Here is a 576,716-nt window from a genome sequence, read left to right as displayed (position 1 = left end):
GCATAGCACAGAAGTCTGGCAAAGGATGCAGGGAGATATAGATGGTGGTCGAACAACCAATGTGCAAAAGGTAACAAACTGCACAAAGACCAACAAAAACAAAAAGAAATTCCTTGAGTGTGAGTCCGTACATTGTGGGAACAGTTCAAGTTCAAAGTTCAAATTTCAAAATGCATTAATGATCAAAGTAGGTATACATTGTACAACCTTGAGATTCGTCCCCTGACAGACAGACACAAAGCAAGAAACCCAAAAGAACCCATAAAAAAGACCGACAGAATAGCCAATGTGCAGAGAGAGGGGTAAAAAACACAAATCGTGCAAAGGGTCAAAGTACCGGTAAGCAAATAACATTTAGAGCAGAACTGAGTCCTGAGACATGAAGCCCAGAGCAGCCGGTGGAGACAATTGCCTCGGCCTCAGCCTCAGTTTAGCACATAGTGGAGGAAACATCATGGAGCCCACTGCCTCAGTGCAACAAAGAGTGGCGTAAACATCACAGATCAGCGAGCAGAACTGGCACAACCCCTCCCTATGTTCCGAACATCCAGCCTTTTCAACCCATCTGGCCCGGCTTTTAAATCATCTAAGTATCAGGTTATTCCTTGCTTTGAGGTCTGGGCCCTGTCACATTGATATGCTCTCGGCCTGACAAAATGTTTCAGCCTGTACCCAACCTTCCCAAATCAGCCTGGTGCTTAGATCAATCAAACCACGCTCTTAGTTCAGGTGCACAGGTCCCAAATCTGCTTCTCCTCTGCTCCACTCTCCCCAACTTTGCCTTGAATATGCCTCAACCTTGCCTTGTCTTCTCCCAGAACATGTCTCAGCCTTGCCCTGATTTCACCTTGCACCCACACACTTCAACCCTTGACTCTGGCTCATCTTGCCCTGATTTCATCTCAGACCCGTACACTGCGACCCTCGACTCTGGCTCGTCTTCGCTCGCTTCTTCATTGTAGTGATGGTTCACCAAATTTTTTCACAGGTAGAAGTGTTAGTAATAAAGTGTTTAGTTGTATTTCTTGTTTTGTTAATCACCAGTAAGTTGTCGCTCGTCTTCAGCAGGACCATCTTAAACCAGAACAGTTCAGTAATGGGGCAAGTGAAGTTATCCCTACCGGTTCAAGAGCCTGACTGTTGTGGGGTATTAACTGTTCCTGAACCTGGTGCTGTGGGTCCTGAGGCTCCTGTACCTTCCTTGTGACCTCAGCAGTGAGAAGGTAGCATGGCCTGGACAATAGTGGTCCTACATAATGGAGGCTGCTTTCCTGTGGCAGTGCTCCATGTAGATGTGCTCAATGGTCAGGAAGGCTTTACCCGTGATGGACTGGACTGTATCCATTATGTTTTGTAGGATTTTCCATTCAAGGGCATTTGTGTTTTCATATTAGGCCATGATGCAATCAGTTAGTATACTCTCCACCACACATTTAAGGAAGTTTGTAACAGTTTTAGATGTCATGCTGAATCTTCACAAACTTTCAAGGAATAGAGGCATTACTGTGCTTTCTTCATAATTGCACTTACGTGCTGGGCCCAGGACAGATCCTCTGAAATGTAACACTGAGGAAGTTAAAGCTGCTGACCCTCTCCACCTCTGATCCCCCGAATGAGGACAGGCTCATGGACTCCAGTTTTCTCCTCCTGAAGTCAATGATCTTTGCTGACATTGAGTGAGAAGTTGCCGCTGTGGAACCACTCAGCCAGATTTTCAATCTCCCTCCTCTATGTTGATTCATCGTCACCTTTCATTTGGCCTACGACAGTGTTGTCATCAGCAAACTTAAATATGGCATGTAAGTTATGGTGTGCTTATCCTCACAGTCATAAGTATAAAGTGAGCAGAGCAGGGACCTAAGGAAACACCCTCATGGTGCACCTGTACTGATGGAGATAGTGGATGAGGTGTTGTTGCCAATCCAAACTGACTGTAATCTGCAAGTGAAGAAATCGAGGATGAAGTTGCACAAGGAGGCATTGAGACCAAGGTCTTGAAGCCTATTGTTTAGTTTTAAGGGGATGATTGTATTGAATGTCAAGCTGTAGTCAATAAAAAGCATCCTAATGTATGCATCTTTGCTGTCCAGATGTTCCAGGGTTGAGTGAAGAGCCAATGATATGGCCTCTGTTACGGACTTGTGTCAGTAGGCAAATTGAAAAGGATCCATATTGCTTTTCAGGCTGGAGTTAATATGTTTCATCACCAACTTCTCTAAGCACTTCATTACAGCAGATGTAAGTGCTATTGGATGATCGTCACTGAGGTAGTTACCACATTCTTCTTAGGCACCAGTATAACTGAAGACATCTTGAAGCAAATGGGTACCTCAGATTGCTAAATAAAGAGGTGAACGCTCCAATCAGTTCATCTGCATCTATCTCTAATAACCAGTCAGATACCCCATCTGGGCCAGATACTTTCCATGGGTTCACCATCCTAAAGGATGTTGACCTGAGACTCTGAAATTACAGGGTCATCAGGGGCTGTGCGAGTTCATGAAGGCTCCTCCATACTTTGACAGTTAAAGCAAGCATAAAAGGCATTGAAGTCATCTCGAGCAAAGCCTGGTTGTTACCTATGTTGCCTGGTTTCACTTTGTAAGATGTAATAATGTTCAAACCCCCCACAGCTGTCGAGCATCCTTCAGTGATATGTGTTTGGGCAGAATTGCCATTTCACGCATGATTTGACTTTCCAAAGATTATACCTGGACATCTTGTATCTTACTCGGTCACCAGACCTGAATGCCACTGATTGTGGATCTCATAGATCATCCAGGGCTTCTGGTTGCAGAAGACTCTGAATAACCTCGTGGAGATACACTCATCAATAACTGTTTTTAAAACATCCATGAGAACTATGGTGTATTCATCCAGATCCTCTCATGAATCCTTAAACAAGCTCAGTCCATTGACTCAAAGCAATCCCACAGCTGCTCCTCTGTGCCCCCTGCCCCCTGACCAACTCTTTCTTCCCCTAACCTCTGGAGCTTTGCTCTTTAGCTCCTGCCAGAATTCATGCTGGAGAAGGACAGCCAAGTAATCAGATTTATCAAAGTGCTATTTAGTCCTGGAAGAGGAGGCATTCCTTATCGTACTATAACAGTGGTCAAGCATGTTGGACCTTTGGTGTTACAGGTTATATGTTAATGATAATTATGCAGAAATTCCTTTAAACAAGGCAGATTGATGTGCCTGACTATGATTTGAAATCAGTTCAGAGTGAGTTGTTTCTCGTTTGGTAATAGCAGCATTCAATATCTCAAATGCCTGATTAACATTGGCTTTTGGTGTTATGTAAACTGGTCAGGTTCACAGAGGAGAACTCTCTTGGTAAATAGAATAGTTGGCACTTAACCTTTAGATGTTCCAGGTCGGATAAACAAGAGTACGCCAAAACTACCACAATTTATCATGAAGCATTAATCCCCACCTTTTGCCTTCTCTGAATCAATAGTTCTGTCTAGGCTATGTATCAAGAAGCCTTCAGGTCTTACTGATGCATCTGGTGTGTTCAGAGTGAGCCATGTCTCCATGAAACACAGAATACAGCATTACTTCATTTCCCTCCAATATAGCAACCTTGCCCTTAGGTCCTTAGTCTTAACAAGATGCCAGGTAGAGGGAGTTTCATTCCTCTCTGTCTCAACCTTGTTTGAATTCTTCCACTCCTTCCTCCCTTCCAGCCATGGTGATGCACCTTCGTCTGCTTAAAGGTGATGTACCTGCCAGCCTGGGAATTGTCTGCCCTGAAAGTGGCTACATAGGTTGACAGGATGTTTAAGAAGGCATATGTCATACTTGCCTTTATTAGTCAAGGAACTGAGTTCAAAAAATGGGAAGTTATGTTGCAGTTTTATAAAACACTAGTTAAGATGCATCTGGAGTATTGTATGAAGTTCTGGTCATGTCATTATAGGAAGGATGTTGATGCTTTGGAGAGGGTGCAGTAGAGGTTCACCAGGATGCTGCCTGGATTGGAGGGGATGTTCTACGTGGAGATGTTGGACAGGCCTGGTAAGCTTCCACTGGAACATGAAGACTAATGGCAGACATGATTGAGGTTTATAAGATTATGAGAGATATAGATTGGGTAGCCAATGGGACAGTGGTTATTAAATATGTTTTCCAAGACTTTTTTCAAGACTAGCTTGACTCAATATCCTGGCCAACCTCATGCTCTGTACATGATACTGATGGCCCTTGTTCATACTGTGTTAAAAAAAAAACTATTTCAGTTCCATTTTTAATGCTGAGTCATTCTGTTATTAAACTTGATACGATGAACACATTTGTCATGGTTCCAACATTGGAAGCAAATTGCATGTACTCAAGTCCCTGAGTGTGTCTGATGAGAGAGAATGAAACAATCATTCATGTTCACATTTCAGCAGTTAGGTGCAATGTTTCAATAACATGCACAATAAATGTGAGGATCTTACTCAAAACAACTATTTTATTTTTGCTGACAAAAATACAGCATAATATTTATAATCTATTGCATTTATGTATTAACCACTGTACTATCTTGGATGTATATTCATCATCAAAATAGTTTGAGAGATTTAATACACATTAATCACCTGTATTTGGGGGAAACATGGAATAATTTGAAAACTCCTCTTTTAAATACAAGCATTTCAACATCCCACCATTACAACATATACAACAGTTCATTCATGTATGACAGGAGAACACACATCATAGTACAACAGACTCTGTTTTATTATTTTGTACATTATTATTGCACATTGATAAATTATTATTATATATGTTTTGAGTCTGTACTTTATTACTAGTTAAGTCTGCACACTGCTAAGTGTGTTCTTACATGTTGCTACTGTAACAAAAGAATTTCCCACTCAGGATCAATAAAGTATTTCTTCTTCTTCTTCTTCTTCTTCTTCTTATTATTATTATTATTATTATTATTAATTTCAAAGTTGTTAGAACATAGATATTTTATGTAAAATGTTAGCAATGATTTGCTATAGTCCACAGTTCTTATCATTGCATTGCAGTTAGACTTGATTGCTTTGGAGAGGGTGCAAGTAGATTTACGAAAGACACAGACAGGATTGTTTTCACTCTAAGGGAAGATACATCAGGCTCATGTTATTTTCTCTGGAACAGAGGAGGTTGAGGAGAGACTTAATTAAGTGACACAAACTGCGCGGGGCTGGGAAAAATAAATAAACAGGATCTATTTCCAATTACAGAATAGATCACAAACCACTTGGGTGAAGACAAGCTTGCAGCAAGAACATATTTATCTCAAAATAAACCTTCAATGCAGGAGCCAGAGAGCTGAACTATAATGGCAATTTCGTGATCATCAGACAAAGGCTTGCCTAGTTTTGTTCCCCTCTTGATGCAAGGAACGAGTGTTACGCAGGAGATTCCGCAGATGTTAGAAATCATGAGCAAAACACAAAATGTTGAAGGAACTCAGCAAATCAGGCAGCGTTTAAGGAGGGGAGTAAATAGTTAACATTTCAGGCCAAGACCCTTCATCAGGACTTGGTTGTCATTTATGATGAAGGGTCTTGGCCTGAAACGTCAACTGTTTATTCTCCTCCATAGATGCTGCCTGATCTGCTGAGTTCTTCCAGTATTTTGCATGTGTTAGAATTTTTAAATACATTGATTGGACAAGCTGTGAGCTGGAAGAAATGTAGTATGAGATATCATACATGATTGCCAATTTTGTTAAACCCTGTGAAAGGGTTTTCAATCTGAAGCTCCAGCTTGGTTTATCTTTCCACAGATGCTGTCTGGGCTGGCATTCATTATTTTTTTCTACTTTTGTCTTAAATTCTCCACCCTGTCAGGATTTCATATTCTTGAATTGAATCCCCCCTCACTCTTGTGATACAAAGCAAAAGTTTCCAACCTTTCCTCATGAGACATCCTATCCATGCCAGGAATCAAGTTATAAATAATGTTTCCACATCTATAACGTTTTGTCCCAACAGCTGTATATTATTTCACAAAGCAATCCCATTCCCCAGTAAATTTCCTTTAACCTATTGCCTCTACATTCCCATCAATTCCACACAATCCTCTCCCACCTCATCCCACCAGCCCTCTGTACAAATGAGACAAATTAAGTCCAGCCTTGAAAGATCTGAATGTAATATGACCTTCCTCCTTGCCACTACTTGCTTTCAGAGTAGCAACGAGTGAAGTTATCCACACTGGTTCAGGACTTATGGTTGTAGGACAATAACTGTTACTGAACCCGGTGTTGTGGGACTAAGAGTTCTGTACCTCCTGCCTAACAGTAGTGTCAACAAGAATAGACAGATGGTGGGGGTGTTTGATGGTGCATACTTCTTTCCAGTGGCAGTACTCCATGTAAATGTATTCAATGATTGGGAAGGGTTTGCCTGTCATGGACTAGGCTGTATCCACCACTTTCTGAACCTGGGCATTGGTGTTTCCATACCGGGCCGTGATGCCATCAGTTACGATACTCTCCATCATGCATCTATAGAAGTTTGTCAAAGTCTTTGAATGTCACATCAAATTTACTGAGAAAGTAGAGGCTCTCTCGTTCCTTCTTAGTAATGGTACATATGTGCTGGTCACAGGACAGATCCTCTGATACATTAACACCAAGGAATGTAAATACACTAACCCTCTCCACCTCTGATCCCCTATTAAGGACTGGCTCATGGGCCTCCAGCTTCTTACTCCTATAGTCAATAATCATCTCTTTGGCTTTGGTGATGTTGAGTGAAAGATTATTGTTGTGGCACCACTCAACCAGATTTTCAATCTTCATCCTATGTGCAATTCATCACCATCTTTGACTCAGCCAATAATAGTGGAGTCATCAGCAAACTTAAATACGGCATTAGAGCTATACTTAGTACTTTATATAAGTATAAAGTGAGTAGAGCAGGGGGCTAAGCACACAGCCTTGTGGTGCATCTATGCTGAAGGTGAGTGTGGAGGAGATGTTGTTATTAATCTGTTATTAACTGGGGTCTATCCATGAGGAAATCAAGGATCCAGTTTCACAGACAGGTATTGAGGCCCAGGTTTTGGAGCTTGGTGATGAGTTTTGAGGAGTTGATAATGCTGAATTCTGACTATTAGTCAATAAAGACCATCCTAATTTATGCATTTTCATTGACAGGTGACCAGAGCTGAGTGAAGATCCAACAAAATAGCATCTGCTTTTGACCTGTAATGACAGTAGGCAAATTGAAGTGAACCCACATCACTCCTTGGGCAGGAGTTGATATGCTTCATGACCGGACTTTCTAAGCACTTCATAGTAGTGGATGGAAGTGCTACTGGGTGACAGTCAATGAGGCAAGTTACCATGTTCTTCTTGGGCACTGGTATGATTAAAATTTGCTTGAAGCAGATGGACACCTAAGAATGCCGACTTCACCTTCCTTTTCACAACACCACGATGGTTTTTCCCCCAGCACCAGAGACTCTGACATTGCACAAGGGCAAGCATGCTGTAGAGAAACTGCTGAGTCCTAAACCTGCACTTAATTCTTTGAATTGAGAAGAAGTTTATTGCTATTGGCTCTGAACTCCTGTTCTGCCACAGGAGTCCTGGTGAGCACAGAAACATTCATTTGACTACAGTCCCCAACCTTCTGGGAAAAAAGTGTGGGCCATTTGTTATTTTAAGTACTCATCCTCGTTTTAATGCTTTTTCATTCTTTGGTAGTCTTTTGAGGTTTTCAATTAAATATACTTAATTTTAATCTGAGATACTTAACATCAGTTCAAAATCCTTTAATGGTGACTCTCTAAGGCTGTCAGGGTGAGGACCCAGCAGAACACTGTTCTATAGTCAATGCTTGGAATTAAGGGACACCCCTCAGGTAAAAAGATGACTTGTCTGATCTTCTGTAGCCAGCAAAACCTATCTGTGTGTGTGTGTGTGGACAATTAGAGGAAGTGAGGGTTGGATGTCAATTAAAGACAACAGAATAAATCCATGTTGATCATCCCTTGATAAATTTTTGTGCATCGTTATAAACTAGAATGTGGGGATTATTTTTTTCCTTCACAACTGTAAACCTTAGCAATGTCCAAATAACTGGAGCTAATAAGTAGGTGTAAGCCAGTAAAAGTGCTTCTTGGACTCAAATTTAAGAGCAGTGGCAGAATCACAAAATGTGCCGGCCAGAAAATAAACAGCATAAACCAAAGAATTTCAAAAGGAGTCCAATTTCAAAATTAGTGCAAAGGGCAGCCTTCCCTCACCACGTAATGAGGTTCACTCCGGTGCAACTTAACAGAAGGCAGTAGGCTTGTATTCTGCTGGATCTTGTCCTTCTCCAAGAATTGTGTATAAAATAGGAATGGGGTTCTTGAATTCTAGACATATAGATTCATGGAGTCAAACAACAAGATTACAGGCCCACCATACCAACAATCAAGTACCAATTAACACTAACCCCAGTTTATATTCTTCATATTCCTATCATGGCCCCAGAATTCCACCATTTGCCTGCACCCTCAGGACAATTTATAATGGCCAGTTAACCTTCTTTGGGATGTAAAAAGACACTGAAGGACTGTCGATGTGGAGTTTACACATCCTCTATGTGACCATACAAGTTTCCTCCAGGTGCTTTGGTTTCCTCCCACTTCTCAAAGATGTGTAGGGTTGCCAGATTAATTGAGTGGTGACCCTGGGAGGAGTTGTTGGAAATGTTGGGGAAATAAAATAGGTTAGGGCAGGATTAGTAGAAATGAGTATCTTATGCTTGTCATGGACTCAGTGGGATATTGTATTTCCCAATGACTATGATTTAGTCTTGCATAGTCTACAGAAGGAAGAGTCCAGCCACATAGTCATTGCTGTCTAGAAAATGAAGTATCCCCTTTTCCACTGTCTTGGAGAAACCAGATGTCTGTATGCAAATGTGGTAAACCATGTAAACCTGTCTGGACATGCCTGATGTACCATCAATAACTCACGCTGAGACTTAGGAAGTGAGATATCGGCTTTTATTGACTGAAGAACAACACTACATCCTGGGAAAATGAGGGAGAGCAGCAGACCACAGTCGCCTTTATACAGGGGTCTGTGGGAGGAGCCACAGGAGCAGTCAGCAGGGTCTGTGGGAGGAGCCACAGGAGCAGTCAGACAGGTATATCTAGTTCACCACAATGCCCCTCTGCTGACTGCTCCTGTGGCTCCTCCCACGGACCCCTGTATAAAGGCGATTGGAGGCACGGCTCCTCCCTCAGTCTCCGAGATGCCGTGCTCCCTTTTGCTGCTAATAAAAGCCTATTGTTCACCTCCTGTCTCCGAGAGTTATTGATGGTGCATCAGCAATGCTCTTTTGAAAACTGGAGTTATGGGTGTAACTCCCTGAAGACTTTACAGGTTTAGGGTTTCTGAGTCCTCTTTCTCTTTCTCCCTACTGTCCTCTGGAAAATCTCTTTTGTCTTTGGCCCCTCTCCTCTTCTTCTGCTGCCATACCTAATCCAGTAGAAATCCACAGTAACACCCATTTTGGAAATGTTCAAAAAATAAGGCTCCATATCCTCTCAATCAATTGCTGCCAATCTCTGTAGCCCATTGAAACATCCAGTGTAGTGAACACCACTCCTACAGTTTGCTGCAGGAATTATGCATTCTGTGTACAAGAAAGCTGTTAAAATCTCCCCACCTTTGCAGACCCATGGTGTTTGTTAATCAGAAGCTCAGTAGGGCTTGGTTTCAAACCGCTTTAACTTAATTTGATGCATATGTACCTAGCATGCTGTTTGTGCTGTGTTTTTCAGCTTATGGAAGAGGTGATGGGGATTTTGTTTAAAGTTCCAAAACATTTAAGCCAAAGCACTGAACTTTCCAAGAAGTGATATGCAATAGAAGTTCTGGACTAATGCACTTCTTACTCTGTGATTTAAATGTAGCACACAAGACAGTGATGGTGGCATCCGTCGGTCTCGAGAGACCATGGATCTGCGCCTGGAGTTTCCAGGGCGCAGGCCTGGGCAGGGTTGTATGGGAGACCGGCAGTTGCCCAAGCTGGGGACCTTCCCCTCTCCACGCCACCGATGTTGTCCAAGAGAAGGGCACTAGGACCCATGCAGCTTGGCACCGGTGACGTCGCAGAGCGATGTGTTGTTAAGTGCCTTGCTCAAGGACACAAACACGCTGCCTCAGCTGAGGCTCGAACCAGTGACCTTCAGGTTACTAGTCTGATGCCTTGCCCGCTAGGCCACGCGCCAACACACACAAGACAGTAGGAGTCTAAATAAACTCTTATTGCAATTAAGTATTTTATCCATCACTATTGTAGATTCGACACAGTGCTATAAAGAAATGCTTTAACACAAATATTTAGTTCTTATCAATGATTTGCAGTTAACTGCTAAGTATTTATGTGATGATCTAAACCTTTGTGAAAGTGTTCCAAATCAAATCAGCCTAGGTCAGTTTTAGCTTTCCTGGAACAGAATATCTTTGCAAACAGTTGTATATGAAACAGATGATTGGCTGTCACATAAGCATTGCATCTTATCATTATATTGACGCAATCGACTGAGTTAGGACCTAAAGCCAATTGGAAAAGTGGGTGGGGAGAGGGGGCAATTCTAAATTGCAATAAATACAGGACATATCAAGCCAGAGACATCTTAAGTACTGAGAAGTCTGAAAGAGTTAAAACTGCAAAAATGGTACTCTCGGATGCCAATAAAAAGATAATAAAACGCCTGGGCAAAGATATAAAGGCAAAGGCTGAACTTTTGGGTGCTGATGCATTAGCCAGGTAATTTTCTTAGATTTGTCATGTATTTACTATACTTTGAACAATTATTTGTGACTGTTAACAATTTCTTTTCATTTCCTTGGAAAAGTTAGTCAACTAATAAGTATGCAATGATATTCTCTGCTTTGTATTCACATTTTTCCAAAATAATGTGACGGCTGGTCTGAAAATAATGGTTGTGTCTGTAAATAATTTTGACTTGGAGAATATGCCTTGAAAACGAAAGCCTTTTAGTTCTGTTCTCATGTTTCTAAAGGTTGTTTATGCTCCATCCACAAACTAAGACATACTTCCAGAATTTCACTGCCTTCGATGCCTCTGACACAGCTGTCAAAATGCATGGTAGCAAGGTAATGAGCGTTGTGGGAGACGCAGCCCTAAACGTGGACAACCTGAGACAACTGCTGGACAGCCTTGCCGACAAACATGGCAAAGATCTTCTGGTGGATCCCAATAACTTCCATGTACGTAACTCTTTTACAGAATCTTCCTCACTGTCATTTCATAAACATTGAAATTGTGATTAGGTCAGCAACTTGGAACTTCAATGAAATTTCAGCTGACTGCAATTGTAATAATCTTCAGCTTAGTTGGGATTTTTTCCCTGTACATTATATAATAGAGACCATTAAATGTGTAAAATCACAGGTTGACACCCCCTTATGTTATTTATTTTTCATTTTTACAGCTGTTTGCTGATTGTATCGCAGTCACCTTGGCCATTTACTTGCCTGAATTCACCCCTGAAATCCACCGTGCAGTCGACAAATTCCTTGAGCTAGTTACACATGAAATGGTCTCCAAGTACCGTTAAAGGCATGATCAACTAACGATGACAGAAAACGGGAAGACCGTCACTTAAATACTCTTCTGCATGTATTCTCTAACTGTCAGCTAATAAATCATTATACTCACAAATCCTTTGGGTATTTTTTAAAATCCCTTAACCCACTTTTCTATTTTGTTGTTGATGAATTTTCCATTTATATTTGCTAAACTGCTTCCACCAACATCGGGAGAGTTATGATTTGTCTTTTTAACTTTTCCATGATTGAGTAAACTAAAAATATTCTTCAATGTGAAGAGAATCTGATGTGCTTACATATTAATACTTTTTAAAAAGGTTAAAAAGTAGAGAATGAAATACTACATTTTTTAGATAACAACAAACGGAAAGGACAATCTAACAAATAATGAAGTAATTTTCAAGCCTTAGATTATTATTCATTTAACTAAACGTATCATAAATGATTCTGAGTAATGGGATTCAATTTGAAAATATTTAAATGAGGTAAACCTAATCAAGCCCTGCAGAGCAACACAACCAAGAGCTCTTTCAAATATTTGTTAAACTAAGATAGTGGTACAATTAAAGTGACTTAGGGCACTGCAAGTGGGATTTTTTTTCTCTGTGTATAACCCCCATCAAGTTTAGCTAGCTCTCGGAGCACACCCATCCTATTCTCTCAAACACATCAGCAACTCCCCTGATACTTCTGCAGCTCATATACATTAGGGGCAATTTAATGTAATCAGTTGACCTACTTGCACACTTTGAGATGTAGGAGGAAACTGGAGCTCCTCATGGAAACGTTCAAAGTCAAAGAACCATCAAAGAGACTAGGACTAGATGATACAACATCAGGATACAGATACACCTCTTTTGAACAGAGCTGAGGACGAATTTCTTTAGCCAGAGGGTAGTGAATCTGTAGAATTCATTGCCACACACGGCTGTGGAGGCCAGGTCATTGGATGTATTTAAAGCAGAGCTTGAGTGTTTCTCAGTTAGTAAGAGTGTTAAAGGTTAAGGGAAGAAGGCAGGAGAATGGAATTGAGTGGGACAATAAACCGGCCATGATGGAATGGCTGAGCAGACTCACTAGGCCAAATGGCCTAATTCTGCTCCTATGCCTTATTGTCTTATGGACTATGTACAAAATTGAAGCAGAGAGCACCATGGGAAGGATTGAACCCAGGCTGGTGTACCATTTGTCTGGTTTACACCACACTCACAGGCAGTGTGTCCAAATGATCTATCACCAACACTCAACTTTTCATTTCTTCACCAGCAATCATCTCTGGCAGCAGGGGATGACTGGGAAAATTGACATTTTGATGGTATTCCCTGGAATTGGAAATAATATTTTCTTATGACCTTGTTCAAAACCCATCTTAGAATCTTGGAAAACCATTTGACCGTTGGCTTCATTTCTAAGACATGGAATTGGGAGTTTTGTGGTACAAACAGAACTGGGACAATTCAAACACGAGGGCTAAACCTCTTTATCCAGATGTTGTGACGTAAACAATATTACACTTTCAGAGCCAATTTCCATCACTGGGGCAGCACAGCATCAACACCATTTGGTTAAGCATTACAAGACAGGATTAAAAGACAGCAGCCTGCACCAAATATCACTGAGGTCAATTTTGGGAATAGGATATGGTGGATCTTTCCCTGCAAAATATTAAAGTCATTTGACAGAATACCTCATCAACAAAAACTTTCAAACAAACATTAGCACTTTGTGTGGAATAGTTGGGGAATCGCCTGTCTAGTCTTTCTTGCGCAGTCAGAGTTTTGGTATCACCAGTTTCTGCCCTTCGCACTGCTGTGGTGAAGATGAGACCATCAGTTCAAGTTTATTGCTGATATAAATGTAGGGAAAAGTAGCTTTTTACAGCAGTGGCTCAGTACATACATGATGAGGACAAACATAATAACATGAACAAAAAAACTAAATAAACATAACAATACTGGTGCAATATTGAGAGAGAAGTAAACAAATATTGTCCAAAGTAATGTTAAGGTTTTTAGGTTGGCACTAGGGAAGAAGTTGTTCTTGAACCTTGAGGTGTGTGTTTTCATGCTCCTGTACCTCCTTACTGATGGCAGCTTTGAGAAGAAGGCCCTTAATGGTTGAGGTCCCTAATGATGGATCCTGAGATATCACCTCTTGTAAGATGGTAAGAAAAGCTATACCCATAACAACACACACAAAAGTGCTGGAGGAACTCAGCAGGTCAGGCAGCATTTATGGAAATGAGTCTTCTTCTTCTTCAGCTGTCCATCGATTTCGATGTTGACTGAGGTCTGGGCAAGGTTGTATGGAAGACCAGCAGTTGCCCATGCTGCAAGTCTCCCCTCTCCACGCCACCGATGTTGGTCAAGGGAAGGGCACTAGACCAATACAGCTTGGTACCGGTGTCGTCGCAGACCAGTGTATGGTTAAGTGCCTTGCTCAAGGACACAACACACCGCCTCAGCTGAGGCTTGAACTAGTGACCTTCAGATCACTAGACCAACACCTTAGCCACTTGGCCACAGGCCAACACATGGAAATGAATAGATAGTCGATAGAGCAGGCCAACACCATTTCTTCAAGATTGAGAAGGAAGGGGGAAGATGCCAGAATAAAAAGGTGGGGTGGGAGACCAGCTAGAAAGTGACAGGTGAAACCATATGGGTGGGAAAGGTCAAGGCTGAAGAAAAAGGTATCTGATAGGAGAGGAGAGTGGACAGTAGGAAGGGAAGGAAGAGGGGACCCAGGGGGAAGTAAAGGGCAGGTGAGAAGAAGTAAAGTTCAGAATGGGGGAACAGAGGAAGGGAGAAACTTGTTTGCTGGAAGGAGAAATCAATATTCATGTCATCAGGTTGGAGGCTACCCTGATGGAATATAAGGTGTTGTCCTTCACCCTGAGGGTAGCCTCATCTTGATACAAGAGGAGGCCATGGACTGATATGTTGGAACGGGAATGCGAATCAGAATTAAAATGTTTGGCCATCGAGATGACACATTAATGGTGGATGGAGTGGTGGTGCTCGACAAAGTGGTCCCCCAATTTTCAACAGGTCTCACCAATGTACGGCTGTATCCGTATTGGCTGAGTGCTCCATTCTCTGAAGCCTCTAGCATTCCTGTGCAGTGGAGCCATCCATCCCCTTCTGGAATGTGTTCTTGTCAAACAAGTCTGAGAGGCAGTGCTCATTGTCACAGTTCACCCTCATCCCAAGGCTCTATGATCTACAGGCTTTTCCCAAGGATGCCAACTTAGACAAACTTCTAAAAATCATCAACTCAAAATAGGCTACACATTTGTTTCTCTGCCATCCGTAACATAAACCTACAATAAGGCAAATTCCAAGGTGATCGATCACATACTGAGGGGTGAATTGAAGCTTGGTGCAGCAAATACTCCACAGACAGAGGTCATAGTTTGAGGTTTGACCGCCAGCACACACTGAGTGCTGGAATCTGTGTGAAAATGCTATAAAAAGTACATTCACCAACTGGTCTGCAATAGTTCAAGATTGAGACTGCAAAAGCCATTGCTCAAGTATAAATAAGAATGAGTAGCAGATGGCAAATTGCTACTGATTCCCTCATTTAGGGAGTTAATACAAAATTAGAAAACTGGGAGGTTAATTATTCTACATGAGGCTAATATCATTGCAACTCTCTCTTGAGAATTGTCTGAACCAGTCACTATGAAACTATAAAATTGTCACCAAATTATTTTTGTAAAAAGGAGCTATTTTCTCTTATCAAGAACTTACAAATATGTACGTTTATTGGCTGAGTATACCTCTCATTCTTTTGAGACTGTACCATCATTTAATAACTCATGAAATTACAACTTACATTGCACATTTCAAAGTTCAACGTAAAATTTGCTATCAGAGTACTTACATGTCACCACATACAACCTTGAGATTCTTTTACTCCTGTGGGCATACTCAACAAACTATAAACAGGATCAGCAAACTGTGCAAATGCAAATATAAATAAATAGCAATAGATAATGAGAGCCTGAAATAATAAGATAGAGTCCTTAAAGCGAAGATCATTGGTTGTGGGAACAACAGAAATAGAATGTGTGCAGTTATCCCCTTTTGTTCAAGAGCTTGATGGTTGAGGGGTAGTAACTGTTCTCAAACATGGTGGTGTGAGTCCTGAGACCTGATAGCTGCAGAGAGAAAAGAGTTTGGCCTGGGTAGTGAGGGTCTTTGATGCGGGATGCAACTTTTCTATGGCAAGGTTCCATGTAGATGTGCTCAATGGTTGGGAGGGTTTTATTTGTGATGTATTAGGCTGAATCCACTACCTTTCGTAAAATTTTCCACTCAAAGGTATAGGTGTTCCCATATCAAGCTATAATGCAGCCAGTCGGTACACTTTCCACCACACATCTATAGAAACTCACACAAAATGCTGGAGGAACTCATCTATGGAAAAGAGTAAACAGTTGATGTTTCAGGCTGAGACCCTTCCTATGCTGGCCACAGTCAATGTTTTGGACCAAGATTCTTCCTACATCAGCGGAGGAAGGGTCTTGGCCCAAAATATCAATTGTTTACTCTTTTCCACAAATGCTACCTGGTCTGCCTAGTTCCCCCAGCATTTTGTGTGAGTTGCTTGGATTTCCAGCATCAGTAGATTTTCTCTTGTTTGTGATTGGATACAGATATAGAAGTGATATAGATATAGATATATTTGTGATATAGAAGTTTGACAAGGTTTTTGATGCCAAATCCAGACCTGCCATAGTAAATTTTCACCTCCTTGTTTAACAAACAGCTGCTTAAAAATGATGAAAACTCTACTTCCACAATGCTTCAAATAAGAGTGATCCAAAGACTTCAAACAAAAAATCACCTCATCATTATTTGAAATGGGCAACTCCTTATCTTTAAACAATAATCTCTTGTTCTATTGTTTCCCACAAGAGAAAATCGTTAAGATCCCTTAGTCAAGTTCTTTATCAAAGTTCAAATTTCCAGACTTTACAAGCCTAAGTTGAACAATATTTCATCGTACGATGAGGCGACACTGTAGCATTGTGGTTAACACAACACTTTACAGTACAGGTGACACAGTTTCAATTCCTGCCATTGCCAGTAAGGAGTTTGTCCTCCCTGTGACTGCATGAGTTTCCTGCGGGTGCTCTGGCCTCCGGACATGCCATTTTTGCATCTGTTTAATTTCGATCTAACATATATTCTCATATGAAGTTCAAAGACTCATCTGAATTTAGTTCCTTCTCACATGTGTAAGATTAATATGATAATTGTATTATGGAAAAGCAATGTATGACAAGAAGACCGGTTAATGCACATAATCTAATGAGGAGAAGAGAAGGGATAAGAGGGGATCCAGATTGGGGAAGTCCTTCTCTCTTTTTCCATTCCTCAGTCTGACTGCTTTCTTATCACAGCTTTTCTACTCATCTTCCCAGCACCCCCCTCTGGAGTCCTTCCTTCCCTTTTTCCCATGGTCAACTAACCTCTCCTATCAGACTCTTTCTTCTTCAGCCATTTACATCGTCCAATCACCATCCATCTTCTTACTTCAACCCCCTCACCTGGTTTCACCTATCACTTGCCAGTTTATACTCCTTACCATCCACACACCTTCTTATTTTGGTTTCTTCCCCCTTCCTTTCCAATCCTGATAAGGGTCTTAGCCCAAAAGGTTGAATGTTTATTCTGTTGAATGTTTATGATGCTTGACCTGTAGAGTTTCTCCAGCATTTTGTATGTGGTGCTCTAGATTGATTAAAATATAACAGTCCACATTAACCAATACAACAGTTAAATATTCATGGAAAATACCTCACGTATATTCCTTCTCAAGCTACACAAATGTGCATTTGGTAGCCACTTTATTAAGTACATCTATACACTTGCTCTTTAATGTAAATATCTAATCAGCCAATCATGTGGCAGCAATTCACTGCATAAAAGCATGTGGACATGGTCAAGAGGTTCAGTTCTTGTTCAGACAAAACATCAGAATGGGGAGAAGTCTGACCTAAGTGAGTTTGACCATGGAATGATTGCTCTCTTGTCTGCAGCACCTTGTCAAAGATCTTTTGAAAATCCAAGAAAATATCATTCCTTGCCCCTCCTTTGTAAATCTGCCTGTTGTTTTTGCTAAGAATTCCAACAGATCTGTCAGGCAATATTTCCCCTTTAGGAAACAATGATGATTTGTCTCAAATTACCCCAGAACCTCATTATTAATAATGTACTCAAATATCTTGCCAATCACTGAAGTCAAGCTAACTAGCCAATAATTTTTTGGCCCTTGTTCTTCCCTTCTTAAAGAGTAGATTTTGCAGTCTTCTGGAACCAATCCAGAGTCTAGTGATTCTTGAAAGATCATTACTAATGAATGGCTCCACAATCCCTTCAGCCACCTCTTTCAGAACCCTGTGGTATAGTCCATCAGGTCCAGGTGACTTACCAACCTTCTGACCTTTCAGTTTCCCAAGCACCTTCTCCTTAGTAATAGCAACTACACTCACTTTGTGCCCCAGACACTTGAATTTCTGGCATGCTGCTGGTGTCTTCCACAATGAAGATGGATGTAAAATACATAGCAAATTAGGATATTTCTTTGCCCACCTTCACTACCTCTCTAGTGTCATTTTCCAGTAGTCTGATGCCTGCTCTTGCCTCTCTTTTACTCTTCATATATATGAAAAATCTTTTAGCATCCTCTTTTATATTATTGTATTTACTTATTTACTTACTTACTTATGAGAAACAGCATGGAATAGGCCTTTTTGGCCCTATGAGCTGTGCCACCTTGATTTAATCCTAGCTGAATCACAAGACAATTCACAAAGACTAACTGACTGTGGGAGGAAACCAGAGCAGCTGGAGGAAATCCATGTGGTCACAGGGAGAATGTACAAACCCCTTATAGGCAGTAGTGGGAATTGAACCCTGGACACCTGTACTGTAAAGCGTTGTGCTAACCAGTATGCTACAAAGCTGCACCTAGCTAACTTACCTTCATATTTCATCTTTTCTCTCCTTCTTGTTTGTTTGCTGCCTTCTGTTGGTTTTTAAAAGTTCCCAGTGCTCTGGCTTCTTGCTAATTTTGTTATATTTATGCCTCTGCTTTTACTTTTATGCTGTTTTGGACTTCCCTTGACAGTCACAGTTGCCTCATCCTCCCTTTACAATGCTTCTTCTTCTTAGATGGCATTTGTTGCCCATGTCAGCTTAATAACATATACAGTATGCTGAGAACTTACAATCAGAAATATTTCACTCAACTTTAACCATGTTAAAAGACAGCATTTGCAAGTTAACAATAATGATGATGGAAACCGATATATAATGTAGTCAAAGAATCATGAATTATTCGCACAACTTCAGAAATGAAAGATCTAAATTAGGTTTGAGTCAAAACATTGCAGTATTTTGATTAGTGATTGCAAAATCAATCTCCCTTTTAAGCAATAACATTATGTGTTGTTAAGCTTTCTGGAATATGGATCCCTATACTTAGGTTAGAACATTATTCAAAATATGGCCATGATCAAGAGGTGAAGTGTTGCTTCAACATTAGAATTGTCTAAATTTCTCCATTTGAAAATTAAAAGTGTTACTTAATGGAAATATGTAACAGCAAACAGGTAAAAAATTCCCGCTGCAGGTTCTCTGTTTCCATAAATGCTGCTTAACCCTTCGTGTCCCTCCAGCAGTAGGTTTCCTTTTCTCTCCAGAGTACAACATTTGCAGCCTCTTGTGACTCCATAACAAAAAGGAAATATAAGTTGAATTTCAATTAACAGGGAGAGAGTTATACAGTTTGAAAGCAGATGCATGGAAATATGATTAAATCACAAATAACCAAGTACGTGGCAGGTGCTAATCTTAACTCTTAAACACATAAGACTGATGCCCAATGATAAATGGTGTCCAGCGCACCAAGCAGTTAACCTATCACAGTCAGGTTTTAGTCTGAGATGTGCCGCATTACAGCCTATAAATATGAAGCCAAAATTCCAGATCAACACAGACTTTTCTTGCGTAAGAAGTGACACTGAGAGCTGAACAACCAAAATGGGGAAATTAACAGAAACAGAGGCCCAGTACATTCAGAGTACTTGGGAAAGTTTGAATAAGAAGGCGGTTACTGCACAAGCTCTTGCAAGGTATGACAAAATATTTACTTTTGTTCTGTTTAGTTCATATATTTTATTTTCAATGCATGCCTAAATGTGTTATACAGTGGGGAAACTAGTATTCAACACTGTCAAAGCCATATCTTTGCTTTTTCCTTCCAGGGTGTTCCAAGTCTATCCCTGGACAACCAGGCTGTTTACAAAGTTCAATGGGAAATTTTCTGCTGGTGACGATGGTGTTCAAGCACATGCAGATAAAGTGCTGCAGGCTCTGGATAATGCAGTCCAAAGCATAAATAAAATGGACGACGTCCTGGGCAATCTCAGTGAGAAGCATCAGAAAATCGGAGTGGACACTCAAAACTTCAAGGTAAGAATTGATCTTTTTAATATGCTTTTTCACAATAATGATGTTGTAAATGCAACCTGATTCTAGGATTAGAACAAAAGGCAGCAACGTAGCTAATTGTAACCATGGAAAAGGAAGTACATCTGATTTCCTTTAGAGAAGATACTTTCATTACATCTCTGTTGCAAAGTGGGCTACACAGATTGAATATTGAAACACGTATGCAGGACATCCACATAATAATTCACACACTGGATTAGATTATTGAAGAGCACTAGCTAATATCAAATGATACCTCTAATCACCATTTCACATTGTGTTAAAAATACAACAATTTTTAATACTAATTTGGGAGATCAGTTTTCCAGATTTGTTTCAATTTTTATATAATAGTGTTTTTTCCTCCCCCCAGCTTCTGGGTCAGACCTTCATCGTTGAATTCGCCCGTGAATATAAATGTGGATTCACACCTGAGGCACACAAAGCCACATACAAATTTTTTAAACAGGTGGCAAATGGTCTCTCCTGCAGATACCACTAGTTCTGCATCTATATGCATCCTCTTGCATCTCAAAACTCAGCGAAAACAATCATCAGCAACCAAGATATATTCTACATACCATCAGATTTCAATCATGTTGAATCAAAGGTGCTGTGATGCTCCAATGTTTATGTTATTTGCTCCTCATATTTTGGAAAATGTTTCTTTTTGCTTTTTGACACTCCAATAAAGGAACAGTATTATGCTTGAAACTGCCATGTCTGAATTCTTTATTTAATTTTAGCATAATGAAAACACGGATCTTAAATGATCCTCTAGTCAGCATTGTGATCACCACTGTATCCCATATATAAAAAAAGTGTCATATTTAAGTAGGGGCATACTGTCTCTCAGGACATGCAAAAGCATTTTAAAGCCAAAAAGGTATTTTTGACATTCCTGTAATGTTGTACTTTGGGGAAACACAGTAGCCAGTTCCAGCTTGTCAAGCAATTATAACAGTATTCGCCAACAGGCCATCATTTTAAAAATGAGTGGAAGATTACATGTAACATCCCCGCTCATGCTCAAATGGAGTATTAGAGAATACAGTCAGGATTTACATTAACAATTTATTGTAACCACAGTTTATTATCTTTACTGAGAAGCTGTGTTTTTCTGAAAGCAGTACTCCTTCATTACTGCACTGGGATATAAGCAGAACCTTATCATTCTCAAGCCTCTGGTGTGAGACTTCAGCCCACAACGTTCTGTCTTGGAGGTGGGAGAGCTGATCTGTCTCACAGTCAATGCCTCAAATAGAATGTTACGTACGCACAAAACAGACAGTGAAGCATCAAAAATTACAGTGAACTGTTCCAATCCTATGCTAGGTTCAAGTTAAAGTAATGGGAATACATTGCATCAATAGTAAAATGGCAGCGCATCCAGATGAAGCAGTCAGCAATAGCAAACACTGGAGTCCCGTAGTAAAGTGAAGAGGGCAATAAGCTGTGTAAAAAGGGCAGAGCATCAGTTTTAACATGGATGTTCTATATACATACAGTATATCTTCTCAATTCTTATTAAGATGCCAACTTCCTAAATTTTCAAATTGTGCGTCTAACTCCAACCTAGGTTTGCTCAGTCACTCTATATAATCTATAACAGAATAGAGTCCTTCTACTGAATTTTTAGGATGTCCACTGAAAACTTCTGCTCCATCTGAAAACAGTCATTTACAAAAAACTTAGATCCCTGCTGCCACTTGTATCCCATGGACAAAACCACACAGGGTGCTCTACAGATTTTTCATTATTAGAATATGAAGACAGAAGTTTGGTCAGACTTTATACTTACTGCTGACAGGGAAAGAGATTCTGTTATTTGCCTCTAACACAGAATGATTTGACTAAACTTGAAATTATCAAAATATACAGTAGCTTAATGTTGTTGTAGTAAATGTGTTAGTTACTTTAAATTTTGTTTAAATAATTCAAATTTTACATATAAATAGTATGTATTAAGTTAAGAGAGAGCAAATGCATGTCTGGAATGCATACTGGGTGTTTATGCAGGAGCAGAGATATATTTGCATTAGATATCACCTTCTGGCTCAGCGATATTAAACCACTTTGGAGACACTATATTGGCACAGGTAGCAAAAGAAAGACTAGGCAAGAGCTCCTGCTCAGAGTCCTAAGATTCAGGAGATAAATGATAGATAACTAAATTATATGACTGCAATCTCTGGATTATTATCTCTGCTATTTACAAATTGCCTAGAATTACACAAGGATGATGAAGCATAGTGGAAATCAGCAGACACATTTCCTAGTTCTCTGGCCCTGACACCATCAGGCCCTGATAAGTTGGAGTTCTACTTGAATCAGGTTTGGTCCCGAGGAAGTAGATGCTTCCACCAATATGCATGGCATCCTGATAAAAATGGCTCCCCCAATGAAGTCTTCTCACTTTCCCCTTCCCATTGGATTAACACCCAAATGATGCTCTCCTCTCTCCCGGCCTCCCCACAGCTCCTTAATCTCTGACATTACTAGTTCCCCTCTCTCCCCTATCTTTACAATTGTTCATGGATACACCATCTTCTTTCAATAATTTCAAACTCCCTCTTTTCCTCCTTCTCCACCTCCCCTCCATAATGTCCTCTCCTTCCCTCATGCATGATCATCCCAAAATTCCTTTCTTTCCCTGTTGATGTCTCTACCTACACTCCTAAATGTCTCCCCTTCCCTCTTCTGTCTTCTCCTCTCTCCATTCTCAGTTCCCACCCTCTCCAGCCCAATGCCTCTTCTCTCACCTGTGTCCCCTCCTTCCTTTTCTGGTCATCAACCACCACCCCCCTCCAAATATCACTAGTCAATCTACGTAGCTACATGCTATGCTCTAAAGCCCTTAACTGTCTATTAACTCACCAAGCACCATGCTAAACACACACTCACTGGACCAGTGGACAGATATCCTGAGCCCAGCCAATGGCAGAAGAGGCTTTAGTTACATGAATTTTGTTGTGTTGGGGCAGCAATGAAAATAATCATTTTACTAACATATCATAAGGCCATAAGACTCAAGAGTAGAATTAGGACATTTGACCCATCAAGCTATTCCAACTTACAATGCTGGAGGAACTCTGAAGGTCAAGCAGCATCTACTGAAAAAAGTAAACAGTCAACATTTCAGACTGAGGCCCTTCATCTTGGCCCTCAACATCCACTGTTTACTCTTTTCCACTATAATACTGATCTACCTGTCTGTAGCTTCCCTCTCTTAAAATGCAGGGTGAATTTTGTCATATGAGACTTACTGCCTCCTCAGAGTTTCTTTACCTTAAGGTTCATAATCAAATTTGCTTCATCACACAACATCCAATCCAGAAATGCCTTGCCACCAGTGGACTCAAAACAAGCTCCTCGAAAAAGCCATCTCATTCACATTCTACAAATTCCTTCTCTTCGGATCCAGCACCAACCTAAATTTTCCAATCTATCTACATCTTGAAATCCTGCATGACTATTGTGACGTTGCCTTTCTTACTTGCCTTTTTAGTTCCATCTATATCAACGTCACTCTAGTCTATATTTTGGGAACTTTTAGATAATGGCAGATTAGGACTGGGTTAATCCCTGGGATGGGAGGGCTGTTTTATCACAAAAGGCTAACAGAATTAGACCTATATTCTTTGAAGTTTAGAAGACTGATAGATCATTTTACTGAAAATATTAGTGGCTTTGGCAGAGTGGATATTGAGATACCACCACCAGCAGGAGAATCTCAAACAAGAGGGACAGAGCTATAAAATCAAGGGTGGCATTTTAAAGCTGAGATGCATAGGGACTCACATAAGGTAGGGAATTTCTGGAATCCTCTACCCTGGGGGTTTGCAGAGGTTAGATCATTATGGATGTGTAAAGAGGAAGATAATTCTTTGAAAGTGAAAGAGTTAAGGGCTCTTGGGGAACTGGCGCAGAAGAGGAGTTGACTGCTGGGATAGATCAGCCATGGTAACAAATACAAACACACAGTATTTATGGAGAGGAATAAATTGTTGGCATTTTGGGCCGAGACCCTTCATCAGGACCCACCATTTAATACATGTTTATGTTGTAGGCCAGCCATAATTATATTGAATGGTGGGGTTGGCTCAGTGTGCTAAATGGCATATTCCAGTTCCAACTTTTTTATACTGTTGTTCTTCTAAACAATGTAAATAATTTGCAAGTACAAATATGGAGTAGCAGTGATTCCTTAGATATAGCTACTAGAAAATTAAGACTGAACTAAATGTAGCAGCTTATAAAATCTACAAGACAGAAAGAAAAAATGGTGAAAGTGACAACATAATTTATGTGAGAGAACATGATGAAAGGCCAAAATATCCTGCAAGAGAATTAATGGAGAAGCTTCATCAAAAGCAAGACAATGGTTCAAGAAATTGGCTTAGCACCGTCTTCTCAAAGGCAATTAAGGATCGGTGGTAGGTTGCTAGTGGTCTTTGCCTTCTTAACAATATTTTTTCTAAAAAGCCGAGACTTTATGAATTAAATTAGGAAGTGGAAAGTGATTAAATGGTAAGTAGGATTTGGGCATAACTGGCTATGAGTAGAGTTTATGAAGTAGCAGATCACATGAAGATGAGGCAAGTGGATAGCTTTAATTGGGAGTTTTAACTAAGACTCAGACTCAGAAGTGGCAGTTTGGCCTCTTGTGCTTGCTCCACTATTCAATAAGATTCTGACCAATCTTCTACCAATCCAAAACTCTATCAAACTCTGGCATATACTCCATGGTCCCCTTGTGTAGAGAAGTCGAAAGATTTGCTGTCTTGTTTAAATGTTATTTTATTTATTTACAGAGACAACACGTGGGCCCAGGGAACCTATTAACACCCATGTGACCAATTAACCTACTAGCTCACGTATCTTTAGAAAGTGCGAGGAAAGTGGAACTTCCAGAGGGAGCTCACGCGGTCACAAACACGGTGGGAAAGGTAAATAAATGTGTTCCCAGATTGTTCCTGAAGGCTAACTTCTTATTTTGAACCCGTGACCCCTGACCCTGGAGACATGCAGGTGAAAACCATCAATCGTACATGATACTGTCAATCCTGAGAGAATTCTCCAGGCTCCAATGGAAATCCAAGCTTGGAATCCAAGGCTACAACTTCCAAAGGTCTTACTAACAGTAATCATTTTCTATCTATCAACCAACACTGTGTAGTTGTACCATTATAGTTCTTTACAGATTATACCTGGGATTATGCTTTTAAACTTATGTTGACACTCTGTTTTAAAATGCAATTAAATCCATAACATTCTTTCAGTCTGCTCAATTATACATCTCAAACAAAGAACACAAAAAATTAAATGATTTAATATACCTAAATACTTTCTCTTTGTCTGTAATCTGCCTTTGCAGTTTTAACTTCATCTAAATTCACAGTTGTTTGCTTTGACTGACATCTTGTTATTTTGATAAAAGTAGACCACATAGAAAACTAACTGTCGGAAGAGTTACACTTCAAAAATTAAGATTCACAAAACATATGTGGGAATGAATTAAGTACTACTGGTAGAAAGGCAGGTTAAATTACTTTTTTTACATAGCCACAGATATCTAATGTGTGGCTGTAATTTCAGTAACAACAGAAATCAGTTCAAAGGGATAATACTGTCTGAAAAATGAGTGAATTGCTTGGTTCCAACAGTATGATAGTGACCATTCAATGCAATAAGTAATGATTGATAAATATTTAATGGGGATTCTAATATTCTCTGTGTAAGCTAGTAAATTTCTTGGGGCAGTGAACATAGATAGTACTGGTTTGTGAGTACTGAGACATGGTGCTTGAGTGGTAGCAAACTGCTCCACAATATGGGTATGATTGATAACTGACTTCCATCTGATGATGCATGATCAAGGGCTTGTTTACGTGTAGTATGTGCCTCATAACTTCAGCTTTTGTCACGTATGTTCATCATTTCAAACCAGATTTTAAAAGGGTCAGCTCCAAAACCAGTAATGTGCCAGAGTACAATGACTCTGCAATAAATGATGAGCAAAAATTTGTTGAATCATTTTACCAGTTACAGTAATGTCTTTTACAGTGCATATAGTTGGTGTTAGATAACACAAAGAAATTCCTCAACTTTCATGTCATCCAAACAAATAAAAGCTGTTTCCACTAAAACAAAAACTATTCTCCTAAATGAAAAGTGGCCCGTCCTCAAACACCCACACTGCACCCCCTTTGCTCAGCAGATTCTCCCCCTGCCAACTCTCACCAGCAACTTGGGTGTTGGCTTCACAATGAACTGAATTTGTTTAAATTCATTGAAGCATTTGCAATAATCTTGCAGCTCCCTGCATTGCTAATTACTATGTGGCTGCATTGGCAATCCAATACCTGAGAATAGTATCTTTCCTAAATTGCCCCTGAATGCAGTGGCATATTTCTGACCATCAAGAGTCACATGTAGGCCAAACTGGGTAAGAATGGGAGATTTCCCTCACTGTATGACAACAATGGAGCAGATGTGCTTTTGCAACAATCTGGTAGTTTAATGGATACCGTTCCCTACATTATGTGTGAGGCCAGACACCGGGACTGAATCTCGTTCCATGCCAGTAAGGAAAGATAATGAATGCTGGCTTACCTAGCTAAGTGCTCCCTATGGTCATTTTAGAGGTTTGACAAAGACCATTTCAGGTCACACATGCAACCTAATAAGGCAGGCTCTTATATTCTACAATTCAGACATCTTGGACGTCAGGGCATGAAGTAGCCTGTGGTCATGATCTTGGATCTGCTAGGGGTCAGGTTGAGTTGGTGGAATAGATTGACTCAGGTTAGTACCTGAGTAAGTTACTGTAGAGTTAGAAGTTGGATAAGGACAGAGTTCACAGCCTCTGTCAGAAACCTTGGAGGATGCTACTTTGGGTACATTAAGGAAATTGGGTGAGATAATAAATACTTTGATAATAAATGAACCTTTGTATTTCACTCTGTAATGGCTAGATTTTCACCGTGTGCATGTATTTCCAGCTTACTAACTTCAAATCCCTTGAGAAAGAAGAACAAAAATTAACAAAAACAATTTCTACAGAGCTTAGTTATTAAGACAATAAGGGGCTGATTCTAGATTTTTGGTGAGTTGGTTTATTTCAACTGACATATTGTCTGCCACCTGGCTATCAGCTGTCCTCTGGCCTATAGCTGAGGTTTCTTTAGCAATACAGGGCCCATCAGGCCCTTTGAGCCACACTGCGCCAGCAACCCTCGTCAAACCAATTAACCCTAACCTAATCACAGTGACCAATTAAGCAATCCAGTATGTGTGCTGTCTGTGGGAAGAAACCTGAGCACTGGGAAACCCGTGCAATTCATGGAAAGGATGTACAGGTTCCTTACAGATGGCACTGGAATTGAGCTCCAAACTCCAGAATGCCCCAAGCTGTAATAACATTGCACTGTGGCACCCACACAAACCTGGTGAATAACCTGTTCCTTTCCTCTGTCAGAAACAGTCCCTTGGGAACCTATGTACTCTGTCATTGCGGAACAGGAGAGGCCTGTGTTTAGGAAACGTTTGACATCTTTCATTATTTATGATGGCCTTCTGTGGACTCTTAACAAATTGACTTAAGACCTTGAAAGAGTAAGACCATAACGAAATTAGGCCACTTAGCTCACTGGGTCTGCAACACATTCTATCATGGTGGATTTATGACCCCCTCGACCCCATTCTTCCGTCTTCTCCCCATAGCCTTTACTAATCAAGAACCTATCAAGAACCTATCAAGAACTTTAGATATATCCAATACCTTGTCCTCCATGGACATCCATAGCAATGAATTCCACAGACTCACTATCCTGTAGCTAAAGAAATTCCTCCTCATCTCTATTCTAAATGGATCTTCCTGCATTCTAAGGTTTTGCCCTCTGGTTTTAGACTCCCCCACCATTGGAAACATCCTCTCCACATCTACTCTATGCAGGCCTTTCAATATTCGATAGGTTTCAATAAGATCCCCCTCATTCTTTTAAACTCCTCGAGCCATCAAACACTCCTCATACATTAACCCTTTAGTTCCCAATATCATTTTCATGAGCCTCCTTTACCAGCACATCCTTTCTTAGATAGGGAACACAAAACTGCTCACAACACTCCAAATGTGATCGGACCAGTACCTTATAAAGCCTTGCTTTTATATTTTGGTCCTCTTGAAATGAATGCAACCATTGCATTTGCCTTCCTCACCACTGACTCAACCTGCAAGCTAACCTTTAGGGAATCCCATACTAGCACTCTCATGTCCCCTTACATCTCCGATTTTTGAATTTCTCCCCGTATAGAAAATGTTCTATGCCTTGTTTCCAGGTTCTCACTACCATCCTGAATGTCCTTCTCTGTTTTGAGCAGTCATGGCCCAGGGATTCACATGATTAGGTGTCAATGTTACACTTTATCAAGAAGGGATTTGAGGACACCTCTGGGTCATTTTCTCTGCTTACCTGCTAATTGTTTACGGGTGTAAATGTCACCAGGAATTTGTCCTGGTCCAGACACATGGACACCGTGGTCAGGAAGACATGCCCAGTCCTCTACCTCCTCAGAAATGGCACATCCCAATGCCACTTAGTGAAGTTTACAGATACACACAACATTGAAGGCTCCCTATCCAGATGCATGTCAGCTTGGGATGGCAACTGCTCTGCGTAAGACTGCAAGAAATTGCAGAAAGATCTCAAGTCAAGTCACTTTTTTGTCATTTCGACCATAACTGCAGTACAAAAACCAGACTGAACTACGTAAGAAACAACACAGAGACAAAAAAAACAACTACACTAGACTACAGACCTACCCAGGACTGCATAAAGTGCACAAAAACAGTGCAGGCATTACAATAAATAATAAACAGGACAATAGGGCAAGGTGTCAGTCCAGGCTCTGGGTATTGAGGAGTCTGATAGCTTGGGGGAAGAAACTGTTGCATAGTCTGGTCGTGAGAGCCCGAATGCTTCGGTGCCTTTTCCCAGACGGCAAGAGGGAGAAGAGATTGTATGAGAGGTGCGTGGGGTCCTTCATAATGCTGTTTGCTTTGCAGATGCAGTGTGCAGTGTAAATATCCGTGATGGCGGGAAGAGAGACCCCAATGATCTTCTCAGCTCATTCCAAAGAGGAAGAAAGATTCTAAGGGGAGTAGGGGGCAACCGTGGCTGACAAGGGAAGTCAAAGACAGTTTAAAATTAAAAGAGAAGAAGTATAACATAGTAAAGATGAGCGGGAAGCCAGAGGATTGGGAAACTTTTAAAGAGCAACAGAAGATTACTAAAAAGGCAATACGGGGTTAAAAGATGAGGTACGAAGGTAAGCTAGCCAAGAATATAAAGGAGGATAGTAAAAACTTCTTTAGGTATGTGAAGAGGAAAAGATTAGTTAAGACCAAAGTTGGGCCCTTGAAGTCAGAAACAGGTGAATTTATTATGGGAATCAAGAAAATGACAGACGAGTTGAAGAGGTACTTTGGATCTGTCTTCACTAGGGAAGACACAGACAATCTCCCAGATGTAATAGGGGCCAGAGGACCTAGGGTAACGGAGGAACTGAAGGAAATTCACATTAGTCAGAAAATGGTGTTGGGTAGACTGATGGGACTGAAAGCTGATAAATCCCCAGGGCCTGATGGTCTGCATCCCAGGATACTTAAGGAGGTGGCTCTAGAAATCATGGACGCATTGGTAATCATTTTGCAATGTTCTATAGATTCAGGATCAGTTCCTGAGGATTGGAGGGTAGCTAATGTTATCCCACTTTTTAAGAAAGGAGGGAGAGAGAAAACGGAATTATAGACCAGTTAGCCTGACATCAGTGGTGGGAAGATGCTGGAGTCAATTATAAAAGATGAAATAGCGGCACATTTGGATAGCAGTAACAGGATCGGTCCGAGTCAGCATGGATTTACAAAGGGGAAATCATGCTCGACTAATCTTCTGGAATTTTTTGAGGATGTAACTATGAAAATGAACAAGGGAGAGCCAGTGGATGTAGTGTACCTGGACTTTCAGAAAGCCTTTGATAAGGTCCCACATAGATTAGTGGGCAAAATTAGAGCACATGGTATTGGAGGTAGGGTACTGACATGGATAGAAAATTGGTTGGCAGACAGGACGCAAAGAGTAGGGATTAATGGGTCCCTTTCAGAATGGCAGGCTGTGACCAGTGGGGTACCGCAAGGTTCGGTGCTGGGACCGCAGCTATTTACAATATACATTAATGATTTAGATGAAGGGATTAAAAGTAACATTTGCAAATTTGCAGATGACACAAAGCTGGGTGGCAGTGTGAAATGTCAGGAGGATGTTATGAGAATGCAGGGTGACTTGGACAGGTTGGGTGAGTGGGCAGATGCCTGGCAGATGCAATTTAATGTGGATAAATTTGAGGTTATCCACTTTGGTGGCAAGAACAGGAAGGCAGATTACTAACTGAATGGTGTCAACTTCGGTAAAGGGGAAGTACAACGAGATCTAGGTGTCGTTCATCAGTCACTGAAAGCAAGCATGCAGGTACAGCAGGCAGCGAAGAAAGCTAATGGCATGTTGGCCTTGTTACGTACCCGTGACACGTGACAGTGGTACCCTTGTCACGTGACTGGGGTTGAAGTTATACTGGACATGAGGTAATGGTCTTGTGATGGTGGAGTGATGTCATTTTCCCGCCAGTAGAGGTCATGTGACAGGTTTTTCTACAGGGTATAAAAGGAAGACCCACCCTGTCAGGTGGGGCAGTTCGTGGCAGAATTTGCTAAGATGACTTCATGTCACTGCGTGATTTAATGTGATGACGCAGTTTAGTTAAAAATGAAGTTTTATACAATGCCTAAAGTTTAAAAGGTCACTGCCAACGGTTTCTTTGCTGATGGAGAGTGAACAAAAGTTTGGAAGGTAAAGATCGAGGAGAATCGATTTTCGAAGGTGGAAAAGTTCGACCTTGTTTGATCCTCATTCGGAAGGATTTCGTTGACTATTCTCGTTGGTAATCCCTGGGTTGACCAGAAAGGATTGAGAATAGTGTGGGAAGAAAGGTCAGTACCTTTTAAGCCGTTATATTTAATAAAATTCTTCGTGGGAAAGTTCGACGCCGGGGAATCGAAGGACATCGACGTGGAAGAGAATTTACATCGCTTTAAAAAAGTCTCTCCTTTTAAAAGTACCGTGAGCTTTTGAACTTTCGGCATATCGTTCTAAAGAACTGTTTTTTCCCAATACCGCTTTAAAGACTGTTTGGGACTGCAAAGCTATTAAGAACTGTGAATGTGTCGCACAGCAGCTGTTTTCCGGTTACGTTTGGGTTTGTTTACTTTTGAGGGGGGTTGTTTCAGTGCTTAATAAACATGTTATTTGTTGTTAAACCTTTGCCTAGCTCATCTATATTTATTGTTGCCTGAATACGTAACATTAATTATGGGGGCTGCGTCCGGATTTGAATCGTTTGAGTTTAAAATGCTTTTTGAATTTTGAATCGGTGTTTTGGTAACGGGGATTGCTCAATTTTTTTTGTTTGTTTGGCTTGTGAGTGGTATTCGGCAACGATGAATATTGATGAGTTTCTGGATTCGCCAGACGCGGATTTGTTAGCGACGGCGAAAAAAACTGAAGTATCTGAGATTGCTAAGAGATTGCAACTTAAAGGTATTTTGGCGACTACATCAGAAGCTGTAATACAGAGAAAGATCGCATCACATTTTGTGGCTTCGGGTGGTTTTGATGAATCGATTTTAGAATCGTTTCCAATAAGTAATCTGGAGATGCAGTTGCAAATTGAACAAATGAAGTTGGAACAAAGTAAAGCAGAGTTGGAGCGTTATAAATTGGAATCTGACCAGAAAAAGAGAGAGTTTGAATATGCAATGGAGAATTTAAGGTCTGAGAATCAGTCTTCTGATTCTAGAAAACCGTTTGTTGCTAGCCAAGAAATTAAATTGGTCCCTCCATTTAGTGAAACAGAAGTGGAAAGATATTTTCAACATTTTGAAACTATTGCTCGGATGTCAGAGTGGCCGAAAGATAAATGGTCAGTGTTGTTACAGAGTGTGATTAAAGGCAAGGCACAACAAGTTTACACAGCTTTAACTGCTGCGCAAGCATTAGATTATGATATTGTGAAAACAAATATTCTCAAAGCATATGAATTAGTCCCAGAAGCTTATAGGGAAAGATTCAGGAGTTTGAAAAAGTCTGTGGAAAAGACTTATGTGGAATTTGCCTATGATAAAGCTATGTGTTTTGAGAGATGGGTTTCTTCTAAAAATGTAAATGAGGACTATGATACATTGAGAGAGCTGATTTTAATGGAGGAATTTAAAAGAAGCATTCCTGTTGAAGTAAGGACCTACTTAAATGAGAGGGATACTGATAAATTGCAGGACTGTGCTAGATTAGCTGATGAGTATGTTTTAATCCATAAGAATAAATTTCCTCAGGGTAGAATGTTTAAGAGGAAAAATAATATGGAGACTCCAGGTAAATTAGAAATTAAATCAGAGGTTAATGAGAGAGGTAAGGAGGAAGGAAAACCTGTGAAGGAAAAACAGTTTGGTCTTATTTGTAACTATTGTAAGAAGCCTGGCCATGTAATAGCTAACTGTTTCAAATTGAAAAAGAAAGAGAAGGAAGCAGTTCCAGATGCTTGTGTGCAACATACTGAAGCACCTGTAAAGTTACAGGGTTTGGTAAACACAAATGAGGATTTGTTAGAGTCTGACCAAGTTAGAAAGGGATATGATCACTTTATAACTGAAGGGTTTGTATCCTTGAAAGAAGGATCTACTCTGGTGCCAATAAAAATTCTTAGGGATACTGGAGCTTCTCAATCACTGATGTTAGATAGTGTGTTGAAGTTTAATGAAGAGAGTGATACTGGTGAGGTAAATTACATAAGAGGTGTTGGAAGTGATTTTATGCCTGTACATTTACATGAAGTAAATTTAAAGTCAGGGTTAGTTACAGGATTTGTTAAAGTAGGATTACAGTATAGCTTACCTGTGAAGGGTATTTCTTTATTGTTAGGTAATGACTTGGCAGGTGGACAAGTTTTTCCTGAAGTGCATTTGACAATGGAGTCAGAGGTACCTGAGGTGAATTCTAACACAGATTCTTCCGGTGTTGTGACTAGAGCTATGGCTAAAAAAATTGATGTGCAGAATGAGGTTGTTACTCATGACTGTTCAACTCAGGATGTGAGTTTTGAGGATGTGTCAGAGACTTTCTTACCTTCGTTGTTTGAACAAGATTCTGGGAGTAAGTCTGACTATGAAGATTTATCTCTGTCTCGGAAGGAGATGATAGCAGAGCAGAATAGAGATCCTGAGATTATAAAATTAAGGGAACAAGCTTTACTAGATAGTGAAATTGAGAAGGTGTCAGTAGGATATTATTTGGAAAAAGGAGTGTTGATGAGGAAGTGGAGGTCACCTACAATTCCTGCAAGTGAGGAATGGAATGTTGTTTATCAGGTAGTTGTTCCTAAAGTTTATCGAAATGAGATTTTGACTTTAGCTCATAGTGTGCCTTTAGGTGGACATCAAGGGGTAAGGAAAACTGTGGACAAGATTTTAAAACATTTTTACTGGCCTGGTTTAAGAAAAGATGTGGCGATGTTTTGTAAGACGTGCCATACTTGTCAAATTGTGGGTAAACCAAATCAGGTTACACCAGTAGCTCCATTACAACCTATTCCAGCATTTGGTGAACCGTTTTCTAAAGTTATTGTAGATTGTGTTGGTCCATTACCAAAGACAAAAACTGGTTATCAGTATTTGTTGACTATCATGTGTACTTTGTCTAGGTTTCCAGAGACAGTACCACTTAGGAATATAAAAGCTAAAACTGTGACGAAGGCTCTTATAAAATTCTTTACTTATTTTGGATTGCCTAAGGAAATACAAACTGATCAAGGTAGTAATTTTATGTCTGGATTGTTTCAACAGATAGTTTATAAATTGGGAGCTAAGCAAATCACTTCGTCTGCATACCATCCAGAATCGCAAGGTGCCTTGGAGAGGTTTCATTCTACTCTCAAGAATATGATTAGGACATATTGTGTGGAAAATGAAAGTGACTAGGATGAGAGTATAAACTTACTTTTATTTGCAGTAAGGGAATCGGTACAGGAATCTTTAGGTTTTAGTCCATTTGAACTTGTGTTTGGACATAGAGTTAGAGGACCTTTAGCTTTATTGAAGGAACAGTGGATTAGTAAGGAAGTGCATACTAATTTGTTGGACTATGTTTTGAAATTTAAGGACAGGTTACATAAAGCTTGTAGTTTAGCCAAGGAAAATTTAAAGTTGGCTCAGGAGAAAATGAAAACTTGGTATGATAAGGAAGCTAGGATGAGGATGTTTAAGCCTGGAGATAAGGTGTTGGTTCTTTTCCCAGTGCAGACAAATCCTTTACAAGCTAGATTTCATGGGCCTTATGAAATTGTGTCTAGAATCAATGATGTGGATTACGTAATAAAAACTCCAGATCGTAGAAGGTCAACACAACTTTGCCACATAAATATGATTAAACCATATTTTGAGAAACAATCTGGTACTGTGACTGTTGTGGTTAGTGAGAATGAGTTTGATTTAACTGGGAACATGATAGATGATTCATCTGACTTTCATTCTAAATCTAACATTGTTTCTGTTAGGTTACCTAATTAGACCATTTTGGAAAATATGGATGAGAAATTAGCACATTTACAGCTAGAGCAGAAACAACAGATGAAGGAATTGATTTTTAAGTATAAGGATTTGTTTCCAGATGTTCCGAGAAGGACTACTATAGCTTCACATGATGTAGATGTTGGAGATGCCAAACCTATTAAACAACATCCATATAGGATGAACATGGAAAAATGTGAACTTGCTGAGAAAGAAATTGAATACATGTTAGAGAATGATATTATTAGACATTCTAACTCGAATTGGAGTTCGCCATGTGTTATGGTGCCAAAACCTGATGGTAGTATTAGGTTTTGTACGGACTATAGGAAGGTGAATGCTGTAACGAAAACAGATGCATATCCAATTCTTAGAGTAGATGATTGTGTAGATAAGGTTGGAAAAGCAAAGTTCCTTACAAAGATTGATTTATTGAAAGGGTATTGGTGTGTTCCATTAACGGACAGAGGTAGAGAGATTTCTGCATTTGTAACTCCATCTGGGTTATATGAGTATAATGTTCTTCCATTTGGGATGAAGAATGCCCCAGGTACTTTCCAGAGGATGATTAATTCTGTGATTCAGGGATTGAAAGATACTGATGCTTATATTGATGATTTAGTGACAGGAAATGATACTTGGGAAGCACACATAATTGCGGTGGAGAAATTGTTTGAAAAGCTTTCAAAAGCTAACTTGACTATTAATTTAGCCAAGAGTGAATTTGGACATGCCACTGTGACTTACCTTGGTTATGTTGTAGGTCAAGGTAAGGTAGCTCCTGTTCAGGCAAAAGTTCAGGCAATTTTAGAGATTCCCACTCCGACGGGGAAAAAACTCTCAGAAGATTTTTGGGAATGGTAGGATATTATAGAAAATTTTGTAAGAATTTTGCTAATGTTGCCCTTCCATTAATTAATCTTCTGCAGAAGAATGTAAAGTTTGTGTGGACAGTGCCTTGTCAGGAAGCATTTGAAAAATTGAAAACAATGATATGTCAACAACCTGTGCTTAAGGCACCTGACTTTGAAAAACCTTTTTCATTAGCTGTAGATGCTAGTGATGAAGCTGCGGGAGCAGTATTGATGCAAAGGAATGAAGGTGATGAGGTTGATCATCCAGTGGCTTACTTTTCTAAGAAATTTAATAAGCATCAAAGAAACTATTCAACAATAGAGAAAGAATTGTTATCTCTTGTTTTGGCTTTGGAATATTTTGAGGTATATGTTGGTACAACTCAAAAACCACTTATTGTTTACACTGATCATAATCCGTTAGTTTTTCTGAGTAAGATGAAAAACAAAAACAGAAGATTGTTAAATTGGAGTTTGATGTTACAAGAGTACAATATTGTGATAACTCATATTAAAGGTAAGATAATGTGGTTGCTGATTGTCTATCTCGATGTTGAATGTACAATGTAATATTTTTTTTGGAGTGGTTTTTTTTATTGTAACACTCCTACTGTATTGTATATTGTGTATGTTATATAATTTATACATTTGTTTTTCTTGTAAGTGATTGTTAAAATTTTTGTTCTTGTCAGACCAAAAATGTTTTTTTTGGAGGGAGGAGTTACGTACCCGTGACACGTGACAGTGGTACCCTTGTCACGTGACTGGGGTTGAAGTTATACTGGACATGAGGTAATGGTTTTGTGATGGTGGAGTGATGTCATTTTCCCGCCAGTAGAGGTCATGTGACAGGTTTTTTCTACAGGGTATAAAAGGAAGACCCACCCTGTCAGGTGGGGCAGTTCGTGGCAGAATTTGCTAAGATGACTTCATGTCACTGCGTGATTTAATGTGATGACGCAGTTTAGTTAAAAATGAAGTTTTATACAATGCCTAAAGTTTAAAAGGTCACTGCCAACGGTTTCTTTGCTGATGGAGAGTGAACAAAAGTTTGGAAGGTAAAGATCGAGGAGAATCGATTTTCGAAGGTGGAAAAGTTCGACCTTGTTTGATCCTCATTCGGAAGGATTTCGTTGACTATTCTCGTTGGTAATCCCTGGGTTGACCAGAAAGGATTGAGAATAGTGTGGGAAGAAAGGTCAGTACCTTTTAAGCCGTTATATTTAATAAAATTCTTCGTGGGAAAGTTCGACGCCGGGGAATCGAAGGACATCGACGTGGAAGAGAATTTACATCGCTTTAAAAAAGTCTCTCCTTTTAAAAGTACCGTGAGCTTTTGAACTTTCGGCATATCGTTCTAAAGAACTGTTTTTTCCCAATACCGCTTTAAAGACTGTTTGGGACTGCAAAGCTATTAAGAACTGTGAATGTGTCGCACAGCAGCTGTTTTCCGGTTACGTTTGGGTTTGTTTACTTTTGAGGGGGGTTGTTTCAGTGCTTAATAAACATGTTATTTGTTGTTAAACCTTTGCCTAGCTCATCTATATTTATTGTTGCCTGAATACGTAACAGCCTTCATAACAAGGGGAGTTGAGTGTAGGAGCAAAGAGGTCCTTCTGCAGTTGTCCAGGGCCCTGGTGAGACCACACCTGGAGTATTGTGTTCAGTTTTGGTCTCCAAATTTGAGGAAGGATATTCTTGCTATTTTTTTTTTCTTTTTCAATATATTCTTGCTATTGAGGGAGTGCAGCATAGGTTCACGAGGTTAATTCCCAGGATGGCAGGACTGTCATATGTTGAAAGATTGGACCGACCGGAGTACACTGGAATTTAGAAGGATGAGAGGGGATCTGATTAAAACATATAAGATTATTAAGGGATTGGACACGCTAGAGGCAGGAAACATGTTCCCGATGTTGGGAGAGTCCAGAACCAAAGGCCACAGTTTAAGAATAAGGGGTAGGCCATTTAGAACAGAGTTGAGGAAAAACCTTTTCACCCAGAGAGTTGTGGATCTGTGGAATGCTCTGCCTCAGAAGGCAGTGGAGGATACTTCTATGGATGCTTTCAAGAAAGAGTTAGATAGAGCTCTTAAAGATAGTGGAGTCAAGAGATAGGGGGAGAAGGCAGGAACAGGGTACTGATTGTGGATGATCAGCCATGATCACAGTGATTGGTGGTGCTAGCTCAAAGGGCCGAATGGCCTACTCCTGCACCTATTGTCTGTTGTCTATTGAAAGCAGCATCCATCATCAAGAACTCGAGTTCTTGATATTTATTGCTTATTTACTTTTTCTCTATTTTCTGTATTTGCAGTTTGTTACCTTCTGCACATTGCTTGTCCATCCATCTTGCATGTGTTTTTTTCAGTGATTCTATTGTGTTTCTGTGAATTTATTGTGAACGCCCACAAGAAAATGAATCTCAGCGTAGTCTATGGTGATAACATGTCCATTGATATATATAATTCCGAATAATACTTACTTTGGAATATAAAGTTGGTGCATTTCATTATAAGATGCCTTGCTTCCTTGAAAGATATGGAGAGAGGATGCTGCCCACCTCAAGCAGCTTTATGGTCAGAATGCAATGTTGTATGGCAGAAGTAAGTTTATTCTGCCGATGACAAGTATGTTCACGTGATGCATGGTCCCCACCAAACTGTCAGCCAGCAAGAGACTTTCACTCAGGAGCAAGGAAACTAAATAAGATGTAATGGTGTGGTGTGGGAAGTTGGACATTACAAAAAACAAGTGCTTGGTGGAAATGCATTAAGTCCACAGGCTTTCCACTTGCTTTGAAAGTGGTGAACAGCGCCACCCGGTGGTTACAAACAAGATAGCTTTAAAGTTAATATCACTTCAAAAGCATTAAGCCAGCTTGAGGAGAATGTGCAAAGTTAATTAGCTACAGGAAAGGCAGTTTAAACTGTAGTGAAAATTAAGTTTATACATGGAAATTCAGAGCCACAACAGGCCATCATACCTTTGCACTCATTCAATACGATTATGGCTGAACATCCACTTCAGTGCCCTGTTCCTGACTTCTTGTACATCTCACGGAGCCAGAGTTATAGAAAATTACAGCACAGAAACAGGTTTCTTGGTCCATCTAGTCCATGCCAAATGGCTTAAACTGCCTATTTCCATCTACCTGCACCAGGACCAGAGAACTCCATACCCCGAACATCCATGTACCTATCCAAGTTTCTATTAAACGTTGAAATCAAGTTGTCATGCACCACTTGTGCTGGCAACTCCTTCCACACGCTCACAACCCTCTGGGTGAAGAAGTTTCTTCTCACGTTCCCCTTAAGCATTTCACCTTTCACCCTTAATCCATGACCTTTAGTTGTAGTCCCACCCAACTTCTATGGAAAAAGCCTGCTTGCATTTACCCTATCTATACCCCTCAATTTTATACACCTCTATCAACTCAGTTTCCTATTCCTCTATTAAATCTCCCCTCAGTCTTCTATGTTCCAGGGAATGAAGTCCTAACCTGTTCAATCTTTCCTTATGACTCTGGTCCACCAGACCTGCCAACATCCTTGTAAATTTTCTCTGGACTCATTCAACCTTATCTACATCTTTTCTGTAGATAGGTGACCAAAACTGCACACAATACTCCAAATTAGGCCTTCAACATAACATCCCACCTCCAGTACTCTATACTTTGATTTGTGAAGGCCAATACGACAGAAGCTTAATTTACGGCCTTACCTGCCTGTGACACCACTTTCAATGCCTTTGGCTTTAAGAAATATGGAACATAAAACAATACAGCACCTGAACAAGCTCTTTGTCCCATGGTTTTGGGTCAACTGCAGATAAGCAGATAGAAGAGAACAGAGTTGTTGATAAATATACAGTATCTATCTCCTCTTGAGCATATTTAATGTCTTCACCTCCACTGCCCTCTATTGTAGTGAATTCCCTCTTAATGAAGAGTAGTAGTTTCTAAATAACTTGCCCAGTATCCTAAGGCTATGGCCCCTATTTCTGGACTGCTCAGACATTGAGAGCATCTCCCTATATCGAGTTTTCTAATCATGTTACAATGTTATACATTTCTGAGATCCCTTCATATTCTTCTGCATGCTGGGAATTACACGCCTGAGTAACCCAGTGCCTCATATATCAATGCTGACATTTCAGGATTAGTGTACTGATCCTGCACTCCCTTTAAAACAGGAGTAGTCTTGATTGGATAAGGAGACAAAAGTGCAAACAGAATTCCACATGGGCCCTGTGCAATGCAGCAAGACATCCTTGTTCCTGTGCTCAGGTCGTCTTACAATGAAGGTTAATGCGCCACTTGACCTCCTAACTGCTTGCTGTACTTAAATATTTGCTTTCAGATTTTCATGTACAAGGACACCCAGTTCTTACTTCATCTCTCTTTCCCCAGTCCATCACCATCCGGAAAATAACCTGCTTTCCTCTTTTTGAAAAGAAAGTGGATAAACAATTCATCCACATTAAATTGCATCCACATGCATTTGCCCACTCACCAAGCCAGTCTAAATCATATTGTTCACTCTCCTAACGTTCGCCATTTCGAATTTCAATACTCTTTCAGCTGCCCACAGTGCCAGTTTATATGCATTTGGTTAAAATTTCCCAAAACGTTTTTTTAAACTTTTATTCACTTTTTATACTTAGTTACTTATTTCTATACATCTTTTCTTCTCACTACCTCAATATAGTTATGTATGGAATGATCTGTCTAGATGGACACTAACAAAATCTTTCCACTCCATATTGGTACTGTACCAGTGATACAAATAATGAAACAATTTGATCCCTCTGCATCTCAGGTCTCTGCAATTTCTCACCACTTAGATAACCTGCTGCTTTCTTTTGGTTTTTTTTTCAAATCCAATAATTTCACATTTTCTAACATTATGCTTCTTTCGCCAGGTCATTCAACCGTACCCATATAACATACCGTCCTCCTCACAGTTTACTTTCCTATCTATCTTAGTGTGATCTGCTAATCTGACAAGATAACCATTTGAGTCCTGAATAGGAACAGTATCAAACTCATCCATGAGACATGGCTGATGTGTGTTCAGGTCACGTATAATCACAAAATAGGTTACTGGACAGGCATCCAGAGTTTTGGCGTTTGAATCCTCTGCAGGAGGTAGGAAATTTAAAGACAATTAATTAAATAAATCTGGTACGTCAGTAATGGTAGCCACACACAGTGAGAGAGAGTTGTTAAAATTCTACCTGGTTTATTACTACATGCGTAAAGATATGCATTGGTGACCCCAGACACATCAATATTTTTGATTCTTCATAGCTCACTGAGGCACATCAAGTCATTTAGTCCGATATAAACAATTTATCCCCACATTACAGCGGTTCCAGTAACAGAAATTCACCCTTATAAAGTCCACAAAAAAAACTTGAAATTCAGAATAAAAATTCACTCTTACAGAATACATGGTCGACAAAGCCACTAAATTAGGGTTGAGAGGGAAATGGATCAGCCACGATGAAATGGCAGAGCAGACTTGATGGGCCAAATGGCCTAATTCTGTTCCTAAATCTTATGGTCTTATGGTCTAAATAAACACAAAATGCAAAAAGAACGAACCTTTATTTAACATTTGTGTCCATGGTTTGTGCTGTGGAATGTTGAAACATATATTTTCTAGGAATGCAACTCCACTTTAACAGGGGGCTGTACTGAGTATACTAAAGTGACATTTACGCAAATGGCTCAGTGAATGACGGGGGAGTTACAGAGAAAGTTGAGCTTGAAGGCAGAGGACAGGATTAATGGCAGAAGGGCTATGCAGGAGGGGAGCATTAAGATTGATCTTGGAGTAGGCTAAAAGATCGGCACAACATCATTGGCCGAAGTGCCTGTACCTCGATCATTGCCAGTCCCTGCAGTATATTCCATTTAGCTGGTGGTTGAGGTGGTTACAGTACAACGTTTAAAAGACACTCAGACAGGTATGTGAATAGCAAAGCTTTACAGCAGGGGTTCCAAACCTGGAGTCCATGGACCCTTTGGTTAATGGTGGGGATCCATGGCATAAAAAGGTTGTGAGCTCCTGGTTTAGAGGGATATGGGATAAACACTGGCAAATGGAACTAGTTTAGGTGGGAATCTTGACTGGTATGGACCATTTGGGCAGAAGGTTATGTTGAACACTGTAGGCTCCAAGTAATGGGGACCAGTCAAAAGTTCTGATATTTCTGATCATGTGCAATGTCTTTCTTTGGTGTATTGTTTTATTTAGAGATACAGCGTGGAGCAGGCCCCAACTGGCCCAACAAGCCCCACTTGCTTAACACTAGCCTAATTACAGGACAATTTACAACAACCTATTAACCTGCTAACTGGTACATCCTTGGACTGTGGGAGGAGATGCACGTGCTCACAGATGGAGAATGTACAAACTTCTTACAGGTGGCTCCAGAACTCCAGAACAGCTCGAGCTGTTGTTCTAACTGTTACACTATGGTTAGTGGCTGATTGGTTTTGAAGTCTTTACACTAAATTGTACATACCACTTGCTCAAAGTGCAATGCAATTTCATGTGAATAGTTGAAATCATGAATTCCATTGGCATCTGGAATATTAAAGCTTGGCTTCCTGATCTTTTGATGTTGAATGGATCATGGAGTATTAGAGAGAAACAATGCAGAAATTGGCCCTTCCATCCAGAGAATCCACACAATCCACGTACAGTGATCATACATTAATCTAATTTTTAATTCTCATCACATTCCCCCCAATGTTCCCCAAGATTATTTCAGTCACCTACATGCTTGGGACAATTTACTATGATCAACCGATACACCAATCCACATGTTTTTGGGATTTGGGATGAGACCAGAGCATCCAGAGGAAGCCCACAGCTACAAGGAGAACATGCAAACTCCACACAGACAGCAACTGAGATCAGGACTGAACTGGCACTGTGAGGCGACAGTTCTACTAGCTATGCACTGTTCCACCCTTCATATTGTGGCTGACTAATTTGACAAAGGTGCTGAATATAGATTGTGCACACAAATATTTACAATTCCACATTCTAAACTAATATCTCCTACAAGCACTTTCTATGTGCAGTGCAGCCTTGAACTCAGTAAATGATGTTTACTTCATCAGAATATATAAACAATAATACATCCTCATTGAAATTGCTTCCTTTATTTCTAGCATAGTCTAAATCAGCTCTCAATACAATTAGTAAGAATCAGGATAAGATTACAGGCACATTGCATTCATGGTCCTCCTCTGTGAGCTCCCATTCGCCAGTTCACTGCAGCATCAACTTACAGGAAATTAAAGATGTAATGAATGGCTCCGCCAGAAGATGGCAGCATAGGCACTTTTTCAAAGGAGTCGACATCGTGTATCTGGATGCTGCCGAGATATGAAAGGCAAAAAGATAGGCTTTCATCAGCATAATACCTATTACAATTATTCACTTTTCACATTAACTCATACTGTGTAACTGCAGTGTTAGTTGCACAAAGGAAGAGTCTCGAAGTATAATAAAATGTGATGTGTACCAAAGTTCCAATGAAGGATCTTCAAACTGAACATTAACTCTGTTTCTCTTCCTGCCTATGTCACCAGTCCTGTGAGGATTGCCAGCATTTTCTGTTTTCACCTGAAAACAAAGTAATAGCTTCCATTTTAAGTCACCACAGACAACATTGGAGATTATCACCCAGTAATGAAGTGCTTTGAGAGGTTGGTCTTGGCCAGAATCAACTCCTGCCAAAGCAAGGACCTGGACCCACTGCAGTTGCTTATCACCACAACAGGTCTACAGCAGATATAATCTCACTGGATCTCCTGGTCTCCAGAAAAATAGCCATTCCCACAGCTCGGCATTCAACACCATCAGACCCTCAGTACTATTCAACAAGTCCAAAAACCTGGGCATCTGCGATTCGATCCTTGACTTCCTCATCAGGAGGCCACCTCAGTGCGAATTGCAAATAACATCTCCTCTTCGCTGACAACAATCAACAATGTCGCACCTCAAGGATGTGTGCTTAGCCCACTGCTCTACTCTCTCTACACCCATGGCTGTACACTAGGCACAGCTTAAAAACCATCTATAAATTTGCAGGTGACAACTATTGTTGGCAGAATTTCAGATGGTGATGACGTGGTGTACATCAGATGGTTGAGTGGTGTCACAACAACAGTCTGTTAGTAACATGAAGGAATCGATTGTGGGCTTCAGGAAGGGGAAGTCAAGGAAACACACACCAGTCCTCATCGAGGGATCAGCAGTGGCAAGCGTGAGCAATTTTAAGTTGCTTGGTGTCAACATCTCTGAAAATCTATCCCTGGCTCTAACATAGTGATGCAATTACCAAAAAGGAACAGATTATACGAGGGGTGATTGGGAAGTTTGTGGCCTAAGGTAGAGGGAGATGAGTTATACAGCTCTCGTTACATGCATGTGGACTTCAACCCTTTGAGTGATTATGCAGAAAGTTTGAAGTTAATAACTCATCTCCTTCTACCTTAGGCCATGAACTTATCAATCGCCCCGATGAGTTATTAACCAAACTTTCTGAATAATCACTCAAAGGGTTGAACTGCATGTGCATGTAACGAGAGCTGTATAACCCATCTCCTTCTACCTTAGGCTACAGACTTATCAATCACCCCTGCTGTGGACACTTTCTGGAGGTCCAAGATTCATATGCTCCATGACCGCTGGACTAAATGTGTAAATGTAGGAGGGGACTATGTTGAAAAATAAATGTGCTAGGTTTTCTAAAATTGGCTCCTTCTACCTTAGGCCACGAACTGATCAATCACCCCTCGTACTTCATTAAGATTTTGAGGAGAGTTGGTATGCCATAAGTGACAGATTTCTACAGAACTACCATGGAGAGCGTTCTAACTGGTTGTATGTTCTAACAGCCATTCTAACAGTCTGGCATGGAGTAGCCAGGGCAGAGGATCAGAGAAAACTGCAGAAAGTTGGAAACGTGGCCAGCTCCATCATAGGCTCTGGTCTCTACAGCATCCAGGACCTCTTCAAAAGACAAAGCCTCAAGAAGGAGACAACAATCATTAAGGACTGCTATCACCCAGGATACACCCTTTTTTCATTGCTACCATCAACCTAGTGGTACAGGAGCCTGAAGACGCACACTCAGCATTTCAGGCACAGCTTCTTCCCCTCCGCCATCAGATTTCTGAATGGACAATGTGGAAAAACACAGAGAAAATGAATTGGGAATGGATTTTCTCCGTGTGCTGGCATGGGCTAAATAGCCACCTTCTAACCCATAAGGCCTCCAAGAGAACCATAACCACTTCGTGGTTTGGAGGCCAGGAGAGCTTAGTTGGCTGGAGTAGGGGCTTTATGCTTTGGCTCTTGGTAGGGTCTCCCCTGCCAAACAGGTCAAAGAGTAGAGGGCAGACTAAGAGTGGTCCACAGGTCCTCCAGGTTCAGGGGTTTAGCTCAGGACTAAACACTCTGACTGGTCAAACAAAATTGGTATGGAAACAGCAGTGAAGAATCTATCTACATCCAAGTGATGGCAGCCCTGAGTCTCCACCTGGGACTTGCACGAATGATAGTAGTGAAAACAGAAAGGAAGCTACTGTCATGATGAAAGAAATGGAGGACCTTTATTGCTGCCCTAAACAGCAGCAGTGTAGCAGGCAGTAAGTGAAGTAACTCATGAGGAAACATGGAGAGATATAATACTTATCACACAGGTTCACACATGAAGCATGATTCTTCGGGTGATACACTATCCAAACACAGAAGCAAGAGTCCTGATGGAAAGCTTCAACCCCAAATGTTGACAATTCCTTTTCCCTTACAGACGCTGTTCCAACTCCTCCGTTCCTCTTAAAGATTGTTTGTGGCTCCAGATTAGAGTCATAGAATATTACAGCACAGAAACAGGCCCTGTGGCCCATCTAGACCATACTATTAATCTGCCTAGTCCCACTGACCTGCACCTGGACCATAGCCATCCATATCCCTCCCATCCACGTACCTATCCAAATTTCTCTGAAATATTCAAATCAAACCCAAATCCACTACATCCGCTGGAAGCTCATTCCACACTCTTACCACTCTGAGTGAAGAAGTCTCCTCTTATGTTCCACTTAATTAGTTCACCTTTCACACTTAACCCATGACCTCTAGTTCTCGTCTGACCCAACCTCAGTGGAAAAAGCCAGCTTGCATTTATCCAATCTATACCCCTCATAATTTTGTATACCGCTATCAAATCTCCCTTCATTCTCCTACTCTCCAGAGAATAAAGTCCAAACCTATTCAACCTTTCCCTATAACTCAAGTCCTCAAGACCTGACAACATCTTTGTAAGTTGTCTGCAATCTTTCAGTCTTATTGATATCTTTCCTGGAGGTACAGTAGGTCACCAGAACTGCACACAGTGTTCCAAATTAGGCCTCACCAACATCTTATGCAACTTCAAAATAACATCCCAACTCCTGTACTCATTACTTTGATCTATGAAGGCCAATGTACCAAAAGCTTTCTTTACGACCCTATCTATCTGTGACTTCACTTTCAAGAAATTATGAAACTGTCTTTCCAGATCTCTGTGTTGTATGGCACACCTCAGTGCCCTACTGCTTACCGTTTAAGTCCTACCCTGGTTAGTCCTCCCAAAGTGCAACACCTCACACTTGTCTGCACTAATTCCCTTCTGCCATTTTTCAGCCCAATTTTCCAGCCGGTCCAGATCCCACTGCAGGCTTCGTTAACCTTCTTCGCTATCCACTACGCTCCCAAACTTTGTGTCATCTGCAAACATGTTGATCCAGCTTCCCACATTATCGTCCAGATCATTGATATAGATGACAAGCAACAGACCCAGCTCTGATCCCTAGGGAACACAGGCCTCCAGCCAGAGAGACAACCATCTACTACCACTTTCTGGCTTCTCCCTTAAAGCCAAAGTTAAATCTAATTTACTATCTCATCCTGAATACCAAGCGACTGGAAGTTCTTGACAAGCCTCCTATGCAGGACCTTCTCAAAGGCCTTGCTAAAATCAATATAGACAACATCTATTACCTCATCTTCATCAACTTGCCCGGTAACTTCCTCAAAAAACTCTACAAGATTGGTTAGATGTGGCTTACCATACGCAAAGCCACGTTGAGTATCCCTAATCAGTCCCTGTCTATCAAAACACTTATGTAATGCCCTGGTTTAGATTTTTACTGCTATGTTGTAGGTATTTAATTCTAGCAGCTCTGTAAGAGTAGTCTGTTCTGCTTTCAGCTTGTTTGGGTTTGAGCTAAGATAAGAGAACTTAGGAATGTGCGGTCAGCCAACCAGGATAGTGGAATTGGGAGAAGGTTCTGGAGAATGCTGTATTGAAGGTCTTTGTTGGCAGGAGATGGGAGAAGACAGGGGGAAAGCAATGACTGAGGATGCCGTCCCTGTTGCACAAGGTGCTTTGTGCTGAAGAAACGGCTTCAAGAAGGAAGAACCAATACCCCCGTGGGAGACCCTTTCGGTCGAGATGGATTTCGAGCGACAGTCGAAAGGTGGTGTGTGCTTTCACGCAGACCGAGAGTCCGGTACATGAATGACCGGCAAGTTCAAGATGAGCTCCAATTTAAGTGCACATTTGACTGTTAAAGAGTAATGGGCCCTTTTTGATTTTTTTCCCCATTTAATAACTGTTTATTTATATTAACATTCTTAATTATACTCCTTTTTAATTGTAAGCTGCGTATGATCTGTTATTTCTTGCCGGGGCAGTAAATGACACAGCTTTCACACAAACCGGGGTTTGGGTGGGCGAGACATTCAAACCTCACGGATTTGGCAGGAACAAAGCTGTATACATCCCAGATGTACGAGGCCGGAGAAAGGTGGGTTTATCGCCGTGGAATCCAGTGGTTGCTAGCGAGGGGCTAACGAGTCAGGTTTCCAGTGACGCCCACTATAAAGGTGTTCCAGTTATATATACGGTCCCTTAGGATACCTTCTAATAACTTAGCCACTACTGATATCAGGATCAGTGGCCTATAATTTCCCATGTTATTTTTAGAGCCTTTTTTAAACGATGGAACAACATTGACTATCCTCCTCACCCATTGCCAAGGACATTTTAAATATCTCTGCTAGTGCCTCTGCAATTTCTGCACTAGCTTCCCACAATATCCAAGGGAACATCTTGTCAGGCCCTTATGGATTTATTCATGTTAAGTTGCCTCAACACAGCAAGCACTTCCTCCTCCAAAACCTGACTACTGTCCACCACACTGTTGTTTTGCCTTCCTTCTATAGAATCTGCGTCAATTTCCTGAGAAAATATAGTTGCAAAAAAATCTATTTAAGATCACCTCCGTCTCTTTTGGTTCCATGCATACATGACCACCCTGATCCTCAAGAGGGCCAATTTGTCACTTGCAAATCTTTTGCTCGTTTTATATCTGTGTAGAATCTTCCAGTTAAGATAGTGCTGACAAACGCGATTTGGTAGACAAAAAGCTAAGAAATCTGACTAAAAATATCACTGAAAGTACCTTTTCTGAGGTAAATTGTGTTAATTTATCGCCAGAAACAGTGAAGGGGAGAGCGATGGGAAGGTGAATTCAAGGAGTGAACTTAGATGGTGTGTTGCAGAATCGTTGCAGGTGGAGTTCAGGTACCCGTACAGCTGGCCCAGGAGTGAGGTTAATCGCTCAGGGCACCAAAAGGAGAAGTTGAGGTCCGGGCAGAGAAGTTCCAGTGCTCACTCAACTGGCCCGGGTGTGAAGCAGGATCACTGTGGGCACTAAATTGAAGAGTATGGGATCAGCTTCTGGCTGGGTGACAGAATCTGGGCCCAGAACGTGTCGCTGGGCAGCGTATTCTAGGCCCAGAGCCTTTTGCAGCAGCCGTGCCGGGGTCCTAGCATCAGGTATGATACACTGTTTAGGCAATTTAACTGCCAGCCCGGATCGGAGGAGAGAGCCAAGTTCACTCACTGTCTGAGATCTTCACTCCTCTCTCCAGAGCACCGGAACCTTTTGCTCTTCCATCGTTTGGTGAATTTAAATGCCTGCCTAGATAGATAGAAAAGACAGGGTGTCGGTCAGGACGAGAGTGAATTTCGCCCATTCTTCACAATGGTCATCTCCATGGTGCTGAAGCTATGAAGACCGCCCCAGATGCTGTCCTCCGTGCCCGCTAATATGATGATCTGTTAAGCGAGGTTTTGGGCCTGCTCCTGGCTGCTCCAGTGTTCGCATCTGAGGACGCAACTTTGGTTTGGAATGTTGTGCTTGCTTCAATTGCTTGCATGATTTTATTTCTCTTTCTCTTGCACATCGAGTGTTGGTCTTTTATTTTAATTATTCTTCTTCTTTTTAAATTGGGTTCTTTCGGGTTTCTTGCTTTGTGGCTACCTGTGAGCAAGCAAGTCTCGAAGTTGTATAATTCATATGTTCCTTGACAATAAATGTACTTGAACTGAGCAGAAGCCCTTGGGATTCTCCTTCGCCTTGTCTGCTAGAGTAACCTAATGCCTTCTTTTAGTCCTTCTGATTTGCATGTGTTCTCTTGCACATCTTACACTCCTCAAGTACCTCATTTGCTCCTTCCTGCCTATACCTGCTATGTACCTCCTGTTGTAACGGGAGAGCGAGTTACTGGTAGGTACAAAGCAGCTTCTTTATTCAATACAATAAGGTACAGCAAGCATCATGGTGGAAAAAGTCTGCTAGCCCAATGTGGGCTCGATATTTATTTGCTAAACACAAAGGGCAGTCCCTATTTACAACAATGCATGGACAATGCTTTCTTTTGAAGCTACATACAAAACATCATCACCTTCTGACTTCATCCCTTCCTCCTGGCACCCACACATCTGGGTTGGTATTCACAGCCTTTAGGAATGCAAGTTAAATCCACAATACATCTATTTGGTATTTTACGTGCTAACATGGAGGACTATTCATATTTATGAAGTATAGATAATACTGTCTTCAAAACTACAACATCTGGTCAAACTACCCTGTCAGCAGCATCTGGTATTCACAGCTTTTAGGAAATGCATTGTTACAAACTCAATCCACAGTACTTTCTCAAACAGAAGACTGGTGGCCAAGCCATTTGCTAAGTGTGAATGACTTAAACCCAAAAATTCACTCCAACACCTCCTTCCTCTTCACAAGATCACAAGACAAAGGAGCAGAAGTAGGCCATTTGGCCCATCAAGTCTGCTCCACCACTCCATCATGAGCTAAACTATTCTCCCAACTAGTTCCAATTTCTGGCTTTTTCCCCATATACCTTGATACCCTGACTAATTAGCTACCTATCAATCTCCTCCTTAAACACCCTCAATGATTGGACCTCCACAACTGTATGTGGCAATGAATTCCATAAATCCGCGACCCTCTTGCTAAAAAAAATTCTCCTCATTTCTGCTTTAAATGAGTACCCTCTAATTCTAAGACTGTGGCCTCTTGTCCTGGACTCACTCACCAAGGGAAACAGCCTTTCCACATATACTCTGTCCAACCCTTTCAACATTCGAAATGTTTCTATGAGATCCCCTCTCATTCTCTATACTCTAATGAATACAATCCAAGAGTCGACAAATGCTCCTCATATGTTAGCCCCTGCATTCCAGGAATCATCTTCATGAATCTTCTCTGAACTCGCTCCAACATCAGTACATACCTTCTAAGATAAAGGGCCCAAAACTGTGCACAGTATTCCAAATGGAGTCTCACCAGTGCCTCATAGAGCCTCATCAACACCTCCTTACTCTTATACACTATTCCTCATGAAATGCATGCCAACATAGCATTCGCTTTCCTTACTGCCGATCCAACCTGGTGGTTAACCTTTAGGGTATCCTGCACAAGGACCCCCAAGTCCCTTTGCATTTCGGATATTTGAATTTTCTCCCCATCCAAATAATAATCTGCCTGATTATTTCTTCTTCCAAAATGTACAACTATACATTTCTCAACATTGTATCTCATCTGCCATTTCTTTGCCCACTCTCCTAAATTGACCAAATCTCTCTGCAACCTTTCCATTTCTTCAACACTTCCTGCTCCTCCATCTACCTTGGTGTCATCCGCAAACTTAGCCACAAAACCATTTAATCCATAATCTAAATCATCGATATACAGTGTAAAAAGAAGTGGCCCCAACACCAACCCCTGCGGAACACTACTAGTAACCGGCAACCAACCAGAATAGAATTCCTTTATTCAAGGCTCTTAACCAGGGCCTTGTTATCTCTCAAAAACCAAGTCTCCCTAGACCTGTTATCCTCGCCTTTTATTCTGACAGGAACATACTGTGCAAACTCTGTACTCTCCAAATTTCACTTTTGAAGGCCTTCCACTTACCAAGCATACCTTTGCTTGAGAACGAATTGTCCCAGTCCACCAAAATCAGCCTTTCTCCAATTTAGAATCTTGACCAGACCAGACCCATCTTTCTCCATAATTGTACTGAAACTGATGACAATGTAATGACTAGATGTAAAGTGTTCTCCTTCACAGACTTCTGTCACCTGCCCTGTCTCATTCCTTAATCAAGTATCAACCTCCCTCTATTTGGGACCTTTATGTGTTAATTAATGAAACTTTCCTAAACACATTTGACTAACTCTATCCATCCAGTCCTTTTACAGAATGAAATTCCCAATCAATATGTGAAAAGTTAAAATCACCTATTATCACAACCTTATGTTTCTTGCAACACTCCGTAATCTCTCTACAAATTTGCCCCTCTAAATCCCACTGACTATTGGGTGGTCTATAATATCATCCCATTAGCATGATCACCCCTTTCTTATTCCGCAGTTCCACGCATATGGCCTCACCAGACGAGTTTTCCCGTCTGTCCTGTTTAAGCACTGTTAGGGAAAATGTCAAGATAAGTAATGCTACCCCTCGCCCTTTAATTCCTCCCAATCCTCAGACTGAGCTGCCAACCCTGCCCCTCCTTCCACCAAGTCTTACTAATGGCCACAATGTCATAATTCCACATGTTGATTCATGCCCTAAGCTCAAACGTCTTTCTTACAATACTTACTGCATTGGAATATACATAATTCAGAACATTACTCCCACCATGCTCTGCTTCTTGATTCATGACTTTGTATGAAGGCTTAACAACATCTTTCCCCACAACCACTCCACTATCACCCCTGGCATCCATCCCTCTGTAACTCTAGTTTACAGCTCACACACCCCCCTCCCCCACCACACCACTTCTTGCTGTACCAGCAAATCTTTCCGCAAAGGTTCAGATGCAAACCATCCTTCCTGTAGCAGTCCTACCTTCCCTGGAAGAGAGCCCAATGATCCAAAAATCTGAAGTCCTCCCTCCTGCGCCATCTCCTTAGCCAGGTGTTAAACTATATTATCTTCTCATTTCTGGCCTCACTAGCAGGTGGTACAGGTCACAGTCCAAAGGTCACAACCCTGGAGGACCTGTCCTTTAAATTAAAACATAACTATCTGAACTCACTTTGCAAGACCTTATCACACTTCTTACCCACGTCCTTGGTATCAACATGGGCCATGACCTTTGGCTGCTCACCCTCCCATTTAAGAATGTTGTGGACTTGATCCTAGATGGCCACAGGGATACTCTGCACTGGCTCCTTACCCCATATCCCCTTTCTGACTGTCACCCAGTTTCCAGTGTTCTGCACTTTGGGTGTAACCACCTCTCTATAGGTCCCATCAATCACCCCCTTCAGCCTCCCAGATGATCCAGAGTTCATCCAGTTCCAGCTCTAGCTCCTCAACGCAGATTGTTAGAAGCTGCAGCTGGATGTGCTTCTCACAGGTGAAGACGTCAGGGACACTAGAGGTCTTCCTGGCTTCCCACATCGCACGTGGTGTATTTCACGATCCTGCCTAGCATTCCCACTGCTCTAAGTATGCAATAAGAAACAATAACAAAGAATTATCTACACCGTTCAGAATACCCCACTGAGTCCTCTAAGATCTAAAGACTGATCTCCACCCTCTAACACTGGCCCACTCACATTAAAGCCACTCCACTTAAACCTAATTTCTTCTTATTGGACTTAGCCATGTGCCAAATTACGCACACTCTAGCGTCTCCTAGTGACACATGATGCGCAGGATGTCCCAACTTCCCCGTTCTCTGCTTTTGAAATCTCTCTCACTATGCACACTCCAAAGTCTCCTAGGTATGTGGCGTACAGAATGCCCCAACTGCTGCCACTCACTTCTTTTGAAATCTCTCTCTCAATACACACACTCCTAGTGATGCCAGCATCTGCAGCCCTGACGTAGGGTCTCGGCCTGAAACATTGACTGCTTATTCCTTTGCCTAGATGCTGCCTGACCTGCTCCTCCAGCATTTTGTACAAACATCTGCAGTTGCTTGAGCATGCAAGGGCCACAGAAGTCTTTGTAGTGTCATCATTCTAAGATAAAGAACACACTTAAGAGTAAACTGGTCTGCAAGCTGACAGAAACAAAATGCTGCATGAAGAAATGCAGCAACAGCACAAAGTCAGTAATATATACATAGATCAGCAATTATATATTATGTGTCTGGCTTCTTCGGGTAATCTTATGGGTGAAGAGCTAAACATACTCTCAAACTCGGAGCTTCAACCTAACACAACTATTCATTCCCAAGAGCCTTTCCATTTATCTCTGATTGGACAGGTCTCCATAAACAACTGCTTCAACCAGAGAGCAATCAATCACATGACACTGTGCTTAACGAGGAAACAGCCTTAAAGAAACAGTCACCCCATGTACAGGCCATACTAAATGTGCAACATTTGTCTTGAACGGTTTCCCCTGTGACTTTAATGTTCCAGATTCTGCACTATTGCCAAAGGCTAATATTACCCTCTCTGCGGCTTAGTAGGAACTCGTCTTTCATTATTTGCATCTGAATTTAAAGACGGAAGGAAGTTGTTACATACACAACATTAAGTCAGTCAGATGTTCTCCCCTAAGTAAATGAATTAATTTAAGACAGTGGCTGAGTGTTTAAGGTTTGCGTATTGGGTCTTTCAGTTGCCTCCTTGGTTCCTGGCACAAAGAAGCAGAAGAGATTTTTTTTTAAAAAGCCATAATAAACCATCCTTAAAATGTTTATTTGGAACTTACTAACCGTTCCATTGAACGTACAGTGCCTATAAAAAGTATTCACCACCCCCCCACCCCCTGGAGGTTTTCATTTTTTTATCGTTTTATAACATTGAATCACAGAGGACTTAATTTAGCTTTTTTGACACTGATCAACAGAAAAAAAACATTTTGTGTGTCAAAGTGAAAACAGATCTCTAGAAAGTGATTAAATTAATTACAAATTTAAGACACAAAGTAATTGAAAACACAAAGTATTCAGCCCTCTTTAATATGACACATCAAATCATCACTGGAGAAGCCAACTGGTTTTAGAAGTCAGATAATTAGTTAATTGGAGATCACCATGTGCGGTCAATGTGTTTCAATTGATAGTAGTAAAAATGCACCTGTAGTCAGAAGGTCCAATTGTTGGTGAGTCAGTATCCCAGCAAACATACACCATAAAGACAACTGGGTGTAAAGATTATTGAAAAACACAAGTCAGAAGATGGATACTAGAAAATTTCCAAGTTACTGCATATTTCTTAGAGTACAGTTAAGTCAATCATTAAGAAATGGAAAGAATATGGCACAGCTGTAAATCTGTAGTGTCGGCTGTCCTCATAAACTGCGTGAACAGCCAAGGAGACTAGTGAGGGAGACCACCAAAAGACCAATGACAACTCTGGAGGAGTTACAAACTTCAGTGGCTGAGATGGGAGAGACGGCACATTCAACAACTGTTAGCCGATTGCTTCACCTGTCGCAGCTTTCTGGGAGAGTGGCAAAGAGAAAGCCACTGTTGGGAAAAAAAAACACATGAAACCTTGGCTAAGGTTTGCCAGGAGGCATATGGGAGGCTCTGAACTCAGCTGGAAGATGGTTCTGTGGTCTGATGAAATTAAAATTGAGCCTTTTGGCCATCAGACTAAATGTCGTGTTTGGTGTAAGCCAAGCACTGCACATCATTAAAAACACACCATCCCTACCATGTAGCATGGTGGTGGCTGCATCTTGCTGTGGGGAGGCTTCACTGGAAGGCTTGTGAAGGTAGAGGGTAAAATGAATGCAGCAAAATACTGGGAAATCCTAGAGGAAAAGCTGATGCAGTCTGCAAGTGAACTGTGACTTTGGGGAAGTTTTCTTTTCTAGCTACAGAGGAATGGCTTAGAAACAATGGAGTTAAGGTCCCTGCATGGCCAAGTCAGAGTCCAGATCTCAGTCCAACTGAGAATATGTAGCTGGACTTAAAAAGGGCTGAATGTTCATGATACCCATGCATTCTGACAGAACTTGAGCAGTTTGGTAAAGAAAAATGAAGAAAAGTTGGTGTCCAGATGTGCAAAGTTGATAGAGACCTATCCACACACACACTCAAGGCTGTAATTGCTGCCAAAGGTGCATCTGCTAAATACCGACTTGAAGAGAGTGAGTAATTATGCAATCAATTTTGTGTTTAATAACTCTAATAAATTTAGACCAATTTGTAGAAATATATTTTCACTTTGACAGGAAAGAGTCTTTTCTGTTAATAAGTATCGAAAAAGTTAAGTTAAATCCACTGTGATTCAATGTTGTAAAACAATAAAATATGAAAACTTCCAGGGGTGGGGGGTGAATTCTTCTTATGGGCACTGTAACTAACTTGATATACACAAAGATAAAGCCCTAGATACGTGCTTGCTGAGCAATATGTCAGAGAGTAATATTGACTGATTATATCACCGATGGTGCACAATGCCTTGATGTGGTTTAATCTTTCAGACCATAGCATTAATTGAACAAGCAAAAGATATTGGTTACAATATTTTTACTGAAGGTTGCAATTGGGTCTCCTAACATTTCAAAATCGTGCTCTGTCAAAATGTTTATTGCAATTCCAAAACTTTCTATGTATCTGTCATTAATGGTGGGTAGGCTGGTGCAGCTTAGATTGCTCATTGTAGAGCCATCCTGCCAGTTTCCATATTATGCAGTGATGCTGCATGTTAGGATGCTCTCTACTGCACATCTGTGGAAGGACATTAGTATAGATGTGCATATTCCAGCTTTCTTCAGCCTCCTCAGGAGGTAGAGGCTTTGCTGAACTTTACTGTTTGTGTTCTGGGCCCCTGAGAGGTCGTGCAAGATGTGCACTCCCAGGAATTTGAAATTACTTGCAGTTTCCACTGCTGTGCCATCAATTTAAAGGGGGGGGGGGGGGGGTGTGAGTTGTCCTAAAGTTGATAACCATCTCCACTGTCTTGTTGACAATGAGGAAGAAGTATTTGCCTGGCACCAGGCCTCAAGCTCCTTCATTTCTTTTCTATAGGCTCTCTCACTGTTGTTGGTGATGAGACCCACCAGGGTCGTGCCATTGGCGAACTTGACATTGTGATTGGCTGTGCAGTCTTGCCTGAGCACAGTGTACAGTAATGGGCTCAGCATGCCACTCTGGTGGGCATTCTGCAAATGAAACATTCTGGCTTGTGGGTGATCTGGCTGGGAGTGGTGTGCCTTTGGACAAGAAAAGATTCATTTCTGTAATATTATGTGCAGTGAGATAAATTAGCTGCACACCAAATCCTCTTGGTGATTTCGAAACAGGTTAAAATTAATGTAGAAATTGAGATTTCAAAATCTCGGGAGATTCCAAAGTATTTTGAACTACAGTCACATCTACGTCAAAAGCACAGCGGATGATTTACGCCTAGACCAAACAAAATAATATGGTTTGGTAATGGTTTTTTAACAGCTTATAAATATTCAGGAGTACACAGAGGATAGATTTCCAGCTTAGGAATTGTATTTCCTCCTCCTCTGACGTGCTGATCACACAGTGTATACATCACTAATGCACAATCTGTGAAATTGGCCAAAAAATCCATTAGAAATTGTGCTATAATTACTTGTACCCAGAATAATATGCTAAAAGGGACTAGTACTGTTCCAGAGTGGATCTGCACTGCTTCACATTGGACCTCGTTTGATTCAATGCAGTTAGAAAGGACTCTAATCAACATAGTTTTATGACCGGTATATGGGCCAAAAGCAGGGAGATGGGACTAGCTCAGGAAGACAATTTGGTGGGCAATGATGAGTTCTGCTTACGGGGCTGCCTGCTTCCATCCTGAATGACCCCCTTGACTTTAAAGGCTTCACTGTGTAGCAATCAGAGAAAGTTATGTCCCCATTGCAACTTTGATTTTTCTGTATTTTTTTGTTCAGTGTGACTCAAAGGGAACTATATTTCACTCAAGGAAACCTGGAAGTTCTGCTGACCAAGAGAGAGGCTGCCAGGCAGATCCTGTGCACAAATAGGGGTGTGGGGGAGGGGGAAGCACAAGACCCACCAAATCTGCTGTTGGAAAAGCACTGCATTGGATGCTGGGATGACATCAACCAAGACTGAGAAATCCTGCATCAAGGAGCGACATCAATAGAAATTTTGTGATCTCACAAGCTATGTCAAGGTGAATTGGAGGCAGACAGAAATACTGTTCCATCATCCCACACAAATACATATACAGGCGTCTCCCCCCCCTTTACAAAGGTAGAGCGTTCCTATGAAACCTTTAAGCCAAAATGGCATAAAGCGAAGAACCATTAATTTACATGGGAAAAATTTTCGTAAAAGTGAGAATCCTCTTTGTAATGCGAAAACAGATCACTAATGTAAGTCTTTTGTAAAGGCGAAGTGGCATAAAGCAAACATTCGTAAGGCAGGGGATACCTGTACACATAGACTCAGACTTGCACACATAGATAACATAAAACAGGCACACATACAGACACGTTATAGACATGTGTATTCAAGCACATGTACATATGCCCTCAAATATATGCATTCATACCCACACACACGTACACACATAAATATCTACCCAGTGACACGCACATGTGCACGAGCATAGACTCTCACTGTTCATGGGCGCGTGCACACACACAAACACATAAGTACACAGTTAATCACACACATTGGATCTCCAACTGCACCATAGCTTTTTCCCGATGCACACTCTCATCAACAATGACGTTTCCCCTAGTCCCCTCCTCTTTCAGAACACAACAATCCAGATGTGGATAATGGTACACAATTCCTTTCCACCTGCTGTTTGGCAAATACAGTCAGGAACAGGAGGAAGGCATAGGAAATGGCACTAGTGGATTGAGTTTCATGATTCCTCTCTCTTTGATGTCACAAGAGGCTTTTCATCTTGATCTTGATCCAATCCAGATGAAGAGTTTGACCCAAAACATCAACTATCCATTTTCCTCCACAGATGCTGCCTGACCTGATGAGTTCCTACAGAATTTTGTTCATTGCTAACTCACTCCTTGAAACATACAAGAAAATGGGTCTTAGATTTATTATCTGCAAGACCTCTACTAACTTGCTCCCACCAGACAAGAAAATAGTTCACAAACAGATACTGGAAAAGTGGCCATATCGGAGAGCTATCTGATAACAAAGGCACATATCAACAACATTCATCATTGTTTTCAGTGTGACTGCACAACCTTTGCTCATCTGAGGTAAAGAGCGTTTGAGTTAAGACATCAAACTCAACACTAAGTCCATCATCTTCAGGGTAGCAGTGACCCTACTGTATGTTATTGAGATATGGACCACATGTAGAAGGTACATCAGAACACTGGATGTATGACACCATAGATGTCTCTGAAAAATCACCAATGTCACGAGCAGGAAAAACAAGCACAATGCGGCAGTCCCTACAAAGGCATCAATCTCAATTCCAATGGCCAGACACCTAATACTGACATTCTGTTCCGACTGCATTAGAGAATACCAGGAGAGATACGAGATTCTTTCCTCTGGACAAATCCAGGCACCCTTCTCAGCGGAAAATTCCTCCTCAGTCAAGGCACCCACTCGAGGACCCGAATGATGCCCCCAGTTACTGAGTTGCTCTCTCCCTTTGAGAGGGCTAGGCTGTTCTCTGGTTCTCAGATGAGTCATGACTCAAACCACCAGAGGATATCCTTTGTCACCCAGCAGCTGCGGCAGCAGAATGGAACAGCCAGTGGAGCTGCTGCCTCTTAGCTCTAATATCCTGGGTTCAGTCCTGACCCCTGGTGCTGTCTCTGTGTGGAGCTTGTACTTCTGCCCTGTGACCAGCTAGGCTTCTCCCAAGAGCTCTGTTTTCCTCCAACCTCCCAAAGACAGGCAGCGTAGTAGGTTAACAGATTGCAGATTGCCCTCGTGTAGGTGAACAGTTGAGAATATGGGGAGTATAGAGTACAGGGAAATTCAGCGAAGGATTGAGATTGCTCTGTGAACTGGCATAGGATCAATGGAAAGCATAGCCCCGTCCTATGTAATAAATATAGAATCTGGGAAAATATGTCACACTGTAGCTAAAATATTTGTGGAACAGGTCACGGTACAATTATGCATGCTTTGTGACAATGCTTTGGGGAATTAGTGGATGGTGTGATAAACAAGTCTTCCTGAACAGTTCTGTGCTAAAACATAAAGTGCACTTGTTCACATGCCCAAAGCCAATAACCCCAGTTCACAGGCCCTCTCCAAATTCAGATTAGTTTATTACTAGGGTGTCGTGAAATTCCTTGCTTGCATGAGACTCACAGAGTAAACAAATCCAAGAAGTTTCCAGTTTTCCCAACAGTAGGGAGTGTAGCTATGATAGAAAGGGCAGGCAGTCTGCAGTACCATGACTCCAGGAACTCCTTTCTTTCATTGAGATCTCCACATTATTCTGGAGTGAATGCGCAGTGCCAGTGAGCTACAGAAATCAGCTCAGGTTCAAGCGCAAATTAACATTTGATCTTGCTGTACATGAGGTGTGTCCGCATTGGTTTCACACTGGAGGCCATGGTGACTCTGGAGAATTACATCGAGTGCTGTCAGTTTGATTACTAAGTGCATGACTTTGTTAAATTTTCTTTTTGTTTGTCGACTGGAGAATATGCTCTTTATTGTTCCAGGTATGAGTAATACGATGCTGTCTCTCAACTATCACGATGGTCCTTTCAATGATTGTCAGTGCAACAACACAATTGGAAATGGTCAATATTACTTTCATGTTATCGATACTATGATGCACTTCAGCAAAGTGAGTGAAAGCTCAGAGTGCACTTCATCAGAACACATATTGCAGAGGTGGAGCCAAGTTAAAGGGGAAAATATCCAATGATTGAACTATCTGGCACTGGGCCAAGAAGGTGAGAATTTGAGAACTGAGGGGATGCAAAATTGACTACAACTGTCCATTCATTTAATTTACAAATCTTTCTTTAGAATTCAATTTATTCTCCTCGTGAACTTACAATGCCTACCACTGTGTTACCTGCAGACTTGGTTAAAAATGGCTAATAGGAACCAAAAGTGTTAACAGTGCTCAGCAGGTCAGTCAGCAGACATGAAGAAAGAAACAGAATTAATGTTTCAGGTCAATGACCCTCCCTCAGAACAGTAGAAGTGAGAAAAGTGTGTTTTAAGTTGCAGAGAATGTGAGGGTAAAGAAAAAGAAGGGAATGTCTGCAGCTTAAAATGTGCCAGCTTTCAGACTCAGAAGTTCATTGACTGGTGAAATAAAGAGAAAGGAAAGAGTGATGTAGTTCCAGCTGTCATATTCAGCTTTCAACCCTGGGTTAAATGCACTATCACCAGAGAATGAGGCATAACGATCCATTGACATTTATCAAGTCACTCGTTCAGGACTTTTACACAGCCTGTGGTAATTAAATCTCTTCTCAGTTGTGAATTTAGGTAGACGGGGAAGACAACTGTCCTATATTCATGATCCTTTTCTCATGGTCTCCTGAGATTTTTGGAATGTTAGTTATACTTAGCATGGTCCAAATAAATCTGTTTGGTTTCACATTATGTAATGGTGTTCAGTGTTAGCCTTAGAATTCTGATACATATAGTAAATTGCCTTTTTTCTTTTGCGAGCCTTTACAGGGGGGATTCTTTTGGAAGGAATATCACAGGAAAGCTTGTGCTTATTGGTGGCAGGCTCCAATGAAATACCCACTAAAGCTCTGAAAACTTGTGCCACCAACTGACAGGAGTACTCTAGGATACGTTCAGCTTCTCACTGCTATGGTCAGAAGTTCCCACCTGCTTCAAAAAGGCAAGAATTACACAAGTACCTAAGAAGAGTAGTGTGAGCTGCCTTAATAACTATCACCCAGTAACACTTAGATCTATGGTGATGAAATGCTTTGAGAGGCTGGTCATGGGTAGAATGAACTCTTGTCTCAGCAAGGACCTGCACTCACTGCAATTTGCCTATCGCCACAGCTGACCTAAGGCAGACGTAATCTCAATGGTTCTTTGCATGGCCTTACATCACGTGGACAATACAAACACCTATGTCAGGATGCTTTTTGTTCATTACAACTCAGCATTTAATACTATCACTCTCACAGAACTGATTGATAAGCTACAGACCCTAGGCCTCTGTACCTCCCTCTGAAAGTGGATCCTCAACTTCCAAATCCGAAGACCACAATCTGTGCGGATTGATGATAATATCTCTTCCTCACTGACAATCAACACTGGTGCACCTCAGGGGTGTGTGCTTAGCCCACTGCTCTACTCCCTCTATACTGTACACATGACTGTGTGCTCAAATGCCATCTATAAATTTGCTGATACAACCTTTTTTTGGTAGAATCTCAGATGGAGATGAGAGGCCATATAGAAGTGAGATATACCAGCCATTTAAGTGGTGTCACAGAAACAACCTTGCAGTCAATGAGACGAAAGAGCTGATTGTGGACTTTGGGAAAGGTGGGACACGGGAACTCGAACCAATCTGCAGAGGAGAGTGAACGATTTCAAGTTCCTGAGTGTCAAGATCTCTGAGGGTCTAACCTGGTCCCAACATATCGATGCAGCTATAAAGAAGGCAAGACTTAGTGGCTATATTTCATTAGGAGTTTGAAGAGATTTGATCTGTACCTAAAGCACTCTAGCTTCTAAAGATGTACTGTGAAGAGCATTCTGACAGGCTGCATCACTGTCTGGTATGGAGTGGGGGGGCTACTGCACAGGACCGAAAGAAGCTACAGAAAGTTGTAAAATTTCCATCTTGCATGCTAGCCTCCATAATACCCAAGACAGCTTCAAGGAGCTATGCCTCAGAAAGGAGACTTCCATTATTAAGGACCTCCATCACCCAGGGCATGCCCTCTTCTCACTGTTACCATCAGGTAGGAGGTACAGAAGCCTGAAGGCACACACTCAGCAATTCAGGAACAGCTTCTTCCCCTCTGCCATCCGATTCCTGAATGGACATTGAACCCATGAATACTACCTCACATTTTTTAAAATGTATATTATTTCTGTTTTGCACTATTTTAACTTTATTTAATATATATACTTTAATTGATTTGTTTATTTATTTTTCTTTCTATATTATTATGGATTGCATTGAACTGCTGCTAAGTTAACACATTTCACAACACAAGCTGGTGATAGTAAACCTGACTCTGATCCTTTTCTCTACTTTTTCTGTTTTGCACATATTATACATTACAACCTGCATAAAATACACTGTGTTACTGTAAGCTTGATTTTAAGATTTCCTTATAACCTTCGGGATGACCAGATTGTATTTTGCAGTAAGACGGAAAACAAGATTCAATTTGCTGCAGAAATCTGTAATCTAATCTTAACTCATCAGGGACATCTTTTCCCACAGCAATCTAGAATCAAAATCATACAGCACAGAAACAAGCCCTTCATCTCACCAAGTCTCTGTTGACCCACTTGCACTAATCCTACTTTGTTCTCTCCACAGTCCCATCGACTTCCCCCCAGATTCTTTCACTCCTCTACACACAAGTGTCAATGTATGGTGGCCAGTTAACCTACAAGTCTTTCTAACTTTGGTTGCAAGAGGCAGCCAGAGGAAGGCCACACTGTAACAGGGAGAATGGTCGTACTTCACATAGACAACACCCAAACCAAGGTGAGAAAGTGTCCCTCTGTGCATCACTATGCCACCCAATCTATCTACTTGATGATTTTTTTCCCTATCTAACTGCTCAATAGAAATACTTCCTTCATGCACTTGCTGTGCTGGGAGCCGAGTGTCTACTTGTATCTTCATTGTTTTTGGTGTCTTGATCCCTTGCTTATTACATATAGACTATCTGCTACAATGATGAAGATCAGGCCCATGGAAAATTGCTGCTCAGCGCCATCGCTGTTGATGCTTGGATGCTAATTTGTTTCCACTTTTATGTGTGTATCACTTTGACACAACTTGTTATCACACAAACAGAGGCAGTGATACAGACTGGGCTTCTGTTGAAGCTAACCTTTGTGTGAGGCTGATCTACACTGGGCGTACGTGTCCATTCCATCAGAGTCACCCTGTGCAAGAATTCTGACATTTAATACGAGCAAGGACACTTTATTATTAATCTGTCCTGAAGAAATAGATCCTCCATGAGGTGTGACAGTGATCGATTAGAAGGAAGTTGGTTGTGATGGTATTTACTGATGGTTTTAAAGGGTATTTGAGAGGACCATCATCACAGAGAGCTGTTCTTATCTGGAATGCACTGCTGCAGGAAGTGGTGGAATTGGATGCAGTTGCTATTTTAAGAGACATTTATTTAGGCAAGCTCTTGAATAGGTAAGGCATATCTTACAGAGACCTGGTACAGAATAATGATGACATTAGTGTAAATGGGAAAGAATGCTGACATAGATATGATGGGTCAAAGGCCCACCATATTCAAGGCTCTTTGAGAATGTACTTCCTCGCATGGGTCTTCATGGAGATTGGCCACATGAGGCAATTAGACCTGTGGTGACGTGACTGAGTTAGAATAATCATTGTTATCAATCTATGTCTTGGTCTTAACCACTCCCTGTGTTAGATGACTCGTTTCAAGCCAGTGACAAACACATACTACAAGTCACTTTTCACAAATGGCACTTAACGGCTCATCAGAGGGCAAGTTCCTCAATTCTCATTGGACAGAAGAGCAAGAACATCAAGACTGAAGTTAACCTTCAGTTTTGTGTGTTACATTAATGACATGGTAGAAAAAGTGCCTTGTGTTCTGCTCTGCAACTCAATTCCATCAGACTAACCACATCCCACATTTGTTTTTCTTGGAATCAACAAGTGAAGTAAGATTATCCTATTTATATTTCCTCCCATCCTCCCCTCATTTCATCTCAACTCATGATCGTTTTGAAGGTTGCTTAGACTCCTGTCAATGAGCTAAGAGGCTGGGGTTTGAAAATTCCTTTGCTGCTCCTCTGTTGCACCGAAATAGTGCTTCATTAACAAATGCCATTGGGATCATTGTTCAGGACATTGATAAAATGGCACAAAGCTACAGCTTTGACATGCACCGATAAGCTGGTGAACCTTCAATATGTTGCCAACACCTAGCAATGCAGATCCAATCTCAGAAGCCGGCTCTTAGAGAATCAAATGTACAATGAAACCCAAATACTGTAAGCACCAGAGATCTGATTCTTTAATAAGGGTTGCTGCAGTGCTCAGAAGTGTGTATGTTCATTGGGAATGGTGGGTGGGTGGTTCCATGAAAGGAAATCAACTCCCAACTTTGACAGTGATGGTGGATCACCTACAGGAGTCATTCCAACATGCACATGAGCACAAACACACATATACTTAAAGGTCCATTGTTGAGAAGAACAGCAAATTTGAGAATGCTCATAACCTTGACTTTGAGTGTCTCCCAGCACAGGTGTCACCTTGTGCTTGAAGCTGCTGAAGGTCACAGATCTTACAATGAATGCTGACTCAGCTTCCTATTGTTCCTGAAGCTGTATATATAATTTCAGTAATTTGTGTACAATGATATCTAAGTCCTCTGAACATCACTATTTTTCAATCTACTGAAGGACTCAAACAATGAACATTTCCATGCTGGGTTTATGAGGGCCTGCGCTCAGAGCTGGACTTCCCTGAGAAGAAGCAGGGATCTCTTCCGCAAAGGAGTTTTTCCTAGTGGCTAATCTGGACACCAGAAGTTTGCAGAGGAGGAGACTTCAATGAGGTCCACTGCCTGAGGATAAAAGGCAGGAGTGGTTCGCTGCAGGGTAACAGACCTCTGACCAGCAGACAATCAGTATTTGGGAATGATTAGCAAAAGCAAATTAAAGGAAGGCAGGAACAAGCACAGCAGCCATCGTTGCTGTGGCTTTTGAGTACTGTAGCAAAGGTGTATACTGACCCGGTAAAATCTCAAATAGATACTATTTCCACTGTAATCACTCTGCCGAAGAAAGGATATACTTGTGATGGAGGGAAGACAGTTAAATTTTCACCAGATTAATGACTGGGACTCCAATGATGAGAGATGAAGCAAACAGGGACTATACCCTAACAACTCACAAAATGCTGGAGGAACTCAGCAGGACAGGCAGCATCGATGGAAAAGAGTAAACAGTCAATGTTTCAGGCCGAGACTGTACTCTTTTCCATAGATGCTGCCTGGCCTGCTGAGTTCATCCAGCATTTTGTGTGTGTGGCTTGGATTTCCAGCATCTGCAGATTTTCTTTTGTTTGTATGGGACTATACCCTCCAGAGCAGGGTTTTCCAACCTTTTTTATGCCATGGACCAATACCATTAAGCAAGGGGTCCATGTTCCCCAGGTTGGGAAGCTTTAACTTAGTAGGTGCAAGACTGGTACTTCCCTTTGTGGGAATAGTTAGAACCAATTTTCCTGTCCCAAAATAAGTGTTCAGCTAGTCAAGATAAAGATTAGATTGGGGTACTATTTTGCGGAGCACAGAAGCCAAGATTGGTATCAGAAATGAGGGAGTGGAGGGCTCACAGGTGTTATGAACCCCGTAACTCTGTCACTTACCAGCAAAGATGGAGACGTCTGTTGAAGTCTGATGATACTATTTTTAACAGTATTTATTAGTAAAAATACACAAAAATACTATCAATGCAAATATACAGATAATATACGTCGTCGATACTAAATCTAAAAGTGCGGGTATAATAATAATCAATAAGAAATAAGCTCTATCGTTGTCTAGGGGATAATGTATTGTCCGATGGAAATATAAAGTTCACTCAGTTCATGCAGGCTGCAGCCATTGGGGACCGCTTTGTTGCAATGGTTGGAGAGAAAGAGAGAGATTTGGGAGAAAAACTTGCCGATTTTCCTTTTATGATTTCGATCCGTCGGAGTCTCGTTGGTGTGGCCGTTCACTTGTGGCCTCTCCTTTAGCTAAACCGTTCTTCCGTGGTGAGCTCGCCACCCAGGCAAGGGAGGATGCACACGAGCCCCCACCGGCTTTTGCTATAAAACGCTGTCACTGGATTTCCAGCGTTCCTCCTGGTGCGTCTAAAGGGGTTATTCCCCAGACCCTCTTTTATCCTTACTCACGGGGTCTCAGATGTCAATCAGGTTGGGATGATGCAATCCCTCAACCAGCCCACTCTGGTTGTCCCCTGAGGGCTTTCAATGTATAGTACAGTGCTCAATACACAATTCCGTCTCCAAGAGACAATGGCCATTATCAGTGGTTCCGTTTCGCTGAGGTCAGGACACATTCCAAACCTTGTGGATTCTCTCTCATTTCCTGGGTCCCAGACCCAAATTAATAGCGATCTTGCAATTCTCAAAAAGGAGGGGGCGACTTTGTACCCTTCGGCCCCTCAAAGTTGCGTCACATTCGTAACACCCCCTTACTTCTAAGATTTTTACCACAGGTAAAAATTAATTAATACAGAGTCTTACAGGATTTCAGAATCTAACACAATACAAAAGAGTTTTTTTTTCCACTACAGAGTAATACAGTTATACATTCAATTCAGCATCTAAACAGTTAGCGATTACATTGTCACTTCCTTTAATATCTTAACATCTCGTACCTTAATAAATTCTTGTAGCATCAGACTCCAATTTAATAACCACCCATTTTTATTCCTTTTCTTCAGCAAACAAAAACTAAAGAGTTGTGATCTTAGCTTACGTGTATCTTACAAAAGTTCATGCAAATACTAATCTTTATTTTACTCAAACTTAACAGTCAATCTTCCATGGGGTTGTCTTTATTAGTTACATGCTTTGTCGAAATCCCTTAAAACCGGATCCTGTTATTTAAAGTGACATCCTGTCAACCCTCGCCCCGTTTCCAGTTAACTCCCACGTGGTTTGCTTGCGCACCAGTGTGGAATAGGCTTTTGCATGCTCCTTTCATGGGAGTTATTTTATCAACAATGTTTTCCAAACGTAGTCCATTGGCTGAATCTCCACACAATTCTGTGGTGACCCACTTACTAGCACACTCGAACCGGCTGACAATTAGCCAGCGTGCAGGCACAAAGGCTAGGTCTGCAACAAAGGGAGAAAGCCTGAGGGGGTTTCAGTACGTGCCTCTCGAAGCATCTGCGCAGGGGAGGGCGGATGGAGGGAGGCTTTAAAGCAAGGCTGTGAAGTTCAAATAAACTTTAACTTTGACTGCAGTTTACCGACTCCGTGTCGTTATTTTAGCGCTGCGTGTAGCACACCGCTACAATTCTTTATTTTTAAGCAAGTCGTTAGTTTTATCTTCAGGACCCTTCATGCTATTAGATTTCAGTTTAAACTCTGCAAGCGATCCCTTTTTGTCCAAACAGCATTTCAAATTCTGCCTCTTCACAGCACACTCTTGAATAACAATAGCGCGTGGGGCACCTTTACATTCCAAATCAACCTGTAATTGATTCGCAGGCAACGTGTTACCAAGCCCTTGTCCCTGCAACCTGATTGCTGCTTCTGACATCAATCCAGACTTTAAATTTTCTTCATTCAATTTAGGAACGACACTTTTCCCTTCTCCTTCAATAATAAGATTCACATCACCACCTTTTATCTCCTCACTAACTTTTAACACACCTTTGAACACAAACAACTGGGAATTCTCACTTCCCACTAGTACCATGGTTAACCCTTTCTTCACTGAACCAAGTCCATCTGACCCACAAGGACTGCATTCCTTTTCAACTGAATCAAATACCTCAGACTTTTCCTGAGTTCCATTACTAGGTTCAGTACCATGTGCATCCACATCTTGAACACACTCAAACGGGACATCTGCCTCTTTCAGGCTTTCAATACCTGTCCCCTTTTCAAATTCTAAGTTCGCCTGATCCTCCCAGTTACTCTCTGGGCAACTCCGTTCTGGAGTACACTCAACCCTGCAGGCTGAAACAAACTCATCTGCCAACCCAGCAGACTTCTTCAAGGTAATGGCATCCTTTTCATCTAGGACTGCCCTCATTTCATTATCGGGAACACATTTAAAATTTTCAACTTCATACAGTTCTGCCAAACCAGACAGATCATCCATGTCCAACCCTGGACCTTCTAACAGCCTTATCTGTTTCTCATTTTTACTCCGTGCCTCTTTAAATTTCCTCCTGGCTAAGGGCAGGTCTACCTCCTTTCCCTTACTCTCTTTCACCTCCCTATTCTCCGTTCTACCACCCTCTAACCCCTCTTGGTACAGGGTCAGTAAAAACGTCTCAGCCAAATCGATACTAGCCTCTTTCTCAGCTGCCTTTCTCGATATGCTGTGAGTGGTCGCGCATGCGGGATAGATCTTGGAATCTGGGGCGGGTCTTCAACACTTACAGGCTGGCTCGTCAGCTCCATGGCCGACCAAACGTCACCACCAGCTAAATCGTTACCCAGAAGGATGTCTACGTCAGTTCTCGGAAATTCTGATCGCACCCCTATTTCAACTGGTCCAGCTACCAGCTCACAATTTATAATGACCCTATGCAAAGGCACCGCTTCTGTCCCTTTTCCTATGCCTCTCAAAGCCACCTCTCCAGTCTCGCGACCAAAATCTAGTACCGTACTGCAAATCAATGACAGCTCAGCTCCAGTGTCTCTCCAGATCCGCATTGGAACTGGTGTGTCTCCCTCTTTCACAGACACGGTTCCTTCTGAAATAAATTTCTCAGGCCCCTCTCGTATTCTGTCTACCTGGGGCTGTCTCGTCGATTTACTGATCACCACAATACATCCTGTAGGGACTGCTGCTTTCCATTTTCCTGTCTCCTTCCTCGGAGCAAGGCACTTAGATGCAATATGACTAACCTTTCCACAATTAAAACAGGTCAAGCCAGGACCTCTCCTGCCGTCTTGCCTTTCTTCCTCCTTAATTTTACCACTAGCTCCCGGCTGGATCTCTGCCTCAGCCGGCGGGCTTTCTCTACCGTTCCCACGGTCTTTCTGGTAACTTTTATTCGAGGAAAACTTTGTCTTGTGGGTTAGGGCATATTCATCTGCGAACCTAGCAAATTCGGATATGGACTTATTCGGCTTCTCGTTCAAATACATCCGGATATCATCCAAAACACAACCTTTAAATTCCTCAATCAGAATTAACTCCCTGAGACGCCAAAAATCCTCTTCCACCATTTCTGCTGCACACCAACGATCCAAGAGCACACCCTTCTCATAGGCAAACTCTGCATGCGTCTGATTCCACCCTTTCTTTAAGTTTCTGAACTTTTGTCTATAGGCCTCAGGTACCAATTCGTAGGTCTGAAGAATGGCCTCCTTTACTTTCTCATAATTCTCAGACTCCTCCTCCTCTATGGACAATGCCACATATGCCCGTTGTGCCTTCCCTTTTAACACACTTTGTAACAACGCCACCCACTGATCTTTGGGCCACTTCTGACTCACTGCCACCTTTTCAAAATGCAAGAAATAACGATCAACATCCGTCTCCTCGAACGGAGGTACTAACCTAAACTCCCGATTAACATTAAACTGCTCCTCTCGGTCTGACCCTTGAGCTCTTCGCTCTTGCCTTAACTTCTCCAGGTCCAAGTCATGTTGCCTCTGTTCCTCCTTCTCCTCATACTCCCTCTCCTTTTCGGCTCTCTCCTCTTTTTCAGCTGCTTCCAGCTGTTTTAACTTAATTTCATGCTCCCTCTTCACTTCTAACTCCTTTAGCTGGAGCTCATGCTCCCTTTGCTTTTTGGCTCTTTCTTTCTCCTTTTCAGCTGCTTCCAACTGTTTTAACTTAATTTCATGTTCCAACCTTAATTTCTCCAACTCTAACTGAGCCGTCCCACTAGCTGGTACCTTTTCAGGGATATTTTCCAATACGTCAGCCGCAAACACATTCTTCACAATATAATACTGAGTTATGGCCCTCCGCACCTCCCGCTTTTTCATTGACAACCTCACCTCTGCGAGGTTTAGTCCTTTCGCAATATTTATCAAGTCCGACTTTGTAGCTGCCTCTAGTGCCTCCAGAGTCGGGTTTTCTATAAATTCGTCTACGTCCATCTTTGCTGGCTTCCCATCTGGTTACCCGTGCAACCAGATCCAAGTTTGGACTTAAAAGCCCGATTTACTGGCCCTCCAATTTGGTATCAAATCTCGAGACGAGATCCCCAAGTTGTTACGAACCCCCTTAACTGGGTCACTTACCAGCAAAGATGAAGTCTGATGATACTATTTTTAACAGTATTTATTAGTAAAAATACACCAAAATAATATCAATGCAAATATACAGATAATATACGTCGTCAATACTAAATCTAAAACTGCGGGTATAATAATAATCAATAAGAAATAAGCTCTATCGTTGTCTAGGGGATAATGTATTGTCCGATGGAAATATAAAGTTCACTCAGTTCATGCAGGCTGCAGCCATTGGGGACCGCTTTGTTGCAATGGCTGGAGAGAGAGAGAGATTTGGGAGAAAAATTTGCCGATTTTCCTTTTATGATTTCGATCCGTCGGAGTCTCGTTGGTGTGGCCGTTCACCTGTGGCCTCTCCTTTAGCTAAACCGTTCTTCCGTGATGAGCCCACCACCCAGGCAAGGGAGGACGCACACGAGCCCCCACCGGCTTTTGCTATAAAACGCTGTCACTGGATTTCCAGCGTTTCTCCTGGTGCGTCTAAAGGGGTTGTTCCCCAGACCCTCTTTTATCCTTACTCACGGGGTCTCAGATGTCAATCAGGTTGGGATGATGCAATCCCTCAACCAGACCACTCTGGTTGTCCCCTGAGGGGTTTCAATGAATAGTACAGTACTCAATACACAATTCCTTCTCCAAGAGCCAATGGCCGTTATCAGTGGTTCCGTTTCGCTGAGGTCAGGACACATTCCAAACCTTGTGTATTCTGGACGTCCCTCTCTCATTTCCTGGGTCCCAGACCCGAATTAATAGTGATCTTGCGATTCTCAAAAAGGAGGGGGGCGACTTTGTACCCTTCGGCCCCTCAGAGTTGCGTCACATTTGTAACACAGGTAAAGAGAAAGATAAAGGAAAGTGGGATGCAATGACACTTCTAGCTTATTTCATATTCCCAGGCTGAACTGGGCAAGATGTTATTGTAACACTTTCGAACAGACTTGTATAAAAAGTCACAGATTCTGACACTGCAGAAAGAATTGGAAAATGAAGTATCTCACACTGTCAAATTCACAAAGCAGTAAACTTTTTTAAAAATGGAACATCTAGGATTATAAATGTTAGATTCACAGCATAGCCAAGATAATTGAAGCTTTTGTAGCCTGACTTTAGTCATCATACTGCCAGCAACAATGAAAGTCCACCTACATTCTGCAGAAGGAAATCACAACTTGAATGCTTAATCAGTGAATGGAAAGTATCGAGGAATGTGTGCCTCCCTAGTTTATCTATTTCTAACACACATTTATTTGTACTTGAAACCTTGGTGCTTTTATTGCCTAGTCTTGTATAAATTGCTGCAATATAGTTTGTTGAGGTAATAGTTTTGTCATTATTTATTTCCAGACTAAGTTTCTTTCAGGCTCTCAATGTTTAACCAAGCCCTTTAACAAGAAGGAACTAATTTCTAAGCATCAAAGGATCAGATCTCTGGATAATATCTAGTTACTTAACCATTATTTGCTAAGGGCCAGATCAGGGGCATTCAAATCTGGAGACCAACAACGCTACAAGAGGTGTAGGTATGATCTTCGGAAAGGCATCTCGGGGGTGAAGTGGAGATTCTGGACTAAACTGGATTCAACGAGGGGTGCTCAACAGCTGTGGAAGGGTTTGAACACCATAACCTCCTACAAAGTTAAATCAAGTGAAGCTTATCGCTTCAAGATAAGCTCACTTTTACTATCAGAACATGGAGGAACCATCACAAACCCCCCAACATCTCCTGATGATCCTTTGGTCGCGGTATCTGAAGATGATGTGCGGGTTGCCTTTAAGAGGGTGAGCCCAAAGAAAGCATCCAGTCTGGATGAGGTACTTGGCCAAGTACTGAAGGCCCGTGCTGACCAACTGACTGGGGAGTTCATGGATATCTTCAACCTCTTGTCTCAGCAGTGTGCTTCAATTATACCAGTGCCCAAGAAAAGCATGGTAACATGCCTTGATGGCCATCACCCAGTTGGACTTGCATCCACAATGATGAGAGGCTAGTGATGAAACATATCAGCTCCTGTCTGAGTGGTGACTTGGATCTACTCCAGTTTGCCTACCAGAGCAACAGGTCACAGCAGATGCCATCTCATTTGTCCTTCACAAAGCTCTGGTACATCGGGAGAGCAGAGATGCATACATCAGGATGCTCCTTATCGATTTCAGGTCAGCATTTAATACCATCACCACCTCAACACCAATCAGTAAGCTCCAAGACCTGGGCTTCAATACCTCCTTGAGCAGTTTGATCCTGGATTTCCTCACTTGCAGATCCCAGTCAGTTCGGATTAGAAAGAACATCTCCTCCACAATCTCCATCTGCGCAGGTGCACCACGGGGCTGTGTGCTTAGTTCCCTGCTCTACTCACTAAAACCAATGACTGTGTTGTTAAGTACGGTTCCAACACTATATTCAAGTTTGCTGATGACACCACTGTTGTGGGCCATATCAAAGGAGGTGGTGAATCAGCAAATTGGAGGGAGATTGAAAATTTGGCTGAGTGGTATCATAACACAACCACTCACTCAATCTCAGCAAGACCAAGGAACGATTGTAGACTTCAGGAGAGGGAAGCCACGGGTCCATGAGCCAATCATTGAAGGATCAGAGATGGAGAGAGTCCATAACATTAAATTCCAGAGCATTACTATCTCAGAGGACGTGTCCTGGACCATCATATAAAAATAATTGAAAAGAAAGCATGACAGTGCCTCTACTTCCTCAGGAGACTTTGGAGATTCAGCATGACATCAAAAACTTTGAGAAGCTTCTATAGACGTTCTGTGCAGAATGTATTGACTGGCTACATCATGGCCCAATATGGGAACACCAATGCCATTGAATGGAAGATCCTACAAAAGGTGGTGGATCTGGCCCAGTACATCACAGGTAAAGTCTTCCCAACCGTTGAGCACATCTACATGAAACGCTGTCGTAGGAAAGCAGCAGCCATCATCAAAGATCCCCACCACCCAGGCCATGCTCTCTTCTCCCTGCTGCCATCAGGTGGAAGGTACGAGAGCCTCAGGACTCTCACCACCAGGTACAAGAATAGTTACTGCCCCTCAACCAGGCTCCTGAACAAAGCAGGATAACGACACTCATCTATTGAGATGTTCCCATTGCCAATTATCTCACTGAAGGACTCTTTATCTTGTTATTTCATGGTCTCATTATTTATTGCTATTTACTTACATTTGCACGGTTTGTTATCTTCTCCTCTCTGGTTGATCTTTCATTGATCTTGTTATAGTTCCTATTCTACAGATTTGCTGAGTATGCCTGCAGAAAAATGAACTCTGTTGTATGTAGTGACATATATGTATTCTGATAATAAAATTTACTTTGAACTTTATGCTATCATTCCCCTCTTAGCCTACGTTGGGGGTAGAGGGTGTGGGTGGGGTGGAAATATGGCTCAGTTTTTCACTATATAAATGTTTTATGACCAAACAATATTTACTTTATTGCAACAATGTTATAAAGTTCTATCTGATTAACAGGGTTTAACTGAAAAATAACTTTTCCAAATTAATATGCACATTTGAGGTATCGTGGAAATAAGCAGCATTCATCCAAGGAGCCCTCAGTACTGGTTTCAATGGGGGAACATGATGAACCTAGTGGTTCAGGATTCACTCCTCATAGGGAAATGGTGGGTTTGTGCTCTTGTTTGTTAGCGTGAGGAATACCATTCAGTCCCTGGGTGTTGTAAAACAGCAGGGGGAATGTGATGTAACATTAAACAATCCAGAGCAGTGAGTTCAAACCTCATCACACAGCAAGTCCAGTTGATTGAATAAATGTGAATGGTGGATTTATGTCAATATGTCTGCCTGGAAACTACTGGGTTAAAGACAAAAATCCATCAGGTTCGCAAATGTCTCTTGGGAATTCTTACCCTGGTCCATATGTAACTCTTGGCCCAGAGAAGTGGAATCATACAGCACGGAAACAGGTCCTCTGGCCTGTCTTGTCCATGCCAGCCAAGTTACTTAATTGAGCTAGTCCCATTTACTTACATTTGGACCATATCACACTAAAATGTTCCCAGTCTTATACTGGTTTTAAGTGTTAGAGTAATTGAAAGTTACAGCGGAGAGCAGGCCATTCTAGTCCATGCTGAACCATTTAAACTGCCTACTCCCATTAACCTGCTCCAGGACCATACCTCCACCATCCACGTACCTATTCAAACCTCTCTTAAACGTTGAAATCAAACTTGCATGTACAACTTGTGCTGGCAGCTCATTCCACACTCCCATGACTCTCTGAGTGAAGAAGTTTCCCCTCATGTTCCCCTTAAATGTTTCACCTTTCACCCTCAACCCATGACCTCCAGTTGTAGTCCCACCCATGGAAAAATCCCACTTGCATTTACCCTATCCATACCCCTCAAAATTTTGTATACTTCTATCAAACCTCCTCTCAATCGTCCACGTTCAAGGAATAAAGACCTAACTTATTCAATCTTTCCCGTTAACTCAGGTCCTCCAGATCCGGCAACATCCTTGTAAACTTTTCTCTGTACTCTTTCAACCTTATTTACATCTTTCCTGTGCGTAGGTGACCAAAACTGCACACAACACTCCAAATTAGGCCTCGTTAATGTCTTATACAACTTCTACACTGTACTTACCCCTCCCATTGCTCTGGCAGCTTATTCCACATACCCACCCCCATGAGAAAATGTTGTCTCTCAGGTTCTCTAAACTTTTCCCCTCTCACCTTAAAACTATACTCTCCAGTTGTAGAATCACCTGCCCAAAGGAATAGACGGACATACCTGTGTTCCTCATGATTTTATAAACCTCCATCTCTGCAGTTCAGGGGGAGGAAAAAAGCTCCAATCTTTCTAAAGTTAAATGGTGTTAAATTTTAAGTATCCACCAGAATGGTCTAACCTGACTTCCAGTTCAAGAGTGATTTGGGATATTGACCATACTGGGGTTGACCCTGTCACATGAAAGAATGAGGGCAAGATATTTAAAGTATTAGTACTGCTTACTGCATGGGTGAGTGGCCTTTCTAATCTCTACTTTTTTGCAAAACCCTTGACAAAACGGATTCACTTTAAGAGTAAAGAATCACCAAGTGAAGAAAATTATGTGCAGTGGAGCTCGTTGGAGCTTTACTTTTATTGATTTATTTTTATTGATTAGAATAAACAAATGGAAAATTCAGCAAGCTCCTTTATTGTTTCATGATCCTTGGCATACTGCTGCTGGGACTGGCATTGCATCAATTCTTGCTGAGTTTAGTGCTAGCACCGAACTGAAATACAACAAGATAAGATTGCTTAAGCTCCCCATGACAATCTGTTTGCAGCAACACTCCCCAATGCCAGCAAAATGAACTGAAATTCCACAGGAGAGAGAGGGTGGGAGAAAGTGTTGGCACGTGGCCAAGTGTTTAAGGCTTTGGGCTAGCAATCTGAAGGTCGTTAGTTCGAGCCTCAGCCAAGGCAGCGTGTGCGTCCTTAAGCAAGGCACTTAACTGCACACTGCTCCTGCAGGTTTATAGCCCAGTGGCAGTGGTTGGTGCAGTATGGACAAGACAAGACAAGGGAGGTGGAAGAAAGAGAGGGGGGGTGGATGAAAACAAAGTGGAGAGAGGGAGATTGTGGGGTGTGGGACAAAGGAAGGTGGGGAGAAAGAGAGAAATGGGGAGTGAAGTGAGATTGATGCTGCGGTATGGTGGGGGCAGAACTGTCAGGTCTACACTGACAAGAACCTAGCAGCAGATGGCTCAAATTGTCCTCTGCTGGGGTGAGAATCCCTCAAACATGAAGTCCTGGAAGGTAAAATAACATGCTTACTGCTTCAACTTCTCTACTCAAGGAATAGAGGAGACCCTCTACAAGACAACTGAGATTCAATATTTCTCCAAGCTACAGATTGGTAGGCTACCAAGGCTTAAGCTTCCTCAAAAACAGAAGCTATAAAAATGCTCTCTAACAATATTTTCTTGAGATTACATCATTCCCTTTCATTAAATCTATAGTGTACACTTTGATTATCAACTGTGCTGTTGTATCTCCATGAAGATTCAGTAGGTACAATTTACACAGGCAAATTCCTTCGGTTTTGTCTATACAGTGTATGAGGAGAGGACAACTCTTCCCCTCTCTCCAGAACACTACCATTTGGGGAAATGGAGGAAAAAAGGGGACAGTGGGGGTGAGGGGAGAAGATGAGGAGCTGGGTGGTGATAAGGCTGTGCTAAGTGCATCAACGTACCAGACACCCCATGAGACCACCTCAATCTCAGCCTTCTTAGAGATATCAATGCATTTGTACTCCCAGGAAGTTCAAAGTAAATTAGCAATATACATATGTCACCATATACAACAGAACTTTATTTTCTTGCAAGCACACTCAATAAATCCATAATAAAATAATAACTAGAATAGTATCAGTGAAAGACTATATCAACTTGGGCATTCAACCAGCGTGCAAAAGGCAACAAACTGTGCAAGATTCAGAAGAAAGCCATGACAGGTATAAACCAAGAAATGGTCAGTGAGCAGTCCACCTCACTCAATATAGGAGAGGACAAGGAATGTAGAGGAAGTCATCTCCAGGCTCTTGCTTGGTACTATGAGTCATACACAGGATGCAACTTGACTTCCTTTCAAAGCTCAGTCAAAGTCATGCCATGCAGTACTGCCTGGTTCAGGTAACAAGTCTTCCTGACCCTTTCATCTTGATCCGACCAGGGGTCTGTCCTCCGCCCCTCAGAAGCAGGTTGTAGCTCTGAAGGAATGGAGTGCCATCAAGCATCACCTTGATACCACTCAAACTGAAAAGCAATCAACTGAACCAGGTTTTTGTCTTCCTTAGCCGACCCCACATTTTAGAGCACTATGTGTAAATGACATGAAAAGTAGGCGTTGTCCATGCCCTAAAGTTTTCAATGTGTTGTATTTGTTTCTCCAGTGTTATTATCCTTAATAAGAAAATCCAAAAGTAAATATAATGAATTTTAAGTTGCATTCGGAGAAATACTAGTTACCACAAAATTAGACCATAAGATATAGGATCCAATTTTCCTCTCAGCCCCAGTCTCCTGCATTTTCCCGATATCCTTTCATGCCCTGACCAATCAAGAATCTATCTGCCTTAAATATACATAAAGACTTGACCTCCACAGCTGCCTGTGGCAAAGAATTCCACAGATTCACCACTCTGGCTAGAGCAATTCCTCCTTATCTCCACTCTAAAAGGACTGGCCTCTATTCTGAGGCAATGTCCTCTGATCTTAGACTCCCCCACTATAGGAAACATCCTCTGCACATCCAGAAGTAAGGATAAAGAACTTTAAGTTGCATTCAGAGAAATAGGAGTTATCACATAAGATAAGATTTATAGGAAGATATCAGAAAATTCTGCACTAATTTTAAATGCCCCGGCTAGAGAATCGAGCTCGGTCCACAAAAGTGGCCACAAATCACCTCTTCGATAAAATAACGGGGTTAATGGGAGTTCCCACCATTTGCTGTCCTTTGTAACCTTCAAAGAGGCTCCAAAGATTAAACTTAAAATATTGTATACAAGGGCACTTCTTGAAAGGTCCTGATGCATCTTAATCTTCTCCTCTACACCAGTCATGTTAGAAAATGCTTGTCATTTAGAATGATTTTAAACTGAGGTTACTCACAGGTGACAAACTGATGCTCTGATATAATGTGCTTTTTGTGTTGTCCTTTATCGATATGAAAATAAATGCATTAATGGATAATAATTCGTTTATTGGTCAAATCACAAATTTGTACTTAAATTTGACAAATGTGACTGAAGGTGAATCGATGAAAACAGAACCCATTCTGAACTGGAGCGGAGTAACACAGTTTGATCATTTGACTCCCATTTTATTTCCGATTCATTGTAATGCAGTCTGGGTTTCAACCCTTCTGATATCAACGGGTCTGACAGGAGCAGCTGATGGTATTCCTCACTGAGATTCAATGGGACCCAAACCATGTTTCTCATTGCTGGGCATACTGGAAGGATGAGATGTATCAAACATAATGTTGCAATAGGCCAGAGCAGATTTTCTGCAGGTTCTGGCATTTGCCCCATGTTATGGCAATTTGGGTTATGGAAAATCACCCTTACAGAACTCACAAAACACTACCCAGAAAGCTGGGATATAGTATTAAATTTCCTCTCAGGGAGCACATGCTAAAAAAAACCTAAGTAACACTTTTTTCTTACAAAGTGCACAGATGATGTGATTGCATAATGGAAAATTGCAATATGGAGTGCTTTCTAGGAATTCAACTCTGTGCCTGTAACACAGGAGAGAGCTTTACTAGGATTTGCCAGTGTTCCTTGGTGGATATGTGGTCTGGTGTTGACTTGGTTTCAAGCTGGAGGTGATGCCATCGACGACTTTGCTTTCTACTAGACTAGAACTTTGGTGGAATCCTCAGAGTCCAACGAAAAGTGCAAACTCCTGATCTCTGGTCTGTTTAACAGAAAAGGGGGAAATGAACTGGCAGGAAACAGGCAAGTGAAACTTGCCTGAATATTGATTTCCCCTTCCAGTGAACAAATTTCTCCCCCACCCCACTTCTTTACTTCCCACTCTGACCTTTATCTCTTCTCACCTGCCTATTACTTTCCACTAGGTCCCTTCCTCATTCACCTCTCCCATCAGATTCCTTCAGCTCCAGCCCTTAACCTTTGCCACCCACCTAGATTCACCCATCACCTTCAAGCCAGCCTCCTTTTCCTGCACCCCCCTTTTTATTCGAGCATCTTCTCAGTCCTGAAGAAGGGTCTCGACCTGAAACATTTCCATAGATGCTGCCTGACCTGCTGAGTTTGTCCAGCATTTTGTGTGTTGCAGTGGAACTTTGATTTACCTAGTGCTAAAGTTAGTAGTTGTTAAGAATATGTTTTTATTTCCAGTATCCCAGGAAAAAGAGGAACATAAAATTAGTCAAAGTTCCTACTTTTACCCATTATCCAGTGGCCTCTGGTAGCAGGCTACATTTTCCCAGAGTGGAGGGTCTGTCTGTGCACACATGGAAAATGGCTGCTTGGACAAAGGATCAGGTGGCATACTATTTGGTGTTGTCCAACTGTAGAAAGGTGCCAGTTTTATTTCAGGGGGAGAAAAAACATGGTTAGATGAAAATAAATATTGGTCACAAGAAAATAACTAAACAGTTAAAATATATTTTGGAATTATTTTCTAATAAATTAAACAATGGTGAGTCTGTTCTGATTCACATCTGGACGGGACAGAATTCTCCTGTGATTGAGTTAATCTACCAGAGTAAACATCACTTTTGCCAACCCAACCCTTGACTTTTTTTTTAAAAAAAGATTGTGTCAAAAAAAGCAGGGGCTTATTTAAGCAAAATAAAACTTTTCAGTTTGATTGTATACATTGCCATTGACTAGACTGATAACTTCCAGTCATTCACTCTGTTCCAGGGTGACATTCCTAATCATGTTTATCAAGCTTTCAAGCACGTAGCCTTGCAGCTTCCAGTACTCACCAGTTCTCCAATGGTGTGGTGCAACTGTTGTACTGTGCTGTTTTGTGCAGTGAGAGATCGGCTATATTTGTCACGTGTACATTGAAAGAGTGAAATGTGTCATTTATATTCGATAAGATCAGTGAGGATTGTGCTGTGAAGCCTGCAAGTGTTGCCATGCTTCCAGTCCAACACAGCATGCCCACAACTTAGTAACTCTAACCTTGGAGTGAGGGAGGAAACCCACGTGGTCATGGGGAGAATGTACAAACTCCTTATAGACCACAGTGGGAATTGAACCCCGATCAAAGGGGACTGTCGCTGTAATAGCATTATGCTAGCTACAGTGCCACCCCCTACATTACACACTAAATGCAAGGTCACCTTCAAAAACTAGGCATACCATGCGATAGACTTTCATACATCCATGGACAAAACTTTGCTGAGAGTTCTGCCTGCAATAAAAGATGTTCTGTTTACACCCTACTGCTGAATCATCTGAGCTAGCAGCAACACTAAGAAACCTACATTGGTATCAAGTTTGGTAAGCTGCTGGTTTTTTGGAGTGGCAAGGCAGTGAACCAATATGGTTCTCAGGGGAAACCGGAGATAATGCAGGTTGGATATGCCAGGGAGCTTGAAAGGTTCAGCTGACTTAGATGGTCGTCACAAAATTGGGATGAATGGAAATGACCCTGAGGACTCAGAACAGAGCAAGACTGTCATGCACAGGTACAAAAGGACAATTTTGCTGCTGATGATAAGGCTACATAAGATGTAGATAAGCCTATGAGTGACATGAGCTATCCTGTGGGGATACAGTGAAAACCTGAACACACTAGACAGAGCCACAGAATCATTAGGCATGGAAACTGGGTCATTGTCCAACTCATCCACGCCAATCATAACAAGTTTCTACCAATTGCCCGCATTTGACTGTTATCTTCTCCTATCCATGTGCTTATCTAAATGTCATTAAAGTATTGTTATTGTACTTGCCTCAGCTACCCCCTCTGCCAGCTCATTCCATACACATACCACCTATTGCATGAGATTGCCCCTCAGTCCCTTTTAAATCTTTTTGCTGCTGCTAAAACTTCCATCGATTAGAGTTGACCATGAATATTGTGTCCTAGCTATCTAGATACACAAGCCTGGCCAATACGATACGGAGAGCAAGCTGTTGCCTATGTAGCAAGCTCCCCTTCTCAATGCATCTGTTGAACACAAAGGAATGGCAGAGACCGATACAGTTTGTTACCAGAAGCGTGGCAGGAGTTAAACTCAATGTTGGACTACCTTAGGGACTCCAGCTCCCGGTTTTTCCCCCTCAGGGTTTACTCCCAAAGTCTTCCGCATGAGTGGGTACAGTCGCTAGGCAGTGGAGGTTTGATATCAGAGTTTCCTTTCCCCTGGATGAGCTGGCAAGCCCCATCTGCCAGAAGCGACTGGTTTTAAGGCACCAGTAATCCACCTTTGCCCCTTCTCCTGTCAGTAGAAACTGTTCCACCAGGCTTAATAACTAAGCCACTCATGAATGCCAGGAGCTGGACATAGTTGTCAGAGGCTATTTGAGGCGCACACCATTGGGCGCATTTAATAGGTAGTAAAAGCTTATCCCCATTACTATCCATGGTTATAGCAATCTTAAGGAACCAATCTTTCACTCTCACATTAAGCCTATACTTCCTAGTTTTTATTTCCCCTTCCCTGGGAAAATAAAGACTGCATTCACACCATCTAAACCCCTCATGATTTTATACACCTCTGTAAGGTTGCTCCTCAATCTCCTGTGTTCCAACGAATAAAGTCCTAGCCTACCCAATCACTTCTTTTAACAGAGGCCCACAGGTCCTCTCAGTATCTGAATACCATGGAGAGATATTCAAGTGCTGCAAGTTCAACCTGTACAGCCAGGGTCAGAGGAATGGCTGGCAGGATACATATTGGCTAAGAGGTGTAAAGTCCATACCTCAGTAGATCAAATGTTAAGGGATCGCTTAGTGACTGACAGAGTTGAGGTAAAACTATTTAACATGGTGTGGTGAACTACATATACCTGTCTGGACTGCTCCTGTGGCTCCTCCCACAGACCCCTGTATAAAGGCGATTGAGGCCTGAGCCCGGCCTCATTCTCCAGGATGTAGTGTTGTTCATTCTTCCAGTCAATAAAGGCCGATATCTCGCTTCTTACGTCTCAGAGTGAGTTATTGATGGTGCATCACATGGTGGTCCTAAATTCAGAGGATTATGTATAGGATGACCAGCAGTATAAAAGCAGTCTTTAAGATTGTGAGGTAATTTCACTTCAGAGATGATTTCAAGACAACAAGCACAAGCAGACAAAGTAGACAATAAATGCAATGCTCCTTTCCTTGCCCAACCACTGGGGTCATATGGTCATGAAAAGTGAATTTGGTAGGAAATACTTGGGACAAAATTCTTAAACAGCAGGAAAAACCAGTTCAGCCAGAGTGTAGGCCAGGGTTTGTAAACTTACCAGGCAGTCCCAGATAACTAATGCGACTGTTGTTACTCTCGATACTGTCCTACAGAACTCTGGTGATTTAGTTGTCACAGATGAGGTGTGGATTACTCCCATGTGACAAGTATGAACTGTTGCTCTGTGTAACCTCACTGGCAAGTTCCATTACTGTTGTATGCCAGGCAGAACACGCAGATTCCTGGGGAAGTACCACATACAGTCTAAAGCAAGGAAATAGAGAATGAGATGTCAATGAACATGGCCAACTGTAAGGTAGTGTGGTACTGCTGGCAAAGAATAGGCCATGAGTTCCACACTCTGTGTGGCTATCCATAATTTGTCACAGTATGTGAAGATCAGAAATGTTTTTGATTCAGTACAAATATCTCTTTAATGGCAGTAACATTTTCTGGGCACAAGACACATGAACATTTCTTTTTCAGGGTCCAAGCCCAACTGTTGTCAGCCAAGACCACTTCTTTCTCTGCCCCCAAGCTACAGGTTGCAAAGCTAAGTACATTATAAACAAATAAAGTTTTGGTGAAGGGATTCAACATAGTGAAATGGCAACCCAGTCAACAATGGTCCTCAGGAAGGATGAAATACTTCAAGGCAACACTATAAGTAGAATTGTTGATGATCAGCAGTGTCCACTACCCATCCTGTTGATCATAATCTCAGAGTTAGTCCAATACCATACCTAATCCCATTCGGATGTTCACTCAGAGAATCCCAACTACCTGATGCCTAGTTGTCACCAAGGATGTCTGTCTACACCAAACTGCCATATCGACTGTCAGCACTGAAGAGTTTTCAGTCAGTGAGGAAAAAAAATGTTGGAAAGGTTTGCAAAGTGTCTGTTTTCATATTAAATTTGTACTCCCATAGTTCTTTCCTTAGCGATTTCAGCTATTGAACGAGAGATGCATGGGTTTGGGTTTAGTCCTTGGTGGTAAAGGAACAGGGCAGGCCCAGCAGGACTGAGGGAGTCAGGTGATGATCTCGACAGTCAGAGGAGGCTGTCTGAGGAGAAGACTGATCATGACCAGTCTGGCAAGGGTGGCATCTATTCAGGAAAGATTGAGGCCATCTGAGTATCTAGAGAGATGTGGATCATCATTCAGAGAGGTAGGCTCAGTGGGAATCCTACTGGTAGGTGGGAAGACATTGAAGTTGATATATAGAGAACTTACATGAGGAGAATGGTTAAGGTCTGATCTACATGTTAGGCTTAATTACAGATGAAGTAGGCCTCACCAGCTTGTTACATGTGTGAGCTCTGGTATCCACAGCCCACCTATTTATATACTACTAAAACTCTCATGCTCCGTTTGTCTGTTTGTGACCTCCAATTAGCGCAAACAGTGCATTACAGTGGCACTATTTTTGGCTAAATTGACTTAAAACTTACAGAAGTTTTACTAACTTACAGAATGCAGGCAAAGTTCAGGGTTATATATTCGTATAAAATTACTCACTCACCAGAATCAACAGCCCTGCTTTCACCCGAGAGCCGATGTCAGCCATGATGGAAACCGCGACGCAACACCACGACGCAAGCACACGCCAGACTCAGAAGCGACTCACCTTGCTTACAGCGACACCAACCGGAGCAAAAGGGCAGGGCAGCTCTATTTCGAGCGATCACATTCTGCTAATCACCAACAGCATGTGCAGGATTGGGAGAGATCTAACTGCCACTCATCAATAAGAGATAATTAAATTTTATTCTAATGACGTACTTCCAGACACCCATCAAACCCTTTGCTGCAGTCAAAGGACAGCGGTGACTATATCACGTCCATTTAGGAGAGCGCCAACCACATCATCAAGAGAAATCAGCATCCTGGAGGCTTTGGTGTTATTGCTTTGTATCTTCTATCCAGCATTAGGGTAAAAAAAAATATGGTCAGCCTAATTAGGCCGTGTGGAAAAAGAAGGGGGACATTATGGTCAAGAGATGACGCCAAACGTCGTCGGGAAGCAGCAAGGAGAGGGACAGAACAAGTGTCGGATGAGGCCAGGGCCACACAACTCCAGGGTCAAAGAGTCAGGACAACAAAGATGAGAGAAGAAGAAGAGGAGGAGAGGCATGCACGTCTCCAAAATGACAACAACAGGCATAGAAGGAGGAGAGAGGAGGAGACAAAGGAGCTGAGAAATGCACGTCTCCAGGATCAGAGACAAAGAACAAACAGCAGAAGAAATGAAGAGACGGCAGATGAAAGGGCTGCACGTCTCCAGAATGACAACGAGAGGCACAAGGGTGGCAGATCAACCAGAAATTATGCCATCAAAAGTGTCCTTTGTTAAACGAGGAGGAGCTATATTTGCCTTGCTACACGTCTTTCTTCTTTAATAATCTGAGGTTTTCTTCTTCAATTTCCAAAGCAAAGCGATACCAATTGCATTCAGGGAAATGTAATGTTCATCCTGGTCACATCAGACTGAACTACCCTTCTCTCAAAGGGTGCCCCAACGGGTCACTCCATTGTCTAGTATGTGTATCAATATCCTGGAAAAGGTATCCAGGTGTATAGTATGATACTAGTCTCCTGGTATCCTCAGCATTGGAAATAATGACAAGTTTGTGAAGGGGTAACCAGACACTTGAGACACCTTGGAAGTAGAGTACTGTGCAAAAGTCTTAGGCACCTATCTTTAGCTAAGGCACAGTATTGTATTTGTCAACATGGAGTGGAGAGTGACTTCGTAAATCTGGCAAGAACAAAGGATGTTGGGAACGGCAAGGGTGGAGAGCTGTGGGAAGAGTGCTGGGGCAGGGGTGTGGTGCAGGTGCAGGCATGCCCAGCCCCGAGACACCAGGCAAGGTCATTTGATTCCAAACAACTGGTTCACTACCCCTTTTCCCACTCTCAGTCCACAATAGAGAGCCATATCGGAATCAGGTTTATCATCACTCACGTAAGTGAAGAAATTTGTTTGTTTTTGTAGCGGCAGAAGAGTGCAATACATAAAATTACTACAGTACTGTATATCCTACCAAAACTCATTCCCTCAAGCACAATACATTGAGAGCCTGATTGGAGAGTTATACATTATACAGAACTTGTCTTAGGCCCTATTGTTCCATTCAGCTTGTTTTCCTTTCATTGAAAGTGTAGCACAAAGAGAATATTTATATTACAATATCTACACCAAGGGCTTTCCACCAATTGTTCCAGCTATCCTAAGGAATGTGGATGATATATTATTGAATAAAGTCTAGATGGCTGTCAGTAGATTTCTGGATACAAAGAGAAATTGAAATTTACTGGGTTGAGACAGAAGGGTGTGGCTCAATCCAGCCCTAATGGAGATGCATATCAAGCGTAAAGGTCTGAAGACATAAGAATTGAAGAGATTAGGAGTAAGAGAAGGTTATCACACCGCTCAAGCCTGCCCACCAGTCAATATGATCTTTGGCTGACCTATGTTGGCCTCAACTCCTCTATCAGTTCACCATAACCCTCAGTTTTTCGATCTTTCAACTATTTATCTGTGTCCAACTTAAATGCATCTAACGTTGGAGCTTCTATCACCGTCAGGGTCAGAGAATGCCAAAGTTTCTCTGCCCTTTGAGAGAAGATATTTCTTCAGGTTTTATATGATTGACCCTTCAATTTGCAACTATATTCCCTTATTACTGTCTCTCACACGAGTGAAAATATCTCAACAATTACACTGTCAAGCTCCCATTTGATCTTAAATGTTCAAATAAAGTAATCCTTCGTTCAGGTAAACTCCAATGAATACAGACCCAAACTGCCTAGATTCTTTTGATTCAAAAGATTTGATAACTGTCGTATCAGAAATTAACCTTTGGGCTACCTCCAATACTACTAAATACTTTATTAGGTAAAGGAACCAAAACTAATCTTCCAGGAGTGCCCTCACCAGCATCTTGTACTGCTACAACAAAGCCATTTTAATGTTAAAATCCAATCCCTTTGCAATAAAGGCCAAAATGTTGTTTGCCTTTATAACTACTTGTTGGACCTTGAATGACCTTTCCCTGCTCCGATGTTAGTTATTCCTATTAAACAATGCCAACCCGCTGTCACAGGAGCCTACTGAAGATAGAATGAGAGTTAATGAGGTCACTAATTAAATCAGACCGATGCTGGTCAATGAGCACTGAGAATTTGATTAGTGCAAGAAGTGACATTAATCAGAATATTGAAACCTGTGATTTCAGCTTTCTCTGCTGCATGCAGTGAGCTCCAGAATAAACAGCTTTATAATAAGCAGTTTACCATTTGCAACACAAAAATTGCTGGCAAAACTCAACAGGTCAGGCGGCATCTATAGAAAAGAGTACAGACAATGTTTTGCACCAAGACCCTTTATGAGGACTCTTATATTTGCAAACTGATTTACCATCAGCTTATGTCTCACATCCCTGTCTCTATATTTCTGGGAGAATTTGATTGCCAACAGCCCTAATGACTGAAAGGGCCAGTTACAACGTTACCTCAATCTGACACTGAACCCCAAAATTTAAAGCAGATCTCCAATTTGATATTCTGCTCTGAATTAAGTTGAACTATTTCCTTAAGGAAGCACTGGATTTACAATCAAAACCAATCCCACCTATGCTGAGAAGTGAGGAAGACTTCCTACTGCAAAAGCCATTTAAATGTCAGACCATGGACTTGTGTAAACAGTGTGGATAATAAACAATAATTACGCACATCTTCTAGATCCAGATATGGAAACTGGTTTTATAAATAAGGCAGAGCTTTTACTGTCCTTGCAACTATATCTAATCAAAACCCATTCCCTCCAATGAAAAAAAAATCAGCATGTACATAGGCACATAGTCAAGTTTAATTCTGTTTTCATTTACTGGAAATACTGATCTAAAGGTTACCCATGGGAACTTGTAGAGATGTTTGGCTCCACTAGTTTTTCTCCAGTTCTTCTGATTAGAAAGATCCTTCTGCAATCTAAATCCCATTGTACAGTTGGAGGAGGGCAGGTGAACATTTAGAGAAAGATCCTCTTACAAAACTACTATAAAAAATCTGGCAAACAAACTAAATTCATGTCCACTGACTTAGCAGACTGTTAAATCTGTCAAAAACATTAGATGTTTCCCTAATGTGAAAAGCTATCAGTTTTTTTTAATTATAGAAGATTCAAGATTCAAAAACTTTATTGTCATTCTAACCGTACATCAGCTCTGCAGGGCAGAATGAGACAGCGTTTCCCAGGAGCAGTGCAATCATAACATAACAAACGCAACACTAAAATAAACATAACAATAAATAGTAAAACACAACAGCCACATGTCAGTTAAAAACAAGTTATAAAAGTGTCCACTGCAAATTAAAAGTGTCCAAAGCAGAGTCAGGTAGAGCAGCTATTTAGCAGTCTGACTGCCTGTGGGAGGAAGCGGTTTAGTAGCCTTGCGGTTTTAGTTTTGATGCTCTTGTAACGTTTACCTGATGGCAGAAGAACAAACAGTTCATGGAGAGGGTGTGAGGGGTCTTTAATGATGTACCGTGTCTTCTGGAGGCATCGACTCTGATGCACCATCAATAACTCACGCTGAGACTTAGGAAGTGAGATATCGGCTTTTATTGACTGGAAGAATAAACAGCACTACATCCTGGGGAAAATGAGGGAGAGCAGCAGACCACAGTCGCCTTTATACAGGGGTCTGTGGGAGGAGCCACAGGAGCAGTCAGACAGGTATATCTAGTTCACCACAGACTCTGAAAGAGGTCTTGGACAGAAGGTAGGGAGACCCCTTCTCTGCTCCCTTTTTTGTCGGCAGCACTGCAGCTGGAGTACCAGGTTGTGATGCAAAAGGTCAGCACACTCTCAACCACTCCTCTGTAGAACGTAGTTAAGATGTTAGTGGGGAGTGATGCTTGTTTAAGCTTCCTCAGAAAGTGCAATCTCTGCTGGGCTCGTTTCACAATCCCAGTGGTGTTCTTGGACCTGGTGAGATTGTCCGAGATCTGCACCCCAAGGAACTTGATGTTTTCCACTCTCTCCACTGTGGAGCCGCTGATGCTGAGGGGTGTGCGCTCAGGCTGAGACCGTCTGAAATCGATGATCATCTCCTTGGTTTTGGTGACATTAAGCATCAAGTTGTTGTCACTGCACCAGCTCTCTAGGTGTTTAACCTCCTCCCTGTACATTGTTTCATCATTTTTGCTGATGAGCCCCACCATCAGCAAATTTAATGATCAGGTTCTGCTTGAATCTGGCTGCACAGTCATGTGTTAGCAGCGTAAACAGCAATGGGCTAAGCACACAGCCTTACCAACAGGACGGTAATCATTCAGACAGGCTACAACTGATTTCTTTGCTACAGGGATGATTGTGGAGGTTTTGAAGCATCTGGGGACAATGGTTTGACTAAGGGAGATGTTGAAATGTCTGTCAGGACATCTGCTAATACAGCAGCACATTCCTTGAGCACATGTCCAGGGATGTTGTCGGGACCTCCCGCTTTTCATGGGTTAACCCTGGCAAGGGTCCTCCGTGTTTGCTCTGAATCAATGATTGGAGCCGGCTGGTCAGATGGTAAGAAGGGACTGGCTCTCCCCCTTGCTGTAGTGTTTGATGCTTCGAAGCGTGCAAAGAATTTGTTAAGCCTGTTAGGAAGAGAGGCGTCGCTGTCATCAGTCTTCTGCCTGATCTTGTAGTCTGTCAGAGCTTTAATTCCCTGCCACATCCGTCTGGTGTCACCTGTGTCACAGAAGTGTCCATGTATTTTGCCCGCGTAGGCCCTTTTCGCTTTCCTGATCCCTAGTGAAAGCGCAGACCTGGCTGAGCGAAGCGCACTCCTGTCTCCCCAATCTGTAGGCTGTGTCACGGGCCTTCCGTAGCGAACGCACCTCTGTTGTCATCCATGGCTTTTTATAACCACGTGCGGTGAAGGTTTTCATCACAGTGACATCCTCCGCGCATTTGGCTTTGTAGCTGATTACTGCCTCTGCATACTTCTCAATGTCTGTATGGTCATCATAGGAGGCTGCTGTTTCGGATATGTCACAGTCTGTGTGCAAAAAACAGAAGTTGAAAGATTAAAAAATAAACAAATAATTAATATAATTAAATACGTTTGTAATATCTGAATGAATTTAAATATTTAACCATTGAATAATATTCACCTTTGTCCCTGATAGTTTTTCCTTCCATTGCAATGAATGACATTTGCACCAGTCCAACCTGACACAGGCTGTTCAAGAAAATTTCACACCGAGGACAGCTTTGGATCTACGGCAAACAGCCTTCCACCTTCACAAGAAAGTACCAAATTTGTAGTGCAAAATCAACAGTTATCTGGGGAATGGCCAAAATCTCCAAAATCAGACTATTGTTCTTGCTGGTTGAGGTGGCAGCCAAGGACAATTCTTTTAGTCATCTACCAATTATTCACCTAGACATGGTTGACAAGATGTTTCCTTGTTTGCTACATGTCCCTCAACCTCCCTAGCTACATTGGCCAGTTGTCATTGCGTCACTTATTTTCACAGACAAATGGAATGCGTAGGTTGTCACCCTTATCTCTGCACTGAGTTATCAAAGCATTATGTTCTGCTCTTTCTCAAAGACGCCAAGAGGCTTGGTGCTCTTAGACCAAGGGTTGTTTTCATTGTGTTATCAGCTATTTTTGGTCTTCTGCAGAGATTTCAGTAGGAAGTATCATTAGGTTTTCAATGCATCATATCCAAGGGATTATAAAGCTGTTTTTCCCAGTGGGTCTCCTGGAAAGCATTGCTGTAAAATCCCAATGCTGCTTTATAAATAGCACTCACAGAATATAGAACAAAGAACAATGCAGTACAGTGAGGGCCCTTTGGCCCATCATATTGTGCTGACCTATACAAACCTACAGCATGATCGATCAGTCCCTTTCTACCTATGCAGTCCAGAGCCCCCTATTTTACTTACATCCACACGTCTATCTAAGAGACTCTTAAATGTCTGTAGAGTTCAAGTTTATTTATTATATGTATATTGTGTTACGTACCCCGTAACTGGGTCACTTACCAGCAAAGATAGAGAGGTCCGTTGAAGTCTGATGATACTATTTTTAAAAGTCTTTATTTATAAAGGGGCACAAAAATAAGGTTAATACAAACATTCAGATAATATACATCGTCAATACTCAATCTAAAAGCGCGGGTATAGTAATAATCATCAATAAGAAATAGCTCTATCGTTTGTCTAGGGGATAATATATTGTCCGATGGAAATATAAAAGTCACTCAGTTCCTGCAGGCTTCAGCCTTTGGGGACCACTGGGTTTTCACTTGTTGGAGAGAGAGAGATTTGTGAGAAACTTGCCCGGGTCTTTTGATGAGGCCAATCCGATGAGTCGGTGGAGTTGGTTCCCCGTTGTTAGTTCAAGAAAATCGTTTCTGTGGTACCCGCCACCGGTTCCCAAGCAAGGGAACCGAACGCACGTGGCTTCCTTCAAATGGCTGCCCGCTATTACGGGATCACTAGCGTGTCTTCTGGTGCGTCTGAGGGGCCGTCTCTACAGCCCCTCGTTTATCTTGACTCACAGGGTAGTAGATGTCAATCAGGTTGGGGGTGATGCAATCTCTCTCTCAACCAGCCCACTTTGCCCGAGGGCTTGCACGTAGCCTAGTCCCCAATCCACAAATGTGTCTCCAAGAGACAATGGCCAATGTCGCATTATTTTGCATCGCCGGGGAACAAGGCATCCGGCACGTCTCTCTCCCATTTCCTAGGTCCACTGACCCAACCCACTAGTACTCTTGCGATTCTCACAAAGGAGGGGACTGCGGGCATAACACCTGCGATTCTCACAAAGGAGGGGGCTGCAGGCATAACAATTGAAATATACAGTGGAATGTGTCCTTTGCGCTAACAATCAATGCAATTTAAGGATGGGCTGGGTGTATCTCATAAGTTCAACATGGCACCACCTTGTTCATCAGAGTAATATAGGCAGCAACAACTGCATTGCAAAACAATAACAGTCACAAAACAAGCCCCTTTCCCATCCCCCCCCCACACAAACCCCAGGACAGATCACTTAGGTGCCTTCAGTCACCAGTCTTTGGCCCCAGATTCTCAATCTTGCAGTCATCGGACCTCCAACCTCCAGCCCCTGGCCTGCACTTGCAAACCTCTGACCTCTGGACATGTCAACCCAAAGGCTTCAACCTTCAGGGCTCGACTCCTGACACACCAACGTTGGTCTTCGACTTCAAGCTTCAACCTCCAAACTCATCAATCCCAGTACTTCATCCTCTGCACTTCACCGACCTCTGGGTATTGACCCCAGGACTCACCATTCACCAACCTCTGGACTCAGATGGGCTTTGACACCAGAACTCGCTGACTTGCAAGGATTCACTGACCTTAAAGGTCACCAGCCCTCGACTATGTGGTCCACCACCCACAATCACGGGGATTGTGGGTCTTCATTTTCAGCGCTTGCCGATTCAACGTGATCCACAAAGATCACTAGCCAAGGAGCACTCCAATGTGAACTCTGACCAACAGCTTCTGCCCCTGCCTCTTCTCTTACTGCCCCGATGTCTAATTCCCCCACATTCCAGTCACTGAACCCTACCTGTCCCCCAACTCCCCACACTGCCCCAAAATCATCTCTAATGAACCTGAAAACCATCGTTTAAGCAATCATTTCGACCAATTGTCGACTTCTCTTTCATCTCAACAAAATTTGCTGCCTCCAGCACCACCAGTTACAGTGCATTCCAGACACATCCCACATTAGGTGGGAAAACCCTACCTCTGATACCTCCCTTCAATTTTCCTCAGCTTGCTTTAAATAGATGTCCCTGGGTAACAGCCACTGCCACGCAAGAAGAATTTATTGTCCACTCTGTTTACATCCTTCATACCTTGTACTCCCCTATTTAGTTACCAATCATCTTCCTTCAGACCAAAGAGAAAAGCCTTGGCTCACTCAGCCTCTCCAAACAAGACATGTTCTGACATCCCCAGTGAAGTTGTGTCTGCATAATGCAACCGCTTTATCTCCTTCTTCAGTCCCTTCCTATCTACGTCCATGACACTTCACGTGCTTTTGATCTTTTCAATGACTTTAAGTTCCCTGCCCCCTATCATCTTGTTTTCACTATGAATGTTCAGTCCCTACACAGTACCATCCCCCATAAGGACTCCAAAGCACTCCATTTCTTTCTGGACAACAGACCCAACCAGCTCCCCTCCATCTGGCAGAACTGGACCTCACCTTCAATAATTTCTCCTTCTGTTCCTCTCCTTTCCTTCAGTCCAAAGGTGTAGCTATGGGCACTACCATGACTTCCAGCTATGCCTGCTTTTACATCCGCTACACAGAACAGTCTATGTTCTAAGCGTACATTGGTACTGCTCCCCAGAACTTCCTACGCTACATCGATGACTGCATTGGTGCTGCTTCCTGCACCTATGTTAGCTCATCGACTTCATCAACTTTGCCTCCAGCTTCCACCCTGCCCTCAAATTTACCTGGTCCATTTCCAACATACCCCTTCACTTCCTTGATCTCTGCCTCCTTCTCTGGAGACTGTCCATCCACTGATATCCTTTATAAACCCACTGAATCTCACAGCTATCTGTATACCTTTTTATAAATCCACTGATCCTCACAGCTATCTGTATACCATTTGCCACCCTGTCACTTGTAAAAATGCCATTCCCTTCTCTTAATTCCTCCATCTGAGTCTTTGCATTCCTTAACAAATAAGGCAACACCCTATATTCCACTTGGGTACCCTCCATTCTGGTAGTATGAACATCAATTTCTCAAACCTAGTAATTGTCTTCCCCTCTCCTTCATTTCCCATTACTGTTTCCCACTCTCACTTTATCTCCTTACCTGCCCATGTCGTGGTTTCTCGTGCCCCACAAATGACCGGGAGACGCAGAAGATTCTTCAAGAAGTATTAAACTTTAATTTGCAAATCAAAGCTGAGACAGTCATTGAGCTAGTCACTGATTGCCCACCGATCCTTGTACATAGCATTTTTATAGCAATCTCCTGGTTTAGTTGTATTAGCATATCCAATCGGTCTACAATTGCGTATCACAAGTACATCTGCCACTATTGTTTCTACCCATTGACTTAATCATGTTCTAATCTACATCTCTTAGCTACCTCTCATTAACACACCACTGTCTTCTACATTCTTAAGATTTCATTCTCCTACTAAATTGGATACATGCATAGCAATATAGCAAGCTGACTACATAGTTTTGGTTACACAGCAAATAATGCAACTTTTATACTCCAATACCCATCACCTCCCTCCCTCTGGTGCTCCTCCTCCTTCCCTTTCTTCCATTGTTTTCTGTCCTCTCCCATCAGATTTCCCCTTCTGCAGACCTGTATCTCTTTCACTGATCAACTTCCCAGCTCTTTACTTCATCCCATCCCCATCTCTGGCTCTCACCCATCAACCGCCACCTTGTACTTCTTCCTCCCCTCCCACCAGCTTCTTACTCTGACTTCTCCCCTTCCTTTCCAGTCCTGGTGTAAGGTCTCGGACGCTGCACAGCCTGCTGAGTTCTTTCAGCATTTTGTGTGTGTTGCTTCGCGGTTCCAGACCCTTCCATTAACTCTGTACTCTGCCTTCAAGTTCATGCTTTCAAAGTGCATCACTTCACACATTTCTGAATTGAACTTAATTTACCATTTCTCCACCCATCTCTGCATTCAAAATTGTATCCCTTTGTAACCTACAGCAACTTTAATCAACAGCATCCTCAACACCAACCCTCATGTCACCAGCAAACTTACTAACCCACCCTTGTCATGATGTGCACCGGTAATTTTGAGACCCAAGTGCAGAGGAAAAGCAGGCTTTGATGTAGAGATGGCAATGGGAGCTTATTCTTCAGAATTCCAAAAGAATATCAGTGGCTTAGCTGAGTACCACCACTGGAGGCAACATTCTCAAAACTAGGACCCCACAATAAGTGCTAATTGGACATCTGCTTAATTAATACAAGTAACACGGAATTCCTAAGCCTGTCAAAATAAACTTATCAAGCTAAAACAGGAGATTGCATTCCAAAGAGCATGTTGCTGAAGAAAAGCAAGGAACTCTAAATGAGTAATAAGTGTTACTTAAACAACAATTAACCAATTCAGGTGCTCTTAAACACCTCAGAGCCCAATTCTCTCTGATACTCCACACAGGCCTGAAGAACTCATTAAAGCCTTTCCTCTTTTTCATCCAAGTCCTTTACGAAAAATCACCGAGAAAATCCCTGTGGAACTCAACCTGTCTCAGAATACATTTCATCTACCACCGCCCTTTGCCTGCTGTGGGCAAGCCATTTCAGAGTTCAAGTAGCCCTATGCTTTATTGCTTTCTGTATGGAAGACTACCTTTCAAAATTAATAGGTGTTGAAATCACCTAATGTTCAGTGAAGACACTGTGGAAGCTGTTGCCAAATCTGGTGAGGTTAATGACCCAGTCCCTGGAGAGCAGAAAGCAAGTACAAACATTCAGAAGTGAAGATGGCGTGGTTATTTAGAGACCTACTATAATTAAAGCACAGGTTTTTATTCTTCCTTATCATTGATGCTCCAGCATCAATGATAAGGAAGAATAAAAACCTGTGCTTTCTGCTCCAGCATCAATGATTTACAAACTCTCTTCATGACTCAGATGAATGGGGTTTATTGTACTAATGGTACAAAGACAGGTGAGAAATTAGGTTGAAGGGCAAACTCAAAGAGACTTTGCAAGGTTGAATGGATGAAAATAAGTTGAATCTAGTATTACTTGAATCAGAAGCCCTCACCCCACACCCCCAACCCCCACATTTCTTTAATCCATGTGAATTCTGCTCTCTAATCAGTTTGATCCTCTGCCAATCTTTACACAGCTAATCCACCTTTGTGGAGAAATGCAAAAGAGAGGGGGAAATAGAAAAGCTGCAGATTATTGAAGCATTTAAGGCTGTTACACTCCAATGTTCAAGCAGATCTGGAGCCCTTCTACAAAAAGCACAGGATGATAGCAATTAGGATAGAACATTATGGGAACTCAGCAAGTCAGACAGCATCTGTGGAAAGAGAAGCAGAGAGAATATTTCAGGTTTATGCCATTCTCTCAAAACTGAGGAAAAAAAGAACAAATTAATTTTTAGTTACAGAGATTTAGGGAGCAATGGGTTGCACAAGGGAATATCTCAGAGAGACCAATGTTAATATGGCAGATTATGTTTCTTTGTCTGTGTGTTGCATGTTGTTAATAGCAAAACCATGGGAACATCTTCAACAGTCCAGGCTACACTCAGGAAAACTGAGCCAAAGTCAAAGAAAGATTTACCTGAAGTTGGAGAGCTTGATACTAACACTTGACATTAATGTAACTTTTCCATTTGGAAAATAAGATGTTCTTCCTCAAGCTTTGGCTGGACTTTGTTGTAATAGTGCAGGAGACCACAAAACAGAAAGGCAAGAGTGGGACTTAAAATAGCGGGTAATTATGAGCTCAGGGTCTCATACTACTATAGGCACTCCACAAGGTGGTTACAAAATTAGCCTACCGTAAACACAAAATACACTGCAGATGCTGGGGTCAAAGCAACAGGTGCAACATGCTAAAGGAACTCAGCAGGCCAGGCAGCATCTGTGGAAACAAACAGTCAATGTTTCAGTCCTGACGAAGGGTCTTGGCCCGAAAAGTTGACTGCTCGTTTCCACGGATGCTGCCGGACCTGCCGAGTTCCTCCAGTGTGTTGTACGTTACAAAATTAGCCTTTAGCTTCGTCAGTGTGGAGGAGGAGAGATTGCAAATATTGAATGTAGTACACAAACGAGAGAAAATCTGCAGTTGCTGGAAATCCAAGCAACACACACAAAATGCTGGAGGAACTCAGCAGGCCAGGCAGCAACTATGGAATAAAGTACAGGCTGAAATCCTTGAATGCTGTACTCGGATTGGAAGAAATGCAAATGAATCACTTAGAAAGTGTTCGAATTTATATAAATTGTGAAAGATGATCCATTGAAGGCAGAGGCCACAAGTAAGAACTAGAGGATATCTTTTCTTAGGCTGACCAGCAGTAGTGATAAGAGTAGAGGTGTGGTAATAGATAGAGTGGTCAGGCACTTTCTTGATAGCGAAGTGGAAGCCAGGTTTAAGCAAAAGGAAGACATCTCTGTGGGAAACTTTATATTGGAGGAAACATGACAGATTAAAGAAATGGGAGAATAGAGTGGGGTCATTACAGAAGGCATGATATAAAGAAGCACAATTAATTGAGGAATCTTTGAACTTGTAATTGATGTTTGTGGCCTTTCAGCTTTTGCCAAAAATTAATAAATAAAATAAACCCTTATAGTATCAGTGTGACATAGCCACAGATATGAGCAAAGCTACATTACTGATTCTGTGGGCATTTTTCCAGTCCCACCTCCTCCCCCCACAGAAGTGTCCCCTGAGTGAAACTGTTGCACTGTCCTCTGACCTTCTCTATGTTTTGCCAATTCTGTACAGTCCAGCTTATTCAGTGCTGCTTGGAGTCTTTCATTTCCCAGTCTCTCGTTTGTACACCCAATCCAAAAATTCCTTTTATCAGTATCTTTCACCAACTTACATTCTCTTCAGCCATTTCCTCCGGTTCCTTGTTGCATGTGGCAACTCTTGAAAGTTTCTGAAGTGACTGTATTAAAGCATTGTTTCAAGGTTTATACTGAATGTTTAAGAAAGGATCATGTCTCTGGTCCTCCCATTGGCAGCAACATCACTTCTAAATATGGCCATTTTGTACTGTTTTGTGATCTTGTAATATTGTTTGCATAGAGGAACATCTTCACTCGTTCTCTGTGGCTGAGATCTCTCACTCCTTGCAAGCTCACCGACATATTTCTCAAGTTCATCGCCATAGCTCCGCCCAGAGAACCATGTCATCTGTTACCTTACAATTTCAGCAAGCAACCACACTCAAACTCTTCCTGACCCCCTAGTGCACTTTGGTCCTTTTTTATGACTGTTCAGTTAACACAGGCAAAGCTGCTAAACAAATGTTCTTTATTTAGAAACATTCTCTAATGAGGCAACTAAAAGCAGTGTCTGGTACAGCAATGTATCAAAAAAAATTATCATGGAACCACAGTTTAAAAAATATAAATCCATGTTCATATAAACTGCAGACCCGGGATGAACTTCTAAGAAATTGTTCATCTTAAAATGGAGCTGACTTCTTTCACGCATACAAATATCAGAGGAGCACGGACTAGGGGAAGGTCCAAGTGTCTCCCCCTTGTCCCCTCCCTCCCTGCGGTGAACCTGGGACCGCGTGGTGACGGGTCGGGCATGTTGGAGCTCGGGTGAGAAGGGGGAAGGGTGGTTGCGGGACCTTGGTTCCTCGGGCATCCCCTCGTCGTCACTATCCAGCCAGATGTCCCCATCCCCCAGCCATGCGTCCAGCTTGTCGTCACACTGGACTAAGGCTTGAATCTTTATTGGGTCTGGCTGCCAGCCAGACCGACGGGCTGCCCTGGCCTGCTGAAGTTTTATGAGGCGACAGGCAAGTTCAGTTCCCCTAACTTCAAGGTCATTGGCTCAGGCCTGGGCAGCCTGCGCTGCTTCCTTCAGCGTGCAACAACGCTGACTGAGGTCTTCAATTTCCCTGTCCTTCTGACCACACAAGTGCTGCAGGTGATCAGTAATTCTAAGCTGGCGTCTCAGCAGGGATGCAAACAACCAGAAGGCACCCCTTTGACTCCCCTTGGCTTTGGGGAACCCCGAATCCTTCAGGAGGGAGACCACATGATGGCCCAGCTTCTTTCCACGGGGCTCTAACTGCTCAGACCAGTCCACAGGTTTTCTGTGGTCTGCCAGCATGCTGGCCAGACTCTCAAATCCCTCCCTTTCATCAGCCCACCCAGGGATCTTATCCTGGGAGCCTGCACTGGCTTTCTTCCCCTTATTCCAGAACATTATCCCCTGTGCTTGTGTCCAGCCAAAAGCTATGAGACCCTGCTCGCAGCGCCAAATGTTGTGATGGAAATAACTGGTTCTTTGAGTCTCAACAGTAGAGGCCTGGACACACACAGTTTTAATAATAAGGAATTTATTTACAAGGGGAAGTCGGGTCAACACAAGCAACTACAATACACAGAAAGCGGTGTGGGGACAGGGAACGGTTACACATACAAAGAACAAGGGAAAAGCACTACGACAGCTATCCCCCTTGACCTTGGATAGCTGCGGCTCCCTTACCAGGACCAACAATAGACCTTCCCAAACACAAATCAATGCACTTGCCTTCAATGAGGTGGTCTGTAAGAGAGAGCGAGCCAGGCACACGTCTCACCTTTTATAGCATGGGGCTGGACGAGATAATCCAATTAAGGTGACCAATAATTTAGGTGTGCATTGATTAGTTGGGAGGGACCAAATATTGATTGGCATGTGGTGTGTCCTCCGACCAGCCAGATGGCCGGTATCTCTGGATACACTCCACCCCTCGGAAGACGCACCACATAGCCAACACACATATGAGGGTGAAATAATATCACATACCAGAAATAACCATTTTCAAGCAGCTAAGTAAATGCAGAGACACTCTTAATCATCTGGCATGCGCTACATAGTATAAAAATGGCTATGATTACAAGAATAAGTGCGATGGACCAGTGAATGACAGTTGCCCACCACCTCCCTAGGGACCCAAACGGCCACCAATTGCCCCATGAGGTGTTGTGCTGCAGGAGCTGGTCCCTTGATTTTTGAATTTTAGCCACCGAGTCCCGAATGTGAGCGGCCAAGTGAGTGATGTTGCTGGACTCATCAGGGATAAAGGTACAGCATTCCTTACCAAACACTGCACACGTTCCACCATCAGCAGCGAGTAGGTAGTCCAGTGCCATTCGGTTCTGCAGGGCAACCATTCTGACAGCTGTCAGTTCTGCCACCGTTTGGGTGACGGCATCCTCCATGTGTTGCAGTGCCACTGCCGTCTCGAGCACACTGGCCATCTGGATCACCTCCCGGGACAGCCAGGCCGTACCATAACTGGGAAAGGCTATCATCCAGAACCTCTCTGCCTCTGTAATGGCCCTCTTGTCCCGGTGGCCGCTGTACATCAGATGCTCCCCAAGGTCATTCAGGGGGTGGATGAAGGGCACCACATAAGCTGGAAAGCAGCAGCCGTACCAGCTCGTGGGGAGCCATGGGTAGGCATGGTGGCCGCAGATCCAGTGGGTCCCGTTTAGAGTCCAGGGAGCTCCCAGCTTAGCGGCATCGTCGGCAGTGGTCACTGGGGCACCCGGGTACCAGTTTCGCTGACAGTTGCTGTGACCGACGGAAAAGTTAGAAGTGTGGGCATTGCGGAGTCTGTACCAGCATTCGTTAGGTCTACTCAGTGGCTGTGGAATAACTCTGAGGGTGGGGACTCGGGTGGAGGTCAAATTGTACGGAGGGAAATACCAGTTCCTGATGCACCCACCCCATCGGGGGTCAAGGGAAGAGATGTTGTGGAGTGGGGAGAGTGGTGGGGGACTGCCAGCAGGGCCCCCCCAAACAGATATACCAAAACCAGCAGGAGCAAACAGTCTGTGTAAACAGTTCATCTCAATGTCATCCAGCGGGATCGGCGTGAGTGGCAGCGCATCATCAGCGTGTGCTGGGGCCCGCAAGCAGATCCAGCCGTCCGATCTGTTGGTGTTGCTGGCAAACTCGTAAAGCGACCCTGAGGAAGGTATTGGCAGCTGTCACGGAGCCGAGCATCGCAGTGACCAGGAGGGATGACTGGAGTCGCACCATTGTCCTGTAGAGGGAGACGAGGGTGGAGGGGTGAGGGTAGGTGTAGGAGGAAACTCATTCCCGTCTGGTTAAATGCCGGGTATGTATACAGGACAAATCAGATTTACCCAGCGGGTGTCCCCTGGACCGCACGCGACAATTTCTCCCTTTCTGGGGAGGCTCTGCGGCTGTCGGATCCGTATTCTGCCCGAGTCCTCGGTCTCGGGGGGTTCGGTGGATTCCCAGTCGGGAGATGGGGACTGTGCCAGGTGGCGGGCCAGTGGGGATCCCCCTTGGCTAGTGGGCCGTGTGTTTAACTGGTCAACGGCCTGTTGAAGGACACTTAGCCACCCCTGCAGCGTGCAAGAGGGTGTCAGAGTGCAAATTTTTTCCTTGAGCAGGCCGTTCATTCTTTCAATTAAGCCCGATGCCTGGGGGTGGTGGGGTATATGGAACAGCCACGAGATCCCCGCCTCAGCCGCCCAGGTCTGGGCTTTGGTCCCAGCAAAGTGTGAGCCCTGATCGGATTGTACCTCCCATGGGACCCCATAGAGAGAGGAGAGGTGCTGTAATCCTCTGATGGTGCCGTTCTGGTCGGCCCTCTCACAGGGCACCGCCACCTGGACACCCGAGTATGTGTCCACCATCGTGAGGACATACTGCTTCTTATTCTGTCACGGGAACGGTCCAATATAGTCGATTTGCCATACCTGACCCGCTACCGTGCCGCGACGAATGTGGCCCGGTGGCCCTATCGGCCAGTCCCGCGGCTTGACTTGCTGGCAGATGGGGCAGTTATCTACAGAGGTTTTACATTGATCGAGTGTCAAGGCGACACCGAATTGTTCAGCCCAGCGCCGCGTGCCATCGGCCCCTCAGTGGCCACCTTTGCGGTGCGCCCACACAGCTAGTGCACTGGGGTCGGTGTGCCCACGCAGCTAGTGCCCTGGGGTCTGTGTGCCCACACAGCTAGTGCACTGGGGTCGGTGTGCCCACGCAGCTAGTGCACTGGGGTCGGTGTGCCCACGCAGCTAGTGCCCTGGGGTCGGTGTGCCCACGCAGCTAGTGCCCTGGGGTCTGTGTGCCCACACAGCTAGTGCACTGGGGTCGGTGTGCCCACGCAGCTAGTGCCCTGGGGTCGGTGTGCCCACGCAGCTAGTGCACTGGGGTCTGTGTGCCCACGCAGCTCGTGCCCTGGGGTCTGTGTGCCCACGCAGCTAGTGCACTGGGGTCGGTGTGCCCACGCAGCTAGTGCACTGGGGTCGGTGTGCCCACGCAGCTCGTGCACTGGGGTCGGTGTGCCCACACAGCTAGTGCACTGGGGTCTGTGTGCCCACGCAGCTAGTGCACTGGGGTCGGTGTGCCCACGCAGCTAGTGCACTGGGGTCGGTGTGCCCACGCAGCTCGTGCACAGGGGTCTGTGTGCCCACGCAGCTCGTGCACTGGGGTCGGTGTGCCCACGCAGCTCGTGCACTGGGGTCTGTGTGCCCACGCAGCTAGTGCACTGGGGTCTGTGTGCCCACGCAGCTAGTGCACTGGGGTCGGTGTGCCCACGCAGCTAGTGCACTGGGGTCGGTGTGCCCACGCAGTTAGTGCACTGGGGTCTGTGTGCCCACGCAGCTAGTGCACTGGGGTCTGTGTGCCCACGCAGCTAGTGCACTGGGGTCGGTGTGCCCACGCAGCTCGTGCACTGGGGTCGGTGTGCCCACGCAGCTCGTGCACTGGGGTCTGTGTGCCCACGCAGCTAGTGCACTGGGGTCGGTGTGCCCACGCAGCTAGTGCACTGGGGTCTGTGTGCCCACGCAGCTAGTGCACTGGGGCCTGTGTGCCCACGCAGCTAGTGCACTGGGGTCTGTGTGCCCACACAGCTAGTGCACTGGGGCCTGTGTGCCCACGCAGCTAGTGCACTGGGGTCTGTGTGCCCACGCAGCTCGTGCACTGGGGTCTGTGTGCCCACGCAGCTAGTGCACTGGGGTCGGTGTGCCCACGCAGCTAGTGCACTGGGGTCTGTGTGCCCACGCAGCTCGTGCACTGGGGTCGGTGTGCCCACGCAGCTCGTGCACTGGGGTCTGTGTGCCCACGCAGCTAGTGCACTGGGGTCGGTGTGCCCACGCAGCTAGTGCACTGGGGTCGGTGTGCCCACGCAGCTAGTGCACTGGGGTCTGTGTGCCCACACAGCTAGTGTACTGGGGTCTGTGTGCCCACGCAGCTAGTGTACTGGGGTCTGTGTGCCCACGCAGCTAGTGCCCTGGGGTCTGTGTGCCCACGCAGCTAGTGCCCTGGGGTCTGTGTGCCCACGCAGCTAGTGCCCTGGGGTCTGTGTGCCCACGCAGCTCGTGCACTGGGGTCTGTGTGCCCACGCAGCTAGTGCACTGGGGTCTGTGTGCCCACGCAGCTAGTGCACTGGGGTCGGTGTGCCCACGCAGCTAGTGCACTGGGGTCGGTGTGCCCACGCAGCTCGTGCACTGGGGTCTGTGTGCCCACGCAGCTAGTGCACTGGGGTCGGTGTGCCCACGCAGCTAGTGCACTGGGGTCTGTGTGCCCACGCAGCTAGTGCACTGGGGCCTGTGTGCCCACGCAGCTAGTGCACTGGGGTCTGTGTGCCCACACAGCTAGTGCACTGGGGCCTGTGTGCCCACGCAGCTAGTGCACTGGGGTCTGTGTGCCCACGCAGCTAGTGCACTGGGGTCGGTGTGCCCACGCAGCTAGTGCACTGGGGTCTGTGTGCCCACGCAGCTCGTGCACTGGGGTCGGTGTGCCCACGCAGCTCGTGCACTGGGGTCTGTGTGCCCACGCAGCTAGTGCACTGGGGTCGGTGTGCCCACGCAGCTAGTGCACTGGGGTCGGTGTGCCCACGCAGCTAGTGCACTGGGGTCTGTGTGCCCACACAGCTAGTGTACTGGGGTCTGTGTGCCCACGCAGCTAGTGTACTGGGGTCTGTGTGCCCACGCAGCTAGTGCCCTGGGGTCTGTGTGCCCACGCAGCTAGTGCCCTGGGGTCTGTGTGCCCACGCAGCTCGTGCCCTGGGGTCTGTGTCAGGGGTGGAAGTGGTGGCAGATGATATTTGGGCAGACTGGTCCACAGCAGCGTTAAACGTTGCCTCTTCATTATCTTTCCGGGTATGGGCATCCACATGGTGGACAGAAATTTTTCTGTGGGTAGCCTGGTCCCAAATGAAACGCCAGTGGTGCTGTCCCCAGAGGGGACGTCCGTGTATTTCCCACCCCATGTCTTGCCACCGGGCCATCCACACCGCAATGCCGTTAGCTACTGCCCGGGAGTCAGTATAGATGTGGACTGGTCCGGTAGTGTTTTGGAGGGTGAGGGCTACTGCCGCCAGCTCGGCAAGTTGACTGGAAACCCCCTCCCCCTCAGTGGTTAAAATTCTACCCGTGGCGGGATGAAGTGCTGCCTCTTTCCAAAATTGTTTACCCCCTTTCCAGCGGCTGGAGCCATCCGTGAACCAGGCGCGCAGTTTGCTGTCGGGGTCGAGGGAATCGAAGGGTTGACTCCAACATGCTGGGGAGGGTTGTACCTCGGGGATGTCCGGGGCAGGGTCCTGGGACTGGGGGAAAGCTATGACTTGCTCATGGAGGCGGCTGACCCCTTCAGGACCGGGATCAGCCCAGTCCGCAATGTACCACTTCCACTTGACAATGGAGGGCCTCTGGGCTCAGCCCAGTCCGCAATGTACCACTTCCACTTGACAATGGAGGACCTCTGGGCACGGCCCTCCTTGTGGGTAGAATCGGGGGACTTGACCCATCGCATTATGGGGAGATGGGGGCGAAGGACGACAGGGTCGGTCCCTGTTTGGTGTTCTGTGGCGAGGAGCGCCAGGTAGCAGGCTAGTAGCTGGCACTCGAAGGGGCTGTAGCGCACTGCCGCTTCAGGTAGGGACTCAGTCCAGAAACCGAGGGGGACTCTACGCCCTGGGGTCTTCTGCCAGAGGCTCCACTCGGCGACCGTCTCGCTCGCTGAGACCTGTAACTCAAAAGGCAGACCCGCCTGGCGGGAAGAAAGTGGCTTGGCTTGTTCCACCGCTAGTTTCGCCGTATCAAAGGCAGCCTGTTCCGCTGGCCCCCAGAGAAATGTGGATTTTTTCCTGGAGATCCTATAGAGCGGCCGGAGAAGCATGGTCAAGTGGGGTATATGCTGCCACCAATAGCCCAGGAGCCCCACGAATCTCTGTGTGTCAGTTTTATTCGAGGCGACGGCAAAATTTAAAATTTTATTTTTGGCGGCATCGGGTATGCTTCTGTGCCCGAGTTCCATTGTACTCCAAGGAAAATGACACCTTGGCTGGGGCCCTGTATCTTTTCCATATTAATAGCCCAGCCCCGTCCCCTGAGGGATTCGATTAGCATGTGAAGGGCCTTTGACACAATGGTCTCAGAAGGGCCTTGGAGAAGAATATCATCTATATAATGTGCATTCGAAATCTCCGGCGGGAATTGGATGTTGTGTAAATCGCGGGAGACAAGGCCATGGCAGATAGTGGGGCTGTGAATGTAGCCTTGGGGCAGGTGACAAAATGTGTATTGTCTGCTATCCCAAGTAAAGGCAAACTGGTCTTGGCTGGCTGAGTGCAGGGGAATCGAGAAAAATGCATTCGCTAAATCGACAACAGTGTACCAGGGTTTATGGGGACGACCTGCAATGTCTTCAATAAGGGTGACAATGTCAGGTACAGCGGCGGCGGGGGGTGGGGGGGTGCAGCCTTGTTCAATTGCCTATAATCAACGGTCATCCGCCAGGAGCCGTTCTTCTTTTGGACGGGCCAAATGGGGCTATTGAAAGGCGAGGCAGCGGTTCTAATAATTCCCTCCTGTAAGGGGCTTGAATGGAGTCTGCGATTTCTTGGCGCCCCCCTCCCCCGGCACTCTGTACTGACTGTTACAGATGATCTTGGGGGGGGGATAACAATTGGCTCCCACTTAGCCACCCCGACGACAATAGTGGCTCGCACGATGCCGAAGGTGAACTTGCCCGTTTGTTTCAAGTGACTATCCCTTTAAAACGGATACATTCCGGGGAGGAGGCAATAAGGACGTAGGCAAAGTGTGACCTCCCTGGCGGGTAAATGGGAGCCCCCCCAAACCCTCTATCTGCATGTCCATACCCCTCCATAAGGCAGGATTGCCTGGGATAATCGTGTGCTGGGCGCCTGTGTCGACAAGCACCATCCACCTCTGTGTGTTTCCCTTTCCCCAATGTACTGTGACGGGTATATGTGGCCTCAAGTCCCCCGGGCGGGAAAGGGCGTGAGAGCAAATGCGCCGGGGGCCCTGGCCTTCATCCTATGGGAGGGGGGAAGAGGGCTGCCACGCCGGGGGTGAGGCACATTGCTAGTGGAGGTGGGACATTTCCTGCCTGACGAGCTGTCTGAGTTCTGCTTTGAGGTCCTTTGAGACAGTTTCAGGTAAGGGAGGCGCAGAGGGTGGCTCGGTGTGGGTGGTCTTTTTGTAACTAGTCTTCCCCCTGCAATGCTCCTTCCACAGGGCATATAGGTTGGGGGTGGGGATGCCATCTATCTGGTTACGATCCACCCCTGCACGCAGCAGGTCCATGTACAGCTGCCTGCGTGTATATCTGAGAGGGATAGTGTCTAGGGCCCTTGTCTCGGTCTTCCGGACCTGCGTAGGAGCCCCCCTCTGCATATATTCTAATCCCTCCAGGAGGGTGATGGCATCCCGTACGGTCCTACTGCTGGCTGGTGCCATGAGGGGCAGGATTACCGACTTCAGATCGGGGCATGCGGTAGTGACCAAGTATCCCACTAGGGCACCGGTCACTCGTGTGTTTTCAAGGAAGTTACGGTCGCAGGCACCTTGATAGATGCCGTTGACCAGTGCCCATTCCCGGATAACCCGGGTGCCCTCACTGACCGTACCCCATTGCGGGCGCCCGTGTAGATCCCACTCCAGAAGTGTGGGATAGCGAGCTCGTACCGCGGTCACTACCCGATCCCACAGGGTTGTGCCGTCGCGGATTTCTGCTTGTGGTGCCCGCAGCACATTGTTTATGCTCTGCTGGTCAGAGAGGCTTCCCAGGGTGCTTGCCTCCTGATGGGAGAGGCTGAGGTTGGGGCCCCTCTCGTCCCACAGCCGGAGCAGCCAGGCAGCGAGGTGCTCGCCTGGTCGTTGGCGGTAGCGATCCGCCAACTGGGTCAGCTCCTTGGGGGAGAAGTCCCGGGTCTCCGTGGTCTCAGAGTGACTAGGGAAAGGTCCGAGCGTCTCGCCCTCGTCCCCTTCCTCCCTGCAGTGAACCTGGGACCGCGTGGTGACGGGTCGGGCATGTTGGAGCTCAGGTGAGAAGGGGGAAGGGTGGTTGTGGGACCTTGGTTCCTCGGGCAGCCCCTCGTCGTCAATATCCAGCCTGATGTCCCCATCCCCCAGCCATGCGTCCAGCTTGTCGCCACACTGGATTAAGGCTCGAATCTTTAATGGGTCCGGCTGCCAGCCAGACCGACGGGCTGCCCTGGCCTGCTGAAGTTTTATCAGGCGACAGGCAAGTTCAGTTCCCCTAACTTCAAGGTCATTGGCTCGGGCCTGGGCAGCCTGTGCTGCTTCCTTCAGCGTGCAACAACGCTGACTGAGGTCTTCAATTTCCCTGTCCTTCTGACCACACAAGTGCTGCAGGTGATCAGTAATTCTAACTCAGCAGGGATGCAAACAACCAGAAGGCACCCCTTTGACTCCCCTTGGCTTTGGGGAACCCCGATTCCTTCAGGAGGGAGACCACATGATGGCCCAGCTTCTCTCCACGGGGATCTAACTGCTCAGACCAGTCCACTGGTTTTCCGTGGTCTGCCAGCATGCTGGCCAGACTCTCAAATCCCTCCCTTTCATCAGCCCACCCGGGGATCTTATCCTGGGAGCCTGCACTGGCTTTCTTCCCCTTATTCCAGAACATTATCCCCTGTGCTTGTGTCCAGCCAAAAGCTATGAGACCCTGCTCGCAGCGCCAAATGTTGTGATGGAAAATAACTAGTTCTTTGAGTCTCAACAGTAGAGGCCTGGACACTGTCGTGGTTTCTCATGCCCCACAAATGACCAGGAGACGCAGAAGATTCTTCAAGAAGTATTAAACTTTAATTTGCAAATCAAAGCTGAGACAGTCATTGAGCTAGTCGCTGATTGCCCACCGATCCCCGGACACAGCATTTTTTATAGCAATCTCCTGGTTTAGTTGCATTAGCATATGTAATCGGTCTATAGTTGCGTATCACAAGTACATCTGACACTATTGTTTCTACCCATTGACTTAATCATGTTCTAATCTACATCTCTTAGCTACCTCTCATTAACACACCACTGTCTTCTACATTCTTAAGATTTCATTCTCCTACTAAATTGGATACATGCATAGCAAATAGCAAACTCAGACTACATAATCTACATCTCTTAGCTTCCTCTTATTAACACACCATTGTCTTCTACATTCTTAAGATTTCATTTTGGATACATGCATAGCAAATAGCAAGTTTCAAAGCTGACTACGTAGCTTTGGCTACACAGCAATTTCAACCCCCATACTCCAATATATCCCCCCCTTTGAGACCCAGAAGGTCTCACACAGAAAAAGAAGACTAAGAGTCTGCACACAAAAGCCCCAATAAACTCAAGCACTTATTCCCAAATCTCGGGTTAAACTATAATTTTCTGCACCAAGACCTCAAAGTATTCTCTCCCTGTTACCTTGGGCCGCTAAGCCAAAAACCTGTCCCTCTGTACCTGAGACAGGGAAAAAGACTCAGAAGCCCTTACAATCTACTCCCACACTGTCGTTTTGCTCTTGTTCATCCTGCAGGTGTTGTAGGCTGTAACGTTACATTTTTGGTGTTTCTTTCTCCACTAAGCTTGCTTCAGTAATTGCCACGAGCATTGGAAATTGTTTGGTTGCAGCACACACTACAAGAGATTTGAGACAAGGAAGAAAACAGCACAGCACAAGCGCACAGCTCAACAATATAATACTGACAGTTATTGCCATTTTAGTCAGCCATGCTCCCCATCCTCCGAGTCTACTTTCCAACCAATCAAAGAACTGATGTTCAAATCCTGCATTCTGTTTGACCTCCGTCTGCAGATTCTTTAATTTATTCATTGCTCTGGTGAAAGACCCTTCTGGGCTAGTATTGTTTGGTATGAAATTGCAGCATTGTTCTCCAAACATTACACACACACCCCCTTTTTCTGCCAAAAGCCAATCCAGTACCTGTCTGTTTTGCCACGCCATCCTGCTAGTTGCATCCAGCTGTTGCCCTAAGGCCTCCAGTGCATCATCGGTGTAGTTGATGAACCTCTGTTGATTGTAGTATATATAGTTTATCCATTCAACATTTTTGCTTACCCCTATCACAGGTATGATAGCTTCCCAGTGAGCATCTCATGCGGTATCAGGCATGTCATTCGATTAGTTTGCATGCAGTAACTCATCAATGCTAATGGTAAAGCATCGACCCAATTAAGTTTAGTGTCTGCACAAATTTTGTTTAGTTTGGCTTTCAGGGTTCCATTAATTCTCTCTACCATGCCCTGCGACTGAGGGTGGTATACACATCCAAATCTTTGCTTTATCCTCAGCGCCTGTAGTACCAGTTTGACCACTTTCTGGATAAAAGCTGAACCATTGTCTGAGCTAACTTCTGTAGGTATTCCAAACCTTGGGATCACTTCATTTGTCAGAAATTTTACCACTGTCTTTATCATGTCTACGTAATCGATCACTAGATGTTTAAATGGTCCTTCAGGTACAGGAATGTGACCTATTGGGGTTGTAATTCCCTTCCGAACATTATTCTGTGCGCATACCTCGCACTGTGACAAGACAAAGTCCACTGAAGCCTGTAAATAAGGTGACCAAAAACCATCCTTCTTTAACACACACAGTTTTAATAATAAGGAATTTATTTACAAGGGGAAGTCGGGTCAACACAAGCAACTACAATACACAGAAAGCGGTGTGGGGACAGGGTACAGTTACACGTACAAAGAACAAGGGAAAAGCACTACGACAGCTATCCCCCCTTGACCTTGGATAGCTGCGGCTCCCTTACCAGGACCAACGATAAACCTTCCCAAACATAAATCAATGCACTTGCCTTCAATGAGGTGGTCTGCAGGTGGCCAGGCACGTCTCACCTTTTACAGCATGGGGCTGGGTGAGATAATCCGATTAAGGTGACCAATAATTTGGGTGTACATTGATTAGTTGGGAGGGACCAAATGTTGATTGGCACGTGGTGTGTCCTCCGACCAGCCAGGTGGCAGTGCGTCTATCATGTGGCCGGTATTTCTGGATACAGAGACATAACAAACAACTCGCTGATTTACGATGTTAAAATTCTGTGGCGTTGCTTCTTCTGAGCTCTGCACCCAGAGTTGGCACCAAAAAGGGACAGCTCTCTGGGCACGCAGCCTCTGGTAGCTAACCCGCTGTTCCCGATGTTCCGTGTTCTCCCCTGATGCTTTAGTCAGAGGCACTGGCCTAGAAACAGCACGATCCCAGAGCCACGAAGTCCCAGAACCCTGAAGGCGCAATTGTCTTCCACGCCACGTCCTTGGGATATCAAAAAGCAGCTGGTCATGAGGCCCTGAGAGCAGGTCCCATTTCCACTGAGAACCAAATTCGAAGTGTAACTCCAGGTCAGAGTCTTCAAAAGAACCTGGAAAAAGGGGGAAAAAAGAGATATCAAAGATAGAAATAGAACAGTTTCTAAAGATGCAAGCAAAGGAGTCACCATTTAGTGCCATCTTAACTTTGCCCCACCTTAGCAGTACATCTTCAAAATCTGATGAGATGTGGCAACATGCAGGTGAAGCATGTTATCAGCCTGTGTAAAATTGATTATTCTAGTTGCAACTTGCACATTTTCCCAGCTTTGACATCATTATTCCTTTCAATAATCACACCTCACACACATTACCAGCAATAATTTCACAACCAAATGTTTCATCCGGCAATGGCAAAACCTAAAATTTTAGCATATTACTTCACAAAACTCAGTTCTAATTAAAGGCTACTGACCATCAACGTTAACTCTCAACAAAAACTGCTTGAATACATCCATCACTTTTTGTTAAATCACTGCATGACACTGGCGTCACACATGCACCTCAAACTTCAGTCTTCAAAAGGACCATTAGTACAGTGCTGAGAAACATTTAGAGTAAGTTTTAGTTCAATTAGTGCAGAACACACAACTGCATGCTACACAGCCTACCGTTTTTGGTTCCCTCCCAATTATCTGGTTTCCTTTGGAGTAAGACAACCTCACCTCAAAATTAGAGTGTTTTCTGGCCCCTTTCTCTAATCATGCCCAAAGCTGACTTCAGTTTCAAAAGTGAATTTCTGCAGATCCAAGGGGTCATGAAATAAAAACAGAAAAATACCCAAAACCCACAACAGGTCATAGAAAATCTGAAGAAGGAGCAGTGAAGTTAAAGTTTTCGTTCAATAATCTCTCATCGCAACTTCCACAAAAATACCCTTATTTATTAATCAAACATTAAAGCAATTTCCCTTTCCACAGATGCTGCTTTAACTGCTGAGCATTTTGAATATTATCTGCTTGCTCTACTTCCCCGACCCCCCCATTGTGATCTTTAACTCTCCCTCGGTTCTCTGTGTGTGGACCACACATTGGTCTAATAGGCTGACCAATGACTACTGCTATCCTTAACAGGATGTGGTATCCCAAAGTTTTAAACATGAACAATCCATTTAATGAATTCTATTGTCTCTCACAAGAGTGGAATGTGGGAAGTAACTTTTGGTGAAATGTTACTGGATTGGAACACCAATTCCTTCACCCGATCCCCTGATCTTGTGTGGTCTGCTGCATGGATCCAATAGATTTTTTTTTCTGCACGAATGTTTTGTCTAAATTCTACTCCATGTCTCTTGGCATCAGTGGTCAAAGAATATAACCCAACATGAACCAGGTTTTAATTAAAAGCAATGTTTCAAAATAAATTATTCCCAGATCCTACTGGGCAAAATAACCAGAAAATCCTGGCATTTGATTTAAGAATAAAAGCAACTGAGGGGGAAATACAAGTTTCAAGACTGTCCCAAACGAATATAATTGCCAAATGTTTCCCATCAGTTGCTTTTAACCATCCACAATGCTCGTTATTTCATTTACCTGTATAATGATTCACTTCAGAATTTAGTCCGAGGGAACCTCTACTCAATGTTCACTCTGTGTCATCAGCTATTTTTATGATGCAGTGTGAATTATGAAATATTAAAGGTTTTTTGTTGCATCATTTATAATGTTTATAAAGTCAACCCAGGTCTGTGTGTTAAAAGTACAAATTGTTTTGTAGCATAGATTTTATTGTTCTCAGCCTAAGAGCAAATGCAATGTTATAAATCATTCAAGCAATTAATTTTTATGCAATGTTTGTAGGATTGGGAGAATTCTCAGTCCTTGCATACCAGAAGTGGACCTCACTAGCAAGGTCATTATGAAAAGGAGGTGGTGGGCAGTTTTGTTTAACTGGAAGTGTCCAATTGCTGGAGGAATTCCCACACTGCTGTTAAAGTAACTTCATCTAATTGATATAGAAGACTGGGGATAAATATCCAGAGCATGATTTTGTGCAACCTGAAAGATGATTCTCAGTGCTTGATGTCCTTGATGATTATAGAATACGTCTGTGCCATGGATTCAATTGCATCCATTCTTTTATTTTTCCATGACATTGGAAGGGGACATTTGGCACGTTGAGCCTATTCTAGTTCTCAGACCGTTGCTATTAATCTCCTCCCTTCATTTATTTCCCTGTAGCTTATTTTCTCTCACACGCCACCAACTTCTGCAATTCCCCTACTAACTATCTACATTTTTCAGCAGCCAGTTAGCCTTCCACTGCACCTTTGGGATGTAGATGGAAGAACACACAGAGAAACAAAAACATGCAGGAAGAATGTACAGAATCCACACAGGCAACATCAAAGGCTTGGCATGTTGGTTTGAACATTTACAGCTTCACTTAGATGGTGAATCTTTGGAGTTCTTTACTGGTCCTGTCCACTGCTCCTGATATCCCGTCCTCTGTTCTTCCTTCTCCTGATGTACTATCAAATTGCCTGAAGCACAATACTCCTTTGATGTTATCGAAACCATGGAGAACTTATTCTGTTAATGATGCCTTTCACACAAATCAGTTAGCAGCTGCCATGTTCTGGTCCATTCTGGGAATTCTACAATAATCTTTATCCAAACTATGTTCATGTCTTGTTCTTACTGGGCTGTTTCAGTAATCCTATGTAGTCCGTGGATTCATAGTTAACTGGAATGACTGTGCTAATACCTTGGTAACTGCAACTGCTTAGTTGTTCAAGTTAAATGCAGTAGTCACAGATTCCCAATTTAAGGTCAGTTTCCCTGGATTTATCTCCCTACCCATTTCCCTTTCAATACACTGCTAATCCTGAATATTAAAACTCTCTGGTCTAATTTTAAAAAAGGCAATGGAAGATCAAACTGACATTAACCCTCTTCCTAGGCTATGCTGACTGATGGAAATGAAAATTTGTGAAGGTGCTCTAAATATGCATTAAACTTGTTTCCTTTACATCTGATGGACTGTGTACTACTTGCTCTCCATATTTTAAACAGGAATAAGATGATACAATAAACACAATATTGCACTGGGAGAAGACTCGATGGGCTGAGTAACCCCATTCTACATAGTTATTCTGATTCAATGAAAGGGAGACAATGAGAGTTTTACATTGGTGGGTTTAAATCTGGGGTTCATGACCCCTCGGCTAAAAGTAGGGGGTCCATGGCATGAAAAGGTTGGGAATGGCTGGTTTAGATGAGAGGCCCACCTGGAGCACAAGTTCTACCTCAATCAGCTGGGGTATTAGACTAGTTGTGTGCTGCATTTTTCATTTAATTTTATGTAGTGCAACGTGTAATTACAAATAACTCAGAACAAGGTGGAAATAGTGTAGAAGGTGAGGGGCAGATGCATTGAAGGGTAGAAACGTGTACTGTGCATTGTTTCATATCTGTGAACACCAACCCCAGTCTATTAGGGTGCATGTGTGAATGCACAGAGCTTGATAAATAACTTTGACAAACTGCAATGTAGCCCCATCATACAGATAGTATGGGTTAGAAAATACTGCCACACTGCATACAGAAGGATGTAGGGCTATTTATTAGTTTGCTCCTCAATGCATTCAGGAAAGAGAGGAAAGGAGGTCAGGATATTGACATTTCTACACATCAGATATCATCAGGATCGAGCACATGTTCAATAATACTTCTTAAATATCAGCTGGTAAACTGTTTTAAGGAGAAATATTCACAGTATTACGAGGAAAGAAAAGGACCTTAGGACTAATTGAATAATACTTTCAAAGAGCTGGTACATTTAAATGATCACTGCTTGTGTAGATAATGTTATGATTTTGGGGAGAGGCCATTTTTAATGCATTCTGGTGGCTGAAAGAGTTTTCAGCACTACTGTTAAGTATCTGAGTGCCAAATTCAGCTGTAGCATGTACCAAATTTTGATATTAAACAGATGCTAAAGGCTTAGCAGCCCATGTTTTTTTTATTTATCGAGATACAGCATGGGATAGGCTGTTCCAGCCGCACTGCCTAGCAATTCCCATTTAACCCTAGCCTAATCACAGACCAATTTGCAATGACCAATTAACCTACCAACCACTATATCTTTAGACTGTGGGAAGAAACCAGTGCACGTGGAGCAAATCCATGTCGTCACAGGGAGAAGGTACAAACACCTTACAGGTAGCACTGAGAGTTGAACCCAGGTCACTGTTGTTGTAAAGCACTTGCTAACCACTACACCACCATGCCAACACATGTTCTATTTCTTACAGCTCTCAATCACATTGATTTGTAGAAAACAAACTCTCTTCTTATTCCCATCCATTTTACACCATTGCACAAAGTCAATAACCACAGCTTCAGTATGTTATTTATTAGTTACATTACTGATGAGCCCTCTTGCTGTTAGCTTTTTAATTTCATAGCAAGTTCAATTTCATTGTGATCTAAATCCTTCCATACCCGTTATTTATTTTTCTGTTCATATAATCACACAACTACTTAAAGAAATCTACAGCTTTTATATATAATTAAATTGTATAAGACAGCAATAAAGGAGCAAGGAAATTATGTCAAGGATTTATAACTAACTTGATTGATGCTTGAATGAAAGGGTTAAGAGAACTTCTTCCCTGAGGACATCCATTTAATTACATTGTGGAATTAATTTATGAAGTTTTGACATTTCGGTACTGAAGTTTATTGATGATGTAAATCACAATGACACATGTTTTAAGCTCTTAATTCAAGCCATTTTTGGTTGATAGAGCCAGTCTTGTTAAATCCAAATATAACAGCTTTTCATAGGATACAAAGCATTATTTAATTTATCACTAATAAATCCATAATGCTTACTAAAGACTTAACTTTTAACTGCCAGCTATAAAAGGAGTTACCAAAACATTGACATTAACATGTTGAAATGTACACATTAATATTATACCTTAGACCTCTTTGTTAAGTTAAATGGCAATAAAGAGAAAATCTCATTAATATCCCTCTAAATTAAATTAAAAATGTTGATTTTTAAAAGAACTGAGTTTTCTTTCCATTCTTAGGATCAGTTGATAGATTTATACAAATCATAACACAAATAAATTCTATAGATTATTAGTTAGGAAAAAGGTTATTATAAATGATTACATACTTTCTTACAAGCTTTGTAACTACCGTAGATTCCGGACTACAGAGCGCACCTGATTAAAAGCCGCTGGCTCTAATTTTAGAAAGAAAATCAATTTTTTACTTGTACAGGCCGCACCGGATTTTAGGCCGCACCGGATTTTCGGCCGCAGGTGTCCCACGTTGTAATATGAGATATTTACACAGAAAGATATTACACGTGAGGATTTTTTAACTTTTAATTAAATCCATATGGTAACATAAACAAATACATATTGCAAATGCTTTTTTTCGAACCGTGCCTGTAACGCGGCTACTTTTAAATATACGTTGCGTATACTTTTTTACTGAACAACATTCCAATATCTCCTAACGACTGGTAAAAAATATATATACTGCAGCCTACCAGGAAAAGTTATTGATCGCCTTTAACTTAAAAGCAGCGTTCGCTCAGATCTAATGCCGCTCACGTAATGCCGCTCGCCCCCCGCCGTCCCGTTTATCACAAACGGCATTTTTCCCACAAGACGCGGCGAAACCGGGTGTGACGTCATAGCATCCCGCGATGTAGTACAGAAAACAAATATAGTTAAAACACTTCTAACTTTAACTAGAAAATGAATTACTAAGCGAAAATATTATAAACTAAATAACTGCCATAAAGGAAGCACAATGCTTTTCTTCGAGTGTTTTCCATGTTGATGAGGGTGAGTACAAATGACTGATTTACAATAATTTAATTGTGAAAGTGCGCTTGATTTATCGTACAATTTCATTGGACCTCTGTGAACTACTCATCAATTTTATTGGTGTACTGTTACGAGGCAAAATGTTTTTGGCGGCATGAAAAAAATCATGTATTAGCCGCTCCGTATTAAAGGCCGCAGTGTTCAAAGCTGTTCAAAATGTGGGAAAAAAGTAGCGGCTTATAATCCGACATCTACGGTAGTTATTAAATCTACTTATACTATCCTTTGGCCTCAACAGTTACATACTTACAGATACTGATTGTAACATTTCAACAGTAAACCCAACCATCTTCCTGAAGCACGATAATTCCTTATTTACCCTCTTGAGTAAGTGAGCCATGGATGGGGCTTAATGTTTGATTCTGATTGGCTGTATCTGAATTGCCAATTCCTAATTGGTTAATTTGAATTGGCCTTATTCTGACTGGCTGATTTATTTAGGCCAATTAGAAATTCCTCTTTAGGAACGTGTAGTCCTAGACTGGAGCTATCTCCATACTCCTGGAACCTACATTCAGGTTCCCCCACATGTTCCATCTCTAGTGAATCCCTAATCTTTCTCTTGTAGGAATTTTCTTCCTTGCCAAGAACATTGGCTTCATAAAACCTTGGTTGACATGAACATGTCCAGCAATGTTCACCAATCCAACTTCATTCTACTCTCAAGTTTTTTTAAGCCACAGCTATGCTCTGTTATCCTGGTCTTCAATAGCGTTCTAGTCTCACCAATGTGTACTTGTTGGTATGGTGATAGTGATATGGAATACACAACTCCCTGACACAGTTTCTTAGACCTTCTAGGTACTAATTTGCTTAGCCTTTTTCTAATTGTGTCCTCACTCTTTGCTATTAACTGGACACCACATTTTTAGCAAATTCATCAGCTTTTCAGTGAAGCTGCCACTGTATTGCACAATAACCATTCTATCTGGAGGTTGTCTTTGTTGTGGTAGTGTGTTGCACTCCATTCTTTTCCCAACTGTGTGCATAGAGTAGCCAGTTTTCTTGAATGCTTCTCTGACATCCTTGCACTTTTCCTTTTCCTGCAGCTCTAGTTGTGTACAAGGTATTTGCTCTTAGTGACATGCCTCTAACAAAGGTAAGCATTATCTTTGGATGATTTGACTGGAAGGTCAGGTACTGGTCTGTGTGACTCTTCTTCCTGTAACCACTCAACTCCAGCTTGTCTACTATCCATTTTACCATAACATCTAAAAATGGCAAAGTACCCTCACTTTCTGCCTCCATGGTAAACTTGCATAGCCTTGCTCTGATTGTTTAAATGTGTTAAAAACGCTTCTAATACTTCCTGATCATGTTTCCACAGGATAAATATGTCATCCACATAGTGCAGCCATAAGTCTGGCTTTTTAGTTGTTGTAGCCAAGGCTTTTGTTTTAAGGCTGTCCATGAGTAAATTGCATAGTTCAGGAGATCCGATGGCCTTCCATCCTTCTGTTTGTAGAAATGTTTACCAAAATGGAAAACTGTGCAAGACACACAAAATGTAGTCAACTCCAAAATTTGGTCAAAATTCAATTATGTATTTTCTATCCATGAAGCATTTTTGTTCATGGCCTCTCTCAAGCCTGCCATCGTCTGGTCTATTGGCGCACTGGTGAATAAGTTAACTACATTAAAGCTCAACTTGCACATTTGTGAAGAAAATTGTGGAGATTACAGAGGCCTAAACATCAAAGGCAAGCACCGGACCTACAATTGAATGTTATCAACAAGAGCACAACCTAGAATACCATCAAGGCCAATTGTGAGTTGCATAGGAATAACAACTCATCCACTTGCAAAGTACATAGTTGGGGTGTTAAATCTATTGACACACTGGTGAATAAGCTGACTACAGCAAAGCTCACCATGCTCATTTGCCTTTAATCTTTTTCACAAAGCTTCTACCATTTGCCACATTTGATGCAGTTATTTCTCTTTGATGTTCAATCAACCAATCAGAACAAGAACAATTCAAACTAACCAATCAGGATCAGGCAATTATGATCCAGCCAATCAGGATTAAGCATACAGGTCCACTTGTGCCCTGCTCACTCAAAGAAGGTATATAAGGAGGTGTCTCTAGGGGGACTTGACATTTGACTAACTTATCTGAAGAAGACTGTTGAAATGTTGCAATCAGTATCTGTAAGTATGCGACTGTTAGTCACTATCCAATGGATAGTAGAAGGCTATTATGCCTAAGGGAGTATATTATTGTTCATTGTTGGAACATAAACTGTGCAAACCACTTTTGGTAAAAGACTAGTGCTAAATGTTGCCATGATAATGTAGTGGTTAGCACAATGGTGTTACAGCTCAGGTGTTGAGTTCTGAGTTCATTTTTAACGTCATCTGTAAGGAATCTGTACATCCTCTGCATGGAATGTGTGTATTGATCTCTGGGTGCTATGGTTTTCTCCCACAGTCCAAAGATGTACTATTGGTCAGTAGGTTAATTGGTTGTGATTAGGCTATGGTTAAATTGGTGGTTCCTGGGAGGCTGGAGTGCCTATTTGGCACTGTAACTCTATAAATAAACAATCAACAAATAAATCTGCCCCACCTGTCACAGAATTTCTTCCCAATTGGTTCCCTCAGATGTTATTACCACCACCACCTGTTTAAACTAAACTACACAGGAACAGGTGTTAAGTTCAAGGATAGATCTTTCCAAAATCATCTTCATTTTAAAGGATTAGTGAAAAGAAGTTAGTGAGAAAGCAAGAAAGCATGTCCTGCTGAAGGGTCTCAGCCCAAAACATCAACTGTAAGTTTTTTACATGGGTGCTGCCTGTCCTGCAATTTTTCCAGCAATTTTGTGTGTTACTTGGATTTCCAGCATCTGCTGATTTTTCTCTTTAGTGCAAACAAGATTCCATTTCCAAAATCAATTAAAAATTGAGGATCTATGCAAAACTGTAAACTCATACCAATTGAGTGTTATCTTTCAATTTGAATGTAATGATTGTTACTGTATATCTGATGCAATCTGCTGTTAAAATCTTCCAATGGGGGTGGGGGAGTGTAATAACCAAACACTTGCAGTCATCACAGACTCATTTCAGAGCATAGTTGCCCAGATGTACGTGTTATGCTGCAGCCCCCTCCTTTGTGAGAATCGCAAGATCACTATTGGGTTGGGTCAGGGGACCCAGGAAATGAGAGAGAGAGAGAGACGTGCAGAATGCCTCGTTCCCCAGCAATGTAAAGCTACGGGACATGGCCATTGTCTCTTGGAGACACATTTGTGGATTGAAATACTATGCTACGTGAACGCCCTCAGGCAAAGTGGGCTGGGTGAGAAAGAGAGTGCATTGCCCCAACCTGATTGACATCTACGACCCCGCGAGTCAGGATAAACGAGGGTCTGTAGGAACAGCCCCTCAGACGCACCAGAAGAAACGCTAGCGATCCCGTAATAGCGGGAAGCCATTTGAAGGAGGCCACGTGCATTCAGTTCCGTTGCTTGGGACTGGTGGCTGGAACCACAGAAAACGGCTTTTAGCTAGCAACGGGGAAATCAACTCCCCCGACTCAAAGGACTGGCATCATAAAAGACCTGGGCAAGTTTAAACCGTCTCTCTTAAACCCAAAACGCTGCAGCTTGAACGAACTAACAGTGACTGTTATATTTCCATCGGACAATACATTATCCCCTAGACAACGATAGAGCTATTTCTTATTGATTATTATTATACCCGCGCTTTTAGATTTAGTACTGATGACGTATATTATCTGTATGTTTGCATTAATCTTATTTTTGTGCCCCTTTATCAATAAATACTTTTAAAAAAAAAAAAAATAGTACCATCAGACTTCAACGGACCTTTCTATCTTTGCTAGTAAGTGACCCAGTTACGGGGCACGTAACATACGTAAGATGGAAACATTGACTATTTCAAAGCACCACATTTTGTGGAACAAATGAGTCAATCAATATGCTTCATTATTAATAAATTAATGGGATGGCATCTGCTGGCATTGCAGACAACTGTAAAATGAATCTTTACAGGCTTTGTCTTGGAGTCCATCACCTAATGAGTGCATGAAGGGAATGAAATTATTGCACCCATCCACCAGTTCCTCATAGACTACTGATCTACTGGTACACCTGGACTGAGTGGGGTGACCTATGCAAAGGTTTACTCTTTCAAGAAATTCCTTCCAAAGGTTTATTTCATAAATCTGAACCCATCAACCTCTTTGTCACAAATCCCAGCCCTCTGGCAGACACAGGAGGCTACAGATGCTGGAATCTTGAGCAATAAACAATCTACTGGAGGAGTTCAGTAGGTCCATAAGACATAGGATGAGAAATAGGCCATTCAGTCCATTGAGTCTGCTCTATTTCATCATGACTGATCCTGGATCCCATACACCTGCACTACCACCATATCGCTTGATGCCCCAACCAATCAACTTCTGCTTTAAATATACTCGTGGACTTGGCCTCCACTGCAGTCTGTGACAGAGCATTCCACACATTCGCCACTCTCTGGCTTTTTAAAAAAATCCTCTGTTCTAAAATGTCACCCCTCAATTTTGAGCTGTGCCCTCTAGTTCTGGATATCCTCACCAGAGAGAACATCCTCTCCACATCCATCTCATCTAGACCTCTCAATATTCAGTAGGCTTCCACACATGGGTCTAAATTCCAGTGAGTACAGACCCAAAGCTGTCAAATGCTCCTCATATGTTAACCCCTTCATTCCTGGAATCATCCTCATGAACCTCCTCTAGACTCTCTGAAATGCCTATACATCCTTTCTGAGATAAGGGGCCCAAAACTGTTGACAATACTCCAAGTAAGGCCTGACTAGTGTCTTTATAAAGCTTCAGCATTGTCTCCTTGTTTTTCTACTCTGTTCAATTTGAAATAAGTGACAACACTGCCTTTGCCTTCTTTACCACAGGCTCAACCTGTAAATTAACCTTCTGGGAATCTTGCACAAGAGCCTCTGTTTTTCTGATGTTTGAATTTCTTCTCCATTTAGATAATAGTATGCATTATTTTTTCTTTTACAAAAGTGCATTATCATACATATCCCAACACTGTATTCCATCTGCCACTTTTTTGCCCATTCTTCCAATTTGTCTAAGTCTGCTGCAGTCCCATTGCTTCCTCAGCACTACCTACCCCTCCACCTACCTTCATATCATCTGCAAATTTTGCCAAAAAGCCATCAATTCCATTATCTAGATTATTGACAAACAATGTGAAAAGTAGTGGTCCCAATACTGACCCCTGAGGAATAACACTAGTCACAGGCAACCAATCAGAAAAGGCTGCCTCCCACTCACTTTATTCCCACTCGCTGCCTCCTGCCTGCAGTCATTCCTCTATCCATGCCAATGTATTTCCTGTAACACCATAGGATTTTATCTTATTAAGCAGTCTTATGTGAGACACTTTATCAAATGCCTTCTGAAAATCTAAGTAAATGGCATCCACTTCCTCTCCTTTGTCCACCCTGCTTGTTACTTCCTCAAAGAATTCTATCAGATTTGTCAGGGAAGATTTCCCTTGACAGAAACCATGTTGACTTTGACTTATTTTATCATTGGTCTCCAACTACCCCAGAACATTGTCCTTAATAATAGACTCCAACACTTTCCCAACCACTGAGATTAGGCTAACTGGCCTATAATTTCCTCTTTTGTCTTCCTCCCTTAAAGAGTGGAGTGACATTTGCAATTTTCCAGTCCTCCGGGACCATGCCAGAATCAAGTGGTTCATGAAAGATCATGACCAGCGTCCGCTATCTCTGCAGCAACCTCTTTCAGGACTCTGGCATATAGTCCATCTGGTCCAGTTGACTTATCAACCTTAAACCTTTCAGTTTGCTTAGCACTTTTTCCTTTGTAAGAACAATGGCATTCTACCTGCTCCCTGACCTCTGGCATTCAGCTAGTGTCTTCCACAGTAAGGGGTTTATGGGGTGTCTAGGGAGGGGTAGCACCTCTGATGGGGGGGCCTGCCGTGCCCTTTCTCAGGGCAGCTCGTCCACCTTTGGTCCCCACCTGGTGCTCAGCTCTCGCCTGTGGTTTCAAGTAGCTGTATCACGCGCAGTGGCCACACCCCAGTAAACCATCTCAGCAGATGAGCCAAACCAGGTGAGGGTAGCCCACGGGTCTTCAATCCTCGGTGAGGTAGGGGATCTGCCTATCTCAGCGTGTGAAACCTGGCCCTGGCAGATTGAGCGGAGGAGACCGATTAATGGTCTAACGGTCAAGAAGGCAGGGCAGCAGGCGATTGTGGAGTGCTAAGAGCACGATGAGACACTTAGACGTCCTGGTCATCCACTACAAGAGGTGGTGATCTCTTTAAACTCACCTGGCAGAAGACAAAGGCAAACCACTGCTGTAACCGGCCGAGCACATGATTTCCCAATATGTCAGAGCGGCGTGGAGGGAAATCGTCCACCAACCGGAAATTCCAGATGCGACCTATCGACAACGATGACTTCCACAGTAAAGACTGAAGTAAAGTACTTAAGTTCATCTGCCACTTCTTTGTCCCTGTTACTACCTCACAAGCATCATTTTTGCAATATCAACTCTTAGCTTCCATTTATTCTTTATATAACTGAAAAAACTTTTAGTATCCTGCTTTATATTATCAACTAGTCTGCCACATATTTCATTCTTTCCCTTGTAGTTTTTTCAGTTGCCTTTTGTTGGACTTTAAAAGCTTCCCAATCATTCAACTTCCTACACACTTTTGCTACCTTGAATGCCCTTTCCTTGGCTTTTATGCCGTCCTTAACTTCCCTTGCCAGCCATGGTTGCCTGGCCATGCCACTTGAGAACAACTTCTGGGGGACACAGCTATCCTGCACCTTGTGAACTATGATCAGAAACTTCAGGCATCTCTGTTCTGCCATCATCCCTGTCAGTATCCCCCTCCAATCCACCTGGGCAAGCTCCTCTCTCGTGTTTCTGTAATTTCCTTTATTCCATTGCGATACTGATACACGTGACTTCCTCTCAAACTTCAGTTTGATTTCAATCATATTATGATCACTGCCTCCTAAAGTTCCTTTGCATTAAGCTGACTAATAAAATCTGGGTCATTACACAACAGCCAATCTAAGATGGCCTTTGCCCGAGTAGGCTCAAGTACAATTGCTATAAAAAGCCATCTCGTGGGCATTCAACAAATACCCTCTCTTGCAATCCAACACCAATATGGTCTTCCTAATCCACTTGTAGATTGAAGTCCCCTATTACAACTGAGACATTATCCTTATTAAATGCCCTTTCCAGCTCCCTTTTCAATCTCAACCCCAATTGTGGCTACTATTTGGAGACCTATATATGATTTCCATAATTTTTTTTTGATTCTTGCAGTTTCTTAATACCACTCACAAAAATTCAACATTCTCTAACTCTATGTCACCTCTTACTAAAGATGTAATTCCATCCCATACCAATAGAGTCACACTACCACCTCTGCCTGCCTGCCTGTCGTTTTGATACAAAGTATATCCTTTGAGGTTAAACTCCCAACTATGACCTTCTTTCAGCCATGACTCAGTAATGCCCACAACATCATACCAACCAATCTGTAATTGTGCCATGAGTTCATCCACCTGATTCCGAATGCTAAGGGCATTCATTTAATTACAATACTTTCAGCCCTGCGTTCTTCACCCTTATGAATTTTGCCTCTGTGGCACAACTTAACTCTTTGCTCTGTCTGCAGTTGTACCCAATCATTAGCTTACTCTTCCTTGAATTCATATTACATATTATATCATCTGCTTGTAAACCTGCTGGCTCACCCTCAGCTCTGTCAAAATGGTTCCCATCCCCCTGCCATATTAAGTTGAACCACTCCTAACAGTGTTAGCAAAACATGCCCACGAGGATATTGGTCTCCCTCGGATTCAAGTGCAACCCATCCCTTTTGTACAGGTCACACCTGCCCCAGAAGAGGTCCCAAAGATCCAGAAATCTGAATTCCTGCCCCCTGCTCCAATTCTACAGCCATGCATTTATCCACCACCTTATTCTATTCTTATCTTCACTATCGCGTGGCACAGGCAGCTGTCCTGAGATTACTACCCTGCTTCTCAGTTTCCTTCCTAACTCCCTGTATTCTGAATTCAGGATCTCCTCCCCTTTTCTACCTATATCATTGGTACCACTACTTCTGGCTGCTCACCCTCCCTTTCCAGGATATTGTGGACGCATTTAGAAACATCATGGACCCTGACACCTGGGTGGCAAACTACCATTATTGGAGTATAAAAGTATAAATTTTGCTGTGCAACCAAAACTATGTAGTCAGTTTTGAAACTTGCTATTTGCTATGCATGTACCCAATTTAGTAGGAGAATGAAATCCTAAGAATGTAGAAGACAATGGTGTGTTAATGAGAGGTAGCTAAGAGATGTAGATTAGAACATGATTAAGTCAATGGGTAGAAACAATAGTGGCGGATGTACTTGTGATACGCAACAATAGACCGATTGCATATGCTAATGCAACTAAACCAGGAGATTGCTATAAAAAATGCTGTGTCCGGGGATCGGTGGGCAATCAGCGACTAGCTCAATGACTGTCTCAGCTTTGAATACTTCTTGAAGAATCTTCTGCGTCTCCTGGTCATTTGTGGGGCACGAGAAACCAGGACACCATCTGTTTCTTTTTTTTTTGCATCCACAGAATTACCCATCTGTCCCCCTGACTATAGAGTCCCCTATAATTGCTGCCATCCTTTTCAGTTTCCTGCCCTTCTGAGCCTCGGTGTCACATCCACAGCCACTGTTGCTTCCACCAGGTAGGTCGTCCTCCCCAACAGTACTCAAAATGGAGTATTTATTGCTGAGGCGGACGCCACGTCTGCTGAGGGGGTCTCCTCAATCTGATGTTCTCCTGACAGGGTCACAATTGAACGACTGGTTGACTTTGGTTATGCTCCTTCCCTTGGCAGCAACAAAGTTTTGACAGCATCCTAGCAGACTAGGCAGACCTTTCTTTAGGTAACACTGTTCCTCTGTTTTAAGAGAGAGAGAGCTAGGAAAGGTGACAAACCTTGCCTGCCCAGCACATTTTTCTGGCCAAACCATCATTCTGGCAGATAATGAAGGAAGTACTCTAAGAGTACTTAGATGTGGACTCTAATCTCCACATCCTATGCAAGATTCAGCACATGAAATCCTGAGAGAAAAACTGTTGACAAAGCAGCACTACAAGAGACGAGACCAAAGACAAGAGGTCCCTTCAATGAGCTCAGCAGTGACGTAACTTTTCTGCTGGAAATTCAAAGCAGAGGATGAAGTAGAATGGCAATCAGACCATCTCTTTTGAACTTACTTCAGGATCACCATTTCAGCCCAGATGCGTGGATGGTGAAAATCCAGTTCCAAGTTGCTGTGGCTTGCCAATGGCTTTGTACTTGTGGTGACCTGCAAGGAAGGAAGGGGGGGGGAGAGCTATTTTACTGCATCCTGTACTCATTCTGTTAAGAGACTTCACCACTTAAGTTATTGGAGAAAACACTGATTTGAATGATGTACCAGAACAAAGTGGAGTGGGCCAAAGGATCTGTAAATGTACAAAACATAGATACAGTTAAGACCACTTAACGGCAAAATGACACATTAAAAAAAAACAGGCTGTATCAATAGCCCAAATAATGGCACTTTATTGAACATATCATCAAAGATGCAAATTCAGAATTTGCAGAGCTTTCCAGACAAAGCAGAATGATAAGAGCAGCATTCAGGTATAGGTCCCACATACTTCAAGATGCCTGGATTCAAATGAACAGCTTCTAATATACCAGAGCATCAGAGCACTGCTTACCCTGTAAAACGTCAACAGTCACACCACAGCAATCTTCATGTTCACCATACACTGGTGTCGCGACAGGAAAATGGAAACATTTTGGAGATGTGTATTAGATGGCAAAATCAGAACTGGGCCCAGTGAAGGGAGCATCACCTTGGGCTGAACAGAACTAAAGGATCTCTCCAAACAGCAAAGATGTCTGTGACTTGGCTGAACAATTTCATTTCTTCTTCAATGAAAGACAGAATCAAGAATCCATGGAACATGTCTGTCTATGGAAGGGTCAGGTGGGTGAAGGAAAAAAGCAACTACAGAAATTCAGTGCTACATCTGTATGACTGATAAGCTCTTCTTTCACTCTCAAAGCAGCTGTTAAGCTATCCAGAACTCCCCTAAAATCTAACGATGGTACAAACCTCATCATAAACTAGGAAGGAAATGTGCAGAGAAGGCCTGAATACTTCAAAAACTACTCAGTGATCAATCAATATGACTTTGATCAGTAGTCTCTCCACTGATTGAAGTGGAAAAGTGAGAAAACAATTGAATTCTGGCAAGGTGTCTGTATAGGATACGAACCCAGCAGAATAGTTCAAAGCATTAGCCAAAAGACTACTCAAGCTTCACACAGCATCTTCAACAACGTTTAGCTGGAAGTAGTAATGCCATAATACCTCAATTGTGCTGCTGTTGCATTCAAAACAAAAAAAAAAAACATTTTTCTCCCTTGTATAAGAGTAAAAGCTTTCTCAGATTCAATTCAATGGGTCATTGCAAACCTACCCGAGGCACTTTGAGAGCAGGTCAGAAAACTATGGCCAAGATTTTTGGCATGAGAAAGATCATGGAAAATTGCTTAGAATAGAAGGCAGACTTGTGTGAAGTCTCACAGGCACAGCAGAAAATGTGTGAGCTGTTTCACTCCCTACTACAAATCATGCAATTGTTCCTTGACTGAGCAAATAGTGTCTAATGTAATCAAAATTTCAGAGTCACTTCAGTTGTAGCATGGAAGCAGGAGAGAAAAATGATCGGGAATAATGCATTACTTGAGGCCATTCCAGCTACACTGAGAGCGAGGTTTGACCAATCTAAGCACCAGGCCAATTTGGAAAGGCCAGGAACAGTCTGAAATATGGCGGCGAGGTCCAGGCCCAGAGCATATCAATGTGATAGGGCCTGGGTCCTAGTGTGAGGATAACTTAAATGCTGGGCCAGGTGGATTGCAAAGGCAGGGTGTCGGGACAAGTGACGAGGGTCAGGCCACTTCTGCTTGCTGCCCTGTAACATTTACTCGGCTCAGTGCTAAAGTGAGGCTGGGGCTGTGATCTGCTCAGGGTTTTGTGTCTGTGGACACACTTCTGTTGTGAATGCTATTTGCTTTTATTGTTTGCACAATTTGCTTGTCTTTCTCCCTGTACATTGAGTGTTTGATGGTCTTCTTTTATTTGGGTTCTTTGGGGTTTCTTTGTTTCATGGCTGCCTGTAAGGAGATCAATAAATGTACTTCTAACTTTGAACCTTTGAATAAAATTCCACTTCACAACATGTTCAAAGCTATGAATGTTTTATACAAAGATCAAAGCTCAAAATTACATTGGAAATAGATGAAATATTTCCTTTCACCAGAGGTAAAGTAGTTTCTACCCACTTTGATTTGCCCTGCTATCTATTTTGCAACAGGACCGATTGCTTGCAACAGGAATTTCATCAACAATTCTTGGAGAGTTAATCTATGTACTAACATTTCAGTGTTTTTTAAAAAATATGTATCTGGCAAACCTCCCTTGGAAGGTTCATCTTGCCTGTGACAAAGATATGCTCCTCTCTGTAGTTTGCAAATTTTCCGAAAGCAATAAAGAGATACTTAAAACATTAAAACAACAAACATACAACAAAAGTAAACATACAGACATAGATGTGTAGTAAACCGAACCACAAGCATATTTTTCATATGGGAATGTTTTGCTTACTTTCCAGGCTGGGTAAAATTTAGCCATACTGTAAATTCACTTGACAATAGCTCGAGAGCAGTTGTAAAAACTTGAAGCGTTATGGGCTACTCTGGACCTCAATATGACTAAAGAAAAATTTGACAAGCAAACAGCGGCATGTATTTTTGTCTAGTTGTTATTAAACTGTAAATTAATATTCTGAATTATGATACGAGAGGGCTGAAATTTTTACCTATCTCCATAACAAATACAATAATTTAATGCATGGCCTCCTCTTGTGCCAAGATGGCACCACCCTAAGGGTGGAGGAGCAACACCTTGTATTCCATCTGGATAGCCCCAACCTGATGGCATGAATATAAATTTCCCCTTTCTGGTGAAAAAATTCACCCCTCCCCCCCACACTCTCCCTCTATTTGCCGCTCTGACCTTTTACCTCTTCTCACCTTCCCCTCAGTCCCCTCCTCCTTCCCTTTCTCCTATGGACCACTTTCCTCTCCTATAAAATCCTTCATCTCCAGCCCTGAACCTTTCCCACCCACCTGGCTTCACCTATCAGCCAGCCTCCTTCCCCTCCCGCCAACTTTTTTTATTCTGGCATCTTCCCCCTTCCTTCTAAGTGCTGAAGAAGAGTCTTGACTCGAAACATCAAAAATCTATTAATTTCCGTGGTTGCTGCCTGACCTGCTGAGTTCCTCCAGCACGTGTGTGTCTGTGTGTTGCTTAATATTATTACAGCTGTCTTTACATAATAATTTTTTGCTAACATCTTTTGGTGAGAGAAGAGACACACAAATGTTATAACTGATAATTAAAGCATCCTTCTTCCATTACACTTCCTGTTCCAATTGATAAATCCAATTGAAAGGCAAAAGAAATTATTTCATTTGCTTCTGGTGATACATCATTGAATAAGGCCTTTGCTGTGTAATTATGAAATTATAGGAAAGGTGCAACAATCCTCTTTCACAATCCTCTTGGTAATTAACATCTTCATAAAATTAAACAGTAATTGGTAGAATTAAATGAAGTGCACTGATTGCAATTTAAGAAGAATTGCATTGAATGCATTTACATAAAATGACTTAAATTCCAATTAAAAACCTACAATGTGCTAAGGTGCTTTAAGCGGCACAAAATACATGGAGCATAAAGGGAGAAGCTCTGTGAGTCACCATTGTAGATGGTTCTTATTGCATTTAATAATCTCCAGTACAAAAGAAAATCATAGAAATTGGATCATTAGCTCTTATTATTCTTGAGCATATTTTTAAAAAATGTTACGTGATCAAGTGGTCATTTCTGGGTGAAATTGTGCCCATTGAAAAATTGGCTGGGGCAATTCAAAGCATCATTGATCTGATATGTCCCAGTGCTAGTTGTGCACATTACGGTGCCGCTGATTGCAATGGAATTTTTCTCCCTTCCATAAATCAGAGGGTTTGAGTGCAAGTTGCAAACTTTCTTGAACAGCCACGTGAGCACTAACAGCACAAAGTGCTGAGTTTGCTGAGAGTCAGCTAATGGAAACCATCAATGACTTGCATACAACATCTCCAGACTTGTGTCCAATGCTCAGGAGAGCTGAAATTTCACCATTAACGATGCAACAACGGTAGACTTTGTATACTCTGCGCATAGAGTCCTATCTCAGAAACAGGTACTTTGGACCATCTAGTTCATGCCAAACTATTTAAATTACCTATTCCCATCAACCTGCACCGGGACCAGAGCCCTCCATACCCCTACCATCCATGCACCTATCCAAACTTCTCTTGAACTTTGAAATCAAGCTCGCACACAGACACTACTTATGCTGTCAACACTCACAAGCCCTCTAAGTGAAGAAGTTTACCCTCATGTTTCCCTAAACTTTTCACCTTTCACCTGTAGTTGTAGTCCCACCCAACCTCAGTAGAAAAAGCCTGCTTGCATTTACCCTATCTATACCCTTCATAATTTTGTGTACTTCTATCAATGTTTCCCTCAATCTTCTACATTCTGAGGAATAAAATCCTAACCCATTCAATCTTTTCTTACAACTCAGGTCCTCCAGTCCCGGCAACATCCTTGTTAACTTTCTCTGTACTCTTTCAAACTTATTCACATCTTTCCTGTAGGTAGGTGGCCAAAACTGCACACCATATACCACAGTACTGTCCTGTGTTGTCTGCCTTTTTGATCACTTCTCTCTCTGCTGTGGAGCTGCTCACCAAATGGCATTCAGTCAGTGCAGCTGATGCCTCAGTGAAAGCTCACTGATCTCCCTCACCTCTGGATTCCAGCCTCCCAATGATGTTCTTTATATAGATGCACTACTGTTGCCATGGTGAGGGTTCTAACTCAGTCTTTCCAGTGATCACTGCAGTAATGCCACAACAATTAGGAGCTTTGCATGTAGCTGTCAATGGGAATTTTATAGATTGCATTTTAGCAATTAATTCCGTGTACAACCCACCATGGTGCTGTTTCCAATCTATTTTTGGCCGCTTTCATGGCTGTTTGCAAGGGATCTGGCTGGGCATTACTACCATGTGCAGCACATGTTTGTGCACCAAAGAAGGATGAAATGCAATTTCTAAGTACAGGACACCTTTACTACAGATATCTACTTACAGCACAGACACTGACTAAGCCTCCCCTCTTTGGAGGGGTTTGTCTGTTAACTGACCCTCGCAGATGCTTAGACCTTCTCAACTGTGCATGGCTCTCTTCTCCAGGTGCTCCAGTTTCCTCCCACACTCCAAAGACATGCTGGTTGATAGGTTAATTTGTCATTGTAAATTGCCCCATGATTAGGATTGGATTTAATCAGGGGACTACTGCGTGGCACGGTTCAAAGGGCCAGAAGGGTCTATTCCATGCTGTATCTCAAGAAAAAGAAAAAAAAGTATGGAGGAAGAATAAAGTAATGGATTAATGCAAGCTTACTGTAAATGCACGGTTGATGATTGGTGTAGACTCAATGGGTTGAAGAGTTTGTTTCTGTGCAGTGTCAATCAATGAACTGGTGTTACCATTAAATATGTGCAAATCCGGAACCCATGGAAAGTCTGGGTTCTGCCAGACTCTCTGGTCCCTTCACTTTTTCAAGCCTTCAAATTTGTCTTTGAGAGATTGTAAACTATTGACATCCATGATTCATAACATCCAGTTCAACAAAACCACAGTTACTTAATTTGACTCTGGGGATCTCCCATCCACTATCACCAGCCTCATAGTTCTCACACCCCGCACTTCCCATTTCTACCTCCTACCCAAGATCCACAAACCTGCCTGTTGGCTTTGTGGAACAGTCCATGTTCCAAGCCTATACTGGTATCCGTTGCCACTTCTCCTTCGCTACATCGACAACTGCATTGTCGTTGCTTCCTGCACGCATGCTGAGCTCGTTGACTTCATTAACTATGCCTCCAACTTCCACCCTGCCCTCAAATTTACCTGGTCCATTTCCGACACCTCCCTCTCCTACCTTGATCTCTCTGTCTCTATCTCTGGAGACAGTTTATCTACTGATGTCTACAAGAAGCCCACGGACTCTCACAGCTACCTGGATTATTCCTCCTCCCACCCTATTATTTGTAAAAATGCTATCCCCTTCTCTCAGTTCCTCTGTCTCCGCCACATCTGCTCTCAGGATGAGGCTTTTCATTCCAGGACGAAGGAGATGTCTTCCTTTTTTAAAGAAAGGGGCTTCACTTCCTCCACCATCAACTCTGCCCTCAAACGCATCTCTCCCATTTCACGCACATCTGCTCTCACCCCATCCTCTCGCCACCCCACTAGGGATAGAGTTCCTCTTGTCCTCACCTACCAGCCCACCAGCCTTCGTGTCCAACATATAATTCTCCATAACTTCCACCACCTCCAATGGGATCTCACTACCAAACACATCTTTCCCTTTCTCCCCCCCCCCCCAACTTTCTGCTTTCCACAGGGATCGCTCCCTACACGTCTATTCATCATCCCCATCCCTTCCCACTGATCTCCCTCCTGGCACTTATCCTTGTAAGTGGAACAAGTGCTACACCTGCCCTTACACTTCCTCCCTCACCACCATTCAGGCCCCAGACAGTCCTTCCAGGTGAGGCGACACTTCACCTGTGAGTCAGCTGGTGTGGTATACTGCGTCCAGTGCTCCCGGTGTGGCCTTTTATATATTGGCGAGACCCGACGCAGACTGGGAGACCGTTTCGCTGAACACCTACGCTCTGTCCGCCAGAGGAAGCAGGATCTCCCAGTGGCCACATCCCATTCCCATTCTGATATGTCTATCCATGGCCTCCTCTAATGTCGAAATGAAGCCACACTCAGGTTGGAGGAACACCACCTTATATTCTGTCTGGGTAGCCTCCAACCTGATGGCATGAACATTAATTTCTCTAACCTCTGTTAATACCCCTCCTCCCCTTCTTACCCCATCTATATATATGTATATATATATATCTCTTTCCCTATCACAATAACTCCTTGCCTGTTCTCTATCTTCCTCTGGTGCTCCCCTCCGCCTTTCTTCCGAGGCCTTCCGTCCTATGATACTCCCCCTTCTCTAGCTTTGTATCCCTGTTGCCAATCAACTTCCCAGCTCTTAGCTTCAACCCCACCCCCTCCTGTCTTCTCCTATCATTTCAGGTCTCCCCCTCCCCCTCCCACTTTAAAATCTCTTACTATCTCTTTTTTCAGTTAGACCTGACGAAGGGTCTCGGCCTGAACTGTCCACTGTACTTCCTATAGATGCTGCCTGGCCTGCTGCGTTCCACCAGCATTTTGTGTGTGTTGCTTAATTTGAATTCACATTATCGTTATATAATCATTTGAGAATTTCTTCTAAAATATGGAGATTGTATTCCTTAGTAGAGGCAGCCAAATTTACTGATAATTTAGTTAATAGCACGTGGTACATCTTGTGATGACTTAAAAATTGGCATAATAGACTGGAGGAATTCTGTAGATGCTGAAAATCCAAAGCAACGCACACAAAATGCTGGAGAAACTCAGCAGGCCAGGTAGCATCGATGGAAATGAATTAACAGCCAACATTTCAGGTGAGATCCTTCTTCAGGAAGATGCCAGAATAAAATGATGGGAGGAGGGGAAGGAGGCTAGCTAGAAGGAGATACGTGACGCTAGGAGGGTAGGAAAGGTAAAGGGCTGGGAAGAAGGAATCTGATAGTAAAGGAGTGTGGACCACAGGAGAAAAGGATGGAAAAGGGGATCCGCGGGAGGTGATAGGCCGGCGAGAAGAGGATCGAGGCCAGAGTGGGGAATAGAAAAGGGGAGGGATATTTTTTACAAGGAGAAATTGATGTTCATGCCATCAGGTTTTAGGATACCCAGCAGGAATATAAGGTGTTGCTCCTCCACCCTGAGGGAAGCCTCTTCGTGGCACAATAGGAGGCCATGGACTGGGAATTGGGATTAAAATTCCTGGTTTGGCCACTGGGAAGTTCTGCTTTTGGTGGATGGTGCACAGGCGCTCATCGAAGCGGTCCTCCAATTTACGACAGGCCTCACCAAAGTAGAGGAGGCTGGACATAATAGAAAACCCCAGCAGATTCACAGGTGAAGTGTTGCCTCACCTGTAAGGACTGTTTGGGGCACTGAATGGAGGTGAGGGAGGAGGTGAATGGGCAGGTTATCACACTTTGGCCACTTGCAGTGATAAGTGTCAGGAGGCAGATCAGCGGGGAGGGATGAATGGACGAGGGAGTCATGGAGGGAGAAATCCCTGCAGAAAGCAGAGGGTGGGGAGAGGTAAAGGTGTGTCTGGTGCTATGATCCCTTCAGAGATGGTGGAAATTGCAGAAGATAATGTGTTGGATGCAGAGCTCATGGATTGGTCGGTAAAGACAAGAGGGACTCTATCGGCAATGGCAAGATGGGGTGAGCATGAATGTCCGGGACATGAAAGAGATGTGGGTGAGAGCTGCTTCAATGGCGGAAGAAGGGAATCCTCTTTCTTTGAGGAAGGAGGACGTCTCTGATGTCCGGGAAAGGAAAGCCACATGCTGAGAACAGATGTGGCGGAGGTGAAGGAACAGGAATAACATTTTTTTTACATGAGACAGGGTGGGAAGAGGTATAGTCAAGTTTCCTGTGGGAATCAATCCACTGATTTGTAAAAGATGTCAGTCCCCTATGTTTTAAAAACACTGAAGCAATTTGGATTTCTTTCAGGATACAAAGTTAATCTGTCAAAATCAGCACTGATGCTGATTAATACAGATAAAAGTAAGGTGTCTCTCCCTCCCCAGATTAATGTTACAAATGAGGTCCTCTACTTGGGTATTAAAGTTAATACTTCCCTATCGTCTGCAGCTAAAACAAATTACTCTTTAATTTTGAAAAAAAAATAGAAGATATGAATAGACGGAGACACCTGCCAGCACCAGTCCCAGCCCATATATCAGTCATTAAAATGAACATCTTACCCCGCATTAATTTTATCAGCTCAATGATCCCACTTGCGCCTCCAACAGGATATTGGCAAAAACTGGACCCCTTACTACGATGCTGTTTGGAACGGTAAACAACCCAATATAAAGTGGTCAACTCTACTATTCAAAAAATTGGATGGGGGATTGGCATGTCCAAATTTTAAATTGTATCACTAGGCATTTGTATTAAAAAAAAGTCTTAGCTATTGGATGGAGGACGATAAAGTTCCATCATGGAAAAATATAGAATAAGAGCTAATAGCACCAATAAGGTTGAAGGACTTTCTCCTTGTAGGTATGCCTACCAAAAAATGTGATTTGTATTACGGTCCAATTTTAACCCATATGCTACAAGTGTTTGGAGCAGCAGAAAAATTCCTAAAATTTAAAAGCGTATGGTGTAAAACATCTCCATTATGGAACAGTAATCATCTTCTATCTAGGGGGAAACCATTCACTAACAGAACTTGGGAGGATAAAGATATTACTACTCTTCAAGATATTAATGGGGCAAGTACTATCCTTAGCTTTCAAGAGCTGGTATCTCGATATAATATTAATAAACACTCTCTTTTCTTCTACCTTAGAGTAAGATCAGCTTGTAAAGCTTACGGGGTTTCCTGGCGGTCAGATTTAAAGGACCATCCCATCTTAAGTTAGATACAGAGTGCTTCAAGACAGATAGTGTCATATATCTATGACAAATTAAACTCCCAGAAATGCATGCCCACAACAGGAATGAAAGCCTGGGATAGGGACATACCTGAATTGGGACAAGACTTAGACTGGGATACGATTTGGGATAATGCTGCCAGTATTTTGAAAAACCCAAATCATCGGTATATACACTTGAAATTTTGTCATAGAGCATATTCAACACCGAGAATTAGACATCAAATGGGACTGGTTCCTGACCCATATTGCTCATTTTGCCCCCATGGAACCGTTGGCTCTTTTATACATGTTGTATGGGAATGTCCAGGGATTTTTGGTTTGTGGGGGAAGGTTATCAGTACTCTTACAGAACTAACGAGGGTAGAATTACCAATGGACCTTGCTGTACATCTTTTAAATGATGACTCCCACCTTTCCCTTACGGAAAAAACACGCAAAATCTGGCTAGCAGGCCTGACTGCAGCTAAGAAGATTGTAGTCCAGTGTTGGAAACCTCCTCATGATATTTCAAGTATCACTGGCTTCAGAGCTTTTCGGACATTTCTTACCTGGAATTATCATCAGCAAGAGTAAATGATGCATGACCAAACACAATGTTAATGTGGACAAATTTCATATCTAGCTTAAAAGATCTTCTGTTAAAATAGGAATGCTCTGTCTGTGTATGCACTACTATTCAGTTGGTGGGTGGGGGGAGAGAGAGAGGTGGGGAGGGGGGTGGGGATGAGGGTTGGGGGTGGCTGGTTAAACAGTCAAAATGTAATCAGCTTCTGGTTGTATTGAATGTAATTTGTTGGTGTTGCAATAAAAATTAGTGATTTAAAAAAAAAGATGTCAGTCGACAGTTTGTCTCCAGAGATGGAGACAGTGAGATCAAGAAATGGGAGAGAGATGTCACCAAATGGATCAAGTGAATTAAAAGGGTTCGGCAGAAGTTGGAGGCAAAACTGAAGAAATTGACAAGCTCAGCATGGATGCATGAAACGGCACCAATGCAGTCATGAGTGTAGTGGAGGAAGAGTTGGGGAGCATTACCAGCAAAGGCTTGGTACATGGACTGTTGTACTTAGCCAACAAAAATGCAGACGTAGCAGGGACCCTTGAAGGTGCCCATGTCTACTCCTCAAGCCTGGAGAAAGTGATAGCAGTCAAAGACAAAGTTGTTGAGGGTGTCAGTGGAAGTGAGCTGGTCGGTTCTTTTATTGACAAAGAAGCAAAGAGCTTTAAGGAACTTCTTGATCGGGGATAGAAGTGTATAGGGACATCCATGGAAATGAGGTGGTCAGTGCCAAGGGGTTGAAAGTTAATGAGGAGATCAAGAGCATGAGAAATATCATGGATGTAGACTTCTTGATGGGGGATATTATGGGCTGTTATATGCATTTAAAGTGAGGTAAGGTTGATTCTCTTTGGTTGCATTTGATTGAGTATCCATGTGCAATCTAGCTTTGCAGAATCTTTCAACCTTGCTGGCACCATGGTTGCCCATTAAATTTAGTTTTCATTCATACTCCACTCTTCATTAACTTATCTAATTCTTCCTCCATGTATCCTTTAAGCAATAAAATGGCTCTAATCAAAGTTTATATTATAACAGTTTGGCAGCAGGCTTAATATAAATGTATACCTTGTAGGCAGTAGTTCTTCACATTTATGTAACAGTTTTTTCAAATATGGTTTCACAGTATCAATATGGACATCAAACTCTTCTCTCCAATTGATCTGCAGTTTCCCTCTTGGCTCAGTAAAATCAGTTGCTGTATGTGCATTTCTAATCAACAACTATTATAAAACATACTTGGACCTTCATTATTTTGCTGAAATATGCCGCATTTCAATACAATAGGACTTGGGCTAAAGGCTGAACTCTCTGAAGTTGTTATCATTCTCCATAATGTAACACACTGCTATTTTTAATCAATATTTACCTCTACTGATGGCTTGTATACTTGAAACTTTATCTTGAAATCTTGCTGCTTCCCACCATCCCAGGAATACCATAGATGCCAGACCAGCCTAGTTCTGCTCTATCTTATTTGACTTCAGTGTAACATAGATCTTCTCTCTCTGCCTCACTCTGTAAAGAAGTCCTACTGTTATAGGTCAATTGTCTGGGGCTGAATTTGTGTGCAGTTACTGTGTGCTGAACTATACAATTGATTACATCTATATATGTTGTGAAGAACTCACAACCTTGACTGTACACTCCTCGGGCTTCCCATATATTCACTCAGGGTTTGAACGGCAATAATGCTCCGTCTGTTGTCAGAACGTTCACAGTGTTTGTTGTAGTCAAGTCTTCAATGCACTCTGTTCAGTCATAGTTCTGTGTTTAATTCTGCTGCTCCTGCTCTGATATTTTCAGTCTCTCACAGTACTACTGACTAATACTTTTTTAAAGTGCTGCTGTCTGACTTGCTGTCTCACTGTGCACCACTGGTTGTTGACTGCAGAGTTTTCAGCTTTTGTGTTCATGAACAATCCTTTAGCTGGTTCTTCAAGGAGCTTTTCAACCTGCTGAGTTCCTGCAGTAAATTGCTGGTTTCTTCTAAGAACTTCAACCAAGTATGCATTTTTCCCCTCTGAACTTTTTAACTCTCATTATTGCCTGTTGTAATGTACTGAGAAATTATCTGGACACTACTATTGTTGAGTTAGTGATTACTGCACCAAATAAATCTTAGCAGCGTCAGAGCACATCTCAATCTCACCACCTGCTGCTGAGGAAGCAGCTACAACATGGATGAGGCAGTCCATCACCTCTATAGTTGGAGTCATCGTGAGATTTGTGAGGAGCACCTGCACGCTATCAATGGAGAGGAAAGGGAGATTGAAATTTGCTGGCGGTTTGAGGTAAGAACATTTTCCTGGGGTGATGAAAGGAGGAATAGGAAGGAAAGTAGAATTGAAAAGGAAGGTGTTAGTATATGAGTACAGGAATCCATTTGCAATATTAGCTGGCAAGAGGGCCAGTACAGAAAAAAGAGTAATTGTCAGTTCACTGAGGAAAGGTTAGAGTTTCATGGACATGGTAATTAAAGAGGGGGCTTAGGCCATAAGACAAAGGAGCAGAAGTTGGCCATTCCGCCCATCGAGTCTGCTCCGCCATTTCATCATGAGCTGATCCAATCTCCCCTTTAGTCCCATTCCCCACCCCCTTCTCACAATAACCTTTGATGTCCTGACTACTCAGATACCTATCAATCTCTGCCTTAAATACACCCAATGACTTGGCCTCCACTGCCGCCCGTGGCAACAAATTCCATAGATTCACCACCCTCTGGCTAAAATTTTTTTTTCACATCTCTGTTCTGAATGGGCGCCTGCAATCCTCAGTCATGTCCTCTTGTACTAGACTCCCCCACCACGGGAAACAACTTTGCCACATCCACTCTGTCCATGCCTTTCAACATTCAAAATGTTTCTATGAGGTTCCCCCTCATTCTCCTAAACTCCAAGGAGTACAGTCCAAGAGCAGTCAAACGTTCCTCATATGTTAACCCTCTCATTCCCGGAATCATTCTAGTGAATCTTCTCTGAACCCTCTCCAATGTCAGCACATCTTTTCTTAAATAAGGAGCCCAAAACTGCACACAGTATTCCAAGTGAGGTCTTACCAATGCCTTATGGAGCCTCAACATCACATCCCTGCTCCTATACTCTATTCCTCTAGAAATAAACGCCAACATTGCATTTGCCTTCTTCACTACCGACTCAACCTGGAGGTTAACCTTAAGAGTATCCTGCATGAAGACTCCCAAGTCCCATTGCATCTCAGAACTTTGAATTCTCTCCCCATTTAAATAATAGTCTGCCCGTTTACTACTTCTAGCAAAGTGCATGACTGTACACTTTCTGACATTGTAATTCATTTGCCACTTCATTGCCCATTCCCCCAATCTATCCAAGTCTCTCTGCAGACTCTCTGTTTCCTCAGCACTACCGGCCCCTCCACCTATCTTTGTATCATCAGCAAACTTAGCCACAAAGCCATCTATTCCATAATCCAAATCGTTGATATACAACATAAAAAGAAGCGGCCCTAACACAGACCCCTGTGGAACACCACTGGTAACCAGCAGCCAACCAGAATGGGATCCCTTTATTCCCACTCTCTGTTTCCTGCCAATCAACCAACGCTCTATCCATGTATGTAACTTTCCCGTAATTCCATGGGCTCTTGTTTAGCAGCCTCATGGGCTTAATGGGAGAAAGTAGAGAATGTCAAGGATCTAAAACAATCACAGGGAGAAATAGCTGAGGCATGGTTCAGTGTGTAAGCAGAAGCAAAGGACACCACAGAGGCAGTGAAATGGATTATCCCAATCTTAAGCAGAAAAAATCCCCTTGCCTCTATAATTGGGGTAAGGGTGAAGGGTTTTGGGGAGAGGGATTCTATGACCTTTAGTAGGAAAATGAAGCAGTGGTTATGTTTGAATTGCAGAACTCTTAGAAACATGAATAATTTTGGCAGAGCACTTCAGCCAAAGAATAATTTGGACAGTTAAAAGCAACTAAACTCCCTCTCAGGTGACAACAATCCATTTTCTCTTAGTCTCCAGAAATTCCCTTTACTCTTTCAACCTACCAACCTTCATCTGACACATTTTGATTTTTAACTTTTCCTAATTTTGGATTAAGAGCAGCTCAGGCAGGGTAGATAGTTAGATGGAGTTCACTCCATACATCTTTGAAGGTTGTATCTGGGGGCAGAACACAATGCTAATGGCAAAATTCTTAGCAGAGTGGAGGAACAGAGGTATCTTGGTTTCCAAGTCCACAGATCTCTCCAAGTTATTGTACATTGGTAGGATGTTCTATGTGTTGGCCTTCATTAGTCAGGAAATGTTTTCAAGAGCTACAAGGTAATGTTGCAGCTCTATAAAACTTTGGAAAGACCACACGGAGTATTGTGTTCACTTCTGGTTGCATCATTTTAGGAAGGATGTGGATGCTATAGAGAGGGTGCAGAGGAGAATTGCCAGGACACTGCTTCAATTAGAGGGTATCATTATGATTTTGAGCAAGCTAGGGTTTTTCTCTTTGGAGTGAAGAAGGATGGCTTGGTAAAGGTGTTAAAGATTATAAAGGGCACGGACAGTGAAAATCCAGTGTCTCTGTTCCACTGCAGCAATGGCCAGTACCAGAGGACATCCCTTTAATGTGTGTGGAGGAATTTTGCGGGGAGATGTCATAGGTTTGCTTATTATACAGAGTGGTAAGCGTCTGCAACACAGTGCTGGGTGTGATGGTAGAGCTGATACTTCAGTAATACTTAAGAGACTGTTTGATATTTACATGGATGAAAGAAAAATGGAGGGCTTGGGCTGTGTAGGAGTGAAGGGTTAGGTTGATTGAGAAGCAAGTTAAAAGGGCAGCACACCACCATGAGCTGAAGGGCCTCTACTGTTTTACGTTCTATGCTTCATGTTAAACAAGCACCATCAACTGCGCTTTTATCTCCACCAGATAATCCCAGCTTTTTCTGAGTTTTTAAAGGATAGTCATGAGATCAGGGTTTCACTGCTTGGGTATGAAGGTAAGACCAAAGGGACAGAACGAGGTGAAATTTGCCGATAGGATCCATCCACAGAACTACAGTGGAGGCTTAGCTCAAACAAATGGAGGTAGACATCAACTGGTGGGTAAGTTTCAGTAATGGGTATGGCTTTTCCATCCATGAGGTTCCACACATGTCTTTGTTGTTGTTTTAGGTGCGAACCTCAGAGTTCTGCATGGTATTAGTCTGGGCTACCTGCAGTGTTGGTAGTTTGTTTCTTCAGGACTTCTGCATACTGGATGTTAACAGACACTGTTGAAGCTGCTTTTTTATTTATTTCTATGTAACTGAGTGAAACATAACTTGTGGCTGATATCCAGCTTCACCATCCCCTGCTCCTTTGATACGGCCATAGACAAGAATGTTTGAATCTGACTACTTAAAGGGACTAAAGATCCAGCCTTCCAATATTAAGTTCAGAAGTACACTCTCTATTAGAGGTGTTTAGTGGAAACTTTCTTGGCACTTTAATTCAGATATTTATTTTCTCTCTGCTCTTCTGCCACCAGGCTCTCTTAGCATTTCAGCTAGAAGTCTGTCAGCTAGTACTTCAAATTGTGTCTTTTATACAAACTACCTATGCAGCCACTTCACTCTCCCTGCCATCAATATCACAGCCACTGTATATAATGAAGTTTCAATAATGATCCATTATTGAAAATGTTAATCATATTAATTCAGTCATTACTATTCACATCTGCTGCCTGACCTGCTAATATTTTGAGCATTTGATTTCATTTTAGATTTCCAGTAACTATTATGTTCTACATCTCATTTGATGGTATTTGTCTCATGTGACGGTATACATGTAAATAGTTAAGTGACAATAAACTTGATTTAGATAGTCTTCATCTCCACCTTGTTATACTCATTGTCTTTGTTCCCTCCTCCTCTTCATTCTCACTTTTCCAATCCTAATAAAACTCTTTGACCTGAAATGTCAACTTGTCTCTCTTTACAGAATGCTGGAGCACCTCAGCAGGTTAGGCAGCATTTATGGAAAAGAAGAAAAGAGTCAATGTTTTGGCCTGAGACCCTCATCACAGATATTGCTTTATCTGCTAAGTGTTTCTATTATTTTTTTTTACATTTACTCTCGAAAGACATGACTCTAATTTTTAGACTAAGCCCTCTAGACTTCCCATGAAAGGAGATCAAACCTATCAGTTTCTCTTAGTATTGTGATCACCCCTTTAACATCTAAATTCAACTATACAAGAATACACATGAATACAGCCAAATGATAAACTCTGGGGCCACAGTGCAAAATGCAATACCAACTGCAAAGAATTTAACTCTCATTAGTGTAAATCACTTAATTTTGGAATCCAGGTATTATTCTGCTTCAGCAACACCCTAAGGCTAAAAATAAGCCAAGGTAAGAGTGCAGAACAGCTCATCCTACCCCACATTTTGCTTTGGTTCTGTGTGCTAATCCTACAAACATAAAGCTCAACGTTCCTTAGCATGCTTATTCTGTTGAAAGTATCCTGACTGGCTGCATTATAGTCTGGTACAGCAATTGGAATGTGTAGGAATTTTAAAAATCTGCAGGAAGTAGTGAATTCACCACCAGCGCATCCTTCCCATCTCCAATGAAGGGCTCCACTTCAGAGGAAATCTGCAGTTGCTGAAAATCTGAGTGACACACGCAAAATGCTAGTGGAATGCAGCAGGCCAGGCAGCATCTATAGGAAGTACAGTCGACGTTTTGGGCCGAGACCCTTCATCACCAATTGTCTTCTTTTCAGCCGTTCATTTCTTGAACAATCAGTGCAGCATAGAAATCTTACTACCACCTTGATCCCAATGCACTAAAATGGACTTTACTGTTTTTGATCTAAATGTGTTCATTCTTGTAAAAATTCTGTATAACTTACATTTATGTATATCTTGTGAATGCTGCTCATCTGAAACCATGTGCCTGTGAAGCTGCTGCATGTAAAATTTTCAATGCAGCTGTACATATATGTACTTGTGGATATGACACTTATTGACTTTGACCCTTATTTTCTAAATGCTCTGTAGCAACAATCCAGGCGCCTGTAACCCATCAGCCACTTAGAATTCCATTGTCCTTACCTCTTCACCATTTGGAATGAACTTAGTTCTATATTTATTAGGTCTATTGTCTTTATTGAGATCTCTTGCCCCTTGCCTATTACTAATTCTGTAATCTTGTGCTTCAATCTGCATTGTACACAACTATGCGATCTTTATATTAACACAAGCTTAGATAGATGTTTTCTCTCTTTCTGTATTCCATCAGCTGCGTTATATTTACAAATACAGTAGATAGTTGAAGCCCCGGCATATACACCAATCATATACAAACCATTATCTCCTGAAGCTCAGCCAATGTATATCTTTCGTTCCAGGAGTAATAAACCAAGCTTGATTTTACACTATTTTATGGGTTCCCATTACAGCTCATTAAGTGGCTTCAGAAACTGTCTAATATTCAGCGCGTATGAGTTCAAAGCCATTGATTAAAGATTAGCTCTGTTTGTCACATGCACATCGGAACATCAACATATGCGGTGAAATGTGTCTCGAGTCTGCGCTGGGGGCCGGTCGCAAGTGTCTCCACACTTCTGGTTCCAACGGAGGATCAGGTTGTGATGCCCAGGTCTTTGGAATGCGTGAGGAAACCAAACCGGCTCACCCCGAGAATTACCGCGGAGTGAACCTACTAACAGGGTGGGAATCGAACTCCAGTCGATGACTGCTGGCGCAGTTACGCGATTGTGCTAACCGCTGCGCTACCATGTCGCCAATAGATGAACTACAGTGACACTAAATTAGTTAAAAGCTCAGGGTTTGAATGTCAGCTGATTCTGTCGTGCGGCTGAACACTTACTAGGTTCCATCAAAGAAAATCCAAAGCTCTTCAAATGTAATAAAGATAATTTAGTAATCGTGATTCTTGAAACAAAGCCAGAATATGTTTAAGTATTAAGTCTGTTTCAGTTTCCACACTGGAATAAATGCATTGTATTGTGTGGCATTCACCACAGTGCTAAAGTTTCAAAGCCAGTTCTTTCCAAGATAAGTGAAATACCATCCTCGATTCCGTGAGGCGAACAATGCCGCGGACTTGCTATCCGCAGATAAACACATTCACTAGGTCCGCCTTGCGATACCGGATGTTACTAAATATAACGCGCTTCTCTCGTGTAGTATCAGGTAACTCCTATTTACAATGAGGCGGATTTTGGGTAGTTCAGGATTATAACTGTGGGCAAAATGTACCATGGTTGGGGTCGGGCCCTGGATGGGGTTTGAAACACTGAGGAGAAGGAAGCTGGGTAGATTTAGGACCAGATCCAGAGTGCGTGTGCGATTCACCTTGTTTTGACTGACTGAAACATACCAGCTGAAGCTCACAAAGAAGTTGCTATATTCCTGATTGGCCAGCGGCCGTCATTATCCGTGGGAAGTCTGCGCCTTGTGAGTACTGAGGATTCAATTGTGATGCATTGCCCACACGAATGATGTGAAGGTGGTCTCCAGCTAACGACGCCTTTGGCGGATGTCACTTCTTAAAGCACACCTCGACAGAGAAGGTGGAATGCAGCACGAAGGGGAAAGATGAGGGGGGGGGGGGTAGAAAAAGCACTACGTTGCATTTTTGAATCGGAAAGATAGACTCCGTTTTGAAGATGGCCCCTCAGTAGTAATGAGTTGATTGGATTTTTTGTGCAATGCCCGTTTATAACCCCAACAGTAGCAATTCCATCCAAAAAAAATCCTCCCAGTTTTCAAGCATCCCATTTATAATTGTGTACAAGAACAGAATTACAATACACTGAAGTTGGAAATAAGAGGAAATGTCAGCGGAAATGGAACTGAGGAAGTAACCTGGAATTTTCCGGATTTGTCTCAAGAGTCTGCAGTCAATATCAGAAATACGCACAGCTCCTGAGACATTGAGCGGAATTCTAGGTCACTGTCGGGAGGACGTCAGCACCTATGACCCCAGCAAGAACGGCTCGTACATAACAAATAATATGTTCTTGGGTGGAGCTAGGTGATGCACCTTTAAGCTCATTGGCTCTCCATGGCCAGCTGCCTTTAATGTGGGGAATATTTGTAGGAGGAAGTATAGCAGTTGAGCGCCCGTGAGTGCTATCGAATCTCCCCACCAACTTTCTATCTGCCGTCAGCCCTTTGATGTTGTTATCACGTTCCCACAATATTTTCCCCAGGACTCCGATATCTTAATCATTTCTATTCTCTGCTCCATCTAGCCCAGTCTTCTCCAACCAAACTCATACGCAGATCAAATCCAATATCCTCAGTACACCGCAGTTTTTCCCCCTCCACCCGCAAATGACACCCTCCCCAATACCTCGGTCATCTCCCTAGCCTGACGTTGACATTTAACCACCTAATTATTCCTGCGGCCTCCTTGAACAAGATTCCCGAACGCAGAGCGACGAAGGAGAGCCTTAATGTTCAGTTCGTGCCCGGGGGCTGAAGAAAACAAGAAACAGGAGCAAGAGGAAATAGTATCTCGAATCTGCTGCACTATTCAATAAGATCGTAGTCGATCTGACTGGCCTCAAACCTATTTTCATGCCTGTTCTCTTGTGACTCCACTATAAACCAATAATATGTCCAAATGCGAATATATTCCATGGCTTAGCTTCTGCTACTCTCCAGAGTAAAGAATTTGAAAGAGTTAAAAACCTCAAAGAACTTCTTGCTCAACTTCACGTTAAACGGATGTAGAAGGCGTCGGGACAGCACGAGATCAGTGAGGAGGCACCCTGGGCGGGGAGAAGACTAAGGCACTATCTCAACACCCCGCCACACTTTTAAAGAGAGCGGGGTATAAATGTGATGTGGAATTTACTTCTGCGAAGGTATTGGGGAGAAAACATGTGTCTTTAATAGGGCCCCTGATGGACATGGCAGAGAATAATTTTAAGGGCAGTGGAGAAAGGGAAGGATATTGAATATTCCTTTCTCAGTTAGGACTTGGCATAGTCCGAGTGGGACAAATGGCCTCATGAACCGCAAGAATGTTAAGATGATTCCCGCTCTGCGCTATTTTAAGCAGGTACGCGGCGGTTAATGAATTAAATGTCTTCTTTTAATTACCCCTAGTGGCGGGGAAATTATTAGGAGGGGGCGTTGATTAGTAATGCGAGAGAGAATAAAGGGGAATGGAACTGATCGGATTGCTCCAAAAGCCTGAGCAGGGACTGAAGCAACAAAGTACAGTAACGGAAAGATTTCGAGAAGGCAGGGACTTCTACTCACCGGAGCGCAAGAAAATAAGCGATAATATTATAGAGCTGTATAAAATCAGGAGGGGTATTGACTGGGTGCATGCGGTCTTTTCCCTCAGGGACACGTTAAGGGTGAGGGACAGACATATAGGAGGAACCTAAGGTGCATCTTTTTCTCATGCAAGGACTGAGCCGCCAGAGGAAGTGGCTGACGCAGGTACGTTAGCGATATTTAAAAGATAGTTGGACGGGTACGTGGGTGGGAATGGTTCAGAGAGATGCGGGGACAATGCAGGTATAGGGAGACTAGTTAAATGCGAATCGGTCAGCATTGATCAGTTGGGCCGAAGGGCCTGTACCCATGCTAAATTACTCCGATTAAATGGATTCCTATTACTGTATGTTGTAAGAAAAAAGGCGCATGGAAGCGTATCATCAATTCACGTTTATTGCTTATTGCAACCCCACGCACAATAATGCTAAGCATTACAACTTTGCCAGCACCTTTTGCAAGTACTTAAACTAGGGGAATGCCGGACTTATTTTTTCCGGTGGATTCCACCCAGCACCTATATCCCAGGTATGACTCTCCCGAAAAGAATGCAGCAGAACGACGGAGCACGGAATCTTTTGAATTCCCTCCAGGGAAAGATGGGTGGGTCACATATTACGTCGGCGAAGAAATAATCCGTCACAGCCCGACGGGCTGTCCCTTTAAGAGGTAGCAGGAGCGCGGAAGTTGTTTGAAGTTTGTCTGGACCCTTTTTTTTAAAAGAAGCCCTGACGTCAGGCCGGCGGAGTCGAGCTTGTGGACTTTCCTTTTAGCGGCCGTTAACACTGGCGTGGCCGGCGGGAGCTAACGCAGGCTGCAGCGAGTGAGCGGGCATCTCACGAGGGTAAGAGTGGACGCGAGACTTTCGGAACTGCTGTCCCGCCATTGGGAAATGAGTAGGGCATTTGACTACTGTAGTAGAGCCATGGGGGGGGGGGGGGTCGAGGTGGTTTGAGGAGGGAGCTACTTTGGGCGGACCCCTCTCCCCAGAGCCGAGTGAGGGGGGTGGGGGGAAGGAGAGCAAGCATTGACGGCAAAACAGCGGCTCTCCTGCCGGAGCCAGTTCTGGCCATGTGCTGTTGGGGAGGGAGGGAGTTTGGCTCGACTGGAGGTGCTGGGAGGGAAGGAAAGTAGGAGACAAGGACAGCTGAGGACTGTGGAATGTGGCCGAGTTGGGAGGGGGGCTGTTCGAGAAGTGAGGGCGTCTTGGTGCCGAATGCGGGAAGCGTTGCTGGCTCTGTGTGTGGGAATGAGAGACGGGCGAGAGTTGTCTCGGTCAGATGTGGAAGGCGCTGTGACTGATATATGTGTGGAACTAGAGTTCGGATAGTGTGTGAAAGGGGCCGGGACTGGCGTGTGTGGTCACTGACCGGCCGGGAGTTGCTGGAGCCGGGCTCTGCCGCGGGTTGTGAGGCCAGAATGGGCTCCGGGTTGTTCCGAAGGCTGCTCCACTCGCCGCAGCCCCACCTCACGACCTGTTGCCAGCAGTCAGTTTCCCGGGAGTGCGGAAGTGCGGATCCTGACATCCCGACTTCGGCTGCAGCCGATTCTTAAAGGGGCGTTGCTCCAGTGAAAGAGCCGGCAAGCACTAAGGAATGGGCTCACAGTCCAGGATTTATAACTTTGCTTGTGTCTGGGCTGCAAGTTCTTAGCATGGACTGTCCCGGACTGTTATAGGTTGTTTGTTGCGATGATCTTAGTTTAATTCTTTCTGGATTTGAATAAAGTACTACAACTTGTTTGTCGATCGCATGAACAGCGCACATGGGTACGAACGCAAAGTGCTTCAGGCACTATTTGAGTTCTATTATTGACCCGAGTGCTTTATTTTCTTTAAACTGCCATTGCCTATTCTCTGTATTCTATTTATGCAATATCTGTCGAATTTTTCAACAATTTCCTTCAGATGCTATTGCAGCATTTTAGTTGAGCGTTTTGCTTGGATGTACTTAATCCACTGGTTGGAAGATGGTCATTTTGTCACGACAGACTTAGTTCCTCCAGACCGGTTTGGTTCAACAGCCTGAAGGGTATGACTAAATGAGGGAAATATATTTTATTGCAACACACACAAAATGCTGCAGGACTACCGAATGGTTTCGGCCCGAAACTTCGACTGTACTCGTTTCCATAGATGCTGCCTGGCCTGCTGAGTTCTTCCAGCATTTTGTGTGTGTTGCTCTGATTTCCAGCATCTGCAGATTTCCTCTTGTTTAAGATTGGAATGCATTTCATTGTGTTGCCAGTATGATATATTTTTGGTGATATTTTATTTTGAAGGAACGTGGTCAAATGAAGTTAACGCAAGAAACACTCGGGTAACTGTAGTCGTACTTGTGAGGAGGAGTACTAAGGTTTTAAGTTGAAGTTTTGCTGGAAAATGATAACCAATCTGGATAAAACATTTTCCATTCTGAATCCAGTACCTAAAATGACTAGCTGTTGTGCAGCAACAAAGGTGCTGAAGTCAACTAGTGTTTGCACAGTGGTGATAGTGTCCTTTCCCATTGACTCCAGAACTTGATCTGCACTGTGCAAGGTCATGATCGTTCCTTGGTGGGTGCATTGTAGAAGAGGGTGGTGAAATGAAATATCTGAAAATAAGACTTTAAGATAAAGGAGCAGAATTGGGCCATTTGGCCCATCAAGTTTGCAGTGCCATGGCTGATCCAATTTTCTTCTTGGCCCCAATCTCCTGCCCTGTACCCCTTCCAGTCAAGAATCTGTCAACTATCAAATGCTGAAAATCTGAAGTTATAGGAAATGCGGAAACCACTCAGCAGATCAGGTCAGACAGCATCTGTAAGAAGAAAAAAGTTAACATTTTTGGGTCCAAGACCTTTCGTCAGAGATATTCTTGTTCTTTTATATAACCATGTAACAATTACAGCATGGAAACAGGCCATCTTGGCCCTTCTAGTCCGTGCCAAATGCTTACTCTCACCTAGTCCCACCTACCTGCACTCAGCCCATAACCCTCCATTCCTTTCCTGGCCATGTACCGATCCAATTTTACTTTAAATGACAATATCGAACCTGCCTCTACCACTATACTGGAAGCTCGTTCCACACAGCTACCACTCTCTGAGTAAAGAAGTTCCCCCTCGTGTTACCCCTAAACTTTTGCCCCTTAACTCTCAACTCATGTCCTCTTGTTTGAATCTCCCCTACTCTCAATGGAAAAAGCCTATCCACATCAACTCTATCTATCCCCCTCATAATTTTAAATACCTCTATCAAGTCCCCCCTTAACCTTCTACGCTCCAAAGAATAAAGACCTAACTTGTTCAACCTTTCTCTGTAACTTAGGTGCTGAAACCCAGGTAATATTCTAGTAAATCTTCTCTGTACTCTCTCTATTTTGTTGACATCTTTCCTATAATTCGGTGACCAGAACTGTACACAATACTCCAAATGTGGCCTCACTAATGCCTTGTACAATTTTAACATTACATCCCAACTCATATACTCAATGCTCTGATTTATAAAGGCCAGCATACCAAAAGCTTTCTTCACCATCCTATCCACATGAGATTCCACCTTCAGGGAACTATGCACCATTATTCCTATATCACTCTGTTCTACTGCATTCCTCAATGCCCTACCATTTACCATGTATGTCCTATTGTACTGCTTAAACTTTTCACTGCTGCAAGATTGGCGTGATCATGGTCTTAAATAACATACCATGTGAGCAAGTTTATAATATTTCTATCATGTTAATGGGAAGCAATAGATCAATTTTAAAGTTTTGAGATAATCTAAATTGGAGCTCGTAGGAAAACTGCAACATTATTTTGTGCAGTGTCCTACAGTTAATCAGTCCTGTAGCTTCTAAGCATGCATTTATTCAGAAAAATCTATTTTGTTTAGTCCTTTTGTGAGCTATGGCGGCACTCGGGATTCTTTTAATAAGGTGCTCCTGAATAGAGTAGACCAGGCCAAAGGCAAAGCCTACTTGAAGAGGCTACCTTGAGAGAAAAAGGGTGCACAAAAGAAAATTACACTAACTTCAAAATCAAGTTTTCTTTAAAAGAAGGAAAGAAAATGGTCAGAAGAAATTTAACTTTAATGGGGGATTGAAGAATGCAATATTTTTTCCCCTTCATATTTACTTACATTCCCAATGAGTTCTGCAATGTATCTACCACTGAGATAAAAGCTTCTCCTGTTAAATTTGATAGCAGCCGCTTTGTACTTGTGGCTTTGCTGTTGTCCCGTGCATTCATGATCATTTTCATGAAAGTATTCCTAGTGCCCTCGCTAATGTGTTCTAACCTCTCAAAAAAAACATACAAAGCTCGAAGCTTAGTTGTCCTTCTAAGTATAATTTCTCTGTGGAAGTGTGTGAATGCTGCCAGAGCCTTTTTGATACCTGTGAAGGCTCTCTATCAGCTTATGTAGGAGTGTTGAAGATGCTTCTTATCCCTTCCTTCACTACAACAGCATGATAACTAACAGCTGTTCAGGATTAAATACATTCCATGCACCGGATAAGATGTATCTGCGGGTCCTTAAGGAAGTGAAGGAGGAAATTACAGGAACTTTGCCACAAATCATTCAAAAATTACTGACGTGGATAGGTTTCCAGGGACTGGAGAAGTGCATATGTTAACTCTTTCTGTAATTTTTAAGGTTATAGGAGCTAATTTTTAAGGTTAGCCAGGAAAATATAACTTGAATGTCTATTATGAATAAAGACTTAGACATTTTGAGGAAAGTCCTGTATAAAATATTTTTAATATTTTCTAAATTCTTTTGCAAGCTATTTTCAGAAGTTATGACCATGAACCTGGTGAACTTTAATATCAGCAAGCCTTTTTATAAATAAATAAAGACTAGACATTTAATTGATCAGTAACACCTAGGAATATGTTACAGGAGTTGTCAGAAGTGTGGAGGGATATGATGGTGTAACATATTCTGTACCTTTATTATATCATGTGGAGTGTAGAATTGTGGTGGGCATAGTCGCTCTGCATGCACGTAAACATCAACTGTTCCAAGTAGAACTACTCGCATTTATTTAAATAGCAGTGTGTCCTGGGGCTCCCTCAATGGATTTAACACGGGGAGCCTTGAACTAAGGATACAAAGTGTCATATTTATCAGTTTGTTCTCCAATTGACTCCCTGTATTTCTGTAGCAGAGCCCAGTTTTGATAGGATTTCCAGGGAATTGACCCTATATTTGTACCTGGCATGGGATTCAGAATCGGGTTTATTATCACTGGCATGTGTCATGGAAGTTGTTAATTGATATGATTATTGATCAGATGGAGACTCATAGCATGAGTTTATGGAAAAGACAAATGCTTGCCATGACTTGCCTTGGTGTATGTGAGTGGAAAGAGTGCAGGGAGTTTGGGTAGGTTTGAATTCAAGAGGGAAGTGTGATTAGTGTAGATAGTTGGCCTGGGTGTGGTGTGCTATGGGCCTGTTTTCTATCTGTATGACTATTCTGAAAGTTACATTTTGGGTCGATGGTCAGAACCTTAATATAAATTTTAGACCCATGGTTTGCTAAAGTTTTCCACCATTGTGGGTTTCCTTTGAATTGCCCAATGATTCTTCAAATCATCTGCTTTGTTTGAAAGTAAACTACCAGCTATATAGCGCTTAGTTGTTATGTATTTATTGAATGGATTTGTGATAGGCCAGAGGTCAATGTTAGGGGCCACTTTGCCCTGTTTCTCCATGGTAATGAGTTGGTAGTTTTGGAGTGGAATTAATTGGCCTGTAGGATTTTTTTTTGTGTTTACTTGTTTCCTCTTGTCCAGCTATCCATAGGGTACATAGCTGTTCATTCAGTGACATTGGGAAAAAAATCTATATATAATGGAGCAGATTCCATGTTTGAGAAGTGTCACAGTGATGAAAAACTGGGTACAGAAGGAAATATTGGATTGATGGTTAAGGTGGTGATGTGTGCCAACCAAAGGTGTTTTTCCTCTTCATAAAATTAGTGTTTTTATTATGATCCAAACACAATTTTACTCCAAGAACATTGGGTACTGCAGGGGTACTCCATCAGTGAGTTGCTTGTTGACCGGAGGATCCTGGTTTGGGTTTGGAGGAGCTGACCCAGCTGCAGACCATGTTGCTGCCTGCTACTCAGAAGCATTGGAGCTGGTGCAGTAAACTGTGGGAGATTGTCTCAGACACTTCACTTATGATCGCAAGACTTCATTGGACAGTATTAATGCAAGTTGCTACAGGCCTGTTACCACTGGTGGAGGGACAGTCGACATAGGAGCTATGTAGCCTTGGTTGTAGTGAGAACTAGGCCTCAAGCCTCAGGCTTGCCTGCTGTTCCAAAATGGGTGAGCGCGGAAGTGCTACAGTGTGGTAGAGCTCGCTGGGGCCCAGCCCAGCCCGTCAGTGCTGCCCTCCTGTGCTCGAGTGGTGGAATGACAGGCTGGATTGCGTGCGTCTGTACACCGCCGGGAGACTGTACATCGATTGCTGGACGTTGTTGCTCTGGGTCTTGGACTATATGTATTTTTATCGAGTGAATCTGCTGCTTTGATCGATGTTTGAATTGTATTACTCGCTATTTTTGAATGTTTGGTTGCTATTTTGAATGTTTTGCACCTTGGCTTGAGAGGAACAACTGCATCTTTCAGCTTCATCTATGTATGGTTTGAATGATAATTAACTTGATAGGGGATTGCAGAAATAAACAAGAATAGAGAGATTTAATATTAGTACTGATAATTAACTTATTCCTTTTTGAAATATTACTCCTGTTTTATCCTTTTGACAGGAGGGTTATCCCTTAAATGCTAGCACATGTGAATAGCTCAGTGCTATTCAATGTACTTGAATGGAGCTCTTGATGCTTTTGGGGAGAGCAAAAGTTATTTTTAAGCAGAAAGTGTTGGGAACACTCAGTAGATCAGGCTACATCTGTACTAAAAGAAACAGATAATTTTTTTTTTGTCCAAATTCCTTCTGTGTTTCTACATTTTTACTGCATCTTGCCAAGATGGCTGTTTGATTATCCATTGCTTTACAAAAAAGCAGCATGCTATTGGCTTACTCTCTTGCTAATAGAACAAAAGTCAGCCCAAAATCTCATTGCCATGGGGTTTGAATACAGAATACCATTTTGGAAAGTTGTTACTTTAAAAGCTTAAATATAAAACCCAATTGAAAACATTTTTATGTAATGGATTGAAGGGATCTGAAAACTCCAAGTATATAGAGCATTGCCACCAGTAAATCCTCTTGGTGTTAACATCAGCAGTTGAGTGGGGCATTATTTTGTACATTCATTAAACATTCCAGTAGAGTTTTTATGTTCTTGAGTTTTAATGTTCTGTCAGTTCTTGTAATAAGTTATTTTAGCTCTAAAGGTATCAGTTAAATTTGAAAAGGTAGTTTGACAGGTTATTCTGCACAAGCAGATCTGTGTGGCGTGTTGGAATAAGGATAAGATACAACCAGACTTGTGAAATGAAGCTTTAGATTATGCATGCCATCAGTAATGCAGTTTTGGACGTGGGGATGAGATTAATTGACCAAATGACTTGTGCTACTGAATTATGGTCATTGCAGAAAAGTGCGTTTAAATTTTTCTGCTTACATGTTAGTAGAGAACATATAGTTTTATGCAGCCAAAGTAAAATCGAATAATTCAGCTATTAGCGGCCTTGGCCTGTGAGTAGCTGTGGTGGCTTGGGTGCCAGATGCAGTACTGGAGGAATGAGGTGGTATGTTTTGGATCAAACTGCACTGACAGAGCCCAGTGGAAGAGAAGGGCTGATGTGGTGATTGGTGGGGTGGGGGGGGGGGGTGGAATTCAGACCTAATAACAGGAATGGAAATCTGTTTGATGATTGGCAGTACTTTCCTCCTTGCATCTTGGCCTTTCAGGGATGTAATTGACCATTTCACTGCAGTATAGTCAACCCAGGCCAGGGGTTTCCTATCTAGGAGCATGGGCCCCTTGCTGAATGGTATTGGGTTATGGCATAAAATGTGATGGGAGCCTCTGCTCTCGGCTTATTCTTTGCAAGACCTGACTAATGTGTCCTTGTAAATAGAGCTGAAAATAGATCCATATTCCCTGGGAATGCAAGTCAGATTTCTTTCATCTGATCTTTGAACTGGATTTGAACCAGTATCTCTGTGGAGAATAGGTTGTGTACAAACGCATAGCATGCAGTTCCCAATTAAATGAGTTTCATTGCACAGAAATCTATAATTTAAAAGGGGGAAAAGCTGATATTATATTGCAATATCACAAATGCTTTAATTCAACTTGGAATTATTATCAGGTTTAAACTTTACACTGTATTATGCTGTTTTGCTGTGATGATGTTTAGTAAAACAGAATCTTTTAGAAATTTTAAGTTTTTTTTAATGCTGCACCAGTTTGAAAATTCATAGATTTGAGAACTGAAATGGGAAATTGACTTAAAAGACAAGTTTCATATGTAGAGATGTGCTACTTATGTGTGTCGACAAACTGGACACTGGAAAGTGACTATCTTACACAAATTTCATTATAGTATCAAAGTACTGTCTGCTGTAACTTGAGTATGACTACAGAAAACTAAGATGGAGCAATCAAATCTGCTGTGTGGTAAAGATGAGCCTGAATTCTTTAAGCTTATCACAATCTGCAAAATAGAAGTGATCCGCTTCCATACTCAAATCTCAAAGTATTGCTGAATGAACAAGACAATTCACAATTGCTAATGTAGGCTTGCTGTTTGAAATGTGAAGCAGCATAGGAGAAAGTTAGATCCCCTGTGCTGTAGTGATCATATGCTGTTATATTGGGGGAATAAGAAAATGGCAGAAAAAGTGGGCATTTTATGTGTGTGGGAGTGGTGAAGATGACTATCTCCAGGAAATGTTGCCTAACAAGTCAAGAGCTGCAAGATAAAAATAAATGCAACTTAACTTTGAAGGTGATGCTTATCAAGGCACATCAACATACATCTACAATTTTTTTGGAGTGTAGGTTGGTTCCCACTGAAGGAGGTAGCAAATGTGAATACACTATTTACAATGGTGGAAAAGTGTAAACTGGGAACTACAGAGCAATAGGCCTGTAATAGGGGAAATATTATGCTTATCAAGGAAATGATAACCGAATCCTTAGCATTGTGGGGAACCCAACAGAATTGGTTGGCGCTAATGTGGATTAATGGAAGTCATGTTGACAAATGTTTCTTTTTAAGGTTATAACAGAATAAAAAGCGGGAACCTGTTTTGTGTGTAGATGGATCTTTATAAGGTGTAAGGATCTTTATAAGGTAGTGGTGTTAACCTGAAATTATTAACCTGCTCAGTTGAGGAAAAACACCAGAGACATGACATTATCTCTGAAATGGTTTTTATTCAGAGAGGAGTTCGCAGCCCCACGCACTTCAGGCGTAAGGTAGCCAACTCCCAATTTGTCGGTTTACAAAGGTCATACTTATACCCAAAAGCAGGGTACTACATTCGGAAATATGGTTACCGATTCAAATTCATCAATTGATTGGCTATTGCATAGCTAAGCACGCAAAATATTCGGAATAAGCATAGACGCAAGCGTAATACTTGGAATGGGTATGGACGCAAGCAAAACACTTGAAATAGGTATATAACTCAAAATACTTTGCCAAACACATTGTTCTTGTGGTCACAGGTTCCCTTTTCCTTGTGGTTTCCATGTCCTGTCTGGCATTCTATTTTAGTTACCTGTTCTCTGTCCTGCTACACTTCCCCAATGACGTATTCTCTCCCTGGTCCTGTCTACATATTTTGCTACACTTACCCCTCGTCCACCCCTTCTAATGTATGTACCCCTTACCCTCTTCACATTCTCAGTGGCACATGAGTTATGAAACAATGTGAGCTTGAGGGTTAAGGGTAGTGTCCTGCTGAAGATTGGTTAACAGTAGGAATAAATACGTCATTTATAGTTGAGGCTGTAATTGGTTGGTTGTCACGGTCCGATGCTGAGTCCCAGCTGTGCATCAAAGATTTGGAAAAGGCAATGAACTATAAATATATTTGTTTAATGGAAAACTGAATGATAATGTGGTCTGTGAGGAAGATTCAGAGTAGCCTTGGGGATGGAGACGTGTAAATGGCCAAGTATATGAAAAATGGAAGATGCAGGAAAAAAATGCAAATTATCCAGTTTTGGATATTGAGGGAACAGAGATGAGGCTTGCCCAGGAGAAGTGAAATTGGGGTAAAGGGTTAACTATTACCTTGTTCAGTGACAGAGAAAGTAAGTTTGGTTAAGGATCTAATTCTTTCACTAATTCTAACTCTAATGCTCTCACTGATGCTAGTATGCTGCAAAGCTTTACTCTGAATTGATTTGAAATAAATTGTTTTATTTAAATTCACTTGTCTCCCCTTCATTTTAACAATGCATGATACTGCTGGTTTATTTTTCCTCGAGGGAATAATAAATGATTTAAAGGCAGTCTTGAGCAGCTCCTGGTTGACTTCATCCTTCTGATGCATTTAAGTTATTTTAATAGCTCCCAGAGACAGGACTGTTGATGATCACACTCTGTTAGAATCCCAGTTTGGTAGCTGAGGAATTTGTTCAAATAATTCTGGAATAAAAAGTTTGAATTTGTGATAGTGAGCTTTAAGATGTTGGATTGGTATAAAACATCTGTTTTGCAAAGGTGCTTCAGAACAGGAAGTTCAGTAACCCTTCCTAGTCTGGCCTAGAGTTGACAGCTGTATAGGCATCCTGGGGCACTTGGGATGCCCATTCATTGTAAGTGCTTTCATATACCATGAACAACCAAATGAAAATAGCTCCTGTTAATAATTATTCATGTTTAATGTTGCCCTCCTTGCCACCTTGAAGCTCAATGTCATAAGCACAGAGACAGATATAAATGTCATGGACATTACTCATTTTGCAGTAGAGTAATGCGTAATAGACATAATGAGCATAAGGATAAAATTAAATGAACAAAGTGTTCACAACTAACATGACAATATATTTACACCACGAGTGCAGGTTGAGAGTGGGGAAAAATATAACCTAAGGTGGTGTAAGGGTAAGTTGAAGGACCTGCTGGTAGTGGGGAAGAAGCTCTTGTTGAATCTTGAGGTGTTGATACTTGATAAGGCATGGCCTGGATGGTGGGGTCCCTAATGGTGGATGTGACATCGCTTCCTGCTGATGCCCTCGGTGGTGGGGGAGAGCAGTACTCTTCATGGATCTGGCTAAGTGCTCAGCTCTCCTTAAGCTCTGCATTTCAATGTATTGAAGTTTCCGCTCCAGGCCATCATGTAACTTGACACTTAAGTGGACACTTGAAGAAGCGCTTTTCCTTTCTGGCATCTAGTGGAAAGATGTTTTCTCCAGATTTTCCATGAAGAATACATGATTTTTGCATGTATGTTTCCTTGCATGGTGCATCTAATTTCAAAGGTTCATTTTATGATCAGTCTTATGCAGAATACTACTGCGATTTGTCTTCTGCAGATAGCCATAAAATCCAGTAAAACTATTGAAGTAGTTGAAAGAAAGAGATCAATCACCCCCGCCCGAAAAGAAAACAAAAAAACTCGCAACCCCCTCCCCCCACCAACCACTCCCTCGCACAACAACAGATTACCCGAAGCCTCCAGTCCACCAATCGACCACACAATAGACCAGGGTGTCTAGTAGGGAGCGGTCCAAGTGGGTGGTGGGGGGTAATAGATGGGCTCCCACTGATCTATTGAACTCCCTTCAGGTCGTACGTCCCTCTAACCCCCCTCCCCCCCCCCCCCCCCCATCTCCCTCCTGGCACTTATCCTTGCAAGCGGAACAAGTGTTACACTTGTCCCAACACCACCTCCCTGACTACCATTCGGGGCCCCAAACAGTCCTTCCAGTTGAGATGACACTTTACCTGTGAGTCTGTTGGGGTCGTATACTGTGTCTGGTGCTCCTAGGGTGTGGCCTCCTGTATATTGGTGAGACCCAACGTAGATTGGGAGACTGCTTTTGCCAAGCACCTGTACTATGTCCGCCAGAAAAATTGGGATCTCCCAGTAGCCACCCATTTTAATTCCACTTTCCATTCCCTTTCCAGTATGTCAATTCATGGCCTCTACTGTCACGATGAGGCTACGCTCAGGGTGGAGGAACAACATCTTGTATTCCATGTGGGTAGCCTTCAACCTGATGGCATGAATATCGATTTCTTGAACTTCTGGTACTGGCTGCCCCTCCCCTCCACCATTCTCCATCTCCCTTTCCCTCTTTTTTTTGCCTTATCTCCTTGCCTGCCCATTGTCTCCCTCTGGTGCTCTTCCCCCCCCCCCCCCCCCAACTTACTTTCATGGTCTTTTCTCTCCTATCAGACTCCCTCCTTCTCCAGCTCTGTATCCCTTTCACCAGTGAACTTCCCAGTTCTTCATCTCTCCCTTCCCCAGTTTCACCTATCACTTTGTGTTTCTCTGTCCCCTCCGCCACCTTGTAAATCTTTTGCCGATAGGTCTTGGCCCGAAATGTTGACTGTAGTTTTCTCCATAGACGCTGCCTGACCTGCTGAGTTCCTCCAGCATTTTGTGTGTGTTGTTCAGATTTCCAACACCTGCAGACTTTATCTTGTTTATAGAGCAGGAAGAGTCCATTATGAGCTACAGTCTAATCCATCCATCTCAGAATTTTGAAAACATTTGGACCCAGCAGCCCCTCCCAGAGCATCAGGACTCCAAGGGCAGTGGCACAAACCAGTGACCCCGCCGACAACCACTTGCCGTCCTCCACATTTACCTCAATGTTTAAATCTTCCTCAACGCTTTCACCAGTGAGAAATGTAGTTGATCATGGCTTCTCCTCACAATTCGTGTTCACATTTCTCTTCTGGAGTTTTTTTTGGGGACAGCAGAGCACTAGCTCACTCAACTACGACTGTAAGCCCTGGGCTCCAAAACAAAGAGTAAGTAAAAGATGTGGAAAAAAACTGAAATGATTGACTATCTGAAAGATGTCGCCTGAGGAATCGTTCACTGGCGCCATCTTGACTAGAAAAACATTGCACTATTTCCAGCTGCCTTCTCTAGCCTTGATGTGGATTGATATGGAATTCAAGTTCAGTCAATATATTGTGTAATCAGAGTTAGCAAGAAGGGATCACTTCAGAAAATGAAACTAGTCGTATTGGTAACCCCATGCTGGAAGCACTTAGTTTTCATTGAACGGTAAAAGTGGACCATGCAAGTCAGGCAAGGCAGTTGCGGAGTAAAACTCTTCCTGTTCACTTCAGAGGATCTGTGCCACTTCCTGTCTGCTGGTTTGCCCAAGTGTATTTGTGGTGTAGCTCTGCTCAAACTGAAGATTTTACTGTGGTAATTTAAACAAAATTCATATTTTAAATTTTTTCTCAAACTTTACTGAAACATTTTGGCAGTCCTTTTATTTTAAAAAATAGTTGTGTTGTGCTCGCGCTCACTAAATGGGAATGTATGGCTGATATGGAAGATATCCTGGCTGGGGCTGTTGAAAGAATTGGGTCAATCTATCTTTCACTGGCATTGTGCTTGCTGGCACAACTGTCTTGCTATTGTCCTTGCAGTAATTCTGTATCGTGTGTCAAATACTGTCAGCCTTGCCCAATATTATCTTTCCATAATTTGCATTTGACTGTTCATAATCTCTACTAGCCAGAGCACTGTTTTAAGTTCATGCGTTTGATCAGAATAAGAGATGATGCACTTTGGATTTAAGCAAAAAAAATTGCTATAGTTTGCTGATTTGTAAGGAATTGGATAGCTGTATTTTTATTGATGTGGCCAGGAAGAAGAAATGACTTTGTGGTTAAATCTATTAAAATTGCCATTGATGTATGATGCAGCTTTTTGCTCCTGACATCTGCAGGATCACTTATTTACTATATGGTTAGAATAAACTGAACTATTCAGTTTTGTTCTTTTTTTTTTGGCCATGAGTTTCAGGATAGGATTATATGAACATGGTCTCTATTTTGAAACTGTTGCCTTCTTGATGTTGCCAGTCATTTTGGATTGGCAAAAATGCCTCCTCCACGATCTCCATCAGCACAGGTGCACCACAGGACCGTGTGCTTAGCCCCCTGCTCTCTCCGCTTTACATCGATGACTGGCTAAGCACAGCTCTGATACCACATTCAAGTTTGCTGATGACAGCACTGTTCTGGGCCAAATCAAAGGTGGTGATGAATCAGTATACAGGAGGGAGATTGAAAATTTGTTCGAGTGGAGTCATAACAGCAACCTCTTATGCAATGTCAGCAAGACTAAGGAACTGATTGTAGACATCAGAAGAGGGAAACTAGAGGTCCATGAGCCAGTCCTCATCAGAGGATCAAAGATGGAGAGGGTTAACAACTTCAAATTCAGGGTGTTGGTATTTCAGAGGACCTGTCCTGGACCCAGCCGTAAATGCAATTGCGATGAAAGCACAGAGTGCCTATTCATCCATAGAAGTCTGTGGCAACTCAGCATGACGTCAAAATCTTTGACAAACTTTTATAGATGTGTAGTGGAGGGTGTATTGACTACATCATAACCTCGTATGGAAACACCATTGCCCTTAAACGAGAAATCCTACCAAAGGTAGTGAATTCAGCCCAGTACATCACAGTAAAGCCTCCCCACATCTACATGAAACGCTGTTGCATCTACAGGAAAGCAGCAGCCATCGTCTGAGATCCTTACCACCCAGGCCATGCTCTCTTCTTGCTGCTGCCATCAAGTAGCAGGTACAAGAGCTGCAGGACTTGCAGCACTATGTTCAAGAAGTCAATTAAGCCATCCATTGAGGTGATCTGACAAACAATGATCTCACTTTAAGGATCCTTTATCTTGTTATTTCATGTTCTCTTTATTGCTATTTATTTATATTTACATTTGCAGTTTATTTTCTTCTAGTTAATCTTATTGATCCTATAACTATTGTTATAGTTACTATTTTATAGATTTTCTGAGAATACCTGCAGGAAAATGCATCTCAGGGTTGTATGTGTTGACATAAATGGACTCTGATAGAATTTACTTTGAACTTTTGTATTTTGAGCATTGAATGTAGTACAGAGTGCTTGAAGGATTTTCTTCTTGTAAGTGCTGTTGGCTATAATTGCAAATATCTTTTACCTGGAGTATCTTAGATCAGTAAATGACAGTGAAATGTGATTTGTTGTGTTTAGACCTTAATCACCAATTGATCCAAAATCAGAATTGCTGTCCGTTCACAAGTCACTTTGCCTACACCGGGTATGGCTTTTAGAGTGAAAAGTTCAGCACAGAAACAAGTCCTTGACCATCCAGTCCACGCCAAACCATTTAAACTTCCTACTCCTCACTTGTTCCAGGACCATAGCCCTCCCTACCACTACCATCCACATATCTACCCAAACGTCTCTTAAACATTGAAATCAAGCTTTCATACACCACTTGTGCTGGCAGCTTGTTCCTTTTGATATCTGATTTTGATAGGATAATACACCATGGGAATGGTGCCTGGCTATTTTTCCCATTATTTGTACATGGGTCTGAAGCAAAGGGTTGAATAGGTTGACTGAGTGGTGTCTTTGTTGAGAATAATCTTGTCCATACCACCCACATTTTTAGCCTGGCCATATAGAATCCCAGCTTGGTTTTTCTTCCTCTCTCATTCCCACAGGTGAGTTACCTGCCTTCTGAAAGGTGACAGTCAGTGGCTGCTCTTTAAATGCCATCTGGGGCTTAATTTGTGTTTTGCACTTAAATAGCTGCTGCCAGCATTTTGCTTATCATTTGACATTTAAAGTCACGTCAACATTTTGTTATTGGTATTTAGAAGGAATTTACTAATAATTTCTGCTCTATCAATGACACAAACATTAACCAAGTAGCAACTAAAGTGTTAAGATGATGAAAATATATTATAGCTTACCATTTTAGAATATTATGCAGATGAAGAGAAAGAATGCTTCCTCACTTAGCATATTTTATTTCCTCAGTACCCCAAATGCTCTGCTGGCAACTTTTAATTGTAGTTACTTGTAGTGGCGCTAGTTATCTTCCCTGACAGAACATATCGGAAGTGAAGGTGCACGTTGCATGGTTTACACAAAGAATTTGAGTATCTTACTGCTACTGTCTCTATGCACTTAATGAGGGTGTGACTTCCTGCTGTGTTGGGGGGTGGGGGGGGGAGTTGTCTCTATCGTTTAGTGATTTTCTTTAAAACATTTTTATACCCAAGTCTGGGTGACCTCACTGAGTAGAACTTCAACTGATGAAGAAAGATCCCTAGCCTAATATGACACAGTATGCCATTATAATGTATATGTGCTGCACTATGTGCATGGTTCTGTGTGCCGAGATGCTGATATCATCTAAGTTATTTCATCTTGTTGTTGGAAATGAGAAAATTCCTGTATTTAGTTCTAAGATTGCCTGGTGGTGAATGTAATCTGAAGAGATTCCATTTTCCATAGAATTTTGACTTGAATATGATGTAAATTTACCACGTGACTAAACAGCATCTGGTAAAGATTTAAAAGGATAAGATTTAAAAAAATTTTTTTGCTTCTATTAGGGTTTTGTATGTTGGGAGAGGTGGAAATTTGCTATGGGGATTAATGAACTCAACAGATATTTTTAAAAACACAAAATGCTGGCAGAACTCAGCAGGCCAGACAGCACCTATGGGAGGAGGTAGTGACGACGTTTCAGGCCGAAACCCTTCATCAGGAGCCAAGGTGATGAAGGGTTTTGGCCCGAAACGTCGTCACTACCTCCTCCCATAGATGCTTTCTGGCCTGCTGAGTTCTGCCAGCATTTTGTGTTTTTATTTATTTCCAGTATCTGCAGATTCACTCGTGTTGTCAACAGATACTTCTACAAGTTTAGTGACATAAAATCCTGCAGGTCACACTGACTTCTTTGCCTGAGATCCTGTGATTCCAGGTTGTTGGTGGTCAATGTTACCACTTGGATTAAAAGCTGGAAAGTGGTGGATGAGCAGAGATTCCACACAACAAAATGTAATGGCTGGAATTATTGTGACATTCCATTCCACACGCTCACACATGCACACCTCTAACCAACAATGAACACAGTAGTATTAAAAATTGAGCTGTACAGCTTCAGGTGCTAAGTGAGCTTTGACTGTAGTGACCAATTTTGCATGTTGTTTCCTTGCAGCATAGAAGTGTGGGGGGGGGGGTATGGTGTTCACACAACTGAGTCTGTGTTGGCCTGGTGAGCAATCCCCTCTCCACTAATTTTAACTGCAATGTACATGTTGTATATGTGCACACAATTTTGTTCAATCACCTCAATTGGCCAATAATGTTTATATCAAACTAGTGCTTAACTAGGTTTTGGTGATGTTTAAATGCCCACATGTTTATTAGTTGTCTTAAAAAAAAGAACTTTACAGAAATCTTTGTTTCATTTATCTTAAATGTCAAGTTCAATGATTAAAAATCGTATGTGTATTGTATGTTATCTATAACAGGATTGATCCTGTGTCTGTGATTTAGTGTTGTTCAAAGGTACATGAGCTCTTGTTTTACAATGTTGAGATGGTTGAATAATATAACTGATTTCAATTAAGTTATGACCTGACTACCAAAGGCAAGAACCTATTTTCAAATTTCTATTTTTTTCTAGCCTTTAAAAATTGGTATGTCTTTTGGTTTAGTTTGTTAAAATTCAGAACAAAGGAATCATCTGAATACAGTAGTATCTTTAATGCTTAGCAGTTGCTGTGTCATCTTGTAACAATTGCACTGATGTGTGGTTGACAGGGTACCGTAGCTCCTTGGCCTGAATTTTCCTCCACCTTCACTAATTATTCCTTTATACCAGCTCTTGGTTTATTTTAAGATTGCACCACTAGAAACACTGTTTAGTGTAGCACCAGGAAATTGGTAAGAAGTTTTGAAGGGAAGAGCCGCCATTTTGCCTCTCACTCTCTGCAAATTTTGCTTTGTGTTGTAAACTGGGATTCCACTTGCAGAGGATAGAAAGCAATTTGCTCAAATATTCAATTACCTCAGATGATCATGCATCTGTTTCACAGCAATAATAAACACATAAGTATGCAATCTTCTGTGGTTAAATGTCAGTGTATGCTGAAACCCGCTTTCACCTGCATGAGGGAGCAGCGCATTTATCTTGACACAACTCCTTTCAAAGATACTGTCTGAATTAGTACTGTGAGTAGGATGTTGTAATATGGTGCATTGTTTGGTGCAGGTTACCTGGGTGACTTGCCACTTGTGTATGAAATGGCATTTTGCCTATTTCCCACCCATTCTTTCTGAAGCTGGTTATGTTGAAACAAAGGAATCTTGCGGGTAGGAACTGAAAGAGCTCTCTGGTTTTCTGCAGTCCTTGTAGTCCAAGCCTTGTTCCGGTCATTGTCACTGTTACCACAGCCAAGGTTCAGCTGCCTCCCTTTTGTAGCAGTTTCCAGATACCTGTCAGTGGGAACCCTTTCTCTGGTGGCTCACTGATCCAACTATTTGATGTTTGAGTTGGCAAGTACACTATTGCTGACACTTTGGTGTTATGGCACCTCTTTTGTCTATCAACCCTGGGTCTTGGAATCATCCCATTTTTCCCATTCCCATTCCAGCATGTCAGTCCATGGGCGCCTCCACTGCCATGATGAGGTCACTCTCGGGTTGGAGGAGCAACACCTTGTATTCCGTCTGGCTAGCCTCCTACTTGATAGCACGAACTTTTTTTTGGAACTTATGGTCATTGCACCTCTTTTTTCTCCCCCCTTCACCATTCCCTATTCCTGTTCCCCCCCCCCCTTATCTTTTTTTAACCTGCCCCTCACCTCCCTCTGGTGCTCCCCCTTCCCACCATCGCTCTCTTCCTCTCCTGTCAGATTCCCCCTTCTCCAATCCTTCAGCTCTTTCACCAATCAACTTTCCAGATTTTACTTCTCCCCTCCTACTCTCACCTGCCACCTTGTGCTATCCCCTTTCCTCCCCCCTTAGTATGCTTCCTTTCCCCCTTCCTTTCCTATTGAAGGTTCCCGGCTCGAAACATTGACTGCTTACTCTTCCGTAGATGCTGCTTGACCTGAGCTCCTCCAGCGTTTTGTGTGTGTTGCCATAGATTTCCAGCATCTGCAGATTTTCTTGTACTTGGAGTAATCCTGCTTCTGAAAGATAGCTTGTTTAGTAGTGTGATAACAATGGGTCCAGTACTGCTTTGTAGTGTCAGTGTTCTCATCCTATTAGTGAATGTATTGAGTCAGAATGTGCTTGTTTTTCTTGACTGCTCGTCTTTGAAATTAATTTGTTTTTGTTTTGATCTGACTAACCCAGATATCCTCTTTGTCTGTGACTAATTTAACAGGAGATCAACTGGCAATAATTTAAAAAAACACGGGGTGGGTCTTGTTATTGTGAGCTATGTATGCAAAGTATTCGGTGTACACCTCCACATCCTGACTCAAATCTTTTCTCATCCTGCTAATGGATCTGAAATTCCCTCCCATGAGTTCACGTAGAATTTGCGACTGGGTCACTGCTGAAGGTTTAGAAAGAGTTACCATTTGTTGAAGTGTTTATTGGGTCACCAGGAACTTCACAAAACTTAAGTGCACATTAACAATAGCTTTGTTAAATGGAGCTCCTGGATGACAATTAAATGATTAAGATTCCCATTATCTGCACTTGTGTGGTTTTCTGCAGCAGCTAGTTTCTGAATGATGTAATTAAAGTGTTCCTGTGCATAGGTTTCATTATCACCCAACCGGTCTAAAAATTTTCTTCATTACACATTGAAATATATAAATTAAGGTCCATAGTTGCCTCAACTTGTAATGTGTATGCCAGTAAGACAAGGTATTTTCTTGGTGTTTTGGATTGGTTTGTATTCTAGTGTTATTTTTTAATCAACGTACTTTTATGCAGCCATTTGCAACATTCGGCTGACGCATGTTTTAGAGCACAAGTAATTGTATAATCGTAACTGTTGTGTAGCAAATCATTTCTGCAATGTCCAGGTATTTCAGATTACACTATGTATCTCTAGCTGATTTCTTTGCAGAAAATTGATACCCGTGAAGGGTATTACTGTCATTTGAAAAAAAATCTTCTGTTGGAGCTCAATGGGTTGAACAGGCTGTGTGTTTTGGTGGTTTGAAAGGAATTGTTGATGTTTCAGATTAAGACCCCTAATCGAGTCAATATGAAGAGAAGGAGCAGGAAGACAAGAACCTGAGATTCAGGTTACCCTGTTTGATATTATTATCTTCATTTTTGCCCCTTTCTCTCCCTCTCCTTGTTCCATCCACCCACTGCACACACAGTTCCCCCACAGGCTTCTTTCTTCTCACCCCTCAGCTACCATTGAACTCGATGGTTCTGCTTATCACTCCCCTGTAGTTGTCTCAACTTCCACCACACCCCCTACCCCCCTCTATACTGCCTCTTAGTTTCTCCTTTGTTAGCTTACATCTCTAACCCTCCACCACTGTCTCCCAACTCCACCCTGTCTCTCCTCCCCTGGTGTTACCTTGTCATATTTCACCCCGCAGTCCAGCCACATACCCACACTGTTTTGAAGATGCATTGGCGTCTGAATGTGATCTTTATTAATGCTGAATCTTGAGTAGAAGCATTTTTTTTAAAAAGTCCGAGGAATGGAATTGTTGCTTTTTTCACTTTTTAGGCACACTGGCTTTAACCACCCAGTTCAGTTCTTTGTGCTGAACTCTTCAGTGTGAGAGCACCGGGAACACATTTGACCCTGACAGACAGTGAATTCTGTTGGAGGAAGCACAGCTCAGTGGTGCCAACACATTCTGCACTTGTCTGCTTGACTGCCTCCAGTGCTCGTTATGTGAGCAAAATCATTCTCTCAGTCTGTGTATTGGCTAATCAATATGCCAAGTTATTGGTTTACTGGGAAATGTACATTTGGGTCCGTTGAGAGCAGCTTCATGGCTCTGTGAGTAAATCATTATTGCGATGTCTGCTAAAGTTCATGAGTATTACCCAATAGCTCCAATATGAGGAACTTCAAACTTTGTAGTTCTATCACTGTAAACATATTTGACAATACCAGTATTGATAATTATTTTGTAATCAGTGAACATGCAGAATAATTCCAAATTAATACATCTAAATCAGTCACTTCGGTAACAGGAAATGATGAGCACATTCTTAACATTATTTTAATTTGTACCATACAAAATAACTCTTGACCTCTTCCTGCATTTTTATTTGAGTGAAAGCTTGCTGTTTACAGACTGTGTCCAGTTTCATAATTGGAGAAGGGTGGTGCCAGATCTTTGGTCCGGGGTTAATATTTCAGGCTTGGCATTGGGGGCAGGATTTGCGGCCCTTCCTGGCAGCCATTGCAATTGGGCACTGGCGCACTAGCTCCAAATTCTGGAGCAGACTTTCATTAGATACTTCCTACAAGATCTTGCCATTGTGTGTGAGCAGCCATCTCAAACTCTGTCATTGTTATTAACCATAAGGTGCATAATCAACATGTTAAGTGCTTGTACTATTTCACGTTATTGTCCTTGAGAAAATAGTGAAGGTTATTGGAGGAATAACTAGGAAGCATCAATCAAAACCAAAAGCATTTATTAATTACCATGTCAAGATAGTGATTGAGTTCATTGTTAACTTCACCATTCCTCAATTTTTTCCCCCTTTCCAGTAGTGCTTTGTATTAAAACTTGTAAAAAAAATATCTTTCAAAGTTCCACTTTTTAAAATTCTTCCCCCCCCCCCCCCCCGATCAGGGGTTCCCAAAGTGTGTGATGTCACTGCCCTGGGACCAGTGAGAGTTTTTAAGGGGGGCAATAAGAGGGACAGTGGGAGTGCACTTAGTAGCAAGGGGGCAACTGTGTGAATACAGGCTTAATTCAAGAAATGAATTACTTTGAATCGATTAAACCAGTGTGCAATGTTTTCAGTCAACACTGGGGTGTGGTGGGAATTTTTCTTTGGAGAGATTGGGCTTGCTCAAGTCATGCCAACAATGTGATGACTTTAGTGGTGTCACATAGTGTGACAAACCAATTGGCCAAAGTTGCTTGTGGCAACAGAAGCATGATTTGTTGTTATTACTGTATTCAGGGAAGCTGTTGAGGTTATGATCTGGTGCAGGGACAGGAGGGAGAGACATGGTAAGCGATTGAACATGGGGAAGGGCAGTAGTCACATACTGAAGGAATGGGATTGTGAAGAGGGTTGAATGGTTATGGGCCCTGGAACGAGAGGCTGTGATGCAACATTTGTTTCAAATAATGTTTCAGTGCTTATTGCTAAATCTGGAAAGCCCCCACACAACTGGAGAAGAACTGATCCTGCCTGCTGTAAACAAGGTTCTGAGTATGGTTCTTGTACAAGTTACCAGACCAAATAACTAAAACAATTTTTGCTCAGCAGCAACTCTATTCAAAAACAAATAGATGAGATGTCTGAGAATGTGGAAGACACATTGTGCAACAGTATGCATCCTTGTTACCATTTGAAATTCTGTCAACAATAGTTGTCATTAGCAAATTTATACATGGTTTTTGAGCTGTGCCTAGCCACATAGTTGCGGACAGTGGGTTAAGCATGCATCCTTGAGGTGCACCAACATTGATTGTCAGTGAGGAGGAGATATTATTTCTGATCCTCATTGATAGTGGTCTCCCAGTGAGGAAGTCAAGGATCCAGCGAAGTATGGAGGCCCCGGTTTTGAAGCTTGTTGATTAGAACTTGAGGGTATGATTGTTTTAGCTGTAATCAATAAACAGCAGCCTGACGTAGGTGTTGCTCGTGTTCAGATGATCCAAGGCTGAGTGGAGAGTCGGTGAGATTGCATCTACTGTAGAGCTATTGTGGTGATAGGCAAACTATTGTAGATCCAGATCGTTGCTTGGGCAGGAGTTGATTCTGGCTATGACCAACGTCTCAAAGCACTTCAACACAATAGATGCGAGTGCATATGGACGATGATCATTGAGGCTACTCATCCAGATCTCCTTGGGCGCTGGTATGATGGATGCCTGTTTGAAGCAGGTGGGAGCCTCCAGCTGTAGCAGTGAGATTTTGAAGATGTCCTTGAACACTCCTGCCAGTTGGTTGATAGCGTTTCAGTGCCCTACATGCTGTGTTACTAGGGGCTGCTGCTTTGTTGAGGGTTCACCTTCCTGTAAGATGTTCTGATGTTAGCATCTGAGACAGGGTCACCATATGCTGCAGGGATTCACACAGGTGTAGGTTTATTTTCTGTTTCAGTGTGCCTAATGGCATTTAGGAATGAAGCATCTCGGACATTCTGACGTTAGGTTTCGACTTGTAGGAAGTAATGGCCTGCAAACCCTGCCAGAGCTGAAGATTCCATCTCAAACTTCAGTTAAAATATGTTTTTCACTCTTTAAAAAAAGCCTTCCATAGGTCATACCTGAACTTGCTGTATAGTTCTGGATTGCTGGTCTAGAGTGCCACAGATCTAGCCCTCAGCAGGCTACAATTCTGGTTCATCCATGGTTTTTGGTTTGTGTGTGTCTGATATATTCTTGAAACGACGCACTCATCCACACAGGTCTCGATGAAGTCAGAGACCACTGTAATGTTTTCATTCTGATTTGAAGATGAATCCCTGAATACTGTATTGTCTAATCACTAACTCAAAGCAGTCTTGTAAGTGCTCATTTGCCCCCCTTGATGTCTTTAGATCAATGAGCAACGTATGGGGATCAACGAAGTACAATGCCCACACCAAGGTGAAGCTGTACCAAGAGCTGTGTACTGTCCACACACTTTAACAGATCAGAATGCTGGTGTATGACAGAATGACCTTGCTGAGCTGTCGTCACTCCACACCATGAGCCTCCAGAAGATCCTTCGTATTTTCTGGCCTAGAAAGATCTCAAACCACACTCTTATTCCTTCAGTGTCATCAAGAGGACATGGCCACAATCATCATGAGGAATTTGGAGATGTATTAGGCAGGTGATGAGAAGAGATGCCAACTCCATCATTGGACCTCTGTAGAGCAGAGGAGAAACAGGAGACCAAAGACAACTTGGCACCGTACTGTAGAGGCAGAATTGAGGATGCTGAATCACACCTGGGGCACAAAACAGACAGGCATACTTTATTGATCCCAAGGGAAATTGGGTTTTGTTACAGTTGTGCCAACCAAGAATAGAGTAGAAATATAGCAAAATAAAACCAGAAATAATTAAATAATAATGTAACTTATGCCAAGTGGATGTAACTTATGCCAAGTGGAAATAAGTCCAGGACCAGCCTATTGGCTCAGAGTGTCTGATACTCCGAGGGAGGAGTTGTAAAGTTTGATGGCCACAGGCAGGAATGACTTCCTACGATGCTCAGTGTTGTATCTCGGTGGAATGAGTCTCTGGCTGAATGTACTCCTGTGCCTAACCAGTACATTATGGAGTGGATGGGAGACATTGTCCAAGATAGCATGCAACTTGGACAGCATCCTCTTTTCAGACACCACTGTCAGAGACTCCAGTTCTACCCCCACAACATCACTGGCCTTGCGAATGAGTTTGTTAATTCTGTTGGTGTCTGCTACCCTCAGCCTGCTGCCCCAGCACACAACAGCAAACATGATAGCACTGGCCACCACAGACTTGTAGAGCATTCGCAGCATCGTCCGGCAGATGTTAAAGGACCTCAGTCTCCTCAGGATATAGAGATGGCTCTGACCCTTCTTGTAGACAGCCTCAGTGTTCTTTGACCAGTCCAGTTTATTGTCAATTCGTATCCCCAGGTATTTGTAATCCTCCACCATGTCCACACTGACCCTTTAGATGGAAACAGGGGTCACCGGTGCCTTGGCCCTCCTCAGGTCCACCACCAGCTCCTTAGTCTTTTTCACATTAAGCTACAGATGATTCTGCTCACACCATGTGACAAAGTTTCCCACCGTAGCCCTGTACTCAGCCTCATCTCCCTTGCTGATGCATCCAACTATGGCAGAGTCATCAGAAAACTTCTGAAGATGGCAAGACTCTGTGCAGTAGTTGAAGTCTGAGGTGTAGATGGTGATGAGAAAGGGAGACAGGACAGTCCCCTGTGGAGCCCCAGTGCTGCTGACCACTCTGTCTGTGCATGTACTGTGGTCTGCCAGTCAGGTAATCAATAATGGTAATCACCAGGGAAGCATCCACCTGCATCACTGTCAGCTTCTCACCTAGCAGAGCAGGACGGATGGTGTTGAACGCACTGGAGAAGTCAAAAAACATGACCCTCACAGTGCTCGCCGGCTTGTCCAGGTGGGTGTAGACACGGTTCAGCAGGGGCTGGTAGGCGAACTGGAAGGGGTCTAAGCGTGGCCTCACCATAGGCCGGAGCTGCTCCAGAACAAGTCTCTCCTGGGTCTTCATGATGTGGGAGGTCAATGCCACTGGGCTGTAGTCATTGGAACCACTGGGCTGCGGCATCTTCGGCACAGGGAACATAGCCAAGGACAGGCAGCGATGGAGGATATTTAATGCTGCCCGAGATGCCAGTGGTGTAATTGCCTCCCTTGACCATACTTTTTTGGTGGTACAGTCTTTAGTCTCTGTATATATGTTGGGAGTAGAAGTGCAACCATGTGATCAGACTTTTGAAAGGCATGGAGAAGCTTCATTAATTCACATGTTCTGGACATGTCCGAGCCTTAAAAGATACTGGAAGGAAGTATTCCAAACTTCCCCGGTATTTTTTCAAGGTAAATTTTAAGCCTAACCCTTCGACTGCATTATTTGGTATTGTTGGAGGAAAAGACCTTATTTTGGAGACACCTGATTCGCATATCTTTGCTTTTACTTCTCTTATAGCTAGGAGGGCGCTCTTGCTTAAATGGAAGGATGCTGTTCTGCCTACTCATGCTCAATGGTTATGGGATGTTATGTCATGCTTAAATTTAGAGAAGATCCGATGTTCAGTTTTTCAATCTAGCCAAGACTTTTATATGTTGTGGGGACAATTTTTTGAGTTACAGGTGGCCCCCCGTTTTTCAAATGTTCGCTTTGCGACAGCTCGCTGTTACGAAAGACCTACATTAGTACCTGTTTTCGCTAACCAAAGAGGATTTTCACTTTTATGAAAAAAGGACGTGTACATGCTGATTTTTTTTTTCATCAAATCCATTTTGGCTTGCTGTCTTCCCAATTTTGATAAGTGAAACTACACCGTACATACAATATTTCTACTTTATATAGGCTGTATATTTATCATATCATTCCTGCTTTTACTATATGTTGGTGTTATTTTAGGTTTTATGTGTTATTTGGTTTGATTTGGTAGGTTATTTTTTGGGTCTGGGAATGTTCAAAAATTTTTCCCATATAAATTAATGGTAATCGCTTCTTCGCTTTACGACATTTCGAATTACAAACTGTTTTGTAGGAACGCTCTATCTTTGGATAGCGGGGAAACCTGTATTTTCAAAACCTTTGATTTGTTATAAAAGTACAGATGGTGGCTAATATTATGTCATTATATGATAAGGGTTTTTTTCCCCTTTTTTCTTGCTTTTCTTAACAGCTCTGACTTTGGTAGTGAGTTTAGATTTTTCTCTGTATAATAAAATCATTATATTTCAATATTATGATTTTAATTTTTTATGAATATACGGTTTTGTGATTGTATTAAAAAAGTTACAATGTATTTGGTACCACTTTATTTTCTTATGTCTTCTTGTACGCTGTATGCCTTTACACAGAAACTAATGAAAATATTGAAAGAGACTTTTCAAAGGCTGGGCATGCGTTGGCACGTTATACAAGTGTTCTTGATAGTGGTCAAGCTCCTCTGGTTCCACAGGTGATATGTTGGTTTTTCAGATGGAAGAATGGAGGAAGAGTTGACCTTGCTGAGGTTTAAAAAATCATACCAAGATTTCAGATTGCAGAACGGAAGCTGAATGCTGTCCTACACTGTGGAAAAAGTTCAAGATGCCCTTTACTACCTTTCCAACCTCATAAAGTGGAGCGTAATTTTAATGCAGTAGCCCAACTTCTTTCAAAACAACAAAACAGACTGCAGGTGACTGAATGTGGTGATCTGAGACTCCTGAGTGACATTCAGCCTGATGTTGAGAAGCTGATATCACTGCACCACGCCCGTCCATCTCATTGTAAGGTGAAAACTTTAAAGGACTAGAATATAAAAGCAAGCTTGTAATGCTGAGGCTTTATGAGGTACTGGTGAGGCCTCACTATTCACAAAACTCAACAGTTTTGGGCCCCTTGCCTAAGAAAGGATGTGCTGACATTGAAAATGATTCAGAGGAAGTTCACGAGAATCATTCCGGGAATGAAAGGCTTTTCGTATGAGGAGCAATTGATGGCTTTGGGCCTGTACTCACTGGAATTTTTTTCCCATGAGGCGGTGCGGCACGGCAGCAGCGGCCTTTCAGACCTGGTGTTATGTTAATTTAATTTTCTATTTTAAGTTTGATACACAATTTTTGATTAGGGCACATGGATAACAGAGTGGCTATCTACCATCGCCAGAATCTACTGCAATACAGAGATCACCCAAAAACAAACCTCCACAAAGATCTGCTGGCTGAATTACGTGACATCGGCTTGCTGAGGGGAATGGGCCTACAATCCTCGGACTCACCTGATGCTGGGAGCCAGAGACGGAGATGTTGAAAGCGATGTGCGAGGAAGCAGAAGCGAGGCAAACGGGCAGGGGTCTGTGCCAGGCTAAAAGCAAACCCTAGCCGGCCAACTCTCCCATCCATTCTGCTCTCCAATGTCCGCTCCCTGGACAATAAAATGGACTACATCCGACTCCAACGTAATACTCGGCAAGAGTCCAGAGGCATATCAAGACCCTGCTGTCCCCCTCACTGGAGCAGAAGCCCACCTGGCCCCTCAACACCAGCTCCATAGCAAAGAAAGCCCAGCAGCGTCTCTACTTTTTGCGAAGGCTGAGGAAAGTCCATCTCCCACCCCCCCCCCCCCCCCCCCCCCCCATCCTCATCACATTCTACAGGGGTTGTATTGAGAGCATCCTGAGCAACTGCATCACTACCTGGTTTGGAAATTGCACCATCTCGGATCGCAAGACCCTGCAGCGGATAGTGAGGTCAGCTGAGAAGATCATCAGGGTCTCTCTTCCCGCCATCAGGGACATTTACACTACAAGCTGCATCCGCAAAGGAAACAGCATTATGAAGGACCCCATGCACCCATCATACAATCTCTTCTCCCTCCTGCCGTCTGGGAAAAGGTTCCGAAGCATTCGGGCTCTCACGACCAGACTATGTAACAGTTTCTTCCCCCAAGCTATCAGACTCCTCAATACCCGAAGCCTGGACTGACACCTTGCCCTACTGTCCTGTTTATTATTTATTGTAATGCCTGCACTGTTTTTGTGCACTTTATGCAGTCCAGTGTAGGTCTGTAGTCTAGTATAGCTTTCTCTGCTTTTTTTAATTACGTAGTTCAGTCTAGTTTTTTGTACTGTGTCATGTAAACCATGGTCCTGAAAAAGTCTCATTTTTACTATGCACTGTACCAGCAGTTATGGTCGAAATGACAATAAAAGTTGACTTGACGATTTGAATTTAGAAGAATGGGGGGAATCTCATTGAAACTATTGAATGTTGAAAGACATCGACAGAGTGGATGTGGAGAGGATGTTTCCTACGGTGGGGGAGTCTCTAAGACCACAGGACACAGTCTCTGAATATTCATTTAGAACGGAGACAAGGAATTTCTTTATCCGCAGGCAGCTGTGGAGGCCAGGTAATTGGGCGCATTTAAGGCGGAGGTTGATTAGTCGAGTCGTGTAAAGTTACAGGGAGAAGGTAGGAGGTAGATATCATGAAGGTTGAGAGATAAATGTATCAGCCATGATGAAATAGGGGAGCAGGCTCGATAGGCCGAATTTTTTAATTCTGATTCTGTTCTCTGGAGAAAATAAAGTAGTGTGAATAGCTGGACTAATGTACATTCTAAAATTAATGATTGTTTTACTGTAATTAAATAATTTTATTTGTAGCATTAAATTGGTTTGAATAGTTTTTTGCAATTATTTGTCACTGCTTCGAATTTGCAGTTCCTATTTTCTTTTGCTGTGCATTGTAATCAAAGTTCTTTGTAATTATGTAATGGCTGGGAAGGGAGTGGGGGGGGGATGTGGTCTGGGAGCCAAGGGGGCAGTAACCCAAAGAAGTTGGGGAACCACTGCCTTAGATCCTTTCGAAATGGGTGATTACCCATGAGCAATCTCTGAAAACAATTTTGTATTGTGGCTTGTGTGGGGCCATGCTGTTTCCATGTAACTGCAGGTTTGTTGCGTAGTTGAGGAATAAATGCAAAGAATGCCCCTGCTGTCTCAAACATGTCGCTGGGTGTTGTAGACCCACATGAGATGTGCAGTACTTTCTTGGTTCTGTTTCAGAGTGGCAGCTTCTGGTCGTTGACTGAGCAGAGGTGGCTGGCTGCCATTGAGGCAAGGTTGGCCCTGCCTGTGTAACGTTGCAGGATGGACTTCTGGCATCTGTGTAAAGCAACCTTTGGTGGACTTGCCTGATTCCTATCATGGGAGTGACACTAATCTTGGATCCTCGGAGTTGATTTTCACTCTGCCAATATTACAGTGGACTATATAGTAATACAGTGTGCAAAAGTCTTGGTACTTACAAATGTAGCTAGGGTGCCTGAGACTTGCACAGAATTGTATTTGTCAATGTGGAGCAGAGAGCAAGTTTGTTAATCTGGTGGAAGCAAAGGATGTTGGGAATGGCGGGTGGAGTGCTGCAGGAGGGGTGTTGGACAAGTGGCAGCGAAGGAGTGCCGGGGCAGGGTGTGGTGCGTGTAGACACACCCATCCCTGAGACACTAGGCAAAGTCATTTGATTCCAAACAATTGGTTTATTGAATATCTCTATGGTGCTTCCCACTCCTTCCCCTCTCCCTTCCTCCCCTTTCCCAGCTATGATTACCCTCTCCTTTTTCCTTCCAACTCTCGGTCTACAATAGACACCCATATCAGAATCAGGTTTATCATCACTCACAGATGTCAGGAAACTTGTTTTGTGGTAGCAGTGCAGTGCAGTACATAAAATTACTACAGTACCCTGCAAAAGTCTGAGGCATCCTAAGCTACATATACTGTTACGAAACGGCAACAATGAGTATAGTGTTGAGACAGGTTTTTTAAATATAAACAAGTCGACTGTACTTCCCAAGAAGGTTGGCGTCATTCAATGTCTGTAGTGAGATGCTGAAGATGTTCTATAGGTCAGTTGTGGAGAGCGCCCTCTTCTTTGTGGTGGCGTGTTGGGGAGGCAGCATTAAGAAGAGGGACGCCTCACGACTGAATAAGCTGGTAAGGAAGGCGGGCTCTGTCGTGGGCAAAGTACTGGAGGGTTTAACATCGGTAGCTGAGCGAAGGGCGCTGAGTAGGCTACGGTCAATTATGGATAACTCTGAACATCCTCTACATAGCACCATCCAGAGACAGAGAAGCAGTTTCAGCGACAGGTTACTATCGATGCAATGCTCCTCAGACAGGATGAAGAGGTCAATACTCCCCAATGCCATTAGGCTTTACAATTCAACCGCCAGGACTTAAGAACTTTTTAAAAGCTATTATTAATGCTTTTTGAGATAGTGGTTTAGATGCATATCATATTTTTTACTGAGTTAAGTATTGTATGTAATTAGTTTTGCTACAACAAGTGTATGGGACAATTGGAAAAAAAAGTTGAATTTCCCCATGGGGATGAATAAAGTATCTATCTATCTATCTATCATAAGTTAAACACTGCTCAATAAAAATGAAAAGTAAACAAACGGCCAACTTAACCCGGAAGTTAACGGCTATACGGCAACTCGAACAGTTCTTAAAGCGATAAATGCGAAAGACCAAATGAAGGAAATAAAAACGGCTTAAAGGAACTGACCTTCCTTGGCGAATAACGCTGCGCCCAGCCCTTTTTCCTCTCACAATGCAGGGACTATCTCGGATGCAGGTTACTACTACCTTCTGAACAAGGATGCAATAAGGTCAATCCTGTATTAAGCTGCTGATGACACCAACTTTACTCGATCCTTTGGGTTTCCGTACCTCGGTAAATCTTCACTCTCCAATCTTTAGACTTTAAAATTAAATTGAAGATACGTCAAACAGAACTGGCAGTTATTTTAAAAACTGCCGGCACAACTACAATGTACCTTACAGTAAGAATCAGAACTGCGTCATGAAACCAAATATGCAGCATAACGGAGTAATGGACGACAAACAACGTCCCAACAAAAACTCCTGTGTCACAGCAGGCTTTCCCCATTTTATACCTGTTGAAAACAGGCCATCACATGACCCCACACTGGCGAGAAAATTACATCATGTGACCTCACACTGGCGGGAAAATACATCACTGCACCATCACAAGACCATCACAAGACCATTACATCACGCTCACCAGATACTCAATTACCTCATGGTCATGTGACAGTCACAAGATACCCACGTGGTATGTAACAATATGTACCTAAGACTTTTGCACAGTACTGTATATATAATTTATATATAGGGTTCATTTTGGTTGATATCAATCATGTGCTCTTATTAGTTGCTTAAGCTTCCAGGACAAAACTTGGTCTGGTCTACAACTTATTTTTAAATTATTGTAGACTTCTAGTGATGAAATTTATTACTGAAGTCATATGGGACTGAAGGGAAAGACATACAAATACAAATGGTATGGATAGGTAGTGTTATAGGAAAATAACAATTTTCTTAAAAATCCCAGAGAAAGGAAAATTGCTGCAACAAAATTTGTAAAACTTGACACAATCTCAAACGAGACAGGAATATTACAAGACAGTTATACTGGTCTAGTGAAGATAAATTGAGATCTATTACGAGTATTAACTATTAAATTGAGATCTATTACGAGTATATAACTATTACGAGTTTCTCCTGCTTATAACAAACTCCTTGCAGTGGGGAATGCAGCAGTAAAAATTTGAAGCAATGATGGATTGTTGTTTTGCAGAGTCACTTTAACCTAAAGCCTTGGGATAATTATGCTAAGGTTTAAATTTGACAGGGTTAAGAAAACAAAATGAAACTGAGTCTGTAGTTGAATTGAAAAGCACTCACAAGATTGTAATTGTGGCAATGCACACTCAAATGCCAAGGTATGGGGTTATCGTTTTGAATTGCTGATGACCGGATTCTGAGGTGATATAAATCTAACCTTGGAATGTACTGAAATTTGCCTGACGGAATGGAATTGGCAAGTAAAAATGGGCAGGATTTTTAAAGTGCTCTTTTCCTGACTAATGCAGATAAAATAACATTTATAATTTTGGTAGGCAAATAATACAGTTCAATGCATCTGCCTGTCCTCCTTCAGGCCTGCTGGATGCTGTCACTGTTTGATCTTTGGCGTGTGCAGTTTTGGTTGATCTGTCGGGGTGGTATTTGCAGACATGAGCACTCAGCAGGCCCAAGAAACTAAACTTCCTAAAGTAATAAATTCTGTCTCCACTCTATTATCAATATATAACTTGCAGCTGCAAGGACACCCCAAACTGGTAATACACTTTGTACACTCCTGCAGTTCCTCTTTGGCTTTTCACCTATATGGTTGTACACTCAATGGCCACTTTCATGTGGCAGCAGCTCAATGTATAAAAGCATGCAGACATGGTCAAGAGGTTCATTTGTTCAGACCAGACATCAGAATAGGGAAGAAGTGACACTACTGTGGAATGATAGTTGGTGCCAGATGGTGTGGTCTGAATATCGCAGAAACTGCTCATCTCCTGGGATTTTTGCACCTGACAGTTGCTAGAGTTTACAGAGAATGGTGTGGAAAAACAAAGAAAGATCCAGAGAGCACCAGTTCGCTGGGTGAAAATGCCTCATTAGTGAGAGAGGTTGGAGGACAATGGCCTGGCTGGCTCAAACTGATGGGAAGTTGACTGTAACTCAAATAGCCACGTGTTACAACAGCAACACGAGTGAATCTGCAGATACTGGAAATAAATAAAAACACAAAATGCTGGCAGAACTCAGCAGGCCAGACAGCATCTATGGGAGGGGTAGTGATGACATTTCGGGCCGAAACCCTTCATCAGGAGTCCGAAGAAATAGTAGGTTGGGAGCGGAGAGAGAGGCTCTCGCTGAACTCCCGTCAGAGAGAAGATCTGAACTTCTTCAGTGTAGGCATCACTGGAAGAGGCTTCGCAGTAGTGAATTCAAAGGCAACACGAGTGAATCTGCAGATGCTGGAAATAAATAAAAACACAAAATGCTGGCAGAACTCAGCAGGCCAGACAGCATCTATGGGAGGAGGTAGTGATGGCATTTCGGCCCGAAACGTCGTCACTACCTCTTCCCATAGATGCTGTCTGGCCTGCTGAGTTCTGCCAGCATTTTATGTTTTTATGTGTTACAACGGCGATGGGCAGCTGAGTATCTCCGAATGCACAGTGTGGCAAACCTTGAAGTGAAAGGGCTAGAGACAGGCCACAAACACACGCTCAGTAACCACTTTTTATTTGGTACAGGACCTACCTAATGAAGTGGCCACTGAATGTACTTCCTGTGTGGAGCCTTCAAAGGGGTGTCTTGCAAAGTGTGAGTGGCTTTACCACTATCTTTTCCTGGGGAGCAATTAAGCCTGTGATCAAACATCACTGCTACTCCATATCCTGTCCCCGTAGTGGTTCCTATGTAGTCCTTGTGGATTAATTCTTGCAGAGTTTCAGTCCAAAGTGCCACTTGTTTCCCCTGCCCCTCACCCCACATAATATACAAAAACTTGAAAACATGCACCAGCAGGCTCGGGGTCAGCTTCTGTACCATTGTTATAAGATTCTTGACCAGACCTTTTGTATGTTAATAAGCTCTTGACCTCATGATCTTCACTGTGGCCCTTGTACCTCAATGCCTACCTGTACTCTACTTTCTCAATTCTGTTATTGCCTTTCCCTTGCGTGACCTCAGTGTACTTGTATTTTGAAATGATCTGTATGAATGGCATGCAGAGAAACTATTTTTTTCACTGTAACTTGATACATGTAGTAACAATAACCCAATTCTGAATTCCAGCAGGACTATTCCTAAATCTGTCAAAGGTTATGTTGAAAAGGCAGGAGAATGGGATTGAGAGGGGATAATGGAACAGCCATGATAAATGGCAGAGCAGACGTGTTGGGCCAAATGCCCTATTTCTAATAATGTTAGTTAATATAAAATTTTCAACATTGGGAAATCTCTTGGTTGTTGAGGTGCTTTTCAAATGTCTCATTATCCATTCCCAATCTCTGGCTTGGGAGATACGAATATACATTCTGTTGCTGATGAACTAGATGCCAGCTAATGATCTAAGAATGTTTCAACTCTCACCTTCCTTAGAGTGAACACTTATGCAAATCTTGGACTAACTCAGTCTACTCCCATACAATCACCACCCCCCCCACCCCTCCCCCCCCTCCCCCCACACACACCATAGGAAGCATGACCCAGGCTACTGCAAAACCAATGCAACAAAATGCTTTTGTTTTTAATATTAAAAACAATCTAGTGTGTGGGTTTTTTAAAAAAAAAAACACCTGTTGATATCAGTGAGAGTATTAGTGTTTCAGAGACTATTACCTGGCCATTGTCTGCACCAATCCAGCACCACATTATCTGGGGTTTTTATATTAAAAAAACTTTGACATTTGAAGGACTTTCAAATGATATTTTACAGCCCACCTGTTCTACAAATATTAACATTATTGTGCCTAAAGTCTTGTGCTATTTACTGTTGGGGTCATTTTAGTTACCTGTGGGGTGCTGAATTCTGGGCCAACTAGTTTTTATTTGGTTTTGACTGTAATGAGTTGCTGGAGCCCAGTGTTTTCCTCCTTATTTCACAGGTGAGTTTTCAGTTTGATGTTTATTCTGATTTGGAATCACTTTATGAAACAATTCTGATCCTTGACAATGTTGCAATCTTTCAGCTCCAATGAAGATAACCAACTTTGCCATCTTTTTGCTCTGACTTCGGTATGGTTGAAATGCATTGTACTGTAAAAAGAAACATCAACTTTCTGAAATTGTTCATAACAAAATTCATCTGAAGCATTTATCAATAAGCATTTTGAAATTATTCTGGTTATTGACAATGAACTGACTGTTCAATCCATTTTCTGCCTCATCAATTTTCGTAAAATTCTGCGATATTAACTTGAATTTCCTGATTTGTAAGTGTTATTTGATCCTGTACGCCACAGGAAAATTTGAAAATGTTTGCAGTCTGTTGTTTGCAAGATTTATATTCCTAAAACCAGAGACGAGCTGTTAGCGTCTCTACAATCTATACTTAATGATGGTTGATCATTCAGCTGTTGTACTTTTACACCAATTTTGTTGCAAAGGATAATTTAATTGTGAGTGGTAAAGTGTCCCTTGCACTACAGCTTGTTTTGCACGTACTGGTATCTGTACTTGATCTTTAAAATTAGTGAAAGGCTGCCTTTAATTTTCTCCCTCCGCTCAGTCTGGATAAAAGTGGGCTTGTATCAAAACCTTCTGGCGATCTGTCTCATTAAGCTTTTTTGTCTATGCAGCATATTCCATTGCCCTTTTCCAGTCTCTGTGCATATTGGTCATTGTAGCTGCCTTTTGGATCAGATGCCAAATCCCTATAATGTTGTCTTCAGGCAGACAAAGAACTAGTCATGAGTTTGTTGGAGTGCATCAGAATTGAGTTATTGGCAAAAGCTCAGGGAATGGTAGGAACAAGTGACAACCAGTATTGGCACTGTTGCCACACAATATGTCTGGTTGAGTTTAATGATTAGGAAGCATTAATAGTGATTTTTTTTTAAAGTTCACCCATGAAGACACCTGTTTGTCCTCTTTTGACCATTGTCAAGCCAGATAAGGGAAACACTGCTGTATTTGTGGCAGAGACTGGGTTCTGTGAAACAACAACCTTCCTCTGGCCTTGAGGAGATTGCACTTCTTCAAAGCCCTGGCATAAAGTCTTTGAAATATGCAATTGCTGATGAGTATGCCTGGTTTGGGGCATTGAACTTGAATATTTACATCTGATTGCTGCAAACTGCTGAAAGTGGTAGTATTCCATGCAGCTTTGGAGGGAAGTGTGTGCCACAAAACGTGATTCCAAAATGCATATTTGTTTGTGCTGATTCCATTTCAAAGTAGTGTGGTGTGAGGATGCTTTATTAGTGAAGGGTTTGGTGGGTACAGCGTTATCACGACTGAATAACACACAGAAATTCTGAGGCTGGTTGGTGTGAAGCACTGATGTTCTGAATACCAACATTTGAACTTCATGTTTTAGTGAACGTTAGGAAGTTCTGGTGCTGGTTAATGAGGCTGCAGCTACCTGTGGGCATTTCCTGTTTGTTACCTTGTGCTGTTGCTGCACTTGTTCTAAGCGTTGACCAAAGCAAGTTGGTAAAGCAGAAATGTGTATCATGGAGACGCAGCATTGAAACAGGCCCTTGGCCTACCAATGCTGCTGGCTATCAGTCAGCCAGTTGCACTAATCCTAACTGCACATCCTCGCCAATTCTCCACAGATTCAACTATTTCTTTACACACAAGGCAATTTATAATGGCCAATTAACCTACTAACCCTGTAGGGTTTTAGTGGGGGGGCACGGTGGAGGAGAACCAGAGCACCTGTGCAAGCGCCACACAGTTAAGAGAATGTGCAGACTCCACATAGAAAGCACTGCAGGTCAGTATTCAATACCACCTCGGGCACTGAGGTAGTGTGCCACGAAAAGATTGTGACTGCAAAACGTGGGGGTCGGAGGGGTGGTGGAATCTTTTGCACCAGAGTACTTCAATGAAGTTTGTTCTCCACGTCCGTCATTTGATTTTGTTTGTGATCTCAGGCTCAGATCATATGGGTAACACTAGCCAGATGAAAGTGACAATTTAGAATGCTCAGTAAATATCAATGTAGCCAGTGACACTTGTGTTTCAATAAATAATCAACGAAGGGCTTTCATTAGGAGGCCCTTTTACTGTGATGTTCAGAAACCAGTTCTCCATTTGAGCCAGTGAGGAGTGCTTTCGGTGAGATGTCTACCTGTTTGGTCTGCTCTTAAAATAAACTTGAAGCAAGCAGATGGCTATCAAGGTGACATTGATCACTTTTTTTTAATGCATTGGGTGCCTTCCAGGTTGGTAATGTTTACTCTCAAATTTTGCGTCTCTCTGTTTCACTTACGCTTTCTATTCTGAATGAGGACTTCAGTCTGGGGTCTCTGGCCAAGAGCAGGGGGCTGAGTGAGGATTCCTGGCATCCCAGTAGACTGCAGGGTGCCGTGGGCTGCCTGCTCATAGTGGACAGGGTGAGTTAATCTGATGTGCCATGCTTTGGAGGGAATCTATTCCCTTGACCAGTAGTTGTATCGACTGGAATATTCCATATTCTGAAGCGATCATCTCAATAAATGGCTTTGTTTTCAAAAGATTGCACATCTGCATGTTATTACAAGCAGACATTTCCAATCTTTATCACACATTGCCTTCCAGGTTTAGCAGCTGTCTGTACTTGTAGCAGTAAAACCTATTAGTTTTCTGACTGGCATCCGGCGAGGCTGGAACTACTACAGCTGACCCTTGGCCCAAGCTGCAGCGAGTATCATGCATGTTAATGACTTGCTTTTTAACCTGGCAGCAACAATTTTTATGGTTTAATTCTGCAGCAGTCTTCATCTGCATTTGAGGCAACTTAGCAAACACAAATTTGCTCGTCGACTCTGATCCTGAACGCCCACACCTAGTTAAAATGTAGACTCTAGAAATCGTGGTGCCAGATAGTGTATCAGATGAGATTGTCTCTCAACGTTTGGCAGTGTGTGTGTTGAGATTCTGCAGCGGCCAACGGCAGGCCATGCTGTGTTTCCCAGCCTTTGTCACCAGTGTTACAGTGAGTGGACGGTGAAGGAGAAGGTAGTCTCCACACCCTTGCCTGAACAATTCACTTGACAGGAATGTCCACGAGGACCTCCCCCCCAGCCACAAATTTGCTAGCCATTCAACACACGGGAGCACAGTTCAGAGGCAATGCCACACAGCTCCAAAACAGATATTCAATCCTGACTGTGGCGCTGTCTGTGTGGAATTTACCTGTTCTTCCTGTGACCGCGTAGATTACCTGCACATACTCCCTTCTCTCTCTTCTCTCCGCCCCCCCCCCCACCCCCAAATCCAGTTTCCACCAATGTCCGAGGGACATACAGGCTGGTTGCTTGTTGACTTGAAATTGCCCCTAGTGCAGATTAGTGGTAGAATCTGGGGGTGTGGAGGAGGAGGAGATGAGAGCATAGTTGGAGGAATTTTAAGAAAAAATGTAGGTTTAAGGAAAATGGGTGGTTGGCATGGACTCTGTGAACAAGAGGTGATGTACCTTGCTCTTCAAAGACTCACTGTATTTGTTACAAATCAAAAAGCCAACACAAAATTTATGAAAAATGCCATAATCACATTGCATTATAAATCACCTCTGTGCATCCCATAGTGTAAAATAATTTCTGTCCTCATCCTCCAACATGGTGTCAGAGCCAATAACTGCAGTGGTGGCTGTGGACAAATGAAGGTAGTTTCAGCTGGCCCTGAGTTTCCCCTAAGAGCTGCACTTGGGTAGAGCTGGTCACTGATGATATCGGGGGCCCCTGCTGAAGTGTGTAGCCAGTAAAGGCAGCAGTCATCTAATTATCACGTAACATGTTTCAGTGAGGTTGTTGCAGACAGAGTAGCCATCTTTTGACGCCAGTGACCCAATCTTGTCCACTGGCACGTTCTTTGTGGAATCTACACTTATCTAGTATTGTGTATACCCCCTCCCACCGAAGATTAACAGGTTACCAGGATAATTGGTCACAGTAAATTGCCCTGATAGTGCAACTATTTGGAAGATGATGATTCTTGGGGGAGTTGATCTGAATAGGTTAGGTGAGAAATTGGTAGGTGAATAAGATTTCTCTGTGAAAAGGCATATAGATTCAGTGGGCCAGATTGCCTGTTTATATACCATTTGGAAATGTCCTGTGAGATTTTTAATTCTTTTGCTGAGATGGTAGGGAGTGACGTGGCTCTAATTGTCTGGAATGTAAATGGTTATTGCAATTGAGAAATAAATGGGTGGGACAATGGGCTAAAGTGTTTTTCAAGGTGATGGAGGTAAATATGATTTAGTGAGTGAGCACCCCACAATATCTTGGCACTTGCTTTGCCAGACATTGTGAGACTTCAGAGCAGAAGCCTCTCCTTGCGTAGTCACAGTCTGCACTAATACACTGAAAGATGTCACAAGGCATTTGGCGACACTAGTTTGCAATATTACAGTGCTACTCTTACTGGTGTTAACCACCATGAATCTGATTCTCATAGCTCAGTTTCAATTGGTCTTAATTCCAGTGGAAAATTCAGAAACTGAACACGATTGGCAGGAAGAAGCAGCTTGGTTCTACACCTTGACGCTATCGAGGACTGTTTGACAGTATGGTAAGCAAGTGTGGCTAAGCTGTTTCAGTGTCCTGGGTGTAACTAATTTATTACAATGGGCCGCACTGTCTCTGATTAAGAAGTAAGAAATCAGTTGATCCACGTATCACTCCTGATGATCTTCCAGTGTTATCATAACGCCCTCCGCTCCACCCACACGAAACACGGCCTTCATGGATCTTGTGGTATCTGATTTGGCAGCGTGATGCTTCGTCAGTTGATGCTCTTGCTGTCAGTTTGCCCGTGGTGCATGATGATATAGGTGAGGTATGACTACTCCTGGTGCTTACAGTCCCCTGGCATTAAATTAGGAAGAGAAATACAAATAAAAATGATGTTCTTTGTGCACTGTTGCTTTAAGTAATTTTCGTACCACCTCAGAATAGTGCCCTCACTACTTTCTATCCCCCTCTAATCAAGTTGCTGGGACGTTCTTAGCAGCCAGACCACAACTCTGTGCATCTGGGAATGATCATCTGTGCAGCAGATGTTTGACCAGTGTATGGAAAAGCTCTGGGGCTGCTTCAACAGCGTAACTTCCTGTTGAACATCACTAATGACTGTAGGGAGACTGACTACTTTAGGCTGATAGAAGAAAAATGATTTTTAATTGGATAATGTTTGAAAGATTTTTAGCAAATTTGAACGGCTTTACCAGCACACAAACGTGTCGTACTTAAGGTAACTGTATAGAGGTCAACATGAATAACCAAATTGTTCAATACAGCAACAGAGTTTTTGCATTCTTGTGCGATTAGATGTTATTGGAAAGTGCAGTGCAAACTAAAATGCAAATTTTTGCTTAAATCTGAAATGGTTTGGGTAATAGTTGCAGAGCCTTGAAATGTGTTAGAAATACCTCCAAAAGTAAATGTGCAAAAATTGTATATTATTCAATGATTATACATTAAATATTTCCAGCACTACCACAGTGCTTGTGGTAAATTATACAAACATTTGCATATCATAACTGTCATCCTCTTGTAAAACCTGGGTGGGTGTGGGATGCCTGAAGGGGAAGGGAAGTATCTGTTACAGCTTGGATCTGAACGTATCCCATGGGAAAGGTATGGAATGGAATATAATTCATAAACATAGACAAATTGAAACTTCCTGTACCTGCACTTTGTTTCCTTTGTTACAAAATTGGTGGTTTAAGATTTCAGCGGTAAGGCCACCAACGAATGAAGCAACCAAGATTCTAGTCCTGAAATGTTGATATATGACTAGGAGGTTGTCCTGATTCCTGGAAGAAAAGACAATACAGAGCAGGATATTGGACTTTTGTAGATGGGTAAAAAGGTTAGCATGAATTTCGTGGGCTGAGGTCCTGTTTCTGTGATGTGCCTTGACAATGCCAGGCATTTTGAAGTTTTTTAGTTGTTTTTTTTTTTGCAGATTTGCATGAATATTTGAGGGAAGGGAAATATAGAAAAGTGCCATATATAAACTTCCCAAGATGTAGTTCTAGTTGTTTGTATTGAATTAGCCCTGTGACCCTTGTGCAAGGACCTGCCATTAAAGAAGTAAGCAGGTCACAAGTAAGATTTTAGTTTTGAGAACTACAAAGGTCAGTGTTAATTAAAGTAATGCATGTTGGAACTCTGGTCCAGCAACTTTATGGTATGTCTGGAATCTGTGGCTTGGATGTGTGTTGATTAACCAATTCTAGCTGAGGTCCAAAATTATTTAGATCTGTACCAGCCCGTAGCTAATTAACCTACTGGTTCAACTTCTGCAATCTTGGCAGGTTTCCTACTTGGGAAATGTCAGGCTGCAGACAGTTCCCGGAACCCTTGTGTGAATCCAAGAGTGTCTACACTTGAAACAGTTTTCCTGCTCAGAGTAAGTGATCAGTGACAATTCCTGTTTGACATCAGTCCAAGTTCCAAATGCCAGGCTGAAGAGTTTCAACCTGTACTAGAAATTGTGTGGTGTTTTTTTTTAAAAAAGGACAGTTGAGCAATACTAGCTTTTTTAAAAAAAAAATCTTAGTCCTAGACTTGTTCTCTTACCTCTAATAGTGCAAGTACAATTAGCTATCTGATTTTGCTGTTGAAAGCTATTGCTGGATTGGTTTCCATTCCTCTGAGAACACATTACTTTTGTTGGCCTTGCAACAATGTCCAAATTCTACAGAAGTATTTGGAGTTGGGGGAGAAGAGATGGAGGAGAGAGTCTTTTTCGTTCATGGAAAATTGGCATTGTGATGCCACTTGTTCATCATCAAATCACCATTTTAAATTTGTGTTCCCCAGCTGCCAACTTCTCTATTCTCCTTTTGTCTGATTTTTTGGCCAATCCTCCCTGAGGCTTTCTCTTTGTTAACAGCTGCTGTTTTATTTTATGAACTTTAGTTTTCTTATCAGGTTTATTACATGGTTTGTTAATAAATGTCCAATTGTGCAGTCATTTGTGCCTCTCTAATCCACTCTTAACATGAGCAAATTAACTGAGTCAGAATTGCTCTTGATAGACCCACATTGATTTTCCATTCTTAGGCCATTGTCTTCTGGGTTATTGTTCAAAGATTCCCTACTATTTAAGCTTGTCATAATTATCAACTTTTTCCTTGAGCAACAAATTTAAAATAGCAGATGAATTCACTAGATCAGACAGAATCTATGGAGGGGGGTGGGAGAAGCAGTCAATATTTCGGGCAGAGTACAGGCTAGAATTGTCAGCTGTTTACTTATAGAACATAGAATAGTACAGCACAGTACAGGCCCTTCAGCCTACAATGTTGTGCCAACCCTTAAACCCTGCTTCCCATATATCCTCCCCACCTTAAATTCCTCCATATACCTGTCTAGTAGTCTCTTAAATCTCACTAGTGTATCTGCCTCCACTACTGACTCAGGCAGTGCATTCCACGCACCAACCACTCTCTGAGTAAAAAAACCTTCCTTTAATATCCCCCTTGAACATCCCACCCCTTACCTTAAAGCCATGTCCTCTTGTATTGAACAGTGGTGCCCTGAGGAAGAGGCACTGGCTGTCCTCTCTATCTATTCCTCTTAATATCTTGTATACCTCTATCATGTCTCCTGTCATCCTCCTTGTCTCCAATGAGTAAAGCCCTAGTTCCCTTAATCTCTGATCATAATCCATACTCTCTAAACCAGGCAGCATCCTGGTAAATCTCCTCTGTACCCTTTCCAATGCTTCCACATCCTTCCTATAGTGAGGCGACTGGAACTGGACACAGTACTCCAAGTGTGGCCTAACCAGTTATATAGAGCTGCATCATTACCTCGTGACTTTTAAACTCTATCCCTCAACTTATGAAAGCTAACACCCCATAAGCTTTCTTAATTACCCTATCTACCTGTGAGGCAACTTTCAGGGATCTGTGGACATGTACCCCCAGATCCCTCTGCTCCTCCACAATATCAAGTATCCTGTCAATTTATTACTTCCCTCAATAGTTGTGACCTGACACAGCTGGGTTCCTTCAACATTTTGTGTGTATTGCTCAAAGTTTTTAGTAGCTACAGAATCTCATGCCTCAAGATTTTTTGTGTTGCCTTTTTTTGTTTGTACCAAGACCTTGATCTTTGGCCCCACGAGGAACGGAAAATCTGTTTCCACCTCTGTAGTTCCTGTCCTTTTAATTTTGGAGCTGTCACAACCAATCAAGTCACATCAGTCTGGCTAATTAATACTGCATCCTTTCATCTGTTTTAATCTTAATGTTCTGGCCAGAATCTTGTTTACGGAGGTATTGGCAAAGTACTCTTCCTTGGAAAATGACCAAGATTGGTTTGTATCCCTAGCCTTGATTTTTTTTCTTGCCCTTGGGCAGGCTGGGATCAACAACATCATCGCAGTCATTTTTCAAGGTGACTGGGGAAATCACAAATGAGGCAGGTGCTGCTGACGGATTGGGTAGACTGTTGAAGATTTCTGCTGTTTTTGCTGGCATCTATGCGTATGGACTTGAGGTTCCTGTGCCATTCCGGAATCTGCTTCTCCAGTCTGACTGGTGCCGGGACAGGGATTCCCAGAGGTTAGTGGAGGTTACCTTTTCTCTTCAGGGAGGCTTCGAACTCATCCTCAAAAGGTTTCTTTAGCTTACCTGGGAATCTCTTGCAGTGACAAAGTGCGGTCTGTCTGATGAATTACTGTCTGCATTTCTTCTGTTCTGATGCCATCCCCACATTTCTCCACCTATGGTGACTTGCTCTTCAATTGACAAACCCTGACAATCCCTGCCTCCCATGGAGCCTTTTGCCCCTCATCTTGAGAATTCTTTAAGCTTATTTTTAAGAGAATAAAATTACTAAATTCTTTAAACTTTGTCCTGTACGGGAGAGTGAGGAGATCATTGATCAGAGTTACAAGGAAGCAGTCACCCCTAAGTTGCAGGAGGCGGGTAGCTGAGTGACTGTCAGGAGAAGGAATGGGACAGTGAATAGGTAGCTAGCGCAGAGTACTCACGTGGCCCTTCTCCTCAGTAATAAGTATACTGGATGACCTCCCAGGGGACTGGCACTTAGCATGGGCCCATGGTGCAGACGGAGAAGAGGGGAGTATTAATGACGAGACTTAATAGTCAGAGAAACAGACAGGAGATTCTGTGGACATGAGTGGGACACACGGATGGTATGTTGCCTCCCAGGTGCCAAAGTCAAGGACGTCTTGGATCGCGTCCTCAGCATCTTGGAGGGAAAGGGGGAGCAGCCAGATGTCTTGGTACATATTGGTACCAATGACATAGGAAGGAAAAGCAAAGAGGTCCTGAAGAGAGAGGGTTTAGAGAGGTAGGTGGAAAGCTGAGAAGTAGAGCCTCCAGGATTGCTATCTGTACCACACATCAGTGAGGGTAGAAACAGGATGATTTGGCAGATTAATACGTGACTGAGAAGCTGGGCAGGGCTTCAGGTTCTTGGATCATTGGGATCTCTTCTGGGGAAGGTATGACCTCTGCACAAGTGATGGATTGTACCTGAACCTGAGCGGGACCAATATTCACGTGGGCAGGTTTGTTAGAGCTGTTGGGGAGAGTTTTAAACTAACTTAGCGGCAGGTAGAGGTGGGAACTGGAGTGAAGGGAATCAGGACCAGACAAAGTAAAAAGTGAAGACAGCGTGCAGTCAGACTGCCAGGAAGGACAGGCAAATGATGGGACAAAATTTCAGCCAGCAGGGAGAGTATCAGTGCATTAGGGATGCAGAATCAAAAAAGGTGACAAATACAGTACTCAGTACTATATCTCAATGGAGAATAAGAAATAAGGTGGATGATATTGTTGCACTTTTACAGATTGTCAGGTATGATGTTGTGGCCATCACTGAATCATGGTTGAAGCAGGGTTATAGTTGGGAGCTGAATGTCCATGGTTACACATTGTATTGGAGGGATAGGAAGATAGGCAGATAAGCATAGAAATGGCTCTGCTGGTAAAGGGTGGCATCAAATCATTAGAAAGGTGTGACATATGGTCGGAAAGTGTTGAATCCTTGTGGGTTGAATTGAGAAACTGCAAGGGTAAAGGACCTTGATGACAGTTATATACAGGCCTCCAGAAAGTAGTTGGGATGTGGCCTACAGATTACAATGGGCAGTAGACCAGGCGTGTCAAAAGGGCAATGTCATGATGATCATGCAGGTAGTTTGGGAAAACTCGGGTTGGCAATGGATCTCAAGTGAGTGAATTTGTTGACTTTTTAGAGCTGTATGTTATTGAGCCTATTAGGGGATCAGCTATACTGAATTGGGTGTTATGTAATGAACCAGAGGTGATTAAGGGAGCTTAAGGTAAAAGTACCCTGAGGAGCTGGTGATCACAAACTTGAAATTTGATAGGAAGAAAGTGAAGTCTGTCATAACAGTATTTCAGTGGAGTAAAGGAAGTTGCAGTGCTGTAAGAGAGGAGTTGGCCAAAGTAAATTGGAAGAGATGCTGGCAGGGATGACAGCAGAGCAGCAATGGCCTGAGTTTCTGGGGAAAATGAGGAAAGTACAGGATAGATGTATTCCAAAAATGAAGAAATACTCAAAAAGCAGAATAGTACAACCATGGCTGACAAGGGAAGTCAAAGCTAATATAAAAGCAACAGAGAAGACATACAACAGAGCAAAAATTAGCCAGAAGAGGGAATTGGAAAGCTTTTTAAAAAACCTACAGAAAGCAATTAAAAGAATTGTTAGGAAGGAAAAGATGAAATATGAAAGCAAGCTAACGAACAATATCAAGGTGGATAGAAAAAGCTTTTTCAAGTACTTTTTTTAAAAAGATGAGTGGATGTATCACTGCTAGAAAATGAGGTAGGAAAAATAATGGGTACAAGGAGATAGCAGATGAACTAAATGAGTATTTTGCATCAATCTTTGCTATGGAAGACAATAGCAGTGTGCCAGGTTTTGAAGGGGATGAGGGCACATAAGTGTGTACAGTTACTGTTACTTGGGAGAAGATGCTGAAAAAGCTGAAAGACCTAAAGGTGCACAAGTCACCTGGACCAGATGAACTGCACCCTGGGGTTCCAAGAGAGGCAGCAGTAGAGGTTATGGAGGCATTAATAATGATCTTTCAATAATCATTGGACTCTGGCATGGTTCCAGAGGATTGAAAAATTGCAGATGTCACTCCACTCTAAGAAAGGAGGGAGGCGGCAGAAAAGAAATTGTAGACCAGTTAGTCTGACCTGAGTGGTTGGGAAGATGTTGGAGTTGATTGTTAAGAATTAGGTTATGAAGAACTTGGTGACACAGGACAAGATATGACAAAGTCAGCATGGTTTCCTGAGAGGAAAATCTTGACTGACAAACCTGTTGGAATTTGAGATTATAAGTAAGATAGATAAAGGGGATGCAGTAGATGTTGTACATTTGGACTTTCCGAAAGGCCTTTGACAGGGTATCACTCAAAAGGTTGCTTGCCAAGTTAAGAGCCCGTGGTATTACAGGAAAGTTACTGGCATGGTCAGAGCATAGGCTGATTGGTAGGAGGGAGCAAGTGGGAATAAAGGGATCCTTTTCTGGTTGGCTACCAGTGACTAGTGGTGTTTTGCAGGGGTCAGTGTTGGGATGGTTTCTTTTTATGCTGTATATAAATGATTTAGATGATGGGATAGATGGCTTTGTTGCCAAGTTTGCAGATGATCGAAGATTGGTGGAGAAGCAGGCGGTGTTGAGGAAACAAAGGCTGCAGAAGTACTTAGATTAAGAGAATGGGCAAGAAAGTGGCAACTGAAATACAATTTGAAAAATACCAAGTAACTGGTAGTAGAAATAGATGTGCAGACTATTTTCTAAACGGGAGAAAATCCAAAAATCTGAGATGAAAAGGGATTTGGGAGTCCTTGTGCAGAACACCCTAAAGGTTAACTTGCAGCTAGAGTTGGTGGTGAGAAAGGCAAATGCACGTTTAGCATTCATTTCAAGATTTCTAGAATGTAAGACCAGGGATGTGATGCTGAGGCTTTATAAGGCCCTGGTGAGGCCTCACCTTGTGTATTGTGAATAGTCCTGGGCTCTTCTAAGAAAATATGTGCTGGTAATGGAAAGGGTTCAGAGGAGGTTCACACGAATGATTCCAGGAATTAAATGGTTATGAGGAAAGTTTGATGGCTCTGGGCCTGTACTCACTGGAATTTAGCAGGATGGGTGGGGGGTGGAGTTCTCATTGAAACTTTTCGAATGTTGAAAGGCCTAAACAGTAGATGTGGAAAGGATGTTTCTCTTGGTGCGGTGGTCTCGTACAAGAGAGCACGGGCTCAGGATAGAAGGTAATCCATTTAAAACAGATGCGGAGAAATTTCTTTAGCCAGAAGGTGTTGAATTTGTGGAATTTGTTACCAAAGGCAGCTGTGGAGGCCAGGTTGTTAGATGTATTTAAGACCGAGCTTGATAGGTTCTTGAATGGACACAGCATCAAATGTTATGGGGAGTAGGGCTGGTGTGTGTGTGTGGGGGGGGGGGGTGGGGGTGGAAGGAACACCCTTGATTGAATGGTTGATGATTGGAGCAGACTCAATTCGCCAAATGACCCAAATCTACTCACATGTCTTATGGTCTTATTGTCATAGCTATTGAGAACTTGCTTTCATATTTCTTGGTGTCTGTGCCAAATCTTATTCACAATGCTCATTTGTGGTGCTTTGGGATGGAAATGGATGTTAAAGCAAGGAAACGACCATTGTTCCAACCAATTGACTTTCTGCACATGTAAAATTTATTCCAGACATGTTCACCTTAATCTTAACTAATGTCAAATTTGTCAATGTATTCTCTGCTTAAATTTCCCTGACAATTCATATAACAACCTTACATTGTTCAGGATTTTTTTTTAAAAAAAGAGCATTACCTTGCTTTCTCAAGTTAAAGTTTATTGTCATCTGACGACAGGTATCTACAACTAAACAACATTCCTCTGGACCATGGTAGAGCCACAGTACATATCACACACAGCTCGTAAAATAAAATATTGCCACAAATAAGCTAATAAAATATAATTTAAAATGCATGTGAAGTGCACAGCACAGGTAAAGAGTACAGTAAATTGTAATAGTGATGAGACCACTGTGATGGTAGGGTATTCATTAGTGTCACAGACTGGGGGAAGTAGCTGTTGGCTAGTCCGGCAGTTCTAGTTCTGATGCTCCTGTACTGTACCTACTTTCTGATGGTAGTGAGCCAATGAGGTTTTGGGATGGTTGCTAGGGATCCTTAATGTTTCGGACCCCTCGTATATAACACTCCCAGTAAATGCTACAAAGAGCAGGGAGCATGAACCCAGTGATCCTGTCGGTAGTTTTTACTATCCTCTACAGGGTGGTGTTGTCTGATGTCTTGCAGCTTTCGTACCACAGAATAAAGCAGCCAGATAGAACACTTGATGGTGCTCCTGTAGAAAGTTGTTAGAATGGGAAGATCGAGCCTTGCACATCTCGATCTCCTCAAACTGTAAACGCTGCTGTGCCGCTTTGACTAATGAAGAGGTGTTATGGATCCAGGTTGGATCATCCATTATGTGCAGACCAAGGAACTTCGTGGTTTTCACTCTCTCCACAGCAGAGCCATTAATGTGCAAGTGGTCGACTTGCGCCTTCCTAAGTCCACAATAATCTCTTTTTGTCTTTTCCACATTGAGCCTTGGCTTATTGTTATCACACCATTTGACTGGACTCTCTGCATGTCGACTCATTGTTGCTGTTGAGGCCGACCACTGTGGCATCATCAGCGAACTTCATTTGGTTTGAGCTGGGTTTGGCAGTACAGTCCTGAGGCAGCAGCATAAATAGATGTTCTGAAAGTTCTTCCATGAAGATTTTAAACTCCTCAGCAGCAGAAATTAATATTGTTATATCTACTTGGTCACTTTAATTTTAATTACTGCCTTATTTTAACCAAGTGTTGCACTAATTGAAAGATTCATTGAATGACCCATCATTATTACTGTATTTTTATAATTTTCATGTGATTTTCTTTTAGAGATTATTCTGTTATCTTCATGGAGTAGGCTTCAACATCAAGAATTTCAACAGTTCTTATGGGGAATTGATGAAAGTTTTATGATGGTTTGTGTAATTTGTATTCTATGCATGAATCCCATCTCTGGAATGTTCAGGGAAGATTAGTGAAGACTTCTACTCTGATCCTGAAAACATAATGGCTTCTCATCCCTGAAGATGATTTCACTGCCAAATTGGAAGAGACTTAATGTTCTGGCACGAAAGGAGTTGGGAAGGGCCCCTTGAAGTTCTGTCTCCTGACAAAATGCTCGTCCATTTTGTCAGTAGGTCAGGCAGAAGAGTTATGGCCAAGCATTAGATCATGTCATTGCCCACAGGTTGGACTGGAAGAGTTTCCAGGGCACATTGCAGTAAAGCTATGATGATCATTGACTGCTGGATTGATCACTATCTAATCTGTATTGCCACCTCCATCGGACTAGTCCCGAAACATCAACAGAAACATTTTAGTAGGTGAATTGGTGTCAGAACTCTCATGGAGTCCACAAAGGTAGCCTTCCTTAGCTATCTGAAGGCAGAGGACCACAGAAGATCCCGTGACCTGAAGAATAGACTATGCAGGAAGCTCAGCAACTTGTGGGTTCTTCATTGTTGTTAAGGCATCTACAATATAAGTACTCACCCTAGAAAGTGAAAACTATAAGGCCAAGCTCAGTAGGAATGGAGACAGTCCCTATCCACGAAGCAATACATCAAAGACCTCTTATGTCTGTCATTAATATGATCACCCTTAATGCCATCCCACACAAACCTATTTGGTGCAGCCTTGCTGCTGCTCCTGAATGAGCCGAAATTGTATATTAACCTGAAAGTAACAGGGTCTCTGGTATCATTGCTGATGTTCTAAAACTGAATTGGGAAGGAGCTTGAATTATGAATTCAGGATCACGTGGTCCACAAATGGAAGTGGAGGACATACTGGTAGATCTCTGAGAAGCCATAATCATAAAGGGAAATGGATCCAGCTGCAGTATCTAAGCAGGGGTCATTCTTGGCCATGTCCTATTGATCAAGGAGTTGCACCCTGAATTGTGGTATTTGTTCAAACCACTGAGGCACAGTGGGTGAGAAATTTACTGACAGCTCCTTTAAAGTTGTGAGCAGCACCAGCCACTATACACATTTTTAAATCTCATGTAAAGCCTTTGATTCCATCAGTTAGAAGGACTCTGGAACATCTTTATACTTGGCTGACTGCAAATGTGTCCCCATGCTTCGCAACAAAAGTTACACAATGAGCCTCATTCTTTATGGCAGCAGAATGTCTCCATGGGAGGCCTTTATGGGAGAAGGAAGTGTCTCGGGACAGCTGAAAGTTCTGTCTCTACATTCTAAGTCAGTAATATGGACTGATGTGTATATTCCTTCTAGGATTGTGGTGTGGTTAGATGATATTTTAAGATAGGAATCTGGTGTTTATTTTTCTAATGAAGTAGAACAGTACAGATTTTACTCATAGGATTTTGTGTTCAGCCTTCACTAGCCTTACCTCTATGGTTTAAGGTGGTGGTCCTGCACAATCTCTTCTAGTGCAGAGGACTGGACAGTCATGTGAAAGTGGGTGGCCCTTAACTGAGTTTAAATTAAGACACAAAATGTATCCTTACCTAGTCTTAATTTTGTGGGTAACACATGAGAGTTTGTATTACAGAATGTACCATTTAAAATTACTAATTGGATGTCAGAGGCATTCACAAAAAATTGAACTATTTTGGCAGCTGGTAAAGCTGGACATTTTTAGCATTTTACTGCTGACAAGCTGCATCTCCGTCTAGTACAGGAGCAGCTGCGCATTGGACCGGAAGTCGCTACAAAAGACTGAGCACGGCCACGAGGATCGTAGGGATCTCCCTACCATCCATCAGGGACAAGTCAAGTCACTTTTATTGTCATTTCGATCATAACTGCTAGTACAGTACATAGTAAAAATGAGACAACGTTTTTCAGGACCATGGTGTTACATGACACAGTTCAAACACTAGACTGAACTACATTAAAAAAAAAGAGGAAAAAAAAACACACACACAACTACACTAGACTACAGACCTACCCAGGACTGCATAAAGTGCTGCATACAAAGGTCCCGTAGTATTATCAAAAATCCCACCCATCCATCCAGCATCCCCTTTGACTTTCTACCATCAGACAGGAGACTCTGATGCATAAAGACAAGAACAGTCAGGAGGGGAAACAGCTTCCTGCGGTCCGTTAGGCTTCTGAACCCCTGTATCTCATTCAGTGTGTCACAGGGTAATTTGTACTGTACCTACAATATTTAATTCATGCAATTTGTTTATCTATGTGTAATTCATTTGTATTTTTAATTCTTACTTTCCTAAGTTATTGTGTCTTATGAGTACTACTGTGCTTTCAGCCTAGTCTAGACAAACGTTGTCTCACTTTGTGGTGTACTTGACTTGATTAGACCCACCTTGCTCATTGCGGCCAAAATTCAGCATCAGAACTTTGCAAAGGAGCATCTAAACAAGCCTGATGCATTTTGGAAACAAGTCCTGTGGACTGATGAAGTTAAAATGGAACTTTTTGGCTGCAATGAGCAAAGGTATGTTTGGAGAAAAAAGGGTGCAGAATTTCATGAAAAGAACTCCTCTCCAACTGTTAAGCACGGGGTGGATCAATCATGCTTTGGGCTTGTGTTGCAGCCAGTGGCACGGGGAACATTTCACTGGTAGAGGGAAGAATGAATTCCATTAAATACCAGCAAATTCTGGAAGCAAACATCACACTCTGTCTTTTAAAAAAAAGCTGAAGATGAAAAGAGGATGGCTTCTAGGCTTCTACAACAGGATAATGATCCTAAACACACCCCAAAATCCACAATGGACTACCTCAAGAGGCGCAAGCTGAAGATTTTGCCATGGCCCTCACAGTCTCCTGACCTAAACATCTTCGAAAATCTGTGGATAGGTCTTGAGGAGTGCATGCAAGACGGCCCAGGAATCTCACAGAACTAGAGGCCTTGTGCAAGGAAGAAAGGGCGAAAATCCCCCCAAACAAGAATTGAAAGACACTGAGCTGGCTACAGAAAGTGTTTATAAGCTGTGATGTTTGCCAAAGGGGGTGTTCCTAAGTACTGACCATGCAGAGTGCCCAAACTTTTGCTTCAGGCCTTTTTCCTTTTTTGTTATTTTGAAACTGTAAAAGATGGAAATAAAAAAAGTAATCTTGCTTAAAATATTAAAGGAATGTGTCATCTTTAACTTTATGCCTTTTGAAAATTAGGTCATCTTTTACTCGCTCAGCTATTCACAGTAACAGAAATTTTGACCAGGGATGCCCAAACTTTTGCATGCCACTGTTGCTTTTTCTTGAACTTGGTGGTACAGGACTTCAGGCTTCTGTACTTCCTAACTGACAGTAGCTGTGAAAAGATGGCATGGCCTGGGTGGTGGGGATCTTTTATAGACGTTGCCTTTGAGAGATGCTGTCAATGTTTGGGAGGAATGTGCCTGTGCTGACTGAACAGAGGTATTTATTCTGCAGCTTTTTGCCTTTCTGCAAATTTGAAAAGGTATACCAGACCATGATGCAACCAGTCAGGATTCTTTCAGCAATAATCTGTGGAAGTTTGTTACAGTGTTTGGTGATGAGCCGAACCTCTTTTTAAAAATTTTTTAAATAATGGAAAGATTATGGTGCACTTTCCTTATGATTGCATCTGTATGCTGAGCTCAGGCCAGATCATCTGATTATGTTAGTGTCCAGGAACTGAATGCTGCTGACCCTCCCCACTACTGATTTTTCCCCAATGCAGACTGGTCCATGTTTGCCGCTACTCCCTTCCCCTTCTTGAAGTCAACAAACCACTTTATTGCTTTGCTGTTATTAATTGAGGTTTTAATTTGTGGTACCTCTTAACCAATGCCAATACTACCTCACTTCAGTAAGCTGACTCACCACTATCTGTGCTTCGTCAAGCAGTAGTGTTGGTAAATTTGTAGCTGGCATGTATTGATGGTCAGCAAGGAGGAGACTTTTCCAGTCCTCAGAGGTTTGCCAACGAGTAGAGTATTCAGTTGCAGAGGAAATGCGGAGGCCCGTGTCTTGAAGCTTAATCCTGAGTTTAAATGGGTTGATTGTGTTGAACGCCAAACTCCATTCTATGAATAGAAATCTAATGTAGAAATTCCTGTTGTCCCAATGGTCCAGAGCAGAGTGTAGGGCCAGGGAAATGGCATCTGCTGTTGACCTATTGTGGTAGCAAATTAGAAGAGATCCAGATCATTTGAGTTTGGAGTTGATTTGTACCATGAAACCAACCTGTCAAAGCACTGCATTATGTTTGGTGGCAGTGCTACAGGATGGTCGTCATTAAGGCAGATCACCACTCTCTTGGGTAGATGGGGACTTGAGCTGAAGAGCTCAGTAATTGAATACGTCTGTAAATGGTCTAGTCAGTTGGTCTGTACTGGTACTGTATAGTACAGTAATCAGCCAGGTACCTTGCTTGGATCAGATGCCTTTTGTGAATTTGCCTTCTTGAAGGATGCCCTGACATCGGCCTCAGGAAAGACTAAAATTACAGGGTTATCTGGAGATATGGGTTGAGGGGGGTGGTTGTGGGAATGGGTGTGTCATAGTTTTTCTATCAAATCCTGTACGTTAATGACATTGAACTCATCTGGGAGTGATAAGTCATCGCCACTTAATATTTTAATGTGTGTTTTCTCCTGTAAAGTAGCAGAAAAGTTTCTTCTGACCTGACTTCAAATCCTCCAGTTAAGTGACAACGAGAAATACTTTTGTGGAAAAGCGTTCACACTTGGTGTTATTTTAACATGTGGTTTTTCAGCATTGTCAACGTTGCCTGCTTGCAGTTAAGTGTCTTGTTTAGATCCTAATGACTTAAAATTTCAAATATGTGATCAGTATGGTAGTACGCTGGACTGTAACTGGAAACCTGGTTTAACACTACAAGTTGGGGGGAAAAACTTTCTCCTGTACCTTGAATATTTCTTATAATTACTTCACTTGTGCACATCGCTGTCCTCTAATAGAGTTCTTGCATTGAAATCTAAAACTAGCACTTGCCTCCCTAATCCTGCCTACCTCTCACCGTTTTGAGATGTGCCTTAAACCTCAAGTTTTTGTTCACAAACAAGAAAATCTGCAGATGCTGGAAATCCAAGTGCAACACACAAAATGCTGGAAGAACTCAGCAGTCCAGACAGCATGTATGGAAAATAGTGCAGTCGACGTTTTGGGCCGAGACCGCTCAGCAGCGCTTTTCAATCATCTGCCTCTCCATCTCCCTTCTGTTGATTTGATGTTGCCGGGTTTTCTTTAAACATTTTGTAAGACTTTGGCCAAATACAGTCACAAATTTTCTCGCGTGTGGTTTATATTTGAGTTTGCAGATGACTGTGGTTGTGATGCCACAAAGAAATCTTTAACCACTTCCCTTGTGGCTTTTCATCCTGTTATCAATACACCTTTACTAGCTCTTTTCAGAGTGCCATGGATGGCTTCTTTCTGTGTTTGGTCTTCGGTTTCAACCCCGGCCACTTCTGCCTTGTTCAAGCAAACTAACTCCGAGATTTTTCCTTTCTTTTTTTCATTGACCTAGCAAGTTTAAGACGTTCACATTACTCAACTGTACGTCAGCATGTGCTGAAAATGTTCACACGGACTTGTTATCAGCTGACAACTACTTTGCATTTTCAGGAAATGATGCTCGCAGATAAGCCAGTTGAATTTGGCACCCCCCTCCCCCAGACAGATGGGGTATCCCCAGCATTGTTCTGAACCTTATTTTTCCACTGCTGCCCTTGGGCCTCCCTGCTACCCTTGGCTTTAAATGCCCCCTGCCTGGCACCATTTTGACACTTCAAAACACCACAACACTCTGATTCAGACTGCTATTTTTTTTAGCTTTAGCAGAAGATGCAACAATATAAATAGTAGAAAGACTTAGAAAATGGTGCAGGTGCAATGCACCTCCAAGAACCTGAGGGTGATCAACTTGATTCAATTTAAAAATGAAAGAAAGGAAGGGTCATAGTAAATAAAGAGACCAATATCATCTTTCTCTGCAGCATTAACTATTGACTCAATTGGTTCATATTTTTAAAGTAACAGTTTGAGAGATCTTTGGGGAGTTTTGTGGATACTTAGTACTATGAACAACATGGCTTTAAAAAGTTGCGAACTTTCCCCAGTGGTGTTAACAAAGAGTCTTTTCCCAAATAGTTGTGCAGTGATCATGTTCCATTTCTGTGCTGCTACTGGGTGTGGACCAAGTTTCACAAGTGTAGGCGGAGCCTTCGACATTAGTCTGAGTTCTCACCTTTTTTTTCAATTGTATGAGAGTTCTTTAAAGTGCTGCCCTAACAGCTTTATGGCTGTTCACCTCCTATTTCCTTCTTTCTAGCTGCCTCTATCAGCCTAAGCTGAACAAAGGGCTGGCAAGCTATGACTCCTGGGCCGATGGCAATCAGTTGTCACACCCGCATGAGCAACAGCTGGAAGGTGATGGTGAAACCAGATCCTACTCACTCAGTTGAGACGCAACTCCAAATTGACCATTGATCGAGTAGTTCATTTGTGAGGCAGTTTGAAGCTGGCGTGCTTGGTGAGAGGGAGTAAAGCCCAGGCAAAATGAATTGATTATGTCGAAGATTTGACAATTCAACAAAGATATTCTGAAGAGTTGGAGCTTCTAGAGAATTTACCCTTTGTCCTGCCAGGAGTTCAAAAAATATTTATCTCCCATTTTGTTGCTTTCACTTCATTCCTCTAAGCTTTCCTCTAATTGTGGGTGGTTGAGTTAACTTCTGTCTTTTGTGCTAGAGAGCAATGGTTGTGATCAATGAAAATTCTTATTTTCACTAGTTGACTCCAGATGTCATATTGTCCAATTGGCGTGGGTTTGTGTGTGACATTTGTCACTTGGTATTTTCAAGCCATTCATCAACAATTACTTGGCGTCTAACCAGTTCTTGCCTGATATCAGCTACACAATTCTGGCATGGTTATTGGTTCGAGGCCAGTAGTTCTTTTTGCTCTCTAAAATGTGGTTACTGAGGATAGTTGTACTGCAGACTGAGTCATGTAGATTGGAATAAAACAAAAATTAAATTAGATAGAGCCCTTCCTTTTCAATTCTCAAGCCTGCTTGGTCTTTGGGAAGATCATCCATAGATGCCCTTTGGTTTGCTTTCCCTGAGGATTTGCCTAATGCAGATGTCCTGAATGAAACTGAAGCCCATTGTATTTTATTAGTCTATTCTGAATGCATAATGGCATAGGGTTGCTGTTTATTCTTGGAAAGTAAAATGATACTAAATTACAGAACGTAAGCAATCCCTAGACACTGTTCTCTAATTTTTGATTACAATAAATGCATATGAAAACTGGCCAACGCGTTGAGAGGCCTTCATCAACCAGCTGTTTTCCGAAGTCCTGCATACAATAATTTGGTGTCATTTGGCAGGTTTCCTTTTTAGTAAGGTGGTACACAGCACAATTTATATTCTTTGCGCTTTAGAAATGTGTTTCTTCTGTCTGCATTTTTTAATAGACTTCCTGAATAAGTTTTTGTCACTATGCTGATTGCAAGTATGATAACAGAGTAGCTTTTGAGTTGGTGTTAGTGATGAATGTTCTTGTACTGCAGTGGGGTAGTGTGGATTGGAGTGGTTGCCACCAAAGCCTTAGTTTCTGCGTCCATCGCATAAACATGATTTTCTGGTAACAGTATGGAAAGCAACAATAACTCTCCCCAGATAACTTTTGCCAGTAAACTAATTTCATTTGGTAATTGTTTTGTTAATATCTAGTCAGTTCTGACCGCCATCAGTGTTTTTTTAAAAATGTTTTTTTATACATCTGTGGCATTTTAGTGGAATGCCACATTGTCATATGACAGAGATGCATGTATTGATTGTCTTCAATACAGGTTGAGCACTCCTTATGCGAAATGCCGGGAGTGTTTTAAATTTCAGATTTTATTTCATATCTTGGAATGTTTGCATCTATGTAATGAGATGCCTTGAGGATATGACCCAAGACAAGACCCAAAATCTGCTTACGTTACATATACAGCTTCTGTGAAGCTCACAGTGAACAGCCTGCAGTTGGAGCACATTCTGATGAGATAGAGCTAGGTCCTCCATAGATTGTGGAAGCTGAATGACTAGCCCCCACCGCGTCTTGTTACCAGGTTCCAGCACTGTGATTGGCCTCATATCTGTGATGGATTTCAAACAGCCTTCTTTTCCACAGCAACTACAATGGGCAGAGAGAGGAGTAGTTTTATATAATTAAAATTTTGTGCATGAATGAATAATTTGTACATTGAACCACCAGAAAGGTAGGCTATCACTACCTCATCTGCCCAGGTGGGCTGTCAATGGCTGTTTGGCATCAGCATCATTCCCAAGTCTGAATTTATGTGCTGCTGGTAAGCTGTCTTTGTGTTACACTTGTTCGTCATGCATATGTACTTTTGCAGCTGTTCAGTGTTAGATTTTCATCTCCAACAATCTTGGCAAACTCATCAATGAATTTCTCTGCTGCTTCATGATCAGCAGAAGCTTTATCACCACAAATCTTTAAAGATTTAATGCTGTGCCTGATATTTCTGCAATTAGCCTGCTGAATATTCACAATTGCCTTCAATTTTCAGTTTGTCGTGATAGATCTTTGCTTGTTTCACTGTTAAGCAGCATATGTTCACTCTGACCCTGATGAATCCACTCCTTCAATGCACAATTGAGATCTTTTTTGCTTTATGCAGTGTTTTGCTATTTTTCATTATCATCTGTTCATTACATATGTGAGGTCACTTGGAAATGTCTGTGGTGCATAGAGATCTGTGCCTCACCTGGGTATCGTGCCAGCGCCTTGTGGAATTTTCCATTTGTGACATGTCAAAAAAGTTGGGTTCCGGAAGTTTTTGGATTTTGGAATTTCGGATAAGGGATGCTCAACCTGTAATTTAATCAATAATTCAGACGTTTGTTCCTCTTAATTATATTAAAGTGAGACAGTGCTTTAACAGGTCCTTCTAGCTTAATGAACCCACACCGCTCACTCAGTTGCAACCATGTGACCAATTCATCTACTGTCCTATATGCCTTTGGAATGTGGGAGGAAACCAGAGCTTCTGGAGGAAATCCATACATTTACGGGGAGAATGTCCAAACTCTTTGAACCCAAGTTGGGGGCAGTGTAATAGTGTTACTTTGATCGCTATACTTCTGCACCACCCCATTATTTCTTCCATTTTGGACTCTGAGGTGGCTAATGAGGTCAATATAGGAACTTGTTCTGATGAATGGGCTCAGTTCTTAATACTGCCCTTAATGCTCCTCCTTTGAATGGTTATGAGAATGGTAGGGAGATTGCATTTCAAAGAAACTGAGCACATCCTTTAATTTTATTTCTCTCTTCCCTCTTGGTGATATCCTCCAACCTGAGTTTGGAATAGAAACTCTGTTTTGGGAATCCAGTATCCAGTAAAACACATCTCGTTCACAACCTGCTGAGACCCTGGTTGCATTCAGTATTATGGATGTTGGTCTGTGAGAGAGCACTTTTGTTTTACCAAACTTTGCAGTAAATTTGGATTGTTTTGTAAAGACCTTGGCATTTTTCCAGTGCTTTCTAGTGTTTGAAGGTAGTACAAGGTTTGGAGTTAGAAAGAAGGCCAGGAAAATTAGGTAGATGATGAATTCTGAGCCCTACCTTCTCATTCAATCAAAAATTGTGAATTTCTTCATCAGTATCAAACTTTGCCTAAAGGCGGCACATCAGATTATGAGATGTGTCCATTTTCCAGTGTCTTGACATGAAACTTTGTCATGTTGTGGAGAAAGTGGGCTGGTAGAGGGTTTTGGTTTTGTGGATGTTGAGAACAAACCCCAACCCTTTGAACTTCTGGGAAAATTTGCAGTCTCAAGCTTGGTCTCCAGTAGGGTGCAATTGCAAGTATTGTCTGTGGATTGAGGTGTGGTTGACCTCTATTCTGCAGTGCAGTTGCCGCAGGTCAAAGAATTTCCCATTAGTTCTGAAGATTAGCTCCACTTTTGTAAGAGGTTTGGAGGCAAGGTCCGGTATTGCAGTGAGAAAGATTAAGTGAAGTATTGAGGACATTATACAGTTTAGCGTGATAGCAGTCTTCATTTATATTGGTTGATATTCTGACTTGCATTGAGATGAAAATAAAATTTTATCAGCAAACACTTTGAGGGGTTTTCTTGTCTCTCTCAACTCATGTCAAATGATGAATGTGAGATTAAAGGAACCACTATGTGCTGAATGGTCTGTGCTGCTCCCTATATGTAAATTTGTCAAGAGGTGAAGATCATTTTGATTGTCCTACATAGATTTCTGGCTCCTGAGGAGGTGATTGAGACCAACAACTAATTGAGTTTATCGCTCTTCTACAGGTCTGATATTTGCACACATCTTGCTCAAACATTGAACTGATTCCAAAACCTATAAGACTCACTTTCAAGGACACTTAAGAATTATGTTCTCTATTTATTATTGTTCTTTTCATTTTTTTTGTTTGTATTTGCACAATTTGTTATCTTTTGCATATTTGCTTGCTTGTCTTTGTCCAAAAGTTCAAAGTAAGTCTTTAGCCAGAGAGTGGTGAATCAGTGAAATTTGTTGCCACATGGAGGCAAGTCATTGGGTATATGTAAAGCAGAATTTGATAGGCTCTTGGTCATGGTATGAAGGGGTATGGGGAAGAAGGCAGGAAATTGAGGCTGAGAGGGAAATGGATCAGCCATGATACAATGGTGGAACAGACAGAATAGGCCAAATGGCCTAATTCTGCTTCTATATCTTGTGGTGTTATGGTGTAATGTTGATATCAACGTACATGTATGTCACTAAAAACAACCCTGAGATTTATTTTCTTGTGAGCATACTCAAATCTACAGAATAATAACCATAACTGAATCAATGAAAGACTGTCCAACTTCGGTGATCAACCAGCGTGCAGAGAAAACTAAATACAACAATAAATAATAAATACTGAGAACATGAGATGAGTCCTTGAAAGTGAGTTCATTGGTTGTGGGAACATTTCAATGATAGGGTAAGTGAAATTCTATTGTAACATTCTCGCTCAGGTGTAACGGAACCCGAGTCAAACGTCGAGTTAAACCGTTGCCAATGAAGACAGAATCACAGTAAGATTAACCATTTACTGTTCACTCTTCACATTAACGTATGGTGAAAACTGTTGATAAAACAATACAAGATTGGTACAATATTTGTTTCCTTCTAGATATCACATTTACATCGTGAATACTTGCAAAGGTAAAACTACAATAACTACATTACATTAAAGTGCAGCATACAGTCAGAATCTACCTACTCCATTGACTGCTTTAATACACTTCAACACAAACTATCCAGACTCTTTAACTAATGAAAACATAAACCTTATCGACCGTCGTTACTTTTAACAGAATCAGCGTTAACATTTTAATTCAACATATCGATTATCTCATGACTTACACCGTTGCTTTCACTGTGTTTCTGGTGCGTAGAAAGAAAACTCTGCTTGCGCTGAACTGGCACATGTCAGGCCCCCACCCTTGCGTTTATCCCAAACCGGTATTTTCCCACAAGACGCAGCGAAACCGGATGTGACGTCCTCGCCGCGATATATTACAGACAACGAATTTTACTTAAACAATCCTAACTTTAACTGAAAAATGCTAACACACGAATTACTAAGCGAAAATATTATAAACTAAATAACTGCCATAAAAGCAGCACAATTGTGTTTCTGTGTATTTACTGTGAATGCCGGCAATAAAATGAATCCCAGGGTAGTGTATTGTGACATATGTACTTTGAAAGTAAATCTACTTCAAACTTGGCACTTTTGATTTTGAAGCAGTTGATCTGCTTATGAATTTAAAAGGAACCTTGTTTATTAACATTAAAATGCAAAGCAAAATGTGTTAGAATGGATAAATCACAAACAGTCCAGTCCATGTCCTTTTGGGTGTGTGTATCCATGCAAAACCATTTAAACTGCTTACATTCATCGACCTGCACAGGACCATAGCCCTCCATACCCCAACCATCCAAGTAACTATCCAAACTTCTCTTAAACGTTGAAATCAGCTTGCATGCACCACTTGTACTGGCAACTCATTCCACACTCTCATGACCCGCTGAGTGAAAAAGCTTCCCCTCGTGTTCCCCTTAAACTTTTCACCCTTAACCCATAACCTCCATTTGTAGTTCCACCCAGCTTCTGGAAAAAACCCTGCTTGCATATCTATACCACTCATAATTTTGTATAGCTCTCTAAAATCTCCACTTAATCTTCTATGTTCCAGGGAATAAAGTCCTAACTTATTCAGTCTTATAACTCAGGTCCTGTAGTCCTGGCAACATCCTTGTGGAATATAATTGTCAAAGAATTGAATACCCTAGTACAGAGATTATTAATTTGCTAACACAGGTAGGATTTGGAATAACTTTATTCCATCCAAGTTGCCTTTGCTTTTTCACTAGATTTCCAAGTTAATAATAATTTCAGCTGAAATATCAAGTGCACAAGGGAACTGTTCAACTGCTTCAATGAGCCTTTAGTGAAATGTTTGTGCTGTTGTGAGCAATATCTGAATCTTTACACAGGCAAGTAATTTTTGAATCTTGTCTTTTGTTTATGGTTTGTCTTTCTAGATGGAGAAACCCAAAGTTATTTTGGATTGTACTGGGAAAGTGACCTGACATGACTCCTATATTCCCCCGACTTTTCCACAGGGAAAACAAGATACTGTTTTGGTTCAGGGGCCTTCTTTGGAAGCACATTGCCGACAACCAGTTGTTAACTTTCTATATTTAAGATGACTTTTTGCAAGAGATATTTTACCAGAATCTATTTAACATTCTGGTAAGAGACAAACCACATTTATGGGATTGCTTGGAAAGGTTTTTCTAAACTCAATGCAATAATTTCAATTGAAAGGCACATATTAAATTGGTTAGGGCATTGCATGGGAGAAACAATTTCCATGCCTGCCAAGATTTAGTCAACACAAATGTTCACCCACATAAATGTTTATATAAGTTTGTTTGAACAGGAAAATATTTAAATCAAAGTGAGAGGTGATATAGTTAGTTATTGCCCATTATGCCACTGGCATTTAGGGCAGTAATGGAGATAATTCATTTTTATCTGTCCTTGGCTATCTCCCCTATTTTGCCCAGGGAATGGTTCAGGGTCCTCATTTTGCCTCCAAGGTAAAATGTCTTTGGTGTCCTGTGTTTCCTCCACCCTTCAGAGATTTAGTGGAGTGCTGGCTTGTTGATGGATTTGGCCTCTTGTCTCATCATGTGCCTAATCCATCTCCAATGTTTCCTCATGATAATTGTGGCCACGTCCTCTTGATGACACTGAAGGAGAAGGGTGTGGTTGGAGAACTCTCTTGGGCAGAATGTACAGAGGATATTATGGAAGCTCAGGGTGTGGAATGACAGATTGGCAATGTTGTTCAGTCATGTTCCAGCATTATGATCTGTACAGGAGTGTAAACACAGAGAGGTTCTATAGACTTGCATTTACTTTGACTGGAGCTTTTCACTCATCCTAATCCAGAGGATGTGTTCCCTTTTTCTCTCAGCTTCACCCCACTCCCTCCGGTCTCCTATCATTTCGCATTCCCCCCCCCCCCCAACTTTCAAATCTCTTACTATCTTTCCTTTCAGTTAGTCCTGACAAAGGGTCTCGGCCCAAAACGTTGACAGTGCTTCTCCCTATAGTTGCTGCCTGGCCTGCTGCATTCCACCAGCATTTTGTGTGTGTTGTTCCTTTTTCTGCTAGTTCCTAAGAAGAACAATGCTTGAAGTTCTATGATAAATGGCTACATGGTTTTCATTTGGTTTGCAATTGTCTTTGATGCAAGATAATTTTACACTTCATGTTTTCCATTCAGATGTGGTTAACTGTAAGCTTCCCAAAACTATTCTACTCTTCTGGCTGTGCCCCTTAGCTTAGCTTTTTTGTTACAGTTCATTACCCTAACTGGCCCAGCCACAGATTGCCAGAGTAGCTTGCTATCAACTAGTGTTGCATGGATATGATGGTTGTGTTGTGACTGTGATCTTGGTCACTGAAGAGACACTGAAGCTGGTGATGTGAAAGTCTTTATTCATCCCAGTAAGCAGGCAGGCATTTTCTGGTTTCCTCTCGCTAGAGTCTCCCAAACTCAAAGTAGATCAGATTTCTATGATCATAGAAATGATCAGATTTCTATTAATAGAATATATTTTTATTAAATCAGTGGTAACAGTTTCAGAGTTCAAAGTACATTTATTATCAAAGTATGTATATAAATGTACAACCTTGAGATTTATCTCTTTACAGGCAGGCATAGAATAAATGAACTATTTTTTAAAAGACAATCAAAACCCAATGTGCAGAGAGGGAGAAAAGAATCAATGAAAAGTCAGAAGTTCCTATGGCATCACTTACTTCAATAGTTTGAATCTGATAATGCTTCAGATAGATCTACAATGCTCAAACACCTTTGCTCAAATAAACTAATTCACAAGGATGGTCTAAAAGCTTCTGAGGGCAGGGATCCCAGACACGTTATTATTGCTCTGAGAGCCAGCTCTGAGTACACAAACATCCTAACACCAGAGAAAAATGCATGTGACCTTGTTTCATGTTCTAAGTGACAATACCAGTCTGTTTTGCCAGTTTCCTTGAATTAAGTCGTAATGGTGCAAAATAAGGTAGCCCGTGTTGTTGGGTTTGATGCAGGCTATTTAACTTAACATATTTGGCTGATGCTTGTAACTTCACTTTGCAAATCCTATCTGTTGAACAGCCATGTCTCTGCTGTGGGCAAGCAGCAGCCTGTAGATAATGTTGTTCATTTTTTACTTCAAATTGATTACTACTTGCATTTTATATTAATCTGGTTTGAATTAATTATCTGCCATGCTCACAATTCCATAACTCCTGGATCTTTAATGGTGGTAAATAGTTTTAATACTTGTACATAGCCTTGCAAACTTGTGTGGGAAACCATTTAACTGTGCATCAATTAATGCTGTTCATGGAGTCAGCTATATTGAATTGAAGTAGCTATTTTATGGATGTTCTGATGTTACATGAGATTAGAGCAGCTGTCTGCATTGTACCAGTTGGGCCCAGGTCAGTACCTGTATTACAACTGCCAGCAAAAATAACAGCCCAGTTTTTATAGAGCTTTTAACATTGGCAAAATGTCCCAAGAAGCTTCAGTGTTATTGATCAGTATATGGCTCATTTTCAACATGAGCTATTAGATCAAAAGCTCATTCAAGTAGATTTTACAGAGGGAGTTGAAGAGAGATCAAAAATGCATTACCGTAGATTTCGCACTACAGAGCGCACCTGATTAAAAGCCGCTGGCTCTAATTTTAGAAAGAAAATCAATTTTGTACTTGTACAGGCCGCACCGGATTTTAGGCCGCAGGTGTTCCACGTTGTAATATGAGATATTTACACAGAAAGATATTACACGTGAGGATTTTTTAACTTTTAATTAAATCCATATGGTAACAAATACATATTGCAAATGCTTTTTTTCGAACCGTGCCTGTAATACGGCTACTTTTAAATATACATACGTATCGGTAACACACAAATTACGTTGCATATACATTCCAATATCTCCTAGCGACTGGTAAAAATATATATACTGCAGCCTACCAGGAAAAGTTATTGATCGCCTTTAACTTAAAAGCAGCGTTTTGGCTCCGCCGCTACCCCCCACCTTCCCGTTTATCGCAAACCGGTATTTCCCACAAGACGCGGCGAAACCGGATGTGACGTCTAGCATTCCGGGCTGTAGTACAGAAAACAAACTAACAAATGAATTACTAAGCGAAAATATTATAAACTAAATAACTGCCATAAAGGCAGCACAATGCTTTTCTTCGAGTGTTTTCCATGTTGATGAGGGTGAGTACAAATGACTGATTTACAATAATTTAATTGTGAAAGTGCGCTTGATTTATCGTACAATTTCATTGGACCTCTGTAAACTACTCATCAATTTTATTGGTCTACTGTTACGAGGCAAAATGTTTTTGGCGGCATGAAAAAAAATCATGCATTAGCCGCACCGTAGTAAAGGCCGCAGTGTTCAAAGCTGATCAAAATGTGGGAAAAAAGTAGCGGCTTAAAATCCGGAATCTACGGTACTTCAATATTTCTAGCATTTCAGGCTCAGTTAGTGGTGCCCATTGTCACTTGGAGATGACCAATCAGAAGATCAATGCCCCAGTTAGTTTCTTCTGTGTTCAAAAGTTCAAGTAAATTGTATTATGAAAGCAGATATACTGTATGTCACCACATACAGTACCGTGAGATTCATTTTCTTGTGGGCATACTCAATAAATCTATAGAATTTTAACTATAAACAGACTCAATGTAAGACTGCCTATTAGGGTGTTCAGCCAGAGTGCAGAAGACAACAATCTGTGCAAATGCAAATATAAATAAATAAACAATAAGTATTGAACATGAAATGAAGAGTCCTTGAAAACGAGCCCATTGGTTGTGGGAGCATTTCAATGATGGGGCAAGTGAAAGTTCTCCTATTTGGTTCAAGAGCCTGATGGTTGAGGGATGGTAACTGCCCCTGAACCTGGTGGTGCGAGTCCTGGGGCTCTTGTACCTCTTTCCTGATGGCACCAGAGAGAAGAGAGCTTGTTCTGGGTGGCACAGATCCCTGTGATGGATGCTGCTTTCCTATGACAGCGTTCCGTGTAGATGGGCTCAATGGTTGGAGGGACTTTCCCCATATTGCACTTGGTGATGCACTGCCAGTCATTTCCTCCTTGTCGAAAATCTTGCAATGCTATTTTGAAGATGAGTAGGAATGTTGCCTCTAATATCAATATTTATCCTCTAAGCAAAATCAGAAGTGCTATCTTGTTTTTTGTATTTCTGATTGTGATGCATCAACCAATTTAATTAAATACATTTCATGAATTTGCTGAAACTACACTTCAAAAGCATTTCATCACAGGTCACTGCCAAGTATTTTAATTGCACATCAACTTAAGTTGTTTCTCCCTGCAGGGGACTAAAATAAATGAGTTACAAACCTCCGGCTTCTGGAAATCGCTGGAATTTGGAATGATGGCATGAGTACAATACTGAGAACTAGAAAATGCCTGACTTAATGAATACTTACAGCATTTGCAGACAGTGGGGAAAACTAGCATTCGAAAATAATGTTTACACTGAAACATTTCTCTTTACTGTTGATGTCTTGCATACAGAACAATCCCAACAATTATTTTCATTTTTCATTTGCAGAGAATTTTATTTTGTTACAATATTTAAAGATGACCACTGGGTAGTGAAAGCTGGCTGGTGGTGTAGTTGGATCCGTATCAGACTTGGAGACGAGAGGTCCTGGGTTCCAATTTGAGCTGGCTACTTGCATGCTTTCCATCCGTGCTGAGTTGAGCGTCAAGCTAACAACTCGGCCTCGTGGAGAAAAAACAGACAAGTATGCTAAAGAAATAGCAGGGTTGCAGCCCGATGCGCCACAAGGCACAGAAAAGAACAACAACTGAGTATTGAAGTAATAAATATCTTTTTAAGGTGACGTTAAAACAACAAGATGTCTAGTTTGTTTTGTCTCTTTTATTCAGCAAAAGAAAAAATATTTTCAAATTTTAAGAGAACCATTTGTTTCCCAGGCAGTGGGAAGTCTGCTGTTAATCCAGTGCAGTTTGCCATGTGCTTTTGTTTGCCCCAGTCAACTGCATTTACTACTTGTCCTCTGTGCTCAAAATTAATACTGAGTATTAATGGAACTGATAAAGTATTCAAATAATTGTGCCTGAAGTAGCGGGGGTAATAATTACCCTTTTAAGGCAAGTGTTTAGCTTCTGTAGCTTAATTTAGGACTTTACTTAAAGTACTGGTTTTGTTGTTTCTTTGGGCAATACTGACTAAAGTTATCCAATAGTTATCTCAAATGGTAATGGAAAAGAAAGCACGTTGATAACTGGTTCCCATTTGGCCTTGGCGATCGATCAGCACAGGGCACGGGCCACAGTGCAGAATGCTTCTGTTCTGCATTATGATGTTGTATAATATGTTGTTCCTAACAGAAGGGTGCCTGATTTCATTTTTTTTAAAAAGTATTTGTAAAGTAACAAATTAAGTAATCCAAGTGCCATTTTGTGTTTAGATTGCAGACTGTTTCCCTGATTTGGTCCCAACAGTATCACTTCGTGGGCAACAATCAGATACATTTTCCATATTTGTCCAATATTTTCCACATCTGTTACAGATGGTCATTATGTGCTGGGGAAGCAACTGGAAAGATCTGTGTTGTGGGAGTAAACTGTGATTGATTATTTTCGAGCTTTCTAATTGGAGATGAGTGAAGTCATGTGGTAAAAAGCTTGGAACAAAAGCAAATATTGTGGTGGCTAACCAAGAGCATGTGAATGTTGAAAGGGAGCGAAAGTAAAACCTGGACTTACAAATGTGGCATCATTTGCACAATGTCTTTTAGGGATCTTGGCAAAATAGATGTGTTTCTTGTTGTGAGATGATCTAGAATCAGGAACCTGTTCAACAATAAGGGGTTAGTAAGGTGAATGAGATTGCTTCCTGTATCAAGAGTCTCTGGAATTTTCACTTCCTCAAAGGTTAAAGGAAGCAGCTCTTGAATGGCTTTGAAGTAGAGACGGGTGATTCTTGACCAAACCAAGCCAAAAGGTGACACACTAATTTACAAGAGATACACATGAATGTGTTTAGTCTTCTACGGGTGACAGGAGAAGTGGTTTGCAAGTGGTTGGTAAGAATCATGAACACCAGCAGTGGGCTGAATAGTCTGTCATGCGAGAAGCTTTATTGATGCTCGACGCATCCTCCACCTATCACTGAAACTTTGTCACAACCCAAAATGTCATTTATTTTCATAGATACTGCCTGACCTGCTGAGTTCCTCCAGCAATTGTCTGTTGCTTATTGCAATTTTAAAAGAATCATTGCTCATAAATAAGTTGAGATTGTTATGTTTGTGGTTCTGATCCTAAATTTCACTTTTAGTGTTTGCTGAAATCCAAGGGGATATAGTCTCTGGCCTTTTAATTATAACAAAAGCTGCACATAGTAAAGCTGAACCAAGAGAAGGGGCCCTCTGAGGATTAGGTATGTGTATCAATGCTGCTAATGGCAATACCTATTCAACAGGGTAGTTCAATACCTAATCAAGTGGGGCCCTATAGAACCGCAAAGTGGGCAAACAACGTGGTCCCCATTAGGTATTGGCACTTCGCAGTATTCACAAACAAGTTCTCTTAATACTAGCAACACATGAAAAATGCTGGAGGAATTCAGCAGGCCAGGCAGCATCTATGGAAAGGAGTACAGTTGATGCTTCAGGCCGCGATCCTTCAGCAGGACTAGAGAAAAACAGATGAGGAGTAGAGGTAAAAAGGTGAGGGGGAGGGAGAAACACAAGGCTATAGGTGAAGTTGGGAGGACAGGGTGAAGTTAAGAGCTGAGGTAGGTTAGAGACAGAGATAAAGAGCTGGACAAGGGAAAACCTAATAAAAGGACAGAAGGTAATGGAAAAAGAAAAGATGGAGCAATACCAGAGAGAGGCAATGAGAGGGCAAGGAGATCTGGTGAGAGGGGGAAATGGGAATGTGTAATAATGGGGGGGGGGGCATTACTGGTCGCTCAATATCTATGTTCATGCCATCAGATTGGAGGCTACCCAGACAGAATAAAAGGTGTTGGTCCTCCAACCTGAGTGTGGCCTCATTGCGACAGTAGAGGAGGCCATGGATGGACATGTCGGAATAGGAATGGGAAGAGGAATTAAAGTGGGTGGCCAGTGGGAGATCCTGTTTTTCTGCTGGTCCAAGCATGGGTGCTAGGTGACGCAGTCTCCCAATACCCATCGGATCTCACCGGTGTACAAAAGGCCACACAGCCGGGAACACCAGCAGACAGTCAGGTGAAGTGTTGCTTCAACTGGAAGGGCTGTTTGGGGCCCTGAATGGTAGTGAGTGAGGAGGTGTAGGGGCAGTTGTGGTCCTTGTTCATGGAACAAGTTTAGTGTGTATATAAAGGGGGAGATGGAAAATGCTTTAAGATTCTGTGAGAATTTTTATTGTCTTCGATAGTGTTTTGTAGGTTATGTAAAGGTCAATGCATAAACATGCCTAAACTGCTATATCTGAGGGTGACCTGTACTTATCAATAATTACTTTGCCTTTGTATTTTTAGCAACATTTATTGTGTCTTCAGCAGTAAGGATGGTACAAAGTCTTTGTTTAATGCCTCAACTACTATTTAATTCTGTACCTCTAGTTTCTCTCAGGAAGAGTGGCCCGAGTGTGGTTGTGCTTTTCCCTATTGTTACCCAGCCTCTGGAATAAAGGCAGCACTTGGCACCTCCCCTGGCCAAGGATTGTGGCACTGTGACAAAGGGCAGAGTTCTCTTTGTTGCTGTAGCCTTGGCTCCTTCCCTATTCCTGTTATATTTATTGTATCCTGTGCATGGAAGCTTCAAAAAGAGAATTGCTTCATGTCCCAAATATTTCTGTGCCTCTACTTATTTTTGTTACTCCTTTCCTTTTTAATCTACAGAAGTTCCACCCTCACCCACCCAAAATCTATTGATTTGCTCTTCTCTGTAGAAGATTTTCTGATATCCACGGTTATCGCACTCTTTGCTACATTCAGTAGCATTTTGTATGCATCATCCTTCAGCGTAATGCGACCATTAACCTCTTGTAGTAGGCCGTGGCTGGATCATTTTTCCTTCATGGAGTTTATATTTCTGAATGGCAGCTTGCACTGCCTGCAACATTGAGACAGACTGCAACTTAATGCCTTGGCAGCTTAATTGAGCTCTTGGAAGTTTGGAGCTTTTTTTTTGCCCACCAAAAGCCGAGTGAAAAGGGTGGGGTGCTGGGGGGGGTGGGGGGGTGGGGGGGAGGTTGTTTGAGGTTAGTCCACTGGCTGCTTGACCTGACCGTTTCTAACTCAATTTGGTTATCCTTTCTCAGGGGAGCCTGACTGCAACATTCACTTCAGAGTTTTACTGCAAAGCTCACCTGTAGTTTCTTTTTCCTTTTTAGACAGGTAAAACCAGGTCATTTTAAACAATGTTGTCCAGTCATATCTCTGTGGGAATTAGCCTTTAGGATTGGCTGGAACACTCAAGCTACCTTAATCATTCCAGTACTAAACTTGAAATTAGCCTGTTTTTGGGCAGAGAAATTATACATATTTCTTTCAAATTGTTCTGTATTTCTTAAATTGACTGTGACCAGATAGGAACTAGTGATTATGATTTTGTTCTTGATATATTCAAGGTGCTGTCATGTTAGTACTTACGGAGGTTCAGTTCAGTGAAAGGTGTGTGTCTGGTGTTTTTTTTCCCCTTGATCCCTGATCCACCTGGCATGATCAGTGCTCATTTGGTGGTGCTACTGAATTATTCATTTTTGAGGCTGTTATTTCTATTTCAAGGTAGCAAGGGAGATGTTTTTTTTAAAGAATGTGCCAATATATTGTTGCATTAACGTCAGCATTATTGGTGATGTTAATGCTGGCCATAAAATATTTCAATATTTTTTTCCTGTCCATCAAAACCATAAACAGTTCATTTATATTAAATTCAAGGCCAAAGTGCTCTGCCTGGGAATGGAAAATATTGGACTGTGTAATTGCTTTGTGCAATTGAACTAATGTTGTTCGCATTTGATTTTGGCTACTTTTATCATTTTAGAGAATGCAGGTATTGCAAGTTGTGATCCTGCTATAATACGAAATTTTTTGGAGGCTTAAACTCTGGCATCATTGCGAGTTGAAAGAAGGACTTGGCTGCAGGTCTGTGAAGCGGAGTACAAAGGGTTGTTTGGTGTAATGTGTTTTGTTTCTCAGTTTATCTCTGGAGATTCTCAAGTCATCTAATAATAGAACAGCTGAACATAGTTCACTGACAGGATTGGAATGGTGTTTGTGGAGCTTACTGTAGAATCCAGTTTTAGACTTTGCTACAGACTTAGATTTCAGTCTCCCATACAGTACCGCACATCATTTTGACTGATTGCCTTTCATCATTCCTCGTGACAGTTATTTGGGTAACTGTTGTTGTTTCCCTTCTGCATTTTGCTTGAATCATACGCTCTACTGGCCATGGTTGGATCTTATGGGCTTTGTCCATTTGATATTCTTCAGTAGCTGTTGTGCAGCAGACTCTATTTTCAATGGACTTGGCAGGCTTGTCCTCTTCCTCTCTCCATCCACCCTCTTTGCCAAGATGCAGAATAGCATTGTAGTGAGGTTTGTCAGCCAGCAGCTGCTTAGCTGAGAGCCAGTGTGCCTCATGAGTCACTCTCCCTGAACTGGAGTCCAACATTGAATTGCTACACCCACCAAAAGGTTGCTGACTCTGCATTAACATAATTTGCTGATTATGGCATGTTGGAGTGGTGATGGTTTGTGAAGTTTTTGAAAACTAATTGCCAGGAAAAACTTAGGCTTTTTCAGCAGCTGAATTTTCTACTACTCAAGGACTTTTTTTTCTTGACGATGACCAAATTTGACAAAGGACTAAGAATAAGGTATTTTGTGCATGTGAACCCTTGGGGCACAATGAATCAAAATGAGTGCTCCACTCCATCCAGTTATTGTGGTCTTGAATGCAAGCCTATGTACTGTAGTTAATGACTGTCAGAATTGTGCAGGCATATTCCTTATCAAAGGAGTTGCCTTTTAAAAGCAAACCAAAGATGGTAATGCTTCACACATTCAGTCTGACAAATTCCTGCTATGCTTTCTATAAATGAAGAGTGTAGAATTGCACACGTTAAGATAAATTAAATGTTTCCAGGCCACACAAGAACTAAAATTGGAATGTTGCTGGTGCTTGGAGAAAATGCATTGTTAGAAATTTTAGCACAGAAGGAGGTGGGGCAGTTTGGCTCATAGTGGCTGTGCTTGCTCTTGGAAAGTGCCATTGAAAGCATTCTAGTATCCCGCCTTTTTCCCCAGATACTTGCATATTTTCCCTTTAGAAGCATTTATCCTTCTCTTTTTGGTAATGTCTTTGGGACAAATTACAAGTATTTCTAAAGTTGAATGCAGTGTGAGAATGATGTTTATCAATGGAAAGTTTTTAATGTATATTTTGGCATGTAAAAGTCACAGACTGACTTTTTTTTTAAGAAAGCCTCCTCACCCATTTTAATATCTCTGCTATATATGAATAAAATGCCTATAATGAAGAGGACACTTCGCTCATCTTATGACTTGAATGCCCTCCCACCATTGTGGTGTCACATTTTATACCACAACATCAGCAGATGCGTGACGGTATAATCTGTGTGCATGGCCAGGGAATCAATCATAGAGAAATACAGCACAGAAACAGGCCCTTTGGCCCATTTAGCCCATGTTGAAACCATTTCAACTGCCTACCCCTTTTGATTTGCACTGAGACTTGGACTAGCTTCTTTTCCTGTGTGAGATTATATTTTAGTACTATATATGCCTTGTGCTGTGTATGACATTTGGTTCTGTGTTTTGCATCTTGGCCCTGGAGTAACACCATTTCATTTGACTGTATTCATGTATGGTTGAAAGACAATTAAATTTGAAATTGAAAGATGATCATCAGATTGGGGACAGTACACTGACACCTTCTAATGTCTGTGCCCTGATGAAAGGTCTTGGCCTGAAACGTTGACTGTTTACTTTTTTCCATAGATGCTGCCTGGCCTGCTGCACTCCTCCAGCATTTTGAGTGTGTTGCCTCCTGACATGTGTCAGTTCAGAAGTGATCAGGAGCCCAACTTGCAGGAAATAAATTTTTTTTTGAATTGCAACAGGTTCTGGACCTGAAGTATCAACTGCTTCTCTTTCTCCAGATGCTTCATGACCCAAACATTTCCAATATCTCTTGTTATTGGTAACTTGCAAGATGAATCGGAGCTCTTCCAGGGTGCACTTCCCTTGAAGGTGAGGGACGTATCTGTGCTTTATGTAGCTTCTGCACCACATAATCACTATGCACCAATCTACGATGATGCCAGGAACCTGTTCATCACCAGTGAGGCTTGCAAGACTGGGCATCACCCTTTTCCAGTTTTTGTGAGGAAAATATCCTGATTATACAAGTCCAAGCTGGTGTTTGGGGCACGTTTGTAGTCGAGGGATAACATAAGGGGCTCGCGGAGTACGGACAACCTAACTTTGCAATTTACTTTGTTAAAATTGGACAAATTTAAAAGAAGTTAGTTACATTTAGAAATAAACACCAGGCCAGGACTATTAACGCGAACTCTGAATAGTAAAGGCAGCCTGCAAGGGCAGTGTTTGTGTAGGCATTTTGGAGTTACATCATTGTAACATAATGTCTGCGCTAATGGCTTTTTTAAGGATTGGTTCTCTAGCTTGCTGCCTTTAATTGCACCGACCCCCTGGCTCCAGTGATGTCATTAAGATAATTTGGATATCTGGAAGTTAATTTTTTTTATATAATCACTGCTGTCTGTTCAAAATAGAACTCACGGTCACTGCAGAAAGAGTCGTTCATTTACAATGAGGGCCAACTTAAAGGAAAGTGAAATGCATATCAAAATAGTATTTCAAGAGCTTTATTAAAATGTTTGTGTGATTTTTGATATAAATGGGAATTGACCCTGCAACATTACAAGGGGCTATTACTGGAGGTGCTCCACATGGCGACCATACTTGTAAGCTCAGATGTATCTTGAGGAGCTGGAGAACCCAGATTGGGACATCCCAGCAGCGGATTGGGGCTCACCTTCTCGTGATGCTAATTTATCAGGCTTGTGAATGAGGTACAACAATTGAAAGGAAGGTAGAACTGTGGGTGTAAGCATTAGTGTCCTTCAGTAATCTTAGAAAGACAGATCTTGGGTTCTGGTGTGTCAGTTATTTAACATTGAGATAATGAGTACGTGTCTACATGTCTCCAGAAAAGAATGGATTTGGGGAAAAGTTATTGAATTTAAAAAAAAACACTTTCAAAAATGCACACTCAACGTATGCATGAGATGCTCTGATTATTGCATACGTAAACACTACAATAGGCGTTTCCAACCTTTTTATGTGATGGAGCCTTACCATTAATTGAGGGGTCCATGGACCTGGGGTTGGGAACCCCTGCGCTACACTGAGCAACAAGAAGTGGTTCTTTGAACAGTGCATTACTGCTTTAAAAAAAAGTATGTGTGGGCTTTCAGGCTCTTGAACTTTATTTTTCAAAGATTTATTATAATTTTATTAAATTTTGTAACCACGTTAAATTGGTGTCCTAAGTTTTTAGCAGTGAGTCATTCTGGCTGCAGTTAATAAGCTGAATGTGGAGTTTCATATTAGTTCATTATGATGAATTTCTGAAGTAGTTTAGCAAATTTCAGGAATGAACTAATTGGGGGGGTGATGGGGAGGAAAAGATTAGAATATAAGTGGCTGATCAAAACAAGACGACACAAAATGCCACAGTGAACAAATGAGCTCATTGTAGCAATGACTAAGTGCTTTGTCCCCGTCACTCCTCCTGACTGCCCTTGTTAATCTATAATCAGAACCAGTCATCTGTACTATCAGGCCAATGTGTGTCTTGTGCAGAGTCTGGTTGTGAGATTCTTTGTGCAGCATACTGTAAGTACAGTGAGCATCTTATTCAGCATGGACATTGATTTAATACAGCAATCACAAAGCAGTTCTCTTTCACCGCACTCTTGATGCATTAAACAAATTATAGTGAGTCTTCTGCTTGGAAATTCCATAGTGGCCTGAAATTATTTTGGAGGGGTTTGCTATTCCTGTGGCAGTCCTCTCAGGAAAGAAGCCTTCTCAGCTTGAGGTTCTTGCCATTGGCATGTTGTACTCTGTTCCTGCAGAAGGAAGCCTATTTGAACTACTGCGTGCAGTATAGTATTAATGCACGTTGGTGACCTACAGTAGATCCATGATACTGGAAAAGCACTAGGTGGTTTAACCACAGCTGTAGAATGGAAGGATAAGATAAGCATGTTTCTAAATATTTTACTTCAAGTGTAATGTACTTGAATTTTTGAACATAGAGTACAGCACAGAATCAGGTCATTTATCCCACAATATTGTGTCAGACTAATTGCATTGCCAATCGAATGCCCAACTAAACTGATTCCTTCTGTCTGCATAATGTCCATATCCTTCCATTTCCTGCATATTCATGTATTTACCTAGAGCCAGCATTGTATTTGACATTCCACCACTGCCCCAGGCAGCACATTACAGGCACCCACCATGTGTGTGCGTGCGTGTGTGTGAGTGAGATCTCCTTTGACCTTAATTCCTCTCACCTTAAATGCATGCCTTCTGGTATTAGAAACTTTCAGCCTAGCCATAAGATACTGGCTGTGTCTGCTCTATCTATGCCTCCCATAATCTTATAAACCTCTATCTGATCTCCCTTCAGCCTCTGCCGTTCTAGAGGAAACAACTGCAGCCTGTCCATGCCCTCTCCTCTGTGCAGCATTCCAGTGACCCTCTCCACAGCTTCAATGTCCTTCCTGTAATGGAGTAACCAGGACAGAGTGCAATACTTGATGCAGCCTAAGTAGAGTTTTATGAATTTGACTTGGAAGCACATGTGCAGATGTTATGTTCCTGTGCTTTTGTTCCGCTCACCCCCGTCCTCTTGGAATTCGGCGTGATCAGAACAAGCAGCTGGGGCTAGTAGCATAAATTGCTAAAACAATGGGGACAAAGGAACGAGTCAGTGAGGTGGTGGGTGGGAGGGAAGAAGCTGGTGGAGGCCAACTCCAGAGTAGAAAATTAGGTTTGCACCAAATTTCAATTGATTGTAAACTGTTCCAAAATTGTGACAAGTTAAATTCTCAGGTAGAATGTATTGGAGAACAATACAAGCCCACGTTGTGTCAAACTTTAACCTACCCTAAGAGCAATCTAACACTTCCCTCCTACACAGTCCTCCATCTTTTCTTTTACCCATGTGCCTATCTAAAAGTTTCTTTTGTCCCTAATGTATCTGCCCCCACCACCACCCCGGCTGTGTTTTGCATAACAGTTGCTCTGTTTTTTTTAAAAAAAAACATCTGATATCCCCGCAATACTTTCCTCCATTCACCATAAAGTTGTGCCTCTCATAATCGCAGTTTCTACCCTGACTGTCCTCTATCTATGCCCCTCCTAATCATTGCATTCAAATCTTTTCTCCAAAGAGAAAAGGCCTCATTTGCTCGATCTATTCTCATAAAACATACTCTCTAATTCAGACAGCAGCCTGGTAAATCCCTTCTGCACCCTCTAAAATCTACACATCTGTTCTATGATGAGAGGACCAGAAATGAACACATTACTCCCAAGTGTGATCTAACCAGAGTTTTTATAGAGCTGCAACATTATTTTGTGGCTCTTGAACTCTATCCCCTGACTATTGAAGGCTAACACAAAGGCCCTATCAACTTGCATGGCAACTTTGAGGGATCTGTGTACATGGACCTCAAGTTCTCTGTGCTTCCCCATTAAGATTTCTGCGATTAGTGCTGTATCTGTCTTCAAGTTCAACGTCCAAAACTTCACACTTTTTCCCATTGACCTCTGCCAATTCTCAACCTAGCTGTGCAGGCTCTCTATGTCCTAACTTGTTCTAATTGGGTATGTATGTGAGCTGGAGTAGGGATGGTGGTTGGCAGAGATATGGGGTCTCTTAATAATTATGCCATGTTATGCATATAACAGGAGCCACACGCTCAAATGATGATTGACCTGCTGTTTTCCTTTTTCACATCCATTGATGTTCTAGTTTGTAAAATCTGTTCTTGTGTATATATTGTACAAGTTTGTTACACACAACTTGTCTCCTTCTAATGTGTGTGCTCCCTGTTATGAATAATTAGTGCTTGAATGTTTGTTTTCAACTCTGGATGTATGTTTAGTTGTTACTGGTTAGCCATGTCATGAGTTTTCATCATTTGGCAAATGCAGCAACTTTCAACTGTAATAATTTGCAGCCAAATTGGCCAGTGGAAACTCAGTGCACATGAGCTTTGAGAATGTCGGAAACCTCTTCTGTTATTCTTTTCCATAGATAACTGCCTGATCTGCTGAAATCCTCCAGCATTTTGTTACACCTGGGCTTTGTCCATCTGTTTCCCTTTACCTCTACATTTGTTTATTGTTCTGGATTTTGGGCCAGCACGGTAGCTTAGTGGTTAGCACAACACTCTACAGTAGCAGCAATCTGGGTTAAATTCCCACCGCTGCCTGTAAGGAGTTTGTATGTTCTTCTCATGACTTCTCCAGTTTCCATTCAGAGTCTAAAGGTGCACTGGTTGGTAGATTAATTGGTCATTGTAAATTTTCCTGTGTTTAGGCTAGAGATAAACGCGTATTGCTGGGTGGCAGGGCTCGAAGGCCGGAAGGACCTATTCTTCACTCTATATAAATAAGCTCTTGTTGGTTCCTCACTCATCCTTGCTCAGTGATCTCTATTACATGCCCACAATTAGCCTTGTTTGTGGAGTACCTGAAACTAAGGAGCTGCATTCTAAAGCAAAGTGTCTGGGTTCCATTATCAAGTTATTGCCAGATTCATTGGGAGTGTCTTAAAAAATTTCTGAAGCTAGTTGTATTTAATAACTGACATTCAGTTTATAAAACTTTATCAGAAAAGGTGAGCCTGAGTAATATGTTGATTATCATAGACTTGTTACTTATGTGTTCATATCATAGCCTTGTACTAATTGGCAAAGTGTTTGATTTCCACAGAGCCTCCCAGCTTTGATTGTGTCTAGTGCTAACTTTCCCAGTGTGAATTTGTCATTTCTGCACATAAAATTTTCCATTGACAGTGAAAACCTTGATGAGTAGAGGGAAGTTAGGAATGAGTGAAGAGACTAGCCTATGCAGCTTGTAGTTCCACTGAACCACCAAGCTCTAGCAGAAATCATTGCTTAGTTATTTGTCAGTAAACTGCAGAAGTGCCATCTCATCACTTCAGACAAGCAGATGAAGCTGAGCTTTTTCTGATAGTTCATTTTTATTTTGTGGTTCAGATCTCTGATTCTTTGTTATGAGTTAATTGATCCATCTTTCAAAGACATCCTAATTGTAAACTACCCCATTAACAGTTTTGATGCAGGAAACAAAATGTTAAAATGGTTAAATGTTCTATATTTATGAGGGAAAAGTGTGGTTTATGCCTGACCTGAGTAAATAGAAAGAAGCTTAATTTATGTTGGCCAGAAAAATAGTGAAGGTTATTGCTTATTTGCACAAAGTAGATGTTTATTTTAAAGCCAGCTCCTAAAATGTCACAGAGCTTCACTGTTCTGTGTGAAATGCCACCTATACAATTGCCTCAAAGTTGTTTTTTCCCTCCAGCATTATAAAATTGACTCCACTTGAAGAGAAAAGGAATATGTAGCAGTAACTTGAACAAGCTAGTGTCGCTGCTGGCAACTAAGCAGTAGGTAGTTATCCTTGTATGATTCACCCTCTGATCAATCCAATAATGTTCCAAAAAATCAAAGAAATATATTCAATCCTTTATTAGCAACTGGCAAAACATACAATCTTGAAGCAATGTGGTTTGAAGTTAAGCAATTTCAAATGCAATTAAGCAACGTTAAGCAGTCAACAAAGGATTTGACACCCAGCGGTCCCCTGCTCTAAACTGTTGAGAGCAAAGCACGAATATGTATCTAAACCCTTTGCTTTTACCACATGCCCACCCACGTGACTAGTTATCATAATAAACGTGCGCAGCGCAGAATACCATGCAGATAGAAACGATGTGCTTGGCTCCTACAGAATAGTTATTCATTGTTTTGTGCTTGGGTTATGGCCATCCTAATGCAGGTCCCACGCATCATTTCGCCTAGCGCATTTATGCGGATTGGAGAGAAGTACATCCCAGGATTTGTTGTCATGGGACACTCTTGGCAATTAAATCTTCATGCTAAATTGGGAATCCTTTATTTAGTCTTTTATATCCTGTTCTCTAGCTCCCCTCCACATTGGTTTCTTGATTTCCCCAGTAACCTGCCTTTCTCTAGGCCCACCCTGCAGTTGCTGGTCCTACTTCCCATGTTACACCTCATCATCTATCTGGGGTGACATCATAACCTCTCACCCGTAGTGCAGCCTATTGAAGCCATTCATCACACCCAGTCGTGACTACATGGCCAATGTGTGTTGTTTGCCGTTGGAGTGAAAGCATTGAAAGAAAACTAGCAAAGGTGAAGCAAATCTGCCTCTGAACTCTAGTTCTTTGAACCTTGATAACTAGTTTAAATCCCAGAGACTGCAGCACAGTGTGGTTTCATATGCCACCACAGCTGAGTTCACAATCAATCTTGACAACAGAAGCAGGTTTTCTAAAACGGATATGGTTGGCATTGAGTCTTGGAAGTGTTTTTTTTTTGTTTGATTTGGAGAGATGTTTAGGAGATCTTTCTCCTCGATTCTTTTCAAAAGTTCTAAATATCATCATTTTGCTAATCCTCCTGAAGAGGTCTTTCCCAAGTTCTTAAAAGTGCCTTTGGATTTCGTTCTTTTAGGGTTGTGTGAGTCAGTGGAACTTCAATGACCGTGTCTGCGCCTCACTAGTTATAGAAACAGGCGATCTTGCTGTGGCTTGAGGCGAATTTGCTATTGAGTGGGCCCAGTCCTCCACCATCCATTTGTAATTCTGCTTGCATTATTATCTATAGATATTCAAACTCTTTAAATTTAAACATTGACTGTGGAGGAAAATTTTTATCTTGCTACTTCCCTGGTTCACTTTCAAGTGCTTTCTATGTAATTTACCTAAATTGCTTTACTCTGTATTTTCTTGCAACCTAGAAGCCATTTTAGTTACCGGGTAATTTTGTTTATGATGGATCTTGGTAATCCCATTCCTGCTGGAAATCTCCCTGTAATCTATTCTGCTTCAATCTTAATTCTGCCATTTATCTACAGACTAATTTACATTCTACCGCCAAATTGCATTCTACCACTTCTAACATTCAAGATTAAATAAATTCTACCATTCCAAGATTATTTAATTGTTTTTTAGATCTACGGTATTCATCCAGGGAAGCAGGATAATTTCTGATTTCAGTGACATTGTCTCAAATGCATTTTGCCCTTTACCCGAAAGGGAAGGCTGTGCTGCCACACACCGTGATTTTCCACACCAGTCAGACAATGGTTCCTATGGGTTATGCTTGCTTTGATCTCCCAAGGTCATTGTTCAAATACAGAATGAACAGCAGATGACAATTTTTAATTTTGACTCTGGGCTTTGCTCTGACAGGACTGCATGTTACTCAACCCTGTAGCAAACCAGAGATGCTATGGTACAATGGAAGCCAATAGATCTGTTCCCTCTTGGTTCCAAATGGCCTGGCTTCGATCCTGACCTGTATGGAGTTTGCATATTTCCCCGTGACAGCAAGATGTATCTTTGTACACTGATTTCCTCCCCATTCTAAGGACATTTACGTACTGAGAGACAGTGTTGGGGTAGGCTGTTCTGGCACTTTGCAGCATGCCGCCCAGCAACTCCCGATTTAACCCTAGCCTAATCAGAGGACACTTTGCATCCAATTATCCTTCCAACCAGTATGTCTTTGCACTGTGGGAGGAAACCGGAGCACCTGGAGGAAACTCACAAGGTCATGGGGAGAAAGTACAAGCTCCTAACAGGCAGTGGAGGGAGTTGAACCTGTGTCACTGGTACTGTAAAGTGTTCTGCTAACCACTATGCTGCACCATACAGAGCATTATAGGTCAGTAAGTTAATTTGTGATTACCAGTTGACCCTAGTATGTGTTGGCGGGGGCAGACCTTAATGAAAACAAGGGGAGAATGTAGTGAGATTAATGTAAGTGGTCCTTGATGGCTAGTGTAGACTGATTGGGCCTCAGGGCCTGTTTCTGCATTATGTGAATTGTGGCTGAGTGGTGACTAGCTGAAGCTCCTGATTCTATTGCAGATGGCTCCTGTAATAACAAAAAAACCTTTTGAATAATGAGATCTTAAGGTTTATCAGTTTGCTTTTGCATGCCTCAGTGATTGTGGCATTCTTGGCACAGGTTGCAGTTATTTAAAGAATTTTTTTAAAAAAACCCTCCCCGATCCAGGGCTTTGTGATTTGCATGTTCAGTGAAACCGACGAAGCCTGGATACTCACAAAACTCAAGTCAAAATAACATGTAGTGCTTTAGTGGACTAAGTCTATGCATTATGTTGGGCGCAGGTGTTTGTATTATCTGTGAAAAGGGAACAGCATTTTATTTTTACTGCCAATTTTGATGCAAGTCTGCTTTAAAAAAAATGGTGATGCCTTGTAGAGTAATTGAAAACTGAGAAAACAATGCAAATACCAGGAACAAGTGCATGGATGCCAACTTAAAAAGTTCAGTGAAGAGGCCTTGGAACCAAGGAAGGTTCTGAAAGGGTGACATAATTAGTCCTATTTCTTCTTCCGACCCCACCCCTTGTAATTTTCGCATAGTTTTTGCACTTTCAGGTATTAGTTTTCTTTTGAAAAATGCTCTTGAATCGATTAACACCACCCTTTTGTACAGTGCATTTATTGTGTTTTGGAATTGAAGGAATAATGGGAGTTTCTCTGACCGGTTAGGGATTCTGTTTTGTGCATCAGAGTTGTGGCCTTCAATATCAACTGTCAAAGAGGATTTGGGGATTATGGCCAGAGGTGCAGATTAAACATGTTTACTGCTGATTAATCTTCTGAGAAGCACTTGGGAACAAAAATCAGACAGGCAGCACTAATGTCTGCAGCAGAGCAGCTGAAGCCCTTAAAGCCACTGGATGACAATCAAAATGTCTTCATCCACTATCTATTGTTATTTTCCTTCATCGCTGTGTTGTGCTTGCCAAAGATGGAATGCTTTGGATAGCAGACAGTGAATGTTTAAGAGAGGAAAAAGGAAAGTTTTATATGGTAATTTCTTTTGGTGGTGGTTAAAATTGGTGCCGTTTCTTTTGCTAAAAGAAGGGCAGCAACACTTTACAGGCGATCTGGGTTAAATTTCCTCCACTGCCTGTAAGATCTTTGTACGTTCTCCCCATGACCATGTTGGTATCCTCCATATGCTCCCGTTTCCTCCTACAGTCCAAAGATGTACCAGTTGGTAGGTTAATTGGTCATTGTAAATTGTCCTGTGGATTAGGCTAGGCCTAGGGTTAAATCAGGGGATTCCTGGGCAGTGTGACTTGAAAGATCCATTCTGCGTTGTATCTCAAATAAGCAGAGCTAATTACTACCTTGGGGGAAAATTGAATATTTGATATTGAATCAAGTCTATGTTGCTAGAGGTGGCTTAGTTCATATAATTGTGTCTGCATTGCTGATCTGTGCCCTGATGTCTAATTTGAGTGATAAGATTTTACTACACTGGCATTCACTGTTAATAGACCTGTTGCATTAAGAGGAGTTCTTTGAATCAAACCAGGGCCAGTGCCTTTCTACTGAATAAGGAAATTGTTTCTGAGAAACAGTCAAAGGCACCTTTCGTTGTAATGTGAAAGGATTCAATCCGTTCCGTCCCACTATAGTTTTCCCCTAACTCCCACAAATAGCCCTTACCCTCTTCCATCAAAGCTAATGATGTACATTCTCTGTGGTGTGTTTAATCTTCATAGAACTCAATGGCTACATCTTGCAATCGCTAAGATTCTCGTCTTCATTGTTGCCTCTTCCAACCCATTTGCCTCCCAAGCTACTAAAGTTTCAACTCATCTGAAGCCCTGGTACTCACATGAAGGCTGCACTAAGCCCCGTGTATCTAGCTTCTCTTTCCTTGCTAGCCTTGACTGACACACTTCTACATGGAACACTAATTTTAAAGTCCTCCACGACCTTCTTTCATTTTAAACCTACTCTCTCCTTTTCTCTCTGCGAGTCAATGGCAAATATTGCACTCAACTTCACTTGCACCATCATTGAAATGTTCCCACAGCCTATAAAATCGTTTTCAAGAACTGTTCATCTCTTGTTCTTCATATTTATTGCTTATTTATTTATTATTATTATTATTTCTTTTTGTATTTGCACAGTTTGTTGTCTTTTGCACATTGCTTGAACACCCAAGTTGATGCGGTTTTTCATTAATTCTATTATGGTTATTGAGTATGCTCACAAAAAATGGAATCTCAGGGATGTACATGGCGACATATATGTACTTTGATAATAAATTTACTCTGGACTTTGAGAATTCTCATTCTCCCTCTACAGCACTATACCTCTTTGATTCATACATCTTTGCTTCCTCCAAGTTCATGCACCAGTTTGATTTCCTCCTTCCCATAAATAGCTAAATACTTTAATGCAAGATGCATTTTAAAATATAAGTTGACTTTTCTTGCCATCAAGTAAATGCAGCAAACCTACATTCTGCAGATTTGCTCTTGTTCTGTTGAAATAACAAGTAGAATTTGATAACTGTAAAATAAATCTCATTGTAAGATTTTTAAATTATTTTACGAGTTAAGTGAGCAGTTGGGTTTGCATTTCTTGGCGAGGATAGTTTTTTTTTAAAAAAAGGGACTTCTACTTTGAGCACTGATTTATTAGTCATGGCATTTTCCGCAGATAGGCAGTTGAAGACCTGGTCAAGGCACGAGTCAACACACAGTGTCAATTCTGTCTATTAATTTGTGGTGTCACATTGCAATGTACTGATATTTGGATGCTTTGCAGTATAAATAGGACTTTGAAATGCTGGTTGGGGGAGGTAAAAGCTTGGTGTTATTGATAGGTCATGTTAGGAATTGCTGCAATCATGCTACCCTTTGGCTTTTGGTAATTAAATAGATGCAAATTGCTCTTAGAAATACATTGAGCAATCTGCCACTTGAAAAGAATAGTTGGCCTACCAAATCATCTGTAATTTATTGCCTGTCTCCTGTTGTAAAAGTTTAAAACTAGAATGCTGGCCTCAATCATTTTAAAGTTATTTACATAAGGATGAAGGAGCCTCCCAGCTGGTTGATTTTGTGATAATTAACTAGAAATAACTCTATCCATATTTCAATAAATCCCCAAATTCATGAAATCGAGCAGCACTGCAACGGTAATTGATAAATAAGCGTGTGTGGAGATCAGAGTCCATATATTGAGTAGTTTGGTTTTATGAGGCAAACTGGCTTTAAGTGTTGTGAAAACAAAGGTTGTTGGTCTAGTGTTAGTGAAATCTGGCTTAGGGCATGATGGGATCTGCCAAGAGTGTTGGGGAAAATGTCATGAGTCATCATCAAAGGTGCACTTAAAATTATTCCTTGGGATACGTGAATGCTGCTGACAACACCAGAGTTTTATTACCAATTTTTAGTTGCTCCTGAATTAAAGGCTGCTAGTGTCGGCAGCCTTGGTGGGTCTGGAATCTGATTGGCTGGACTGGATAAAGGAGGGCAGGATTCTTATGTTTAAAGACGCTGGTGAATCAGTTGGGTTAACCCATGTAGGTTTAAACTAAGTTTAAAGTGCATCAAAACTAAATGGAATAAAAATGGGTGTCCCCTTCTAGATACCAACAGATTGAGTTTTTAATTGAACAAAATAATAGATAATGTTCTTGAATGGCATGTTTGGCAGGTCTAACAATATGGAATACCAGGGTTGGGGAGGAAGATGTAGAGGAGAGAATAGTCTGCTTTCTGGTTTGTTTGAGAAGAGGAAGTGAATGGACAAAACAAGGTAATATTAAGGCAACACGTACAACACGCTGGAGGAACTCAGCAGGTCGGGCAGCATCTGTGGATACGAACAGTCAACATTTCAGACCGAGACCCTTCGTCAGGACTGACAAAGGGTCTCAGCCCGAGACGTTGACTGTTCGTTTCCACGGAGTCCTGACGAAGGGTCTTGGCCTGAAACGTTGACTGTTCGTTTCCACGGATGCTGCCCAACCTGCTGAGTTCCTCCAGCGTGTTGTACGTGTTGCTTTGACCACAGCACCTGCAGTGTACTTTGTGTTTAAGGTAGTGCTAAGTGTGGTTGTCGGGGCATGTTCTGGAATTATGGTATATAGCAAATATTAATTTCAACAGCAACCAGCCTTCAGACCTGAACGTGGATTGTCAATAAGAGTTTATAACGCAGCCGAGAACAGTGGTCTTCCTGGAGCTGCAGACTTGTGTTGATTGCAAACTAGGAAACAGCCAATTCATCTGAAGGTGGCTACATATATGAATGCAGCTGCAGAGACATAGGTGATTAACACTCACTTTGGGTGTGTTGGTGGGAAGATCTAGGTGTTTAAAACTCAAAAGAAGCATTGCAACTATAGAAATTTTCCTTTTACCTCTGATTTTTTAACACACAAAATATGATATTGGGTCAGGAGTCCACTTCTTCCACAAGTGTATCGAGTATAATGCCTGCTTATAACCATATAACAATTACAGCACGGAAACAGGCCATCTCAGCCTTTCTAGTCCATGCTGAATGCTTACTCTCACCTAGTCCCACCTACCTGCACTCAGCCCATAACCCTCCATTCCTTTCCTGTCCATATAGCTATCCAATTTTACTTCAAATAACAATATCGAACCTGCCTCTACACTTCTACTGGAAACTCGTTCCACACAGCTATCACTCTCTGAGTAAAGGAATTCCCCTTCGTATACCCCTAAATTTTTGCCCCCTAATTCTCAACTCATGTCCTCTTGTTTGAATCTTCCCCTACTCTCAATGGAAAAAGCCTATCCACGTCAACTCTATCTATCCCACTCATAATTTTAAATACCTCTATCAAGTCCCCCCTCAACCTTCTATGCTCCAAAGAATGAAGACCTAACTTGTTCAACCTTTCTCTGTAACTTAGGTGCTGAAACCCAGGTAACATTCTAGTAAATCTCCTCTGTACTCTCTCTATTTTGTTGACACCTTTCCTATAATTCAGTGACCAGAACTGTACACAATACTCCAAATTTGGTCTCACCAATGCCTTGTACAATTTTAACATTACATCCCAACTCCTATACTCGATGCTCTGATTTATAAAGGCCAGCATACCAAAAGCTTTCTTCACCACCTTATCCACATGAGATTCCACCTTCCGGGAACTATGCACCATTATTCCTAGATCACTCTGTTCTTCTGCATTCTTCAGTGCCCTACCATTTACCATGTATGTCCTATTTTGATTATTCCTACCAAAATGTAGCACCTCACACTTATCAGCATTAAACTCCATCTGCCATCTTTCAGCCCACTCTTCTAACTGGCCTAAATCTCTCTTTGCTGGATAAAGACTTCTATATCCACCAGCTTCAGTGTCTTTCTGGTGACTGTTTACAGTCACAACAAGATTACCAACAAATTATATGCAGGTCCAAGTAGTTGTTATACAGCTGCAACATCAGAAATTGCTGGCAAGGATGATGGTGGCCTCCAGGTAATTGAGAAAAATTTCACTTGTGAGACAAGAAAGTGAGAAGAACGCGACGGGAAACTTCTCCCAAGTCTTAAGCTCTTGCTGTGTTTACCTGCCGGTTAGCTGGAGCCAAGGTTCTTCAAATTTTGTTAGTGTTCCTTCCTCTCTGGTCAATAAAAGGCCATAAGACAAGGGAGCAGAATTAGGCCATTTGGCCCATCAAGTCTAATCTGCCATTTCATCATAATTGATCCATTTCCCTCTCAACCTCGTTCTCCTGGCTTCTCTCGGTAACCTTCGATGCCCTTGCTGATCAAGAAGCTATCGACCACCACCTTAAATACGACCAATGACCTGGCTTCCACAGCCACATTGAATTCCACTTCACCCCCCCCCTCCAACTGCTAAAGAAATTCCTCCTCATATTTCTAAATGGATGTCCCTCTATTATGAGGCTGTGTGCTTTGCTCCAAGATTTCTCCACCATAAGAAACATTCTGTCCACATTCACTCCATCTAGGCCTTTCGTTTGATAGGTTTCAATGCAATACCCCCTCATACTTTGAAATTCCAGCGAGTAAAGGCCCAGAGCCATCAGTCGCTTCTCATATGACCAGCCTTTCATTCCTGGAATCATTCTCATGAACCTCCTCTGAACCGTCTCCAATGTCGGTGCTTCCTTTCTTAAATAAAGGGCCCAGAGCTGCTCACAATACTCCCAAGTGAGGCCTTACCAATGCTTTAATAAGCCTTAACATTACATCCTTGCTTTTATATTCTAGTCTTAAAATGAATGCAAACATTGTGTTTGCCTTCCTTACCACTGACTCATCCTGCAGATTATACCTTGGGAAATCCCTTTGCACCTTGGATTTTTGAATTTTCTCCCTGCTTCAAAAATGGTCTATGCTTTTATTCCTTCTATCAAAGTGCATGACCGTACACTTCCTGACACTATATTACATGTGCCAATTCATTGCCCATTCTCCTAATCTATCTAAATCCTTCTGTAGCCTCACTACTTCCTCAAAACTACCTGCCCCCTCCATCAATCTTTGTATCATCTGCAAACTTGGCCACAAAGCCATCAAGCAATCAATTCAGAACTTTGTGCGAAGACCAGCTCTAGTGGTTATTTCAGAGTTGGAATAATTATGTCACAAATGCTGTAGAGACCCCTTTCCAACCTGTAATTGTTATTGATTCATTACAACCTTGTGGCGAAGATAGCATCCTTCAAAAAGGATTCACTATAACACCAGAAAACATTTTGTGCAAATGTTGATCCACGCTGGTATATATTTGTCTGCACATACGTGCCTTTGTTCTGTCAAATCTGCTTAATCAGTACATTTCCAAGAAGATCTCTATCAGGGTTTATTAATCACAAACATAGGTCAATAATAAATTTGTTGTTTTGTGGCAGCAGCACTGTGCAGGACTATTTACTAGGTTGCAATAAAAAGATCGTGCAGAAAAGGAACAGCAAGGCAGTCCTCATAGTCTGCTCTGAAATCTGATGACAAGAGGAGAAGAACATATTCCTATAATGTTGAATTTGTGTCTTCATGCTTCCGTACCACCTCCCTGATGACAGTAATAAGAAGGAGGCTTGGCCAGAGTGCTAGGAGACCTTAATGATGGGTGCTGCATTCTTGAGGCATTGACTTGAGAAGATGTCCTCAGGGGATGCTTGTGCCTATGATCGAGCTGGCTGAGTTTCTAGCCCTCTGCAGCCTCTTATGATTCTGGGAATTGGAGCTTCCGTACTGGGCAGTGATACAATCAGAATGCTTTCCATGGTACATCTGTAGAGATTTGCTGGACTATTTGGTGGCATACCACATCTCTCCAAACTCCTAATGAAGTTTACCTACTGGTGTATCTTCTTCATGATTGCATCAATATATTCAGCCCAGGATAGACCTTCTGAGATGTCAATACTCAGAAGCTTGAAGCTGCCACAGTCAATTAATTCTTTTGTCTTAATTAATGTTGACTGCAAGATTGTTGTGATGCTACTCAACCAGGTGATCTATTTGCTCCCATATGCCTCCTCGTCACCATCTCTGATTCTGCCAACAACACTTAGCATTGTGTTTTGGGTGCCTTGGGGTGCAAGTTGATCACAAAATTCTGCAGAACTTGCTGGCACATAATAAATTTTGAATGGCCGACAATATTTACATTGGAGGATTACTGAAAATGGTTATTGGAATTTCCACTGTTTTTGAGTGATTACACAGGAAAAGCCTTTGCTTGCTGCATCATCATTTGCTGGGAATGGGGCAGGGTCACAGTTGGTAACAAAGGTGGTGCTGCGGAGATGTAGTGGAGTTCAGACTTGGGGTTTCAAGGAGACTTCAGGAGGGAGATTATGCTCCCGTTTCATTTTGAGATGAACGGTCCATTTTGTTTCTACAGGAGAGGCTTGGCTAGTCTATACACAGGTGTTGAACAACTATACAGTATGCATTGCTGGGTGCCACTGATGGCCAATCATCTCCATGCATTGGCCACAAAATTAATAGAATGCATGGGGGAATATTGTGCCTTTGGTCATCAGTCCTGATAAAGGGTTTGAGCCGAAAATGTCATTTGTTTTATCCCCCTCCATTGATGCTGCTTGACCTGTTGCGTTCCTCCAGTATTTTGTCTGCATTTCTCTGGATTTCCAGCTTCTGTAAAATCGCTTATATTTTAACCATTTTAGAGCTTTGAGACCTTTATACACTGCCAGGTACATTTTCAACTGCTAATTAGAAAGCTGGCAACCTTTTTTTCTAAGATGTATTTCTCAAACTATTTCTTGTTTGAGTTTAGAAAAAATTGGAAGTGTGGTTTTTGATTCTTCAGTTAAATTTGAGGAAACTTGGAGACCATTTATTTAACATTTTCATATGAGTTAAATGGTCTGATCCTAAACCTTACTGTTATTATCCTTAATTATTTGGATGGAGGTTCGGAGTTATCGGCACTACTGTATGTATTTAACATTATGCAATTGCCCATGTTGGTTAGTTTTTTTGTTTTTTTAAAAGTTTTCTTTTAGTTTTTTTTGTTTTTTTTAAATCTTTTTCAATTCTTTTACATTAATACTATGAGTTTGGGAGGCTTTATATATTGATTATTACATATCTGATTGTCTATTTAAACTATTATGTACTCTCAAATGTTTTGTATTCATATTTCACTTATGTTTTTCTTAAAATTAATAAAAAGATTTAAAAAGAAAAAGAAAGAAAGATGTAAAGATTACTTCACCACCCCACCTTCAGCTACCTATTAAGAGTCAGAGGTACTTTTTTAAGGGAGGTAGGATGGGGAAGGAATAAGCAGCATTCAGCTTTTAATGAATTTGGCATTCTTGGGGTGAGAACTGGATTTTCCATGGTCCTAAGCTTCAATTGGCTTTAAACTGAGTGAATTAAATTCTTAGAAGTTGTTGAGCCCTGAAGGTGTACCTGCTTGTGTACTGAAAACATGCACTCACATTTACTGTGATGAAATAATGAATTCCAGGTAAGTTATGAGTAGAATTAATTCCCATTATGGCAAGAATCTTGATCTGCTGCAACTCACCTACAATCACAAAATGTCTACAACAGATGCAATCTCACCAGCTCTCTACTCTGATTTGGAAAACCTAGACAACTGTCAAATAATCACAGTGCTGTTTATTGATTACAGCATATGACACTATATTATCCCCTTTGTACTAGCAACCAAGCTTTAAAACCTGACCACCTGTGCCTCCCTCTGCAGCTGAATCCTTGGCTTCCTTATTTGGAGACCACAGTCAGTGCAGATCACCAATAATAACTCCTCCTCACTGATAATCAACCATGCGCACCTCAAGGAGGCGTACTTAGCCCACTATGATTGTGTGGCTGAGTGTAGTTCAAATGCCATCTATAAATTTATCAATGACACCACTGTTAGTAGATTCTCAGATGACAATGAAAATGGATATAGAATTGAGATCAACTGGTTGAGTGGTGTCACAACAATGGCTTCGTAAAACACCAGCAAGATTAAGGTGTTTATTGTGATCGTCAGGGAAGGTAAATCACACTGGTCCTTCTTGAGATGTTAGCGGTGGAACAGCTTCGTGTTCCTGGGCGTCAACATCTCAGAGGCCCAACGCATTGCAGTCATGAAGAAGTCAATATAGCAGCTCCTTGTTAGGAGCTTTAGGAGATTCAGTATGTCAACAAAGACCCTTCTAAATTTCCACATATGCAGTGGAGTGTGTTCTGATTGGGGCCTCCATACCAGGCTGTGATGCAACCAGTTTACAGGATTGTAAGAGGTTGCAGAAGATTGTAGACTCAGCTGGTTCCTTTACGGGCACAACCCTCCCCCACTGTCGAGGACACGTTCAAGAGGCAGTGCCTCAAAAAGGCAGCATTCATCACTTAAGGGCCATCGCCATCCAGGAAACATCCTCTTTGTGTTATTACGATCGGGGAGTTGGAAAATCCACGCTTAACAATTAGAACCATAGAATATTACAGCACAGAAACAGGCCTTTTGGCCCTTCATGGCTGTGCTGAACCATTTTTCTGCCTAGTCCCACTGACCTGCACCTGTACCATATCCCTCCAAACCCCTCTCATCCATATACCTGTCCAAGTTATTCTTAGATGTCAAAAGTGAGCACGCATTCATCACTTCATCTGGCAGCTCATTCCACACTTCCACCACTCTCTGCATGAAGAAAGCCCCCCCCACCAATGTTCCCTTTAAACTTTTCCCCCTTCACCCTTAACCCATGACTTTTTTTCTTCCCTGGCCTCAGTGGAAAAAGCCTGCTTGCATTCACTCTATCTATACCCATCATAATTTTATACACCTCTATTAAATCACCCCTCATTCTCCTACGCTCCAGGGAATAAAGTCCTAACCTATTCAACCTTTCTCTGTAACTCAGTTTCTCAAGTCCTGACAACATCCTTGTAAACCTTCTTTGCATTCTTTCAACCTTATTAATATCCTTCCTGTAATTAGGTGACCAAAATGCATAGAAACCTCTGTTTCAGATTCAGAAACCTCTCCATTTCTTCCCTTCCATCAGATTTCTGAATGGCTCATGGACACGACTCATTATTCCTCTCATGTTTTTTTGCAATCTTTTTATAACTTATAGTATTCAATAAATTGCTTTGTGGCACTGCTTCCACAAAATAACAAGTTCCATGCATTTTAAGTCCATGATATTAGATCCATTTCTGCCTTGCCTTCACGCTGGAGAAGGGGCCAGAATGCAGAGAACAGAAGCCTGTGTTTTGACCTGGTTCACTGAAAATTGGAAGTGAATTGTGGTTGATTGCTTTCCTGCTGAAGGGTATAAAGTGCTGTGTTCTGTGTTACTAGCAGAGTAATTTAAATCCTTAATCCTGTCCAGTCATTATCTGTTCCCTTTTTCCAAACCTGTATTTAGAGGTGAGGATGCATTTGTGAATTTACAGCATGGAATCTTGTTTTATGCAAGAAGGTGATGAAGGGAGCCACTGGTGTTGGAGTGTGTCTCAGTGTGACACACCACCCATAACTGGCGACTCACAGTTCAGGCACACCTAACTTCAATCATGACCTCTGCCATCCAAGTGGAGTCGGCGTATTATTTCTCTGGATGCTTTGAATTCCTCCTACACTACAAGTACATCTGGTTTAAGTGGTCATTTGGCCACTAAGTTGACCTCAGTGTGTGGATGAGTGGATCAGTTCCAGTGCAAGTTAACTGAAGTACTGGGTGAATAGATTGCAGAGAAAATGAATAGGGGAGTAAAATTGCTCTGTGGGCCAGCATCTGCTTGATGGACTAAATAACCTCCAGTGTTATGAGGATATGTGGAAATGTTTCAATCCTGATAAGTCGGCTATTGATTTGATGCTTATGTTGAAGTTGGAGACCAGACCAATGAGCTACAACTAATCTCTGATCCTAGAGTTTATATCGAGTGGGATTGGTGCTTGTTGCAACAGACAACCCAGCCTATTCGTCTGCAGGAAACAGAGGTGTCTCCGGTAGTCTTGCTTCAAAACATCTTGCGTGATTATAACTGCCCCAGATGATCATTATCTTGCTGCAGCCCTTGCCAAAAGTATACTCATCACAGACTGATCCGTCTTTAGGTTTTTGCACAGTACCATCTACTAACAAGGTATACTGAAATGGACCTCTGCAAACCCAATCATTTTTTACCAGTTTTGTGGAGAAGTTATTGCCTGCATCGCACTGCATGTGGACTGCAGCTCTTACATCCCAATTCTACGCCATTAATTTTCAAGTGTAAGCTTTTGAGAAGATGCTGTTGTTTTATGACACTTCCGGGTGAGCAGCAGGAAAGAAAGTGGTACAGTGTTCCAGAAATTAGCATTGAGATCCTGCAGTTGGCAGCTCTTGTTGTTGTTTGCTACAGCACTGTTTTGGATTGAATATTATGAGCACTCAATCCAAAACAGTTGCTTATTATGTCCTGGAAAATCCGAGTCAATTGTGAATTCGGTCACTGCAACATTATTGGCTGCGAAACTGAGAATCAATGCAGAGCCGCTGGGAGTTGCAGACAGTGCTGCACAAAAGCCCTCTTGTGTATGGTTCATTCCTCAGCTGGTTCTCTGGAGATGGCAGGAGGAGCAATGGATGGGAATAAACATGGTGTCATGAAGGTTGTAGTTCGGGGGAGGCAGTAAGACCTCTGAAGCATTTCATATTCTTTTTAACTGTTGTGTTTATGCTTAATAGCAATGAAATTAAAATTTGAGCAACATGACCATTTCAGCATACAGTGTTTGTAGATGATACAGAGCAAATGCCCAAGGATGGATCAATCTGCGATGAGTATACTTTTACCAAAAGTGTTGCTGAAGTTGCAGTAAGATGATGATCTGGAGCAGTTGTAATTGTGAGAGACATTTTGAAGCGAGACCGCCAGAAACACCTCTACTTCAGATTGAATAGACTGGGTTGGCTGCTGCAGAATGTACTCAAGCCAGTGAGGCCTCAGGTGGTGAGATTTTTCCAGAATGGTTCTTGGTTGTCATAAAACATAGTGTTCCTTTATGGAATAAGGGATGCCAGAGACAGACGAGATAGTAGAAGGATGTGAAACATATCCAACAGCATTTTGTGTGTGTTGCTTGGATTTCCAGCATCAGCAGATTTTTCCTCTTGTTTGGAACGAAGGCTGTACTGTCTTTACAAACTTCAAAATATCATCAGCTGTCTGCTTGAAGTTTTGATTAGCTTTAGCACCTCTATTGTAAATGACGATTGATCTTGCGAATAAGACAAATTAAAACAAATACAATTTACAATGATTAATATCCGTAACTGATGAGCCAATTCTGTACTAAAATTAGCAGCTTTCTCTTCAGATTTCAGAATAGTGTGCGGGACAGGGGCCCATGCTGTTCTCATTGTGCACACTTGGAATAAAAGAACGCTTGATTCATGAGAGTGCGGGTGTTCTGGGCCCAATTATTTTATTATTGGCAGTGACAATTACTTTGACAGTGTCCTAATTCAGATCAGAAGGGTCAATTTGTCTCTTACATCTGACTTCTGTGAGAATATTCTGTAGAATGGTTCCATTCAGCACATTAGGTCCATGCCAGCTCCCTGTGGAGTAAATTTCACACCTGGCCAATTCTCCCTCTCCCTTGTTTTCATGTAGCCCTGCAATCTCTTGTCTTGCATGCCAGTCAATTCCCATTGATCCTGTTTGCCACTTAGCTACACTTTTTCTGAAGCTAATTAAGCTATCTCAAAGTGAGAGTAATGTGTAGTTACAGTTCTGCTTTTGATATCCTCCTGAGACTCGCTGTTCTGGCCTCTGGAGGGGCAGGTCATCTTGTATGGACATCACTTCCTGTACATAGGCTGTTTTTTAAAATATATATTCAATTCCTGCGTGGGTTAATTTGGATTTTGATTTGAAGCATACGCTGGAAAGACATCCAACTCCATCCTCCTTTTAATCACACTTGAAATAGCAATTTCTGTGAATCTTAAGCCTACGTTAATATTGGTAAACATTTAGAACACGGATATATTTTGACAGAAGTTTATCATTATTGCGATATCATTGCACCAAGTGTTGATTGTTTATATGGTAGAGTTATGAAGTATTGCGTATGTGTTAACACCAATTGTGAGAATAATCGGCAGTACTAGTATATTCAGGTGTACAATGAATCTGCGTTAAATTTAGAACATATTTTACTTTCCGTAGTTTCGCAAGTAAGATCTCATTTAAAAACCCTGAAGAAAGCTTCCATCTGGGGTGATTTTTGAGAAGGTATTTGTTGCATAGCTTTGTACACGTGCACTGTGAAGGCGGTAGAGTCGCTGAAGGGACTCCTAAAATTACTGAAAGGATGCACATTGAAAATGGAGACCGCTATCTGTTAGTGTTGGGAGGGGGTGAACTGTACAGAAGAAATCTAATAGAAATTCCGTTTTGATTTCCACCTTGCGAGTGACCTAATGGGTCTTGGCATTAATTAGGTTCAGTCAATGAAAACAAATTATAGCTCTATAAACTGGCGCAACCTGTTACATTGATTTGGTGTGCAGGTATCCATCGGATACTTTGAGTTAAAGTGGACCAGAATTTCTGGCAAATCACTTTGTGTTACTGGAGAAAATCCTTGTTTGAATGTAGCCTCGTTAGTCCCATAGTTATGAATGGCTTTTGGGAATGATCCCACTTGAAGCCAAATGTTCTGTTTCGTAGATATCTAAACTAACATTGAAAATGACTTTTAGTCATCAATGTATCAGACACCAAGATTTCCAGTTCTCTCTCAAGATAACTTTGACCAAGTTCTGTTCATAAGACCATAAGGCATAGGAGCAGAATTAGGCCATTTGGCCCATCAAAGCCTGCTCTTCCACTGCAAATTTGATGCAAAATAATTAATTTCATCCACCATTATTATCTCTCCAGTGTCATTTTCCAGTGGTCCAATATCCACTCATTATGTATCTAGAAAAAAGCTTTTGGTATCCTTTTATATTATTGACCTTCATATTTTATCTTGCCCTCTGTTGTTTTCTTTTTTAAAAAGCTTCCCAATCTTCTACAGTCCCACTGATTTTTGTTATATCCCCTCTTTTCCTTTTATGCCATCTTTGACATCCCTTATCAGCTATGGTTGTGTCATCATCTCTTTAGAATCATCTTTGGGATCCATCTTTCCTGCACCTTCTGAATTGCCCCCAGAAGCTTCAGCCGCTGCTGCTCCGCTATCATCCCTACTATTGTCCAGTAATTCTCTTTATTGCACTGTAATGCTGATACATGTGACTTAAGTTTCTCCCTCTCAAACTGAAAGGTGAATTCTATCATATTATCTCTAAGAGTGATTTTGGTTTAGAACATTTACGTTTAGCAAATGGCTTTGGCCACCAGCCTTCTGGTCCTTGATAATGTGTTGTGGATTTAATTTGGAACAATGGATTCTGAAAAGCTGTGGATCCCAGTCCAGACGATGCTGGCCTCTGGGATGGATGTGAATCAGAAGGTGTGAAGTTTATAGTTTCAAAAGAAATCATTGTATGTACTTTGTAAATATGGAGCTGGCCTTTGTATTTAGCACATAAATATCAAGCCCCACTTTGGGCCAACAGGCCTTTCCACTGAAAGTGTTATCCATATAATGCCTGCTGTACCTTCTTTTGTCGGATAAAGAAGCTGTTTTGTATCTACCAGTAACATTCTCCAGCGATTTCATTCACGCAACAACAATCACTGCCTCCTAAGTGTTCCTTTTACATTAAGCTCCCTAATCATATCCAGTTCATTACACAACACTTAATCCCGAAATCCTGATCCCCTAATGGGCTCAACTACAAGGTTCTCTAAAAAGATACTTCGTAGGCATTCTACAAATTCCCTCTCTTGGCATCCATTTCTCCTATAGTTCAGGATTTATTTTCATTTAGCCTGTTTGACATTGTTGCTGGCTTTTTTTCCCCCCACCACAGCTTCTTTTTAAATGTACCTTTATATAATTTGGAGAAACCTGACATTTTTGTCATTGCATATATATAGTGTGGATAGTGTTGGAGTTTAATGAGATGGCAATACTTAGTCACTGCTTAAGCCTGTTTGGACAAGTGTATTGCAATTTTGCTTGGTGCCCAGGATGTCTTCCTAAGAACAAAAACATTCATGGAATTGGTACCAAGTGGGGATCAATATAACACTTTCTAAAGATGTGTTACTATCAGCATTACTGCACGAGGAACCTGGTGGAGACATCTGACTTGTTGAACTTGTACCAGGAAAAGTCTCTGGGCTGAGAGTCATGGAACCAAACGCAGAATGGCAGCTTTCATCACATCCCACAAGAGATGATGAGAGAGAGAGAGCGCGAGCGCGATGAAGGTCTGCATAGTTTATCAACATGTGGAGCGGGCACTGCCAGTCCAAACTAATAAATAACCTGTGCTCACCCCAGTGGCCAAAGCACATATCACAACACTGAGTCCTGACCTGCCCTATAAATCAGCCTGTCCGTCTGGAGGTGATTCATAGTAGTGGGCAGGGATTTGCTCCAGCTTCCTGGCATTTGGATTCTTGCCACACTGGCAAGTTGAGAGCAGGGTATTGTGCCAAGATGGAAAGGATTCTATCTAAATCTCAAGAGCAAACACAAGGAAATCTGCAGATGCTGGAAATTCAAACAACAACAACACACAAAATGCTGGTGGAACACAGCAGGCTAGGCAGCATCTATAGGGAGAAGCGCTGTTGACGTTTCGGGCCGAGACGCCGACAGCACTTCTCCCTATAGATGCTGCCTGGCCTGCTGTGTTCCACCAGCATTTTGTGTGTGTTGCTATCTAAATCTCACCCAGTTGCAGAAAAGTGTGATGTCTGCAGTAGCTTTGTCCACTGAAAATGGCTTACAAAGAAATCTGAACTTTGGATCAGCATTATGTGGTACTTCATGCAAATTTAAGTGACATTGTGAAGGAAAATCTAGGATAGTGACTGGAATATGGTTCTGACTGAAGTAATTCTGTATTTGAAACATCCGGAATGATGGGCCACTCTTGTAGGAGGAAAAACTAATGCAGTGAAGGAAATGATTATAAGCTTGCTACTTAAAGCAGCAAGTTGTTTTGCTTCAACATGACCACATTCTAGGGTGGTGTTATCCACTTAGATCCTACAATCTGCATATGTCTGATAGAGTTATTGATTTGGTAAATGAAGAGTGAATAGTAGATGGCATGAGTGGAGCAGTGAATTGATACTCAGAGCATAATTACTGCATGGAAGGAGACCATTTGCACTGGTTCTTCATGGGTAGTTCCTCTCATGAATCCCACACCCTCTCTGCCTCTCCAACTCGTTCTCTGAGCACCTTTCCCTCAGGCCTGGAAACTCTTCCAATTCAGATCCATCTAGATCCCTGTGAGCACTCTAGTTATACCTGCCAACACAACTGCACCAAGCAGCACCTTTTATGTCCTGTCCACTCTGTATTCTTTCTGAAAGCATTTCCCCTTCTGTCATTTCTCAGTCTTTTGCCAATCACCTTTATATGTGTCCTAGTCCTTAGCTGTCCCTCAATGGGGGAAAAAAAATCTATCTATCTGCATTGCCAACTCCTGGTTTTAAAAGCTACTCTGATCTCTTTGCATCCTCCCCTATACCAAAGGGTTCTGATGACTTGCAGTCAAGATGGGACTGAGCTGCGATATTTGATGATGACATGGCTCAGATTAGTTGTGTTTTTTTTTAAGGTTTGTGTGGTTGGTTTTGGGATAGCATGTGGAGTTGGAGATCAGGTTAGGCTTTGGGGATATGGATTGATGGTGAAGTAGAGGGGTCAGGGCCATGAGCCAGTGTTCGGAGTCCAGGACTAAGGTTAATGACCTTGTAGGTCAGTTCTGATTTCCCTCGGGGGTGTCAATGGGGGGGGGGTGCGGGATAGGGGCTTGTTTTTACTGTTATTGGCTTGTTTTGTTGCTGCTTGTGTTGTGATGTATATTGTGGGCTTGCCAAATTGGCACTGGAATGTGTGGCGAGACTAGCAGATTGCCCCTGGCACATTCTTGGGTGTGTTGGTTGTTCATACAAACATTGCATTTCACTGTGTGTTTTGCTACATGTGATAACTACATCTGAATCTGGAAGATGAGGAATCCAGCCTTCTCCAGTCTTATTTGTATCACAAAATGACTCATCCTTGTATTTGTTTTTCTAGCACTCATGTACATCTTCTGTAAAGCCCTCGGAAGGGTATTGCCCAGATCTAGATACAGTATTCAGTTATGACCAAGCCAATGGTTTAAATCTTTGAGATATTGCAATGTTTTGTTATGACTTCCTTGCCTCCTGTTTCTAAAATGCAGGGTACAATATAATACTTTCACCTCTTTCTTGTTGAGGTTTTGTAAAATCACTATGAGTATCAACATCAATAAGAAGAATAGTTGGTCATTTCCTCCTAGAGGGAAGAGGTCTAAAATTAGTGTACAAGTTTAAAGTGAGTGGGGAAAGTATTTAAAAGATATCAGAGGGCATTATTTTTTTTGCACACTGGGTGGTGGTATGTGGAACAAGGTGCCAGAAGAAGTGGGTACAGTTAGTGTTTGAAAGACATTTGGAACAGTCCATGGATCAGAAAAATTCAGTTGGAATAGGGCCAATGGATAAAAATGAGACCATCTCAAGTAGACAACTTGTTTGGCATTGGCATGTTGGGCTGACAGATCCTTCTCCACCTGCCTTGCCTTGTACCCCAGATCTCTTTTATTTCCACTTTGAAATGACGTTTCATGACTACAGATTCTTTTCATTGGTGAATATAATTCTGTGGGCTCAGAACAGGTTTAGAATTCAGTTAACAAATTATTTTGTTTTCTTTTAAATGGCAATTCTTGTTTCCTTTCACCCCTCCAATGAAAACATCCAACTAAAACCGACGAGTAGGTTTAGTACAGGGGATCATAGTTAACTTCAGCTGTCTACAAGCAGGCTTGCATTTTGCAGAGTTGTTCTATGAAATAATTGTGTGATTTTTAAGTGGCTCTGAGCTCCTTTCTAAAATTGATACGAACAAAACTTTAGGAAGTTCTGAAGATGCAGAACTGAATTAGTTATCAAGTGCCTTGTTTGTGCCTATAGTGCTTCATAAACATACTGAATGTTTGAAGCTAATGACGTTTGCCTCCGTTTGTTCTCTTTTGCAGAATTGAAATATGCATGTGATGTGACACTGTGGACAACGACACTGAAAGAAAGCAGAAACTAAAAAGGTATGACTGACACATGGTAAAACTAGTGGATTTTTATACATTAGAAACTAAATGGAAGCATGCTAATTTGAAGTTAAATACTAAACAGTGTTTTAATATAGCAAGTGTGTATACATGGTCCACGTACAGCCTTGTTCACCAGGAATCGAGTCCGAACTTTAAGAGAGCCAAAATGAAACAGAGCTTCAATTTGTATCTTGAGTCAAATTTTGAATGAGTGTGACTTTATTTCCATTTCTCTGTCAGTTGCTGATAAGGGCACAATTGGACTCTGCTAGAGGTGGGATAGAAGGTGCTTGACTTTGTTACATAGATAGTTTGGTGTATCAGGTGCTTCTGTCATTTTGTCAATCTTTGTGTAGATTTTTTGTTGATTTTATTGTATTTCCTTGTTCTACTCCGAATACTGTGGGAAAATGAATCTCGGTAGTATATGATGACATGTATGTGCATTGATTTGTGTTGTGTTTCTGTGTGCTCCTTATGAGCCTCAGGCTCTCAGACCCATTCCTTGAGCTTCTACATTTGAACAATTATGGTCTAGGATTTCATGTTCTGCTAATGCATGTTGTACTAATTCCAGGAGGATTTGAGAACATTCTTGAATCGTTTGCGTTGTCCACACTGTTGTCCTGCCTGGATAGAGCTCAATGCAGTGCCCATTTTGGGCCTGTGAATGATGGGCAGACTACATTGGATTGGGTGTAATTGGGACCTCTGGGCCAGGGAGATTAGGTCTGGAAATGCAAGCCATATTTGGCTATTTGTTCTGCAGTAGATTTGGAGGATTTGTAGAGATGACATTGTTGTTTTTCCTCTAGATCCCTGATTTGCCTGCTCCAGGTAGCTTGTATCTCAAAAGCACACAAATTGAATTGACTTTATTTCTTACATCCTTCACATACATGAGGAGTAAAAATCTTTACGTCACGTCTCCATCTAAATGCAATCATAGTAATTTATTATAAATGGAACAGTCAATGTAACATAGAAATACACTCAAATAAGCATGAGTTAATTAGTCTGATGGCCTGGTGGAAGAAGCTGTCCCAGAGCCTGTTGTTCCTGGCTTTTATGCTGTGGTACCGTTTCCCAGATGATAGCAGCTGGAATAGATTGTGATTGGGGTGACTCAGGTCCCCAATACCTTCAGGCCCTTTTTTACACACCTGTCTTGGTAAATATCCTGAATAGTGGGAAGTTCACAATTACAGATGCGCTGGGCTGTCCGCACCATTCTCTGCAGAATCCTGCGATTAAGGGAGGTACAGTTCCCATACCAGGCAGTGATGCAGCCAGTCAGGATGCTCTCAGTTGTGCCCCTGTAGAAAGTTCTTAAGATTTGGGGGCCCATACCCAACTTCCTCAACCGTCTGAGGTGAAAGAGGCGCTGTTGTGCCTTTTTCACCACACAGCTGGTGTGTACAGACCACGTGAGGACCTCAGTGATGTGATGAGGAACTTAAAGCTGCTTATCTTCTCAACCCCAGATCCATTGATGTCAATAGCGGTTAGCCTGTCTCCATTCCTCCTGTAATCCACAACCAGCTCCTTTGTTTTTGTGACATTGAAGGAGAGGTTGTTTTCTTAACACCACTGTGTTAGAGAGACAACTTCTTTCCTGTAGGCCACCTCATTATTGTTTGAGATTAGGCCAATCAATGTTGTCTGCAAATTTAATTAGCAGGTACACGGCCCTGTGGGGCTTCTCTGTTGAAAGTCAGAGGAGTGGAGGTGAGGGAACCCACTCTTACTACCTGCCAGTGATCTGACAGGAAGTCCAGGATCCAGCTGCACAAGGCAGGGTCAAGACTGAGGTCTCTGAGCTTCCTGTCGAGTCTGGATGGAATTGTAGTGTTGAATGCTGAACTGTAGTTCAACAACAGCATTCTCACATACACATCCTTTCCTAGATGTGTAAAAGACGGTATGTAAAACAATGACTATTGCACCATCTATCGATTGGTTGTGCTGGTAGGTAAATTGTAGGGGTCCAGTGTGGATGGCAGCATGCTGCAGAAGTAGTCCTTGACCAGCCTCTCAAAGCTTCTGCTTATTATTGAGGTGAGTGCCAGTCATTCAGACATGTCACCTTGGCCTTTTTGGTACAGGGACGATGGTGGATAATTTGAAGCGGGAGGTCACTCTACACTGGAGGAGGGGGAGATAAAAAAATGTCTGTAAACACACCTGCCAGTTGTGCCGCGCACACCCTGAGTACCCACCCTGGGATGCCGTCCGGTCCCGCAGCCTTGCGACTGTCCACTCGTCGGAAACATCTGCGTGCCTCAGCCTCAGAGATGACCAGGTTGCAGGTTGTAGCGGTGGCTTTCCTCGGAGGCTCCGAGTTAGCGATATTGAACTGAGGATAAAAGCAATTGAGCTCATCTGGGAGAGAGGCCGCGATGTTGGTGGAACCATAACATTTGGCTTTGAAGTCAGCAGTGGTTTGCAAATCTCACCGCAAGTCCTGTGTGCTATTCGTTGTGAATCTTGACTCAATCTTGTCCCGGTATTGTTGTTTCACAGCCTTGACAGCTTTGCTCAGATCATAGCTGCTTTTCTTGAGCTCCAGCAGATTGCTGGCAGCGTAAGCTCTATGTTGTGCGGTAAGTGCTGCTCGCACGGAACTATTGATCCAGGGTTTCTAGTTTGGGAAGACTATATTGATATTCTTCCGGATGAAGCACGTGACTCCATCAGACAACTTGGAGACATCCTCATCAATGAAGACATTCCAGTTGATGTCATCGAAGCAGTCCTGTTGGTCGGACCAACAGTGGATGGTTTTAACTATGGTCGCCTCTTGTTTCAGCTTCTGCCTGTATGTCGGCAAAAGCAGGATCGAAGAGTGATCTGATTTTTCCAAAAGCTGGCTGAAGGAGAGCTTTGTAAGCGTTGCGGAAGGGAGTGTAGCAGTGGTCAAGAGTCTTATCTCCACTAGTGCTCACATGGATGTGCTGACAGAACTCTGGAGAGACTTTCGTCAGTGGCGCTCAATTAAAGTAACGGCAACGATGAAGGCAGCCTCTGGCTGTGCAGTCTCCAGTGTGTTGATGGTCTCGTACAGTTCCTTGAGAGCCGGGTCAGTGTCAGCCTGCGGCAGAACGTACACTGCTGTGATGATAACAGCCGTGAACTCCCTAGGCAGCAAGTAGGGTCTGCACGGCAGCACCAGGTATTCCAGCTCTGGGGAACAAAAGGATTTGAGTGCTTGCACATTCTGGGTGTTGTACCAAGCATTGTTGACCATGAAGCATACCCCTCCTCCTTTACTCTTCCCAGTGAGGCTTTTTGACACGTTCGCCCGGAATAGGGAGAACCCAGAGGGCTCGATGGCATGATCTGGTATCTCCTTTGTCAGCCAGGTCTCCACGAAGCACAAAACATTACATTCCTTTGTTTTCCGTTGGTCGGAGATTCTGGCTCTCAGTTCGCACAGCTTGTTGTCCAGGGACTGAACATTAGCTAGGAGTATGAGGTCAGAATTCAAAGCTCCCTGGTAAATAATAAGAATGCTGGACGTAAAACAAGCTGGAGGAACTCAGCAGGTCGGGCAGCATCCGTGGAAACGAGCAGTCGACGTTTGGGCCGAGACCCTTCGTCAAGACTGCTGCCTGACCTGCTGAGTTCCTCCAGCTTGTTTGTACATGTTGCTTTGACCACAGCATCTGCAGTGTACTTTGTGTTTAACAAGAATGCTGGGTTTGTTGTTTGTAGCACTTGGGTTTTGCTTGGTGAAGGTTGCGTCCTTTCTGTTAGTGATTGGAGGAGACAACATGGTGATTTGGGATGCAGCTTCCAGTCTGCAGGGAGTAGGTGGATGAATTGGACCTTGCTGAGTACTTTCTCTGTGGCACACAGCCGGAGTGTTTCTCAAGTTCCTGTAATTACTCTTGTCCCCTTTTCTTGAAGATGATCACAACTGTAAGGTCGACACAAAGGTCATCAGTACCTGGAGACACTAAACTCCAGGTGCTGGAATCTGTGCATGAAAACAAACTGGTGGAGCTCAGTGAGTCAGACAGTGTCTGTGTGGGAGGTGGGGGGGGGGGTGAATAGACCTGTACTTGTCACATTGTGGGTGAGGCAGATACCCTTGTGATTTCTCACTCAAACAGTGCCAACGCCTGAATCAGGATGTTGTCATTGAGTCTAATACTTGCTCTCTGAACCTAATATTTGAAGGTAGTGGCTGACTGAGATCTACCAATCTGGCACAGGGCAGTTGGAGCCTAGTGACATCAGACAGCTGAAGGCTTTCTGGAGAAAAATAGGATAGAGTTTGGGAGTTTGGAGGCTTATGACCCGAGACGTCAGCGCTTGAACACCCCTCTGCTTTCACCAATCTAGTCAGCAGTAGGTAGCCAGTTCAAAGAACGAGGTGGTTCTTTCTACAAGGGCAAAGTAGAAAAGAACATGGAATGCATTTCAATATGAAGAATGAGCTCTCTCGGCAAGCACATCTCAGAAACTCTTTGAAAGTGTTAGTCCCCTGCTCCAATTTCAATATGGAGAAAGTGTGCCTCGTTTATTCGGATACACACCCCAATACTGGATGCTGCAGTTGAAACCAACCAGATCAGACAAGAGCCTGTGACTTTACTTGAGAAGGGTGAACCTTTCATCCTTGGTGACATTAATCGTGTGGTCAGAGGGTTGCAGCAGTAATTCATCAGTAATGAGAGAGAATGGAAAGCTGTCCTCAGTAGCATTGTGACCTTGAAATTGGCCCTTCCAACTGACCAAGATGCCTATCCACGTGAATGCCATTAGCCCATTGTAGGTCCCACTGTACACCTTTCCTGTACAAGTACTTGTGCATACACCTCTTGAACACTGTAACTGCCTCTGTCACCTCCTTTGGTAGCTCGCTTCAGATATTCACCAAACACTGGTGGTGAAAAACTTGTCCTTCAGATTGCCTTCAAACTTCTCCCTCCTCACCTTAGATCTATGCCCTGGTGTTATAGTCTCCCCTATACTGTGAAAAAGGTTCTATCTATCCTGTCTATGCCCCTCAATTTTCTAAACCTCTACGAAGGTACCCATCAGCTAATGATGTTCAAGTGAAAAAAAACACAGCAAATCCATTCTTACAACTATAGATCTCCATTCCAGACAACAATCCTGGGGAATTGCTTGGAGTGTGACCTATTGCAACCAGAAGTGTGTTTTGCCATTTGTATGGTGCAATCTGTGATTTCAGGACAATTAAAAGCTTCAGCCAAGCAGCACTGAAATACCAGAAAGAATAATAACTATTTCTATACACAGTCCCACAAACCTACAATTAGATGGTTTGATGTTTTTCTTTGAACAACTTCCATGGTTTTCTTTGTTTTGTGGCTATCTGGAGAAGACGAGTCTCAGTTGTATACCACATACATACTTTAATAATAAACAAACTTGGAACTTTTGACTAATCCAATGTCTTGGTAAGTTTTAATGTGCAAATAACTTCAGGCTGATACACTGGAAAGAGTTCACTTAGTTCTTTTGAAAAATGACAATGCTTTTTGCATCCATTTGAAGGGCAGGTGGAGTCTTTGTTTGGTACAAAATTGTGTAACATTAATGAGCATGGGGTGCTGTGAAAGACTTGGATAAATAAGATGCACTAATTTATGTGGCAAGTGTATCAATATTTTCTGTTTTTCTGACTCTGTTCACCTGCTATTAAAGACAATGTCAAAAATGCTCAGCTGTTAATTGCAGTTCTAAGTTGGCCCCTCAGTTGATAGAACTAAGAGGTGCAGATTATACGGTGGACTGACTTTGGGTGACTGAAGTAACAAGCAATCTTAACATTGCAGTTGTTGACTTGCATTTGATGATGATGTATTCATTTCCACTCAACAGGGGTTACTGCCAGTAATTGGTTGGATCTGCCTCTGGATTTGGGGTAGGCAGACTGCTGAAAACCTCTAGCTCTGAAGCCAGTCTTTTTTAAAAAAAAAATCTTCCTGTGAGATTGCAGGATGAAGAGAATCTAAACTGGGCCAAGAGACAAAATGCAAGTGAGGACTTGGTTTCTCACAAACCAACAGTTGTGAAAAGATGATCAAATACCGTAGATTCCGGATTATAAGCCGCTACTTTTTTCCCACATTTTGAACAGCTTTGAACTCTGCGGCCTATAATCCAGAGCGGCTAATACATGGTTTTTTTTCATGCCGCCTCGTAAACATTTTGCCTCGTAACAGTAGACCAATAAAATTGATGAGTAGTTCACAGAGGTCCAATGAAATTGTACGATAAATCAAGCGCACTTTCACAATTAAATTATTGTAAATCAGTCATTTGTACTCACCCTCATCAACATGGAAAATACTCGAAGAAAAGCAAGACCCGAGCGCGTCAGACCCGATTAGACCCGATCGCATTGCGCAAGCGCGTCAGACCCGATTAGACCCGATCGCATTGCGCAAGCGCGTCAGACCCGATTAGACCCGATCGCAATGCGCAAGCGCGTCAGACCCGATTAGACCCGATCGCATTGCGCAAGCGCCTCAGACCCGATTAGACCCGATCGCAATGCGCAAGCGCGTCAGACCCGATTAGACCCGATCGCATTGCGCAAGCGCGTCAGACCCGATTAGACCCGATCGCATTGCGCAAGCGCGTCAGACCCGATTAGACCCGATCGCAATGCGCAAGCGCGTCAGACCCGATTAGACCCGATCGCATTGCGCAAGCGCGTCAGACCCGATTAGACCCGAGCGAAAACGCTGCTTTTAAGTTAAAGTCGATCAATAACTTTTCCTGGTAAGCTGCAGTATATACCGTAGATGTCGGATTATAAGCCGCTACTTTTTTCCCATGCTTTGAACAGCATTGAACATAGCGGCTTATAATAAGGTGCGGCTAATAGAAAGTTTTTTCCCATGCCGCCAAAACATTTTGCCTCGTAACAGTAGACCAATAAAATTGATGAGTAGTTCACAGAGGTCCAATGAAATTGTACGATAAATCAAGCGCACTTCACAAATTATTGTAAATCAGCCATTTGTACTCACCCTCATCAACATGGAAAACACTCGAAGAAAAGCATATGATGCAGCTTTTAAGTTAAAGGCAATCAATCTGGCGGTTGAACAAGGAAATCGAGCTGCTGCGCGTAATCTTGGCATACATGAATCGATGGTGAGACGGTGGAGATTTAATTTGGGACTGCCGCTTCAGGTCAGGAATGGCTCACGTGATATTAGACAGCAGTACAAGGGAGGGAGGGAGCGAAACTGAGGATTCCGCTGCACAAAAACAGTAAAACTCGTGTGTGAATGGTATCGGGCCAATAAGGACACAAGTGTCCGATGTTACCAAATACCGGTAGGTATAACAAAGTTTAGCCTTACCAAATATGTGTAGCGAGGGTTTGGTTTGGGGGAAAAAGGAGTATAAATAAGAGCAGAATGTAAGGGGAAGGCAAAACGCGTTCTGCAATAAAGCCACGCTGCACTGTAATCCGGTGTTGGTTGTCTCTCTTCCAAAACGAACACAGGGCAGAATTTGAAGCCCAACACGTGTAATATCTTTCTGTGTAAATATCTCATATTACAAGCGGCCGAAAATTCGGTGCGCCGAAAATCCGGTCCGCCGGAAATCCAGTGCGCCGAAAATCCGTTCCGCCTGAAATTCGGTGCGGCCTAAAATCCGAAGCGGCCTGTATAATAAAAAAAATGATTTTATTTCTAAAATTAGAGCCAGCGGCTTTTAATCAGGTGCGCTCTGTAGTCCGGAATCTACGGTATATTTTTACCAGTCGCTAGGAGATATTGGAATGTTGTTCGTGCTGTTCAGTAAAAAAGTATATGCAACGTAATTTGTGTTACCGATACGTATGTATATTTAAAAGTAGCGGTGCGGCCTAAAATCCGGTGCGGCCTTTACAATTAAAAAATTGATTTTATTTCTAAAATTAGAGCCTGCGGCTTTTAATCAGGTGCGCTCTGTAGTCCGGAATCTACGGTAGTCCTCCAAGTGATCTTATTTTCCTGAAGAAAATGGTTATTTTAAGCTCCTTTCAGTGTGTCCTAGATGGACCCATGAGCAATCCAGACTTGGCCCAGCCTGGAGACATCCAGATAATATTGTCCTGACATTTACATGGTTGGATCTGATGCCCAAAAAAAGACCCTCCAAACCCAGAAAAAGTTTTCCACCCTCACCCCCTTCTCCCCTACCCTCAACAGTTGCCATTGGATGAGGTTTAGTGTAAAGTCAAATAATTTGACAGACTGTCCAGTAAACATACTCAAACTCAATGTGTAACTAACTGCAGTCAGACTTGGGTTGGGTATCCTCGAAAGGTGGTTTTCCCTGCTCCCATACCTAAAGGCAAATGGAAATGGTACCAGCCATTTTCTATGAGAGTCTATCCTTGAGGTTTCACAGGCATAGCAAGAAAGATTTGGCTGGCACTGTGGTCATGTAGTATAAGTAGTATTTGTGTTGAATTTTTGGAATGACTTGATCCTAATTAGAACAGTTGGATTTGCTGAACTGATTTGTTTCCATTTTGGAGTGAGTGAAGGAAGAATGCAATGCAGAGCCCAGCTGTTGACTGCGTAAATCTACTTAATCTTGTTGATGATTGTGTGACTTTTGGAGCCGCAGTCCGTGGAATCTCATCTTCCTCTTTGTTTAAGCTGTGCTTCCAAAAGCCACCTCGTAGATCAGGCTTCCTTTTGTCTTCTGCAGCAAAACAACATCCCTGATTCTGATTCTTTTGCTCTTAGTCAGTTCGACATTTATGGACTTGACAAACGAGATTTGTAGCCAGGCCGGTGACAGGTGCCTGCCTGTTTCCCCAGCACTGCTGGTCTGTATCAACTTCCAGTGGTGTAGCACCTCAAACTTAAAAAATTCCTGAATTTTAATATCCCTCAATACTGTCATCCCACTTTGTATCCCTATTCTCCTTGGGCCATACAACTTTCTGAAATATCAAGTCCTGTGCTTATTGGAGCCTTGAACTCTGTCAGCCTCATAATCCGTTATATAATCCATTAGCACAAATAATTCCTTATTTGTCCTTCATTTTCCGCTGTGGTAGTCGTACTTTATTGTAAAGCTCCAAAGCTCTGGGATTCTGTCGCTAAGCAGTCATCTTTCCATCCTATTCTCTTTTTAGATTTTCCTTAAAACTGAGCCCCTTGACCATTGCTTGCTTTATGCCTTTGGCTGCATTCCTGTGAAATGCACAAAGATTTCCACATAAATGGAACTATACAAACTGAGGAGTTTGAAAGAAAATTCCATTATTCAGGGCTGAATAATGCTCAAGTGTCTGACACAAGAACGATTTTTATCTGTTCTAATTTTCCAACCAACTTTTTGCATATGCGTGCAAAAACTATTTACTCAATTTTTAAAAACTGTATAATACAGTGTGTCTCCTCACATCACCGGCACCAGCCTACCCACCATCAAGGGCATGTATACACAAAGTTGCCAGAAAAGGTCCAGTAACGTCATGCAGGATCACACTCGCCCTGCTCATTGGCTGTCCCACTCTCATCAGACAGGAGGCCACATAGCATCCATGTCAGAACCACCAGGCTCAAAAACAGCGACTTTTCCCAAGCAGTGAGCCTGATTGGCACTTCGCTCCATTAACCCACCCCTTCACACACCCAACAGCCACTACTTTATCATTTCCTGTCAGTCACCTTGTGCACAGACACTCCTATGCCTGGTGTCACTTTATGGACATACAATCAATCTCTGTATAAAAGCTATCTTGTGTGTTTATATTGTGTTTATTATTATTTATCCTTTGTACATTTTTGGGCTGCACCAGATCTAGATTAACAATTATTTCGTTCTCCTTTACACTTGTGTACAGGAAATGACATTGAACAACCTTCAGTCTTGAATTAAACAAGTTAAGACTTCCACAGACAACAGAAATTGCTAAATGGATCATTTTGCAAATCGTAGTAGTGAAGCTCTGCAGGTGTAAACATACCAGTGTGGAGGTGCATTTATGTTCCATTCAGGCCTTAGAATGTTTAAAGTTCAACAATTCAACATTTGTTTTATATAATGAGTTAGAATACCATTGCAAAACAAAATGATCAAAGTCAAACTCAAAGAACTGACAGTGAATTCTATTTCAGTGAATATAGAATTATGAGCAGCACTTGCAATGCAGGGCACCAAGTCACAATAATTAGTCAGGAAAATGGTACAATTTTTGTCTTGTGATTTTTCTTTGTCTATTTTGTATTTGAACCTTCTCTCAGAAGTGTGTTGTATTGCTTATAATTCTAATGACTTGATTTTAGTTTTGGGAATATTTCAGGATCCAGTTGTGGTTAGAATGGGGTGTTTGCTATGAAAGCTGCTGGCTGAAAGGATTTGAAATGGAAGAAGTCATCATGCTTGTGTGCAAACTATGCCATTCATCATGTCCTTTATATTCCGTGGATTTTAGTCAATATTCTGAAGCTGTCAGAGCTTGAAGGCCCAATAATAAACACGTGGAAGAGAGTATGTGCAGTTTTTGGTATTTCTATGTATAATGAATGGTTTGGGTCAGTGTAAGTTAAAGGTACCATTATCTTTAACTGCAGTAGCAAATATACGAAGGTAGAAATTAAGGTTTTAGTGCCTCTATATCCCAAAATTTATCCACATCATGATGGATTTTGTGAATTCTATATATAATGATGGAAAAATAGCAGTGTGAACAAAATTATAATGACTGATGCTTTCTCACTGCCTCCCTTGCCATCCAGCATTTGAGTAAACAAACGTCCCTGACCCATGATGGGGACGTTTTGGTGAGGGTCTTCATCTTTCTTCTACGCTGATTTTGTTCAACATTGGTTGTTACTGCAGCAGTACTCTACAAGTTATATAGTCGTAACTGGTTTTGGTTTTAAGAGTATTTTGGGATGTAGTTGTGGAAATAGCACGGGCAAGCTGCAGCCTGGAAGGATACTAAATGGAACAAGATTAGATTGCAGATATAGTTACATATGCTTCCATTCCACATGAGCAGAACTCCTTAAGGCTGTTTTTCTCTAGAAAGACTGGCATGGTTGTGGTATTTCACCTGACCAGCCTTTCAATCAGCTGTAATACCCAGCACCATGTTCCTGCTGTAGTATCACTGTGTCCAGTTTCAAGGCCAACAGGAAGAGCATCAGTCATACTGATATACAAAGAACGATAGGTTGACCGAATACCGTTTGGTTTGGCACCATGATTGAATGTATGTATTGCAGTTTATGAACTGTCCACCTGAACCAATAGAGGATGTCACTGCTATAAAAAGACATGAATAAAAAGTGGGAAATCCCCCTCTAGTGCAGGAGGTTACTCTGCTTCAATGTGCCTTACGTTGTAAATGTTGTTCAGTCTGCAATAAGCAGTTGTCTAATTCCATGTTCACGGAAAGCTGTCATCATGGATCACCTTGAAGGGATGAGACGATGTGCTGTGGTTTGTTCCTATGAATCACTTCCCCAAACTCAGACTACATTGACTGATTGCAACATCCAAAAGGTCCATGAACTGAAGGAGGTTCTGCTGATCAAAGGTTAACTCTGCTGTGTTGTCACCAGCTGCGTATTGCACAAGTCCAGACTCACTTCTCTGGCAATTGTCATGCTTTTCTATTGGCCCATCCCTTCATTGCTCTTTTCACCACAGTCTGCCTGAATGTAATGCATGATGCTGACTGTGGAGAATGAGAATCCTATCCTCTCTGGTTCATTTGCTCACTTCAGAGCCTGCTCTTATTGAAGTGCATTGCTTCTGATCCATAGTTCAACTAGAGCCTTCACTGAGCTGGCAAGCAGCCGTTACAGAAGATTCTACATCTGTCACCACTAGTGACATGAAGAAATAACTAAAAGTAGGAGGCGGCAAACGGGCCAAAGGAACCTGTCCTGCCATTCTGCCAGATTGAGGGTGATGCTTGGCCTTGCCCATAATGCTGCTCTGTTTCCCCCCGTAAAATTTGATTTCTTTGGTATCCAAAAATCTGTTGATCGTATTAAAGAACTTGGAATCAACCAGCCTAAAGTGTTACATTTCATTGCTAGAAAGTATTGTTGGCATTCTTTTTCCTGATCTAATGAGTTTGGCTTATTTTTCAGGTTTTCCTTGGCATAGTTCACAACAGCTGCCCTCTGATAATTCAGTTTGTTGATGTTTAATTTGATTTCCTGCTTCTTCTAACCCAAACACTCATTTCTGCAACAATTTACATTAAATTTGTACCACTTTTGATGAGCTTTGTTTCGACATCACATCTTTCAGTGGGCAGTTGGAGGAAGAAGGGAAGTGCCTTCATGAAGAGCAGTTTAAAAACTGTGGGAAAGACTCAGTTCATTCAAAACATCTGTGGCTTAAGACTTTGAGCTTGTCTGTCTTTCACCATTGTGCCTGATGAGGCTTTATGTCACTTGGCACCCAGTTAGAGTGTGTACAGCCAGTTGCTGCCTGTTGAGCCATTCTTCAGCAATACACTAACATTTCATCATTGCATGAGTCAGGGCACATCCCACAGTGTGCACAGCCGCATTCAGCCAGGACCTGCTTAACTTCAGGCTAAAGAGTTCTGGGATTTGTAGTCTTGCCCAGATTCCCTCTTGTCTGATTTTATAATATCAAATTATCTGCTCTTTCTGATAGCTTGCTGTGCACAATTTCTGTATTATAGCTCTGGCTGTTCAGAAACATTTGGAGTACTCTGGCATATCCTAGGAATATGAAAAGTGCTATACAATTCATATTTTTTTTAAACTGACTGCAGTTTTTAAAAACAAGAACTAGCTGCCAGTGTCATTCATTTTTTTGCCATTGGGACAATTTTGTAACTGCTATTTTTCTAGTGCTTGTTGAGGTTGAGTGTCTCTGGCTAAGAGGTAAAGGGATTATCACTGGCTTGATGCAACGTTATGGAGCTAGTCCCATCTTGAAGGAGGGCAGACTTTTGGAGAATTGTGTGGTCTGCTGGCCTTGTGCTCCTATACAAAGTGGGAGGTGGTTTCCGCAGAGGCAGCTTGGAGCCCAACACCTGCAGTGTTTGAACTTGTATTGGTGCAGAAAGCTGCTGGTGAGGCCCAGCCATGGAATGCATGGAGATGGTCAGAGAGTTGTACAGCACGGAAAAAGCATCATTGGTCCAATTAGTCTATGTCAAATTAGAAATGGCAAGTTGCTTTGAAATAATGTCTGTGGGACTGTAGGATTACACCAGAGATAGGAAAACTGCACCTTCTTCAGCTGTTATAGTAAAATTTCATAGAGCATTTTATGTAACTACATGTATGCAGTACTAATGTGTTGCTTTGAAACATCACTGTCGTCCTCAAACAGCATGGGCAATTTCCCTCCAACACTCCAATGTACTGTGTGGTACTAGGCTTGCTGCCAGTGACAGAGGGTGTCTGAGTCTGAGATAGGTTCTGTTCAAAGGTGCTCTCCATTCCCAGCTGTTAGGAAGGAACTAAATGGCAGGAGTTAGATAGTTTTACAAAGATTGATAGTGAAGGATAACAGTAGTGTAGCAACAAGTATTGGCAAATACAATTTAACATTGGAATGGGTGGTGAAAAGCCTGGTCTTGTTATCTAAACTGAGCTTCTATTCCAATGTGCCCTTCACAACATGAGGCTATCACAATGAGCCATACAACTCAATGAAGTACTTTCGGAGTGTATCTGGAGTCATTCGGGAGGAGGCCAAGTTGTCAATATGCACAGCAAGATCCCACCAAGGAAAGGTGGTAGAGATTCATTAATTTGTTTAAAACTGCTTATAGCTTTGAATGAGAAGTTTGATTGGGGCCCAGGCAGCTAAAAGAATTTGATGTTGGTGATAGGATTTAAGAAAATTAGACCTATGATAGACAGTGTACATTACTGTGCACTGCCAGTTCTTTTGACCTCTGGGTCATTGCTGTGTCAAAAAAAATTAGTTGAATTGAAGGGTTCTTCTTTGCCAGGCATTCCCTGCCCTGCACTGATGATCCCCTTCTCCCGTCTCCAGCCCTCAACCTCCTCCTCTTGGACACCTTGCTCTGGTTCTCTGCCTGTTCGGGATGTTTTCATCTTTAATTGCCAATGGGACATAAAACATCTTGACTTCAGCACTCTTTTCTGAATCTTACCCCTTCTGAACACAGTGCCCTCCAGTCTCTCCACACCAATCCCAACCTCTATCAAAGCCACAGACAACTGGGGTGTTGTTGTACCTCTTACCCTGCTGAGGCCAGGTGGCAACTCTCTAGAAACATCTTACTTATTCTTTTGAAAAGGACCCCATTCAGGACTACGAGGACATGGTCTTCAACACCATCACCAATCTCATTAACTCTGGAGATGCCTCGTCCAAGTCCAGAAACCTCATAGTTCCCTTATCCTGCATTGCTCCAAGATCCACAAACCCGGCTGTCTGGGTGGGTCCTTTGTTTCTGCCTATTCCTGTTCCACATACCTTGATCTATTTTATCCTCCTCAGTTCAATCTCTTCCCACCCACGTTTGTGACCCTTCACCTGCTCTTGTTTCAACTTTCAGTTCCCTAGCCCCAGATCACTTCATTTTCACCCTGTGTGTCCAGTTCTTTTAAACCACCCCCCCAATCCAATTTTCCTCCACCATGACTCTCCTCCGTCTGGTGGAACTGGTCCTCAATCTCAAATTTTGTTTCCGGCTCTTCCCACTTTCTCCAAAATCAAGGTGCAGCTATCGGCACTTGCTGTACTCTGTACTTCCAATGCAGCCTCTGCAGTGATGAGACCTGACGTAGATTGGGGGACCACTTTGTCAAGCACCTGCCTTTGATTCATCCACAAAAAGCAAGATATCCCGTAGGCACCCATTTTAATTCCAGTCCCCTTTCCCATTCTGCCAAGTCGCTCCATGGCTGCCTCTACTGCCACGATGAGGGCAATTTCAGGTTGGCGGAGCAACTCCTTGTCTTCCATCTGGGTCGTCTCCAACCTGATGCCATGAGCATTGATTTCTCTGTCTGGTAATTTTCACCCTCCCCCCTCCCCCCCTTCCCTTGTTCTTGAATTCCCCATCTCTGGCCCCCTTCTTGCCTCTTCTCCTTACCTGCCTGTCACTCCCCTCCTGGTGCCCCTCTTTCCCCTTCTGCCATGGTCCCTGCACCTCTCCTATCAGATTCCTTCTCCAGCCCTTTACTTTTTCCTCCCATCACCTCCTAGCTTCTTTACTTCATTCCTCTGACCCATCCATTTGGTTTCACCTTTCACATTCTAGCTGGTACTGCTCCCCCTCTCGCGTGCGTGCGTGTGCGCATGTGCGTGCGTGTGCGTGTGTGTGTGTGTGTGTCCCTCCCTCTCTGTCTCTCTCACGTGGAACAAGAGTTGGCAACTGAGGGTGGATACAGGTGTTGAGGGGTGATAGGCACATGGAAGGGGGAAAAGACTGGGGAGAAACGAGGGACCTGCTGATGGAACATGAAAGGAAAAGGTGGAGCATGGAATCTAATAAGGAAGGTAGGGCAGACAGATGAAGGGGACCCTGTGGAAGGGGGGGGGGTGTGAGAAAGGGAGAGAGATGGGAGATGGAGCAGGTCGAGGAGAAGGAAACTGCTGTAGGTGGGTAGGAGGGGTATGTATAGGAAGAACTTGGTATGTAGGGAGGAGAGCGAAAGAGATGGGGTGGGGATGGAAACATATTGCCAGCATTTGGGGAATGTGGTGGTCATGCAGTTGGATTGCAGACCACCCAGGTACAAGGCGAGGTGCTGTTTCCTTAGTTTGCATTGTCCTCACTTTGGCAGTGGAGGGGGCTGGGAACAGGCAGGATGGAGTGGGGAGGGTGATTACAAATGGAAGCTCCATGACCATAGTGGGTAGAGTTCAGTCAGCCCTTGGCAAAGCAGTAACCTGTGTGCTTGGACTTACTGATATAGAGAAGGTCAAATTACATCATAACTCTACCAACCAATCACAATATACGCATGCAAAGTTTGTTACCTTGATGCTTTGAATACAGTTATTCATTTGAAAGCTGTTTTTGTTGGAAAATAAACTGCTGTTTACATCTTGCTTGCTTATCCCAATTCTTTTAAGTGACGAATATTAGTGTACTTTGTTAAGATCATTTTATTTGGTCATTGTCTTCATTCAAGCATTCCTCACAAGATCTATTTTTGTTGTCAATGGATCAATCCAAAGTAGCTGAAAGTGTTCTTTTTCAAGACTCTCTGCATGTTCTAACTTGCTATGTATGTTTAAAGTTTCTTTGTCCTAAACAGGAGTCACGCCCAAGGCAACTTCTAGATTTTGCATTTGAAGTGATACTCTCTCACTCTTGCAGCTTTTTTGCTATTGTTCCATTACTTACTCAGTTGGAAACAATAAATGATTTTCACTTTCATCACTTTGAAGTAAGGTATAATTTTCAGTTTTGGCCAGAATTGTTTGTTTGCCTTCGTACAGTCAAAATTGAAATTTCGGCATTACTTGCAGCGTGCTGGAGCTGAGCAGACCTGTTGTGTACCAGTTTGAACCTGCCTTTTGCAGTCAAAGCAACAGTTCACTCCTCAAACCATCTGAAAATCTCGTGCATTAAGTTATCTTTTTAGGAAGTGTACCTAATTGAATTTGGTAGATAATTGGGATTATTCGGTAGAGTCCTGGTGTTGCACCATCTCTGGTGGTTAATGGCTTGAATGTCAGGCACAGATAATTTCTGTTGGTTTTTGAGTGGAAATTTAGTGCAGGTACAGATAGACCTCAGTATGTGCGGTTGGGAGACTGTAGGTCTGACACGGTGGTCAGCAGCACAGGAGCGCCACAGGGAACCGTACTCTCTCCGGTCCTGTTCACCCTGTACACATCAGACTTCCAATATAACTCGGAGTCCTGCCATGTGCAGAAGTTCGCTGATGACACGGCCATAGTGGGGTGAGTCAGGAATGGACAGGAGGAGGAGTATAGGAAACTGATACAGGACTTTGTGATATGGTGCAACTCAAACTACCTGCGTCTCAATGTCACCAAGACCAAGGAGATGGTGGTGGACTTTAGGAGATCTAGGCCTCATATGGAGCCAGTGATCATTAATGGAGAATGTGTGGAGCAGGTTAAGACCTACAAGTATCTGGGAGTACAGTTAGACGAGAAGCTAGACTGGACTGCCAACACAGATGCCTTGTGCAGGAAGGCACAGAGTCGACTGTACTTCCTTAGAAGGTTGGCGTCATTCAATGTCTGCAGTGAGATGCTGAAGATGTTCTATAGGTCAGTTGTTGAGAGCGCCCTCTTCTTTGTGGTGGCGTGTTGGGGAGGAAGCATTAAGAAGAAGGACGCCTCACGTCTTAATAAGCTGGTAAGGAAGGCGGGCTCTGTCGTGGGCAAAGTACTGGAGAGTTTAACATCGGTAGCTGAGCGAAGGGCGCTGAGTAGGCTACGGTCAATTATGGAAAACCCTGAACATCCTCTACATAGCACCATCCAGAGACAGAGAAGCAGTTTCAGCGACAGGTTACTGTCGATGCAATGCTCCTCAGACAGGATGAAGAGGTCAATACTCCCCAATGCCATTAGGCTTTACAATTCAACTGCCAGGACTTAAGAACTTTTTTTTTAAAGCTATTATTAATGCTTTTTGAGTTAGTGATTTAGATGCATATCATATTATTACTGAGTTAAGTATTGTATGTAATGAGTTTTTGCTACAACAAGTGTATGGGACATTGGAAAAAAATGCTGAATTTCCCCATGGGGATGAATAAAGTATCTATCTATCTATCTATCTATCTATCATTAACTGGCCACATTGTACCTGAATTATTTTAACCATTCCATTTAGCATTGTGTTGAAGCTGCTTGCTTTACCTTTAACTGTTCCATTCAGTAAAAAACTGAAATTGTCATTAACCCTCGAGTTTCCTCTGTACTGCTTACATTAAAATTGACTGTGATTTCTGCTTACCGTCAACTGTTAATACTGAGTTATAAGACTAATGTCATTACTGATGGTGTTTCCACTGCAAATATATTCAATTTTTCCTATTTTTCTGGAATGACTGACTTCTGAGAAGCTGCATTATTATTCACACTGTACAATCTGGGTTGTAGATATTAACTTGCAGACTGTATTAGCAATTTTTTTTACAGTAGGGCTAAAAAAAAACAATAGACTGCAGTGGTTTCAATCTATCACCATTAATTTTGAACTAACTGAATATACTCTACATAATGGTTGCCATGTTAACACAGTGATTCCATTTAAGTGAAATGTGAGGAATATTCTTGTACAGGATTCATTAGAGTACCAGAATAATCCTCTAGCTGTAATTATTGCTTTACTTTGGCTAAGTGTCTTTCTCTTAATTGCAAGTTTAGATCAGGCATCAGTAGATTTCATGTTGAAGGACATCATTATTCTCAGTCCAATTCCCTTCCAGTTTCTTTGGTGGGGAGGGTTAACACAATCAAGGTGATTGTACTGCCATGATTTCTTCATCTTTTCCAGTCAATTCCACGTTTTATTCCTCTTATCATATTTTAAGCAATTGGATTCAATTATTATACCCTTTATTTGGAATTATAAAGCCATTAGAATTACTAAAAAAACACTTTTCAAAGCCCAAGGAAGCAGGTGGTTTTGCCCTACCAGACGTTAAAATGTATTAAAATGTAAAATGTATACAGAATCTGAGGCCACAAACCAGGCACGCCCAGGATCCTCTTCAGTTTGCATATAAGGGAAGGTGGGAGTGGAGGATGCTATCACGTATTTGCTGCACAAATCACTCTCTCACCTAGAGGGGGTCAGTTGTGCTGTGAGGATTACATTCCTTGACTTCTCTAGTGCCTTTAACACCATCCAGCCCAAGATCTTAAGGCACAAACTAACGGAGATGGGAGTAGACTCTCACATGGTGGATTGGATAGTGGACTACTTGACAGATAGACCTCAGTATGTGCGGTTGGGAGACTGTAGGACTGGAGAGTTTAACATCGGTAGCTGAGCGAAGGGCGCTGAGTAGGCTACGGTCAATTATGGATAACTCTGAACATCCTCTACATAGCACCATCCAGAGACAGAGAAGCAGTTTCAGTGACAGGTTACTATCAATGCAATGCTCCTCAGACAGGATGAAGAGGTCAATACTCCCCAATGCCATTAGGCTTTACAATTCTACCTCCAGGACTTAAGAACTTTTTAAAAGCTATTAATGCTTTTTGAGACGGTGATTTAGATGCATATCATATTTTTTTACTGAGTTAAGTATTGTATGTAATTAGTTTTGCTACAGCAAGTGTATGGGACATTGGAAAAAAGTTGAATTTCCCCATGGGGATGAATAAAGATCTATCTATCTACTGGGCTGCGCACCTATCCATTCTTGCATGGTGGAAAACTCGTGCCCAGCATGGTTACTCATAGAGCGAGTGCTTTGTAAGAAGACTTCCTTACCAGCTCTCCTTAATAGCCCCACTGCAGTTAATAAGTTACATTTTAGTAACAGCTTTGTGGTTGGCAGCACTTTAAGAATTTGGAAGCAGATTCAACTACACATTAAGGCCCCAAAAACTTATATTGACACTCCGATTTGTGACAATCATTCCTTTTTGCCTGGCCTGAATGATACTGTTTTTTCTTCCTGGAAACAGAGTGACATCTGTTGTGTAGGTGACCTATATATTAATGGAAACTTTGCCTCATTTGCACAGTTACAAGCAGTTTACAATATCCCTGCATCTAGTTTTTTCAGATATTTACAAATTCAAGATTATATTAGGAAGTATATAACTAATTTCAAAGTTTTAGACAAACATGAGTCCCTGGAGGCAATAAATAAATTTGATCCGGTTACTCGTAGTGCCGTATCCTATTTTTATCAGATCCTACGTAATGGAGTTTGGGTGAATACTGCAGGTCTTAAGCAGGCATGGGTGGATGAATTGGATATCGAACTGACAGAAGTCTGGGATGAGTGTTTAAAGAGTATACATGATTGTTCGGTCAACGTCAGACACAGACTTAAACAGTTTAAAACAATACATAGACTCCATTATTCCAAAGAAAAGTTGCACAGCTTCTACCCTGATGTTTCACCAGTTTGTAATAGATGTAAATCTGAGAACAGTAACTTGTCACATTCATATGGTCATGTTGTAAGCTCTATGCATACTGGAGAAGTATTTTTCACTGTTTCTCTGAGGCTTATGGGAACCGGTGGGAACCACACCCGCTCATAGCCATCCTTGGAGCAACAAGCTCCCTATCTTCAGCCAATAAGTATGAAGAAATGGCTGTATTGTTTGGAATGGTGATTGCTAAGAAGTTAATCCTGCAAATGTGGAAAATGGACTCTGTGCCTACGTACGATATGTGGCTGAGAGAACTGGCAAATACTTTACATTTGGAGAGATTGAGACTATGTAATGAGGACAGAGGGGACATCTTTGAAAGGATATGGGCCCCTGTTTTGGACTTTCTTACGGGGTGAGGACTGAGGTTTTTTTGGTGCGGTGCACCTCTGCTGTGTATGTTTACTTTTGCCTTTATATTATTCTCCCTTTTGCTGCTCAATATTTAATTTGATTTTGTTAAGGTCATGTTTTTTTGTGAATGTGCTGTTTTTTTTGTATGTAGGAAAAAAGAATTAAAAATAAATAAATAAAATTATTCCCAATCCAGTATTTCCAAGAAAACATTCTAGTGACATAAATGTGATTTGGAGGTCTATAGTCATCTTCATTCCTACCACTATTGCTCTCCCTCCTTCCAATTGAGGGGTGAGCTAGCGAATTACACTACTGGAGTGCTGATTCAATTTGCCCAAACCTGGCATTGAACCCTAGGGAAGTTTGTTGCAATTCAACAAATATCAGATGGTGCATTTAACTGCTAAGCAATGATTTATTTGACTCGTGTCTGTCTGATAAAGGAAGTGAAACTATTTCAGAGATGAGCTTGCAAACCATTGGTAAGGTTGCCAAGTGCCAACCAGACGCAGGAGAGGAGGACTCAGCGCACCCTACCTTTGAAGTCTTTCGGCTGGCATGGTTCTGCCCTTGCTTTATTGATCTTGCTGGTTGAGGGGTGTCCATCTGAAACCAGGTGATGCCTGAATTTTTTTTTTAACCAAAGATGGAGAAAGAATTACTTAATGTTTCCATGAATTAAGTAACAGATCATTGGCTTGGATGTTTTATTTTTGCAGATCAACTTGCCAGTTGACAGTGTTGTGGTTGGTATTGCTATGGGCATGCTACTATAGTTATGGTATCGGAGGGAAGATGAATGGACTGTGCATTGATGTTACGTACGTCAAAGAGTGCTATTTGATTCTATTTGGTGTATTAGAAGATGTGGGGCAATGTATGGGAGAGGCTCTGAATCTGGTGCAAGTGTTGGATAGGTGCTGGCACAGAAACCAGGTGACCATTATCTCTGATGTTACAGAAGTTGTCCAATTTAGGTACCTCATTCAGTAGCAGTATAGTACAGTGCCTGGCAGTCTGTGGATATGTGGATTCAGTAGGGTTAGTTGCTTATTTCCTTTCCAACAAGTGCCAATAGTCCCACAAAATTATAAGAAGGGTGAGATAAACTGTAACATTGTCCAAATATGGAGGTGTTTACACCTGTACCTGAAGCAGATTGTTACCTCTTGTGTCTGTGCACTAGTCTTGATCTTTCACCAGATCAGAAGTGCAGGAAATCCTCATTCCTGCTGGTCAATGTTAGGATGGGTTGAGTGTCTCTCTAGATCTTGGGGTAAGTGGCTTGTGAATCTGTACCTGGTATAACTGCAACTATTGTGCTAGACGTACAGTAGGAATCTGCTACCAGATAGAAGAACACCTGATAGAAATGATTTTTTTTAATGAGAAAATAATGGAGAAACATGGATTCTGCAGATTCTGGAAATTCAGAGTAACCCAGAGGAACTTAGCAGGTCAGGCAGCATATTTCAGGCCAAGACATCAGATGCTACCTGACCTGCTGAATTCCTCCAGAATTTTGAGTGTGTTATAAGATAATGGACAGCATGTTTTGGAGCTTACTGATAACAAATCTTGAAAAAAGTGTGGAATTGGCTCAATTAGAAGTATCATCTCCTTCATCAGGAGTCATAGGATAGTAATGGGCCCTTTGGAACATACCTTTTGTACCGATCATTTAGCCATGTCAAATCAAGGCTTTGTCACCGCAGTCAGGATTACGCTAGCAAAGGAAATAAACTTCAGTAGCTTTCCTGCATTTATTTTAGAGCACTTTCAGCTGGGACTGTTGATGGAAACAGAATGGTTGCAAGTTCAGTAAGTGTTTCCTCTGTCATCCAGTTTGCTGTTCACGTAAATGATCTTTTTACTTTAGCCCCATCACTCCTACCGGGGCACAGGCTGCCAGAGTCCTTTGTCATGGACCAGACTTTCAGGTTGACCCCAGGTATAGCCCATCTTGTTAAAGATCTTTCCCCTCCCAGGGTCGAGGTCTTCGAGCTCTGATTAGTGTTTCTGTAGCTCTGCGTTTTTAGGGGATAGGTTTGCTAGCCCCATGCTCAACCCTCCTCGTTTTGCAGCTGGGCTTGGGACCGTCAATAGTGGAGTCAAATGATCCTTGGGACAACCTGAATGAAAGCCAAGTTTTTCTTTATGGGTATGCTGTTTAAGTGGATAAATGGTGTTTTTCTTAATGTTTTTACATTCCCTGTGAGTCATCGCAGGTTAAAAATCGTACATTTCCTATGTTTTAACTGTTTCCTCATTAATTGATTTTGAAGTGTTCCCTCAGCACACAATGAAAACAAGCTAATTAGCAAACACGTGTTTGCTGTATTAGAGAAATTTCCTTTGCTTTGCTGACATTTTGCTGCTACCCAGATGAGCAACTCTCTAGCCTCATGTGGAACAACTGATTCTCTTTCCACATACACTACCTGATCTGCTTAGTTTTTTCAGCATTTGTCATTTCCTGTTTTTAACTTATTCATGTATATATAGCCACTACCTTTCCATTAACAAATCATTACACAAATTTAGAATGCTAATGTGCTGATAACTGTTGCCATTAAGCCATTTCATCTCAGCACTCAGTTTGTTCTACGCCATCTCTCCTTCTGAATACTAGTTTGCATCACTATTTCCAGCTACCAAGGGTTGCAGATTTGAAGCATTAGTTGTTTCCCTTTCTATAGAGGCTGCATAACCGAAGCTTTCTGGTAATTCCGGAGGTTTTGTTTCAGATTAAAAGCATTTGCAGCTATTTGTAACTTGATTGCCATAACATCAGACATTGAATCATTTGTTTTCTCTGATTCTTTGTATGTTATTATTATTAGGAATAAAGTATTTATAAAGGAGCAAAGCTCTTTATGTTCAGAGTGTCATTTGGTCAATACACTGAGTAGTGTTGGCCCATCTTTGTATACAGTATAACACAATGGCTTCCTGTGGTGATGCACTGTTTCATTTTGATACTATGATGTAATGAACTAAGAGAATTTGTACTTTGGGCAACAGGGGACCAACAGAAGTCAGTCGCCACCTCAATGATCAGTGAGTTTTGGTTAAACTTTGCACTCTAAGAATGATTATAATCCCCTCAGCTGATACAAGAGTTTTTATTTTAAAAATCAAACCGGTCTTCTCTAACACTCAGAGAAGTTCTCTGCCAACATGTTTGAAATAATTCTCATAACTTGAGCTGTGCAGAGTTGTTGAGTTTTTTCAATTGGTTATCGGTGATTGGAAAATTATCCTATGTGTTAAGATGCATGGATACGATCAGCTAGACAATATGGAACTACCTTATTTAAGGAGTTTAAAACCTTTATAAAGCTAGTTTGCCTCTCCGACTGTTGAACGATCTATGTTTTCACTTTTACAACTTCAGATAACAATCAATGGCAATTTTCAAACTCCTCATACTGTTCCAGTAAACAATTCCTTCACATTTAACATATGGTTTACAAACCTTCTGTAATCCCCATTTGGAAATAATGTTATCTGACACTTTTGCTGTGACTCAGTGCAGATTTGGTGGGATTGAATGGTCCAATTTATGTAAATTGGTGAGCACGTGCTTTTATAAATGGAGAGAAAGGGTTGCTAAGCTCTGTAAAGTTTGTGTCTTTTCAAAGGAGAACAACGCATACCTTTTGACAGTCAGCAAGCTGAATCACAGAGAGGAAAAAAACATAGCTGGGGGGACTTTATCCAGATGTTGATGGGCAAACTTCCAAGGTTTAGTCATACCCATACAAGGCAGGATTTCCTTCCTGTTTCTTCACATGGACCAGTCTGACAAAAATGCCTTCTGCGACTTGGTGCTCACCAGGTGGGTGCATGGCACCTTGGGGAAAATTCTCTGGATAGAAGCAAAGGAATTAATATTAGATACAAAAGTATAAAAGTTGAGCTGAGGGTAGTAGTAAAGTTCTGTTTTTTTAATCCCTATTTTGAAATTCTGACCCATAATAAGTGAATTGAAATCTGAATTGATTGAAAGGTAGAGTCATAGAGCGATAATACAACACGGTTTGTAGGCCCTGTGGCCCAGTGAGTCCATGCTGATTATGTGCCCACCCATCTGGCACAATTTCCTGCATTCCATCCATAATCCTCTGTGCGTCATCCTTGCATGGGGTTGTTAAATAATTCCAGCATCTGATTTCCACCATCTGCATAATCTCTTAGGTTTAAATAATATTCTATTGCCCATGGCTCAACCATTTCCTCTACTTGCCACCCTTTGTGTGTGGAAATGTTTCCCCTTTCACCCTTCATTTATACCCCTAGTTTTGGACTCCACTACCCAAAAGAAAAGACTGCTATCATTCACCTTATGCCTCTCATGATTTTATAAATCTGTTTTTGTCTGCCCCTCATTCTCCTCTGCTCCAAAGAATGAATTCATAATGACTCATTGAATGGCTCATATAAGTTTGAAGATGTATCTTTATCCTTAGCTCTGTGCTTCACTCTCACCTTAGAGAATATTTCCAGATTAGCTCAGAAAATGAAACAGCGAATCTGCTTGCATATTCCACAGTGTGCGGAGTAAACGTTACCTTCCCATTGTTCCATGGGTGAGACCCATGTTTGCCTGCTTAAATCGGTTATTTGCTATTCCACTGTTGAATAAGTGCCCATCCACCATTTAATCCAATAATATGAATTTGCTATAAATAGTTGAGTTTCCTATAAATAGTTTGTCATTCTTAATCCTTCTAATATTTCTAAAAATCCTGTGTAAAACTTGGATGATTTTAATTCATTAGCAGGCATTTCTATTGTCCCTTGTTCACAGCTACAAAGCACCAACAAGGAGGTAAAATAAAGTGCAAGTTTTTCTGATTTCTCTGTCAAAGCTTAAATTGTTTCATTCATTGTGTTTTGTCCCAATGGTTGACAAGATTTAATGTGTTACACTAGGGAGGTTTTGCCTTTATTTTCCTATCCATAGTTAATTGTTAGGACTGAAGAAGGATCATTGTCCTCAAAAGTTAACACTTTCCCCTCTCTGCTCAGATGCCACCTGACCCTGAGTATTTCTGGCATATTTTGTTTAATATTTTGTGCAAATCTAGTCTTTTTCTTTTTTCAGTGACATTAGGATAGGTGACAATGAGTTACAAGATGTGCATACTCTTATTTAATCACGGTATATCCCCAAGAATGAGTAGGCCATTTGCATCCTAACTGCTGCCACCATTTGGCAAAGGTGTGAGTGCAAGTGTGCACAAGACAGTTTGGTAGAAAGTGCACAAGCAAGTGTTGTTTGAAGGTTTCACTGAATTGTCTGCACCTTTCTGTAAGACTGGTCTGGCTTTGTTCAACAGATGCACACGGGTGAATGTGTAGTCAAGAGAGATCGTAAGACACCAAACACTGAAGAAACTTGTTGGCTCATAGATGTTGGCCTGACCCACTAAATTCCTCCAGTATTTTGAGTTGCTCTGGATTCCAGCATCTGCAGTCTCTTGTGTTCAACTGTGAGAAGTACTTGACCATCTGAGGTTTAGTGGTTAGCAAGTAGGAAAGCAACACATATGAACTGCAGTTGCAACTCAGCAGGCCAGGCGGCATCTATGGAAAAGAATAAACAGCCGATGTTTTGGGCCTAGATCCTTCATCGGCACTTGACAAAAGGTCTTGGCCTGAAATGTTGACTATTTATTCCTTTCCATAGATGCTTCCTGGCCTGCTGTGTTCCTCCAGGTTGGGTTGGGTGTGTGTGTGTGTGTGTGTGTGTGTGTGTATATATATATTGCTTTCAATTTCCAGCATCTGCAGATTTTCTTGTGTTTGGAGCTAGTAGGAAAAGATTTGTACCTGGTGAATTCCTGTTTATGATTACAATTCTAGTTCTATTTCAGTAAGTTGTTTGTATACTTCATCTTTGGATGTAATGTTGGGATCTTCTGAGATTTGTTTAGTCACCTCTTTGCAAGTTGAGCTTCACAGTGTTATTTTTGTTCTTCCAGTGTGGCTTCCAAAGCCAAATTTCTGGAGGCGATCCTTTTCCTTTTCACGTCAGTATTTGTGTGTCATAGATGCCATTTTTGTTTAGTGATAGCATTTTGGATGAGGGAGACTAAGATTTATAGCTGAGACGCTGTTCATGTGTAAATTAGCTTTTAAGTGTGTGGGAAGAGTCCCAACAGCAAATCGGTTTCAATAAATGAATGGGCCCAGTGTTTTTAGCATGGAAGCTCAAGGGCCATAGAGATGAATACAATGCACAAATCCTTTTAAACTTGGCTGTATTGGTCAAAACAGAAATAAGATCTGTTTTTTTAAAAAAAAACAGCTTCTAATAGTTATTAGAATGTGTTTCATAGGGGTAACGGATATTTTAAATTTAAAACTGTTTGGAATTGTGCAGAAGGTATCAATATCAATTGAATTGTTCTGACAGTTGCGTGATTCTAGGATTTCTCAGTTTTATTTTGCTCACTGCTCAGCAGATCGCAGACTGAATACCTCAAGTTAATCCAAGTGCTTTTTGCTAATGCTTTAAAAGGTGGTGCTTATATTGGCTTCAAACCTCTGGCAATGTTCTTGGCTTCTGTAATAAGAGCACTAGTCCTATTGAGCAACTTGTGTTCAAAGGTGACTGCAAATATTTCCACTCGTGTCAGACAACTGGGAATGAAAACGAGAAGAAAAATCCTGCACTCAGTTGCCATCCAGACTTGCATCTCTGACTCGTCCTGTCCAGAAATTGAGGATTTGTGGGATAGCTTTTCTAAGGTATTTGAGCCATGAAAACTCTGCAATTGGTTTCCTATTCAGCTTTTGGAATTTAATGTCGATTCTTGACTTGGATCTATTACGCTCCACCCTATCTTCAACAGCTTTGAAAATAATAGTTACTTCAATTGGCAACATAAAGTTATATATAAAAAAGCTGCTCCCCAAGTGTCTCCTGTTTGCCTCTGGTGTCTTTCTAGAGACCAGAACCTAATAGGAGGAAACACTTGGGGAGCATTTCATTTGCATCTACTGGAATCAAGATTGTGTTTTTTTTCCACTTCTGAGTGAACTCTAAAATGTTTGAAACCAAGGTTCTCATATCAATTACCAGTTGTCTGTGTTTCAAGATAATTGATCATCCCTTTGGGGTTGAAACAAATGTTGATTCATAGAATTATTTATGTGTTCCAGGCCTTAACTTTGTTATTAAATTGTTTTTTAAAAAAAATTAGTTTGTGATAAAGACATGTGTTTATTAAAACAGTTCTCTGGTCAGAATAATGAGGTTTCTATCCCAAGCTGTGGAATGGACCACTGCAGATCTCTGTTTTGCCTCACTCAGGCATAAAAGGATGTAATCTACCAACTGTACTGCTGTTGATCTTCCAGTAATTGATGGTCATTTGAATTCCACTTAATGGGGCCAATGTTTCGTACAGAAGGCAATTTGCAGTCAAATGCTACTTAGTGTCAGTAAGACCAAAGAATTGATTGTGAACATCAGAAGGGGTAAGATGAGGGAACATATGCTAGTCTTCACAGAGGGATCAGAAGCAAAAATGGTGAGCAATTTCAAGTTCTCTGAGGATCTATCCTGCGCCCAACATATCGGTACAGTTACAAAGAAGGCCTGACGGCAGCTATATTTCGTTAGGTGATTGATACGACTCTGAAATTTCTATAAGTGTACCATGGAGAGCATTCTAACCGGTTGCATCACCATCTGGTATGCTGGCCGTGGGTGGGGTGCATGCGCAAGATCAAAATAAGCTACAGAAAATTTGAAATCATTCAGCTGCATCGTGAGCGCTAACCTACAGGAGCCTGAAGGCGCGCACAATGATTCAGGAATAGCTTCTTCTCTCCCATCAGATTTCTGAATGGGTATTGAACCCATGAACACTACCTCATACTTTCTCCCCTCTCTTTTTGTATATACAATTGCAAGAAAAAGTTATGAACACTTAGAAATTTCCAGGTTTTCTGCGTTAACTACTCATAAAATGTGGACTGATCTTCACCTAAGTCATAATAATAGATGAACACAATGTGCCTAAACTAATAACACACAAACAGTTGTACTTTTTATGTCTTTATTGAACACATTGTTTAATCATTCACAGTCCAGGCTAGAAAAAGTTTGTGAACCCTTGTATGTAATAACTGGTAGAATCTCCTTTAGCATCAATAACCTCCACCAAATGTTTCCTGTAGCTGCTGATCAGACTTGCATAATGATGACTAGAAATTTTAGACCATTTCTCCATACAGACTATTTCAGTTTGTCAGTACTTGCATGGGCAGCCCTTCTCACGTCACGCTATGTCTTCTCAATTGGGTTAAGGTCTGGACTCTGATCTGGCCATTACAATACACAGATATTCTTCTTTTTAAACTATTCTATTGCTGATTTATTCTTGTATTTCAAATCATTGTCTTGTTGCATCATTCAACTTCTATTAAGCTTCAGGTGAAGCTCTGCTACCCTGATATTCTCCTGTAAAATGTATAATAATATATAATACTGGCTAAAATCAAAAGCTAGTTTAATATTAATAGTATGTCTTAATTTTTGTATATATCTTTACAGTTTTAATTGTATATTGCAAGGTGTTGCTGCATAACAACAAAATTCATGACATATACCAGTAATATTAAACCTGATTCTGATTTTGCCTGGAGCTATGTACTGGCTCCAATGGTACATCTGTTATGATTTTGAGACCGATGGTTCAGATTCATTTATTTATTTATCGCATGGACATCAAAACATACAGAAAAATATGTTTGTGTTAACAGACAACACAACCTAAGGATGTGCAAGTGTTGCCTCGCATTCCAGCACGTACAGAGCATGCTCACAGTGTTTAGCAGAACAACCCAAGCAGCAACAGCAGAACAAGCCCCTTTTCCCGCCTCCCACTCACACACGTGCCTCCAACCCCAGAACAGGATGACTCTGACTTCCTCTGTGGACTCCTGGCTTTGATATTTCGACTTGCTGACTTCAGTCTCTGGTATCAATCCCAGTACTTCACCAATGAAGGACCCCGAAGTCCAGGCTTGCCAGCTCACCAATCTAGGAGGTCATTGGTACTCATGCTTTCTGCCCACATGGACATCCAGTCCCTGGATATGCTGACCTGGAGATTCACCAGTCCTCATTCTCACTCTTCTTCATCCAGTGCTTGCCAGCCTGACATCTGTCGATCAGGATTGCTGGCCTTCGACCCATGGAACACACCACCTGGAGGCTGGCCTGACTTCTAGCTTCCCTATAACTGACCCTAAACCCTAACTTGACCAGTAACTCCCTGTTGTGTCCCCTAAACCATCACTATGCACCCAAAAAAAACCCCATGCACCCCAAAAAAAACCCAACCATATCTGAGCCATGATTTCAATGGAGACTGCAGTTCATCACCACCTTGAACAGTGCAAGATGTGTACCTCGCCTCTCCTTTCACCAATGGATATGTGTAGCTGCACCTTCTTTGTGGAGACCAAGCTGACTGCCTTTGCTTCTAGGATATACTGCTTCTGTTTTCAAACACATACTATAACCTGAAGCTCTATTTTATATTATATTGGTCAGCGTTCCATCATTGTGTGATCAGACACAGTTCTTGCCATCTATAAGTTTGCTGATGACACAACTATTGTTGGCAGAATTTCATTTGGTGATGAGGAGGTGTATAGGAGCAAGATAGTCCCAGCTGGTTGAGTGGTGTCACAGTGACGGCCTTGCACTCAACATCAGTAAGACCATGGAATTGATTGTGGATTCAGGAAGGGGAAGTCAAAGAAACAGTGTAAAGGGTGAGTAGTTTCAATTCTCTGTCTGGTAGAATCACTGAGGATCGATCTTGGGCCCAACATGTTGATGCAATTGCAAAGAAGGCACAGCAGTGGCTATATTGCATTAGGAGTTTGAGGAGAATTGAAATGTCACCAAAGACACTCGCAAATTTCCACAGATGTACAGTGGAGAGCATTCTAGCTCATTACATTACCATCTGGTATGGAGGGGCCTCTGTGTAGGATCGGGAAACGGCCACAGGATGTTGTAAACTTTGCCAGCTCCATTGTGGGCACTAGACTCCTGAGCATCAAGGATGTGTTCAAAAGGTAATGCCTCAAAAATCAGCACCCACCATTAAGGACTCCCATCACCCAGGAAGGACATGCCCTCTTATTATTACTATCGAGAAGGAGGTACAGGAAACTGAAGACACACACTCGGTAATTCAGGGGCAGCTTCTTCCCTTCATGGACAGTACCTCAGTATTTTTTTTCCTTTTTGCAGTACATATTTAATTTTCTTTTTCTATATATACTTGTAATTTTTAAATTATGTATTGCAGTCTAGTGCTGTCGTAAGACAACAAATTTAATGACATATGCTAATGATATCAATTCTGACTCTGATTTGATGTATAACTCATTCATATAGTTCATAGAGGATGTAAAATAATTCAAGTGACAATGAGGGAGAATGTACCCTACTTAAGAAGAAGAGGTTGCCAATTTAAGACGGATGATGTGCATTTTCCCTGTTTTTTTGCGAATCATTGAAAATTCCTCCAAAGGGGGTACAAAATGCTGGGGAGATTTGTAGTGGAGATGCAGATTTGAGGTTACAATCTGATCAACCATGAATTTGTTGAATTCAAGCACATGTTCAGGAGGGCTGAATGGCCTGCTCATGCTCCTGGTTTGCATCATAGTAGCATTAATAAAAGTGTTGCCGCAGGAAATGACAACAACTGTTCAACTTGAAATCACTTAATTGAGGTCAATTTTATGGTAAGTTGTGTGTGCCTATAAATTGAGGGTAAAGGTCCATGGAAGTATGAGACTTTTAACAAGTACAGCCAGTTAAGTATTAAGAGACTTAGATGAGAAATGTTTCCTTGCATTTAATTTTTACTTAACGAAGATATAATTCTATTTTGTTTTTCCATGTAATCCTTAAAGGGCCAAATTATCATTTGAATTTTATTGATTCTACAGTGAAAGCATCTTCCATTTTGTACATTCTGGTGCAAGGTTTTGATTCCTTTCCACCCACTGATTCTGCGTGACGTGTTGTGGTCGACCAGCAGATTGTTGCTCCGTATTCCAACATCTGCAGTCTCTCAACGACTCCTGTTCGGAACTTTCTGCTAACGTTCCCTGCATTGCAGATTAGTGTGATCTGTCTCCATGTTATGACACTGCTGCACACATTGGCAGCTGCATCCTATTTTAGATTTATAATGAGTTAGCAAACACAAGACCACACTACAGAGCATGAGGCTCCTTTTCGGAAACACATCAGTCTGACTTGTTTCAAGTTTCACTGAGAACTGAATTCATCCAAAGCTTTCCAGAAGGGTGATAATGTGCATTAATTAACCTAAGATATATCCTGATGGGTCGAGATCTAAATCGGATACTACTGCTTTGAAATCTGACTGGGTTGTGGATGAATTAACACATTCCTTTGTAATTTTCATATTAACTGGTGGTGAAGATGTGAAAACAGTTATTGGGACCTTCTCCATCTGCATTTAGTTTTGATTTGTCAGTAATAACCCCATCTACGTTTCCCAGTTTTTGCTTGCAGACCCCATGGTTCTAGACTAGACTGCTGTCACTTAAAGTGCCAGTAAACTTTTGGACTCCTGTTACAAGCTTGCTTGTCAAGCTCTGCCATAGTGGACCTCGCTGTACTGCTGGTCTTTCCACTCAGCCAAATGCAGACCTGGAGCCTACTGAGGTTCCCCAGCATTGATCCTGAAGAATCGGAGTGGGAAAATCTATACGTACTCTGCATATCAGGCAGTACTTGTGGAAAGAGTCATATTTCAGTTTGATCACCCTTTTTCACGACTGAGAAAAACATGTTAGTTTCAAAAATTAGAAATTGAACTGATTTCTAAGTTCTGGTTCTGATGATTTTCAACCTGAAGTGACAGTTTTATATCACTCTGCAGATGCCGCCTCACTTGAGAATTTTCAGTCTTTAGTTCAGATTTCCAGCATCTGCATTGCTCTCAGCACTCCAGTTTACTGTGTGAAATCTGCTCTTGGTTTCTGCTGGGTGTTCAACCTGCAACTGATCAATCAGCCCATTGGATTGTAATAGAGAAGATTCACATATTTCAAATAATTTAATTTAAAATTGAGCTTACTGTTCTATTCCATTCTCAAGTCTTTAAGGGAATTCAGTAACATTCGGAAAAACCCTCAACAGCTGCAATAAGCAAGGCTTGCTATTATCTGCTCTTGTCGCTTGTATGCAGTCAGGCCCTGGGATTGTCATAACAGCAGCACAGGAATGGATGAAGAGGGTGGCATGGAGTGGATAACCATTTTTGATCTCAGCAGCTTGAAGCCTGGAAAATTGTTACTCAGTATTTGTCTTTTCCCTTCTTTAAACCATATGGGTAATGCCTGCCATCTCACTGGAGCAAGTTTTTGCAGGTTGGAGTCAGACCAAGCCCTGACATTTGGGGAAGTCTCTGGGAAAAGCCCTGTAAATGTGCGGTAGGAGGAGGAGGGTTCCTAACTAGTGAAAACTTAAGCATATTAGCCCATTGGACTGAAGACTTGCCCTTTTAATCTTTTACTTTCTGTTCAGTTGGACCTGTGCAGATCCCTGGATGTTACATCTGGGCCTGATGATAATCTGCACTTTAAAGAACTCTACCAATTTTCAGCAGGTATTCTCCCTAGTTGTTTGTCCAAGCAGGTTAAAATTGAAAATGAGTTCAAGTGGTGCCTAAATGAATCTGGCAAAAATGTTTGAAATCACTGTTCCCTGATATCCATTGGCTGCAGTTTTCGACTCTGCATGGGCCAAAATCTTTGGTATCCAGATTTGAACAATACAGCCAGCAAAGCTGTTGGAGATGAGAGGGACTGCAGATGCTGGAATCAGCAATGTGCTGGAGCAGCTTAGCAGGTCAGGCAGCATCTGTGGGAGGTATGAAATTGACGTTATGGGTTGACCCGCTGAGGTCTTCCAGCACACTTTGTTGCTTCAGGAAAGTTCCTCCATGTCAAGTGTGTATTGAAATTGCAGAAACAAATGATGAGGAAAAGCTGGGATATGTTAGTGGTATATTAACAAATTTGTTTGATGAAGGTATTGTTACTCCTCATCTGTGAATGTTGTGCACTTTCGTGGCCTTATTGCATCAAAGGCCATCTAAAACTTTCCTCGTGCAATGAGAGTGGTTAGAAAGTAGACATATAATGGAATAATGGGCAGTGTGAACAAGGTCCATTTTAATAAAGTCTTGGTGAAAGAGGAATGCAGTAATAAAATTAATTCCAATTTCTTCTTTTATTTCAGTTTCCAATATGTTTTGTGCTTGGTCATTTGTGGATGGTGTAGTGTTGGTCATCCAAAGAATGTTGAGGACTCTTATCATAATACTGATCTGTGCGGTGTCTGTTGCAGAGAAACTTGAGGGTATGAGGGTCATCAATTATTGAATGCCCTGCCATTGACCTTGTCTCATGGCTATGATGTGGCTGGTTTACAAGAGTTGTCAAATCTAATGCTACCCCTCCAGAATGTATGTCATTGTGTTTAATGTTTGAGAAGATCATTACCTGTGACCATGTATCACCTGTAACTTGTTACTAAACAACTCAGGGCTGAAATATTGTCTGAATCTTGTACTTTGGACATGAGCTTCATTATCTAAGAAGCTGTGAATGAAGTTGAGTACCACAGTCTCTGAACAGATGCATCTTTTGATCTTGCGATGACAGTTTTGGTCTTGAGTAAAACTGCTACAGAAAATTAGACCTGAGTCATTGTCTGGAGAAAATCCTCCAGCAGTGTTCTGTTGGATTGATCCATCTCCAACATCAACATCGACTTTTCTTGAACTCTTCAGGGTCAAGATAGAATTCATTGACTTTAATTTTACTTGGACTCCTTAAAGAGTGGTCCCAGAGAACTTGGGCAGGATAAGTAAGTTGATTGATGTGCTTGATGCCCATATTGGCAATTCCTATCATTACTGTGATTGGGTGAAGGTTCATAAGGCAGTAACGGTTAAATTTATCTTTTTTCGAGGACAGGATATGGAGCAATTTCTCACATTGCCTGGTGTTGTAGCTGTGCTAGAGTGCTGCTCCTCTTGGATTGGGGGCTTTAGGAACCAAAATCTTTCCTGTACTTTGCTGTGCATTTGCTGCATTTCGAAGAGTCAAATCGGCCATAGGTTGGTTTCTGTGCAGTAAAAGGCTCAAAGGTCATCTAGTCAGTCTGAAGATGGTTGTGTTTCCAGGTATCGGCACCTTTTGTAATTTTCCCATTTTTGACTGGATAAACCAGAACTGTGGAGTTCATTACCTGCTTCCTCAAGTAACTGCTTAGTTGTTGCTAGCAAGTTTGTTAATCATGTGCGAGTTCAATCCTTTCATTTCACCAGTGCAGCTCACTGTGTATGGGTGATATTTCTACTAGCAGGGCTTTGGTTGGGGAACAGGGTTTGAAGACTGGAAGATGAGGCCTTGAGTTGTCAAGGTGGCAGTAAGATGTTATGGTTATTGAAGTTGTGTGGAGGGTGAAAGTTTGCTACAAGATGCAAAGTTTTGGATGAGTTGTAGTTTATGGAAGGATTGTGCTTGGCCAAGAACAACTGAATGTTCCTGTAAATGACTATTTTCTGCAGCAGGTGGGCCAAAAGTAGAGGTAAGCACCATTTGTTGATCAGAATGAAATCTTGTTATTTTGGCGCTGTAAGGTTGTGGATGGTTTGCCCCAAGTCCAAGATGAAGGGGAAGAGGATACAACTGCAGGTAATCACCATAAAGCAAAATGTAATTGAAAATGATAGTACAAGTACTTCGAGACTAGCTCTAATTTGGCAATGTATTGTACCAGAAGATTGCCTTCTAATTGTGAAGTTCGAGCATTCCATACACATTTCAGACTCTGATCCTGGTTCGCAACTTCATATTGCTTGTGGAATCTTAGGGGAGTATATAGGAATTGCTGTTCTTAAACTCTGTGCAGCTGGTAGGAATGAGGAGGTCCCAGGAAACCTATTGGTGTAACCTGTGAATTTTTATTGGGCCATACAGCTAGTTCTTAAATTATTTTATTCTGCAGAAGCTGAAGAATACTGCCTGCAGCTCCAAATTCTTCCTTTTGATTTATGCTTGCCCTTGTATTTGTTTGTTGCATACTTTTAAGATATTTTTCTGTCCTGTTTTAGTACTGAGCTCCAAGGATATTTAATGGAGTTTTTCACAATACAATTTATATGTTTTCCACTGTGGAACTTAGCACATTCTCTCACTATTTCTGTGCTGTGGAATAAAATCATGATGTGTTATTTAAATAAATGGGGCAAACTTTATTTTGCTGTGGAGATTATGACAGTTGCTTCAGAAACTTCACCTCCTGACACTCTATTAGTTTCTGTTTGTTTCATTTTTCAGAAATGTTGGTATTTTGATTTTGTTTTCAAAACTGTTATTCCTCACTTAAATGTTCAATGCCAGATGAACTAACTGTCCCAGGCAGGCAGAGTACAGCATTCCACTGCAGTCAGCCACTTCCCATTTGCTCCCACTCAGTACAATCCCTGGTCTAAATGGAACACTTCATGGGCTGCTTTTCCTATATTAAGAGACATTATACAGGGGCAACCTAGTTCCTGGAATAGTGTTATTTTTCCCTGAAAATTAATGGCAAGTGCTGCATATTGTGTCAGTACAGCTCTATGTTTACAGACAAAGTTAAAATGTAATGTATTAATTCACCAGTGACACAACTGTTGTTGGCAGGATCTCAGATGGTGACAAGGAGGCTTAATAAATCAGCTGGTTGAGCAGTGTCACAACAGTCTTGCATTCAGTATCAGTGAGACCAAGGAATTGATTGTGGATTTCAAGAAGGGGAAGTCGGTGCAATGGAATTTCATTTTCCAGGGCCTGAGAGACTTATTACTCGCCTCAGATTTCTGGCACAGGTTGTTGATAAAGTTAAACTTAAAACAAATGCTCTTTGCTCAGCTTTTTGTTGTAAGTAAGAACCAGTCTCCAGTTTTTAAAAGTAAATTACAAACAGTATTCAGTTAAAGTTAAAAGCACAGGCTGCTAGCCCACAGTAGGTGGATGGCTGCTCAGAGAACTGGTTTGCAAAATGAAATTGCCAGGAGAGTTCTTGTCTGCATTAGCCAAATGTAAGATGATGGGGGTCATGTTACTTAGCACATTAAACATCTTTACAAACGAGAGAAAATCTGCAGATGCTGGAACTCCAAGCAGCACACACAAAATGCTGGAGGAACTCAATAGACCAGGCAGTGTCTATAGGGGGGAAAGTACAGTCGTGTTTCGGGCCGAGACCCTTCGACAGGACTGGAGGAAAAAAAGACGAGTAGATTTAAAAGTAGATGCTGCCTAGCTTGCTGAGTTCCTCCGGTTTTAAATGTGTTTATACATTGGGATGTTTTTGTATTCAGCTGGTCAGCCTCACAGCATTAATTGTAGACATTTCAGATCTCTGTTACCAGAAGCTTTTAAAACCATCTGTGTGAGTTACTTTGTCCCAGCAATGTTATCTGGAAAACATTGTATGCAAATCATGTCATCTCGTAGAAAACAGTATAAATATCAAAAACTTGGGGATTGTTAGGAATGATGAGGAGAATAATAGAAAGATGGGGTGACTTGTTGGTATGTTCTTCAAATTCATAAGAATTTTTACCTGAGTTTGGAAATCCTTTCCAGTTTGTAATTTTTTGTGGTTTGGAACTATTTTCTATATCAGAAATCCTCTGAGTGTTAAACATGTGTAAGAACTATTTGTCTAAGTTGAAACATGTATTATCAAAAATAAACTGTTTAAATGACTTTGTTAGCTGGAAGCATCTCCTCCTTGGCAGGGAGGGGGGCCCACAACTCAAGCAGTGGGTACTGACAGCTAAACCTCACTGCAGAGACTAAACAGGGAAGTAAGCTAGTCCTTAAGAATAGGTTGCTATAGTATGGCCTCCCTATAGTGAGGAACCCATAAATATCTGCATCAGATAGGACTTAAACTCTTCTGAGTTCAGAGCTTTGCGGACCGAGAACCCAATATAATCACATCGGGAGAACACACACCAGTTCTCATCGAAGATCCAGCAGTGGAAAGGGTGAGCAGTTTCAAGTTCCTGGGTGTCAACAACTCTGAAGATCCACCCTGGCTCCAGCATATGGATGCAGCCGCAAAGAAGGCATGCCAGTGGCTATATTTCATTAGGAGTTTAAGGAAATTTGATACGTGGCAAGTTTCTACAGCTGTATTATGGAGAGCGTTCTGGCAGGTTGGAGGCTCCAATACACAGGATTGATCAAAGCTGTAGAGAGTTGTAGACTCAGCCAGCTCCATTGAGGACATCATCAAAAGGTGGTGCCTAAAGAAAGTAGTATCTATCATTAAGGACCCTCACTATTCAGGACATGTCTCCTTCTCTTCACTGGAGAGGTGGTAAGGGAGGCACACCCAACACTTGAGGAAGCTTTTTTCCCCTCGATCACCAGATTTCTGATCTGTCCATGAACGCTACCTCATTATTTTGCTTTCTTTCACTTTATTTATCTCCCTCCTGTTGCAACCTGTAGATTTTAATATATTGCACTGTGTTGCCACCACAGAACAACAAACTTCATGACGTATGTTAGTGATAATAAACCAGATTCTGATTCGAACTTTTCTTAATCTTTATCAAAATATTGGTCAGGTTCTCGCAAAGCATCCGGGGCCTGAAATGGTAACTGTTTCCTTTTCCATTGATGCTGCACTCCAGCTGACCCATTTCCAATGTTTCCTGTATTTATATCAATAAGCCTGTTTGACATGACTGTAGCATCTAGAAATGAAGTTGGGGGTTGCTCGTTCGGGAAGGGAAATTGGCAACTTGAAGTGATTTATCTGGGTCTGATCATTTAATTGCACCCTAACGAGTGGCTTGAAACCTGTACTGGATTTTGGAGAGAGTTCCACAAGGATGATCCCAGAATGGAAGGTGTTTGTCTCTGCACTTTTACTCTGTGGAGTTCAGGAGGATGTGTAGGGTGTTGCAGGAGGGTGGAGAGACTTCATTACAACTTTTCAGAGACCGGAAGGCCTGAATAGACTGTGTGTGGAGAGGATGTTTCCATTGGTAGCTGAGTCTGGTATCTGAGAGCACAGCCTCAGAATGAAAGGGTTGTCCCTTTTTAGAATTAAGGTGAGGGGGATTTTCTTCAGCCAGAGAGTGGTGAATCTATGGAATTTGATGCCACAGGTCTGTCTCAATTTGGATGCATTTGAGGCAGTGATTGCTGGGTTCTCGATTGGTTAGGGGTTATGGGGAGAATGGGTTTGAAGATCAGCCATGGTTGAATGGCTGAGCATACTCGATGGGCTGAATGGCATAATTCTACACCTGTGTCTCAAGGTCTCTAAAGATCAGTTCTAAGGATTCAGTGAAATTGAACCTTGGGCAGAACATGGTGCCACTGAATGGGTATTGTTCCCCCAGACCTTTGTCCTAATCGCTTTAAGCAATCAGCATTCTATCAATCTGATTCCTTCTAATAGAAGCAGCAGGGCACCTTTGTAAGTAAAAAGACTTACATTTTGGAAAGACTTTGTGTTTTTAGGATCACTGAATAGTATTTCAAAAACTACTATAATAATATTTGAATGTTGGTAGTTCTTAATGTTCTTAGTTCTTAGTTCTTAAATAGAAATCCTGTCCTGAACTAAAATGTTCTTGCCAAACCAATGAGATACTTCAATGTGATTAGGATTGGTGTGTTGGCTTCAATTCGCTTTGTACAATGTTGCTAATATTTAAACTCCATTCCATTTATAATGTTTCTCATTCCCCTTCAGGAGTAAAAGCAAACTCAACTCTCTGTTACTCCAATAACCGGTAATTGAATTGTTATGCAGTAGTTTATTCTAAAACAGCGTGGAATGTTAAACCTTGCATAAAGAAAAGTTGGAGGATAATAACCCACATGCAGAATAGGCTTACAAAATGGACAATCATGGCATATGACAAAATGGCAGGATAAATGTAAACTGCATTTTAGACCAAGGGGGTGCAGGGATGACCATAGAGATTTACATATACAAATCCAAGTGGGATAGATGTGTTGAGAAACTTATTACAAAAGCTCACGTGATCCTTGGGTTTATTTATAGCTTGTGAGATAACAAGAAACAAAGAAGTGATACTGAAACTTTATAAATTATTTGTTAGCCTGCAGCAAGAGTATTGCCCATTTCTGTATTCCATTATTGAGGTAGGCTGAAAGCTTTATAGAGAGTGCAGAGACAATATATCCTAATTGTAGCAGCAATGTCAGCTGAGAAGATCATCGGGGTCTCTCTTCCTGCCATCACGGACATTTATACTACACGCTACATCCGCAAAGGAAACAGCGTTATGAAGGACCCCATGCACCTCTCAAAGGACCCCATCCACCTCTCATACAATCTCTTCTCCCTCCTGCCGTCTGGGAAAAGGCTCCAAAGCATTCGGGCTCTCACGACCAGACTGTGTAACAGTTTCTTCCCCCAAGCTATCAGACTCCTCAATACCTGAAGCCTGGACTGACACCTTGCCCTATTGTCCTGTTTATTATTTATTGTAATGCCTGCACTGTTTTTGTGCTCTTTATGCAGTCCTGTGTAGGTCTGTAGTCTAGTGTAGCTTTCTCTGTGTTGTTTTTACGTAGTTCAGTCTAGTTTTTGTACTGTGTCATGTAACACCATGGTCCTGAAAAACGTTGTCTCATTTTTACTATGTACTGTACAAGCAGTTATGGTTGAAATGACAATAAAGTGACTTGACTTCATTTCTGAGGAAAGACTGGGGAAGCTGCTTTTGAGGACCTAAGGGGAAGCTTGGTGATGTTGTCAAATTATAAAGTGTTTCAGATATAGATGAGCCAAAATGTTACAGTAGAAATGCTGATAATCTGATAAATCAGGTTTCGTCTAATTGGCAAAACAGCCAGTAATCAATGTGAAACACAGTTCGCATTAGCTGTGATCTAGCATGCAGCGCCTTGCCTCAAGGTTACCATAAGACATAGGAGCAGAATTAGACTATTCGGCCCTTCAAGTCTGCTCCACCACTCCATCATGGCTGATTTATTATCCCTCCTTACCCTGTTCTCCTTATCCCTATAGCATTTGATGCCCTGACTAATCAAGAACCCTTCAATGTCAGCTTTAAAATGTGCCCAATGATGTGGCTTCCACAGCTGTCTGTGACAATGAATTCCACAGATTCACCACTCTCTGGCTAAAGAAATACCAACTCATTTCTGTTCTAAATGGATGTCCCTCTGTTCCAGGAGTTCACAACCTATGGTCCAAGGACCACTTGCTTAATGGTATTGGTTCATGGCATAAAAAATGTTGGGAACCCCTGAGGCTGTGCCCTCTGGTCCTAGACTCCCCTACTATAGGAAACATCCTCTCTGCATCCACTCTATCTAGGCCTTCCAATATTCAATAGGTTTCAGTGAGATCTCCCCTCAATCTACTAAACTCCAGCGAGTACAGGCTCAGAGCCATCAAACACTACTCAAAAATTAAACCTTTCATTCTCAGAACCATTCTCATGAACCTCTTCTGGACTCTCTCCAATGTTTAGCACATGTTTTCTTAGATATGAGGCCTGAGGCTCAAAGCTGCTCTCAGTACTCAAAATGTGGTTTGACCAATGTCTTATAAAGCCTCAGTATTACATCCATGCTTTTATATTCTAGTCCTCTTGAAATGAAAGCTAACATTGCATTTGCCTTCCTTACCACTGATTCAACCTGCAAATTTACCTTTAGGGAATCCTACATGAGGACACCCAAGTCCCTGTGCAGCTCTGATTTTTGAATTTTCTGTCTGTTTAGAAAATAATCTGTCTTTATTCCTTCTATAAAAGTGCATGACCTACAACGTGAAAAGAAGTAGGAACACTAGTCACGGCTGCCAAACAGAGAAGGCCCCCTTTATTCCCATTCTTTGCCTCCTGCCAGTCAGCCAGTCTCCTATCCATGCCAGTATATTTCCTGCAAAACCACGGACTCTTAGATTGTTAAAGAGTATCATGTGCGGCGCCTTGTCAAAGGCTTTCTAACAATGGAAGTAAACAATATTCACCTATTCTCCTTTGTCTATCCTGTTTGTATTTCCTCAGAGTTCTAACAGGTCTGTTAGACTTGATTTCTCCTCAAGGAAACCATGCTGACTTTGGCCTATTTTATCACGTGCCTCTTAAGTACCCTGAAACCTCACTTTTGATGATGGACTTCAACATCTCTCAAGCCAGTGAAGTCAGATTAAGTGGACTTAAATTTCCTTTATTCTGTTTCTCTCCCTTTTTACAGAGTGGAATGACATTTGCAATTTTGCAGTCCTCCAGAACTATTAAAGAATCTAGTGAATCTTGAAATATCATTACTAATGCCTCCACAATCTCCAATTACTTCTTTCTGATCCTGGGGTGTAGTCAAGCTGAATTCAAACCCTTCAGCTTCCCATGCTCCCTCTCCTTAGTAGTAGCAACTACATTTACTTCTGTCACTCTGACACTCTTGAATTTCTGGCATATTGCTAGTTCTTTCACAGTGAAGACTGATGCAAAAGTCAGGTCAAGTCAAGTCACTTTTTATTGTCATTTCGACCATAACCTCTGGTGCAGTACACAGTAAAAATGAGACAACATTTTTCAGGACCATGGTGCTACATGAAACAGTACAAAAACTACACTGAACTACGTAAAAACAACACAGAAAAAAACTACACTAGGCTACCCAGGACTGCATAAAGTGCACAAAACAATGCAGGCATTACAATAAATAATAATCATGACAATAGGCACAGTAGAGGGTGGTAAGTTGGTGTCAGTCCGGGCTCTGGGTATTGAGGAGTCTGATGGCTTGGGGGAAGAAACTGTTACATAGTCTGGTCGTGAGAGCCCAAATGCTTTGATGCCTTTTCCCATATGGCAGGAGGGAGAAGAGATTGTATGAGGGGTACACGGGGTCCTTCGTAATGCTGTTTCCTTTGCGGATGCAGCGTGTAGTGTAAATGTATGTAATGGCGGGAAGAGAGACCCTAATGATCTTCTCAGCTGACCTCACTATCTGCTGCAGGGTCTTGTGATCCGAGATGGTGCAATTTCCGAACCAGGCAGTGATGCAGCTGCTCAGGATGCTCTCAGTACAACCTCTGTAGAATGTGATGAGGATGGGGTCTGGGAGATGGACTTCCCTCAGCCTTCACAGAAAGTAGAGACGCTGCTGGGCTTTCTTTGCAATGGAGCTGGTGTTGAGGGACCAGGTGAGATTCTCCGCCAGGTGAACACCAAGAAATTTGGTGCTGTTAACAATCTCTACCGAGGAGCTGTCAATGTTCAGTGGGGAGTAGTCGCTCAGTGTCCTCCTGAAGTCAACAACCATCTCTTTTGTTTTGTTCACATTCAGAGATGGGTTGTTGGCTCTGCACCAGTCCATTAGCCACTGCACCTGCTCTCTGTAAGCTGACCCATCGTTCTTGCTGATAAGACCCATCGGCGAACTTGATACTCAAAATACTTAATAAGTTCGTCCATTATTTCTTTTTCCCCCATTACTATCTCTCTAGTGTCACTCTTCAATGGTCCAATTCTCCACACTCACCTCTTTTATGCTGTCTTTAACTTCCCTTGTCTGCAATGGTTACATCGTCCTCCCTTTTGAATACTTCATCTGTGGGATGTATCTATATAGTGCCTTCTGAATTCTCCCAGAAACACCAGCCATTGCTGTTCTGCCATCATTTTTTGCTATTGTCCCCTTCCAATCAACTTTGGCCAGTCCCCCCCACGCCTCTAATTCCCTTACTCCACTTTAACACTGATGCATTTCACTTTGGCTTTTCCCTCTCAAACTGCAGTGTGAATTCTATCATATTATGATCACTGTCTTCGAAGGGTTCCTTCACCTTAAGTTCCCTAATCAAATCTAGTTTATTATACAACACCCAATCCAGCATTGCCTTTCCTCTAGTGGGCTCAACCACACACTGCTCTAAAAAGCAATCTCAAATTCAGGTTTAATATCACAGCATATGTTGTGAAATGTTAATTTGCAGCAGCAGTACATTGCAATCCATAATCAAAGATAACTAAATTATTTTAAGAAATGTGTAAAGAAATCAAGTTAAATAAGTAGTGGAAAAAAGACCCAAAAACCACCTCTAAAAAATAGTGAGGTTGTTTACGTGGGTTCATGGTCCATTCAGATATCTGATAGCAGTGGGGAAGAATCTGTTCCTGAAACATTGAGTGTGTGTTCTCGGGCTCCTGCAGAACTTCCCTGATGGTAGCAATGAGAAGAGGACACGTCCTGAGTGATAGGCATCCTTAATGAGGTATTGCCTTTCGAAGATGTCCTTGATGCTGGGGAGGTTCATGATGGAGCTGGCTGAATTTGCAGTTTTCTGTAGCTTTTTCCCGATCCTTTGCAGTGGCCCATCTTTAGAAATTTGCAAGATTCTTTGGTAACATACCATGTCTCCTCAAACTCCTAATGCCTTTGTACGGTAATTGTTTCGATTATGTTGGGCCCAAGATTGATCTTCAGAGATGCTGACCCCCAGGAACCTGAAAATGCTGATCTATCTCACTCCTGTATACTACCTCATCACCATCTGAAATTCTGTTGACTACAGTTGTGTCAAAAAGGGTCTAGTGCTTTTCCAACATATATGACAAATAAACTTGTCTTGGGCTTTCAGGCGGGTACAGGACTTTTCCATGACAGGCTCTGCCATCGTACCTGATGAAGATGGCGGAATCTGTCATTGAAACATTGATTATAATCGATACTTGTACCTGGCTGGATGCCTGAGAAGAGTTTATAGTTGCATCATCGGCAAATTTATAAATGTTTTTTGAGCTGTGCCTAGCCACACAATTGTGGGTGTAGAGAGAGAAGAGCAGTAAGAAAAGCATGCATTCTTCAGGTGCGCCGGTGTTGATCCTCAGTGAGGAGACATTATTTCCGATCTGCACTGACTGTGATCTCCCGATGAGGAGGAAGGTACAGAGACCCAGATATTTGGAGCTTATTCAATATCTTGCAGGCATTCTACAAATTCCCTCTCCTGGGATCCAGCACCAACCTGATTTTCCTGATTTACCTGCACATTGGAATACTCCATGGTAATCATAACATTGCCCTTTTACATTTTTTTTAATCTCCTGTCGAATTTGTATCCCATATTCTGGCTATGTTTGGAGGCTTGTACATACCTCCCATCAGAGTCCTTTTTGCCCTTGCATTTTCTTATCTCTAACTGCAAGGATTCTACATTTTCCTCTTTCTATGGATTTGATTTGATTTCTTACTAAGAGCACCTTCCCATCCCCTCTCCCTACCTGCCTGCCCTTTTGATAGAATGTGTATCTTTGGATGTTAAGCTCCCAGCTACGATCTTTCAGCCATGACTCAGTGATGCCCACGATGTCATACCTGCCAGTTTCTAACTACTTTACAAAATCTACCTTTTTCCACAGACTGCTTCCATGTTTCACTTTGACTCAACCCACTGACTGCAATTTTGCTCAATCATTGCCTGTCCTTCCTCACAGTCTCACTACACACTGCATCTAGTTGTATATCAACCGCCCCATCCATTGACTCCCATTCTCTTGGTAAATTAGTTTTTAAAACCACCCCCCCCCCCCCCAACAGCTCATGCGAACCTCCCCGTAAGGATATTGATCCCCCTTGGACACCCTTTTTGTCCAGGTTGTGCAGAGGAGATCCCAATATCCAAAAATCTGAAACACTGCCCCCTACAACAATTCCTCAGCCATACATTCATCTGCCAAATAATCCTGTTCTTACACTCGCAGGTGCATGGCACAGGCAGCAATCCTGAGATTACTGTGCTGGAGCTAATCCTTTTCAGCTTTCTATCAAAATTCCTAAAGTCTCTCTTCAGGACTCCTTTTTCCGACCTATATTGTTGTCACCAATATGTGCCACAACTTTCAGCTCGTCATCCTTCCCCCCTTTTTTAGAATGCTATGGATGTGATTTCTGACCCTGGCGCCTGGGAGGCAACATGCCCTCTGGGTCTCTTTCACATCTTTGGAATCTTCTGTCTGCTCCTCGAACTATGGAATTCCCTATTGCTCCTGCACTTTTAGCCACAGAACCAGACTCCCTGCAGGAGAACCGGTTACTGTGGTTTTCCCCAGCAGGCTATCCACCCCCCCCCCCCACCCTCCTGTGCCCCCAGCGGTATCCAGAGCTTATCATTGAGCCACAGGGGTACTCTGCACTGGCTGCCCCATTCCCTTTCCCTCTCCTGACAGTCACCCGAGTACCTAACTCCTGCAACTTCGGAGTGACTACCTCCCTGTAGCTCCTATCTATTACGTCTTCATTCTCCCATACGAACTGAAGATCATCAGGCTGTGGCTGCAGTTCCTTAACAAGGTCTCCAAGAAGTTGCAGTTCGACACACTTGGTGCAGATCTAGTTTTCAGGGAGATTTGAGATCTGCCAGAGTTCCTACATCTCACACAAAGTTCATAACACTGGCCCTGGAGTGATTCTTACTCCACTAGCTGTTTACTAATAGACGAAGAAAGTTGGGGGTGGGGGGGAAAGAAACTAGAAACTTAGATTCTCAGCCTGGTCTCACCCAAGCCTATTGAACCAAAGCCTGTGCACTCCAATGCTCTGCACTCCAACACCAGCCACTCTGCCAGATTGTAGTGGCAGATTCAAAAATGAATTGCAGTAGGGAATTTTGCATAAGCATTTAAAGGAAAAGAATCACTGGATTAAAAACTGAAGAGACCACCAAAGTGGCAGAGGCATGATGTGTTAAATGCCTTTTCTACAGTGTAGCATTTTAGTTTAATGGTACATTGGGATAGGGCTGTAGGCAGATGTTTTCTTGTGTAGACGAATGCTCCTTTAACAAAAAAAAGTCGATTGCTGGAAGAACTAGGCAGTTCAATTCATGTCTGTAGAGGCAAAAGGAGTAAATCAACATGTTGATTTGAGACCCTGAATCAGGATTGAGAGGGAAAGGATTGCCAACTGTGGCTGGTAGGTGATGCGTGGGGTTACAATGATAGGCTGATTGATGGTTTTTATGGGTGCTCTGTTAAATGGTGCCTAGTCTAGGCTTAGTTTCACAGTTCCAGAGGAGATCATGTTGTGAGATAGACCATGTAGGAAGAGGTCACAATCCCTCTTCTGGGAGGGCAGTGTAGGTCCTCAGATGGTGGTAGGGAAGGGGTGAAAGGGCAGTCCTCGGGGGTGGCGAAGGATTGGATCAGGGAGTCATGAAGAAAGCAAACCTTGTTGAAATTGGGGGTGGGGGAAGGAGGAGAAGATGTCGATGGTAGTAGGATCCCTTCATGCTTCTGCCCCTTCAGATTTTTCTAAGTGTTCTGATGGACTGACTAGCTCCTGTGCTATATCATTTGTTTTTGAAGAGGGTAAGAATGTTGATAAAGCTGGAGTGAACTAGCTAGATAACTCCAAGCTGCAGCTGCACATTAGTACCGATTTATTTTGCCATAAGGCAGAGTGGGAGAAAGCCAGTGTAGTGATTCAGCATTGCTGTGATCACGACGTCAGTGGTGATGCAGCATGTTTGGGTGTATGGTCTGGAACATTTAATGTCCATGTTAGCAAGGCTGAGTTGGACTGGCAGATCATTGGGAAGCTGGCATAAAGTCAGAGAATGATGAGGGGAGAAACAAGTTTCCTCCTGAAACGTTGGATTTGAGTCAGAAAATGAGTCATGAAGTGAAACTTGGAGTAAATTGAGAGGGAAATGCATTCATAAAGACGTATTCTGTTGTGCCATCACTGACTCACTAATGTGAATAGCTGAACTGAATGGTGAAGCATTAACATTAAACACTTTTATCAATGCTGTTTAATTTAATACATTCTTAAAGGTGGAAAGGAGAGCTGGAGGAGGGGAGGGTGGAAATTAGTCAATTTAAAAGTCTAATCTCGCTGAGTAGTAGACACAACACGAGACTAAGTTTGGAGACTCCACATGAGCTGATAAATCTATTTCATACAAATGTATGAGACCAATGGAGATATTTAATCAGGTGAAAATTTGTCCATAAAAGGAAGAGTTAGTTCTTGTAACAGAAGAACGTGAGAGAATGGAAATCAATGCCAGCCAGAAGCAGATTTCACAATGAATCCAAAAGAAATATTTGCAGGGAGGCTGCATTTGATATTAGTTGGAATTGGTCAGCTCCATCACAGGTACTGGCTTCCATCGTACCCAAGATGTCTTCAAGGAGTGTACCTTAGGAAGGCAGCATCCATCATTAAAGTTCCTCACCACTCAGGACTCACTCTTCTTATTGTTAGCATTGGGAAGGAGGTACAGAAGCCCGAATGCACACAGTCAACAATTCAGGAACAGCTTCTTCCCCGCTGCCATCTGATTTCTGAATGGGCATTGAACCTACAAACACTACCTCGCTACTTTTTATTTATTTATTTTTGCACTACTTATTGTAACTTCACTATTTTATATATATCGATATGTGTGTGTGTATATATGTATGTATGTATAAACTATATATAATATACTGTAATTCAGATTTTTTCCTCTATATCTCTGATGTATTTCGTTGTACTACTGCCATAAAGTTAACAAATTTCGCAACATATGCCAGTGATATTAACCCTGATTCTGATACTGCTCTTTAAAGTACTTGGGTGATCTTAGAGCTCCTGAAGGTTCAGCCAGCATTAAGTTGATTTACTGTGCTTCAGAATGTGATCAGGATTCACAGGTGCAGTCGGCAAAATGTTAGGTGGTCGGTCTATAATGTGATACCACAACTGACAAAAGTTAGAGTTAGGAAGCCTTCTGATACAATTGAATATGGCATAGATAGATAGGGTAAATAGTTTTTTTTCTCACACAGGATGGAAATGTCACATACTAAAACACATAAATTTTAATTTGGGATTGGGTAGGGAGTTTAAAGGGGATTTGTAAGGCAAGTTGTTTTTTTTTTTAAATAAGGGTTGGTGCCCTGGAGGTGATGAAAGCAGGGTGATACATTTGAGACATTTTAGACAGGTAAGGGATGGAGGAATATTCACTCAGTGGCCACTTTATTAGGTACCTCCTAATAAATAGGGTCATTGACTTCAACGCCTGATGTGTTGAGCATTCAGAAATGCCCTGCTGTACACCACTGTTGTAACACATGTTTATTTGAGTTACTGTCGCCTTTGTATCAGCCTGAACTGTTCTGGCCATTCTCCTCTGACCTCTCTCATTAACAAGATATTTTGCCCACAGAGCTGGCACTCACTGGATTTTTTTTTGTTTTTTGCACCATTCTCTGTAAAATCTAGAGACTGTTGTGCATAAAAATCCCAGGAGATCAGCAGTTTCTGATATACTCAAATCACCCCATCTGGCATCAAAAATCATACCAGTCAGTCACTTGGATCACATTTTCTTCCCCATTTTGATGTTTGTTTCAGAGAAAAATTGAGCTAATCTTGACCATGTCAGCATTCTTTTATGTATTGAACTGCTGCCACATGATTGGCTGATAAGATATTTATATTAAGGAGCAGATGTGTCTAATGAAGTGGCCACTGAGTGTGTACTATATGCAGGCTGATAGGATTGATTTAAATTGGCATCATGGTTGCCACAGACATCATGGGACAAAAGCCCTGTTCCTGTGTTATACTGTTCTAGATAATGGATAGAACATGTTGAGCAAGCACATTTAGCGCAGTCAGACATGTGAAAGCAACAGCAGCATGTGTTTAAATAATAAAACGCTAACATGATAAAAAATAAAGAATTCCCTACAATTAGCCCGGCAAGTTTGAGGCTATATTGATACTTTCACACCTTGGATTTCATTGTTTCTGGATACTGTTCTAATGTCTGGAAGAATGATTTGCATTTCAGAACTTGTATTGCATTGATGGGCTGAAGTGCGAGGCAATAAATTTATTGCAGCGTTTCACTCATTCTTATCATTCATCTTGTTTTTATTTCCTCAGGATTTATTCCTTGAATAGCTGGAATCACTTTAAACGTGGAGACTTCGTCTGAAATCCACAATTTTACAGGTACGCCAGATTTTTCAGATTTGTACTCGTTCAAAAAAAAAACACCCCATCTAGTTTGGTCAGTTATTGTAATTTTGTTCTGAATCATGAAGTCTGTTAACTAATTTTAGCAAGGATACCTCCTGGGGCTTTTGGTTTTGTATAGTAAGAAATAGGAAAGGAAATACTGGTGATAGTTATTAGAAACGTATGGGCAGTATTGCATTTTATTTTTGAAGTGTTGCCATTGGTTTGTTATTGTCTTGTACCAAGGTAGAGTGAAAAGCTAGTCTTGCATGCTGATCATACAGATCAAATCATTACACAGTATATTGAGCTAGAATAAGATTAGACAATAATGCAGAGTAAAGAAAACGATAAAGTGCAAAATCATAACAAGGTAGATTGTGAGGCTGAGAGTCCATCTTATCATACAAGAGGTCCATTCAAATGTATGATAGCTGTCCTTGAGCCTGGTGGTATACGCTTTCAGATGTTTGTATCTTCAGTCTGATGGAAGAGTAGAGTGGACAGAATAAATAGGTCAGCTGAGTTCTTCCGTTATGTTACTCACGTAATATGAGCAATTTTCTTGAATTTGCACTTTTAAATTTGATGACTTTTAAGAATTGGTAATGGGCTTTTCAAAATTAAGGCACTTAAATATGACCTTTGACAAAGGAAAATCTATAATAGCAAAAGGAGAAAATAATTGAATACTGTTACTTTTTAAGATGCAGCAGCAGCAAATTTGAATGAAATACATGCAATGGGGCTGTTCCAATATATCTGTCATGTAAGATTAATTTTAACAACTTGTTAAAAGATTATTGTAGTTAATACTTAAAGTTATCTGCCTTAAATCATTTGCCTATGAGTGTAGGGCCCTATCAGTTGCAAAGTATGGCTCACTGCTTTCAGGAAAAGGGAAAACAATCTTGGTTTTCCCCTGAGAAAAGTAAAAGTAATGCTAACTTTGCTCAGAGTCATCCCAATTAACACCGGTTGCTTCCTCTTGGATGTACTGAACATTTGATGTATTAGCTTGCAAATTGCCAAGAGCAAAAATGCTTAACTTGTTACTAATTTCTGCCCTCTGCTGCCTTAACAGGGTTAGAGATTTTGGGTAGAATTTCTAATACTGCAATTTACTGTCAGGCCTCTTGAACACTTTGGCAAGTGCTCAATGTTGCATTTTCCTCTTGTTAAAGGCAACAGTTACTGGCAGAACAACTATAACCTTTCGCGAAGGGCCTTGTAGTTCTGAGGTTCATCTGATATATGGGGAGGCTTCTCTTTTAATAATTGGTGTTTTCAATAAATAAAAGGAATTAATAAACTCTCAGACACAAACAAGTTCCTCCAGCATTTTGTGTGTAATAAACTCTCAGTATTGTCCAAATATAAAACCTTGTGTATAGTATAGTGAGAATATTTAATGCAAAATTACAATTTGATCAAATTTTAAACTTGTACAAATACAATGATGAATTCATAGATTCAAATATTTATAAAATATTTTAATACATAGTCCTCACAGCAGTCATTCTCCCTTTCATTTTATAATGAGATTACTTGGGATCACCGTTGTTTCCAATTCTAAATTTGTGCTATTGGTAAGCAGTCTGTCTTGAGCTCATTCAACACACGTGTACTGATGTAACACACATAAGATGCTAGAGGAGCTCAGCACCCATGGGGAAAAGGAAGCAGTCGACATTTCTGACCGAGACCCTTCCGAAGAAGTTTCGACTATTTACTCTTTTTTTTCCATAGATGCTGCCTGATCTGCAGAGTTCCTCCAGCATTTTGTGTGTGTTGCTTTGGATATACAGAATCTGCGGGTTTTCTTGTGTTTATATACTGATGCCATTCAGTGTGTTAAATTTTCATCAGCGATGGTCTTGGCAAACTCATCAATGAATTCCTCTACTGCTTCATGAGCAGAGCTTTCAGGAACAGCTTCTTCCCCTCTGCCATCCTATTTCTAAATGGACATTGAACCTGTGAATGTTATCTCACTAGTTTTTTTTTCTGCTTTTACACTACTTACTTTAATTATTTAATATACATATGCTTACTGTAATTCAGTCTTTTTTCTATATCCTGTATTGTACTGCTGCCACAAAGTTAACAAATTTCACAACTTATGCTGATGATATTAAACCTGATTTTGATTCTTCTGTTTCAAATCCTTAAGAATTTAATGTTGTGCCTTTTCTCAAATCTTGCATCTGGCTTGCTGAATATTCACAATTACCTCCAATTTTCAGTTCATCGTGATAGATCTTTGCTTGCATCATGATCAGCATTCCATTGAGCGGCATATATTCACTCCGCTGACGAATCCACTCTTTCAATACATGATCGAGATTTTCATTTTTCGCTTTATGCAGTGTTTTTCTATTTTTCATGAACTGCTGTTCATTATGTACGTGAGGTCACTTCTCAAAACTGTAGTGCACAGAGACGTGCGCATCACCTGGGAACCTTCCCGGCACCTTGTGGAATTTTCCATTTGTGACGTCATGTTGGGACTCAATAAAAGGTTTTTTGATTTTGGCATTTCAGATAAGCTGGTACTCAGCCTGTATGAAAACCAATGCTAATTTTACCCTTTGAAATTGTGCTTCTCCCGACTCACCACCAGTCCCTCCATGTAAGCACATTGTACTGTTTTTTGCTGGAAGCGCTTGCTGTGTGGTTTGTGGACTGATTCCTGTGTTTTCAGGATTGCACAGTGAAGTTGCAAAGCATTCTTGGGCAATGACTAACGGGGGAAACTACCTGTGACAAGGAGGCCAATCCCACTATTGAGGTCCAGTGACAAGCTCGTGAAGTTAGAAGGCTGGTAGAGGCTTGTATCCGTTTTAAGATCCTGCCCCTCATGTTTTTTTTCTTCCCTTGATTTTAAATCTGAACCAGAAGAAAAAAGGCAGTGGATTAAAAGTTTATTTTCCCAGAAATTAAGGTGAGTGCAGTTTGAAGCTGACAGAGAGCTCGGTCAAGTGTTTGGGAACTTTAGAATGTATTATGAAGGCTTACCAGGGTGAAAATCCAGCCACCCCTAATGATTAAACTTTTAACATATTCCTCTTTTTATAAAGGTGGGGTTCTGTAGTACTGGCATTTAAAAACTAGAGACAGGCGGTGAATGGGTTCAGTTTAATTCGCCTCAACACGTTGCTTAATTTTCAATGAAACAGAAGTAGACTTTTGATAGTAGGGTTACTTGATAAACCAGATTCCAGAATGGATGTTTCACAACAACGAGTTTTGCAGTTAAGTTATTGCAGCTTCAGTTTGAAATGGCACCTGAGCTGTAAATGCAGAAATGAGAGTTGATCATGTTGTCCATGCAGACAGGGCTCACTATCTGTGAACAGGATTTTTTAATGAGTCAGCTTAATGGTACTGTCATTGCTGTAAAGTAAGTAAAGCCTTACCTTTCCTTTTGTGAAATGTGTTTGCTTGAGGGGGGGGGGTGGAAATTAGCTCCTTTAGTTTTAAATATGCAGCAGGTATTCTCTAAGGAGTCTTTAATGCTGGGATTTTAGTAAACTTGAGTCTTTAATAATGAGCAACATACACAAAATGCTGGAGGAACTCAACAGGTCAGGAAGGATCTATGGAAAAGAGTAAACAGTTGGTGGCCTGATGAAGAGTCTCGGCCTGAGGCGTTGACTGTTTACTCTTTTCCACAGATGCTGCTTGGCCTGCTGAGTTCCTCCCGCGTTTTGTGTGTGTCGCTTGGATTTCCAGCAACTGCGGATATTCTGGCGTCTTTGATAATTAGTAGATTGAGGTACTACTATCAGCGTATGTAAGCAATGCAAGTGTGTTCTATTGGCTGCTATGCAATGCATATTGTGCTGGAGTCCAAAACAATACTAGAGGTTAATTGAAGAATTACTTCCAAGTTTGACAGTACTGGCAATGATTTTGATTACTCTTTAAGAAGTGTACAACATGAATGAATTTTGTCCAAAGCCCTCAGAGGAAGTGTTCAGATGTAAAGCTGAAGTAATACTTTTCTCCAAAGCCATATTGTGGTATGTTGTGCTGTTTGGAGCAGTACCATCCCACAGTGATGGTACGCAACCCTAGTTTAGTGGTAGGCCATGAAGCGTGCCAATGATGCAGAAGAAGCAGTGGCAGATTAAATTCTTCTCTCACGTCATTAAGGAGATGGTGCACTGCAGCCATTGGGTGAGTAGAAGCACTTGTATTAATAGCTGTTCAAGATCTGCTTGGTGTCACTGCATTCACTACAGGAGCAAGCTGTTGTAAAAGAATTAAAAAGTTTCATCCTAGTGCCAAAGGGTCGAGTAAACATAAATTGTAGGCTGAAGCAGATTCTTGAATCAAGAGGTCATGAACCTAGATTTACAATCCCCATTTTGCATAATTGTAGAATGTTTTAACTATTAGATACTTGCAGCCTAATGTGGAAAAACTGGACATGGTGCAGTTCAGATTGCCCTGGGAACAGAAATCGATGTGTTTAAGTAATCCTGGGAAAGGAAGAGTCGTCTCTTTCCCCATCACCGAGGGAGTAAGATTCTCTCAAGCCAGTGGTGATTAAGTACTTCCTGATCCTTGAGTGGCCATCAGCAGCATTTTTAGCATTCTTTACTCGTATTGTTGCTCCGGCTTGGGACTGTAGATATTATAGAATAATTTTAATGGCTGTTTTACATGTTTTAAACTTTTATTTGTGATAAGATAAAGTGGGCTGATATCCAAAGCATTGTAGAGCTGAACTTGGTAAAAGCTACAGGCATTTGTAGATGTATAGTTTCAATATAAATCATCTTTAAGACTGGAAGGAAATAAGGGATAATAGCACTAATAAAAATTGAATGTGTGAACACCTGTGAGCTAAAATTTCTTATTTCTGTACAATATTTTTTAAAGGTAAATGTAGGGAAGTTTCTCCCCCCCACCCCCCCCCCCCCCCCCCCAAATCTAAAACCAGGATTCATGATTTCAAAAGAAGGGTCAGCCATCTCAGAGGGAGAGAAGTCTTCATCTTGAGGAGAGTGAATCTGAATATCTGCACCAAGGAGAGTTGCAGTGGTTAAAGGATCTTACCCCAAGGCAGGCTGTTTTTTGTTCTGAGTGATCAGTCAATTGCCAAGTGTATTAAAGGCAGATGTTAATAGATGGAGACAACGGCTATATTTCATCAAGAGTTTCAGGAGATTTGGTTTGTCACCTAAAGTACTCAAGAATTTCTACGGATGTATTGTGTAGAACATTTATTCTGGATGCACCACCATCTGGTATTGGGGGGGGGGGGGGGGCTACTGCACAGGATTGAAAAAAAACTGCAGAGTGGTGAAATCAGCTCCATCCTGTGCACTATTCTCTGTACTATGGAAGGCATCTTCAAGGAGCAGTGCTTCAGAAAGGTGGTGTCCATCATTAAGGACCCCTGCAATCCAGGAAATGCTCTCTTCTCATTCTTACCATCAGCAAGGATGTACAGAAGCCTTGAAGGGTCACACTCAGCAATTCAGGAATAACTTCAGATTTCTACATGGATATTGAACCCATGAACACTACCTCACTACTTTTTTTTCCTGTATTTGCACCACTTGTTTTAATATAACTATTTAATATAGATGTATGTAATTCAAGAATTCCCCCTGTATTTATCATGTATTGCATTGTACTACTGGCACAAAGTTGCCAAATTTCACAGCGTATGCCAGCAATATTAAACCTGATCCTGACAAGACACTGCAGATACAGTACTGGAATCTGGAAGAACACAGTGAGTCAAAAAGCTTCTGAGAGAGGAAAGGAGTGGTTGACATTTTGGGACAGAGCCCTGCATCAGGACTGCAGATTTGACAGGTTTAATATTTAGATTTTTCAATACAAAGGGAAAGGATTTGAGTACGAAGATAGAGGAGGCGTGAAGGGTCAGATCCTCTGCTCATGTCCGAACTCTTACCCTGCAGCTAAGCTGCTGTTACTTGGACTGAATGTTAAGACTGCGTTATTGGTCAGAACTATTTCAGCTGTTTTTATCTGTGGTCTCTGCTTCAGTTATGTTTCTCTCTGTGTCAGTCATTGTTAACATTGTCCAGTGCTTCCTTTGTGTTCCTGGGCTGTTTTCTCTGTGTGCAGCAGCCCATAAAAAGGTATTCTAGCTATTTCCATTTGTGGAATGTGGTTGTTCTGGATTTTATCTTTATTCTTGTTTCTTCAGATAATTTTGTTCTTTCCATTCCTGATGCCACCCGTGATCTCTTGCCCACTTTGACAAACGTTGAGGACTTGTTCATTAGTCATAGCTTTGCTTGCCTTTTATTTTCAATGTTATCTAAAATTATTTTTATTTTCCACAAACTTTTTTTTTAAGCCAATGGAAGCAAGTCCAGTTCTCCACCTTTCTTGATCCATCTCGGTGACTTTACACAAGATACATTGTTCAACTGCATTGCCTCTAGCGAAAACAGATGGCAGGTCATCAGAGGTATCAACGTAATAGCAATGGGTTCATTTCTGACAGATTAGAACTGAAAATGGAGAAGTTAATAATAAATCAAAAAAGCTTCATATCCTGGAATTATGTAACAAAACAAAATGCTGGTAAAAGTCAGCAGCCTAAGGCAGCATCTGTGCAAAGTGAAACAGTTAACATTTCATTTCCAGGACCTCTTTATCAGAACCAAAAGAGGCTTTTGATGAAGGGTCTCAGATCGGAAACAGGTCTTTGCAGAGTTAGTGAAGAGGGTGTCGAGAGAGATGCAAGGGCATGTGTTACACTTCATCCTGAGGTGTGTGACAAAGAAATCTCTGATCTATGGGCTTGTTCCCAGGGACAGAAGGGCGGGATGACAGTATAGGTTTTATCTGCTACTGGACAGGGAGGGGGCCAGGTTGACGAGGAAGCCTTCAATTATTGTGATATTGTACTACCCCAGGAGTCCACACGAGTGACTACAGTCCCAGTGGTTTTAAGGAATGTAACAGAACACTACTTGATGCATTGTCTATGAATGAAAAGGTATTGCACAGTTTATTCTTGTAATTATTTTTATGATTGAAGTTTACTTGTATATCTATTTCCACTGATGCTGCCCAGCCAAACTTGTATGGTTTTGTTGGCAAAATTATGTTAAATATGTGTTCTTACTTGTGTTGCCAAATGATCGAGGCTCTGGCGTTGTTGCAGAGCAGATTCACAAGGATGATGGAAGAAATGTTGTAAAGGTCTGAACCAAATGGACTGACTAGGAGGCTTGCTCTAAAAGAGTGAAGCTTTTAAAATTCTGAATGTATTGGACAAGACGTGTTTATGGGAAATTATTTACTGATTTATTGAGATACAGCACAGAATAGGCTCTTCAAGCTGCAGCACCAGCAACTCCAGATTCAGTCCTAGCCTGATCACAGGACAATTTACAATGACCAATTAACCTACCAACTGCTACGTCTTTGGATTGTGGGAGAAAAGTAGAGCACCTGGAGGAAACCCATGCAGTCATGATGAGAGCTCCTTACAGACAGTGGTGGGAATTGAACCTGGTTCACTGGTACTATAAGGTGTTGTGCTAACCACTAAACAACCATGCCGGAGGATCTTGGGTGTTTTAAGTAGATTTAATCAATATCATGGAATCTAGGAGAAATACCTGAGGAATCAGAATCGGATTTATTGTTGCCAACTTAGAAGATACAAAACTTGTTTTGTGGCAATAGTACAGTGGAAAGACGGGATGAATATAAATTACAAAAATAAATCGTGCAAAAGATATTGGGGTAGTGTTCATCGACTTATGGACCATTCAGAAATCTGATGGAGAGGGGGGAGCTTTTTTAAGCTTCAGTCAGGCTCCTATAGCATCTCATTGCATCTGGAGCTAGCTTCTGTGCTGAGCATTTGAGGTTTTGAAAAAAAGCAATGATGCATTTAAGTGAAGTTGGATGAGTATGAGGGGGAAATGGGAGATCTTCATATTAGAAGATGAGACACTGCTGCAGGATTAAGTTGGGCAGCCATAGTTCAATTGATAGTTCAGGTTTTGTGCTCAGTTCAATTCTCACGTGGCATGCCCATTGGTACTTCGTTACTGTGTACTCTGCTTCCCATTTAAACTTAATTGTTTTCTGGAAATCCAATTTGGATGCTTGTTTAAACCAATTATTTAAGTGTCCAATAAAAAGAAAAGATTTAAAAAAACTTAAATTGAGGAATGAGTTAAATCTTTTTTTTAATCATGCTTGCCTAGCCTAGATTTAATTAAAAAAAAAGTAAGGTGTGGTTGTTTTTTTCAGTTTCTGATATTTTTGGTGCGCAGGGTATGTATGTCATTGTGGCTGCAACGGCATTGTTCTCATGACATCCCAACAACCTCAGTTCACTCCTGTTTCCAGGTAACTATACTAGCACAGGATATCAAAGGTGATTCACATGAAGATCAATGTATCAAAGTTTTTATTTTAAATTTCAAAACACTATGTAAAATGGCAAAAGTAGTTCTGTTCTGCACGACAAGATCCCAAGTAAAATGGAATTTAAAATTTCTTTTGCTAGTAAAAGAGGAGCAAATGTCATTAATACACTGGCCGGCTGGTATCTGCTTCACTTCAAATCTTATGAAGTTCAGAGTAAGCAGGCTATATCTTTCAAAGGTATGAAGACATCTGGGAGTGTTTATTGCACGAGATGGCTAAATCTTTGCTCATGCTTGGATACATAATGGCTTCCACATAATTGGGATCAGACATAGCCCAAATTAACTCATTCAGTACAGTTAAGAGAATCTTTCCACTGGGATGTAATGGGGCTGATATTGTAGTGACTGCCATTTTACTATTGATGCGCAGTATTTGCTGTGTATAAATAATTTTTATGAGAGAAATTGGCTGGTATGAATTTATAAAAAGATCATTTAGGTACCCTGAATCATAGAGAACTGAGGTTGATGTGGATTTGGTGTAGATAGATTTGAGGGATGCCTTAAAAAGAATACCATAAGTACACTGAAGGATGCAGAATGAAAAGGAAGTGACTAAAATTGGTGAGAAGAGGGGGAATGGAAGGCAAAGTTTTTGTGCCTGGTAGTTTTGTACATGGAGCCAATCCTTTTTTCTGTGCAAGTGAAAATTATTCTTTCATAAAGTGATGGATAACCTACATTGACTATCAGTTCAATTTGTACCAACAGTTGATGTTGGGCCAGGCACTCTGGTCATATGTTCTGCCTGGATTGATAATTGATTTCTACATCAGACTTCTGTGGGATGTTGTAAATCCCCGTTCAACTCTCCTGCAGAGTGATGCTTAGAAAGTTAGGTCACATTGGATTGCTTGTAAATGGATACTTTGGAAAACCGTTTCAGTTACAATGCAATAATGTGCCAGTTAGGGGAGAAATTCTTAGGCTGCTGACTTCCCTATCACATTGTTACATTGACATGGTCTCTGATGTCCCTTTTGATGTTTTGCACCATCGCAATGCAAGCATCGTAACTACAGAAGAAAATGAAGTCATTCTGTGGTGTCTGAGGGTGAACAGTTTGAAATGAATTGAGAGAGTTTGGTAAACATGTTTAGAGTTGCTTTTCAGTAAACCTGCTCGGAAGTTTTTGGTATGAATTAGTGTCAATTTAGGAACCATTTGGGTCTTTTTAATCAGTGATTTGGATAGAAATCCTTGTGAAGTCATTTTGCAAAGACATTTTGATGAGATAGTGAAGCAAGCTAAAATAGCAGTGTTCAATATCAGCGGTGGGAGTTGCGGGGTCTTGCAGAGTTCAGAATCATCATTAAAAAGAGTGCAAGTTCATGTATTAGAATGGAGAAAGAGTCCCGGTTTGTATCTTAAAGGATATTGAAATAGAAATTAATGGAATTTTAGATTTCATCGCCAGATTTGTTTACTGACTAGCTGATTCTAAATTTGAAAACTGGACGCATGTGGTTGTGGGACATAAAGCTATGGAATGCATTAATTGTGTGGGCGATGTGAATATTGTGGCAGAGCCCTGAGATTGCTGCTCTGGTGGTGAAAGGGTGAGTGGATGTATGAAGTAGTGCAGTCTGGTACTGGTCCAGTCATTTGGAGATAGGATACTGCTCTGGATTCCCAACGTCTGCAGAATCTGTTGTGTTTATGATTTGCTGTTCACTAACCCTGCCAATAAAAATTGGTGTCCTATCACTGAGGGCACAAAGTACGTAACACTGTCCACATCCTTGTCATTCCCCTTACATTAATTTCTCATTTTTGGTCATTTCCTGCAAGACGAATTACCCATGGAGGTTGCGGCATGAATGTTGTCTTGTCTGCTGTAACGTAAGGATGGATTAATTGTGCATCGTGATCCTAACATCTGTTTTCCAGTAGATGTTGACCACATGGATTTTCAGAAGCTTCTAATGGTCTCGTAAACTCAAGGCTCCTCGCAGTCAGAGGACCAGTAGTAGCTGGGACAGGAAACTAAGTTAAAGGAAATTGGACAGGCACCCTGAGAAACAGGATTATTGGGAAGGAGTGAAGGAATTCTACCAAGCTGGTAATGTCTTTGCTTTGCTTCCAGAATCTCACAGCTATGTTTAGACTGAGGAAACCTGTCTAAAAGTACAGTGCATGTAGGATTTAAAACAGGATACTAGCTGCAATATACTGAATTGTTTATTTGTTACTCATCTCTACAATGTCATACACAATAGGTTTACATTGCTGCATGTTCCTGCAGATTTTCTGCAACTTTCAATGCTGATAAAGTTAAAGATATTGAAACAACTGATGAAAGCTGTTACAATAAACATTCAAAGCAACACACAAAAAATGCTGGAGAAACACAGCAGGTCAGGCAGCATCTATGGAAATGTTTCGGGCCTGGACCCTTTGAAGAACAAACATTCATCCCTTTACAGTCACATTTCCATGGCTCCATTCAAATGGAAGCCCATACAGTGTTTCACTATTTCTATTCTTAATATATTACCCTTTTGAAAAATAATACATTAAAGTTTTCATTGGTAGTGAACCTACAGAATTCTCTAGGACATGAAGCTGTGGAGATTCTTAAAGAGCTAGGCCCTGAGGGTCATGGGAAACTAGCACAGAAAAGATGAGGCCTGAAGATGGATCAGCCATGGTCATATTAACTTAGTTCACTTGAAGAGCAAGTAGATTTCTCCTATTTTCTTTTGTTCTTAAGAGATTTGGATCTTTGTAGTCTTTACTTGTTTCCCTACATGTTAAGAATATTTGTATTTTAAATGTAATTTCATTATAAAGCATTTTGGGAAGTTTTTGTTGTGTAGTAACACAACATTTCATGTTCCTGAACTCTTAGAATACAGTATTTTGAGTTTTGAATGTTACAGGAAGCAAGGGATATGAGGCCTCTTCATGGAACTGTCGTTGAGGCGAGAGGCCTTCCTTATTCTTATTAAATGAAGAAGCTGATAAAAGGAGTCAATAGCTTACTATTGAATGAGACATTCATTTGCTGTCTTAGTTCAAAGTAAAATTTATTATCAGAATACATACCTGTCACCACATACAGTCCCGAGATTTCTTTTTCTGTGGGCATACTGAGCAAATCTGTAGAACATTAACTGTAAACAAACTGTGCAGATGTAGATAAAAATAAATAGTAATAAATAATGAGTGTAAGATAACAACTTAATATCCATCAATATAACAGTCCTTAGATGAGTGTAGCTACCCCCTTTTGTTCAAGTGCCTGATAGATGAGAGTTAAAAACTGTTCTTGAACCTGGTGGTGCGAGTCCTGAGGCTCCTGTACTTTCTTTCTGATGGCAGCAGTGAGAAAACAGCACGGCCTGGGTGGTGAGAATCTTTGATGATGGATGCTGCTTTTCTAAGACAACATTTCATATAGATGTGCTCAATGGTTGGGAGGGTTTTACCCATGATGCACTGGGCCATCCCCTACCTTTTGTAGGGTTTTCCTCTCAAAGGCATTGGTTATCCAGCTTCTTCAGGGGATTTTACAGTGTCTAATTATTGGATAGATTTTGTTTGTCTTTGTAATGCAGTGGGTGTAATGACACAGTTTCAGATGAGTATAGTGACTCAAATCATACATTCCCTTCATAGTAGAAGTGGGTTGAGTGATACTGGATTGCTTCCAAGAACACAATACCCACCGCTAATGTCATGGAGTCTATTTTCCTGTTATCTACCACACCCTTTGTGTATGCTCAATTGTCTGTCTTCCTTCACTCTTGCCTCTCTGTAGATTCTGCATCTGTGACTCCAGATGGGGTTATCACCTGAATATTTTTAAAAATAGACATTACTGAATAACCACACCCTAAAATAGGCCACTCAGAATCAAGATGGAAAAAAGTGTCATTTGCATAAATATTTCTTGTATGTAAACATTCAGTAAATATGTAACTTCTATTGTAAATTAACAATTCAGCAAAAAATATGTTTGGGGAAAGCTGCTGTGAATTCAGCAACACCTGGGGCTGCCATGTGATGGACGGGCTGGTAACTTTAATTAGCCTCGTGTTAATGTGTAACATCTACTTGACTAGAGTTTCAGTTGTACCTGTAGTCTAGCTCAAATGGGAGAAAGCCATTAAAATATGAAAGTTTCTGTGTACACTGGCAAATCTCATTTAAAACTCTAAACCTGATTTATCTGACCTTTTCAGGGCTGTGTTGTTTCCTGTTCTAGCAAAGTAGCAGCTCACTGATGACACAAAACATCCCCTCAGCTTGTGGCACTTTCACCCCCTCACCCCAATCAAGGATGCACTTCTGCCTTAGAAATATTCAGACTCTGCTTTCATTACCTTAGAGTGTCCCAAAGACTAATGAACTTAAGGGAAAGAAATCTCCTCACCTCTTAGATAGTTGAGTCCTTGTTCTTAAATAGTAATCCTTAGTTCTAAATTCTTCCATAAGAAGGAATATCCTTTGCACTTGTGCCTCCTTATGTTCGCCTCACAACTTAATTTCTTTGTGTCATCAAGCAAATCTAGCAACTGCAACTTGCCCTTTATCCACATTGAACTATACCTGTGGCACATTATTGCTTGTTAGATTTAGCCAACCAGAAATATTTCCTTTTTGCCAGCCAATCTTCCATACCACTGTTGCTTCCCACAACGTGAGCTTTAATTTTTGGTAATAATCTATGAGCTGGCACCTTATCAAATGCCTTTTGGATATCTAAATATAATACAGCCGCCACTTCCCCTTTTATCCACAGGATGTTACTTCAGAGAGCTCCAATAAATTAGTTAGACATGATTTCCTTTTATAAAACCACATTGACTTTCCCTCATTATATTGATGTGCCCAGTTACAATGTTCTTAATAAGTTCTTTGTACTTGCTATAGATGTAAATTTGTTCTATAATCTCCTGCTTTTTGTCTCCCTTTTTAAATAAAGGAGTTGCTTTAGCTATTTCCTTAACTGTGGAATATTCCCCAAATCTAGGGCTTGGAAAATTTAAAACTGATGCATTAACTATCTCACTATCCCCTTTGGTAACCCCGTAGGGTATAGCCGCCAGTACTCTTGATCTCAGCTCGTACTTCCAGCAATTTGCTAAGTACCATTCTCCCAGTCATTTATAACTTCTCTGAGTTCCTTCCAATTCTTGATTTAGGGTTATTTCTGGAATGTTGCATTAAGTTTACTGGAAAAGTTAATTCTCACTTTTGGTCACTTTTCAGCCCAGTCTCTGCTAAGTGTTGGAACTTAATTGCATTTGTTTCCATTTTGTGTAATTCAACTGCTCTTACAAATACCACATCAGATTTAAAATACAACTACAACTTTGTCTTTCTGCCATTTACCCTGCTCTGACTCCAAAGGAAAAGACTTTTTATTTGCACTGATCCTTCCTCATATACTTTGGTCATTGTTTCCCCTTTAGAAACATAGAAACATAGAAAATAGGTGCAGAAGTAGGTCATTCGGCCCTTCGAGCCTGCACCGCTATTCAGTATGATCATGGCTGATCATCCAACTCAGAACCCTATACCTGCTTTCTCTCCATACCCCCTGATCCCTTAAGCCACAAGGGCCATATCTAACTTCCTCTTAAATATAGCCAATGAACCGGCCTCAACTGTTTCCTGTGGCAGAGAATTCCACAGATTCACCACTCTCTGTGTGAAGAAGTTTTTCCTCATCTCGGTCCTAAAAGGCTTCCCCTTTATCCTTAAGCTGTGACCCCTCGTTCTGGACTTTCCCAACATCGGGAACAATCTTCCTGCATCTAGCCTGTCCAGTCCCTTTAGAATTTTATATGTTTCAATAAGATCCCCACTCAATCTTCTAAATTCCAGCGAGTATAAGCCTAGTCGATCCAGTCTTTCTTCATATGAAAGTCCTGCCATCCCAGGAATCAATCTGGTGAACCTTCTTTGTACTCCCTCTATGGCAAGAATGTCTTTCCTCAGATTATGGGACCAGAACTGCACACAATACTCCAGGTGTGGTCTCACCAAGGCCTTCTACAACTGCAGTGGAACCTCCCTACTCCTGTACTCGAATCCTCTTGCTACGAATGCCAACATACCATTCACCTTTTTCACCGCCTGCTGTACCTGCATGCCCACTTTCAATGACTGGTGTACAAGGACACCCAGGTCTCTTTGCACCTCCCCTTTTCCTAATGGGCCACCATTCAGATAATAATCTGTTTTCCTGTTCTTGTCACCAAAGTGGATAACCTCACATTTATCTACAGTAAATTGCATCTGCCATGAATTTGCCCACTCACCTAACCTATCCAAGTCACCCTGCATCCTCTTAGCATCCTCCGCACAGCTAACACTGCCGCCCAGCTTTGTGTCATCCGCAAACTTGGAGATGCTGTATTTAATTCCTTTGTCTAAATCATTAATATATATTGTAAACAACTGGGGTCCCAGCACTGAGCCTTGCGGTACCCCACTAGTCACTGCCTGCCATTCTGAAAAGGTCCCGTTTATTCCCACTCTTTGCTTCCTGTCTGCTTCTCTATCCACATCAATAGCATACCCCCAATACCGTGTGCTTTAAGTTTGCACACTAATCTCCTGTGTTGGGACCTTGTCAAAAGCCTTTTGAAAATCCAAATATACCACATCCACTGGCTCTCCCCTATCCACTCTACTAGTTACATCCTCCAAAAATTCTATAAGATTCGTCAGACATGATTTTCCTTTCACAATTCCATGCTGACTTTGTCCGATGATTTCACCTCTTTCCAAAGGTGCTGTATCACATCTTTGATAACCGACTCTAGCATTTTCTCTACCACCGATGTTAGACTAACCGGTCTATAATTCCCCGGTTTCTCTCTCCCTCCTTTTTTAAAAAGTGGGGTTACATTAGCCACCCTCCAATCCTCAGGAACTAATCCAGAATCTAAGGAGTTTTGAAAAATTATCACTAATGCATCCACTATTTCTTGGGCTACTTCCTTAAGCACTCTGGGATGCAGACCATCTGGCCCTGGGGATTTCTCTGCCTTTAATCCCTTCAATTTACCTAACACCACTTCCCTACTAACGTGTATTTCCCTCAGTTCCTCCATCTCACTAGACCCTCGGTCCCCTACTATTTCCGGAAGATTATTTATGTCCTCCTTAGTGAAGACAGAACCAAAGTAGTTATTCAATTGGTCTGCCATGTCCTTGTTCCCTATGATCAATTCACCTGTTTCTGACTGTAAGGGACCTACATTTGTCTTAACCAATCTTTTTCTTTTCACATATCTATAAAAGTTTTTACAGTCAGTTTTTATGTTCCATGCCAGCTTTCTCTCATAATCTTTTCTCCCTTTCCTACTTAAGCCCTTTGTCCTCCTCTGCTGGATTCTGAATTTCTCGCAGTCCTCAGGTGTGCCACTTTTTCTGGCTAATTTATATGTTTCTTCTTTGGACTTGATACTATCCCTAATTTCCCTTTCCCTTTGACAATGCTGAACTACTGTATTGCTTTGCACTTCCCTTCAACTTTTTAAATTTCTCTTCGCTGGAATTCTACCCTCACTCTAAGCTCTGGTGACTGTCAGTCTGATTCATGTGAAGCCTGTCCAACAGAACAACGTCTTTCCCAGTACTGATATTAATGTCTCATTAATAGAAACCTTTTTCTCCAAATTCAATCTTTGAGCCACCAATTAATTTCTCTGACTTTGGGAACAAATGATTAAATACCATCTAATTTGTGCTGACATCTCATTCCACACTCTCATGACCCTCTGAGTGAAGAAGTTTCCCTTTGTGTTCCCCTTAAACTTTTTAACTCTCACCCTTAACCCATGATCTCTGGTTGTAGATTCACCTAACCTCAGTGGGAAAAGCCTGCTTGCATTTACCCTATCTATACCCCTCATAATTTTGTTTATTTCTACCAAATGTCTTTTCACTCTTTTACTTCCTAACCGATTCAATCTTTCCTTAAGTCGGGTCTCAGACCCGGCAACATACTAGTGAATTTTTTCTGCACTCTTTCAGCCTTGTTTACATCTTTCCTGTAGGTGGGTGACCAAACTAGGCTTCACCAATATCTTAAATAATTTCAACATATCTCATCTCCTGTACTCAGAATATTGATTTATGAAGGTCCATGTGCCAAAAGCTTTCTTTATGACTATCTAGCTGTGACGGCACTTTCAACGAATTATGGATCTGTATTCCCAGATCTCTTTGTTCTACAAGGCGTAAGAAATTTACAGCAAACTCACTAAAAGGATTGGAGTTGTATCGTCGGTGCTACCTTAACAGCTTTGGCACTTTCTCCCAGACCAGCATCTTATCAAGCTCAACTAACCGAGCAGCCTTTGTTCACATTGCCTCCTCCTGAGGAGGTGAGAAAAAATGGGAACAAGGGTACAACGTAGGAATCTTTCATAACTGCAAGAGGCTTTCTAAACGCTCAGTGCTTCCTTGAAAATGTGAAACGTCCTACTGACTTGTGGGAACTTTGGCTGATGAATTATCTGGGAAGGCCCGAATGTACAACACTCGAAACAACCTAACCACTTGCCCTATTAAACTCGTTACAGTGTTTCACGACATTCACTTTAGAACACACAAAGTTGTAGACATCCTTGACCCAGAAGGGCTGCCTGAGGGAAAACCTAGAGCATGGAGGCTCAAGTACAAGTCCAGAATTCTTGTAGCTGGAATGGAAGGATGTGTGGCTCTTTCAGTCGAAGAATGGAGGAGGGAGATTGTTAGTGGGCCGCAATGATAATAAGGGGCTGCAGTAAATTGGCAAAGGTTGAAGGATTAATAGTTGTCACAGTTAAATAAAGCTTTGTTTTTGCCCTCTGCACAGTCCCCTATTGGCATGGGTGATGGAGGAACAAAAACATGAAGTTCCAGGTAATGTGTGAATGGATGGAAGTGTACAGAGTGCCTAAGAGGGAAAAAGGAGGCTGGGGAACTGCAGAAAAATGCAAGGATTGAGAAGGGTGGGTTGTCAACAAGGGTTGATGTGTGTTTTGAGTGGAAATGGGAGAAAGCTGAAGGCCTTTACTGTGGGAGGGAATTGATGGCATCAGCTGACAGGGAACTTTCAAGGAAAAATGAGGAAGTTAATTCAGTGGAAACTGGGCAGTAGGTGGGACTTTATGAGCTCATCTGAGGTTGGAGCCTTTTCAAAAATGTGAATGTCTTTTGGAATTAATGCAAGAAAATGCAACTGAGGAGTATCATCTATCTTATTGATTGGGGTTGAATGGCTTATTCGTGGTATGTGAGGGCCTCAGTTCTTAAGTTTTAAATGTCTTGAATATTATAGCTATTGTTTGGCGGTCAACCTGTGAATATATAATGATAGTTCTATTAAACAAAGTTGGTCAACCATACTGACATGCAACACTTTTAGACAGATGGAAAATCAATACTGAAGTGTTCTTTGGTCATTTTGCCTTTCTGAATAGGTGTTTAAGAATTATATAGTGGAGCCCAGAGAGCAATTCTGATGCATATAGTATTCCATTGAAAAGTTTAGAAAGAATAACATGGGAAAACATGGGCGTGCTTTGTCCTCTCAGTGCACCCTCTCCTTACTCCCTGTTTTTACTGCTGTTTTTGCTTTTGTCTTTCATAAACCACAATGGGGAATTTTGCAACAGCCTTTTGTTTCCCTGGGGAAATCTGAAGTAATTTCCTTTTTGTGTTGTTCCAATAATGCAGCTATTTAACGTAGGATATGGGATGGAGGGTTGTCCAAAATATTTCCCTTTCAAATTCCAAACTGTATTTAACTGCAAATCCAACCAGGAGGAATCTAACCTGCTTTGTCTGTAAATGCTTATTTCCGCAAGGGAGGACTGAGCTTGTGCTGTGTGGTTTGAGACGTGGTTTACTTACGTTTTCCTTGTTATTCTGTCTGGGATTTAACACACTTTCTAATATTAAAGTTTATTAATTCTCAAATGCAAAGAGGTGCATGAGGCTAGTCTCAGAGTGCAGAAATCCACCCCATGCCTTTCCTCATTTCAACAAGATAAGGTGGGTGTAGATCAGATGACCAATAATTTCTGCTGGGACAGACAGATCCACATTTTCCAAAGCGGAGTCTGGCTGCTACAAGCTTTTGTGTGGGAGGACGACGGATGATTTGCACAACTAAGCCATTCCCATGCATTATTTCCAGTCACTAAATTTGAACATTTAGAATGCTGTTGACTTAGTCATGACACAATTATGGAACAAAAATAAAGTATGAAGAGTAACTGTAAACTGGTTATCTGAAGTAACCAGTCAGAATGCTGCTGAGTAAATTAAGATAAGCAGTTACTCCTAATACACAATCACAACAGTGAGATAGCCAGCATGTTAAATAATCTGTGGCAGACAGGCCCCCAGTGGTTTTGTATTCCTTACATGTTGCCAAAGGCAGTTGTGCAATTATGTTGGGAGCTCGAGCATAGGACCCCTAGTGATTAGATATCCAGATGTGCAGCCTGTACCAATTGTAATATATCTAGTTTATGTGCTGTGAATTTGTAATGGTTAATCTGCTCATAAACTGGATTTGTTAATTTCTTCATAAAATGAATGGAGAAGCACTGACACCACCCTCATCAGGACATTGCAACCTAATGTTCAAAGCCTTGTATTTGGGAAGATAAAGACTGGGACAACTTCTAACTGCCCCCCCCCCCCTTGCCATCATTCTTATCTGTGAATTGGGATGCCTGTCTTGGGGGGTGGGGGAGGAAGATAAGTTCCAACCATCACCTGATGTGCATCATGTAGGGTAATGGGAATGCTCAGGAAAATCCTTGTGCTTGTGGCAGCTGCTTGTATAGACTGGGTTATGCACTAATACTTGGGCCAGGATGGCAGGTTTGCCTCCTGTGTATTCCAGGGCTTGTGCAGCCTCTGCAGTGCTCCACAAACCCCTTCAACAGGTATTTTTTTTCACCTGTAGCAGGAGAAGGAAGTGTATTCTCATCACTGACACCCCCCCCCCCCCCCCCTTCCCACTATAACTGTTTCTTTCCATTTCAGCAGGCTGGAAGACTTGTTTTTTGTTAAACGTTTTTTATGCTCTGAATATGACTCAGATTAGAATTGGGCTGATGCAACTTAAACATAGTTCAGGTCCCTCAGAAGTGTTTTGGGGTCTACAAGTGGGTGGACTTGATGGCATAGTTCCCCTGCATTAATCAACAGCCTGTTTGTGCTCTCCGTTGAAACCTCAGTTAACGCACAGCGCTTTACAGTACAGGTGATCGGGATTCAATTCCCATTGCTACCTGGCAAGGAGCTTGTACATTCTCTCCATGACCTCCAGGCGCTCTCACTTATGGTTGTAAGCTGATTGGACATTGTAAATTGTCCCATGACTAAACCAGGGGATTGCTGGCTGGAGTGGTTTGAAGGGCCAGTTCCGCACTGTATTTCCATGAACAAAATGAGACTTTCAGTTTGTCTCTATAACATCCCACTGCTATTTTAGTACAAATTCCAAAGTGTAACTGAAACCAGTGCACTCTGAAAGCCCTTTATGCTGAATTTTGGTGGTAGGGGGAGACTAATTGGAAAAATCACGTGCACCTGAGACTGCACTCTTTTACAGAAGAGCATTGCATGTGGGCACCTTCCCATTCTTGCTTTGGAAAGGCTTCAGTCTCTGCTCCGTTTGCTGTGTTTCTGCTTCAGTATAACATACACTAATGTCTCCAGTCCATCTTTAATCCAACATGTCATGCGGTATGTTTTTACCACATGCTACTTGGTTTCATTAAAATCTTGTTCCAGTTCAGTGGTTGGCAGGCTTCCATCCCACTCCTGGTGTTTTCCGCAACACAGAAAATAGCCATTGTGGAAAGATAGCAAAAATCTTTACGGTTGGACTGTACATAACTGTAGGAATATGTAGCTGACTCACTAAGGTTTGTGTCTGGAAACATGTAGCTTCTCAGTTGGAGCTGGGCTTTGAACCAAGGCTGGACTTTGAAGCAGAAGGGGAGTGTTACTGACTGGCTGGCAATGGTCCTTCTGATAAGTGTAATGATGTTCAGTCCCTCTACTGTTTGAAAGTCTATATAACTTGATTTGTTGGTACAATCCTAGTAAGTTGGCAGGCTGTATTGTTTTGGGGCACAGTTGGAAAACTAGTGTAGGCAGGCATGGGTAATTCATAGGGAGGACCTTTATCAGTTTAAAGCTCTCTTGTAATCTGATCCATGCCTGAGAGGACCGGGGGTGGGGGGTGGCACAGTGGTACAGATTGAAAAGGGGCTCTCTTGCAAAGTCAGAAATCAGGGTTCAGTCCTGACCTCTGATGCTGTGTGTACAGACTTTGAGCATTCTCCCCATGACCACATGGATAAAATCTGGGTGCCCAGATTTTCCCCACAAATCAAAATAGGTGACTTGCTAGGTGGATTGGGTGCAGTAATTACTCCTAATATGAAGGGAGAGGATGAGAATTTGGGTGGGAGGAAATTGGGATTGTGGAGAGGATATGATTAGTGTAAAAAGGGGGATTGATGCTCCTCTGCTGTGACTGAAATGATATAGGGAGCAGGTTAATAGAAATGGCTGGATCCAGGTACACAAATAGAAATAAATAGATTTACACCCAGAGAATGGATCTTTGGTCTGCTCTTTGTAGGTTTTATGCTTCAGTCGTTTTTTTAAAAACCATTGCTCTTTAATTAACATCTTTAATATCTTCTATTCTCTTCACCAGTATGTTAACAAACTTTCCTTTAAATGTGCCTGCATTAATTGGCACAACTCCTTGTGGTAATCTTCCAAATTCTGGCCAACTTTTTGCATCAAATTTCTTATGAATCCCCCACAGGCTTCATTAATGATTAATTTATACTATTTGCTTCTGTTATGTGATGTTTTAACCTCTTTGTCCTTAAATTCTTCTCTGCCCATTATCTTAAACCCTTTCATTATCTTGTTTTAGGTCACCCCTCAACCGTCTGATTTCTCATGCTCAGTCAATCCCCGTTTATTTCCACATATTTAACTGACAACCAGCCTGTGGCCTATTCTGCTGCCTGTTTTTAGAATCTTGGAACATTACAGCTTAGATCTGGCCCTTTGGTGTATCAAGTCAGTGCCGAACCATTAATCTGCCTAGTTTCGTCGACCTGCACCTGGACCATAAAGCTTTCATCCATGTACCTATCCAGTTATCTCTTAAATGTTGAAATTGACCACCACTTGGTACCAGTTATTTGGTAAATTGGTCATTATAAATTGTCCTTTGATTAAAAAAAAAACACATATGTTCAAATGCTGTTCATAGACTTCAGTTCAGCATTCAACACAATCATCCCTCAGAAACTGATTGGAAAGCTGAGCCTACTGGGCCTGAACACCTCCCTTTGCAACTGGATCCTAGACTTCCTGACTGGGAGACCTCAGTAAGTCCAGATCGGGAGCAGCGTCATCAACACCATCACACTGAGCACGGGGGCTCCCCAGGGTTGCGTGCTCAGTCCACTGCTGTTCACTCTGCTGACCCACGACTGTGCTGCAACACACAACTCAAACCATATGGCCTCATATGGAGCCAGTGATCATTAATGGAGATTGTGTGGAGCAGGTTAAGACCTACAAGTATCTGGGAGTACAGTTAGACGAGAAGCTAGACTGGACTGCCAACACAGATGCCTTGTGCAGGAAGGCACAGAGTCGACTGTACTTCCTAAGAAGGTTGGCGTCATTCAATGTCTGTAGTGAGATGCTGAAGATGTTCTATAGGTCAGTTGTGGAGAGCGCCCTCTTCTTTGTGGTGGCGTGTTGGGGAGGAAGCATTAAGAAGAGGGACGCCTCACGTCTTAATAAGCTGGTAAGGAAGGCGGGCTCTGTCGTGGGCAAAGTACTGGAGAGTTTAACATCGGTAGCTGAGCGAAGGGCGCTGAGTAGGCTACGGTCAATTATGGATAACTCTGAACATCCTCTACATAGCACCATCCAGAGACAGAGAAGCAGTTTCAGCGATAGGTTACTATCGATGCAATGCTCCTCAGACAGGATGATGAGGTCAATACTCCCCAATGCCATTAGGCTTTACAATTCTACCGCCAGGACTTAAGAACTTTTTAAAAGCTATTATTAATGCTTTTTGAGATAGTGATTTAGATGCATATCATATTTTTTACTGAGTTAAGTATTGTATGTAATTAGTTTTGCTACAACAAGTGTATGGGACATTGGAAAAAAAAAGTTGAATTTCCCCATGGGGATGAATAAAGTATCTATCTATCTATCAAGTTCGCCGATGACACGACCGTGGTGCATCTCATCAGCAAGAACGATGAGTCAGCTTACAGAGAGAAGGTGCAGCGGCCAACGGATTGGTCTCTTAATGTGAACAAAACAAAAGAAATGGTTGTTGACTTCAGGAGGGCACGGAGCGACCACTCCCCATTGAACATCGACGGCTCCTTGGTAGAGATCGTAAAGAGCACCAAATTTCTTGGTGTTCACCTGGCGGAGAATCTCACCTGGTCCCTCAACACCAGCTCCATAGCAAAGAAAGCCCAGAAGCGTCTCTACTTTCTGTGAAGGCTGAGGAAAGTCCATCTCCCACCCCCCCATCCTCATCACATTCTACAGGGGTTGTATTGAGAGCATCCTGAGCAGCTGCATCACTGCCTGGTTTGGAAATTGCACCATCTTGGATCGCAGGACCCTGCAGCGGATAGTGAGGTCAGCTGAGAAGATCATCGGGGTCTCTCTTCCTGCTATCACGGACATTTACACTACACGCTGCAGCCGCAAAGGAAACAGCATTATGAAGGACCTCATACAATCTCTTCTCCCTCCTGCCGTCTGGGAAAAGGCACCAAAGCATTCGGGCTCTCACAACCAGACTGTGTAACAGTTTCTTTCGCAAAGCTATCAGACTCTTCAATACCCGAAGCCTGGACTGACACCTTGCCCTACTGTCCTGTTTATTATTTATTGTAATGCCTGCACTGTTTTTGTGCACTTTATGCAGTCCAGTGTAGGTCTGTAGTCTAGTGTTGCTTTCTCTGTTTTTTTTACGTAGTTCAGTCTAGTTTTTTGTACTGTGTCATGTAACACCATGGTCCTGAAAAACATTGTCTCATTTTTACTATGTACTGTACCAGCAGTTATGGTCGAAATGACAATAAATGTTGACTTGACTTGGGTTAAAAATTAAGGGTTGCTGGGCAGTACATCTCAAAGGGCCTATTTCATGCTGAATCTCTAAATAAAATAAGTTAAGATGAGCACACTTCTCTTGTGCCATCCTGATCCATTAACAATAAGATTTGCGGGAAACAGAGCCTGTAGCAAATGAGGAAAGAAACTGATGGAGACTGGCCCAGCCTATCACTTGTGGTCATACAGCAACACAGCAGCTTGTGAAATGGATAAGTAATGCTGAAACTTCAAAAGTTGAAGACCACTGAATGGCAACAGTGCATGCTCACTGAAGCAAAATCGATTACAGTATTATCTTCCCTGCCTCTTCACACTTCCCACAGCAACAGTTTCATTTCCCATCCTTTTCTCCTCAACCCCAAGTATTTTATAAGCTTCAGTGGAAATAACATGAGCTCATTGCATTTAAATATTCTATGTGCTAATCCAGAGCAGAACTGAACAGCAAAGTTTAGGATGCATTTACTTCAAAGCAGTAAATGTAGAATGCATTGCCAAAATCTGTATCCATGATGTTAGAGTTCATTTCTGACCAGTGTGAGAAAATGGATTATTCTATTTACTGTTTTATAAACTCCTATATGTTTAAAGTTGCCTGGATTGAGGCTGGAGAGGTGGTAAAGCCTACAAACACAACAGAGTCAAACAACAATGATCTGTCAATTAATATATATAATACCGGGGGTATGAAAGTCTCCACTGTTGGCCTTTATGGGCGAGGACGCATGAATCGGATATTAATGCAGAATTGATTTTAAAATAATTGGCTTGAAATCGGCCATTTCTTGTCCCAATAAAATCTCCACATCATGAGAAGAGTTTTGTTTGAACTCATCATTTTGAGATGGTTAACAATTATATACAACTCATGTAAAACTCTGATAATCTACTGTCTAGGCTATAATGAAATCCAGATGGTTTATCATGTTACCCACCAGTTGAGGCTTACAGTGATCCCAATTCTCTCAATCCCTATAAACTTAACTGGATCACTCATAACTTATTATACTGTGCCATGTCTAGAAAGGTTAATTCAAGGTTAGTTGGGATATTATTAAAAATAACATCTGGACTACCAGATCTGCCAGTCCAGCATTAAAATTTGCAATATAACAGATTGTTGTAGTTTACTGCATGTCATTTTAAAGAGCATTAGCCAGGGGCATCTGACTTGCTCCCAAGAAGGACTTTAATGTACACTTAGTTTCTAGGCTCCCAAACCAGGGCCATAACTATTAGGCTGCCAAACCACCTGCTTCCTTGTCACTTCTAAGTCAGAATGTATATCAACCCAACCTTGTGCTTGATCCATCATCAAGAGAGTTTAGGGCCTTCAAAACTATCCAGGAATATGACTCCATACAGCAGTTCCCTAAACCCACAATTGTTCTTTCCTGAATGTATGTCTGACTTGAGAATTTAAACAATATGAGCCACAAAGAGCAATGCAGCACAGTACAGGCCATTTGGCCCACAATGTTGTTCCAACCTTTAAACCCTGCCTCTCATATATCCTCCCCACCTTAAATTCCTCCATATACCTGTCTAGTAGTCTCTTTAAATTTCACTAGTGTATCTGCCTCCACCACTGACTCAGGCAGTGCATTCCATGCACGAACCACTCTCTGAGTAAAAAAAAAACCCTCCAATATCCCCTTTGAACTTCCTTCCCCTTACCTTAAAGCCATGTCCTCTTGTATTGAGCACTGGTGCCCCGGGGAAGAGGTGCTGGCTGTCCATTGTCTATTCCTCTTAATATCTTGTATACCTCTATCATGTCTCCTGTCATCCTCCTTGTCTCTAATGAGTAAAGCCCTAGTTCCCTTAATCTCTGATCATAATGCATACTCTCAAAACCAGGCAGCATCCTGGTAAATCTCCTCTGTACCCTTTCCAATGCTTCCACATCCTTCCTATAGTGAGGCGACCAGAACTGGACACTGTACTCCAAGTGTGGCCTAACCAGAGTTATATAGAGCTACATCATTACCCCGCGACTCTTAAACTCTATCCCTCGACTTATGAAAGCTAACACTCCATAAGCTTTCTTAACTACCCGATCTACCTGTGAGGCAACTTTCAGGGATCTGTGGACATGTACCCCCAGATCCCTCTGCTCCTCCACACTACCAAGTATCCTGCCATTTACTTTGTACTTTGCCTTGGAGTTTGTCCTTCTAAACTCTCACTTCTCTGGATTGAGCTCCATCTGCCACTTCTCAGCCCACTTCTGCATCCTATCAATGTCTCTCTGCAATCTTTGACAATCCTCTACACTATCCACAACACCACCAACCTTTGTGTCATCTGCAAACTTGCCAACCCACCCTTCTACCCCCACATCCAGGTCGTTAATAAAAATCACGAAAAGTAGAGGTCCCAAAACTGATCCTTGTGGGACACCACTAGTCACAACCCTCCAATCCGAATGTACTCTCTCCACCACGACCCGCTGCTTTCTGCAGGCAAGCCAATTCAGAATTCACCTGGTCAAACTTCTCTGGATCCCATCCCTTCTGACTTTCCGAATAAGCCTACCGTGTTTACAAGATTTGAATGTTCAGAGCACAATATATAAATTTGCCCCAGTCACACAATAAACAAGGTTAGATGCATTATATGAAATGTTGCTGCTGTGCTGTAAACAATATGTAAGATCCTGTCAAAATTTCAGTAAGGAAGTCATGGAACCATCTCTTTAAGAAGTTAGTAATGGTGACACCCACGATAAACAAGGGCTTGGCAAAGGAAGAAAAGTCCTTCATCTTTCAATGCATGGCACAAGCAAAGCTCCCAGTGTTGGTTAAGTAATCAATTATCCTTGCCCTATAAGCTAGAAAAGTGTTCCCTGATTAACTGCACATCATGATTATGTGCAATTAAATAGTGATCAGAAAAGGTAAACCAATTAAAAAGTGATGAGAAATGCAGCATAGATTTAGATGGCAAAAATTTAGATTTAGATGAAGCTAGAAAACTTCAGCCCCCTATCAGATGCCGCCTTCTCCATCCTTTACCTACTAACTTGGCTTCACCTATCACCTTCCAGCTAGCCTCCTTCCCCTCCCCTGCCATTTTATTCTGTAGTCTTCCGCTTTCCATATTAGTCCTGAAGAAGGGTCTTGGCCCAAAATTTATTTCCAAAGATACTGCCTGACCTGCTGAGTTTGTCCAGCATTTTGTGTGTGTTACTCTAGAGTATAGGAGTTGAGATGTTATGTTGAAATTGCTTAAGACGTTGGTGAGGCCTAATGTGAAATATTGTGTGCAGTTTTGGTCACCCGCCTGCAAGAAAGATGCAAATAAGATTGAAAGTGTGGAAAGAAAATTTACAAGAACATTGCTGGGACTTGAGGACCTGAGTTATAGGAAAAGGTTGAATTGGTTAGGACTAAATTCCCTAGAATGTAGAAGATTGAGGGCAGATTTGATAGAGATATACAAAATTATGAGTGGTGTGGATAGGATAAATGCAAGAAGGTATTTTTCTACTGGGGTTGGGTGAGAAGACTACTAGAAGTCATGGGTGAAGGGTGAAAGGGAAACATGAGGGGGAACTTCTTCACTCAGAAGGTGGTGAGATTGTGGACCATGTTGTCAGTACAAGTGGTAACCTGCCTCAATGATTATCACCCTATAGCACTTGCGTCAACAGTGATGAAACACATCAACTCCTGCCTGAGAAGTGTCTTGGATCCACACCAATTTGCCTACCAGCACGACAAGTCCATAGCAGATGCCATCTCATTGGCTTTTCACTCAGCTCTGGAATATGTGAAAAACAATGATGCATATATCCAGGATGTTCTTTATTTACTACAGCTTGGCAATCAATACTTATCAGTAAGCTTCACAACCTTGCTTTCAATACTTGTGTAATTGGATCCTTGATTACCTCACTTGCCAACTGCAGTCAGTCTGGTTTGTGGAGGAGATGTTACCAATCTCCATCAACACAGATGCACCACAAGGCTGTGTGCTTAACCTCCTGCTCTACTTCCTTTACACTATGACTGTGTGGCTAAGCACAGCTCAAATGTTATTTTTAAGTTTGCTGACACCACCACTGTCATAGGCTGAATCAAAGTTGGAGATGAATCCACATTTAGGAGGGGGTTGAAAGTCTGGCTGAGTGGTCCCATAATAACAACAACCTCTCACTCAATGTCAGCAGGACCAAGGAGCTGATTATTGACTTCTGGAGTAAGAAACTGGAGGTCCATGAGCTAATCGTCATCGGGGGATTAGAGGTGGAGAGGTTTAGCAACTTTAAATTCCTTGGTGTTATCATTTTGGAGTATCTGTCCTGGGTCTAGCACACAAATTCAATCAAGAAGAAGGTACAGCAGTGTGTTTATTTCCTTAGAAGTTTGGTAAGATTCAGCATGGCATCTAAAACTTTAATGAACATCACTCAATGTGTGGTGGAGAGTATATTGGCTGGTTACATCATAGCCTGGTATAGAACCATCAATGCCTTTGAACAGAAAATCGCCAACAGAATGTAGTGGATACAACCCAGTCCATCACAGGTAAAGCCCTCCCCATAATTGAGTATATCTACATGGAGTGCTATTACAGAAAAGCAACATTCATCATCATCTGGGCTAAAGGGCCTGTCTTTGTAAGAACCCCCAACATCCAGGCCATGCTCTCTTCTCACTGCTGCCATCAGGAAGAAGGTAAGGGAAGCTCAGGACTCCCGCTACCAAGTTCAGGAACAGTTATTACCACCCAACCATCAGGTTCATGAACCAAAGGTGATAACTTCACTTGTCACATGATTGAACTGTTCCCACAATCTCATCATTGAAAGTCCCACAGTCACTTTTAAAGGTTCTTCATCTCATGTTCTCATTGTTTATTTATTTATTATTATTTTAAAAAAATTTTTAAGCTGATAAAATCTCAGGTATGGGCATGGCCAAGCACACTCATTTCTCAATTGCTAGGAACCTTTGGACTATTCAGGTGGTGTTTAGTATTGTGGCTTTCCGTGTAGGCTTAATTGTTTAATGCCGTTGTATAGTGACGGGATGAAAACAGTTGTATTATTATTAGGTTGTTCATGTTCCATTGTCTTTCAATTTCCTCTTTTAATTCAGCATATTTTGGGTGTTTTTCCACATACTAATTTCTGTATGTTACGTGTGTTTGGGATGGCTATATCTATTAAATAATCGTTCTTGCTTGTTTGTCCTGTAATGTATCTGGATTGTCCTATCTGTAATAGTTGATTGGTCATAATATAATTTATAGGACTCTTGTCTCTAAAACTGGATCAGGCTTATATTTATGGTAAGCTACGGTATCTTTTGAGTTTGTATTTTAAAGCAAGATTTTGGTGAAAGACATTTGCCACTTGAATGTGCCTGTGTAAGTAATCAGATTGAGTTAAACTACTGCAGGATCCTGTAATGAGTTGGATAGTTTCTGGTTTCTCTTGCCATTTTCTGCATCTATCATCTTGAATTTGTTGATCTTTTTATGTACTTTACATTTTCTTTTGGTATGAATCCCCTGGCCCCGTACAGCCACAAGGAACCTCTGTTTCTGGCAAAGGTCTCCAACTCTGAGCCAGACGTTAGACACTTCCTTGTTGACATCTTGTCTGCTCAGATCTTGGGGATATCTTTAATGGAGGGTCATGCTCATCCATTGGTTAACTTTTTCTTCTGTGTGATAATTTAATTTTTCTGGTTTATGTTTTTCATTTATGCTTAGTTGTTTGTATTTATCAGAACTGCATATGCTTGCGTGGAGTGCTGAATCATGTTTTTGTTGATGAAAATATGTCCTTAGAAGTTTTATCTGACTATTGTGTAGACATTTCTGTCTGTTATTCCTCTTCCTCCTCTTGGCCTAGGTAGTGTTAATCAAGATGTATTTGAGTGTACATAGTGTTTTCTAAAATTTGTCATTTCAGTTATTTTTCCTTTGTAAATTTTCCAGATCAGTTATTGTTACTTTTTTATCTCTTTGTATTTGCACGGTTTGTTGTCTTTTGCACACTGGTTGTTTGCCCTGTTGATGTGGTCTTTCACTGATTCTATTATGATTATTGGATTTATTATGTGCGCAAGAAAATGAATCTCAGGGTTGTATATAGAACATATAACTTTTGATCATAAATTTACTTTTGACTTTTGAGAAGGAAACATGTCAGTGACCTTGCATCTGGAAATCATTGATCCAAAAGATTGACTCTTTTCTCTCCACAGGCAATGGCTGACTTGTTGAATATTTCCAGCAATTCCTGATTCAGTACAACTTATCACTGTACTTGGGTACAGTGTGTACTTAGTCAAAAAGACTAGCTATTAACCTCACAGCTGCCCCTCTGCAGAAGCCATGAAGATATTTTCTTAAAAATGTGTTATTGGCCACCTGTATGATACTAGAGCATTGCCAACACTTGCAGCAATGAAGACGACACTGCCTGGTCTGCTGTATTGCTTGCGTTAAGTTACTTTAGCTTTTCAGCGTCTACTGTATTTTGCTTTTGGATTTGGCTACTTTCCGGATTCTAATGTTGGATGCACAGGCACAAAAAGAAAACTTGATGCTTAAAAGCTGCGTGATTTTAAAAACTGATCAAGTGTGCATCAGCTGTGAAAACTACTGAAAGCACTCGAGTTCAACTGCAGAAGTGAAGAAAAAAAATGATAATGCTAGACACATTTAGCAAATCGGGCAAGATCTGTAGGAGGAAACAGTTGTTAACATTTCAGGTTGAAGACAGTTTATTAGAGCATGTACTTCTGAGCTTTTACCTGTAAGTGACACACAAGCATATGTTGAGGTCCACGATGAGATGGCGGGAACCACTTCCCAGTGAAAGTAGAGATGCTGATGAAATTCACTTCTGCTGCCTTCAGCACTCAGCAGTGATCCCTGCTTTTGTGTATGCCTCAAGGATGTTCTCAAACGCGGAGTAGGCCCTTTGAGCCGTGCTGTGCCGGCCCGGCAGTGCCCAGCAGACGTGATTAATCCTTAATCACAAGGCAGTTTTCAGTAACCAATTAACCTAACCAATAAGTCTTTGGACTGTGGGTGGAGACCAGAATACCCGGGGAATATTCCTGCATTCTACTGGGAGGACATACAGACTCCTTACAGATGGAGACAGAATTGAACTCCAAACTCCAGGACGCACTGAGCTGTAATAGTATCGCACTAACCACTGTTCTGTAGTGGTGCCCATAATTACTCTACCTTTCCTTCATCCTTGTTGTTGTGACTGTCAACGAAAGCCACCTGAAAGACATGCTGCTAGTACTATAAAAGTACAGACAATCTGACAGTATTTGGACTCACTCTGGAGAAAGGCTGTCTGACCCAATATTACATCACATTTTTATATGCTGAAGATCAAAGGAAACAGCAGGATAGTTGCATGTAATTTTCAAGCACCTAGGTCTTCACACCAACCCACCCAAAATTAGTGTTAACCATGAGTTCTGCCGAAGGGTTTTGGCCCAAAATGTCAATTGTACACATTTCCTAGATACCGCCTGGACTGCTGAGTTTCTCCAGCATTTTGTGTACAGTCAGCCCTCCTTATCCGCGGGGGATTGGTTCCGAGACCCCCTGCAGATAACAAAAAAAACGCGGATGCTCAAGTCCCTTATTTAACCCCTCTCAGTGCGGTGGTCTTTAGGACCCAACGGAACCCCGGACTTTATTTAACATGTCTCAGTACAGTCGACATTAGGACCCGGCAGTGCAGCTCTGAATCCACAGTGTTTCTGTTCATGAAAATAATCACGATCATGATTGAAAATAAGGTGAAAGTAATAAAGCGATCGGAAAGAGGTGAAATGCCATTGGTCATTGGAAAAGCGTTAGGCTACAGTCGATCAACGACTGGAACAATTTTAATGGAGCATATGAAAGGCCCTGCCCCGATGAAAGCTACAATTATTACTAAGCAACACAGTGTTTAATTATTGAAATACGTATGTTTCTTAAGTGTTTTATATGCATAGAAAGGTAAAATATGTACTATACACTAAGAAAAATGTTTGAGTAATTGACACTAAGTAATACCGGATGTACCTGTTCCGACTTCAAATCCGACTTAAAGACGGACTCAGGAACGGAACTCATTCATAACCTGGGGACTGTCTGTACTTTTAAACCATCTCTAGATTACTTTATAATACCTAATAGAATGTAAATGCTATGTAAATAGTTCTACTGTATTGTTTAGGGAATAATGACAAGAAAAAATAGTCTGTACATGCTCAAACAACGAGTGCTGGAGACAGAACTTCCGGGTTTTCCCGATCCGCAGTTGATTGAATCCGCGCATATGGAATCTGCGATAAGGAGGGCCGACTGTATTGTGCTTGGACTTCCAGCATTTGCAGATTTGCACTTGCAGTGGTGTTAATCACCACTTTCTAAACTGCATTCATGCATATGCAGAAATCTTGGGTCAATGGGTTGTTTCCTGGTTTGGAATCAATCCCAATCTGCAACTCCAGGAAGAGGATGATAGTTCTGAGTTGCATTTCAAATTCAACATGCAATTAGCATCAATTAGCATTCAGATCTGAAGGCTGGTTGCTGTTGAAATTAGTATTTGCTATATTCCATATCTCTAGAATACACCCTCATATCCATAATTTTCCAAACTTTATAAAGAACTAATGTGCAGCTTTTTCTGCCCACAATTTCTACAGAAGCTCTTGTGGTTCTCACTAGGTCACTCTTGTGTTCCACTCCCCCTTATTAATGTAATGATTTCAAGTTTGCAGATGACAAAGCTAAGTGAGAATTTGGGTTGGAATGAGGATTACAAGAGTTCAAGAGGAGGAAATGGCAACAGATTGTTTGATGGAGTGTGATTTTTTTTTAACAGAGTGGGGAAATTTTGATGTCCAAAGAGAGTGAGATGTCCTTCTCAAGTAAAGTTAACATGTAGAAGCATCAAACACAAATACTAAGTTAACCTTTTACTGCTAAAGTATTTGATTACAATATTAATGCCTTACTACAATGGACCAGGGCTTTGGTGAGACAGTATCACATCTTTTTGGGCTCCTGACTGAAAAGCAAAGAATAAACTTGATATAGAGAGAATGCAGCAGAGATCCATCTAACCTGTCTTGGCTGATGGATTTACCACATCAGGAGAGATCAGTTTATCACATGAGAGATGAGAATATTCTTTTAAGGTGTGACATGGTAGACACATGGAAGATATTTTCCTGGCTGAGAAGCTTAGAATCAGGCATCGTGGTCCTAGAGTAAAGGATAAGTAATTCTAGACTGAAAAAACATAGACATTGCTTCATTCACTGCAGCAAACTTGTACCCAAGAGTATACAATAGGCTTAGCTTTCAATTGCATTGAAAAAGCTTCCAGCTATTAAAGCACGTGTAGGGTTCTGGATTGGTTTGCCCCATTGAGGCAGAGATAGAGTGGTAGAGTGAAAGAATTGTGATTGACAAGAGATGTAGAAAATTTAGTCAAAAAGAAGAAAGAAGCTAGCTTAAAATTTCGGTTCCAGGGTAAGATGGCTCTGGAGAATCATGAGGAATCATGAGGAAGGAGCTTAAGAAAGCGAGAAGGGGGTATGAGAATCGGATAACTAGTGTGAGGGTAAATCCAATTCAGATAAACAGGATATACCCTAAGTTACTCTGGAAAGAGCTGGAAGAGACTGTTGCACCTTTAGTGAGGGTCTTTCTGTCCTCATTGGCCACAAGAGCAGTACAAGAAGATTGGAAGGTTATTCCTTTCTTCAGTTAATTGGGATAATCCATGGAGCTGTAGACCAGAGAGGATGCTTAGAGACATGATGTGCGAGCATTTGGAGAGGCGTAGTCTGATTAGGAATAGTCTGCAAGGATTAGACGGCAGATCATGCTTCATAAGTCTGATCTGTGGATAGTGTAGAAGGGTCCTAGGTTAATGTGGGATATGGATTGGATGCAGTGTTGGGTTGAGAAGTGGCAGTTGAATTCAATCTGGAAAAGTGAAGTGATGCACTTAGCAAGGTCAAACTTGAAAGGCAGAGTACAGGATTAATTGCAGTATTCTTAATAGTTTACAAGAACAGAGGGATCTTGGGGTCTGCGATAGATCTCAAAATTGCCGTGCAGATTGATATGATGGTTAAGAAGATGTGTGGTGTATTGGACTTTATTAGTTGGGGAAAAGAGTTCAAAAACAGTGAGTTAATGTCGCAGCTCAAAATAAACTTTGGTTAGACCACACCTGGCATGTTGTGTTCAGTTCTGGGTGCCTCGTTTTTAGAAAGGATGTGAAAACTCTAGTAAGGTTGCAGAGGAGATTTACCAGGATGCTGCTTGGGATGGTGAGTATGCCTTTTAAAAGATGGGTTGAGTGAGCTGGATCTTCTCTGTTTGGAGTGAAGGAGAATGAAGGAGAAGTGACTTGATTGATGTGTATAAGGTGATAAGAGTCATGGAGTGGGCAGCCAGTGACTTTTTCCAACGGTGTAACTGGCTAATATTAGCAGACATCCCACCCTGCATAAACTTATTTCAGGGAGGTAGCACCCCCACCCCCCACAACTCCATATTCCCCCCCCCCCCCCCCACCCCCCGGTCGACCTCCAAGGGTGTATGTAATACTTTGTTTAGTGATTTTGTCTAATCTGTAAACCCAGTTGGGTATATGCAGAAAATGTGACATTAAAATATGTACTTATGTTATCATGGAGTTGTTTTTTTACTCTATTACAACTTGAAGCAAGTGTCCAGGGAGTTTGGCCTCATCACGTAGGACATCAATAGAGTAGCTCCTTAGCAGCTAGCTAATTAGTTTAAATAACGTTAGCTATGCTAATGAACGAATGAAACCTGTTAAACTCACCTCAACATGTCTTTTACATTTTAACCCACCATGGGCAATAGAAAAGTCACTGTTGCAAACAGTGCAGCGAGGAACACTGTCATCATTTTTGAGGTTGACTGTAAAGCCCGCCCACAGAGAAAACTGATAGGTCTACTTAGCACGAAGGGAGACCAATCAGGATGCTCCCTCTTGCTCTTCCTCTTCCTCTCCCTCTCAAATAAATTGATTTCCGGGATATTGTATATAATTTGCGGGCGTCAGGGAGCTGCTATCAATATGCGGGAGACTCCCGGAACTTCCGGGAGAGGTGGGATGTCTGTATTAGAGGACATAATTTTGAGGTAATTGGAGGAAAGTATTTGGGGGATGTCAGAGGTAGCTTTATTTTTAAACAGAGAGTGGTCAATGCATGATATGTGCTGCCAGGAGTGGTACTAGAGGCAGATACAATAGAGCCATATAAGAAACTCTTAGACAGGCAAACAGGAGAACATTTGCAGATGCTAGAATTCAAGCAACACGCACACAATGCTGGAGGAACTCAATAGAAAAGAGCAAACAGTCGACGTTTCAGGCTGAGACCCTTTCATCAGGATTGGCACATGGATGAAAGAAAAAATGGAGGATGATGTGGGAGGGAAGGGTTAGATTGATCTTGGAGTAGGTGAGAGGATCAGCACAACATAGTTGGCTGAAGTGCCTGTACTGTACTATTCTTCTATGAATTGAGAGGTATTGGGTTGAGATAAAAGATCAGTCATGTTCTTGACAAGCTGAGTAGATCTAAGGGGCTGAATGCCCTGCATGTCAGTGGTAATATACATAGTTCTAATTCTATTCCTGTACTTGTGATTTCATCTTTTGTAAAAATCCCCGTGCCATACCAGCCCAAGATAAAGAATTCAGGGCAGTCAGGTGGTTGCATTTTTCCATGCATGCCATCGTGCCTGTGTGGAATGAGGGGCCAGCGGAGGTGGGTGCAGGTAATGGTTAAAAGATGGGTGTATGGATAGGAATGGTTTGAGGGATTATGGGCCAAATGCAAGCAAGTAGATTAGCTTAGGAGGACTCACCTTGAACAGCATAGAAAAATTGAGCCAAATTGTTTCTATATTGGGTAGTGTGAGGAATCTTGAGTCTGTTTCACACAGCACAACTTGTAGTGCTACACATCTCTTCCCACTTCCTCAGTCCTTCTGTGAAGTACCTGGGCACTCATTTGTAGTTTGAGAACACCGTGGTCTCACATGGCACATTGGAGCCAGATCCTTATCCTCTGAGGTGAGAGACCCCAGTAGTGGTGAAGGCTTTGCCTGTGATCTCGTTCTCACACTGCACAATTCCTGAGGCTAAGCAGCTCCTTCTTGCTTTTGATGCAGGCTCAGTATCTCATTGTTTAAGAATGAGTTTGTCAGCAAGAAATATCTGGCACCTGTACAAAAACATTCCATTTGTATTAGCCAACACGTATCACTAAATGCTGGCACTGTTGGACTGCAAGCTGTAGTTTCACTTCTGTTATTGTTCATCATGTCACTCAGCTTATTGGTCTAGTGATAACAGACTATAATTGTCGATATCTGTTAGAAGAATTGTGGTTAATGTTAATGTGCAAAGGACACAGGAGCATCTGGAGGGAGATTAGCTGTGAGGTGGGACCTCTTTCTGAGGTATCACTGTCACATTATTTCATGTCATATAAGATGGTGATAATAAACCTGATTATCATAATCAATTTTACTATTGTATTATGATGTGAGCTTTGTTTTGCGGCAGCAGGAAACAAAGCATTGGCTTTGTAAAAAGAAAAAAAAAGTGGGTTATCTCTCATTCAGCCGCACCTACCCCCATGGCTTGCCATGTCACCGGATGAGTTTATGGTCGATCTTCTCAGCCTCGTCTCCTTTCTTGCCTATTGCCTTTGAACCATGGCCTCTAGTGCTACCCGGGCAGGGGGTGCCAAACGCTTACAAACTCCTCAGAAGGCTAGTCCTCTTCCTCTCCATTGTGAGCTGGTGGCCCCTTTCTCTGAAGTTAAGCTGCCTGATCTAGATCCAACCTCTTTCTCCCCCCACCCCAGTGCTGCTCATAAAGTAAAGGGAAACACCCCCTTCCAATATATCAAATTACCTCCTTTTTCAATAAGTTCAACACTCATTCTTCTAAACTTCTACATCACTCTGTAAAGAACTCCTGGCCTCACCAGTATTAGACCACATTCCTTCATTACTAGATATTTAAGAAAATGTACATATTTTCCTATATTTGAATTATCCTCGTCCCCTCTTCTATACCTGATTGAATTCACTCACGTCAAACTTTTTCATTGGTAGTGTCACAATCCTCCAATCGAATTGGTTGGAGTGATAGTGGTTGTTACATTTTCTTGGTTGTGCACAGCTTTAGCTCTTCCAAATTTTTGGTTGGCCAGGGCATCTGGTGTGTTGGTGTAAGCTTGGTGTTCCAGTACTTCAATGTTCCAGCACCATTTACACATGACGAACGCATCATCATTTGCAAAGCATTTTAGAACTGCTGAAATGGGATGGGAGAAGTGCTACATGCAGCCAGTTTATGAAATTCATTAGCAGGAAAACTAAGTTGTACTGCACACTCCTGATTTCTACTAGTGCATGCAGGTAGAACCTGTTTGGATTGAGCTCTGTTGCTATCTCCAAGAACGTACAACTTGAAGAAGTTTTAGGAACGGTTCATGTCATCATGATAGAGTAGGCATGTTTGCTTTATTGTAGTAGGTTCTACACTTGGCATTTTCTCTGCTAAGTGCTGAGCAGTGTGGGTCTGGGGAAAAAGGCAGCAGTTGTCCAGGTCAGTAGTGAAGTGGATATCGTCAGTGCCAGCTGGTCGCCTTCGACGAGGGCTTCATTTTTACAGCTGTTTAAACTTCCAAAAATAAACTTAAATACCAAAGTATAATGTGGACGTGTATGTGGGCACTAAAGTTAACAGTTCTTTAAAAAGTGCAGGCAATATGTGAATGAATCATGGCATCTGGCGATCTAGCAGTGTGGATTGAAGGCTACTTTTTGCTCAGTTCTCGGAGTACCTGTTTACTTGCGACTTAGTTACAGAAGGCTGTTTTCATGAATAAGAAAGAGTAACTGAATCCAAAAGTATAAGGGGGTGGTTCAGAGGCTGCATCTTAGGAAATTTGTACACACCATAGTGTTTGTGAGTGAAGCTATGGTCATGTCATTTATTTTCCCCAGCATCTCTCACCATCCCAGGACACTCCAAACATCACAAATCAATTGCCACACATACACTAATGAAGCAGCCTCTAGATAAAATTTGAGGACACTAGAAAATAATTTACCTATCCTTGGCAAAATGTATGCACCATTGGATCATGTTGGCTCATGGGCATCACTGCTAACAAAGATGATTGACAGGTAGCAAAAGAAATTGGAGGCTCTACTCGCAACCAGCAACAGCATCTGTGACAATACTGTATGAAAAAATCACACAATGATGTATTCAGTTCTTAGATATGATTATACACACTGTAATGCCAGCGAGATTAATCAAGAATCAACTTTGTTCGTTACTTGTGTTGGGGCGTGTTTTGGAGTTGGGTATGTAGCAAATATTAATTTCAGCAGCAACCAATCTTCCGATCTGATTGTTGATTGAATTTAAAATGTAGCTCTGAACATTAGTCTCCCCGGAGTTGCAGATTGGGGTTAATTACAAACCAGGAAGCACCCATTCACTTAAAATGCATGAATAGAGAGAGAGTGACATTCCTTTTGGGGGTCTGGAGTGTCGGGAGTGAAGGCGTTTAAAAATTATATGTAATTCAAAGGAAACAGTGTGACTATAGAATTGACCTGTTACCTTTGACCTTCGGCATCTAAAAATGTCATGTAATGTTGGGTCAGGCAGTCCTTATCCAAGTGTGGCTTGAACATGAAGCCTGTATGCTTGTTTTGCTAGAATAAATCCACTAGCTTCAGTGTCTCTCCGATGACTCTGTTCACAGTTACAACAACACGCACAGTGGATTGGGCCGTCAGATAATTGGGGCAGCCGCTTATTTGGGACGACTCTTAAAGAACAAAAACTAATTAGGAAAACAGCAGGAATTCCCTTCATTTATTTGCAACATTCTGCTGCTTAATTGGGTCAGAAGTTCTGTTGCCAGCTTCTAACTAGCATCAGCCACATGCACATGTGTGGCTGTTAGACACTATACCGTGCTTACCATGATCAGATTTCAAATAGTGTTGGTTGTGTGCGTTTGTGTTCAAAAAGCAGTGATATTTTTTGTTGGATGACGAAGAATAAGCAGTAGAACAGTTCAGCACTGTTTTGCTCACTGCAGATTCAAGCAAGCCAGAAAATGAAACGATTTCACTGCTTCAAGTTAGGAACTACAAAGAGCTTGAAGGTATCATCTTGAATGTTAGAATCAATATGAACATTTGGAGGATGTAATTGTGGATAGCATTGTAGCATCGACTGTACTCTTTTCCACAGAAGCTGCCTGGCCTACTGAGTTCCTCCAGCATTGTGTCTGTGTGTTGCTCGGATTTCCAGCATCTGCAGATTTTCTCTTGTAAGTAATTTGTTGCTCAATTTATCTCTTTTATACCTTTTTAAGTATTTCCACGAAACTTTGGTTACTTAGGGCAGTCACTTAATTGAGCCAAAGTGTACTGGTCTTGACGAGTCCCAATTAACCAAACTTCACTGTGTTAGGAATTTGCTGTGTTATGTTGGTGCACTATGCAACAAAAAAGCAACTTCCAACTCTAAAGAATAATTAATTATATAAAAATAACTTGAGGTTAAAGTATGGATATGAAATAAAATGTGTATACATACATAATGTAATGTATAAATGCGCCAAGTATTTACATTGTAAACAGCGTTGCAAAAAGTGTTTTAAAGTGCTTTCAGTGCAATGACTGAGGTAATAGATGCGGGTGAGATTGCTAATTAGAATGATTAAATTAACTGCCTGGGCGAAGAAACTTCTAAAATGGTATGAAGCTTTTGTTTTAAATGCTGATAGTGCTTCATATAAAGGGAGCTCATGGAAATGGCAGCTTTGCAGCATGGGTCATGTCTGTGAATTTTCCTGATCGCTGCTTTGTCCTGGACACGTACGAGTCCTGCAGGGATGGTAGGTAGGCTGCAGCCAATGACTACCTGCTGACCTGACAGTTCACTGTGTGAACACTGCTCCAAACCACACACTAATGGCTGAAGTGAGGATGCTCTCTATGATGGCAGTGTAGAATTGCACCAGTACATTCTGGGGAAGGTGGAATTTTATCAACTGCCCAGTCACATGGGTTATTGCTTTACCTGAAAGACTGTACTGTCAATACTCTGCCCAGATCGGGAATTCAAAGTGGATGCTGTTGCACAGTCCCGGGTTTGCTGATGCAACTCTGGCCATGATTCTTGATGAATGAAAGTGCTTCAAGCACATTTAAATGTTTGGAGATTGGGTTCCTGTGCTTAACTTGGATAAATATGGTGTGTGCTTGCAGACAGAGCAAATGGTAAATCTTCATGTAATTTTTTGGGAGAAAAGTAATGAAGTGTAGAAAGCTGAGCATGAATCTGAGCAAGGAAAAGTGCTCTTTGGGGTTCATCAAGAAGATATTTACTAGCATGAGGTGCGTTTGCATCATCCTCTGATCAGGCTTTACTTGGAATGCGTCAGATTTCCATTCCTATGTTGCTTGACGTTGAAAGGCCACGAACTAATTCCTAGATGAGCTGGGATTTTGCACTTTATGATGCACTAATTTGGGAATGATTTGGTTGTCAATAAAATTATAAAGGTAATAAGATTAATTTTAGTGAAATCTTAACAAGAATTGATTGGTTAGGGAGGACACAATGCTTTTTGTGTTGTTAGGGACGTCAACTGTTAATGTAATGCTAGTACTACAAACAATTGCCATCATTCTCTGACCTCGTGGAAGAAGCTTAATTTTAATTCAATTCTGCTCTGTTTTTATGCTAATATGAATTTCTGCATTTCAAAGCCTGTTAGAAATAAATCTGGAAAAGCTAACTCAAATCTGTAGTGCAATTTGCTTTAATGCTTTTATGTGAATTTTCAGTGGGTGTGTTCAGCTGTGTTTTTTTTAAACCCTTAATGAAAGGGTTTATTTGCATGCTGATAAGTTACAATAAATGAAATGCAATACATTAGTTCAGATCTATTCCCTGCAATGGAATTGGATTGAATATAGTCAAGAGTTCCCAATAACTATCACTTGCTGTCCTTGCCACCAATAGGCAGTTGAACCTTTGTTCACAATAACAGTGAAGTACCTCGGACAACCGTGGAGCAATGTGTTTACGTTCCTTGCTGTGAATTTCTTCTTAAATTCTAAACAATTATAGGTGTCGCCTTCTGTTTCCCATTGCATTGGCTTCCCTTACTACTTGTGTATTATCACTTGTTTGAGAATTAATATTTTCTGCCGATGTGTGATACTTATCAGATAGTGAACAAAATTTATCAAAGGGGACTGCTTGAAGATTAAAATTACAGTAAGGATGTACAGTAGACCGTTTGACCCAACAGGTGTGTTTATCATCTACTTAACAGTAGATCTGGATCTTGCGTTCACTCTTTCCTTATCTCACAGTAGCCCCTCCACTTCCCAAGGAGATTGAGACAATTGATGTATTCAGGTTAAAATTATAGCTTGGCTCTGACTTTTATACACCACAGCTACGGCTTGAGAAGTGAAGCAACAGTGGGGAGGAGAGGAAAGGGCTGGTTTTGCCAACCATTGCCAATCCAATGCTTACAGCAACACCTTGTCTGATACTGTGGATATTACGTTTCCATGTGACATTGCATGTGTAAAGTGATAATGGAGTGAATCTAATGCTTGCCAAGATCCACTCAATTCAACAGCTGGTCTGCCTGCTCTTGGTACTGTGACACCCCCACCATATCTAAGGCAGCAGCTGGTCACTCCGGCGAATGGCTGTGGAGAATGGGTTGTAAAAATTGTAGCTTGTGGCTCCCTGCTCAATGTGGGCATTTATGAATGAAACAGTGGGGAAATTGAGTGAGACTTGGCTTTCAGTAAGGCCTCTGTACCTCCCCCTGTGACCGGCTGCTTGACTTTCTCAAAAGGAGTCCACAGTCAATGCTGTTCAGAAATAACATCTCCTCCTCGCTGGCAATCCACACAGAAACATCTCAATGATATGTACTTAGTCCGCTGCTTTACACTGTTGACTGTGCCTGGGTGGCACATCGTGAAATACAAATTTGGAACATACACCCGGTAATTAGAAGATTCTGGTAGTCTTGCTGTAGAAGCTTACCTACTATTTGGAGACTTGGTATCTTCTCTAATTGAATTTTTAAATTGAGAGCACTGCGGTCAGCACCTATTGAAGGGTATTTCCTTTGGTCGCTACCCTGGTTGCACTGACCTGTTATGGCACTATTGCCCTGGGGCAAAGATTTTTTTTTACTAAAAAGCGAGATGGAAGCAAACAAAAAAGATCATCAAAGCTTTCCAACATGTTAGCCTTGGCCGTATTATTTATGTTCCTACGGCCAATAAGTGCACATTATATCATTGGCATCCGCAGTGGTGTACCTGGCAGGGCACTGAAAATCTGTGCCAACCAATTGTTCAAGGGCATCTTCAATCTCTCACTGCTGCAGTCAGAAATTCCCACCTGCTTCAAAAGAGCATCTATTATACTGGTGCCCAAGAAGAGCCTCATTGACTATCGACGGGGTAGCACTCTCATCTACTATTATGAAGTACTTTGAGAGGTTGGTCATGACTAGAATCAACTCCTGTCTGAGCAGGAAGTTGGGATCATGCTGCAATTTGCATACCACTATCTCACTGGAACTCGACTTGCTTTTCGACCACCTAGATGCAGCAACACCTACATCAGGCTGCTGTTTATTGTTTACAGCTCGGCATTCAATACCATCGTTTCCGCAGTACCAATTAACCAGTTTCAAAGCCTGGACCCCTGTACTGCCCTCTGCAACAGGATTTTTGACTTCCTCATCAGGAGTCCACAGTCAATGCAGTTCAGAAGTAACATCTCCTCGCTGGCAATCAACACAGAAGCAGCTCAACGATATGTACTTAGCCTGCTGCTGTACTCTTTACACTCTTGACTGTGTGGCTAGGCGCCGCCTGTCAGTTCACTGATCATGCGACTATTAGCAGAGTCTCAGCTGGTGATGAAGTGGTACACAGGAATGTGATAGATCAACTGGCTGATTTGTATTACAACACAAATCTTGCGCTCAACATCAGTAAGACCATGGAATTGATTTGAGGAAGATGGAGGATACGTTCTAATCCTCATCAAGGGATCAGCAGTGGAGAGGGTGAGCGGCTTCAAGTTCCTGGGTGTCAACATCTTTGGCGATGCATCCTGGGCCAAACATACTGTTGCAATTATAAAGACACAACAGTGGCTATATGTCATTAGTTTGAGGAACTTTGTCATCAAAGACTCCAGCAAATTTCTACAGATGTACCATGAAGAGGATTTTGTCTGGTTACATCACTATGGAGGTGCTAATGCATTGAACTGGAAAAGAGCTACAGAGGGTTGTAAACTCAGCCTCTCCACCATGAGGACTAGCCATGAGAACATCTTCAGAAGGCGATGCCTCAAGAAGGTGGCATCCATCACTGTGGACCCCCAGCACCCAGTACATGCCTTCTCAACACTACCATCAGGGAGGAGGTCCAGAAGCCTGGAACTTCTTTTCCACCATTATCAGATCTCTGAACAGTCTGTGACCACTACCTCACTATTGTGCTTTTTTACACTACTTATTTTTCATATTGATTATAATTTATGGTAATTATGCCGTACTGCTACAGCAAAACAACAAATTGTGACATACGTCATAGGTCAGTCAAAATAAAGCTGATTCTGATGTTTGACCAGTAAGAGTGCTGTGCATAATGACCCCTTTTTAGAGTTGATTGAATTAGCACATTTGTTCCTGGGGAGTCATCTGGAGTGCTGAGTTACGTACTAATACACTAATGAAATACTCTGTCCCTGGGGCCAGGGCAATAAATATTTACCAAAGGTACATTTGCCAAAATGTTTATGTAAAGGAAGCAACTATGCACGTGGTTAGGAAGGTTTAATTACTTTTCTTCTGAAAGTACACACTCAGTTTTCTGAAAAAGTACACAACGAAGAAAGTAGTTGGTAAAGCCCTGTGGGTGGTGAGCTAGCTGTAGGCGCAGTTAAGTAATGAGGCACATGGAGAAATTCACAGCGAGGAATGTAAATTCTGTGCTCCACGGGTTTTTGTCCAAAATGATTTTCTTTTGTCAAAATTCAGCTGTCTATTGGTGGCAAGGGTGGTGGGTGGGAGCAGTTTAGAGAGCTAGTTTGTTTCAACTGTTAGGGAAGACTTGAGAGGTCTAATTATTTTTACAGATAGGAAAGGCTTTGGTAAATTGTCAATAAGTAGGACAGACTGTTTCTGGTTGGGAAATTGTGAAATTTTCAATTGGGAAAAATAGAAGGGAAAATGCTGATTATTCAGCATGAAGGAAAAAACTTGGGAAAATCCAAGGTTTGACACAAATGAGTTGAGGCACAGAAAGCTGCATTTTGTCAGAGGAAATGGATTTGTAACTGAGGTAAATCTGTAGCCACGGGGAAAGAAAGCTTGTGGGATTCATGATGAATTACTCCAGTACAGTTGGCATGGACACAATGAACTTCCTTTCCTGCAGTGGATTTCTTTGGTTATGTGGTTCATTAGTTTCCTGCCTTAGCGTTAGTTTGCCACCCACAGGGTTTTCCTGGCCACTTTCTTCACTTTGTATCTTTTGGAAAAGTTCTATATGTACTTTTTAAATTAAAAAAAAAAGCCTTCCTAACCAGTTGCTCTGTTCTGCAAGCTGTATGTTTGGTAAATATTATTACCAGATCAGAGACTTGGAGTGATATATTAGAGTCAACCCCAAATTATAATATGGTGGGAGAACAGGCTCTCGCGCAGTCACCTTGACCCAGAACCCCCAAAACATGCCTTCTTAAAATATATTTTATATTGTTGGAATTTAAAGATGCAGTGCGCTAGCCCCCATACTCTCATGTCAATCACAGCCATGAGGCTTCGCACGGGTCAGAAAGTCTTTCTGACTTTCCAGTCTACATCTTGTCATCTCTTAGTGGTTTAGTTTAGCAGTTATTTGTGTGGAAGTGTGCTGTCTCAGTCATCTGCTGTGTTTGCCTGCTTCATAACAGCAACCGCTCTTCAAAAGTACTCTGAGTAGGAATTTCTCTGTATTTGCAGTGTTAGTGGCAAAGCTACTTTCGTTCCAAAGTAATTCTGTCTGTGCTGAATATATCTCTGGGAATTTTGCCATTTAGTGGACTTTTATTCCCATTTGTCTTTGTGCATTGGCTGCCGATGCTTGCATTGGCTCTAACTTTCTCACTGGCAGAACAGTAGACTGATGGAAAATTGGGTCCCATGCTGCCTTGTATTTAAAAGGCAGCTAGCTAATCTGCCTGTTTTGTGTGATGCTGTAAGGGCAGGTTTGGAGTCTCCAGCACATTTGCATCTCCCTGAAAGTAGCTACCGGTGTTATTATAGAACATAGAACAGTACAGTACAGGCCCTCCGACCTACTGTTAAACCTCATCCAGGATCAATCTAACGCTTTCTTCTCACATAGCCCTCCATTTTTTTCCTTTCATTCTAAGAGTCTTTTTAAATATCCCAAATGTTCTAGCCTCCGCTACCACCCTGGCTGTATTTACCATTCTGTGGGGTGGGGGTGGGGGGAAGAAACGACTAACTCTGCTATTCCCCCCCGTGTACTTTCTTCCAATCACTTTAAAATATGTCCTCTTGTGTTAACCATTGCCTTTACCAAATTTTTATTGATTCTTGGGAAGCACATGGAAGGTGTTGAGCTGAACGCTTGGTGAAGATGCAAATGCCAAATAGTTGGCTTGGGTCTTCAATGAACCACACAGTGCTTATCCTTTGGTGTTGGGGACCAGCGTAATCCTGCTCAGCTTTCACTGGCACTAACCACCAGCAAGCCCTCAGGAATGGTTGACTATCAGATGTTACCTTGCTTTCCTCTTAACATCATTTCGGGTAGCAGTTGAAAATTATTGGGGACTGGAAGCCCATGGGTTGTTGTCTTGTCCTGCCCTCAAGACCCACCCATGCACGATCTAGCCCGCTTTGTTGGAATGTAATGTTGACAACAGCGTGGACGGGCTGGTTTTTGAATCTGTGCCACCGCATCTTTTAACTGGATGCAATTGCCATGAGTAAATGTGAAGCGTGGGAAATGAGTGTGATTTCTCTCTTATCGGCAGTAATGTACTATTCCCTCACTGCCCAACATAGCAACAAAATCTTTGTATACATCTTTAACGTAGGAAAAGGTCCCAAAGCAAAGGCAATAGATGGTTGAAAGGGGGAAAGAGACTGGGAGCAATAAAGAGTTTTAAAGTGGCAATTCAAGTTTGGCAGCTGAAAATCGAGGACCAACTGTATTCGCCAGATACATTTGCATGTATTAGTAACTTGCTGTGGTGTGTTGGTGTGAAATGCAACAAAAACCAGCATTCAACAATTATAAAGAATAATGATAAAGTGTAGATGTGAAATAAAATGTCCATAAATATCAGCATCTATTTACAATGTAAGCAGCATTACAAAATGTGGTTTAATGGGTTTGCAGTGCAGCGTGGTGACGGGGGTAATAACAAGACGGTGAGGGGGCAAAACAGAATGACTTGCTGCATAGGCAGTGACTGCGATGTTGAAAGTGTGACTGGTAGAGTGATACAAACAATGCAAAGAAGTGTAGATGACTGGAAGGGTGGTAGGAATGAGTGGAGACCTTGTGAGTATTTGAAAATGGGGACGAGGATTTTAAAATTGATTTGCTGCTGATCCAGAGCACCACACGTTGTCAGACTCCGAGGTGATGCATTGATGGGAGGTAGTGGAGATTTGAATGGCTTTCAGATGGTGGGTGACAGAACAAGGGAGGAAGGGTGGGAGAACATTGGGTTTAGGTGTCGCCGAAGAGGATTCCAGCAGTAGTTGGCGGAAGCAGGGCTGGGTTTGGACAAAGCTGTGGAGAGTATTAGGGGCAAACTTATTAACAATATGTACATATAATCTGAACTTCATCTCAAATATAGCATCATTGGTGGCAAGAGGTCTAACTGCAGGGCACCTTCACAAGGGTGAATTCAAAGCAGCGCAGCTCGATGGACACAATTAAATATTCCTGTTTCAGCTGAAAATCACAGCTGCATTGAAGGTCTGTGCATAATGTGATTGAACAATCTATTGCTCCTTAAAACCAGAAATAATGCCAACTATGGCTGTACTGTCCTCGCTAGGAGGCCCTCATCAGAAATGTGTCTGCTGCTCGTGGCCACAAGTGCGTTTATAGAGATCTTTGATTCCCAATACAGACTATCTTGTAGGCAAATGTACAATCTCTGGTAAATAAAATTCATGATCTCAGAGCTAGGGTGCTGTATCAGAGGGACATTAGGACTGCATGCATCTTTTGTTTTATGGAATCTGGGTTAACCCCTTCCGTACTGGATGCAGCGATTTGGATTGATGGGTTCACTGTACACTCTCAGTATAAGACTGTCAATTCCCTGAAAAGCCGAGGTGGAGGTATATGCCTCATGATCAACTCCTCTTGGTGCACAAATGAGTCAGTGATGTCTCAGTTCTGCTCACCAGACCTGGGATATCTCACAATGAATTGTTGGCCATTTTACCTGCTGTGGGAGATTTCTGCGATAATTTTGGTAACGGAGTACATTCCACCTCAGGCCAATGTCAACCAGGCTCTAAATGATCTGAGCAATGGGATCAACTTGCACAAAACAGCACACCCTGATGCCTTCACCAATCATTTTGGGGGGGGGGGGATTTAACCAGGTCAGCTTGAAAGAGTCACTGCCCAATTACCATCAACAGACCAATTGCAATACCAGAGGCAACAACACACGGGACCACTGTTACACCGCCATCAAGAATGCCTACCATCCCAATCCATGCCCACACTTTGGAAAGTCTGATCACCTGGCTGTACTTCTGCTCAGAGTTTCTGCAGAGACTAAAGACTGCAGCACTAGTAGTGAGGACCAAGAAGGCATGGACAAGGGGAGCACAGGACTGCTTTGAATCGGTGGACTGGACTGTATTCAGGGATTCATCTTTGAATCTGGATGAGTATGTCACAGTCGTTACCAACTTCATTAAAACCTGTGTGGATGAGTGTGTGCCTATGAAAACTTGCTGTTTGTTACCAAACTAAAAGCCATGGATGAACCAGAAAGTTTGTCATCTGCTAAGGGTGAGATCTGTGGCATTTAAGTCGGGTGACCCAGGTCTGTATAAGAAAACCAGGTATGTCTTGAGGGCGATTTCAAGAGCAAAGAAACAATTCTGAGAGAGACTAGAGACAATTCTGAGAGAGACATCGAATGCACAACAACTCTGGCAAGGATTGTAAGACATTATTTCCTACAAAGCAAAACGGAATAGCATGAATGGCAGCAATGCTTCACTACTGGACAAGCTCAACACCTTTTTATGCCTGCTTTGAAAGGGAGAATATAACTACAGCCGTGAAGTTTCCTGCTGCACCTGATGACCCTGTGATCTGTCTCGGAGGCCGTTGTCAGGCTGTCTTTCAGGAAGGTGAACCCGTGCAAGGCAGCAGGCCCTGATGGAGTACCAGATAAGGCTCTGAAAAATTGCGCTAACCAACTAGCTGTTGTATTCAAGAACATTTGCAATCTCTGCTGTGGTTGGAAGTTCCCACCTGCTTCAAAAGGGCAACAATTACACGAATGCCTAAGAAGAGTAGTGTGGGCTGCTTTAATAACTGTTGTCCAGTAGCACTCGCATCTACAATGATGAAATACCTTTAGAGGTTGGTCGTGGCTGGAATCGACTCCTGTCTCAGCAAGGACCTGGACCCACTGCAATTTACCAATCGCCACAGTAGATCTATGGCAAATGCAATCCAGTGGCTCCTGACATGGCCTTGGATCACCTGGACAATACAAATACATGTCAGGATGCTGTACATTGACTATAGCTCAGTGCTTAACAACATCATTCCTACATTCCTGATCGATAAGCTACAGAACCTGGACCTCTGTACTTCTCTCTGCAAATGGATCTTCAACTTCTTAACTGGAAGACCACAATCTCTGTGGATTGGTAATAATATCTCCTCACTGACAATCAACACGGGTGCACCTCAAGACTGTGTGCTTAGCCTACTGCTCTACTCTCTCTATACCGATGACTGTGTGGCTAGGCATAGCTCAAATACCATCTGTAAATTTGCTGATGATACAGACATTGGCAGAATCTGAGATGGAGATGAGAGGGCATAAAGGAGTGAGATGTACCAGCTAGTTGAGTGGTATTACAGGAACAACCTTGCACTTCACATTAGTAAGACCAAAAATCTGATTGTGGACGTCAGGAAGGATAAGATGAGGGATCATGAACCGATTCTTAGAGGGATCAGAGTGGAGAACGTGAGCAATTTCAAGTTCCCTGGTGTCAAGATCTGAGGATCTAAACTGGTTCCAACATGTCAATGCAGCTATAATGAAGGTAAGGTGGCTGCAGGAGATCTGGTTTGTCACCTAAAACACTCAAACTTATACAAACAACACACACAAAATGCTGGTGGAACACAACAGGCCAGGCAGCATCTATAGGGAGAAGCACTGTCGACGTTTTGGGCCGTCCTGATGAAGGGTCTCGGCCCTTGACCAGCATTTTGTGTGTGTTGCTTGAATTTCCAGCATTTGCAGATTTCCTCATGTTTGCCAACTTCTACAAATGTTCCTTGGAGACCATTCTGACAGGCTGTATCATTGTCCAGTATTGGGGGTAGGGTGCTACTGCAAAGGGTCGAAAGAAGCTAAAGAACGTTCTAAAATTAGGCAACTCCATCTTGGGTACTAGCCTCCGTCGTATCCGAGACGGCCTCAAGATGTCTTCATGAACACTACCTCACTTTTAATTTAACTGTTTAATGTCTGTGTGTGTGTATTAATTTTTTCTATATTATGTATTGCATTGAACTGCTGCCACTAAGTTAACAAATTTCACAACATGCCAGTGATATTAAATCTGATTCTATTTGAGGGAGCTAAGGAGAAAAATAGAATTAGAGTAAGGCTTTTCTCGGGATTGTTTGACCATAGACAATCGCTTCAACTTTCCTTGTATTTAAGCAAACCTGCCTATTCTGGCCCCAGGTGTTAAGGAACAATTAGAATTTAGTCTGTGATGGAGACAAGGCAGAGTAATGGTGGTTAGTGACACTGTAGTAGCACACTTCAGATTTTTGGCTGGTTTTGCCAAGGGTAAGCTGTTGGAATAGAAACAACAGGAGCCCAAAGTAAATGCATGCATAGGAGGAAAACCAGGTGTTGAACGAATGGAGCGAGAAAAATAATGGTAGTGATGTGTCAGGGGAAACAGCAAAACGTCAAATGGAAATGCACCAGATATAGGTTTTTGAGGAGCAGTGGCAGTAACAGTACAAGAGTAGGAAGCAAAGCTATTGTTGGTGACCCCACGTCTGTATATAGTTTGATAAGAATGGACCTAGGTGACTGAGAGGTGATGATCTACTCACAGCAGCCAGTTGAGGAGAGATGGAGTTTCAGCACGGTTTCACAATGCATTTTGATGTGTTGCCTTGTTGGAGTGAGTTAGTGCTGGAGAAAGTGGAAGTGGATTAGTGAAGTGCTGCCCCATTCATAGTTGGGAGAGCTTGGAAATGCCTGCTAGTTTGCAGGAAAAATGGAACTGAAAAGGAAATGGGTGGAGGCCGAAACGTGAATACCGCTATCCAAGTGAGAGTGTGGTTAATGTTTCCGGCAAGTAGGATGAAATCTTGGGTACAGGAGAAGCTTTCCTTCAAAGTGAATTAGGGAAGGAAATGATTCAGACAACAATGAGAGCTCAGACTCAGGAGAGAAAAGATCCTCGGATGCATTTGGTTCAGCAAAATAGTGGAAGTAAAGAAATTTGTCAGAGTCAGCTGGTCTAAACGTCAGCCACTGTGACCCTTGATAGTTGTTTGGGGGTGAAGCTGGAGCCAGGCACAGAAGTTGGGTTTTTGGTAGCTATTTGCAGTGGGGGGGTGGAGGAAGACAAATTTTATATTTTTATTTAGAGATGTTCTTTTTTTCCTCAGGCTTAATATCACTAGCATATCATGGAATTTGAAGCTTTGTGGCAACAGTACACTGCATAATGTACTTTGAATTATATAAGTAGTGCAAAAATAATGAGATTGTTTTCATGGGTTCATTTTTCATTTGGTAGTCTAATGACAGAGGGGAAGATGCTGTCCTCAAAACATGAGCATATGTCTTCAGACTCCTGTACCTCTCTGGTACTAATGAGAAGAGGGCATGTCCTAGATGGTGGGGGTCCTTAATGATAGATGCCACCTTTTTTTAGGTATCATCTTAGAAGATGTCCTTGACGGTGGAACTCATGATGGAGCAGGCTGAGTTTACAACTTTCTGTAGCTTTTTGTCGATACAGGCTTCCCCCGCAATCCAAAGGTAGAGCGTTCCTATGAAACTGTTTGTAAACCGAAATGCCGTAAAGCGAAGAAGCAATTACCATTAATTTATATGGGAAACATTTTTGAGCATTCCCAGACCCAAAAAATAACCTACCAAATAACACATAAAACCTGCAATAACACTAACATTTAGTAAAAGCAGGAATAATATGATAAATATACACCCTATATAAAGTAGAAATATTGTATGTATGGTGTAGTTTCACTTATCAAAATCGGGAGGATAGCAAACCAAAGTCGATTTGGAGAAAAAAATCGGCACGTACACGCATGCGCAAACAACTACCCGCACAAGGTTTTACGGTCATTGTAGTCTTTCTTGAGGTAAACACACGTATAAAGTGGGCGTCTTTTTTCGTAAAAGCGAAAATCTCTCTGGTTAGCGAAAACAGGTACAAATGTAGATCTTTCGTAACAGTGGGTTGTCGTAAAGCGAACGTACGAAAAATGGGGGACAACTGTACTTGTTTTCAAGTTCTTTTCGAGCACCGTTCTGCCTCAGTCCTTTTCTGAATTGGTGATTTAGATGTTTGGAAACGAAAGAGTGTAAATGATGCTTATCAGGGCATTGGGCTAAAGAGGATTTTCCCCCCAGTTTTTGCCCTTGCAAAATAAAAGGTGCACATACAAAAATAATGGCCATAAAAGTGACCGTACGAGGCAGATCAGTGTTGTATTTAGTGTGGGGATATACATAGCTCTCCATTGCAAGTGTGAATCAGACATAAACTAACTCCTGATGATCCAGATTATACACCCAGGATGCAATTATAAAATGCCTATATCAATAAAGTAATGGGACAGTAATACTGCGGTCTGCAGGAGGATGTTTGAGAGTTTTCAATTCCTTTCCAGATAAACTGAGGAAGTGAGAAATTTTAAAGCAAGCTGTTAATATAAGCAATTTCATTTCAGATAGCTGACAAGTTATTTTCTAACTGCTGGGTCTTTGGCATACATTTTGGAACCAATTTGTAGAGGGACTATGACACATTAAGGGATATTATAAACTTCCAATGGTAGCCAACTGAGCTGAAGAGGACTGAAGTTACACAGCGATTTCCAATACTGTAGCCACATTTACCAGACTGGTTATTTAATGTTTTCTGACCCCTCTTAATTAGTGATGGAATACAAGTGTCCATTAAATGAATCTTAAAAAACGAAAATAAGAAAAATTGGTGAGGATTGTTCCAAGGTGATCCGGAAGCCATCTTGTCTGTGCTGATTTTGATTTGATGGGGTCACGAGGTGGTGAGATTCTGGGAGAACCCCATAGCCGATGTGGAAGAGCACATTAAGTTTGGGGGCTTGCAGGGATACAACCCGAGCTTGGTTATTAAACTGCCATTTTGGCCCAGGAAGGTTTTTAAAATAAATAAACAAATAAATCTGACCTGCTCTTGTTAGCTTTTTCTTTCTGTAGATGCTGCCTAATCTGTGATTTTCTTTTATTACATTTGGCTCTGTGTATTTGACTGACTCTTTCTGGCTCTGAGTGCCAGCGCATTCAAAATCTGGAAAGTATTATTATTTTCCAGAAGATTTGGTCAAGAGATGGAATCGGCTGCGAATGTTCCAGTCCCTTTTAGCCCAGAGATTATGATCATCAGTGAGTTGACTGTGTTCATTACTGACCCCAGAAATGCTCACAGTTAACCTTGCCCACCCTCTCTTGCTCAACTTGTATCTGGAAGTTGGCTCCGAGGTTTTTATCTACCATTATACAACTCAGTCACATGGGCATGACATGACCCCTGGTTTAATCAGTTGTGTCAAAACACAGCTTTTCAATGTCAGAAACATTTTTAAATCTGCTTGAGGCCTTGTTTTACGTTTCAGTTTAAAAATTAACATTTTAATGAGCTTTAAAATGAGATTTAATGTAACTGCAGTGCACCAGATCAGAGCGATTATTGCCACCCCTTGCAGCTATTTATCTCCTTTGAGCCAAGCTGAGGAAAACGGATGCACTTCGGAAATTCTCCATTTAGCTGCATGGGAATGTAAAACTTGCTGTCAGTTACAGTTGAGTTGGAGAGCTCCAGATGGTTTGCAGAATTTCCCCTGTAAGATCTGAGTGTTGAAACTGCAGTGCAGCTTCAAACTAGCTTCAGAGCTACGCTCTGGAAAGTGGAGAGTGCATTGCTGTTTTGAAATATGGCAGCCTATAAAATGAAGGTGTGTTTAGGGGAGTCCTGATGAAGGGTCTCAGCCTGAATTGTTGACTCTTTGTTCCTTTCCACAGATGCTCCCTGACCTGCTAAGTTTCTCCATCATTTTTTGTGTGTTACTTTAGGAAAAGGGTTCTCAACCTGGGTTCCACGGACCTTTTGGTTAATGTTAAGGGTCCATGACATAGAAAAGGTAGGGAACCCCTGTTTAACTCATTCATCAGGGGCTTTCCAATCCAGGGTCATGTGCAAGTTGGGAAATATTTTGTATGCCCTGCTCAGTATCAGGTTTGTAGCGTTGGCCAATACTGCTGACGGTAGGATGAAATGCTTGAATACTCAGCAGTGGCACAGTTAGGTGTCCATCAAGTGGAGTTTCTTGTCCAGAGTGGTCCTGAGCGGTCTTGATTGTTGGCGGACATGCACTCATCCGGGCAGCGGCAGGCATTCCACATGCTCCTGGTTTACTTTGAGGAGTGGGAAGGTGAGTCTCTCTAAGAAAAGTACTCGGCTTTCATCGGTTGATGCCTCTGTTTGTGCATCTGGATGTAAGGAGAAGCAGGAAATTCTGTATCAGTTGTTCCCCATTAGCAAAAATGGACCTGAAGTTACAGGACCTACTGTTCCCACTCCTTGAGCTTGGGGGGGGGGGGGCACTTTTATTTTGGAAAATGGGTGGAAGTTTTCATGGAACCTGGGGTGTAGGGTCAATAATGCCATCTGAAGGAACACAACTAGTTAACAAACTCCAATGTGTTCAGATTTTTATCTGCTTCAACTCTTTGCTGCTTCCATCTTCTGACATGATTCCCAGTCTTGTCCCTCCTTCATTTGCCTATCTACCCCTCACTCAAATCCCCCTATCACCTACCAGCTCTTGCTCCATCCTATTCTTCCATCTTGCCATGCCAGCTACCTCCCTACTCATTGCAGGTACAGGATCTCGACCCGAAGCATTGACTGTCCCTTTCCCTCCATAGATGCTGCCCGACACGCTGATTCCTCCTGCATCTTCTGAGTGTTTCTCCATTTGACAAGCCCCCTCCTGTGCCACAAAATTATTGCAGTGCCTGGGTAAGCCCCTTCCATAAATATGATGAGGCCACAAATCCTTGTTTCTTTAAAAGGCATTTGCCCTGTTACCTTAAAAGTGGTTGCCCTAGGCTGTCAACTCATGTTTGGCCTGCAACCCCCATATCAAACAGAGGCTGTAAATAACACAGGCACCACTCTGGAATGAGCCAAAAATGTCAGCTATCCTAATCCAGGCCTCCTGTTGTAAAGAAACCTGTCTACTGTCACCAGATAGAGGAAACACAAGAGACCTGGACCTTTAAGCTGCTGATGTATGACGGCAACTGGCAAAGTCTTGTGAAATGCATGACCGCTTGTTACAGGTCTCAAACAAGACCTGTATTATATTTTAAAACAAGAGTTCAAAACATTGCACAAGTGGTTGATATCGCTATGTTAACGTCTTCCCTTCAAAACCACATTTCCTTTATTATTTCCTTTATTCCAGTTCGAGGGCAATGAAAGATCAATCATGACATTGGATGGCAGAACAGATGAAGGGCTGAATGGCCTACTGGTGTTTCAGTTTTAGGATTGATTTAGTTAGAAGTGATGTAGTTCATGTTGTTGTAACTGAAGCAGTTTCTTAATATGCAAAGTTACGGCCTCAGTATTGCACAGGGTAATTGTATTCTCAGTGTGAAAGAATAACTGTATTAATTGGACCAGCTCCTGGGCTCAGAACCCGACCCTGGTGAGCTGTATGCACTTGGTGGTGAATGGGACTGGGTAGTTTTTTCCTCTTCTAGCTGTGGAAGTTGTGTATCCTGACTGTGAATAATCAATCCGGCCCAAGTTAATTCTGCACTAATGTAGGGATTAATCAGTCCCCAGAATTCCATCTCTCATAAATCCCAAAGTCATCTAGAGTGCAATGTGTGGTTTTGATGCCATCATTGGAGCCTGTGATGACTTTGGGAAGAGCAAACCACTTTGTCATGCTTGTGCCCTGAGGAATTCAATTGTCTTGGGTTATAGTATCCCTGTTTATGACTCATTCAACCTCCTGGCCAAAGGAATTGGTCACCAAAGTTAATCCAAACGCTGTACTGGAACTTGTATACAAACTAGTTTATGCATCACATTGTATCCATTATTGATCTTGGCTCCTGTCCAGAATCAGTTTTATCATCTTATCCCCATTTTTTCCCCTGTGGTTTGAGGATTTAAAATCACTTCATACTGACTGGCTCCTGTTTTTCGGATGGCTCATCACTCTTTGTCTCTTCATTTTGAGTTGCCTTTACACTTCAGATCACTGTTCAACCGTTCCCTGCATCCTTTTCATTTAGTATTTTTTTAAAGTTCCCTTTTCATTAGACAGGTCACGTAGAACCATTTTGCAGACTTTAGCCATTTTAGCATAATATACCATTGATATGGGGGCATACCCTTGAAAAAGTTTCGTTCTTTTTATTGACTAGAATAAATTTCTCTCCAATCAGTGTGAGATGTTCGAATGCTATCTCTGGAGCACTCTGGTGAAGGGAGATCTAATAGATGGTCAGGGATATTACAGCCCAAAATAAAATCATGAGAGACATTGAAAAAGCAGATGAATTTCTTCCCCACGATAGAAATTTTAAATACAGGAAGGCATCACTTTGTGGGGGGGGGGGGGGGGGAAGGTGAGTTTAAAGGAGATTTGAGGTGACTTTTTTTTTGTAAAGTGTTAGGTGTCTGGAATCTGCCACCGGGGAAGTGGCAGAAACAAATACAGTAGCAGCATTTGAGAAGCATTTCGACAGATGTGAACACACAGGGATGTGTACCATGTGCAGGCAGATGAGACTAGTTTGGATTGGCATTGTAGCCAGCAGAAATATTGTGGGGTGGAAAGCCTTTTCCTGTGTTCTATACAACTGAATGGGGTTTTGTCTATTCACCCCTCCTTCCATCTACAATAATAGTACAAGTTAACCATGCTTTTACGTTCTAATACATCTGCTTCTGCCACACTTTTAAACTGGTGCATTGCAGATCTCATCCATTTTTTTATATTTTTAAATGCCTACTCATTTTCCCTTGCTGTTAACTTAAATCTGTCATCTTAATTATGGAGCATTCAGCTGCAATCATAAATTCACCCTTTTAACTTCAGTATAGTTCCTTTCTTTATAACCTTATTTTGGATTTCAAATTCATGCAAGCTGTGTGGTTACTAACTTCCCACCTGGGCATTTGATTGGAGTTTCAGGTCTCCATAATTTGTTTTAAGCACTTTGAATAATGACATTCAAAAAGGTGCATTTGCATCCTCAAAGTAAAGAATTAACAAATGAAATGCCTCATTCACTACCTGTAATATCTTTTTCCTTTATGCCTTGTTATTTAAATACTAAAGGCATTGATAAGTAGAGGCAGGATTTTTCTCAGAAGTATATTTAATTTAGAAAATGTGCAGATATATAAATCACTTATGATGTACAGTATACTATTTGTTTGCATGGTCATATTAACTTTCCATGACCCAATCTACCAAGTACTTTCTCTGAGCGGACATTCTGAGGGTATTTAAAGGGATTCCCATGCTGGGAGGGTTTTTAAGCAGTGACTTTTCACCATAGCCTCTGCAGTGGTTGAATAGACCATCAGTCTGTTCACACCTTCAGCAGGCGGTTCAAAATGTAGAAAGGCATCAATGTGCTGCATTTAGTGCACTCAACCAGCAAGTCTGCACAAAACAGAGGACATCTTTCACTCACGAATAAACTCTTCTCGGGCTTCCAGCTGGCTACAGGTAGTCCTGCCGAAGGGTTTCGGCCTGAAACATCGACTGTTCTCTTTTCCATGGATGCTGCCTGACGTACTGAATTCCTCCAGCATTTTGTGTGTGTTGCTTGTATTTCCAGCATCTGCAGATTTTCTCTTGTTTGTGTATTGATTATAACTGACATTTTGAATACAAACTCTGCCTTCTTCGGGGATGATACCTGGGCACGTCTCATCCTGTGGTATTTATACCCTCCATAGTCCATCCCTCCTGATTGGTTAGTCCTCATCCAATCAGGTTTCTGCTCTTCCACCTTGTTGACAATCAAATTACAATTCTTGCTTGGAAGGAGACTTTCATCTTTGTTAAAATCTATTCCTCTAGATTTATTTCAATGGCATCCTTTACCAGGTGGTCCAAAAGCCATTGCCGCAACACAGTAGTTTTGTGCCATCGAGGTCAATCCTATGGCCATTGCAAATGCAATGCTCTGCTACCGCTGATTTCTCCAGGTAACCCAAACGGATACATCTCCTATGCATCTTAAACAAAAAGTACACTGCAGATGCTGTGGTCAAATCAAGACGTACAAACAAGCTGGATGCTGCCCGACCTGCTGAGTTCATCCAGCTTGTTTGTACGTCCTGTGCATCTTGATGTGAGTTCCACCATGCGTCCCGTCTAGCTTATATACGCTGCTCTGCATTCACAAGGAATCCTGTAAATTTCAGCCAACCTGAGACTCAGGTCATCTTTGACCCCCATAAGCTGTGACTTGAGCTTCCATACGGGTTTGTAGATGATATTAATCTAGTACGCCTTCAGGATCCTGGTGATCTTCCAGAAACTATGGAAGCAGGCAATACAGGCAGTAGCGACGGGTTCCTCCTTGTTATGTTTCCTGGCTTTTCTGTCAGCCCTTTTAAGGGCCTGATTGATTTTGTTCACTTTGTAGCCATTCTGTAGGAACATCGTGCATAATCGTATTTCCTTGGAGAGACTCTCCGGGTCTGAAATAGTTTTTGCACAGTTAACCAAAGTGGGGAAAAAAAACCGTTCTGTGCTGGGAGGTATGATGCTGGCTGTTACTACTGAGGTGCAAATCCTTGTGGATTTCCAATAGACGCCATGTTTGAGGCTACCCTGTGGTTTCCATTGTCCATGGACTCCAGACACTCCAACAGTTCCATGACCATCTGAACAGTATATGTCCAAACATTCAGTTCACAATGGAGATGGAGAGGAATGGTTGACTTCCATACCTGGACGTTCTAATACGATGGAAACTGGTCCCTGGCATGAAAAAAAGGTTGGGAACACCTGTTTTACATTGAGGTAGTGGGGTAACATCACTCCATATGTCACTGAGTTAATATCAAACCAGATCAGTTTATTATTGCCACGTATACTGAAGTACAGCTGAAAAGCTTTATGTATACGCCGTCCAGTTGGATCATTCTATATGTTAATGCTTTGGTGATGCGAAAGAAAATGTACTAACAGAATGCTGAATACATTTACAGGAGAAAGTGTATTGCAAAGGCCATGATGTAGTTTGAGAGTTCAAGTGATAGTTCTTATGTTACATTCAAGAGTCTTATAACAGCAGGGTTGAAGCTGTCCTTGAGACTGGTGGTACCTGTTCTGAAGTTTTTCCCAAAGGAAAGGGGGGAGGGGTAACAAAATGACCAGGGTGGGAGGGGTCTTTCTTTATGTTGCCTGTTCTCTTCAGGCAATGGAAAGTGTAGAATACTAAAATCAAATGAGCACTATGCAGTTAAACCCATGGTATCTATTTACTAACAACTTTACTGCGCAGTAATTGCAGATAACTGTATCTGCTTCCATCTTTGTCCCTCGCAGCTCAATCCAGGCACAGGTACCTACCACTAAAATTCATCTCACAAAACACTTCACATTCTGCCTCTTACCTTAAGTATATGTGTTTGAGTATTTGGCATTCCTACTCTGGGGCGGGGGGTGGGGGGGTGGGGGAAGATTCTCTATGACCTTCCACAACTTTGAAAACTTTAACACACACAAAATGCTGGTGGAACACAGCAGGCCAGGCAGCATCGATGGGGAGAAGCGCTGTCGACGTTTCGGGCCGAGACTTTAACTGGGTTTCCTCTCAGACTCCAGTGCTTTAGAGAAAACAGCTCAACTCTGGCCAACCTCCAGTTGAAGCTCCTACCCTTAATCCAGGCACTATCAGGGTGACTCTCTGAACCTTTCCAACAAGAGTGGTTGGTGTTTGAGGTCTTTAGATAGATAAGTAAGTATGCAGAACATGGAGGGATATGCATCATAAGCAGGAAGAATTGGTTTAGTTTAATTGGGAATTATGCTCAGCACAGCACAAGCATTGGGGGCCAGCAGGCTTGTTCCTACGCTATATTATGTTCTATATATTTGTCCAAATTGTGCTTGAAGTGTGTACAATGGATGGGGAGGAGAAAAACTGAGGTAAACAGTCAGTGATGCAGACATAAATATCAAAGACGTTACAACGGAGATCTTAAATTGAACTGAGAATAGATAATTGCATTCTGACCTTCAGCAGTTTGTTATAGGGATGTACAATAGGTTACTTCTGGTAAGATGGCAGCACACAGTGTTCACACTGGGTCCAATCAAAAGTATATTTGTTCATTCTTTTTTACAATTGTACGGTACTGCAACACTATCCCATCAGTGAGTTCTTTAATAACAATGAAACTGGTCTTAATGCACACTGTTGTTGCCTTGACTTGTTGAGTACCAGTGTTGTGTCGAGACGAGTGATTGTCTAGGACCTTTTTTATTTTGATTGCAAGATCCTATTGGAGATTGGTAAAGTAGAATGCTGCAAGTCTGGTTCATTGGTGAGATTAATGACAGGGAGCTACTTTGCCTTGGTTGTGGTGAGGATTAGGACCTCGCCTGTTGCAGTCGCTTAAGAGTGGAGATCCCAGAAGTGATGTGGGAGAAAGCAGAGGCCTCAGTGGATGTGCTGGAATCCATATTGTACTGGATGGGGCTGGCCCCTCCCATCAATGCTGCCCTCTGTTATTTGCTAGCTTGGTGCTGCTCTCCTGTGTTCACTCGGTGGAAGTTCAAGCTGGTGCAGGTCAACTTGCCACCAATCTACAGTCATGCGACTGTGGGCCTTTATTCTTTGTGACTGTTTTTCTGCAGTTGTAACCATGTGGACAGTGCACAGTGTGCTGTTGGTTATGTGTTTTGCACCTTGGCTCTGGAGGAACGCTATTGCTTTGGCTATATTGATATCTGGTTCTATGATAAATTTGAAATTGAACTTGAAATCACCTATCCCTGAACATGATCATGGTTGATCAACCAATTAGTATCCTGTTCTCATCACTTTCTCATATGTCCTCTGATTCCTTTTAGCATTTATCACCTCCCATGAATATTTTGATACATGGACTCCATTGCTTTCTGTGGCAGAGAACCTGGCAGGCTCTTCTGGTTGAAGAAATTTCTCTCAATCACTATACCTTGTAAAATAAGGCTGTGTTCCCTGGCCCTGGGCCATCAGGTACATCTAGGCTGTCTTGTTAGTGTTTTCTGTTTCTTCTCATTTTTATAAATGTCAATGAATATTAGCTTAATTGACCCACTATCTCCTCGTGCATCAGTTCTGTTATCCCAGACATCAGTTGAGTAAAGAATGACTAGTTTTCCTCCATGGTAGGGACATGCTTCCACAGATTATGTGACTGAAACGCCAAATGAGGTCTCAATAAAGCTCTGTATATTTGCAGTAAGACATCCTTTCTCCTGTTCTCAATTCTTCTTGCACACACTGTTAAACAAAGACCACAGAAGACCTATTTACATGTGTTTTGCATATGGGAGAGAGGAGTGAATTCAATCTACATCAATGTCAGAGAGACTAAATTCTTGGAGCTGGTCCAATGCTACAGCTGTTCCGGTTCATAATTGAGAAGACCTGTGCCCCTCAGTTGACTCTGGGATTTTGGTGCCTCTGATATCATTGGTAAATTAGTTTATTGTCACATATCAAGGAACAATGAAGCCTTTGTTTTGCACGGTGCCCATACATATCATTTCATCACATCAGTGCATTGAGGAAGTCCAAGTAACAAAACGTGGAATCGAGTGTTGCTGCTACAGAGTGCAGACAGACAAGTTGTAAGGATATAATGAGGTAGATGGTGAGATCAAGAGTTCATCATTTTGTATGAGGGAGCATTCAAGACTCTGACAACAGTGGGATATAAGCTGCCCTTAACCATGTTGGTACATGCTTTTAGGCTTTTGTATATTCTGCCCAGTGGTTTGGGGGGTGGGGGGCAACTGCAGAGGGAATACCTGCATTCTTTGACAATGTTAGTTGCTCTATTGAGTTATCAAAGTGTGGACTGAATGGATGGAGGAGAGACAGGTTTGTAGGATGTGCTGAGCTATATTCTCAGCACTGCAGTTTCTTGTGGTTCGGGCAGAACAGTTGCCATACCCAAGCCGTGATGTATCAGGGTAGGATGCTTTCTATGGTACATCAATGCAATCCCTCTTGACCTCGGCACATGTGATGGAAATAGAAGTGTATGCACGGCCTCCCTTCCTTTAGTCAATGACCAGTCGCTTGGATTTGCTGATATTATGGAAAAGATGACTTGTCATAGTGCCAGGTCACTAGGCTCTTTCCTTCCTTTACTCCAACTCATTATTAGATATTTGTCATGATCATTTCAGGCTTTGTTTCTGACCTTTGTTCAGTGTATTGGTCTTTTGGCATGGTGAAAGTCTGATGGGAGGAAGTTCCAGTCAGTGTGTTTATGGATGGTGGAGTATAAGGTCTTTGAGGAGAAAAAGAGGCAGTCTGTTTTGCAGTGATTTGTGAGGATTGAGAGGAGTGGGATGCCATGAAGGGTTGATGTGTTTTGAGAGGCCATTGATAGGCAAAGGCAATTCCAGAGGGAAAGAACTGCTGATGGCAACAACCATCAAGGGACCTTGGAAAGGAAGTGAGGAATGCCGGTTTAATGGAACCGTGTGGAGCTGGAGTCATTAAGCAACAGTCTAACTTAGATGCCTTTAATGTCCTGATGTTCCAAAGACGAATGTGGAGTCAGGGGGATGGTGCTTACCATGGGCCTGTTACAGTGGTTGTCAAACTACAGTGGGTGAGGTTGACTGGGAAGCTGGGTGAGGTGTAGATGACCAGCCTCTCAAAACACTTCATGATGGTGGATATCAGAGCCACTGGACAGTAGTCATTAAGGCATGTTGCCCTTATTTTTCTTGGGTCCAATATTATGGTGGTCTTAAAGCAGGTGGGGACCTCAGACTGAAGTAGGGAGAAGTTAAAAATGCAAGTACCCCTGGCAGCTGATCTATGCAGGATCTATTCCATTCAGCCAGACGCTTAACATGCATTTACACTCCCAGATCTTGGTGCTAAATCCAGATCTGTAAATCCCATCCGAGCCTGTACTCCAGTCACTGGATATTCATTGAGACAAGAAAAGAATACTTGTCTTCTGTTCTCACTGTCACTGAGGACGTGCATAATGTTAATTCATTTTATTCGTGGAGATACAGTCGAACACATGAAAGTAGTGAGTATGAAGCTGAAGGTGAATTGGGTGTGTTTTGTAATGATTAGCTTAGGGTTGATTTTTATGATGCTGTGACGTTAGTAGGTGCTTGAAGTGTATTTAATAGGGCTTTGTAAAGTTAATGAGCTCTGGAAAATAGGACAGTAAAGTATTTGACTTAAGATGTGCCCAGTAAGGATTTTTGCAACAAATGTCTTCACTGATTTTGTTCCTCATTAATACTAATTTTAATATTTCAAGGTGTTTGACTGTAATAATTTAGAGCAGCAATATAGCCATATTCATTTAGGCTCCATTAATTATTTTTGCATTAAGGTACCTGCTCCCACTTTCATAACTCTTCAACACTGAACATTTAAAATTTAGAGGTAATTAAGATTATAAACACAAAAAAGTTTTCAGATGCTGGAAATCCAAACCAACACACGCAAAATGTTGGAGGAACTCAGCAGATGAGATGGCATCTATGGAAAAGAATAAAACAGCTGATGTTTTGGTTAATGGCGATTAAAAGTTATTGTTTCAAATAATTGGAATTGTCTAATATATATGTGGATTTGAACACAACTAATGGATAAAAAATCTGTTTAATCTTCCTTCAGAATATTTGTTTGTCATGTAAAACATATGGAAGTGTGAGCAGGTATGTTATCAGTGAGTATAATGGTTCAAGTGGTTTAAAATTCAAGGCTTCAGTAGATTACGATGTGGTGGATATGAAATTTAAAGATTTGATATTCTCTCCATCGGTCTACTTCCATTGCTGTCTCCTCCCCTCCCTCCCCTCCCCCCTCTCACCCCCCACCCCTTTCTCCCCCCTCTCTACCTAAATGTCTCCTTACAATTCGTATTTTGAGGACACTCCTGCTAATGCACCAAACGTTGTTTATGTTCAGTCTTGACAATGGTCCTTTGCAAAATTAAATGTTGCACATGTGTCGTGCATTAGCAGGGGTGAAGGCTAAACCAAAATAGCACTTGTTCTGTTTTCTTAAATTCAAAATCTTTGTTGCTATATTTTGCACTTTGATATTTTGATTGTATATGAATAGCATGATTGACACTTTAGTACTCATTAAATTGTCAATACAGATTGTGGCAAGTTTTAAAGACCAATTCAGTTTGTCACCAACCCTTTGTCATGGAATCTGCCCATATGGTCAGGGGTTACAGACAGACATGCTTTATTGATCCTGAGGGAAATTGGGTTTTGTTACAGCCGCACCAACCAAGAATAGTGTAGAAATATAGCAATATAAAACCATAAATAATAATAAGTTAATCATGCCAAGTGGAAATAAGTCCAGGACCAGCCTATTGGCTAGGGTGTCTGACAGTCCAAGGGAGGAGTTGTAAAGTTTAATGGCCACAGGCAGGGATGACTTCCTATGACGCTCAGTGTTACATCTTGGTGGAATGAGTCTCTGGCTGAATGTACCCTGTGCCGAACCAGTACATTATGGAGTGGATGGGAGTCATTGTCCAAGATGCCATGCAACTTGGACAGCATCCTCTTTTCAGACACCACTGTCAGAGAGTCCAGTTCCACCCCCACAACATCACTGGCCTTACGACTGAGTTTGTTGATTCTGTTGGTGTCTGCTACCCTCAGCCTGCTGCCCCAGCACACAACAGCAAACATGATAGCACTGGCCACCACAGACTTGTAGAACATCCAGCACTGGCCACCACAGACTCGATTAGATTAACAGGTAGCAACTTCTCGTGCAATGTTTGCGTTCATACTGGTGCCAGCAAACCTTCAGGTCTCTGTTCAAGTGGAAGCAGTTTTCTTGAATGTGTGGGTTAATTTAAGGACCTTTCAGAGCTTGAGACCTTTGGTGCTTTCATTTGCAGCATTTGGAGGCATTCAAGGAGGTTCTGCTGCCCACTCCCATCATCCCATCCTATGACAATGTCCTCAAGTTGCCATTGCATGTGTGAGCAGAGGCACTCTAAAGGCTTCCTTGTGAAGTTTGGGGATTATATTGCCTCAGCGACTTGCATGAGATTCTGCCATTGATAGCTTTTCAGAATATTAAAAAGATCCCTTATGCCAATATTGCATGTACTGTTTCAGGGTGAGGTGAAGCTGGCATGATCCCTTGTTGCTGATGCTCTGTTGCCCTTGTTTGCCACCATATTGATCTGTAGCAAAGTGCTGATTGCACGATTATAACTCTGAGTGAAGGAACAGTGATATGACCACTTCAGCATCCTGGGCATTTACTTGTTTAACTGTTACTGTAGGATGGTTCAAAAAGATACACAGTGGGAATCTCTCATGTAGCAAGGAGTCTTTATTACAATTTAAGTAAAGAGCTGGTGAAGAGTTCTTTTTAAATACACTCAATGAGTCAAGGCTGTTCTGTGCAGTGTGCGCACTAATGCTGGCTTTCTGGAAATAATTTGTGGTCTCTGCAGAGATTTCCAACTTCTGTGCATAGAAGTGTGTTTTAGCATTTACATGCAGAATTTGTTCACTTCCTCTTCCAATTGACATTACCAGTTTTGTCATTCCCTTAATTTGTGCCAAGTCACCCATTACTAACAGCAGCCTTGCCGCATCTGTGACCACGCAGCAGCTCTTCCCAAATATAACCAATTAATGGTAAAGGTTACTGTTTATAATTGTACAAAACTCTCTCCTAATCCTGAGCTTCTGTACTCCTGTCCCCTTTACCCCCTTTCTAAGTAGCCTCACTCTTGGCATCTAGAAAACTTTTCCCAGGCTTCTTTCATTTCTCTCCCCTTTAACATTACTGTTTAAGCTTACCCCTCATGCAAAGCTTGTGAATATTGCAGGATTCGAGGGAAATTTAGGAGATTCTCCAACTGCACTTAACTCATTTCTCTGACACCACCGTCAGATTGCCCAAGTTGGAGTTGCCTCCCTTAGTAAAGGCAGTCTCGAAGGCTGCAGCTCAGTGTTCGTTTTGGATTGTGCTCGAGTTAAATGCTTTGAGAGAGTCAATGCAAGTGCTATTTGTTGCTGCTTATTTCTCATCATTGATACTGACTTTTGTTTGATGCATGTTTAATCAGATCTCAAGTTCAGTGTAAAATTTATTATCAGTATGTCTATGTCACCATATACAAACCTGCAATTCATTTTCTTGTGGGCATACTCAGCAAATCTAACAGGATCAGTAAAAGATCAGCGGGAGTGCAGAAGACAACAAACAGCGCAAATACAGATTTAAGTAAATAATGTGAATATAAGATACCAAGGTAAAGAATCCTTAAAGTGAGATCATTGGATGGGGGAATATCTTGATGGATGGGCAAGTGAGTATAGTTATCCCCTTTAAGAGCCTGATGGTTGTAGGGTAGTAACTGTTCTTGAACCTTGTGGTGTGAGTCCTGAAGCTCTTGTACTTCCTACCTGATGGCAACAGTGACAGAAGAGCATGACCTGGGAGATGGGGATCTCTGATGGATACTGCTTTCCTCTGACAGCGGTTCGTTTAGCTCTGCTTATTGGTTGGAAGGGCTTTACCTGTGATGTACTGGACCGAATCCACGACCTTTTGAAGGACTTTCTGTTCAAAGGTATTGATGATGCAGCTAGTCAGTGTACTCTCCACTACAAAGAGGTTTGTTAAACTGCTTTGGAAATGTTAGATTTAGTTCAGCAGTTAGGTTTATTTTAAACAAATAATTCAAACAGTGAGGAATAGGATGGGTTCTTTTCTGGTAAAAGTATGCTCAGGAAGTGGGAGGTCTTTAAAACTGAAATATTGCAAGTACATAATTTGTATGTTTTTGTTAGAATAAAAGACAGGGATAACAGGTATAGGAATTCTTGATTTCTGAGTGAAATTGAAGCCCTGGTTCAGAAGAAGAATGAGGTGCATATCAGGTAAAGAATGTTGGGATCAAATCAGGCTAGTGAGGAGATTAAGAAATGCAAGCTGACACTTAAGAGAGAATTCAGGATTAAAAGAGGACATGAGGTTGCTCTGGCAGAGCAAGGGCTTCTATAGATAAGAGCAAAAGGATAGCAAGGGACAAAATTGTTCCTTTTGAAGATCAGCGTGTTCATCCACGTGTGGAGCCGAAAGAGATCAGGGAGATCTTAAATTAATTTTTGCATCTGTATATATTTGGGAGACAGACACAAAGTCTACAGAACTGAGCCACAAGGGTAGTGAGGCCATGGACTATATCTGGATTACAGAAGAGGTGGTGTTTGCTGACACGAGGCTAATTACGGTGGATAATCCCCAGGGCCCGACAAGGTGTCTCCTTGGATCTTGTTGGAGGCTAGTGCAGAAATTGCATGGGCCATGGCAGAAATATTTAAAATGTTCTTAGTCACGGGTGTGAGGTGCCAGAGGACTGGAGCAAAGTTGTTCAAGAAAGGCTATAATAAGCCAGGAAGTTACAGGCGGGTGAGTGTGATGTTAGTCATGGGAAAATCATTGGAAGTTCAAAGGGACTGGATTTAAGCATTTGGTTTGATGAGACCTGATTTGGGATAGTCATCATGGTTTGAGTGATACTAGGTTGTGTCTAACCAATTTTTAAAAAACTTTTTTTTGAGGCAGTTACCTGGAAGTTTGAGGTAGTTTTGATATTGTGACTCAGACTTAATGTTTTTTCTTAGGTTTGTAGAGTTGTTTTGGGGACAGTGTGGGGAGTTAAGGGTCAGGTTAGGGTTTAGAGACAGAGATGAGGGAGAGTTAGGTGCTGGACAGTAAATGAAGAGCTGGGGGCAGCAGTCCAGGTCAGAGTGCTCCACAGTCAAAGGTCAGTGATCCCAGAGGTTGCGTTGACAGGCACTGAGGAGACAAGTGATCCCCAGCTTGGAAATCTGTATGGGTAGGAGTCACAGGGGCCATAGGTTTAAGGTGAAAGGTGACATATTTAAGAAGAGAGCTTCTTCAATCAGGTGTGAGTGGGAACGAGCTGCCAGCAGAAGGAGTGGGTGCGGGCTCAATTGCAACATTTAAGAGAAGTTTGGATAGACGTGTGGATGAGAGAGGAATAAAGGGCTATGGTCTGGGTACAAGTGGATGGGACTAGACAGAAAGAGGTTGGCATGGACTAGATGGGCTGTAGGCCCTGCTTCTGTGTTGCAGTATTTTGTAACTCTAAACCTTTCACTGATAGGTTGTGGATACTGGATCACTTGCGAAGTTCCCTCCAATTGATGACTGCAAATCCCTTATTTCTGTCTTGATGGATAAAGCAGTTTGCTGCTCTCTGGAAGGAGCAATAAATCATTTTAGTTGTCTTGAACTCAAAGGAAACTATAGGAAATTGGTTTAAAGGAACCTCTGGAGGGTTTTCTAACAACCTTACAACTAGAATCCACATGCCAGCAGCTGTTTGGCTGGAGCAGGAACTTCAACTGTTCCGTTATAACGAATGAATGGACAAATAAGGGGGCTGATAGACTGTTTCTAGATGGCAAATCACTACGTCAAGCCATACAGGTTATGAATAACCAATGTATGTGCAGCCTTGCATTCAAACAAACATTTGGGAGATCTGTGGGATGGATTGCCAAGTGAGCTGTCGTGAATCTGTGGGCATCTCTTTCTAAGTGAGAACTCTGTAGCAATATCATTGCATCTTGTAGAGAGATTTGCTTGAGTTGTAGTGCTAGGCAGCTGCATTTCCAACTGTGAGCATTCTGGTTATGGACAGTTTCTTTTCTGTCTCTAATGATGTCCATTACCAGTGCCAATGTAGTATATATATTCCTCCCCCTCTCCTCTTCCTCAGTTTGGCCTTTTACCTCTTCTCACCTGCCTGTCGCTTCACCCAGGGTCCCCTCTCCTTCCCTTTCTCCCATGGTCCTCTCTCCTCTCCTATCAGATCCCTTCTTCTCTAGCTCTTGACCTTTCCCACCCACTTGTCTTCACCTACCACCTTCCAGGTAGCATCCTTCCCTAACCCACACCATTTTATTCTGGCTTCTTCTCTCCCCCCCCCACCTCCAACTTATTTCTCATTCCTGAAGAAGGGTCTTGGCCCAAAGTGTTGACTGTTTATTCATTCCAATAGAAGCTCCCTGACCTCCCGAGCTCCTCCAGCATTTTGTGTGTGTTTCTTTGGATTTCCAGCATCTGCAGATTTCCCTGGGTTTATTATAAGGGGCGTAATTACATGCTGTTCATCTCTGCACAGTTTGATTGATGCTGACTGTGAGAAACTTAGAAAATAAATCACTCTTTTCCCTTGCATAGACAGAACTGCTACCACAATCACTGCTGCAGATCAGTTTTAACATTTCACTATCTCATATGGAGCCAGTGATCATTAATGGAGAATGTGTGGAGCAGGTTAAGACCTACAAGTATCTGGGAGTACAGTTAGACGAGAAGCTAGACTGGACTGCCAACACAGATGCCTTGTGCAGGAAGGCACAGAGGCGACTGTACTTCCTAAGAAGGTTGGCGTCATTCAATGTCTGTGGTGAGATGCTGAAGATGTTCTATAGGTCAGTTGTGGAGAGCGCCCTCTTCTTTGTGGTGGCGTGTTGGGGAGGAAGCATTAAGAAGAGGGACGCCTCACGTCTTAATAAGCTGGTAAGGAAGGCGGGCTCTGTTGTGGGCAAAGTACTCAAGAGTTTAACATCGGTAGCTGAGCGAAGGGCGCTGAGTAGGCTACGGTCAATTATGGATAACTCTGAACATCCTCTACATAGCACCATCCAGAGACAGAGAAGCAGTTTCAGCGACAGGTTACTATCGATGCAATGCTCCTCAGACAGGATGAAGAGGGTCAATACTCCCCAATGCCATTAGGCTTTACAATTCTACCGCCAGGACTTAAGAACTTTTTAAAAGCTATTATTAATGCTTTTGAGATAGTGATTTAGATGCATATCATATTTTTTTACTGAGTTAAGTATTGTATGTAATTAGTTTTGCTACAACAAGTGTATGGGACATTGGAAAAAAGTTGGAATTTCCCCATGGGGATGAATAAAGTATCTATCTATCTATCTATCTATCTATCTATCTACCCCCACCTGAAATCCAACTCCATCACTTCTCTGTTGTATTTAACATCCAGCTCTTTCCTCAGAATCCTGTCTTCAGCTACAGGAGGTTTTTTTTTGGGGGGGGTCACTATTACTATCTTTTCCCCTTGAGTGAGCTGATGAATTTTCTTTCCTGAATGTGCCCCCTCAAAAGCCTTTCTCATTACTATTTTTCTGGTGCATTGCAACCTATTCAAATTTTAGGGCCCTTCAGATTGGAAGTACTAGTTTCAAATTAAATACAAAAGGCTTATTTTTAGAAAGTCTTTACAAGATATAAAATCTGCACTGACATAAAAATAATGGTGTTTCATTAATTTATGCAGCAAATGTTCAGTACGTAAATATAATTTAAAGATATGCACTTCTTTGTCTTCACTGCCGCCCACCACGACATCTAGCAGGCCAGCAAAATGGGAGTTTCCTTGTCCCAAAGTAGCAGGTTCCTTCTAGTAGAACGGAGCAGAACAAAGTGTCTGGGGAAGTTACCCAGCGAGTCTTCCCCACAGCCTACATATGGCCGCTTTACTAATCTGTGTCATCTGATGGTATGCTTGCGTGTTTTGAGGATGTGCTTGTCACGAACGTAGTTCCTTCTTGCTCTGTACAAAGGCCAACATGGTTGCATGTTCTCCCCATGTCCCCTCCCACACCCCAAAGACATACAGGTCAGTGTTAGTGAGTTATGGGCATGCTATGTTGGCAAGAAGCATGACGACACTTGTGGGCACACCTATGGATGCAAATGGCGTACTTCACTGTATCTTTTGTTGCACATGTAACAAAGCTTATCTAATCTAACCATAACTAATCACAAATGTATACCTATTAATTTGTGAGATGTAACTCGCTGCCCAGCATGTCAAATTGCACTCAAGCTAGATCACCATTGTGAATTGCCGCTGTCCTCCTCCTGATATGGGTTTTGCCTCACAGCTAATGTTAGCCAACAAATCATCTTGTAAAACAAAAGATTTTCTGTTGCGATTTTCTGTTGCCTAATTCAAAGAAATTTGCTTTGTACTATCAAAAGGATGATGGGAATGTGATTTCTGATAAGGCTGGGCAGTGGGACTGATGGCTTCGGTGGGTAGTATAGGCCAATGGTTTCCAACCTTTTTTCTTAATGCCATGGAGCCTTACCATTAAACGAGGGGTCTGTGGACCACAGGTTGGGAACCCCTGATTTCGGATGTGGCCAGCAAGCGCTGAAGGATATTTTTCTGATGGAACAGAGTAGATGGGCAGGTGAGGTGGGGCTTTGTGAACATGGCCACTTGCCACACGTGCATGTACACCAACCGTGCATAAGTGTGCAATGTAGAAGTGTTAAAGGGTCTGACCTCTTTATTGAGTGTTTGTGTTGACCCTCTATTCTAAGGCCAGCTCAATATCCGTAGATGATACATGGTTAGGAGCTACAACCTTTCACTGTTGGCGTGATCCATTATTTGAAGATTAATCTCCAACCTAAAGCCAGACATTTCAGGGGAGCTTCAGACGTTTTCCCCATGGCTCTCTGATTCATCTAAATGTATAATTGGTGCGGAGGTGAAGTTGATAAGGGAATATTCAACTAATGAGTTTGTTGTTGCAGATGTGTGCAGAATAATGGCAAATGGAGTTTAATCCAAGCAAGTGTGAAGTGTTGCACTTCAGGTGGTCTGATGTAAGGAGAAAGTGCACTGTTAATGGCAGAACCTTTAACAGCATTGGTGTACAGAAGAAACTTGGAATCTAAATCCACAGCTCCCTGAAAGTGTACACACAAGTAGGTAGGCAGGCAAAGTTCATAACATGTTTGTCCTCATTAGTAGAGGCATTGAGTATGAGAGTAAAGGAGTCATATTGCATCTATGTAAAACACTCTTTCGGCTACACTTGGAGTATAGTGTGCAGTTCTTGTCACCCCACTACAGGCAGAATGTGGAAACTTGGGAAAGGGTACAGTTACGTATTGTCACCTCATTGGACTTGACAGAGTTTGAATCTCACCATGGCCACTGAGTTCTAAATTTAAAAAAATTAAATGTGTCATTAAAGATTCAAGAAGAAACATGAAACAACTGTAAAATCCCATCTGACTCTCTGTTGTCCATCTGGGATTGAAATGGACTACTTTGGTCTGGCCAGTGTAACTCCAGATTCTCTCAAGATGATCATTCTTAAATAGTTGCTCAGTTTGGACAATTGCCCAAACACTATTCTCAAGAGCGCTCAAATCTCGGAAGTAGTGTTCTCTGAAAGCTTTGAAGAGTGGCTGCTCAAGGAGGATTGAGGCCATCTTTGGAATGGGCCAGTCAATGGGGGGGTTGGTGCTTAGTATCGTTTACCCTCGTTTTCAACCGCATTTGCAGGGTGGAGCCCAAGATGGAGGCGCGTTCAATCGCAGCGGCTACTTGGCTCCCACTAAAAGGTGTAATTGTTTGTCCCTTGCATCTTTCTTACAATCACAAGATACTGCTGGATATCGAGAAAGCAAGTACTGTAAGTCTACCTCGCTGCTGAGTTGTTAGATGAGCTCTGCAGCGTGGGCTTATTGCATTCGGTGTTGTCACATGCTACAGCCTCCCAGGGGAGGACGCTGTCAGAAGCGGCGTGCAAGGAAACTGCACCGGTATTCATGCAAGACTCAGGGTGAAACCCTATATTCCAGCTCTCCTGTTGATTCTACTTCCAAATGTTTGATCATTGGAAAATAAGCCAGATTACTTGCATCTGGGACTGAATCAGCGTGAAATGAAGGCTGGCTGCATGCTCATCCTGATGGACACGTGGCTCCAGGATACCATCCCCAAAGTGGCCATCCAGCTTAGAGGCTTTCTCCTCTATAATGGCCTGCAGAATTCCTGCGATGTCTGGCAATACCTGACCTCGTTGGCTGTCAACACCTCTCTCTAACTGGTCTTTGCATGACTTGACAGATAGGTCTCAGTCAGTCCATGATGGGAGAAGCACTTCCAGTTCCATCATGCTGAGCAGTGACACACCCAGGGCTGCATGCTGAGCCTGCTCATGTTCACATTGTTGATGCATCACCACACTGCTAGTTCCAGTCTAAACTAAGTCATCAAATTTGCTAATGATGCAACAGTGACTGGGCTCATCAACAGCAATGAGTGGGCTTACAGAGAGGAGGCAGAGCGGCTGGTAGAATGGTGCAGTCACAACTTGAGTCTCAATGTGGACAAGGCCAAAGAGATGATTATGGACATTAAGGAAGGTGCAGGCTGGCCACTCCTCAAAGCACATACATGACTCCTCCATGAGAGAGTTAGGAGTACCCAGTTTCTGGGATTGCAAATAATGGAGAACCTCACTTTGGTCCCTCAACACCATCTCTTTGGTCAAGAAAGCACAGCAGCATTTTCACTTCCTGAAGAGACTGAGGTGAGATGTGCTTGCTTACCCCCCTCTCCCCCCCCCCCCCCCCCAAACCAGTTTTTACAGGAGCCCCATCGAGAGTGTCCTTACTATCTGGTATGGAAATTGTAAGGTGTCTGACCACAACAAGTCGTGACAGAGGATTGCGAGGACTGCTGAGAGCATCACCGGAGTCTCTGTTCCATCTATCAGAGTGAACCCTTAGCATTGTCAATGACACTCCCATCTATCCAACAATCTCTTTGGACTCTCTATCATCAGGCAGGAGGTACTGTAGTGTTAGGACAAAAACTGTTAGGATGAGATGTTGCTTTGGATTTGCGTCATCTGCAGAATCTCTTTTGTAACCCAGGCCGTAGGACTATTGAAATCCCTACTACTACCCAGATCTCATCATGCATGAAGCTCCAGTAGTGTTATACTGTTTACTTTTAACTTGTGTTGTAATTGTACCTTATTATTTGTTAATTTACAAGTGGTAATGCTACATTTTGTTATGCTTGTGAGTTATATGTACTATGTTGTTCACCCTGGTCCAGAGGAACATTGTTTCGTTTGTCAGTATACGTACATGGTTGAGTGAAAATAAACTGAAATTGAATAACACCTATTCATTGTATGGGGGTGAAGACAATCACTGTCATTTAAACCCCTCCAATGTTCCCCTTCTCGACTTCTACCACCCTACCGTCTCTGTAAACGTTAGTTTTAGACTCTTTTTGGCAAACCATGTTGAAAATTGGCACTAATTTGGCATCGGGGCAAAATATTGTGATGATCTAATATCCCTAAAATGAGGAAAATTCAATTTCTGGACATTTGTAGAAGAACATAGTCTGAAATTACTGAAGACTTTAAAATTGTGGTTTTTTTTTTGCTTTCATTGAAAGCTTGCAAAATGTGAGTCAACATTACTGCTTCTGAACAAGGGAGCTATATTTAGTTTTGAATAAAATAGCAGCTGATCAGCAAGTAAGTTCTGCTTTTTCCTGTTCTAGACATCAGCACAATTTGAGTTATGTTAAAGTGGTCACACTTTGAAGCCTCATAATGTCAGTAAATGTATGTGATACAAAATGGAAGCACAACAATTTAAATTTCCATTTTATTAGGCGGAAAACTTTATGCTGAGGCCACTTCAGGAGTCCGGCATTTAGAATGTCCTGAGACTTTCCCACGTGACCAGAGAAAGTTTCAGAATTGGTTTCTATTCATCTCCTGTGAAAATAACAGGAATATCCAGATAAAATGCAAAGTTGCAATGCTGGAAAATGTTGGAAAAAAAACTGGTATGTTGGGATTGAGAAACTGGAGAAGTTTGAACTTACTTTACATGATTCATAAGAACCTAAAGCCCCAGAGCTTCCAGTCCCAGGAGAGAGTCAAGCAGTGACAGAAGTGTTCCTACAGATCAGATATTAATTAAGGTGGTGTTGATGTAAAATGAAAATTGCTCAATCATTTTTGACGTTGGTGCATTAGAAAGAAATGTATTAGTCAGAGTTATGCGGAAGTGAAACGGAACATCTCTAACCCAGTGACTATTGGCCCATAACTCTCAGCCCACTGGTTTTTCCGTTTATACGGCAGGAATACTTTCTGGAAAGAGCTCTATACAAACTTTGTAGCTGAGCCCTTAACCTTGCATTTACTTAACTTCAGTCATCCTTTTGGGAACTTCTGTATTAGTGAAACTCGTGCTTTGTGTTGCCAGGATTTTTTAACATTGATGTACAGTGCTACATGAAGTAAGTGGATGAATTAGTGGGGTTGCTGTCTTGGCACTTCTGCTTCCTTTGTGAACAATGTTAATTTATGGAGTTGGGAGATTTCAGACTAAGACAGACTTCAATTATTTAATTGCTGTGCAGATGAAAATCATTCAAACGAGCTGGATGTTCCCTTCTCCATTCAACAAGCAGCAAATCTGTATTGGGTTTAGAAATGGACCAAGAATAACATCTGAGATCTTCCCACTATAAAAGGGCTTTCTTTTACTCGGGTGATTTGTTTTCCAGGAAATGTTTGCACTTCATAAGTTTAAACTAGGGTATATGAAGGAGAGAACCAGGTCAGGCTGGTATAGAACTCGAAGGCTGAATCTTAAAAAGGAGGACTTGGTGTAATATGTGATTTCCATTAGCAGAGATTGTCCCAGTGTTTCTGTATACATTATCTGTTATTTTTCTGTATACGTTAACCGTTATTAATGTAATCCTGATCTTTGTATCATTATCATTGTTATGTTTATCTACTCGAAACTTATTAAAAAAGATTGAAATTTTAAAAAAGAGATTGTCCCAGTGAACCAGATAAAAAGTTTGCTATCTGATTGTACGTCAAGAGCAGGATTTTGTTAGCAGGTAACTCTTAGCTAAACTGGTGACAATCTGGAGTAGGGGAAGAACCCAGTACGGGCACAGTGCTTCTCCTGGTTTAGCTGTGCCCATAAATTGCGGTACTAGTCCTTTTCTTTGAGCCTACCACCTCCTTGTAGGTCATCTACTCATAGCTGTAGGTTGAGATGGGATGACAGCAGAATCTGAGAGGGTAATTGCCAGGCAATATAATACATCTATCCATACCCATTTTGTTATTCTGGGCAAGTTAAACTTTAACCCTGTAACTGAGCTCAGACTGATCCAATAGTTGTGGAATTCCAAGGATTTTGGCTCCAAGCTCAGCATGATGCAGAAATTCAAACCCGCCAATTGCACCTTCTCCCCGTGACCATGTGGATTTCCTCTGGATGCTCCAGTTTCCTCTGGGTACCGGTTGTTAGGTTAGTTGGTCATTGTAAATTGTTTCATGATTAGGCTAGGATGGTTGCTGGCTGGCGTGGCTCAAAGGGCACTGTAATAAACTACAGTGCTCAAAGTGTTAACTCCCCACTCCCCACCCTCATCCCTCCTGGGCTTCTCTAGCCTTCCCACAGCTAAATGTTCTTTTTCAAGCTATCATCTCTGGGAGATCTAACAACTAGATTTATAAAAACATGATACTTGGCAAAAGCACCACCACCTCCCTTGGGAGGTGTGTGTGGAAAGTTGAAGTTTATTTGAACGAATGCAATGTTTCTGTTTCCAGCAAATTATCTGCTGGCTTTAACCAGTGTATTCTGATTGGTCAGAAGAGCTGGGCATTAAAAAAATTATGTGCTGAATGAATAGAATTATGTAACTGTACTTGGAGGGATTGAGGTTGTGGCAGTTATTGCAATGCATATTGAATTGGAAAAAGTAAGTTTGTTCTGTGTGGTGACATCAAATTTACTGCACAGGGGCGCACAGGAGAGAGTTCTTACAATGACACAGATATTGATCTTGTGAGTGTAGCACTCTGTTCCAGGAAGAAGTTATGTTTCTTTTGATATGCTTTCATTCTGTTATGAAATATAAATGTAAAGATTGGTATCAAGAAGGAGTTAGTCAGCAAACACACAAAATGCTGGAGTAGCTCAGCAGGTCAGGCAGCATCTAAGGAAAGGAATAAAGTGATGACATTTTGGGCTGCGCCACTTTATCAGGACTGATAACTCGCATAACGTTGTCCCGTCGCAGGGTCTTGGCCTGCACTTTATTTGCTCTTGATTTCCAGCATCGGCAGAATCTCTTGAGTAAACAATCAAATTCTGTGTAGCTGAGTCCATGGCAAGGCTTGAAGGAAGATAATGGATCAGAAGAATTTTCGAAGAAACTCAGAATTATCAATAACCCGAATTATGGTGTCATTAGTGCAGTGATAATCCGTGGTTACAATTAGAGCTGCAGGGAAATAGTAGCTCACACAGTCTGGCCCTGCGGAGCTCTGATTTATTGTGGTGTTCTTGACCGTGGAGTTGGAACATTGTAGGAATGTACTTTGTAAAACTCAACATTTGCCTGTGCTGTGTGTCTGGGAAGATGGCCTTTGACCTCTCCCGAGTTGGTTTTGATTGAAAAATCTGGTCTCGAGAGCTCTGCAACCAAACAATGGGGGGATGTGGGAGCCCTATCACTTTCAACAATAGGTGACGAGAGCGATGGAAGTGCATGGGAAGTCGTCAATACATCCTCCAGGTACTGCCAGTCCTCAGTAGTAATCCTCACTCACTGTCTAATCTTCAGTATTCAAAGTATTATTAAAGTATGTATGTAGTATATACAGCCCTGAGGTTTGTCTGCCCATGGACAGCCATGAAACAAAAACTGTGGAATCAGTTAAAAGAGAAACATCAAACCCCTGCCCCCCACATGCACAAAAAACAATGAAAATGGCAAAAAGCAAGCAAAAAACACAGAATATGAAACAACTCCCCCCCCCCCCCCCCCCCCAATGACGTTATCAAAAGAGTCCAGGCGTATTCAGGTCAGCTCAGCTCAGTTCAATCTAGTGCTGTGTCATTCGTTATCTGCAGGCCGCCCCAACCAAAATAGCAAAAATTTACAAACTTTGCAACCTTGTGTTTCGATTCAGTTTGGTGAATGAACTGCAGAAGGCCTGTGACAAAAAAAGGCTCTTTTTAAAAAAAAACAGGAAGTTATTTAATTCCAGTTACTTCATAATGTAATTATATTTATCAAAATGCCCTGTACAGTTTAAATTAAATTATTTAATCCAGAAGTGATTGAGTGAGTTGCAACAAACTGAAGAAGAGAATTGCTGAATTCTCTCTTCTCTCCTGTCTTCTGGGCAGTGTAGGTTTGTGTGGTGTGCACAGCATGTGAGGGGAGCAGAGTCTGGGTCAACCTTGTGCAGTGAGTGTGTTCAGCTTCATCCCATGCTGCTCACAGTCTTCACTCAATGTATGAAACTCTCAGAACAGGGAACAAAGTTGAGGGTGAAATGCAAAGTGCACACAAGGTGCAAAAAAGAAAGTACTTACTCATTTCCACACAAGGTTTCACCCGGGGATGTTGGAAAAATAAATCCTTTTTAAAATTCTCTCCACGTCACTAAACGCCTCTGCTCTTGTCATTATTGTGCCAGCTATGTGTGCTGAAGTTTGAGATGCTGAAATATGAACAGAGCTTTCCTTTGCACCAGCAGGTCTTGACTCTAAACCACAAGGATGTCTGATGAACGTCGAGATAGCTCGAGCAGCTTACAGAGGAAAAAGCCGCCTTGGCTCAGGCTGGAAATCCCTGCCAATCAGCCGCCAGTGGAGGAGCCACCTTTGCCGGTATGAAGGCTCATTTTGTATCTCCCTGATATACACTGTTAGATTACGTATTCCTATCAAAGACAAGGAAATATTACCGATTATTTGACATAGACAAGTTTTCTCTCTCTCACTGGTAGGGACTTCTGGAAGTTCATTGGACTATCAGTGTGGTAAATTTCACTTAAATCAAAGCCAAGTGGGAGAGTAATGATCTTTGTGACACCGACAAAATCCTGGCCCCCAGACCTTGCTGGGTGACTCCAAGACAAAAAGTGTTTCAGAATTGTCCACCTTTCCACTAGTCTTGAATTTATTGTAGATTGCATCAGAAAAGTTAGTAGGGAAATGGGCACCCTGTACTGATGTAATGATACGGGTCAGCCAACTTTCCATTTGAAGAGTAGTGTTCTGTTTTGTTGGCAAGCCTAGTGGCAATAGACGTCTATACAACACTTAAAGCTCAAGCAAAGCACTGGCGTTTCTGGGGACAGAATTTAACCAGTTTTGTTAATGTAGAATCTTATTCCCAAAACCTTGAGACTATTAAGAAAATGATGTGAATAGTGAATTTTTAAAATGTTCATAAAAATAATATTGACATTATCTGTAAGAAGATTAAGATTATTGCTCCAGTAAAGAGGACTGGCCTGATTGATTTTCGACGCTGAGTCAAATCCTGGTGTGTGTTTGGAGTTATGTGTATAACTCCCATCAGGGTCTTTTTAACCTTGCAGTTTCTTAATTCTACCTAAAAGGATTCTACATCTTCTGATTCTAAATCACCTCTTTCTGAGGATTTGCTTTCATTTTTACCAACAGTGCCAACCTACCCCTTCTGTCTCCCTGTCTATCCTTTGATACAGTGTGTGTCTTTGGAAGTTAACCTCCCAACTAAGATCTTACAGCCACGACTCAGCAATATCCACAAGATCATACCTGCCAACCTCTCACTGCATTACAAGATCATCTACCTTGTTTTGTATACTGTGTGCATTCAAATATAATGCCTTCAGTCCTTTCACATCACTCCTGGCTTCCTGTTATGCTTTAACTCATCCCACAGTCTGCAGTTTTGCTCCATCATCTGCCTGTCCTTCACAGTATCAGTACACACCGCATCTATTTGTATATGAACTGCCCCCATCCTCAGCCTCTTCACTCTTGTTCCTATCCACCACCAAATTAGTTTAAACCCGTCCTGACAGCTCTAACAAATCTGCCTAAAGGGCTATTGATACCCTTTGGCTTCAGGTGTAACCTGTCCTTTTTGTACAGGCCATGCCTTACTCAGAAGAGATTCCAGTGATCCAGAAGTCTGAAACCTTGTCCCCTGCACCAGTTGTTCATAAGACCATAAGATAGTGGTCGTCAACCCGTCGATTACGATCAACTGGCCGATCTTTGAGACTTTCCCAGTAGATCCCGAAAAAAAAAAAGAAAAATTAATACACAAATACTATTGAGAGATTGTTTCTGGGTTGCGGGATTTTAGTTCCATTCTTTCTGCCCAGTGCGCCTGCGTGTAGCTCTCCCACCACGCACTACAGTGTACTTCAGTGGTCCCCAACCACCGGGCCTCAAGGAAACGATATGAGTCAGCTGCACCTTTCCTCATTCCCTGTCACGCCTGCTGTTGAACTTGAATACACACAAGGTCATTACCCAAGCGCGTCAGGTAACCGGCCGCCTCACATGGCCGGCGGAGTGTGGACAGATGGGTGAGGCCTCTGAACCTGTTTACCACACCGAATGTTTGTGGGGAACCCTGTGCTAAAATATTCGCAGACGACCTAATTCAGGCTCAGTGTTTCATAAGTAGCAGAGAAGCTTCCTCGCTGCAATCTACTGAAAATCATCCCTCGAGCCAAACTTTTTTTGGCCAATAGATCCTATGGGGGGGGGGGAGGCCCACATCCTGTCGCACTCCTCGCTCGCTTGGTCGGTCACTCTCTCCAGACTGTGACCGCTGTGGTCCCAGTATGGGAACAGCCGCACCTGGCCAAGGCATATGGCGGCGGGCGAGAAGTTGTCTAATGAGGCAATGAGAAAACTACTTCGGTACCTTGAGTCCAAGCACCCTGCACTTAAAGACAAACCCACTGAGTTTTCTCAGCGGAAAAAACGCGAGAGCAAGCTGGACAGCAGCTGAGAGCCACGAAAACTAAATTGCGGAATAGACTGGACATAAGGAACCTGCTTCGCGTATCACTGTATTCCGGCCATGATTAACACCCCCCCTCCCACCCCCGTCGGCCGGCCCGCAAGAATATTGTCAATATTAAACCGGTCCACGGTGCAAAAAAAGGGTGACCCCTGGTGTTCATACATTATTTCTACTTCTGGGTTGCAAGGTTTTACTTCTGGTCTTTTCTGTCCCGGTGTGCATGCGCGTAACTAATCGATTTGGGGTCGATCTTGCCTTTCACTAAGGCCGAGGTAGGGGATCTTGGGCTTCAAAAGGTTGGTGACTACTACCATAAGATATAAGAGCAGAATTAGGCCATTTGGGCCATCGAGTGTGCTCCACCATTTCATCATGGCTGATCCAATTTTCCCCTCGGCCCCAATTTCATGTCTTCTCCCCATATCCCTTTATGCCCTGACCAATCAAGGATCCATCAAACTCTGCCTTAAATATACGTAAAGACTTGGCCTCCACAGTGGCCAATGGCAAAGAATTCCACAGATTAACCACTCTCTGGCTGAAGAAATTCCTCCTTATCTTTGTTGTAAAAGGACATCCCTCTATTCCGAGGCTGTGTCCTCTTGTCTTAGACTCTGCCATCGTAGGAAACCACCTCTCCACCTCCATTCTATCAAGGCCTTTCACTATTCAATAGGTTACAATAGGTCACTTCTCATTCTACTGGGTTACAGTGAATACAGGCCCAGAGCCATTAAATGTTCTTCATATGAGAAGCCCTTCAATCCTGGAATCATTTTTGTGAACCTCCTTTGAACCCTTTCCAGTTTCAGCACATCTTTTCTAATATAAGAGGATGCAGCCATAAAGAAATGGTATCGTCAGCTGTACTCCAAAATGAGGCCTTACCAGTGCTTTTAAGTCTCAACATTGCATCCTTCTTGAAATGAATTGCTAATATTGCATTTGCCTTCCTTACCACAGGCTGAACCGGCAGTTAACCTTTGGAGAATCCTGCACAGGGACTCTTGAGTCCCTTTTCACCTCAGATTTTTGAATTTTCTCTCCATTTAGAAAATAACCAACCCTTTCATTTCTTCTACCAAAGTGCATGACCGTACACTACCTGACACTATTCCATCTGCTATTTCTTTGCTCATTCTCCTCATCTAAGTCCTTCTGCAGCCTCTACTTCCTCAAAACTGCCTGCCCCTCACTTATCTTCATATCATCTACAAACTTTGCAAAAAAAGCCATCAATAGCATCATCCAAATCATTGACTTATAATGTAAAAAGAATCGATCCCAACACAGACCCGTCACCGGTAGCCAACCAGAAAAGGCTCCCTTAATTTTCAGCCTTTGCCTTCTGCTACTGCTTTATTCAGACTAGAATCTTTCCTGTTATACCATGGGCTCATAGCTTATTGAGCAGTCTCGTGAGGCACCTTGTCAAAGGCTTTCTGAAAATTCAAGCACACAAGATCAACCGATTCTCCTTTGTCTATCTTGCTTGCTATTTCTTCACCCTTCTTGAAGAGCGGAGTGACATTTGCAATTTTCCAGTCTTCCAGAACCATTCCAGAATCCGGGGATTCCTGAAAGATCGTTACTAGTGCCTCCATGATCTCTTCAGCCACACCTTTCAGAACCTTGGATGTACAACATCTGGTCCAGGCGACTTACTTACCTTCGACCTTTCAGTTTCCCCAAGGGCCTTCTCTCTAGTAATATTAACTTCTCGCACTTCATGACCCCTGACACCAGGAACTTCCACCATACTGGTCTTCCACCATGGTGACGGATCCAAAATACTTATTTAGTTTATCTGCCATTTCCTTGTCCCCCTTTACTTTATCTCCAGCATTAGTTTCCAGCAGTCTGATATCCACTCTCGCCGCTCTTTTACACTTTATGTATCAAAAGAAACTTTTTTTGGTATCCTCTTTAATATTACTGGCTAGCCTACTTTTATATTCCATCCATATCTTAATAACTTTTTAGTTGCCTTCTGTTGCTTTTTATAAAAAAAACACTTCCCAGTCCTCTAACTTCCCATTAATTTTTGCTCTATTATATGCCCTCTCTTTGGCTGTAATGTTGACTTTAACTTCCCTTATTAACCCTGGTTGTGTCATCTTGCCTTTAGAATACTACTTCCTCTTTGGGATATATATACCCTGTGGCTTCCAAATTGCTCCAGAAATTCCAGTCATTGCTGCTCTGCCGTCATCCCTACCAGTGTTCTCTTCCGATCAATTCTGACTGACTCCTTTCTCATGCCTCTGTAATTCCCTCTACTCCACTGTAATATTGATACATCTGACTTCAGCTTCTCCATCTCAAGTCACCTCTTTCTAATAATTTGATTTCATTTTTTTCTACTAACAAAATAACGCCGTCCCCTCTGCCTTCTTGCCTATCCTTTTGATACAACATGTATCTTTGGACATTAAGCTCCCAGTTATAAATCTTCTTTCAGCCATGATTCAGTGATGTCTACAACACTGTACCTGCCAATCTGCAATGTGCTACAAGTTCATCTACATTATTCTGTATACCGTGCGCATTCAAATATAACACCTTCAGTCCTGTATTCTCCCCTTTTGATTTTGTCCTTTTATGTTGCACCTCATCCTGTTGACTGCAATTTTGCCCTATCAGTAGCTTCAATGCCCTCCCCTGACTACACATTGCCTCTGTTTGTAAACCATGTACCTCATCTTACCTTTCCTATGATACTTCTTGTATTGGAATATACACAGCTCAGGACACTAGTCACATCATGCTCAACCTTTAGGTTCCTAGGTTTTGGGTCTTTACCAACACCTGCCTTCACAACCTTTCCACTGTTCTGGCACCCATTCCGCTGCAACTCTAGTTTAAACCCCACCGTGCAGCTTTTGCTCTTCTACAGTAACTCCTTAGCCACTTTTATAGGCATCCGTTAGTCTTGTGAGACCATGGATTTGCACCTTGGAAGGTTTCCAGGGTGCAGGCCTGGGCAGGGTGGTATGGGAGACTGGCAGTTGCCCATGCTGCAAGCCTTCCCCTCTCCATGCCACCGAAGTTGTCCAAGGGAAGGGCACTAGGACTCGAGCAGCTTGGCACCGGTGACGTCGCAGAGCAATGTGTTGTTAAGTGTCTTGCTCAAGGACACAAACACGCTGCCTCAGCTGAGGCTCGAGCCAGTGACCTTCAGATCACTAGACCGATGCCTTATCCACTAGGCCACACGCCAACACTTAGCCACATATTAAACTGTATAATCTTCCTAGTTCTGGCCTCACTAGCACATGGCATGGGTAGCAATCCTGAGATGACAACCCTGGAGGTCCTGCCCTTTAACTTAGCACCTAACTCCCGAACTACCTGTACAGAACGTCATCACTCGTCCTATCCCTGTCATTGGTACCATCGTGACCCATGACTTCTGGCTGTTCACCCTCCCACGTAAAAATGCTGAGGACTCGATCCCAGATATCCCATCCCTGGCACCAGGGAGGCAACATACCATCTGAGAATCTTGTTCTCGCTCACAGAGCCTCCTGTCCAATTTCCTAAGTAACAAATCCCCCATCACCAGAGCATGCCTCTTCTTCTCACTTCCCTTCTGCTTTGTATAGCCTGATTCAGTGACAGACCCCCGTCCACTTTGACTTTCCTCTGTTAGGCCATTCCCCCGCCAACAGTATGCAAAGTGATATACCTATAGCTGAGGGGGCTGGCCGCAGAGGTACTCTGCACTGGCTCCCTTTCCCCTTTCTGTCACCCAGTTTCCTGCACTTTGGGGTGTAAAGAGCTCTCTATTTCTTGGCTTCCTGAATGATCGGGAGTTCATCCAGTTCCAGCTCCCAACTCCTTAAGGTGGATTGTTAGGAGCTGTAGCTGGATGCACTTCTTGCAGCTGTAGATGTCAGGGACACTGGAGTCTCCCTGCCTTCCACATCCCGCAAGAGGAACATTCCACTATCCTGCCTGGCATCTCTACTGTCTTAGCTGAGTAGATATAGAGAAGGGAAGGGGGTGTGGGGGGGGGGGGGTGGGGGGGTGGGTGGAAATCTTAACCCTGAGCTTTCCTTTGCTTTCTCTGACTGAAGCTTCGAAGAGTTAAAGCCTCAAGATCTCCACTCTGATGGCTGCTGTGCTTGCCCCTGCCTTCCTTTAATTTGCTCTTGCTAATCAATCTAATTGGTCTCTGGCCATAATTCTTTTTTGCTGTAACCACCTGCTGCTGGCTTTTCTACTCGGGCAGTGGACCTGATTGAAATCCCCTCCCCTCAAAATTCCCTGATGTCAGGATAGGTCACTGGTCAAAGCTCTTTTTCAGCCAGGAGTTTATCTGCCAAATCATCCTGTTCTTATCCTCCCTGGCACAGGCAGCAATCCTGCTTTCTACCTAACACCCCCTTGTGCAATTGGATTCTAGATTTCCTCACTTGTAGACTCCAGTCGGTTCAGATTGGCAAAAACATCTCCACAATCTCCAACAGCACAGGAGCACTGCGGGGATGTGTACTTAGCTCCCTGCCCTACTCGCTTTACACCTATGGCTGTGTGGTTAAGTACAGCTCTGACACCACATACTAGTTTGCTGATGACACCTCGTGAGCTGTATCAAAGGGCGTGATAAATCAGCATACAGGAGGGAGACTGAAAATTTTGTTGAGTAGTATAATAACAGCAACTTCTCACTCAATGCAAATATTGGTATCCATGACATAGGTAGGAAAAAGGAGATCCTAAAGTTCAAAGTAAAATTTATCATGAGAGTCACCACATATAACCCTGGGATTCTTTTTCTGCAGGCATATAAGCAAATCTATGGAACAGTAACTGTAAGCATCAGGAACTATAAATTGTAAACAAACTGCAAAATGCAGATGTGGAAAATGATTATAGACCTCAAGAGAGAGAAACCAAAGGTCCATGAGCAATGGTCTAAAGGTAATCATCAGAGAATCAGAGGTGGGAGAGGGTCAGTAACTTTAAATTCCTGGGTGATGCTATTTCTGACAGCCTGTCCCGGACCAGCATATAAATATTATTGTGAAAGAAGCATAGCTGCCCCTCTACTTCCTCAGCAGTCTGTGGAGGTTTGGCATGTCATTGAAAACCTTGGCTAACTTCTATAGATGTGTGGTGGAATGTGTGCTGACTTGCTGAATTATGGCCTAGTATAGGAACACCAATGCCTTTTGAGTGGAAAATCCTACAAAAGGTAGTGGATTTGGCCCAGTCCGTCACAAGTAAAACCTTCCCAACCATTGAGCATGTCTACATGAAACGTTGCCGTGGAAAAGCAGCATCCACCATCAAAGATCCTGCCACATAGAACATGCTCTTTTCTCGCTGCTGCCATCAGGTAGAAGGTATGAGTGCCCCAGGACTCAAAGCACCAGGTTCAAGAACAGTTACTACCCCTCAACCATCAGGCTCTTGAACAAAATGGAATAGCTGCACTCATCTGAGGATTCTGTTATATTGTTATTTCATGCTCATTATTTATTGCTATTTATTTATATCTGCATTTTGCGCAGTTTGTTTACACCTTATAGTTCCTGATGTTTACAGTTACTGTTCCATGGATTTGCTAATATGCCTGCAAAAAAAGAATCTCAGGGTTATGTGGTGACTTTCATAATAAATTTTACTTTGAACTTCCTCTCTTCAGGACCTCCTCCCTTTTGCTACCTATGTCATTGGTACCAATATCTACCACAACTTCTAGTTGTTCACCCTCCTACTTTAAAATGTTGTGGACCCGATCCAAGACATACCTGACCCTGGCTTCTGGGAGGCAACATACCACCAGGTCCCTCTTTCACATCCACAGAATCCCTTGCCTGCTCCTCTAATTATGGAATCCCCTATCACAACTGAACTCCTCTTCTCCTCACTTACCTTCTGAGCCACAGAGATAAACTCGGTGCCAAAGATCAGGTCACTGTGGCTTGCCCCTTGCAGTTCGTTCCTTCACCCCCCCCCCCCCCCCCCCCAACCAAAGCTTATTATTGTGCTTGTTATTGAGGGGAACGACCACAGGGGTACTCTACACTGTCTGCCCATTCCCTTTCCCTCTCCTTTGTCTCATCTCTAAAATTCCTGAGTTCCCTTCCTCATTTCATGCAAATTGTCTTGTACTTTGCATTGAAGTATCTGTATTGCCATTTAATCTATTTGCTTAATCTGTTGTCTCTTTCTTGGTCCTGTTGTTAATTACACAATCTGCTGTCATATGACCATAAAATATAAGAGCAGAATTAGGCGATTTGTCCCATCGCATCTGCTCTGCTATTTCATCATGGCTGATCCAATTTTCCCTCTTGGCCCCAATCTCCTGTCTTCTCCTTGTACCCCTTCAGGTCCTGACTATCAACCTCTGCCTTAAATAACCTCAATGACTTGGCCTCCACACCCACCAGTGGAATGGAATTCTGCAGATTCCCCACTCTTCTTCATCTCCAATGTAGAAAGGCACCCCTCTATTCTGATGCTGTGTCCTCTTCTGTTAGACACCCCCTACCACCATAGGAAATATCCACTCTATCAAGACCTTTCAACATCTGATAGGTTTCAATGAGATCCTCCCCTCATTCTTCTGAATTCCAGTGAATACAGGCCCAGAAACTTCAATCACTGCTCATTTGGTAACCGTTTCATTCCCAGCTTTATTTTTGTGAATCTCCTTTGAACCCTCTCCAATGTCAGCACATCCTTTCTAAGATGAGAGGCCCAAAACTGCTCTCGATACTCCAAGTGAGGCCTCTCCAGTGCTTTATAAAGCCTCAACATTTAGTTAATGTTCACTACAGATGTAAGTGTACAACATTACAGCAAGGTATACGTGGAAGGTCATGTTTGACAAATCTTGGTGAATTTTTTGAAGAGGTTACTAGGAAAGTTGACAAGGGTAAAGCAGTGGATGTTGACTATGTGGACTCCAGTAAGGCCTTTGAGAAGGTTCCACATGGAAGGTTAGTTAGGAAGGTTCAATCGTTAGGTATTAATATTGAAGTAGTGAAATGGATTCAATAGTGGCTGGATGGGAGATGCCAGAGAGTAGTGGTGGATAACTGTTTGTCAGGTTGGAGGCCGATGACTAGTGGTGTACCTCAGGGATCTGTACTGGGTCCAATGTTGTTTGTCATATACATTAATGATCTGGATGATGGGGTGATAAATTGGATTAGTAAGTATGCAGATGATACGAAGATAGGTGGCGTTGTGGATAATGAAGTAGGTTTTCAAAGCTTGCAGAGAGATTTAGGCCAGTTAGAAGAGTGGGCTGAAAGATGGCAGATGGAATTTAATGCTGATAACTGTGAGGTGCTACATTTTGGTAGGACTAATCAAAATAGGACATACATGGTAAATGGTAGAGCATTAAGGAATGCAGTAGAACAGACTGATGTAGCAATAATGGTGCATAGTTCCCTGAAGGTGGAATCTCATGTGGATAGGGTGGTGAAGAAAGCTTTTGGTATGCTGGCCTTTATAAATCAGAGCATTGAGTATAGGAGTTGGGATGTAATGTTAAAATTGTACAAGACATTGGTGAGGCCAAATTTGGAGTATTGTGTACAGTTCTGATCACCGAATTATGGGAAAGATGTCAACAAAATAGAGAGAGTACAGAGGAAATTTACTAGAATGTTACCTGGGTTTCAGCACCTAAGTTGCAGAGAAAGGTTGAACAAGTTAGGTCTTATTCTTTGGAGCGTAGAAGGTTGAGGGGGGACTTGATAGAGGTATTTAAAATTATGAGTGGGATAGATAGAGTTGATGTGGATAGGCTTTTTCCATTGAGAGTAGGGGAGGTTCAAACAAGGGGACATGAGTTAAGAGTTAGAGGGCAAAAGTTTAGGGGTAACACGAGGGGGAACTTCTTTACTCAGAGAGTGGTAGCTGTGTGGAATGACCTTCCAGTAGAAGTGGTAGAGGCAGGTTTGATATTGTCATTTTAAAAAATTGGATAGGTATATGGACAGGAAAGGAATGGAATGGGTTATGAGCTGAGTGCAGGTCAGTGGGACTAGGTGAGAGTAAGCGTTTGGCACGGACTAGAAGGGCCGAGATGGCCTGTTTCCGTGCTCTAATTGTTATACTCTACAGCCTACAATGTGCTGACCTTTTAACCTACTCTACGATACATCTAACCCTTCTCTACAATTTACCCCTCCATTTTTCTGCCCTGGATGTGCCTCTCTAATAGTCTCTTAAATGTCCTTAATGTATCTGCCTCCATCACCTCCTCTGGCAGGGTGTTTCATGAACCCACCTATCTCTGACATTCACCACCCCCGCCCTGCTTCGAATCACCAAAGCATTCTGCCCTTTAAATTGTGCCTGTTGATATGGTGTGAGTCTGAAGCATTTTCCAGTTAAACGCTCCCTTTGCTGTACATGATGACCTTGGTTACAGGTTCATTGTAGAACAATACTTGTCACTTACTACCTTCTGTACCGTGTTTGCATTGTTGAGATTATATCAACACTGTCTTTTATTTGTCAGGGTAATAGTTGCACACTGTTGTCAAGGGGGTTATTGGGCAAATATCTATTGCATGGGTGCAAGGGTGACTCTTCTTTCCTGCATGTTAGAGTTCAAAAGTTCAAAGTAAAATTTTATTATCAAAGCACATGTATGTCACTATATACAACCCTGAGGTTCGTTCTCCTGCAGGCATGCTCAGCAGATCTATAACAGATGAATGAAAGGTCAAACTGGGTGTAGAAGACAGCAAGCTATGTAAATACAAACATAAATAAACAGTAAATAACAAGAGCGTGAAATAATAAGATAGGGTCCTTGAAAGTGAGATCGTTGTTTATAGGAACGGTTCATTGGTGGGGCTAGTGAGTGTAGTTACCCCTTTTTGTTCAAGAGCCTGATGATTGTGGGGTAGTAACTGTTCTTGAGGCTCTTGTACCTTCTACCTGATGGCAACAGCAAGAGAGGAGCATGGCCTGGATGGTGGGGATCTCCGATGATTCATGCTGCTTTGCAAGGACACCGTTTCATGTCGATGTGGTTAATGCTGTTTTTTCCATCACCATGACAGAAAAGCTTCAAGGAGATTTTAAATCATAGCTTATAATCTTAAAACTTGTTAAGCGCATCACCTGCTAGATATAATTAGTGAAAGGGAAATGGCTTCTATTGTAATCACTTATTCCTGCCAAGTTTCAGTGAGTATCCCTTAAAGATGGAATAAATTTATCGGCAAGTCTCCTTTTTAAGTATTTGGATAGTAACACGTTTATTCAGTTGGCTGAAGGGAATTTAGAATGCTGGGCATCTTGGGCATGTTACATAACTAGATATTTAGTTGCTGTTATCCTACCCCGTGTGGATACACTGTATCAGAGTACAGAGCATAAGATTTGACATGGCATGCTTTTGGATAAAAGTAGAAAGTGCTGGGAATTTTCAGCAGGTCAGCTGATGTCTGTGAATGGGGGGGGGGGGGAGTATATTATTTCAGGTCAGTGACCCCTCATTAGATCTAGTGAAAAAGAAAACAAGGGTGCTTTTAAGTAGTTGAGGGTAGAGAGAATCTATCTCTGTTAGGATGAAGACCAAGATATCTGGATATTGGCTTATTTCAATCATAGGTACAAATTAAATGGCTTTTATGTGTGTGCTAACCAGACAGATCATTCCACTCATAGGTACATCAAAAATGAAAATGGGACCCAGGTAAGGTGCTCTAGCTGCAAAAAGCAAGCAGTGCAAGTGGACAAAGATGGGCCACTGCAAGAATAAGTTGGGAGATCAAGAGTTCTTTTAGCATATATGACGTCCTTTCAAGATTTCACATATTTGGGATAGAAGCTATGAGCCTGATGGAACATGCCTTCAAGTGTTTCTACCCCCTACCAGACAGGAGTGGAGAGAAGAAAATGTGACCAGGGTGGAGGGGGTCCTTGATTATGTTGGCTACTTTTTCGAGGTTGCATGAAGTGTAGATGGCATCATTGGAGTGGGGGCTGCTTTGCTTGATGGACTGGCCTGTCTTCACAACTCTGCGATTTCTTGCAATCTTGGCCAGAACAGTTGTGATGCATCGAGGCAGGATGCTTTCTGTGGTTCATCTGGGAACATTGGAAACATGCCGATTTTCCTTTGTCTTCTGTGGAAATAAAGGCATTGGTATGCTTTCATGGCTGTGGTGTCCAAATGGCTGGACCAGGAAAAGTCACTGATGATATTTTCTCCTAATATCTTGAAACTGTAAGCCATCTCCATTGATGCATTTCACCTCATCTCCCGGAGTTAATGACCAGCTCCTTTGTTTGCCGACTAGTTTTCAGAACTGCTTTATCATGGATGAATGAGAGCAAATAGAAGAGATTCCTTACTTTCTGCCTGTTACGCTGCTGGCATTTAGGGCAGCAATGAATGTCCTCCGTCTCTGTCTGTCCGTACTTGCGCACAGATACAGAAGGATTCTCCATTGCTGTTTCTGTAACAATTTTTTTTTGACTAGTCAAGGTTGTTAGGGGGGAGGACAGGTGGACCACTCTTTGTCTGGCCTATACCCTTTGATCTGCTTGGTAAGAGTGACCCTAACAAGAGTCAAAGCACAAGGCCCTGACTCCGGCCAACATAGCTCTGTGGGCCATTGTGGCACACAAGCCTCCGAACCCTACAACAAGTTTGTAGTCCTCTTGGAGCAGAAAGGATTAAAAAAAACGATTGACTTTGTGGTGTGGGAGATTGTGGCCACTGAAAATCTGAAGCAAAGTGCGGTCTAAATATCCGAGCAAGTAACGTCTGTGGAGAGAGACAAACCTGACATTAGACCTTGTATCAGAACTGGCAATTCCAACATAAAGGCTAGTGGTCTGAAATTATAGAGGTTGTTATAAAATCCCAAGGGCTGCAATGTGCCCAAATGGAAGATGGGATTCTGTTATGTGAGCTTGTTCTTTTGGACAAATGTGGTTGGTTTAATTTGTCTGTACAAACAAAAGCAGCCAATACTAGATTACCTTCGAGGAGTTGGGTGGTGTTGAGCTGACACAAAATACCTAAAGTTAATTCTAGCTAGTGTTGTGTCGGAGTCAGATTTAGGTAGACCAGGGCCCAGTGGAATTCATTTGATCCCAAAAGATCTTATTTTTATTTCAGCTTTGACATTGCCCTACAAAGCATCTTGATATTGGATTTCCTTCAGCAGTAATTTGTGAATTGCGGCTCTATTGTTGTGGTTCCTACCAAGTCCCCTGACATGACACAATTTCACAATGGTTCAACCTGATTTTCCTTGCCTGTCATTGCAAAATGAAATGGGTAGGGTCTCAACTTGCCCTGGAGGATCTGTTCCATTCACATTATGTTCATTCATTTTTCTGGTCTCCAGTCACCTCTGACCTTGCCTGTTGCTAACAAATCAGAGTAAATGAGTCACCATTTTAAGTTCTGTCTGGATTTTTTAGCTGAATGTAAGAGATTTGTCCTCTTTTTAAAAAAAACTTAATGTTGTGGTTTTATGGATCATTTGAAATTGTGCCTGTATATTGATTTGAACTGACGGGATTTTGGCAGAGAATTGGCTGCCTGTTCTTTGATAGGAGCCTTGGTTATATAGAATCATCACCCAATTCTCTGATTTTACTTTGGTGGGAAGATGTTTAATAGAGAATTAATTACCCTTAATTTTTAACTGAAATATGTATTGTGGTGCTTTAGAGAAATGAGAATAATCCTGTTGCTCTATTTTGTCACCTTGCTTTTCACATTGGTGTTGACAGAACTAATTTCCTCCAATAAATAGCTAATCTATTGCCTCCTTCCTTTTCTCAATTGCATCATTTTTAGTACAAACTACAAATATGCCAAGATTGGCTAGAGCTGTTTGAGTCCTATATTTACAGAATCTTGATGGGCTGAATGGCCTTGTTCTGTGCTTCAGTCGAATCCCACCTGCAACTTTCCCTCCAGCACGCATACTATCCTAATTTCCAAATTCATCTTTAACTCCATCAACCTTTGAGAACACTGGGCCCTTGCCCTTTGGCCTCTAACTCCACCCTAACTTCCATTATTTTGCCATTGTAATGCTTTCATGCCTTTGAACTCTAGACTTTGAAACACCATCCTTAACTATCTCCAGTATTTTACCTCGACTGCTTAAAGAATCTCCTTCAAAACCTGCCTTTGCCTGACTGTTGAGTTGTCCTGCTATCGCCTTCCTTCTGACCTGGAGAAATTTGATTCCAGTGGATTGAACAATGATGACCTTGTTAATACTTGCACACCATGAAAAATGAATTGGAGAAGTTGATTTTTAATCATTTTATCCTCCTCCTTCCAGTAGTTTGTTACCCAGTTCCCTTCACCCTCCCCGATATGGTTTGAATTTCCATTTAGAACTTGCGTCATCTGGACATGTGGCCTTTAGCCAGTTGGGCTTCTTTACTGCCAGGGCTTCCCCATCATTCAAACTGACCGTGAAGAGTAGCCAGGAGGCTCTTTATTTTTCAGAAAGCTGTTTCATTTTCGTGTGAGCCCACGGGGAGCAAGAGTGGAAAAAATGTACCAAAAAAAAAATACTTGGCAGTGGCTTCTGTTCATTCTGAGAACTATTTTAGAACATGGGTGGGTAGCAACAGCCTGAGGTTCTGCATTTCATCTGGTCTGAGCTTTACATCCACAGCCCCAACAAAGCAATCCCTTGCCAACAGGTGCCAGGCGTGCCCGAGAATGAAGGAGAGGCACTCCTTGTTGTCTCATGACGGAGCATGAGCAGGCTGGTCAGCTGAGTTTGGGAGGGAAAAGGGAAGAAAGTATGTCCTCTAGCTGCCAAAGTTAGTATTCGGTTCTTTTCTCCCCTGTCCTTTTGGAGCTTTTAAACTGCAACATAGCAAGAGACTTTTTTTCCAAAATGAAGTATTTTCATTAACAAGAAACTCAAAACTGTCTTAACCATGAATGGGGAAGCTTTAAACACTCATTTGCGAAATGAGGGTTTTTTTAGCTGTCTGGAAAGGGCTGGCAGGGAAGCTGATGGAAGCAGATAAGCAACATTTAAGAGGCATTTCAATGGATACATGAACAGATGGGGAAGAACTGATACAGGCAGAAGGATTAGTTTAAATTGCTATTTTGTTCAGCATAGACATCTGTTGCACAGTTCTATGTTTGATTGAAGTTGTGTGACCTGACTTGTAAAAGGTTTCAAAGGTACATTTAATGTCAGAGAAATGTATACGATATACATCCTGAAATGCTTTTGCTTGGCAACTATCCATGAAAACAGAGGAGTGCCCCAAAGAATGAATGGCAGATAAATGTTAAAAATACAAAGTGCCCCCCCCAGCTCCCCCCCCCCCCCCCCGTGCGTAAGTGGCAGCAAACAACAATCCCCCCCTCCCCCCACCAGTGGAAAAAAGCATTGCCACTAAGCACTCAAGCGTGCAGCAAAGCAAAAGCAAAGACACAGACTTGCAGTACCACAAAGGCTATTACTACCTAAAAAAGGAAAAAGAGGTGTCTCCGTTTCACAGCGAGAGAGGAGACATAACAAACAACTCGCTGGTTTCTGATGCTAAAAGTCCATTGAGTCGCTTTTTCTCAGCTCTGTGCCCAAAGATCTCAGGTCTCTGGGCACAAAGCCATAGATCTTCTGACTCCCATGACACACCGATCTTCTGCCAGGACACCAACCTTTGATCCGTCCCCTCCAGAGCTACGAGATCTTGGACCCCCCCCCCCCCCAAAGGCGAGCTAAGCTCTTAGGCCACATCTTTGGCATGTTGAATAACGACCAGTCACAAAACCCCGAGAGCGGGTCCCATTCCTGCGTGTAACTCCAGGTCAGGGTCTTCAAAAGAACCCTGAAAGGGGAAAATAGAGATTTCAAAGATGGAAGTAGAGCTGTTTCTGAAGATGCAAGCAAAAGAGTCACCGTTTAGCACCATCGTGACTAAGGTCCGCCCTCATTATTTGATGTGGAGACAAATAGTGAGTCAACTATTTGAAAGTGGAATTTTTTTTAAATCTCTAGATGCCGGAAATTTAAAATAAAACATAAAATGCTGGAAGTTCTCAGCAGGGTTAGGCTGCATCAGTGGGAAGAGAGTTTGAGTTAATGTTTGTGAAGGAGACAAGTTTAAGCTGCAGAGCAGATGGGGAAGGAGTTTGGGAGTGTCTTGAATTGGGTAAACTTCAGGTCACCATAGGGTCAGCTGTGATGCCGGTAAAGTCTGGTGAATGAGTCAATGGATGCAATTAGAGGGCAAGGAAAAACCCAGATGTTGGCCTGAGGCCGCGTACAGCATGACCTGCCAGGTCTTCCTGTCCTGTATGTTGCAATCCCTCTTTTCCTATCTGTTCTGACTCATTAATTAATTGGCTGGATAATCCTGTTTGCAGTTTATCCCCGATCACCTCAGTTTTAACCCTAATCAGTGCCCCGCTGCCCTTCCTTGTCCTCCAGTTTAATGAGCTGCTGTTGGCTGTCCTCCAGTTCTGAGAAAGAATCTTCAATCTGTGACATTTGATGGAGTGGAATTAATAAGACCATCAGAGATCAGAGCAGATATTTCTCTGGAGGTGGTAAGATTTTAAAAAAGCAGTGAAAACCTTGAGAATGTCCTGGTAACTATAGAAATTAAAGTACTGTACCTCTCCTTCTGTTCTGTCCAGTCTTTGAGGCACCAACACTATCTGCGGAGTGTCAGCATGCCACCTGAAAACACAAGGGTACCATCTCCACCAAATGAGCAAAGGCGGCCTACGTTCCAGAGGCAGACCTCCATAACCCAGACCATCAAAAGGTAAGGCAATATCAGGAATCTTTTGAAAATAAAGGCGCTTGGCTGAAGGGAAAAGGAACTCATAAGGCTGAGAATACTCTTAGAAGGTGGTGATGGAGTGACACTTGGAGTGTTCCCAGTAGTAGACACCTCCACTGCTCTGGAATATAATTACACTTGATTTCAAAATGAGGCAGACTGTTTCTTTCTTCTAATGTTTATTATTATTCTAGAAGCATTCCGCTATACTTCTGTTCAACTTTATCTCTGTTGGTTCGAACTCAGATAAAGTAAAGTTATTGAGCTGCAAAGGCATTAAAATATGTAAATTTAAAAAGTCAATTTAAATGAAGCTAGTGAAGTTTTGCTTGAACAGGAGCCCTAAAACAGTTAATATTTGGGTAGAGGTTTTACTTTTTCTGAAGATCATTCTCAGCATTTAAGTTCTCTTATAAGAATGAGGGGAGAAGTGAGGGAAGAGCTGCTCACTCTTCCAATTTGGTCTGGATACAACCTGAAATTTGTTTTTTTTTTGGTTTTTCGCACTGTTAGGACTGTTTAGATGAATTAAAATCACTTGTTTTAATTTTACTACAAGTATGCCATGCAATTACTAACAACTCTTTTAATTTCAAGTTAATTGTTGTAACTTGGTCTTAAATGTTCTTTAATGAATCAAGCTCACAGGTGCACTCAGTTCCATGTTGATGCACTTGTTTATGTATAACAGAGCTGGCTAGAACAAAGCTTTGTGGAAAAGTGTGGATCTGCAACTTCTGTATTTCAGCCACCCTCTTACAGGTGTTGCCTTGGGCTTTAGTTTTGCACTCACTCTTCAGATGTCTCATTCAAATATCTTCAACTTATGATCTTGTGCCTTGAGTATTTACACATTACTGAATGAGGCCCTGAAGCCTCTACCTCCAAGGAAACGCGAACGTAAAACCTGCCCAAATTCAGTGAGAGATTTGTCCGTCCTCTCCCTCTATCCTGAATGCTGATGGGTTTTTAGAAACCTTTTCTTTAACTTTCCAGTGGAAGGTACAGAATACGAGGAGGTAGCAGAAATCTCTCAGCTGATGAAACAGCTTGATATCCTGAGTGCTAGTCCTGACCATTGGACTACAGATATGGTTTTACATTGAGAAAGCAAACTTTCCATTGATGCATTAGTGTGCTTCAGCCTTCTTTGTGGTGTGGGGCCACATCACTGCACTGACTGTTTATCCTGCTGGCCCCACTGCCCTTTCTGCCTATTGTGGAGTATAAACCAGTGAGGATGATTTGTACATTCTCCTGAGGCAGTAATAGTTTAAACTGTATTGATGAATTTCCCATCATTATTTCAGACACTTTAGTTCCTGCAGCCTCCCATTTCTCACAAACCTATTTCTAATTTATAAATTTGGATGCTCAGATAGGATGCTTTGCCTTTTATTTACTCTCTGAGAATTGATGCATTTCCCAGTCTCTGCCTCTACATAACATTGCTCTCGTCTACTTACTTAATTCCGGTGAGCTTCATGAGAGAGCTTCCAACTCTCCAACTCTGATCACAAAATGCTGTCAGCTTTGTCACAGCACACTCTAGCAGTGTGCAAATGAGGTCTTGCCATTATAAGCATTGAAATCTGAAACCATGGGACAGAGGAGTGGAATTAGACCATTCAGCCCATTGAGTCTGCTCTGCTATTCCATCATGACTGATTTATTATCTCACTCAATACCATTCTCCTGCCTTCTCCCCAGACTAATCAAGAACCTTTCAACTTCCACTTTAAATGTCCCATTGACTTGTCCTCCACAGCTGTCTGTGGCAATGACTTCCACAGATTCACTGCCCTTTGGCTAAAGAAATTCCTCCTTATCTCTAATCTAAATGGATGTCCCTGTATTCTGAGGCTGTGCTGTCAGATCCTAGACTCCCCGACTATAGAAAACATCTGCTCCATGATCACTCTATCTAGGCCTTTCAATATTTGATAGGTTTCAGTGCCAACATCTAAGCTCCCGAGTACAGAGCCAGAGTCATCATACATTAACCCTTTCATTCCCAGAATCATTGTCGTGAACCTCCTCTGGACCCTCTCCAATGCCAGCACGTCTTTTGTGAGATGAGCTGGATGTACTCAGCAGCATCTTGGAGGCTGAAACTTTTACTGAGGTGGTCCTACAAGAGGGCAGACTTCCGTTTGTAGATGAATGACCACTAGGAGAAGTAAGGGAGCATGCAGTTAGCACAGGGTTCCTTTGTGCTCATTCCACGCATCCACAAGTGTTCCTTTTTGGATATCGCTGGGCATATATTCTATCAGGGCACAGCAGCAGCAGTCAGGCCAGTAGTACTGTGGCCGGCTCTGAGGCTCAGTAGGGAAGACTGAAGTCAGGTGATAGGCAACACAATAGTTAAAGAGACAGAGAGGAGATTCTGTGGCTAAGAAAGAAACTCCAGGGTGGTGTCACACACAAATTATGGAGAAACGCAGCAGGCCAGGCAGCAATCTGTGGAAAAGAGTGAATAGTTGAAGTTTCAAGCCGAGACCATATAACCTTATAACAATCACAGCACGGAAACAGGCCATCTCGGCCCTTCTAGTCCGTGCCGAACGCTTACTTGCACCTAGTCCCACTGACCAGCACTTAGCTCATAACCCTCCATTCCTTTCCTGTCCATATACCTATCCAATTTTACTTTAAGTGACAATACCGAACCTGCCTTTACCACTTCAACTGGAAGCTCATTCCACACAGCTACCACTCTCTGAGTAAAGAAATTCCCCCTCGTGTTACCCTTAAACTTTTGCCCTCTAAATCTCAACTCATGTCCTCTTGTTTGAATCTCCCCTACTCTCAATGGAAAAAGCCTATCCATGTCAACTCATAATTTTAAATACCTCTATCAAGTCCCCCCTCAACCTTCTATGCTCCAAAGAATAAAGACCTAACTTGTTCAACCTTTCCCTGTAACTTAGATGCTGAAACCCAGGTAACATTCTGGTAAGTCTTCTCTGTACTCTCTCTATTTTGTTGACATCTTTCCTATAATTCGGTGACCAGAACTGTACACAATATTCCAAATTTGCCCTTACCAATGCCTTGTACAATTTTAACATTACATCCCAACTCCTATACTCAATGCTCTGATTTATAAAGGCCAGCATACCAAAAGCTTTCTTCTCCTTCTTGAGACCCTTCTTGAGTCCTGAAGAAGGGCTCAAAACGTCAACTGTTTACTCTTTTCCACAGTTGCTGCCTGACCTGCTGAGTTCCTCCAGCATTTTGTGTGTGTTGCTTTGGATTTCCAGCATCTGCAGATTTTCTTGCGTTTGTGATTTTACTGCCAAGTCCCTTCTAGGATGGTGTTTTGCCTCCCAGGAGTTAGAGAGCAGCATGTCTCAGAGTGGCTACAGAATATTCTCAAGAGGGAGGGTGAGCAGCCAGGGGTCATGGTGCACTTTGGCATGAATGGCATGGGTAGAAAGAGGGAAGAAATTACGCAGTGAGTATAGGGAGTTAGGAAAGAGGCTCAAGAGCAGGACCTGTAAGGTAGTTATCTCTGGATTACTCCCAGTGCCATTTTCTAGTCAGGGCAGGAATAGGATGATAGTACAGGTGAATGAGTGGCTGAGGCAGTATTGGATAATTGGAACTTTTTCTGGGGCTGGGGTGACCTGTACAAGAGGGACAGGTTGCACCTAAGCTAGACGGGGCCAATATCCTGACCAGGAGGTTTGCTAGTGCTGCTCGGGTTTTAAACCAGTTTGACAGGGAGATGGGAAGCAGAACACCAGTTAGAAAGTGCAAGGATGGAGAGGAAGGTAGATGTCAGGGCCAGTTAAAAGAGACAGGGGCAAAGTAATAGATATGATGAGGGAAATAGTTCGAAGAGTACATATTTTAATGCTAGGAGTATTAAGGGGTAAAGATGATGAACTCGGAGTATGGATCAGTACAGGAACTGTGATGTTGTGGCCATTAAAGTCTTGGTTGAGAGAAGGACAGGAATGTCCCATGTTTTGATGTTTTAGAAAAGATGGGGAGGTAGAAGAGTTGTGGGAATTGCACTACTTAACAGGGCCAATATCACTGCTGCATTCAGAGGAGACATAATGTTGGGCTCATCCACTGAGACTAGATGGGTAGAACTCAAAATTAGGAGGGATACAATCACTCTGGTGTGATTGTACTACAGACACCCCCAATATCCGCTAGGCATTGAGGAACAGATATGCAGCAGATTAGGGAAAGGTGTAAAAACAATATGGTTGTTGTCATGGGGGACCTCAACCCCCCTAACTTAAACTGAGACCTTTTGAGTGCAAGAGTTTAGATGGTAAGAGTTTTTACCATCTCTGTATGAAAGATGGTATGAAAGGTAAGAATTTTTTAGGTGCATTGAAGAGGGTTTCTTCATTCAGTAGTCCAACAAGAGGAGGTGCTGCACTGGGCCTCATGGAGGACAATGAGTTTCTTTTTACATAGACTGATGGGTGCCAGGAATGCACTGCTTGGGTGGTGGTGAAAGCAAAAACATTTACAGACTTTTACCAGACCTTTAGATATGAATGTGTGGAAAATGAAAGGATTTGGACATTTTGTAGGGAGATTAGATTAGTTTAGTTAGCCATTTTATTACTAATTTAATTGGTTCTGCACTACATTATGAGCTGAAGGGTCTTTTCCTGTGCTGTTCCATAAATGCCCCACCTCTGTTCACAATCGTCCAAATGCAGTCTGACCAATGCCTTATAAAACCTCAGCATTACATCCTTACAGTTACACTCTAGTCCTCGTAAAATGAATGCCAACATTGCATTTGCCTTCCTTAATGTCCGATTCAGCCTGCAAGTTAACCTTTAGGGAATCCTACACGAGGACTCACAAAGACCTGTTTGCACCTCTGTAAATATATAAATATTGTGACAATTGTAATACTTTGAGTGATTCTTACAAACATGAGAAAATCTGCTGATGCTGGAAATCCAAAGCAACATACATAAAATGCTGGAGGAACTCAGGAGGCCAGACAGCATCTTTGGAAAAGAGTAAACAGTCGACGTTTCGGGTCATCGGGACCTGTAATTCTGACATTGTTTGCTTTCTCACCTGAAGTGACTAACCTTTACCACAAGATGGACCTACTAAGACAGTTTTCCACTGTAAAAACTGCTCACCAGATTCCCTAATGATCAGCTTTATGATGTCTTCCATTCTTGTCCTTTAGCCTGTTTGAGAGGTAATAATTTCTGGTTTTCTTCAGCCCTTTCAAAGGGGAATGGCTACCACAAACCTAACTAAAACAGTATCAGATGACAATTTTTTCCCCCTGAATCTACGTTGTGCCATACTGTAGTAAACTCCGTCACCTTTGAACTGTATATGCACTCGTTTCACTGTGCAAATTGTTGGTTCCAGTCAAAACAACAATAAATTGTTGAGCTTCTGCTGATGTGCCAGGTTTGATGAATCATTGCTGTTTACTCAGCAAATTATGCTTTTAACCTTTCGTGCTGAAATGTTACTCCACCGGATTGCAATCATAGTTGTCATATTCAATCCAATCATTATTATTGCTAAACCAGTGATGCCTCAATGGGTCATTCAGTCTGCTTATATTCTTGTCAGTGCAAATTTGACCAATATTCCATGGCTGGCTCTAGGAGTAATTAAAAAGGATGTAAATTTGTGGTCCACCATAAATTTAAAATAGTTTTACACACTGTTGTAAATTGTGTATTAACCCAATTACAGAGAGCGACAGTGAGGTTATCCTTGCCGTTTCTTTTGAACACTCACGTTAGAGGGGTTTAATGATGTAACAGGGAACACCTTTATGTCGATTACTTCCTCAGATGCTCATTCCAGTTTCAAAATCATGCCTGCTTCCAATTCTGTAAGGAATAAGAAGATCTTCCTTATTTTCAAGACTATGAGCCACTCTGTATTGAAAGAAAATGATTGGAAGGTTTTGTCCTTCAGTTTGTTACTGAGAAAATCATGTTCTTGCCTCCTTTGTCATATTTATTTTAAATGTATACTTCCATAAGAATCAGTAGATGAAATAATCTACCTATGTTCTTCAAAATTAAAAAATCTGCTTTGATCCCCAGGCATAATGGTAAAGGGCCCAATATCTTGAATACCTCATCATAATTCAGTCTTCACCTATATTAACATTTTAGTAAAGGTTGAGTGCTGCTACTCCTCCTGGGCTTTTGTACCTGTGCTCAGGTACTCAAACTTGCCCAAACAATTCCAGTTCCTCCTTGATTTTCAAACTGCATACACCTGCAGTCTGGTATTGTGTGAAAAGATAGGTGAATCACAGTTGTGTGAGCTGGGGAGAGAGAGCAGGTGGTCATCAGACCAGTGTGGTTTGTTTGATGAGAGGAGTGGAGTGCGGCCAATTGGTCTGGAATATGTTAGGGTCAGTGTTCATTGGAAGAGAATTCACAGGATTGAGGTGTAGGGCAGGATACTATGTTAATATAAAAGGAGACTTGAGAAGCTTACATACAGCAAGCTAGTTTAATTAACCAGCTGAAGTGTATCATCATGTTTGCCCTGATATTAAAAATTATAACATCTTTCTAATGTTCAAATGATGCTGGAGGTGTCCAGTCATGTTTCTGAACTGATGTGGTTCTTTAGTTTTCAGGGAGATGGGGAAGAAATAGATTTTCAGTTGCATGGCACTGAACATAAGAGAGAGCATTATTGATCAGTGGCACTTCTAGGCAACTGTGTCTGGCCCCTTTATTATCTTTTCGCTATTTGAGAATGAACTAGACTCCCTGCCACCATGTGACTTTGAGGTGTTATTTGCTCTCCATTATGTCACCTGTCTCAGTAGCTGAGACTGAGCCAGTAGTTTAACTGAAGAAATCCTCATACCTTCTCTTAATACCTGTATAGTGACTCTCATAGTATCATAATGTTTGTATAAAAGCTTACCTTTGAGTACCCTCCCTTCTTGTCATTAATGAATAAAGAAAGATGTATGTATAAGTACTTAAAGGCAAATGCTTCACTTTCATGGTGCAAGGGCAGTATTGCCATCTTTACCATGAAGAAAAGGTGTGTTTTTTAAACTTATAATTAACTAGCCAGCTGATTTGGGGTATTTAAAGAGGAAGTAAATAAATTTATTGAAAAATCAAATGCGAGCTCTGGGGAGCTGACATAGAAGAGTCAGAGAGGCCTGGGGCAGCTCGGCACCAACAAACAAACTGGTGGGACAGGCTCAAGGGGCGGAGTGGTTACTCTTCGTGTTTCCTAACTCTGAAACTTTTGAAGTTATGAAAGACCTTTTCTCTTCATGTAATGTTTCAGTGGTGCTATCTTAGTGATGTAATCCTTCTTCTCATGAGTGATCTATATAGTTGGATTAAAGCATTCCAGCACGTCATCTGGTGAATTACTGCAGTGCAGGAGTTTCACACAAATCCAGAATGGTCTTACTTTCACCAATCTGATATTTTCATTTTCTTTTCTGTTGAAACAGTTCAAACTTTAGTGATAGAGCAAACAAATAGAGTGCAACCCTCTCACCTGGGCTCATATACAAACTCAGCTTGTTAGCTACCTCTGCTAACAGCCACATGATTCAGCAGTGAGAAGGCCATCTTCCATAAACAAAATACTTCTAGGGTCAGAATTATTTGGGGTTCAACCAAACAGGAACATTGGGAATTCTGATGTAAGGAACCCTGATTTGAGCAAAGTCTATGTAAATACTCCCCATACAGAATTACTGATGGCCAAGAAATGACAAATCATATACCAGCATTAAATTATAAAGAAAGTATAGTTACCAATTTGAGCTTTATGAAACTGTTATTGAGAAAAAAAGAAATGAGGACCTTTGACAGTTAGACCATTCTAAATGTGCACATGGCCAGCGGAACTGGTGCGTAATTTTCATCACCAATACCTACCGGTAGAACTTCTCATCTTAGACTCCTTGTGATCGCGTTTTCTTGTCGGATTGAATCCTAAAGTCTTCTCCACATCTCCCGCCAAAAGACCATGAACCCCACCACTGTCCGTCACAAATCTCTCTCCGCCCAGCTCTCTCTATAACCTTCTCCCAATCCAACCATCCTGGTGGACTAACCCAACATTCCTTAGAACAACTTGTCTCATTATTTTTAGCCAAAACCAGCAGGACCCACTGCTTTTAAAGAAAAGTACTAAAATGAAGTACCTGACAGTATAGCAGTAGAAACCTTAACCAGTGCATACCCGAGTATAATAACACTGGAGACCTTCTCTCTAATGTTGGGCAAAATAACAGCTGTGGCGCATGCCGAGAAGCCAAAACTCTAGCTTTAGTGATAATTGCTAGAAATCAAGTAAAAAACAGAAAATGCTGGAATGATTTGGCAGCATCGGAGTTTCAGCTGAGGAGCAGGCAGGACGTACTTCCACAGATTTACTGTTTAAATTATCCGGACTGACTGCATCATGGTCTGTTTTGGCAATGCAAATGCATAGGAACATAAGAAGCTGCAGAGAACAGTGAGCTCAGCCCAATATATCCTAGGCAACATCCCTCCCTACATGAGGTGCTCTGCCTCAGCAAGGTAACATCCATCATCAGAAATCCCCACCAATCAGGCCAAGCCGTCTTCTTGCAGCTGCCATTGGGCAGGAGGTACAGAATCCCGAAGTGTCTCATCATTGGGTTCAATAACAGTTCCTTCTCTTCAAACATTCTGTTATTGAATCAATCAGAACAGCCCTAATCACTACAGTTTAGCAACACCATGACCATTTAAATGAATTTTGTTTTATCGTTCTAATTGTGTTTGTTCTTGTCAAATAAATTAGGTGTAACTTGTGTTTAAATTTTTTTTCTTGTTTATGATTAAACAATGTGATTTGCCTGTGATACTGCTGCAAGTAAATTTTTCATTGCATCTGTGTGTACGTGTGCATGTAACAAACTCGTCCTGACTTTCGACCTGATAACTTGTTGGGTTCTGAGGCTGGTTTGGGCCCCTTTGAGGTATCGTCATGGGACCACAAGTCTATAAAAGACTGAGGTCTGGAAAAACTGAACATCTGTGGTTCCTAGCCCAGCTGTACTCACGATGTAGGCAGAGATCGAGCACAGAATGCCATGCAATGCAATTTGTTCAGTGGCTTCATTTCCTATACAGTGTTTACAATGCAAGTCAATAGCTGAACATTTCTCTTTGCACAAGAACGTAAGAAACAGGAGCAGGATTCACCCATCAAGCCTGTTCTGCCATTCAGTAAGATCACGGCTGATCTGATTGTGGACTCATCTCCACCTACCTGCCTTTTCCTCGTAACTGCTAGTTCCCTACTATACAAAATGTCTCTGTGTTTAATATATTTAATGAAGTAGCCTCTACCACCTCATTAAATATATTTAACACAGCCTGTACTGGGCAGAGAATTCCACAGATTCACTACACTGGGAAAAGCAGTTTAACCTCATCACCTTCCTAAATCTACTTTCTCAAATCTTGAGGCTCTATCGCCTCTCCAGTCTCAGTTACCAGGGGAAACTACTTTCCTAACCCAAAGTGTAAAGCTGAAAGTAAATTCATTATCCAAGAGCATGTATAGCATCATATAGAGCCCTGAAATTCATTTTCTTCTGGCTATTTTCAGTAAATACTAGAAACTGAATAGAATCAATGACAGACTACATCCAACAGGATGGACAATTAATCAATGTGCAAAAATACAATGAACTGTGCAATACAAAAGAGGAAAAGAAATAAGCAATGAATATCGAGAACATGAGATGAAGAGAGTCCATAGGTTGTGGGAACACTTTAGTGATGAGGCAAGTGAAGTTATCCCCATTGGTTCAAGAGCCTGATGGTAGAGGGGAAATGACTGTTCCTGATCTTGGTGGTGTGGGTCCTGAGGCTCCTGTATCTTTGAGAAGAGAGCATGGACTAGATAATGGCGATTCTTGATGATGGTTGCCGCTTTCCGGTGACAGCGCGCCATGTAGATGTGCTTAATTGTGGGGAGGACTTTACCCATTTCCATACCAAGCTGTGGTGCAACCTATCAATATACTTGCCACCATACAGCTGTAGAAGTTTGTTAAAGTTTTAGATGTCATGGCAAGTCTTTGTAAACTTTGTGGGAAATGGAGGTGCTGCCATGCTTTTCTTTGTGATGGCAGTTGCTTGTTGGGGCCAGGAAAGGCCCTCTGAAACGATAACACCAAGGAAGTTAAAGTTGCTGACCCTTTCCACCTCTGATTTACTGACTCATGGACCTCTGGTATCCTCCTCCTGCAGTCAGTAATGATCTCCTTGGTCTTACTGGCACTGAGTGAGAGGTTTTTGTTGTGGCAACGCTCAGCCAGAGTTTCAGTTTCCCTCCTATATACTTGTAAGTATAAAGCAAGAAAAGTTATGCAGCTGTGCTGATGAGAATTATGGAGGAGGTTTTGTTGCCAATTCAAACTGACTGGGGTCCACAAGTGAGGAAATCCAGTTGAACAAGAAGGTGCTGAGGCCTGGTTCTTGAAGACTTTGAATTTAGAGGGGATGATAAATTGAATGCTGAGCTGTAGTCATTGAAGAGCATCCTGATGCATTCATCTTCATTGTCCTCTATCTAATCTAACCCTTTCATAATTTTATATGTTTCTATATGATCCCATCTCACTGTTCTAAATTCTGAGTATAGCCCCAGGCAACTTAATCTCTCTGCAGTGGCTAAACCCCTCATCTCTGTAATCAACCTGGCCAACATCCTCTGTACTGCCTCTAACACTAGTCGTCTTTTCTCAAGTACGGAGACGCTAGCTGCACACCATACTCCAAGAGTGGCCTTTTCTGCACCCTGTACAGTTACAGCAATAACGTCGCTGGTCAGTTCCTCTAGTATTCCATTTGCCTTCTTGATACACTGTTATACCTGTAAATCAACTATTCAAGATTCATGGACAAGCTCTTCCAAGTCCCTCTCCATAACAGCTTGCTGCAGTCTTTCAGCATTTAAATAATGATCTGATCTTCTATTTTTCCTTCCAAAGTGGATGCCCTTGCATTTGCCAACACACTGCGCCTGCCAAATCTTTGCCCTCTCACTTAACCTATCAATAACTCACTGCAGACTCTGTATCCTCTGCAAAATTTATTTTTCCACAATGTAATCAACAAGTTTAGATAACTTGGATACACTATACTTGGTCTTCTTTTACAAATTATTAATCAATATTATGAGCTGTTGCAGGCTGACCCCTGTGACACCATGCTCATCACTGATTGCCAACTGGAGAATATAGAACAGTACAGCCCAGGAACAGGGCCTTCACTTCACTATGTCTCAAATAGATTAAAATTAGTTACCAAATTACTTGCACCATGTCCATAAATTTCCATTTTCCTCAGTCATGTGCCTATCTAAATGTCTCTTATAATCTGTAATGTATCTGTCTCTGCCACCACTCCAGGCAGCACATGATAGACATCTCATATCTCCTTTGAAATGACTCCTTTTCACCTTGTGTATGCCCTCTGGTATTAGACATTATTATCCTAGGGGGAAAAAAGATACTCTATGCCTCTCGTCACCTGATAAACCTCTATGAGATCTCTCTTCAGCTTCTGCAGCTCCAAAGAAAACAACCCACGTTTGTCTAACCTCTTGTTATAGCACATGCCCTGTAATTGAGGCAATATCCTGTTAAACCCCTTCTTCACCCTCTCCAAAGCCTCAACATCTTTTTCCTATAATGTGGTGACCAAAACTGTATGCAGTACTGTAGATGCAGCCTAACTAGGCTATATAAAGTTGCAATATAACTTCCAGACTTTTGAACTCAACTTGGCACAACAGTAGACCATGGACCAATGTATTGAAATGGGAATCAGAATTAAAATATTTGGCCACCGGTAAGTCCTAATTGCGGCGAATGGAGCAGAGGTGCTTGACGAAGCAACCTCCCAATTTATGAGGGGTCTCATCGATGTAGAGGCTGCTGCATTGGGAGCACTGGACACAATTAATGACCCCAGTACATTCACGGGCCTTCTGCACTCAAAGTTACGGTAAATTTTCCAGCTTTAGGTCATTGCTGCCAGTCAATGACCTTTGATTTTGGCTCATTTTTCACCCACTAGTGCAGCTTGACCAGCTGGACATTTTCAGACTGGCCCAATAACCCATAGTCTTACACTAGCATTGTTATTGTCTTGTCCCATCTATCTCTCATGCTACCTTCTTTGCAAGGTTTACTATCATTTTTATCGCTCCCTATTTGACCTGAAACATAAACTTCAACACGAGGAAATCTGCAGATGCTGGAAATTCAAGCAACACACACAAAATGCTGGTGGAACGCAGCAGGCCAGGCAGCATCTACAGGAAGAAGTACAGTTGGTGTTTCAGGCCGAGACCCTTTGCCAGGACTAACTCAAACATAAACTTTCCTGGTTGGGTTGAGTTGGTTTGCAATCTTGGCAATTATCTTGCAAACATTTTGTCACTGTGTAAGGAGAAATTGTCAGTGTGCTATTGATTCTGGTGTGTTCTCCGAATGCTTAACGTTTACATACTTTTCAATCAGCGGATTGGATGTCATTTCGGAAACTCAGTTGTGATGTGGGAGGAAGTCTTGCTGCCGTTGGCTGTGTGGTGAGCTTCGTGCGTTGTAGTCTGGGATTTTGCCCACATTTGGCTCCTAAATAAGATCAAGGTCTACATTTGTTTACAGAATTGTTCTCAGAAAACCACGCCTCTGGAAATTCCCTTGTACGCTACGTGTTCGCTTGCACCACGACTTTCACTGATGCACCTCTCGATCTTCATGGGAAGCGACTAGGGAGAGTTGATCATCCCACTTTACAGCCAGTTGATGTTCATGGATCCTTGTGGATAGCTTTCTTCCACTTTGGCCGACGTAATTTTGCTGCAGTCCCCGCACTGGATTTTGTAGACCAAATTGGTCTTGTCCTAATAGCTTAGTTTGTTCAACCAAGTTTCTGAAATGATGTCCAATCAGCTAATTGAAAAGTATATAAAGGCCAAGCATTTGGAGAACACACTACAGTCAACAGTGTATGAATTATTTCTCCTTGCATGGCGACAAAACATTTGCAAGTAAATTGCCAAGATCAGAGAACAACTCAATCCAACCATCAACCACCCGAACCTCACATCTTCCAAATTATTTCCAACATTAACTTACTCTTTCCATAGATGCTGCCTGACCTGCTGAGCGTTACCAGTATTTTCTGATTTATTACAGATTTTCAGTATCTGCAGGGCTTTCTTTTGTATATGCTGTCACTCTGTCAGCCTCATGGTGGCTGGCTTTCTTTGCTCTCCTAATATAGTAAAGAGTAGAAATGGAAATTCCTAATCCTTCAATTACCTACAATTTTTAGTTAAGCAAATCTTGAAATTCATGAATATTTAAAATTTAAGTGCTCAATAATATAGCACACAAACAGGCCTTTTGGCTCAACTTGTCCATACTGACTGAGGTACCCACATTAGCCAATTTCATTTGCCTGCTTTTGGCTCATATCCCTATACACTTTCCCTCTCCATGTACTTATCCAAATGTATTTTAAATGTTGCTTAAATATCACTACAGCACATCATCTGTAGCTACAAGTCTGAACCCTCCCACGGATGGAAAATGCTGGTCTTGTGCATGAGCGATAGTATAAAAATAATAGTAAACCTTGCAAAGAAGGTAGCATGAGGGATAGATGGGACAAGACAATAACAATGCTAGTGTAAGACTATGGGTTATTGGACCAGTTTGAATAAGTCCAGCTGGTCAAGCTGTACTAGTGGGTGAAAAATGAGCCAAAATCAAAGGTCACTGACTGGCAGCAATGACCTAAAGCTGGAAAATTTGACTTTGAGTGCAGAAGGCCACTGTATGTGTAGATAGGATAGTGTTGCTCAAGTTTGCATTGGGCTTTACTGTAACAGCACATGATAGGACAAGCTGGTAGGTCAGTGTGGTACGTGGAATCAGTGGCAAGCAGCTGGAAACTCAGGATTGCTCCTATGAGCTCAATACAGGTGTTCTGCAAAGCAACTCCCGCGTTCTTTTGCGCAATTCCTCCTCTAGAAAAGAAAACCCAAAGAAGTTCATCAGATCAAACTTTGGAGTGGGCTAAATTGCTGCAGTATACATGTGAAGTGGCCTTAAAATGTGAAAGAAATAATTCCAGTGTCCTCAACTGGGCTGAGTTTTGTTCCTCTGGCAGAATAATTCGTTCAGGAACATCAACTTGTCGATGTACTTTGTGGAAAAACAGACACAGACACACGAAAATTGTATTCAAAACAATTGTATTCTGTGGTTTTTGCAGGTGATAGTCTAAGCAATGTGATGATAATTTTGGCAACTCTAGAATAAATATAAACCTTAAGTTTGAATAAATTCTCTTCAAGTAGTTTATGCAAAACAAGCTTCAAAAATAGTGGGTATGTGAAATTGTCATTATAGAGATTGCATCAGTCTTCAGTGTCAGTTAACTGGCTGCTAAAAGTCATACAGTTCCATGAAGTTGTAGGGAAGTTGCATCCTCTAAGTTGCTAATATTTTAAGGATAAAAGATTTGAAATGGACTTTATTGGTTTCAGTCGTGTCCCTGATGTGTGGTATCACTGGCAAAGATAGAATACACAAATATTGTCAGATTATAAGAATATATTTCAGTGAAAGCGTTCTACCCAATTATTGCTGGATGTTAAGATGCTGTGTTTTGGAAGGCACCTAGCATTGGTTAGTGGTAATGGAAACTCAGCCCAGCTTCCTGCAATATCATATATTTTTGGTTGGTGTCTGCCACATTTCTTATTGTTGTTTGTTTATTTTGCATTCTTTGCACTCGTAAACAAGTAAATTAGATTAATAATCTGGAGATAGAAGTTCAAATCCCATCATGGCAGCTGGGAAATTTAAAAAACAAAATAATCTGGAATTAAAAAGAATATTTTTTGTGAGAAATCCTCATTTGATATACTTTGAAGGAACATTCTTCTGCCTGAGTATGTGAACTGTGGTACAGTGAAATATCACACAGCAGCACGTACATCCACCCTGATGAGCAGCTTGGAGAGGTTTGTCAGGATGCATAACAACTTGTGATTGGCCACCAATCAGAATTCTACCATCACAAACGCTTAACAACAGATGCCATTTGTTGCATACGTCCGGATGTTCTTCATTGACTACAACTCAGCATTCAACGTTATCATTTTCTCAAAACTAAGCTCCAACACCTAGGCCTCAATACCTCCTTTTGCAACCAAACCCTCAATTTCCTCGTGGGTTGTCAACAACATCTTCTCCACACTCGCCATCAGGTCAGGTGCACCACAAGGCTGTGGGCTTGTCCCCTTGCTCTACTGACTTTATACCTAGAATTGTGTGGCTTGGTACAGCTCCAATGCCATATTTAAGTATGCTGATGACATCACTGATGTTGGCTAAATCAAAGGAGGTGACACATCAGTGCTCTTTCATGTTGACTGACATTTAGAATTACTCAGTACTCTAGGGCACAGACATCTGGGCTGGAAAGTTCAACATCCATCACAGAGACACTTGCGTGCATTTGTGCTGGTTGAACTCAAAAGATGAGATCAGTGGCTAATAGATGAAAAATGAGATTGATTAGATTCCCACTAAATAACCCAAACTGCATGATCCCTGACAGTGTCAGTAGGAATGATCAACCTTGCAGAGCCACAGACCCATTTGAAAACATTGTTCATCTATAATTATGACTCTAACCAAAGACTAAATGGGTTCAGTCCATGGCACACCTGGAGGTGAGGAGCCATCTTGGTGAAGCTACATTTGAAATCTGTGCTAAGCAGTGGAGGCAGTCTGTCACAGGTGGAGCTAAGCAAACGCCAAACTAAAGCTCTGCAGTCCTGCCACATCCGGTGGGGATAAACGAATTGGAGAGCAGAAGAAAGCACTTGATGAACACTTTCACCCTCAGTGATGACCTGGCCCACCACGAGCGAGGCTGATACTGGTCAAAGGGTTGAATAGGGGGGTGTTACATCTTATCCACTTCCTGACACAGTTAATCTGTTTATTCATGTGCTTCCTGAGAAAGCTGAGTGCACTGGATACAGAAAAGCATTGGCCTCGACAACATTCCAGTGTTGTTTGGTGTCGCCTTCTCTGTAGCTGTTTCTGAGGTGGGGGGGGAAGGAGAATTTCTCTTGATATGCCTCCAACCTTGATGCTTCCATCACTGTAATAGTGATCATCGATACAGGTGTCAGGCAGTTCTTGTTTACTCGGATCTTGTTATTGGCTTCTCAGTTTAATATTCACCAGGGTCACCTGGTTCCAGACACTATTTTGTGCTAATGTGATCATCAGCAGTAAGGTAAGAGTGTCCCAGCAGCATTTCAGTGTTGACTTTTTTAAAAAATTGTTTGTTCGAATCATGTGGGATTCACAGAATGAACCAACATTTAATTGTCCTTGCATAATTGCTGCTGGGAAGATGGCTTATTGAACTGCTGCTGTTTCGTGTGGGTATGGCCACAATGATGACTGAAGTCGGCGAGCAATGATAATAGGGAAGGGTGTGGTATAATTCATGACTGCTGAATATCCAAATAAGACTTTTGTGATTGTTGGAAGCAAATCATCCCAATTCCAGCACATGAATTCTCCTGTAATGTCCATGTCCCAGCCTTTTTCAGCTGTTCATCAATGAACTTCCTTGCATGGCTAAAATCATCTGGATTTGGAGGGGTTGGGGTGAGGGATGTATATTAATTAGTAGCAATTAGCATGCTTTACAATGCTAGCAATTCCCACTGCTGTCTGTAAGGAGTTTTTCACTCTCCGTGTGACCATGTGGGTTTCATCCTCCCACAGTCTAAAGGGTTAGTAAGTTGTGAGATTGCTCTGTTGGTATCGGGTGCAGTCATCGTGGCAATTCTTGCGAGCTGCCTCCATCACATCCTCAGGCTCAAACATTTGTCACAATTTGTTTCAATGAACATGTGACAAGTAAAGCTAATCCTTATCTTTAGAGGTTTAATTAGACCAAGCAGAAAAATGCCGAGGTGACTAATGCAGTTCAGGGTACTGAAACTCTGTGGCTGTTGACTTGATCCCTGTCTCCTCAAAGCCATTCTGGCATCTGCGAGACTTAAGTTGATGGAATATTCGCCCCTTATAGTGCAGATCCAATAATATTTTAAGAAGCTTGTTCCTATCCAGGTTTGGCACAATTCCTCAGATATTCCTGTCTCCGTCACTGGCATGTAGCATTTGCTGTCTGTACCATCTTCACAATGCATCACAGCATCTCTTAGTCAGCATTTTCCAAACTTGAACCCTCTGCCACCTAAGTGAGAGTAACAATCACATGGTAACACCATCACCTCCATGTTCAACTGCTTTTGATTTCCCTTCCTTCCCTTCATCCTTCTGGCAACTTAACTATTTTTCATGATGTTCCTGAAAGTTCACATCTTTCGTGAAGCATTTGGTGATTTGCCAATCTACTTGTCTAAGTACATTTATTATCAAAGTAGGCATTCTAAGTACAACCTTGAGGTTCATCTTATTACAGGTAGCCACAAAGCAAAGAAACCCAATAGAGCTTTTTTTTTAAAAAGACCATCAAGCACCCAATGTGTGGAAAAAGAACAAGTCATGTAAACAATAAAAAGTAAACAACTAACACTTAGAATTAATGTTCACGAAAGTGAGTCCACAGCCTGTTCATCGCTGCAGCCAGTCCAGGGGCCTGTTGGTTGCAGGCCATAGCCTTGTTCAGCACAGAGACTAGTAAACCTCATGGGGCTGCAAGCTGGACACTGGCCTGTCCCTCGCCTCTTTGCCTCTGGCCCTGACAGCTCGACCTTTTCAATCTGGCCCTGTGCTTAAATTGGCCAAATATCACCTCATTCCTCACTCACTCTCTGGCCCCTCCTCGAGGCCCTGCTGCCTCGATTTGGCCCGCACCCGACTTTTTCAATCTGGTCCTGTGCTTAAATCAGCCAAACATTAACTTGTTCCTCACTCACTCTCTGGCCCAGGCCCTGCCACTTCAACTTGGCCCCACTTCTGTTCCAGCAATTGCCAAACATCGGGTCGTTCCTTTCTTCCGGGCCTGGTCCCAACCGCCTCGAGTCTGCCTGCTCCTGCCACGCTGTAAACTTGCTGCACCTTCGAGCCTCCAGTTCATACCGCAAAAAATGCCAGGTCATAGAGGTGGTTCAAAAGCACAACTCTGAAAAGAACTTGAAGGCTATTGATTGCAGTGATCTTTGTCCAGAAATAGTGTGATTAATAGTTACTAGATTTGCTTGCTGCCGGTTAGGTGTCAGTCACAGTGTCTCACCAGTGCCAACTTGAAGCTCTGTGTTCATCGTCCCTGTGAAATGCCTTGGGAACTTTTCCCATGCTGTCTAAATCCTAATTATGATTCCTCCCGTTTCCACCCTTTTTCTCCCTTTTCCAAAGGACCAGCCTCCTCCCTGTGACAATCTGTTAGCTCTGCATGTGCTTCTTTTCATGTTACAGCTCGTTGCAGTGGATACAGAGAAAAGGAGCTGAAGAGCAGCAAACCAATGCAGCAGATGCAAACTTGTGACCTTTTATGTGAGCCGTCTTGAAGGAATTCTTCTGTCTTTAATCATGATTGCTTTTTTTTAGCCCATTTTGAATAGTTAGCTGTCACTTATGTGGTTCAAACACACATATGATATGTCTGTTTTCTGAAGTTTTATTTAAGACTGCTTACTGCTATTGTTAATTGACTACTGTAAATTACCTCTATGCTGTGGGCCAGTGGTGGAAGTTTGAGGGGAGTTCCCCTGCTTGCAATCCAGCAGAATCATATTTGCATTGAATCCATGGCACCAAAGCATCTTTACATTTCCAAGCACAGCAAAAAGAATCTATATTCCTTTCAGAGATGCAGATTGCAGCTCTAACACAACTAGTTAGGAGAGAATGTGGATAAGTCTAAACTAGGAAAGTGTGTGTCAATTTGGTAAGAATTATTTCTATTGATTGAGATATAGCATTGAATAGGTCCTTCGAGTCTCACCGCCCAGCAAATCTCCAATTTAATTGTAGCCTAATCAATTTAGTGAGAAATTAATCTACCAACTGGTATGTCTTTGGACTGTGGGAGGAAACCAGAAGCCCACGCAGTCGTGGGGAGAACTTACAAGCTCCTTACAGGCAGCGGCTGAAATTGAATCTGGGTCACCTATACTGTAAAGCACTGTGCTAACCACTACTCTACCATGCTGGCCATAATGTAAGCTCAGCCTATAGGTCCTAGATCTGTTCAGCTCTACTTCCCATCAGCCAGGGGCAGCACGATTGTGTAGTGGTTAGCGCAATGTTATGACAGTGTTAGCGACTCGGGTTCCACTCCATTGCCTGTGAGGAATTTGTGCGTTGACCCTGTGCGTGGATTTTCTGTAGGCGCTTCGGATTCCTCCCGCACTCCAAAGACTTGTGGGCCAATAGGTTAATTGGTCACATGGGTGTAATTGTGCGACACAAGCTTGTTGTGAAGGAAGGAGGGCCTGTTACAATGCTGTATCTCTGAAATAAAAAAATTAAAAACTGATATTATTGTCTTCTCACTGGATTGCTAAACAGAATTGTGCAATACTTGATTTTTAAGATTTTGTAGAGTAAAAAATGAAATAACAAGTTTGCAGTTATTTGGGTGTTCCAAAATGCTCACATTCTGTATATAATATTTTGAAACACATTTACCGGTGGGAACATGTAGTCAAAGTGACGTATTTGTTCTCAAATCTTCATAAGCATTGAATGCAAATCCTACATGTTGGCTTTTCTCCCTCTCTAAAGAGAACAAGGAAGCACTACACATAAATAGAGTTATCAAAGTCAAAGCCAGCTGGGATAAGGAGTAACAAACAGCGCAGGGTGTATACTTGGATTTCAAAAGCAAGGGAATGACTAACTTGCTCCCGAGGCATGTCTGGGCAAATCCCGTTGGAATGAATGACTGTACCATACGCAGCTGTTGAGTAACAACTGGTGGTAGGGGTTGGATGTATGCGAAGATGTCACATCCATTTGCCAAAGTCCATTTTGTGGTGCTAGTGTGTCGGTGGTCTCACTAGATGTGACTAATTCTTGATCCAAATGCAGTTTCTGATTTCCTGCCCTCCGTGAGATTTTCTTTTGTGTACGTGGCTGAACTATTTCTTTATGAAGTTATTCTCCAGTTCCCAGAATAAAGCTGCAGACTTAATCTGTGTACCTGTGCCAGATTTGCCACTCTATTCCCTATAAGGGGAGATGGCAGTTTATGGATAAACTGGATTACTAAATGATTTTTTTTCCATTTAAAAAACTTTGGGCAGATTAATTTTATTGCTTATTGTTGAGTTGTCACTCAGTTAATTTTCCTGGGATACAAGTCATTCAAGTTGAATATTATTTGTGACTTTTAACAGTGGGTGTGTTTGGGTCCCTTGATCTTGGGTCGTTGACATAAGAACTGGCAGAGATTCACTAGGTGAAGGCTAACAGCTTTAAGCACAAAAGAGTCCAGTTTTGGGTTGATGTCCTACTGTTGCTGGGGTGAACAGTGAACAAAACAGGCACATGGTCTTGGAAGGACTATAAATTATCTCCCGAGCTTGTGCTTGTTTTTCCCTACTCATCAAGACTTCTTCAAGGAGCGGTGCCTCAGGAAGGCCATGTCCATCATTAAAGACTCCCACCATCCTGGACATATCCTCTTCTCATAGTTATGACCAGGAAGGAGGTACAGGAGCCTGAAGGCATACACTCAGTGATTCAAGAACAGCTTCTTCCCTCTGCCATCCAATTTCTAAATGGACTTTGAACCCATGAACACTCCCTCACATCATTTATTTCTGTTTTTGCACTACTTATTTTAACTTTAATATACATATACTTAATTATAATTCACTTTTTTTCCTATATTTATCGTGTACTGCTGCCACAAAGTTAACAAGTTTCATGACATGTGCTGGTAATATTAAATCTGATTCTGAAAAGTAAGATGGAAAACATTCCATCACCAGTAGCTGAATGGATTTGTAATCATTTGGGAGGATCCTTCATCTGCATCTCAGAATATCACCTAGGAGAGCTCTGTTGAGCTAAAACTGCATGTCTGGGACTTCTTCAGAAAGAGGAGATTTGATTGTGTAATAGGTGTTTACAAACTGGTTTGGCTTGCTTCATCTTGTTGTTGGAGTGTCAAAGCCACACAGCTTAATGTTCACCCAGATCTGAGAGGGCAAGAATTTACTGGCATAGATGTTGGCACAAGTGGCAAAGTGAAGAAAGGTGCTCAGAAAGTTCCAGCCACCTGGATCCCCTTGTCAATTGCCAGGGCTCTGCACAGGGAGATTAACGAATCCCAGAAACTATCAGTGAACGGATAAACATGATGAAGAATTCCTGAAGATGGTAAGTCAAGAAGTAAAAGTCACTAGAATATTTAAGTGTGTCCGGGTCACGTGTATGAGATTAGCACAATAGAGAAATAATTTGTTCAAATTAGTATAAAATGTTGAAAAGTTCAGTTGGAGGTATGGCCACTTGCACAGTGATTAAGAGCCGGAGAAGAGGTCAGCGTAGCATGTCATTTTGAAGCCCATTTTCAAATGACTTTATTTTGCAATATAAATAGTTCATGAAAATCTAGAATTGAAAATGTTATTATGCATGAAAACACACTGAATTACTACTGCAGCTAAGAGCTCTACCTGTCATCAAAGGCGATGCACATTGAAGTGTAAAGTGTTACCCGTGCAAATTATGCCACTTCTTGGCCCTTATCTTGATTATTCAAGTTAAGTCCATGTAAATTGAGGTGTTGTGGCGACCCACTTCCCAGCGCACTCGAACCGGCTCACAAAGCGGCGCGTGCCGGCTTTGAGGCAGGTCCCAAAGAGGGCGCCAAGCCTGCTTCACTAGCAAGGGGAAAAGCCCACACGCGGGACGGGACTGTGAATACGCATTTCCGCCCGGGGAGGGCGTGATCAGGAAGGCTTTAAAGCAAGGCCACGAAGTTTGAATAAATCTCTTTTGCAACTGTAGCTCACCGACTCCATGTCGTTATTGCAGCGCTGCGTGTAGCGCACTGCTACAGTGTCACATGCAAACATCAACTTAAAAATGCCCTGCCATAGCCTAAACTCTTAAGAGCAGTCGACAGCATTGCTAGCTGCTGGAAGAAACAAAGCAACCTCGGCCTCGTCCACCTGTATGTTGGAACCAAGTTCATTGTTGTCTTCTACTGTGGACTCAGTAATAACAAAGGTGCATATCTTATTCCCTGTCTTGGTTGAAACATGCACTTTCATAGTCATAGTGTTAGTAGCTCTGATGCCAAAAGCTTTCCTGCTTGGTGCATCACAAGCACCCAGTGAGGATTGAGGAGCACCATACCTGTTATGAAGTCTTCAGTTCACTTCATAAAAAAAGTCTGCATTTCAACACTTGAAGGTTTTTTATTGTTTTCTCTTGCAAATCCTGGACAAGTGAAGTTGTAAAACAACAAACCTCATGTTAATGTTCATGCTCTCACAAAGGAGTTGAATATAGAGCATTTGAGGAAAAAATGTCTGAAAAGTTATGGGTATTCTAAAAAGAGAATAGTTTTTTGTCCTCTTGCTTGAATAGTTTGCAGCCAAGAGTCACCAAAATAAAGACACTTGATGTCACAGAGTTTTGGGCTTTTGTAACCAGTTTTGTTTTTGACAGTGATAAATCTTGGAAGGAGCTTATCCCATTTTGTTTAATAAAACTGAGTCGCTTCAATATTTGAATTTGCCTGTTAACAATGTATGAATGCATTCATTTTGTTTCTTAGCTACTTGTTTATTCCCATGAGCTGCTGAAAACTAATGTGTGAATTTTAGATATAATGCCATTCCTCCAATAGGCATTAAAAGAAAACATTGTGCTCACTTGAAGTATTTAAACATTCTGAAATATTTTGATATTGCTCTGAGCAGCATTGCAAAATGGAGTTATTAATAATTACTGGTGTAATATATTGTTTGTGAAATACACAAATTATTCCAAAAGCAGCATCCCTGAGCTGACTGATGGTGCAGAGGCATTTGCACTGGACTTCGAGGCGAGAGGTTCTGTGTTCAAATCCGGCCAGCTCCTTGCTCGTTTTCTGTCTGTGCTAGGTTGAGCATCGAGCTGGCATCTCAGCCTCGTTTTAAAAAAAACAACAGATGCTAAAAGAAACGTCAAAGCTGCTGCCTGATGCACCACAAAGTGCTGAGAGGAACAGCAGCAATAAAATAATGTGCCTAATAGCTGAAAGTTAGGGAGTTAGATCCTTAAGAAGTTTGATTGCCACTCGCTATTTTATTGTAGCTTGAAACATGCCTGTGGGAGTCAACATACTGATTTGCAGCCAGGCACATAAGAGATGATTGGGAGTATGTGTACCACTTGCAAGTTATTATTAAGCTTAGTGTAAGCTGAAATGGTAGTAGTTTATCTGATAGTGATAGGGGTACCACTCATTTTATGGGATAGCCCATTATAATTTTTGACAAGCACTTGAACTACTAAGGCATTGAGGGCTATGGACCTAATGGGAGTAAATGGTAAATTAATTGGTTTACACGTAGAGGACTGAAGGTCCTGTTTCTGTACAATAAGACTCTTATGACAGTAGAGTTGAATTTTCTCTAAAAACTAAAAGTTGTCTGTTATATAAAGAAGCACATACCTTATTCTTAATAAAAATATATGTGCAAAGAACTTTTGCATTCATGACTGTTAATTGAGTAGTTAAACATTTAAAGAAAAAGATAACATCACACTATTGCCACTCATGTGGCTCCCTGAGGTGGTTCATCTTTCATTGTTTGAAGGGCTTTCGCACGCAAGCCCCCTCCTCTGTGCAGTAACAAAAGGGGACTAGATTGTGGTCCTTACCCCCTAGAGCCTTAGCAGGGGCAACACTGAGCTTCTGTGCACCCCTCAGCAAGTACTTCTGCAGTCTGGGCTGTGCTTATTTGCAGCATTTCCTTAGAGAAGTCTCACTCAACTAGAAGACCAGTAAGTCTTGAGTAGACCAGAGGGACATCTTTCACAGAGTTGATGGCCTTCCAGCTGCATGTGATGTCTGTCTCAGTATGTGTCCGTGGGAACAGCCTGTAGATCAGAGACCTCTGTTACACAGCTGAACGAGCTCAGTCCCTTGATTCCTTCTCCACACCCTCATCTGCAAAGGGGTGGGTAACCCCATCTTCTGCAACACAGCTGTTCCAAGGACAGGTTACATTGTGGGTGGTCTGTTAACTCTACAGGAAGCTTCTGACTGGTGTGGGTGGGGGTACTGCCAGCCAGGTGAGGTTTTAGAGCTTCTTGGTCAGATCTGGTGGTGAGATGATCTTCTGATGTTCTGGACCATTTGGTTAGTGAATAAGCCCACTGAATCCATAGTTGCCTTGTCCAGCAGTATCTGCAATACCTTCTGCAGTACCTGATGGACTTGGCAAAGACACTTGAAGGAACTCTTCTACAAAGGGCAACGTCCAGCTGACTAGGGTGTTGTGCAGTAATGGAGCCAAGCACATCTTCCACACCATCAGAGACAGGTAGAACCTCAACACATGGTGACTCTTCTTGTCTATGTACTTTGGATCCACACACCAACTAACAGCCACACACATGAAGGTGATCATCAGGATGAGGGAAATGTTGGATATGCTTCTGTCCATTCTCAGAGGTTGTATAGAATGTGCCCCATCTTGGCCCCCTCATAAACTGAAAGTACTGGCAAAATTATTACTAAGGAAGAGGAATGAGGACCAAGCCACACATGCCAAGTACTGTTGCCCGAGAACATATGATACCCGTAAGCCAAGTTGTTCCCAGTTATTGACCGAGAATGCCATTCCTACAGACCCATAATTTGTTTCACCTTCCTCTCCAGCCAGTTCCTGGTACATGCCTCGGCAGCTTTGAACCAGAATCCCACTACCTTCAGCTAGTCAGACCTGATTTTTGAGAGGATGTTGGAATGGTGGGAACAGCCTACAAAAGGTAGTGGATATGGTCTAGTCCATTATGGTAAAGCACTCCACACTACCGAGCACATCTATAAGGAACGCTGTCACAGGGAAGCAGCTTTCATCATCGAGGATCCTCACCATCCAGGACACGCTCTCTTACATAAGAATATAAGAAATAGGAGCAGGAGTAGGCCATCAAGCCCATCGAGCCTGCCCTATCATTCAATAAGATCATGGCTGATCTGTCCGTAAACTTAGCTCCATCTACCTGCCTTTTCCCCAGAACCCTTAATTCCCCTACTATGTAAAAACCTATCTAACTGTATCTTAAATACGTTTAGTGAAGAAGCCTCAACTGCTTCCCTGGGCAGAGAATTCCACAGATTCACCACTCTCTGGGAGAAACAGTTTCTCTTCATCTCCGTCCTAAATCTTCTCCCCTGAATCTTGAGGCATTGCCCCCTAGTTCTAGTCTCACCTCCCAATGGAAACCACTTTCCTACTTCTATCTTATTTATCCCTTTCAATAATTTGTATGTTTCTATATGATCCTCTTTCATTCTTCTGAACTCCAGGGTATAGTCCCAGGCAACTCAATCTCCCCTCATAGGTTAACCCCTTCATCTCTGGAATCAACCTGGTGAACCTCCTCTGCAGTGCCTCCAAAGCCATTATATCCTTCCTCAAGTATGGAGACCAGAACTGCATTCAGTACTCCAGGTGTGGGCTCACTAGTACCCTGTATAGTTGCAGCATGAGTTCAATCCCTCTAGCAATGAAGGCCAACATTCTGTTTGCCTTCTGAATAACCTGCTGTACCTGCAAGCCAACTTTTTACAATTCATGAACAAGCACTCCCAAGTCCCTCTGCACAACAGCATGCTGCAATCTTTCACCATTTAAATAATAATCTGCTCTTCTATTATCCCTTCCAAAGTGGATGATCTCGTATTTACCAACGTTATACTCCATCTGCCAGACCTTGGCCCACTCACTTAACCTATCTATATCCCTCTGCAGACTCTCCACATCCTCTGTTCAATTTGCTTTTCCACTCAGTTTAGTGTCATCGGCAAAGTTTGCTATGCTACACTCAGTCTCCTCTTCCAAATCATCAATGTAAATGGTAAACAGCTACAGGCCCAGCACCAACCCCTGCAGCACCCCACTCACCACTGACTGGATGATTGATAAGTTTGTGGCCTAAGGTAGAAGGAGATGAGTTATACAGCTCTCTTTACGTGCTCATGCAGTTCAACTGTTTGAGTGATTATGCAGAAAGTTTGAAGTTAATAACTCAGGGATGATTGATAGGTTCGTGGCCTAAGGTAGAAGGAGATGTTATTAACTTTAAACTTCCTGCATAATCACTCAGAGTTGAACTGCATGTGCATGTAACAAGAGCTGGAAAACTCATCTCCTTCTACCTTAGGCCACAAACTTATCAATCACCCCTGAGTTATTAACTTCAAACTTTCTGCACAATCACTCAAACAGTTGAACTGCATGAGCACGTAAAGAGAGCTGTATAACTCATCTCCTTCTACCTTAGGCCACGAACTTATGAATCACCCCTGCCGTGGACACTTTCTGAAGGTCCAAAATCCGTATGCTCCACGACTGCTGGACTGTGTGTGTAAATGTAGGAGGCGACTATGTTGAAAAATAAATGTGCTAGGTTTTCTAAAACTGACTCAGTCTACCTTAGGCCACGAACATATAAATCACCCATCGTATTGTATGTGTGTGATATCCTATCAAAGGTTTTAGCAAGCTCCAAGCTGACTGAGCAGGCTTTACTCCTTGGCCCTGCACATACAGTAGGCAATATTATCCCAGAGTAGCACAAGGCTGTCGGAGATCTTCCTGTGCCTCCACTGCAGCTCCAGCCTTCCATCGTGCAAAGTTGTCTGGTCCAAAGCTAGCAACCAACTACCCTGTGCTGACTGCAGAATCCTTTTATGGTGAGGGAGGCAGCTCCTAAGGCTGTTCTAAATTTAGCCTTTTTAATGTGGACTGTGCAGCAAGTTTGTGGAGAGGAATGCAGCGGAACTATCATGCACAGTAATCTCTCACTCAGGATGTTGCAGTTACAGCCTTCAATTTCTAGTTGGCATTGGGTACTGAACTGCATACCTAATGTGCCTCGTTTGCTATTCTGATAAGGACTGTTATGTAACAGAACATTGATTTGCACCACCAAAGAATCTGTAGGAAGAACTCTGTCCCTAATGCAGGATTTTGACCAAAAACATTAACAATTGCTGTCTTCCCACAAGTACTGACTGACCTGAGTCCTTCCAGCAGATTGTTGCTGCAGATTCTGTGAATCATCTGTTGTCATTTGCAATAGTCTAGACCCTGTCACTGTGGGAAACCACGCACTACTTTCCTCTGTGGCATACAGGCCGGCAAAATGTGCCAGACTTTGCAGCAAATAAAATCTCAACATCGCAAAATATGAAGCATGTCATCCAGTTAATCTAAATGCCTGCATTGCTTAGTTACAAATTTGACAATGAATGTTGTTTTTAGGATTAATTAAATAACTTGCCAATCTGTCAACACACACACAAATTGCTGGAGGAACTCAGCAGGCCAGGCATCATCTATGGAAAAGAGTACAGTCGACGTTTTGGGCTGAAACCCTTACCCCAAGACTGGAGGGAGGAAAAGGAGTCAGAGCTAGAAGGTGGGGGGAGGGGAGGACAAACTCAAGGTGAAAGGTGAAGCTGCAAGGGGGAGGGGTGAAGTCAAGAGCTGGGAAGTTGATTGGTGAGAGAGATACAGGGCTGGAGAAGGGGGAATCTGACAGGAGAGGACAGAAGACCATGGAAGAAAGAAAAGGGGGAGGAGCACTAGAGGGAGGCGATCTGCAGGTAAGGAGTTAAGGTGAGGGAGGGAAAAGGAATGGGGAATGGAGAAGACGGCGGGGGGGGGGGTCATTACCAGAAGTTCGAGAAATCAATGTTCATGCCATCAGGTTGGAGGCTACCGAGATGGAATATAAGGTGCTGCTTCTCCAACCTGAATATGGCCTCATCACGACACCAGAGGAGGCCATGAACTAACATGTCAGAATGGGAAGTGGAATTCTGCCAACCTCTGTTTGATTTTTGATTGAAGAAGAGTTGTACTTTACATATGTCTGGAAAAATGGGTTTGATCTTTATCAGTGTGCAAATAATTGACAATGAATAGTTATTTTTATTGTGACTATCCTTTCAACTTTATCTATTTTACTTTTTACTTCATCTTTCCTTACAACCCAAGGGTGCGGTTTGAAAGAATTAACACAATGCCTATAAAAGGTCACAGAGCTGGTAGGAGCCCACCGAAAAGGCACCAGTCTTTCTCTGCCAGATCTTTGCTGAGGTACCTGTGATGTTTGTGCTTGGTCTGTACAGCATGCGAGCTCCTGCTCTAATGTACTAAAGCTGTGAGGATATGTCACTGGCACTGTGTGTATTGTGCGTTTGTGGACAAGAGGGACCTCTCTAGAATTGCTCAGTAATTTATGCATGACATCTGCATTATTTATCAGTGCTCTTTAAATGGCAGCAATATGCAGAACTAAAGTGCAATGTGAGCAAGTGCTAGCCCTCATGATTGTAATGCGTAATGCATGTAGTGTGTAAAGCACACAATGCTTTCTGTTCTAATCTAAATTTAACCTTTTTAAATTGGATTGTGCAGCAAGAATGAAGTTGTTTTGTAGCTAACTACAACCTTTTCGCTGAGCATATTGACCCCCCCCAATATTCTGTGACATGTGATCTAATGTTATCCCTGAAGTGTATAACTCCAAAAGGTATGGAATAAAATGGAGCCATTATAGCTGAAAGTATGTAGTGTTTTTTTCCTATTCTGATCATCGCAATATAATTGTGATGTTGTGCATCAACAATGTACAATATAATTGGCTTGGAGATTATAAGTCGATAACATTGCCATTTGAAGTGTCATTAAAAACCACTTTCAATTTACCAAAGATTATAAAAGTTGTGGTTTTTGCGTTTGGGATGTTTCTAGGCATGCGTTTTAGTTTCCTCTTTCAAAGTCGTGGTTGCTTTTAGACCTTGAAAGAACATGATTAAACATGCAGCCCTGGAGAGTGATCCAAGCAGTTACACAGTCGCTTAAATCTTGAAAATAAACCGTTAAGAATTTTAATGAAGTGAAAGCAACAAATGATCAGAACTCTCCGAATTCTGCTGCATTTGCATATTATTAGCCAAATGTCTAATTCAGCTCTTTGCCACCTGTGTTTGAAAGCACAGATGAGCAGGTTAAATGGCTCTTTGTTTTTACCACAAAAATCTGTGGCATGCAAGTCAGAATCATGAGACTTGCCAGGCGAGGTTTGCCTCTTTACACACGTTTTGCTCTCTCCAAAACTAGAGGCCAGCTTTTTAATAGCTGCGCCCTCAAACGTCATACATGCTTATACGCAATGTCTAGTTGAAGAATCATACTGGAACAACTGGGATAGAGAGTGGCTTAACTTTTTTTGGGGGAAAAAAAGGGTATCGTAATTAGGAATCAGCTGGGAGAATATCTGACGTAAAGTTAACTCTCAGTGGCTTAAGCTTTTTAACCAACTCAAGAACTTGAACGAGTCATGACATCTTTATTGAACGGGCATGCCTTCCCTAATATTGAGCAGGTACTGTGAACTAGATCTGTTTACTTAATGTTTATTGAGAAATGTCAGATTCATTCGCTGAATGTGAAAACCAAAATTTTCTCTCTTTAATGGTTTAAATGTATAACCTTTTGTGTTCTATGTTTAGTTAGCAGTGTGACTGCCTTTCTACCTGCTATTTATTTATTCATGTTTGTCATTTCCTCGTTGAAATATGATAGTTTAATTGCCATTTAATTATAATAGTTATTATTTTAAATATTTGGCTGAATGTTATGTATGTGCAGTATGAACCAGTCCCAGCACAGAGCCCCGGGGGCATTATCTGACCTTTGCCTTCGGGTCTTTTCTTTCCTTTCAGGTTAATATTGCTGCAGTACCCTAATAAGGCTGGCTCAAGTCATTTAATGGTTATTATGATGATTTTCTAATTGTATCATGCAATTATACAGCTTTGAGGTAGTTTAAAAGAAATAAGTTGCAATGTGCATTAATTGGAAATAAGGATAAACTTTCTATGAGGAATTAACCACTCGGGTACTCTTTGGGGCATTGACGACCCTCCCCCCAAGTATTGTGCCACTCAAACACCTGCCAGGTAAGTGAGTTTATTTGGGGTTGGATCAGCCTTTGTACTGTTTCCTTATTGCTGATTTTCCAGATTTCTCACCCTCCTCACCACCTGCCTTCAGTCCCACCTACCAAATTCCTAATCATCCCCCCTAAGCACTGATACCTAACTGAAGCAGTCCAATGCCACTTCACCTCCCTGGCCACTGCACAAGACCATTTAGGTCCTTTGGCACCCCTTTCTCCTCTCAAATCCTATTCCTGTGGCCAGAATATACAATATCCTTCAGCTTTCAGCAGAAGGAAGGTGCCCTGGCATGTAGTGCCCATCAGGGATTAGGAACCATTAAACCACATTCTTGTACCTGATTGCCAAATGTAATTACCTGACTGTCAGTGAAAGACAGGTGGTTGCCTTCAAATGCAAAGCTTGTGGTAGGATAAGTAATGGTAGCATCCAGTGTACATCACAGGGAAAAGCCTTGCATATGAAGGTTACCAACCACTCTCTTTTGCTGCCGATAAGGTACAGCCCTCCCATTAGACATGCTGAAGTAGATAGTTCTGAGATTCGAGGTTGAACCTGAAGCTTCCTTTGTGACTGCTTCAGCCCTTCACTTAATCTTTTCAAAAGAACTTTCGCATCATTGCTTAAGTAATGGAATGGCAAATATTTAATTTTGACATACTTGCGTGTGATTGAAGTGATAAGTTGTGGTTGGCCATTGATTAGAGGTTTAGTCCACAGATATAAACAGCAAGTTGCAATTCTGGTGGGCTACTTTTTGTACTTTGGATTCATTTTCATAAAAAGTTGTTGCTCAGCTAATGTGATGGGGCAGATGTTGGAATGCAGACTTTGTACTGGAACAGTTTTGCCCCTTACTCTTTCATCGTTTACTTCCAGATGTTCAGTAGTGTTGGGACAAAGCTGGGCAGATGTGTGGCCAATGCAGTGTGGGCATGACAGGCGATCTGATACAACTGCCTATTCTGAAGGGCATCTTGTGTTTGCTGTTTGCAAAGTCAGACGTATATTATTTCTATCTCTGAGCCTGGGAACACTGGATCCACATTAGTTTTATTGTTGGTGTCGCTCTGGTTTGGACCACATCCAGCTGCTTTCTTATGTAAACATTAGCATCTATCTGAAGTTACTGCAGTTCAAGACAGATTTCTGTTTCTTTTCCTCACAATGCTGCTTTACCCAGCAGTTTTCTTAAAGGGAACACAGTGCGTGTCAGGCACAGACTTCAGTCCTGTCCTAATGCAGAGTTTTGGCGGTTCCTTTCCTTCCACTGACGTTACTCAACCCGCCGAGTTCCTTCAGCAGATTTTATTCTAGTAGTACAAGTCATTGTGCAATGCTCAAAAGCCTTAGTTCAGTCAGTTACCAAATAGGAATCTACAGTTTCCAGCAAACAAACAATTCACCCACAGAAGTCATCACATCCAAACTTTCTCCTTTTCTTCTTGTAGTTTGCACACAGGTTTTGTTCCTGACTGAAGGCATGCAAACTGGCTCGCTATTTTGCCTTTGGTTTATTGCTTCACATATCCAGCTCTGAATTCTGGCATAACTTTGAAGGCAGGTTGATGGGACAGTTGCTTTGATGTGGGTCAAGTAATTCTTCTTTACACCTTAATAGTATTTCCTCTCTAACATGGACGAAGCTGGTTAATGGAAACTGAATCTAAACCTTTTTCTGTATTACTGCCCGTAAATTTTGCTTCCTTATCCATTACATACAATGTAATCAGGTTCTTTATGAAGGCATTTCCAGAAACACAAGCGATTACATATTAAATAATTATAGAATGGTACTGTATATATTCATCTATTTTTTATAATGTCTATAAAGATAGTTTGTGGTGAGGCAAATCTTAAATATGCTCCATAAATCCTGTGACTTTGCATGTATTTTCTCAAGTGAATAAACTGTGGGTTAAATGAATAAACCTTGAATTATTTTTCAGGTTCAGGCATAGGTGCTGACTACAGGGCTGTCTGCCCTGTGTGGCACCTTCACACGGGCATTTAAAAATCAACATAGTTTCCATTTGTGGTAGTGTGGGAGAAAACAGTTATTCTATCGAGTGCCAATGTATGTCTTGTGTATGCATTGCAAAACGACAGGGAGCCAGTGATCTGATGGCATTTCCTTCATGTTCCTGGGAGCGTCCTCTTTGGCTGAATTGTCTGGGAGGAGAAAATTAGAATCAGGTTAATTATCACTGTCTCATATGATGTGAAATCTGTTGTGATGCAGCAGCAGTACAGTGTAAAGACCTATATATATTACAATACAAAGATAAATGAATAGTCCAAAAAAAAAGCTGGTGTTCATGGACTGCTGAGAAATCTGATGGTGGAGAGGAATCATTGAGAGTGGGTCTCCAGGCTCTGACTACCACACCGATGGTGATAATGAGAAATGGACATGTCATAGATGGTGAGGATATATATAGTGTGTGTATATATACTGCATGTGTATGAAAAATTAAATAAGTAGAGCAAAAAGATGGCAAATACTGAGGTAATGTTCAATGGTTCATTGTCCATTCAGAAATTGGATGGCGGAGGGAAAGAAGCTATTGCTGAAATGTTCAGTGTATGTCTTCAGGCTGCTGTACCTCCTCTTTGGTGACAATGAGAAAAGTATGTGCCCTGGGTAATGGGGTGCCCTCAATGATAGATGCCACCTTTTTGAAGCATCGTCGTTTGAAGGTGTCGTTGATGCTGGAGAGGCTAGTGCCCGTGAGTTTGCTTTTAGCGTGATGGGCAAATGTGACTTCATAGCATAATGCTTATGCCATTCGTGTACTTTTAATATTACTCAAGTACACTTCCCACTTCTGATCTCTTAATAAGGACTGGAGTGTGTTCCCTTGACTTCCCCTTCTGAAGTCCACAATCGATTCCTTGGTCTTGCGTAGAGTGCAAGGTTATTGCTGAAACCACTCAGCCAGCCGATTTAATTTGCTCCTGTGCATGTCCTTACCACCATCTGAAATTCTGCCAACGAAAGTTGTGTCATTGGCAAATTTGTAGATTGCATTGGAACTGTCCCTAGCCCCACAGGCACGTCTGTAGAGAGAATAGAGCAGTGGGCTTGGCACGCATCCTTGAGGTGTGCCAGTGTTGATTGTTTGCAATCCTTTGAGGGTCTCCCATTGAGGAAGTCAAGTATCCAGTTGCAGCAGGAGGTACAGAGGCTCAGGTTTTGGAGCTTGTTATTTAGAACCTAGGATATGACTGTTGATTGCTGAGTTGTAATCGATAAACAGCAGCCTGACAAAGGTATTACTTTCATCCAGGTGTGATCCAAGGCTGAGTGCAAGCCAGTGAGATCACTTCCGCTGTAGACCTATTGTGGTGATCGGCAAATTGCAGTGGATCCAGGTCCTTGCTTAGGCAGAGTTGATTCTAGCCACGACCAACTTCTCAAAGCACTTAATCACAGTAGATGTGCGTACCATGGGGCCATAATTTGTTGAAGCAGCTCATCCTGTTCTTCATGGGCACTGGTATGCCCAATATATATCCAATGACTTGGCCTCAACAGTTGTTTGTGGCAATGAATTCCATAGATTAACCTCCCTATGGCTAAAGAAATTCCTCCCCCTCTAAAGGGGCGTCCTTTTAGGCTTGCTGGTTGGCTAGCACCCTGTCCTGAAATAAGTTTTTTTTTCTCAAACTTGATTTGTGGGATTTGGACAAGGCTAGAAATTTATTACGCATCTCGAATTCCTCTTGTGAAGGTAATGCAGCATCACCATAGTCCTCCAAGTGAAGGTGCTATTAAGCACGGAGTATTAGTATTAAGCACAGACAGACTGCTGATAGATTTCCCTGTTGAGATTGGAACCTGCAGGTGGTGTTCCATGTGTTTGGGCCCTTGTCGTAGTCTGTCTTGGTAGCAAAGATTATGGGTTTGGGAGGTGCTGTCAGAGTAGCCTGGGTGTGTGTGTAATGCATTTTGTAGATGATGCATACTGCAGCGACAATTTGATGATGGTTCAAGGAATGAATATTATTGATAGGGATGGTGTGCCAACGAAATGGGTTGTTTGCAGTGGAAGGTGCTTGAATGTTGGTGGAGCTGCAACGTTCCAGATAAGTATTTAATGAGACAGCTGACCTGTGCTTCATAGATGATGGAAAGGGTATGATGTTGGCCACAGTAACAAGGATAATGTTTTTTGTTTTTTTATTCTTTTTTATATAAATTTTTTTATTGAATTTTCAAATAGTTACAGAAGGAAAAAAATTTATCAACCCTTCCCCCCTCCCCTTAACCCCTCCCCCCTAACATATCCCTGTAGAAAGAGAAAAAAAAGAGAGAAGAAAAAAGAAAGAAAGAAAGAAAGAGTGCCTGGATATTGGAAGATCCCCACATGCTCCACGGAGTTCATAATAGCTTTAGTATATATATTTATTTATTTCCCCAAATAACCAATAATTTTATCTTCGGAGCACCTATATATTTAATCCTATCTTTTGTAAATAGGGGCGCCAAATTTTCAGAAATATTTCATATTTATCTCTTAAATTATAAGTAATTTTTTTCAAGTGGAATGCAGCTGAAAATTTCATTCTTCCAACGATCTATACTTAAGTATGAATCCGATTTCCAAGTAACTGCAATAGACTTTTTGGCTACTGCCAATGCAATTTTTATGAATTCTTTCTGATATTTATTCAGTTTGGATTTCGGTTTTATCCCTTCAATATCGCCTTGTAAAAATAATGTTGGATTATGTGGAAGTTGTGTTCCAATAATTTGTTCCAATAAAACTCTTAAATTTGTCCAAAAAGGTTGAATTTTAAAACAAGACCAAGTAGAGTGTAAAAAAGTACCAATTTCTTGATTACATCGGAAACATTGATCAGATAAATTTGGGTTTAATTTATTTATTTTTTGTGGAGTAATATATAATTGATGTAAAAATTATATTGCACTAATCTTAACCGGACATCTGTTGTATTTGTCATACTGTCAAGACATAGTCTTGACCAACTTGTTTCTTCAATTTTAATATTCAAATCACTTTCCCATTTTTGTCTTGACTTATGAATTCCTTGTTTAATTGCCTGTTTTTGAATCAAACTATACATACAAGAAATAAATTTTTTAATTTTTCCTTTTTGAATTAAAGTTTCTATTTCATTAGGTTTCGGCAATAACATTGTTTGACCCAATTTATCTCTTAAATAAGCCCTTAATTGGAAATAACAAAAAAGAGTGTTGTTTGATATTTTGTATTTATTCTTTAATTGATCAAATGTCATTAATATACCTCCTTCAAAACAATCTCCTATATATCTAATCCCTTTTTGAAACCAATTATATAAAAGTTGGTTATCCATTGTAAAAGGAATAAGTTTATTTTGAATTAAAGGTCTCTTTGCTAATAAAGATTTCTTTATCTCATCATCAACATTTATCTTGTCCCATAAATCAATCAAATGTTTTAATATAGGAGATTCTTTCTTTTCCCGTATCCATTTAGATTCCCACTTATATATAAAATCTTCTGGTATATTTTCTCCTATTTTATCTAATTCTATTCTAATCCATGCCGGTTTATCTTCATCAAAAAAAGATGCAATAAATCTAAGTTGATTTGCTTTGTAATAATTCTTAAAATTTGGTAATTGTAACCCTCCTAGGTCAAATTTCCATGTCAATTTTTCCAATGATATTCTTGACATCTTGCCTTTCCAAAGGAACTTCATCACACATTTATTTAACTCTTTTTTAAAAATATTATTTATTTATTGAATTTTAGAAATTACAAGAATAAATGTAATAATGAAATGGTAAGAAAAGTGATATTAACCCTCCCCCCTCCCCTTAACCCTCCCCCCTTAATCCTTATCTAAAGAGAAAAAAAAAGAAGGAAAGAAAGAAAAGAGAAGAAAGATTGCCTGGATATCGGAGGGTCCCCACATGTTCCATGGAGTTCAAAATAATTTTGATATTTATTTTCACTTTCCCCAATTACTATAATTTTATCTTCAAAGGACCTATGTATCTAATCCTATCTTTCGTAAGTATGGTGACCAAATTTTCAAAAATATCTCATATTCATTTCTTAAATTATACTTAATTTTTTCCAATGGAATACAACTATGTATTTCATTAAGCCAACGATCCATAGTTAAATTTAAATCAGATTTCCAAGTAACTGCAATAACTTCTTTGGCTACTGCCAAAGCAATTTTTATAAATTTTTTCTGATACTTATTCAATTTAAATTTCGTTATTGTCCCTTCAATGTCTCCTAATAAAAATAGCAATGGACTATATGGAAGTTGTACTCCAATAATTTGTTCCAATAAAAATATTAAATTAATCCAAAATGGTTGAATTTTAGAACAAGACCAAATAAAATGTAAAAAAAAGTACCAATTTCTTGTTTACATCGAAAACATTGGTCAGACATATTTGAAAGCAAATTAGTCATTCATAATACCTTGGGAACTCTTTAAAATTCTCCATGTTGCTATGAGTCTCTCCCCAACCATCCAGGCAGAAAAGAAGAAAGATATAAAAAAAGATAACTAATATATAAGAAAAAAAAACAAAATACCCCCCCACTAATGTTGCAAATAAAAAGAACACAACATTACCCCCCCCCCCCCCCCATTTTACGGGTCATGGCAATCGCCATGATTGTACACGTGAAACTCGCAGCTGTCGATCAGGAGCTCCTCCAGCTCCCCCGCAAAAAGAAAGAAAAAAAAACATATATATATATATATATTAATGAAGAAAAAAAAAGAAAATAATTAATATCTCTACTCCCAATTAATTCTCTTCGACTATTTTTTCTTTATAAATGTCCATCAAATCCAACCTTATTTCAATCTTCATCATAAGTCCATTTCATTTCTATAATTCATTAGTCCTCTTCATGAACATCGGGTAGTTATTGTACAAATTTCTCCGCTTTCCGGTAGTCAACAAAAAAACTTCTTTCTCCATTTTCCAGAAAAATTATCAATTTTGCTGGGTAACTCAATAAAAATTTATAACCCTTTTCCCATAAAGATTTTTTCACTGGATTAAATTCTTTCCGCCTCTTCAGAAGATCGTAACTTATATCTGGGTAAAAAAAACTCTTTTCCCTTTTATTATCAATGGCCCTTTTCTCTCTTTGGCACCCTGAGTAGTTGCCTTCAAGATCATTTCTTTATCTTGATACCTTAAGCATTTTATCAAAATTGATCTTGGATTTTGATCTTGTTGAGATCTTGGTCTTAAAACTCTATGTGCTCTTTCAATTTCAATTACTTGACTTCCTTCTTCCATTTCCAAAATTTTCGGAATCCAATCTTGAAAGAATTTTATTGGATTTTCTCCCTCTGTACCTTCCTTAAGACCAACAATTTTAATATTATTTCGTTTACTAGAGTTCTCAAGTGCATCCATTTTTTCAAGCATCCGTTTTCTTTCTGCTATCCAGACAGAATTATCATTTTCTATTTTTTCTATTCTTCCAGTATTTTCTTCCACTTTTACTTCCATCTTTTTACTTCCACCACATTATCAAGTGTATTCTGTATCCTTTTTATATCTGTTCTTATAGCTTTTAATTCATTCGTCATATCTCAGGATATCTTTTATGTCTCCTTTAATCTCTTTCTTCTTTTCCTTTTCTTCCTCCTCCGAATTTCCCAAAGAGTCTGTGTCTCCTTCCGATTCTGATCCAATTTCACTTCCAGCCGTAGTTAGGCTTTGTAGTTCTGTTGATATCTTTTCATACATACTTTCGCGCATGCGTTCCTTCCGTTTCTTCTCAGAGACCGCCGACATTGCTACAGCTTCCTTCCCCTCATCATCAGAAGTACCGTGCACTTCGCCGGGAGGAGATCCAACTTGAGTCCGATGCTTCACCGAAGCGGTTAGGCCTTTTTCCCCACCGATTTGCACAGTCTTCGAAGTAATAACTTTCTTCTGTTTCAGTTTAGGAGCCATATCAAAAGATATTCCGGAGTTGCTTATAAGTAATTTCTAATAGATATTAGTTAACTCTTCTTCATTTAAACCCTATTTCATTACTTTTTACGAGGGAGCTGGATTCCCAACGTCTCGACCCTACGTCATCACGTGACGTCCCCCCATTTATTTAACTCTTGAAAAAACTTCTGTGGTAATTGTATTGGTAGTGTTTGGAATAAATATTGTAATCGAGGGAATATATTCATTTTTACAGCATTTACTCTGCCTACTAATGTTATTGGTAATGTAATCCATTTATCAAGATCCTCTTGAACTTTTTTCAATAATGGTAAATAATTTAATTTATATAAATTCTTTATATCATTATCAACTCTTATACCTAAATATTTTATACCATTTATCGGCCATCTAAATTGAGTTATTAGTCGACATTGACTATAATCTCCTTTAGTAAGGGGTAGAATTTCACTTTTATCCCAATTTATTTTGTAGCCTGATATTTTCCCATATTCTTCCAATCTAGAAGATAATTTATGCAGCGAATATAGTGGGTTTGTTAAATAAAGCTAAACATTGTCAGCAAATAAATTAATCTTGTATTCCTCCTGGTTAACTCTGAACCCGTAATATCTGGGTCCGTTCTAATTAATTCAGCTAATGGCTCTATCGCCAACACAAATAAAGCAGGTGATAATGGACAACCTTCTCTAGTTGACCTTGTTAACTGAAATGATGTTGAAATTTGACCATTTGTCACTACTTTAGCTTTGGGATTAGTATTTAAGGTTTTAATCCATTTTATAAAAGATACTCCTAATCCATATTTTTCCAGTACCTTAAATAAAAAATCCCATTCCAATCTATCAAATGCTTTTTCTGCATCTAAGGCAACTGCCACACTCATTTCCTCCCTCTTTTGTGCCAAATGAATTATGCTAGGTAACCGAGTTACATTATCTGCCAATTGTCTATTTTTGATAAATCCTGTTTGATCCATATGTATTAATTTTGGTAAGTGTTTAGATAATCTATTAGATAAAATTTTTGCTATTATTTTATAGTCGGTATTCAACAAAGAAATAGGTCTATATGATGTTGGCTTTAAAAGATCTCTATCTTTTTTTGGCAATACTATTAAAATAGCCGTAGAAAAAGATTCTGGAAGTTTTGCGTTCTTTCCGCTTGGTATATTAACTCCATAAAAGGAGGAATTAGTAAATCTTTAAACTTCTTATAAAATTCGGGTGGAAAACCATCCTCTCCTGGGAACTTATTACTCTGAAGTGATCCTGAAGCTTCTTCGACCTCTTTTAATGTAAAAGGCATATCCAATCCCTTCTGTTCTTCCGAATTCAATTTCGGAAGAGTTATTTGTGATAAAAACCTTTCTATCTCGACATTATCATTTTGTGATTCTGATTGATACAATTCAGAATAAAAATTCTTAAAAGTTTCATTAATTTCTAAAGGTTTATAAGTAATTTTATTTACACTTGTTCTAATTGCATTTATCATTTTGGAAATTTGGTCTGTTTTTAACTGCCCAGCAAGAATCTTGGTGATCTTTCACCTTGTTCGTAATATCTCTGTTTAGTTCTCATAATTGCTTTTTCTGTTCGGTATGTCTGAAGTGTATTATATTGTAACTTCTTGTTAACAAGTTGTCTTCGTTTTTCTTCTGTCATATATCTTTGAGATTCTTTTTCTAATTTTGTAATCTCTTTTTCCAATTGATCTATTTCTACCATATATTCCTTCTTAATTTTAGAAGTATAACTTATTATCTGGCCTATCAAATATGCCTTCATTGCTTCCCATACTATAAATTTATCATCAACTGAATGTAAATTTGTATCTAAAAAAAACTGAATCTGCTTTTTCATGAAATCACAAAAATCTGGATGTTTTAATAATATTGAATTAAATCTCCATCTGTAAATCGATTCCTCTTTATCCATCATTATCATTGTCATTGTCAAGGGGGAATGATCTGAAAATATTCTTGCTTTATATTCCATATTTTTCACTCTGTCTTGAATATTTGTTGATAATAGGAAAAAATCTATCCTTGAATAAGTTTTATGTCTATTTGAATAAAATGAGTAATCTCTTTCTTTTGGATTAATTCTTCTCCATATATCAATCAAATTTAAATCTTTCATCAATGATAAAGTTAATTTTGCTACTTTTGATTTTGTAACAACCTTTGTTGATCTATCTAAAACTGGGTCTAGACAAAAATTAAAATCTCCACCTATTAATATTTTGTCATGTGCGTCAGCCAAATTCAAAAAGGCCTCTTGTATAAATTTTACATCATTTTCATTTGGTGTATAAATATTCATAAGAGTCCATAGTTATGAAAAAATTTGACAATGTATAATTACATATCTCCCCGCAGAATCAATTAATACATTTTGTATTTTAATTGGTAAAGTTTTATTAACCAAAATTGCAACTCCCCTCGCCTTTGAATTAAATGAAGCTGCAATAACATTTCCGACCCAATCTCTCTTTAATTTCTGATGTTCTATCTCTGTTAAGTGTGTTTCTTGTAAAAAAAAAAGCTACATCTATTTTCATTTTCTTAATGTATGTTAAAATTCTTTTTCTTTTCACCGGTCCATTAAGCCCGTTAACATTAAAACTTTAAAAATTCAGTAAATTAGTCATTATTTTTAACAGGGTTACTCCAATCTATAATAATACCTAACTTTTCAACTTTCGTAGTACCTTGGGGAATCTTTTTAAAATTTTCAATGTTGCTATGTGTCTCCCACCCCCCTCCCCTGATTGTCCAGGCAAAGAAAGAAAGATTAAAGAAAAATAGATTATAAAGAAAAAAGAACAAAATACCCCCCTACTAATGTTGTGAATAAAAAAAACACATTACCCCCCTCCGTTGTGCGGGTCATGGCAAACGCCATGATTACACACGCGAATCCCGTAGCGATCGATCCAAAGTTCCCCCAGCTCCCCCGTAACATGAAAAAGTATATATAAGAGAGGAAAAAATAATATCACTACTCTCGATTAATATTTCTCAAATTTTTACCTTTCTCCCCCTGTATCATATAATTAAGAATATATTTAAATATTCTCTGTCCTTAAACATCCATCAACTCCATTCACTGTCCCTGTCTTCATCTTTAATCCATTTCACTTTTAAATCTTTGGCTGTGATTAGCAAATATTTGGGAGTTCATGTGCAAATTCTTCCGCATCCCGATAATCAGTAAAAAATCTTCTTTTTCCGTCATCCAAAAAAATTATCAGGGTTGCCGGGTGGCGCAATATAAATTTATAACCCTTTTCCTATAAAACTTTTTTCGCTGGGTTAAATTCCTTCTTTCTCTTCAAAAGGTCATAACTTGTATCAGGATAGAAAAGAACTGTTTACCCTTCTATCATCAATGGCCCGTTTCTCTTTCTGGCACGTTGGGCAGCCGCCTTCAGGATCTTTTCTTTATCTTGATATCTTAAGCATTTTATCAAGATTGATCGTGGGTTTTGATCAACTTGAGGTCTTGATCTTAAGGCTCTGTGAGCCCTTTCAATTTCAATTAACTGGGTTCCTTCTTCCATTTCCAAAATTTCCAGAATCCATTATTTGAAAAAAATTTATTGGATCCTTTCCCTCTATACCTTCATTAAGTCCAACAATCTTAATATTATTTCTTCTGCTAAAAATTTCAAGTACATCCACTTTTTCCAACAACCGTTTTCTTTCTGATGTCCAGGCAGAAGTGTTATCTTCCATTTTATTCACTCTATCAATGGTGTCTCCCATTGTTTCTTACAAGTTTTTAATTTTCTTGTCCATTTTGTCCTGTCTTTTCATCATTTTATCAAACATAATCTTCAAATTTTTAATCTTTTTTTTATTACTTTTAATGCTTTTAATTCATGCTTTATTTGCATCAAAGATTTTTTTATGTCTCCAATATCACCTCCAACCTCTTCTTGTTGCTCTTCTTTATTTGTCTCTTCATCTTTGTCTGATTTATCCAGAGAATCTGATTCCACCTCATATTCACTTTCACTTTCAGTTCCGCTATAGCTGGGATTTGTAGTTTGGGTTGCTCGTGTTTGCGCATGCCCCTTCCTTTGCCCATGCACAATTCCTGTTGCTCTTTTTTTGGAAACGGTTGATGTTGCCACAGTTTCCTGTTCTGTATCGCCGGAGGTAAAATGCACTTGAGCCCGAGGCTCTTTGATGGCGGCCATCCTTGATTCTTTTCCAACTTGTGTTGTCTTCAAAGTAGTAGTTTTCTTCTGCTTCTGTTTAGGAGACATATCTTAAGACAATCCTAAGTAGTTTATAAGTAATTTTAAAAAAAATTTACTAACTTTTCTTCACTTAAACATTATTTTACTGGTTTTTTATGGGAGAGCTGGATTTCCACGTCTCGATCCTACGTCATCACGTGACGTCCCCCAACAAAGATAATGTTGACAGCAGTGTGCTCCTGCTCCCAATCTCTTCCCTCCCAAATATTTAGCGTTCTTTTAATATTTAGGCATGGAAGGAAACTACTTAATGTATCCATTGTACAACTAAAATGTACCCAATATCATCTCTGTCCCGATGACCACTTTCATGTGTGGCTGTATCAGGCTGTGTACAGAACCAAAGTACGTAGGCACCGAGTCCTGCTATTACCAAGGTACCTTCTGCCTCTCATGCTGCAAAGGGTGGCTCTGGCCCCGATGCTGTGTAACTTCCCAGTCAGCTGGTTGTTGCTGCACTACCTGACCTTTGTGGAAAAGTTCTTCCTGACCAAAAACGTCCAACAGCCATTGGTCAGCACAGAATGCCCTGCAGACACTGCGGGAGAAGTTTTCGATGGACACTGTGGTGGTTCATTGATCAGACTGTCCAGACCATCTTGATCACCCGATCTCACCAGTGGGCACCAATACCTTGTTTGGCTGGTGATGAGAGGGACCTTCCCAGTCAGATCCTTCCTGCCTGCTCAGAACATCACTCCCACTGCACAGGGCCCCCAAGAGGACTGTAGTGGAGACAAGATGCTCGCTCACTACTTTGCAGACTGGGTTCTGAAAGAGACTGTGGAGGAAGCTGCCAGGGCTCATGTCAAGGTTCACCTTAGGCAGCTGCGTAACCGAGGAATCTGTCACTTCTGGGCTGTTCCCCAGGACACACGCAATGATGGGCATCAAGAGTTGAAAGACCTCCTTAGGTCTGCCCCTAAATTTGCTCAATGAGATATCTCTAGACACGTTTAAGGCTGCAGAAATACTTGCTGAGGGATGCACTGAAGCTTGGTGCAGCCACTGCAAGGGCCCGCAATGTAGGGTTCTTTCACCACTGGACAGTATTTACTCATTTAAATATTTTTTATTCTGAATATCATATATTTTGGATTTAAAAAAACACAAGGGAATAGTTTGGCATTTAATTTAATATCAGAATTTATACAGCATACAACCTGGAATTCTTACTCTTCGCAGACATCCATGAAACAGAAGGAAAGCCCCAAGAGAAAAATTGATAAAACACCAAAACCGCCCCCCCCCACACACAAGCAGCAGCAAAGCTTTGACTGCCCCCACGCCTCAGCAAAAGCATCAGTGCCCCACCACCTGCCGTGAAATAGCAAAGCTCCTAAAGAAACCACAACCTTGAGTCCATCAGAAAAGACACTATCCCAACACTTCAATATCCCACAGGCTCTCTCTCTCACTAACAAGGCAGAGAGAAATATCACTCCTGCCATAACAAGAGGGGAGCTAACAGATTACTGTCAGAACCCACTTTTGGATCAATCCTACCAATACCATTTTCTTCCAAGTTCCCAGTAATCTACTCTTTCTCTTATCACTCCTGTATTCAGTTCTCCCACTATCTTCAGCAGGGACAAGTTACAGTAGCCAATAAACCTGTCGGCTGACTTTTGAGATCGTTGACAATTACTCGTGCATCTGTCAAAAATGCAAAAATTATAATTTTTAAGAGAGTTCAAAAACAGTTTAAACATGTCGCCTGTGTAAACTGACAAGAAACTGTCCTGTGGCTCAATCACACAAACCACAGAAAATCTGCAGATGCTGGAAATTCGAGCAACACACACAAAATGCGGGAGGAACTCAGCTGGCCATGTCAGCATCTATGGAAAAGAGTACAGTCGATGTTTCGGGCTGAAACCCCACTGAACCTGACCACCACCCTTGTGCTGAGCAATGCTTCACCTCCATCACTAATGAGCAGCAGTTTTGTGACCAATAATCTACCCAGGATGAATTATTATCTGTGACTAACAATGACAGATTTAGCCAGAGTTCAACTGACAGATTTAGGATAAGGATGAAAGTTAACTCAGTTCAGTGAATTACTTTTTTTTAAGCTCTGAAGGTAAACACATGAGCACTAGTTTTGTGCCAAAACTGGTCAGCAAGTTGGCACCTTCATAGACAAATATTAGGCTTTTTAAAGGGTCGGTTATTTGAATATCAGTGAATTGAATCATTTTATAATTCTGTTTTTGTAGAATTCTATGATACGGGTCAGATCACTCAGCTGTGCAACCAACAAATTAAATGAGTATTTCTATGCACAAGTAGTTCTCAAAAGGAAGCACCTTCTCACTTCTCAAAGAGTGCCATTGTACTCTTAAAGATAAGTGATACTTCTGATTTACTCTGAAAGGAACTTCCAAAACAAAATGTAAGTGTGCTTCAGTTAAGAGGCAAGCGCAGGCATGTTGCTCAACAAGTAGGGACGGTTCGAATGTACAGTTTACCACTTCATACATCGTCGTAACAGATTTCATTAGTTGCCCAAATCGTGTATTCAAATTCAAAATTGTATCAGGGAGCATTCGTTTTTCCATTGCTGCTGGTGCCAGAACAAACTAATGTCTGGAGGGTGAGAAAGTTGTGTGGAGATTGAACTTCCTTGGAGTTGCTGTCTGTTTAATTTAATCAAGCCTGAAGAGCTCGTGATCAAAGCAAGTGAGAACTCTTTTAATATTTTGATAATACCCTCTATCAATCATCCGTGTACCTTGAGCTGCTAAGTTTATAAGCACAAGAATTCCATCCCTCGCTAGATCTTGCCACCTTTGTAGCTAAGGCAGTGAATAGGTGGGAAGGCTAACAGTTGCAGTTGGTAATTCCTCATGTAAGGAATGGTTGGATATGATAGGCTTGTATCTGCAGAAGAGACAGAAGGCACTCAAGATCCTGAGGTAATGCTTTCTTTTGTGGAGGAATCTAGAACGAGGCCACTAGGCCACCCATTTAAAGTGGAGATGAGTTACAATTTTTTTGGTGTCCATAATTTTTGGAATTCTTTCTCAAAGCAGTGGGATAAAACCCTGAAATATTTTTGAGGCAGAGGTAGACAAATGCCCGATAAGCAAGAGGGTTAAAGATTATGGTAGGTAGGAGTTGAGGTTTACAGTCTGATCAAGCATAATGTTTTTCAGTGGTGAGCAAGCTCCAGGGCAAAGAGGTTTTACCATCGTTATGTGCCATGTCGTACGACATAGGCAATCGCGGTCATGTTCTTGGCAAATATTTCTGTGGAAGTAACTTGCCATTTGCCACCTCTGGGCAGGGCAGAGATCGTCTCCCTGGCATCAGTGGTCGTAGAACCAAGATTTGTGATATGACCATCCTCTACCTGCTGCGATGGCTTCGTGTGACCCTTATTCCGGGGATGGGGGACAGGGAGGATGGGGGACAGGGAGGCTAAGCAGGTACAACACCTTGCCCAAGGTATAGTCGTAACTCCTCTCTGCCACCTGACCAAGAGCTTTACTGCTTGCTTAATGCAATTATCTTTTCTCTTTTGGTTGTCTTTCTTGATATCTCCTAATGTGATATGATGTAAAATGTTTCAAGTGTAATGAACCCTTGTGAAAACATTGCTACATTGAAGATGAGTTTTCTTGCTCGCCAATGACATAACGTTACTGGGCAGACTCACTAACGGTTGTATGAAATGGGCACCAAGGGGCACTTATTGGGGTTATAGGAAGTTATTAAAATTAATGAGGAACATGTAGTTTTTGGTTCTTTTGGAATAAGATTCATTGGAATATCATTGGCAAGCTACATTTACCTTACATACTTTTAGAAATATTTTCCTGAGTTTTCTGTAATTTTATGTCATGGAGGATGTGAAAAGGAATGAATTGAAAGACTTTGGACAGTTTTATTTCATTGAGATGCAGCACGGAATAGGCCCTTCTGGCCCTTTCAAACCGTGCTGCCTAGCAACCACTGATTGGGTCCTAGCCTAATCACAGGACAATTTACAATGACCAATTAACCTACCAACTGGTACAACTTTGCACTGTGAGAGGAAACCAGGGCACCAGGAGGAAACCCACATAGTCACGGGGGAGCATCCAACCTCCTTGCAGCCTGTAGTGGGAATTGAACCCAGGTTGCTGGTACTATAAAGCATTGTGCTAACCCCTGCCCTTGAGTTCAGTGTTGCATTTGTTTTATCTGGTAGAGTTACGGCATGTAATGGGAAGACTATTGTAAATTCAACTTCACTAAGGAAGCTTTGGCAAATGTGCTTTTTCCTCAGATGCTGAGTTCCAGCAGATTTGTATCATAGCATACTACTGGTGTTGCAATGGCTTCCCTGTTTCTGACCTCTGTATCCAGTTCATTCCAATCTGTCGTGAGGAATGTCAACTTGCACTTCACTGATGAATCAAGCATGGTTCACAAGAGTGCAAAGTATTGTTATTTTCCTAACAGTCATGCAGGAAAATTAATCCTCTAAATATTTATGATTAGCAGGATTCCGAGCATTAATATAGTTTGGCCATGTAGCCTCTTCTGTACAATTCCATCCCTTCGAATGCAGCAAGAACTTGAACTCTATCACTGTGAGAGTTGATGCCATTTTGTGTTGTACCATTTAATGCATTCCATGTTGATGGGAACATTTAACAAAGTGTCAGCTACATAAATAGTCATCTACATTAGTCTTTTCAGTACTGCCACCTCATCCGTGAACAGCAGCTCCATAGAGATGCAAGCTTTTATGCAATCATCTACATCCTTGTGTGACACTTCAGTTCACTAGAAATGGGAGACGATTAAAGTTCTGTGTTATCAGTATAATCTGGTCCCTAAATCTCCCCAAGAGGCATGTGCATGGTGTAAGAGGAGATCCACTGGGAGTTGACTTGTGGTGAAGAGATGGCCTGGAGGCCATCAAGTCTGTAATAGCACTCAAGTAATCAACTAAGGAATCCAGAAACATCCTCTTTACTTAGCGAGAATGGAGAACTCGCTACTACAAAGAGGTTGGAGTGTGTTCAAGAGGAATTTAATAAGCTCATGAGAGTCAAAATACGAGGCTGTTCTGCTGATAGATGTGGAAGAGTGAAGAGCAGAGCATGCTTAAACATAAATGCTTGCGTGGACTAGCTGGAAGCTGTACTCGTCACCCCATGGTTTGGATTGGAGGATCAGTAGGAATTTCCAAACCCCAGCGGTGTTGGCAAGGTACTACCAGCTTTGAGTACGCAGCCATTTCTGTCATGATAAAGTAAGAACATTCACGATTGAATCCTTTAAGAAATATCCATGGTGGTTTGCTTTAAGAGATTTATTGCATGTCTGCTAAATGCAATCACGTAATGCACCATGCAATTGATAATGCATAAAGGCATGAATTATTTCACATTTTTAAATAGCCTCTCATGAAAGAGTGTTGTGATAATGTATTATTTCCAGTTAAGGTAGAAGAAATTGTAATGTATTTTGATCAATGAAATTCCATTAATGTTCTGGATAATCACGAAAGTGTTATGTTCCACAGAGGTACAGCTGACTGGTTTGGGGTTAGCAAAGATAGTGATACCACCCAGAAATGGCAGAGGAAGAGCCTTCGCCACTGCAGCCAGAGGTACGGCAAGCTTAAATCGCACGTCATCCGTGAAATGGAATTACCTAGTCAAGACAACATCTCACTCACCAGCACTGAAACCCCCCCTCCTCTCTATGTGGGGCCACAGTTTGGCATGCAGAAGGTAAGGGCCAGATAACAATCGCTGGGCTATCTATTTTATTGCTGATAAAGGTTAATGGAGAAACAGGTACCTTGATATTTAATTCTGCTTAAGGCTTATGTTCTGCTGAATTGAAGCAGTGGTTGATAAAGCTTTTTCAAATAAAAGTGACAGCCAGGCCCAGCTGCAGAAATGTCAAACAGTGAAGATTCCTACTGATATTCAATTATTAATTGTGTGAGCAGTGATGGTTACTGGGACTCTGCCAGAGTTAATAAATCTGCACCTTGGTCTTCATTAGTGATTGTTGCATGAAGCTGCTTGGTTTAGTTTCATAACAATTAACATTTCCTGAACATCTCGACCATTAGTTTTGTTACAGCAGAAGTAAAAGAGCAATATTGAGGGTAACGAGCAGTGTACTGGATGAACTCAGCAGTTGATCAGGAGGGCTCGATACAGGGTCTCAAAATGAAGAGTCAGCAATTCCTTTCCCTTCATAGATGCTGCTCGACCTGCTGTGTTTCTCCAGCATGTCATTGTTTTTTTTTGCTCAGGATTCCAGTGTCTGCAATCTCCTGTGTCTCCGTGCTGATAGCCTAGGCTACTTCACTACAGATTGGAACAGCAGCTGGCAAGAAAGTCTGGAGATACTGGAAATCCAAAGCCTCACACACAAACAGGTGGAGCAACTCACCAGGTCAGGCAGCATGTATGGAAATGAATAAACAGTCGGTCTCGGGCCGAAACATCAGCTGTTTATTCCTTTCCATTGATCCTGCCTGACCTGCTGAGTTCCTCCAGCATTTTGTGTGTGTTGCAGACGGCAAGTAGACTTGAACGTTGGATGAAAAGTTGCAGCCAGCCACTTTGCCCGGGAAAGGCCTAGAACATTTGGGTGACTATCACAATGGAAGGATCAGTAATTTCAGGAAGATGTCAGAGGAATCCATTTTATCCCTCGACCTGATGTACACAGACTCTGAGAGTGATCACTAAGGAGAAGTACGATTGATTTTTGCCCTTCCTTTTCTAAGGGTCTAGAGACATTTTTTGGTGTTCCAAGTGGTAAGCTAACTCAGGTGAGAATAAAGTCAGTGATGTATTGATCAGTTGTACATCAGGCAGTGTGCATTCAACTGAGTAAGTGCAAATAAATCATTCAAAGCCTAATTAGTTTCTATTGATATATTATCCTCTGTTCTCTGATTCTGCATGCAGTCATGAGGTCTCAGTGTTGTGTTCCTTGTGCATAATCTATTGGTAATTTAGATAAAGCTTCCCGTAATAATGGCTATAGTCTGTCATTTTTTCCATTTTACTAAAATGGCTATGGAAAAAAATGTTCAAATGAAACAAACAAGTTAAAAAGAAAAATTTTAAATAATTGGAAATAATTAAATGGAGGGCTATGTGTGGGATGCATTAGAGTAGGTTAAATGGTTTGCACAATGTTGTGGGCTGTAGCGCCTGTACTGTTCTGTTCTATGTTCAATCAAGTGATTTGTAGAAAGAGATTACTTGTTCTTGGCTTTCAACACCAATGCCTGCAGATAGATCATCTGTGTGAATGTACAGGTGGATTCTGTGTTGAATCGAACTTGGTCTAGAATCTCAGAGCAGACTCTGCAATGTGTGTACTGGTAAATCCCAGCAAATTCCGATTCCATGAACAGTGGAGAGAAACCAGGAAATTGGCAGTGAACCTTAAGCAGAAAGACCAGAAGCCCGAAATTCAACCACAATTTATGTAGTAAAAAAAAAACTACCAATGATCCGTATCAAATTTTCTGAAGTGGAAATTTATAGCAAAGGAAGAGGCCATCAGTTCATTTTTTCCACACCATCAAAACAACATCATCTTGGAAAAGGTTAGGTGTTGTTTTTAATGATCTGTCCACCGTAGGCGAATCCTGTCACCCAAGGACAACCCTAATCATCCATTGACAGCTGAGTTTATTTCTCAATCTCCACTTAAGATTGAGCACAATTTTATTCATTAGGCACCCTCTGAAGGTTTTAAGGCTTTTTAGATGCAATATGTCAATCTTGAAAGCTACAGAAAGCAGTTTGAATGATCAAGTTGGGATATCATTCCTAATCTTTATAGCTGCCTCCTCCATCCCACCTTGTCCTTTATGTAATATCACAAGAGAACCTTATCCATAACCAGTGTGGAGAATTGGGATGAATATAAACAGTGGAGGGGAAAGCAGATGAGAGAGATTGTAGGATAGCAAAAATAATAATTCAGCTCTTGCATGGGTATATTATGGAAGCGAAAAAACACCATCTTTCAACTTAAGGGCACTTTGAAGCTTCTAGTGTACTGTGAATTATGTTTGAAGTGTAGTCATTACAATGTCTTAAGTGTGGGTACCCATTTTGGATATAGTGAGCTAGGAGAGGTCACAGTGTGATAATAACCAGGTGACCTGGCCTTCAGCGCCACTGGATGAGGGGTACAGTGTTCAGTATACGTAAGTTAAAGAGCTTTATCATATATTTCTCAGATTTTCTTAGATAAACCAATGAAGTCTGTGCCAACTGAGTAATTTCATCAGTCCCATTAAGCCACTCTCCTACCCTCCCCACCTGCCCAATAACTCACCTAATAGTTTCCTATCTCTCACCTACACTTGAAGCAATTTCTAGCGGCCAAGTAACCTTCCAGCACAGGTAATAAACAGAACACCCTGGAGTGGGCCAACTGCACACAGACTGCAGCTGAGGTCAGGATTGAACCCATGTTGCTAAAATGGTGTGGCATCGGCAGTGTCAAAATCAGGTTGAATATCACTGGTACTTGTTCTGAAATGCGATGTTTTGCGGCAGCATTACATTCCCATACATAATTTTTTAAAAACTAAATTGCAATAAAAATATATAAAAAATTAAATTAAGTAGTGCAAAAGAGAGCAAAAATAAATAACTGAGGTAGTGTTCATGGGTTCATGGTCCATTGAGAAATCTGATGTGCAGAGGACGAAGCTGTTCCTGAAACACTGAGGGTGTGTCTTCGCTGGGGAGGTTAGTGACTGTGATGGAGCTGGCTGGGTTTACAATTTTCTGCAGCTTTTTCCAATCCTGTATATCAGATGTAATGCAACCAGTTAAAATGCTCTCCACAGTACATTTGTAAAAATTTACGAGAGTCTTGAGTGACATATCAATTCTTCTCAAACTCCAAATGGACTATAGCCTTTGCAATTGCATCAGTATCTTGGATCCAGGATAGACCTTCAGAGTCGATGACGTCCAGGAACTTGAAACTGCTCATTCTTTCCACTTCTGATCCCTCTATGAGGAGTGGTGTGTGTTCCCTTGAATTCCCCTTCCTGAAGCCCTCAATCAACTCCTTTGTCTTACTGACGCTGAGTACAAAGTTGTTGCTGCAATGCCACTTAACCAGCTGATCTGTCTTGCTCCTGTCTGCCTCCTCGTCGCCACCTGAAATTCTGCCAGCAGTAGTTGTGTCATTAGCAGATACTTTAGGTGCTTGAGCTGTACCTAGCTACAGAGTGATGGGTGTGGAGAGAGTAGGACAGTGAGTTAAGCTCATGCCCATAATGTGCGGCAGTGTTTATTGTCCGCGATGAGATGTTATTTCTGATCGGCACTGACTGGGGTCTCCCAGTGAGGAAGTCAAGGGTTCAGTTGCAAAGGAAGTCACAGAGACCTTAGCTGAGGCATAGTAGGTAAACTGGTTGGATGGAAGGCTGTTAAGATAGCAAATGTGACACAAGCAGCAGAAGCGGATGTTTGGGAGGGCTGGCAGATTTAAAGTGGTGGTTAGGTATAATTCATCTGGTTTAGATATTTGTTGGAGGTGAGGCCGGAGACTTCCTTTGATATGAGGCTTGGAGCATTGCAAATGTATCCTTATTCAAAGTTGAATTGCAGTACAGGCCTGTCATGGGAGATGTGTGGAAGCAGTAATCCAGGAGAAAGATTTCAGCAGAGTTAACAGTTAGGCTAGTATGAGCTAATAAATAAGAGCCAGTACCAATTTGTTATGGGCAAATTGTTGGGCTGGCTGAGTTATTTTTAATGCATTGCGCTGATAGTTGGTATAAGGGAGTTTTTAATGAGTGTTTGATCACATGCCACATAATCTTCTTGAAAGAGGAAGTAGAAATGTGGATACAAAAATAGCTACGATTTTTGATTGAAAGCATACAGTGGAGATTCCAGTGTTCTTTTTGATGCAAGTTCAGAAGTCATAGATGATGGAGGTGCACTGAGCTCTGATAAAAACTACTGATTAGAATGGCAGGCCACAGCCAGCACAGGTAAAGTTGGTACATTTGCCTTTCCACACGGACTGGATGGCAGAATGTGATGCCACTGCCAGTGCTGTATTGGGTCATTCCCCCTCTCCACCTCACCCCACCCTTCCACACTCCCAAACTCGATGGAGTGGGAATCTTCATCCAATGGAGGTGACCAGCATAAAGAAAAGGAGAAAAAAAAAGTAAACTTTTTTTGTTTTTATCTATTTTAATATTTTCTGTGATTTCTTAGTTTATTTTGGAGACAGTTTAGTCTGGTAACCGAACATCTCTCGGAGAAACCTCATCTTGGGGATCAAGTGGGCAAAGACTGCCTATGCGCGATCTCTCATGTATGTGGCTGGGCATCAAGGGCAGTATTTACCACAGAAAAAAATCATTGACTGTTCCAGTGATTCTTCCCTCCTTGATGCTTTTTTTTAAAAAAAGAGACAATTGTTATTCAGAAAGCCAGTCAGGAAAGCTGTCTACCTCTCAGGTGAGCAGCCAGTGTCCGTAACAGCAGCAAACATGAGAAGGACACAAAATACTCTGCAGATGCTGGGGTCAAAGCAACACACTGGAGGAACTCAGCAGGTCGGGCAGCATCCGTGGAAACAAACAGTCAACATTTCGGGCCGAGACCCTTTGTCAGGACTGCAGGCCTTCTCACACAAGGCAGCTGGGCCAGACAACATCCCAGGCTGAGTACTCGGGGAGTGTGCACACCAGCTCACTGGTGCCTTCACAGACATTTTCAACACTTCACTGGTCCAGCCTGCTGTCCCCACAAGCTTCAAATCAGCCAACATCATCCCTGTACCACAGAACTGTACACCGTCAGAATGAAACAACTACCGCCTGGTGACATTGACACCAATCATCATGAAGTGCTTTGAATAGCTAGTAATGGTTCATATCAAAACCATATCACGTTTGTCATGCATAACACGGAAAGAGCACTACCAAGGACAGGAAGGCTCTACGACAGGTCCTCAAAACTGCCCGACATATCACCAGCCTACCCACTACCCAGGACATTATACATAAAGATGTTGAATAAAGGCCAGCCACATCATGAAGGGTCCCACCTACCCTAATCATGGACAGTTTGTCCCACTCCCTCAGGGAGGAGGCTGTGTAGCATCTACACCAGGAATAGCAGACTCAAAAACAGTTACTTATCCCAAGCAGTAAGGCTGATCAACACCTTCACCCACTAACACACTCCTCCACAACCCCCACCACCACTACTGTCAGTCACCTAATGTACTGAGACTACTCTGCCTTGGTGGACATATCATCCAACTTGCATATTTATCGTTTTTTTTCTTTTTTTTAGTTTTTTTTGAGCTGCATCGAATCCAGAGTAACAATAATTTTGTTTCTCCTTTACACTTGGATACTGGAAATGACATTAAACCATCATGAATCTTATAAAATTTTATTGACTGTGATTGTGCACTGCTATCTTACTGTTTCTGAAGATTGAGTTTGAAAACCATTACAGGGCTTTGCCCTTTCTTCGCCTGCTCATCAGTGAGGCCTTGTGGCTGTAGTGGGTCTGAGAGGACACTGGAATGGAGAGTTCCTTTCCCTTTTAGTTTTGTTAAAGCAGGATCTATAGAGTACTGGCCTGCTTCTGCACATGTTATTTGCTATCCACAAGCCCTGGTAGAAGTGGGTGGGGTGGAAAGGGAGTGAAATATCTGTGGAATCCAGAACTGTTGTGCATACTAATGAATTCTATAATCTGCATCCTAGTGCCCTCTGTATTATGTTTGAATGGCCAGAGCTACAAAATCCCCAGTCTCAGGCATTTGGATTTCTGGCAAAACTCCATAGCTTGCACGGGGGTGTTTATTGTAGGCAATAGAACTCTGAATGTGGTGTCCTATGTTTCAGGAGTTTGTCATAATCTATATCAAATCCAACTTCAGCTGGCCATTACGCCCTATCTCTGGGACTGTAAATCAGAATTATGGGGAGTCTGTGGGGAAGGTTTGTAGTCTAGAGTTGATGGATGTCAATAATGTGGGAAAAATTGGTGGTGTAGGGTTATTTTCTGTGGAGCACAAAAGTTTGAGAAGAGCTTTGATAAAAGTACAGTTTTGGATCATGTACCACTTTGGAGTTTCTGAAATACTGGGGCTAGTAGGCAAAGGTACAATGATCAGCGAGTACAGAGTTAAGGTGATTGGCTTAAAAAAAACAACAATTAACAATTAAAGCTGTGCAACTTTTTTCCCCACAATATAGTTGGGATTTGTTCTATGATATTAATTTTGTTTTGTTAAAAAAATCCCTGAAAAAATACCCTATTAATTTTCAGTAGTGCAGTCTCTTAAGCACTCTGCCCTTCCATGTTTGGCTTATTACATTAAATTATGATTTTGCATTTACTGTATCAGCAGAGCACACTGAGAGTAACTCTGGATTGTGCTGCTAGATTTTGCATGGTTTGTTGAACCATATTATGTGTTCTTATTCATTTAAATTAGTGTAAATTCCATTCATGTCCTCGATCACTGAAACTGATTTCTGCTTATGGCGAAGTTTAAGTGTTACATTTTTAATTGTTCCCGTTGCATAACATTTGCTTTGTACTAGTTAGAGCTCCTGTAATATTTGTTCAGGGTTTTGCAATGCAAAGTCTCGATGCGGTCCCACGATCCTACAGAGTTACAAGGATTGGAATTGCTCCCAGAATTGTCCAACATTAGCCAGTAATGTTTGGTGGAGTCCACTGAATAAAGTCCAAAACTTTTCCCAAGCAACCATAAATTGGACAGAGTTGAACAGGGACATACAGTGTATTATCTGCTGGCTGATTCAATGCATTTTACTGATATCTACCTTCTGGTTTTGAAATTACTGTATGCTGGAAAGTGAGTGAATTCCCAAGCAGAAGGCTCTATTTTCTAATTGGAAAGTTTGGTCTGGAATTCTGACCAGTATATCGACCAGCATTTAGTTGGACTGTCTGCTGTATCTCTAAATAAATAAGTTACACAAATCGAACTGTCTATCTGAGACATCCTGTTTTAATTTGAGTAATTTAGCTTTGTTGTCTGCTGACAGTTTAATTGAGGTGTTGCAGAGTTGTAATATATGGTGATGTGTTAACTACTTTTCTCAGATGCTCTTGATGTATGGAAGAGCAGGTGAAAGTGCCCACTCCCCCTCAGGAATTTCATGTCATAGCTTATATAGAAATACCCCAAAGGAGCAGAGCTCTGCTCCCTGTCAGGCATTCTTTATACTTTTGGTCTAAGTGAGAACTTTGTGTCACACGTAGTTGGAACATGAAATGGATTATGGCAAATTGGTCACACTTTATATAGTCTATACAATTCTCAGCCTATTTTGTGTCAAGACAAAATGGTATTTTGAACATTTTTACCTAGACCCTTTTGTTTACTGTGAATGACGTCGTCTTAAAGAGCAGTTCACAGTCTACATTTTACTTGGGTTAATTGTTCAATCACTACAAGATTAAAAGTGTAGTAATCTTGGCTTATCCCTTCAGAGAAATCTTCATGTTGCCTTCTCCTCCCACCCCCAAATTATGATGCTAGCTGTTTGTTGAATGTAGATGGTGTTTTTTCCCTTTGCTGCTAATTGGAAATTTTTTTTTTAAAAAAAAAAGGTCTACGAATGTTCAAAATCTGAATTGAAGTCAGAAAATGTTAGAAATACAGCAGATCAAGCAGCAGCTGTGCAAAGATAAACAGAGTTAATGTTTCAGATCAAAGACAAGTTTAATTTGTTCAATGTGGTGTAAACTTCAATGGGGCCATTTTCAGCTAGCATATTTATTTATTGAGCTATAGAGTGGAATAGGTCTTTCCGGCCCTTCGATCCATGCTGCCTAGCAGTCCCCCAGTTTAATCCAAGTCTAACCACGGGACAATGTACAATGACCAATTAACCTACCAACCAATACGTCTTTGGACTGTTGGAGGAAACTGGAGCACTCGGAGCAAACATACGTGATCGTGGGGTAAACTTGCGAACTCCTTACAGACTGTGGCAGGATTTGTACCCAGGGCACTGGTACTGTAAGGCTTTGCGCTAACCACTAGGCTACTTGCTCATCTGAGAGTGTTTCAAAGCATAAAGTCAAGTTAGTTCCAATCTTCGGCTGCCGTGGTGAGTCATTGACCCAAAAATTCTCCTCTATTCACACTGGTCTTTGCCTGTCCAGTGCAGTCGGTCAGTTTTTAAAACCACCTGACCACTTGCCCTACTTTTTATTTTGCCATCCTTGGCTGATTGTCGAGTGGTGATTGTAAAGATACTAAACTGCTGATTATGTAGCCAAAACCACCTATATTACTGTTTCTGATCTCATGTAACCATTTGTGTTTACTGCTTGTGTGATTTGATTTCTGTTTCTGTAGGTTAATTTTTTTTTCATAAACTAATCACCCACCCTTTCTGTTAACAAAAAGGATTTTAAGGGAGTTCTTCTGTTTTTTGAAGCTTAGAATTTGCCAAATCTTTGTGTTAGAACTGGTAGTTGTGGTGTTTCCTCAGGTTTGCATTTCTGCGCCTCAATCTATCTTGTTTTTGTGACCATTTTATTATTACATAATAGCAATTCATGTTGATTATTTCTATGACCTATTAATACATAATATATTTAAAACAAAGTTATAGTGCACAAAATAGTTTCCATGCTGTTCTTTTATTGGGCTTAATTCTGCCTCGCCAGCTGTTCAGTTTAAGTAGTTTAACTGCATGGCTATAATAGTATTTCCTCTCCGTCTGTGAATACACATCTATTTTCCGACAGTTGTGTGCCTGTCTGCCTTCTAACGTTTAAAAAAAACGTTTCAGCAATTAGGAGAAAAAAACTGCAGTCCAATTGATACTATCTTTTTTAAGCTATCCCGGGCTCCAAGCCTGATGAATACAAGAGGGAGTGGACACTGAAGGACTTTGGGATGTGTTTATTTGAAAGCTCCCACCCACAAGTATGTCAACATGTTGGAATGACTACTTCAATCCAGAATGTAATCTTGTGGCACTGTATGAACAATAGAATTACTCTCCTGCTGCATTTGTTTTCCATAACGAATCTCAGTGTAGTGTCTAAAGGGTCGTTAGACTGGGGGAGGCTGGCAATGAGAGGGCCAGGGGTGATTACATGTTCACGAGAGTCTGTCTGCTCCTCGATCATTTAAGCACTTGGAAAACTTAGCTCCGTTAACAGACTTGCAGTCCTCTTTATTCTCCTGCAAATTCCAAATTGTAAGCCAAACAAAATGATTGGAGGGAGAGGGAACCTAAATGGATTAGGGCAGCAAAAATCTGAGAAATGATTAAAAATAGCAGTGCAAGTTAAAACAAACCAAACACTGGTTTTTATTACTGCAGGGATGCTGAACTTGGCTCAAGCCTTGATTAGACGCTCCTCAAGTACTGTGTACAGTTTGGCCACCTTGTTTATAAAAGTGTAGAGGCACTGGAGGGGGAACACAAGTGATTTGTAAGGATGACACAGAACTGAGAGAGTCTCAGGACAGGATGAGCAGACTGGGTGTTTATCGTCAAATGAAAAGGGTAAGGTGCCATTGGTGGAAGTGTTTAACGCTGTACAAGATTTTAACTTCGTAGGAAGTTCTTTTCCCCCTCAGAGGCCAAACAAATAAGGTCATCGCCAAGAAATGAAGTAGGAAATTCAGGGGAAGAAAAACTGTTTCTAACAGAATGTGGAATTTGCTACCACATGGACTTGAGTCAAATCCCTTGGATATTTGTAAATAAGAGGTTAGGCATGTGTGAAGGGAAGAGGAAAATAAAAGATTATAGTACCTGGATTAGAGAGGATGAAGTTCAGCAGAGCAAGCCAGAAGAGCAGTTTTTAGGTAACTGACAAATAAGTTGGTGTAAGAAGAGCAGTAAGTCTTTCAAATCAAATGTGTATTCCACTGTTAATGGAAACAAATTCAATAGTAGCTTTCAAAATAGAATTCGGTAGATAATTGAGGTGAACCATGAGTGAGAGCTTGGGACTCCTTGGAAAGGAGCTAATCATTGGGACAAATGGCCTCCAAGTTTTAGTGATTTCCTCTGTAGATTTTTGAATGTTTAATTCTAACATTGCAAGGCATATCAAAGTGAGCTGGGGTTGGTTTAACTAATTCTTTTACAAGGGCTGTTCAGCAAATTTTGAGCAGATCGTTTTACCTTTGGAATCTGGATTGTTCTTTGGATGTACTTGGTTAGCATTGTCTTCATATTGTTCACTTATTGGACTAAAACAAGTGATGCTGCTGAGTAATGACAAGATTGATTTAGCATTGCTGGTTTTTTTTTCGCTCCCAGAAGGAAATGAAGCTATTTTAAGTTAATAGATCCTCGTGAATCAGCATTTCATTCAAACATGGAACAGTTGAATCTACATATAAAGGAAAAGCTGGATTGGTGTCCTTTGTGTTATTTGCATCAATTTATTGTATGTTTTTTATTTGTGTAAATACTTGCACTGATCTTAAAAATGGTAACTTTTCATTGTGACAATTTGTAGTTAATAAACATTTTACAGAAAACAATTGATACGTAATCTATTGTTTAAGTTTTTAACAAACTTCAATGCCAATTAAATCACATTAGATATGCATTTCTGTCATTCATTCTTGTACGGATCTTCTGTTTTTCATGGATGTCTGCAAAGACAAGTATTTCAGGTTGTACACTGTATACATTCTCTGATAATAAACAGAATCATTTGAAAAGTTGGTCCTAATCACACCCATGCCAAGCATCAGTACCACTTATTACTTAAATATCAGTGGTGCAAAAATGCATTTAATTGCAGAGAATTAGCTGCTGTTTTTTAGCTGTGATAATTGACATGAACTATTTTATTGCAAAATGTTGTGAGTGAAAGTGGATTGATATGACTAATGACTATTTGAACAGTGGCCAATCAGGGATCAGAAACATGACAAGACGTAGCTCTTTCAGGTCCACCGATTGGGTAAAAGGCGTTGACTCACAGCAGTTTGGTGTTTTGACTAGCCGCTGATCAGTAACCGGGATTAATTGGCAAGAGCAAATTAAAGTAAGATGGGCAAGCAAAGCGGCCATTGTTGGAGTAGGCAGTGTTAGAGTCAGGGATTTTGAGGATTTAGCTCTTCGAGGTTACAGCGACGAGAGGTTTGAGTGAGAGAAGACGAGAAAGCTATAGGTAGATTCTTTTCTCCCCCAGTTAATTGTTTTTCTCCAAAGGTTCAATTTAATGTCAGAGAAATGTATACAATATACATCCTGAAATGCTTTTCCTTCGCGAAACATCCACGAAAACAGAGAAGTGCCCCAAAGAATAAACGACAGTTAAACATGAGAACCTCAAAGTCCCCTCTCGTTTTGCACCTGAACTGGAGGGGGACTAATATCACAGCGGGAAGCTTTGCTAGTGGTGCACAGGGTTGGGGGGGTGGCGTGTGTTAAACTAGAGTTGCAGAGGGATGGGAACTAGAGTTCAGAACAGATGGTGGACAGGTTGTGGAAGCAGATGTTTTTAAGACATCCGACAAATTCAGGAATCTAAGCGGCAGCGAGGCAACGATAACCCCCTCCCCCTGCAAAAAAAGTGTACCTGCTACCAAGCGCAAGTTTAAGCTATGCGATAGCAAAGACACAGACCTTGCAGTTACCCCAAAGGCCATCACATTTCATCTGGCATTAGACAACCCACAGGTTCGCTCTCTCGTCCCACATTTTCATACCGAGCGGGAGACGTAACAGCAACCCGCTTGTTTATGATATTAAAAAGTCTGTTTCATCGCTTTTTACGAGCTCTGTGCCCAAAGATCACAAAGATCTCGGGTCTTCGGGCCCGCAACAAAAGATTTTCTTGCCTTCCCAATGACACACGAATCTCCTGCCGTGACACTGACCCTCAATCCGTCAGTCTCCAGAGCCCCAAGGTCATAGGTTTCCAAACACAAGGCCTCCTCTCAGGCCGAACCCTTGGCGTGCCAAACAACGACCGGTTCTGAAACCCCGAGAATGGATCCCATTCCCGTAACGAACCCAAGTCTGCATGTAACTCCAGGTCAGGGTCTTCAAAAGAACCCCGTAAGGGAAAAAAATAAAGATATTAAAGATGGAAATAGAGCTGTCTCCAAAGTTGCAAGCAAAGGAGCTGCTGTTTAGCACCATCTTAATTCCGCCTCCAGCTCTTTATGTTCTTTATATTTGCACAGTTGGAATAGTAAAGATGCTGGGCAGGGTAGTTGAATGCTCCTCTTGCAGGATGTGGGAAAGCAGGGAGACCTGCAGTGACCCTGATTGCTACACCTGGGAGAAGTAAATACAACTACAGGTTCTAGCAATCGACATTAAAGAGTTGGAGCTGGAACTGGATGGACTCCAAGTCACTCGGGAGGCCGAGGGGGTGATAGATAGGACCTATAGAGAGGTAGTTACACCCAAGGTGCAGGACACAGGAAACTGGGTGACAGTCAGGAAGGGCAAAGGGGTTAAACAGCCAGTTCAGAGTACCCCAGTGGCCACCCCCTCAACACTTTCGATACTGTTGGGGAGGATGATCGGGCAGAGGAAAGTCACAGTGGTCAGGTCCCTGGCTCTGTAACTCAGAATGGAAGGGGGAAGAAGAGGGGAAATGTGATGACGGGGGGGATTCATTAGTTAGGGAAACAGGAAGGAGGTTCTGTAGACCAGGACAAGATTTCCCAATGGTATGTTGCCAGGGTCCAGGACTGCCATTTTTAAGTAGGGGTTGTGGTCCATGTAGGTACTAGTGGCACAGGTAGGAAGAGTGATGAGGTTCTGCTAAGTGAGTTCAGGGAGTTAGGTGCTAAGTTAAAGGACAGGACCTCTAGGGTTATGATTTCTCCATTGCTATCTGTATCAGGTGCTAGTGAAGCCAGATGTAGGAAGGTTATATAATTTATCAAGAGGTTAAGGAGTTGGTGTGGGAGGGAGGAGAGAGACTTTTGGATCTTTGGGCTCTTTTCCAGGGAAGGTGGGACCTGTACAGAAGAGACGTTTTGCACCTGAACTGGAGGGGGACTAATATCACAGCGGGAAGCTTTGCTAGTGGTGCACAGGGTTGGGGGGGGGGGGGGTGGCGTGTGTTAAACTAGAGTTGCAGAGGGATGGGAACCAGAGTTCAGAACAGATGGTGGACAGGTTGTGGAAACAGATGTTTTTAAGACATCCGACAAATTCAGGAATCTAAAGGTTGTGCATAGTGCGACTAATATCCTGAGCTGTGAATAATTCTTTGTAAGAAGTGTCATAGGAAAGGCAGAGGAGCTCAGGGCATGGATCAGCATATAGAATTATGACATTGTAGCCATTAGTGAGATGTGGTTGTGGGAGGGGTAGAACTGGCAGCTCAAAATTCCAGGGCTATGTTGTTTTAGTCATGACACAGCGGGAGGAATTGAAGGAGAAGGGGTTGCGTACTAGTCAGGGAAAATGTCCCGTCAGTGCTTAGTCAGGACAGACTGGAGAGCTTGTCATTATGGGTTGGATAGAGAAATAAGGAAGATATGACCACATTAATAGGGCTATATTACAGAGCACCCAACTGTCCGAGGGATCTAGAGGAGCAAATTTCTAGAGATATCATCAAGTGCTGCGAGAAACTTAAGATTGGTATAGTAGATGATTTTAACTTTCCGCATTTTGACTCAGACTCCCACACTGTAAAAGTTCTAGATGGGACAGAGTTTGTCTAATATGTTCAGGAAAGTTTCCTTAATCAGTGCATAGTGTCCCAACAAGGAAGTGTAGGAGAACACTTTGCAGTGAGTGATTATAATGCTATTAGTTTCAAAGTAAATATGGAAAAAGATAGGTCTGATCTGCAGCTTAAGATTCACAGTAAATTGGAGAAAGGCCAATTTTGACAGTATCAGAAAGGATCTGGCAAGTGTGGATTGGGGCAGGCTGTTTTCTGGCAAAAGTGCACTTGGTCAGTGGGAGGCCTTCGAGAGTGAAATTTTGAGAGTACAAAGCTTTGCATGTACCTGTCAAAATAAAAAGTAAAGATAACAGGTTTATGGAACCTTGGTTTTCAAGGGATATTGAGGCTCTGGCTAAGGAAAAAAAGGAGGTGCACAGAAGGTCTAGACAGTTAGGAATGAATGAGGTACTTATGGAGTATAAGGAATACAAGAGAATACGTTAGAAAGAAATCAGGAGGGCTAAAAGAAGGCATGAGGTTGCCTAGCAGACAAGGTGAAGGACACTCCAAAGGGATTCTACAGATCTGTTAAGCGCAAAAGTATTGCAAGGGTCAAAATTGGTCCTCTGGAAGATCATAATGGTACTCCATGCTTGAGCCAAAAGGGAGATCTTAAATAGATTTTTTGCATCAGTGTTTACTCAGAAGAACAAAGTTGATAGAAGTGAGGCAAAACAGCATCGACTTCATGGACCCTAGCCAGAGGAGGAAGTCTTTGCTGTCTTGAGGCAAATTAGGGTGGATAAATCCCCAGGGCATGACAAGGTGTTCCCTTGGACCCTGCGGGAGGCAAGTGTTGAAGTTCCAGGGGTCCGAGCGGAGAAATTTCAATCATCCTTAGCGTCAGGTGGGACACTGGAGGATTTGAGGATATCTAATGTTGTTCCACTGTTTAAGAAAGGCTCTAAAAATAAACCAGGAATTTATAGGCTGGTGAGTCTGATATCACTAGTGGGAAAGTTACTGACATGTATCTAAGGGAATTGGGTATATAAGAATTTGGAGGAATGCGAACTGGTTAAGGACAGTCAGCATGGCTTCATGTGTGGTAGATTGTATCTAACCAGTCCAGTAATTTTTTGAGGAGATTACCAGGAAGGTTACGGAAGGCAAGAGAGTGGATATTGTCTGCATGGACTTTAGCAAGACTTTTGACAAGGTCCTGCAAGAGTGGTTGGTCAAGAAGGTTTGGCTGTTTGGCATTAAAAATGAGGTAGTATTTTCTTTTAGACATTGGTTTTATGGGACAAGCAAGAGTGTGGTAGTAGATAGTTGCCTCTCTAATTGGAGGCCTGATGCTAGTGGAGTGCCGCAGGGTTCGGTGCTGGGTCAGTTGTTGTTTGCCATCTTTATCAATGATTTGGATGATAGTGTTGTTAACTGGATCAGCAAATTTGCAGATGACACCAAGAATTGGGATGTAGTGCACAGCAAGGAAGACTATCAGACTACCAGATCAGTGGAATCTGGACCAGCTGAAGATTGGCAGAGACAAGTGCAAGGGGTTGCACTTCAGTAGGACCAACCAGGCTAGGTCTCACACAGTGAAAGGTAGGGCACTGAGGAGTGCGGTAGAACAAAGGGATCTGAGAATACAGGTCCACAATTCATTGAAAGTGGTGTTATAGGTAAATAGAGTTGTAAAGAAAGCTTTTGGCACAATGGCCTTCATAAATCAAAGTATTGAGTACAGGAGATGGGATGTTATGTGAAGTTGTATTAAATATTGGTGGGTCCTAATTTGAAATATTGCATGCAGTTTTGATCACATACCTACAGAAAAGATGTAAACAAGGTTGAGAGTACAGAGAAAATCACAAGGATGTTACCAGGACTGGAGGACCTGAGTTACAAGGGAAGATCATCAGGGTCTCTCTTCCCGCCATTACAGACATTTACACCACACGCCGCATCCACAAAGCAAACCCCATGCACCCCTCATACAAACTCTTCTCCCTCCTGCCGTCTGGGAAAGGCACCGAAGCATTTGGGCTCTCACGACCAGACTATGTAACAGTTGTTTCTCCCAAGCCATCAGACTCCACAATACCCAGAGCCTGGACTGACACCAGCTTTCTGCCCTCTACTGTGCCTGTTGTCTTGTTTATTATTTATGGTAATGCCTGCACTGTTTTGTGCACTTTATGCAGTCCTGGGTTAGGTATGTAGTCTAGTGTAGTTTTTTGTGTTATTTTACGTAGTTCAGTGTAGTTTTTGTATTGTTTCATGTAGCACCATAGTCCTGAAAAACACTGTCTCATTTTTACTGTGTACTGTACCAGCATTTATGGTCAAAATGACAATAAAAAGTGACTCGACTTGACTTGAAGATTGAATAGGTTAAGACTTGATTCCTTGGAAGGTAGAAGATTGAAAAGAAAATTGACAGAGGTATACAAAATTGAGGGTGATAGATAGGGTTAATGCAAGCAGGCTTTTTCCGCCGAAGTTGGGTGTGACTATGAGAGGTCATGGATGAAGGGTGAAAGGTGAAATGTTTAAGGGGTAACCTTTTCACACAGGGTCGTGAGTGTAGAATGAGCTACTAGCGCAAGTGATGCATGCAAGCTCGATTTCAATATGCAAGAGAAGTTTAGATAGTTGCATGGATGGTAGGGGTATGAAGGGCTATGGTCAACAGGACTAGGCAGTTTAAATGGGTTGGAATGGATTAGATGGGCTGAAGGGCCTACTTCTGTACTGTATTTTTCTATGACTCAAATGACATAACTCACTTATTTCATTTTTGTGTAATGGTCTGTCAAATTCTAATGGGAAACATGTGGCCCATTGTAAAAGATTATACATGCACGGCTGTGTTGTGGTTTGATAGCCACATGTACTTGTATTAAAGCTAACATGGGTGTTATTGAACATGAAGACATAAAGCAGGCAAAGTCCTTATGCTTATTTTAAAATCTGCCTGGTACTGGAGTTCATTGTACTTACTGGAATATCGGGTGTGTTACATAATGAATAGTGGATGAATTTCTAGTTAGTTTGTGTTCAGGAGTTTTACTCTGGGTCAAGTTGAGGGCCTTTTTCTGAAATGTTTTTATTTAATTTCATGTTTGCTTCTTTTTGACTTGATGCAGATTGTAGACCCACTGGCCAGAGGAAGAGCTTTTCGGATGCCAGACGAAAATGACGGCTACAGCGTTCCCCATACTCCAATCACACCTGGTGCTGCATCCCTGTGCTCCTTCACCAGCTCTCGCTCCGGATACAACCGAATTCCCAAACGAAGAAAGAGGGAATCTGTGGCGAAGATGAGTTTCAGGGCAGCAGCAGCCCTGGTAAAGGTAGGTGAAGAGTAGAATTTGAATCATAGTTATTTTTCACACTCAAGAACACTTGTGTTTTGGTCCAGTGAGGATTGTATCGTACTGTATAAGTTGACATTCTGGAATGCATTTGGAAGTATTCAACTGCAGAGTATTCACGATTTGAAATGGAGCAATATCCTACTTCTAATTAAATAGTGCTGACAGCATTATTCAAGTTTGATTACTATTGTTGTCATATTTGCTTTTATTGGAAACAATAACTTTTGTTACATCAGTTCTGTTGTCTCTGCACAAAAAGGAGCAGATATAGAAGTTGTCACGTGATAGGTAGTATCCCACTCTGATAGATTGCAAAACTATTGATAGCTTAAGTCAACAAGTCACTAGTGCTACCAGAGCTAACAACACACAGGGCCACTGTTGCACCACCATCAGGAATGCCTACAATGCTATTCCACGCCCTCACTTCGGAAAGTCTGATCACCTGGCTGTCCTTCTACTCCTTGAGTATAGGCAGAGACTGAACACTGCAGCATCAGTAGTGAGGACCAAGAAGATATGGACAAGGGAAGCACAGGAGCGCTTTGAATTGATGGACTGGACTGTATTCAGGAATTCATTTTTTAATCTGGATGTGTAAGCTGCAGTTGTCACTGACTTCATTAAAACCTGTGTGGATGAGTGTGGGCCTACAAAAACTTGCTGTACATTCCCAAACCAAAAGCCATGGATGAACCAGGAGATTCACCTTCTGCTGAGAGCTAGATCTGTGGCATTTAAGTCGGTTGACCCAGGCCTGTAGCAGAAAACCAGGTATGACTTGCAGAGGGCTATTTCAAGAGCGAAGAAATAATTAGAGCAAGGTTGGAGGCGACATCAGACGCATGTAAACTCTGGCAGGATTTGCAAGACATTACTTCCCACAAAGTGAAACCCAATAGCATGAATGACTGCAATGCTTCACTACCAGATGAACTCAATGCCTTCTACACCCACTTTGAAAGGGAGAATATAATTACAGCTGTGAAGCTTCCTGCTGGACCCGGTGTCTTTCAGGAGAGTGAACCCTCATGAGGCAGCAGGCCCTGACGGAGTTCTTGGTAAGGCTCTGAAAGCTTGCGCTGACCAACTGGCGGGTGTATTCTAGGATATTTTCAGCCTCTCACTTCTACAGTCGGAAGTTCCCACCTGCCTCAAAAAGGCAACAATTCTACCAATGCCTAAGAAGAGTAGTGTGAGCTGCCATAATGACTATCACCCAGTAACACTCACTTCTACTGTGATGGAGTGCTTTGAGAGGTTGGTCGTGGCTGGAATCAACCCTTGCCTCACCAAGGACCTGGATCCCCCGCAATTTGCCTATCAATGGCTCTTCCTGGGTATGTCTTGTGTCATCTGTACAATTCAAATACCTACGTCAGGATGCTGTTCATTGAATATAGCTCAGCGTTTAACACTATCATTCCCACAGTCCTGATCGATAAGCTACAGAACCTGAGCCTCTGTACCTCCCTCTGCAATTGGATTCTTGATTTCCTAACCGGAAGACTACAATCTGTGTAGATTGGTGATAAGATAGATAGATAGATAGATAGATACTTTATTCATCCCCATGGGGAAATTCAACTTTTTTTTTTCCAATGTCCCATACACTTGTTGTAGCAAAACTAATTACATACAATACTTAACTCAGTAAAAAATATGATATGCATCTAAATCACTATCTCAAAAAGCATTAATAATAGCTTTTAAAAAGTTCTTAAGTCCTGGCAGTAGAATTGTAAAGCCTAATGGCATTGGGGAGTATTGACCTCTTCATCCTGTCTGAGGAGCATTGCATCGATAGTAACCTGTCGCTGAAACTGCTTCTCTGTCTCTGGATGGTGCTATGTAGAGGATGTTCAGAGTTATCCATAATTGACCGTAGCCTACTCAGCGCCCTTCGCTCAGCTACCGATGTTAAACCCTCCAGTACTTTGCCCACGACAGAGCCCGCCTTCCTTACCAGCTTATTAAGACGTGAGGCGTCCCTCTTCTTAATGCTTCCTCCCCAACACGCCACCACAAAGAAGAGGGCGCTCTCCACAACTGACCTATAGAACATCTTCAGCATCTCACTACAGACATTGAATGACGCCAACCTTCTTAGGAAGTACAGTCGACTCTGTGCCTTCCTGCACAAGGCATCTGTGTTGGCAGTCCAGTCTAGCTTCTCGTCTAACTGTACTCCCAGATACTTGTAGGTCTTAACCTGCTCCACACATTCTCCATTAATGATCACTGGCTCCATATGAGGCCTAGATCTCCTAAAGTCCACCACCATCTCCTTGGTCTTGGTGATATTGAGACGCAGGTAGTTTGAGTTGCACCATATCACAAAGTCCTGTATCAGTTTCCTATACTCCTCCTCCTGTCCATTCCTGACACACCCCACTATGGCCGTGTCATCAGCGAACTTCTGCACATGGCAGGACTCCGAGTTATATTGGAAGTCTGATGTGTACAGGGTGAACAGGACCGGAGAGAGTACGTTTCCTTGCGGCGCCCCTGTGCTGCTGACCACCGTGTCAGACCTACAGTCTCCCAACCGCACATACTGAGGTCTATCTGTCAAGTAGTCCACTATCCAATCCACCATGTGAGAGTCTACTCCCATCTCCGTTAGTTTGTGCCTTAAGATCTTGGGCTGGATGGTGTTAAAGGCACTAGAGAAGTCAAGGAATGTAATCCTCACAGCACAACTGACCCCCTCTAGGTGAGAGAGTGATTTGTGCAGCAAATACGTGATAGCATCCTCCACTCCCACCTTCTCCTTATACGCAAACTGAAGAGGATCCTGGGCGTGCCTGGTTTGTGGCCTCAGATTCTGTATTATCAGCCGCTCCATGGTCTTCATAACGTGCGACGTCAAGGCAACAGGTCTGAAGTCATTCAACTCCTTTGGTTGTGGTTTCTTCGGTACCGGGACAATACAGGATGTTTTCCACTGTCTGGGTACTCTTCTCTGCTCCAGGCTCATGTTGAAGATGCGCTGTAGTGGTTCTCCCAGCTCAGTCGCACAGGCCCTCAGTAATCGTGGGGAAACTCCATCCGGTCCAGCCGCCTTGCTGGTACAGATCTTCCTCAGTTGACCTTCCACCTGTGCAACCGTAATCCTGGGCGTGGGCAAGGTCTCCTGTGAGTGGCTATTTTCCTGTGAGGGAAGTAAGCCTGGTGTGGATTTCTGCGGTGAGGAAGAGATTGAGCTGTCGAACCTGTTGAAGAAGTTGTTCAGCTGGTTCGCTTTCTCCACATCTCCACTTATGTTCGCCCCCCGCTTTGCACCGCATCCGGTGATGATCTTCATCCCATCCCACACCTCCTTCATGCTTTTTTTCTGCAGCTTTTGTTCTAGCTTCCTCCTATACTGCTCCTTTGCCCCCCTTATCTGTACTCTGAGTTCCTTCTGAACTCTTTTAAACTCCAACCGATCACCATCTTTAAAGGCCCTCTTCTTCTGGTTTAGGAGGCCTTTGATGTGACTAGTGATCCAGGGCTTATTATTGGGATAGCAGCGAACAGTTCTAACAGGGACAACTGCATCCACACAAAAGTTAATATAGTCCGTTGTGCATTCAGTGACCTCCTCAACGCCCCCACAGAGCCCCCCTTGCAGTACATCCCAGTTAGTAGTACCGAAGCAGTCTCTCAGGGCCTGTTCAGCTTCAGGAGTCCACTTCCTAAAAGAGCGTGTGGTAGTGGGATGCCTCATCACAATTGATTTATATCTGGGCTGTAACAAAACCAGGTTGTGATCAGCTTTCCCCAATGAAGGCAGTGGGGATGCACTATATGCCTCCTCTACGTTTGCATACAGTAGGTCAATAGTCCTATTACCCCTGGTGTAGCAATCCACGTACTGGGAGAAAGCAGGTAGTGTCTTGTCCAAAGTCACATGGTTGAAGTCCCTGTAATTATCACCAGTGCCTCAGGGTGCTGTGTCTGAAGCCTAGCAACAGCGGAGCTGATGACGTCACACGCTACCGTTGCGTCGGCACGCGGCGGGACATACACATTCACCACAATGACGCTTGCGAATTCTCGAGGCAGGTAATATGGCCTCATACTCACGGCGATCAGCTCAATATCTCTTTCACAAACGGAGATCTTTGTACTCACATGCCCAGGGTTACACCATCTTTCGTTAATGTAGACAGCGAGTCCCCCTCCTTTCTTCTTCCCACACTTTTTGGCATCTCTGTCAAATCTTACCGTAGTAAAACCAGGTAATTCTACATTTACATGTAGAATCTCCTTCTCACTGGTGATCAACACTGGAGCACCTCAGAGGTGTGTGCTTAAGCTTAACCCACTGCTCCATACTCTCTCTATACCTTTGACTGTGTACTAAGTATAGTTCAAATGCCATCTATAAATTTGCTGAGATGAGAATGGTACAGGAGTGAGATACCAGTTGGTTGAGTGATGTCACAGCAACAACCTTGCACTCAACATCAGTAAGGCAAAAGGGATGATTGTGGACTTCAGGAAGGTATGATGAGGGAACATGAACCAATCCTCATAGAGGGATCAGAAGTGGCAAGATTGAATAGCATCAATTCCTGTGTGTCAGGATCTTTGAGGATCTAACCTGGTCCTATCGTATCAGTGTAGCTATAAAGAAGGCAAGACAGCATCTATATTTCATTTGAAGTTTGAAGAGATTTGGTTTGTCACTTAAACACTCAAAAACTTTGATCGATATATCATGGAGAGCATTCAAACAGGCTGCTTCACTGTTTTGTGTTGGGGGAGTGGTGCTATTGCACAGCACCAAAAGAAACTGCAAAAAGTTATAAGATTAGTAAGCTCTATCTTAGGTACTTGCCTCCATAGTAGCTACAAGGAGTGGTGCCTCGGAAAGGTGGCATGCATCATTAAGGACTCCCATCACCCAGGACATGCCCTCTTCTCATTGTTACTGTCAGGAAGGAGATACAGGAGCCTGAAGGCACACACACTCGCAATTCAGGAACAGCTTCTTCCCCTCTGCCATACAATTCCTAAATGGACATTGAACCCATGAGCACCACCTATTTTTAAAAAAAATATATGTATTACTTCTGTTTTTGCATTATTTTTAATCAATTCAATGTATATACTTTAATTGATTTACTTATTTTCTTCACTACGTTATCATGTATTGTACAGCTGCTAAGTTAACAAATTTCATGACACATGCCAGTGATAATAAACCTGATTCTGAAATGAATATCGTACAAATACAGATTGAAAAGGGATAGCGCAAAGTAGCACTGGTGGTTTAAGGAGTCTTGAGACCAATATAAACTATAAAAAACATGTCTACTGGCACATTTGAATTTTATTAGGTGAGATACATGAGGTCAGTAGATGTACATAGCCTGAGTTGGCCATGACTGGAGTACTGGGAATATTCCTGTATGCGTCAGAAATACTGCAATGCTTCAAGAAGGGGAACCTTTTCATCAAAACCTCAAATTATTTAAAGATGAACAATAAACGCTGCACTCCCAGTGACATAAAAGATCTACAAATGGATTTGTTTACAGAGATCTTACTCACTCTTGTACCAGATACGTGGCCACCACACTGGTGTGTGTTATCAAATACCACAGGTTCAGACAGACAGAAGGGATGTCACTTATCTGTTCAGCTGTTAGGTTATCGTACAGCAGACACTTCAACAGCTTTTTCAACTCTGTCTTTTTTTTTAAAAGCTCTAGAGCATTTTCTTTACCTTTTTAATTTGGTGTCCATTTAGTTCCACAATTTAAGTGTGGTGGAGAATGTTTTTGATGTGCAGAGTGCATTTTAAATTCAATTCATTATCAAATAAATTGTGAATACTGAAGTAACCAATCTTTTCCTTTGATCTTGGATAATAACATTAAAAAAGAGAAGCAGATAACAAACGAATGGAGGAACTCAGCAGTTGTTCACCTTCACTAATGCTGCCCTGCTTGCTAAATTTCTCCAGCAGGACGTATTTCCCACAGAACTACCGTATCTGTATTCTATAACTTCTAATGCTTCTGCAGATGCTGGAAATCCAGAGCAACACGCACAAAATGCTGGAGAAACACAGCAAGTCAGGCAACATCTATGAACAGGAATAAAGAGTTGACATTTCAGGCCGAGACCCTCCATCGAAACTGGAAAGGAAGGGGGAGTAAACCAGAACAAGGTAGTATGGGGAGGGAAAGGAGTACAACTGGAAGGTGATAGGTGAAACCAGATGTGAGGGGAAAGGGAGCTGGGTAGGTGGGGTTGAAGCAAGAGCCTGGGAGGGTATAGGTGAAAAAGGTAAAGTGCTGAAAGAGGAGGAATTTGATCATGGAGAGTGGATCATGGGAGAAAGGAAAGAGGAGGGGCACCAGAGATGATAGGCTGGTGAGGAGTAGAGAAGGGGCAAGAAGGGAGCCAGAATGAGGAATGGAAAAAGAAAGAAGATCCGGGGGGGGGGGGGGGGGGAGGAGAGAAATTACCATAAGTTAGAGAAATCAATGTTCATTGCGTTGGGTTGGAGGTAACCCAGATGGAATATAAGGCATTCTCTTCTGTCTCTGCTGAAAAGAGAAATATGTGCATGGACGCATTATGCATTTTCCTTTGTTATTTTGCCATTTTATGTTGTGTTTCTATTCTTTCTTTCCTGTTATTTTTATCATGCATCAGTACCAGAGCCAGGTATACTCACTTCTTGTGCACAGATTAAGATGTATGACATTTGGTGGCATGGAAAAGTTTGGGCACCACTGGTCAAAATTTCTGTTACTGTGAATAGTTAAGTGAGTAGAAGGTGAACTGCTCTCCAAAAGTCATAAAGTTAAATATGACACATCCTTCAACATATTAAGCATGATTAGTGTATTATTTTTGTTTTGTACAATTTTAGAGTGGGAAAAGAAAGGAAAGGAGCACTATGCAAAAGTTTGGGCACTCCAAGAGATTTGAGTTTCAGACCTTAATTAGCTTGTTAGGACTATGGCTTGTTCACAGTCATCGTTAGGAAAGGCCAGGTGATGCAAATTTCAAAGTTTTATAAATACCCTGACTCCTCAAACCTTGCCCCAATAATCAGCAGCCATGGGCTCCTCTGAGCAGCTGCCTAGCACTCTGAAAATTAAAATAACTGATGCCCACAAAGCAGGAGAAGGCTATAAGAAGATAGCAAAGCGTTTTCAGGTAGCTATTTCCTCAGTTCGTAATGCATTAAGAAATGGCAGTTAACAGGATCTGTGGAGGTCTAGCTGAGGTCGGGAAGACCAAGAAAACTTTCCGACAGAACTGCTGGTAGGATTGCTAGAAAGGCAAATCAAAACCCTTGTTTGACTGCAAAAGACCTTCAGGAAGATTTAGCAGACTCTGGAGTGGTGGTGCACTGTTCTACTGTGCAGCGACACCTGCACAAATATGACCTTCATGGAAGAGTCATCAGAAGAAAACCTTTCCTGCGTCCTCACCACAAAATTCAGCGTCAGAAGTTTGCAAAGGAACATCTAAACAAGCCTGATGCATTTTGGAAACAAGTCCTGTGGACTGATGAAGTTAATATAGAACTTCTTGGTCGCAATGAGCAAAGGTATGTTTGGAGAAAAAAGGGTGCAGAATTTCATGAAAAGAACACCTCTCCAACTGTTAAGCATGGGGGTGGATTGATCATGCTTTGGGCTTGTGTTGCAGCCAGTGGCATGGGGAACATTTCACTGGTAGAGGGAAGAATGAATTCCATTAAATACCAGCAAATTCTGGAAACAAACATCACACAGTCTGTAAAAAAAAAAAAGCTGAAGATGAAAAGAGGATGGCTTCTACAACAGGGTAATGATCCTAAACACACCTCAAAATCCACAATGGACTACCTCAAGAGGCACAAGCTGAAGGTTTTGCCATGGCCTTCACAGTCCCCCGACCTAAACATTATCGAAAATCTGTGGACAGACCTCAAAAGAGCAGTGCATGGAATATGGCCCAAGAATCTCTCAGAACTAGAAGCCTTTTGCAAGGAAGAATGGGTGAAAATCCCCCAGACAAGAATTGAAAGTCTCTTAGCTGGCCACAGAAAGCGTTTACAAGCTGTGATACTTGCCAAAGGGGGTGTTACTAAGTACTGACCATGCAGGGTGCCCAAACTTTTGCTTTGGGCCCTTTTCCTTTTTTTGTTATTTTGAAACTGTAAAAGATGGAAATAAAAAAGTAATCTTGCTTAAAATATTAAAGAAATGTGTCATCTTTAACTTCATGCCTTTTGGAAATCAGGTCATCTTTTAATCGCTTAGCTATTCACAGTAACAGAAATTTTGACCAGGGTTGCTAAAACGTTTGCATGCCACTGTACCTTGTTATTCCTGCCCTGTAACCAAACCCAGTTCACACCAAAAAACTGCTGCACAGAGTTGTCTTTATATAATATCCTGTGACTCAAATTTACCTGAAATTTGAACAGGATTGAGATCAAAGAACACCAGTGTCGCAGTGTGATATCCAGACAAGTCTATGCTTGGTATAATGGATTCAAACATTATAGATTCCTGGTGAATTGCATGTTAGTTTCTAATATATGCAAGTCAATTAAAAACAAACTCACTATACACGAATGCTTAGAAACTGGATCATGTGGTCTCTATATGTTGCATGTTGCGTGATCCATATAGAATTTTAAAAGGACGAAGGATAATGGAAAATGTGGGAATTCTGTGGGTTGGGCAAACTCTCTGACTCTGCTCCTGGTCCCCGTGTGAACAATATGTAAATGCATGCTTGCACACTTCTTGATCCGCACTGCTCAGGGGCTCCTCCGCTGACACTTACAGGACATGCCTCTTCTTGCTAAGGGGGGTCTGCCTGAACAGGACCCAGGCTGGCACTAGTAGCACATCTTGGGGCTGGTACAGTAAGTGTTAACCTCGTTGTCCTTCAAATCATCCTCATAACCCTGCGCCCCTGTCAAAACCCCATCTGCAACCATTGACCGTCATTACAGCATGTGCATCCCATATCACCCAACACTTCCTACAAAGCCTACCAACCATTATCATTCCAAAACCCCAGTGATCCATTCACCTGAGTTACATTTCTCCTCTTTCTTTTCTTCCCCACATCCCCCAACTCTAACCCAAGTCCTGGCACAGTGGTCCCCAACCACTGGGCCGCAAAGCACATGCTACTGGGCTGCGAGGAAACAATGTGATTTGGTGATTTGAAATTATATGAGTCAGCTGCACCTTTCCCGATTCCCTGTCACGCCCGCTGTTGAACTTGAACACACGTGAGGTCATTAGTTGCCTAAACGCAGTGATACCCTCGCGCCAGGGATCAATGGTTGGCCTCGGGTAACCGGTGAGAAGTGCCGTCGCTATTGGCCTGGAGCGCGGACAGATGGGTGCCGCCTCTAAACCTGTTTAGCACACCCAATGTTCGTGGGGAACCCGGTGCTAAAATATTCGCAAACGACCTAATTTGGGCTCAGGGTTTCGTAAGTATTAGAGCAGCTACCTCGCTGTGATCTACTGAAATTCATCCCTCGAGCCAAACTTTTGTCGGCTGATAGATCCTACAAGGGGGGGAGTGCGGGCGCGCGTCCTGTCGCACTCCTCACTCGGTCACTCTCTCCGGACTGCGACTGCCTTGGCCCCGGCACAGGGACCTCCGGCCCTGACCTTGTCCTCTCATCCCACCCACAACCAGCCGCACCTGGCCAAGGCATCTGGCGGTGGGCGGGCAGGAAGCTGGAGTTCGGGCCCGGAGGCTGTCTAATGAGGCAATGAAGCCCTCAAAGCTGCTTCAGCACCTTGAGTCCAAGCACCCTGCACTTAAAGACAAACCCGTTGATTTTTCTGAGCAGAAAAAAACGTGAGCAAGTGGGACAGAAGCAAGTGCTGATAGCCACGTAAACTAAATTGCAAAATAAACTGGACATAAGGAACCCCCTTCGAGTATCGCTGTATTCCGGTCGTGATTAACATCCCCCCCCCCACCCGTCGGCCGGTCCGCAAGAATATTGTCAATATTAAACCGCTCCGCGGTGCAAAAAAGGTTGGTGACCCCTGTCCTAGCACATTGAACAATGGCCTCCCATATCTGGCTGCACATTAAGAAAAGGTTTTCGGCACATAACAGGATGTATGGCCTCCTGAATATCACAGAACAAAGTAGATATAGAACATGTTGGATCGATTGGGCATCTGTGGAAAGAGAAACAATTTCAGGTCAAAGATCTTCAAGAGCTGAAAACGTTGGAAATGCTCAGTAACAATGAAGAGTTTATAATGTGAAATCTGAACTCCAGTCAAATAAAGCAATGGATATTGACCCATAGGCTAATGTTCTTTTGAAACACTAATCTCTTTCCAGTGCTATTCAGTTTCTTGGTGGTTATCTTTAGAAAGGATTGATTGATTTCTTATCCTAGCTACTGAGGGTCAGACTTATTACTGCCAATTTGAACACAATCTGGCCAGATATTAAAACCTGTGCTGATCAACTGGCTGGAGTGTTCACTGAGATCTTTAACCTCTCGCTTCCTTCAAGCAGGCTTCAATGATGGATTATTGAGTATGCCCACAGGAAAATTAATCTTGGGGTTCTTTACGGTGACATAAATGGATTTTGAAAATAAATTTGCTTTGACTTTGACATTCCTATACGCACAGGGGAAGTCTTTGTTTCACAACTTCAACTGCAAAGAATTTTAAATTAATTGAATTTCCAACCTCTCTTACAGGGGCGATCTCTCAGGGAAAGTACAACACGGCGGGCTCAGCGACGCAGCTTCACCCCTGCCAGTTTTGCGGAAGAAGAGACTGTGGATTTCCCGGATGAGTTGGATACCTCATTTTTTGCAAGGGTGAGGTTCCTTTAGAGAGATGATTGTATGTAATGATGCGCATACTGTGCTTTGCATCATTATTTGATGCTGATATCAGTTCTCTGTTGCTTGAGGCCATGTTTCCTGCATGCAGCTGTTTAACAAGGTTGAAGAATATCCAGTGTAAATTAGGCATGGAAATTAAACAGCAATTGCAAACCAGTACTGACTGGTGGAAATTAAGTGCGCGTGGAATTGGAATCAGGCCCATTGAGCAAATATCCCACTTCTGAATTTTGTGAAATTATGTTACGTCACTCTAAACAAAAAAAAATACTGGTGGGTAATTACCTCTTTTAATGTTGAAAGATTTTCAGGAGGTGTTTTTCCTTCTGCCTATTACTAAGAATGAATTGCCTGATTAAAAATGGTGGATGATACAGATCTAGCCTTGCATTTGAAATAAGCGTGTTTTCAGGGAAAGAGGGAGGGAGTGAATGGCATTAACTCTTGTTTACTAACAACTATGTCCAGATTCTCTGCCTCAAATTACCCTTCTGGCTCTGTTATTCTATAGTTTTTCCATCTACTCAAAAAGTTTCTTCCTAATTTGTTTGAAATATTTTTTTAAAAAAGTTGAAGGCAGTTCTTTAACACAAGAGATTCTGCAGATACTGGAAATCCAGAGCAACCCACACAAAATGCTGGAGGAACTCAGCAGGCCAGGAAGCATCTGTGGAGATGAATAACCAGTCAAACTTTCAGGTCAAGTCCCTTCTTCAGGCAATTATTTAATCATCTTTTAGAATGGAATGCATCAACCTTTGTCTATTTAATAGGGTTTTGGATTTTCAGATTTGTGGGTTACAAAATCATTGAGGTGATAATATAATCCAGACCACATTCATGTATGAACTGATAAGTAAAGAGTAACATTCATCCCTCAGATGTGCCAGATCATGACTGTCGGCAACAAGGAAACTCTAACCACAGAAGCTTGATGTTCATAGGACAGTAGAGCACAGAAGCAGGCCCTTATGCCTATGTAGCATGTGTTGGCGATTATGCCAATCTAAGCTAATCTCATCTTTCTGATGAAGGGCCTCAGCCCGAAACGTTGACAGTGTTTCTCCTTATAGATGCTGCCTGGCCTGCTGCGTTCCACCAGCATTTTGTGTGTGTTGCTTGAATTTCCAGCATCTGCAGATTTCCTCGTGTTTGCTCATCTTTCTGTACCTGATCTATATCCCTGACCAAATGGTGTTAAATATTGCAATTATATGTTTCCATCACTTTCCCAGCAGCACATTCCAGACACCTACCACTGTGTGTGTGTGTGTGTGTGTGTGTGTGTGTGTGCGTGATTTTTTAAAAAAGAAACTTGCCTCATAAATCTTTTTCAAGCTTTTCTTCTTTCAAAGTCAAGATTAGGTTTAGTATCATTGACACATGTCATGAAATATTGTAGCAGCAGTGCAGTGCAAGACATTTTTTAAAAAATCACTTGAAGCTCTTGTATTTGACATTTTCAGCCTTGGGGGGAAGAAAATCTGCCTACTCTGTCTAAGCTTCTCATTTTTACAACTTCTATCTGATGCTCCTCCAGTCTTTGATGCTCCATTGAATGCAGTCCAAGTTTGTCCAACTTCTTAAAGTTAATTCTCTCTAATCCAGCCAGCAACTTGTTTTGCACTCCCCAAAGCTTCCACACCTCTCCTGTAACGTGGCAACCAGGATGCACCCAATATTCCAAATGGGGCCTAACGAGAGTTTCAATGGCACTACCATTACTGTGTTCCCCACTGTGAATACCCTGGCGGTTGCTGTAGACCAGAAGCTTCTGGACTAGCCACCTGAATATCGTGGCAGTAAGAAGCTGGGTAACCTGCAGCAAGTGACTCGTATCCTCGCATCCCAATGCCGTTGCACCATCAACAAAGCACGTCAAGAGTCTTCAGGGCACTCATTACCACCAAGAGCAAAGTTGCCCTCTTGAGTGGTAGCCCATCCATTATCCCTTTATAAATAAAAAAAAAGCAGTACACAGTAGATATATATCATCTTTTAAAAAATGCACTGCAGACATGCTCTGCCATTAAGAAGGGCAAAGTTTTGGGCATACGGGAACACCACCTGCATATTCCCGTTGTTGAGAATTAATTATTCTGATTAATGAACACACAACTGGTTCTTCATTACTGGGCCTTAATCCTGGAACTTCCTGTCCAACATCACTATGAGAGTATCTTCTCCAAAGGTCTGTGACTCATCACCATCTTCTTCAGAGTATCTTGTTTGGAGCAGCATAGTGATTATCACAATGCTTTACAGGACCAGCGCCCTGGGCTCCGTCACTGCCTGTAAGGAGTTTGTACATTCCCCCGTAGCCACTGGGCTTTCCTCCAGGTGTTCCTATTTCTTCCCGCACTCCAAAGACATACCTGTTGATAGGTAAATTGGTCATTGTAAGTTGTCCCATGGTTAGGCTAGGATTAGATCAGGGGATTGCTGGGCGTGCAATTTGAAGGGTGCAAAGGGCCTATTACGCGCTGTATCTCAATAAAAATGAATAAATTTGTGTCTGCATTGTTCACATCCCAAAAATAAATTTAAAAAAAAATAGAAACTACCTTAGGTGCTGCCACTTGTTGATGTATGACTGTTGCACAGTAATTTTAGGATACTTCCACTTTATACCGTATGCTCTATTGCTTATCACATATCTGAAGTGCTTCAGAAGCTATCAGCTTTGCTGCATGCCTTCATCAAGCAATGATGTATGGCCCACTGTCACCTTTGAATCATTGCCCTTGGAGCTGATTGATGCAGGAATCCTTTAGTCCACTGTTGAAAAGGTCATCGGGGGTTGATGTAGAAAGACTCTGTCAGGTATCTCCTTTAGCAGCCCCTAGTTGATGCGAATGAACAATATCCCAACATTAGATATCCTGAGCTGAAAGCTAGCCACACAGAATATGGGGTGCTCTTCTGGTTTGCTTTTGGCCTTCTTTATCTCATTCCAGTTATAATGCCTTGTGAGGCCAAATACAGGCTAGAAGAGCAACACTTTATATTCTGCCCAAGGGTGTGAACATTAAAGTTTCCTATTTCACTTAACCCACTTCCTCTGTGTTCCTTTCCCATTCCCAGTAGTTCAATCAATGCCTTTCTTTATCCACCCCACCTTGCTCCATCTTCTCATCATCCTCTTATCTGATTCCCCAGTCACTCACCGGCCTCTTGCCTAATCCCTTCCCCCTCACTTCTGTATACTTGCAATCTTCCCTCTGCACTCGCAGTCCTCGTCGTAGGATCTCAATTTGAAATGATGCAGTTCTTTTACAGCAAGGTCGATTCTCGGGACTGTAACTAAAGTGATAGTCATTGGCTTTTTGCAGCTTATCCAACCTGTAAAAAGATGTGTTGTGTTCGTGTGTTGCCATAGAAATGCTCAATATCAACATATCCAGGATTTTTCCAGTGTTGTGCCCCAAGGAAGTCTCCATAGAATCAGTTGTTAGACTGTTAGTTTTCTCAGAGCAAAATGGGTGTTCTTTAAGAACTGATTGATTTTGTTTGATAGTGTGATTTAAGGTGAATTCCACTGCATGAATGTGATGGTGTTACTATTTGATGTATGGTCAGGGGAGGTGCTAAACAGTAAAAAGAAAAGCAACAAATGGAATTGTGTTTTAACCTGTGGATACTCCCAAAACTATGCTGAATTTTCTGCATTCCTTAGAAGTTATTAATAGCAGTTACAGAAAATTGGCCCAAAGTCTACATCAATAGAAGTTTTGTTTAGGTACAGATTACTCCAGTTCAAGACATCTTGACATTGACAAGAATGGCGTGAACAAACCCTTTCAGTTTCTCAGAAAACTTAAGCCTTAGATGGGCTGTTTATCCAGACGAGAGCTGGTTAGTGCAGGGGAGAGAGGCCACTCTGCTTGTCCCAGATTTCCATTGAAATGTCTCCATCTGGTGGGCGTTGTGCAGAATAAGGAATGCCATGTTAGTGACAAAAACATGCTGGAATTAAGTGGATGTATATTATTCATATAATACTGGTATTAGAAAACATATTCATATACACAAGAGATTGTGCAGATGCTGGAATTCCAAAGCAACCCACACACAAATGAAGGGAAATAAGCAGTCAACTTATCAGACTTTTGACCCTTCATCAGGACTGTAAAGGGAGGCAGAAGAAACCAGAGTAAGGAAGGGGTAGGGATGGAGTACAAGCTTCTGATAGGTGAAACCAGATGAGGGAGAAGGTGGCTAGCTGGAGGAGGGGGAGATAAAGTGAGAAGCTGGGAGATGATGGGTAGAAGAGAGGAAGTACTGAAGAAGAAATCTAATAGGAGAGGGGAGTGGACCATGGCTGAAAGGGAAAGAGGAGAGACACTAGAAGGTGAAGGACAAGTTAGGAGAAGAGAAGGGGTAAGAGGGGAATCAGAATGGAAAAGAGAAGGGGGAGAAAATACCAGAAGTTAGAGAAATCAATGTTCAGACCATCAGTTTGGAAGCTACCAGTCAGAATAGGAGGTGTTGCTCCTGCAATCTGAGAGTAGTGTCATGGCATTAGAGGAGGTGATGGACTAATGTACTGGAATGGGATTGGGAAGTAAAATTAATGGGAAAACCTGCCTTTTGTAGTGGACGAAAGGTTCCGCCTACCTATGTCAGGTCTCGCTGATGTGGAGGAAGCCGCACCAGGAGTACTGGATTACTGTAGACAATACTAAAAGGACAGTTTGGGGCAGTGGAAGGCGTTGTAGGGACAGGTGTAACATTTGTCCTGTTTGTAGAATTAAGTGCCTTGAAGGAGGGACAGGTGGACAAGGGAGTCATGTTAGAGAGCTATCAATATCATATAGTATTACAAGTCATATAGGGAGTATCTTTGTATGATGGCTTTAACATTATTAATGTTCTACTACGTGGGATTTGACGTTGAACCGCTTGATCAAAATAAGTGGTTTAAAGGCATTAATGTGACTGCTTTGATGGAGTAATTGACAGAATATCATCACCTTGCAGTCGTTGAGGTATTTTTCGTTAAATTTGTTATTTCCTTTTGGCCAGGAAGGAGTCCTACATGAAGAGCTGTCCACTTACCCTGATGAGGTATTTGAGCCTGCGGAAGCTGTCACTGCAAAGGAGACCGAGGGTAACTCTCTGGATCAGACGGATTTAACCGGCAGCGCCCTGGACAAAAGCGAACTTGAGAAGAGTCACCTCATGCTGTGAGTTGCTGGTTTTCTTTCTGCCTGCTTCGTGGCAGTGGGAGAAAGGAATAATCCCAGCTAGTGAGTCACTGGTGAGATTAGCATAGAGTGAAATTGATAAAATACCAACTCTCAAATGGCATTTTATTCCATTTTTCTTTTGTTCCATCATGACTTTAAATAGTTTTATTAAAACATTATGTTAGTATAAAAATCTAATTTGAGTGGGGAAGTTCTAATTGCTAACAGAAGTGTATAGTCTGAGTGCACATTTTCATATTTTGTAGAATTACCTCTATAGCTTTTATATTGGCAGAAGGGCTACTCCTTCCATTCTATGAAAAGAAACTTGTGTGAAGACAAAGTTAATTGGATTGAACTCCATTCTTCTCCTACTCCCCATCCTATTTAAATAAAATCATATCGATCAAAAGTAGCTTTGAAAAAGGGCTTTGACCCATATTTGAAATTTAGACAAGTGAGAGGAAATGTTATTAAAACACGCAACATCTTAGTAGGGTGTGACAGGACAGATGTTGGTACATTCCACCAGTGGGAGAATCTCTTGTCAAGGGAAATGTGCTTGCAGTATTGGTGGGTGTGGTGAGTAGTGGTGATCATTTAAAATGAATTGTAAAGGAACTGTTTTTCACAAATAGAAATGAATCTCTGGAATTCTCCCCACAGAGGTTAGCTCATTGGAATACTTAAGAGGAAGAAGACTTTTAGAAAGATCAGGGAGCACTGGGCCAGGCTTGTGTGGGTCCAGTGACTGAAACGCTCTTATTTTCTTATGTTCATGTAATTTGATGGTTTGTTAGTTCCTCAGATAATATCTCCCATGTTTCCTCAACGTTTGGGCCAAGGTACTCCAATAAGTGTGAATCATTTGAAGCACCACTTGTCTTGGACCCACTCAACTTTCCTTCCACCCAAATCAGCAAGCCATGCCACTCAACATTCCTTGACTGACCAAGATTCACCAGAGATAAATATATCTATAATTTGTGCAATTGGGTCTGCGATTGCTGAAAACAAGCTATAGCCATCCCTAACTCTTATTTATTGAGATACAGCATGGAATAGGCACTCCTGGCCCTTTGAGCCGTGCCACCTAGCAACCCACCAACTTAATGCTAACTAATCACGGGACAATTTACAATGACCAATTAATCTACCAACTGGCACGTCTTTAGACTGTGGGAGGAAACCGGAGCACCTGGAGGAAACTCATGCGGTCACAGGGAGGATGTACAAACTCCTCACAGACAGCATTTGACTGTTTGTTTTTGTTGAACACTAATCATTATGTCATAAAAGAGCTGTTGATGACAGACATTCTCCTCTAAGCACGAGTCTGTAATGACAAGGTGAAAGCAATGAGTCAGCCTATCCGGGTGACAGTTCCTGCATAAGTAGCCAACTTAAATCTCAACCTGTTAACTTTCCAACACCATAATCAATGCTATTCACCAAAGTTCCATACTCAGTTTTCCACATGGTGAAGACATCAGTCAGATGTCCCTTACCAGCAAAAAAAAGCATTGGCATCCACCACAGAACAGTCAAGCAACAGCAAAGACACAGACTTGCAGAACTCCAAAGACTACTCGTTCACCCAGTATTGGACATACTCCAGGCTCTCTCTCTCTCTCTCCCTAATAAGGGTGAAAGAGGTATTTTCGTTTCACTGCGAGAGGGGAGGCATAACAAACAACTCACTGGTTTACGATGTTAAAAGTCTGTCACGCCGCTTTTTCTGAGCTCTGTGCCCAAAAATCTCTGATCTCTGGGCACACAGCCTTAGACCTTCCAATTTCCACGACACACCAATCTCCTGCCCAGACACTGACCTCCGATTCCCCCGTCTCTAGAGCCACCAAATCTCGGACCTCCAAAGGTGAGCGAAGCTCTTCTGTCCTCTAAAGAACCCTGAAAGGGAAAAATAGAGATATTAAAGATGAAAATAGAGCTGTTTCTGAAGATGCATGCAAAGGAGTCGCTGTTAGGTGCCGTTGATTCTCCTAAGCTCCTCGTTCTGACCCGAAGTTTTGGTCCAATCCAAAATTAATTCTAACTTTTCCCAACAGAGGAAACACTCTCTCAATGGCCATGCTCTCAAAACCCAATAGGATTTTATATTCACTTGGTAAAGGTGTTTCTAATAACCGGGGCAAAGTAGTCATTGATTTTGTGTTCCCTTCAGCCCATTGGAGCGAGGCTGGCGGAAGCAAAAAGAAGGCGCACCTCCTCACCCCAAGGTACGCTTAAGGCAGGAGGTGGTCAGTGTGAGCGGCCAGAGGAGAGGTCAACGCATTGCAATACCAGTCAAAAAACTGCTTGCCAAGGAGAAGAGACCCTATGGACTAGGAATGGTGGGAAAGCTAACAAATCGAACGTATCGCAAGCGAATAGACAGCCATGTGAAGAAACAAATAGATAATATGGACGATCACCGGTAAGGACAGTTCGTAAATTACTAAAGAGTAATTTTCATATGTTTATAGTGGCTTTTGTGATAGGTCTTCCTTATTCTATGAGTTTATAAATGGTGGCATGTCACCTCATTGGAGAACCGTTTTTGTCTATATATTTATGAAGGGAGAAGTCTTGAATGCTTGTTATTTCTCTAGTGCACAAGTTTCCACAAATATTAGTATTTGAATTTTTTGCCACCATTTTCTGGATTTCCTATTCTCCCATCTTCATTGCTTGCTGTCTTTCTGATAACATTGTATATAAACGAATGGATTTGGCAAAATACTGATTCTGATTTGTTTATCACATATACATCGAATTTTACAGTGAAATGCATAGTTTGCGTTAACAATCAACAAGGGTGTGTTGGAGACAGGTATTTTTCTACTCATCCCCCCCACTTCCTTTGTCAGGCAGCGATCTCCTTATTTCATATTTCTGCCCCTGAAAACAGTAACTGCTTCAGAATGGCTGAGCACTGGCGCTCCCCCAGCCCGTTACTCCAAGACGTGAGAATCCGGGCAGTGACTGCTAGCAGGTTAATCTAACATTCCAGCCCGTGCTATCATCCTTATCTGTTGAGCCATATGGCATTCTTTCGTGGCTGTTAAGTCAGACCAGGAGCCCAACAAAAATTCCTTCTCTAAACTCAGAGTGCTGAGACCAGTTCCAGCTACTGACTTCACCCAAACAATTTATCTGATCAAGACTGGAAAATTGTTTTGCTCAGTTACATAATGCCTAAACCAACTGTTTTAGAATTTTCAGTAGCTTCCACTCAGTTGTACTTTGTTGTTGGGCAAAAGTGTGTCAGAATAGCTCAGAGCAGTACAGAAGAGTTTGAAGTCTCCAGGCGCAATACCTAACCCTCTTCCTTCCCTCCCTTAGCGCAGCCTTCCCAGGTTTCAATCACTTGATCCCTTCCAGTCGGCATTTCCATTTTGTTTGTCACATGGGAAGCACAAACAAACAATTGTAATGAACTCCTGCCATTAAGCTCACATTCTCAAATTCTTCCCATGTTTGCATGAATCCTTGTCTTAATTTGATGAGAAGCTAAACTACACTTTAAATAGTGTTAAATGTTTAGATGGCTGCTTCAAGCAAATGTGTTTATCCATTAACATTTGCTTCCTTTGTCTTTTAGGCCATTTTTCACGTACTGGATTACGTTTGTGCATATACTGATCACAATCTTAGCTGTATGTATCTATGGAATTGCTCCAATAGGATTTTCTCAACATGAAACTGTAGATTCAGTAAGTAGCTGCTCAACAACAAAACCCTTTCCAATTCTCTCTCTTATTCAGATACATAATACAACAGAACTAAATGAGAGCGAGCCCCCAACTCCATCCCCCACCCCAGTAACTTCCCTTCCTTCCTGGTCTAACACTGGCCTATCCGGTATAATGTAGGCATGGTGTGGAAATCTAGAAAGGCACCCGATTCCATTTGCCTCCATAATCCAAAATGGATGGCGTAAGTTGTGATAACAGCCCACTTCCTGTTGCAGCCTTCACCCTGGACTTGTGTTCAATCCAAGGCTCTAAAGCAGGGGTGTCAAACTCATTTTAGGTCACAGGCCGGATTGAGCAAAATGCAGCTTCATGCGGGCCGGATCAGTCGGACGCGTGTGAACGCAGCTTTCGTTGCCTCCGTTTTTTCAGCCTGCTCTCATGTGTCTCAGTCTCTGTTATAACTACAAAGTGTTTCACTTTACAAATTCTGTTTCTTATGAAGAAGACTGCCGAATAAACACTAAAAACCCTGAAAACCTGGTACCTGAATAAACTCAGCATTAGCCATATCATACGCCATAGGCGCTTCGATTACTGGGGCTCACGGGCCAAAGATAATTCCACCGCGGGCCTTGAGTTTGACATATATGCTCTAAAGGAAAGTATTTTGGATGTTTTCTTCATTTTTGTTTGATATCTTCTGGTACTGTGGCATCCACACATCTTCCTCTTTTATTTTCTTGTGGATCCTCCTCAGTGGTGACCCTGTGCTGGCCCCAACCCTCCCTGGGGCAGAGCTGCCTCTGATGAGTTTGAATCCATGTTGTCTGTAACTCTTGATTCTATTTTTATTCTGTATTAAATAAGGATTTGCTTCAAGTTTGTTTTACTTGTGGAATTTATGTTTCTTTTCCTTTCTCCAGATTTTAAGAAATAAAGGTGTCTATGAAAATGTTAAATTTGTACAGCAAGAAAATTTCTGGATTGGACCAAACTCTGTAAGTGAGTTTGAATTCTGCTCAAAGCTTTTTATTTAACTTGCATAGAATATAGAACAGTGTAGAATAATGTCTCTGCTGATCATAATGCCAAGTAAAATTAAATGTTTTCTGCCTATACATGATCCATAACCCTCCATTCCACAGATATTCATGTGTTTGTATGAAAGCCTCTGAAATGCCACTATCTACTTCCATCCCTGTTTCTACCACTACCCTTGGACTCCATACCAAGCACCTACTGCTCTGTTTCTTTAAAGAAGGGGAAGAAGTGCCTGCTACATCTACTTTAAACTTTACTCCCTCTCATTTTAAATGCATGACCTCCAATATTTGACGTTTCTCCTCTAAACCTTCAAAGATCTAGAGAAACCTCAAATTGTCACACTTCCCTATAGCTGTAATTCAGGCAGCATAATCCAGAAAGAATCATTTTGCATTCCTTCATCTTGGAATGCAGATGGACAGTTACCACCTTGAGCCCTAATTCAAACAGCGTCGCTCACAGCAACACACACTGACTGCTGGAGGAACTCAGTAGGGCAGGCAGCAGCTATGGAAATAAATAAACAGTCGACGTTTCAGGCCAAGACCCTGCTTCAGGACTGAGAAGAAAAGGGGAAGATGCCAGGCTTAAAAAAAAAGTGGGGGGGTGTAGGGGAAGAGGAAGGTGGTGATAGGTGAAGCCGGGTGGTTGGGAAAGGTCAAGGGTTGGAGAAGAAGGAATCTGATAGGAGAGGAGAGTGCACCGTAGGAGAAAAGAAAGGATGTGGGGACCCAGGGGAGGTAATAGACAGGTGAGAAGAGGTAAAAGTTCAGTGTGTGAGGAATGGGGGGGGGGGGGGAATTTTGTTTTACCAGAAGGAGAAATCACATATTTCTCCTTTTGTGAGCATTGCTCCCATTTTAAGCAATGGTGATACCTTGCTTTTCGATCTCATAATCTCTGACCATTGAATCATGCACTGAAATTGAGTGCAACCCTCAAAAATAACTGTGGACTCAACTGGTGTAAGATCAGTACCACTGATAAATCTAATCAATCATGGGAATTAAGGGCCTAACTCCGCCCCCCCCATACACCCTAGTAATTTATCCACAGTGTTTATTGCTCTGTTCACCCGTGTTCTAACAGATGCTCTTAACAAACCTTGAGTTTGTAAAGTAAATCCCTTAGTACATAAATGTTAACAGTTGAACCCTTGTGACCATGAAGCAGGTTCCTACATAACTTGCAGATTTTCTTCCCAAGGAGTGGTGGGGGGCTGCTTTAAATTGATGGTCTAGATTTCTACACTCTTGACCCCTCTGTTGATATTCTCTGAATACAACTTCTAAGTTTGTGTCATGTTATTCCCTGTTGCAGGAGGCTTTAATCCACCTTGGAGCAAAGTTCTCTCCTTGCATGAGGCAAGATTCACAAGTGCACGAGTTAATCACCCAGCAGAAACAAGAGGAAAACAAATCTGCTTGCTGTGTGCGGAACGACAAGTCAGGGTGCGTTCAAACCTCAGAGAAAGATTGCTCGGTAGGTGAATGTTTTCCAGGGGAAAAAATTGTTCAAAAGTACAAGGGTAAGGAGTGATTATTGCTGCTGCTTGACTACTTAATATGGTATTTGCATTCCTTCTGGAAAAGGCAGCATATATTCTGCAACATGGTAGTGAGATTTGTGAAAATCTACTCTGGCAGCCCCAACCCAAACAGGATTCTGAGCAACTAGTGATCGACACAGTCTTAAAATGTCAAAAGTCCACTGGTGTGTGCAGTGTTAAAAGTTCTGAAGCTGAGACAGGTGGGAAGGCTGAGATGATGATGTGAATTTGCCATCACAATTTGTACATGTGCAATAATTTAAAATTGTCATCTTTCTTTCAACTCATTCAAGTTAATTCATCATGATATTAAGAATGGCTCACTGTTAAAGTTCCAGGAGAGTATTTTTAGGGAAGGTGTTAAATGTGTGAATATAATAATCTTCATTTCATATTTGTTAATGAATAGTGGACAGTGTTGGTGTGGCAATGCAATTTCCTTAATAAGGACAGAAGCGAGTGTACAATCACTTTCCCCGATTCATAGAGGATGTATCCATGGTTGTTGTTGTGTCTGGCGCAGGTGGGTTGTGTAACACAAGCTGTATACGTGAAAGTTTCCATTATTGTTCTGCATATTAAAGCTTGTTGAGGTTATGTATCTAGTGTAATGGATCTCATGAACAATAGAGCGAGAAATTGCCCATCTTAAATGAATGTGTGTGATTTTTAAAGTTGATGTCTACTAATTGTTTGCTTGAACACTCATTTGCAACCTATTAGACCTCTGGTTTGAGTTGCTCTGCACTCTCTTGCCTCATACCATTGGGTTACACACTGGGTCGAAGGGCACATGGAATTGAAGAGAAAGTGAAAGAAAGCAAAAGCTTCTCCCCCCCCCCCCCCAAAAAAAAAGAAGAAAGCTCCTGTTCCACCATTGAGACTTGGTCAGTAGAAACCGATTTTACATCAGAGATAAGCTGGTGCTTCACAAAAACTCACAGCTTCCAGCCCTAGATAGCATCACATATTCGTTTTAAGGAGGTTTCAAAGTACAAAGTAAACTTATTATCGAATTATGTACATGTCACCATATACAACCCTGAGATTTATTTTCTTGTGGGCAATCACAGTAAAAAGAAGAAACACAATAGAATCATTGAAAGACCATACCTAGTAGGATGGGCAACCAATGTGCAAAAAAAAAACTTCAAATACAAAAAGAGAGAAGAAGAAAAAAAGTAATAAATAAATAAATATCGAGAACGTGAGATGAAGAGTCCTTGAAAGTCAGTTCATATGTTGTGGGAACAGTTCAGTGATAAGGTGAAGGAAGTTATCATCTCTGGTTTAAGAATCTGATGGTTGAGGGGTAATAACTGTTCCTGAACCAGGTTGTGTGGGTATTAAGGCTCCTGTACCTTTTACCTCATGGCAGCAGTGAGAAGAGAACTAGGTGCCGGGGTCCCCAATGATGGATGCTGCTTTCCTGCAACACTCTGTGTAGATGTGCTCAATGATGTAGTGGGCTTACCCATGATGGACTGGGCAATACCCATTACTTTCAGTAGGATTTTCCATTCAAGGGTATTACTCTCCACCACACATCTACAGAAGTTTGTCAAAGTTTTAGATGTCATGCCAAATCTTTGCAAACTTAAAAGGAAGTAGAGGTGCTGCCATGCTTTCTTCATAATGGCGCTTACATGCTGGACTCAGGATAGATCCTCTGCAATGTTAACACCAAGGAATTTAAAGTTACTGACCCTCTCCACCTCTGATCCCTCAAAGAGGACTGGCTCATGGACCTCTGGTTTCCTCCTGAAGTCAGCGATCATCTCCTTGGTCTTGCTGACATTGAGTGAGAGTTTGTTGTTGTGGCACCACTCAGCCAGATTTCCACTCTTCCTCCTAAATGCTGATTCATCACCAACTTTGAATCTTGGGGTTGTATATGGTGACATAAGTGGTTTGACAATAACTTTACTTTGAACTTTTAACTGTTTTGATTCCGCCAGTGACATTGATGTCAGTGTTGTTTAAATATGGTATGGAGCTGAAGTCAGTGAGATCAAGCCATTATTAATGGTGAATTTTCTGCCCATCCATTAAATCTTCTGAGTCAGAATCAGATTTAATATCACCGGCATATGTCATGAAATTCATTAACTTTGCGGCAGCAGTACAATACAATGCATGGTAATATAGGGAAAAACTGAATTGCAGTAAGTATATATATACAGTATATCATGTAGTTAAATAAATGGTGCAAAGGCAGAAATAAAAAGTAGCAAGGTAGTGTTCATGGTTTCAATGTCCATTCAGAAATCGGATGGCAGACGGGAAGAAACTGTCCCTGGGTCATGTGTTTGTGGGCTTCTGTACGTCCTACCTGACGGTGATGGTGAGATGAGGGCGTGCCCTTGGCGGTGGGGGTCCTTAATGATGGATGCCGCCTTGTTGAGGCACCACTGCTCGAAGATGCCTTGGATACTATGGTGCCTAGTACGTATGATGGAGCTGGCTGATGTTACAACTCTCTGCAGCTCACTGGATCTATCTCATGGATGATATTGTTTCTTCCAGTCTACGCTTGCTGTATGGGTGAAGTGGCCACTTCACAGTAGCGCTCCACCACTGGGCGATGGAACTCTCCGCCATCAAGGTTCAGTGTGCCATCAGGATCCAAGGTGACTGTTGTTTTGCTAACTGCTGAGAAAATATTGATGTAGACATAGCATCAGTGCAGAGGTTAAAGGCGTTCTGAAAAATAAAGGAATGTGGAACAAGGTTTTACAGTACAGAGGGTCACTGAATTGATCCTGGCAGCATCTATGGAAAAGAGTACAGTTGACGTTTTGGGCTGGACTGGAAAAAATCTGAGTCAGAGCTAGAAGGTGGGGGGAGAGGAGGAATAAACACAAGGTGATCGGTGAAACTGGGAGGGAGGAGAGGTGACATAAAGAGCTGAGAAGTTGGTGAAAGATACAGGGCTTGAGAAGGGCCTAATGGAGGACAGAAAGCCATGGATGAATGCATCAGAGGGAGGCAAGGGGGTGGGGAATAGAGAAAGGGGGAGCATTCCTGGAAGTTCAAGCAATTGGGGTTCATGCCATCAGGTTGGAGGCTACCCAGATGGAGTATAAGGTGTGGCCTCATCACAACAGTAGAGGAGACCAGTGATGGTCATGTCATAATAGGAAGTGGAATTAAAATGGGTGGCCACTGGGAGAAAACTGAATCAATTCTGTCCGGTTAAGTCAAGACAATGCAATTTGTTCTCATTATATCTGGTCAGGAAGATAAAGGTATATAGTGGTAATGTTCCAGTTCACTATCTAGGTTCAACCTCTAGACCTTATTGAACTGTAAACCTTGAGTGGGGTTGTGATCCAATTCTCCTGGTGCCCTAACCCACCAACATTTATGTTCCAGGCTGTCAGTTGGATAGAATATCATCAAAAGAGGGTGTCAGTCCAGAAAGAATGAATGTAGAATGTAGTGCTGGGAATTTGCAGTTTTAGAGGTTTTTATTCACTGGTGGCTCTGAATTTTAAGTTATTTTCTGATTATATATGCTGATGCATACCAACACTGAGTTGAAAGGGAGAGACCTTCCTGTGAAGCTTTAGTGTGTACTTGTGTAACTATACTGTAAGTGCATGTCTATTTTCCACCTGAGCAATGCACAAGAAATGGCAGAAGGAGCAGTAGCATTATGTTTATTATTGGGCTAATAATTAATAAGTACTGGGCAAATGCCTCCAGATGAAATCACACCACAGCAGGATATGAACATAAATTCCATTAGTTTAATATGTCAGGAATAAAAAAGATGCATTTAATCATGGCTATGAAACTGCTGATTATTGTAAAAGTACAAAAATAAAATTGGAGGTGTTGAAAATCTGAAACGAAGACTGAAGAAATTTGAAATACTCAACATGTTCTAATGAAAGGTCATTAAACCCAAACTCTCACCCAGTTTCCCTCTGTGCACAGACGCTGCCTGACCTGCTGAGTACCTCCAGCACTCTGCTGTTCCTGTTTGAAAACTTATCTGGTTCACCATTGTACATTTCCAAAGTTAAATATAATGCCCCTACCCAGTCTGGCCCAGTATGTGATTCCAGACCCACAGTACTGTGTTGATTCTGAGCTGCCATTTGAAATTGATAGTATGCCATCAGTTGAAACCCCCAGAGGGATGTTCCTGTCAGTAACACACACTCCCTTTTGAATAACCAAAGAGTAAGCACCCCAGCATCCACCTACCACAAAAGCAAATGTAATGGTTAGCTGATTTATATTAGTATTCTTGTGGCATGTTCTGAGATCCCATGCAATACATCCACACAGATTAATTCAAGACATGTATTCAGTGGCCATTAGGTACACCTTTCTACTACTGGGTAGGACTCTCCTTTGCTCCCAGAACATCTGAATTCTTTACAGCATGGTGTGCTGAGGCTCTTAAATATTGGTCAGTTGGTATTAAGGGACCTAATGTGTGCCAAGAAAACATTGCCCACATCATTACACTACCAGCCTGAACCATTGACAGATGGATCCATGTTGTCTGACCCTGCAAGTTACAGCAGAAATCGAGATTTGGCCAACCAGGAGATGTTTTCTCCAGTCTTCTGCGGTTCAGGTTTGTTAAGCCTATGCCCACTGTAGTCTCAGTTTCCTGTTATTAGCTGACAGGGGTCTTCTGCTTTTGTAGCCCATCCACTTCAAGGTTCAACATGTTGTGCATTCAGAGAAGCTTTTCTGCACACCACTGTTGTAACATGTGGTTATTTGAGTTATTATCGCCTCCTGTCAGCTTGTACCCGTCTGCCCATTCTCCTTTGACTGCTCTCATTAACAGTGCATTTTCACCCACAGAAGTGCCACTCACTGGATGTTTCTTTGGGTTTTTTTTTTCAATCATTCTCTTTAAACTCCAGAGACTGTTGTGCGCAAAAATCCCAGAAGATCAGCAGTTTCTTAGTTGTTCAATCCACCCCAAATGAACCAACAATCATTCCACGGTCAAAGTCACTGATAACATTTCTTCCCCATTCTGATGCTTGGTTTGAACAATACCTGAACCTCTTGACCATGTCGGCATGCTTTTATGCATTGAATTGCTGCCGCATGATTGGCTGATCAGGTATTTATATTAGTGAGCAAGTGTGCCTAATAAGTTGGCCACTAAGTTTAAGTGCTTTGAGGTAATGTATTGGAAAAGCAATAACAGAGAGCAGAATACAGTGTTACAGAGAATGCACAGGTAGGCAGTAAAGTGTGAGGGTCATGACAAGGTAGATAGTTCAAGAGTTCATATTTAATGTGCAAGAAGTCCATTTAAAAGTCTTATAACAATGGTATTTACCCAAGGCTGTAAATTCCTCTGTCTGTATTGAAAGACGCTGAATGTCTTTGAGGGTGTTGTTGTTTTCCCCAGTTTCCAGCACACCACACTATGACCTAACTAAAGCCTGATTTGCACAAAACATCTCCAAGTACGCTCCTTAACAGATGTACTGAATCCCTACGTAGGGAGATATAACCTCCTGGTTCTCTGAATCACTGGCCCTGACCTGCTCCTCTGCTCAAGACAAGCCTAACGTTCAGGAGACACCCAGTATAGCTGTGTCCCAATGTTTCCACTGGCACTCACTAGGCTTCTACCCTAGGGAACAGCAGAACCCTTTGGGGATTTCAATCCAAACCTACACTGAGCAGTATAGTGGTCAAAGTTGTACAGTTGTGGTCTGCCTTTCAAAAACTATGCTAATTTCTTTGGACTGAATTGCAATTTGTATTAAAAATGCCAGGTTCTGTGATCTTTATCACATTCTTTGAAAATAATTTGTTCCAAATATTTTTCTAAACCGACTGCACCAACTCTGCAGCTCTTATCAGATTAATGGCAACAAGGGATCTGAGAACTTCCCTTTAATTCAGGGTGCCCAAGAATAAATTCCTGTTTAAATTGTCCTCAGGTGCTGGGGCACACCAGTATTCGAAAAAAAAACTGCATATACTGTAGTTCCAAACGTATTTAGTTGTAGTAAGGACCCTTCTTTTCTCTGAGATGGGATTGAAGCATTTTTGACATGTTAGTTCTTGATGCCATATCTGATGAAATGACCATATCCCTTATGCACGCTACTCCCAAGTGTAGCATAGTCGTGTTACTATGGGCTTTAACACTCTTGCTTCCCTCCTCTATTCTTTCTTCAGGTTTTGTGATGAACCTGGCTCTGTTGCTCCTCATGTATGGCCTGATGACATCACCAAATGGCCGGTAAGGCTTTGGATCACTATTTTCCCATAATTGTGAAGGTTATTTTCTCAATGTGCTCCCTTTCCTCTTCATTGTGATTCTTGTTATTACTGGGATGCATGGGATTTGCTTGTCAAATGTTAAGATAAAGAATGGCAACAGGAGTGGGCCATTCAGCCCTTCATGCTTGTTCTGTCAGTCAGTACAACTGTGACTGATCTTCTTCCTTCACGTCATTTCACTGCACTATCCACATATACTTTCATGCACTTAATATCTATTGATGTCTTGAATATACTTAGCAGCTGAACTGTCACAGCCCTCCTCCAAATATTTACCAGCCTGTGGGGGAAGAAGTTTATCCGCAGCTCCATTTTGATTGGCCAGCCCCTTATTTTGTGACTAAATAATTCAATTATTTAGTCTCAACAACAACTCCACGGGAGGGGGAGGGAACATCTTATCCCTCCCCTTGCCCTCTTCTATTCCCCACTCTGGACTTTTACCTCTTCTCACCTGCCTATCACTTCCTCCTGTGTCCCCTCCTCCTTCCCTTTCTCCTATCAAATCTGTTCTTCTCCAGCTCTTTACCTTTTCCAACCACTTGGCTATACCTATCAACTTTTAGCTAGCCTCCATCCTTTCCTCTCATCTTTTAATTTAGTCATGAAGAAGGATCTTGGCCTGAAATGTGGACTGTTTATTCATTTTTTTTCCATAAATGCTGCTTGGCCTGCTGAGTTCCTCCATCATTTTGTGTGTGTAACTCCACGTGTAATCCTTAAAACTATTTAAGAATTTTTTGTTTAAAATTAGTTCACTATATTTGTCTAAACTCGGGTTTAATCTTGTACAGCAAACCTACTGTCCACAAGAATTAATCTGTTATAGACCCCACTTGGAGTACTGTGCTCAATTCTTATCACCTCATTATAGAAAAGATGTGGATGCTATAGAGAGAGTGCAGAGGAGATTTACAAGGATGTTGCCTGGATTGGAGAGCATGTCTTATGAGAAAAGGTTGCGTGAGCTTGGCCTTTTCTCCTTGGAGTGATGGAGGGAGGATGAGAGGTGACCTGATAAAGATGTATAAGATGATGGGAGGCATAGATCGTGTGGATAGCCAAAGGCTTTTCCCCAGGGCTGAAATGGATAACATGAGAACGCTTAATGTTAAGGTGCTTTGAAGTAGATAGAATGGGAATGTCAGAGGTGAGTTTTTCACACAGAGAGTGGTAGGTGCGTGGAACGCCAGTGAAGGTAGTAGAGGTGGATACAATAGGGTCTTTTAAGAGACTCTTAGATAAGTACATGGAGCTTAGAAAAACAGAGGGTTGTGTGGTAGGGTAATTCTAGGCAGTTTCTAGAATAGGTTACGTGGTCAGCACAACATTGTGGACCGACGGGCCTGTAATGTGCTGTAGTTTTCAATGTTTCTTTGCTGTAATCTCTTTATACAAGTATGTGCAACTTTTAGTTGGGAGATCAAATTTGAAAACTATGGTCTCACCAGGGATACAAAAGTGGAACAAGATGGTTTTCTCTTGCACTCAATTCCACTTGCGATTAAGTTAATGGTAGTAAGATGTTGCCGAGTTTAGACCCTTATTTGGTACGAAGGCTAGCTATGATGCATCACTGCAAACCTAGATCGGACTTGAACCATGATATCAAAGATCAGTCAAAATTGGAGTTGGGTCTGAGAGCCTGGATACACGTGCTCATTGGCATGTTGTTTTGCCCCAGTGTGTGTGGGGGGGGGAGAGACTATACAAGGATTTTAGCTCAAAGATTTCTCATTGGTTCCAGCAGTGTTCTTGTAGTGGTCAATGCCAAAAGTGATCAAACCAGCTCCTCTAATCTAAACATGAGATACTGCAGATGCTGAAAATCTACAGTAACATACCCAAAATGCTGCAGGACCTCAGAAGGTCTGGCACCATTTAGGGAAAGGAATAAACAGTCAACATTTCAGGCCAAGTACTCATGAATGGAAGATCCTGATAAAGGTCTCAGCCTGAAAGGTCAACTCTTTATTCCTGTTCCTGTCTAAGGGCAGACTAAATGAGCATGCAAGAGCTGTGTGGTGTGTTGTCTTTGGGCTCTTGTCTGCGGTATTGGCAGGAAACAGATTAGAAGTGGGTCAAACTGATGTGCAAAAGGGAGGATAATCAGATCCTGGCACTTTGGGAAGAGGTTAGTATGATGGTGACTGGTGTATCCTAGCAGGGTATTGGTTAGGACATGCTAGTTGGAACACAGCAGCCTCCACAACAGTGTGTTGGGTTTTTTTTAAGAGGAAAAGTTAAGCTGAAGACATAGGGAGAACGTTAAATGCAGTGATAATTAGGAGGTTAAATGTGCTGTTCAGAAGACAGGTTGGAAACCTGGGGAGTAGATGTCGAGAGTTATTTTTGTGTTGGTGGGGGTGGGAGGGGGAGGATTTGTGCTGCGTCGCTTAAACAATCTGGTGTCCCAAGGATGGGCAATGGTCAATAACTGAGCAGCTGTGATGCCAGCTGCTCAGATAGTTTGCTAAATAAATGTTGAACTGGGTATGAGATCATTACTGGGATCCTTGCATGAGAATTACATCAGGTCACAAGGGTGACTCACAGCATGAAATTCAGATTTGATGTGGAAATGGTTGCAAACAGCATTTACTTGGAGTTAAATTGATTCGCAGTCTCACAGTGCTGGAAAGCCAGAGCTGAGCTATCTAATTTCTAAGCAATAATATCTCCTCCAGACTTCTCCTTTACTCCCATTGTACAAAATTCATGACCCAAATCCAAGCTTCTAATGTCAAGACCACATTTTCCATTGGGGTGTTATTTGTTAGACGGACAGTACTCTATTGTGCAGCCTGTCAGTACTTGTAAGATCCATTTGTCCTTGCCCAGTATAATTGGATGTCCTCACTCTGACAGCTTCTCTTTACATTTAGTTCACAAGACAAAGAACTGTTAAAGATATTAAAATTTATTAGTTAAATTACTAAATACAAGAACAGGAAGAACAAGCTAGAATTGTGTATGATACCATTTAGACCATAGCAAGATTAGCCAAGACTATGTCATTGCCCCAAATGTTTTCTCTATCTTTCTCACCAGAATGTTGCACCAGCAGTAATCTGCTGGTTTTTCTATTAGTAATGGAGAAATTGTTCAACCTATGGTGATTTCATCCCCCAACTAAGGCCACCTGAGTCGCTGTGGTTGACCTTCAGTATACAGAAAATACATTTGTCCACGTTTTGAGCTTGAACCAAAAACTGGATCACTAGGGGGAGCTAGTGAAGGAAGAATGTGCAGACTCTAGATGGAATGCAATGGAAGTCCTGAAGTCTCCCTGTGCAAGAGACTTGTATCAATGTTGCCTGACTACTTCCAATTTTATTTTCAAATTCAGGTTTAGTTGTCAATTCAACCACACATGAATGCAGCCAAGCAAGTCATCATTGCTGTGGGGCCAAGGGACAAAACACAGTGTTGACGGTCACACACAGCACAAGGCACATACAGCACATATACAATATCAGTATAATACAGTCACACACAAAAATACAGTCCCAAGACCCTGAGTCTATGAAGTCTGCAACACAGCTTGTCTTCTGCCGAGCGAACACTTGAGGATAGCACTGACTCCAGCTTGGTCACCCCTCCTCACCACCTCCAGTGGAGCACAACGACTCTGATGCCTCTCTCCTGGATGGCTATAATTAGGTGACACCTCACTATGATCTGTGTTGCATAGAATCGAACATGCAGCATTCCACATTAACAACTTCCAGCAGGATCTTAGCAATCACCAGCAAGTACTGTGTTCACTTTACAAGCAAAGACCAGAGATTATATTATCCCGGAGAGATCAGATGTGTAGAGCCAACTTTGTCGTCCTGGATTCGAAGAAACTAGAGTACATGCAGGATTGTCAATGACTTCAAAATGTAAACAAACCCTACAAGAGAGAATTTTTCTATTTAGCTAGCAATGTTTACTTTTAAACCACAAGCTTTGGGAAGTATCCATGTTTACCTCCAGTCTTATTGGGTGAGGAGAGAGTAAACAGACAGGATCTGTTTTCTTGAGTTTAAAAGAATTACAGTTGATCTCAAGGGAATGTAGAAATTTAGCAGAGATTGAAAGTTGATTGAAGTAGTGATGCTTCCCTTAGCTGGAGTGGCTAGAACCAGTCACAACCTTAAAAGCAAAGGTTAGATATTCAGAGCAGGGAGAAGATTTTTTTCCCCCTCAGGAAAACTCTTCTGGAAATATCTACTGAAGAGGACTCTGGAGGTTCACTCACTGGGTGCAGTTAAACCAGGTTTTTGTAGGAAGAGACGTGTCCTAGTGCAGGAAAGTAGCATTAATGTAAAAGGTTAAATGTCATCTTACTGAATAAGGGAACTGTGCAAGGGGCCAAATGGTTCACCCCTGATATTCATTGTGTTCTTTTTGAATGTTGTTCAGTCTTTCTAAAGTATTGAGCATACCTATAAATGCACAAAGTAATATATTCTGACTGTCTACCTGCAAGTCAAGCTGCAGACTTCCAGTAAAAGAGATCTGGGATCAGTCCTGAACCTGGTTGTTTTCTACATGGGGTTTGCATGTCCTCCCTGTATGGGTATCCCCCCACCCCCCATGTTCCAGTTTTCTCCCGGATCTCAAAGATGTGGTTTGGCAGGTTAATTGACTGTTGTAAATTGCCTGGGCTTGCAGGTGAGTGGCAGAGTTTAAAAGGACATAGTGAAGAATGTGGAGAGAATATTACATCGTTACATTGCAAGCCTGGTGTAGATGAGTGATCGGCACCGAATCTGGCTGAAGGACTTGTTCTGTGCTATCAGTTCCTATGATTAACATTAGGTTTAGCTTGAATTGGCCTTGGGTTTAGATTGACTATGGCCTGGTCACATTTTAATTTTAACCCTGAAGTCACCCGTGCAAAGGAAATGTCTTCTTTCAAGCAATTGTTGACTACACCCATTATCTTAGCCTCATCTTTAAATCAGGTTTTTGATGATGAGTATATGCTGGCCAGTGGATTTTATGATTTACTGCGGTAATCCAAGCAATGTTTATGGTTCTGGGCAGTGACTCTCTTAGACAGGGCACCCTTGGGTTGGATTTATGAATTGGACTGCGATTCAAACTAACTGTAGTTCATATTGGCCTCTTTCAGTTATTTTTTTAATTCTCACCCTCTCTTTCTCATGGATTGGCGGGCTGGGCATTTGGGTGATCTGCTAGTTTTTGTGTGAGGGAGGCTTGGAATGTCTGGGGTTTGAGTTTTTGTTACTTTTTGTGTGTGGGGGGGTTGATGTCCTTCTTCCAATGATTTTCTGTATTCTATGGCTATCTGAAGAAGACAGATTTCAGAATTGTATTCTGCATACTTTGATAATAAAATAAACCTTTTGACCTTTAGGACTAAGCATGGTAAAACTACTAAAGGGAGGCTTTCTTCCATTATTCTGTTTTTCAGATTTGCACTAAAAGTACTGCTGGAAACCACACAAATTATCTACACTTGGACTGTGTGATCACAGGCCGGCCCTGCTGTATTGGCACCAAGGGAAGGTGAGAGTGAACTCAGTAGAAACCTGGGTGTGGAAAGTCAATATAATCTGCATTTTGTTTATTGAAACAAAGATTCAGTAAATGTCTGGTTGAGAATAATATTAGCAACTCAGTGGTGTGACGATTCAACCCTTGATTTAGTGGGAAAGGTTAAAAAGAATAGTTAGCCCCCTCAGTAATGTAGAAAAGTTAGAACAGAATTTAGTTTTGGCAAGCTGACGCAACCTTGTCCTGAGTCATGTTATAGAAAGGGAGGGTCTGCTTGCACCCCACAGTGCCTTTATTTATTTTAATGGTACTGTCATTTTGGAACATATCTGATGCTCAATGTCCAGCTTCTTTACTAGTGAAACATAGGAGTGTTTGCCAAGAGTGCTTGTCTGTTCCATGAAATAATGACACTGAAATCTATTAAAATTCTGAATCAGAGGTAGGAAACGTTCCTAGAGTTCCCTATAAACATTGGATTTAATCTGCCTTCAATTGTTCATGATAATGTATGTTTCCAAGTCTCATAAAATGCTTGCTTTATTTCAAGGTGGCTTGAATACAATGAGACTGTGCCATATAATTGTATAAAGTTGTGGTTAGATAGCACCTGGTTTTGATACACCTGGACTTCTCAGCTCAAACAGGATGATAGTGAACCTAAAGTGGCTGTAGCCCAGGTTCATTGCAATGGAACTGGGGCTAAAAGAAAAATTATTGAGGACTAGTTGCAGGGAAATTTGGAAAGTGGAGGGTCTAATGCACCTGTATTTAAAGAAGTCCAGTTTGCAAAATGGAACTTATTTCCTCTGTAGTGTAATCCGCAGGAAGGGAGCCTAACTTTAAATTGACAGCGAGAGCATTCAGGGAACTCCAAACCAGAGGGGAGTGGCAGTGTGAAGCTCTCACCCACAATACGTTGTTCAGGTTTCTTCAACTGTGATCAATAGCCTTGTTTCTCTGTCAAATACAATTTAAAATGTTTGAAATGATGGGTGATAAGTGCAACAGACTGAGTGGGCTGAAGGTTGCTGATTTCTAATGTCCTGGGCCTTTTGGTGTCTAGCTTTTCACTGGCAGCTTATCAGTCTGAAAGTGGAAATGTAACCTTGGTTGGATTCTGATTCATTAATGACCTGCTGTGCAACCAGCTGGATAAAATTCTCAGCTTGCCTACAGATTCTTCAGTGCATTGGGAAAACGGGCCTTTCAGAATCTGTAACATAGTGCTTGGAACTCACCTCAGCAGTTCACGGCCACAACAGGCAAGTCACCTTACAGGAGAGGCCCAGTCAGCAATCTGGGCCTCGCCGTCCGTTCTGGGCTAAATGTCGGGCCAAACTTCCAGCAAAAGCCAGAGCTGGTGGAAAATGAAACCTGATGACCAAATGCATCAACAAACTACTGATTTTCAGTCTCTAGTTTCACATCAGTGCCTATCGATTCCAACCAATGATTTGAAATATTCTTTCTGATTCCACTTTCCTCATGCAAGTATTCGCATCTCCTTGGGAGGTATGGCTTGAATGCTGCAGGTGTACCCACCATGTCTTCTGGTGCCTGAAGGACGTCTACAAATGTACTTCATTACAATTAACATAGGAGTGGCAGAACACATTAGTTTGGGTAAAGAAAATACAGTGGATTCCAGTTAATTGGGACACATCAGGATTAGTACAATAAACACGTACAAACAAGCTGGATGAACTCAGCAGGTCAGGCAGCATCCGTTGAAAGGAGCAGTCAATGTTTCGGGCTGAAACCCTTCGTCAGGACTAAAGGAGGGGGCAGGGGCCCTATAAAGAAGGTGGGGGGAGGGTGGAATGTGCCAGGTGAAAAACCAATCAGAGGAAAGATCAAGGTGTGGGGGAGGGGAAGCAGGGAGGGGATAGGCAGGAGAGGTGAAGAAGGAATGTAAGGGGAAAGCACTATGGGTAGTAGAAGAAGGCAGAATCATGAGAGAGGTGATAGGCAGCTAGAGGAGGAGACAGAGTGAAAGTGGGATGGGGGAAGGGAGGGGGGGGGGAATTACTGGAAGTTGGAGAATTCGATGTTCATACCAAGGGGCTGGAGACTTCCCAGATGGTATATGAGGTGTTGCTCCTCCAACCTGAGTTTGGCCTCATCATGGCAGTAGAGGAAGCCATGTATGGACATATCCAAATGGGAATGTGAAGCAGAGTTGAAATGAGTGGCAACCGGGAGATCCTGTCTGTTGTGGCGGATGGAGCGGAGGTGCTCGACGAAGTCGTCCCCCGATCTGCGTCGGGTCTCGCCGATATAGAGGAGGCTGCACCAGGAGCACCGGATGCAATAGATTACCCCAACAGACTCACAAGTGAAGTGTTGCCTCACCTGGAAGGCTGTTTGGGGCCCTGAATGGTGGTAAGAGAGGAGGTGTAGGGGCAGGGGTAGCACTTACGCTTGCAGGGATAAGTGCCAGGTGGGAGATCTGTGGGGAGGGATGTGTGGACCAGGCAGTTGCGGAGGGAACGATCCCTGCGAAAAGCAGAGAGGGAAAGATGTCCTTTGTGGTGGGGTCCTGTTGAAGGTGGCGGAAGTTGCAGAGGATAATGTGCTGGATCCGGAGGCTGGTGGGGTGATAGGTGAGGACAAGAAGACTCATTTCAACTCTGCTTCACATTCCCTTTCGGATGTGTCCATACATGGCCTCCTCTACTGCCTTGATGAGGCCAAACTCCACTTGGAGGAGCAACACCTCATATACCATCTGGGTAGTCTCCAGCCCCTTGGTATGAACATCGAATTCTCCAACTTCCGGTAATTCCTTCCCTCTCCCTTTCCCCATCCCACTTTCACTCTGCCTCCACTTCTAGCTGCCTATCACCTCTCTCATGATTCTGCCGCCTTCTACTACCCATAGTGCTTTCCCCTTACATTCCTTCTTCACCTCTCCTGCCTATTCCCTCCCTGCTTCCCCTCCCCCACTCCTTGATCTTTCCTCTGATTGGTTTTTCACCTGGCACATTCCACCCTCCCCCCACCTTCTTTATAGGCCCCCTGCCCCCTCCTTTAGTCCTGATGAAGGGTCGCGGCCCGAAACGTTGACTGCTCCCTTCAATGGATGCTGCCCGACCTGCTGAGTTCATCCAGCTTGTTTGTACGTGTTTATTTGACCACAGCATCAGCAGTGTACTTTGTATTCAGGATTAGTACATTTTGGCCCAATTAAGTGGCTGCCCCTATTAGCTGAAGTTTCATGGAAATAGTTAAAAAGGCATAAAAAGACAAACTACTGTTTAACTGAGAAACAAATTATGTATTGAAATGAAATACAGAATAAATTAAAACACTACCAACACTACTAAAGTACTATAAAACTGCACGTTTGTTCCTAATAGTCATCAATGGAGGAATTAATTCAGTGTACGCTGACATATTCTTGTCATTGACTAAATAAGCAAAATTAGCGCAGACACCTAGTGCCTACAAACAATGCTTTCAATGATTGCATCCTCCAAATGCTTATTTTCACCGTAATATTCAAGATGATTGTTGGTACCTTCAACTTCTTTGTAGTTCCTAACTTGTTGAAGAAATGAAATCATTTAATTTTCAGTTCTGGCCATTTCTTGCATCTCTTAAGCCTGAATGCTTGAAACCACAGTGAATGAAGCAGTTCTGAATGATCTTACTGTTATTCATTCACTAACAAAAATTGCTGTTTTTTTGAGCATAAACATTCAGGTGAAGCTATTTAAGGGTATTGTAGTCTCCGTCCACCATTAATCTGTCAGCATTTTTATGTACAGCACTGCTCTCATTCATATTGATGGTCTTTTAATGTGGGACATGACCTTGACTGCTCTATAATTCCTACAAAATGATCTGTTTGAAGAGTGAAAGTGTTAAAGTATACAACTCCAAAAACACTTCAGCAGAAGGCTTTTTATAAGTGAAATATTCTTTTAATCTGTGGGTGCAGCCCCTCTCTGGACTCTTCAGCTACCTTTCTCTTGGTTGTCGATGTGGCTGCCGTGTACTTCTCCCATTTTCTGTTGTGACATTGTGTATTCATATCCATGGTATATTTTTTCTCTTGTAAATTGTTTATGCTATTGCCAAAAGCCAGATTTCCTTAGTTCTGTCAAAGCTTAAGCAACATTCCATTAGCATGTTGTCATGTTCTGTTTATGGAAATCAACCCAGGTAAAACTGGCTGCAATGTCATCAGAACAGTGATGTTTGTAAGGATGTAATTCTATCAAAATACGAGGACTGGCCTGAAAACAATCCGAGGGTAACACTGCATTGTCTTGGCTCTCCTACTGAATACCAAAGCTCCCAGGTGTGAATTTGCATTGAATTCTGTGACACAACTGTAACTGCATTTTGCCACGGTTTCACTTTTGGGTTTTTGTTTTGCAGATGTGAAATTACATCAAGGGAATATTGCGAATTCATGAAAGGTTATTTCCATGAAGAAGCAACACTCTGTTCTCAGGTTTGAATCTACATTTCATACTTGGCGTTGATTTTGTGTTTGATTCTGGTAATAGCTGTTAGCATGCGATGCATCAAACGGAAAAACAGCAGGCATAGGGCATTCTGGCGGCATTGATTTTAAATGGACTCAATGCCATGTACTGTGAAGCTGATGTGAGTTAGAATGAATCAGAAATCGATCCTCTACTATGAACTAATACTGTGATTGCTAATAAATTAGCATTATGATGGGCGTTGCTAATGTTCAATAGTGTTATTTTTCTTGTAAAGTTGACAGGAGACGCTGACTGTGTGCATGAACATTTTATTTCTCATTGCTTTTTTGGCTTATTGTCGGTAGTTTCCCTTGGGAGATAGAGTTTGTAAAATCTGGTTGGAGGTCCAGCATCTCTATCTTTTTGTTTTCCCATCACAGAAACCAAACCTTTGTTCTCAGTTGTAGAATTAACCCTTGAAGAAATGTTAGTGGAAAAGGGCTGCCCTTTGTGTGCAGTTTTCTGCTTAAGTCTAGGATAATAAGACTGCTGTTGAAATTGAAGAGAATTCTGGTGTGTGATATAAATGGAGGAATCAGTGTGAACGGAGAAGTTTTAAGTTCACGGGAGAACTTTGATTTAATTTCCTGTAGCAGTTGGAAAAATCAGACTATAGCAGTTTTCTTACCTACAGACAGGCATTGGATTTGCCTCTACATTTGTCCAATATCTATTTAACCTCCTGTAGGCCTCTGTTACCAATGGCTCATCGAATTTATTTTTTAATCCCCAGTATCTTTGCATTGAAACCATTAGCTTGGGTGAATGAAGCATTCCACTTCAATGCATGTAGAATTTGGCACACTTTGAGTGAAGTGAATGTTGGGCTCTATTCACTTTGTCCAAGGCAGCACAATTTTACTTTCAATGATAAGGAGAGTGAGCCACTTGGGGAGAGTAAATCACTTGGACTGCTGAAAAAAATTTTTTGTGCCAGTTTGAGTTGTCTGCAGAGATACATATCCAGCATTGTATGCAGAGATGTAGGCCTCCGTTAGTCTTGGTAGACCATGGATTTGCGCCTTGGGAAGTTTCCAGGGCGCAAGCCTGGGCAAGGTTTTTTTTATATAGAAGACCGGCAGTTGCCCAAGCTGTAAGTCTCCCCTCTCCATGCCACCAATGTTGTCCAAGGGAAGGGCATTAGGACCCATACAGCTTGGCACTGGTGTCGTCACAGAGCAATGTGTGGTTAAGTGCCTTGCTCAAGGACACACACACTTCAGATCACTAGACAAATGCCTTAACCACTTGGCCACGTGCCAACACATTACATGTAAGTACTTTGATTTATGTTGCTTTATGCTACTGTCATTGTCTGGTTACCTAGTCAGCTTTTGCATTTGGGTTAGATTTTAATTGTTGCTTCTCAGAAGCCTCTAGTTATTTCAAGTGAATATCCAGCTGTTTTGGAGATGTTTCTTTTTCCTCCCCCTTGCTTGGTTTTATAATCTGGCCCCAGCAAATTAATCCATAGGTGGACAGCTGGAACTATTCCAGTTTTTAAAGACCACTCACTAACACAGGTTACAACTTTCACACTTTTGAATATGAATTTGAACTTTAAAACAGAAGCCCAAAATCTGATCAAAATGTTCTGAAGCTCAGTTTCACATTTCAGGCTAATGTTAAATATTCAGTGAAGTTTGAGAATGCTACACAGTCAAGGATTAAACCTGAATAGTATATCTGATATCTGTGTGGCAGTCTGAACTGACTGTTGCACATGTCCTCATGTGCAATCTTTAATTAAACACTCAGTAGATGGAATCAAAGCACTGGCTATATCTAAATCTTTAAGCTACTTTGTTTAATAGACCAGCAAATGCACAGAGCACTTGGGTTAACTTCCGTCTTTTTTTTTAAGAAAAACAAAAATAAGGCTGTAAACCAAGCCCCACTTTCCATGTTAATTATTTTAATAATTTTCTAGTTACTATTTTGACTTTAACTGTATTTGAATTAATAAATATTGCACTATAAGATGTAGCATTTAAGTGACCCAAAGCAAGAGATTTTGATGCCTTGTTTTGGCCATTGTAAGTAGTCAAGAGTTTTCTACGATCGTATAACAACAGAAGTTATATGGTCCCTTGGATCCATGCTCAGTGGTGCAATCCCCATTATTTCCATTACTTTTATCCTTATTTCCCTGCATTCTGTAACCTGTTTTCTTTTGGAGCATGTAAAGTCCTTTCAGACAATACCCAAGGTTTGGATTTAATGTGCGTGCTATTGTGCTGCCATGATTAGTGAATAACTATGGACAATTAAGCCATTAAAGGGAAGAGGAAACTTTGTGACCATCAATACCTACAGTGATAATGGAACCAGCAGGTGAGCTAATATCATGGCCTTTCTAACAAGCATCTGTGCCAAATGTGATATCCTTCTCTGAGACCGGGTCTGGGGTCCCCAGAGCAATAGCCATTTTTGACCAAATTAGTTTACTCCAGGTGACTTAAAGAGATGGCTGACTATAGTGAACAACCCCATTTTTAAATTTTCCTTGAATTCCCATCAATTGTCCCAAAATTGTGTCATTCGCATGGACCAAGGGGCAGTTTAGTGGTCAATTAAGCTCCCAACCTGCATGTCTTTTGAATGTGTAAAGAAATGGCGGGGTGGGGGGGGGGGGAGGGTGGTACTTAGAGGAAGTGCACCCAGGAAGGAGAAGAAACTCCGGACAGACGGTAACCGAGCTCAAGATTGAACATTGGTCCATGCCACTGTAAGACAGCTGCTGTACAAGTCACTGTGGAATTGGACTAAGGAAATGTAAATGTAGGCCACGTGACAGTGGCTGATGTTGGGTGGTGAGAATAACAAACAGGAGGTGTAGCTACCCTGCTACCAACAGACTGGCCCTAACAGTAGCCAGAGTGGAGAAACTGTAATTCTTTGCCACAGGCCAAGTCTTTATGTATGTTTAAGGCAGAGATTGATACATTCGTGATTGGTCAGAGCGTGATGGGATACGGGGAGAAGGCAGGAGATTGGGGCTGTAGGGAAAATTGGATCAACCATGATGAAATGGCAGAGCAGACTTGATGGGCCAAATGACCTAATTCTGTTCTTATATCTTATGGTCTAATATATTCATCTCCTGTCCAATTGTAGTCCAAGAAGGTAGTTCACCTCTGCCTTAGGGCAAGTACAGAGGGATAGTAAATGCTGTTCTTACCATTGGTTTAGGAATTAGATTTTTAAGTTTAATTATTCACTTTTTAAGAAAACCAGCAGGCCATCTATGGAACTGCTGAACTTCGTTGTTTATCCTTGTTCTCCTACAAGTTTTATCCATAGCAGCTGCTGCTTGGGAAATGCAGTCTGCTTAGCTTTCATTTAAGCTCCTTCAGGAAGCTTTGGGCCAGTCCAAGCACTGCAAGGCATGAAGATTTAAGTGCATACTGCAGCCCGTTACAACGTGAACAACAATGGAGCAGGTTAGGGCCATTGTGGAACCACAGATCTGCTCTTGGCCTTGTACTTTCTGCAGCAGAGGTTGAAGCTGGATGGTACAATGGGTACTGCCGCGTTGTACCTACTTCCACACAAGTTGGCCAGTGTCTGCTTGTTAAAGTTTTTCATTCTACTTTCCCACCCTGCCCCATTCCTTCCACCCTCAGTCAGGATCTGTTTTAGAGTGGGTAGAGACTGGTTACACAAAAGCTGAATCTGAATTGTACCTGGTTTACTGTTTGAATGGTCAGTCAGGGATTTCAGAAGGAAATTTTGTGGGCTAATGAGGGAAAATAATTTGAAGAGTTGTGGAGAATGAACAGGTCTAATTATACCACTTTGAGGAACTGGTATAGTTCCTCAACTATACCAGCCTTTCCGAATCTGAGTAAATTCCTATCCCTGGGAATCATCTCCAATAGCTTTCCTTAGAAGACTGCAAATGGATTTACCAGCTCAGGACTGGCCATTCAGAGACACTGTGATCCATCAGCAATGGCAGATTTGCAGCATCATAAACCCTGCTCTACCACCACTGTCAGGTCAAGTCAAGTCACTTCTTAATGTCATTTGGGCCATAAATGCTGGTACCGAGCATAGTAAAAAAGAGACAATGTTTTTTCTGGACCATGGTGTTACATGACATAGTACAAAAACTAGACTGAACTACATAAAAAACAACTCAAAGAAAAACTACACTAGACTACAGACCTACCCAGGACTGCATAAAGTGCACAAAACAGTGCAGGCATTACAATAAATAATAAACAAGACAACAGGCACAGTAGAGGGCAGTAAGCTGGTGTCAGTCCAGACTCTAGTCATTGAAGAGTTTGATGGCTTGGGGGAAGAAACTGTTACAAAGTCTGGTCATGAGAGCCTGAATGCTTCAATGCCTTTTCCCAGACAGCAGAAGGGAGAAGAGTTTGTATGAGGGCTGCATGGGGTCCTTCATAACGCTGTTTGCTTTGCGGATGCAGCGTGTAGTGTAAATGTCCGTAATGGCGGGAAGAGAGACCCCGATGATCTTCTCAGCTGACCTCACTATCCGCTGCAGGTTCTTGCGATCCGAGATGGTGCAATTTCCGAAGCAGGCAGTGATGCAGCTGCTCAGGATGCTCTCAGTACAACCGGGGGATCAAGTCTAAGTCAATGAAGAGGCCAGGAGCAGCACCAGGAATCAAGCAGCTGAGATGCCACTTGTATCACCTATGTCATAGCAATGGTGCTTCTTCAGAGGCATCCCTTCCTCATTTCAGTGGCAAAAGAAATTAAAGTAGGCAATAAGACTTAGTTTTGAGTCAAGGAGTGACAGAAACCGTCTAAAGTTAGCCATGTAGAGCATATAGAATAAAGTAGAAAGGAAAGGAGGCGCACTGTGATGGTATTGCACAGTAAAAGGTCCTTCTGCCCATCATGCCCGTGCTGATCTTTTTGCCGATTTACGCTAACATTATTTTACTGCATTACGGTTATATCTTACATATTTAATTCTAGTGGAGTTTACTCAGCATTGAAAAATGTGATTTTTGCTTTAAATGGTGCAAAACCACTGTAAATACTATTTTGCCTTGTCAGAGCTGAGAATGTTGTATCTTGTATTTTCCAGGTACATTGCATGGATGATGTATGTGGTCTTCTACCATTCCTCAATCCTGAAGTGCCTGATCAGTTTTACAGACTCTGGCTTTCGCTCTTCCTCCATGCTGGGTAGGCACTCCAGTGCGATGGAGCTAAGCTCCAGGCCACTCTTGCTGAATTATTTTCTTAAATAGAGCTGCTAAGTTATCAACTGTTCACGGAAAAGTCACATTTGCCTTTGAAAAGATGCAAGGTTTTGATTAATTCCTGTGATGTGGATGTTTATTGTCCGTTCCAAAATGTTCCTGAATTCAGCAGCTTGCTGAAGGTTAGTGAAAGTCGATCACGCTGTTGAAGGGTAAATTGAGTCACATAAAGGCCAGTCTAGGAAGAGTGCCCAATTCCCCCTCCTAAAATGCTATTGAACTATTTGTCCTCTTATGACATTCTGATCCTTTCATCGGTCCCAGAATATTGATTTATTGAGATACAGTGCAGCCTAGGCCTATCTGGCCCTTCAAACCATGTTGCCCAGCAATCCCCAATTTAACCCTAGCCTAATCATGGGACAGTTTACAATGAACAATTCACCTCCCAACTGCCACGTCTTTGGACTGTGGGAAGAAACTGGAGCAGTTACAGGGAGAAGGATCAAACTCCTTACAGGCAGCGACAGGAATTGAACATGGATCAACTGTACTGTAAAGTGTTGTGCAGACTGCCCTTCACAGCCTAGAGGGAGAAACTGGTTGAACCCAAAGCTCAATTGCTGTACCCAGCAGCTCTTCCAGCTGTGCCACCCAATCGCCATGGGCAATACTTGCCTTCAACAATGACTCTGCAATGTTAATTGTTTTTGTAGACAACAGCAAGGTTCACTGACAGAGAAAGGATAGAAATACTCACTGAAATCTCCATCACTACTGTAAAGGGAGAATAAATGAAGACCACATCAAGGGTTATCAGCTTTGACGCATCACAGGAGCATTATCAGACAAAAGAAAATGATCCGCACTCAGTTGAGGGGAGATCAAGGCGGTAAGAGTTTTGGGATCTGGACACAGAAGTTGCAGCTGTCAACAATGATGCCAAAGAAGCAGCAGGGGTAATCAAAAAGCCAGAATTGAAATAACTTACTCAAGGTTGTAGAGCATCAAGGAGATGGGCAGGAACTAGAGCACAAGATGAGAAGTGAAACTGCTCAGACTTAGAGTTCCAGCCTCATAACTATCACTGTTTCTCAACCTCCGTCAAGATATGTAATCTACTAGAGCATGATTATATTCTTTTATTAATGATTCAGAGCCCTGGATATTGAGCGAGCGATACATTGATGTATCAACATGAAAACTGCAGAATTTAAATCCAGTTTATAAAATAGCCGATTACAAAGAGCCACATTTAGACAGCCCTGGAATTGCATGGTTAAGTTCAGCTCAAGAATATTCAGAATTAACATTTCAGGTCGGTGACCCTGCACCGCTGACCTCTGTTTCTCTCCCCACAGGTGCTGCCTGACCTGTTGGGCATATCCAGCATCATTAGTCCTTTGATCTTTAACCAAAAATTACAGTGCGCCTCACACAATTGCCATCTTGTTCACTACCTCAAGTGTTAATTCTTCTACCACATCATACCAGGGCTGTAGTGTGTTACTCTCGTCGAATGGCACGTAAGCAACTTGCCATGACTGACAACAGCAATGGAAGACATGATCCTTCCTAATCTGTGTGGCAAATCGGGAGGAAAGTTGACTGCCGAAATTCTAGTCCATTCTGGAACTCCAGTGATTCAAGAAAGGCATTAACAGAGAGCAGGAACATCCATGCCACGTATGAAAATTTTGAAAATAATGGTACCCATAATCAGATCCTTCACTGCTTCTTACCCCTCCCCTGCTTCTGTAACTCCCCAACTTCAACACTCCCATATTTTTTTTCCTAATTCCTGTCATCTCCCATCCCTATATAATCCCCATTTTCTATTCAAAGTTTTCCTGTCCCACCACTCTCCTATTACCTTATTCCTTATAATATGCAATCCTTTCCCTCCTGGCCACTGTGTTAACAAGCTGTTAATTTTTCTGACCCCCTTCCATCTGCCATCATCATTCTTTAAAAAAAAATCTACTTTTCCACCCTAGCCTCCACATATTATTAGGTATTTGTCAGTTCCCAAATTCATGGCTATCTTGACAAGGAGATGTTTCTATTGAAAGAGTGTAAGACACTCCTTTCCTCTGCTAGCCTGCAGGTCATCCTTGGGCAAGATGTAGTACTGCTTACCCCCCCAGCCGATCAGGGTCACGTGAAGTCCTGGGAGCAGCTGGTGCATATCACAATTTCTGGTTATGTGACCACTGAAGCCAGGCGGACAATCTCTGAAGAGTGTTGATCTTGGCTGCGTGGGGTCACCTGATTTGCAAAGACACTGCCCAGAAGAAGACAAAGGCAAACCAATTCTGTAGAAAAATTTGCCAAGAACAATCACGTTCGTGGGAAGACCATGACTGCTCACATCATACAACACGGCACAAAATGAACAAACAAATTTTCTTGGAACTTGCTATTTGATTCTGGCTACTTCTGACTGTCACCAGTTGGCAGAGTGATTAATTGCCCACTATGGAATTAACATCATAGTAAACTTCCCAGCTACATACAGTTCCTCCGTTCCTTTTTTTCCCATTTTTTTGGCTTCATTCTTTTTCTCTCTCCAATGTAAAGGCTGCTCTTGCCGTTCCCTGTTGCTCCTGATCCTCCTGATTTGCCATTGCATTTTCCCTATGGCACATCATCCAAAGTGCTATACCAGGTTCCACCCACTTCTTCCTCATCAGTACCACTTCACTTAACTTGATACTTTGCTTCTAAATCACCAGTCCAGTTATCTGACTTTCAGGTTTGGTGCCTTAAATAAATGGATGTAAAGCTAGAAGTGCAATTGAGCTTCGGCCTCAACCATTTTTCCCCCTGGGTCTATGAAGGGTGGCATGGTAGCATAGTGGTTATCACAACGCTTTACGGTACAGACAACCCAGGTTCAGTTCCCATCGCTGCCTGTAAGGAGTTTGTACATTTTCCCCATGACCGTGTGGGTTTCCTCCGGGTGCTATGGTTTCCTCCTACAGTCCAAAGACCTATCGGTTGGTAGATTAGTCGGTCTCTGTAAATTGTCCCATTATTAAGCTAGGGTTATATCTGGGGTATGTTGGGTGGTGTGGCTTGAAGTGCCTATTCCATGCTGTATCTCAATAAAATAAATTAAAACTGCATTCCTCTCCTTGGGAATGATATGAATCTGAGCAAAACTTTTGCAACCTGAGCGTCAGGTTGAGTCCTGAATTGAGCTTTGCAACGTGTATTAACACCTCTGAAGGCACTCATTTCCACTTTCACCCAACCCCACAGCTCAGATCATCTACCTGTAACTCTCAACCACATCTTAGTAATAAACTGAAGTTTGGTGCTTCCTTCACCAAACCTCTGCCTTGCTTCTCTTGCTCTGCTAAGGTAATTCAAAACTGTTACACCTATGTTGTGTACTTAATCCCATTAACCCACCACCTTTGTCCTTTCACCCTCAGATATTTATTGATTTTTGATTTCCCTTTTCTTTCAAGTCTCTTTGTGACTTTGTCCTTCCACATTTCCAACCTGCTCTGCTTTTGATTGTCCTCAGATCTAATCACTCCACCACCTTGTGTTCTAGAATTTCCTCCCTAGTTTCTGTTTCGTCCACAGTGCTCCTTAATACCTACCTTTCTAGTCAAGCCTTTAGACATCTGCATGTGTCTTGGCACTGTATTGTGTTTTATGTTAATGGGAAGCATCAATGGATGTGATTTTATGTTTTAAAAAAAACACTAAATTGATCTTGGCGTAGAGATCGTCAATAAGGTTAGTGGTTGTTGTTCAGTTCAGCTAATAACTTCAGTATTTTCTTCCTTGAGAGGAGAAATTTGAGCAGTTTTATTGACCTGTTCTAGTAACTAGACTGTCTAAAATTGTTGCATTCTGATATTGTCAGTCATAAGCAGGAGCAATGCACAGAAGCAAATGTTAATTTTGACACCTATATCAATGTTTTTTTCCACACAATCATTAGAATGTCAGTGACACGTTATATAAAATCAAAATTGTTTGTGTGTTTCTTTTAAAATGTTGAGATTAAAATCAAAATGGAGATGCTGTGCACAGCAAAAGCAGGGAGTAACTGATGCCACGTTGGCTAAATGTTTTTAAGGTCTTTTTGATAGATCTTGAAAAACTACAGTAGAAATAAGATATGATATTCGTAGCACTTTGGCCAAGCAGCTGTGTAATCTGAAGTAAATAAAACCCAGAGGCTACATAAGGTGGATTGCTGGATTCATAATCACTGTCCCTTCAATCTTGTTATAAAATGTAGAGATAATCCTGCGACGGTCAGTCACGTGAACCTTCCGCAGAACATAGTTCTAATTCTCACCTTCAACCTGGCTATTAATTCCTGCATTTCCTCATAAGCTTCGCCTGCACGTGTCTGAACACTGACAAATAGAATCAGCTTTGTGCAGCTTATTCCAAGGTAAACCTTTTGAATAAATGGAAAGGCAATACTTAGTCAAGCAATGCTTCAATGGCTTTCTCTTCAGCTGTCCTGTGCAGTTCTAACCAACATGGATGACATTATAGTATCTTCCACTCACCATTTACTGTCCAGTAGGATACTTATAAGTTATGTGTTCAGCAAAGCGAGTAAAAGCTTGAAATCAGTTTTCATCTGTAAGAAAGTAGGAGATTGCAATAAACCTTGCCTCATGAATAGGATGTGAAGCGAGTTGATATTAGAGGACTGAATGTGTAAGGAATCTGTTTTGTTTTAAGGAAGGAAAATGGAAACCTTTTTAATTTGTTAATTACTAAGCTCTTATGTTTGTACTCAATAGTTGATACCACTTAGAACCATAGAACATTACAGCACAGAAACAGGCCCTTCGGCCCTTCTTGACTATGCCGAACCATTTTTCTGCCTAGTCCGGCTGACCTGCACCTGGACCATATCCCTCCATACACCTCTCATCCATATTGTCCTATTGTCATACTTGTCCTTTTTGAGCACCGTGGAGATTCTCATATGGAAATATATGACACAGAATGCTGGGTGCGTGAAAAGCTGTGCCAGGGTTGGTACTGGAGACAGACACATTGGGACATTTGGGGAAAAAAAAACTGTTAGATAGGCACATGAATGATAGAAAAAATGGTGGGCTATCTAGGATGGAAGGGTTAGATTGATCTTAAAGCAGGTTAAAAGACCAGCACAATATCATGGGCCAAAGGACCTGTACTGTGCTGTTACATTCTAAATGCCAGTTAACAGAGAAAATATTTTTTGATTTTTATCACTAACTTCCTATAAATTGACATATGTATTGCATCAATGACTGAGCTAATGCACTTGACCTACATCCTGTAGTACAGAAACTTTTAATACTCTCTTAATCCAATTATTGTACCATTTAAATGACCCATGTTATAAAGTGCTCACCATGCTAGTCAATCACAGTAAATGATTTGAGCAGAACGTTGGTCACCTCTAAAACTTTCAGATTTAGGTTCTCTTTGATATAGTAGCAAAATACAAGAGGCAGGATCTAGAAGCAAAAGCTAAACACAACAGCCTGAGATGTTGTCTTTTCCTCCGCCGTATCTGTGTGATTTCAGCATTTCATGTTTTTAACTGGATGTAGTGTTATTCTTGCCAGTCAGCCATACTTCTGTTGTTAACACTATTGTCCTGACTTGAATGGTTATGAGTTCATGTCTCGATTCAGAAACTCTGAGCAGTGTGTCAAAGGTTAATTTATTGCAGATGGATTCTCTGTAGCTGGAAGATCCAGACTTCATATTTTCCCATTCTGATAGCCCTCAAAGATGATGACTATTAGTGCAGAAAATGCTGCTGCCTGGCTTCTCCAGGGATTCGGGGTCAATTCTGATTTCTGATCTGGTCCACGTTGAGCTTGCGTGTTTTCTGTGAGCGCAAGAGTTTATTCTGGGTGGTCCAGTTTCCACCCACATCTCAAAGATCTACTGGTAGATTATGCCTACGAGTTGGCCCAAGCCTGAAGTGTAGTCTGATCATGTGTGTGCGAAAGACTACCGAAACTAAAATACTGTAAATCGTTTGAACTCTTTCAGTCATAAGCAAACATCTCCCCTTCTGGTCCACTGATTTGAGGGAAAGTAATTAATAAGCTGATGAAAGTGGTTGGGCCTGGGCACAGTTAATGTTTTTGAATTGAATGTTTACACATTTCTCAGTCGAAGCTGAGGGAATGCTTTCAAACTATGGGCGGTACAGAGGACTGGCAATGAATTTCACAGATTCATGACTCTTTGGCTAAAGAAATTCAGCCTCATCTCCATTCTAAAAGGAGGCCCTCTATTCTGAGGCTGTGTCCTCTGGTCCTAGACTCCCCTGCCATAGGAAATATCCTCTCCACATCCACTCTAGTGAGGCCTTTCAACATTTGTTAGGTTTCAATGAGGACACCCCCAATTCTTCTAAATTCCAAGTGTGTATGGTGTGCAAAAGTTTGATCATGTGCTGTTTTACAGGTTTAAAGAATTCTATGATTTTGAGTGAAAGAAGTAAAAGCCCTTTTTGATACATGGAAAGTGTACGTTGGTGGCCGCGCTCATTTATTTTATCGCCCCACAGGATTCTCCACTGCTTTGTGTCCATCTGCTTCCAAATGACAATCCTTAGGGACCTGGAAAAATTGGCAGGGTGGCTTCGGATATCTATAATCTACATCCTGAGTGGGATTACGGGAAACCTGGCCAGTGCCATATTCCTCCCTTATCGAGCAGAGGTGGGTAGATCCTTGTGGCAATGAACTTATGTATAATTTATATTCTGTAATTTTTGAGAACCAATATGCTTGTGATGTTGCTGCAAGCAAGTTTTTCATTGCAGCTGTACCTTACTCTACTTGTGCACATCACAATAAATTCAGCTTAGCTTTCAATGGTACGTGGCTGTTGTCGTAGCTGAAGTGAAATTGATGGAATTTCCTCAACATACCTCCAGGCTTTGGACAGCAATTTCCCATCCAAACTTTAAAACCAATTTTGCTATTTTTAATCAAAGGAAGCCGCTTGTCTTTCTTTTTTAAGCCCCATTGCTAAATCCACAGGGATCAAATGTATACTCATTAGAGCTGAGAAAAATAAGTAATTCCTCATCACTAAAGAAAGCGTTCTAACATTGGAGATGGCACTATTGCACTAGCACTGTTCAATCTGTAAATCTTCTCATACTTAGATCATTGAATACATTCTCTAAAGATGGCCTCGAACTGCAACTTGTTTATACAAGTGTCTTGTAGTTGCTTGTATTGAAGAGGAACAAAAGGCAGTGAAGGTAGTTTTGGACAGAACAATTTTTTGTTATGATTCATAAACAGTAAAATGTCTCTTATGCTAGTAGGAGCAATTGCTGGTAGCTTTGAGGTAAACATCAACGATGTACTACAATTTTAAAAGGCAGAGGCAGTCTGAATAATTTTTAAACCAGAACCCTGCAATTTTGCAGCCACCACCTTTTAATTGTGTCCATTAGCATGTTTTTATAACGGTTGTTTGTGTCACTTTAATGCAGGTATATTCAGATTATGTCAAAGGCTGCTGAGGCTGAAAGACCATTCTGAAGTAGGCTGGCTGCTTTACCTGATGTAGTTTTCCCCACAGCACTCTGTGTTTTACTAAATGAATCTGACATTAGTTAACAAAGAAGAAAAAAAATTGGCTGGCCAGTAAATTTTCATCTTTATTGCAGTCATCAGTGGTAATGATAGGTTAGTCTAAATGCTTTCCAAAAGTGTAATACCATAATGAGCTTTGACTTCTATGACAATTATGGACTGGGCTGTCATTTTCTAAAGTTGGTAAACAACTAGCCTTTTGGGCATTGCAGCAGGTTAAGTATTTATCCATGAGACATAGGAGCAGAATTAGGCCATTCAGCCCATCAAGTCTGCTCTGCCATTCCATCATAACTGATTTATTATCCCTTTCAACCCTTTGAATGATTTCCTGATAGAGCTTAAATTAATGGAAAAGAAAATTTCAGCCCTCCTCTCTCCCTCACCAATCCCCCAAAAACAATTATGTGGCCCTTAATTAGCTATGAAGTAATCAAGCTTGCTTAGAGGGCATTGGGAAAGCTAAAACAAAATGCTGGAAACATTCAGCAGTGTGAAAAGATGAACAGTACATGAAGAGCAGAAACCCAGAGTGCAGAAGAAAGTTTAGTGCTTGATCTTTGAAGTTCCTCATAGAAATGTTTCCATTCCTAAAACTAAAGGACTAGAACTGCCATTAGGTGACCCTGACATTGAATCCCAGCTAACACACTGGATTCTTTGTGGCACAGCCTCAGTGATTCAACACTGGTTACATGAAGGGTAGCTTTGCTCATGAAAGATGACTGCCCTTTGTAAACTTAGAGTGCTTTTGCACTGGACTTGACAATCAATGTCAGTGTTACAAATTTTACATCAGATTTCTGAACAATGTGTTGAGAACAAAGCTGTTGCATTTTAGTGAGTCAACCAAGGATTTTAATATCCCAAGTGTGTAATCAAGTTAATGCGTGCTGCTAAGAGTTGCCATTCATTCTATTAGGTGACAGGTTTTCATGCTTCTCCTTTAATGACAGTCACACTACGACAGGGTGGCCCAGACTGTGGGTTTCAGTGTTACAGGGTGCTCCGTTCTTTTGGCTGCAGTGTGCCCCTACCTATTTGCAGTGGTGCTCCAGGGTGCCCCATCATCTTAACATCAAGCCCACAGAGAGCTGAATGTACCTTGCATAGTTTGTTATTGCCATGTAGGGTGTGTGCAGGAACAACCCATGTGTGACCCTCCTGAGCACTTAGCTTTACTTTCTGTTCATCAGGCAGAATCTTAACAGGTGAGAACAATGTCAAATAGAAGAAGTGCTTCCATTTTGGGACTATTGTCAGCTTGGGCAAAGGAACATCCAAGAGTCTTGAGTTGCCACAGACTTAGGACATAAGATATAAGAGCAGAATGAGCCATTTTGGCCCATCGAGTCTGCTCCACCATTTTATAATGACTGAGCCACTTCCCTTTTAGCCCCAATCACCTGCCTTTTTTAATCTCTACTCAGCTTTAGGAAGATAACTTTGTCAAGATATAGTCAAATTTTTTTGACTGAAGCAGTGGGGGATAAAATAAAACTTCACTGGCAGCCAGATGAAAAGAAAATTGCTCTTTAAAGCAGGCCTTTGCAAAAGTGAATTTTATGGGGGAGCAGTCATATTAAATTGGAAAGATGCACATTTTGTGAAATAGTACATTAAAAATATTTTATCTTTTTTTTAAGGTTGGACCAGCAGGATCACAATTTGGTATCCTTGCCTGTCTTTTTGTGGAGCTCTTCCAAAGTTGGCAAATCCTAGCAAGACCTTGGAAGGCATTTGTCAAATTGGTGGCTCTCGTCCTCTTCCTCTTCGCCTTTGGTCTCCTCCCGTGGATTGACAATTTTGCCCATATATCTGGCTTCATCAGTGGATTCTTCCTATCATTTGCCTTCCTCCCATATATCAGCTTTGGGAGATTTGACTTGTACCGCAAGCGATGTCAGATCATGATCTTCCTTGTCACATTTGTAGGACTGTTCGCAGGACTAGTGGTCTTGTTTTACGTCTACCCAATAACTTGTGAATGGTGCGAATATCTGACTTGTATTCCTTTCACAGATAAGTTCTGTGAAAAATATGACCTCAATGCACATCTACATTAGTCAGTCTGCAAGGCGCATCAATCAATGTTACAGATTTGGTTGTCAGCAGTATTTGCATCATGGAGTCCTTAAGAAGAATTTACCAAGATTTTGATGGTGATATTCAAGTAATCCTTCAGCTCCTCACCTGATGTCTTTTTTAATTAAAAAAATAATTACATTTAGCACTTGATGCTCAAGTTACATCTTGGGACTGTGGACACCATCTCTAAGTATGACCTACGTGCCTTCTCCATTATTTTTGAACCGTTTTGTGCTGCCAATTTTGTATTACACTAGTTTTAGCACTAAATCAAATCTTGTATTGTTTACTACTGCTAAAGTGGTGATAAATTGCAGGTAGTGTTTTAGCTACCGTCTGACTGGACTGCAAGTTTGCAGAATACATCATCGAAGCCTTACCGAGTCTTCAGTTTTAAATTTGAATGTTGTCATCTTTCCCTCGGCTTGCTCTTGAAATTATATGATCACATATAAGATTTCAAGAATAGAAGATCGCTGTTAAACACATGAAATTTTACATTTATAATCATTTCAGGAAAATCTAATTCTTATCACACTCTCCTCCTCACTCCCCACTTGTTGTGAACTCTGTCATTTATTTGACTTTGGAAATTTCTAGAGCCATCGTACTCCTGGTTTCAGGTAGATAAGTCACAGACATGGAATTTCAACCTAAATGGATCTGGATTAAATTAATGCTCATACCCAATATCAGAATGATGGATCTTAAAAAAAAAAGAATTCTAGCCATAGCTGAATTATTGTTTCTTGTTTTCCTTTTCATTCATGATGTATTTTGAGGGAATACATTTTCTGCAAGTAACAGAAATTGGATCTGTGATTAAACTTGATAGTTTATAAACACTAACCTTGTTTCTGACAACAATAAAAGTTCATTGGCTGTATTATATGGTTGGATTATTGTTACAAACCACAAGGGTCTGCTTCAATGTTTGTAAATTCAGGTGCAAAGTTTTCTAATACAATCAATTAATTTTGATATTCTAGAGATCTTCAAGAAATGTAATGAAGGCAGTCTGTCTCGAATTTTACATTGTGTCATTCATTCATGGCAAATCCAAGACCCTCATTGAAAAATCTCTGGGTCTGAGTAGAGTGCCTCCTTCACTCCCTGGGTGATGACCACAGTCTGCCACTGGTGCTAGTACTTTAGCTGTTCCAGCTGCACAGTGGTGCAGTTGGGAGATCTCCTTCCTAAAACTCCAAAGACCCAGATTCAATCCTGATCTTCAGTGTTGACTGTGTGAAGTTTACACATTCTTCCTATGACAGTGGATTTTCTCCAGATGCTCCCAGGTCTCAAAGATGTTCAGGCTGGCATGTTAACCGGCAATTGTAAATACCCCCTAGTGCATTGGCAAGTGGTAGATAGAATCTGGGGTAATTAATGAGATTGAGGAGAGAAGAAAATAACAGGGTTATGATTTGTGCAATGTGTACTTGATAGTGTGGATTTCGCTGGCTGAAGAGCCTTTTTCAATACCGTATGAATTTACTTGCATGGGCATGTGTAGGAACCCCACACAGCAGCTTGGTTGCTATGCTGAAGTCTTTGTGGCAGAAGCTGTTTGCTCCCAATCTCGGCTCACCCCATTGATGTGATATGGTGATATCACCACAAGAAAAGCAAGGTTGGCAATAGGTGAGATGAGCAGTGGGTGGCGTTCTCTGAGCCATTCTCTTGAGTTTTCTTTGTATGGCACAGTTTCCTGTCACCTCATCCTCAAAGATGCATTGGAAAATTCAACCAAATAAAGTGAACAAGAAACATATGCATTTTATCAGTGAAATACACAGATCATTACAGTCTCTTTTTTATTTGCATAATTTCATGAAAGAATATATTTAATCTAAATCTCAAAGTAGTACTGTTCAAATATTAACTTTGGATATAATTTATGGTCTAAAGTGACAGGAACAATTATGACACTAACTCTAAGGAGTTTCCTCATCTTATGCACAAATTGTTAAATTATATTACATCAGACATTTAATTCGGCTTGCCTTTTAAGTCTGATTTTTAAAAAATTTGAGCACATACATTAGCAAGTCTTCATCAATAAACATTATTATTCATGACTACACCTAACACTTATGATGGAAATTACCCAGATACATTTTATGACTATGTAATTGCAGATTTCCCATGGGAAAGTTCAAAGTAAATTCATTATCACAGTACATATATGTCACCATAAACAACCCTGAGACTTGTTTTCTTGTGCCCATACTCAGTAAATTCAGGAAACATAACAGAAACAATGAAAGACCACACTCAACAGGCAAAACTGCAATTATTTTATGAATAATAATTGAAAATTATTTTTACTCATGCAGAATTTTATTCTAATTTATTGTCTAATGTAAAATTAATATCAATACTACATTAAATTTATAACACTGGAATAGACCACACAGCCGAACAAATAACTGCTCGTGCTTGGAGAACCACATGAATCTGTTACCGTCCTATTTTGGAAATGGAGTTAGTTTATTATTGCCATAGGTACGTGCATACAGTAAGGAATTTCATTTTATACACCAATACAGATAATTTCAAAACATAAGTGTATTGAAATAATACAAGTGAGAAATAATAAGAATCTAGAGCATAGTGTCACTGTTACAGGTGAAGTGCCCTGCAGGTAGTAATGAGATGCAAGGACCATTATGTTACAGATTTTGGGGTCAAAAGTTCATCTTTAACTTCTAAGACATCCATTCAAAATAATTAAAGCAGTGGGACAAAAGTTGTCCTTGAACCTAGTGGTACGAGTTCTCAACCTTTCATATCTTCTGCCCTATGAATGGGGGTAGAAGAGAATATCTGGGGTGGGTGGGGTCTTTGATAATGCTGGCTGCTTTTCCGAAGTAGTGGGAAATGTAGAAAGAGTCCATAGAGAGGAGGCATTGCTCCAACCATAATCCTTTAAACCACATTTTCTCAAGACCTGCTGGCGTTTTTTAAATACCATAACACAAGGCTATTAATAACTATGTAAGCAGCAAACTTAACAGATGGTGGTTTGTAAAATGCAGGCCATGCATGTAGAATTACTGCTTCATTATCATTATGTGAAAATTACATTAAAGTTTCAAGAAATCAAAGGCAAGATGATTAACTGGGATCAATTGTAATATGAAAATTTCACAGGCTTCTGATAAGCATTCTAATCACTTGATCAGGAAACATTTTTGAAAGAAACTCTGACCAGTCAACTAGAACTATTAATTAACCAGAAGGGAATTAAAATCTTAACCTATTTTTGTTCGTCATAAATACTGTTGTGAAGCTCAATTCACATGTAATAAATAATTCCATCCTAAACCTTTCCTGTCCATGTACTTATCTAGATAGCTTTTAAATATTGCTGATGTTCGAACTTCAACCACTATATCTGGTAGCTCATTCCAAATACAGATCAAACTTTATGTGCCCTTTTAAATTTCCCACGTCTGATCTTAAACCTTTGTCCTCATGTTTTTAGAAACCCCTTCCTGTGAAAAAGACTGTTCTTTCCATTCATTGCAACCAATGTTTGAAAACCCCCTTTTTGTCACATAGCCTTCCTTTGCTTCCTTACATTTTTGTGGTAATTAGTTTGACTTTAGGGAGTTGTTTTTCTAGTCCTTTTCAAAATATCGTCTTTAAATTAGTTTTGCTGAAGTCAAGGTGGTAATTTTCGTAATAGGTTTACTACTTGTGAGATTGTTCAAGCTGTGTTGTTTTAATAGCTCCAGTGTATATAGAATTTGAGCACTTTTACATGGGGATTGAATGTATAGTATAATTATGTTCTGGAGTTTTGTTATTGCCAATAAAAATATAATGTTGACCTGCATGTAAGAGCCCTCCAATATGCGATGGATGTGCTATTTTTTTTTAAAAAGGCTTCTTAGGAACAGAATTATTATTAATGTCTTGCACTGAAAGGAAATGAACAATTTCAAAATTGGGATGCCTTGTGCTGCATACTAACCTATGCAACCCACAAAGAACCAAATATTAAGCATCGACTGTGTTCGGAAATTTTGGATAACCACTTGTCTCTTGCAGTGGCAAAAACAGCATCAGTCCATCTGCCCACCATGTGCAGGAGCAGATAGTTGATTCCTTTACAGTCAATTGAATTAATTATCTTGTGTTGATGATGATAACCAGTCTATTGATGTCACCCACTCTGTACCACTATTCAAGTTCTTAAGTTTGAAATTTGGAAGGGAGGGATAAACTTTTGCTACCATGTGCTTATTTTGGTGGAAGGGGTGCGGAAGCAATAGAAAAATGGTGAACAAGTTATTTCTTGGGTTTTAATCAAAGTTTGGGTTTGTAAGTGGTGGTAAGGTCATTAGTTGACTCTTTGGCTGTCTTCGCAATCATTGAAATCATGTTTAATACAGCTCAAATACTGTGAATAAATTGTGAATTCACTGTGAATAAATTGCTTAGAACTATCTTCTCTGTGAGACCCTTGCATGTATATAAATTGATTAGGCTGCAGCCTTGAGCTAAGCCTACTCTTGGTCTGACAGCTTTAAGGTGAAAAGTATTAATAGAGAAGCGATACTTTGGAGTTGTTTGAAGTAATCTTTAACAATCAATAGTTTGAACTTTTAAGCTAGTAATTGAAATATTTGAGATTTAAGTATTGTACCAAATGAGGAAGAGCTTTTAAAGCTTTATATTTTTAACAAGCTTCCAAAATGGGATAAGAGAACAGGATAAATCTGGATTGAAGCAAAATGCATTGAAGTAATTAATAGAAGATACAAAATGTTCCATGTAATGACGGCTCAGGCAAGAGCAAAAATTGTAAAGTTTCATTAACCTTGTGCATTTGAAAAGCATAGCATATGATGCTTCAGTTATTTATTCTTTTTTGACTTGTTTGTAATCTTATTCTGAAGTTAAATTTGAATGCAAGCACTTCCATATGATATCTACCTGTACTAGATAATTGTTTAACATTTCATGAATTTTCTTTAATGATGTAAAGCTATGAAATAGAAGAAATGATGTGCTGGTGGTGAAGCATACAGTCTGGTAATTATTTTAACAGTTTTATTGAAAATGGTATGAGTACAGAGAAAACACTGGTTAACTAATGTAAAATATATCAGAGACAAAATATACTGCCTATAAATAAAACTGAGAAATTTGTTTTTGGCAAAGCGCAGATTACCTCAACTGATTCAAGGCAAATTATATATAATTTAAACTTCAAAAAATGATGCACAGTTTAATACTATAATGAAGAATTCTGTTATTCCAAGTTAGGCATTCTGTATAATGACTGACTAATGGTCCTGAAGGATTCATCTTGGATAGGTGAAGTTAAAATTACCCTTCTGTGTTTGGCAACCCAAGTCATTAACCTTTTTGTTAAAATGTCCATTGCAAGACTAAGACTTGAGGAAAACAAGTTATTATATTGAGATTTTATTCATTATAGAACAAATACTAGATTAAGGGTCTACGAGTCAGAAGTATCAAGCATTATTGTTGAATAATATGACTACTAAAGTCCCTCTGTTTCTTTCAAAGTTATTTAAAGACAAATGTTCTGTCTGGTTGCAATGCCTGAAAGTGTTTTATATACAAATCCATGAACCAATTTATTCATCCAGCTAATGGACAATAAGGATATTTAAAACCATTTGTAATTGAAGTTCTGTGGCAAACACTGGTTTAAAAAAAATAACACCTCTTGGTAGTTACAATAATTAATAATGCCAGCAGCAACTTTATAGATTTTGTTGGGAACAAATGGGACAGGCTTGGGTAAGCAAATGTTTCTAGCCTGTTTATACACCTGACTGAGTTGAGAACCTCTGCTATGTCACTCTTTCAAAGGGCCAAATTTAGTTCATTGAAATCTTTTGCACTTTTTCATCTAACATGAACAGTTCATACACCACAGACTGAAGTTTAATGTGAACACTGAAAATAGAACGGAGAAAATGAAAGCAGCATTTTTGAAAAAAAAACATCTCAGCTTGACATGACTCAGAAGCCACTGTTTCTCCGCAAGTAAGCACCACTGCCAAGAACATATTCCATTTCTGTAAATGTGAGGGAACCTACTACAATACCAGAAGGTCCAACCTCTTCAAAGCCTGCTTTTTGGTAGAAACTAATCAAGAAATCTTCACACATGAGTACAGCTCTTTTGACTGTAGGAAGACAGCGTAGGTATTGCAAGTACCTCCATAAGATGATCGAACCTTTCCCTTGCTGACGGCATCTGTGGTGAACAGCCAGGACGTGGATGTGGACAGTGGAACCTCCTGGAACATGGATTGTCATAGCATCCTGCATTCAATGAAACACGTTGTCTATTATCTTAACAAATATCAAGTATAATACATGTAGTTTGGATTTGCAGTACAAACATCCAGAAATCCATTGTTCAACATAAGTCATGTCAATGGAGCATGGATTGGTGTGTTTGCAAAGATGTACATTAACAGTTTTTTTTTACATGGGAAGTATTATAAATATGTGTGTCTGACAATCTGACTGTCAAAAGAACAAAACCTAAAAGGATCAGAGTTTCCAAAGTAGGTTAACTGACAACTGTGGTTCATTAAAATAACATGGCTTGTCCCTCCAACCCTGTAAATTCCCGATACTGACCAGCCCTTTAATAGCAGGTCAGAATGACAGGTTTAAGGAACTTCAGGAGGTTGAGGAAAGGAAGGTATACAAGAGGTATGGTGGCATCCGTTAGTCTCGCGAGACCATGTATCTGCACCTGAAAAGCCTACTGGAGTGTCCTCTCCAGGGTGCAGGCCTGGGCAAGGTTGTATGGAAGACTGGCAGTTGCCCATGCTGCAAGTCTCCCCTCTCCACACCACCGATGTGTCCAAGCAAAGGGCAAAGGCTGATACAGTTTGGCACCAGTGTCGTTACAGGAGTTGCCAGAGCGAGGTTGAAGGCAACGTCGGACTGCCTTAGGGACTCCAGCTCCGGATTTGTCCTCAGGGTTTACTCCTGAAGCCTTTCCCATGAGTGGGTATGGCCGCAAGGCAGCGGAGGTTTGATATCAGAGTTTTCTCTCTCTTAGATGGACTGCCTTCCCAGGCTGACGAGCTCCATCTACCCGAAGCACTGGTTTTAAGGTGCCAGGACCCACCTTTGCTCCTTCTCCTGTCAGTAGAAACAGTTCCGCCAGGCTTAGTGGCAAAACCACACAAGAAGGCGAGGAGTTGGACTTGGTTGTCAGAGGCTATTTGAGGTGCATGCCGTGAGGAGCACTTTTAGGTAGTGGGAGCTTGACAACAATGGTGGCATAACTGCACTGGTAACCAGTGGTTTCTTGGAGTCAACATCAGGGGTAGATGGTCAAAAAGTACAATCGATCTTTGATTCTCAATGATGGTGGAGCCTAGGTTTAGTGTATTTCATATGGTAAGTGGTTTAACCATGAAATAAATGTATTAACGCAGGTCACACATTGTCAGAAAGAAATAAACTGCTTAAAGACTAATAGTGATGAATTCTGTTCCCTCACACCTCTTTTATTCTAACCCATGTGATTATGAGACCTTTCTATTAGTTCTACTTTGGATTAGAATTCAGAACTTTGAGTTAAGATAAAATATTTGTTCCAAATCACATTGTACTCATTTCTTAAATGTGTCATTATTCCAGTATCATTGTCTAGAGTATGTGTGTTGGGCATAATGCTCTTACTTATAATTAAAGTGGGGGAGAAAGGTGAAGTGAAATATTGTTGAGCCGTTCTTTGATTTCTTACAATGACTGGAAAAATCTAAATATTTTGCTTTATCTAAGTGAATGCATTCAATTGTGAAAGGATGTTTACTTTAGTTAATTATGCCTGCTTTCTGTTGTGTTATTTGGTAGTATGTTCTGTGTATCATTGCTGAACTGCTAGAGGGAAGAAATGGATCTTTGGTTTATTTTTTTCTCCCTCCTATCTATTTAAAAGCAAAACTTTGAAAGACTGCAGATGATCAGAATTATGACAAGGAAGTTGTTATATTACTGGGCTAGTACTCCAAAACCCTGGAATAATTATCCAGAAACATAAAATGAAATCAATTTTAAAGTTAGACCAATAAATATAGAATAAAAATATTTTTAATGGGATAGTTCGTGGAATAGAGTCTGTTGGCCCTTTGAGCCGCTCCGCCCAGTAATCCCTGGGTTTAATCCTAGCCTAATTTAATTCTAAGCATGGGGCAATTTACAATGACCAATTAACCTACCAACCGGCACGTCTTTGGACCGTGGGTGGAAACCGGAGCGGCCGGAGGAAATCAAAGCCGACACGGGGAGAACGTACAAATTCTCTACAGGCTGTGGCGGGAATTGAAATCGCGACGCTGGTACAGTAAAGAGTTGTGCTCTCCACAACACTACCGTGCAAAGTGGAACTAACAGAAATTGTGTTAGTGATAATGATTATAAAACGAATAATTTTATGTTTAAAAAAACACCCGGATTACGAATGTCCATTGGAAAAAGGAAATCCCCCTCCCCCTTTGTTTCTTAAATGCAAACGACAGGGATCGACAAAACCATGGACAGTTCAGCAAATACTCGTCGTGGACTTTACTGTCATCTCAAAGAATTGCAGAAAAGGGTTAAGAAGCCATACGTTCCGGTAATTTATAATGACGTGTATTCTTGAAGAAAGATAAACTGCACAAAGGATGAAGGGGGAGGAAACGAGAAAAAGGGGGAAAACTGTATTGCAATTAAAAGTAAGCAGGCTTACAGCAAAATAATTATCCAACAACAAAAATGAAAACTGTGGCAAAATAATTATCACAGATCACTAATACTATAAACTCAGATTTCAAGTTCAGATTAATTGTATAAATAATTAGATATTTGTATAATTAGATATATGATTATATATATATATATATAGATAGATATATATAGATATATAGATTAGATATATAGATATATATATATAGATATATATATATAGATATATAGATATATAGATATATATATAGATATATAGATATATATCTATATATATATATATAGCGCTTTTCTGTGCCGTTTTACTCTCTGCGAGGTTGGATCATTAGGGGCAAAAAATGCATGAAATCAGCCGATGGTCGACGATTCCGGTCGACACTTTACACTTTCCCCTATGCCCACGCTCTTTGAGTTTGAGTAATATTACCTGACGTGCTGAACATTTCCAGCACTTTACGCACTGATAGACGACAATACTATTATTACACAGTGCAAGACTTTAGTGATTTGTTTTTAAAAATCTTAAATCTCTGACCTGCGACAGTTTGTCTTTGTCCCAGCCAGAGCCAATAACAAAGGCTACGAGTCTCCCTTCTTCAAACCAGCCCAGGGATAACTCGGGGCACAGTTCTAGGAAGTGTCTCACTTCGTCCATGTATAAAGGGCACTCTCCGGAGACAGAGATGAAAGCTGAAGGGAAGAAAGCAGAAAGACTGAGAGCGTTCGCTGGTTTAAGAGGAGATATTTCATGAGACCGCGTTTCACACTCCGATGAAAGCTAGCATTTGCCGCAATGTGCTAACTGAGTTACAAACAATCTGCTAGAGGAACTCAGTGAGTCGAGCAGCATCTGTGGTGGGAAAAGGAGCTGTCGACATTTCAGGTGGAAACTCTGCGTTGAATAACAATTCCTTTCCTCCCACGGATGCTGGTCCACCCGCCGAGTTTCTGCAGCTCATTGCTTGTCGCTCCAGATTCGCGCATCGGCGGGCGGGCTCCTGCATTCTCGGAGTTGTACAACCCAGAAATGGACCATTCAGCCCACCAAGTCCCTGCCAACCTTTTTTTCTCCGCTAATGTCATTTGTCCACCTGAGCACCGTACCCTCGTCATCCTCCCTATGTGAATGTTCCGAATGTTACTAAGGATATTTATCATCTGCACAACTTCCTACAAACAGAACAGTCCAGTTTATTACTATATTAAAGCAAGAAACTAAAAAGAATTACGATACAAACTGGAAACGAGAAGCAAAGTTCCGTCGAAAAGTTATACCCGAAACTTTACTGTTTGACTTCTCTATATGCTGCCTGACCTATTTCCAGTTATTGTTTAAACAAGTATGTCGTTGTGGTTTTCATTCACTTTTCAAATTATTATTGGAAAGACAAAAGCTAGGAACCCGGTTTCCGAAAGTCCAAGCTCCAACATCAAGCAAGCGCTGAAGTTAACATAAAGCCAGCCTAACAAAGTCAGACTACACGCGACTATTTTAATGTGCTAAAGACGTAAGAAAGAGACTGTAGATGCTAGAATCTGGAGCAGAGAAAAAAGAGAAATGCTGGAGGAACCCAGCGGGATCAGGCGGCATCTGGGCTGGCAAATGGACAGTCGACGTTCGGGTCGAGATCCTTCATCCGGACTGAAAAATAGGGGTGGAGGACATCGCCGGCCCGGTGTGAGGAGTTGATGGACGAAAGATGGATTCAAATAAGAAATAATCGTTGACTGTTCCCTCTATCGACGCCCCATGACCCTCTGAATTTAAAGGATTAATGGCGGTGCTGAATTGCTTTTAGGAAGGAATACAAATGTGGGACGAGGGTGGGCGAGTGGGACGGGAGCGGGGTTACCCATCCTGGACTGGACGGGATCTTTGAGCCGGTGTTTCTGATGCCAACCTTCCCGCTCGATTTCGAAAACGCTGAGCGCATCGTTCAGGCTCAGGTTGCGGAACTCGCTGGCTGGCAGCGTGTGTCTCCTCCGACCCCGGGGGCTCGAAGCCTCCGAGTATCTTAAAGCGAAAGGCTTGAGGAAAGGTGAAGCGCTGGGCGGGGCCACATTCATCTTCAGGGCGAGCTGGTTTGTCTGGAGCTCTCTGCCCGGCTGGTATTCAAGACACAGGGTCTCCGCGCTCTCTGAATTGTCTGTCTGCCCGCTGCGGCACTCGTCCTCATACAGACAAGAACTGATTCCCGTGCACAAGCAATTCATAATCAGCTTAAACATTCAGTGAGAGCTGCCGATTGCCTGAATGACGGAAGCGATTAAAGTTTCCACACTGTGTTTATGGCACCTTGCTGTGATAAATTTATACAGTGCTCCTTTCCCCACCCGAGGGCACTTTCGCTGACCTATTTAGTGAAGGACAAAACAAAACGAATCTATGCATATGCATGAAGTATTACTGTTCAGTCCTAAACTGACCTAACCCGCCCAGTTACATCATGGGAACAATTAGTTGCACTAGTAGGTCACATACTAATCAGAAGCAAGTTCTATGTTAAGAAAAAAATAGATCAAATCTGTAATTTTAAACATAATTGTCTCCGGCTCTATGGCATGTTTGCTTTTATCAACTGTTAATTCAGTTGCTAAAATGACTTTGTTTTTGCTGTTCTCTGAATATTGAACACACTTGGTTGTGCGCGATGGCTTCGGCAGTGAGCGAGTCGGTCAGTGTAGCAGCCGCCCACACTGCAGCTGCAGGGAGGAGTTGGGTGGGGTTTAAATAATTTGGCAGGTTGTTATTCCTTCCCGATGCGAGGTCTTGGGTGGGGTGTGAGTGTGAGGTCAACAGCGGGGCGAGATCTGTGAGAGTGTGAGGGATAGTTTCCAAAGCCGATTGATAGATTGCGAATGAGCGGCTAATGGGGATTTGGAGCACAGAGCGGTCCTAAAATTAGCGGTGCCACTGGCAAGTTATGGAACTGGAAGTTTATCACTGACTTTGACCTGTTTGAGGCCTGGAATATCTGTGTCACGCTACAAGGCCGGATTTCAACCCACCCTTACCTGATACAAGTAATTACCCCCCCCCCCCCCCAGCCCACCCTCTTACTCTTTCTCCAACACGGCTTCTGGGGACGCTAGAGGGTCTCTCACTCCCAGTTTGTGTTTTGGGAACCTCCGTTTTGCGAATAATCACACTAGTTAGTACACTTAAACGTTTTCATTTCATATTTCCAGGTTAGTATTAACGGGCGGATACCACTCATAAAACTGGGCTCCCTGCTGATGAGAGTATCTGCGCTTATCCATTGGTTTGATTGGCTTCGTAGGAAATTCCTGCAACTATCATCAGGGCTATCCAATGTACTGCCAATAAGTTCAACTTTGAGGATTTTAATTATCCCTCTGGGGCAAGTAGTGGCCCTTAAATTATCTACTGCCAAACAAATGCTATCATTTGCGCCCAAGCAGGGTAAATAAAAAAGGCGGAAGATGCTGAAATCTGCAACAAAGAAACAAGCTGGTGTGTGAACTCAGTGGGGCAGGTAGCATCTGTGAAGGGAAATGGATAGGACGGATGCTGGGACTTGATTCAAACGCTCCTTTGGCTGCACAGAGGCTGCTAATCTCTTCCTCCAGCAGCTTGTTTATATGCTAGAACACAAAGTATAGATGGTTTCAAGTTAATGCAGTGGGTAACTTAAGGAAATCAAGATACGTGGGAATCTGGAAGGGAAGGTAAAGATCACTCACGCTCTCATTGGGATAACCAAGACAGACCGGATGCCCTCCTGCTTCTATTTCTTATGTAAATTATATTCAAATTAATACAACTGCGTGTTACGGGGACATTCTGGGCGCCGGCATTTCTTCATTTACAGCCATAGGTATTTAGCATATTCATATCACAGAGCCGGAAATATTTAGCATACTAATATCACAGAGCTGGAAATATAAATTGGCTTCATATTAAGTGGACTTAGTCACTGCCCGTTGTTTGAAACTTTAATCCTTTGCTAATGAGATTTCCAAATGACAGACTACAGCCCATGGAAAAGAAAGTTGTTAAACATAATGATGGTAAGGGGTGCGAGACTGAAATCTAAAGGTTGGAGTATCATGTTTGCAAACTTGTATAAACAAAATGCTGAAAGGTCATTGAATAAATTAAAATTAGGTAGTTGTATACTCCAGACTGTTACAAATAAATTGAGAAGTCATAATAGGCTGCTTTAGTTTATCTTGAAGCGGCCATTCAGAATGGAGGCGTTGACTTGTTTACTTCAATATGTTCTGAAGCAGCAAAAACTAGGTGGAAGGGACTGATGAAGATGAGAGGAATTAAGAAACCATCTTTAGGACAGACAAGGCATCTAATCCAATTTTGATAGTGATATTCATGTTATTTCTATATTATAAAAAGATAAATGCCTAGAAATTTGGTGTACAGTGTAAAGTCTTGTGCTCCATGCAACCAAATTTACTGAAGGCCATTATTCCTACTGGGGCACAGGCCACTGACAGCAGCTTGCCAGAGTTCTCTATCCTGGGCTGAAGGTTTCCACTTTCACCACATGACTTCATACATCTTCTAGGTGAAGATCTGTTCTCTCCCAGGGATGAGGTCTTTGGAGCTTACGTTGCTGTTTATGTAGCTCGGGGTTTTTACAGGATGGGGTTGCTAGCCCCATGCCAAACCTTCCCCCTTTCAGAGTTAGGCTTGGGACATCCATGGTGGAGATATGCGACCAAATTTAAGGCAGAGTTAACTATGGTATGCCGTGTTCTGTAGTATCAAATATTATCACATTTTTGCATAAAGTTCCTTACTGCAAATAAAGCGAGCCGTGACACAGAGACAGAAGTTCACATTGCTGGAAATCTTGAACAACACACAAAATGCTGGAGAAGCTCTAAAGGTCCTGATGAAGGGTTTTGCCCTGAAATGTCTACTGCTTATTCTCCTCCATAGATGCTACCTAATCTGCTGATTCCTCCAAAATGTTGTGTGTGCAGAGGCCATGGTGAAATCACATCTGGACCTATCTGCTAACAATGATCGCTCTAGATGTATCAATCTCCTTACAATGGAGGGAGTACAACAAAGATTGTTCATTTTGATCCTGGGATGATAGGTTTGTCCTATGAGGTAAGATTGAGCAAACTGAGTCAATACTTGCCTGAGTTTATAAAAATGAGAAATAATCTTAACTGAGTTTTTTCTACCAATAGGTGTTGAAAACCGTTTTTTTAAAAGCAATATTTTTAATACGATTTGTAGTTTTTAACAAACTTGTGTGTTTTTCACAGCATGGGGTGGTTCATCCCCACTCACTGGTAGAAAGTGGTATAGCAGATAAACTAACAGTTTATCTACTTTCTCATTTTTCATTGGCCAAATATTGCCACATTGCTCATGCGATGTAATTGCTTTAATTATGTAGCCTATTAACTAGTTTATTCCTATCTAAGAAATTTTCCTTAGCTTATTATAAAAGTGGATTTTTTCAGAGGTGCCATCTTTATTCTTTTGTCTTTGCTGATCATCATCATCATTTCTCAGCTCTTTATTTAGTTTGCTTAGTATTTGTAAGTTTGCTTGTACTTTAAAAAAAACTGAAAACTTACGAATTAAGACTGTTAGTCATTCCTGACGCCTGGAATGATCAGAAAATGAACAGAGTTCTAACATAGGTTTTGCAGCAAGAAGGAGCAGCAGTAGTGATGGCAAAACAGATGGGATTGGGTAAAGAGACAGCAGCACACACAAGGGAGCCAAGCTCTTGCAGGAGCATCCATATTGGGAGGGACTGCCTTAAAGTCAAATTGCTGCTGTTAAGGACAAAATGCAGGTTTTGGTGAGCTAGGTAACTCGGGTGAGTAGTGACAAGGTACGTTTCTGCTTCTCTGTGTTTTTGGCTTTAATCAAAGGGAGTAGTAATAAGTGTTAAAGACAATAGGTGCAGGAGTAGGCTATTCAGCCCTTCAAGCCAGCACCGCCATTCAATGTGATCATGGCCGATCATCCACAATCAGTACCCCACTCCTGCCTTCTCCCCATATCCCTTGACTCTGCTATCTTAAGAGTTATGAAGGAGAAGGCTCCTCCTGCGGGATGTGGGAGATTGGTGACATTTCCAACGTCCCTGATGACTACACCTGTAGCTGTATCCAGCTGCAGCCCCCAGACGATTGCCGGAAGTTGTGGAGCATCTGAAATGTGGAGAATGTAAAAGATGGCACTTTTAATGAGCTGGTCACTTCGCAGATGCAGAAATAGAGGAGTTGGGTGACCACCAAGAAAGACGAGGAAGCCACTGTGGTCATTTTCCAGTCTAATAAATGAATTATATTTGGATATGTTGGTGGGATGTCCTCCCAAAAGAAAACACTAGCAACAGCCCAGTTCACAGCACCACAGTGGGTGTTCCTGTGCAGAATTTTGGGGGATGGGTGGAAAGCAAGACTGAGAGAGTGATAATGGTAGGGGAATCAGACAGATGATTTTGTGGCCCCGAAAGAAACTCCAGATTGATATGCTCTCTCCCTGAACCTGGGGTCAGAGATGTCTTGGAGCAGCTGCAGGATATTCTGGAAGGGGAGAGTGTAGCTCAGGGCTGTGGTACATGTCAATACCAATAACATAAATAAGAAAAGGGATGAGGTTCTGCAACATGAGTTTTGGGAGCCAGGTAGATGTTTAATGAGCAGAAACAGAAAGGTTGTAATATCTTGATTACCTCTGGTGCCACGTGCTGGTAAGTATCAGAGTAGAAGGATAGATCAGTTGAAAGGGTGGCTGAAGAGATGATGTAAGGAGGATGAGCTTTAGCTCCTGGTTCACTGGGACAGTTCTGGGGAATATGGGACCTGTGCAAGTGGTACGAGGTTGCACCTTAACCAGAGTTGGACCAACTTCCCTGCTGGGAGGTTTACAATCACTGTTGGGAAGGATAAACAGAATCAGCAGGGAAAGGGTCTAAGAGTAGTTAGTTGTTCAGTTGGTGAGGTCCAATCACCTAGAGAAGAAATGCTAATTAAGTCCAGTAGGCAAAACAACAGAAGTAGTGCACATCAATGGAATTCCAAGCTCAATTGATTCTAGTTTAATGCAGGGATCATATCTTGTGACGTAGATGAATTCAAAGTTTTAATTAACATGGGCCCACAGTATTCAGTGAGGCATGTTGAACAATGGCCAAGACTGGCAGCTCATTATCTTAGGGCACAGAATTTTTAGATAAAAAAAATTATGAGTAAATGAGGACGAATCAAAGATTGCATTATTTCAGTATGGAGGAATGATTTTCTGGAAGGCTCTTCAAACGAGGCCATATGGGTAGAGATTAGAAACAAAAAAGGTGCCATCACTTTGCAGTCCTCCAAATAGACAACAGGAGACAAATAAAAGATACATAGGCAGATATCAGTGATGCAATAAAATTATGTTATTGTAAGGGGAAAATTAAATTTCCCAAATATTAACTTGGATTGTCTTAGTACTAAAGGCTCAGAGGGGTCAGAATTTTTGAATTATGTCCAGGAGAGCTTTTTCTGCAGCATTTATTCTGACCAATGCGAGGAACATTACAGGACCTTATCTTGGAGAATGTTGCTGGTGAACTGGATGGAGAGGCATGGGAGATCATTTTGGAGATAGTGACCATAACTTTTTAAAAGTGGTTATGGAAAAGAATAAGATTGGACATGTAATAATGGACTTAAATTTGGAGAAGATAAATATATTAAGGGCAAAAAAAACTGGGGACACTTCTGGCTTATTATTGTCACCTGTACAGTGAAAAGATTTTGGTTGCATGCCACCTTGACAGATCAAGACTCATCTTTATTGCATAAGAGATCACTTCAAGAGTCTTATAACACTGGAGAGAGTTCAAAGGATATTCACAAAAATGATTCCAGGATGGAATATCTTTTGAAGAGCTTTTGATGGTTCTGGACCTGTATTCACTAGAATCCAGAAGAATGAGGGGTGACCTCATTGATGTGGGGAGGATGTTTCCTATGGTGGGAGAGCCGAAGACCAGATGACACAGCTTCCTTTCAGAGGGTTGTCCTTTTAGAACAGAGATGAGGAGGAATTGTGAATCTGTGGAATTCTTTGCCACAGGCAGCTGTGGAGGCTGTCTTAATGTATATTTAAGGGAGAGGTTGATGGATTCTTCATGAAGGATCTGCGGAGAAGGCAGGAAATTGGGGCAGAGGGGAAAATTCGATTAGCCATGATGAAATGGCAGGGCAGATTCAATGGGCCAACTGCCCTAATTCTGCTCCTATATCTTATGGTCTCATGTTCTCACACTTTTCTACCTTCTGCCCAATAACAGGGGGAGAACAGAGAATGACCAGAATGGGAGGGGTCTGATTTACTGAGGCATTGAGAGTGTAGACAGAGTCAATGGAAGGAGGGACTGATTTTGTGCTAGAATGGGCTGTGTTCAATACTCTCTGCAATTTCTTGTGGTCAAAGTCAGAGCAGTTGCCATTTCAAGCTATGATGCATCCAAATAGGATAGTCTCTGTGGTGCATTATTGATTAAGGTCATACCAAAGTTCCTTAGCCTTTTGAGGAATTGGATGTACTGGTGTGTTTTCTGAGCGACACCAATCGCCAGGAATGGAAAAGTTTACAGAAAATGGTGACTACAGCCCAGCCCATCCCCACCATTGCCCTGCCCATACTGAGCACATTTACATGGCGTGCTGCCACAAGAATGCAGCATCAATCCTTGAGGACCTTCACCATCCAGGCCATGCACTCTTCAAGAAGGAGGTACGGTGGCCTTATCACCAGATTCAGGAATAGTTATTACCGGACAACCAACATGAATAACTTCACTCACCTCAACAATGAACTGATTTCACAACCTACAGACTCACATTGTCTTCAATGGTTGTTTGTCTGTCTTTGTTTATGTATGGTTTTGCATAAATTCGATTGTATTTCTGCATTTCCTGTAAATGCTGGCAAGGAAATAAATAAATGCTTAAAAAAGTGATGGATTGTTCCTTGCTTGAACGTAGCATGTCGTATCTGGTCAAGACCCTTCATCAGGATGAACGGAAAAAAGAGACAGTAAGAGAATTGAAAGTGGGAGGAGGGAGAGACCCGAAATGATAGAAGACAGGAGGGGGAGGGATGAAGCCAAGAGCTGGGAAGTTGATTGGCAAAAGGGATACAAGGCTGGAGAAGGGGGAGTATGGATTGACATGGACAGTGACCCATCGCGTTATATCCGATTTCGCGTTAAATCGGGGTTTCACTGTATCAGGGTAGTATATTGTGACGCTCTTGGGGGGGGGGGCGTGGTCGACAACCTGCCCCTGCATTTCTAATGACTAGTATTGTTTATTGTTCTTGTGTTAAAATGCTTTTGTGGGATTATAGTGGGAAGTTTTAGCTTGGGTTACACAGTTATTTGCTTGTGGATTTGATGGTCACCTCCCCCGTGTGGTGAGACTGGTTGGGTTCATTCTCGGGGTCATGGTACCCGGTCTGTTTCGTGTTTATCTCGTCTGTCATTATGGACCAAATGCTCGCCACATTGGTGTCAGGAGTGGGATGTGAGATCGACGACGAGACTGAAGAGCTACAACGCCGGATAGAGTGCCTTAAGACTCCGGGATAAGTCGAGGGACCGAACAGTATCCTTCTCCTGCACCCACGGGCAGGGCTCATGCAGAGAAGGCCCGGAGGGAGGACCTGGGGACTGAACATTGTGGCTTCCCAGGGAGCCCTGATGGTGTGAGCGTACCCAGGCTCCCCAACCCGGAGGACAGAGCGGAGCGCATCACTCGCCTCCGTAGTTAACCTGCACCGGGGAACCCAAGACGCTGTAGCCGTGGGGATATGGGCACCATGGCAGACGCCGCCGGAGCAAGAGGAAGATCAACTGGCTTGGATGATTTGCGACTCAAGATCTACTCTGAAGCTCCCCAGGTACAATGGCACCAGCTGCCTGGAGCCTTCTCTGGAGTGTCAGACTTTCCGCGTGGCTTAACGGGTGGAGTCCCGCCGAGACCCCGGTGCACCTTGCCCTGGCACTGGACAGATGCCCTGCGGGCCCTCCCTCACCTAACGCCGATGAAGCAGCGTGACCACCGGGCGCTTGAGCGGCGTTTCGAGCAGAGGCCGTGGGTGGAAGCAATGAGGGAAGAACTGTGCAGCAGGCGGCTCCATACGGGAGAAAACCTGGGGGCATTGGCAGCAGATCTTTGCCACTGTGCTTGGCATGGCTACCCCGAGCTCGCTCCTACGGCCCAGGAAGAGCTCGCCCTCCACGCCTTTGTAAAGGGGCTGACGCCGGAGCGCCTTCGGCAGCATGTTCGCCTGACGTCGCCATCGTCACCGGACAAGGCTCTGGCCGAAGGCGGAGAGGGCAGAAGCAATTTTAGCCCCCCAAGGAGTTCCAGCGTCGCCTGCATGCAGCGAGCCCGGGTTTGTGTCACCGAGGTGGAGGAGTAAACTGACGAGGAGGAGCCTGTGAGAACCAGCGGCCATGAAACGTCTCTGCTCCCGTTGCGGTGAGGCAGGTCACTTGGCCCGGGAATGCCACAGATCAGAACATCCATCGGGAAACGCCGATCGGGCAGCACCGCCTGAATCCTCCAGCAGAACCCCTCCGGTGGGCCGTCTGGGTGAAGAGCAAGGCTTGTACGTGGACTGTGTGGAGGAGGGCAGCAGATGCCGTGTCTTGGTGGACACGGGGTCAACCATCACTATCATCTGTCTCGGTGCTCTCCCCAACACGGATTAGCCATCCCCGCCTGGGTGGACAATGATGGCGTCCAGCTGGCTACGGTTACCGGTGACGGCAGTGAAGAGGAGGCTGCACATGGCAGTGAGGGGAAACACGGTGGAGCACGAAGTGTGGCTCGCCGACATCCGGGAGTCCTGCATCCTGGGCCCGGACCTGCTGTCCCGCTGGGGGCCCGTGTGGATGTGTCGGGGGCAACACTGTACCTCGGTGCTGACGCCGTGGCTCTCCGGCGGGGCAGCTCCGGGAAGCGATCCCAGCGGTTTCACAGCTGCCTGGGGCAGTACAGCACACCCGGCAGCGGCCCAGCATCACACCGCTGAACCACGGGCAAGCGACGGTGACAGCCGGCAACGACCTCCCCATTATGGACCAGCAGCAGCTGCGCAGTGAACGGGTGAGCGATCCCGTGCTGGCCCGGGTGAGGGGATGGCTGACAGTGGGACGACGGCCGGAGTGGGCAGAGGTCTCCGCCCTGTACCCAGAGACCAAAGCTCTGTACTCGCAGTGGGGAACACTGGAGGTGGCGACGGGTTGCTGTTCCAGCGGTGGCAGTTGTCCGATGGTGACTGATATCTCCTGCAACTGGTGAACCCCCGGGAGCTCCGCGCCACGGTGCTGCGGTCGGTGCGCGGGCTGGTGGGGGCCGGCCATGTCGGAGTGGACAAGACGTTGGGCAGGCTGCGTGAACGCTTCTACTGGCCTGGGTACAGGCAGGACGTGGAGCTGTTTGTGCTCTGCACGTTCCAGAAGGAGCTGGGCTGCTAGTCCAGGGTGCCAATGCAGCAAAACATGGTGACGACTGGGTCTACTGCCCCTCCCGGAAGAAGGGACGAACCCCCATGCTTGGAAGCCACTGGAAGGGGCCAGTAGAGGTGCTCGAGTGCATCTCCGGTATGGTATATCGGGGGCGGTTGCCTGAGCAGCGGAAGGCAGTCGTGCTGCACCGGGACCGCCCGGCACCGTGTCCGCCTTTGGCCGCCACTAACCCAGCGAGGCTGAAGGAAGGAAGTGACTCTCCGGGTGCCCTGTCTCTTGCCTCACACAAGCAGGTGCCAGTGTCAACGCCCACCGGAACCTTTGGACTTTGCTATGGACACTGGCGTTGACCACTCAGGCGGAGGCAGTGTGATGCTCAGAGGGATGGGGTTGTGGTCGACAGCCCGCCACTGCATTTCTAATGACCTGTACTGTTTATTGTTCTTGTGTTTTGTGGGATTATAGTGGGAAGTTCCAGTTCATTTATTGTTACATTTTAGCTGAGTTATACAGTTATTTGCTTGTTTGTTTGTGGGTCACCCTAATTGTAACCGGGGTGTGTGATGGTCACCTCCCCCGCCTGCGTGAGACTGGTTGGGTTCACTCTCTGGGTCATGGTGCCCGTCTGTTTGTGTTTATCACAATAAAACGGTTGTTGAGTTCAATAAGCTTCCTCATCTGTCATTATGGACCAAATGCTTGCCACAATATGATAACATGTATGTACTTTGATAAAAAGTTTTACTTTAACTTTGGCTTAAGCATCTGTGTGGCTGGACCAAGACCAGTTATTGGTGGTATTTATCCCTTGGTACTTGAAGCTCTTGAGCATCCCTTCCTCAACGCCCTGTCCGAGAAGTGGGTGTCTGCTTCACTGTGCTTCCTGAATTTGTTCCCATTGAGGGAGCAGGACAACATGGGCAATAATACCATCCGGTATTAGCGAGGTCCTAAATGAATATTATTCATTGGTATTCACAAAGGAAAACAGACTTCATCATTGGATCACTCAGTGAAGGGGAACATGCAGGTCTCCATAAATAAAGAGAAGGTACTTGATGACTTGGGTGTTTAGATGGACAGATCCCCATGACCAGAAGGGATTTAACCCCAGGGGAAAAATAGCAGCAGCTCTGGCTGCAATTTTAAAATCTTTGTTGGACACAAATGAGGTATCAGATGACTGAAGGACAGCAAACGTGGTTCACCTTTTTCAGGAAAGACAAAGTAAATAAAATGGCTCTGGAGAGGGGCAACTTTTTGTGCACAATTCCCAATTATGTATTCCCATTTGCACCTATCGACAACCAGAGAGACTGCAGTAAATCATATCACTTCAACCCATTTGAGCGAATCAGCAATCTTAAGAACTAGCAAACTCAGGACTCCAGGCCACCCAGGGAGTAACTGCATTAGCTGGAAGCTCAGGAGAGGTCTCCATTGTCTCAGGGAATGTGATTAGCGGGAGACCACGGGTAGAACTGAAACACAGGGCGTAAAGCCATCCTCCCTATAATCCTCCTGGCTAATGTACAGTTTCTGGAATATAAAACTGAAGACCTGAGAGCAAGATTTCAGTACCAGGAGGACATCAGAGTTTGATGTGTTCTCTGTTTTACAGAAACATAGCTCACCCCAGAACTCCAGCTTGAGGGCTTCACCATCCACCACATGGACAAGATGGCAGCAGCAAGTAAAGGTGGACGTAGTGACATTTGCTTCATGATTAATTGATTGTGGTACACAGATGTAGTGGTTCTGTCTCAGTTGTGCTCCTCAGGCGGACAAGTGTTGTCCACTCTATCTGCTGAAGGAGTTCTCCATCATCATTCTGATAACAGTGTACATTCCACTCCAAACAAACGCAAATCTGGTACTGGAGAAGCCGAGCCCTGTGATAAACAGTCACCGACAGTACATCCTGATGCCTTCCCAATCATTATGGGGGATTTTAGGCCAGTTTGAAGAAGTCTCTGACAACCTACCACCAGCATGTTGCCTGTGGAACTAGAGGAGCCAACACATTTGATGTTACTCCACCAGGAAGAATGCTTACAATGCTATCCCATGCCTGCACTTTGGCAAGTCCAATCATCTGGTTGTACTTTTATTTCCAGCATATAGGCAGAGACTGAAGACTGCAACGGTATGTTAAGAGAGGCAGAGAAACAGGACTGCTCTGAATTGGTGGATTAGACCCATATTCAGGAGTTCATCTTAGGATCTGGATGGATACACCACAGTTGTCACTGATTTCAACTAGATTTGTGCGGATGAGTACGTGCATACTGAGTCTTCCCAGACCAAAGGCACTGGATTAATCATGTGACTTGCAATCTGCTGAGAGCTAGGTCTATGGCATTCAAGACCACAATCCAGAATCCTACAATAATTCCATGTGCAATCTACAGAAGACCATTACAAGACCTTAAAGTCAATACTGAGTGAAGCTAGAGACAGAATTGAATGCACAGCTGCTGTGAGAGTTTGCATGCTATTACTTCTTATAAGGCAAACCTAACAGCATAAAAGGCAGTGAAGTTTCACTCTAATGAACTCAATATTTTTATGCACGCTTAGGAGATTAACACTACATCTGTGCAAATTCCCTGCCGCACCTGGCGACCCTGTGACCTCTGTCTTGGAAATGGATGTCTGAATTTTCTTCAAGAGGGTAGCCCTTGTGAGGCATTTGCTTCCCCTCCCCAATGGTGTACCTGGCTGAGTACTGAAAACCTATGCCAACCAATTGGCTGGAGCGTTCAAAGACATTACAGCAGTCTGAGGTTTGAAAAGCAGTCACTCCAGTGCCCAAGAAGGTCAGGTGAGCTGCTCAATGACAATTTCCTGATAGCACTCAGATTACAGTAATGAAGTGCTTCTAGAAGTTGCTAATGGCGGGAACTAAGTACTACCAAAGCAAGGATGCAGACCCACTGTAATTTGCCTACCACCGCAACAGGTTTACAGCAGGCTCAATCTAATTGGTTCTGCACTGTGCTTTGGAGTATCTAGACAAATGGAAGACATAACATCATGCTACTGTTTATTGATTACAGTTCAGCAATCTCAGTACTAATACTCATTCCCTCAGTACACCAAGTTTTAAAATCTGTGTATCGTACCCTGACTAACAGACCAGAGCAAATTCCTAATTCAGTACACGTAGAGTGTCTTGAAAAAGTATTCAGCCCCCACAACTATTTTCACATTTTACTGTCCCATTTTCTAAATTTCAAATATATTGAAGTAGGATTTTTTTGAGCTAATCTACATTGGGCATCATGTCATATCAAAAGCAAAATTCCAAAACCTGTTTATGATACACTAAATTTTTTTTTTTAAATTGTGAAGATGAAAAAGTAATCATTGCCTTTGTGATTATTACGTTAACTTTCCTCAGGTGTAATACTACATATTATCTTGCCAACTCACCCAGTTTGTTGATATAGAAAATTGGAAGATCACCTGTTTTCAATGAATTAAAAAGAATAAATACACCCTCTCTCTGTAAGGTCCAACAGTATGGTAGATTTTCAACAAACCAAACCAAAGTGAAGTCAAAGAGCATTCAAGGTAAGTCAGGGAAATTATAATAGAAAAGCACAAATCTGGGGAAGGGTACATGAACATCTCAAAGATACAAACCATACCTTGGAGCTCAGTCCCAACCATCATGAAAAAGTGGAAAAAATATGACACCACAGTCACACTGCCTAGGTCAGGCTGCCCCTATAAACTTAGTTGCTGGAGAAGAATGGCATTTTTAAGAGAGGCTACTGTGAGACCGACAGTCACTCTGAGGGGGCTGCAGAAGTCAGCGGCTGCAACTGGTGATGAAGTTCATGGCTCCACAATCTCTAATGCCTTGCACAAAATGGGTATTTATGGAATAGTTGCAAGGAATAGTTGGCTAATTAAAGAGGATATCTTCGCCCATAAAAGACTTTGTAAAGTGTCATGTAGAAGATACTGTGAAGATGTGGAAGAAGGTCTTGTGTTCTGATGAGATTAAAGTGGAACTTTTTGGCCTCAACTAAATGGTACATGTGGCATTAATCTAATACTGTGCATCAGCCAGGTAACATCATCCCTACTGCAAAGTACAATGTAGATAACATCATGCTATGGGGACGCTTTTCAGCAGCTGGGACTAGAAATCTGGTTAGGATTGACGGGAGGATGATTGCTGCTAAATACAGAGAGATCCTGAATAAAAACCTGACAGAAAGCTTAATCTGGCAAGAAAGTTAATCTTTCAGCAGGACAATGACCTAAAGCACACTGCCAAACTAACCATGGAGTAGCTCCAAAAGAAGAAAATTGATGTCCTTGAGTGGCCCAGTCAGAGTCCTGGCCTTAACTCGATTGAGCAGCTCTGGCAAGACCTCGAGATTTCTTTCCGCTGCTGCATCACGTCTTAATAAGCTGATAAGGAAGGCGGGCTCTGTCGTGGGCAAAGTACTGGAGAGTTTAACATCGGTAGCTGAGCGAAGGGCGCTGAGTAGGCTACGGTCAATTATGGAAAACCCTGAACATCCTCTACATAGCACCATCCAGAGACAGAGAAGCAGTTTCAGCGACAGGTTACTGTCGATGCAATGCTCCTCAGACAGGATGAAGAGGTCAATACTCCCCAATGCCATTAGGCTTTACAATTCAACTGTCAGGACTTAAGAACTTTTTTTTTTAAAGCTATTATTAATGCTTTTTGAGTTAGTGATTTAGATGCATATCATATTATTACTGAGTTAAGTATTGTATGTAATGAGTTTTTGCTACAACAAGTGTAATGGGACATTGGAAAAAATGTTGAATTTCCCCATGGGGATGAATAAAGTATCTATCTATCTATCTATCTATCTATCTATCATCCCAGCTCCCCAACTAACACATTTTGAGCAACTTAGCAAGAAGGAGTGGGCAAATTTTGCTCCGTTGCATTGTGCAAATCTATTAGAGATTCATCCAAAAAGACTATTGGCCATAATTGCTGCGAGAGGTATCTTAGTTGAACTGAGCAAAGGGGATAAATACTTTTGAACTGCTGATAATTCAGTTTTTGAAGTTTTAATTTTTCACGCTCTAATTTTTCCCCTGATTTTTGGGCACTACTGTGAAAAAAGAGCATATGATTAACAAATAAAAATTCTCAGCTAAATTGATCAAAATCCCTGATTGTAATTTAAAAAGGAGAGAGAGAGAGAAGATTGGAAGTGGAATTAAAACGCAAAATGCATCCTCATTGTTTAAAATTATGCAAATCATGACTTTCTGATTGTGATGTAGTGTTTGACAAGGGGAAACAGCTAAATGATGAAACTAATCAACAAGCTTCAAACCCTGGGCCTCTGTGCCTCCCTCTGTAACTGGATCTTTGACTTCCTCACTGGGAGACCACAGTCTGTGTGGACTGGTAATAACACCTTGCTGACAATCAACACAGATACACCTCAAAGATGTGTGCTTGGCAGACTGCTGTGATCTCTCTACACTCACGTCTGTGTGCCTAAGCACAGCTCAGGCAACATGTATATAAATTTCCCTTTCAGTGTGAGCCAAATGAAAAGTAGCTTTGTTGAGCCCTGAAAGATTTTGTATATTTCAATGAGATCATCTGTCACTCTTTGAACTCATTTATAGGCCAAGCCTGCACCCCAAATGATACATGCCGTTACCTGCCAGCCTGCAGTTGTTTCCCATTTCCCAATTATTGTTGCATTGAGCAACTGGCGCAAACCCAAGTGCAGGACAGAGATTGAGTTAGGATGTTTACTCAGGCATAAACACCAAACAGCAAGCAGGAGGGATCTTGACATAGAGTCCCAAGATGGTACCTTGACATGGAGCCTTGACTCAGAGAAACAGAGTCTCATAGGCCAACCTTGGAACTGGAGCTAAACTTAGAACAAACAGTTCTAAGCAGCTGGGAAACATAGTTACCCACAGGAAAAAGACCAATAAACTGGCAATTAGTGTTTGTAATGTAAGGGTTCTTATACTGAGACTTTGATGGAAACCAGGTCTGCCATCATTAAGGAGAATTGGAAGCAATTTGCAAAATGAACGATTGGGACCATGGCATAATCAAAGAAAATTAGGAGCAAGATAGGGAATTAATGATTGGGACCATGACAATTATATTTATATTAATACCAAAAACCTCTTTTACTGCAATTTTTCCTTGGCTTTATTGTACTTCTCTTCATCAATGTGACCCAACCTAACAGTGAGATTTCACCTTAAACTCAGAAAAAAAAACAAATTCCCATTAGAAGCCTTGACAGCTTCGATCACCAATCAGTTCTATTAAGTAAATAAGACTCAGTGATAAGATTAATCTATCATCCCTTTTAAAAATAACAAAAAACAAAGTTTAAAACTGTGGAGCCAGGTACCAATTCTATGAAACACTACATGATTTGTCTGAATGAATTTGTTTTATTCATTAGCACACAACATTGATAGTCCTACTTAGTATGTAACAGATCTTCTAAAGAATTTAATTTTTGCATCAGCAAAGTCATTAGATCAGAATTTCTAGGAATTTAAATCAAAATCCATTAGTCTGAATAAATTTAGTAATTCATTCCTCAAAATTATTCAAACATAAAATACTGAGAGATAATACATTTTATTGAGGTCATCAATGAAATTATAGATCCAATATAAAATATTTTTTTGGAACTAGCATCCTGTTATTCTTCAAGACAGTTTTCCTCATGCTTATGGCTCCAGTCCAAACTTCTGCAACTTCTGTAGCCGTTGGGCATAACTTGCTTCTGCATTAACCAATGACATTCTCTCTTTGCATCTCACTACTTGATGAATTACAAGAATATACCAGTTGTATTTACTTGTGTGAGAACAAATCCGGTTCTGGCATTAGCCTTCACAAACCAAGTAGAGTTTATTTTGAGTTTGCTTTGATGATAACGAGAACTAGCCAAGTATATATAAAGGTCATGTTGACTGTATTGAAGCAGCACATTTTTAAAACAGTACTGCCTTCAAAAAGGATGTGCCTCTTGTCAGAGGACATCACAGCCTAGTAGGGAAACACCAATGCCCTTGAATGGAAAATCTACCAAAAGTAATGGATGCAACCTAGTTCATCACAGGTAAAACCATCCCAACCATTGAGCACATCTACATGAAAAACTGTTGCAGGAAAGCAGCATCCATTGTTAGGGACCTCCACCACCCAGGACATGCTCTCTTCTCGCTACTGCCATCAGGAAGAAGGTATAAGAGCCTCAGGACTCACACCACCAGGTTTAGGAACAGTTACTACCCCACAACCAAAGAGGCTAGCTCTTGAACCAAAGAGGATAACTTCACTCAACTTCACTTGCCTCATCATTGAAATGTTCTCATAAGCAATGGAATCACTTTCAAGGACTCTTCATCTCATGTTCTTGATATTTATTGTTTATTTATTTATATTATTGTTTACTCTTACTGCATTTGCACAGTTTGTTGTCTTCTACACTCTGGTTCAACAACCTTGTTGGGCAGTCTTTCTTAGATTCTGTTAAAGTTATTATTCTATAGATTTGTTGAGTATGCCCACAAGAAAATGAAACTCAGGTTTGCATATGGTGACATTTATGTACTTTGATAATAAAATGTATTTGAACTTTAAACTTTAATGGCAGGTGCAGTTCTTCAAATGCCTGTTCCTCATGAAACAAGAGTACAAACAGTGACCCTAGAGTTTATTGTGACAAAATTGCTTGGCTAACTGAACAGTCATTCAAAATGGGTTCCCTGGGTTCAGCCCCAATTGGTTATTTTCCATGAGTGATCTTAAGGATTTGGCCTGTGCTAGTTTACCCTATCCCCTTGAAATAACTGAACTTACCTAAATCATTTCAATATGAGGATAACGTCCTCTGGCAATGTCAGCTTTTGGAAGTAGAAAGATTTGAGGGAGGAAAAGTGATTGATATAACAGTCCTTGGACTGGGAAGAAGTTGCCTCATGATGCACCTGTGTAAAATACTTTCCCAACATTAAAAGCTGTGTTAATGTAAGTGATATGAGTAAGAATACGTAATTCTGGCCACTTAGTAAAATCATAACAGATCTTTTAACTCAGCACCACCTTTAACCTCTAAACTCTTATCCCTTAATTCTCTTGATATCAACATATCTATTGCTGATTGGTTTCTTAGGTTGGGAATTGCACAGGCCCACTACCCTCTGGATGAAGATATTTTATCTCACCTCTACCCTCAAGGCCAACCACTTATTTTGAGACCCCGACTCTTGGTCCCAGATACCTCTGAAACCAAAGTAGAATCATCCACTATGTCAAGCCCTGCATGTATTAATTGAAATTGCATCTCTCTTTTCTAAATTTGAGATTTTGAATTTAGAATCTGTTTTAAATTAGAGATCTGTTTATTTTTGTCCTTGTATGATACATCTACATTTCTAAACACATCTACAATGAGCTCTCTTTGTTTTTTTTTGTTAAAATACTTTTGTTGAGCTCTGAAGACTTCCTCTTGTCAAAGAGCACAATTTCCCCATGCGGTATCAGAGAGACGGGAATTAAGGTATTCCAGTCTCTGTCCATGGCAGGACCATTGAAAAATCAGTAGACGCTGAGAAGACAGAATCGTTAAGGCATTTAGTTAAAGATCAGGCATTTCAAATATCACTGATGATTATCCTGTCCCCAGCCTGTTGGATCTGCATCAAGAGCTGTGAAGGATATTTCACTTCCTTACCCCAAGTGTACTCTAACACATCTCTTGCTGATACCAACCAAGCCTAGCGGAAGAAGCAAACCCACTCTTCATTATCTGACAAATTGATTGAAGTTACTGAACATGGATTCCAGTGAACATCCACATTTCTCTTCATCTGACGGTGCAACCTTATCAACAAGAGACCAAAAACTCTTCACCCTTCAGATGAGCCTTCAGGTGGTGGAAGGGAGGATTTTAAAAAGTCTTTGGAGCATATAACACTGAATGAATCTGTAAGCACGTGAGTCCCCACTGACCATTGAGGACCCATTTACACAAATCCGTTTTATTCTTCCTCCATTCCTCTCAGCTTGCCCTAGATTCAAGTATACATTACTGTCAACTTTTACTGGCAATTTCACTATTCTGGATCATTGTTCCACTTACTATCTCTCCCTCATGTTTTTCAGCCTTCTCTTAAATGCATATCAACTCTTCATTCCCACCAGTGCTGAGTTCAAGGTTCACACTATTCTTTAGGTAAAGAGGCTTCTACGTTTGGCTAATATGTGACCTGTTGATAAATGAATATTTTTGATTAATGTTGAAGACAATATGCAGTTTTTCCAACTGTACCCAACAAAAGGATTTTTTGTTTCAAAGTAGGAATAGCAATGTTTATCTATTTAATGTACTATTTAATGCCCAGTGTGAAGTGTTCAGTCTGGTTTATAGGAAGTTTAAACCTCCTGGATTATTAATGACTAATGTTCCATATATCCCATTTGAAAGTTAGTTTGCCATCGAGTGATGGAGTTAATAGTTAAGATTGCAGGCCCTTGACCTCTTGTGTCTATGCTGACCGTTAAGTACACACTTCCATTAATACTATTAACCAGCACTTGGCCTGTAGCATACTATGCCTTTACATATTGGATTGAGAAGGCCCAGAGCCAATGCTTCTGTATTTCATAGGCAGGTAAAAAGCCATTTAAAATTTGGTCTTAATTGACCTAGATAATGAAGATACCCATGTTAGTTTGACCAACAGCTCAACTCCCATTACTATAATTCAAAGCAAGCTTGATGCATTGCAGCTTGCTTTGTAACTGCTCTGTCTCTGAGCACAAGAAGCTGTGAGGAGTTGCGAACACAACTGAGCACATTGTGGAAAGCAGCCTCCCCTCCATGAACTCTGTCTACGCTTCCTGTTGCCTCACCCACGCTGGATATCCTCTCTTCTACCCTGTCCCATTGTGCAGGAAATACAAAAGCTTGAATGTATGTACTATCAGGGTCAAGGACTTCTAATCTGCTGTTGTAAAATTTAATGAATGGTTCCTTTACTATGATAAGATAGAGCAACTTCACAACCTTATCATATTGTCTACCAGCAGTGCAATTTCTCTGTGGCTGTAATGTTTTATTCTGTACACTGTTATTGTTTTACTGTGCACTGCCTCAATGCACCTTCGTAATGAATTGATCTGTATGAATGGCATGTAAGACGAGCTTTTCATTGTGACGATAATAAACCAATTTAGTGATTTACCTATTTGTCTAGTTTGCACCCACATTCTTCTCCAAATGGACCACTATCAAGGGTATATGATAACGAAAAGACTCCCGGGAACTTACTTTTGCCATTTGTCAGCCACTTTGCTGGTGTCAAAGAATTTTTTGTTAACCCTTGTGTACATTACCCTTGATCCAGTCCTGATGAAAGATCTCAGCCCAAATGTCGACTGTTTACTCTTCTTCATAGATGCTGCCTGGCCTGTTGAGGTCCTCCAGCATTTTGTGTGTGTTGCTTGTGTAGGCTTAGAAGTTTTCTTGTAAACCCATCTCCTATGCTAAGTGAAGAATTTGCTTAATCAATATTCAAAATTTCATCTGAAACAATGTGAATGAAACCCAAATCTTGTTAGATTAATCTCTAAAATTCTTGTTTTGGTTCTTGTCTCAAATATGTAGAATAGGAACAATTACCTTCTCTGCTATAGTGCAATGTACCAACAAAATGCTCAGGTGCAATGACTATGAGCTTAGAGATGTCGTTACTTATTCAGTTGTTTACTGACCTGTAACATGAAGTAGGCCTGTTCATCCTCTCAAGCTGCGCCACACAGCAACCTTCGATTTAACACTAACCTAATCACGGGACAATTTACAATGACCAATTAACCTGCCAACCAGAATGTCTTTGGATCATGGGAGGAAGCTGGAGCACCCAGAGGAAACTCACGCGGTCATGGGGAGAATATACAACTCCTTACAGGCAGCAGTGGGAATTGAACTCTGGTTTCTGCTACTGTGAAGTGTTGTGCTAACCACCACGTTACTGTGCTGCACTTAGCAGGAAATTTTTCTTTTACCTTGCAACAGAGAATAAATTGTGTATGGGAATGAAGGGAAAATATAGGTGTCCCAAATCATCAAAGAGTTCTTTTATTTCAGGAATATTTTAATTATCCAGTGTTTATTAAAAGTGCAATTATAAGATGTCACTCCCCATATTGTAGCACTGTCGTTGGCTTTTTAAGAAGACACGTTCTGAATTTCAAGCAATTGTGCCCAGTGAGATATAAATTTACATATTTGTAGCAGTGTGTGATTTTGGCAGATAGATTGTGAATGGACAGCTACAGAGAAAAATTTGAATTTCAGACATTTAGGCAGAATTCTCCAACCACAAGGTGGCAGACATGCTCCATGAGATTACAAAATGATACCAATGCAAGCCAGGTTGCGGATAGGTGGGATCTGCCCCCTTGTGGTGTTGGTGGGGGCAAGCATAATATAGTTCAAAGGTGGAGTCGAGTCAAAGGGCTGCAATTCTAAAAACAAATTTCTTTTATTCATCAACCCAAATCTTCTCCTTAAAATCTAGAGGTCCAATGAATTTGCCAGTAAAACAGGGCAGAGGCAGAGGCTCAGGACTTCCAAAAACAGTTGTTCTGTCCTGCCAAATTCTGATTCCTTGGCACACTGGAAATCTGTCTGCTGTGCCTGTGCCCGCTTAGATTGGCACAGCTCAGTGGCTGAGCAAAGAATGATAAATAGCATCTAATCTCCCATTTATTTTGAATATATAACATAGATCAGTATAGCACAGATTCAAGCCCTTTAGTCCAAGATGTTATGCATACATTTGTAAACTAATGACACCTAATTAAATTAATCCCTTCAGCCTACACAAGGCCCATATTCGTCAATTCTCTGCATATTCATATGCCTATTTAAGAGCTTCTTAAATATCTCTTCCTCCACCACCGTCCCTGGCAGGACATTCCAGTCACCCACTGTACTTTATCTGAAAAAACAATGTCCCACACACCTCCTTTGAACATTACCCTGTCACCTTAAACGCAGGCGCTCTAGTATTAGACATTTTGATTCCGGGAAAGATACTGACTGTCTACTCTATTTGTGACTCTCGTTATTTTTTAAGCTTCTATGCCTCCATGGCTCTAAAGAAAACAGCCTCTTTTGACCAGCCTCTCCTTATCCTCATCCTGGTAAACCTCTTCTGAAGTCTCTTCACAACCTTCACATCCTCCCTGTAATGTGGTGATCAGAACTGATTGCAATACTCCAGATATGACTTAACCAGAGTTTTATAAAGCTGCGACATAATCTCCTGACTCTTGAACTTTGCCTCAACGAGTAAAGCCCCTGATGTAGATATTGCCTTTACTATGAGTATAATGGCGGTGCTCACGAGTGATGCAGGTGCCCTCTCACAACTCCTGCCACTTGCGTTCATTCCTGACCTGTTTGTTGACTGTGTAAAGCTTACGTGCTCTCCCTGTCACTGTGCCCTGAATTCCTCCTACATCCCAAAGGCATGCAGACGGATTGGTTCGTTAGTCATTGTAAATTGACCCTAGTATAGGAGTAAGTATAATGGTAGCTGTTGAATCTGGAGGAACTGGTGTGAACAGACAGAATAAAAGAGGATTCGTGTAAAATGGAATCTTCATGATCAGCGTTGATCCAATGGGCCAAAGGACCTGTGAATCTTTCAATTTGTGATTTGTCTATAAATCAAGTTCTCCATGTAAATCACATCAAGGAAATGTGTGGAAGGATAATGAAAGGCTTTTTTTTAGATGCAGACCTCATGAACTCTATGAGAGGTAAGTAAAAATCACGAAAGTAATTAAAGTATAAGGTGTATTTTTCTCATGTCTGAATTAATTTTTGCATATCAGTGATCCTATTCATTGACTTAATTACTGTAATTAGAGGATTATGCTGAATATTTTCATCATATTGGGCAATCGAAGTGCAATTCATTTTATATTTCTGGTGGCATTGATACCTTTGTGTGAGGGAAGATATTGAAATCAACATGTAATGTGAATCCTAGATAGCTTGAAAATAGAGGGAGGAATTTGTGCCAGGAAAATCAGGATAAAATCTTTCTATAATAATGAAGGATATCATATACGTAAGTATTAAATGGTTTGTTTTTGAATTTAGAAGTAAATAAAACACAAATATCCTGCTCAGAAGTAAAAAATGGCTCCATTATTTGTGCTGGAAATATTTTTTTCAAGGGTTAAGGTGTTAGTTTAGTTAACTTGTTTGGGGATCAATTATTCACTTCTACTCATCTGGAATTGCCTGATCCTTCCAGTTGCAGAAGCCAAGTAGTCTCAGACTTAGTTTTTGTGTGGGAGGCTGTTCAAGATTAGCAGGTGCAGTGGGAGTATCTGCTGAGAAAATGGACATCACCATGTAACTCTGCCTGAGAGTTGCCAATGAAGCCAATGCACTTTGCAATGTTTAAGGCGCCTCGGTAGTCACAGAAGTTTCCAGTCAGGGTTTCAAACATTAACAACTTACTAGTGACCTGATCTCCTTTTACCTCATACCTCCTGAGATCCCACTGCTACCACTAACAACTTTCTTTCCCAACCACAAAACTTGGAGTTGCTGGAACCACTCAATAGGTTCAGCCACATCTGTGGGAAAAGAAACAGTGTGAATGGGGAAAATGAACAATACACTGTGGTTATCTTAAAGCAATTGTCCACCTTAGAGATGTTCTCGAGATTTGTTTTTGACACATCAAAGACCAAACAGCTGGTTTAAAGTTACTAAGCAGATGGTGGTGAAGAATGCATGGATGAAGGGAATATCCAGGCCTTAAAGAATTTTCTCAGGTCAATGTACCAGGAGGCTGTCTGTGCCCCTGGCACTCCATTGCAAAAAGCAACCCAGTATTGAAGTGGTCAAAATTGGCAGAGGTGGAGGAAGAAGAAATTAAAGCGAAAATCCATGAATCATGAGAGTAGTTGGGAAATGTTACATCAGTTCTCTGATCAGTTTGTTGTGTTTATGAAAATAGAAAAACAAGAACTGGAGTAGGCCATCACAGGCTTAATTGACTCAGTCTCTCATCATTTCAAATCCCAGGTGAACTGCGCACAATATTCTAGTTGTGGTCTCACCAAGGTCCCGTGTTCTTGTCCTAGTTGGTGCACAGTGAGGGGATATGTTACCATAACATACTGTGCATATAACATATTAAAGACCCTGAATCCAAATCCAAATCTAGGAACCAAGCAAATTTTTTCATTTTTAGGAGATTGGACATGTCCCATTGATAAACAGCTTTGACAGGATTATTGTCACACATTGGTATTTTATTTATGCGATCTATAAGTACTGAAAAATAGTACATTATCAAAATTTTTGTGAACACTCTGATATAATGGTGTGCTTTAAATTGTTAATGCTGTGCTCCAGAAATAGATTCTGACCAAAATCCTACTGTTCACATTTTAGCCTGTTTCTTGAAACCATAATGGGTGCTCTTTAGTCATCGTACAAGATTTCAGCTCAGCCGCAACGTTTATGCCCGAACCTATCCCACACTCAACCTCACTCCTTTCTTTGAACCTGCCCTCCTTATATTTTGAAAACTTCTTTAGCCTTCCTGCCTGATAATCACAGTCCGATTCAGATCATATCACTCTCACTTTGCCTGCCATGATGGATGTATCTTTGACTAACACAGGTTTAAACCTGTTCGAACCACACTCTACCCCTTTGATCAACTTCAAGTCATAGAGTCATGGAGAGATACAGCACAAATAGATGCCCTTTGACCTTGACCCAACAAGCCTATACTGACAATCAAGTCAATTCTACCTTACACATCCTGTTCAGATACTACCCCACCCCAATCATCTACCACTCATCTGTACACTAGGATCAACTATATCGAAGAAATAATATATGAACTTGCTTCACCCTTAAATCAACTCCAGAAGCTTGCTTAGGCTATAGACTTGCAAACATTTTGATAAAACATTTTAATGAAATTTTAGTCAATTGAGAGCCTCAAGTTGCACTGTTTATTATGACTGTAGTGTCGTTAACAAGAAGTAACAATAGTACTTAATACATATTTTAAAAAGAACATAAACCTCTAGTAAGTGCTTTGAAGACGGCAACATTCAGATGACAGATACATAAGTCTCAGTCACTTAACATGGACCCCTTGATTAGAATGCAGCTTTGTAATCCATTCTGCTCTGTGCATCCACTTCCACAAAGAGATATTTGTGCTATCATCATAAATTATTAATCTTACCCGACTTTCAAGGCATGCAATTTGTTTCAATGATTTTGGGATCCTGCTGAAAGTGCAATATAAAGACATAGCCAGGCTTGTCCTGGACTTGTACCAAATGTGACCTTTGGTCAGTTTATCTATCCTTGTAAAAGATTGAAACTGAAATGTGGTAATGCCTAAGAGCAACTGGCAATGCAAGTTGAAACAACGCTGTTGGATGGAGTAATGATATTTGCTAGTTATAGATTATAGCTCACGGGATGGAACTACCATTTAACCAACCTTGAAAATGAGGTTATTTAGTACATATTGGTTTTGCTGAAGAGCTGCTCAAGATTTTCTTTTTAAATTACTGTATTATTAACCTGTTTTTAACCAGATTTTTTAAAAACAGTTATCTACTTAGACCTTAAATGTGGTCGAGTTAATTAACTTGTGCTTAGTGCAGAGCTCAACTACCTCTGAGGTTCAATATTTTCCTGTTACACTCATAAGTTTTACCTATTTTCTATAAATGCCTTTGTGCACAACAAACATTTTGACTGCATAACTGGTTTGCATTAGTCTCTTTTAACACATTTTAACATGGCTCTCACTCTCCTACAAATGGGTGAACACAATATACATAACTATATATCAAAGCCTCGTGGTGACATCAGGTTTTCCGCACAGCTAAGTTAAAGTCAGCATTGTCAAGTTTGCGTTGTAGTGTTACAAACTGAGAGCTAGGCCTTTAATAGCATTTAACACACATATCCACAACCCTTCCTCATTACAGTCCTGTTGGAGATTGATTACTAGAGAAATATGGCAGAAATTGAGAATATTTTTAAGGTTTACTGAAGATATTGTGGATAAATATTAGTTTATATTTATCTTTTGATAAGACCTTTACTTGTTGGATGCACTCTGCCCTGTTCATCTAGGAGGGGGAACAGGGTCATAGAGGGAACAATCCTCAGAAAGACAGACGGGGCGGTGGCAGGAAAATCCTCTAGGGTCAAGGGCCTATCTGTCCAGAGGCAGTTCATTTGTCAGGAGCGATGTTTGGGATCACCCACTTCAATGAGGAGATGTTGATCTACATTTTTACATGCAGTATGTCAATGGCTGTAAAGATGGCTGTATAATTCTTAACTCTGGGTCTTCCCAGGCACATGTTAGTTAAACCTAGATGACAGGAACACTGAAGACACTTGGCTTTATGCAGTCCTTCTCCAGCAACTGCAGTGTGGCTCCAGGAAACACTCACTCACCAGTGGAGAGGGCTACAGATGAAGTTGAGCCATTCTGGATCTACTGATCCTGGTTTCAGGCCACCCCTTGCACCATGAGTGGTAGAAATCTGGAATGGCCGGCTGATGGGTAAAGGAACAAGAGGAATGGCAAGGTAAGGGCGTAAGTCAAAGTGGACAGCAATCTTTTGTTCCACAAGAACCCACAATATCGCCTCACAGCAGTGCCCTAGAGGTCTGGGCAACCTGCCAATGGCGATTGCTGGAGTCCAGTGATAACCCTAAAGCTCCATTAGAATCCAGTGTAATTGGCCATGGTCTGACCACACGGTCACCCACACAGTAAAAGACACTTCTGTATTGCAACAGAGGCTGAGAAAAGCAACTGCATGAAGAATGCATCAACAGGTATGTCTGCCTGGCAAAATCCATGCAATGCGCTGTGCAAATCGGGAGCTGGATTTCCTGGTGCTCCTAGGCATTTTTAGACAGGTTTCATCGAGGCCAAGATCCTCATTGTACGTGCCATCAATGAGCTTCAGTACCCTATCAGCGCTGGGAACTTTGGCCTAGGCGAGGACGCTGACAATGGGCTTGTGGATTTTAAGGAATTTGCAAAGAGCATCACTGCAGGTGTCTCTCCAATGCCTTGAGGTAGCCCATGTCTCAGAAGGTTAAGGAGAGCAGGAATTCAGTATTTAGATTTTTATATACATTTGGTTCAGTAAATGATACTTAAAATGGAAAAGATTTTGTTCCATCATCAAATTCCTTCTGTGTAACGTTTATCATGTGCTAGTTTTAGCTTTGCAATGCTTATGTTGCTATGTTAATGAGTTTTGGGGAGGCATGGTAGCATAGTTGTTAGCATAATACTTTACAACAACAGTGACATGAGTTCAATTCCCATGGCTGCCTGTCAGGAATTTGTACATTCTCCTGGAACAGCACAGGCTTCTTCTGGGTGCTCTGGTTTCCTTCCACTGTCCAAAGACCTACCAATTGGTAGGTTAACTGCTCATTGTAAATTGCCCCGTGGTTAAGCTAGGGTTAAATCGGAGGTTGCTGGGCAGCATGGCTCGTTGGGCCAGAAGGGCCTTTTCCATGCTGTACCACAATACATTAATAAATAGAGCATTTGAAAAATAAAAGTATCGCTAAAGTAACAGTAATGCAGAAATAATGCAGCAGGCTGTGGCATAATTGTACTGAATGAAAGAAACTGGAGAACCAGGGCATGAAAATTGCAAATTTGGTTCCTCTGCATGTGGAGGATTAAAAGTATCAAGAACTTCTTATTGGCAACTTAAAATTGCAATGAATGCTTCATGCCATTGAAACACATCAGGGATGAGATACAGTATTTGCATAAGCCAGAATCATCTTATGAGTGGTGTTTCCTAGGGGATGAATTTGGCTTTTGACATCTGTGCAAAATGAGTTTTGGTGAATCAGCCCTTTGTTGTACATCCCTATTGACTCTCTTTCTTGTTCAAGATTGATTTTACCTTTAGATTTTTCTTTATGTCTCATGTTTTATTACTTTTCTTTTTAATGTCTTAATGTATGCATTAAAATAGCAAACAAAATGATTCAAAGCATGTATAAAGATCAAATAAGGTTTTCAGGTCAAAGAAGATGACTCAATTCAAAAGAAGGTAAACATTCAAAGCAATAAAGGCCATGCACTTGTAGATATTTTTGATACTTTAGTAAGTACACATTCTTCAGTTTGTATTTTACTCTAACTGGGTCAGTTGTGCTTTATTCGGTACCACCCTTGCCTCTAACCCAGGAGGTTGTATTACTACCATTGGAGAGGATGTACAGGAGCGTGAAGACCCACTCTCAGTCTTTCAGAAACATCTTCTTCCTCCCCGTCACCGGATTTCTGAACAGAATGTGAACCAACCCAAGAGCATTACCTCACTGTTTTGCTCTCCTTTTGCACCACCTACTTAATTTGATTTTTTTAAACATACAGTATTTCTTTTTTGTATGTGTATTATTCTGCACAGCTGTCGCAAAACAACAGATTTCATGACATACAGCATGTCAGTGATATTAAACCTGATTCTGATTCTGACTCCAGAGTCCTGTGCAGGAAAACCCAGGCTGATGCCCCACCGCTGGACTGCAGCAGAGCTGCACTTCTTCAGATGAAATGATAAAACAAGCTCCCTGCCCGCTCTTCAAAGGGAAATCAAGAGATTTCTTGGTGTTGCTTAAGAAAGAGTTCTAACTCAGTGCTCTGACCAATACTTATCCCTCAATCAATGTCACTTAAAAGTACCTACTTATTATCACATGGTGTTTGTGGGAGCTTTAATGCACACACTTGTTGCTGTGTTTCCTACGCTGAAGCAGTGACTACATCTCGACAGTTTTTCATTGGCTGTAAAGCACAGAAGGATGACATGAAAGTATTACAGACATGCAAGTCTTCCTATCTCAATATTTGTCTATTGTTCTCTCTGACAGAAAGAAATAGTGCTTTGTAACGTTTGTTCTGTTTCCGTAAGCAGATACTGTAATATTAGTCTGGTCCTACATGTCTTGGGTCACAGTGGGGATGCAATATGCCTAGTTGGCTCTTGCCTTTTATAGTGGCTGGGCGGTTCAGTGGATCAGCTATTGAATAAATATCCATTGTTTCACTAATGACTGTGTGACAGTAACATTCCTTTCAGACAACTGATTAATTATAAAGTATATGGGGGAAGATCTATTACACCCTGATAGAAGCTCATCACAATGTTTTTTATTGTTTGCATCTCAAAATAAAAGCGGCTGAAGGCTGGGTCCTAAGAGACTTCAGTTCACTGCAGCTACCTTACATTACTTTCTGTATCGTAAAATATCCACAATATGTGAATGAAACTAAAATGTGGTCTTTGTCTGCGAAGGTACAAATATCATCAGGCCTTAATTTACAGTAAAAATAGTGCAGAGCTATTCAGGTACTGCACAGACTCTGTGACCAAATACCTTCAGTGAGTCAGAAGCTGCGGCTGTGAGCTGCTCCGAATGCTCTGGGCTTCGTGTCTACGGACTCACTTTTGCTCGGAATGCAATATGCTTACGTTTATTCTTCGCACAATTTGTTTTTTTCTCTCTCTCTGCGTATTGGGTGTTTAATAGACTTTTTTAAATGGGGTTCTTTTGGATTTCTTTGTTTTGTGGCTGCTTGTAAGGAGATGAATCTCAAGGTTGTGTAATGTATACATAATCTGATAATAAATATGCTTTGAATTTTGTAAATCTAGTCTTGTTGCTGTCTCAATGATCACCACTGCAATTGATTGAATGAGAAACAGACTGGTTAAATGCCATCATTCCCGATTTCTTTCTCTGATCACTATTTGGCAGCTCCGTAGGAATGTTTGGAAAAAAGGTGAAGCATTATCTGCTCTGCCCCTCTCCGAAATGTTTGCTGATACACACACTGGGATTGTAACTCAATGCTGGGTGGATGTGCAGTGGAGGAGCAGTGAAAATAAAGCAGCTCCTTTCATACACTTATAACTCTGAACAGCAAATAGAATCATGGAGTACTCTAGCACAGAAACAGGCCATTTAGCCCATCTAGCCCGTGCTGAAATGTTTTCCTGCCTCATCCCGTCAGCCCACATCTGGACAATTACCTCCATACCCCTCCCATCCAAATAGACATCAAGCTCAGTTAAGTAGCAGTAGGCCCACAGAACACTCGCAGTGTCTTAACCAGTGAGGTAGCCTGGCCCATGCGACTAGTAGGAAAGAAGACAGAGCCTTTCTGAGAAAAACAAAGTCTCTATGGAGGTGTACTTCACAGGCCTCACAATGAGAGTCACAAGCATCCTTATCCTCTTGAGAGATCCTGCTGAAATTGATGGAGGCAATGCTGTCAATAATGACAGTGTGTTACGACACCAAATCCATTTCTCGGTTTATGGAAATGCAAATACTGAACCAATATACTATTTTCTTTCCATAGGGGAGAAAAAAAACAGAGGGCATGGGTTAAGGGTGAAAGTGGAAAGTTTAAAGAGAACATTGGGGGGGGGGGGGCTTCTTCACACAGAGAGTGGTGGGAGTGTGGAATGAGCTGCCAGATGAAGCGGTAAATACGGGCTCACTTTTAACATTTAAGAAACACTTGGACAGGTACATGGATGAGAGGTGTATGGAGAGATATGGGCCAGGTGCAGGTCAGTGGGACTAGGCAGAAAAATGGTTCGGCACAGCCAAGAAGGGCCAAAAGGCCTGTTTCTGTGATGTAATGTTCTATGGTTCGATGTTCTATTTGTAGGTTGAATTCTACAACACATTGATTTCACAGTTTCACTCTCTGGTTGAAATCCAGAAGCTGGACTTGTGAGAGTGACGTCCAACAATATGAATCTGTTGATAACTCAATGCAGTCAATGGTTCTTCAGCACATCTTTGGAACAACATGCCCAGCCCTGATTTATTTACATCGACTGGGTGATGGTCCGGTTTAGTCCCTGAAAGTTTTCAGCGAAATAACTAAGCTCAGCTGCTCTTAGAACTATCGTGGAACCACCAGAAATGGTTGCAATGGGAGGTTTTTCAGATGTTTCTGAAGCGAGTCTGGGCAGTATCTCCACAGAGCACAGGAAGCTCCCAAAGGGAGGAGCTAAGACTTAACAGAGGAGAAGTTGAGAAGCCGCCACCTCCAGCAGCTAAAGAAGTGATAGTGACTTTGCGTTGTTGAGCAGTGAGATGGCCAAGGCATATCTGGTAACTGGAAGGCCTCAGAAGTGAAATTTGGAGAGTACAGAGTTTGTATGTTCCTGTCAGAATAAAAGGCAAGGCCAACAGGTTTAGGGAACTTTGGTTTTCAAGAGATATTGAGGCCCTGGTTAAGAAGAAGAAGAAGGAGGTTCATAGCAGTTACAGACAGCAAGGAACAACTGAGGTTAACTGAGTATAAGTAATGCAGGAGACTACTTAAAAGGGGAATCAGGAAGATTAAAAGAAAGTATGAAGTTGCTCTAGCAGACAAGGTGAAGGAGAATTCCAAAGGCTTCTAAAGATATATTAGGAGCAAAAGGATAACAATGGACAAAATTGGCCCTCTTGAAGATCAGTGCGGTGAAGATCAGCCGAAAGAGATAGGGGAGATCTTAAATGGCACTTTCTCATCTGTATTTACTCAGGAAATGGATGCAGATTCAAAAGAACTGAGACAAAAGAGTAGTGAGGTCATGATGGTACACTAATTACAGATCACTACACGCGCTAACCAGAAGCCATGGATGACCGCAGAGAGGCGTGCGCCGCCGAGGACCCGCGACTCCGCCTTCAGAGCAGGCGACAAGGCAGCTCTAACAACAGCAAGGGCCAAACTGTCCCGAGCCATCAGAGGGGCAAAGCGTGCACACGCCCAGTGAATCCACAGTCACTTCCAGGACAGCGGCGACACGCGGCGCATGTGGAAGGGCATCCAGGACATCACCAATTACAGGACAACATCACCTGACTGTGCAGGTGATGCCTCCCTCCCAGATGCGCTGAACAACTGAGTCCACCCCTCCTACAAATGATCAGGTGCTGTGTCTCACCGTGGCCGAAGTGAGAAGAACCCTGTGCAGGGTCAACCCACGGAAGGCTACTGGACTAGACACCATCCCTGGTAGAGTGCTCAGAAGATGTGCAGACCAGCTAGCAGATGTTCTCACTGACATCTTCAACATCTCCCTGAGCAGCACCACCGTTCCAACGTGTTTCAAGGCCACCACCACCGTCCCCGTGCCGAAGTAGTCTTCAGTGTCCTGCTTAAATGACTACCGTCCCGTTGCACTCACATCCATCATCATGAAGTGTTTCAAGAGGCTCGTCATGAGGCATATCAAGACCCTGCTGCCCCCCTCACTGGATCCCCTGCAGTTTGCGTACCATCCCAACCGCTCAACAGATGACACCATTGCCACCACCCTCCACCTGGCCCTCACCCACCTGGACAAAAAAGACACATATGTTCGGATGCTGTTCATAGACTTCAGTTCAGCATTCAACACAATCATCCCTCAGAAACTGATTGGGAAGCTGAGCCTACTGGGCCTGAACACCTCCCTCTGCAACTGGATCCTAGCCTTCCTGACTGGGAGACTCCAGTCAGTCCAGATTGGGAGCAGCATCTCCAATACCATCACACTGAGCACGGGGGCTCCCCAGGGCTGTGTGCTCAGTCCACTGCTGTTCACTCTGCTGACCCACGACTGTGCTGCAACACACAGTTCGAATCATATCATCAAGTTCGCCAATGACACAACCGTGGTGGGTCTCATCAGCAAGAACGACGAGTCAGCTTACAGAGAGGAGGTGTAGTGGCTAACAGACTGGTGCAGAGCCAACAACCTGTCTCTGAATGTGAACAAAACAAAAGAGATGGTTGTTGACTTCAGGAGGGCACGGAGCGACCACTCCCCACTGAACATCGATGGCTCCTCGGTAGAGATCATTAAGAGCACTAAATCTCCTGGTGTTCACCTGGCGGAGAATCTCACCTGGTCCCTCAACACCAGCTCTATCGCAAAGAAAGCCCAGCAGCGTCTCTACTTTCTGCGAAGGCTGAGGAAAGTCCATCTCCCAGACCCCATCCTCATCACATTCTACAGGGGTTGTGTTGAGAGCATCCTGAGCAGCTGCATCACTGCCTGGTTCGGAAATTGCACCATCTCCGATCGCGAGACCCTGCAGCGGATAGTGAGGTCAGCTGAGAAGATCATTGGGGTCTCTCTTCTCGCCATCACAGACATTTACACTACACACTGTACCCGCAAAGGAAACAGCATTATGAAGGACCCCATGCACCCCTCATACAATCTTTTCTCCCTCCTGCTGTCTGGGAAAAGGCACCAAAGCATTTGGGCTCTCACAACCAGACTACATAACTGTTTCATCCCCCAAGCTATCAGACTCCTTAATATCCAGAGCCTGGCCTGACACGTTGCCCTATTGTCCTGTTTATTATTTATTGTAATGCTTGCACTCTTTTGTGCACTTTATGCAGTCCTGGGTAGGTCTGTAGTCTAGTGTAGTTGTGTGTTTTTTTTTCTCTGTTGTTTTTTTTTACATAGTTCAGTGTAGCTTTTGTACTGTGTCATGTAACACCATGGTCCTGAAAAATGTTGTCTCATTTTTACTATGTACTGTACCAGCAGTTATGGTTGAAATGACAATAAAAGTGACTTGACTTGACTTGAAGAGAAGGTTTTTGCTGTCTTGACCCAAATTAGGGCAGATAGATCCCCAGGGCCTAATAAGGTATTCTCTTGGACCTTGTGGAAGGCTGGTGCAGAAATTGCAGGGGCCCTGGCCCAAATATTTAAAGTATTGTTAGCCACGGGTGAGGTGCTGGAGGATTGGAGGATTGCTAATGTTGTTCCATTGTTTAAGAAAGGCTCTAAGAATAAGCTGGGAAACTAGGTTGGCAAGCCTGATATCAGTAGTGCATAAATTATTGGAAGGTACTCTAAGGGATAGACAGAGAATGATTAGGGATAGTCAACATGGCTTTGTGCTTGGTAGGTCGTGAGGAAGTTAGCAGGAGAACTGACAAAGGAAAGGCAGCGGATGTTTGCACATGGACTTTAGCATGGGAGGTTGGTCAAGAGGGTTCAATCGCTTGGCATTCAGGATGAGGTAGTAAAATGGATTCAACATTGGCTTTACAGGAGAAGCCAGAGAGCGGTAATAGATGGTTGCCTCTCTGACCGGAGGCCTGAGACTAATGGTGTGTCACAGAAATCGGTAGTGCATCTCCATCAACAACTTGGATAATAATGTGGAAAACTGGATCAGCAAATGTGCACCTAGATTGGAGTTGTAGTTGACAGCGAAGGAGGCAATCAATGTTTGCAGCCAAATCTGGACCAGCTGGAAAATGAGCTGAAAAATGGCAGATGGAATTTAATACAGTCAAGTGTACAGTATTGCACTTTGGGAGGACAAAGCAGGGTAGGACTTACAAGGTGAAGAGTAGGACACTGAAGTGTGTGGTAGAACAGGGGGATCTGGGAATACAGATCCACAATTCCTTGAAAGTGACGTAACAAGTAGCTAGGGTTGTAAAAAGAGCTTTTGGCACATTGGCCTTCATAAATCAAAGTATTGAATACAGGAGCTGGGATGTTATGTTGAAGTTGTATAAGATGTTGTTGAGGCCTAATTTGGAGTATTGTGTGCATTTCTGGTCATCTATCTACAAGAAAGTTATCAATAAGATTGAAAGAGTGCCAAGAAAAATTACAAGGGTGTTGCTTGGACTTGAGGACCTGAGTTATAGGGAAAAGTAATTGGTGAAAGGTGAAATATTGAAGGGGAATGTGCAGAGAAACAACTTCACTCAGAGGATGGTGAGACCTTGGGACGAGCTGCCAATGGAAGTGGCGGACACGGTTTCTATTTCAACATTTAAGAGAAATTTGGATAAGTACATGGATGGGAGGGTTATGGAGGACTGTGGTCTGGGTGCAGGCGATGGGAGTAGGCGGAATAATAGTCCGACATGGACCAGGTGGATAAAGGGGCCTGTTTCTGTACTGCAGTGTTCTATGACTCTAATTGTCTCCTTCATCAAAGGTAATAACTGGTTTTGGCCTTTTAGCTGCTTTTGAGTAGGGAGCCCATAATGGGGTTCTCCGGAATATTGCTCCACATACCTTCAGAGTGTTGAAAAGGCAGGACTTTGGCGCTATAAGAGGTCATGTGATGAGACAGGGGTCACATTCAATGGAGTTCACACTTTCTGGAACAATATTATCTTACTCTCTCTCCTGAGCCAGTGGTACATCATTTTTGGGGGCAGACGGTAAGTGCCGCATATCTAACCTGTCTCCTGGTCCGTGTAAGGTGACAGGCATGTTGCAGTGCAGAAATACTAACACTGGACCTTCACATATTTCAAACGCAGAGGCAGAGACCAGATTCTCGGGTAAAATTTTGACCTAGCTATGGTCTGGCTAAGACTCCACTAAAGTCTCACTCCATCATTGCTATGCTATCATAGTGCAGTTATCCGGGGCATGTCTTGTTACTCCAGTACCGAGAAAGGATGATATCCATGCTGTGTACAAGTTACCGTGCCAAGTTGGTGCTAGACCACTCCATGCATCTCGCACTGAGTGTCCGATCATTATACCTACAGACATTTGACTTCTCCTGTAGCCTTGCCCCTCCTCTGAATGAATAAGTGTGATGTCTTGCTCTCCATTTTCAGTGCCTTACTTTGATCCTGTCTCTCAAATATGTGTAGAGTGACACTGTTTATTTAGTTAGTCAAAGTTGAGTTTATTGTTGTGTGCACAGGTACAAAGAAAACTCATTTGCGGCAGCATTATGGGCACAAGACATCAGAATCACAAAGTTCACAAGAGAAGCATAAATTATACACATTTTTACAAGAAGGAACACAACTTGAACAATTAAAAAATGTAGTTGGCAACAGGAAGTTGAACAAGGCCTCTTCATTTGGATGTTTTATTTTTCTTGGATTAGGAAAGTTCCTGTTCTTGGGCATCCGAGGTGAAAAGACAAGTTAGTGATGTGGGGAGAGGAGAAATGTAGGAACAAATGGTTGCATCATCTGCAATTTGAGTCAAGAGAGATTACTGAATTGAGAGTACTGAAATTAGAGAAGATGGTTTAGGTAAATCTAATACCATAGTACAACCCTTCCAGTCAGTGATGCACCAGCACTCTCTCCACTCTGGGGATTAAAACACGAAGGAGTACTGTTCTCCTCCTATACTTCATTGTTGCCTGTTGTTATGTGCCACCTCTTATACGAAAGAGAAAATCATTCAGTGGCCATTGCACAATACATTAGGCTTCCTGTCATTAGTAAAAAGCATGAATGTGTGTGAGCTGTGTGTCAGGGGTGTGAATGGGATGGCACAGTTGTGATGCAGATCATGCAGCTGTCTTGCATCTTCTGGTGACCTGAGTTTGATTCTGACCTTGGCTGCTCTGTGTGGTGTTTGTATATTTTCCCTGCGACTGCATCGATTTCCTCAATTTCCTGGTTTTATGAAGATAGGCAGATTGTAAGATTGGCTAGTGTAAACTCCCTCTCGTATAGAAGGCTGGCGTGTGAATCATAATGGGAACGTATGAGAAATAAATTACAAGGAAATAAGTGCAAGAGTGGGATTGATAGGACTGCTCCTAGACTTGATGGGTCAAATATCCTCTATCATAATGGTAAGTACCGTATGTGAGGACAAAGAAAGCAATATCATTCTGTGTTGATTAGTAGGTGGATAAAGATGATTTGAAGATGTTTGTAGCTACCTTAACAGCTTGTGTCAGGTCATTAAACCTAGTCCTGCACTACATCAATGTTCTCAGAGAAACATATACCTCAGTGTTACTTCTTCCCCAAACCATTGAGCATCTGTCTGCAGCACTACTGTCCTTCTGCGGGTTCTAGATGTGTCCGTTTTCCACATCTTCCAAAAGCTCTCCAGCCCTGTGCCTCAAATCTCTGACATTTGGAGTCTTGCAGTTTCCAAGTTGCTTAAATTATTAATACGCCTTTTGAAAATCCTTAAACACATTTTATAGCCACAATTTACCTTCCCCATAAGAGGTGCGAGTTGACTTGTCCACTTGCGAAAGTAGACCTCGGAGGTTTGGTGTGGACATTGATCAGCATGTTGTGTGCTGGTAGTTATTATTGATCACTCTAAAGGTCACTCCTGTTTAATATACTGCCTTGGTCCACAAGACCAAGGAACTGATTGTGAACTTCTGGAAAGGGAAGTCAGGAGAATACACAATAATTCTCATCGAGTGGTCAGCAGTAGAAAGACTGAGAAACTTCAAGTTCCTGGCCATCATCTCAGGCAATCTATTCTGGGCCCAACATGAGGGCACACCAATGGCTATTCTTCATTAGGAGTTAGAAGAGATTTGGCATGTCACCTAAAACTCCAGCAAATTTCTACAGATGTCCCATGGAGTGCATTTACCTGGTATGGAGGCTCTAAAGCACAGGATTGAAAGAGACCGCAGAGGGTTGTAGACACAGCTAGCTCCATATTGAATATAAGCCTTCCCACCATCAAAGACATCTTCAAAAGGTGATGCTTCAAGAAGTACCCTCACCACCCAGGGCTTACCTTCTTCTCATTACTACCATCAGGGAGGAGGTACAGAAGCTTAAATATTCACACTCAATGTTCTAGGAACAGCTTCTTTCCCTCAGCTATCAGATTTCTGAACAATCCATGAACATTATCTCACCAGTCCTCTTTTGCACTATTGATTTATTTATTGTAACTTAAAGTAATTTTTTTATGTCTTACACTGTACAGCTGCCAGAAAACAACAAATTTCATGGCATATATCAGTGATAATAAAACTAGTTCTGATTTTGAAGAACAAGAAATAACTTCAGGATACTGTAGTTATGTAGCATTTGTACATGGAGAGTTTGGCACATTGAGTTGTCTTTCAAAAGCAAGGAACAAGTGTTAGAAATCAGATTTTAAAAGACTGCTGGAACTGAGCAGATTAGTCAGAGAAACATGAGTTAGTATTTCAGTTCCCAGTCAGAAAACTTAGAAATTAAACAAATATAGAGTTGCAGAGGTGATGGGGTGGGGAAGCAGAGAGAACTAAAGGGAAGGTCTGCAATGGGGGAGACTGGGAGAGATTTCAACATGATTAGGGGAGAGGCCAGTTAGACGAGGTGAGACCGGAGGAGATGAATGAAACCTGAAATACCAGACAAGGAGAGAGAAGAAACAATGCTGGAAATATGAGATACAAGGCTGGAATGGCTGGTTATCTGAAATAGTTGAATTTGCTTTAAAGCCCCGAAGGTGGTGTTGTGCCAACTTGGAAGTTGATACGGTGTTTTCAAGGCTAAGGTAAGTTTTATTGAAACAGTGCTGAAAAACAAGAACACAACAACCAGAGTGGCTTGAAGAATTAAAATGACAGCTTACCCTTGCTGCTGAACCCTTCAAAGCAATCACTTAACCTAGGTTTGTCTTGCACAATGTAGTAGAGACCACATTGTGAACACTGAATGCAATGCGCTAAATTGGAACAAGTCCAGTTGAATTTGTTGCTTTGCTGGCATGTGTATTTGGATCCTTGGACAATGGGAAGGGAAGAAATGAACTGTTTGTTTGAATATATTTATTCTTTTAGCTACAAATTTGTGAAGAGTTGGGTGAAACTTGGATCTTTTGAGCTTTGAGTTAAGGTCCATGGATTTTAGCCCTGGTAGCTTAGAAAGATTAATGCTTGTCAGGGAACGCTGTATGGAGATGTGCTCTGAAATTTTTAAATGGTCTTGAAATACAATCATTTAAAATTGTTTTCAATTAGGTTGGAGGATCTAAAAAATTCATTTATTGTTTAAAGGCAATGGTTCTGTTGTAGTAATAATGATGCAAACCCTTGCTCCTGTGCTGAATACTCAGGAAATATTGTCAAAAGCTACGGTGTGACAAAACCTCCTGGTTCTACAGGGATTATTTGTTGTCACTATTTATGAAATTTTGTAAAATGTAAATATTATAGATTTGTCCCACTGAAATCAGAAATGGATACAAAGTTTACTATTTTCTTACTGCTTTAACTTAGAGTGGAAAATAATGCCACAGGCCTTCCAGTAGTGCTTTAAGCCCCTTGGAGCAGGCCTCCTGCTTGTGACCATTTCAGTATCAGGTCAAATGGTATACTTTAATGCTGACCACATGTGTGGTAACTTCTACTTTACAAAAAGACCACTCGACAACTTGATGGCCAAAAGAGCATCTTTATCTGGGACGGCAAATGATATTTACAATACAGAGGCTTCCAGGTACCTCGGGCGGCCTGGGTGGAGGAACTATATACAATGCATACTGGGAGTGAAAAGAGCGGAAGTAAAGACCCCGCCAACCCCGGATCCCGCCTCTTGCTACCAACAGCTTCCCGATTAGTATTAACTTACTTTTAATAATACTCACATTACAACACTCCTCCCCCTTTAAATCCAACATTCCCCAAATATAGAAGAACTGGGAAATAAAAACAGTGGTATCATTAGCAACAGGTCACCAATACAAATAACTTTTTAAAAAAGTGGCAAATTCAACATTCAATCTAACAACAAAAGAAACTATCCAATCAAAGATTCAGTCTGTCAGGAGGTTTGCGAGGGCGCTGCGATCTTCGCACTACCCCCGGTGACCCAGCAGGCACCGCTGGTGAGGATGTTTTGGGTGGATCTAGTGTTGGAGACACGAGAGGGGTCTGTATGTCCGCGTGAGAATGTCCATCCTCTTCAGGGGACTCTGCCCCCTCTGCCAGTGTCTCTCCCTCTAGCAACGTCACTGGTGGACATGCTTCCCCAGTAGTTTGTCTCACCATTGGAAACTCAATGGAACTGTCTACCTCTGAGCCGGAATCATGATGCAGGCGCACATGGTCCTGATGTCTGCGGAAAACACGCCCATCAGTCAGCTTAACAACATAGGAGACTGGACCACTCTGCTTAAGAATAACACCAGGTAGCCATTGCTGATTGTTTCTCACATAGACATTGTCATCCGGTTCTAACTGTCTCTCTCGCGCATGTTGATCATGTCCCTCCTTCTACTTTTCCTGCTTTCTCTCCACTTTTGCCTTCATGTCTGGACGCAGCTGGTCCAATCTTGACTTAGGCCTACACCCCATCAGCATCTCTGCTGGAGTGCGTGCAGTCGTAGTCTGTGGAGAGAGGCAGAATTTAAACAGGAAACGTGAAAGCCGGGTACTAAGAGAGTCCTCTGTCATCTGCTTCAGGCCTTCCTTCACTGTCTGAACAGCTCGCTCAGCTAAACCATTTGAGGCCGGGTGGAAAGGGGTCGTCCGAATGTGACGACTGCCATTCGGCCGCATGAACTCACCGAACAGCTCACTGGTGAATGTCGGGCCATTATCAGTGACCAGAGTGTCAGGCAACCCGTGGACTGCAAACACTTGCCTGAGTTTGTCTGTGGTTGAGGGGGCTGTGATGTTGCTCATGATGTGAGCTTCGATCCATTTGGAATGCGCATCTACCATTACAAGAAACATCTGCTGATGCACCATCAATAACTCTCTCTGAGACGTAAAGGCGAGATATCGGCTTTTATTGACTGGAAGAAGGAACAAGCAGTGGTTGACCACCATACTACATCCTGGAGACTGAGGGCCGGGCTCAGGCCTCAATCGCCTTTATACCGGGGTCTGTGGGAGGAGCCACAGGAGCAGTCAGCAGGGGGCGTGTCCAGACAGGTATATGTAGTTCACCACATCTGCCCCATAAAGGAGCCAGCAAAGTCCAAATGTGGCCTAGACCAGGGGTAGCCTGGCCACTCCCATGGGTGCAAAGGAGCTGGTGATGGCATGTTCTGATTGGTCAGACATTGCATGCATGATTTTACCTTGTTCTCCAGATCCTGATCCATTCTTGGCCACCAGACGTAGGATCTTGCAAGGCTTTTCATTCGAGACACACCTGGGTGAGTCTCATGAATTTCCTCCACAATCTGTGAACGGCCAGGGGGAGGCATGATAACCCTCGCCCCCCAGAAAATGCAACCATCCTGCAGACTCAGTTCGGTCTTGCGTTTGGCATAAGGTCTCAGTTCCTCTCCTTCCACAACTCTGGCCCAACCTTGTAAAAGGAAAGTCTTGACTTGAGACAGGACTGGGTCCCTCTCTGTCCACGGCTTGATCTGGGTCGCCTTTACAGGTGTCTTGGACAGCCTCTCCAATGAAGACACAGTCTCTGGAGGCACATATGTAGTAACAGGCATCTCAGGTAAAGGGAGTCGACTCAGCGCATCGGTGTTTGCATTGTCCCCACCCGCTCTGTACACGATAGTATACTGGTAGGCTGACAATGTAAGAGCCCAACGCTGTATCCTGGCTGAGGCTAGCGATGGGATGCATCTGGTCTCCCTAAAAAGGCTCATCAGTGGTTTATGGTCCATATAAATTGTGAATGCATGTCCATAGAGGTACTGATGAAAATGTTTGACTGTAAAAAGTAATCACCAGACCTTCTTTGTCTAGCTGTGAATATCCCTTCTCAGCAGCTGTCAGGGTACGTGAAGCAAAACCAATAGGCTTCTCTGAACTGTCCTCCATTACGTGTGAAAGAACTGCCCCGACTCCATAGGGCGAAGCGTCGCATGAAAGGGTGATCTCCTTGTCTGGGTCATAGTGAACGAGCAGCTTTGCTGAGTGCAGGAGCTCTTTCACTTTCTTGAAAGCTTCCTCCTGCTCTTCACCCCACCGCCACTTAGTGTCATTGTGAAGCAGCTTATACAGTGGGGCCAAAACCTTTGAGAGGTCAGGAAGAAACTTGCCATAATAATTCACCATGCCCAAAAATGATCTGAGTTCAGTGACACTCTTGGGGCTTGGGGCCTCCTTAATAACTCTCACTTTTTCCTCGACTGGGCAAAGCCCCTCAGCTGTAATCTTGTGTCCCAGGTAGGTCACACTCGGAGCCAGGGACACACATTTTCTGTGTTTCAACCGCAGCCCTGCGTCTGAGAGCCTCTTCAGCACCCGTTCTAAATTAGCCAGATGTTCCCCCTCTGTGGCTCCCGTGATCAAAATATCACCAAGATGCACTGCTACGTGTGGAATCCCCTGCAGCAAAGAGTCCATTGTCCTTTGGAAAATGGCAGGGATAGACACCACTCCAAACACCAGGCGATTGTGTTTGAATAATCCCTTGTGCGTATTGATGGTGACGTACTCCTTTGAATCCTCGTCGAGCAGCAGCTGTTGGTAGGCATGGCTCATGTCCAGCTTTGTGAACAGCTTACCCCCTGACAGGGTTGCAAACAGGTCATCCACCCATGGCATTGGGTACTCCTCCAGCTTAGAGACCTGATTCACCGTAAGCTTGTAGTCCCTACATATCCTCACCGTTTTATCCACCTTCAAAACTGGAACAATAGGAGCCGCCCACCTTGAAAACTGGACGGGCTCAATGATGCCCAGCCCCTGTAAACGTGCCAGCTCCGCCTCGACTTTGCCTTTCATGGCATAGGGCACCAACCTGGGCTTTAAAAAACGTGGTGTGGCCTCAGGGTCAACATAGAGTTTCACGGTCACACCCTTCAGTGTGCCCAGCTTGTTCCTGAAAACGTCACTGTACCACTGCAGAATGTCCTCCGTTGTGCATGCATACTTAATTTCATGCCAGTTGAGCCGGATTTTGCGAAGCCAATCGCAGCCCAAAAGACTGGGCCCACTGCCCTTAGCTATCACCAGCCTGGCTTCAGCCTTCTGGCCCCCGGCCGAAATATCCACATTTAATACCCCTAAATGAGGTATGGGCTGCCCCGTATAGGCCCTGAGTTGGAGCTTAGATGGTCTGATGGGAGGCAGGTTGGATCCCATGTCCTCCTGTAGGTCTCCTCACTAATGACCGATGCAGTAGTCCCTGAATCAATCTCAAACTTAATGTCCTTTCCCTTGACAGCGACTGTGGCATAATATGGTTCAGGCAGTCCCTCATCCGTTTCCACCCCAAACATGTTGTAGGCACACGCTGCCTCTTCATCTGCTTCTCCTAGGTGGTGTGTGGCTGCCTGAGTCTGTTGAGCTTTCCCCTGCCCAGGCTTAACCTCACCCTTTATGCTCCTGCACTTTTTAACTAAATGCCCCTTTTTGCTACAAGCAGGACAGACAGTATCTTTGAATTTACAAACATTTGCATAGTGCGTTCCTCCACACCGAAAACATTCCATCCGCTTTTCCTGTCTACCAGTCTCCCTCCTGACTTGGAGCACTGCTGCCGACTGCGACCCCCCATATCCTTTCAGTATATCTTTGGCATTATCAGCAGCCAACTCCATGCCTTGGGCAACCTCTAGGGCTGTCTGGAAAATCAACGGTGGGGTTTCCCCCAACAAGCAGAGTTGTACGGTGTCATTATTAATGCCACATACTAATCTGTCACAGAGCATGTGATCCAACACGGCTCCGAAATCGCAATGCTCCGACAGCTGCCAAAGCTCGGCCACAAAATCACCCGCAGACTGACCTCGCTTCCAGACATGGCTGTGAAACTCACACCGTTGAACTATCACCGAAGGCTTCAGGTTGTGGTGCTTCCCCACGAGCTTGACCAGTTCATCGTATGGAATTTCTCCTGGTTTCCGCGGCAAGTTCCGTATCAGCTTGTACGTCTTTGCCCCACACACACTCAGGAGAATAGAGCACTTCTTTGCCTCCTCAGTAATTCCATTAGCCCAGAAAAAGTGGCCCAACCTTTCCTCATACTCCGGCCACTCCTCGATTTGCTCGTCGAACACACCGACCATTCTGAACACAATCATCCGAACACGAGGCTCCTCGCCCGCTCACAGCTCCTGATCGAAAACGGGGCCGACCCGTCCACAAAACCAGTTTACCTCGTCGCCAAAAATATGTGGTAACTTCTACTTTACAAAAAGACCACTCGACAACTTGATGGCCAAAAGAGCATCTTTATCTGGGACGGCAAATGATATTTACAATACAGAGGCTTCCAGGTACCTCGTGCGGCCTGGGTGGAGGAACTATATACAATGCATACTGGGAGTGAAAGAGCCGAAGTAAAGACCCCGCCAACCCCGGATCCCGCCTGTTGCTACCAACAGCTTCCCGATTAGTAGTAACTTACTTTTGATAATCCTCACATTACAACACCATGTACTGTGGTCTGGGCTTCCACTGAGGACTGGTGTTGTGATCAAGCACAGGAATATCAGGAAGTTGTTTCAGTTGACTGGCAGATCTGTATACATTGGCAACATGCACAAAACTGCTGGAAGAACTCAGCAGATCAGGCAGCATCTATGGAGAAGAATAAACAGTTGACCTTTCGGGCCAAGACCTTTCATCAGGATGACCTCAAACATCTACTGTTGATTCACCTCTATAGATGCTGTTAGGTCTGCTGAGATCCTTCAGCGTTTGTATGTGTTGCTCTGGATTTCCAGCGAATGCAGATTTTCTTGTGTTTGAGATATTAACTCTCTCTTCTCTCATTGGCTGGCTCTTTAGAAAGGAATTATCACATAATCTATCCCTCTTTGATTCTTCAAACTAACAGTAAGCTGAGTTGGGCTTTGTGTTGTTGGTAGCTCCTTGGTCATTATATTTGTATCTCTAAGCAGGACAGTGCTAGGTGAGGTGATGGCAAGGTAGTTAGGCCCATGGGTTTTCCTTGCTCAACATAAGACCTTCACTATGATGTGTGGTTATCCTTCTGGATGCGCTGTTCCTCTTCCTTTTTGTCCTTCATTTTCATCCTCGTGCTCCAACTCCAACCTTATTTCCCTGCCTCAAGACCAGAACAGCTTGGGCTTTTCTAGCCAATGGAAAAATTGTCTGAGATTGTAATTTTTGCATTATATCTTCTTATGATATAAGCTGTAGAATCTATGACAGCCCACAGGGTAACCCCACCGTCCCCTTTCCACCACTTGCTTTCCTGGAAGTCATTCTCTCTCTGCCCAGCAGTGAACCCTAGTGGTGAGGGGAAACCAGAGCACCCAGAACACGCAGGCGATCACAGGAGGAACACGCCAGCCCCGGACTGACAGAGAACCGGATCTCAGAATCAAACCCAGCCACTGGAGCTCGGCAGTGGCAGCTTTAATTGCCGGAGCATCGTGCTGCTGTTGAGTTGAGTCCAGGATGTGGTCTGCACCCCAGGCTGCTTCAAAATGGAGGTTGTGTTCCTGTTCACAGAGAGAGTCCAGGGATGATATATGTCAAGGTCGCACTTTGTGGCAGCTTATCTGTGACCAACTCAGTTGGTGAAATAATCCGCCTGAGAAGGGAAGGCCTCCATTCACCAATGGATGAGTCAGGCTTCACACAGGCGGGACCTCTCCCCTTGTTGCATTCCCCCTCTTGTGCACTGAAAGCCCACCTGCACTGCAAAGGGAAAACAGAAAATGGGTGGGAGAGAATGACTTCAAATTTCTAAATCACCTTTCACAATCTAAGGATGTTCTGGAAAGCTCTACAGCTGGTAGAGAATATTTAAAGCTCAATCATGGTGGTAGTGCAGGAAATGTGGCTTTCTGGTTGCACACAGCAAGCTGCCACCCCACAGATAATCTTGACAGATTATCAATCATGACAGGAGGACACGATTAGCCCAGTCAGCAGAAGAACCTCCATGCTCCTTCTTGAAGTAAGCCATCCCACCATCATGTAGGCAGGACTTCGAAAGCTTACACTTCATTGACTGGGTTTGGGAGAAGGGTAGCTCTCTGGATTAAAACTCACCTGCACGCAATGTTATGTCATTTCTGAGGCTGTTAAATATTCTGTTTTTTCCATTATAGCCTCCAGTGTCCAACAGCCTGTGATTAAAAAAAAACCCTTCCCCTTTAATTAACTAGCTTTGTCAACACCAAGAAGCTAGGGAAGTCCCTGAGAACACATTCCAGCCAGGGTTCAGAGCCAACAGAAAACCATCAGCATACCACATGATGAAGTCCTGACGAAGGGTCTCAGCTCCAAAGGTCGACTGTTTATTCATTTCCGTAGATGCTGCTTGACCTGCTGAGTTCCTCCAGCATTTTGTGTGTGTAGCACATCACACCTCCACTTTTGACCCCTGGCTCTGCTGGGAGAACTCAGCTGGTGGCCACTGGGTCTTGAAGAGCCAGCATTGCTTAGGCAGATCAGAGAACATTTAAAATCTCTAGGGCTATTTACCTCTCCGTAAGATGAGAGCAGAGACTTAAAAGAGGCGTGGTAAAGACAGAGTCTTGAACTGAAGGCTTTTGGACACAATTCACTGGGCTGCATAGTCACCTCCAGGGCAATGGAGGCACTGATGAATAACTAGCCAGGATCCCAACACTCATGAAGGAGTCTGCGGGACATTCCACTCACTACTACTGCAGTTAAGGACCAGCACTAGAAACAACAGAGCTAGAGGACAGAGTGTCACTTACACCCACACATAGCACTCACTGTCCACCTGTCACTGTAAGTCAGCTTACATTGGAAAAGGATTTCCAATACACATCATAAAAGTGGCTGTACTTCTACTCCCTGAGTATAGGCAGAGACTGAAGACTGCAGCACCAGTAGTGAGGACCAAGAGGGTATGGACAAGGGGAGGACAGGAGCGCCCACAGCACTGTTTTGAATCCGTGGACTGGACTGTATTCAGGGATTCATCTTTGAACTTGGATGAGTATGCTGCAGTTGTTACCGACTTCATTCAAATCTATGTGGATGAGTGTGTGACTACAAAGACTTACTGTACATTCCCAAACCAAAAGTTGTGGATGAACCAGGATATATGTCGTCTACTGAAGGCAAGATCTGTGGCATTCAAGTCAGGCAACCCAGGCCTGTACCAGAAAACCAGGTATGATTTTCACAGGGCTATTTCAAGGGTGAAGAGACAACTTCAAATGAGTTTGGAGGTGACATCGGATGCACGGCAACTCTGGCAGGGTTTGCGAGACATTACTTCCTACAAAGCGAAACCCAATAGCATGAATGGCAGCGATGCTTCACTACCAGATGAACTCAACGCCTTCTATACCCACTTTGAATGGGAGAACACAGCTATAGCTGTGGAGATCCCTGCTGCACCCGATGACCCTGTGTCTCCGAGGCCGATGTTAGACTGTCTTTAAAGAGAGTGAACCCTCGCAAGGCGGAAGGTCCAGATGGAGTACCTGGTAAGGCTCTGAAAACCTGTGCCAACCAACTGGTGGGAGTAGTCAAGGACATTTTCAACCTCTCACTGCTACGGGTGGAAGTTCTCACTTGCTTCAAAAAGACAACAATTATACCAGTGCCTAAGAAGAATAATGTGAGCTGCCTTATTGACTATCATCCTGTAGCACTCACATCTACAGTGATGAAATGCTTTGAGAGGTTGGGCATGACTAGACTGAACTCCTGCCTTAGCAAGGACCTGGACCCATTGCAATTTGCCTATTGCCACAATAGATCAACAGCAGATGCAGTTTCAATGGCTCTCCACACAGTTTTAGACCACCTCGAGAACACAAAAACCTACGACAAGATGCCGTTCATCGACTATAGTTCAGCATTTAATACCATCATTCCCACAATCCTGATTGAGAAATTGCAGAACCTGGGCCTCTGTACCTCCCACTGCAGTTGGATCCTCGACTTCCTAACCAGATGACCACAATCTGTGCGGATTGGTGATAACATATCCTCCTTGCTGACAATCAACACTGGTGCACCTCAGGGATGTGTGCTTAGCCCACTGCTCTACTCTCTATATACACATGACTGTGTGGCTAGGCATAGCCCAAATGCCATCTATAAATTTGCCGATGATACAACCATTGTTAGTAGAATCTCAGGTGGTGACGAGGGAGCGTACAGGAGTGAGATATGCCAACTAGTGGAGTGGTGTCGCAGCTACAACCTGGCACTCAATGTCAGTAAGACAAAAGAGCTGATTGTGAACTTCAGGAAGAGTAAGACGAAGGAACACATAACAATCCTGGGTTCCTGGTGTCAAGCTTTCTGAGGATCTAACCTGGTCCCAACATGGCGATGTAGTTATAAAGAAAGCAAAACAGTGGCTATACTTTATTAGGAGTTTGAAGAGATTTGGCATATCGACAAATACAGTCACAAACTTCTATAGATGTACCGTGGAAAGCATTCTGACAGGCTGTATCACTGTCTAGTATGGGGGAGGGGGGGGGGCTGCTGCACAGGACCAAAATAAGCTGCAGAGGATTGTAAATCCAGTCAGCTCCATCTTGGGTACTAGCCTACAAAGTACCCAGGACATTTTCAGGGAGTGATGTCTCAGAAAGACAGCATCCATTATTAGATCTCCATCTGACATTTCTCCACCTATATATGCAATTGATCTATATCCCGATTTATTCTGTTCCAGTCTTCTGTGCTATCCACTACGCCAACAATCTTCATATCATCTGCAAACTTACTAGCCACCCATCCAGGCCATTTCTATATATGACAAACAAAAGAGTTCTCAATGTGGATCCCTGCACAATATCTCTAGTCTCAGAAAGTAAGTCCCATCGACCACTACCTGATGTCTTCTATGGACAGGCCTATTCTGAATCCAAGCAGCTAATTCACCATGGATCTTATGCTTCTTAATCTTCTGGATGAGCCTCCCTTGAGGGACTTTGTCAAACACCTTACTAAAATCCATGATAACATGGTGGCAGGCCCTTGCCTGAGAGTGTATTGAAGCACGGGGCCCAGATCTAAGAGCGAGGAACGAACCAAACTTTGGAGATTTAAGCAATGGACCTGATTGAAAAGGTCAGGGTGTGGGGGCTGAAGAACAGGGGCGGGCCAGTGTTCAGCTCACTACTCGATGAGGTTTACTCATCTCTGTGCTGAGCTGAGGCTATGGCCTGCAAATAACGGGCTCCTGGACCGACTGCAATGATGATGGGCTTTGTGACTGTGGACTTACTTTCATCACCTTCAGTTCTGAATGCTGTTTGCTTACTTTTATTGTTTGCACAGCTTTCAGATGGTGTTAGTGAGGCATACAGGTGGGAATTAGATCAGGTGGTTGAGTATTATCCAATAATGACTTTGCAATCAACGTCAGTAAGTCCAAGGAATTGATTGTGGACTTCAGGAGGGGAAGTGAGGGAAAACACCAATCCCCATTGAGGGATCAGAAGAGGAAAGTTTCGAATTCCTGGGTGTCAATATCTCTGAGGATCTGTCCTGGGCCCAGCATATTGATGCAATTATGATGAAGGCATGACAGCGGCTATATTTCTTTAGGATTTTGAGGAGAATTGGTATGTCACCAAAGTCACTCACAAATTTCTACAGATGTATGCAGGCACCACGGCACAGGATCGGAAAAAGCTACAGAAAGTTGTAAATCCTGCCAGCTCAATCATGGGCACTAGCCTCCCCAGGACACCTTCAAAAGGCGATGCCTCAAAAAGATGGCATCCATTATTCAGAACTCCCATTACCCAGGGCATGTCCTCTTCTCATTGCTCCCATCAAGGAGGAGGTACAGGATCCTGAAGACGCACACTCAATGATTTAGTAACAGCTTCTTCCCTTCTGTGATCACATTTCTGAATGGACAATGAATCCATGAACACTACCTTGGTATTCTTGCCTCTACTTTTGCACTGCTTATTTAATTTAATTTTTGTTTTTATTTGTAATTTGTATTGTAAGTTATAGTTTTATTATTATGTATTGTAACTTACTGCTGCTGTAAAACCACAAATTTCACATTAACCAGTAATACTAAACATGATTCTGATTCTATCCCTAGTTATCCTTTGGCTCGATCTATGTATAGGATACCTTTATACATACATACATCCATACATACATACATGCATACATACCTTTGTAATCTTACTTGCCAAGGACTTTTCAGTGCATCTCCTGGCTTTGCTAATTCCCTTCTTGAGGTTTTTTCTGGCTTCATTGTAATTCTCAAGGGTTTGATTTTAATTTTCCAAACCTTATATACATCTTTTTCTTCTTGACTAAATTCCCCACCTCTCTCAGCATCCAATGTTCCCTTAACTTGCCTTCCTTGTTTTTGTTTCTTACTAGAATATACCTGTAATGTAGTCTGTGTAGTTGGTCTTTAAACACCCTCAACATGTCAGATGCGGCCTTGTCCAGAAATAGCTGTACCCAGTTAACTCTCCCTAGTTCTTGCCTAATACTCTCATAATTTGTCCTGCTTTAATTTGATACTTCCAAGGTCCATATCTATATCCTTATTTATAGCCATCTTAAAACTTATGGAATTGTTTGTAAACAAGAGAAAATCTGCAGACCTGCTGAAGGGTTTCGGCCTGGAACGTCGACTGTACTTTTTTCCATAGCTGCTGCCTGGCCTGCTGAATTCCTTCAGCATTTTGTGTGGAGTTGTTTGTAATCACTGTTCCTTAACTGTTCTCCCACAAAAGATCAGTCACATGCCCTGTTTCATTATCCAACACCAGTTATGGTAAGGCCCCGTCTCTTGTTGTACTAAATAAATATTGATTTAAGAAACTCCTCTGGATTGGCCTAACAAATTCAGCCCCATTCAGACTTCTTACACTAAGGAGGTCCAAGTCTATACTAAGAAGTCACAACAACCCTCACAGAATGCTGCAGGAACTCAGCAGGTCAGTTGACATTTCAGGCCAAGACCCTTCATTGGGACCGATAAAGGGTTTCGGCCTGAAGTGATGACTGTTTATTCCTCTCCACAGATGCTGCCTGCCCTGCTGAGTTCCTCCAGCATTTTGGATTTCCAGCACCTGCAGATTTTCTCGTGTTTGTATCACAACAACACAAGATATTTTTACATCTTTCCTTAATCTGCCTGTAAATTTGTTCCTCATTGCCCTGGTGATTAGGGCATTTGTGGTTGCCATACGAACTTGAAGGACACCAGGTATTTTCCTTTAAAGGGCAGGCAGGTTCAGTAGTTAGAGAAAGTCAAAGCAGAGTGACCATGTCTCTTGTATGCTGAGCAGCAATATGCTTAGTTAAACAATAAGAGTTTAATTAAATAATTAGAGTTTACATGCAGTATTAGGAGACATGGATCTAATTAATGGGCATCTAACTTAAGAATCTACCTTGGACCCAAATAAAGACTATGACTTCAAGAACTCAATTTTTAGCTTGTAAAGGAGCAATGGTGGTAGTTTGAAATTTTGCCATGTACTTCGAAGTCCTTTACACAGAGAACATATTATTGTTTACCTTAAAGTGAAACAGCAACCTTTAAACTAATTAGGGAAATGTCTGAAAGAAAATCAAAGACAGCAGCTAAAGAAGTTAAGAACAGATATTGCATCTAATGTAATTTGTTAACCTCATTTAATGAAACCTGAGCAAGTTTTTTTAACTATTCATTTTTCAGGATATATGCATCAATCAACAGTTTTGCCACGCTCTAATTGTCCTTAACAAAGTAGTGATGAGATGCCTTTTGAACCATTGTAGCCCATCTGGTGAAGATATTGTCACAATGCTGCTGGCGAGGGAGTTCTAGTGTTTCGACCCAGTAATGATAAAGTACTGGCAATATACATTCAAGTCAAGATGATGTGTCACCTGATGGGAACCTGTAAGTGGTGGTGTTCTCATTTGTATGCTGTATTTTTCCTTGTTTGTAGAAGTCATGGGTTTGGAAGGTGCTGTTGAAGGAGTCTAGACAATTGACTGCAGAATATTTTGTAAGGAGTAAAGGATACAACCAAGGTGCACTGGTATGAAGGGAATAAATATTTAGATGGTGAACAGGGTACCAATCTAGCAGATTGTTTTTTGCTGGATGGTCTTGAGATTCTTGAGAGTTGTTGGCACTTCCTCTTCCAGGTAACTGGAGAGCTTTCCAGTGTTCTTGGCCTATGCAGGTAATAGAAAAGACTTTTTGCATCTATGGGTGTGGAACTCACTGAAGGACACTATCCTGCATTTATGTAGCCAGGCCAACCGAGCATCTGACAGGAGTTCAGTGATGGTCCAACTGCAGAGGGAAAGACACAAAAGTTCGAAGTAAATTTTATTTGTCAGAGTACATATATGTCACCATATACAACCCTGAGATTCTTTTTCCCGTGGGCTTACTCAACAAATCTACAGGATAGTAACTATAACAGGATCACTGAAAGATCAAGTAGTGTACAGAAGACAACAAACTGCGCAAATGCAATTATAATAAATATCAATAAACACCGAGAACATTGATGCGGTTCTAATTTGGAGTATTGTGTACAGTTTTGGTCAACTACTAACAGGAAAGACGCAAACAAGGTTGAAAGAGTGCAGAAAAAATTTACAAAAATGTTGCCAGGTCTGGAGACTCTGAGTTATAAGGAAAGATTAAATCATTTAGGACTGTAATCTTTTGAATGTAGAAGATTGAGAGGAGATTTGATAGATGAATACTAAATTATGGGGGGTATAGATTGGGGGGGTTAAGAGGTCATGGCTTAAGGGTAAGAGGTGAAAAGGTTAAGGGGAACATGTGGAGAAATTTCTTCACTTAGAGGGTTGTGAGAGTGTAGAATAAGCTGCCAACACAAGTGGTCCATGTGAGCTCGATTTCAACATTAAGAGAAGTTTGGATAGGTATATAGATAGTAGGGATATGGAGAGCTATGGTCCCAGTCCTGGTTGTTGAGAATAGGCAGTTTAAATGGTTTTGGCATGGACTAGATGGGCCAAACAGCCTGCTTCTGTGCTGTACTTCTCTATGACTCTGTGAAATAACAAGATGAGTCCTTAAAGTGAGACCATTGGTTGTGGGGCATCTCAATAGATGGGCAAGTGAGTGTAGTTATCCCCTTTTGTTCAAGAGCCTGATGGTTGAGGGGTATTAACTGTTCTTGAACCTGGTGGTGTGAGTCCTGAGGCTCTTTACCTACTACCCAAGGGCAGCAGTGAGAAAAGTGCATGGCCTGGGTGGTGAAGATCTTCGATGATGAATACTGCTTTCCTACGACAGTGTTTCATGTAGATGTGCTCAATGGTTGGGAAGGCTTTACCCATAATGTACTGGACCAAATCCATTAACTTTTGTATGGTTTTCTGTTGAATGTCATTGGTACCAGGTCATGATGCATTCAGTCAGTACACTCTTTACTATACTTCTATAGAAGTTCGTCCAACTTTTTGATGTCATGCGAATTTTCACAGACTCCTAAGGAAGCAGAGACACTGTTGCACTTTCTTTGCAATTACATTTACATGCTTGGTCCAGAACAGATCATGTGCAATGGTAACACCCAAGAATTTAAACTTACTGACCCTCTCCACCTCTAATTTTCTGATGAAGACTGACTCATGGACCTCTGGTTTAGAAACATAGAAACATAGAAAATAGGTGGAAAAAAAAACATAGAATATGGTGTTGAAGCTGTACTTAACTACACAGTCATAAGTGTAAAACATGTAGAGCAAGGGCTACGCACACATCCCCGTGGTGAACCTGTGCTGATGGAGATTGTGGAGATGTTCTTGCCAATCTGAACTGACTGGGTTCTGCAAGAGAGGAAATCCAGGATCCAATTGCACAAGGAGGTACTGAAGCAACACACACAAAATGCTGGTAGAACGCAGCAGGCCAGGCATCATCTATAGGAAGAAGCACAGTCGACGTTTCAAGCTGAGACCCTTCGTCAGGTACTGAAGCCCTGGTCTTGGAATTTATAGAGTAGTTTTGAGATGATGATGGTTTTAATGCTGAGCTGTAATCGATAAAGAGGTCATAAAGTATGCATCTTTGCTGTAGTTTTGAGATGATGATGGTATTAAATGCTGAGCTGCAATCGATAGAGATCCTGATGTACACACCCATGCTGTCCAGATGTTCCAGGGTTGTGTGAAGAGCTAATGAGATGGCACTTGCTGTGGTCCTGTTGCTCTGCTAGGCAAATAGGAGCAGATCCAAGTCACCTCTCAGGCAGGAGCTGATATATTTCATCACCACCCTCATCACTGTGGATGTAAGTGCAGTGGATTGATAGTCATTGAGGCAGGTTGCCACACTCTTCTTGGGCTCCGGTCTGATTGAAGCCTTCTTGAAGTAGGTGGGTACCACACACTGCCAAAGTGAGAGGTTAAAGGTATTAGTGAACACAACAACCAGTTGGTCAGCACCTGTCTTTAGTACATGGCCAGATACCTCGTCCGGTCCGGATGCTTTCCTTGGATTCAACTTCCTGAAGGCAGTCCACATGTCAGCTTCAGATACCGAGACCAAAGGATCATCAGGAGATGTGGGGGTTCACGATGGTGCCTCTATGCTCCGATGGTCAAAGTGAGCATAGAAAGCACTAAGCTCATCTGGAAGCGAAGCCCTGTGGTCCCCCATGTCGCTTGATTTAGCTTTGTAGGAAGTTATAGCATGCAAACCCTGCCACAGCTTTTGAGTATCCCTCGTTGATTCCAGTTGGGTCTGGAATCTCCAATTCGCTTATGAGATGGCTTTCTGGAGATCATACCTGCAACTCTTGTAGCATTCTTGGTCTCCTGGCTTGAATGCTTCTGCTCTGGGCCTCAGCGGACTACAGAAATCATGGTTCTTGGGAAAGGCTCTGAAGAATTTTGTGGGGATGTACTCATCTATAGCTATTTTAATAAAGTCTATTACAACCCTGGTGTATTCATTCAGATCCTCAGAAGAGTGCTTGAACATGGCCCAGTCCTCTGACTCAGAGCAATCCAGTAATTGTTCCTCTGCCTTCCGCGACCTCATCTTTGTTGTCCTAATCTCTGGAGCCTTGCTCTTTAGGCTCTTTCTGTATGGACACAGGCTGGAATGAACTGTTTGCTGAGTTTTAATAAGAACTGTACAGAACACAAGAAAATAATAAATGCAAGGCCAATAACGAAAAACTCTCAAACTAACTAAAATCTAATTCTATCAGTTTGGCTCATAAGCAGTAATTTAGAACTAAGTGAATACTGTTCCTTTAACAAGGGTTCCAAACTTTTTTTCATGCAAGGGCTATGTGAACATCAGGCTGGGGACCCCTGCTTTAACAGCATCTATCTAAATCAATAATCTTCTTTCCTGGAACATGGACTACAGTAAACAGGGAGCATTTTCATTGTTGTGCTTCAATCTAAACTTGATGAGACAAACTAAAGGAAGAGAGTTAAATACAATTTCAAAGAAACCCTAATTGGCTGGAATATGTGCATTCTCACATGAGTGATAGCTGAATCCTTTCAGCTACCTGCCTGCGAGAGCATGCAGACTCCACAGCAGTGTCTGTGGTTGTGACGGTTTCAGGTCAATGGTGACATCAGAATTTTGGTGATGAACTTTATGATGTAAATGGTGTTTAAGGACAAGAGTGGATAGTGAGCATCTCTTGTTGGAGATGGCCATAACTTCACAGTTGCATACAAATTGGTGATAGGTCACTTTTCAGCCTATCCCTGAATGTCGTCTAGGGTTTATTGCATGTCGACAGGGACAGCTTATTTTTTCTCTAAGAAACTGCAAATGGAATTGATAATTAAGTGATCATTAGTAAACGTCCCTGCTTCTGACCTTTAGTTGAATTGAAGTCACTCTTGAAGTACTGTAGCTGAATGTGATTGGTGTGTATGTGACATTGTCTTGATCAAAAGCCAGAACAATGTCCTGGACTATATCAGCAACAGAACATCTTCTATAATACACCTTGTAATATTCTGTGGCAGCTTAATAAAAATTGGACCAACGGACTGATCTAGCAATGTCATGTTTCACTGTGTGCCACAGTGTGCTAATCTGTAGCCAGATTTCAACATTACGCCAAAGAACAGAGAGAGTTGTAGATTTGGTTTGAAAAATTTCATGTGAACAGGGTTTACAGAACTTTTGAGGGTTTTTTTTTACATCAGCTTGGAATTAAACATTTGGAAAGTAACAACTGTACCCTAACATTTGAATAGGGGAAGGTTGAAATTTGAAAATGGAACTGTTCGGATACATAATCAAAGACATTCTGTCATTTTTATCTTTCTCTTTCATTCCCGTGTTTCTTTCCAGTGCTTTGTTTCAATATTTTGATTTACATTTCTTAGCTTGGAGACTGTGCAGACTAAATTCACTTGCCTCCAAAAACAGGTACAGAGGTTGTGATGCATAATTAAACCAGGTGAAAATGCTCATGAAGCAGGCAGCACATCAGCTTCAAGCAGCCTCTACAGTTGCGGGATTGCGGTGTGTAACCAGTATTAACCTTGCCTTTCATTAATTGTATGCCTCAAACAGGAAACACCACTTAAAGCTAAACTGTGGCAATTAAAGCTAGCCTGCACCTCCAAAAGGGGAAATGTGCTGTGGTTGGGGTAAGGGCTGACTGCCATTTTATAACAGAAGGTGATCTGGAAAACTGTAAAGAAGGATCCTTACTTTCTATAATTTGCCATCATAAACCTGACTATGGGCAGCAAATTCCATTACAGAAGCATCTTAGCAGAACTGGCTTTGCCTTTTTTTTCAAACCAAGAACTGCAGTGTTAAACCTTGTTGCCAGATCTGGTTTATTTTCAATGCATTCCAGTTTAACTACTGTGGAAGAGCTATATAGTCACCTAGCATGAAATGGACTCTTTGGCTCAGATCCCATGCTGACCACCCACTAACCATTGAAACAAAACCTTACACTGATTCTGTTTAATTCTCCGCACATTGACATCAACCTTCTCCCCTCCCTCCCCCTGATTCTACAACTTACCTACATACCAGAGGCAATTGACAGATGTCTTTGGGATGTGGGGAGGGAACGGGAGCATCTGGAGGAAACCCCATGTTCACACTCTGCGCAGACAGAGAGGTTACTGAGCAGTGAGGTACCGGCCACTGCAGAGTGAGCTCTTCCATCAGCCTCAGTAACGTTGCTTTAGTCATGCTGCGCCAATGCGCTCAGTGACCACATCATTAGGTGGTCACTGTATCTAGTGAAGTGGCCACTGAGTGTATGGTACTAACTGTTTAGAGTCAGTAGGTGCAGAGTAAATACAGCATTGGAAATCAATCTTCTTGGAAAACTATTCCTTATAAAGGAACTTATATAAGAGATGAATGTAAAATATAGGAGAGTGCAGCATGGGATAGGCCATTTGGTCCAAAATGTTGTACTAATCTTGATGCTGATTTATACCAAATATCCTCCACCTGTGTAAAAGCCTCTTAAACTCCACTGAACTATCCAATTCTACTCCTATCCTTGGTAACCCATTCGCCATCAACTACTCTCTGCATTAAAAAAAATTTGCTCCTCATCTCGCCCTTAAACTTACCCTTCTAACCTTAAAAGCATTTCCTCTGCTGTTTGGCACTTCTATCCTAGGGAACAGATTCTGACTTTCTATATCTATGCCTCTCATGATTAAAAAAACTCTAGTCTCAGTCTCTGATACTCATTGGAGAACAACCCAAGTTTGTTCAACTTTCCTTACAGATTATACCATCTACCTAGACAGCATCCTGGTAAACCAGGGTCTTTAGATCCTATAGGTATCACATTTATAGATAGCTGTTTTGATGTGTGGTGGAGAATATATTGACTAGTTGCATCATAGCCTGGTATGAATACACCAATGCCCTTGAATGGAAATGCATACAAAAAGCCATGGGTATGGCCCAGTCTATGTCGAGTAATGACACCACTAAGCATATCTATACAGAGTACTGTCTCAGGAAAGCATCATCCATCATCAGGAACACCTTCTCTTCTCACTGCTGCCATCAGGAAGAAGCTACAGGAGCCTCAAAACTCACACCTCCAAATTCAGGAGCAGTTATTACCCCTCAACCATCAGGTTCTTAACCACTTCAATTGCCCCATCACTGAACTGTTCCCACAAACCATGGTCTCACTTTCAAGGACTTTTCACCTCATGTTCTCAATATACATTGCTTAATTATTTATTTTTAATTTTATTATTTCTTATTTTACTTTTTTTTCTATTTGTATTTGCAGTTTCTTGTCTTTTGCACATTGGTTTTTGTCCATCCTGTCAGACATTGTCCTTCATTGATTCTATTGTATTTCTTGCATTTACTGTAAATGCCTACATGAAAATGAATCTCAGAGCTGTATAT

At 42.0% G+C, this 576,716-nt stretch overlaps 4 protein-coding genes across 11 annotated transcripts; 3 read left to right on the top strand and 1 right to left on the bottom strand.

The window, feature by feature from the left end:
• The first annotated feature begins 10,610 nt into the window (after positions 1 to 10,610).
• Positions 10,611 to 11,684, top strand: LOC140735584 (hemoglobin subunit alpha-like). The gene is made up of 3 exons (XM_073060805.1): positions 10,611 to 10,766; positions 11,023 to 11,230; positions 11,455 to 11,684. The coding sequence occupies exons 1-3, from the start codon at positions 10,672 to 10,674 to the stop codon at positions 11,578 to 11,580; spliced, it is 429 nt and encodes a 142-aa protein (XP_072916906.1). The 5' UTR covers positions 10,611 to 10,671; the 3' UTR covers positions 11,581 to 11,684.
• A 7,880-nt stretch (positions 11,685 to 19,564) lies between these two features.
• On the top strand, positions 19,565 to 20,793 carry LOC140735102 (hemoglobin subunit beta-like). Its single transcript, XM_073059898.1, has 3 exons — positions 19,565 to 19,721; positions 19,854 to 20,061; positions 20,453 to 20,793. Exons 1-3 carry the CDS (start codon positions 19,630 to 19,632, stop codon positions 20,579 to 20,581), a joined length of 429 nt encoding a protein of 142 aa, XP_072915999.1. The 5' UTR covers positions 19,565 to 19,629; the 3' UTR covers positions 20,582 to 20,793.
• A 124,877-nt stretch (positions 20,794 to 145,670) lies between these two features.
• On the top strand, positions 145,671 to 509,257 carry rhbdf1a (rhomboid 5 homolog 1a (Drosophila)). Of its 8 annotated transcripts, XM_073060797.1 has the most exons (22): positions 145,671 to 145,841; positions 244,574 to 244,639; positions 294,161 to 294,229; positions 333,176 to 333,254; positions 372,292 to 372,424; positions 389,206 to 389,336; positions 417,621 to 417,722; positions 437,347 to 437,557; positions 454,633 to 454,839; positions 465,569 to 465,691; positions 470,744 to 470,904; positions 473,093 to 473,344; positions 474,512 to 474,623; positions 475,529 to 475,603; positions 476,970 to 477,131; positions 479,725 to 479,828; positions 483,373 to 483,436; positions 488,906 to 489,000; positions 493,378 to 493,453; positions 498,559 to 498,659; positions 505,239 to 505,392; positions 507,930 to 509,257. In XM_073060797.1, exons 5-22 carry the CDS (start codon positions 372,314 to 372,316, stop codon positions 508,347 to 508,349), a joined length of 2,661 nt encoding a protein of 886 aa, XP_072916898.1. In that variant the 5' UTR covers positions 145,671 to 145,841; positions 244,574 to 244,639; positions 294,161 to 294,229; positions 333,176 to 333,254; positions 372,292 to 372,313; the 3' UTR covers positions 508,350 to 509,257. The 8 variants fall into 8 exon arrangements, with proteins under 8 accessions (XP_072916898.1, XP_072916897.1, XP_072916902.1 ...); XM_073060796.1 differs by lacking the exon at positions 333,176 to 333,254; XM_073060798.1 differs by lacking the exons at positions 145,671 to 145,841; positions 333,176 to 333,254 and adding an exon at positions 217,852 to 217,942.
• Positions 509,258 to 513,421: 4,164 nt separating this feature from the next.
• On the bottom strand, positions 513,422 to 519,421 carry LOC140735582 (serotonin N-acetyltransferase-like). The gene is made up of 3 exons (XM_073060804.1): positions 519,018 to 519,421; positions 517,652 to 517,806; positions 513,422 to 514,686 (listed from the first exon to the last, which is right to left on the bottom strand). The coding sequence occupies exons 1-3, from the start codon at positions 519,343 to 519,345 to the stop codon at positions 514,381 to 514,383; spliced, it is 789 nt and encodes a 262-aa protein (XP_072916905.1). The 5' UTR covers positions 519,346 to 519,421; the 3' UTR covers positions 513,422 to 514,380.
• Between the last annotated feature and the right edge of the window lie 57,295 nt (positions 519,422 to 576,716).

Source organism: Hemitrygon akajei, chromosome 11, assembly GCF_048418815.1.
Source record: "Hemitrygon akajei chromosome 11, sHemAka1.3, whole genome shotgun sequence".
Classification (NCBI taxonomy): Eukaryota; Metazoa; Chordata; class Chondrichthyes; order Myliobatiformes; family Dasyatidae; genus Hemitrygon; species Hemitrygon akajei.
This window is presented reverse-complemented; position numbering and strand designations above follow the sequence as displayed.

Bases quoted from the DNA above. Each gene is read 5' to 3' on its own strand.
- LOC140735102 (XM_073059898.1), top strand. From the start codon at position 19,630: ATGGGGAAATTAACAGAAACAGAGGCCCAGTACATTCAGAGTACTTGG. The intron at 19,722-19,853 runs GTATGACAAAAT...TTTTCCTTCCAG, and splicing joins ACTGCACAAGCTCTTGCAAG to GGTGTTCCAAGTCTATCCCT. The intron at 20,062-20,452 runs GTAAGAATTGAT...TCCTCCCCCCAG, and splicing joins TGGACACTCAAAACTTCAAG to CTTCTGGGTCAGACCTTCAT.
- rhbdf1a (XM_073060796.1), top strand. From the start codon at position 372,314: ATGTCTGATGAACGTCGAGATAGCTCGAGCAGCTTACAGAGGAAAAAG. The intron at 483,437-488,905 runs GTAAGGCTTTGG...TCTGTTTTTCAG, and splicing joins ATGACATCACCAAATGGCCG to ATTTGCACTAAAAGTACTGC. The intron at 493,454-498,558 runs GTTTGAATCTAC...TGTATTTTCCAG, and splicing joins AAGCAACACTCTGTTCTCAG to GTACATTGCATGGATGATGT.
- LOC140735584 (XM_073060805.1), top strand. From the start codon at position 10,672: ATGGTACTCTCGGATGCCAATAAAAAGATAATAAAACGCCTGGGCAAA. The intron at 10,767-11,022 runs GTAATTTTCTTA...ATGTTTCTAAAG, and splicing joins GGTGCTGATGCATTAGCCAG to GTTGTTTATGCTCCATCCAC. The intron at 11,231-11,454 runs GTACGTAACTCT...TCATTTTTACAG, and splicing joins TGGATCCCAATAACTTCCAT to CTGTTTGCTGATTGTATCGC.
- LOC140735582 (XM_073060804.1), bottom strand. From the start codon at position 519,345: ATGTTTAAGCTGATTATGAATTGCTTGTGCACGGGAATCAGTTCTTGT. The intron at 517,807-519,017 runs GTTGGCATCAGA...TCTTCCCTTCAG, and splicing joins TTTCGAAATCGAGCGGGAAG to CTTTCATCTCTGTCTCCGGA. The intron at 514,687-517,651 runs GTCAGAGATTTA...CATTGAATGCAG, and splicing joins ACAAAGACAAACTGTCGCAG to GATGCTATGACAATCCATGT.